Source organism: Vespa mandarinia, chromosome 17, assembly GCF_050613455.1.
Source record: "Vespa mandarinia isolate Hongniang chromosome 17, ASM5061345v1, whole genome shotgun sequence".
Taxonomy (NCBI): domain Eukaryota; kingdom Metazoa; phylum Arthropoda; class Insecta; order Hymenoptera; family Vespidae; genus Vespa; species Vespa mandarinia.
Window position 1 is genome coordinate 4,242,954 of NC_140826.1, and position 572,283 is coordinate 4,815,236.

Consider the following 572,283-nt stretch of genomic DNA (forward strand, 5'->3'; position numbering starts at 1 on the left):
CAACCGATAGGACAGGAAAACGCGTGGGAATGGAAATCAAAGGGGGTAAGATGAGGCAGAGGTTGACAAGTAGGGTTTCAAACGTGCAAAGGGCTCATCTTTAAAACAGGCATAATCGTGGCGAAAGAAAAAAAGAAAGAAAGAAAGGAAGATAGGTGGAGAGAACAAGAGAGAAATACAGATGCTTCTCACGAGGTAAAGAGATCGTTCGAACCCTCGGCATCGAAGCATCCACTCGTAGCGTAGCTCGTGCAAGAGCTCATAATCTCGCTCTTCGTCTCCCTCATCGGACGATTCGAGGCCATTCTCTCGATCCTCGATCAAACGCTTAGGTATTATCTATCTTTCTCTTTCTCTCTCTCTCTTTCTCTCTGTCTGTCTCCCTCTGTATATATATATATATATATCTCTCTCCTATCTGTCCGTTTCAGCTGGCTACTTTAACGAAGCGAAACGGGCTAACCCCTTGCTAAAGAGGACCAATCCCAATCACTTTTCTCAACCGATTTCGTAATTTGCGCTAACGGGCGTATAGAACATACGGAAGGTTGGTGGAATCGCATTCCTCTCTTTTTCCTGCCACTAAGAAAAGGGAAGCAGAAGAAGAGAAAGAGAGAGAGAGAGAGAGAGAGAGAAAGGGGTAAGAGGGTGTCGAAAGCCAAACTCGAACGCGGAACTTAGGCCGTGCGCAATCATCGCCTAGTCTTTTAATTTCCTATATCGTTAAGTATGTGTGTGCTCATGTTCGTTGGATTGTGTGCGACAGCACGTAGAACCTGCGAGAAAGAGAGAGAGAGAGAGAGAGAGAGAGAGAGAGAGAGAGAGAGAGAGAGAGAGAGAGAGAGAGAGAAAGACAAAGAGAGAGAGAGAGAGAGAGAGAGGGGGGATTTATTCGAGAGAACGCCAGAACTATGCGCTCGTGTGTGTTGAGAGAGAGAGAGAGAGAGAGAGAGAGAGAGAGAGAGAGAGAGAGACGGAGAGGATCGAAGGGGTGTCCGAGGGATGAAGGGAGAGTTCGCTCGTGCGCGAGGGTCGGTACGGAGTGGTAATTGGCTGTCAGGGCTTCCCAGTCCTACCAACCACCCAACAACCTCGAGAGATTGGTATCGCTTATAATTAACTTCTCCGTGCCACGAAGCCACCGATTCCGTTGGCGTCGACGAAAGAGAGTGTGTATGTGTGCGCTTTCATGTATGCATGTATATGTCTCTATGAGAGAAAGAGAGAAGGAGAGAAGAAAAGATCGTGAAGGGTGTAGGATAGAAAGAGAAGGATAGAAAGAACGGTAACTCTGAGAAAGTGTATAGTACTAGGAGAGAGAGATGGCGGAAGACAGTGGTGGTAATACATAAGGGGTGCTTACGCTAGTAGAGAGAAGGCGAAGAGCACGAACGTTTGGCTTTCGGTAAAAATCGTAAAGGCTGCCGCAGAGTGATATACGAGAGAGGAGATTACTACTGCGATGTATACGCTCAATAAGGAAATGCTGTTTCCACCGATGTACTACGTACATACTGAAATCCGCTCCCTAGAGAAAGCTCTAGCGTGCTTTTCGTTAAGTGCCTTAAATTTTAGTCGACGATGAGTCATCGCTAAAATGTAACCACGTATCTCTTAAAGTAATTCGATAGTATTTAATTCCGAAGCAACGTTTCAATGACATTAAAACTCGATCGAGAGAAAATGGAACTCTTTTATTATCGCTGTCTTCTCGATCTAAAGGATAGCTTGGTCGATGATTTGATGCTCGGCAACCCTTGGCAGTAACTAGTTTTCGAGCAGGTCGCCCCAATTAACGTTTCCACGTATCTATAGGACATAGCGCGTACACCTCTTTACTCCCTTACTCTTCCTCGACAAGCTCGTGTTGTCTCCCTCTTACTCCAGTCACGTCCGTTATACTGGCTCGCGCCACGTAACGCGGCAGGTCTCACTAGCACCACTAACACAACTACTATCATCAGGCAGCACCATTACGAGTACCACCAGTAACCAGCACCAACTCCCTTCCCGCCGAACGCCAAGTCTTGCAGAAACTTATAATTGCGAAAGGAGCCGGCAATTATAATTGCCTCCGGCCGTCTCCGACGGCTGTAATTATCCAAAAAGCTGTGGTAGCCCCGCACACGCCTACGCGAGCTGCGGGACGTAGAGGACACGGTGAAGGAGAAGGAGGAGGAGAAGAAGAAGGAGAAGAAGAAGAAGAAGAAGAAGAGCGCGCGTTTCTCCCGAGGGATTCTGTCGGGGAAATAAATAGGCTTTGTTCTTTTTAATGGCGAGCTGGAAGAGGACCTTTCTTAAAAAGTTCGTATGAAAACTTTATGGAGGCAAACGTCTAGATGAGTACTTTTTCCTAAGATCGGCTGAGCTCCATGATAGATAGATAGAACTTGAAAACTCGAAAAGGTACAGGCCATGTGTGATAAATCCAAGAGAAATATATCACTTTATCAAGGTGTCCACATCAATGGATAACACACCAAGTCCATTATGCCAGATTTCTATGAACTTAATGTGTTTTTGATGTACCCGGATTCAACGTAACAGCATTGTATTGTTTGCGTCAGTCTATACTCGTCGATAATTCGAAGGATCGTGTATAGGATCGAAATATCTTTTTTCTTTAGACTATTCAGCTTTTCCTTTGCTAGTTAAGAAAAAAAAAAAAGAAAAAGAAAGAAAAAGAAGAAGGAGAAGAAGAAAATCCGTATTCCCGAATGGACGCAGTAAGGCGTTGGGCAATGGCAAACGAACGATCGTATCGATGCACGGTTTCTCAAGCTCGCAAGTACGGGCAAGTACAAAGAGGCCGATAGTGGGGTTCACCCTTTCTAGCGCATCCAACCCTCCTTACGAGTGTAAGAGGTTTTAAGGGGGTAGACGAAGGTGCGGGCCGAGAGGGGAATCCAGCCGAAGGAGGGAATCGAGACTTCGGTCAATTAAGCCCAGGAAATTAGAGTTTTAATTACGCAGTCATTCAGAAAATTACATCGGGGCCGCGCAAAAGCTAGTTTTAGAATCGCTTTAGAGGTACGCGAGGAACTACGACTTCGTGTACGGATTTTCTAAAGGACTTGCTTTGTTCTCTTTTTTACTTTCTCTCTCTTTCTTTTTTTTTTCTCCTTGAAATAAAATCTTGCAGGAGAGATCGACTAATCGTTTGCTAGTACTACGCATGCTCCATCCAATCGAGCAAGATCAAACGACATCTTTCCGACACTTCAGATGGAAGTAAGAATGCTTTAGAAGAATAAAAAGAAGAAGGTGGAGAGGATGAATGAATAGGAGAGCGAGTCGCTTAAGAAACACTTCAGAAGAGTAAGAAGATGCAACGAGTACTTTGAGGTTGTTCCTGTTGTTGGTGAATCACATCGACTTCCAAGACATTACATCTTCCAAGTAACGGACGATTCTATCTTCGAATCGGTCCATTGTCGATAGTCAGCGGTACGTTCATCGAGTGCTGGGTGTCATTTGATTCTTGAGCCAGCCAACTCAGACTGATTCCTAACGATTACTACTAGTACTATTATTAACGGTAGCTACGTATCAACGTTGAAACGCAATGACTGTAATTGATGCCTAACTTTACGTTATAATACTGTTACAATTAATGCAAAGACGAATGCTAAAGAGAGAGAGAGAGAGAGAGAGAGAGAGAGAGAGAGAGAGAGAGAGAGAGAGAGAGAGAGAGAGAGAGAGAAAAGGGCGGAAGTAAAGGAACTCGTACAGAAGTGGAATGGAGTGGAGTGGAGTGTGAAGTGGAATCGAATAGGGTAGAATACTGTAGAACGTTAGAGAGTTAAGCGAGAAGGTGCGTCTGTTCCACGTAGCGGGGGTTAAATCTAGTTACATGCTCGGTGACGGCTACTCGATAGGCTATACCACCACCGAGTGGTGGCAAACCGGCTCGTCGCTCTTCGACGTTCATTCGGGGTTTGCCGAACTGATATTACCCGTTTCCAGGATCACCACTCGATATTCGATTCGAGGACGACGTTTCCTTCTCTGTTAGATGAGAGACTTCCCTCTTAGGGAATACATAGTTCTGTGTCATCGTGCTTGTTCTCTGTCTTTGCACGAAATTAGTCTACCCAGGAAGCTTCTTTTTTCGTTCGAGTCTCAAGGGAACTGATCATCGATCGATCATACGAGTGAAGGAGTCGCTGGAATTTCAAGAGGAACGAGCGATCGTTAGCAAAGGGAGACAAGAAGGAAGCCCATGATGGTTCGTCGAAGAGGAACATTAGGAGTTGAGACGATACAAGAGTAGGATTGCTGAAGAGCTGACGAGAGCTGAAGAGAAAGAAAGAAGGAAGGAAAGAAAATCATCGCGAGAACGGTGGATAATGGAGAGCGTTAATTTTCCAAATGAAAACGAGGCATCCATCTTTGCCGAAATGCTTGCCTCTCGACACTTCAGCGACTCAGCCATTATCTCGCATAACGCATTACAGTAATGAATTAATTTTCACCCAAGCACGTTTTTCTCTTTCTCTCTCTCCCTCTCTCCCTCTCTCACCGCTTCTGGGTTCTCAATCTCCTCAGTTATTTCTCGATATAGTTCTTCAAACGTTTCCTAATCTTATCTAATCGTAATGGAGAGAGGACGCGAGCTCGGTATCGACAATCAGCCATTTCTCTTTTTTTTTTTTTTTATTCGATCTTTTGAAATTGCGGTTCTCTTTGACTTATCAAACGTTATCGTTCGCTTTAACATGGATTTAACGAACGTTGAAATATTTCGAACGAATGTCGTCCACGTTTGCGAAACTAATGCATAATGTATTTCACATGTCCGCGCAATTACATTTATAATTACATCATTATTATACGCGCGCGTGAACTGGAATCTATTATATAGGAAGGTATGTATATAGTGCGGATTGACAGGGCGAAAGATCAGAGTGCCGAATCGATATCTTCCTCCCTTTCCTTCTTGTCATTTTCTCATTCCTTCCTTCCTTGCTTGCTTCCTTCATTCTCCGCCGCCGCTTCCTCCACCGCTGCTTCCTCCGTCCATTCTTGTTCTTTTCTCAAGTCCGCCAAGCTGCGCAAGGCGAGCTCGTTAACGTATTCATGGGTTTATGGGACAATTAACCCTTTGAGGGACAGTTTAATTACACAGAAGCGATTAAACATCTTAACGTATAAACACGTCGAGCTCGCGGCTGGTATGTGTGTACGAAACGCGCCGTGGCAGCCAGGGTGCGGCTGTTACCAATTAACATACTAATGACACGAGGTGCTTTTCAAGGGCCACTGTAACCGCCCGGCCTGCAAAAGCTTCTGAAGCGAGGTACATATATATATATATATATACATATATGTGTGTGTATATATGCATGGGATAACGTTGTCGAGTATACCTAAGTGCGCCGTCTACGTCTGCAAGTATTTTCGGTAGCGTACGCGGTTTCGAAAATTGTTGATGTAGTCGGCCCAAGAAAGAATTTTTAATTGTGGCCAAACATTTTCTATGATTCGCGAGAGAACACGTATGTAGGTACGAGTATGCAACTCGATGCCGCGTTATTAAACCGGACGTTAGCGTAATTACTCATCAACCATTAATCAACATTGTTTTAGCAATTAGGAATTGCCGGGGGATTTAATTATTACAGCAATTAGCGCATAGTTCCATCGTTAATAACTTTCGCCGTTTCATCTAAACGTGATTTATTGCGATCAGGAAACTCGAGAGCGAAAGAATGGTATTGCTGTGTATTGCTGTGAGGTATAACGGTGAATAAATAGGCGACACGCCGATGAAAATGCACCGGTTAACTTCGATTCGACCGTTGAAGGTATTCGATTAATTAGAAGCTCGAAATATTGCTGTCCTCTATTTCTATTAAATATGGTATCGCGCATCTATAGGGTTGCTGGCGATACACACGTTGACGTTTGAAATTCGATATATCGACAGCAAAACGATACATTTCAACAGAGTCTCGATACGGGCGTAGCGATGTTTCTGATACATCGGACCGATCGCAAGTACTATTGAATATCGCTGATTGCCTGCTATGTAAACCGATTGCTACTTCGATTTCAATTTTCAATTCAATGTTTAGTTTTCGATCGTCCTTTGGTCAGTGGTATTAACTAGAGGGGGAAAAAAAATCATTTCATCGTGTAGTTAATACAACTAGGAACAAAGTGAAATGATTCGTTGAGCTATCTTCTGTATGTTATAGGTAAACGTATACCATGTACGTACCCCTACCATTACGTATATACAGAATATCCTGTAGGTAAATAGGCATGCGTGCGCGCGAGCGCGTGCGAGGTACACAAGCCTCAGAAAAGTTGGATCAAATTTTACCAACGTTTTTTTAACTCCCTCGGTCGTGTTGGGTGCAAAATTAAAAAGCAGCTATATGTTTTGGTACACGGCGAAAGCATTCCGTTTAAGTCTCTTTCTCTCTCTCTTTCGGATGCGCATACAAGCGTATACTACACACACTTGGCAGCGATAGCCGAACTCAAGCGGATCGCGTTAAACGAATTTTAACTCGGCCGGTTTTCACTAGTAAGGCCATGGGCTACGGACCGTTTTCGATTTAATTAGCTAATTATATTGTTCATTTAATTAATATAATTGGAACGACTGGCGGTCGCATGCGCACGAGTCCTTCGTCGTTCCAGCTACCCCGCCGTTGGCCTGCAGTGCTGTATTTAATGACATCCATTAACGAACGTTTACATTAACTGTAATTATCGCTGTCTCTATGGATGCAAGACCAAACGGCACATGCAGTGGCACACGAATTTCCAATGGCTAGACGGGAAAGAGTTTTTTTGCGTATGCCGATTATTGTGACGGGCATCTTTTATGCGAACGATTGAAAAAGCTTTTAATCGTTTCGATCGAAACCTAATACTGTCACGGAAATTTTCCTTCCTCCAGCATTAAAATTTACTGGTCGATCTCCCTTTCTCTATCTGTCTCTTCTCTAATATTCCAGATCCGAGATTAAAGAGAGTATTTACCTATCTATCCGTAGGTATGAATATAAATCGGTGTGTTTGTTCGAATCGATCGAATCCCACCGGCGATCGATTCCGATTAAAAAAGACGCGTCATTTAGATAGTAGTACACTTTCGAACGCATCGAGCCGCGCGCGGCATCCATTCGAGTCGCGGCGAATCGAGGCGAATTTTAACGGAGAGAGCCGAGGGAGGACAAGTTGCGCGCGCAACTTGTCGACCGGGCGCTCGGCGGGTCTCGTGCCGCGCTCGTGTCCTTCCTTCTTATTCCGGTCTCGACCTTCGTCGTGGAAGGACGTTCTCTTCGAGCCGCGTTTATCGGCGTCGCGACGATAACGCCATCGTTGACATTGTGCGAGGAGAGCGCGGACACGAATACGACTCGAATATACCAATAAATCGAGGGGGAAAGAAAGCTCTTACATATTGCATCGTTATTGTTCTTAATACTTGGAAATAACACTCGTGGAAATCGATTAAAGTCGTTCAACGTTAAAGTCGTCTAACCAGTGTCGGCACGATATCACGAAAATTTCTCTGTCTCTTTCTCTCCCCTTCTCTTACTATCGCTTGTGTTTCCCTCGACGAAAGAGCATAGTTACTGGCTTATCTCGAGTGTCGGATAAGTGTCCTTGCCTGAATTCCTGGAATCGTTTTCATCTACCGCCACAGGTGGACTCATTGAGGATTTTCGCTTTTGTGGATACTCTCTACTTGCCTGCCACTGATGTGTAAGTTTTACATTATGTTTATACATATATATATATATCATATTTTATTGTTTATCGTTACATGACCTTCTAACTTTAGCGATACCTATATGTTATGTTTCTAACGTCGACATCGGAATATAAATCTTTCGGCGAAAACATAATAAATCGTGTTTGCTTTTTCTAACAATACCACAGATATTTCTCAAGCATCTATATTTTTATGCTTTCAAGATTCCTATTAATTATTTTATTGAATTTCTTTATTTGTTTTACTTAATTTTTTTTAATAAGCATTTAATACAGATGGCGATAGTAGCGGCTCTTTTTCAAAATGCTTTTGTCTACTAATCCTTCCTAATTCGAAAAATACCATTTGAATTTTTTTGTTGTTAAAAAAAAGACGATCGGCTGCGTCGATCGAGCGCCTTAAGGAAGTATCGACCTATGAAATTACAGGTCAAGATCATCAGGGAGTATCGTAACCGTATATAGATCGCATCGAGGATATCTTGGAGGAGACTTGCACGCGCGCAATTACGCTTGATTTAACGAAAGCACGAAGAGAGAAGATATATTGCATTCTCGATAATATGCACTCTAGTCCCGTGTAATTTATTTTCGAGTGGCAATTACGTCTTTAGCGAAGGCATACACGTTCTAGAACGAAACGTACTTTCATGTATGTAATATCCTTCGTAAAGAACGAAAGAAAGAAAGAAAGAATGAAAGAAAGAAAGAAGAAAAGCAAAAAGATGCAATCAACGGTCAATTAATCGACCCGCTTGTAGTATTTCTTGCAAAGTGAATGGTGTATAATAATACCTACACGGTTAGTGTATAAGCTTTTGCTTAACCTCTTGAAGCAAAACGATAACCACTTCCACCAATCGATTTCTCGATCCGCTATTCTCGAAAAGGTTCTCCTCTCCTTATAGTATATATTTCGTTAACTCGAAGAATCCACGAAGAGAGTCTCGTCGACCGGTCTTTGCGATGGTAAGGCGTTGTTTGTGCAAGGATCGCTCTCGCTCGGCTTAATGTTCACCGCGGCGAGAGCTGGCGAGGCATTAATTGGGGAGCGCCTTAATTGCCTGGGCGCATGCGATGACCGTTGTAATTGCTTGGACTAAGGTGCCGAGCGATGGCAGAAGGTGTGCGCGCGCGCGCGCGAGCATTCAGCCAGCATCTCTCCGCTTATATACATGCGTGTATACCTACTGCGTTTCCGTGTATAGGTGTACGTACGTACATATCTATGTAGATACCTATATAAATATATATATATATATATCTTGTGTGTGTGTGTGTGTGTGTGTGTGTGTGTGTGTGTGTATTTGCGCTGGAACGGGGATCGTATTTTGCGGGTTCTTCTAATGGAATCCAAGGTCATTCCGTAATTAACGCGCTTTAATTTATCGTCGAAACGTTAATTGCGCCGATTGCTGCTCGCCTTTCTCGAGGTGGGCGGAGAGAAAGAGAGAGAGAGAGAGAGAGAGAACGTTTGCGTCAGCCGAGAATCGTCTCTCTCTCTCTTTCTCTGTGAAACTTCCCCTCTGATGATTTATCGTATTCGACGATTTCATATATCTATATAATGAACTCGAAATCGTTTTCGAAGCGATTTCTTCTTTTCCGATAAAAATCTTTCGAGTATCAAAGGTATTTGCTTCTTTCAATCTCTCTCTCTCTCTCTTTCTCTCTCTTTCGTTCTTTTCTCCGTAAAGAAGTACGAGAATTTTCAACGTTTGAGTATTCACGTAGTCTCGACATTATCTCACTCGATATACCTACATACAAGTTTATGCGTGTAGGTGTCTCCTTGAGAGATCGTCTCGGGGGAGGCAAGAGAGAGAGAGAGAGAGAGAGAGAGAAAGGGAGGGAGGGAGGGAGGAGGAGGGTTGGCGGGTCGAATTCGTGCGCTCGAAGGGGCGCGTCTTCCGATTGGTTTTTCGCTTCGGTGTACCGACTAGACTCAGTCAAGGTGGGAGTCGGAAGTCAATCTTCGCGGCCGGAAGTGGTCGCCATCCTACTGGAGCTACCCATCTCTCCCCTCTTTCTTTTTCTTTCTCTTCTTACGGGGAAGCAGCAGCTTCTTTCGTTGGTGCCGTTTCTAACGTAAGTCGACGCTATCTTTTCCTACGGGAGTTGCTCGTCTTCTCCTTATTCTCTTCCTTCTCCTCCTCCATCTCGTGATTCTACTGGTTCGCGTTCGTTCTCTCCCTCTGGACAAAGAAAACGCGCGCGCGCGCGCGAGAGAGAGAGAGAGAGAGTGTGCCGCCAACCCCTAAATGAAATCCTGAAATTAAAACCATATATTAACCTCACGGCGTCTCCTAAATTAAAAAACAACATTTTTACGAGCAAAGCTTAGGTACACTCTTGTCTGAAAAGAAAAAGAGAGAGAGAGAGAGAGAGAGAGAGAGAGACAGAGAGAGAGAGAGAGAAAGATAAGTAACGGGGTAAGGGATTACTAACACTTCGATATCTACCTCTCTCTTTCCCTTTCACTTTTCTTTCTTCGTTTCTGTGGACTACGGGCGACGTTCTATCGTTCGTAAATTGCGTTTTTAAATTCGTCGAGGGCTGAGAGAGCCTCGTGCCGTGCCATTCGCGAGTATTTCCGAAACCTGTCGAGAACGTTCAAAGAATCGAAAAGAATTTTCTCTATTCCCTATTCAGTTTCTATATTATACGATATTGTTCGAAATCGATTGAAAATCGTAAAGAGAAGAATCCCTTTAAGACAACACTGCGAAGATGAAAAGAAAAAGATATCGCGTATAGGGAAGGGCAAGGGGGGAGGGAGGAGGGTTGGAGTGTAGGGTGAATGGCAGGAAAAGGTAAGGGGGAGGGAAGGAGGAGAAACGCTATTTATTTCGCACGATCGCTTGCCGTCGATTCGACGTTCTTACCTACGAGATAACACCGAGAATAAGATGAGGACAGAATGAGGCGAGGAAAAAGGAGGGAGGGAGAGAAAGAGAGGGTTGGAAGAACGAAACGAGAAAGAGGTTAACGGATGTGAAAGTGGAAGGGTAGAAAGAGCTAGCTAGCAAACCGGATACGTTCTGGGCCGCATACTTTGGAAATACTACGGCCGAATCGAGTAAGGGTGTATAATGGAAGTTGAAATTGGTCGGCCCTGTCCCGGCTGGGCAAGCTCTTCTCTACCCGTATACGAGAGCGGCTATCGAGGGAAACGCATTCCATGCCAAAATTACTTCGCGCTGCGATCCGACGGGATATACAAGGTACCGTTAGGATTGAGGTTAGCCTTTCGTACCCTGAAAAAGAAAGAAAAAGAAAAAGAAATCTATCCTCGAAAGAACGTCACCGTTTCACAGCTGTCACTTTTTTATTCCAAAAGATCGTCCTTAAGCGCATATATGTCATAAGTCTCATTGATTCTTCTCAAAATCGATATTTTAAAGATCGTTCGACATTAATTTCACCCCTTACAGAATAGTACGGCGACGAAGGAGGGAGGAAGAAAAGGGAGATATTGGTAAGCCCCATGAAATATTCGTCAATCTGGGAGGCATCTATTTACCTATCCGGTTACTCATCCGGCTATCTATCCGTCCGACTGTACGCCTCTCTTTTTATCTCCCTCGTTGGCCGTCCTTGTCTTCTTTCGCCTCTGTTGGTTTCACATTTGTGGAGCGTTGATTAAAACCACTCGACGAACGTGGAAGGAGAGAAGAGATAACGAGAGAGGGAACGATCCGTGAGGAGGAGGAGGAGGCGGCGGAGGACGAGGAGGAGAGAGAGAGAGAGAGAGAGAGAGAGAGAGGACGGAGAGCTTTGACGGAGGGTGAGACGGAAGCGGGAGCGAGAGAGAAATAGGTTCGTATATACGGAGTTTAAGGTGCGTGTGGTTGGACGCGTGCTCGAGCGCGCAAATCGAACGCAAGCGCGAGGAATAAGGGGCAGAGGGATAGACGAGAAGGAGGAGGAACGAAATGAGGAGGAGAGAAGCAGAGTAGGAAAATAGGAGGAGGTAGAAGAGAAGGAGGACCAAGGCGTTGCTTGCTTAATTACTAAAAGCTAATCAATTCCGGGAGGAAGTAAAGTTTAAATTGCGAACTAAAGTATAGCCGGCTCCCGGACGTAGCCCTGCAAAGCGATATTACCGCGCGCGCTGCATTCTGCAATTAGCCCGTGGTAAGTCATTGAAAGCAAATTATGGGCGGAGCCCGTGAACGCAGCGTCCGTTTTCGCAGTTATGAAAATTTCCAAGGCGGCACACTCGCTTGCACCATCTAAATGTCTCTGTTCTCGTTCGTTAAATATATATATATATATATATATATATATATATATATATACGTATTATATATCTACCTATATATTTAGCAGAATAGAGATCAGGTGTTAATCGATTCAAAAGCCATTGGACACGATTGGCTATATCAACTTGGTAAGTTTCGTAAAATCTTAACAAAGTTCGATAGCCGATTTGAAATCGTTCCTTTTCCTCAGTGGCAATTCATTTTCTACGTCCAGTTTATTTTCCGTATACTTTTAAAACGTGTACCACATAACGCCAACGTATTCAAAACCCCCGTTTTCTGGGTCAGGAGGATTCATCGTGCATGAACGATCAGAGAAAAACTTGAACGAGAGCGACACGTAAAACGTTTCTTTTGAGCCAGATCTTTCCTCGCTGCGGTCACATTTTCTTTTTACCAGCGAAGGTTAACGCTTTAGACATTGAATCTCGCGACTAGATATCGACTTCTCTCACTCTCTCTCTCTCTCTCTCTATATATATATATATCTTTCTCTGGTTGCTATATATATATATATCTTTCCTACTCCTTCGAATATTAACGAGTGCAAAGTTGAACGTCGAGTAAACTCCAGATGCGTTCTATTATAAACTTCGTAACCACTCGCTAAGCGAAAAGGCGATAGAACTACATCTTACTCATCACCTTATTCAAAATCCAAATCTTGAAAAGTAACGCGACTTTGGAGTCTGAATCGAGTCGAGAAGAATGGAATCTGGCTGACTGTTAAGACGCGTTTTACGGCTATATCCAAGGACAAAAGTTTTACCCTCTCATTCTAGGAGATCCAACGAAGAGGACGAGAAGGAGGAGGAGGAGCAGGAAGAGGAGGAGAAGGACGGTAATGGGTTTATACGGCGATTACGATTCTGAATCTCTTCGGGCAAGTAGATACCTCTAGCTATCTCTACCTTATTTCGCGCTATCGAGAAAAATTAATTATCGATCGATCCGGCTAACCGAGAATCCTTTTAAGTATATATCCGAGGAGGGAGGAGAGGTACAACGAGATCGCAATTTCGACTTTCTCCAATCCGATTCGATTCGAACGGAATTACTATTCCCATAGTTTACATTAGCGCTCGTCAACATCGACGATGTCGTAGCGTGTCGAATAATCCGTACGTGTCTACGTACTCGACGTTATCTGCAAGAGGAAGTACTCGCCGACGGAAATGGAAGAGCAAAGAGGGATAAAGTGAGAAGAGAGAGAAAGACGTGAGGTGGTGGGAAGAGGGGTGGTAGATCACGTGACTCGGATTGGAGGTGTACCGTATCACTGGAAACAAGCAATAAAATCAATGTCGTTTCCGGCGATTCAATTCGTAAGACACATCGCACAATTTCACATACAATTTTACGGGAGAACGAGTAGGAGTCCTATTTACTTCACGACTTGTCCGCCATCTCGTTCGCCACTCCCACCATCTTTTTTCCTTTCTTCTCTTTTTTTCATTCTTTTTTCTTTTCTTCTTCTTCTTCTTTATATCTTCTTCTCTTTTCCCTCTCTCGTTCGACAACAACATTTCCCCACTTTCTTTCTCTTATCCGCCGTTCTCTGTTATCATTCTTGAAAATGCGCGTATCGTATTCGTTATCTGTCACGATATTATTTTTTTTTTTCCGATTCATCATAGGATATTGTTAATTCGATGAGAGGTGTAGATATTACGGTGGTCTTTCCGCAAACTCGAATAATATATAATCGTATGGCGTGCGAGAGCTAGCGAACGATATAGGAATAGGTCTGGTGGAATTGTGTGTGTTGACTCGTTCGGTGTTCTCCTCTCGCGCTCCCTCGATACGCGAATCTCGTTAGGATCGTATTAATTATACGAACGAAACCCAGCTCGTATTAATCGAACGTAAGGTTCGAATGCTGTGGTTATCGACAACGGTTATTAATTCTGCGGTGATAATCGATTACGTTGCGGTTAAGCGAATCGATTTTCAAGACTATACAACATCCCCATAACGTCTTATGTTAGGATTCCCCTTAACGGAAAATCGTTTCAATAAAGATCGATCGTTGTTTTTACGTAACTCGCGGTTTATCGTTTCTTCTTTTGCTTTTTTCTTCTCCCTCTCCCTCTCTCTCTCTCTCCCTCTCTTTTTTATTCTCTATTTTATTTTTTATTCCAAATTAAACTCGATACACGGACACATAGCTGACCTACATACGAAATACTCGGAATTGGCTTCGCCCGGGCGAGGCTCGATTTATTTCATATACCTACTAGCAACCCTTCGCTTCGTCGACCCTTTTTCGATGATCGTCATGTTATCGAACGAATTCGTTGGTGCAAAATTCGTCGCGTGCTCGAATCTACCTCGAGAGGAGCATAAATATTCTTGCTGAAGATATATACCTACATATATATATATATATATATATATATATATATATATATAAAGAGAAACAGACAGATAGATAGAGAGAAGAAGGAGTGAGGGAGAGGACACTACTTCGACGTCTCGACAGAACGCTTCAGAGGAGTAGGAAGCAACCAAGCAACCAAACCAGGCAGGCAGGCAGGCGTCGCTGTCACGACATCGTTGCTGACCGCGATAATATCACATTACCGAGATTAACGCGTACTGTAATTGATCGGACAGTGAGTGAGTGAGTAACAGTGGCACTCGCCTTGTCCAACGAATAGAACTTTGTGCGTATGGACACGCCTCCCATTAGTAATCGAATTGACGTCTCTTTTCCATTCTCCAAGCTTTAGCGAACGGACTGATAGTACTCGTGTAATGGATATTAGCGTTGACGTTTCTAATTGTAACTTCGAATCGAATGGAAAAGAGTAGACAGGAAAAAAAGGAAGAAAAAAAAGGAATGAAAAAAGAGAGAGAGAGAGAGAGTGGGGGGAGGAGAAAAAAATAAATTTTCGTGCACCCCTCGCGCGCGTGTGTTTTTAACATCTGGCACGATCCTAGAGAAGAATTCGACTTGGTTTCATCCCCACTTTTCTTTGCCATGGCAGAGGATTGCTTTTTTAATCGGTGAGCACTCGCTGGAAAATAGCTACTTTGTCCAGGCACGCCGTGTCTATAAGTGCCACGATCACTTGCCCTACACCCACGGCAAATCTATTGACCATTGACACACATGCACGCGTTACGATCGGCCCTGAAAATTAAGATCGGCCGATCGTGTTCCGTTCTCTCTCTCTTTTTTTTCTTTCCCCCCTACTACATTTGACCTTATAGCGTCGTTCTGTAAATAAATACGTGACACTGATTTCTCTCCATGTATTTCTTTCATCGTATAAATATAAAGAGAGCGAAAGAGAGAGAGAGAGAGAGAGAGAGAGAGAAAGAGATGTCTTTTATTTTTCAATTGGCAATATATTGTTGTTAAATCGAAAAAATGACACATGATAAAAGATGTTTGATCAAGGAGACTTTTTTCTTTTTTCTTTTTTCTCTCTATTAAAAAAGTTTGGAATTAAACGTATCGGAATTTAATATAGCTTGGAAAAGAAAGAGAGGAGAGAGAGGGAGAGAGAGAGAGAGAGAGAGAGAGAGGGAGAGAGAGAGAGAGAGAGAGAAAGATAAAAGTCTCTCGAGCAGACTGAAAAGCAAAATGTATACGCGGGTTTTTAAGTTCAGGCACATGGATGTTCTTCGATTCGAGTAAGGCGCAGACGCGTACTCGAGAAACAAATAACCGGAAGAAAAACGATGTACGTACATCGTAGATATATAGTACGTATTTAGGTACGTACAACACCAGGGTTGGTTGATGGTTATACGTCACTGACAATAACAGTGCAGCGAACGGTTTCGAAGCACAAGTGCAAATAAATAGGCTGCACTGCCATTCCATTTGCTAGATTAGAATCAAATATAATTTTTCGAGGGTGTTCGATCGGCTCGATCGAGCGAAAAAGAAGCCGAGCACGCTATCCTTTTCTCGCTTCAAATCATAAAATTGCTTTCTCTCGTGCTTCCAACATCGGACCTGACAAACGATAGCTCACCGTGATTTTATTACTTCTATTTTTTTTCTCTATTGATCTCTCTCTCCCTCTCTTTCGTTCTGTTATTTGTTTTTTTTTCTCGTTTTTATTTACTTATTTATTTATATTTTTCCATAATTATGTATCGTTATAATTACGAGAAATTTATAACGCGTTACGAACAGCTCTCTCTCTCTCTTTCTCTCTCCCTTTTCGATTACCGATCTCATCCTTTAGATACCAAATACGATCCCATTCGCGTCATTTTCCGCGACGTTTTTCCGGCGCGTTCGACGTGACAAAATTTCTACGGTCTACTATGTGGGAGCGAGTAAGCGAGCGAGGCATGCGTGAATAAGTAGACCGCCATCCTATTTGGTAGATTAGAATCAAATATAATATTCCGAGACGATCGTCTTTAATACCTCTTGTCGCTGTAAAAGCTCTTCGGCGTTCGCTCGAATACGTTGTTAAACGAGATAATTCGTTTCTTCTTCTTCCTCCTCTTCCTCTTCTTCTTCTTCTTCTTCTTCTTCTTCTTCTTCTTTATTTTATTACCATTAAAAAGGAACCTAACAGAAAAAAAAAGAAAGAGGAAAAAGTAAAAGAAAAAGAGAGAAAGAAAAAGAAATGAAATCAATCCTCTTTCTCGTACTCTTTTATCTCGTAAAACTTAACTCCGCTATGTCTGGATGTTTACGTTATCCAGGAAGAACAACAGTGAATTTACCGTCGGACACATCTATACTTTAATTTCGCTAGGAAGCAATATGCGTCATTTATACGGCACAGGGCGTCGGCGTCGGCGTCGGCGACGGCGGGTGTGTGTGGATTTTGTAATCTCAATCTAGCGAGAACCAGGGCCGCCGTGTCTGATGGAGAAAAGAAGCCAGGTGGCTGCAGGTGCGGTTACAGCTCGGCCATAAATCTTACACCTCGTAAACGTGTTCTCTCTCTTACTCTTGCTTTTCTCTCTCTCTCTCTCTCTCTCTCTCTCTCTCTCTCTATTTCCCCCTCTTTCTCCTTCTATACGCGTACACGTTGTACGATTTCGATCCGAAGGCTCTTATGAGGGCGTTTACAAATTTATACTGCGTCTTATCTGGCCTTCCAAATGGCGACAAAGCTAGCAATACGAACGAGCACGCATCTACTCATACACGCATGCACGCACGCACGCACGTACGCACGCACGCACGCACGCAGCCAACGCACACAACTCATATTCTTTTTCCTTTTCTTTCTTTGCGAGTAGCCTAAGTGAGTTTTATATAATACCTACTATACAATACGTCGTAACACAGAACACGCACGTAATACTTTTTTTTCACGCCTCGTCGATACGATTTTGCGGGAGGGAGTTCTCTCTCTCTCTCTCTCTCTCTCTCTCTCTCTCTCTCTTTTTCCCCCTCGCATCTAATTTTGCCGAGCGTTTTCTTTTTCCATAATCAAATGCACCGCTTTTTCAATCTCAAAAAGCGATTAATAAGCCGATTATTTCCCCTATAATAAGCGCATTACGTTGTCATTATGGCGTCGACTCTGTCCCATCGTCGCTTTTCGGAGAATAACGCGAAACATTCAGAGAGAACGTTTATCGTGTTTATTTGAACAATCCACCCACTCTTTCTTTCTTTCTTTCTTTCTTCTTTTAGACGATAGACGAGAGAAATATTTTCAACTGTTATATTTAAGATATTTAAAAACGCATCGAAGCATGATGGCTGACGTAAAATTTATAATGTTCACTCCTACGATATCGCGGTCGATCTTTGAACAATAATGAAAATCTTGTATCAATTATCGATCCATTTAAGAATGTTTATAATTATGCCGTTCATTCAAGATTAATAATAATCGATGTCATGTAACAGACGTGATAGCGTACATACGTATGGATTTGTTGTATTTATTTTTCTTTATCGATTATGCCTCTCAATTGGCAGATTTTTCAATCAAGAACATTTCTTAAATGGGCACTGATACAAATGACAATTAAAAGGTCGCGTTTAATCGGTTAAATTTGGTTCGTTGATGCGCAAAGAGAAGAAAAGGTAAATATTTTACAAGTAGTTAGATAATTGCCGTGCGATAGATTTTCATTGGTAAACCGGAAACGAATTCCCACGAGAAGACTAAATATTAAACGGGCAATTAGAGTTCTCTCTCTCTCTCTCTCTCTCTCTCTCTCTTTATGCGACGCTCATTGTTATTATTATAATTATAGATCGTTCGTCGTCGGTCAGGTGCTCGCAGGCAACGAATTAATACCCGCGTTTGGCTAATATGCAATGCCGTTACGGCGTATTACGGTAGAACACGTTGGTGGCAGGGCAGCATCAGGATGGAGGTGGTAGAGTGCGTTTGCTCACCGCAAACGTGCGAGTTTCGAGCGGCCGATCGAAAAACCTACGAGCGTGTTGCGGTACGTAAGCCGCGTTTTCATGCGTCGCGACTAAGCAGCGGCGCGCGCGCGCGGAAAACAACGTTCTTTCCAATTATTGCCTCGTAAATCTGGTGGGAAACGACCGCCAATTATTTAGGTATTAGCCACCCATCTCTCTTTCTCTTTCGTTTTCTCTCTATGCTCGTTGACTCGTTTGCTCGCACGCGATAATAATCGTTCCTCGAACGAATATCGTTGCTAGCCCGCTAGTTCGTTTGCTCGTTCGATTTCATTCCCGTCATATTTCGCGGTCCCGTTTTACGTCAAACGTATGTTAGTCCGGAGGCAGCCGATAGGACGTTTCGATATTCGTAAATTATTCCAAAGCGAGGATAAAACGCATATACGCGTGTGATATAATATATAGAATTGCGATTATTTATGCGACTGATAATACCAACTCTATAGCAAATGTAATCGGGATTTATTAAAGATGCAACGACGGATTAGAGAGAGAGAGAGAGAGAGAGAGAGAGAGAGAGAGAGAGAGAGAGAGAGAGAGTCATTAGTTTCATCTCATGTTAATGGTTCATTACTTCGATCTCGTTTGACGCGACAGCGATGTATGGTCTTGGCGAAAATATATTCATGACTTGTCATACGACTTCTGATGGCAAGTTTCACGGTTCCATTTGAAAAAAACATAACTCACTTTGGACCCCCTCAGTATTTACGGGTTCTATTAGAAAACTGTCAGGGTTGTGATCCCACGTGCCTGGCTCGTGCCAACACATGTTGGCGTTTTCGTATCAGGAGGCGACGAAGAACCAACGACGATCCTAGAATCTCTAAGGCTTATAGGATTCGCCGTAGTCTCCTTTTCCTAGTGTTATGTTCCTTGACGACGACGAGGACGATTCGATGCGTCTAGCAATGTTTCACCACTTTTCTTCGAGATTTCTTCGAGAAAAATTTCATATAACAAAATAATAGATTTTAATGATGTTAAGTAATTTGCGTAAAAAAAATAAAAAAAAAAAAAAAGAAAAAAAGAAAAAGAAACAAAAAAAAAGAAAGAAAAAGGAAGAAGATCGGTCACTACGGAATCTATTTTATCGACGACTGCCTGTCGACGTGGCTTCGATCGGTTGCCCTCATCGTTGTACGATTCGATGGAGCGATATGGAATATTAATTTTCGCTAACTCACCCGATCCCTCGATTCCCAGCGGCATCCGTCCGTTTCTCCGCTTCACTCTCTCTTTCTATTTTCCCCCTCCCTCCAACAGCCCCCAATTCCCGAAACCCCACCGCCGCCCTCGTCGATCCCCTCTCCTCTTCCTCCTCATCCTCCTCCACCTCCTACTCCTCCTCTTTCGGCCTGTCGCCACCTCGTGTCTCGTCTCGCCGAACAATGTTTTCCAATTAACTTTATTCGAAATCGAACGACACCCCGTCATCTCCTTTTCCTCCCTTTTAATTCAAACCTCCTCTCTCTTTCACCTCCCACTCCTCCTGGCGTAGCACAAACGATAAAAAGGTATTTCCATCTCGTCGCTCAAAACGTATACCGAGAGCGATTACTTGTAATCACGAGGAGAGAGACCGAACGGGGCTCGTGAAAATTTGATTTCATTTAAAGAGACAGAGACAGAAGGACGAATAAATTCATTTACTATTCGTTCATCCAACAATCTTTAGGGGGCGAGGTAGCAAATGGATAAAAAATTAAAAGCAACGAATGGAAGGAAGACAAATGTGAACGTTAACGAGTTAGTTAAAAAATATAAAGGAAAGAAAGATGGAGCGAAAATAGAGAGAGAGAGAGAGAGAGAGAGAGAGAGTAAGAGAAAAAAAGAAAGATAGAAAGATCCACATTGATTCGGGCGTTACTACTAGGATCGAAGCGCAAAGTGTCAGTGGCGGGTGGATACCGCGGAAGCAACGGCACCCCTCAAGCTTAAAGCGGCGCCAATACGAAGGCAAAAGCATCGATCGTCGACACAGGAGTGGTGGTGGGTAGTGGTAGTGATGGTGGTGGTGATGGTGGTGGTGGTGGTGGTGGTGGTGCCGAGCTCGGTCGCTCGCACGCAGGTGACGCGTCATATCCCCCGTAACTTTTTACTCGGTGCAACCGAATATCACGCTTGCTTGGACCTCGAGTTCACGGATAGATAGGTTTCTGCTTGCTCTGGCATAGGTACGTCGTTGATTCGTGCGCGCGAGCGCACCTATGTTCGGACAATACGTTATTACGGGGTAAGCTTTATAAGCGACCCCTTATATCATCCCCCTCGCGCTCAATGCAATCTCATTACCGTGGATGCACTCTCCGTATTAATACCGAAAGGAATTAACTTTCGACGTTATGGGATCAAATGTCATTAACTTTATATTGCCAGCCGTGCCGGTTAGGAGTGACGCAGTGAGGTGAAGAAAGAGAGAGAGAGAGAGAGAGAGAGAGAGAGGGAGGGAGGGGTTGAGAGAGAAAGAGAGATAGAGAAGGAGAGGGAGAGGGAAAGAGGGTGAGGGCTCCGTTAAAATAAACACGTCACTGGGCCGCGAGCGAGCCCTCCGCGTCCTCTCGACGACGCACGCGTCCTATCGTTTTACGTGCGTCAGGTCCGTTTGAAGCTTGGACTGAATTTAAATTGCCTCCCTCTACTACCTCCTCCACCTCTTCTACCCCCTTTACCCCCTACCTCTTATTCTCTTGTTACTTCGTCCTTCTTTCTCTTTTTATTTATTAGAGGGAAAACAAGTCTTTGTTTCTTTTAATAAATGAAAGTACCTTTCGTCAATCGCTGGTATTTAAAAAATGAAATCCTTTTGGGGTTCCCAGAGGTGAAATCTACACGCAAGATGCAACATGTAACGAGAATTCATAGTAAACAACGCCTTAGCAGTTTCTACTTTCCCAAGGAACGTCGACATATATATATATATATATATATATATATATATATATATATATGTATATATGTATATATCGACGAGTATCCAGAGCGAATGTAAAATTCAGTTTTCGTTCGAGTCGTTTTAGCTGTGGAGGATCCTCCTCTCCTCCCTCCTTCCTTCTCTTCCTCCTCCTTTTTCCTTCTGCACTTCTTAAGGAAGGCTGCAGACATCGCGGGTGGTCTTCACTCGTTTCCGTTCTTTTCGCGCGGCTCCTTTTAAAAGTTTATCGCGCGTTAAAACGATCGCGTTTCATTGGTAGCTCGGACTTTAAAGCTGTCTTCCGTTTCTCTTTTCTTCGTCTTTTTTCTTTTTTTCACAACGTTTTCTCTCTCTTGCGTTTACGTCCCGAAGGAACCCTTTAAGGCGCGACGACATCCGTTCCCTTGCTCTTGTTCGGCTCCTTTGATCGCCGTTAGTAGTATTTGTCTAAGAAAAAGAGGACCGAGTAAAAAATCCTACGGCTAATAACGTGCCACGCAAAAATTTGATAATATCCCTTGCATACGTATCAGATGTATTAAGATTCTCCAAGAGAGAAATAATATACGATCGTAGTTTTAAAAGGTTACCAAGCGATATCAATGCGATATTAATTACTTTGGTAGAGACTATCGCGGAGAAATATTCGCAGTAACGATACTAGAATTTTCAGAGAAATAACGAGGAAGGGCAAGAGAAAGAGAGAGAGAGAGAGAGAGAGAGAGAGAGAGAGAGAGAGAAAGAAAAAGAGAGAGAGAGGGGGTAAAGAGAAGGAAGGGACACAAAGTATACTCGTCGTGCACTTTGGTGAGCTCGTGGCCAGCTCGTACTCAATTACATTACTTGCGCTAATGTTATTAACGCTGTGGCCGTACTAGGGGTTGTCTAGGGAGAATCGGAGAACGGTAGCTAACTCCGGCTTTTACCGCATTTTTACCACGTTCGTCATGCTAGCACGAGCCTATACATACATTGCATTTATTCCGCATCGACTTTGTCGACCATACAAAACTCAGTAATACTACTTATTTCTATTTTCTTTCTTTTTTCCCCTTTCTCTCTCTCTCTCTCTCTCTCTCTCTCTCCCTCTCTTTCGCCGTTCACTTTATACGCAGAAAACTTTCACCGACGAGCGGACGCGTCGTGTTTGCGGTGCACTCGTACCATTGTAGTTTCAACCACCTCGCTACGGGACGACGAAATAAACCCTGCGACACGCAGCTCCTGCGGTGCGGTTATAACGCAACCATCCGCACCGTTCCCTTTACAACGTTTTATATCCTCCTTCTGTGAAAAATGCGCGCGGCGCGATAATGCTCGAGGCATACCACTTCGTTTTCCACGACTAACTCTCTCCCTTCTTTTCCTTCCCTTCTCATTTTTCTTCGAGGGTCCTTCCACGTCGAGTGATCCAATACAAATTACCATTGTTTCCATCTGATATTTCGTCCAATGTTGATTGTCGTTGATCTAATGAAAAATTTTTATTATGCCGACATATTTCGAATTTTTATTAATATATAAAAACATATTAGATGTATTGGGATTATTTCGAATACATTTGGCTATATAGATCAGCCCGATATATTCAATTACTGTAATGGATATAACTTTCCGGAGGGTGGAACAGATTAAAATAATCCATTTCGAATCGGTTTACGATTTATTTTATTTTTTTTATTATTATTATTATTATTATTATTATTATTATTATTATTATTATTATCTTTTTTCTTTTTTTTAATCAATCAGCAAAAAAAAAAGAAAAAAATAGGTTGAACAAGTTTTATGAATTTTTTCTTTGAAAAACGATCTTCCTTGTCTCTCAAGCATCATCATCATCATCATCATCATCATCATTATTATTATTATTATCATCATCATTATTATTATTATTATTATTATTATTATTTCTTCCTTTACTCCCATTCGTCTTTGGTTGTTAGCTCGATGCAACACACGTGTCGCCAATTTCGTGGCGACTTTTTGCCAGGCAGTCCCGGATGAGACTCATTATCTCGTGATGCAGACACATCGGACTCATCGTTGGCTTTTGCGTTTGAGTTATGGGAACGTTTCGTGTTTGGATCGAGTGAAAGATAGCTGGTTAAATTCTAAGAATTCTTTTTGAGTTTTAATCGCGATCAAGATTATCAAATGATATTCGATAATTTATGTAAAACGTCAAATACGAATGCGGAATTTTATCGTGCGATTCGATGAATGAACAAGAGAGAACGAAGGCTAAAACGAAAAGGAAGACGAAGAAAGAGAGGAAAGAAAGAAGAAGAAGGGTATCGTGTGATGGCACGAGGGGTGAATCCATCTGCTAAGTGCGGATAAAATTACCCCTCGATGCCTCTACCGACAGACTCCCTGGATATCTGGCCGTTCGTTCCACTCGTCTTTTCCTTTCCCCTCCCCTCTCTCTCCCTCTCTCTCTATCTCTCTCTCTCTCTCTCTCTCTCTCTCTATCCTTCTCGAGTAAATAACTTAGATGCGTCCGTTGGTCGCTACGTTTGCCAACGATGGTTCTCAACTCGTATCTTTTTTCACAACACATTTTAAAAAGATCAAAACTTAAATCTCTTTTATTTTTTCGTTCTTCCCAACATCTATCAATTCTTAAAATGCAATATGCACGTTAAACGATCGTATATGATCCCAATGAATAACGCAATTCTTTTTATATTTTTCTTATTGTTTGTAAGTTAAACCAGGAGAATATTAAATAGTTGAATGAATAAAAAGGATCATAGCAAAAAGAATATTTCGAAGATCTTTGAGAAAGGGTTATGTCGGTCCGGAAGACAAACCGATCGACGAGAAAGGAGAAGGAGAATGAGCATTGGTAGAATGCAGAAAGAAAATCGGAAAGGATAGCAACATCTCGAGCGTGTGCGGGTGCGAGCGCGAGCGCGCGCGTGTCGTCTCTTCTCCTTTCCTTGGAATCTAATTTCGTCGAATGTCATCCCAGAGAGTCGGAGGAGAGTGCAGCGATCTGCATTCGAGGTTGAATCGCTCGATAGCAATTTCCAGGAAAGGAGAGTACGAGACTCGACGTGTGCAGAGAGGGAGAGAGAAGAGAGGGAGCGAGAGAGAAAGAGAGAGGTAGGGAGAAGGAGAGGGAGACAGACAGATAAAGAAAGAGAAAGAAATAGAAAAGGAGAAAGAGAAGAGATGGACCGATATAGGTGAATGTAAACGCGTGTATCACGTACGTAAATGTAGAAGAAAGAGAGAGAAAAGAATGGGAAAGAAAGGAGAGGGGATAAGTATTGAGAAAGAGAGGGAGAGAGAGAGAGAGGGAGGGAGGGAGATAGATAGAGAGAGAAGGAGAAGGGATAGGATAGGAGGGGGTGGATCCTACAGGAGGATACGCCGTCCTTTCCCTTCGAAGCCCCGTCGTCGAAGTATTGAGTCCTGTATCATGGCGGCTATAATACATTTTTTATCTGATTGAGGGGATCTCCTTTATGGAGGGTGTTCCGTACACACAGCTTTGAGTTGGAGCTCTCGCGAACCCTGTATATATATATATATATATGTGTGTGTGTACGTTGTCTCCCTTTCTTTCTCTCTTTTTCACTTTCGGCCATCGTCGTCGATTTTGTCGTTAGATGGGGAGAAGAGAAGCGGTAGGGATACGCGCGTGCCTGTATTTCAAGAGAGAGAGAGAGAGAGAGAGAGAGAGAGAGAGAGAGAGAGAGAGAGAGAGAGAGAGAAAACGTGCCTTTTTTTCTTTCCCTGCGTTTTCCGCATCGGCCGATACTCGTGACACCATTGCCGCAAAGAGGGTGTCATCGTTGCTTGGTACAAAAAGATATCGTGCTTTTTAATAATTTATTACAGTCATATTTTTATTGCACATATTAATAGATTGCATATAATAAAATGTTGGATATGTTTTTGTGCGTGGATTGTTAGATTATCACATTGAAAAAAGAATTCTTATTTATCTTTTTTTTTTTATTCTTATTTTTTTTATTTTTTTTATTTTTTTTATTTTTCTTCTCTCTCTTCTTTTCCCTTCATCGAGAAAACTTAATTCGAAGTTATAATAAGTCGATATATCTTTGCAAATATATGCCAGGCTTATTCTTCATGCATCGAGACGGAATTCATTTAATTTTGATGGAATATACTGAATCCTTAATGCACCTAACTGTAACAAGTTTAGAGTAGAGGATGTAAACTCGGTTGTTATTAGATTTTTATTCCTCAGTTTCTCGTGGAATAACGTACGAGTATCGCGTCGTGCATGATGCAGGACTTTTATTGATTCCACGGGAATCTAGAAAATGGCCATATTGGAGATCGTGCGGGTAAAGGATATTAAAATGCATTCAATGCGATCGGCTGCCAATTTATAAAGCTCTTTCAGCTTGGAAGTACTCGTTCGTCTTTCCCGACGGTATTCCCTTTATTTCACCGAACAAATCCAGTAACTCTGCATCTACCGAATGCTTCGTTATGTTTATGTTAACGAATAACGTCGCATCCTCGTCGTCATTGGTGACGTCGACGAATATTTGTTCTCTCTCTCTCTCTCTCTCTCACTCTCTCTCTCTCTCTCTCTTTTTCCACGAGGAGAAAAAAAGAAAAAAAAGAAAAGAAAAAAAAAAACATGCCTTAAATGCTCGCCTTAACTCGAAAGCTACGACGACCCGCATATATAGGAACGCTGGGTTGCATTTGGTAAATGGCAATCAAATATGCACGATCGATTAGCACGTCCGTGCCTAAAAGCAAACAGTGCTCTTCGACGCGAGAGAACGTACGTTTTAAACGCGTTGCGCGCCCGCATCCGTTGTGTTCGTTGTACGGCTCGTTAGAGCCGATAGAGGAGCGAGTTAAATAATAAAAAGGCGAGCTATCCGAGCGATCTGTTTCGTTTTATTCTTAAAAGAGAAAGAGAAAACGATAGATAACTAGATAGATAGGTAGAGCAGAGTACTTGATATCTTTCGATCATTTTTTCTCTTCTGTTTATTTTTCTTATTTTCTTTTTATTTCACTTTTCGTTTGCAAAAATTTCCCTAGTGTCGAACACAGCTAGCTATCGTTTTCATTCAGTACTCTATATCCCCCCCCCCCCCCCCGCTTCCCAAATAAGTCGGTCGCCGCACTACGTCTACTCGTGTAAAGAAGGAAGAAGAGGCGAGAGAAACAAAGACGGATAGATAGATAGATAGATAGATAGATAGATAGATAGATAGATAGATAGATAGATAGATATATATATATACATATAGAGAGAGAGAGAGAGAGAGAGAGAGAGAGAGAGAGAGACGGATGAAGTCGTGCGAGAAGGAAGGAGAGAAAAAAAAGAGGAGAAGGAGGTTGGGTGTTTGGGGGAGGTGTAGTAGAGGCAGAGAGGTTGTGTCAGTGGTGGTATAGATCTGGCGGAGCGGAGGCCGCTGCAGGGGATTGAAAAGCAATTTCCCCGTGAGGGACGCGCGGTGTGTGGGCCGAGCTTTATATTAATGATCCAGATATATTATCGGACGTGACCGAAATTGCTGTCAAAAAACTCGGATATTGGATCGAAAGGAGATTGCGAGACGGTCGGTCCTCTTCGTCTCTCTTTCTATCTTTCGTTCTCTCTCTCTCTCTCTCTCCCTCTCTCTTTCTCTCACTATCTATCTCCGTTCACTCTTCTGTTGCCGGGGTTCTCTCTATACTTCGTCGTCTATACCGATCGGTCACTGCGGAAAACGGCATCGATCAAATAGCGCGGGAAAAGTCAGCTCTCGCGGTTGTTTTGCCGTTTGTTTTCCTTTCATACAGAACGAAATATTTCATATCTCTTTCCTACGGGATCAAACATCGCGGTAGGATACAATCGTAGTGTACCCGATGCCGACGCTCGCGTTATTCGCTTTAAAAAACGATATTAACTTGATGGAATTCCGAGATGGAAGGGTAGCTAACAAATCGTCATTACGATCGGATCGAATTAAAAGCAGGTCGTTAGAATGTGAGAGGGAAGGAAGCACGACGTTTTGGATTCCGCATCGAAGGCATCTCTCTTCACATCCCAACTACACACTATCTTCTCTCATTCGACTGAGAGAGCTTATCGAAGCGAGAAGGAACGTTCTTTTTTTTTTTATTTTCTCATTTTTTTATTTTTTTATTTTTTTATGCGGGTCCCTTAAGTGGCACCTACTACGTACCGCCGTGTACATCGATGCGCGTGTCCGAGCGCTTTTATGCAGGTTCTCGATAAGGAACCTCCTCGGCCTCGTTAACTACCAATTCCTTTCCCTTTCCCTCCTCCTCCTCCTCCTCCTCCTTCCCTTCCTCCTTTTCAATTGGTATCGCAAGAGAGCTCAGCCATTCTAATTTTTTCTCCCCCTTTAATTCTCTGTCGCAGGTTATGTTAAATCGTTTCCCCGCTGACGTCGTTCCGAAGGTCGTTCCGAAGGGCCAGCGAGAGGTGAGTGAAAAAAATGGACAAACATTTTTCTTCCCTTTTTTTCTTTGTATTCCATATTCCTTTCGCAAGAGAAAGAAAAAGAAAGGATAAAGAATAGGAAAAGGAAAATATAAAAAGCGAATTGTCATTTTCTCAGGAACAAATTTATATGTTACGAGTTAGATCGAGATATACACAAGGGACAGATAACGCGCATCGTGAAGGCTTAGCAGTAAAAGCCATTGCTAAGCCTAACTAAGGACGATGATGAGGAGTGTAATGATGAAGTCGGGAGATGGGAATCATGGTGCGACGCGATGGCGCGGCTCGCGATCCAGTCGGCAAAGACTAATTTCCGGTGGCTCGTATTTATACGGTTAGTTATACCGAGCGAATAATACGGACCCGGCGACCTCGGTTGGTTCATCGAGGGGCGGCCAAGTTAGCCATACGTCCGTCTGTCCGTCTGCACGTCTATCCGTTCGTTCGTGCCCGCTTTCTCCCTCTCTTTCCATCTCTTTCGTTCTCTCTCTCTCTCTCTCTCTCTCTCTCTCTCTCTCTCTCTCTCTTCCCCTTCCTCCTCTTGGTATATAACTCAAACCACGCGCTCAACTGTACGGGTGGTAGGCGTAACTGAATTTCCATAGCTCGGTAATTGTAATGCACATTCGTTAGTCGGCAACGAGAACGAATGGAATTAACGCACGACTACTCTCCGCTAACTTATATTTTTTTTTTTATTATATTTATACTTTATACAGTGAAACTTATATTCGTTGTATTTTTAAACTTATTTCTAACGCGTTCGTTCCAACTAATCATTATTATTATATGATCGTTAAACTTTGTCCGACTCTTTATAAGAAGCTATTTCTTATTCGAATTGTCCTATTCTCTTAATTGTCAGGAAACACAATGGGTTAAAGGTTAAAACAATGAACGCGTCGAACTAAATAAGAGAACGTAGACCCAAATACCATTGGTGTATGTGTATATATTGTATATATTTTATACATATACAATATATATTATATATATATATACATATATATATATATACATGTCGACATGTATTTGCATGTGCAAGGGAGACGTTTGATTGGCCGTGACGTCGATGCTTTAAAGTGGCTTGCCAGCCCCTTGATTGGATTCTATCATGGACACAATGGACTATACATTGCGCGACCTGACTTGAGAGCGCATTGGATAGGAGACAAGAGAGAGAGAGAGAGAGAGAGAGAGAGAGAGAGAGAGAGAGAGAGAGAGAGAGAGAGAGAGATAGAGAGAAAGAGAGAGAACGAAGAAAAGGAGAAGTAAAAGTAGCAGCACAAATCTTTAACGATGTTAAAAACAATAACGTGAATAATCAGCAAACGTTTAATCATTGATATATCTCTAGTATTTATAATTGTTAATAATTGGACATTTCCAATAGTGATATGAGCGCTAATGAAACATTGAGTACACTTGATAGTTAGGTTCTAATCAACGTTAGTTGGAACCCCTTTAATAGGTAAAATCGTCAAGTGTCAAGGCATGTGTAGGGCAAGAGACTAGGGAGGAATCGCGAAGAGGGCTGTGATGGCCAGTGAATCCTGCCTGTCGTTGGGTATCGGCCAAACGAGAAGAGACGTCAGAGATAGAGAGAATAGAAGGAGAGGGAGAGAGATACAGGGAGAGGGTAGGAAAACGAAGAGTTGCGTAGCAAGCTAGGTGAGGGGGTGAGGAAAAGGAGGAGGAGGAGGAGGAGGAGAAAGTAGTAGTAGTAGTAATGTAGTAGCACAATAGTAGTAGTAGTAGGTAAGAGGAGGGGTGACGAGGAAGAAGGGTCGGGTCGGGCGTACTTAGTTAGCGGACAATGCGGCCCCTAATGAACAGCCAGGGGCGCCCGGCAGACCAGCTACTGGAGCACGCCATCTAGTACGAGACAGACGGATTACGTTGCTTCGGCTCGGCAACCGTTCCGGCGAGCCGCTTAAGAGGACCGCAGACCGAGCAGAAATCGATCAAAGACGATGAATACTTGGACAACCATCTCTTTTCTTTCTTTTCTTCTTCTTTTCTTTTTTCTGCCCCCCCACCCGCCGCTCTCCCCCTTTTTGTTTTATCCTTTCCCTCGATCTCACCTTTTGGATTTCCCTTCAACGTACGTTAACACCAGCGATCTTATCGAGGACACTTTTATCGATGCGGAAACGATGAATTCCTAGAGATAGAGATTTTCTCATCGAATTCGATATGATAATTTGAAAAGTTCGACGATAGGGCAACGTTCACTCCGATAAATGTGTTCTTTCGATGTCCGTTCAACGTTTCTTTGGATTTTTTCTTTCTTTTTTTTTTTTCTTTTTTCTTTTTTTTTTTTTTTTTTTGTTTCTTTTCCTTTACTTTTTTCTTCTTCTTTCTCTCTCTCTCTCTCTCTCTCTCTCTCTCTCTCTCTCTCTTTCTCTCTCTCACTTTCTTCTTCTCCTTCCATTTAATGGACTTCGAAGCGATTATGCGGCGATCACGTGTGCTCGTCGGCTTGAAACTTAATTAAGATAACGACGGAACTTTGCTCGATCGAATGAGAAGAAAAGGATGGAAAATTAAATGACTTCTTTATTAGCTATTTTACCTCGGCCTTCTCTCTCTCTCTCTCTCTCTCTCTCTCCCTCACACTCTCTCGCTTCTATTTTTTTTCTTCCTCGTTCGAACTTCTTCCTCTCTCTTTCTCTTTCTCTCTGTCTCCGTCTCTCTCTCTCTCTCTCTCTCTCTCTCTCTCTTTCTCTCTACGAAGTAAATTTATTAACGATACATATTCTCTAGTAGTGGTACAGCACGTTTTACGAATCTATCGGTCTCCTCTGCGTGACTTTAGTTACGAGGAAGAAAAGGATCGAAATTGCTAATGAATGAAACGTACACATACCTAACTGTACGCTGCTTTCATTTAATTAATGATCGCTACGGTGCTTGTTGAGAGACATCAATAATTCGAGACCCACTGGCTTTTCATCATTCAGCGAGCTCGTTTTAGCGTAAATCGTAAGAGAAACTCGGAACAGGGAGAATCGGTTGATTTGTTACACGCAATAAGTAAAAAATACAAATTAGAAATAATAAGCGCGTCGCACTTAATTATTTATCATTCGATTCAAAATTTTCTTCTGTTTTTATTATTTTCCCCTTTTCCTTGTTATTTTTTTTTCTTTTCTCTTTTTTCTTTTCTATTTGCATTAATTATATAAGATGCGTTACGTACTTTTAAGTAAGGCAGAAAATGAGGATATTTTTTCTTCTTTTCTTTTTCCTTTTTTTATTTTCACGGTAAATCTCAAGGTACATATATATGTATGTATGTATGTATGTACGTACGTACGTACGTACGTACGTATAAAACGAAGCGCGTTAACTGAGAACCATCGGTCGGTGGTGCGCCGTGCGGCAGTTGTAATTGGATTCAATTGTGCCGCGTTAAATCAGTGACCGCGCTCTCCCGCCGATCCTCCGTTATGTGCCTATCCATCCGTTACTCCTCCGACGCGATTCGTTCGAATAACTTGGTCGCAGTGCGCACGAAAAATCGATCGACTCTTCGTCGTTCAGTGAAATGTACAAAAAAAAAAAAAAAAAAGAAAATAAAATAAAAAAAATAAATGAATAATAAAAACGAGAGAAAGAGAGAGACACAGCTAGTAGCTTTTGGCGTGACGAAAGTTGAAACTCTGTCTCTCTCTTTACCTCGCTAATTATTTACTATATTAGCGGATGCGTTTAATTATCAGCCGTAAAAATTTCCACGCCTTTTAAACGATCGCTCGCATGATTTTTTTATTCCTCCTTTCGTTTCTCTTTAAACGATACTCAAAGAAGGTACGACTTTTTTATTAACTTGGACGGTGCAAAAGTGGGAGTAGATTTAAAAGAAAAAAAAAAAAAAGAAATAAAGAAAAAATTGAATAGATCCTCTGTTGCCTCGATCTGATCCTCTGTTGATCGATCGATCGATCGAAGATCTTGGAAAGTTTACGAAAGAAGATATTAAATTACTATCCTTTGTTAGTAGGGAAGAACAGAGAAAAAATTATAGTAAGGTATTATTAAGACGTGTTCTTGTGGTTTATGTTTTAAAGCTTCCTCGATGATCGCAGGGGTGGTTTTAACGGGCACGGTGCGCCTTTGGCGCCATCTCGGGGAATCGCAAAGGGGTGCGGAAGGGCCACTGGCTTCGTAAATACCTACTGCCAGCTCGCATCGGTAATATTGTAAGCGGTAATTTTACTAATGGCATTGCCGCGTTTCTCTGTTTTCTATTACGCTTATATCTTCCCTTCCCTCACTTCCTTTTCTCAAGCGCACACTGTTTCCAAGCACCTTCCCTCGACCCCTCTTTCCCCTTTCTTCTCTTCTTCGTACACACCCTCCTTTTCCCTTTCCTTGGCACTTGCTTATAACTCTCGTGCATGCGTAGGCACCGTCGTCGTGTAGGTATTACCTCTCTCTCCTATGTCCTCTCCTCCCTTTTCCTCCTGGAAACCTCCGAGACTTCCATAGAGGGAGCCACTTCTATCCTCACCCTGATAAACCCCCGTTGTACGCGTATTTCCCTCGCTCGAGCAGGGAATAGGCCGCGTGTTTCGAGTGTCGCAGCTATCGTTACCAGGACTATACCGGGTGTCCCATCTTGAAAATCCATCGATATATCTTACTCGATTATTTGTAAAAGTCTGGAAAGACATTTGGTACATTTTGTTTACATCGAATGACGTAATTTATTATTACGAGCTCTCCTTCTACATATAAATTCGTAGTTCATGTAGACATTCGGATTGAAAGTATCGTGAAACGAAAGGGACATTACGGACACCCAGTATAATCTGGCATTCGGATTAACCGAAGTGCCGAAGCTTGTGCTCGGTAAAAAGTACGCGAGCAACAAACGCGATGCCTCATGTTCCCGCGTGAAACGCGTTGCTGGTTAAGGGGATCGTAACACGTGGTGTTAGGTAGGTAGGTAGGTAGGTAGGTAGGTAGGTAGGTAAGTACGTACATACATAGGTGTATACGTACCAACTTAGGGATCGCGTAAACTCGATCGATTTTTTTCACAGAATCGAATAACTCTCGAGGATTCTTTAGGCAATTTTGTACGCGGCGATTAATCATCGTGGCTCGTTAAATGTTCGCGAATGAAATGGTCGTCGTAAAATATCCCAGAGCTCCTATTTCATAACGACAACTGACTTGTTCTCTTTTTTTTTCTTTTTGCTTTAGACAGAGCGCGAGTTAGCTAGCTAGCTAGCTAGCTAAGCTAGTCAGGCAGCCAGCCAGTCAGCCTGGTGGTTGGCTGGTCGTTCGTTGCGTTCTCGCGCGCGCACAAAAGTGGAAGACTTTGGAAGGCAACGTGAGTTTAATGAAAATAGTTCTTACGTTTTTACGCGACGCTCTCGGAAGCGGCGCCCAGCCTGTACGCTCCCTTAACGAAGATTCTAATTAAGCGAGCCTTCCACCGTCAACCTTCTTCCCGCCACCCCTTCTCTTTCTCCTACTCCTTATCCCACCGCCTCCTTTTCCTCCGTTGCCATCCTCGAGCACCACCAACACCACCAGCAACCACCACCACCAACAACCACCACCACCAACCACCACCACCCTTGCTCTCAATCTTACGCTACTACCTTTTTCGATTTTCATACCAGCCGACGAACACGGTGGCGAGTCACGAGCGGCTAATTTCGACGATCGTTCGATCGTTCATAGTCCTTCAACATTTTCTTCATTTTTATTCATTTCATTGAAGATTCTTTCTCTCTCTCTCTCTCTCTCTCTTTCTCATTATTAGACGCTTTAGATCGAATGCCACTTCTCAGCCAGTGGCGAGACGTTGGAGATAGGTCGAGTAATAGGGACGAGAGGAGTGGCTGAAGAAGGGAGAAGGGTGAGATCCCAATTAGATGAGTACAATTAATCGACGAGGGCACGTATCCGGTATCCATGCGCGCGCCACCGTCTGCTATATATTCGAGGGATGCTGCCGAGGTTACACGGGGCGAACGTACTTAATCCATCTACCTCGAACGCTATCAACCCTCCCGTCCTCCGTCCTTCTTCTTCTTCTCTTCCTCTTCCTTCTCCTTCGGTTCCGATTCCCTCTACATTTCGCTCGTCTTTCTGTTCTTCGCGAGGAGATATCGATGACTGCCAAAACCAGCCTTATTATCTTCCTCTACCACCTTCGGCTCGTTTCGTTTACGAGTCCCTCAATTCCTTAATTAGATCTAAGGGTATGTTTAACTAGGGGCGGGGGGGCCAGATGGCCGCATGCGATTCTCAGTGACAGCTGAATAAATTCGCGACGGATGAAAAACCATCTGAATATTTAATATTAAATCCTTTAAGTACGTAAATGAATAATCCCTAAACGCACGTGTACTTTGTCCATATATATATATATATATATATATATATGTGTGTGTGTGTATTTGTGGAAATATGTGTATTTTTGGAAAATCAAAAGCTCTTTTATAAATATCCCTTTAATTGTCCCACTCGTTGCATTTCTTTGCAAACAAAAGAAATAAACCTCTGGATTGGAGAATCTGTGTGTATACGAGGAAAGGATCATCATCGTTCGGTCTTCTTGACCGATTGTTCGGCGCATAATCGATCTTTTAGACTATCGAATAGGCTGCTAACGGTAACGTTCTTTAATATTAGAGACGTAAAACAAGGCGAGGAAAAAGAGATAGAGAAAGAGAAATAGTTAGAGTTAGAGTAGGAGGGGAGAAAAAGTAATGACCGTAGCACTTTCATTACGTAGCAAAGACGTTAATGCTGCAGGCTCGCACGTTATACACGTTATACACGTAAGAGTTAAAAACTCGTCCATACACTCTCTCACGCATTCGCACTCGTGGCATTAGGCGAACGCGTCGAGCGAAAGAGCGAACCGAGCAAACAGGTTGAGTAATGAATTTAATCCCCACCTCGACTCCTCTCTCTCTCTCTCTCTCTTTTGCCATCTTCGTCTCTTTCCTTCCGTCCCTCTAAATCCTCTCTCTCTTTCTTTCTCCCCCCTCTCTCTCTTTATCCCTTTCTAGCTCCCTACATGTCTCCTTGGCTTGACAACGCGCGCACACGTTCGCGCACGTATGCATCAGCTCCGACACACAGTCGCAAAACATGCTCTGCCAACGATGCGGCCCCGGCTGTTAGTTACGTTAAGAGCAACGGTTATAATGAGCCCCCATTAAAACGCGACTTCTGGAATATGTCTCCGACAGCTGGACCGCGATGGATTATTTTTTTATCTGCAGACAACAGTTTATTCAAAAGTAACGAGACTGCCGCCGAATAATGGACTCGGTTTGCTCTTCTTCCTCCTCCTCCCTCCTCTTCTTCTTCTTCTTCTTTTTCCTTCTTTCTTTCCTATCTAATTTTTTGTTTTGTTGTTCTCCTTTTCTTTCCTTTCTTTTTTTTTTTTTTTTTTTTTTTTTTTTTCCTATGAAAAGACACAGATACGAGATAGTAAGAGGCTTTAAATATATAATTGAACTATTCGTCTTTTTTGCTTTTATACAAATGATATACATATATACGCGTATGTTATCTCCTTGAAGCTTGATTGAATAAATCGTAGGTAACACAGGTCAATGTTCCCTTTGTTTATAAAATGTGCCAGATTAGTTGTCAACGTCGATAGGTAATCTTTGAAAACATTGCTTCCTTCCTTCCTTCCTTCCTTTTAATCGTCCGGTCACGTTTTCTTTTTTCCTTTCTTTTTCTTTCTTTTTTTTTTCCAACGCATCGAGGTAATGACATCCTTTCGTTATCTTCTCCTCTACCCACACTCTTGCGTTTCTCTTTCCCGCTCGGCCTGCCCCTCCTCCTCGCTTCTTCGCTCACTCCTTGAACGGTTTTTTTTCCTTTTCTCTCTCTCTCTCTCTCTCTCTCTCTCTCTCTCTCTCTCTCTCTTTCTTTTCTCTCTTACACCCTTTCACGCGCTAACGATAAGAACGCGCCGCAGGAGGTACATCGACGGGCCGTGGAATCTCCATAATTCCGGCTTACAGAAAATGACAGCTTTTAGCGTTGATGCACAGTTTATACCGGGTGTATTATTTTAAGTGGCGCTGTCTGTATAATTCAAGACTTAAGGCTCGCAGACAGAACGTGGGAGGGAGAGGAAGGGCATTCAGAATGAAGCGAGAGAGATAGATAGATAGATAGAGAGAGAGAGTGTATGTGTGTATGTGTATGTGTGTGTGTGTGTGTGATTGTGTGCGAGTTGTGAGAGGGGAATGAGGGAAAGAGAAAGGTCGACACGGTAATGGCATCGTCGTGTCGCAAGCTGCAAGCTTCAGTGATTCTCAATCGTCCAAGCCTATCCGTTGTGTCATCTCTCTTTTTTATTTTCTCTTTTCTCATCGACAATAAGCAACGAGATATTTTCAATGACTATCTCTTTCTATTTCTCTCTCTCTCTCTCTCTCTCTATCCTTTATCTCATTCTCGTCAGTAAGAAAAATAACAATGCGATTGTTTTTTTTTTGCGATCACTCTCGTAAACTCAAGAAACATCTCTTTTGTTTTACGATTTCGTGAAGCTCCCTTCACAAACGCGGATTCAATAAAGTTTAAAGAAGAATAAAGTAGGCATGGCGTACATCGTGTTTCGATTTAATTCGCGATAAACGGAAATTACGAATCAATTATATTGAGATCAGAGATAAATTTCTAATTAATATTACACGACGGCCAGCTACAAGATGGATCGAGAAAGATAAAGATAGAAATAGAAAGAGAGAGAGAGAGAGAGAGAGAGAGAGAGAGGGAGAGAGAGAAAGATCGTGAAGAAGATCGAGACATATTTTTATTTTTGCTGAGGCCACACTCGTTAGCCACGTAGCTTTATCGAATTGGATCTTTCATACTGAGTTACCAACCAACGTGTTGTATAAAGAGTACACGGCGTGCGCCGTACTTTCTTGATGATATCGCGAGAGCACTTAATTGCGAATGTCTGAGTTTAATGACTCGACAACGACGTAGAAACACAGTCTCGATCGTACGCTATTGTCAACGCGCTAGGCGGTCCAGAAGAAGCGTCAATTTCACGAGATGTGGTGTGTGTTTCGGGCAGTGTTTCTCAAATCGATTTCTCTCTCTCTCTCTCTCTCTCTCTCTCTCTCTCTCTCTCTCTCTCTCTCTCTTGTTCCCTGATAACTTTTAAAATTAAAAGATAGATATTATCCTCTATCTCGTTGTTTTATCTCGAAATATATACTAAGAACTAACGATATGATAGGTTCATCTTTGAGTGACAAGCGTTTCAAAAGGAATAACCTGAGAAAACAATGTGGAATACTTCCTGTCGGTATATAACGCAAATAAGAAAATTTAAAGGCAAGCATGTGTAAAACGTATTTCCTAAAAGCATCAAAGTCCAGAGAGGACCAACAACATAAAATGTTGTAGCCGCAGGCGGTTCGAAAATTTTAGGAACCATAAGCCCATAGGATCGAAAGATTCGACCTGAAGGTGGAGATATTTAAGGGGGACAATGTCGAAGGGTGCCACGTCGTCGTCGACAATGTCGAGCGTAGAAGAACGTGGAAGAGATAGAAAGGGAGGGAGAGAGAGAGAGAGAGAGAGAGAGAGAGAGAGAGAGGGAGAGAGAGGGTGGCAGGTACGTGATGCCGCGACGAAGGGAGGTAGTGGAGGGGTTGCGCTAGAACTAGGCGCCAGCCAAGTTGCGGCGCTGATTGCACCACAAAGGGTGCAATTATGCGGCCCTCCAGCAATCACCGCGCATTCTGCCCGCCATTTGACCCCTCGATTCCCCCTCGAGCCCCTCCCCGTAGCTTTCGCCTAGCCCGCAGCCAGCCCTCTCCTCACCTCTCTTCTCTTTTCACTCCTCTCTCTCGCTCGCACACTTTTCTCCCGTCACATAGGATAGTATAGTAGTAGTAGTAGTAGTAGTAGTACGTCTCTTGCCGACACCGCGCGCCAGATATATCACCCCTCGAACAGGCCACTGCGTCTTTTTATTTAAATGCACCCCCTCGCTGAATGCTCGTCGCAGTCAATGCAATTTAACCCGGTGTTCGCGAAAAAAATGTGTTAATGAGCGATTGTGCGAATGAAAATATCCTAAAAATTGGACCGTTTTTCGATCTCTTCTCTCTCTCTCTCTCTCTCTCTCTCTCTCTCTCTCTCTCTCTCTCTCTCTCCCTTTTTCTCGTTCGTTTCTTTTGATATTATCTTTTTTCTTCGTCCCAACCGTAACACCAGTTTCGTTCGGTTCAAACGTTTTCTTATCTAGAGAGAGAGGGAGAGCTCGTGCAATAATCCGGTAAATACCTAAATATCTAATGCACATACTTATCTTACACACTCTGTCCCACCTTTGGCCTTCTTTCAGAAAGATCGGCTACGATTTATCACATTTCTCAGGCTCCGAGGAATTGGACGTTTGGACGTTTGACGATTAAGACTCTACGTTAAAGCAAACGTTACGCTCTTTGACGTCTCGTCGTTCGTGTTTGCACAGCTCTACGGTAATCCGACTCGAAAGTCAGCGAGGCGGAGCTGGAGAGTGAAAACGGGGAGAAGAAGGTCCTTCGAACGGGAAAAAAGAAAGAAGAAGAAAGGAAAAAAAAAAAGGAAAAAAGAAAGAAAGAGAAAAAAAGAAATGTTGATTTTCTTTTCTGTTATAAACATCGAGAAAAGGGATATCTAAGGGGTGGAGAAGAGGGGGAGAGGTGGCCAGGTCCGACACCGAAATCTTTCCCAGCGGCTCGGTTCCGTAATCCGAGGACATTAATTCGGTGGTACCAACGTTCGTACTTGCTAGCACATGCCCGAGACTCGTTCTCTCGAAAGGGATCCTTGTATTTTCTTAGGTTATCCCCGAGGGATTTCCCTTTGGGAAAAGGGGAAGAGGCCAGAGAGGGGCAAGGGAAGGAAGGGAGTGCTAGAATCGGGGTTTTCTCGGATATCCTGGTCGAAATTTTACGGTACACACGATATTCTGTATGCCGACGAAGACCCGTCTCGTCGACCAGGACACGACCACGGCCAGAGTTCTCTTCGTTCGTTCTTCCTCCTCCTCCTCCTCTTCCTCCTCCTCCTCCTCCTCCTCTTCCTCCTCCTCCTCCTCCTCCTCCTCTTTTCTCCCTCTCCTTTCCCCCTTGTCTCTTCCAGAGTCTCCCCGGGCACGAGAAACACGTGTTCGCCCGTGGCGTACAAATATTGGCTCGTAGATTTTGACGTTGTAGTCGTTCATTGAGCGTGGCTTAAACGAACGGCTTCGCCTCGTCCGACGTGAATGGACCCATGGAGTTTTGCTTTTAGGCTCTCTAATGGTACCGGCAATGGCTCGACCCCGTTAGATATGTACACCTCTATATATATATATATATATACGTTCTTTACGTAATCCTACGCACCCCGTTATACGCGCTAGGATCCATATGGATCTAATATAAAAAAATCATCGTAACAACATTAAAATATGTATATGGATAGTATGTAAGAGCACGGAGGAAGATGAGGAGGGGGTGGGATGCCCCGGGCGAAGGGAGCCTGGCCAAAGTATCCACCACCCGCGGGCTTTTTTCTTATATCCCACTCGAATTCAATCTCGAGCGTTTACGAGTTTACGAGAGAGTCGACCCGTCCCGATCCCTCCCACTCACCGCCTTTCCCGAGCTGGACGCAAACTTTTTACCGCGAACGTGGAGACGAGAGAGAAGGAAAGGAGACGGGGAGGGTAGGCGAGAGGGAGGGACCCGAGGATGGGCAGGCAGAACGTCGAGAGCAAAGGTGGAAGAAGAGAGAGTTGGACGAGGCTGCGAACGAGCGCCGGGCGATGAGGAGGAGGAGAGGTACAGGAGGTAGAAGAGAAGGAGCAAGAGGAGGAGGAGGAGGAGAAGGAGGAGGGGAGGGAGGTTATTGCCTGTTGGGTGATTTATCTAGTAATACTAGCCGACAGGCCACGAGCTCTCAGTGGGAGGGGGAGGGGGCGACGGCCACGGGGCCGAGCCTTCTACCCCTTCGGGGCCAACCGCCGGCACCGGTGGAAATTAAAAACTCACTTTATTACACGTCTCATTCTGCTTTCCCCGGTTACGCTTCTCTTCTCCTTCTCTTTTTCTCTCTCTCTCTCTCTCTCTCCCTCACTCTCTCGTCACATCCGGACCGCGCGTCCTACTCTCTATCTATCTATCTATCTCTCTTTCTCTCTTTTTCTCTCTCTCTCTCTCTCCTCTCTCTCTCTCTCCTCTTCTACGACGGACCGACTTAATATGAGCCTCGGCCATACCCGATGGAACGAATATTATTAAAGTTCGCCCGCACGCGAAACCCGTGAAATATCGCTACTCCCCCTCTTCCTCGAAAGCTTCCCACTCCTCTTTTCCTTCTCCTCCTGCTTCGTTTCTCTTTCCAGTTCGCCATCTCTCTTCCTCTCTCCTTTCTCTCTCTCTCTCTCTCTATCCCTATCTCTCTCTTACTCTCTATCTATTTCGTTCTCGCTTTCTACGCTTTTCCATCCACGAACTACGCTTCCCTTCCGCGCGTTCCATCCTAGCCCTTGCTTCTCCTTGCTTCCTTGCCTGCCTGTCTGCTTGCTTGCCTGCTTCCTTGCTTGCTTGCTTGCTTGCCTGCCTGCCTGCTGCCCGCTCGCTCGCTCGCTTGCTTGCTTGCTCGCTTGCTTGCTTGCGAGGGACCTTTATTATCTGCCTTATTCGACGCGAGGAAACCGTCTGGAAGCGAACGCGCGATCGAGGAGTAATGCGAAACGTTCTGGAGATCGTTTTCGTTGTAAGGGAAGGAAGCAGGCTAGCAAACCGATCACCAGGGAGATCCTTTCAAGCGCGATCGAGATCGTGCCTCGCGATACGTTACGAGAAAATTCACCCTTATTCGATTACATATATATACCTACTTTCTATGTGTCGTTTCTCGAAGACTATCCCTATGATTTTATAGCATCCATGTTCTCTTCTCTATTCTTTCCTTCTATTCTTTCTTTCTTACTTTTTATCTTCTTTTTGTTCCTTTTCTTCTCACCCCCTCACACACACACACAGCTTTCATTTTATTTCATTTCGTTTTCTTCCTCTAGCGCTGTTCTTTGTTTTTCGTTTCTATACTCGTTGAAGCGACAGGTGTATGTAACTCGTATAGAACGGCCTAACAATAATTTAGAATTATTTGGAAATTTCTTTCGACTATTCAATTATTATATAAAATTAAATATTAAGCCGATATATTAGGTATACAGGGTTATTCGTTTTAACTCAATTTCGTATATGTTCGAGGGATCTTCCTCTCGAATTTCATTACCGATGAAATCGTTGCTAGCTCTTCTAGCCCTCGCAAGGAATCTTTATTATTCACCTTGCTCAACGAGCGCAACCATCTGGAAGCAAATATACCATAGAAACATGTAGTTATATATATATATATATATATATATATATATATATATATATATATATATGCGCGTTCGTGTAGAGAGATACGACCCTACTCTCTTTTTCTTTCAGTGGACATGTAATATTCTAAAGCTAAACTCTCATACACGTGATTCCGATTGCGTATCTCGAAATATCTATCGTCGTATAAAACGTTTTTGCTTTTTATTTAATTTTTTTTTTTTTCTTTTTTTTTTCCATGAACTCAATTTTGTTCTCCGTTTTTCTTTTCTCCGTTTTTTTTTTTTTCGAAAGGAAAATAAAATTATATTTCACTTTTCTCGTTTAAATATATTTCGAATAGATTCGTCAAATAATAATTTACGTAAAAATAACGTATGAGATTCAGTCGATATTTTTATCGTACTAGCGAAGAGTAAAAATTTCTTGTTGATCCGAAAAACGTGTGTTATTTCGAATAAACAGTTTCGTATAAACAACGGATACGTATCGATGATAACCCAATGATTTATCTGTCGTGGCCGATGCCTCTAGCAGGGCCAGTCTCGTTACGTCACATCCGTTAAACGACGTCGTTATCCATACACCGATTTCGCGAAAGTTTGTTCAGGCGCAAAATAGTCACGCCCGGAATAGGTAGTAGATATATCTTTGACCAGGACCTTACGTCCTCCTACTCGTTCATTGATCCTCGAATCCCTTTTATAAGTTATGTCGTACGAAGTAAAATGAATAAACAACTTTAATCATTTTATTTTACAAGGGATTCTTTTATTTTTTATTATTTGTTAAATTTTTAGATTAACAACGATATTGTCCCGTTGAATTTTTCATGATATTTCGAATCCATAATTCGTTTCGTTCTCTAATAAAACGATTCTAAAATCACAAGTTTTTCTTTTTTGTTTTTTTTTTTGAAAACATTTCTTTCCCTGCTTTTATGTTTCTCCAATGATTGAAACATGAGAGAGGAAGGCTGTTCGATCGCTAAAACGAATTCGTATTTTCATAATTTAATTTAACTGAACCATATTGGGATCGTTGGAGAATTATAAAGCAGCTTGTATTAGAAAGAGAAAGAGAGAGAGAGAGAGAGAGAGAAACGGTATAGACCGCCGTAGCGGATGACAAACCCCTCGGTATCCGGCTCGTTTTATTAATGTCAATAAGGCAATTATCGGCAACGAATGGCGCGGGTAGGCATTTCGCTCATATCCTTTCCGAGTGGTCTTCGAATGAGACGATGGCTATGAACTTACGAAAGCTTTACCGAACAACAAACCGAAATACCTTTAAAGGAGTAAGTTTCCTATTGACAATAAATAGAGAGAAGACAAACGATCCCATAACGGGTTCGCGTTGGATTCTAAAAAAAAAAAAAAAAAAGAAAAAAAATTATTCTTTTACAATCGTCGCTGCGATGTATCGTCGGTACACTGAGTTAAGTAAAAAAAAAAAATAGAACAAAACAGAAGAAAAAAAATGAAAGAAAAGAAAAGGAAATAAAGAATGAATCGTAAAGATTCATCGTATTTGATTGGCAATAGTAAAAATAATAGTAACCAAAATAAGATAGTAGTAACAGTGATAGTCAGTTCTTCGAACTGATTTCATCGGTTGAGGGTTCGCGAGTCACTCGAGGCACTCGCTAGTCGAGATCCAAAGGGTTTGGGGACAATAATATAGGAACGGAGGGGTTTCTCGGAGCTTCGTCGTCGAGCAATATCCATCCACCCTACGTTCCTGCTTACTCCTCTCCACCGAGTTATCGTTCTCTGCGTACAATCTCTCTTTCTCTCTCTCTCTCTCTCTCTCTCTCTCTCTCTCTCTCTCCCTCTTGTCTGTCTCTTTCTCTATCTATATCCTTCTGTCTTTCTCGCGCGAGCAATTTATTCATTATCATACCTTATCGGCGGGCCACCTTCATTGATCGAGCTCCATGAAAATTTTTTTCCTTCCTGCTTTTCTTTTCGTTAGAGCAATCGACTCTACCAGCGATCGTTTCTTGCAATTTTGATCACTTTGTTACTGTATCTCGATCGCACGTAAGAAACGGGGAGTCGGAAGATCGAATGGGAAAATACGAGGGTCTGTCGAATGAAAAGATAGCTTTGGATAGAGAAGGAGAGAGAGAGAGAGAGAGAGAGAGAGAAGTATCTATACATCGGTTTCGAAGGACGCAGCCCGAACGAAGGAGGCAAGAAGGTAAAAGATTCACGAAGTGAATAAATCAAGGAACGTCGCACTAGCCGTGCTCTTAGTTTAAGTATTCGAATGTTAGCTTCTTCCTCCTGTCCTGGACTTTTTCCTTCCTTCCTTTTTCATCTTTCGTTTCTCAGTTATTTCTCTCTATCCCCTCCCTTCTCTCTCTATCTCTGATACTTTGCTAGCATTTTTTCTTTTTTATTCTTCTTTTTCTTTCTCTTCATTTCTTTTTTTTTTCTTTTTTTTTTCTATTTTTTTTTTTTTCTTCTTTTTTTTTCTATTTTTTTTTTTTTTCTTTTTTTTGTCATACAACCAAGGGACGTCTCTCGCGACAGGAAATTCTTAGCACGCGTGCTCGAACATTCAATGAGATTTTCCTTACAGCAGCACTCTCCATCGGCTAGACTCCAGTAGTCTTTGCATCGATCGATCTACCGAGGTCGAGTTTGAACGAAAAGAAAGTAGAACAAAAACCCAAAAAACAAGAGAGAGAGAGAGAGAGAAAGAACTATTTTCACAATTTCTTACAATCGTTTTCGACCATCTTATCCGATCTAAAGTCTCTGACGTTTTTACTATTCTCTTTTCTTTGTCTCTTTTTCTCTTTCTCTTTCTCTCATACATATATAAACACACACACACACACACATACAGAAAGAGAGAGAGAGAGAGAGAGAGAGAGAGAGACGAAATGTGTCTATGATTTCTCGTAACTTTCAAGAGATCGGATCGGTCACTTGTTTTCCGTTAACCCAAAAGAAATTGCGAGTGCTTCGTAATTGCATTACGTAGCAGATAAGGTAGGAGCGGCGATACGTTTCGTTGGAAGACATCATTCTTTTATGATTTCTTTTAACGATGATATCGTCTCATAATTTGTGACACTGATCGGATCGGACGTGCTCGTTATTTCTGGAGGTAATTTTCGCGAAGGGGCCTTTAAAACGTGGTAACACGTATCGGGCAAGAAATGTGAAAGGAGAGAGAATAAAAGAGAAAGATAGATAGATAGATAGATAGATAGATAGATAGATAGATAGATAGATAGATATATAAATAGAGAGAGAGAGAGAGAGAGAGAGAGAGAGAGAGAGAAATAGGTAGAGGGAGAGGGAGCGAGAGAGAGGAAGAGAAAGAGGGAGGGAAAATCGTGCACTAAACGCGCGTGTATGCGGATACTGTAAGTGTGTATTCGTTCTACCACGTACATAGATAGATCGTAATGTATCGTTGGGTAAGTTGGGAAAGGAGGGTAGGTCACTGAGGAGGATGGCGGCTCATCTTGTAATGGACTCGGAAGACAGTCGAGTCGGCTAATGGATCCCAGCTCTACCAGAAAAGCTCTTAGTATCTGTGCCATGCTGCTAATATCGATAGCATCGTGCCGCGTCCTTTCAAAATCCACAAAATGTCATGGCGGTACTTCTTCGATGTTGTGCGCGCTCGCGTGCATGCAGAAGGAGATACAAGAACGATACTTACTTCGATTCGGGGAACTACCATCGAACGAGACCAACGAGACTCCTCCTTTCATACGAATCTCTTAGCGTTTCACTAGCTGTCTTTTCTGTATACCTACCTATCGAGAAAAGCTCGAAGACTCCATTACTCTCTCCTCTTTGCATCTTTTCTCGTGGTAGGACATCTGATAAATCTCTCTTTCTCTCTCTCTCTCTCTCTCTCTCCTTCTCTCACATTTATATTATTATTTATTGAAAGGATATACGAGAAAAAAAAAAGAAAAAAAAGAGAAGAAAAGAGAAAAGAAATAAGAAGAAAGGGAGAAAAGAAAATAAGAAGGAGTTTGTGACTTCTAAATCATCCCTTGTATAATATAAAATGTAACACTTCGAAGATCAGGAGATAGAAGAATATACTTTACTATATCGTACGTTCATCTTTTTATATGTGCGTCCTAAAGAGAAAAGAGAGAGAAAGAGAGAGAGAGAGAGAGAGAGCAGAGGCAAGTAGGTAAGCAAGCAAGAAAGCAAGTAACCAGACAGACGGACATACAGAAAGACAGGCAGGCAGACAGACAGGCAGGCAGGCAGCTTGGCAGGCAGGCAGGAATGGACTCATGGAGAAGGAAGAACGGTGGGTGGGATGTAGGGTTGAATGCGGTTGAAATGTAGCTTGCTAGTATAGGAAAACGGTGGATGTTTAGCACCGGGAGGAGAGAAATAGGGGTGCTTTGCGGAGTAGGGTAGGGACGGCCACAGTGAGAGACTTTATATATATATATATATTTGATGCGTATACACGTGATATATCCCATATATATATATACGACGAGCCATCTTTCTCTTATCCTTCATAGTCATCTTTTTCTGGTCCAGCATTATCCAGAAAGAGAAAAAGTAAGATCGAGGTACCTTATTCCGGGACAAGCAACAGCCTCAAAAGATGCCTTAGGCATCACCAAACTTTACCGCTACCTGTTCTCCTAGTCGATAGAAGATGTTGTCCGATACATCAACTCGGTGAATAATAAATCCCTAGTTTCCCTAGCAACATTTAGCAACGTTATCTTTCTCTTTTTCATACTTTCCTTTTTTCTTTTCTTCTTGTTTCTCTTCTTTGCGACGGCAAAAACACGCAAAGCACACATTGAAAATGTTTTTCTTTATCGAAATATATTCTCTTAGATGAGATCAAATTAGGATTGGTTTGGTTTGGTTTGGACGATTGACTCTTATGTATATCGCTTAGATTATTTTGTCGTTCGTTTAATCGTTGAAAGAAGAAAAAAAAAAAAAGAAAAAGAAGAGAAAGGAAATCAAAATCGATTGGACATCAAAGCGTGAAAGTTCTTGAAAGAGAAGGAAGGAAGATATTCGGCTGTCGTAAAATCGACAACCAACGACGAGGATCGTCGTCCGAGGATGCCTAGAATTTATTTCGATATCCGTTTCGATCGGTATCGATCGAGTACTAGCTCAGGAACTTCTTGCTAGTCGATAAAGGAGTGCATAGTAGACGAGAAGAATAGAAAGAGAAAGAGAGAGAGAGAGAGAGAGAGAGAGAGAGAGAGAGAGAGAAAGGAGCCGAAGTGCCGTTTAGTTTAATGCACGTAACGCTACTCTCTTTGCCTGCTTTTTCCACGGCACAATCTCCTTCCGAGCGGTCCATAGTAGTATAAGTCGTGGACAAAGTAGACGGCGTACAGAAAACCTCCATTAAAGTCCCTAGAAGTGATTAGTCCTCTCTTCCCCTCTTTCACTCGCTTTACTCTCTACTCTTTCAGCCCCCACGCTTTCTCTCTCCCTCCCTCTCTCTCTTATACATATACTCGTTCATTCTCTCTCTTCCTCTCATCCCTCTCCATTATTTCTCTTTATTTTCGTCCATCTCACTTCAGTGTTTACCCATCTCTAGCTGATTATTTATCTACTTTGTCGTTCGAATCGTTTTATCAATGCCTCCTTCATTCCCCCCTCCTCCTCCTCCTCCTCCCTCTTCCCTGAATGTTTTTTATACGTTATCGCCCATACATGCCCGCACCTTCTCAACCTCTCCTTGAACGCTAACGGTTCATTTTTTGTCGAGTTTTGACGTCGATCCGACGTCGATAATACTTTTTCAAAGAGACGGGGAGGAAAGGGGGATCGAATATAATCGGCAAAGTTCGGCCTGGCAGGACGCGATCGCATTAACGTTATATCCAGGGCAAAGTCTCGACGGTCGAACGAATTCGTGAAACAGAGTCGAAGTTGGTGCGTTTAAAAAGTTGGCCGCGTCGGCGAGACGCCCCTTGGTACTTGCTTCTATTCACTCGACTAGCGGCAAACGCGACGCTCTCTATTTCGCAACCCTACCCTACCCTACCCTCTTCCTCCTCATCCTCATTCTCCTCCCTCCTCCTCCTTTGCCTCCTCCTTCTCTTCCTGCTCCTCGTCCTCTTCCTTCTCTTCCTTTTCCACCTCCACCGCCAGCGCCACCGCCACCGTTGGAGCAGTCCACTTACATTAAAGCGCATTCGAAATTTATAACGTTGCACTTCCGCGAAATGAAAGTTTCGTCGATATTAACGTCGAGAACGCGATGCGGAAAGCGAGCGGCTATGAAATAAAAATGTGACAAGGCAATCCAATAAGAAGGCCATGGAGGCTGAAGAGAGAGAGAGAGAGAGAGAGCTTGAGCGTAAGGGGTGGGAGAAAGATAGATAGACAGACAGATAGATAGATAGATAGATAGATAGATAGATAGATAGACAGATAGATAGATAGTAAAGGGGCTTGTTCATACGAACCCCGTTATTTCGCACATGGTGATCTACCTTTTAAGTTCTCGATTTAATCAGCTCATTGCCGTAAATCACTGGGTAATTAAAAGAAAGCATATCGGGAGTGTAGTAGTGGTAGGTGCCGTTAAGTATAAACGCGGTCTAATCCATTTTCTCGAACGAATTCGGGCGCGCTAAAGATAAAAGAGAGAGAGAGAGAGAGAGAGAGAGAGAGAGAAAAGATCGTAGCCTTTCTAATTTAATCTGGCGAATGATTCCGTGATTCTCGAAGCCGGCAGAGAGAGCAACCCTTTCATTACTTAGGTTCCTATCCTTGCGCCGGACCGCCACGCCACCCTCTATCTATCTCTCTCTCTCTCTCTCTCTTTTACTCGAACAGTACACCCCTCCGCGTTCCTCCCCTCTCGACGGAACGTCGCACAACACTAAATCAGCGAGCAGTGTAATTTTTGTAATGGGAGGTGTGGCCTTGCGGGAAAACCGATGGGGAGTATAGTAGCTAGGTGGGAAGCTTTCGATGGAAGTGGGGATAACCACCCCTTTCGAGCACGATACCCTCCCTATCTTCGTTTCTGCACGCGTGCGATAGGGTAGACTTTTACTCGCTTCGGTCGACGTTAGTCGCGAACTTGATCTTTCCGTGGCTCGACGTGTGACTTTTAGCAAAAAAATTCTCCTATGTTCGATAAGAAATGTATCTATATTTATTTTTATTACGATCAAGATAATCTCTATTAAAATCCTCTATACGATCTAATTGAAATTTAATTAATATTTATCGATTAAGCGGGAGAACGTTCGTAAGATGGTACGTATCATCGATATAAAAATTTTCTTATATATTTTATTTAGAAAAAAGAATAAGAGAGAAAGAGTAAGAGAAAGAGAGAAAGAGAGAGAAAGAAAGGAACACTTGAAAGGCGCGTCGCTGTTAATCGGTAAGAGTACCGACATTATCCCGTATCACGAAAACTCGTTCGCTCGAGCGGGAGCTAAATCGTGCGGCAAAGATAGTGAACGGGAAAGAGAAAGAGAAAGAAAAGAGAAAGAGAGAAAGGCAGTCAAAGGGAAAGACAAAGAGAAAGAGAGAAAGGAGAGGAAGAGAGAGAGAGAGAGAGAAACGGTAGAGGATATAGTGGGGTGAATGGAGGGACAAAACGAGCACGTGGAGGGAGCGAAATAGATGTGGTGGGCGAAAATACTGGAGAGTGGGGGCAAGTACGGCTCGTTTTTGTCGGAGGGATAACGACGTAGAATCGTCGATGGTGGAGGGGTTGTCTTCCGAATCGGTGGAGGAAGCCGAGAGAGAGAGAGGGAGAGAGAAGGAGAAAGAGAGACAGAGAGAGAGAGAGAGAGTTCAGAGTGGTGGGGATTTATCACTGTCGGTGGCGTGCCGTGGCCGCACGCGGTACTCCGGCAGTTTACAACCGACCATCCTGCTGGTAGGAGGTTCGCGCATTTTCGACTTGGTTCCAATTTCAAACGACGTCTCGTTAGTGCTACACAAGTCCCCGTTTGAACGCGCGGGTTTCTATAATTAAAGAAAAAAGAAAAGAAAAGAAAAGAAAAAAAAAAAGAACAAAGTCTATATCGTTAGTCACGTATCGAATTAACAATCTCGTTTTTGTGTGAAATCTCGAGTTTCGTTGCTTCGACGATATAAAAATTTTGCCTTTTTATTTGAGAATTTTTCCCTTTTTCTTTTTCCTCCCTTCTTTTATAACAAAATTTCCCGGAGTTGGTGTATTAAAGAGATCAACTCGTCCTTCTCAAGATGCAGTGGCACGTGGCAGGAGGAGAATAAAAACGAGAGATCCAAGGGATTCTCGTCGTTAACGTCCGCTGAACTTTCGTGCGATCGTTGCAAGGTAACATTGCTCGTTTTATTTTATCTATCCGTTTGCCTAGATAAAGGGATTCCGTAGAAGTGGGATTGTGTTCCGGAAGATTGACGTTTCATAGATCGTTTTCGTCGAATATTTTTACATATAGAATTTCTTTCTACGACGTCGATCGTAGATACTTAAGTACTTACTTGCCGATCGTATCGGTTCCTTCCGGTCGCATCCTCTCGTTTGCATATTTTTTTTTGCGATAAGACTACGGCGTACTGTCCGCGACATTGTATCTCTCGAGGTCGAAAACCCTTAGAATCCTGTGGCGAGTTATCTCTCTCTCTCTCTCTCTCTCTTTTTATGACGATGAATTTAATTGCTGTCGTTTGTATATTTAATTATCGTTTAATCGAGGGATTGAGATAGAGGAAGGGGGTGGTGTAGGAAAGGACTTTAATCGAATAACGAAAGAAAGAAAAGCAATTATGTCGCGCGATCGTATCGGTGGTGCCGAAGAGGAGGAGGAGGAGGAGGAGAAGGAAGAGGAGGAGGATAAGGATGAGGAATAAGAGGTAGGTAGGTAGGAGACTGCGGGCTGAGAGAGGTTAAAGAAGAGAAGGGGACTAGGAAACGAAAAGAGGAGTGGGAGAGAGGAGCCGTAACGACGAAAGTTGCGTTACTTCGTTCTCCCTTCGTCGACTGGATTTCTCTGAAAGTAATTAAGCGTCCACGGGTAATGTATCGCGCGGAGTAATTTCATTAGCGACGCGCGCATGCCGGTAACCGGAGAAACGACTGTTTACGAGGATATGTTGAGGGCCGGTAGAGCTGGCACCGAAGAGAATGAGACAGAGAGAGAGAGAGAGAGAGAGAGAGAGAGAAGGAGAGAGAGAGAAATAGCGAGATAGCGAGAGAGCGAGCAAGTGGGCGAGAGGAAGGGAGGGAAGGTGGACCAAGAACTACGACGAAGACTAGGAGGAACGAGCCTTTCGTGACTTCATCGACCATCGAAACGTCAAGTCGAGTTTAACCAACTAGGAGTCTTCGACGTGCTTCGCCTTTTACAGCGATTTCGTGATTGTAGAAGTTCTCCCACCCTCTCTCTCTCTCTCTCTCTCTCTCTCTTTCTCTCTTTGCTAACTATCTCTTTCTCTCTTTGCCGTTCTCACTCGACGTCTCCTCCTCCAGCGCAACTCAGTCAGCGCTCGCTCCAATTACAGCTTCCACTTAAGACGTTCGCGTTCGTACGGTTGCCGTTACAGATACGGATTCCTTAGAAGCGACGTTAATCCTGCACCCCGTAGAATGCCACGTATCAGCTTGCCAGACTCGCATTTTCTTACACATAATGCCGCTGGAGTTTCGCCTTTCTACCTCGCGCCTTCTCGACTTCCGATGAATTTTTATTTTTCGTCGTATATCTTCTCATTTCTTCGTTGTTTCGCGCGGTGATAACGTCAAGCATTCTTCGATTGTGTCTACGAACGCGAGCGAATATATTATTCGAATGGGAACAAGTTAAATTATCGGCATTGACATATCGGGGATACAGATATGAATCATTTTAAAATCGTACACACTTTTCTTTCTTTCTTTCTTTCTTCTTTTCTTTTTTTTTTTTTTTTTCTTTTTTCTTTTTATTATTATACGTAATGGCACGACGATCGCAAGAGTCGCGCGCAATCGTGCAATATCTGTTACACGAATATAATAGTCGCAAATATTGAAAAATCTCGGCGGGCACCACCTTCTTCTTCGCTTGACTGTCCCAATCAGCAGGACGATCAAAGTGGGTGGAGACGAGTTAGAGAAAGAGAGGAGGAGTAGGAGGAGAAGGTGGAAGAGGAGTGAGCGAGCAGGAGTAGACCCCTATTTCGAGGGGTTCGAGCGTCCCTGCAGAATGGATGCGAGTGTATCCGTCCGTTTGGATTTCGATAATTGGCACTAGCTTCAGCACTGGCGGGCTCGTTAGCCGTTCGCCTAAAGAGAATGGCTTAATTATTTCGTTTGAAGTCGGAGAGAGGCGGCCCGTCGTCGGCTTCGGAGGGAAAGAGGACCGGGGGCATAAGGGTAAAGGGGAAGAGAGAAAGAGAGAGAAAGAGAGGGAGAAGAAGAGTAAGATACGCAGGAAGTACATGTATATAGCACGGTTATCACTGTCCTACCGAAGCTCTCAAATAAATTGACTATGCGCGCGAGAACGAAAGCGAAAGAGAGAGAGAAAGAGAAAGAGAGGGAGAGAGCAGCCTAGCTAGCGAGCCAAACGTTTATTTTATACCGACACAATTCGGTGCGGTTAATTAACTCCCGGTTAAAAGCGGAAGTATGACCGTAACTCTTGGTGGGAGCGCGCGCGCTCAGTCTTTATCGTAAGTTCCGCGATTCGACGAAATCAAAGGAATGGAAATCTCTGTCAACCGGAGAGAGACAAAAGACGGGAAAAAGAAAGACGTACGTTCTCAATGGAAGAAGAAAAAAAAAAAAAAAAAAAAGGAGAAAAAAAATTACTGATTCCACCTCTTCTTTTCGTTCGTCGATGTGTCTCGTTCTTTTCTTTTCTTTTTTTTTTTTTTTTTTTTGTTCTTTCCCAATGTAATCGATAAAAAAAAAGAAAATAAAAAAAAAAAAAATAAAAAAAAAGGAAAGGAGTATCTTACCGGATTAATTACTCTCGCTGAACTATTCCATATTCTCGTTCTTTTTTCCTCGAAATCGATTCAGTAACGATACTATCGAGAGTTGATATCTCGAAGGCTTTCACAGTCCTTCTCTTCGTCGTCTTTCAACGAGCACCGGTTGCCTCCTCTTACTACTTCCACGGCAAACGATTTAATAAGACCGTACACCCACCCAGACAGAGCGAGTATTACTCGTAATTCCATGGCGAACGCTTCAATAAAAGAGGCACTTTGCCTGATCGAAAAACGTCAAATATAATCCTCTTACGTTGATCGTAGCTGCAGAATGCGTGCCTTACGAATTGACCCTTCCCACCATTTTCTTGCTTCTTCTCCTCCATCCCCCAGGTCCTCGTACCCCCTATCCATATAGCCCTCTCTCTCGGACACTCTTCTTAGAGCCGCCGATATCCCTGCGAAAAGTCGCCTGTTCGAAAGCACATGTATGTACGTATGTATGTATGCTAGTAGGAGAATTTAAAACTTTCGTTCGGTCACCTCTCCTCTCTCTTCTCTTTCGGACATTGCTTTTATGACGATGATATAGTCCCTCGACCAACCCCCCCGAAGGTTCTTGGGCATTCCGCCAGGTGGCAGTGTACTTCTTTCTGGGCGTCGGCCCCATCATTCTCACCGTTGTGCCCATATCCCCCACCCCCTAATTCATCCGTCCCCTATTTTCCCTCTTCGAATTTATAATTTCATTATTTATCTTAAAGGGATAATTATAACGTAGCGTTGAAGTTTCTTCGATTGTTCTCGCTTTCCGGTATTCTTTAAAACTTCTATTATATTATATTATATCGTATTGTATTATATTATATTTCAAGCGTGTCAGTTTGCTGCTATAATCGAATTGTTGCCGATGAAATAATTTAAGAAACTCACGAATAAAACTTCTCGAATAAATTGAAATCAAATTATTACAGCTCGTTTTAATAAGCCGTTTTAATATCAAGTAATCATTCATAATTGCGTAGGGGTTATTTAGTACGAGTAATTTAGTACTTTGCCATGATACGCGCGAAAGAAAGAACGGCATCAACTTTAATCGATATATCTTCGATCTTTTAAAATGATCAGATTGTAGTAGTATCAAGAAATGGAGACCACAATATCTACGTTGAAAGAAGAAAAACGTTTCGAATAGTTTTCGAACGTGTTTCGTTCACGCTCAGGTTGATTCGCCCGATTTGAACCAGGACGCCATCTTTCTTCCAATGAAAAGTTCCTTTTTTCCAACTAGTCGTTTCTCGCAACGTACTAGCCAGCTAGCTAGCTGGCTAGCTAGGTAGGTAGGTAGGTAGGTAGATAGGTTGGTACCAGAGGCATCGGCTATTGGCCACTGAGATATCTTTCGATTATCAGACCATCCATACCTACCTACCGCCTTAGCCGGCTGGGCTCCATTGTCTCCCGGGCTCTTTCAATTAATGTTTTGATTGATTTTGGCCCCTCGATTGCGAGATCGTTCTTACGTCGACCTCTACCCCATCTCGTCCGTTTCCTTCTCCTCTATATCTCGCTTTCACCCTCATCCCTTTACTACTTCTATCATTCCTTTTCCTTTCTTTATTTTGTTCAAAGTTGTATGCCACGTCGCCTAGATAGTCGAACCTTTTAAGATGGTAGATCGTCTCTCTTTCCTTTAGGAATAAGATGAAATAAAAGATCGTTCGAATTCTAATTCCTTTTCGACTTCTAAGAATATAAATAGAGACATCGAGAATCGAGGATATTAGATTTACCCTTTTATCACTTACGCACATTGCTGCGTCAGGTGTCTGTTGGTTCGAGACGCTTACGACTCGTTTTATGACGCGCTGATATCGTCCTCTTCGTCGTGTCGTTCCACTCAGACACTTTAAAATGTGCACGATACGCGATATCGATATTTAGCCAATGTGTACGTTAACGTTTAATACCATTCAGGATATTCATTAATCCTTTATGCTGATAGGGTGATTCGTTAAAATGAAATGAAGATAAAAGAAACCCTCTCTTTCTTGTTATTCCTCGAGTTTATTCGGGAGACCGGATTATTCCTGATTCTTTTGGAAGGGTAACGAAAGCTTGTAAATCGCTATGGAAAAATAAGAATACCGGGAGGGGAGAGAATTCGGAAAAGCGAAAAGTCGCGTCGACGTGGACGTCTTTTCAGGACATACTACTGGAGTTGTATGAGAGAGAGAGAGAGAGAGGGAGAGAGAGAGAGGAAAGGAGAGAGGAAGGAATATAAGAGGAGGACGCCTGTGGTGGTAGTTGGTGGATGGCCGAATCTGTGTTATACCGGTGGCTGTTTTATTGCGAGATTTGCGGCATGGCCTCTCCGTGTAACAAGACTTACTGAGATCTTAATAGAATCTGAGACCACCACCCCCGTTTGCTACCCCATACCACGGATTCTCTTCGGCTTTGCCTCCTCCTTGGCCTTCGTTTTCCTCTCCTCCTTTTTTCCTCCCCTCTCTTTCCTCTTCCTCCTTCTCCTCGGGGGAGAGAAAAGAAAAAGAAAAGGAAGGAAGAAGGAAGTTGACCTCGTCGCTGCATCCCTCCTGCGGGAAGAGGAGGGATGCTTATTCTAAGCGTATATATATATATATACACCTATATAAAGAAAGAGGAGGGGAGAAAGAGGAAAAAGGGAGGGCAGACACGAGGCGCGAGGGGTCGAGGCTGCTGGAGGGTGATTTATGAATATTGCCTAGCAGGAAAAGTGTATCGCGGCCGGTTGCGTCGATTTTACTCGACGACGACGACGACGACGACGACGACGACGACGACGACGACGACGACGACGACGAAGACGAAGACGACGATGACGACGACGTCGACGACGACGACGGAACGGAAAAACGCAAAAATTTCCTTTCAAGTCGCTTCTTTTTTTTTCTCTCCTTTTTTTCTTCTTCTGTACTTCTCTATTTCCCCTTTCCACGTTTCTTTCTTTGCTATGATCGGCGTCGACCCATAAGATGCTTCGCCTAAGGTAACATCAGCCCTTTCCTTTCGCTAACTACGTCTACAACGCCATTGCTTCGTGACAGAGAAAACGACGAAAGAAAAAGAGAAAAAGAAAAAAAGAAAGAGGGAGAACTGGTCTCGTTAATTTTTCGTGTTTTTGCAACGGGCGCCTGCATAAAGCTATAATGACCACGGTTTACAGCCTTATTTGCTCGATTTACCGAGTCTTGTTTGCACAAGGAAGTATATTACACCGACTAAAATTGTTTTCCGTTTTCCTTCCATTAATGCGCACCGCCGACTCTCCTCCTACCCTTATCCATCCTTTCTCCGCCCACCTACCCTTGACCGACCCACGAATTTTTGGGGCCACGTACTAGCCGATGTAGGAATAATTTTTGTTTTCTTCCTCGAACAAAGAATTCCCTTCTCTCTACATCTCTCTCTCTCTCTCTCTCTCTCTCTCTCTCTCTCTCTCTCTCTCTCTCTCTCTCTCTCTCTCTCTCTCTCTCTCTTTTCCCCTTTATTTTTCTTCCCTTTGCCCACGATAAATATACTTGTGGTTTCTAATAGAAATGTTTCGGATCTTCTTTTTTTTTGTTTTTTTCTCTATTGAAAAAGCTCTATCATTTATATGATTTTATGTTCAAATATTATCAATATGTGGGAGGACTAATTTTTCATGGATAGTAATACGTCGTTTGTCAAGAGAAAAGAACAAGCTTGAAAAAGTACAAACGAAATGGACAAAGGGGGAGAGGTCTTTGTATGGATATGTGTGAGTATTGCCAAACCGTCAGACTTAATTTATGACCAAGAGCATTTTCCAATTTTCAATGACCACCCTGTAGGGGATATATAGTTACGGGTCACGCGCGTTCCACTTCTTTATTTCGTGTAAGCAATACTCGATCTACACACACACATACACACAGATATAAATACGCTCTCTCTCTCTCTCTCTCTCTCTCTCTCCCTCTCTCTCTCTCTCTCTCTCTCTCTCTCTCTTCTTCAGCATATATAAAAATTGGGAGGAGATAGGAGGGAAAGTGTAGCCCGGGTCTTCTCGCTTGGCAGAAGCAATTTTATATTTTATTCCCGTATTTAGATTCACCATTTCAGATATTGTAAGAACAAAAATAAGTTTAAATTGAATTCCGTCAGCCCCATTTTTCCCTTTGTATAATATACGCTCACAACGCTTTATTTGCTTCTCCGTTTATTCTTTCATCCAATTAATCCTCGATCTATCATCGATACGATAAATTATTAATTAGAAAATAAATTTTTCTTATCCTTAAGCCAATAACGAAGATGGGTGACGGTTATTTTCCAAAGATTCAACGAATTCCCCGATCGAGGTAGCACGCGAGCTACAAAAATAAGTTTAAATTGAAACCCATCGTATATCCCTTGCTATGCACCCCATATAAGTACCTAGACATTGCTAGTGGTAGTAGTTGTTGTAGTGGTAGTATTAGTAGGTAATAGTGCAGGGAAGTGGAGAGTTGTCTAGCGGATAAGGGTTGGTGTGGGTGGTTGTAATATCCGCGTGCTGGACATAACATGCCCGTTCACCCTTCTTGAAGTAAAAGGGAATGAAGGAGAGGAGAAGGAAGGTAACAGAGAAAGAGAGAGAGAGAGAGATCACCAAGATGGCGTCAGGAGCGCGGAGCTAATTTTTAACTGGCTGCTCGCTTGGAGTTTGGTTCGCCTATCGTTAATTGGATCCCAGATGAAGGAGCGAACCTTCTCTCTCTCTCTCTCTCTCTCTCTCTCTCTCTCTCTCTCTTTCTTTCTTTTTCTCTTTCTCTCTTTCTCTTTCTCAGGCGCGCGCGCGCGCATGTTCTCCTCGCTTTGCGGCACCAAGGAAGAGGAACTCGGATCCGATTCTCTGAACGTCTAACGACCGACGTAATAATCTCGCTTGTGCCGAGAAAATAGAAAGTCGAAAAATCTTTAGCTCTTATATATTTTTAATTATCGCTAAAATATTTCGAGCAGTCTGGACTGCGTCACAACCATTTTCTCTTGCTCTCTGTCTCTTTATATTTCTCTGTCTCTTTTTCTTTTTTCATCTCTTTCGTTTGGCAAAGAAGCGAACGAATGACTTCGAAAAGTCAAGGAGTTCCAGCTGTTACATTTTGCACTGGCTGAAGGCGGTGTTACTGGCTCACAAAGATGTATACGTCGTGCGCGTATATAGCACTTGCCTCGAATCGGGAGAAGGTCTGTCTCCCCAGGAAGCTTGTTAGGCGCCGGCGAGCTTCGCTATCTTCTAATTGGCGATATAATGATCCTGAAGGATGGAATCCCGTGGTCCTGAAGGGGCCGAGGAGCACCCTCCTCCGTACCTTGCCTTGTTAGGGGTGAAATTAAAATTTGGCGCTGCCTACCCTCTCTCTCTCTCTCTCTCTCTCTATATATATATATATATATATATATATATATATACATATATATATATAAATGTATATATATATATATACATCTGACTCCCATCCTTTTCCCTTTTCTTCTCATCTTATGCCCTATCTTCCTCCATCCTTCCTCTTTACTCTCCTCTTCGTCGTTCCCTGGTGGGCTCGTTATGCGTCCGTTCAAACTTGTATGTCTCTTCCAACTAAAGGTTCTTACACACGTACTTACATAGATACTATACATACATACATATATATATATAAATAGACACACATACACATGTATATATATATATATAGAAAGAGAGAGATATATAGATATAAGACTGTCGCAATTTCGTTATCGAGGAGAGTTAATTGCGGGACAGGTTTCGCGTTTCTTGATGATCTCGCCAGTTTTTTCCTGTCTTCTTCTTGGCGAAAGAAAAAAAAAAATTTCGCAAAGAAAACTTCTTACACGCGACATTAACGAATAGAGAGGAGGGTCTAATTAAAACGGACGAAGTTTATAGAATATCAGAAATTACGTGAATTATAATCGACGGATCGTATCTATTGATTTCTGAATCCGTATTCTTCTCCTGAATACCTATATTTTCGAAAGCCCTTCTGGTAGTTAGCGAACTGGCCGCCTCAATTAGCGGAACTTGCAGGTACGTTACCGAGGTCCAATTAGTCATAGCTTGTAAACTGCTCCACGCTTACTCGAGTGAAACTAATAACTTTTCGACCGCAAGGTATACACGCTGATATTCCCCTTTTCATCCCCCTCTACCGACCATAGAAACTGCATACATTTGTAAGTAACGTTGGCGGTACGCTTTATAACTAGAGCTTTCTTGGCTCTCCTACGTAAAGCTTCATTGCGTGCACTCTCATTCCGATTGGAACGGGACAGATGTTAGACGATATATCTATAGTTTCCATGTTTCGTTAAATATCGGATTCTCAAGGACGAATTAACTCTCGAAGAACATAACGTAATTAAATAACGATCGATCATAAATGAGTATATTTAAAAAGAAATAAGAAATAGAAATTATTAATCGAAAAGAATAGATCGTTAATTTCCGGATGAGAAATTCCAAAGGACCCTCTCGTGGCCGCTGATAGTTACAGGCCTGGTCTCAATTAGTAGAACTTACGTCGCCGGGGTCCAATTAGACGTAGGCTAGAAGCTACACCCTGTTTGCTCGAGTTTGCCCGTACCTGTGCTCTGACGACGACGACGACGACGACGACGACGACGACGACGACGACGACGACGACGACGACGACGATGCGGCCGCGTCGGATGGGGTTGCTGCCCGTCCTACAGCACCCGTTGCTTGCTGTCTTTTTCCTCCGCTAATGACTAATTAGCAGCCTCTCCACTTCATAGTATAATGACACGGGAGGTAGTCTCGAGTCGTCGGCTGGGATCATTATTAAACCCCGAAATTGCAATGGTGCTCGCTGTTTCAGCACCTATGTATCTCTCTCTCGTATACGACATTTCGATTATTTCGTCGTCTTACCAACGAAAGATTTCGATCGTCGAATTAAATATTTTTTTTTTTATTTCTTTTTATTTTTTTTTGTTACCCGAAAAAAAAGATATTATATTCCTTTCTCTTTTTATAGATACATATTCATTCTTTCTTTTGAAATCTCTACGGGTACTTGGACCTGGCACTACTGGTAGTATCCTAGATATCAGACTGCGAACCCTTCTTCGTTTTATCCCTTCGTCCGGTCCACCCTCGATTTCCGAGTGGAAAAGGTAACGCCCGCGAGAATGCTTGAAAAAAATGTCCATGAAATTGAAAACCGTAGAGTGCATTTCAGTATACGCGTGTTGGAGGGTGGGATATACTAACTTCTCTTTCTCTCTCTCTCTCTCTCTCTGTCTTCTATTTCTCTCGATAGAAATATTATACGTGGGACCTCGTCCACTTGCACGAGACTTACAACGAGTATGAGAGAGAGAGAGAGAGAGAGAGACAGGGAGAGAGAGAGATTCCGTCAAACCCTCTTTTTGTCTTTTTCCTTCTCTCTCTCTCTCTCTCTCTGTATCTCTCTCTCTCTCTCTCTCTCTCCTTTCTCTGCAGTCGCGTATTACTTCGGATTCCACTCTATCTCGGTCTTCTTCTTCTTCTTCTCCCTTTCTTCCTTTCTCCTCCGTCTCCCCTCTCACTCTCTTCTTTTACATTTATTTATTTCCTAAATGTCCGACCCCGCCGGCTACTTTATATTTGACATTTTTATTAAACCACCCGCCAGCCCTGTCCGGCTGGACAGGATATCTCGCGACGGATAGTCCAGAGTTTTGGCCGAGTGGCGAATGGGAAGGTAAGGGTAGTTGTGGAAGAGGAAAAAGAGGGGGTGGCTATAGGTGCTCCCATATTGCTGTTAGGGCAGTTTCGTAATCTCAGAAGGGTGCCTCTCCTCTCTTATATTGACCGAATAAAAAGTCCTATACGTTGCCGATCGGATATCGTACTTTTCCCACTATCCAGGACTTTCATGGTGTATTGTTTCGAATTTCCTCTCGTTTCTTTTTATTACTTCGAACGATTTTAGTTACATAGAACTTTATCTATCGATCTCGGTGTTACAGCTTTCGTTGCAATTAATACTTATTCTATACCGATGGTAAAAACAACGGTAAGCGATACGATATTGTTGTAGCTAAAGTTGATTAGCCATTCGGGAGAAAGGGATTCAAAGGGCCGATAGGAATCGAAAGGGAAAAGGATGAGGAAAAATTCAATGTTAGTGACGCGTAATGAAATGTGCGCGAAGCCGAGACGAGGAAAAGAGGGAGACGATGGATAAGAGGAAGGGAGAAAAAGGAGGAGGAGGAGGGAAATGGTCGAACAGGAATGTAGTCGATACGCGGCAATGCTACAATATCGAGTTGTTGAACGGCCACGGCCACGTAGGTGTACGCTTACCACGGATCAGGATATTGCGGTCTCGACCGTATTTATCATTCGAACCGACTATCTCTCTCTCTCTCTCTCTCTATCTCTCTCTCTCTCTCTCTCTCTCTCTTTCTCTCTCTATTTCATCTTCCTCGCAACTCAATCCATTCGCGAGAATGTCTTTTGTGGATTTCGTGTATTCGCGGAGATGTACGCAAGGATTATAGATGTAACTATGTGTCGCAACGTCTGTTATTTGTGTCTCGCGAGCTCTCAAGTTTATACTGGTCCGTGACGCGCTGAAAGATTAAATTACAGACCGGTTCGCGTATCCAATTTGTGCGATTTAATCGCCTCGAGTCCAGCATCCACGTTGCTTCTTTATTTTCCCCTTGATTTTAGTCTGCTTTTTCTTTTAACGATCGACAAATCTACTTAGGTATATACATATATATATATATATATATATATATATATATATATATATATACATATATATATCCGTAGATAGGGAAACTTTATTGGACTTTACGAACTATTTTTCATAGTTGTTGGAGTAGATCCAACTGATTGTGGTGATCGGTTGAGTAAAGAAAAGGAAAGATAAAAAGGATAAAATGAAAATAAAAGAAAAATGCAAGAGACAGGTGGAGGAAAAGCAACGCGCTTCGTTTTGACGAATCGCGAGGCGCCTAGCAGATATCTTGTCGAGTCGGAGCATCGGTGGTGAGGCTATGAGAAGAGAGGAAAAGGTTGGGAGAAGGGGTGATCGTAGAGAGAGAGAGAGAGAGAGAGAGAAGTAAGCACGCGGGGGTGCATGATGGAGGAACGATGTTTTTTTCCTCCGCGGCTCCTCTTTAATTTGCCCTCCAATTAACGGACGGGTCCTATTTGAAAAATACCTGCCACGAGGGCTGGCAATTATACTTCTTCCTTTTTTTGCGCCACGAGCGCGTTATTAGCGCTATCCGTTCTCTCTCTCTCTCTCTCTCTCTCTCCCTTCAAGCCACGATCGCTCTCTCTTCGTTTCTCCTCGTTCTTTCTCCTTCTTTCTTCTTCGTTTGGCGCGCATGTGTAGGCGCGCGCATGCTGCTCTCTATCTCTCTCTTTCTTTCACTCTTTCCATAGATCTCTATGCAATTGTATGTACTTTACTTGTACGCGTGTCTTCATGTATGTGTATATGCAAAAGAGAGAGAAAGATAGAAGGATAGAACGAAGTATACACACGTATATACGACGGTAACGTGAGCGAGGAAGATAGAGAACGAGAGAGAGAGAGAGAGAGGGAGAGAGAGTAGCGTTTATAACTCGTGCCCGGGTCTCCCAGCTTTGAGAAGGCCAATTAGCAGCATAAAGCTGCAGCTTGGCCCCGGGGCCGAGGATGTTTGTATGTAATAATGGATTGTTACTCAAAGTATCCGGCTAATTAATTAAGCCCCGCGCCTCACCGTGTACCCTTTCCCCATTCCACTCTCGGGAATCCTTCCTCTGGCGTCGCGCACGCCATTCCCTCCTACCCCACAACCCGCTCCTCCCCCATTCTCCCCTCTTTACCCCCGTTCACTCGAATCTCCTTCATTCCTCCCGAGGTTCGCCGCGCGCGCACCTCTCAACAGAGTCCACCACCCGCTAAACCACCCTCTCGCGCTATCCACCCGCCGAATCGCTTCGGCGGTACAGACGTGTGCTCACGCTTCAACAAATGTGTTCGTTCAAATCGCACTCAAATCGCACTTCTCGTAATCTAATGCTTTGCCGGTTAGGGCAGATAAAGTAGGAAATTAGTGTATGCGCGTTGCATTGAAGAAAGAAAGAAAAAGTATATCTATATATATATGTCGAAACGATGTACCAATTGATCCCTGCCTTCATCCGAACTATCGTAGTAAGGGAAAGGAAAGTAAGACGATTTTTGTCTCGAGTTCTCGGATCTTTACGATTACAGAGGAAGAGAAAAATTAATCATATATTTTAAGGATCCTCCCTGGTTCATGTTGCAGGAGGCGTTATAGCTGGGATCAGGATGACTATGGACGTGAGTAAGTCGGAAACGAATAAAAACGGTTCGACGCAGCAGGAATGCGCCGGTTGTGGGAAAACCATCACGGAAAGGTGGGTCAGGCAAATGGAGTTTCGACTTGAAAACACGATTTTTCGATCGTTCCCCTTCTCCTCCATCTCCTCCTCCTCCTCCTCCTCCTCCTTCTCCTATCCCCTCCCATTCTCCCTCTCCACCTCCACCCCATCAGCTGCAGCCGTATCCATTATTTCGTGCTCTCCACTTTCGATCGTGGCTATTAGCGTTTTTAACGAGAAGCATTCGAGGCACATCGCTCCTAGCGCTCGACTTTTTTATTTCGATCGGTTATCCAGTATCCGCTCTGAAAGCCTCCAATCAGAGCCACCGCGTTTGTTTCGATTTAACTGACCGACGGGAAAATTTCGAATTGTTCTAAACTGTCGGATATACGTGCTGAGAATTTTATGTATATATATATATATATATGTATACACATATATCTATATCTGTGTGTAGATTAAAAAAAAAAAAAAAAGCAAATGGAAGGAAAAAGTATACCTATGTATCCGAGCAATTTTTTTGCACACATGGATAACGAGCACACAATACACATTCTTATTAACCCATTGGTAGCGATCGGGAGTGAAATTGTTCGTGCAGCACCGAGATAGTGAGCGAAACAAATATGAATTCGAATCCGCATGTATTTAACTCTTTGATACGAAGCGTAGATCAATAAACGATCATCTCAGTTGCGTTTCTACCTCGCAGTAGTCGTTTTATTCGCGCAACTCCACCGCGTAGTTGCTTCATTAGTATCCCGACCTTTTTAAAAATCAACACATATCGACTACTAACAATTCGTTCTCTCTCTCTCTCTCTCTCTTTCTCTCTGTTTCTCTTCATTCCGCGATTTAATTGCATAGAATTAATGGGCAGCGTTAATTAATTCTGAATCGTTCGTCTTTTGAATTTTTTACGTGAGCGACGAACGGTCGATCGATCGATCTCGATCGATTTGTCAAGTAAACGCGTTTTGAATGATAGTCGAGAATAAGCGTTGCTTTTAAAATTTCGTTTAATTTATCGAATCATTCTGACGAATATATTTTCCAACCATCGGCGAAGTTGAAATAAAAAGGCTATATAGGGCTAGCTGATATGTGTCTTAAAGCGAACAGTCGGTAAGAAGAGAAACTACGGTCGGTTTTACAGGTATCTTCTGAAAGCCCTGGACCTTTACTGGCACGAGGACTGTCTCAAGTGCGCATGCTGCGACTGTAGGTTAGGCGAGGTCGGTTCTACGCTCTATACGAAGGCCAACCTTATCCTCTGCAAGAGGGACTACCTCAGGCTCTTCGGGAATACAGGATATTGCGCAGCCTGCAACAAGTCTATACCGGCCTTCGAAATGGTCATGCGAGCCAGGACGAACGTCTATCATCTCGATTGTTTCGCCTGTCAACAGTGTACGCACCGGTAAGTAATATTCTACATGTTCCAACGGTACATATATATATATATATATATATATATATATATATACATATACATATACATATGTATGTATGTGTATATATATATATATATCTTGAATTTTGAATTATGAATGCGCGATGCAAGTTTCAAAGATAATTACAATACCCGAAGTAAGGTACTAGCTTTACTCGAGGAAAGCTAGAGAAGACGGGGTATGAGTTGAACGAGACAGAAGTCGACTCGGGGGATTGCTTTACAGGCCAGCTGGGAAATCACCCTTTGCTCTAACCCTCCTCCTTTTCTCCTCCGTCCTCGTACCTCACTATATTCGTATTCCACTTTTCATTTTATTTGGTCATCTCTCTTTCTCTCTTAACTCTTTTTCCCTCTTTCATATTCTTCTTCACTTTCGAAAAGGCAATGAAGAACAAAAAGATTCACGCTTTATCGTTCACGCCGCAATAGAAATTTCGTTAGGAGATTATTGAAGGCAACGATTTCATCGGGCATAAAGCCACGATAAATTTTCGTTCTACTATGTAGAAACTTGTTCTCGTGGTTTCTGTGGTGTACCATAGTAAGAGAAGAATCGTGTTGCTGGGACGAACGTAAAATAGCGAAACTACAAAGCTGGTAACGCGCAACAATGTGAGCTGGCTTATTGACGGCTCGTTGGAATTGAGGAAGCGAGATACGCCGGGGATGAAGGGAGAGGGCAGGGGAATGAGGAAGGAATGGAGGGTAGGAGCGAGAGGAGAGGGTTGCCATTGGTCAGGAGCGAGCGAAGCGTGCTGTCGGCGCTGTTTCGAAGAAGGGAGCTAGAGGAGGAGGAGGAGGAGGAGGAGGAGGAGGGAAGTGAACGGAGAGAAAGAGACAGAACGGAGGAGGAAGGGTTGTAGTTTCAAGCCAATAGTAATGGCTCGGCCAGGCGTGCGACAAACGTTGTACAGCTTCTCAAACAATGCGAACAAAAGAGCATCAATTTTACGTTTTTATCGTCCGGCATTGTCTATCTTTGACAATACCCTCGTCGGCAGGGCTATTCTCTGTCGGCTTCCAGGCCTCTTTTCGACGATGCGACACGATGATAACTTAACCGTCTTCGACGGGCACCCGCCAGAAACAACTATCCATTGGCACGTCCGACTTTTCTCTCCTTAATACCTTCTAAGGATTCTAACAATTATTCCATGCAACTACAAATATCTAAGTTAGATCCTTTATGCGATATCTGATAAGTATATATCTACGATTTTATTCGTGTTTTGTATTCTTTAGGATTTAGGATCATTCGAAGAAGGCAATAAACATTTTCCGTCCCAGGAAATGACATCCAATTATTTTTCTAGCGCAATGTCAGAGAACTTCTACCGCTGCAAACTCGAAGAAGGCAATTATATGCGCATGAAGGCAGCGGCGGCGGTGGCGGCGGCGGTGGCGGTGGCAGCAGCAATGGCTGTGTGTCGCGTAATACGACGACTTAGAGCTTGCAATTAAACAGCAACAATTACGCGCGGGGTAACTTTAGACTGTAATAACACAGAATAAAGGGTTGCCGGTGGCAGTGACTATGTTGCCACCCTCCTAGACAGAGGGATGATTTACCGATCCAATTAGCTACATCTCTCTCCCTCTCTCTCTCTCTCTCTCTCTCTCTCTCTCTCTCTCTCTCTCTCTTCATCGTTGTCTCTCTTTCTCGCGCACTCGTTTACTCGCAGCACTCAACCATTCCGCATTCTTGTTCCGTCGCACCTGCCTACTACAGATGATCGATGTGAATGACAAAATTGATATCGATTAGTATCCCGTTTTTTATGGTCTTACTTTTGTATTCTTTTTATCGGTATCGAATCATATACAGACGGTAAAAACAAATCCTTGGACTTCTCTCGATCGGAATAGATGATATTTTTTCAAGCGCTAAGTAAGCTTACCAAGAAAATCGTCGAGTACTGTTTCTCGATTCAGCAGAAACTATTTCAGAGACATTCGAGAAACAAGCTACATTTTAGCTATTTCGCATTCGTCGAAGCACCATAGATATTACTCTTGGAGGACTATGGGCAGGCATGCTGGCACCACTGGGGTCGGCAGTAAAGCGGTCCTAATGGGGTCACACATTGGCACCGACTATCGCATTTATTTATTCAAACTGCAGTACACTCTTTGTCTTTTCCTTTCTTTTCTTTCTGTTTTTTTTTTTTTTTCTTTTCCACTTATACACAGTTCTCTTCTCTTTCTACATCTCCGATAGCAACGTCTCTATTTCCCTTTTCTACGTAGTAACCCAGTCTATGGACGACTCTCTCGGTTGGTGTTTCGTAAAGCCCGGTGACCCTCGTTAAAGATTCAGCCAAGTTATCCGAGTACACCCAGATTGAAATTTTCCATGCAAACTCCGAGAGCGAGACGACGTTCCACCACTCCCTCTCTCTACTCCCTACCACCATCTTTTTTCTCTTGTGATTTTAACTTCTCCCTCATTCTTCCGCCCACCTCCCTCTCTCCATCCCTCTCTCTCTCTCTCTCTCTCATTCTCTCTCCTTCTCAGCACTGTACACTCTTACATCCTTTAGGAAGCAACTCTCGTTCATGCTAGCGACCGATTAATATTTCAAACTCTCTTGCACTTGCGTTACTATACACGTGCATTCACCTATAGTTTCTTACTCTTATAGGAAAGCTTTAGAAAATGGAAAGGTTTACGTTTCGATTAGAGAAAACCTTTTCTACGATCTTTCCCGGTCGAATATTTCTGTTAATAAGACTTTCTTATGAGGGACGACGCCTTTCGAAGCCCGACATTTGATAAAGGAATCTCTTCCAACGGTAACGCGATTAAACGATTGACCTATTAGAAAAATCGTATCAAGCTTTAAAACGTCTATCTAATTAGTTCGTTTGCTCGAATGAAAATCGCGTTAGTCACTCGACAGAGAAACAGAGAGAGAGAGAGACAGAGAGAGAGAGAGAGAGAGAGAGAGAAAGAGAGAGAAAGAGAGAAAGATAAACTCGCATTTGGTATCATCGTGAACGTGCACGGGAAACGTTTCCGCGAGAATTAAAGGATAGCCTTTCGCGCGGTGGCATTATTCGCGAGAGAGCATAATAATGGAAAATCCAACGCAATGAGTGTGCTCGTACTGCTGTGCGATAATTCCAATGACTGCGCAGTTATGATAATATCTCTATCTCTAGTCCAGACGAGCGTACCAAAAAGGCTTTGAAAACATTTCCGCGTTCGAGCGTAGTTATATATATTTAATTTGTGTCAAATAAAGAAACATTAAAAAAAATTGTTTCAATCGAGTTTCAATTATAGGCACGCGAAGGAACAAGGCGTTAACTTAGTGTTAAGTAAGACCGATGATAATACCGATAATACTCAAATATTTTTTCGTCTTTTTTTTTCTTTTTTTCTTTTTTTTTTTTTTCCAAGAAAAGAAGCAAAACACGTTCGAATTGCAACATTGTCGACTACTCGGCGGCGTCATTTAGCACAGACGTGTCAATCGTATAATTTGCGAGGGAGGAAAAGAGAGACGAGAGAGAGGGAGAAAAGGTGGTGGGAATATGGAAAGAGGAGGAGGAGGAGGAGGAGGAGTAGGTATGGCCAGCTTGAAAACGAGGGAAAGCTGGTATAAGCTACGGTAGAGCAGCGAGGCCGCGTGCACGATGGGCGCTAATTCTATTTGCCGTGCGATTACGAGAGTATCTACCACGAGCCAGACTCGGCGCGCTCTCGTATTTCGCTCTCGTATTTCCTGCCGGGATCAAAGCGGATACGACACCGCTCGCGGACAGAGAAGGCCGATAATAATTATTTGTCCGGCACGTCGCGATGCGCTCGTTATCGACCGATGTCGTCCTTTTTCCCTGCTCCTCCTACTCTCCTACTCCTCATTCTCCTCTTCCTACTACCACTAGTGCTATTACTACTGCTTCTCCCTTCCACCCTTCCTCCCCTCTTCCTACTATCGATCTATCTCTCTTTCTCCTCCCTCTACCACTCTATCCCTCTCCAAAAAAAAAATATATATATATACATATATATATATATATATATATATATATATATGTATGGACGAAGATGGAAATACGAGAGACAGATACATCGCGCGAGATAATTCTGCGACTGTCAATCGGTACAAATTTCCAAGCGTCCATCAAACTTTTCGCGTTTTGACGTTCGACCATTTTCGGATTAAAAAAAAAAAAAAAAAGAAAAAAAAAAAGAAAAAAGAAAAAAAAGAAAAAAGGAAAGAATAAAAAAGAAAGAAAAAAGTCGAAAAAAAAGGAAAAAATATTCCTTCCCCTTCTACTATGACCGGGGTCAATTAAGTTTCCTCAGAAATTGCGTTCGATAAATACTTTCTATAAATTCTAACATATTCGTTGATCTTTAATAAACTGTCTCTCTCTCTCTCTCTCTCTCTCTTTCTCTCCCTTTTTCTCCCTTTTTCTCTTTCTTTCTTTATCCTTCCAGCTTCCTTCGCGTACCCTACTACCTTAACCAAAGCTAGAGCATCAACAGGTGTTTCTTCCTTGTTAGCATATTTACTCTTTATGATTTCTTTCCTTTTCATGGGGATTTTTCTTCTTATAAATACATTTTCATAAATTTCTGATAATCGTTTGATCGATTAATTCTCGATAAAAGATCTTAGGCGATCGTGAACGATCTATCAGAATATAATAGATTTAATTTATCATATATTTTGTTATAAAAAGATGGACAAGGGTTGTTTCATTTATGATTGCAGGTTTTGTGTTGGCGATCGGTTTTACCTGTGTGAGAATAAAATCCTTTGCGAGTATGATTACGAAGCGAGGTTCGCCAATATGGCGCCGCAGTCGCCAGCATCCCTCGCCTATATAAAAAGGCAACTACCACCAACGGCGACGCCACCTGGACAGAACGTTCATCCTGGTCACAATCCTCTTCAGGGACACCAGGGCATAGGACAGATGGTTGGCCCTCATAATCACGCGACGAACGTAAGTTTTTTTTTATCAACGACGAGCTGAAATTTTCAAGGAAGAAATATATTTAATTTATCGAAAAAGTTTTATTGATTCGTTTAAAGAAGATTTATTTTAAAACTGAAGAAATTTAATTAAGAATCGAATTAACCACGAAAGAAGTAAATGATATTAGGATATCGGAGAGCGTTCAGCGAACGATTACGTTTTCTGACTTCAGGGTCAGATGTCAGGTGGAGGAGGGCCTACGGTAAATGGAACGGCCATAGGCGTTGGTGGGCCTCGTGCACCCGGTGACATGAATAACAACGGCCTATCTGGGCCAGGCGGTTTGGGCTCGGTGAAACCACTGCCGATGACGATGCAGGCACCGACGAGCTGAGACGAGGCCTTGCCACCCCTGAAGAAGCTCAGATGTCTCAGCGGTTATTAATCGGCCGAGAAATCGTGTCGAGTGTTGCGCGGCTAAACTTCGTTGGCTAAAACTTCCGTCACTTGAAACGGCGAAAAATATCTAAACCGGACGGAGGAATGATTTTTCTTTTGTCACGTAAAGGAACTCGACGACAAAAAAAAATAAAAGAGCGAGCGAGAGAGAGAGAGAGGGAGAGAGAGAGGGGGAAAGAAAGAGGGAGAAAATAGAAGTGTGACAATGACGATGACAAAGTTGATTCTTGAGAATCATCACATTGTAAATTAACGGTGCTCGTGGTACACCATAAACGGACAGTCTGTGTAAGATATGTTTCTAATGATAAGTAAAGAAAAAAAGATGAAGAAGGAATGAGTGATATGTGCGAAAGAAAGAGAGAGAGAGAGAGAGAGAGAGAGAGAGAGAGAATGATGGAGTCGATCTGTAAATATCCTCACTAATATATCGACTCCACGAGTGGACGCCTGAGGTTATACGAGTATACGTCTAACGATTAAGATCTTTCTATGATTATTATTACTTCGTTAAACCGGTTAACGTAATTCGCTCTCGTTGTTTTTTAATCCTTCCAATTAGCCGATTGTTCGAGCGAGAAAGAGACGGCGACATCGAGATAGAGGGATGATAATAAAGAAGAGGGGGAGAGGACGGAAGAAGAAGAAAAAGAAGAAGAAGAAAAAGAAGAAGGAGGAAGAGTACAGAAGCAAAGAAAGTCAAACGATTCCTGTGTTCTTTTTCATCCTCTCACATTTCCTTCTTATTATTATTATTATTACTATACTTCTTCTTCTTCTTCTTCTTCTTCTTCTTCTTCTTCTTCTTTCTTTTTAATTCTCGTTGAATAAATTTAGGAAATCTTGCCATTTTTAGTACGAGGACTTTTTCATGTTCTCGACGTTCCTTAGTTTTTTTTCTTCTTTCTTCTTTTTTTTTTGTTTATTTTTCATTTTTTATTCTTTTTTTTCCCCACCCCTCACAGAGAACGGCACGAAAAGTATTATAATTGATAATGCCTTTTTCTTTTTTTTTTCAAGTGAATTCACGAAATCCGAGTTCCATACAGCCGATACCAAAGATTAACGATGTATGATTAATTAACGAAAGAAAAACAAAAGAAAAAAAAAAAAAAACAAGAAAAAAGGAAGCGGAAACGAGTCGCACGGATTTTTCGTATATTCCCGTGTATTTTTTATTTTTTCTTTCCTTTTCCTTTTTTTTTTTCTCTGTTAATCTCCGGTCGAAGCTTTAAATTTTCAAACCAAAGACGGAGAAAGAAATGAAGACAAAGGAGATGAGAAAGAGAGAGAGAGCAGTATGCATCCACGCCAAAGGATTATGAATAAGAAAGGGAATCCGATTTTTTAATGGTGATGATCGAGGAGGATCGACGCGCTCGTACCTGTAAATATACTGCATATAATTGAAGAAGCAAAGTGTGACAATATTATTATTTCCTTTTTGTTTTTATTTAAAAAGAAAAAAAAAAAAGAAAAAAAAAAGAAAAAAAAACAAAAAAAAAAGAAGAGGAAAAGAAAGAAAGAAAGAAAGCAAAACAAAATGAATCGTCATCTCGAACGATGACAAATCGAAAGATGAAGATCGAGCAAATCGCAAATCCGTCGATCGACATTATCGGAAAAGAGATTTCTAGCTAACAGATAGAAAAAGAAAGGAAAAAAGAAAAAAAAAAAGAAAGAAAAAAGGAAGAAACAATTGCTCGAGAGAGGCCGCGTATCGATGAAGTACAAAAGAAAGATACGAGAGAATATGTTCTCACAGAGTAAGCACCGCGAAATAAACGAAACGCGCACTTCTTACCGTCGTCGTACTCGTAGATTAGAAGCAACAAATACGAAAAAAAAAAAAAAAAAAAAAAAAAAAAAAAAATAAATAAAACGAAAAAAAAAACCAAAAAAACAAAAAAGCAACAACAACAAGAACAACAACAAAACAACACGAGAAAATAACAATGAACACTCGAAAGAAAGAAAATAAACTTTATCCTCCCTCCTCCTCTATCCCTCCATTTTCTCTCCCAAATATTCCCAAGGCTATTTCGAGAATCTATCTAAAAACAACACAAATCGCTGACCTTCAAAACCACGTGTCCTTCCACGTTCCTCTATATTTCGTCCTTTCCTTCTTACACTCGCCAACGTCTCTCACCATCACTACCACTACCACCACTACCACCAGCAAGCGCAAGAACGTTTTTGTTATTCATCTGTATATAATATCGTTTACTAGCGCATTACCGATATATTTACGATCGGCTCTGTAGGGGCTCCCATTACTACCGAGGAAATATAACATTCTTATAAATACAATCTGATACATTCGAGGAGCATTTTTATTTCACTTCCAGAACATTAGAGAGCTACGTAGAGGAGGGAGGGAGGGAGAGAGAGAGAGAGAGAAAAGCGAATTTCGTTCCGCCCAGACCACGTATACTACCTATTCTTTCCCCCCCATCTACCAGCCCTCCTACTATTCCGTTCGGTCTATTTATGGTCTTTCGAAGAACGCGAGAGGCCAGAGCGGCCCTCCTCGCAATCGAACTACCATCGAAATCGCGAAACGAACGGAAAATACCGCGTGCGGTATTCGAGTTCGGTTTACCTTCCGTACAGGACCGTATTGGTCGTCCCTGAGTTACGACTTGTGGAACGAGAAGGAAAGGTACGGAGGGAAAGGAGAACGAAAGAAAGAAAGGGGAGAAGATTGAGAGAAAGAGAAAGAGAACAAATGCGATTTCCCTAATGCCTTCCAAGACCCACGGAGTCAAACGTTATTATGCTCGGTGAAGACTTTATAATGGGGATACGTTGAAACTTCTTAAAACTACGTGGTGCACGTTGTTTATACCTTTTTCTCTTTCTTTCCCTCTGTCTTTCGATTATTTCTTTGTTTCTTTTTTTATTATATTCTTTTTTCTTTTTTTGTTTGTGTTTTTTTTCCTTTTTTTTTTTTTTTCTTTTTTTTCATAAAGGGACAATGGACATTTTTGTCACACACATTTGCTTTGCCGAACGACCTCGATGAGATATATTCGATTTATAATATTATTTCATGGTATTTAGACGATATATATACTATTCTTTTGAAAAGTATCACGTACCTACTATGATATGTATATTAAAACGTGTATGGGTATACGTTCTCTCGTATCTCTCGGTGAGTTCTGTATTAATTCGATATCTCTCTATCGACCGGTTTCTACACGATATCGTTTGCGATCCCACCTTCTGTTCTCGTTCCCTCCTTCGTACATACGTACGTACATACGTACAACAGTTCGTACGTTCGCTAGCAAGGCCGGAAATTAAGCCTTAATCAGGGAGGCGGAATTTTGATGAGATTTTACGCAAACGATAGATTCTTCAGGGATTTACATACATATATATTTGTGCGTCGTTACTACACAACACGCATACATATATATATATATATATTTTGATACGTAAGTGCGTGCGTGTGTATTACCGTAATTTAATGACTTTTAATATAAACATCTTCGTACTTCGGGGATAATGAAAATGCTGATACGAGAAGAAAGGTGGGTATTCTGATATATTTTTTTTTACGTAATTTTCTATCCTCTATATATTGCAAGTTTTCTTATGAACGATCGATATAATTTCGATCAATGACTTTTACGTAATGAATTTTACAATACATCCCCTTCCACCCCCCCTCCACCCCGCTATTGCATCTTGTCGTTATTTCTTTTAAAAATTGCGAACGATCAAGAAGAAGAGAAAAAATCATTCGATATCTTTCAAAGATCTTTTATAAAAGGAACCGCTTCAAAAAAATAATTAAAAAGAAAAAAGAAAGAAAAGTATTATTCTCGAGATCTAAAACATTATGACGAAAGATGTGTTCGATCGTTTAAACTATTCTCGTACGCGAGTTCGCAAATTAATCGGATTTTCCGCGGTCGACCTTCGAAGACGTTTCTCCCTAACTCGATGCGTATCGCATTAATCACGCAGAATAGGTAGAGAAGAGGGTGAAAGAGGGGAGGAAGAGCTAACAAGAGAAAGACAGAGCTAGAGATAGATAGACAGATAAAGAGAGAGAAAGAGAGAGAGAGAGGATGAGGTCCCCTTAAAATAATCTGGTCCCGAAATGAAATCAGCCAAGGCAATTTCCAGCCCCTATACGAGAGGATGCCGTGGCGCGTTATCCAGGCACTCTGACCGCCTGTGGCCCGACGCGATGCAACCGACAAATGACGTTGGTCCAACCCCCTCGCGGCAGCTCACGGAATTAAAGATCCCGAGATAAGGGTGTCATGCTTTGCTATGCATTATGTGTTCGGCAAAAAGCTCGCCCCCGGCTCTACTCCTGTTGTTCAGCCTCTCTTCTTCTCCTTCTTTCCGTCTCTCTCTCTCTCTCGCTCTCTCGCTCTCTCGCTCTCTCATCCTCCAGGAAGCTTCCAATTAATCTTTCCCTGCTTTTTCCCAGAAAAAAAAAATATCGCTGTACTTGTTCCTTATCCTCTCTCTCTCTCTCTCTCTCTCTCTCTCTCTCTCTCTCTGTTTCCCTTATTGTTTCTCTTCCTATTTCCTCTCTTTCATTTAACGCACGACATACTTTAACCGTTGCTTATCGTAATCGTTTTTTTTTTTTTTCGAAAACGATATCGTAATATAGATCTTTGTTCAATGATAGAGAAATTTTTTCCCGAATGACGGCAGGAAGGAAATACCAAGGTACTTCGTTTTCCGAGATTATTGTCTTTTCGAAGAAGAATTACAAATCGTTTCCTTTTCCATGAATTTTTCCTTTCCCTTTTCTCTTTTTGTTACCTTTCCTTCTTTCTTTTTCTTCTTCTTAGGAAGGAAATTTCACGAAGCAAGGAGAAGGAACTGATATGGCAATGTACGATGGAAAAGGAAACGCACTTTCTCATAGGGTCTTTGATAAAGACGTATAGAGTGCACAAAGAAAGAAAGAAAGAAAGAATTTCCTTTGAAATAGCTAGGCGGAAAGTAACTCAGGCAGACAGCGGGGGTGTATAACTCCGGCCGCGTTATGATCTGCACATCCTCTTGTGCTCGGACCGGCTACACCGAACGGAACCTTGCCAACCTTCATATTTCATGTTTTATCGCGCGAAAGTATCGAGAAGAAGAACCGTTCTCTCCTAACTCTGACTCTGACTTTTAGAGAGTCGTCGAGGTTACGACGAAGCTACGGAAAACGAAAGAGTGTCCATCTATTTGAAGTTATCAATGTATTCCTTTGTCATTTCCTTTTTTTTTTTTTCTTTTTTTTTTAAACGACATCTTTCTCAAATTGCACGTCACAGTTTTAACCTTCAATTAAATTTCTTGCGTTGGTTCGCACAGGAACGATATGTCGTTGACGGTTATAAAGAAAGAGGATTCGACGTCGATGAAATACGATCCAAAGATGAAATCAAAATTCGATGCGCTCACAATGGAATTTCAATATTACGGGTAAATCCATCGATCCTTGGATCTATGTTACTTTTGTATTTAATGGGACATTATGGGATTTAATGGATATCTGTCGTTGAAATACACAGAGCGGCTATTAGAAATTTGGCACCAGCTATGTCGTCGGTCGAGGACAAAAATAGGATAATCTCTTGGGTGAATAAACTCTTTGCCGCGGAATATCGCGTAGAAATTTTACGTGACAAACGTAATAGGTAATCCCTGATATGTTTTTAAATCCTTTCGATTATACGCTTTCCTTTCCTTTATTTTTCTTTATACAAGGTATTTATCATCTTTGATTATAAATATGTTGAATGACAAGTTGCCAGGCGTATTCGCCAAGGATCCACCGAGTGGTTCGCTCAAAGACTTGTCTTACGAACCGGTAATCAAAGCTCCACCTGCGGAATGGGAATTGGATACAACCTGGAGCGAATATGTTGCATCCTTGCCAGATTATTACGAAAAAGTTCGTCGTCTGCTCTTTCTTCTCTCTCTCTCTCTCTCTCTCTCTCTGTCTGTTTGTTTGTTCCTTTTCTTTTTTTATATTCAAACAACAAAATAATAATGATAATAGAAATAAAATCATTATAGATATTGTGTAGCTTTCACGACGAGACTTCGATATGCGAACAAGACACGTTCGAGATGGACGAACAAATGGATAACGTAAGATAGTTTTATTTTATCAAATGGTAATCGTATATCGATTATTATTACTCGATAGTAACGATAGAATTTTATCATAGGAATTTTGGTTTTTGCTATATCAAATCAGACCGTATGCCGCACTGATGCCATCACCCAATGCAAAAACGATAGTCACTGCTTGGATTCAAACTCTATGTCGATTGAGCTGTAACAAGTGTAGCAAAATGAAAGGACTTAGAAACGATTACGCTTACGCCCTTTACGGGTAATTTCTATTGTCAATCGAATTAGACATTCGTATATGTTTGTATGAATTTTTCTCAATCTTAATTTTCAAAGATACGTAAGGGATTTGCGAATAGCCGGACCTTTCGAAGATTATCCGCCTATGAATTATCTCGAATCGTTACCAGAAGCAGCCAGGTAAATTAAACACGATTATATATGTTTTACTCGATTATAATTAGATTCGGGATAAAAGAAGAAATTTATAGGCAAGCCGCAAAGAAGCATCCACTGACGTCGCCTTTTTCTCAAGAGGCAGATTCCTTTATTATGGAGCAACCAACAACCGAGGAAGGTGCTTTTTGTTATATCGCTGTGACGGGTGACGTCATTGAAACCACCGCCAAGTAATCGTAAAAAAAAGGGGCAAGGAAAAACAGAACAAGCAAAGCAAACAAACAAACGGGAAAGAATAAAGATAGATAAAAAAATGTCGATTTCAATCATTTTTTCGAATCTTCTTATCCAACAAACGAACGAACGAACGAACGAACGAACGAACGAACGAACGAACGAACGAACGAACGAACGAACGAACGAACGAACAAACGAACGAACGAACGAACGAATAGGATAGACTGGTTCGTCGAAATCGGATCCGCTTTATCCCAAAGCATCGTCGACGTACATCCTAAAACAATCACACGGCCGGCCGGCACGCCATTATACGGCCTTAACTTTGCTCACGCAGGAGCTCTCCGCGGGCGCCGTTATGTATAGGGTGTACCGAAGGAAATAACCGTCATCTGTATTCGCGATAACATCGTAATTGAATGCGGTTGACGGGGATTTGCTGTAGGACGCGAGCGGCCACCACTAACACTAGGAACGTCGTGCCATAACTGTTCCCTCCTTCTTCCTCCTTACCCAACCGTACGTCCTCCTTCACCCCGTTCGTCCTTCTCTTTTCTTCTCTCTTTCTCTTGGCACCCTCCACACTTTCCTCTACCAAACGAAACGCGCGACACACACGACGACGGGCTCCCGTTTTCGAGTAGCAGACTTTCTCTTTCCCGTGTTTCAGCCTATCTATATCTCTCTCTTTCTCTTTTTTTGCACCCCTTCCGCTCTTTGTCGCTCCATGCTTTTCCTCTTTACCACCGCCCTTGATATCGCGAGAGTATTAATCATATCGAGGCGCGGAAAAATCTACCTTCCTCTCTCTTTCCCTCCCTCTCTCTCTCTCTCTCTCTCTCTCTCTCTCTTACCATGTCACCGATGGTATTTCGCGCGTGTTATAGTCTTGTGCGCGTGTGCGTATACATGCGAAAAAGGGGGACCTCTCGAATGCGAAGATAGAAAATGATAGGACCGAAAGGGAGGAGAAAGTTTATGGACAGCGTCGTTACATCGAACTATTTGTATAAAACGCTATAACTTTTTACACTTCCCCTACAATTTTTTTATTTATTGGTGTTCTCTATTCGAATAGTACGAATATAACACTTTTGGTCAGCCACATATATACCTTTATATTACATTTATACATTATATAAATGTACAAATATTATATAGAATATGAAAAACTTATAGAAATTTAAAGAAGAAATGTAAAAGACAGATGGGACGTCTAATATTTTGTATGACGTAGGATGACGAGGAAATTATACTGATAGTTCAAGAGAAAGAGAGAGAGAGAGAGAGAGAGAGAGAGAAAGAAGAAAGGAAAGCCAGTGATAAGTTCAACTTGAGCTCAGATCTGGCTATCGGTTCTTGCATGCCGAATGCACTGATGGGAAATACTTGTTTCCTGGCGACTGTCACTACAACTGATTGGCGCATGACCGCCGGAGTTCGCGTTCTATTAATGGCCATCCAACGTTCCTCTTTTTACCTCTCCTCTTTTACCAGCTTCGATAATACCCTTTCGCCTTTTATCAGCTTCGCTTGTCTCTCCTCCCTTTTCCTATTTTAACTCTGAGCTTTATCCATGTCATAAACGTTTTGCGTATCGCTTCCACAATGATTAACAATGAATTCTTCAATTATTTAACACATTTCCTTTTTAACGTTCGGCTAGAAATGATGTCTTGATAGTACGTTTCTAAAATTACTCCTACATATTTGATAGATCGATTTCGTCGGTCCTGCGAAATATTCAAAGCCCCAAACCCAAATGGTCGATAATAATTATTGAACGTCGTCGATATTCGAAACGATATCTACGATATTTCTTTTGCCAACCAAAGAAATCGGTGATAACGTTCGTAACAATGGATCGTTCGATTGGAAAACGACGAAACGTATTGCTACGATAATACATCTTGAGGCTCGTGAAAAGGCTTACCACGAACGGCCGTCGTTTGATTTGATTTTCTTTACATTGTCAGAGATTTTATACGTACGTTAGAATGAAAGAAGAGGTTAAGAAGAGAGATTACTTACGATCCTTCTCTTATCCGCGTTTAGGGTCTCTGCGTTTTGTCGGGTTCTCTCTGTAAACGTCTCGACGTTATTACACCTCCGTTCTATTCTATTTTATCTCTTTCAATAAATGCTAACGTTAACAAATTGCACAAACATATTAAGACATTAGTTACAGGGATATTATATATTCTTTGCTTTTTTTTTCTTTTTTATTTCGATTAATTACATCCGATCAGAGATCCATAATAATTTTTGCATTAACGAAGATGCCGTGCGGTTTAGTATAGGATCGTAATGGTCTTGGCTCTAAACTCAAGGAGGACAATAATCGCGCATAAGCAGGGCATTAGGGCCAAGTTAGTTGGTTCTACGAAGTAACAGCAACTCCCATATAATAGACGATACGGTGCTCCCTTTAGTTTGCCGGCGTAACTATTCTGCGGATACTACTACCTTCGCCACCTCTTCTCCTTTTCCCTCCTTCAACCTTTTCTTCTATCTTCTCCGTATCACTCCCTTCCATTCCAACATCCCCTCTGAAGAACTTTCAAGTCGCACGGACTCGTGGAAATGGCTCGAAAGAGACACAGAGAGAGAGAGAGAGAGAGAGAGAAAGAGAGAGAGAGAGTTAAACTAAGAATATTACCTTAGGGAGTACATGCTAACGTGGCAGCGATACGTATTAATGGAATCGAATAAAACGGACTGAAGGAGAAAGAAAAAGTGTGCATTCTTATTCGACTTTTAAACGATCCACGAATAATGTCTATTATTAGATAATAATTATTAAAAAAAAAAAAGAGGATTTTAAGCGTTTAAAAATTTATTGGCATTGACAAATGTCTCATAATTTTTATAGACAATAAAGAATCGTAACGTTTAAACGAAGAAACTCGGAGTGGAGTATTGGCTGCAATTATCCGCGAAACAAACAGATCCGCGAGGGTAAACCTAACGACTGGCTGGGTCTTCTCGGCGATTACCTCAAAGCAAACCGCCTAACAAGACATTGTTCCGAATAGCTTAGCCATTCTCCCTCGGCGTCGGCCTTTTCTACCCTCTCACCCATCTTTCTAGATCCTCTTCGCTACCCACATGGAAGGACCAACGTCGCAGCATCTACCGGGAGATCCAAACCCAGCAGCAGTTAACAATCCTGCTCCGGCGATGGTCGTTAGCGACCTCCCTTCCTCCTTCTCCTTTTCCATCCCTCTTTCCACTTCTAACCATTCCCTCTTGTATCCGAATACAAAAGTTAAAATCGACGAAAAGTGAAGCGTCCCTTTCCTTAGAAAAGTACCTTCTCGAAAACTAAAATACAGTCAGTCTGTGTTTTATTGTTAGAAATCCAATCGTCTCTTCTAACACCCAATTACTTCTCTCCACGTAGTAAGAGGGTGGAAAACCAAAATGGATAAGAGAAACTACCACGAAACGAGCAGTCGATGGCTAATAAAAGTCGTAACATTCATTTGTACGACGTTGCGAAAGATCAGATCGAATCGGCCCTCCAATTTGTGGTTTATCCTTCGGTTAGCAACGTCTACGTAATTATTGATACGCTCTACTCGATTCAACGAGATTTCATAGAATTTTAGGATAAGGGTAAGGGTGGAAATGCGGCGACATCCCTTCGAAGAAAAGGTTCGCTCGAGTATATTAGACCTTTCGGCTGGGCATTATCGCCAACCGCGATAAAGTCTCTCCCACTCTCTCTCTCTCTCTCTCTCTCTCTCTGCATCCATCTCTCTCTCTTTCTATCTCCGGTGATAATGTATTCCAGCGAGCATCTCGAGAAAAATACAGATTAAAGCTCCTAAGCACGGATTTAACGCTTATTTATACTCTGCTAAGTACAGGGGCATTACTGCCGTATTACGATCTTAACGGTCGCTCCAACTTTTTCCTAACGTCCCCCTCTTCTTTTTCTTCTTCTTCTTTTTTTTTTTCTTCCTTTCATTCCCCCTTTTCGCAATAGGGTAGCAATGTGTTCCATGACGTTTCTTATGTACTTGCGATTCGATTAATAGCGACAAAATGAAATCCTCGCAAAAAGAAAAATCGCGGGAACACGAGTCGGAGTAATAATTTATTTTACCATCATTTCGGTATACGCGCCAAGCTAACTAGAATATAAAGAACGAGACTGCGAAAAGATTTCGCGAAGGCGACTATTTAAGAGTGAAAAAAACGAGATAGAAGGGGGAAAGAGAGAGAGAAAGAGAGACTTTTACGATCGTCCAAAGGGAGCACGAAAAGGGCACGATTTTTCACGGTTGTGTAGAAAGAAGTTACTCCTTCTACTATTTAGCCCTTAACCCCTCACCTCTTTTTGCCCGTTCCACCGGCAGTAGTCGGAGTTTTAAGTATTTGATTACGACCCAGCTCGTAAGAAGAGGTATAACCCGTCTTAACGTCGAGCCCGGTACCGACTGACGCTGACCATACATACGTGGAATTACCTGTGCACGCAGTTTTCTCTCGACTCCTTACAATACTTTCTTACTGCGCTGTTAATTTTAACGCTCGCTACGTGCCACCGATTTTTTTAACTTTTTCTTTCTCTTCTTTTTCTTCTTCCTCCTAGTCCACGGTCTCTGTACTTAAAGTCGAGCGTTAAATTCACATCTATTGGACAACCGAAGAAACTCGCGTTTTTTCTCTCCTCCCCCAATTTTTTTCTTCTTGCAAACAGGAGAAAGAGAGAGAGAGAGAGAGAGAGAGAGAGAAATCGATCAGACAACAAACCCGGGAGAAAATCGAGTCGCGAACGCGACTTGTAATCGCTCGTTGTCCTTGGTGTAATCGGCAAGATGATCGCCTATCTTACGACTCGATTGGTCGTCGTTAAAGGGAATGCCTTGACGTCACCCTTGGGACGACGCGATAGAGAGGCACATAACACGGCGCCGCTTTTCTGCTACCCGATGAGCTTATAGCTTGAAAGAGATAGAGACAGAAACAGAGAGAGAGAGACAGAGAGAGAGAGAGAGAGAGAGAGAGAGAGAGAGAGAGAGAGAGTCGTCGAATTAATATGAGGGAAGCGAGCTAAGCACGAGGTATACCTTTCATCCCTCGCGATTTCCCAAACTTTCACGATCTCACTGCCTATAATCGGTTAACTTAAAGAAGCTTTTACGGTTTGATATTGGAATATGTAATGTTGCACATTATCGAAAGTTCCTTTGGTACGAACGTTGAAACTATTAATTAATTCATATATCTATATAAATATGTATACGTAATATTGCAATAATGTCTGATGGGTGTGGACAGAGAAAGAGAGAGAGAGAGAGAGAGGCAGAGGGAGAAATAAAAGGAAAGAAAAGAAAAAGAAAGTTTTTCGATTTCGATCAAAGGAATTTGCGTTTGCGTCCACGAGTATAGGCCTCGAGGGTGACGACAGTAGACCGATGAAAGTGTTACTATCGCGACTGGTGGTTGGCTAGCTGGCTGGCTGGCTGGCTCTGGCTGGCTGCTATGTCAGGTCCGCGGAGTGAAGTAAAATGGACTCGAAGGGTTATAGCCGGCCATCCAGAGGCTTATGGTCCCGATCGTCGCTGATAGAATCAGCGTTCTGCCTGGGCAGCCATGCTTTTGCTCATAATCACTTTTAGATTAATTAAATTTTATGCTCGCTATCAGCGATAAACGTTAAATTTAACGGGGCCGGTCCTGGCAGTGCCCGTAACGGGTCGTTAGCGAACGAACGTTCGTTCGTTCGTTCGTTCGTTCGTTCGTTCGTTCGTTCGAACCTGCTCGCTCGTATTCGCCGCGATGTCGCGCGATCGCCATCGCTCTTTTAGCGGCTACAGCGAAAGCTCATTGTTGTTGTTGTGCTAAGTTATCGCGAGGTAAACGATATAACGCGTCGTCGATATATCCAAGGAATTCACGATTGGCAATTAAATTATTTCGTAAATTATCGAAAAGATCGAAGATCGTGGCTCTGTGGATATGTGTGTGTGTGTGTATGTACATGAAAAGAAAGAGAGGGAGAGAAAGAGAGAGAAAGAGAAATAATTACATTTAAAGAGAACTCTAAGAAATATCCTCGTAGATGCGCTTTCAACTTCGATTCATTGGCCACGTCGAATGATATTGCCGTCTCTCTTGTACGTTCGCTTAACGAGGAGAAGTGGAAATAAATAAATCCGACGCGCACCATCGCCATGATCACCGAATCAGATTCGTCTTCGACGAGGGTGCGATAGAAGGAGAAAGAAGCGAAGTGGATGAAAAGTGGGGATAGAAAAGGGATGTTGGGGAGAGAGAGAGAGAGAAAAGAGTGGGGTAAATCTGGCGAAGGCGGTAATTAAATTAATTAGCCATCTCGAGGATGCAAGGATGTACCGACGAAGGAGAGAAAGAGAGAGATAGATAGAATGATCGCTCGCTCCTTTTCTTCTGAACGGACTTAATTATCAGGGAAGTCTCGGTCCCGTTCGTTGGCTCGTTCGCGCGGGCTCGCGGCCTCTCGCGCGACTCCTCTCCTCTCCTCTCCTCTCCTCTCCTCTCCTCACCAATCCTCTCCTCTCTCACCACCACTCTTCCCTAGCTCCCCTCTCCACTCTTCCCTCCTCGTCGCTCTTCCGGCTATTTATTAGGTTTTTACTTATGGACCAGACCGTGGAACAATCGTCCAAGCTGGCCGATGATTCGATCGAGCACGGCCGCGAACGTCGAAGGACGAAATTTTCGCTGGCGGTTAGCTCTGCTTCTCGTTTTCCGTAGAAGAAGCAAAGCACTCCGGGTAATTAGAAGCGGAATTATATTCTGCCGCGTCCTGTTTCAGTTTATAAACAAGGACTCTTAAATGAAGTTCCCCGGGAGTCGGCCGCTTTAATGCCCGGGCGTCGCGTTCGCCTGTTCCGCGAACCTTGAAAATCCGTTCGTCTCTCGCTAATGATCTCTCTCTTCTACGTACTCTGTACGATCTTCCCCCTTTGCGACCTACCCCCTTTATTACTCTCATCATACGCGTATGCTTCGTGAGCGGATTCCTTTGGATAACTGGTCGAAGAGAAAATATTTATGAGAGATAACGCGATTACTAATGAACGAATCCTTTTCAATAAAAAATATCAAACATTGATTATACTTCGTCGAATATACATATATATATATATACATATATACATACCCACGTAGATACGTTCAAACGATCCTAATGAAAATTGTTCTAAACCAATTTAGAAGGATATCGTGATTATTTCTCGAGGACTCTTCCCGATGATATCGAAGTCAGACGAAGAAAGAAAAAGATATATAAATAGATAGATAGATAGATAGATAGACAGATAGAAAGAGAGAGAGAGAGAGAGAGAGAGAGAGAGAGAGAAAGAGAGAGAGAGAGGGTATACGTTTTAGTTTTTAATGATTATTGCGTGCCGGCACGGCTCAGGTAGGTAGGCATTAGCAGCGCTCTCCCTTTCGCGCATTTGCATATCTTTCCAGCCGTTAGGAATTGCCTGCTGGCTGCTTTCGCCCGGTAGAGTAAGCCATACCCCACTGGCACGAACGCGCTCCAACTTTTAAGCCCTCCACCCCCTCTGTGTCTCATATAGAGAAAGAGAGAGAGAGAGAGAGAGAGGGAGAGAGAGGGAGAAAGAGAGAGAGAGGAGACAGCCTCTTCCTCCCTACGGCATCGCCACCGCAGCAACTGCGCTTGTAATTCCTCTCCTCCTCCATCACCACACCCGTCCTTCCACCTCTTTCCTTCCTTCCGTCCTTCCTTCCTCTTTTAATGGCACTCGGTTTTCGAGTGCTTTAATTAACGTTTTGTCAGGCGCTCCTTAATTAGTCTGCTTTTGAAAAAATCAGTCAGTGAGTCAGCTCGCCTCTGTAACATGCCCTCTCTTCTCCCCTAAAAACACTCGGCAAAGACGAGCTTGATTTCTCTCTCTCTCTCTCTCTCTCCATCCCTTCCACTTCCTCCTCTCTATCTCTCTCTTTCCCTGACGTCGATCGCGTGCTTTTTTTCCTTCCCATTCTTTTCGGACTCTATTCGATAGTAATCTCTCGCGATTACATTGCTGTTCTATTCAAGAAAATCATAAAATTTAAATCGTAAAGGATCGATGAAAGGACAATGTCTATCTCTCTACCTTTCTCTCTCTCTCTCTCTCTCTCTCTCTCTCTCTCTCTGTTTATATATCTCATCGCTGTATTTCGTCGCATATCTTCCGATTTCAAGTGGAAAACGCGAAGGAAGGTTGGTCACACGCCATTAAATTTCTGCGCTTCGAAACTCGAGTTTACTCGAACGTGCTCCTTATCATCGAAATGGTGCAACTCTCTACATAGTATCGAGCGTCGTGTACAGTTTACACGTTATTTAACGCGTTCCTTCTCCTTCCCACGCTCTCAATCTCTCTCTCTTTCTTTCTCTCTCTCTCCCCTATCTCTTTCTTTCGGCACGCGGAAATCTTTGCCTGGTGTAGTTATTGTCCGCATGTCTAAACCTCTCCTATTCCTTAACTCTTCCTTTCTTCCTTTCCCTTTTATTTACTTATTTATTTTTTTTTTGTTCTTTTATTTTATTTTATTTCCTTCTTTATTCTTTACCGATACTTTGCGAGTTTGCGCGAACATCGTTGTCTTCGCGAAGTAAAAGAAAAAAAGATAAAGAAAAAGAAAGAGAGAGAAAGTGAAAGAGGGTGGGATGATCCTGGCTCGCGCCAAAGTTCAAAGCGCAGAAGCTCTCAACGAAGTCGGACAATACTTCGTCCTCGTGGTCTCTCTCTCTCTCTCTCTCTCTCTCTCTCTATCTCTTTTACTCTTTCTCCTCGAAGGGTTCTTGTATAGAGATGCTATCTGTATTTCATTAACATTATTCTCTGCGGTAGACTTGGCCCACCGCCGTACATAACGAGAGGGAGAGTAAGAGAGCTTTCTCCCTTATACGGGGGAAGTTACAACGGCAACAATCTCCCTCTTAGCCCTCCACCCCCAACCACTCCCTGTTTCATTCCCCTACCATTCTCTCAATCTCTTCTTCCACGCAAAGGATCTTGATCCTTGCGCCGAGCTATCGAGCGTCGAGGAGAAGAGTGTTTCTCTCTCTCTCTCTCTCTCTCTTATAGCGTTAATTTTTAAACTTTTTTTTTCTCGGAATAGTCTCTTCATAGGCGATACCCGTAACGAAGGATCACGATTATGTTTAATTATGACGATGGATCACGGAAATATTTTTAATTATTAAAATTGTAAAGGATAAGTGTGTTATGATATCTATTCGATATGTTAAAGATAATACGACTGATTATGCGACACTTTAATAATATCTTATTCAATACATAATTCATCAAAACAATCTTTAAATCAAATTGATATATTCATTTAGTAAGAGGAGTTATTTAAACTTTAGACAGTTGGTGCCTTAACATATGTATATATGTATGTATAAAATATATATATATATATATATATATATATATATATATATAAAGAAAAATACAGAAAAGAATGGTATATAGGTACGAAACGGTCTACGGAATTCAATAGCACCGATATCTCTCTCTCTCTCTCTCTCTCGTTCTTTCCCTTTTGCAGATATTATTCGGCAGTAAAATTTTATTTCGCTAGCATTTATTGGCTCGCCGGGAAAGCCGCGCCTGGGCTTCGCGACGCACGGTAACTACGTATACGAGAGAGTACCGTCGTTATTTGATAACGACAAATTATTGTTACGAGAAAAAATGGTGCTAGAACGACGCACTCTCTCTCTCTCTCTTCGAACGAAAGGGTTGCACGTACCATATACGTTCGCATATATGGACGTTCGGATGTGTTAGAGGGGTGAGTGGTATCGGAGGGTGGTCGAAACTGAGGAGACGGGGGTAGGAAGAGAGGGAGAGAGAGAGAGAGAGAGAGAGAGAACATGGCTTTGGGGTCTGAGCCTCGACAGGCTATCGGCCGACGTGTCCAAACGCTAATCTCTCGATATTTTAGCGGATTTATATTTTCAGCGTTGGCGGCATTGCCGGGAATGCGCGTGATTCCCCGAGATACCTGGACGGAAACGTTCACTGGACACACATCATTTCCCACCTCCACCTATCCCCCTTCTCGCCCCTTCCCCGTCCGAGAACCTGCTATTTTTTATTTATTTATTTTATTTTTTATTCTCTGGACGATTCCTCTCTTACGCACAGGTCCCGAAACCGGAAGAATTGATGCATGACATTCCTCGCGAATTCTTGTTTCTATTGTCAAAGAACAAAGAGATTGATTTTTTATAGAAGAAGTTTCGTAATATTGACACAAGCGTTCTGGAGGAAGAGGACCGATAGGTCGGAGGTCATAGCTATCGTCTCGAAGCGTGCCTACGCGTATCCAAGCTTACACGGTAATCCTGAATTATGGCGGATTATGTCGTCAATTTCACCGACGAGGTTCAGGTGCGGCAAACAGCATTGGCAGCCGGAACGTTGCCGGAACGTCCCGGAATTACGCGGGGTTCCTCTTCCCATAGCGTGTGTAACATTAGCGTAACGGCTTGTATAATAACTTAGCAGTGCTTGTATCATATGGGTAACGACGACGTCGATGATATCGTTGTTAAAATGTCTTGCGAAGGATGGATCAAGAGCAAGAAAGAGAGAGGGAGAGAGACAGAGAGATAAAGAGAGAATTTAAGAAAAGAAAAAAAAAAGAAAAAAAAAAAAAGAAATGAAGAAACGAGTCAACGAAATGAGAGTGGAAATTGTTGGAATGGAAGAACCGCTAACGTTACTACTACTTCGGGTCATAAAAAGGGGGAAGAGATCCTTTTTACATACTTCGGGCCACGCTTTCGGAAGTTCCGAGGCTGCTTAACGAGATCTTAACTCGCGACAGTGCCATAAACGTCAGACACAGAAGTAGACGAGACGGTGTCTCTCGCAGGGGTTGTTGGATAACAATGAGAGACAAACCTCCTGTCCTGCTAGGACAACTAAAGAGCGAGCGAGAAAGAGAAAAGTGAAAGAGAAAGAGAGAGACCACGTGTATGTGTGTGTGTGTGTATGTATGCGTACGAGTTACGAGACTTCGATCGCGTTCTCGTAGAATAGTGTCCTCTTCTTCGTTATACCGGAACCATTGTGCAAGAGTGTAGCGCGAGAACGGAAGAAGGAAGGGCCAGAATCCCTTGGAAGTACCGTTTACTGCACCAAAGAGGCTCGCAGGGGTGCAATGATCCTTTCGTAGCGATAACAACGTTACTACAGTGTTACTCTTCACTTTTGCTCGTTATCATGTTTTACCGAAACATGTCCTACGGTATGTTTTTCTTCCTTTTCTGTCTTTTCTCTTTTTTTTTTTTTTTGTTTTTTGTTTTTAAAACGTCCACGAACTAAAATAAACGAAACGATACCTCGAAGCCAACAGGCGAACTTCTGATAGCCTGGCTCATAAATATCGTCGCCCGTTTCTCGCAGGATATCCCTAGCATGACGCACGAGCGAAGAGCAGGAGGATGGCACGAGGGAAAGCAAAAAAAAAAAAAGAAAAAAACAGAAAAAAAAACAAAAAAAAAAAATACAAAGAAAGAAAGAAAAACAAGAAAAAAATCCCTTTCTCAAACACGCGAAATATCACAATTTACAGCCTTATTTTTCGGATAAAGACGGCTACGAACGGCTTTAAACGGATTTGCCGCGGAAGCAGATGAGAGGAGACGACTTTACCAAATACCAAGGGCTTGCACGTTTGTTACTTGCGAGCTATTAAAAGTTTTCAGGACGTTCGGTTCGGCTTGCGGTCGACGAGAGTTAAAAAAAAAAAAAAAAAAAGGGAAAAAAATCTAAACAAAAGAAAAAAGGATTTAAAAAATATCTAAAAGGATTTTTAAAGAGAAAGAAAGATCCATTGGATTTCAATGGATAAAAGGACCGGGTAGTTTCTAAACGACACAATTGTCTATTTTGTGAATGCACCGTGATCGTGATTTCTCTCTCTCTCTCTCTCTCTCTCTCTCTCTCTCTGTGTCCTCCTAAGAGGGAAAACGGGAGGAGGGAGAATCGAATTTCTAACGACCGCATTCGAAATCGTCTTTACGACGCATAACGCGGATCCGTGGGTGAACCGCTCGAGGAACGACTTAAAGATGACTCGACTCGTGACTTCGAGATAGGATCGTCTGAACCGGCGACGTTAGTTGAGAAGGCTATAGCACAAATAGGCAAGAGAGAAAGAGAGAGTGAGAGAGAAAGATAGATAGAGATTGAGAGAGGGAGAGGGAGAGAAGCTAGTTTGACGACTAATAAACCCTTGAATACCCCTCTCGCTTCCTTCAGTTCCATTGTCTCAAAGCTTCCACGAGTCACGGAAGCTCGAGAACTCGCTTTAACTGGCCACAGAAGCAGCGCGCCTTCTTCTTCGGGACTACCACCGCGAAGTACGTATTATTCGCATTGTTCCGACTTTCCGAGGGGTCTACAATTTACGAATGGACCACCGTAAAGGCACCGGAACGTTTACCGGAGACGACCGCAAAAGTTTACGTTTTTCACGTTAATCGTGACTTTTTCTCCCTCTCTCTCTCTCTCTCTCTCTCTCTCTCTCTCTCTACCTCTTTTTCTTTTTTAATTAGATACAACGGGAAAGAATTTCATTGAAATTATTTTCAAACGTGTATAGACGTGGAACATCTACCACGATTCGATACACTTTATTATTCTTGCTCTTCCGTCTACTAATGATGATTATTCGACGTTGAAAGAATAAATATAGAAGAGGAAGAAGAGTAGGAGAGAGAGAAGGAGAGAAGAAGAAGGGAAGACCCTAGTTCCAGATTCTTATTCTCGATCCTCGCGAAAACGAGTCGTAACAACGATGACAAAGTTGTCTCGATAATGTTCCACCGGTTTCCTTCCTTTCCTCCATAGCTGCCTAAGAGCAACCCCAGTTTCTACCCTGGCACCCTTGCTCGGTATGTTAATTAACGGTATAAGCCTTTCGAGCCACGAGCCTGTAGGCAGCCTTTATATAACTAATTAGTAGAGACGGTATTCGGACTATTTACCTCGTTTTATTTACCTTACGCCTATCTTCTAAAACGTTCTTTTTTCTTTCTTACGTATTTATCCTCTACTTGTGCCAATCTATTTCTCTCTTATTTCTTCCCGTCTAGTTCTTACTTTTCTACTTCACTTTATATCCCAACATTTTCTATATCTTTTCTTTTTCTCTTTTCTTTTTTCTTCTTCTTCTTCTTTCTTCTTTCGTCGCGTCGATATAAGTACTTCATCGGTATCGTACACGCTCGTCCAATTGACAATTACTTTTCATCTTTGCGCTTTCCCGAATGAATTTCTAAAGCATTATGAGAATCTTCGATTTACGATCGATCGAGGAATCGCGTGAGAAGGTCGTCGTTCGTAATTCCGCGATATGATTCAAAGATCGATATCACATAATCGGGAACTAACACAGACACGTCTACACCTACGTTGAACAGATGTAATAGATATATATATATATATATATATATATATATATATATACATTTAACGTCTACGTACGTATATATATATATTCTCGCGTAATCTCGGCATTTGGAAGGATATTTGAGAGTTATGCGAGTAAGGCTTCGCGGATTGCCACGATAAAAGCGAACGTAAAAACGTAATAGTTTACAGACTTAACTACCGACGATCGGCTAATAAAACTTCCCACGACAAACTTTCGCGTCGGTTCCGTACTGGTATTACCACTACAACTACTACGACTAACCGTAGAGATTCTCTTTACGATTTACTTGCTTAGCTCGCTCGTTCCATTTTGGCGAGCGGAATAAAAGAAAAAAAGAAAAAAAAAAAAAAAAAAAAAAAAGAAGAATGAAAAAAAAAATAAAGAACGCACACGCAACCGAGAACAATATACTAATAACTAAGGCATTACTCGATGGTTAAAGGATCGTTAGTTGTCGCGCGAGCATTTTCAATTACTCGGTAGTTTTTTTCTCTCTTTCTTTCTTTTTTTTTTTTTTTTAATTTCCCTTCACAGAAAAAGAATAAGAGAACAAGTAGGTATGTATCTAACGAATTGGTAAAGTCGAAAAGGAAGAACACCCTTGCCGATAGGAATATAACTTGGAATAATACAATTGGCTATCGTTTGAAAAGGGGATCCGCGACGAGGAGGAGGTTGGTCCGCTTCGAAATTAATTACACCTATCGTAATAAAAGTTAATCTCGTAAAATTGGCTCCTCCCCGTTCGGGGAAAGAAGAAGCAGCGGCAGCAGCAGAGGCAGTAGTAGTAGTAGTAATAGTAGTAGTAGTAGTAATAGTAGTAGTAGTAGTAGTAGTAGTAGTAGTAATACCAGCGGCAGCAGCAGGAGCAGCAGTAGTAGCTATCTAACTAGCTAGCTGCGAAAACGGGGGAATCGTGGAAAACGCTCGCGGAAGGATAATGAAAATAATGAAATAAAAGTTACGATCGATGGTAAGGAATACGTCGCGCTACGTTGTATCGTTTTCTCTTTTCTATCTTTTTCTTTCTTTTCTCTTTTTAATATTTTTTTTTTTTTGCTTTTCCTTTTTTGTTTGTTCTTTCTTTTTCATTATCTCATAAGAGTATACAGCCTCCAGCCACGTTGTTTCAGTACTCTCGTTCGAGGAAAATAGATAATTAATATGAATTCTTCAACGACGAAGAGAACATTATTAATGTCCGACAATATCGATTTTCTTTTTTAAATATGCTAACCAACACTTAAGAGCTTTGACGACGACGACGACGACGACGACGCCGCCGCCTCCGACAACGACGACGACGACGACGACGATGACAACGAGACGGAAGGAAATTGTTCGTTCGAACGAATAATTTTATGGGTAATATAAAATGCTAGTACGATTAATCGCCGATGAAAAGATTTCTTCGTAATCGTGGAATCGGGAGAGATAGTATGAGAGAGTCGAGCGTGCGTACGAACGAGAGAGAGAGAGAGAGAGAGAGAGAGAGAAAATCTATCTCGTTTGTCTCATGCGAAACGAGGAGGTAAAGTTCGCGGTGGCAAAGCGAGCGGAGGCGAAGCGTCGCGGCGCCGCCGTGCAAGATTTTTAATTAATCGATCGAGACGCCAGCGTCGGGCTGCCGTCGTTTGCGGTGCGGCTGGTTCATTAGAGGCTCTTAATTAACTTGCGCCGCTCACGCGACTTTGTACAATGAAATACATCTACACTCGCATGTCTGACAACCTATATGTGTATGCACGTATACGTGTATATAATATGTATTCATGTGACTGTAATATTATACACAGAGAAAATGATTTATGCATATATGGATCCTGGGTATACGTAAGTACCTATATACGTTCTAACGCTCAATTCATATACAGGGTGATCTTGCGAAACGTATTAACTTTATCGAAAAACAATGGAACGCGCTTTTTTTTATTTTCCTTTCTTTCTTCTTTTTTCTTTCTTTTCTTTCTTTTTTTTTTTTTTTTTTTTTTTTTTTTAAACGAATCTCTCTGTTTTATGGAGAAACCTCAGGCTTTCAATCAAACAGTACAAACGTTTTCTCGATACCTCGCGATCGTTCTAAAATGATTCCCTTTTATATACTTTTCCCCGGATAAAAGTTTGATTACAGGCAAGAATCCTGAATAAAAACAAAAAAAAAAAAAAACAAAAAAAAGAAAAAAAAGAAAGAAAAAAGAAGTAAAAAAGACAAAGTAAAGAAAGAAAGGAAACAAAAAAGAAACGAAGAAACAAAGCCGAGTAAAATATGACGTTTTATAATCTTTCTTTTTTTTCTTCTTTTTTCTTTTTTTTCTTTTTTTTGTGTGATATTTTTATTACAAAGCTACGGTTAACATGAACCATTTATCGCAGGAGAATCGAATTCTATTATCGGAACACTTGAAAATGAATCCGAGTTCAATTAAAGCGGCATGTACAATCGCTCATACGATACTCCTCGTTATTTGGCAAACGATAACTAACGAACGCGTTGTTAACCGCATTTGTTTGATTATTTTGTACGGTACCGCGTTCATAGCTACGTGCCAGAATCATTTCGTCTGTACAAAAAAAAAAAAAAAGAAGAACAAAAAAAAATAAAAACAAAAAAAAAGCAAAAGAATAAGTATAAAAAAATAAAAATTTATTAAGTTTCGTTCATTCCCCATCTCAGCTTAACTCATATATCTACGTACGTAATGTTTCGTATCTTTTAAATATTATTAACGTTTAATGCGAAATAAAATTGTAAGAAACGAAGATGAAAGAGGAGAGAGAGAGAGAGAGAGAGAGAGAGAGAGAGAGAGAGAGAGAGAGAGAGAGAGAGAGAGAGAAGAGAAGACGATACGTAAGACGAATCGTCGTCAAAGGAAAGATGTCAAAGGGGTTGTTGGAATAGAATACGTTTTAGTTGGTATTTGGACAACATATGCCCAGACATAGAACGAGAGGACTGAAAATGGGAACGTATATATTAAAGGGCGACACCACAGTTTTCCGGCGAGCTGGTTAACCACACTCGTTAACCGTCCCCATAATGCGTTACCTCGCGGCAATTTGCGCGCGCCGATGCCAGAATACTTGCGACTTTTCATTGCCTTTTCATCTACGACATGACGATGTTCTTTCATTGTTTTCCTTTTTTCCTTTCTCTATCCTTTCTACGAAATTTCTCTGTCATCAAAGTTTAACGTCTAACGTTTTGCCAATGATAAGTATCATCTCGATGATAATAATTTTTATCGATTGAATCTATGCAATAAAAATTTAATATCTCTTTTTTTTTTTTTTTGTTATTCTTTTCTTTCCTTTTCCCTATTGATCTAAGATCATTTTGTCACGCTTCGTTCAAGTTTTTCGCCTTAAACGTTTTGGATAATCATCAGATCGTTTAGATTTTCTTATCGGTATTCTTCCGGTTAAACGGCTATTCAGTTTCAAATGCGGATAATTTCTTTTCAAACGGACGTATCTCCCGCTACCTTTCTTATTTCCATCGCTCGAAGGATTTACGAGGAGTAAGAGAGTCGAACAAGGACAGAGAAGGAAAAATAAAAAAGGGAAAGAAAGAGAGCGAGAGAGAGAGAGAGAGAGTGAGAGAGAGAGAAAGAGAGAAAAGGGACGCGTAGAGGCAGAAAGGCGAGGCGAGTGGCAAAGAAATCGATACGATCGAATCGGCTTACAGAGCCGGCTGAGTCGCTCGCGAAGGACTGGCTCAACAGCTCATAAAAGGGTGGCCCGAGGAAAATATATATCGGCATTGAAAAGTTTGTCGAACAAGACCCGGCGACATGTTGCGAGGATAGCGCTATAACTTAACGCTCGTGTCGATATGAAAGAAAAAGAGAGGAAAAAAAGAGACCAAGAGAAAGAGAGAGAGAGAGAGAGAGAGAGAGAAGGTTCGACTCTTCGCATAGCTTTTACAAGCCGTACTTACGACGATTTAAACTCGAAGGCTTGTGCCGACTTTACGGTACAAGCCTCACGACGACGGCACTTGTAGCGCGAATGGCAACTCGCTCGTAAAAATCCTAGATGGAAAAAAGAAAGGATATAGGTAATACCTCTCTATATCTTTCTCTTTTTAGATTTCAAGGTCGTGTACTCGAGGATACCAATCGTCTTAAAAGTTCAACCGTAACGATACCTCTCGTTAATAACGATCATCTTTGTATATATATAATTATTAATTGATTACGATAAATCTCTCGTCATTGATTTACATTTTAATCAATAATATCCTAGACTATCCTAAAACGATCGATTATCTCTCGTATATAAAATCGATAGGAGAATGGACAAGTTTTAGTTTTAAGAACGAAATCAAAGAGTTCACCGGCGAGAAGAGAAAAACTAAAGTGAATCGTACTACATGACGATGTATATATATATATATATATATATATATATATATATATTTATGTATATGCGCGATGATAGTAATAGTGTAGTAATAGTAGTGGTACTGTAGTAGTAGTAGCAACGACGATATCTTCGTACGGCCCTGGCGTAGCTCGCTATAGGCTGGGGTCGGTGCAATTAGGGGTATTAATTAGCGGGTACTTCATAGAGCTCCCTTCTCCTCTTCTTCTTCCTCCCCCTCTTCCTCCTCATCCTCCTCTAGCAGTAGTAGCAGAAGCCCCACCTATACCACCTCCTCCTCCTCCTCCTCACCGAAGCTCTAACCCTCTTCCCCGCGTGTCGGCTACTATCCAGAGGAAAACGCGGTACCCCACCACAGTCGGTATGCTTTCGTCCTGCTTTCTCCCTCTCCCTCCCACCCTCACTCTGTCTCTCTCTCGCTCTCACTCGCGCGCGCACCGCTAACGTTAAAGTGCTCCGCACCACTGACAGGGCAATACGGACAAGGGCTGTATAGCTAATTACATGGTTTTATGTCGTCCGCCCTCCGGAGGGGAGCGAGAGAGGACTCGGATCGGCATGGAAGCGCAATGAGAATCTCGTGACGTCATTGACGGGCGCTCAGCTCGACGATTCACTCTCGAGCTCGATGATATAGGGTTGTGCGCGCTCGCGTTACCTTCTACGTCGCTATCATCCTCCTACCGTCGCTTCTGTATCTACATGATGCCCTACCTGCCTCGTCTAACGAATTTCGTCGACGTTCCCTTACTTGTAAAACTTCCCTGCTATCGAATGAAAGAGAAAAAGAAAAAGGAAAAAGAAAAAAGTAACATCTATCTATCCGTTTTCTTTTCCAAATCGTAAAAAAGCGTTTAATTAGACTCTGAAAAATTTCTATCGACGAACGTTGACGACGATTCGTCCGATCGAAATGAGGAGAGCATCTCTTTTATTTCTCTCTCTCTCTCTCTCTCTCTCTCGGTGAGGGATGTAGAAGGATGGTGAGGGGGAAATAAAAGGCAATAAAATCTTTACTTTTGTGTTCAGAGGAAACAAACGATAAGTACCGACCTATATCTGTATCCGCTTCTTAGAACGTTTAATTGTAAATGGAGGAAAAAAAAACGAAAAAAAGAGAGAAAGGGATCGTTCGTTTTTAATTCTACGATTACGAGGTTCGAGCTCGTGTACTCGTCCGATTACACATTGACATCCTCCACTCGTCGAATTCACCTTCGTATTCCTCAGAGAACTTTAACTCCGAAGATCGAAACGACGTAATGGAACAAGCGTATAAAACGATAGGCCACGTTCTAACATACTCGGTAGAAAGGGCTTGCATAAAAGCTTTGGGATGTCTGGATCCTGTCAAAGCAACGTCGGACGAACAGAGTCTCTCGACATTTTCAAAAACATTATCGGCTTAACGCGGGACCGAAAAAGAGAGAACGAAAACGAGAACGCGTAGGTCGGTTGATACATACATATAGAACCATCGCTATCCGTCGAGTAGCGCAAAGCCACGATCAGATTCGTCGGAAGGGGCCTGGTTTTAGATATTCATGTATTTAAATTTATTTATTGGCAGGATTTTTGCCCTCGAGGAAAGAGAGAGAGAGAGAGAGAGAGAGAGAGAGAGAGAGAGAGAGAGAGAGAGAGAGAGAGGGAGAAGGGGGTGTGGGTGGGAAGGGGGCTGACGTTACGCGGCAGCTCGCGGTGATGGGACTGAGAGGTGGTGGAGAAGGAGGAGGGACCGAGTGGAAGGAAAATAGGGGTAAAATGGACTCTGCTTTCTTCGTCTTTCTACTTCCACCACCCCCTTTCAAGTCCCCCTTTCCCTCCCCCTTCGGTCTTCTCCTTCCTCTTTCCACGGCAGCCGGTTAAACCTTCGCCAACCTCGACAACCCCTTCTGGTTAATTTTCTCGCTTAAAGAGATCTCGGCCAATTACACGGGCCGTCCGACGGGCGTTGAATTTTAATTGGAAAGGAAGAAAGTAGTAGAGAGACCCTTCTTGCAAGCCATCCTTGTTCGTTTCGACCGTAAGTATAAGTGCCGCTAGCTTGCCAGCTATACCTACGGTCATACTCCTGGATATGCTTCTGCCCTTTCTATACCTCCATCTATTTCTCTTTCTTTCTTTCTTTCTATTTATCTATCTATCTTTCTTTTTCTTTTGCCGTACGTAACGTGTATGTTGCTATCATCAACTATGCCGTTATATCGACGTACTATATTTCTCCACGTATTATTCAGAAAACATATAGAGGAAGAAAGGAGAAAGAGAGAGAGAGAGAGAGAGATTTCAGGTAACTAATAAAGGGAAAAAATCGATCGATAAGGCTCTCATAAATTTTTAACGAAATCCGCAACACGCGGTAGGAGGAGTTCGGTTTGCTCTAGGCTCGTTAGCTTCCCGAATTAATTGTAATCTGCTGAATCTTTTACGCAAATCGCCGTATTCCCTATTCCAAGCGATTATTGGAAGGATAAGGGCGTTCTATCGCGAACTCGCTGCCCACTTCAATTTCGTTTCTTCTGCCTTCCTTTCCTTCCTTCCTTCCTTCCTTCCTTCCTTCCTTCCTTCCTTCCTTCTTTTCTTTCTTTCTTTCTTTCTTTCTTTCTTTCGACTCCTTTTTCTTCTTATCTTTGCGCATACTTTATATACACGGCACACGGTGCTTATCGAGGCGTTATGTATGTATATATATATATATATATATAAATATATATATATTATATGTATGTTATACATAAAAGCTCTTATTCGAATCGACGCTACTGAGTTTCGCAATAAGCGGACCATCCTTCCCTTTAATTGGATTAATCTATGGAGATTCATTAACGCCGCTAGCGAAGCCGAGTCGCGGGTAACTTTCTCTCTCTCTCTCTCTCTTCCGATTCACCACGTAATTACCTCGAGGATATTTTCCGTCCGTCGAGGACTCGCGAAAAGCCCGTTCTCCGCTTGAATCGAATTTGTTAATTCAGGAATTTCGCGAGAGCCGAGTCCTGTTACGAATCACCATCGCCGTTTAACGTTGCTCGCCGCATTTCGGAGATTTACCGTGTTATATAGTAGTCCAAGTGTGTTTGCGCGCGCGCTTGTGTGTCTGTGTGTGTGTGTGTATGTGTCAGTGTGCGTGCGCCTCTGTGTGGAAGAGAGAAGGACGAAGCTTGGCCAGTGGTCCTGCATTGCTCGTATCACGACCATCCTTTCGATCCACTTCATCGTTTTCCAAAAGCACAGGTAGGAATATAACTCCATTCGAGAACTCTATTCATTACTATAGTTACAACTATGAATTACGTATGATACATTCGTTCGTTCGTATCTTCGTAATTATGTAAATGATCGCGTTGTTAAAATCTTGACGAAACATATTTACTTTTGCTTTATCAATAAAAATATAATCTTCACCGTATATAAATATATATGTATATATATATATATATATATATATATATATATATATATATATATATGTTCCACATCCGTACTTCGAAAGTTTTCATTCCAAATGCAAATTCCTTATTATTACTTTTATATATTTTTCAATCACGAGTCGTATGTTCTTTCTTTCTTTCTTATCTTTTTTGTTTTGTTTTTCAGATACCAAACTTGTTTTAAATTAATCGAAAAGACGCGACGAAGAAAGAAAACGAGAGACGAGGAGTCGCCAAACGAATTCCGTCCTTACGAGGCACGGGTGCTGCCACGTCGCGGAGAAAGCATTAACCATCTAGCTACCCCCTTACTACCCCCCTGATCAATTTCCTAAAGTATCCACATACGATCACGTCGTTGCTCTTGGTTATTCCGATGTACACTTTTCGTCCTACTCCTACTCCAGGCTGTCCTATTCCCCCGATTGAAAATAAGTAGAGCGAGGAAGGCTCGTGCTTTGCCTTTTAAAATGAAATGAAAAGAAAAAAAACGAGAGAAAAAAAGAGAAACAAAACGAAACGAAATAAAAATAAAAAGAGATCAGGAGAAAGAAGAAGAAAAAAAAAAAAGAAATAGAAATTTAGAAATAGAAATAGAAAAAAGGAAGAGAAAAAATGCCAGTCGGAAAAAAAGAAAGACAAAAGGAAAACTAAAAAAAAAAGAAAAACGAAGCCACCTTTTCCCATACACATACCCGTAGTACGAGGATTAATTTACGATTACTCTCGATCGTGAAAATCGTTTGGAAAAGAGGAGAGGTGGCATTCGAGAACGCAACTGTATATTAGAAAAGTTTATCACGTCTTTCGAGATACGTACATACATAGGAAGGGCACGTACGCGAAGTCGTGTCGCGAAAAGCTAATAAGTATCGAGAAATACGACGTACCGAAGTTACTTTTAAAAAGTCTATATCTAGTACGGTGCGTGCGTGCGAGAGAGACAGAGAGAGAGAGAGAGAGAGAGAGAGAGAGAGAGAGAGAGAGAGAGAGAGAGAGAGAAAAAGAGAAGGGGAAGGTTTCGCCGGCAAAAGAAAAGGTAAAAAACGTGGGGAAGGGTGAGTGCAGTACTTTATGAACACGCCTCACATAAATTGTCGCGGCTCTTTAAGAAATTGGAAAAAGGCGCGAAATCCTAGAGGAGAAACAGCTTGCGCCGAGAGTGCTTCGAAAAGTTTTCCAACTACGTTGGTACATTGGCAGAACATTCCCTCTCTCCCTCCTCTTTCCCTCTCCACTTCTCCCGATTCTTTTTCTCCCTTTCCTCCCTTCAACTTTCTACCTTAAACAGTTTTTTAATAACACACCTCCTCTTCTCCTACCTTACCTTATCGATAATATCACATCGATGATGTCAAATATTTCAAGCATTAACACGTGCACTTTCGACATTTGTATTTCGCAATTAATATCACGCGTGAATAATATATATATATATATATATTTCTTTTTTATTGGAAATACAGTTAGTATTATCGTTAAATGTTTTGTAACATTTTGCACGAACGCTTGTCGACGAATTAAATCCCGTTCGTTTGCTTGTCAAAAAATGAAAAAAAATGATTGTGAAGAGAGAAAGAGGAGAGATCGATGTGCGTTCTCGAAGCTTGAGATTGAACACGAAGAAATTTGATATTAATCGAAAAATATTATGCGTAACTCTCGAAGAGAAGAGAAGGGAAAGGAAAGGGCCCGTTCGCGATCCTGGTCTGTATCTACGTACGAGTACAAGCGGAAAAGAGTGGAAAAGAAAGTCGCGTACCGGTGGGACGCATTTCCCGAACAGGTAATCTTCGCCGGCAGACAAGATATTACATTTGAATAAATGTCAGCGACGATAACACGCTTCGCTCGCAAGTACGCTATCGATTCTGGCGACCTCGGTAAACATCCCGCGGGAAATATTTGCTAATATCGATCACATCGTCATTAATAGTATGTGCCTCTCTCTTTCTCTTTTTCTCTCTCCTTCTACCTCATACTTTTCCTATTCCGAACGAATATTCCGCAAAAAATTATTACATTTATTCGACGTCTTTTAATAACGTCTCACGAAGAGGGGAAAAAAAAAAGAAATAAAAAGAAGACACATAAAATTAAAACGAAACGAAACAAAAATACACGATGAGTTCGTAAACTCGATCTCTCCTTCTCTGTCACTCTCTCTCTCTCTCTCTCTCTCTCTCGAATTTTTATTATTTCAATCGACATTTTCTGCATACGATTCGTACGTCTATGTGTTTGCGCGTGTATTCGTCGCGTATATACGTAGATGTTCATTATGCACGGTATCGCGATTTTCGATAATTCAATGTATTATTATCGGTATTTGTCGAGCCGATTTAATCGAAATAGCTTCTCCGATTACTTATTTAAATCAAAGTACAAGCCCGCCGGCGGCGTAATAATAGAAGGCACGATTTGCGCGAGAAAACAATGGAATTAAATTCAAAACGAAATGTTGACCCAAACTTTATTCCGACACGCGTGCCCGTGCGAATAACTTCATCTCTTTCTCTCTCAATATTTTTCTGATCGATCGGTTTGTACCCGCGAATCAATTGGCCGCGCACCCTTTTTCGTTCGTACACCCTATGAAACGGGCGTTTTAAACGCGGCGTAAATTTTTAATAACGCGTCGACAAGTTTTCTCGTTTCCTCGCTAAATCGGACAAATATTCTCTACATTTTTCCAGCATTGAAATCTTGAACGTAAGCATCAAAGCGATCGTTCAACTAAAAATTGAATTTAAATAAAATCGAAACATTTTTCTACATATGTACATACATATATATACATATGAGTATGAGCGTGCGTACGAGAATGAAAGAGAGCGAGAGAGAGAGAGAGAGAGAGAGAGAAAGAGAGAGGCGAGAGATGAGATGAGAAAGGTGGACGGGGGTTAAGGGGGAACGATAGGGACTCGATTATGTCGGGTAATTGCGCCCGCGTGTTCCTGCTCGCTCTCCCTTCTTCTACACACGTTGGTTTCGAGTGGTTAGGCGAATTGTGGCCGATGCTTTGTGAGAGTAGACACGAGACGAGAGGTGAGTGCGGGACGGGAATCGAGGTGCAGGGGAGGGGAGTTCGACGTGCGCGTACTATCGTTTTTGTTTGCGTGCGTGCGTGCGTGCGTGCGTGCGTAAGCGAACAAGTACGAAGAAACGATGACTGGAGGGGACAGGGTGGTACGGCTCATCTACGAACATCAGAAAGGGAAGCATCCGATGCGCATCTCGAAAGCGTGCCGTTGACAAGAGCCCTATCGTTTATAACGCGTCATCCCTTAATCGTGACTCGTTCAAATTTCTTTCTCTTTCTTTCTTTCTTTCTTTATTATTCGTTTTATTACTAAGGCGTACTATTTACAAAAAAACAAAAAAAAAAAAAAAGAAATATTTAATCAATACGTAATTATTATTTAGCGCTGACGTGGATCAAACGTAACTCATTAAGAAGAAACATGTGTAATTTTGAATTTCAATTAAAACGTTCAACGAATTTACAAAAGTCCATTGTGCAATGCATACATGGACACGGACGGTATGTACGTCCCTCGAAACTCGTCGATTATGATTTTTTTCCGAATCAAGAGGGTGGAGGGGAGAGGTGGGGGAAAAAAGAAAAGAAAGAAAGAAAAATCATAGATATAAGCGAGAAAATAAAGAGATTTCAAAACAAAAATTGTTGAATATTTCTAATGGAACAGTATGAAATACTGAAAAAGAATTATAAATCAAAGTAATAGGAAATGAATGATGCTAGGAAATGTGTCTGTTCAGTTAGCTCGTTAAAAAAAAAACAAAGATAAAGAGAGAGAGAGAGAGAGAGAGAGAGAGAGAGAGAGAGAGAGAGAGAGGAAAACAGCGAGAAAACGATACGGTTTGAGGGGTGAGAGGATCGAACGTGAAGCTTATCGCGAGCCGCATCGTGGAATAATGCGCATAGTGGAGGGTAAATCGAAAATCATCCCTCGACCGTATCTCGTTGTTCTCCTCTCACCCTCGACAAGCACGAGTCTCTCTCTCTCTCGCTCTCTCTCTCTCTCTCTCCTCTATGGACACCAGGCGCGTACGCGTACATTCGCCGGTGTTTACCGCAATTATTAAATGTAAACTCATATTTCGTAATTGCCAAATATTGGCGGTCCGATCAGCCGCGACCCGATGCACCTCGCGAATGCTACGGGTCCACCACTGGCGTTGCTGCTGCTACTGCTGCTCTTGCTTGCTCGCACGCGCTTTCCATCCCTTCTCAAATAACAATCCTTCCCATGCACTCTTCTCCACCCTTCTCTCACCCTTCCCTTCAGCGAGCCACGCGAGCTCCACGCACTCACACTGTCGAATCCTCCGACGAATTAAGCCCACCACCCCCGACCCCAAACCCAAACTCTCAACCTCGACCCATCCCTCTCATACGTTGAATCGATAAGCGCCCGTGCGAGAACCGATCCCGAGGAACAATGGGACTCGATAGTTCTTTCGATTATTATACCAGGATCGATGATACTCTCTCCCCTTCCCACGCCGCCCCTTTATCTTACATTCCAAACAGATCATTAATTTTAACCATTAATATCTCAATATTTTTCCATATTCGCGAGGAATAATAAAGTGTATTTTTTTGTTTCCTTTCTCTTTTTTTGTTCTTTTTTTTTTTCTTCCCAATTACTCTTTGCGAACGGATTCTGATCTTTATAAATCAATTTTCATTCTTTCCTTTTCCTACCTTTTTCTAGGATGAAAAAAGAAGTGAAAAGAGAAAAAAAAAGAAAAAGAAAACCGAGAGAGAGAGAGAGAGAATAAAAAGAGACATATCTCGCTGGGTGAGTGTGACGAAGCGTCGATTAAAAAACCGGTCGAAGCGTAACGGGCAATTATTTACGATTTAAAAACCACCGATGTAAAGTTTCCGAGAGTCTCTGGCAAAACTGGCTGGCGACCGAGTGAGCGAACGAGGGTTGTCGACGGAGTGGCGTCAGCTTGCGTAACTATCGGTAATTAATCAGAATCATCCTCGTATATCGTATCCGTTGCCGTAGTGGGAGACCTGCGATGGCGGTGACGGTGACGCTGATGCTGGTGGTAGTGGTAGTGGTGACGTCGGTGATGGTGGTGGTGCTGACGACGATACTACTGGACCGTACCGATGCTGTCGGAGTTGAAGGTGAGGGGGTAGTTAACCAGTGACGTCACGCTTACGGCGACATCTGGCTCGGCACTAACCACCGGACGACACTGCAGGACACTGGACACTACCCTCCTATAACGCTAACTCCGAATCAAAATTACCCTTGCCGGAGGTACGAGAGAATCTACGAGAGAGAGAGAGAGAGAGAGAGAGAGAGAGAGAGAGAGAGAGAGAGAGAGAGAGAAAGAGAACGAGAGAGAGAGAGCCCGCACACACCGGCTGCTTTCAATTAATTCTATCTTTGACACGTATCACCCGATCCATCGACCTTTAGATTCAACACGATACTATTCTGCCACAAAACTAACGAATAATAGTGCGTCAGATAAATTCCAAGAAAGGTTACTCATTGTTTACATTTCTCCTATCCCAAGTTCGTATTTATCGTACACATAAATACACTGTATGTATTTATATATTTCTGACCTTCCCATTCTAGATGACAATTTAAACGAACGAAGTCGGATACTTCGGGACAACTTTTCTCCGTCGTGTAAAGCCGGCTTTGCGTACACGTCCCTCTACCAAACGTGGCTATCAATTGCGGCTAATCCTTCGTGGAGATAGCGGAGAAACTGTTGTCTCCGCGTTTTCCCTAACGCGATTCTACGACATTACCTCGATCTTCGTAAGTATTAAAATGCGATTCGAGAATCAGATTGTTATTTTAAGAACTATCTCTAAGATCGTCCCTTTATATTTGGCCTTTTAGGTTAAGCAGACAAAAATAGGTTGTTCTCGTAGGAACATGAATATGGCCGATGGACATTTCGTGTCCAGCCAAACCGCAGGAGCGGTCATGTATATTAGATACCCAATTCCGGCGGTAATCCAGCCATAAATATCTTTGAATTATATTTTCCAACGAGTTGGACGGCACCACGGACGATTTGCTCTAGGTAGTGGCGCGAGCATGTTTGGGGAAATGGTGAAATTGGGGAGAGGCGTGTATGTGTGCGCGTGTATTTATATATATATATATATATATGTATATATATATATACGTTTATGAAAGAGAGAGAGAGAGAGAGAGAGAGAAAGCGACCAGGCGGGCTATTTAGCTGTTAATCGCTCAATTAAATTGGATCGCTCGTATTAGCTTTTAATCCCAGCGCATCGCACTGTTGGTGCTATCGCGAGCACGAGTCCACGCAAGCCGTTTCCGAAAAATCAAAATGAAATTTCGCTTCGAACTCGAGCCGCGGAGGATCGTCTCGGATAACGTCGAATTCCGAGGGAACGTGATTCCGTTTACGCGCTCTCGCTTGCTACCACACGCGCTTGTATGCGTAAGAGGAAATAAAATAAATTTCTGTTTCGTGGCTCGAATATCGTTTCTCTCCTTCGTTCTCTTGTTTAGCTATCCTACGAGTTAACGTTTGGAGATAGAGAAATTATTTGTCTTTTACTTAGTAATTATCAACGTATTCGTTGATTCGATGAAGATAATTTAGTTCATTAAGACGAACGAGTATGAACCTTCTCCTTAGTGTACGGTAAAAGGATTAAAGTGTGAAAAGAAAAAAAAAGAACATACTTGATATAAAAATGATCGGCTGCGATTTGTTTTTATTCGTAGAACCGATCAATTAGCGAGTATAAAAGAATCGATGAAAAAGCTAAAAAGAAAGTATTTAAAAGGACGTAAAATTCAATAGGGTGTTATCCTTCAACCGCAACAACTAAATGGAAGCATCCAAGGGGTTTGTTATATGACAGAGGCTAATCTAATCTCATTTACATCGCGCTACGGCCGCGGGATTGACGTTCATCGAAATAAATCCAGACGGCCGTCCGGGCCGATAGTAGTCGAATGCGAGCGCATGTAAATCGAAGCTTTCCTCCCCGGAACAAATCGAATGTCGGTCGATGTAAATGAATTCCATTCTAATTGCAATTATGCGACACGAACGCGCGCATAAATGTTCAGCCGTTATACGATAAATGACACGTCGCTCATGGCGGCTCGCGCGAACTCGCGAGGCGGATTCGTCCGTCATTGCGAATTTATGAAACGACGATCGTTAAATCCATTTCGAACCTTCCACTCTATCTTCATTTCTCTCTCTCTCTCTCTCTCTCTCTCTCTTTCTATTTATATCTCTCTTCCGCGCGCGGAACTCGCATAATTGCAATTAATCAATAATGAACGTCATATAACTGGCGAGCGCCGAGACGAAGACCACTTAAATATTAAGCTTTCTTCGTCTAGCAAAAGGGACGTACAGTCGCTATGGAAATAGAGATCGTCGTCTTGATCATTCGATTAGGACGAAGGTATGCATCCCTTCTTAGCGATATCAATCTTTTCTTCGATTCTTGGCTCCGATCTATTCGTCTTCTCTTTCGAGATCAAATTAGATCTCTTGTTATTTCGCAAATTTCCTTATTACATAAAGTTATTCGAGCTTCCTTATTTATATTAACGAAAAATAGCATCACATTGGAAAAGATAAGAGAACAGAGAGAGAGAGAGAGAGAGAGAGAGAGAGAGATAGGCAAGTTGTTATAAGATAATTATAGATAATTTACTCGTTAATGCATTACTTGTCAATAGTGAAAGAATTTAAAATCGATTATAGATATATTTTGAAATATTTCCTTTTCTTTTTCTTTTTCAATTATCTCTCTAATCGATATAGTCTCTTTCGTTTTAACCTTCCTATCGCTCGAGGATAGTATTTTTGAACTCGGACCGATTCTTCTCTTCATTGACGTTCGATCGACGAAACGATCGATTGGTTTTCTTTCTTCAAAAATAATCGTCGGAAAACTCGTCGTCGTCCGAAAGCGAACGAAAGCGGTCCGCGCACTCGACGCCGTGAATAATTAAAGCGATGTTTATTCGGCGCGAACGATAATCGATAATAAATTACGTCACGCCGTTATAGCGCAAATGCCATTCTCCAAGGGTAAATCATTAAAACGGGCGTACGCGAGTGCGCCAATCAGTAGGCATACCGTGTAAATACGTGATGGAAAGTTCCCCTTTCTCTCTCTCTCTCTTTCTCTCGTCACCCTCTAACCCCCTTCAACCCCATCGATTCTCCAGCCACTACCACCCCCCCTCCCCCACGCCCGCCCACTCGCGTTTCGGTCAAACCACCTCGTTCTAACTGACTTTGGCTGTTTAGCTAGTACGATTTATTTATCGACCAGCCGTGATTAGACTTTCGTTTTACCATCGACATGCGACCTCGTCAAACATTGACGAGCTGGCCCGATTTGTTAAACGGTCGTGCGTATACCACGTTTCACCCGTCCCCAAATCTACCCTTTCCACCCCTCAGACCTCTCTCTCCCTCTCAATGTTTTCAGGACCTCCAACGAAATACCAAAACTCGCGATTTCGAGCGGAATTTTGCTACCGGCCTGTTACCTTCGTACACGCCTCCTCTTCTCTTTTCTCGCTTTCTCTCTCTCTCTCTCTCTCTCTCTCTCTTTCTCTCTCTCTCTCTTTCTCTTTTTTTTTTAGTTGCTACATCGCGAGCTATCGCACCGTTCTCCACCTGTTGCTACAAAAATGAAAAGGTAATTATGACGTCGATTCGTATGCCGATTTTTCCAAGATCGTTAAGTTTTGCCTCGTAAGTAGAGTCACTCTTCGTGTTCTCGATTTCGATCCACGTTGTTCTCTACGAGAACGTTTCAACGCACAGTTTCTTTTTCTTTCTTTTATTTTTCACGATCGTCATATCGCAAAACTGCGACGAATAACTCTTGAATGATTAATTCCTTTAGAAAATTATGCTTTTCTTCTAATACGAAATTTTTTTTTTTAAAGATTTTAAACAAGCCGATATTGAAATAATTATGAAAATAAATGGAATGAAATATATCATTCGAAGCGAACGATAAGCAATAAAAAAGAAAAAAAAAAAAAAAAAAAAAGAAAACCTCGTAAATGTTCCTCCACCGTTTTGGATTTGTAGTTTTTATCTAATTGCAGGAAATCGTCCAAGTAGAAATGGAGATATACGTCTTCTCTCTTTCTCCATCTTATAAGAGAACTTCGAAGTCGGAGCCGCACAAGTTTCAAAGCCGTGGCTAAAGAGCAAAAGCCGTTCTCGCGCTCGTTCGAAGCTTAAGGAAAAAGCTCTCTGGCAGAAAGAGAGGAGAGAGAGAGAGAGAGAGAGAGAAGAGAGAGAGAGAAAGAGAGTCAGTTAGTTCGGTGGGGTAGAGCGTCGAATCGTAACCACCCCCAAGACGTGCCCTCTTCGGGGGGTGTCCTATCGCCACCGGGAGCTTATTCCGCCCCTTAAGCTCTGGCCACACCCGCAACCATGCGCAGTTTCCACCCATCGTCCAATGAAAGCACGAGAGCTTGCAAGCTCTGCTCAGCGGTTTTCGAGTCGAGCCACTCCGGCAAACACCACGTGCCACGCGTCCGAGTTGCACGTGCACGTCGCGGGGCTACGCCGAGCTTTAAAGCCCGTTCGGGAAACGCGATTTAACGAAAATTTCGCGCGCGTTCGATAGATCCTTTTAAAAATATCCGATAATTATCTCCCGAGATTTCTACGTTTTCTATGATTTTATTTCGACGTCGTTCGTTCGTTCATTCATTCGTTCGTTCGTTCATTCGTTCGTTATTTCTTTCCTTTTATTTTCCTTGATGGTTGACAACAAGATCGACAGTTAATCATTCCAGTCCGGAGGAGAAGGATCATCCTGATTACCCGGAAAAACGAAACTAGAGAGAGAAAAAGATAGAGCTTGACCGACCTGTTGGTGGTGTTCCTCCAGATCGACAAATGAGACGTGAGTTTTTTTCGCTCTCTCTCTTTCTCTCTCTCTCTCTCTCTCTCTCTCTCTTAATCCATTGTATTTTCATCGTGACATATTATTTCATAGTCGATAGATCAATGTATTCAATAATTTTCAATTTAATCCTCGTATAAAATAAAACTAGCATGTATCCGTGATACAACGAGAACGACGACGACGACGACGACGACGACTGTTGAAACTTTACTCACGTATGGAAGAGAAAGAGATAGATTGAGAGAGAGAGAGAGAGAGAGAGAGAGAGAAAGAGAGAGAGAGAGAGAGACACGGATTCGCCGATCGATACGAAGTGTTTCCTCCGCTCGTGTCGCTTCGCTCATCATGGGGGAGAACGATATTCAACAGTTGGTCCTTCTTTTATCTCGCTAAACTCGAACGCGCAGTCATGGATCTTTAAAAGCTTCCTCGAACGAACCTTTGCCTTTTTATTACGAACATTTACGTCCACGTGAAAAGTTCTTACGCGATTACGTTTATTCCATAACAATCTCGTTATATCTTTTTATTTTATAAAACGACATATATATATATATATTTTTTTTTATTTTCTTAAATTATTCTAATTTTAATAATACGATTATCAAATTGTATCTAACGAACGTACAATTTTCTCTCTACCTCGATATCATTTAGAGATAACCTAGTCGAACTCTCGAGACATTCTCTCTCTCTCTCTCTCTCTCTCTCTCTCTCTCTCTCTCTCTCTCTCTCTCTCTCTCTCTCTCTCTCTCTCTTGGAATATAAATCGTCTTATTTGAGATGAAATCTGAAAACTCTAGAATGTGTCTTTGTCGAGTTGCAAAGTAAAACTTTCTCGAATCAAGAACTCGCGATAATTTCATTCCCTACCGGTGAAACGTAAATGATACGATCTAATTTGCATTGCAATAGTCGTAACACTTTGCTATGGTAAAGATCATACATTTTCCCGCGAAGGAAACGTTCGATATGTTCTAAGAATAAGAATGTTAAATGAAGAATGAAGAGAAGGAGAGAAGGAAGGAGGGAGGGAGGGAGGGAGGGAGGGAGGGAAGGCAAAGAAATAGGGGAGTAGAAAAAAGAAGAAGAAAGAAAAAGGGGGAGAAAAAAAGAAAAAAGAAAAAAGAAAGAAAGAAATACGAGAAGAAATATAACCGGGGAGAAGCCGTAAGAGAAAGAGAAAGAGAGGGGATCCCCGTTTAAACCCTTCCACGATCGGACGAATCTTTGCACGGTCCGTTTGTTTCGTACAGAGAGGAAGAATTTTGGGTGGCTAGCGGGCATAGGTGTGGCCATAGGTGTAACATATTTATGTTGTGAACCGGCCGAGTGCGGGCAATAAATAGCGAGCGAGCTAGGGTATGGGCGAGAGGGGGTTGGTGGAGGGGCCAAAGCGATTACGCTTCCCAAACCCTCGGCGTCGGACGTCCGAGCGATCCACTACATCCACCCTCGAACCTCCCTCTTCCTCTCTCTCTCTCTGTCTCTCTCTCTCTCTCTTTCTCTCTCTCTTTCCCTCTTTCCGTATACATCCGACTAGGATTCCTCTTTCTCTCTCTCTCTCTCTCTCTCTCTCATCCTACGTACCCTCTCTACGATACTCGACAACCCTATTCGTTTGTTTCCACCTACGTATTCTACGTATACGTATAGCATGGATACTCGTACGGGAAGGTATGCAATTTCGGCGCCGGGAATGCGGCCGAACGAACGACCGCACGAACGCGTATCGTCCTATTCGCGACGTCCACCTCTTACTCGAGTCTTTCCTCTTTTTTTTTCCCTCCCACTCTTTCTTTCTCTCCCTCTTCCTCTCTCTCTCTCTCTCTCTTATGCGCACTGTTCCAACACTAGTACCAGGTATATCTCTCTTTCGTCGTGAATTTAAAGAGCCTCGTACCGAGTTCTTTTTGGTTATCTTATGTCTTAGAAGATATATATATATATATGTATATATGCAAATCTAGTCCTTTCTATTCTTAATCTCTCGTATCTATTCATTCTTTGTAGAGTAGTATAGTAATAATAATAATGAAAGGGAAATCATTTTTCCGTAACATCGAAACGTGTTTGCACTTCCCTGTTCCGCAATAATACAACAGAACTTGATTAACTAAAATTAATCCATATCGAGGGATCGCAGAGTGTGTGGTTAGAAGTCTCATCGAGGTATCCAAGTAAGCTAATGATGCATATCTCTCAGTCTGTTATGTCTCGAATGTCTCGCGAAATGAAGGAGAGAGAGAGAGAGAGAGAGAGGGAGAGACGAGGAGTGGGTGGTAGGAGAAGCTGGAAAGCCGTGGCTCGCAATGCGTGCTTCGCGATGAGGTCGAGAGGTTGCGGCCGGATGCCAGTCTAACCATGTCTAGCGTGCACGTTTACTCGTGCAATCTCGAGGTAGTCTAGTAGTATCCGGATAGAGCGAGGCCAGCCGAGGTTTCCTCATAGATGCATCCAGCATTCAGATAGAATCCGAGCAATGCGACTCAAGAGTCGTGGCTCGGCGTCGGCGCCGAATATGCAGGAGGATGCTCCAGGATGCGCCCACCTAGAGTATTGCCTCTCGGATTACCCTTCCCTCCTATTGGCTCGTGGATGCGCCTCCTCGAGATTGGACGACGTCTTGGATTCTAGGCGTATTCTTCGTCAAAGATATACTTCGTCCTTAATAACATTTAATACTACTTATACATTTAATAGCAACGTGAATGAATATAGTTACATCTTTTCTTTTTTCTTTTATTTTTTTTTCTTTTTTTGGCATTTGATCAATTGCAATATGTTATTCGACGAGATACATTAATTTTTCAATGGATATTTTAAAATATTATTCTTGAGAGGTATTTTTTAAAAATATTTAAAGATGGACTATCCTCAAGGTCGAAATAAATTAATACCACGGGAATGAAAGGATTTTCGTCGTGCAATTTGAAAGAAAGGGGGTTTACGATCGCAAATATATTTTCATCGTGCGGAAACAACGCGAATACGCTTTTATACGCATTCGATAATACCGCGAGACGTGGAAGAGCGAGAAAGAGAGAGAAAGAGAGGAAGTGGGGAGGTGTGCAACGGGTAACGAAATTCCCTCGGTGCGCGCGTCTCGCACATTCCGCAGCGAGATTGCGCAAAAATCGGGCAAAACAAACGCAACTAATTTAACTGCTTTCGAACAATTAATCCGAAGCATTTAATTTAATTGCGTTGCAGTCCGCTGAGGCTGGGTTAGCCGGAGACCGAAACAACAGAACCGACCGACGGAAAATCCGTCCGGAATTTTCGGCTCGGGCGCAGTGGCTCGAATTCTTTTGCTACGTGTAAAATAAAACGGGGGCACGCGAACGAGCAAGTTGCGTCAAATTTTCAACCGAGACTTGCGTTTCTTCCCCTTTTTTCGCTTTTATCAAAAATCTACCCTAGATATCTCTGGTCTATTGTTCGTCTTAAAAAAAAAAAAAAGAAAAAAAAAAGAAAAAAAAAAGAAAAAAAAAACAAAGAAATATAAGGGAAATCTTTTATTAGATCGTTCTTGTCTTGTCCTTCTAAAACGATGACACGTAAAAATTAACGTGCGAAAACCTCGAGGCCAATTCGAAGTAGTAATCCAAGCACCGAGTAAAGGGAGAAAATAAAGCTATGCATTCCTGGTTTCTGTGGTAGCGCGATAGAACAGTCAGATGGTAATTAATAGCAAACCCGTATAAATCAGAGACAGGTTGGTAGACGCGTTTGAACGAGCACCGGCTACGCGCCACTACCAATGCGGGATTATGCCCAGAGGGGCGGTTACCCCGGTACTCGCTAATTTTTCAAACAGTCCGCCATAATGGTCCCGGCTAATTACTGATTTTTATCTCCGCGAGTCGCTACCGAGACCGCGAGAATAACGAGATAGATGAGAGGAGGGAAAAAGGAGAATGGGTGGCTATGGAAAATAGAGGAATAGGGAGAAGAGGAACGAGAGAACGACGAACGAGGGATGGGATTTTTATCCCATTTGGGTCAAATGGATTTCGCGGACGGGAAAAATATATCGAGGCCCGATAAATACGAAAAAGGGGAAGCGATAGGGGGTTGGGGGGGGGGGGGATGAGGGAGGAAGTAATTTTCGTTCTCCGAGGGAATATTAGGAAAGAGTAAAATTCGATTTTTAACGATAATACGAAAAAATCGATCCACGCGTTAAACCAAGAGCCGAGTTGTTCTTATACCACGAAAGAGAAGAAAGAAGAAGGGCATACGATAGGACGTCTCAAGTTATATGTACGTAGGGAACGTTTCACGGAGCCGGGTAGGATAGAGCTAACTACTCCCAAACACCTATGTACTTAACGAAACCCATGTAAGCTCACGCTAGAACAAATTTTCCACCCTGCCCCTTTTCTCCTTCAACCGAACCGTCTCCTCTCTCTTCTCTCTCCCTCTCCTCGAATCACCCTCGGAACACCGATGTTATGAAGTTGTGTTGAACTTTTCGCGAGCATAGTTTGCAGAACACCCTCGGGTGACTGTGAGAGCTTACCTTGGCTCGTGACATATATCTACGTGGCTCTAACAACGTGCGACGTGCTGGAACGACATAGAAGTAAAAGAGATAGGAGGGAGAGAGAGATAGAGGTTGGATCGCGTCAAATTTGTGGAGAGCTAGAGAGGGAGGTGGTGGTGGTTCAGCATGGAAGAGGAGCCAAATTTCGAGCCGCGTTCTTTTATCGCGGCGATCGATCTGCTAGGTCTCTCTGCTGCTACCTGTTGCCCACCCATCGGCAAGACGTTTCATCGCGAGAAAACAAACGCATATTCTATAATAACGATAAATTTATAAACTTTCTCAGTTCTTTTTTCTTTTCTTTCCCCCTCCCCCCCCCCCCGTTTTTTCAATATGACCATAGTGACCGTCTAAGAACAAAATAATCAAGGGAATTCGTCGAAAGATTTTGCGATTTTCAAGTAAAACACGTTTAAACGATCCAGCACAATATCATCAAAGAGTTTTCTACGCGATTACGATTAAATATCGGTGAATTACGACGATTTGTATTATATTCTCATTGTGCTATTATCTTGCGTCGAGATGATAACCATAAAAAGACGACTTACCGATCATTGATTCATCCATCGATGAAAGATTTCTTCGAACGACGTTTCATCGTTCCATTTCTTCGTTTATTTTTCTTTCACGAATACACGCACGCGCGTACTTTTATTCTCATCGGTCCCACGTCGCATCGTACGCCAACTGAAATAGTACACAAATGTTAGGAATTCCTGGCACGGTAGTCGGAGCCAACAGGCACACGGCAGAAACTTACGGGACAACTTTGAGAGGCAGAGAGACAGAGAGAAGGTTGGTGAGAGGGAGAGGAGTTGTCGGGGCGGTAACAGCATTACAACGTTATTAGATTTACCGCAAGCACCTACCCCGAGGCACTCCTGCACATTACACACACATCCCCCTTCTCTTCTCACTGAAGTATAAGTAACCCTGAACGCCCCATAGACCTTCCCTCTCCCCCCCCCCTCTCTCTCTCTCTCTCTCACCCTATCGTATTCTCCTATACCGCAGCAGACTTATGTATTAAATTATGCGCGTGTTCCTCGATACGCAAGGTGTTTCGAAATATCCCATACGCCATCGTAATTTCTCTATATACGCTTGGAAAGATCTCAACGATGATACTAATTATAAAAATGGTTCGTATCGACACAATCCTGACTATCGTCGATTAATGGACATTGCTATATCCATTATTGGACTTAGGACTATGAAAAAAAAAAGGAAAAAAAAAAACCATAAATATACTTATATTTCTTTGAATAAATTTGATCGGAACGTTTATACATGCTTACTTCGTTATTTTCTTTTGGGCGCGACATCGTATATAGATTTATAGAGAAGTAAATGATGGGAATGAGAGGTAGTCAGAGAATGGGAATAGTAAGGAAAATGTAGAAGGAGAGGGAAGTTTCGTTTGTGCCTAGCTATTGAGTAGCTACCCTTAAGATAAGGACGGTTTCGCCCCGTCCCTCATACGTTTCCGCTATCTGACGCTAAACGGCAGCGCTCTTGCTCGTGGCCTCCCACGTAAAAGGGATGGTTCTGCCAGCTCGGTTCTACATAATACGCCGGCACATTACTGTCGAAACCCGTTAGATAAGCGGAATTTAGAACGGCACGACGGAATTTTTCTGCTTCGCGCTACGCCCTCTGAAAAATTGCTTTGCGATGCTTTCGACTTTCGCCATTGACCATTTTTACGATTCCCTTTTCTCTTTTTCTTTTTCCTTTTCCTTTAGCTCGTGATATTCATTCGAAGTAGTCAAGAATCACTTTTTGCAAGATGATCTAAGGGAAAAAGATCGAAAAAGAAAATAAAAAAGAAAAAAGAAAGAGTAATAACTCGAAACGAGATAGGATACATAAAAAGAAAAAGAAGAAGATTCGTGGTTGAGAAATATTACATATCTTGAGCTACCAAGTGAAACTGATTTTCCAAGGGAGAATCAGTGGAAGAAGACGAGAGGAGAGAAGAGGGGGGGCCACGACAAAAGGCCCTTAACACATTCCTGTTTCCTTCCAATCCTTCCCCGCCCAGCTCTCGTCCAAAACGTCTCTCCTCTCTTCTTGGTCTCTCGTTTAAGGCTAACTGTCCACAACGGGGGTGCAAACTACCCTGTTATCTGCGGACGTTTATGCCCAAGCCTTATCTAGCCAACAGTCTCCGACGGCGCTTCGTGCTCGGTAACAACTACCTATTCTCTTCCAAGGCACAACCTCCTTTCTCGGATACAAAATGACCTTGAACTTTCATCTATCTACGACGTGAGACGGGTTCATCTTTGTTCTCTCTCTCTCTCTCTCTTTCTCTCTCCTTCTATTATTGATACGTCAATTGAAAATATTCTTCATATTATATTTTACAATCGTCAATTTATCTTGGTCAAGATAATCGATATGTGTTTACGTCCTCGATAAATTCAATCTTAAATAACCAAGAAATCTGAATTATTATTAAACTCTACGAAATCTGAAACGTTGATCGACACGATAAGAATCGAATAGGTATGAAGCTTATCTTTAGCCATTCCCTTGGCCATCGTTTCGCGGCGATTGTCGAAAGAAGTGGAAAGAGGAAAAGAGAATAGAAGAGAAGAGTGAGAGAGAGAAAGAGAGAGGGAGGGGAGAGAGAGAGCGAGGAAGGAAGGAAGAGTAGGGGAAGGTTTGTCTATAAGACGTAGCAACGAAAACAAAGACGTTACTTCGTCCGTTATCTGGTCTCGAGCCGTGTCATTGGGTTATAAAATAAGCGTCGAACGAGAGCAAAATGGTTGGAGATGTAGGAGGAGAGGGGAGAAGGCAGGTAATAAATGAGATAAGCTTCTCGAATAGATTCCTACGGGAGTAAAGGGCATTATCGATGTGTTGCTTTCTGACGCGACGCCATCACGCTTCGATGCCTTCGCTCGATGCGGCGACGACGACGACGACGACGACGACGACGACGACGACGACGACGATGACGACGCCCCTCCATCGTGATACGATCTTTGTTTTCCTCAAGATCCCGAGATAAGTCCTTCTTGTCCTCCTTTCTTTGGTGAAAGAGAGAGATTTAAGAATAAACGTTCGGAATAGCGTTCTAACAATACCTACGTACGTAGAGATACTTTTCTTTCTATCATTATTAATTGTGAAACGAAAATTGTTCGTATAAATAAGTTTTAACCAATTCGATAACCAATTCGATGTAGATCCAAATTCACATGTCGCGGTTAAATGCTCTTGAAAATTTCATTAGAATACCTTTTAATCGAGGAAGATGAAAGTGACCACTTTGACGGGCCTTATTTGATTTTTCTAATTGAATAAATATTGGAGAAAAATAAACGTGTATAGAAAGAAAGATATATACATACATATACATATATATATATATAGAGAGAGAGAGAGAGAGAGAAAGAGAGAAGTCGAAAAGAGTGACGGATTCTCATCGATACCGGGCATACACATTTTCCCTCGTGAAATTACAAATGATCGGCCGATTTTCCGGCGATTTTCCCGAACGAAACGTACCGAGAGCTTGCTCGCCGGTACATCGAACTAATTGGAAGTCTTAATAGCACTCGACGTAATAACGCTGTCGGGATCCGGGTGTGTGCATCATATCGACCGGAATTTCCAACGGACGGACCCCTCTTCGTTTCCAACCCTTCACCACCACCACCACTACCACCACCACTATCGCCACCACCACCAACACCACCGCCACCACCACCACCCCCTTCTCCCTTTTCTATCTGCCTATCTCTTTCTCTCTCTCTCTCTCTCTCTCTCTCTCTCAGCAGCCATCAGGCGCTCTTCCTCTCGAACCACCGCCGAGCCATCAATGGCAAATCAACAAACGGGACTGATTTGATTTCATTCATTAATTCCAAGCGACTTCGTCCGAGTTGATTTCCGTTATATTTTCTCTCGCACGACTGTTCGCTAGAGTAATATGTATATATATTTAAAAGGAATGCTGTTGAATTTAACTGAAGAGAATAGCAAAGAGGGGAGTGTTGTTGCGAGATTCCGAAAAGAAAGAAAAAAGATGAAGAAGAGGAAAAGAGAGAGAGAGAGAGAGAGAGAGAGAGAGAGAGAGAGAGAGAGAGAGAGAAAAGAAATGAGATAGAGTCGTCGAAGAAACGCAAAACGACAAAGATCTCTTTACGAATCTTCAAAACTATAGTGCGTCGAATTAATACGTTATAACGTACGTAATGACGCGAATATAACATTGGCGAAAGTTCTCGCCGGCCGTTTGGCCGATAAATGAAATTATCGGTAATATCATCGAAATTAGAAAATGAGGGCCGGCGAGGGAACCGGTGGATAGGCGAAAAAGTGAGTTTATAAATTCCAATTATCGGGCCATTAACATCGTAACGCGATTATTTCGCTCGGCGTTACAGCATTTCGTTCGGAATACCGAATCGGTGATAAAGTGATACGATAAATCGGTCCTGATTGCACACTCCACTTCTGCATCGGACCGCTAGAAACTATCGTCACCAACGATCACATATGCAATGTTTGTGATTTAGAAACTATTGCCGTCTCATAGAGATACGAACAATTAAATCGGATTAAAAATAAATTGACCTGACGATTAAATCGTCTGTAGGAAATCGTCTAAACGAAAGTAGAAGATATAACAATTATTTCCTAACGAATCGGTCGTATAAAAAAGGGAGAATCATCTAAATGATTTATATAAATGCATGCAAGTAAATGGATAATAGTAAATAAGAAAAATCGAAGGGAAACGAAGAACAACATCACGTTCGACGTGTTCAATAAGATGGACGATTCTTATTTTCGTTTCAAGATGCGACGATAAAAGAGTACAAAGACATCTGTCTGTCTTATCGACGTTATACCATGGCCATGCTGTGATTTAATATAAACTGCACACAAAGCGCTACCTTTGATAAGCAAATATGAAATATTCCAGTCGGACGAGCGTCCTTTCGGGGAAGAGAGGGGCGAGGGGGGACGGGGGAACACGTTGCTTCAGGGTTGAGGGTGCCTTCGAGCGTCTTCAACTTCTCGGCTTGTCGTCGGGAGAAGATATGTGTATATATTCCGCATACCTGAGTTCATACTTTCCTCTGGACGCGTAACCATATGTTCCCTCTTTCCCTCTTATACCCCTTCTCATTCTTTCTCTCTCTTTTTCATCCTTGGGCTTGAAAGAACGAAGGTTCTCCTTCGAGAGCTACAGAATGCCGGACGAGAGTTTTCGATGTCGCGGTGTAATATAAAACGTACGACTTTTAAGGACAAAGAGCAAAGGAAAAGAAAGAAAGAAAGAAAAAGACGAAACGTTGAGTCAAAATGGAGAGGAAGAAGAAGAGAAGTTGTAACGACGTCGAATCGTTTATCTCGATAGAATCGTCGCGATATCCGTTTCTCTTTCGTAGAGCTTTGATCCTTTATTACATTTTTACAAGCGATTACATTGGGCAGCCTCTGGCGATTCTCTCGAAGAAAAATAAGAAGAAGAAGAAGAAGAAGAAGAAGAAGAAGGAAAGATCTTGTTTTCCTATCCTCCCACGGCTGTCTTCGATAACGAGAGTACAGTCTGTTCTGGTTCTCTTCTTTTTCTCCCCTTCTCTCTCTCTCTCTCTCTCTCTCTCTCCCTCTCTTGAAAAGGAGAAGACGCCAGGGTAACGAAGTTGGCCGTTCCACGAAGGAAGATATTGTTCTTGTTTGTAGCTCGGAGTTAAGTCGAGTTCGAGCGAGGAGAAGGGAAGAGAAGGGAAGGTGGGTGGGCTCGCTCTCTCCTAATTAGGTTTAAGGGATTATAGAATTGTTTCGCAAAGTCGATTACGAGATTGCGAGAACGAACTCTCGCGGGTCCATCGAGAAAGAAATAAAGAAAGAAATCTATCTATCTCGGTTCGTTCCGTTTGGAAACGTCGCTTCGATAAAATCGAAGTGTGGGAAAGAGGGCAAAGAAAAAAAAACAGGGAGGGGGAGAGAGAAAGAGAACGGGTAAACGTTTCTTTTCGCGCGGAAACGCGACGGAGCTTTAAATTCGTTCGTGCAGCAATTAACGAGCGCCACCGTGCTATTACGTTGAAAAATTCGGATGGAGCACTCCTCGTTCGATCCAATCACGCTCTTTCTCAATCGGTCGCGATCCTTTTATCTGAAAGTAGCGAGGATCGAAATCAAGGCATCCCGCAGCAAACGAGAGTCTGTAATATTCGGTAGTGCATGGCTGCAGTTAACCCGAAATTCATTGATCAAAAAAAGAGAGGAAGATAGAAAGGGAAAGAGAGAGGGAGAAAGAGAGAGGGCGGAGGGGGGAGGGAGGGAGGGGGAAGACGGGGCAAAAAAAAATAAAAAAGAAAGAAGCGGAATGGCGGTGGTATGGGGGTTGCTTTTGAGCGACACACGTCACGAACAGACGCGTGGAAGGTGTTGGTTGGCGAATCGGTCGTGGCTCGTCTCGCGGCTGATTGCTGGGGTATGGCAATTTTAAACAGTCCCTCGTGACTCGATCCTCCGTGGCGTACTCCTCTATGCCGAAGAGAGAAAAAGAGAGAGAGAGAGAGAGAGAAGACAGTGGGAGTATGAGGGTCCACAGGCTAGTGAGGCTGCTGCGCGCAATGATTGATGCTGGGGCCAGTGTAGAGGCTATATGGGAGGACTGAAAGTGAGGAGGAGGAGGAAGAGGTGGAGGATCGGTCCTACGGGCTGGGGAAATTTAATTAACGTAAATGCCGCCGCCACGGCCGGCGTTACAAGCCGTGTGTGTGTGTATGTGTGTGTGCGTGGCAATCGCTCATATGCAACTTCCCCTCCCTACTGCTTCGTTGAATCCCTTCACTCCGTTATATACACCATCACCACCACCAGCATTCTCTTATTCGTTCACTTTCACGATCACGTTCACGTTCACGTCATCGTCGTCGTCGTCGTCGTCGTCGTCGTCGTCATCGTCGGCGTCGGCGTCGTCGTTGGCGTCACCACGTGCGAACCAGCTGGCCCGTGTTATTAAACATCCGGAAAAGGGGGCTAAAAGAGCTCGATTACGTGCCGATTGATGATGGATAATCCGATCGTAGCGCAGCACGCCTCGCACAACGGCACTCGCGCGTTCAACCACTATCGATCGATCGACTCTCGGAAGCGCGTATATTTCCCGGAGAAGAGAAGAGATCGAGTTAAATGTTAGCTCGCACCCCCGATCCCCCCCGTTGCAATCCCTCCCCTCCCCCGCCAGCCACCCTTCCCTCTACCACATCTCTCTCTCTCTCTCTCTCTCTCTCTTCGCCATTCTCTCTGGCTCTTTCTCTCTTTCGGTTGCCTACCGCACACTCTCGGCTTTTCGATCGGCCCGTTCTTGTTTCCAGCGTGGAAATATGAAGCCGTTACTGCCCAGGCAGGAAGCCGCAACGGCCGCGCTAACATGGTCGCCCGTAAAAGCGGATTCAAACGGGGCACCTCTTTGACGTTGTGTGCCCGGCACCGCGATCAATTAGGGTCGTTGCATGGCTAGCCGCCAACCCGCGACTCCGTGATCGCTCCGCCACAAAATACAAGCAATAGCGCTCTCTCCGTTCTATTCTCTCACATTCGTTTCCCTTTATTTAATTATTCGTCTTCAATTTAGATTCTCTTTTCCCCATACCCCATCGAATCCATTCTCTCGAATTAAACTAAATTAGGATGACATACAACGTACCTCACAACTACTTTTTGAACGGTCTGTACATATAAGTACCGCGTGGCAACGGCTGCGAGATCGCTTTGAGGGTGAAAAACGGGACCGAAGAGAGAGAGAGAGAGAGAGAGAGAGAGAGAGAGAGAGAGAGGGAGAGAGAGAGAAAGAGAGAAATACAGAGGGAGAGAGGGGAGGGGGTGAGCGTATGTAATGGCCACGGCACGTGGTGCCTGTCCCCATTAAAACGATCGCACCCCCGGATTGATTTTCAGCCTTTCGGCATTTCATCCGAGCAAACTTCGTTGTCGATATAATTGAATCGCGAGTGTCCGTCCAACTCGGCCGCAAATTGACCGAAACGCGCGGCTCGCCGTGACGTCGACCGATCGTGATGGCAAAAAGAGAACGAGATGATGGCGAGGTGAGCGGGATTTAAAAGAGACAGAGAGAGAGAGAGAGAGAGAGAGAGAGACAGAGCGGCGGGAGAGAGGGAATGAGAAACAGAGGGAATCGTCGCTAGAACGGCCTGTATGCGGCTTTCGGTCTGGATGCGGACCCCGATACGGAGATAAAACGATAACTTAATTATTCCCTCTGGTTGTAGAGACCGATGGCACTACTACCACCATTGCCACCTTTCTACTCACAAAACCGAAACGACGATTTCAACATTTTCGTTGGTTTCATTCGACGTTCTCTCTCCGTTATCGACGAATTTTGATATACTTTGAACTGATACAATCGATCGGATCCATGAGCGATCGTCATAATTCGTTAAATTCGTTGTATCATTTAATCCTCGGTCCCTCAAAAGGACCGAGTCCGTTTTTATTTCGTCTAATAAACTTTTCGCGTTTAGTCCCAAGAGGAAAAATCTGTGAATTGACGCAAACGGAAAAATGCAGGATAACCGTACCTGCTTAATTAGTCTTCCGCGAAGAGGCCGTATGGGGCAGCAGGCTGAAGAGAAGAGCTGGAGGGTTCTCTACAGCCGGCATGCATGACGTCATCCCTTTATTAAATACCTTCGAAATTAAAATTATAATTGCATTTGCTACCCCTTGACCACTTACCGAACGATACTAGCTGCTACCTACAGAAACGGGCTATACTACGTCGAGCCTACGTTAAACGTAGAAAGCTCGGCTCACCCTAAATTACTTCGCGTCGAAAGTACTATCGAACGCCGATCGATACTTTCCCTAGTGAATCCGCACACGCTCGTACGAATCGTTTTAATAAAGAGACGAGATATATTCGTGGATATGTTTCCACTAACCGGTCTTACTGTTCATATATATATTTATACGGTGTTTAACCATTCGAGAAATGTGATTTTTCTGATGCGAAAATGAAATGAAAGAAAAACTTAATGCATCTTGATACAACGATCCATCCAGAACTGTTTGGAAAAACTGATTATTGGCGATATATGACACTTACGACAAGACAATTTTGTGAAATCTAAACGTGTCATTCTCGTCTACAAAATTTATTCCCGAATCGAATTTCCGGTGTCACGGAACACTGGACTTTTTAAAATAATAGGATACCGACACCTGTCATCCGAGTTCCTATCTATAACAAAGCTAAATTAAACGCAAGTTTGATCACCGAAAACGATATCGATAGGTTTAATGAATTTTTCCTCTCCTTTGAAACTATTTCAATTTTATTCCTTCGCGTATTAATAAAACAAAAAAGATCGAATCGGCCATTTAAAGAGACTTGACATGGGCAGGTGTAAGTAGAAAGTCCTTTTAACTGTTCAGCCGTACAACGAGGTTGATAGAGAGAGAGAGAGAGAGAGAGAGAGAGAGGAAGAGAAATCAGGCAAAGGCACGCTTTACGTATGCGTTCGTACTGGTAACGGTGGTCGCACGAAGGCCCGACGAACGGGGGTTCAATCGGCTACCTGGTGAGCTTTGGATTGACGGCAAAGCGCTTTTGAAGAGCCGATAATAACGAGTAGTAATGGCATAACCGTGGCCGGTGAACATTCTAATTATGGGTAGCGCGAAGCGATCCTTCGAGCCAGTCGAGTCAGATTGTGCGGAGCAAGGCGTGTGTTTCTGGAACGCAGGAGAAAGAGAAAGAGAGGGAGAGAGAGGGAGAAACAGATGGAGAGAGAGAGAGAGAGAGAGATAGAGAGAGGGAGAGGATAACTGCGGAGGTAGGTAGGTTGTATGGCCCCTGTCAGCCACTGTGCCACTGACGGCTCGCTAATTGCTCAACCAACCTCCGATCCTCTGGCTCTCCTGGCCTTCTCCACTTCCTCCCCCTTAACCACCCCTCTACGGCACCTCGCCACCCGGCGTCCTTCGCCGACCTGGCAGCCACCCTTCAAATCCAAATCCATCCCTTCGTGTAACGCACGGCACCCGGAACTGCTTCGGCCCTTCGGAATAGCCGGCATACATCGACCATCGGTAGGAACATCAGATTTCTCTTGCTCCCTCGCTCCTCTCTCTCTCTCTCTCTCTCTCTCTCTCTCTCTCTCTCTCTCTCTCTCTAACTAGTACTTAGAGTAGATGCCTACTACCACCAATCGAAACGCTTCTCATTGATCACGACTGATCGATCAATCGTCTGCCATCTATCGATTCGCTTTACAATATCTAACTCTATACATCTTTTTACTCCTTCTAAGGTTAAACCAAGCGTTTATTGAAGTTATCGATACTTAATGTATTCTTTGGAATATATCAAAAGGTTGAAAAAATATCTTTTAATTTTTTCGTAGATTCGGAGATTTAGTTATCCATTTTATCATCGAAGGAAAAAAAACGAAGATCGATCGTAGAGTAAAAACATTGGATGGAAACGCGACGTATTAACCAAGTTTATTTATATTTCCAATCCATTCTTTTAATAATTCAAAACGACCGAATTCTGCCTTACGACGTCTTCGCGTTTTGCGGCCTACTTTTTAATTCTATGTCAGGTATTCATATGTATTTTTATATATAGAAAATGGGTTAAATGTTTCGAATGATAAGGATTAAAAAGAATAGTGATAGAAAGAATTTATAAGATTTTTCAAGAAATAGAATCAATCGATACGATTTATGAATAAAAGATCATGACGTTTTTCAATAACGTTAATTCGTACGGATCTACCTATAGCAGTCGTATATAAAAGTACGAGCTGGTTTATGATGGCATATTTAAGGTGTAAGTAAACGATAGGACAGGCGTTTAGAAGACATCGAATCGATCGTGTGTGCCAAATCTATGCGAACGAGCGAACGGAGCGAGTGGTCGACGCAGAGGGTCGCTCGCGAATTAATCGAGCATATAATCGATGCGAACCCGTCGATATACGTATATGGAAGCCATCCGCTTGGTCACCCTCGCGAACGCGAGCCCCTCCATCGTTAACCAACGTCGGACTGGTAACGCTAATTTCTGTGCCGAACGTGTCGTACTACCCCATCGAAAAACGTCAATGAATAGAAACCTTCGACTATTTTCTGCTTTTTTTTCTTTTTTTTTTTTTCTTTTTTTTCCATTTTTAATACATTTCTTCCTTTTAATATATCAATTTTTCTACCTTAAGGATATTTGGATGACGTTAAAACACGTGCGTTTTTTTATCTTATTTTTTTTTTCTTTTATTTTTTTTTTTTTTTTAATGAAGCTACATTCTATCGTTCTGCGATAATCGTCATTTATACCATAGAGATACTTTCTTTGAGGTATCATATCACTAAATAGAATTTGAATCGATCTTTGCGATAAGATAAAAAAAAAAAAAGAAAAGAAAAAAGACGATAATGAAATAAAGAGATAAAAGAGAATTCGCCGATATTCGATTAGCTTTAAAATTTCTTTGAGAAAACGTAACAATATTCTCGTCTCGTTGGCACTTCAAACGTGAGAGCCTTTTATCTCGCGCGAAGCTCCCTGCCAAATCGGATCGTTCGCGATATCACAATCCCGACCGCAAATTTATATCCGCTTTAGCTGGCACGAAAATCATGGAACGGTTCAAAATAGATCCGTTTGCTGATTTATAGCCGCGCACTAATAAAGCCGGTGTGTATCGCGATATATTCGCTCGCATAGCCCGCGGATATTCTACGAACGAACGAACGAACGAACGAACGAACGAACGAACGAACGAACGAACGAACGAACGAACGAACGACCGACCGACCGAACGAACGAATGAACGAACGAACTAACGAACGAACGAACGAACGAGAAAACGAGAGCTATGCAAACTGCAGGTCGTTTCGCGAGTTGGACGAATCGTTTAGGCCAAATTTCATACTTTTCTAGTAGCTATTATATCGTTGTCAAAAGGAGAAAAAAGAAAAAAAAATAAATAACGTTTACGTCGCACTTATAGTTCTTACAATTATTATATTAAGACATCGCGTAAGTCCATGATAATAAATGTTAATCGTAATCTTTATGATGTATATATATATCAGTTGGATGATCATACAGAATACCAAGAACAGTTAAATGGAGATATTCGAGAGAACGCAAGATGAGTAGTCACGAGAAGGCTATCAATTCAAAGGGTAGACGGATAGATTAGTCTCTCGGAAGGCAATACAAGCTAGCAATAGCGATCAGGATGCAACCTTACCGTTTCAAACGGTAGACGAGAACGGATCGTAAAAGGAGAGAAGAAAAAGGAGAGACGAATAAAAAAAGAAGGAAGAGGGAGAGGAAGTGGAAGAAAAAAGGAAGAGTGATCGGTCTGTGGTCTCGTAGCAAGCAAGCCGGCGATCTGAATTAAAAATGCAATCCGTAGTACGTGTTGGTCCGAGGTAAACGGAGATAAAAGGAAATTGGTGGCCGAAGGGAAAGCACGATTGGAAGGATCGAAAGCTAAACTCTGGCTCGTACGAGAGAAGGAGAGAGAGAGAGAGAGAGAGGAAAGCTGCGAGAAAAAAAAGGAACGAACGTCCACGTTCCAAGCGAAACAGCATACTAAATTTAATTCCTCTCTTTCTCTTTCTCTTTTGATCGGACAGTGATCGTATAAATTAACCTTCTCCGTTTCTCTTCTTCTTATTGGACGATTCGCTTCTAGAAAATTATGCATCTCTCTCTCTCTTTCTTTCTCTATTTCTCTTTAGTCGATTTGTTCGAACGTTAAATATAGATTATTTTTTAAATCGTATAGATGTACGTGCGATCTCTGTTTAAAAAGAAAATGATGAAGAATATTTCGCTTCTCTCTCTCTCTCTCTCTCTCTCTCTCTCTCTCTCTCTCTCTCCCTCTAGAGTTGAAAGCTCGAACAAAGTTCCGAAAAGCAAAATAGTTTGCAAGACAGGGAAAAAGAGGGTAAAAAGGGATCGACGTGGACGGCTCGGACGGATGGTCGACGGGTAAAAGAAGCGAGAGAGAGGAAGTGGAACGTGGAAGTAAAAGGAAAACATCGGATTCGCAACGTAACTGGCGCGTTGTCGACGCTCGAAGGGCTTTTCGCGATGCTTTTTAAAAAGCAGAGGAGGGCCTTCCGTTCTCGTGCGCACCTGTCAGATCGCGTATTATATTTCTCCATTTCATTTGTGCGAGACGTAGAATTAATTAAACAGCTGATACCTACGTATAACGGCGTTATACGTATAGACGTTATAAACATACGTTGAAACCTTCACGAACGTAGTTGTACGAACGTAGGATACGTACGTATGTACGTCTTGCCTGAGGCCAACAACGCGAGGCGAAGGCGACCAGGGTAGAAAGCGGAAAAACAAATGCGGGAACCGTTTCGAAGCTACCATATCCTGACACGCCAGTTCGCGATACGAACACCAGAGATTTTCAATTTACGCGGATGCTTTAAAGCTCGCGAAACGTTCTTAATACGACGACGATATCGAAACGCTGCGAGCTAACGACGAAAATAAAGCACAACTACTACGAATGCTTTTCAATGATAGAATATCTCTCTTTCTCTTTTCCTCCCACCCCTTACTCTCCCTCTTCTGATCGATCTGAGATTTTTACATATCTATAAAGCCTCCAGGATATTATCGCGTCAAGGTTTGACGTTACGTTCGTTCGAAAAATCCTTCGTATCGTCGATTACGTTCTACGATGTTTCTACAGATTCCTTTACCTTCTCCAAACAACGTCGCCTAGATTCGTAGATTTCCATTTACATAAATTCCCGACACCCCGGGAACAATTTCGACTCATAAACGTAATTAATGGGCCAGGGCATTAATTCAAAAATTTTTCCCCAGTTTCAAACACATGTTGCAGGAACGATGTCGCGTACAACCGTTTCGCAATTTAGTTAAATAATTACTAAACTTGCCGCTTGCGGACGACGACTACGACGACGACGACGACGAAGACAATGCATTGCCAAACGCCGATTCATAGCCTAGATCAAAACTTGTCAGATAATACATTAATGGAATTTTATTTTACCTTTATCGGAAATAACAAATCTAAAAACGAACAAGTTCCTTCGGCGTTCTTATCGGTCTTAATATATTCCAATAATTCGATTTAGATAAAATAATATACAATGAATTATCTTTGAGAATATAAAAGATAAGTACACAAAGTAATTCGATCGAAATATTCGAGCAAGGTCGGAATAGCAAGATCCGGCATTAGAGATGGACAGAGAGAGAGAGAGAGAGAGAGAGAGAAAGAGGGAGAGGCAGAGAAGGACAGAAGGATAATTCTGTGTTCGACGAAGGTTCGAGAGAGATTGAGTTTGTGCGCACGTACTCACGCATAGAGACACGTATAGAGACAGAGAGAGAGAGAGAGAGAGAGAGAGAGAGAGGAGAGAGCACGTAGCTAGAAACGGTTGTCCTGGGGCAGAGCTGCCATCCTAAGCCGGCTTGACTAATTGGTAGCGTTATAATCATGGGTACACGGTTAGGTTGGTATTACCGCGAGTTATAGCCCCGTCTCCACATCGGCGACCACCACACGCACATTCGCACGCAAGAGGGAGCGCTTAATGACCCCGCCGTTTACGCAAATTTTCCCATTATGCGACGCGGTTTTGGACCGCCAAACGGGGCGATCCCGAGCCTCCAAACGGGGCATCGTTTCTACGACGAAACCGACGTCGACGTCGGCGTCGATGGGCTTCGAGAGAGAGAGAGAGAGAGAGAGAGAGACAGGGAGAAACGGAGAGAGATGGAGACAAACGAAGAGGGTGAGCTTAAAGCTTTTGAAAATCATCGACTGTGGCGGATGTGGTCGATCTAGGTGATTTGTGATTCTCTCTCTCTCTCTCTCTCTCTCTTATCTCGTTTTATAGTTCTATTCTCCAGGTTACTATTTAATAATATATAACATTAGAATATATTTAAGTATATTTATACAATTTATAATATTTATTTGACAAGATGAAACTCTGCTCGTGATTCTTGATTCGTATACGTGCCTTGGCCAAAGGAGATACTGATAATAAAAAATCGTGGGATATAAAATAATTCAAACAAATGCCGTGAACGAGGAGAGGCAGGAGGTAGGTTCGAGCTGCCGCGATATATCCTGGGCTGGGCTTATCCGTTGGCTGGTCATTCATAAACGAGGGAAAAAATGACACTCTAACGGCTCGCTATTCGTAACTGTTAGGAAGTGGGAGAGATTTGTTGGCGTCGTACGTAACGACGGGAAAGGGATTTTCTACGACGCGCGGATGATAACGTTCTATCGAGGTACGTGAACCAACTACCGTCGCATGTCTATAAATTATCTCCCATTAATCAGTATTTCCGATAATTCGGAGGATCGCGAAATTTCTTCGATAGACGAACGGATATAAAGGAAGAAGAAGAAATAGAGAATGTGATCGCAGAAAATTTCGACGAGCTCGAAAAGTAAAAGAGAATAAACGTAGCTACGAGAGTGCCCTCTCGTGAGCTTCATATCGAAGTCCGGTCCACCCCCATGGAGCAACGTCCCGGGGGTGTGATCGCTGCTAACTAAACTTGTAAATCTCTCTCTTTCTCTTTCTCCCTCCCTCTCTTTCTCTCTCTCTCTCTCTCTCTCTCTCTCTCTCTCTCTCTCTCTCTCTCTCTCTCTCTCTCTTGATCCAGGCCTCCCTAGACTGACCAGAACGCATTTGTCTGTCTTACACTCTCGGTGTAAATACACGGTGTCGTAGGAGTCCCTGGAAATTAGACGCGTTCCATTACGGATGTTACACTTCTCGCTTTCCAATTGGAAAATTAAAGATAACACGATATGTACGTTGAAGTCGGTCAAAACGTGTTGCGAAGGAAAATAACGTCGATCTTTCTCGTTCGTCCTTCGCGAAATCATCCTTCTCTAGACCATAAACTTTGATGTACGAATCTCCGTCGAGACACATAAAGGCAGTTTGCGCGAAACGATCTTGGGATTCGAGTAGGTGGAGGAGCAGTCGAGAAAGCAAGGAACGTGGCAAGGTCTAGGGCGATATCAGAAACAAAAGGTTCGCAAACGAGAAGTTACGAGGGATCTTTTATGCCTCGCTTGTCTCGCGTATTATTATGACGGATGTCGTGGTTAAGCGTTTCTACGTAACGCGATTCCGCGACTTTAGACTCTCATGTTGCCGCGAGAACGGCCGCGATACTCACGTGTGTATCGTACTGGATATAGGAGTTGCCTCGATGAACTTGAATATATCACGAGGGATGGTTATGGGACGCAACGTGCGTGCGAGTGGCTGCGCGACGATCCTTCTCCCGCTCGCAAATCAAACCACCACGATCCTTCTCCCTTATACAGGTTTAGTCCGAGCGGACTATCGGAACCGTTCGATATTCTCGTTGAGAGAGTTAGTGGGTGCGTTCGAAGAAAGTGTTCGACAAATGTGTATCAACGAGGAAGATCGGTATTTAATTTTTATATATTTTCTATATTATTCTCTTTCTCGAAGGAAACAACCTTCCGAAGGGATTATCAAAGTATAACGTTAAACCTTTTTATTTCCTTCCCATTAATATCCATGCAATTTTTCATTCTAGATACGCTCGACTCTAATCGCTGGACTTTATATACATACATACATACATACTTAGCCACCTCCCTCCTTCTACCTTCCCAAGTAATATTTAATTTTTAATCCGGCTATATTTAAATGCAGGCAACCACGATGGTAGTAGTAGTAGCGTACCCACCGCCAAGCGGTGGTACTCTCCTAATGGGAATACAATTTATGCTCTGCTCGGAGCTTATTTTACATTTTATGCTAACCAACGCCAGTGGTTCTTACCTGTAGACTTTTACCTTTCGACCTTTGCCAACTTATCTCCAACTTTGTTTTCCTTAATTCTTAAGACGTAGTTATGGGACATATATATATATATATTATATATGTTACTACTTATTGGTTAGATGAATTTTGATCGAATCCAATGTGGAATTTTAAAGGACGGTCAAGTTCATCTTCTCGAAATTCATCTTCTATCGGAACATCCTGGAAGTTCTTACTCGATTTTCGAGTACGATCAGCCCCAAGCAATTATCTGCTCGAGAAATTTGGTCAACCGAACCGGAGGGTTCTCCTCGACGAGAAACTCGTTTATAGCCAACGGTCCGCTCGCCCTCGTGAGACGCATACCCCTGGCTATCTTTAACTCACGATTTTTAATCGAGAGAATTCGATTAAATCATTCCCCCCCCCCCTCCCCAGGAATGAAAAATCGTCAATGTCATTTTGTTTAAACGATAACATTATCTCGTGATCATATATCCTTATAGGTGTAGCATTAAATTTCAACGTAAACTATATAATATCTGCTTATGTGAAAATACTCGGTTCATTGATTGGAAAAAAAAAATAAAAAAAAATATAAAAAAAATAAAATAACTATATGAATAAATAATTTTTTTTTTCCAATTTCTATGCAATTCGAGTTGATGATTGCCTTCGTAAATATACATATATCCCTGCTACCTCCCACTCTTATGGGAAAACAATCCTTACAGTCCCATTGGAAATATTTTCCGCATATAATTCCGCCCTTCGCTTTTAAACTTTCCTCTCGGTTTGAGGGCTCACACGCGAATAGACCACAAAAATATCTTCACGCACGACCAATCGCGTAACGAGCAAATTCACTCCGCCGTGGAAAATCTTTGTGGAAGCTCTCTTTCTCTCTCTCTCTCTCTCTCTCTCGTTCTCTCGCTCTCTTCCGGGCTCCGCAAATAACGGATGATTTTGCTTACCGAGGCATCCGTGCGTTAAATGAGCAACGCACATTAGAAAACATCAAAGGAAGCAGCAAGCACGGATAGGCGTTTGTGTGATCGGCCTTGTTTACTTTACGCCATTTAGGCGGCAAATTATCATAGATATTATACTTTGAATTTCTACTGTCGGAAAATGATATAATAATTATCATACGTAGGATCTCGTTCGAAATAATGCCGTGAAAGAATTTTCTTGCGACTTATTAAAACGCGATATATAATTTTTACATCAAAGAAAAAGAAACAGGAAAAAAGAAAGAAAGAAAGGGAGGAAGAAAGAAAAAAAAGAAAGAGAAAAAAAATAAGAAGGAAGTCGCGTGAATATTTTAACAAAGCTGTGTACTCGACGCGACGGAAGTCCCTACCGAATCGCAAATGAGTTAGCGTCTCCGTTCTCGTTTCCGGCTCAAGTTCCGGGAAAAGAATAAACGAAAAGACGAGTCTCCAATCCCACGTTCCACCCTGCTCCTCCTCCTCCTCCTCCTCCTCCTCTCTCTCTCTCTCTCTCTCTCTCTCTCTCCCTGCGGAGCTTATTTTTCGAATGTCTCTTCGTCTATTATTCAAAGCTCGGACCACGAGGACGAGCGTTAAAGTCTCTAAAGCGACCCCTTTCTCGTCGATTTCTCTGTTAATTTCTAATTCTACAAATTAATTTCGTTATTTCGAGCACCTCCTCGAATAGCTACGTATCCATTCTTCTTGAATAATCAACGATCGATGGATATAAATAAGTACATATTCCAAATAAAATTTATCATAGACCTCAATAATTCAAAGAAACAAGGATAGAATAGATTGTCTCCAATTTCATAAATCTCTCGACACGAATCAAAATGGTGTACGATGGTAGTCGGAAGAATTGTCTTTTCGCTTTTTGTAAAATTCAACATGTCTGGTTGGGACTATAGATTACGAACTGCTATCCGGTAAAGCTCCGGACGTAGACCAAATCTTCGTTTAAACCGACCTAACGAGCAAGAGAGTTTAATAATTGATGGAATCCTAAATCTCATGTCCGGCTATTACGTATGTTAAATATTAGACGAAGCATTTTGACTCCTTCATTATAAGTTGGAAGTTACGATTACTAGGTATAAATATTATCTATGTGTGATCTCAAATTATATTTTATTATAGATTTTAACGAGTTGATTTTCGCAAACAAATCATCTTTATTTCACGTTTGCTTCTCGTTCGGACATTGTTCAATGGAGTAATAAAAATATCCTCACTCTCTTATTGTCGAAATCAATTAAATTAATTCGCGATCACGTGCATCGTATGAAAAGATTACGTCATTTATTTCTTAGAACGTTGCAATTTTGTCGTGAGATAAATGAACGCTAGTCGATACCGATCGTCTGCGAACGACACATTCACCAAGTAGAGAGAAAGAGAGAGAGAGAAGGAGAGAGAGAGTACAAGGGTAGTAGTGGGGTAGGAGAAGGCGGGGGTGTCGACATAACTGCCACGCAGAGAAACCCTCCTCTTTCTCTCAGTCCTCTCTTCTCCACCTCTTCCTCCTCTTCCTTCTTCTTCTTGTTCTTAGCTGCTCGCACACGATTGCACGAGGAAGGGGTGGATTCTTAAGTGCGATTTGTACGAGTGCCATATTTCTTCGGTAAGGGCGCCATTTGGCGGTAATAGTTGCAGTATTATTTACTGTTAACGGCCCACTTCGAGCGAGTAATACCACGGGAATTAACTTACCGCGCCTACATTTACTTAGCCATCGTGCAATAGGATCGTTTACGAGCGCTCGCACGAGACTCCCATAGCTTTCGTTCTCTGTCACGTATCGCTTAGCGTGATTTTCAAGAGAGATTATTTTCTTCCGTGATATATAACAAACCAATAAGTTGAAAGATGGTTTTTTGTTCGTTTCCTTTAAAAAAAAAAAAAAAAGAAAAAAAAAAAAAAAAAAAAAAAAAGAAAGAAAAAAAAGATATTATCATTGTTAAATAGGAACAACGTTTCGAACGATATAACGAATTGTCATTGAATTTACGCCCGAAATTTTTATTGAAATATTTATGTCAACCTTCGAAGAGGATACATATACCTTTTGCAAATTATGCTTGACTGCCCTTTACGATGTCTTAATCTAATCAAATAGATGGCTCTCTTTCTTTCTACATCAAGATAATATCGAATTATCCTTACCATTATCGCGTTGGATAATAAAGGAACGCTTCGTCGAATATCAGGGTGTAGGTATAACTTTAAAAACTGATTTACGTTCACGATCATCACCGTCTGCGTAACCGAATGAGAAATTTTCTTCAATTTTCCGATCGTTACCTCTGGCCGCGATCTTGAAGAATGGGCAAGAGAAAATTTCTTCGGTCCGTTGTTCCTCCAATCCATAATAAGTTTTCGAAAGAAAGGAAAATATTCGATCCGATCGTAATAGTACTAGTAGTAGTAGAATAAAAGTTTGTAAAAAAAGAAATAACACAAAAAAAGAAAAAAAAATAAAACGTAACTCTCAGTTCATCGATTTTTCTCAACGAGAAGTATTATCGAACTTTTTCTATATTACGATAAAGCTCAATACGTGCTTTCTGATTCGGAAGTAAACTCTCTTTCTCTTTCTCTCTCTCTCTCTCTCTCTTTCTCTCTTTCTCTTGTTCGTGACGTGCTAACAAAAGAGGGAACAGCTCGTATTCTTCCGCAGGATTCTGGAATTATTAAGTATCAGAGCATTCACTTAATCCTGGAAGCGAGTATCACATGGTATCTGCAGGCCGATCAATCACACGAGAGAGAAAAAGAGAGAGGAAGAGTGAGAAAGAGAGAGAGAGAGAGAGAGAGAGAGAGAGAGGGAGGGAACCGACGGGTTTCGGGTGGTCGCTGGCTCTCCGTTATATTCTCGCGTCGAGTCATATATCATTTCGTTATCATCGACTCTTTATATGCGGTTGCGCTCCATTTTCTGTCTGTTTGCTCCGTTAAACGCTGGCCGGCCGGTTTGATTCAGTGAAACCATTAGCCGGATTTCGGTCACAGGCCGTACGCGTTTTCCGTTCTCGCCTATCGCTACTCTGTGTCTGTCCGTGGTGTCTATCTCTTTCCCCTTACCCTTCTCGCTCTATCACGCTTATCCATCTATACGTTTTCTCTCTCTCTCTCTCTCTCTCTCTTTCGTTCGCTCGCTAGCTTTATCTCGATACGATCACCGAGCGATCATCGTTATCGTCGTGGCCCAGTGTCACCGAAGCGATACACCAGAGTCGAGAATGAAGGACGAGAGACTCGGGAAAATAAATGTCGAACGCGTGTCGGGCGTTCCGAACAAAAGGGAGAAAAATGGGGAGGTGGAGGGAGATATACTTGCCTCGAGAAGGGGATACACATCATCTTTGGAAACCTTTACGAATCCTTCGACTTTGTGCGACGAAAGGATAATTATCGGGATAAGGACTACGTTGACGATACTATTTGCAACTTTCTTTTTCTCTGCTCGAGAGAGAAGAAATAAGAAAAAAAGAAAATGTTTTGACGTTATTACTACTGGTTACTAGGATTATCTTTATCGTAATAACAGCTTCGAATCCATCAATCAAAAGCTACAAATCTCTTTAACATTTCAACTGTTTATAACTCGCATTTAGTTTGTATACCTGTATCAAAGTTCCATATGCAGAAGAAAAATAGAGTCACGCTATCGTACCAGCAGCTTGCTGCTCGCTCACTTACCCGATTACCCGCTTGCTGCTGTCTGCTTGGTGAGCCGGAAACGACTGATAGTGACGTCACCGATCGACGTGCTAACTCACCGCTCGTTCGAGGACGGTTAACACCGATATTATCCATTGTACACTGGCAATGCAACGATAAGCGAACCGATAATAGATTTTACACGACGAATTCATGCCCCCTTCGAGCTGACAATGGGATATCGCTGTGCTTACGGCTAACCGACGGCCCATTAAAGCTATTTCAGTCGGGGACAAAACGCCGTTCCGCTGCTGAAACCCACACTAAGATCTTATAGAGACGATAAAGATCGTTTGGCTAAGAATGGAAGGAAGGAAGGAAGGAAGGAAGGAAGGAAGAAAGGAAGGAAGGAAGGAAGAAAGACTGGATAAAGTCGATCGTATTTCGAGGACTTTAAATATGTCCCATATAGTCTAATAAATTAGTGAACAAAAAATATTAACAATTGAATACGAATTATTATACTTTGAAATATTTCTTTCCTATCTTCGAAATCGCGAAAGAGATCTTTTCAAGTGATTCATCCTTTATATCTTAAGTTAAAAAAGGTGTCTAGATCCAACACGGGAATACTTTTTGAAGGTGCAGAAAAGGAAAAACATCACGGGATGTCCGGAAGAAGTTGAATAAGATTCGCCTTAGCCACATTTTCGTGTTGGAGTTCCATAACGATGGAGATTGTGCCGTAGGGTTGCATATATATATATATATATATATATATATATATATATATATATATAGAGAGAGAGAGAGAGAGAGAGAGAGACAGAGACAGAGAGTGAAAGTGATAGCGAGAGTGAGAAAGCTAGGGGAGGTGTCGACGATATCGAAGCTTGTATTGTGACCCGTCAATGCTACGGAAACTAACACCATCCCTACCCTTCTCTTCCTCTTCCACATCCATGCAAGTCCACCCCTTTCGAAGAACCCTCGATATCCTCTCTTTCTTTAAAAAGTACACTTCTCTTTCTTTTGTAAATTCTTTCTCTCGTCGTAAACGACCTCTCTCTCCCTCTCGCTCACTCTCTCTCTCTCTCTCTCTCTCTCTCTTTCTTTATCTCTGAATTTATAGGATCGTTAACGAAGAAAATTATCGACGTCCAGACGAATCGGAAAAATTCCCCAATAGTCGATAAACTCTATCCCTTTCTATCTCTTTCTTTCTCTCTATCTCTCTCTTCGTCAAAAACGATCCACTCTTGTTCCGACACCGGTGTCGCTCGAGGTTATTCAAAGCCGACGGTATATCGTCAAAAACATTGACGGCTCCTTTGTCCAATCGGTGATTCAACCACAATGCGCGATCGACGATCACTGTTTTGTTTTGTTTTGTTTTGTTCTCTCTCTCTCTCTCTCTCTCTCTCTCTCTCTCTCTCTCTCTCTCCTTAAACTTATCCGACGAATATAATAACACGCTCATTGTAATGTTATGTTAGGTTTGTTGAAAATAAAAGAACGAAATCCATCTTGTTTAAAAAACAAATAAGATACGAGGAGAGAGAAAGAAAGGAGACGAAATATCCGCAGTGTCTCGGAATCGTGCGAAGAAGGCAGAAAGCTGTCGGTCTTAATTAATCGCGAGCATTCTCCCGTTAATTCCGGATAGACAGAGAAAGAGAGAGAGAGAAAGTCTCTGCGAGGTCTCCAAAAGTAAACGAGGGATAAAACGATTATATGAGAAATCTCGCTTACTTTGCGTACTCGGGAGAAGGTAAAGGGCGTTCTCAGGGTGTATATGGACCATCAGATGGCAGGGGGTGGAAAAAGGGAGGCTACTGAAATGGATCGAAGGACTTAACGAAGGGGTTAGGACTAACAGTTTCGTACGCCGATCTCTACCCAACGATTTCTCTCTCCCTCCCTCTCTCTCTCTCTCTCTCTCTCTCTCACTCTCTCTCTCTTAAGCTATCCCACCTAGCTACCCTCTATAGTCCTCTTATTAATAAGGTTGGATTAGCATAACTGCTCGGATCCACGCTCGGAAACTCAGCATAATTAAGTCGCGAGATCTCGAGTGCTATCTCAGGAACTTGTGTCCTAGAGGATCGAAGAAATACTTGCTGATGATCTCCAAAGATAATACTGATAAATTATCGGATTGTAATTGTTCCGACGTTCCTACGGACGTCGTCTGAATTTTCAGATTGATCTCGGTATAACCTATTGAGTTATGGTTTATCGATGGAATTTGAATGATAGACGAGCCCAATGGTAGATACGAAATGAGCTTGGTTAGCCGATAAGAAGCTGTCATCGTCCAAAGCACATCGTCAAAAGAGTGAGTGAGTGAGAGAGAAAGAGAGAAGGGATGGACGAGAGTCTGGGGCCCGCTTTGCCAGGCAAAAACTAGAGGTTACGTCACGAAGGTATAACGGCTTATCGGCCCGTGCGGTACATTAAGCACAACCGTTACCCACCGTTCTCTCGTGGAAAAGCCTGTCGCGGGGGTTACGGGGGTGGTTTTGCGGGCGATGGCAACAGCAGCAGCGGCAGCAGCATCGCCACCACTACCACCACTATCATCACCAACAACGTACAGATCGAACCCGCTGGGTTTGCGGCCGAGGAGGTGTGCTGCTAAAAGGGGGCGAAGAAGGGTGTCGAGAGATTATCTTGTCGTATTCAATATTCCTATGGAACGGGCCGGATGATAAATCGTTTTTCTCGATAGGAAAGATGTGCCGGAACCGCCTTTCAGTACCTTCATCGGCTCTGGCATTCTTCCACCCTTAAAGTATATATCTGACCTTGTGCGTTCCTCGCATGGAAGAAGCATGGAAATAAAAAGAATATCTTTTCGAGTAAATGATATAACGTTATTCCTATCACAATGGTCCATTGTTCATTTTTCGATTTCATTAAAATATATCTTTCATTTAATCATGCCGTTTACTTCTTTAGTTTAGTCTAATAAAGATTTTGTTTCTTTTTTATTTTTTATCATATCCATCTTTTCAAAATTAGCTATTGATTAGTTAAAACGATCTTATCGAATCGAGAAGCGATCGACGTGTTCGAATGCACGCGTTAAGTCTCTCGAGAAGTTCTACTTGAAGCGACGTACGTACGTGTATCTGCTGTACGTGCGTTTGTGTGTATTCTTTGGGAAAAAAAAAGAAAAAAAAAAAAAGAAAAAAAAAAAAAAACAGAAAAGAAAAAAAAGAAAAAACCAAAAAAAGAAAAGGAAAGGAAAAAAGGTTTCCACATCCCTCCCGTCGCGAGGGATTCGCAGTTGCGAATTCCGAGGAGACGATGCCACGGGCGCGGAAATCGTGGTGGCCTCGACCGCGGGCGTGAATGCGTGCACCAAGAAATCCCATGGGTATCAGTATAATAAAACCATTAGAGTGATCCTCGTGCGTGCATCCAAACCGTATAAATATCCGGCAGAATCCCTCGCGCCGTTTCCAACTTCTGTGTAATGTTAAACTTGCGATAAATCCGAAGTATCGTCGAATGGAATAATTTAGTCCTATGGGAAGTCAAACCCGTTATGTTTCGATGGACAATAGTTTTCTTTTGGAGATACGCGAAGTGCGCGGACCCCTATGGCGCTGTCGCTCGTATTACGTGCGATATATTTTTTTCTCTCTCTCTCTTTCTCCCGTACTCCTCTTCTTTCTCTCTCACTCTAACTCTCGAGGTTTTCATTATTTTATGTGCATTCATCACGAAAACAATAACTCCGTTGACCTTTCTTTTTTTTTTTGTGCGCATGTTTTTTTTTCTTTTTCATTTCGATCTCGATCGAGTCGGACTTCGTATCTCCTCGTCTACCTCACGTTCCCTCTTTCTCTCTCTCTCTATCTTCCCTCAGCAAATATTTCGCTTCTGCTCTTTTCTCTCTCTCTCTCTCTCTCTCGCTCTCTTCCATCGAGATTTCGGAGATTCAGTAAAGCTCACGCCTGGATTATCGATACCTATATGGTCGTTCGAAACGATACACGCGCGCTTCTAATGCGTAAAATATTCATCAGATATTTTATGGATAACAAAGGAAAAAAAGAGAAGAAAAGAAAAAAAAAAGAAGTCAGAACGATCGTAAAAAGGAAAAAGAATAAACGTCGAATGATACTTTAAGGAGATCATGAAATCCAAGTCGAGGGATTAACGTCGATAGAGATTAGGTGAATGTGTTGGGAGAATGGTGGGCAACAGTGGGTGGTTAGGGGGCGATGATAGTGGTGAATCGTTTAGGTCCTAAGCAAAGGCTGACTTGGCAGAAGGATCTCGGTTGTCCGGGCCATAAACGGCCGCATAATTACCGTATTAAGCGCACGCTCGACGTTACGTCAGCGACGAACGTTTGCCACTATCGGTTGCGTCCCAGACTCTCACACGCACGCTCGCATACATACACACACACACACACTATATATATATATATATATACATATATATATATATATCTCTAGCCCTTCCATTCGCTCCGATAGCCATGAATTCGCATATACCTACCTACGTTGCGCCAGAAATCCGGCTGGGTCGATCGAGTGTATCGACGCTTCTATCGCGTGACTAATTAACGCAGCAGATCTGGTGGAATCGTCGAATTAGGATATATGTCACGTCCGATTCTAACACCACAATGAAGCGCGTATATCCAGTAATTCTTAATAAATCGAACAAAAATAATGATGATTTTGATCTGTACGAATGGGACTTTCAAAGAATCAACAAGTATCGGCCACAACAACGCAGGTTGCTGAATTTAGAACTTTCATTCGTGACAGACAATGTTCGGAAAAGGTTCGATGTCTATGTATACGGACTACACATTCTCATACATACTTCGCACTCTCTTCAATTCCCTCCACTCTCCTCTCCCTTCTATCCCCACACCACACGCTCAAAGTACTTACTCGCGAATAGCGATATATCACATGGTGCGGCAGCACCCTGACGTTTCCTGTCACTAGCTTAACCGAGTACCACTCGGATTAAGTGTTCGCCTTCGCGAACGAGGTGCACTCTTCGCGTGGTCAATAACCGAACTCCTCGAAAAAGAGAGTGAAAGAGAGAGGGACAGAGGAAAAAAAGAATGGAAAAAAAAAAGAAGAAGGGAAGCCCCGCCATCGAACAACGGGACTCGTCGAGAATCTCTTCGACATTTACGTCCAACTCGGACGGGAACGTCTACTGGCTTTCCACGTAAACTTTTCTAAAGGACAACGACGACGACGACGACGACGACGACGTCGTCATAAACGACGATAAATCAACGAGAATCGATCGTTTCGGATAAATTTGACGAATAAAAAAAAACTTTCATTAGAAACGTCTCTTAAAAATTACAAAGAGTATTTTAATACGCTTCGACGATACATTATGTTAAATACGATAAATCTTTGCCACTATGAATTTGTTGAATACGTAATTACGAGATGCTGAGTCTACGTCGAATATCTTCATTGCTAGACAGTAAACCGCTTCTTCCTTATTTACGTTGTTAGTAACATTATCTCCCAAGCTTACCCTTTATCTCTCTCCTCCGCTCCTCCCTCTCTCTCTCTCTCTCTCTCTCTCTCAACTCAAGCAATGAAACGCTCGAGAATATGTTTCCCAGAGTATGGACCTTCGTCTGGCACTCGGTCGGGCTTGAAACCACCTTGAATGAATCGCCTAACTCTCCAATCCGTCAGAGAATTAACTGGAATATATACATGCCCGTTTCTTCATCCCCCTTGGATATTATCTTCGCGAAGATTAGAGACTCGTTGGATTGCCAGGTGAAAAGATGGATGCATTTTTGACTGTTGTTAACTTTCTTAGCGGAAGAAGAATAAAAAGGGTAAGTCTATGGTGGTTAGGACTATGACCTTTAATTAAACGTTAAATTTCCAAGCAGAAAGGTAGAAAAAGATAAAGAGAGAGAGAGAGAGAAAGAGAAAGACGAGTTGGAAGCCAGCAAACGGGCAGGTGAAGCGATTAATAAACATTCTTTAGGGCGTTTTCCTCTCTATCTCCATCTCTCTTTCCCTCACGCTCGATCTCGGTCTACCTCGAGCACGCGGCGCTCGTTTGATTTATGCCGGCTCATAGGAATGCTAATTAAATCATTATTAAAATCGCTCACGGAACTCCGAGCGTCGAATTACTCCGCGCGTAAGAGCACGCTTCAGAGAGAATCGCGAACGTTTTGATAGAAAGGCTCCGGTGCTTGCCTTTTTGACGAGGGCTATAAATGCAAATACAACAAAAATATATATATATATATATACACATATATATATATATATAAAATTCTTCTAAATTTACACGCGATATCAACGAAATAGTTCGAATTTCGCAGGATACGTTCTCTTTGCAAAATTTTCCAAGATAAGAACGATTAGGATAAATTCGTGCGGATGATGGGAAAGAAAACAGAGAGAGGGAGGAAAAAGCGAGCAGGCACGTTCGTTATCTTGCCGCGAAACATTAATAATAAAAGTTTCCACTCTCATTGTCTCCTCGAACGGGGTGGTAAACGAACGATCGCACTGTGGGACAAGTATGTGTGTGTATATGTGTGTGTGTGTGTGTGTGTGTGCGAGAGAGAGAGAGAGAGAGAGAGAGGAGGTGGAGCAAAGCGACGAGTAAAGCAAAGGGACGCGAGCAGCGCGACGTTTTGTCTTTGTCATGAATGGCCCCTTATCTTTCGCGAGTCCATCATCACGAGAAGAGAAAGAGAGAGAGAGAGAGAAAGAGAAAGAGAGAGGGAGAGAGAGCGAAAGAGAGAGAAAGAGAGAGAGCGAGAGAGAGAGAGAGAGAGAGAGAAAGCGACGGACGGGTTTCCACGTTTTGTCCCCCCGTATACACAGTGTGTCCTGTTACTACTGCTGCTATACTCTGCTAGGAACTGTCTGCGAATTGTAAGGAGACAGGAAGCGCCCGGGACGACGGGCATCGAACGTCTGGACGCTTCACTTCTGTTTGGAAATATTTCGAAACATCGATCAGACGCGAAACGAGGGTCGAGAGAGTATGCGATTCTCTGTTTCCATTTTCCATTATCCTTTTTTCCTCGCTTTTACGCACGAAATCTCTTTGTACGTATCCTTTTTGTTTCCTTTTCGGGAAATTCGTCGTTTCTTTATATATATATATATATATAAAAGGAAACAAAAAAAAAGAAAGAAAAATAAAAAAAAAGATTCGAAGAAACGCAGAAAATCAAAAAGAGTTGTTGCTTCGATCCGCAAGCGTTGGCGTGATCTATGAACAAACGAGAGAAACCTAGATCCATCCTCAGGTACATTGGCTCGACCGCAAGTTCCCTTCGGTGCCCTTTCGGTTTCTACGAAGGGACGTGATGTAAATCAGTCCGATGTGGTCAGCAGCCCGCACATTAAGTTCCTTCGGCCAACTCTAGATAGTTCTCTCAGGAAAGGAACGATCCGTGAATGACCTCGTCTCGGTTGCTTTGCACAATCTTAATGGATCGTCCTTAGACTTTGATGTTCATTTGCCTTTTGTAAGAGAATATCCTATCTCTTGATATAGAAGATATCGAGCTTAGAAAAGAGACACGCGATAAATCGATCGTTCGAATTTCCATCGGATTTCAGAGTCTCGTAGTTTATCACGGATCGTCGAATGTAGAAGATGAGAGAGAGAGAGAGAGAATGTGGTTCGATCGATCGTTAACTCGCCGGTACTGCGCTGCCAGGGACACTTACAAATTAGCCAATCAAGTTCTAATCCCAGCACGATTTACCCCAATCAGCCCGTATCCTGCCGCAAATACTTTAATCCATCCATTAATCCTGCAAGATAAAAGTTTCCGAAGTAGTTACGACCCCTTTGTCGTCGTACCTAGCACGAATCTACGAATGTTTTCCCTGATTTTTCTTCCTTTCTTCTTTTTTATTTCCCTTTTTTGTTTTCTTCCTTATCAAAAACAAAAGAAGAGAAAGTGTTCTTGGTATATAGTGAGAGGATTGATTTAGGAGGACAGTAGAGGTGTATTTACGGATTGAAATCGAAAAGAGATGGAGCAGGAAAAAAGGGTGTTCTCAGAGAGATACGAGGGCGTTAGGCGGATAGGTGCTAGCGTCACTTAAATTTATGCTTGGCATCGTCGGTGCCCTCGCCCGGGCAATATTTTTTTTGTTTTTTTTTTTGTTTTTTTTTTTTCCTTTTTTTTGCAACTCTCCCAGCAAAGCCCCGAGCCAGCAACAAGGACGATGGTAGCAGGACGTCCTCTTCCTTCTCTGGCTCTCATCCTCTCTCCCACGATGGCCGTATACAGAACGCTGGACAAACAACAATAAATACATTTTGCCAGGCCGGGTGGTAAAGCCGGTCCGGGGGTGGAACTTCCATGCGAGCACGTACGGGCATAGCTTAACGTAATCTGACTGCGCACCACCCCATTTCAACCACGAGACCCTCCGCCACACTACCAACGAACTCCCACCTACTGCAGTAGCCAGCTACTCTCTACAAGGAGAGGAACAACGACGTCGACGACGACGACGACGACAACGACGACTAAGCCAGATAGCGTTCCCTTTAAAAGAGAGAGAGAGAGAGAGAGAGAGAGAGAAAAGGGACGGAGGAAGTCGAGGGTGAAGTGACCCCAGTGTGGCATCGCCACCTGACGAAAGAATTCCACGACCTGACTAGAATTTCATTAACCCTCCGTGCCTACCAACGAACGAAGAGAAGAGAAAGAAAGTACAGGGCAGCTCGCGTTTATCGGCGCGAAAGAACTCGTTAAACTCGGTCTCTCCTTCATCGTCGTTATTACTCTTTCTCACTCGCATTTTTAAATGGACATTTACCTTTATCCCTATTTTTGACGAATTTCTCTTTAGGAAGAAACTAAATGAAACGTTGTTGCATTTTATGCGTTCTAATGCGCACGCGCGCGCGAGAGAGAGAGAGAGAAAAAGAAAAGAAGAAAAAGCTCAGCAAAACCTTTCGTTCAGGTATCGCTCGAACGTTTTCTTCGTCCTCTTTGTCACCCGGAGAAAGAGAGAATGAGACAGATAGAGAATAGAAGCGTGAGTTTTAAGCGTTCGGCTCGTTCGGAATGCTAATGCGCGATTACAGCGGGCCGTGCTCGTAATACGTGGAGAACTTTTTGTGCGGCTCACGTGTGGCCCGAGGGCGCTTAAAACATCCCTTAAATTACCCCCATTAGCAAGGGTTGAATACCGGGTAAACGAGGATTTCACTGGTGCTGTTACGCGAGATTTATTCCGTGGGAAATATTCCTTTCGCCCGTTAAATTACGCGCTCTTCTCTCTCTCTCTCTATCTATCTATCTCTCTCTTCCTCTTTCTCTCTCTCACCTACGTGCTGCTTCCGTTGCTGTTGCTGCTGCTGCTGCTGGTGGTGCTGCTAGTACGGCTACTGCCACTACTTGCCGTTACTGCACGGCATTTCGAACGCACCTCGTAAGCCGATTTGCCAAAGTATCAAGGAGAAAACGTAAATCTTCGCGCTCTACGGTATACAACAAACGAGGCTTAACCGAGATGCAGGTAGAACATCGATTTATGAGAGAGCTTCGATGATTATTCCGAATACGAGAGGAGCAAAATGATCATCATTTGAAATTTTCTTTATCCTAATCATGCACGTTCTCGCGAACGATAATATTATATAAACGAAGTAAAAACGTGAGAATCTCTATATCAAAACTTTCCAAAGACGAACGTTTGTCCTCGGAAACTGCATCGAGGACTATTGTCACAGTTTCGAATCGTTCTTGTCTTCGAGGTCGAAATGACCTAAGGATAAGGTCGTTATCTCCTTAATTTTTCCAAAGTGTTCCTTAATTTTTCCATAGTGCTATTTGCACGGATAAAAGAGAGAAGGAGGAGGAGGAGGAGGAGGAGGAGGAGGAAGCTGCTGGCTTAGAGGATTCGAGAGACGCGATTTACAAAATTTAAACAGTCCCTTGGGATAAGACGAGCAAAATAATTTGCGGGCCACCCCGCGGCAAAGCTACACCACCGGTCCACCCCTTACTCCATACTCCGTTGCCTTCCTTCTCTCCCGCTCTCTCTCTCTCTCTCTCTCTTTCTCTTTCTCCTCAGCATCCGGGAAAGGTTACGTCCTTCCTGCGGGATAAAACAAAACAACCAGCCGAGTATATTAATGCTTGGCTTAATGTGGCCCGCCTAATTAATGGACCGACTCACCGGACTCGCTCTCTCTCCGAAAGTAAGAGAAACGACGCTGTATTGCAGCAGCGTTGTTGAAGACAAAAGGGGCTGGCTAGCTCGTTCGTTCGTTCGTTCGTTCGTTCGTTCGTTCGTTCGCTAGCAAGCTCGTACTCTCTGCAGAAAACTTTTCACGGAGATTCGCTCGATGTAAACGCGATAACGTGCGTTCTCATGACGCGGGGGATGCTCGAGGGAAAGCGCGCGGGGGTGGTCGATACGATGGTGGAAGAAGGAGAAGGAGAAGAAGGAGAGAGAGAGAGAGAGGGATAGGAAGAGGTGGTACTCCTCGTTCGACGATCTCGTGGGTGGCACCGAGAGGCTGTCGCGAATGCAGCAAGGGCGGAGCCTTGAGAACTGCATCGAGACTGCCCAGCCAAGTCGATAACGGACCAGCCAACTCCTTTCCTACTTTCTTTCTACTTTTTACAACAATACGGTCGTATTATTTATTCTTTTCGTTCACTTGTACTTAACGTGTACGTATAATTATGCAAAAGAAATCTCAAAGAAAATTAATAAGAATTATTTGATAATTTTCAACCTCATAATATTTTCTCTAGGTAAAATGAAACTTGAGTAGAGCGATATTATTTATACTTACACTATCAATTCTTTTAACAAAACTGAACGTTTTAACAGCCTTCTAAGTTGTTCCTCGAAGTGACAGCTTTATTCCCATGAGCGTAAGAGAAAATTTGACAAAGGAAAACGCATCAACCTGACACAAGGGGAAGTGATGGAGACGGAGGGAGAGAGGGAGCGCGCGCGAGAGAGAGAGAGAGAGAGAGAGAGAGAGAGAGAGGGATAGGGCAAAGAGGCAGCTCTTAGGCCGCCTTTTCAAGCAGGGCCGGCTTACAACAGCCGAGTTAGCGGTTGTCGAACGTGTAGCGGATAATCGAATTATCGTCGCTTTGAAGATCACCGTCCGTGGATGATCCAATCACGTACCTGACGAACGGATCGCCAACGATGCGAGCTACTTTCGAAAGGAACGTCTCTCGTTATGAACTCGCTGTCTCTCCCTCTCCCTCTCTCTCTCTCTCTCTCACTCTCTTTACGTTCCAACGAACCATTCCGCCTCTGCTCCGTTGACTTTTTGACCACGTTAAATAGTACACATACGTAGTTCTGCCTTTTTTCGCAGTAGCCACGGATAAATGGCAATTAGAAAATTCGATGTACATACTCGTAAATGCCTGTGACTCGCAGCCTGATGAAATTATCAAATATGATTTTGCGAACGGAGAACACGAAGATAAAGTAATTACTCGGAAACGCATGAATGTCCTTATCAGTAAGGTACCTTAATTAAGAGAAGAATAATCTTACAAGAGGTATCATCTTCTTTCTCTCTCTCTCTCTCTCTCTCTCTCTCTCTGTTAAAGTACTTTATCCTCTGTCGTGGAAAAAAAAAGAAAAAGAAAAAGAAAAAAGAGGGAGAGAGGTGTATAGGTGTTTTGTTTCGTACTCGAAGAATTAACTCCGTCGCGTTCCGTTCGTCTTTTCTGCGTTTCTCTCACTCCCTTTCTCTCTCTCTCTCTCTCTCTCTCTCTCTCTCTCTCTCTCTCTCTCTCTCTTTTACTAGTTCACATTCTCACCCTCGTAAGGGGGTTCGAACTTCCGGCACGGCAACGTTTGAAACAAAGCTTTGAGGGAGCCACAACAATGCCCGGTTTTTCAAGCCCTCCTCAGTGGTACTTTCGCCATAGAGAGGAAAGGGAGTAGGAGACGTGTGCCTTCACGCAAATTGCAGAACAAAGTGGAAATCGACTGGCCACGCAGGGTCGTCGAAGGTTTCCGAGGTCTTCGTTGGAATCCAGGTCGGAGTCCGCAGGAATTTCCGTTTTGGAATGCCGGCATATGTAATTCAACTTACTTCCGTTTTCCTTGATACTACAAACGAGTCATTCAAAGCAAATCCTACGATAACACGTTTGCAACTATATCGAGCATGCGATCTTATCCCGCCGCTAGGATTGTCGTCAAGAATTTTTCCTTTTTTTTTTTTGTTCTTCTTTTCTTCTTTCCTCTTTCGTGAGACGGGCGAACGGGCGAAAAAATATTAATTTTCTATCGTAACAAACATACTCGATAATTCTAGTCGTTCTATCCTATTTTAATTCAATGAATAATCCTTCTACGATGTGGCAACGAATTAACCTTCGAATTATTTTTATTGAAACGATCGCGTGTAGAAAGCGTAAAAGTAGAACCACGGCTAATTCAAGACGGACCACCAACCGTGGAGAAAATTCCCGCGTAAACGTAATTCCGCGATAAGATAGAATTCCTCGTGGACTGACTCGCATGGATTTAACGGTGAAACATTCGTCACGCAATTATTATGTGGGGAAACTTTGTGCGCGAGCGGATTTAATAGTTTGCATAATTTAGCCACCCTACGCTGGTTAGTTATTCCATTAATCATTACCCTCCTCTTTCATAGGTGGTAGGGCTTGCACGCTTACGAATAATAATTATTGTACTATTATTTATAACGAACTCAATTTATCGGTAGCCGGTATAGAAGGAGGTGGGGGAGTTGAGAGTGGGGGGAGTAAAGCGTATAATCGATTCAACTCGATTAATTAACTCGCCTCGTTGTGATTCTCGTAACCGAAGTTGCTCTCGTTTCAACGATAATGGAACAACGGTAATCCAAACGCGTTGTCGGCACAATTCGCGACTGACGGTTCTACGTTTTAATGCGCTAAAACACGTTTCCCCTATTAAATTTCGTGAGATTAATCCTGCGATCAAATTTAGAAATATCCTTTTATTAGATTAATTGTTAAGAAATCTTTGATAAATTGGCGAATTTTCCATTCACATAGATGTATATATATATATATATATATATATATATATATATATATATATTATTACACATTTATATTTGTATATATAAGTACTTAGATAAGAATCGTCGAGTCAACGAAATAAGACGAAATACCGAACTCTCGACCTTTACAATTAAACCGATCAAAGGATTCCTCGTAAGTATTAATATTTGTCTCTGAAGTCGCGACCGCATGGAAGATATTAACAACGTCCTCGTGATATTGTGTCCAGGCTATAACTGGGGGAAATAGGACATATTGAAACCGCACAAACTTTGCTCATAGCGAGTTACTCGTAAATATAATACCGGGTGCCTCAGATCGGATCCATTTCCTTAGAAACATCCTTTATAGATATTGTCTCGTTCCAAATCAAAATTCTTATGGAAAAAGAAAAAGATAGATAAAAAAGAAAAGAACAAAAGAAAAACTAGGATTAAAAAGAAAAGCGAATAATTTGCGAAACGAGGAAGGAACGTTTGTCGAAGAAACCGGAGAACAATGTCTTACTCGAAAATACAGGGAGATGTTCGTTCGTTCGATCGTTCGTTATATGGTTCGAGAACTGGTGACGCTTAAGCACGGAATAAGTGGAGGGAGGGTCAAACTAATTCGATTCTAAACTCTGACCGCATCGTGAGAGAAAGAGAGAGAGAGAGAGAGAGAGCCCACCCACGCTCGGACACAGATGGTACCAAACCGCGCGGTTAAATTCTCGAGCCGTAACTCTAATTACTCATAGACAAGCCGACGCGTTCTAGTGCCAGATGCCGGTGAAACTTGTTAAAAGGGACGCAAGTGTACATACGATTATTCGTTCGTTCGTTCGTTCGTTCGTTCGTTCGTTCGTTCGTTCGTTCGATCGATCGTCAAACGCCGAGGATTATGATCCTTTTTCGTTTCTTTATTTTCAGTCGATTAGATCTCCGACGGGGAATCGGAGATAAAAAGATGATGATGGACGTGAGCAAGAATGAACCAAGTAGTAAAAACGGGGCGACTCAGCAAGAATGTGCTGGTTGTGGCAAGACTATCACGGAAAGGTGAGTGTCTTTGATAATTTAAAAACGTGACGTATAAAATAAGAAGATTAAAAATTAAATTTACCGGTAATACTTTTGTCGTCGTTATTATTTCAGGTATTTATTGAAAGCCTTGGACTTGTATTGGCACGAAGACTGTTTGAAATGTGGTTGCTGCGATTGCAGACTAGGAGAGGTCGGTTCTACGCTTTATACAAAGGCCAATTTAATTCTCTGCAAAAGAGATTACTTGAGGTGAGTCTTCTTATCGTTGGGGAAAAAAAATAAGAGTCAATGCGAGGAATGAAAAAAGATATGGAGGGATGATGCGCAAGGGAGGGATGGGAGGACAAGGAAAAGAGGAGCCGAATAGCCAGAGGAGGCAAAACAAATCGAATTTTACAGATGAGTTTTCCCTTATTGAATACATCCACATTCTCGTCTAAACAAGCGAAGCAAATAAAGCGGGTTGAGATTACCCGAGCTCCCGAGGGAAAGCAGGCAGGTGCCCGTAGCGTCTGCCTATCGAAACACCATTCGTGTCCTTTATTAATGGGCCAATATTTGAAGACTACGTAGTACTCGTCGTCGATGGCCCCATGAGCTTTTATTGCCACTCGTTACGATCGAGGGTACGATTTTTCTTCGGGATCTTATTCCATGCGTCGGTGTCAAAATTAATATTTTCTTTGTCCCTCGTCGACGTGCGCGAATCGTACACGATTGAAAATAATTCTTCTTCATTTTCCTTTTTTTCTCTTTTTTCTCTGTCCAGGCTCTTTGGAAACACCGGCTACTGTGCGGCATGTAACAAAGTCATACCAGCGTTCGAGATGGTAATGAGAGCAAGAACTAACGTCTATCATCTGGAATGTTTTTCCTGTCAAGAATGCGATCACAAGTAAGAGATAAAGGAATTTTTCAACGACGAACACGTTCGTTCCTTCATCGAGTGGAACCAAAGTAGCTAGATAGTAGCTAATGAAAGATTCACGCGCACAAGGAAGAAAACGTCTCTTTCCTCGTGGCAGCTCATCCGTATAACAATTTAATTCGAGTCGGCCCAACTCGCGTTTGAAGGGGCGCGGGCTGCCACCACCTTCTCTCCTCTCCTCTTCACTCTTCCAAAACTTCTCCCAGCACTTTGCAACACTTCGCTTACTTATTCACAACAAGCGAGTTAAGCCGAAAGTTCTTCGTGCCGAGACTTACGTCTTTGGAACACACCTCCACCTCGTATCTGCCGACTGAAGATAATCGGGATGAAAGTCAGAAGTCTGTAACTCTAACCACCAACATCCCTCCTGGTTGTCTATGTGATGATGGTATTTGCTAGTGAAAAAATTTCGATTCTTTCGTCTTTCTTATATATTTCTTTTAAAGATAGTAAAAAGAAAAGAAAAAAAAAAAATAGAAAGAAAAGAATAAATTTTCGAGAGATATTAATTGCGGGTAACATCAGCGATCTTCCCCCAATGGAAAACTCGAGAGTGACGACTCCGTCTCTCTCTCTCTCTCTCTCTCTCTCTCTTTCTCTGTGTGTGTCTTTGTCTCTTTCTCATACCCTTCACAGTCAGGAGAGGAGAATAATTGACGCGATAGTATACGCCTGTTACCGTAGGAAGAGCCGAGACATTTGGCGAAAGGAAAGTCAGAGTTTCGAACTATGCGAGCGACGTGTGGGTGCCTCGAGGTGCACGTCAGATGCAAATCAACTCGACTAATTTCTCGGAAAACTCGCGAGTTCAGTGGCGAGAGGGTGTACGATGAGAATGCTCTCGACGTTTGGCGAGAAAGATGGGGAGGAGAGAAAGGGGAGATAGTACATACACACACACACACACACAGAAAGAAAGAGAGAGAGAGAGAGAGAGAGAGAGAAGGGAGGGATAAGTCAAGGCGAAAAACTTACAATGTGATACGATAAAAGAATCTAAAGTAATATCAATATCTAACTCGAAATCTATCGGTCGACTATTGTATCGACGCAACTATTATAGATAAAAGTAAAACCCGATAATGTTCGGCATGGGGCAACGTAAATCGTTAGCATATTTTGAAAGGTAGGACGTAACGACACTCCATCGTATAATCATCGTATTACTCTCTCAATATCCGCTTTACGGTTTATTAGATATTATGCAATTAGCTATTGCTCCTGTCGAAATATACGAATGGCGTGGCTCGTTATTGTGTTAGCCGACTGATTAATTAAACGGCTTTAATTGTTCGATAATGTTTCGTGACTCGTGAGGAACGATTTGAAAACGTGCCATTATGAAAAATAAATATTAATAAAAATCGAAAGAGTGAGAAATGTAAAAATTATTGAAGAAATAAGTTGATAGATAAGTGTATAGGTAGATATAAAAGAAAAAAAAGAAGTAGAAGCTCGATTATATTATCGAACGACGTCGTCGTTCGTTTAATGAAATTACTTTGAAATGTTCGCGAGAGAGAGAGAGAGAGAAAGCTAGAAAAGTGACTAGCGAGAGAGATCGAGTGACAGGGGTTGGATGATATTTCGTGCCTCAAATGTCAAACTACGGCATTTCCTTGACCTTTCATTTCATAACGTTCGACCTAAATAGGGAACTAAGTGGTAGATTTTTTTTTCTCTTAAAACATTAACGAGATTCATATAAAGTCTGGATAAAATCGAAACTATGACAAACTTAGAAGGAAATTTAACTACGTACGACGTATGTACTTAGGTTTTAAGTTAACGTTTCAAATCGAAACGATCTAAAATACAAAGCGTAATAAAAGCATAGCTCAGTAGAAAAAGAAAAGAAAGTTCGGCTTGGTTTTTACGATCGAAAGGAAAAATTTCAGACCGGAGGGGCGAACTATTTCCTTTACCCTCTTTTTAAAAAAAAAAAAAAACACTTTCATTATTTATAACTTGCGAGATGTGTTAAGCTTTCGAAGAAAATAGAAAGTACAAAAGTGGCAATGGATTTCTCGGTAAGACTCGAGTCTCGTAGTAGGACGCGAGTATCGAGCGAGTGCGATCATGCCTCGGAGATACGTCGAAAGTATACTTTCTTTCGTGGCCGATGGTAACGTGCAACCCTTAAGGCAAAGGATTGGTAAGGGGGGCTCCGAAGACGGCGGGTTGACCGTGTACGTAAAAGCGGAAACGGATGTGGCCGTTGGGTCACGCGATCTACACGAACCGAGCATAAAACACCTGAGTTGTTTAATCATACGCTCCTGAGGCAAGTCGTATACCGTAAACTCTTAAGGGTGCCCACTACCACCACCGCCATCCCCTTAGACCCTTAACACCATCCTCTCTCTCTCTCTCTCTCTCTCTCTCTCTCTCTCTCTCTATTTCTTCCCTCCTCTGTTGTTTCTCTTTCTGTCACTTTGTTTCTCTCCTTCCTTCTCGTTTAAGCTATTCGATAAACGAGCACCGTTTATCCATTAACGAGCATGCATGCCGTGCTACGTAACGACTTTGATGACGTCGACGTCGAGTGATCTTGCTGTCTCCCTCTCTCTCTCTTTCTCTCCCCCTTTTTTATCGTGGCTCAATTTTCGGCTAATATTTCGGAGCCGCGAAAAAAGAGAGTCGGCGCGCTTAACACCCGTCTCGCGAACGTCGAGCTTTTAAAGCGGATGTCGTGGTTCGTCGACGAGCCCTACTGATTTATCGTCGACCGTTTTGAACTATCGATTTTTCAAAAGCACACGCCGACAACGTGTATAAATCCAAACTGGGTGTGTACGCCGAATAACGAAAAAAAATATTATATGTATATATGTATAAATGTATAGGCATATATATATATAAAAAAAAAAAAAAAAAAAAAAAAAAAAGAAAGAAAAAAAAGGAAAAAAAAATAAAAGAACAGAGAGAAAAAAGAGAGAAAGAAAAGAAGAAGAATTTGACACGGAATTTCTGTTGTAAACAATTTGGAGACTATAGCAGCGAGCAATTCTCCGCTCATTAAATTAGTAATTATCAAGTAAAAAAAAAAAAGGCTCGATTGTTTCGTTGGCTGAAAACAAACAACGACGCCTCGTCATTCGAATCTCTCTCTCTCTCTCTCTCTCTGGTTTGAGCTTCCTACCTCTTTCATAGGCACCTTACGATCTTACCCAAGAAGTTCGAAAGCTCTCCTTTGTTTATGAAAGTACGCTTCGGCTATTGTCGAGCGAGCTTTCGTCCTTCCCTTCGAAACAGGCAAACCATTGTTCGTGCTTATACTAAATTTTGGCATTACGAGTCAGCCGGCTTAATTGTTATTGTTCCGCGGAGCTTATCGAACGGCATGCTCTGCTATATTCCCACGCGAATCATCGCCCGGCATCGTAATTACTAGAAAATCATTCGACTTGCCTTACGCGTAGAACGAGCCGAACGGAACCGAACCGAGCCGAGCCGAGCCACGCGAATGCGCCTGTTTAATATTGAATTCTCTTAACGAGCCGAGTAAACGCGATAGTTCGAGAATAAGGGAAAAGAAACAAAACAAAACAAGAAAGAAAGAAAAAAAAAAAAAAAGAAAGAAAAGAAAAAGAAACGACGAGAAGAAAATAAAGAGAGAAAAAAATAGGTTAATTTTATATTTCGCGATAATAATTTGCTTATTGAAATATTCCAAAAACGCGGTCAGAGAATGAATATTCGTAATATGAGCACGAGTCACGGACTTGGGCGATATATGATATATTAACAACGCGTTACTTTATGATAATGCTCGTGAATGTTTAAATATACGTCAAACAACATTGATCGAATGTCGGCCGATTAATATTCAGTTAAAATACTCGCCGTTATAGCTGCCTACCGTTACGCGTTCAATTAAACCTAGACACCGTTTACATTTTCATCATTAAAATATGTACGGTGCTTTTAACACTACAGAATGTTATCCGATAATAATAATAATAATAATAATAATAATAATAATAATAATAATAATAATAATAATAATAATAATAATAATAATAATAATAATAATAATAATAATAATAATAATAATAATAATAGTAATCATCATTATTATTATTGTTATTACTATTATTATCATCATTATTTGCGAGTAGGTTCCATCTATGAAATCTTCAAGCTCGAGTATACCCTTTGGATAGATCGCAAGGACACACCGAGAGAAAGAGAGAGAGAGAGAAAGAGAGAGGGCGCAGCCATTTTGTTTCCGGTGTCCCGGGAGCACTTCCGGTCAACGTCACGCACTCCCGCGCGCGTCGCCTGTTACCTCCGAGCTTCTGAGATCTCCTTTCACGATTATATTCAAATTAAATGCGGCAGTCCGACCGGTAATATACTGCCACCAATTTAGTTACGATCCCTAGGAGGGTGGTTCACTTTACTTCGTAGGTAAGACCTGCGATCGACGGTCCTCATCTCGCGAATTCCACGATCTCCCAACAAGAACGTACAACAATTTCGCACGTTTCTTAGCCTGTTAATTGCGTTAACAGGTACGGAATACGAGCACATGTTTTATTATAAAAATCGATTAACAACACGTTTCTTCATCTCCTCATAAATTCCTCTCGATCATTCAAAATCTAATGCAATGATTTCTACGAAACAGTCGATTATCGTAAGAACGAACGACGATAAAAAGTAATATATCCTCATCTCGAGTTTCGCAGCACACGCGTCACGTAAGAACAAAAGGAAGAAAGAAGAAAAGAACGTAATCGGCGGTAAACTCGTAAACGGCGATAAATTCGTGGCCGGCGCAACAAGGAATTCATTTCCGGTTGTCGGTGCAGGACTCTGTCGGCTCGCGTATCGCGTTCAAGCGCCGCTGCATCCGAACAGTAGGGGTTTCAGTTGCACCATTTTCAATGGTGATAATCCGACGGTAGGGTGAAGAGGAAAGCCGAAGGGCGGGAGGGAAGAGGAGGCTTCGTTGCACGATCCGAAGCTGCTTTGTCACCGGATAGCCTAGACTCGCATTGCCGGCTCCGATGGCGATAGACCTGCCAGCAGCAACCATCCCTCCCTCCTATCCTTCTCGCCGTCTCTCTCTCTCTTCCTCTCTCTCTCTCTCTGACACTCTCCTCACCCTTTTCCTCTTGCGTTTCGACGAGGCCAACCCCTTTCCTCTATGTTCAACGCACGATCCTGTTGCCTCTCTCTATGTATACAGAGACCCTGCTGTAGTACTAACGATATGCGTATCCTAGTACTCCCTCCCCTTTCTAACCCCTTCTTCTCAACGATATCCGAAGACTATCGCTTCAACGAGAGCTTTAACATTCCGTTTATAAACGTAAAGCACAGCGTCCGATTACTTTACTCTCACGATTGACACACCTTTGTCAATAATATGATGGTATAGAGTCAGAAAGGGAGAAAGTGAGAGAGAAAGATGATATTATCACGCTCGTATACATCTGCGATACTTTGTTTTTCCTAATGAATTTAACACAAGATGTGATAGAAACTTAATTGATCGGTTCAAAAAGACAGAGAGAGAGAGAGAGAGAGAGAGATGATCTTATTATATACACTTGTGATCAATATAAACAAGGTAATTACATCTATCAGTTTTAAAATTCATCTTGATTTATTCTTAAATACTAGCGACAAGTTTTTTTCCTTTCTCTCTCTCTCTCTCTCTCTTTTTTCTTCTTTTTTTACGATCACCCTTAAATCGTTCGAACAGCTGAATAAAATAAATTTTAGCTCGGATCGTTAAACGTTACACCAGTGAAATGGGAACATACATACGTAGTAGTCGTAGGATCGCGTAACTCGGCTACTCTTTGTCGCTGCTAAAATGGAGCTCGTGCTTTGCGACTGCTTTAGCCTGCGAACGAACGCGGTAACGCGAACCAAAAACCGTTCGAGTTTCATCGAACCCGAGAACTGACACAAATTGAACATTGCGGTCAAGTGGCAACAGGTTCGGTAAAGGGTGCACGTACGTACGGCACGAAGGTGGCCGATAAAAGCCCAGCTTACATAGGCGAATGCGTGCGACCGAAAACGATACGAAATTATTTTTTCTGTTTTTTTTTTTTTTTTTTTTTTTTTTCCTTTTTTCTTTTCTTTTTTTTCCCCAAAATGTAACCCCATTCCTCTCCCTCTCTAATAAAAGAATCGATAAAAGTCACGATGAAAATTTATATTTCCATACGTCGTTCGGATTACTCGCTTTTAAAATCGATTCTTAATTATTCTAATTCAACGTTGTTAAACCCATAATACGATAGTTCGATCTATTTTAATTCTTCGTCGTTCAATTTGTTTTCAACCGGCAATCTACTTGTCAATTAAATCCTTAACGAATCATGATAATATTTTATTCCAGGGGAAAAAAGAAGAACGTCATACTATACGTCGAATCCACATTCGATCTATAGTTATCGAAAAAAATTGATAAAAAAGAAAGAAAAAAAAAAGGAGAAAATCAAGCGAAACGATCGATCTATAACTCGCAAGAATTTATTTATTTTCGATTATAAACATCACTTTGAAGTTTTCGTGCTTGAACGCGTTTAGAGAGAAAGGGAAAGAGAAAAAAGGAGAGGGAGAAAGAGAGAAAGAGAACTCCCCTCGACTTGAACGAGCAACTCTCAACGTAGTATAAATTTCTATCTATCATTAATTGTTTCGACCGCACTTGAAAATGATGTATAAATTTTCATCCGTCCGGTACTTGATGATAACGGAGGGAAGAAGATGCTCTCCCAGGCACTCGATTTTCGCTTCACCGATCGCGCACACATACACCATACGCCGTTTCGAGCTCGAGCACTTTTCGGGGGATAAATGAAAATTCGCGCTCGAACGATTCGCGATACGCATCTCGTATCTACACATGTATGTATCTATGTATGTATATGTCAAAATGCATAGAAACGCGTAACACTTATGAATATTCATGGGACAAGCAATCGCAAACTTATCATTCTTTCATTCGTTAAAAATTTCCAATAAATAAATTCTGTCGATGAATGTAGAAAATTGTTTTCGAAACAAAGAAATTCACTCGACGATTTTTCTATGTGTTAATTTATTTATTCTCTCTCTCTCTCTCTATTTCTCTCTTTTTGTTACTCTCTTCTTTAAAAATCGTTTCGTCGTCGAATTTCCAAAGAAATTTGCAATCTCAAAAAAATCCGCGGAAAGAAATGGAAGTTTACAAAAGCAAAGGTTTACGCTGCAGCCGGTGTACGTTGTTAGCCACCGGTGCTTTTGGCGCTGACAATACCGCAATGCACAGGTTGCCCTAATAAAACTATGATCGCCGGATAAAACAGTGCAGTGCATGCTGGTAATTAGCGGTATACATAAATCATTGGCTATGTTGCACGTAAACGCGTAGCTCTATATAATATATATATATATATATATATATATATATATATATATATATGTGTATATATATTCGTGCACGAGGATGAAAACGTGCTGGGCCATTTAGTTTGGTAGCTTGCTATACACCCTTCGTACTTCCTGCCTATCCTAGCGCACAACCCTTCCTGTCCTAAAATATACTATTGATAAAAAGAATGGACAACGCAAAAAATAGAGTTTTACTTGGAAAAGAATACATTCCCCCGCCCAATGCAACCACATAAACTTTCATCATTTATCCTAGATCAATCGTTGCACGTATTCTTGTACGCCTAAATAAAAAAAGGAAGAAAGCAAGAAAGGAAGGAAGGAGAAGGGAGGGGGGAAAAAGAAGAATAAGAAGAAAAAGAAACAAAGCAAAGCAAAAAGAAAGAAAGTAAAAAAAAAAAAGAAAGAAAGAAAAACATCGATCTGATTCTAGGTATAAATATCTCGTCGAGCATTAATCTTCAAGCTAATTCGTTTCTCAGAACTCTGGACGTATCTATCTGGACGGGTGATTAAGCGTTGGCTCTCTCGGAGAGACGTGTATAAAAAAGTGTAGCTGTCGTAAATAGGAAAGCTGCGATAGGAGCGAACGTCGGAATTAATTCATGACCGGTACGCAGCATTAGCAAAGGCAGCCTCGTCGTCCTCGTCCTCATTCTCTTCGTCGTCGTCCTTCGTTCGTCGTCGTCGTCGTCGTCGTCGTCGTCGTCGTCGTCGTCGTCGTCGTCGTCGTCGACGTCGACATCGCCATCGCTTAGATATAAGCCTTGGATTTTTGAAGCGCCCTCATGCAAAGTGATGGCTTAATCTCCGGTTTAGGGCCCTTGCTAGAGAATAGACGCGTCTAAGCCTCGTACGGCTTAAACATGGCTTTAAACTCTTAGAGTAGAGAGGCCAGGGCCCGTATACGTCTTTCCTGACGTTGAATTTCCTTCGCAGTTTTATCGTCGCGCTTTCGACTACCACGAGGAAGGAAGAAAGAGGAAGAGTTAGAAGAGAGATGGAAGATCGATAAGTGTTAACGAAACTAACTAGATTTTAGTTGGCGATTGTACATGCGTGCTGTACACTGATATTTTCATTTTCCTTCGTTTCCTTTTTTAGAAAATACAAGCGGCGCACATTTGACGCCGTAATATGATTATCAGATCGACCTTTTTTTCTTTTTTCTTTTTTCTTTTTCTATCGCGAAGAGTTATTGGTTGAAAATACAAGTGTTAAAAAAGAAAAAAAAAAGAAAAAAAAAAAAAAAAAAAAAAAAAGTACTCGGAACGATCATCCTCGGTTATCCTATGAGACCTACAACAAAGGTACGATAGAATAATTAGCGAAACATCAAATTCCGTTAAACGCACGGAATTAATCGAGCAAATACGAAATTAGCTGAAGCGGCTGCGTTGGCTGGTCCGATGCATGCGAGAAAGGGAAATAGATAGACAGGGAGCGAGGAAGAGAGAGATAGAGAAAGAGAGAAATGGTAGGAGCCCACTCGAAAACGCGCTGAAACGTATGCGCGTGCATGCACGAACACCGGGTATAAGCGCACGCTTTCGCGTTCGCCGACGTTGTTCGTTCTAGCGACGATAAAACGATACCGAAATTGCCGCGCAGCGTGGCTCCTGCAAATATCGTTATAGAAAGCAACACGATTTCCCGCGGGCTATTCGCTGCCCTCCTAGATTTACTATTACGATCATTATCGTGTTATAATCAAAAGTTCACCATATAAATGGCTACCCTATCCAATCGATTATCGATCTGATATCAATAATAATATTTTTAATTAAGTTTTTATCGTTTAGATACGTTTGTTTCCTTTTCTTTTACTTTTTCTTTTTTCAATTCGAAGAATTACATAAAATTCATTCATACTATAAAAATCTGCACAAAGGCTTTTCCAACCTTTTAATAGTTTTTCTCTTTCTTTGTTTTTTTTTTTTTTTTTTTTTCAAATAAATCTAATTCATATATCTATCAATTAGATCTTACGTTTGTGGGACGTTATAAGGGATCGCAAAATAAGAAAGGACAACGAAAAATACGAGCGGTAGAAAGGCATTAATTATCAGTGATAATAGGAAACAACAAATTTCTAAACGAAAACGAACGGGTACACAGGTATGCAGAATGCAAAACCGATAAATAATAAGAGTGCCATTGGCAGCGACCAACGGTGGTGTGAAAGAGAGTAGGAAAGAGGAGAACGGTCTCTTTCTTTCTCTCTCTCTCTCCCTCTCTCTCTCACGCTCGTTCTCCCTCTTTTTCTCTCGTTCTCGATCGCACGAACGTTGATAAAATAATAATTACCGGCGACAATGCCGGCCGGTACAAATTGCCCGTTAATTTTTGCCAATAAACATTCGTAAGCCCCTCGTAGAAGCGAAAAGCGTTCGTATGAAGCGTATGCGCGCGACGCGTAAATAACGGGCAAAATGTGAACGAGAAAGAAAGAGAGAGAGAGAGAGAGAGAGAGAGAGATAGATAGATAGATAGATATACATATATATATATACATAGAGAGAGAGAGAGAGAGAGAGAAAGAGAGAAAATTTTCGAACACATAGCAGCAGCGTGTTATAGGAGGGTTGCAAGAGGAGGTGAAGCGAGGGATGAGGATGGATCAGAGGGGTGGTTCGTTGTAGCACGGCTCGAACGGTCAGCCTCGGCGTAAATATCAACGGATAATAATTTCGGTTGGTTATTAACGATAATAAAATCCCAATTTATCGGACGCGCGCGCTCGGCGACCTTCGCGATTTATAATCGGTTCTGGGCGTGCTCCGTCACGATCGCACACCGACCGTTCATTCGTTCGTTCGTTCGTTCGTTCGTTCCACCGTCGAAACAATGCGCGAATATTTGTCCAGGTCGACGATATAAAATGATAGTCGTTTAAAATGTTCCACCGAATCGCTATCACTCCCTGCTGCTTTTTACTGTCAATGAAAATTACTCGAATTTCATAGCGTACGATGTGCTGCTGATCTCTGCCTCGTCGAAATATTTAGATCATAGTTGGAGTGAGATTTTTTAAGCTTTTATCTTCTTTTTTCTTTTTTTCTTTTTTAAGAATTACTTTTTCTTACTTTCTTTATTTTTTTTCACAACACAACAAATTCGCGTCATTTCCGATAACACATCTGATAATATCGACATTATGTACTTTTAAAAATATATAAATCGTATTAATTATTTGTCTTTGTGATTTAATATCCATTGTTAATCGAAGAGCGATGAAATTTACAGATCTGCCTCGGTATAATTTCCACGATTACAATGGAAACAGTGAACGACATTATATTGATATAAATAAATAAACGAAACTTTGGTTAATGGTGGATTACGTAAGAGAACGATATAATGAAAGTATATAACAATCGATTCAACGTGATAGGAATTTGACGATTCTAGAAGCCGAGGATCCGGCTTCTTAGACGACACAACAATAGCTAAGCAGCCTGTTTCGGGCAGCCTGTTACGGTGTAACCGAGGAGAGCAATCTGAGTTCTCAGTGACACATTGGCTTCTGAGTTACACAATGTCTGCGACAGACATACACCTGCGGTCTCTCTCTTTCTCTTTAGCTATCTAGCTAGCTAACTAGTCTACTGAAACTGAGTTAGATTGTTGGATATAATGTCTCTTGTCACGTCTAACGTCATTTTGAAGGCCTATCCTATTCATAGCTGTCATAATAGGACGTTACCTCGACTTCTCCTCCGTGCGACGGGGATCTTATCTAATCAGACGTAAAAATGTAGTTCGTTTAATTACATAGAGATAGAAAAAAGAAAATTATTTGAAAAATAATACAAGCTTCTCAGATTCAAATTTGCCCGCGAAGGAATTTTTCTTAAACGAACCGCGTTCGTAATATCGATTAATAAGATATCTGTATGACGCTAATAGCTCGACGCTTAAACGCTTAAGTATGATTTATAGTTCGTTAAAGGGGAAGTGTAGGCAAGGACGAAAAAAAAGAAGAAGAAAAAAGAGAACACAAAAAAGAAGATGCATAGCCGCTATCGACGCGCGTTTTCGTCGCGTGCCTCGATAAACGACTTGGTAACGTCGTTCGTACAACTTTTTTTTTTTTTTGAAAGTATCGTAGCAACAAAGTAGAGTGGCTTTCAACGTAAGCTCGTGCGAGTCAAGGGCTCGTCCACTGCATCAATTTCAACTTTCTCCGATGGCTTGGTCGCGCTCGCGACGCATTTTCTTCCACTTAACTTTTCCGGCGATAAGGGCAGGAAAGAGTCTGCCCTTCTCTCTTCCTTTCCTCTTTCTCTTCATTCTGGTTTTCGTCGTCGTCGTCGTCGTCGTCGTCGTCGTCGTCGTAGTTGTAGCTACCGTCGGAGGAAGGTGGAGGGTGAAAAACCGAGGGTCGGTGGCTCGCATATAAAGTAACATTGTTCTTTAGTTCGTTAGGTTGTACCCGACAGGGGTGGCTTTTCCACTTTACTTACGAGCGTCGAAGGTGAAAAGATAACCTGCGAGCGTTATTCACTGTACCGGGGAGGTTCAAACATACTCACTCAGTCTAGTATTTGAATTGGTTGCTTTTTGTTTCTTATTTCTATGTCAAAATAATTCTTTGGGGGTGGTGGGGGGGGGGGGGGGGAAGAGGATGAACGTAATTCTTAGGTATAGAAATATATATATCAAAAAGAAAATTCGTAAACGAGTAAGTAGAATTGTCCGTGTGAATAAAATGACTATAGTTTGACTACTTTCATTTTCATTTCTCGATAGGCTACGAGCCGTCGTTACGAGCTCGTTAAGGATGAAGTTTTGCACAGCTCATCAGAAGGGTAGAAGGATGCCCAAGGGCCAGTCTCCAGTCGGACGGCCTTCCACTTTTCGAGGGTGGAGGATGGATTCGAAGTCCCAAGGGTGAAATGGCTCATTCCGACGCACTTATCCGGCACACGCCGTAGATAACCATAGATTAATGGGGCTAGGAGACTCGGAAGGCGGCGGAAGAGTAGTGAGAGCTAGAGAGAGAGAGAGAAAGAGAGAGAGAGAGAGAGAGAGAGAGACAAAAAGATAGTTCTGCTAAAGTAAATGGAAGAAAAGGAAAGACGGAATGGGATCTATAAGAGACCAAGAAGGTATACCTTACTACTCTGATTTATTGTTTATTGAGAAATATGGTCGTTACTACGCGACTAAAGATCGAGCCCTCTTTTTCTTCGAATCTTCGATGGATTTGTCCGTATCGAAATGGGAACAATGAGAGAGAGAGAGAGAGAGAGAGAGAGAGAGGAAGAAAAATCCTCTAGGATTATCGTCATGGGAAGCTCTTCGATTATCAAAAGAGACTCTAAAAAATAAAAGAAAAATTATAGGATTCGTCAAAGATGAGTCAATAATTCGATTTAAATGTCCTCTCCATCCTATAAAAACGAATTTTCGAACGAAGACAATTTCAATAATTTCCTAATTAGCAACATAAATAATGATTTCAACGATCTCCCGACTATAGAACGGTATATCTCAGGAGTCAACGTGCAGCTTTCTAGCAAGTTGCTATGACTTAGGTTAATGTAAAGCCAACTCCACGGAAAGGATTAGGTGAGCTAAGCCCGGTGGTGCCTCGAACTCGAGCTACTTCTATCCCTCCTTCTCTTACCTTCCTACCTTCTCTTCTGGGGCTCGTTTCAACCCCCAGTAGATGTAGAGCGAATTATTCAGTTATCAAGTGTGTCCGGTCAGGAGGAGACACCGCCGGAAGTCAAACAAGCTGCCCTGCAAGAGATAACGCCGTCAAAGTGGTGGAGAGGCGAATGTGTAAGGAGAAGGCGGGTTCGCCAACTTGAAATTTTCCTGTTAAACTAAAGGGACTACGTGCGTACAGTCCTTCGTACTGAACGTTTCAATAAGCCACCTTAATTAAACTTACGTGTGAACACCACTCGTAATTCCGTATCTGTCTAAAGAAGAAAAAAAGGAAAAAAGAAATCGAACGAACGAAAGACGATGATTAAGTTAATCCTGAGAAATTTCTCTAACCAAACTCGCAAACAAGATTTGGTAATTAAACCGTAAACCAAGACAACTTTGAATTATGCGTGTAGCACAGGTTTGTGGCAGAGGCCGAAGGATAACTCTAGTGGGACCCATTCGTTGATTAATCCTTCGAATGGCTGCAGTAGTCTCCAGGATTGTATATGGCTTCTAGGAAACTCGGAAGACACCTTCCGGAGATCTCATGGGTACCCTCCCTCCTCTCTCGTTCCGTTTGAGAAAATACCAAGTTGATCTTGAGAAGAAACGAATCGATTTCTATCGATTCCTATAGATATGAAAACGTTACGAACGTATATTATACTTCGTCTAGTAAATACCACGTTGTCGTAACGCGATTACACCGAAACGCTTTACTAATTTCCGAGGCAAATTACAGGAACGTCAGTAACAACGTGTCCTCGGTATCGCTGTCATCCGCAGTGGTCGAGGCTATGGATTGAGGGACCAGCACGTACTCTCTTTTGAGCGTAAAATTGAATCAACGCTTTTTAAACGTCTCCCACACTTGCCTGGATACGTTTCAATGTATATACCCAACGTTTTGACGTTTGTCTGGAGTAAAGAAGATGAAAGGAAAAAAAAGAAAAAAAAAAAAAAAAAAAAGGAAAAAAGAAAAAACGAACAAAAAAGAAGAGAGAAAAGAGAGAAAAAAAACGAGAGAAGAAAAAAATTGTAATCCTATACTAATCGATTTTTCTAAGAGATCTTTATCAGCAAGTTCATAGAGAGTCTACGTTAGACTACGGTAATCCTAGAGAAGCTACGTAAGGTCTAATCGCAAGGACGGTAAACTTGGGCAGTGAAACCTTGACAATGCCCGGAGGTTACGACACGATGGTAACTTTGGTGGGCCGATCTTGTGTTCGAGAAAGAGACGGGGTGAGAGAGAGAGAGAGAGAGAAAGCCGACCCTACAACAAGTTTGCCTTTCCTCCTCCTCCTCCTTCTCCTCGCCGCTTTTATCGCTAGAGGCTACCTAATGATGGAAACTTAAGTACTACGGTAAGTCATATTTAATCCTATCCAGTTTACGTTCCACTGATTCACCGAGTTACTTCGGCTTCTACCTGGGATGCTGCTGCATGGTCTTCTGTAACACACAGGTATAATAATACCAACACGATTACGCTCGAGAAGGATAGTAGGTACTAATTTGTCGAGGATAACCACTAATACGCAAATTCGCTAGCTTACTTTGTTAGAGATAATCATCGAATAGATAAGCTGTATCGTTCTCCTATCCACGTACCTACCTATCTACATACATACATACATAGATACATGCATACATACTTATTATATACGCGTTTGAGTATAAGAGCACGTAGCAGAGAACAAATGGAAAGGTGCTACATACAACAAACTTGTATATAACAAACTTATACACGCTTAATAGCCATGATAATAATCAGAAAAAAAAATATGATCGTCATTCAAAGTATTCGACCGAAATAAAAAATGATGTTACAAAGGATGAAAGTTATATGTATAGGTTAAAAGAGAGACGGCAAGATAGCACGCGATTGGCGTTAAGAAAGGGACAGAGAGAGAGAGAGAGAGAGAGAGAGAGAGAGAGAGAGAGAGAGAGAGAGAGAGAAAGTCTTCGAGTAAGAACAGAGTCAATTTCAAGAGATGAGATGAGAGCCTGCCGGGCATTTCTCGCAGTCCGTGATGTCGCGGGTGATCCTGGAGAACTGATAAGTGTCTGCTCCGGGCGACCGTAGATTTATTGCTCCAGCCTCGCTTCTTCCAACTTCCTCTTTCTCTCTCCCTCTGTCCCTTCTTCCATCTTCTTCCTTCTTATTTGCTCTTTCTCTCTCTCTCTCTCTCTTTCTTTCTCTCTCTTTTTCTCCCGAAACGATTCGTAGAGAGTCACGACGAAACTCGACTTTCATTTTATTGGCGGAAATAATCTTTGATGCGATTGCGTCTTACCGTCTCTCTTCCAACTTCTTCTTCTTCTTCTTCTATCTCGTCGCAAAAAGTGAACGATCGATTCGGTCCTATCTCGAACCGACTCGATTTCGAACACGGATTGACTCACCTCCACCACCTCTAGGGAGAGGAGATCGCAAAGCGTTTATATCATTTTCGACGTTCAAACATAAATATTTCCCGTTTACGTGTGTAGATTTTTTGATTACTCTTTTCATTTTTTATTTTTTTTTTTTTTTTTGTATCTTTCCTTTTTTTCTTTTGATTATTATTTTTATTATTATTATTCATACAGTCGCTACGTATCGATGAAAACGTTCCATCGATGATTTCGCGACAAAATGTAATATATTTTCATCGGTGACGTTCGACGTATTCGGGAAAAATATAACTAACGGAAATGCAATATGCCGATATATTTACGTACATATGTACGTATATATGTATGTAAAGCGATATTTACTTTGAAAGAATCGACCGATGAAAATTATAATTGTATCGTTCGCCAGCGTAAAAAATTATTTTTCCTCCTTTTCCCTATCTCCGCAAAATATTACAGTTTCATCTTTTCTAAAGGATTCAACCCTTTCTGAATATACAGTCATCCCATTCTAAGCACCCACGATCCATCGTACTCTTAATATTCCGCATAATCTCTCTCATTAATATGGCTTACGTTTGCTCGATCCTTAATTTCTCATAGACGACATTTAATGGAATGACAAATGTTGTAGCTTTTCTATGGAAAATAACGAAGAAAATTTTGTTATTTAAAGTGCGTTTACGCGTAAACAACAAGTATCTCTATTATTCTATCTAAATAGCTAAAGAAAAATATATCGATCTATATTAGATATTTTCCATCTATTAGAAACAAATGTAAAAGAAATCTTTATCACTACACTAACGATACACTAACGACGAGACTTATATGTCTTCTAAGTTTATTATTTTCTTTTTTAAAGACGATCAAAAATTGTGTTATAGAAAGTTAATTATTAGATTTAATGGCGATAAAAGAAAGGTTATAATCGATTACGATATCAAGGAATTATGATAGACAAGCGAGAAACGTTGCCTCGAGAGATAGGAACTCGCGAACGATGAAGACGATGTATGCGTGTGTATTATTATCGAGTGACGTCGTCCGACGTGTCGGCTTTCTCGGGGCGACATTTAGATAGCGACGTCAACTGTCTGCGGCGTAAATCTGTCCTCGATGCGAGAGAAGGCATCGCCGACATCGTCGTTTCTCACTCCTACCATCTCCTGGCATCCTTTCTCTCTCTCTCTCTCTCTTCTCTCCGTTCTCCTCATTCTTCCCCATCATCCTGCTTCCACAGCCACGTCGAACCCGAGCGAATTCACTCCTGATCGAATTAACGCGCCATGGTTTGCTTGATACCCTGACAGTCTGAATTAATTAACAGGAGAACGAGCCAGGTAAGCAATCATTATCGAAACAAAGCAATGAACCAAACGAACCTTTGCGAGACACATCGAGAGATGAGACGACGTTTTCGATCGGTGAAACAATGACATTTCGTGCCTAACACGTATACATCTCGTCTTTATCCATAAATATTATACGCGTATTCACGTACGTACGTAACGTGACATTTTATTTTTAATAATAACAGCTGTTATTCATGAAATCAACCCAATATCCATAAAGCACGAGAGACGAATTGTTCGACATAAAATGCGATCGTACCGACGTCTAGAGGCTCATTTCTATTGTTATATCGAAATAATAATATTATAAAAAGATTTCGGTCGATAACGATAGTCGAGATTATCGAGTTTTGTTTGTCTAACGCCAATGACGATGCAAACTCACGTACCTACTATCGAACGTTGAATTGATTACGTTCATTTATTATTTGTGTCGCTCACTGTTCGAGTGAGTGTCGTGGGTACGGGGGAAGAGCATAAATAAATTGCAATTCTCTCTCTCTCTCTCTCTCTCTCTTTCTCTCTCTCAGGATTCTATCCCAGGGCGACAAATAAAGCATTTACCTATCTATTCGAGTCTATAACGAGCTAGCAGAGCGATACGAATACGTCGCTTTATCGATACCCAAGGCGCTATTAATATCGAGACTAAAGAGCGGTAATGTCTCTCGCAGGTAAACGAATTGATTTATGTCAGGGGACTCGATAAACGTTCGAGTGTCGATTTCAAACTCTCTTTTCGAAAGAGAAAGATATACATATATATATATATATATATATATATATATGTATGTGGGTGTGTGTGTGTATATTTCCATATAGAACAAGCGATTTTCTTTTTATCACCAATCATTTTTAATCATTTTAATCAAATAAACTTTTCAAGATTAGATACGTTAGATCGCATATATAAAGGATGAATCTACGAGGAAAGTTAACCACTTTCGATGATAAATAATGAACAAACGGTGGCTTCGCCTAGCTACATCCCGAGTGATTCTCGTTGGCCTCCTCCGGATAGAGGAGGAACGGCGTCTTGACTCCATTAACTTCACACTTAGCAGCACCTTAGAAACCCTCGACTGCCGTCGGAAGATCTGATTAGGGAATCGAGTCTCTACTAAACGCGTTAGTCTCGGCAGTAGGGCTCTCCGCTTGAAGCGAAATATGAGGTAGAGGAGTTAGACACGGTGGGTAGAGGGAGGTTGCAGAATCACCTCCTCCATCAGGTGGCAGAACCTCCCAGAGAATAGAAAAGCAGGCCTGCTTGCCTGCCTGCTTGCTTGCTTGTCTCTCTATAGTTTGATGCAAATTGAGTAAGAACGCGAAGCAAGTACCGTGAGTACAGGCGTCTTCTTCAACTCTTCTCTCTCTCTGTCTCTCTGTCTCTGTCTCTGCTTCTCGTGCCTTGATCAAGTAGGAAATTTATTCTCTAGGACCCCCTTCAGAAGTACCACGACTACTCGCTCACCAAACCCAGTAGAATCTTGACTACGGCCAAAGTGTTGCCGTTTGGGGTTTCTCGCCCGCAAGCTCCTTTCGTTCCCTCTCATTCCTACGCCCTTCTCACCCCTTTTCTTCGAGTCCCGAAGCTCGCTCTGTTTGCCGACGAAACTCCGAGGCTTCCTTCTCGACTTAGCGAAGGCTATACACCGTAGAGAACGTTTAACGCTTTTGCGATTATTCGCGCTGCTACTTTTTTTATTCCGTGTGACGCTTTATATAAAAAAAAAAAAAATAAATAAATAAATAAATAAAATAAAATAAAATAGAACAGAAAGAAAAACAAGGAAGTAATAATAAAAAACGTCACCCTGCCATATCGATATTCAATATTCAACGAAATATCCTAATGTCCAAAGTATTTAGCGGCGACGATACGGGAGAAAGTTAAAAAGGAAAAAAAAAAAAGAAAAAGGAGGAGGAGAAAAAATACTCGTTTATCGGCAGACACGTCGCATATCTAGGCGCGAAATCATAACACCGTTATACGTTATATAAAGAGCGTTAGAAAGAGATGGCTAAAGCCCTGAGGGCTGGCTTCTCCCACCACCTTCTGCCTACCATCAGCAACGTTTCCCTATCTTCTTTCTCGCGGTATCACAGAGAGACGCTTATACTTTCCTTTCTCTCTCTAATGTTCCCTTTTTATGGTGTACGACTGGAGACCGACCAACCACCCTGGAGGATCGATTTTAGCTCGCGACGCGGTACTTATCGTACCGCGTTACGGTTGAGCATTGCTTTTTATGGAGGTCCATGTTCGACGTTCCGATCGTTCAGATCTTCTCTTCTTCCTTCCTACCACCCTTCTTCCGATTACCCTTTCGAAATGGCGATCGAATTAGAAGAGAGAAAACACAAGGGAGAAAGAAAATCGAATAGCAGAGAAGAAATTTCTCGAGGCGTTTGCACTCCTTGCAATAAAATGAACGCGTGAGAAAGAGAGGGAGAGGATTTGGGAAAATCTGGATGTAGTTTAAATCCGCAAAGATGTCGTCTTTTCGAAGAAAATGATATCTCGCTAGCGATGCCCGAAAACACATATATACGTATAATATATATATATATATATATATATATATTTTTAGGTATAGATATATACATATATATGTAATATCCACCATACCGATGCAAGCGAAGTGGTGGCTAGGTGGTGAAAAAAAATCACGTCTGCATTTACATAAGCGCCGGTATAAACCACTCGACAGAAATCCTGACATAAAACCCAAACAGGATCTGAAAACGGAACCGGCACATCCGTTGAATACGGAATATGTTCGTAGGTATCTCTACGTACGTAGAGAGCTACATGTACCTAACTCCGTGTACCACCGACTTTGAAGGAAAAAATATATTTTTTATTACTTGAAAAATATACCATCGTTCGTTCTTACTCGTATCCGATTTCGAAATAAGTCAAAACGGAGAGAAGAAGAGAGAATTCGTTTGATATATTTCAGTTAGGTTTTTACAAGATTATCAAAGTACAAGTTCTTTGTAAATTTGCGAGTGCCACGTGGTACGGTGGCACGAAGCGGTATACCTCAGGCACTTACGGAGAGTGATGTTCGAGCTACCTGCTAAGAATTTCAACACGGGTATGGATCCTGGGTGAAACGATTTTCGAGTCCCTCGTGGATCCTCGATCCCTTCGGCATCTCCTCTCGTTCTTTCTCTTTCTCCTGGCGCAGCGGTGTCTGTCGAAAAGCGACCATCACCCCCTTACGATCGTCGTTCCGTGCCTCTTTAGCATTTTCCGCATAACGTCCCTCTTGCGGACACTCGAGAAAGAAAAAGAAAGACGCGGATAGCGACTATGTAAGAGAGAGAGAGAGAGAGAGAGAGAGAGAGAGAGAAAGAGATAGAAAGCCCTGTGCGGGTATAGAAGAGAAAAATTGACTTTTAAACCGGCAATAAAAAGGAAAAATGCGAAATCTTTGATTTTAAAGGGCTTGGGCGAGTAGCAAAAGCAGCAGCAGCAGCAGAAGCAGAAGCAGCAGCAGTAGCGGCGGCACGGACGTCGACGGTGGTGCGACAGTTGGTCGATGCGTATAACCCTCGTGGCAAGCTTATTTCTCTGATATCGCAAACTGAGCACGTTTCTACCTCTGCGCCCATCTCGAAATCCGCGTGTACCCGCACCGTTCTTCTACGCGTACCCCTCACCCCCCCCGCCTCCTCCTCCTCCTCGCCAGCAGATAGATATACCTATAGATATACATCCACGGCAGATTACTCGAAAATCCTCGTGTCTCGTACTTCGAATTTTAAAAAAGTACGACGAGCTTTGATGGGTTCCCTCGTAAAAGATATGCGATTCTATTTATGATCTTTGACATATAGGACACATGGATAATAACGCGGGATCGAGTAATATTTTTTTTTCTCCCTCGTATTCGTTTAAATTCGCCTTTTGCATTAATTATTTTTTTCCTATCCTAAAAGAAACTTATCATTTTTTCTATGGCGTTACGGCGTCTCGATTATATGGTATCTCGTTTATTAATGTATATGAAATAAAGAGTAAGAAAGAGCCGAAGGAAAAGTAAAGAGGAGGAATAATGCAAGTGGGTTTCGCCTTGAGATTGTATAGGTCGTTCGTGCGAAACTGACTCGCCGGCAATCCGAGAACTCGGAGTAGTTTTGCTCCGCGAATCGACTGGAAATTTACATCTAAAGGAGCTCGAAGAGTTGCGGAAACGCGCCAGAAGCCGTAAGGCTTGGGGTACGGGGAGGGAGGGGGTAGAGGAGGGAAAGGTGGAAGGGGAGAGAGCCGCTGCCACTTCGCTCCTTGTTTTTATTTTCTCGCAATTTCCTTGGCGGAGCAGAACGGAAAGCGGTCTTAAACGGAATTAGCACGCTTTACTGCTCCGCCAAGCTTGTACAGACTCTCTCTCTCTCACTCTCTCTCTCTCTCTCTCTCACTCTCTCTCTCTCTCTCTCTGTCTCGATAGGAGAAATTCCTTGCCGTAGTTTCCGTTTGAAAACTTTGCAAATTCGTTTCGATGAGACTCCGACAACGTTCTCTAAGTATATCTACTTTGTCTTAGATCGACGATCGATATATCATCGATCAAAGAGAAAATCTGTATAATCGATTCCGATCAGAAACTTGGCCATTATTACAAATCTATCTCTTTCTAATTGCAGATTTTGCGTGGGCGATCAGTTTTATCTCTATGAGAATAAGATTCTCTGCGAGTATCATTACAAGGAGAGAGTCTATTTCGCCAACATGCCGCATCCTCCGCCGAACGATACTTTAGCGCATATTAAAAGACAGGTCACGCATCTTCAACCTCAAGTAAGTAAAATTGATTAATAAGGAAAAAAAAAAAAAGCGCCCGGATGGACAGACAGATATTATTCAGAGATATATAATCCCGAGGATGACGGAGCTTGGTAGAAGTGTGAACGATGACGTAACGAGAGGCGTAGTACGAGTTAGGCCATCGTAAGAGGAAAATGAGGAGTAGAAGGAGACTCGGAAACTCCTCAAGACGTAATCCCTTAAGGTGGGTTAAAGTGGCAGGTCGCTCATCCTGACCCTCTCGACAACAAAGGACTCCCTCGAGGCTTCGGCTATGCTTTACCGTACTAGCAACGTCTTCTAACTTAGGATATCGCGTGTCCTTATTAATTAAGCTCGACCGTTAAGCAAGCCACGCCGCCCGCATGCCTTAACGATCGGTGCCTCCTCTGCTACCTGGTAGTTGGAACGTGCGAAAGAATTTTCTCTTCGTAAAGGATCGTCGAGAGGTATTAGAATGGAATTAAACGAAGTAAAGACGACGTAGGTGGTACACGATCTACCGAACGAAATATTTCAAAATTTATCGGCTCTTTCCTCTTCGATGAGAGAGAGAGAGAGAGAGTTTAAAAAAAAATAATCGACGTATAATAAAGACAAACTTCAAAGGGAGAAAAAAGTAAAAGAGAACGTCCGGAATTATGGACTCATCGACGCTAAGTCTCTTAGGATTACGTCTTCTTGATTATCCTAAAGCAACAGCCTCCGCTTCAAAACAATATCTTAAGCCTCAGGCGCATGGAAGGACCTCGGCGTGTCCGACCCAACAAGGATCAGATCTACTTAATCCTAGTTCCGTCTTGCAAGGATCTTCTCTCTTACCCTTTGACGTCACGTATTGCAAAATTTATACCGATACGATGTTTAAAGATTTTTCGATCTTTGCTATCCGATTACAGCGGGATGATAAAGAAAAAGAAAAAAAAAAAAAAAAAAAAGAAAGAAAGAAAAAAAAGAAAAAGAAAGATAGAAGAAAAGAAAAAAAATAGAAACAAAAAAAAAGAAAATAGAAAAGAATACTTTTTATTTCTCGTATTCTCTTCTCGTATTCTGGTCGAAGGTCGTGAATAGTTAACACACACTCGAATAATAAGCATGCAGAAAGTAACGAGGTCCCCGTTGCCTGAGATGATATCAGTAGTCTCGGTAACGTGTACTACTTATAATATGCAAATTTCTTCCCTTTCCCTTTCCTTTCGCCCTGTCGACGAGCCGCATGTAACAACGGGGTTGGTAACCCTTGCGACTCTATTTCTGTGCCACGTAAGTGTTCCCAAGTAAACTAAACGCTTACGTGTATGCATGTCTATGTACGCATGTATGTATCAGCGATCTTCCTGCGTCCAGGGTGCGCGTTTAATTAAAATGAAATTTAACGATCGACGAGAAGAGACTTTGCATTATGTTTCATCGAGTTTTTATTATTACTCTCGAATAATAGACTATCAGAGCTTGAAAAGAATAATAGAGAGAAAACGATGACAATGGGGTATCTTACGATTCGAAGAATTTCACGTGGTTATAAATGACCGATAAGAGAAATAAAAAATCGTCGAAGGAAAGAAGCTAATGTCGATAGACCGAGCGTAGCATGCTAATGTCCTTTTGGCGCATCTATTAGACTAAGCCTCCTGACACGATCCCTCTTGACATCTCGTTCCTTGAGCGTGAATACCTTCGTGATATCATCGCAGAGAAGGGTGAGTATTCGAGACAAACCCTCGACGTTATATACCACCACCACAGCAAAATCGTTCGGGATCGATCGTCTATCTGACATTTCGCGACAGAGTTCGATGGCTCGTGAACGTAACGTTAACATCGCGAGGATTCAACTATCATGAAGATACGTTAAAAAAAGAGTTCAGTTAAAAAAGAAAGAGAGAGAGAGAGAAAGAGAGAGATGAAAGGGAAGAGGAAAGCGTTAAGGTTCTTAAAAACCGCGAAGAGGGTTCTCGGCGTCGTTGAGACAGCTGCCACCCTGTTTGTACCCTCCTTAAGCCGTGGCTACGGGGGGTGGGAAAGGAGACTACCAAGCGTTCAGCGAAAGAGGGGAGAAGAGAGGGTAGTTTTTCTGATTGCCTGAGAACACAGGCAGCTGTCCCGATCTTTCTTAGGCAAGAGCCTTCTCTATAACCACCCACCAAGCTTCTAAAGGATCCGTTTTTCTTTTTCCTTCTCTTTTTCTACGTGTGGTTAGCTAGTTCTAAATAATGCCAGAATGCGCACGGTTTACGTATAACTCGACGAGATCCCTTTTGCTAAAAGAGGGGAAAAGAAAAGAAGAGAACAGTTTAGTCATCGCCCTCGATAAATCGAATTAGGATCCTACCTCGTAAACTCGTATTTCTTGACCCTCGCCCTTTGAATCAATGAAGTAAGCGTTTAATGATGTGCCTTATTCGAGCAACGATCGAGAAATTGATATGTTTCGATAAAAAATAAAAAGAAAAAAGAAAAGAAAAAAATAATAAGAAAGAAAAAGAAAAGAAAAGAAGAGAGAGAGAAAAAAAATGGTAACATCGAATCGACATATAAGGTTTATAACATGTCTAATAATAAATTTTCGCGTTGGAGAGATACACATACAGAATGCGAGGAAATCATTGAAATCCCTGAGAAGAAAGTTCGATCGTAGGAAAGGAGACGAACGTAACGCGCTTAAAATTCCCCGAGAACTTTTATTTCGATCTAATTTTCCCCTTGGGATCCGGCGCAATGCGGAACGAGCGAGGCTCGTCTTGAAGAAGTAAGAGGAAAGGGTAGTACGAAGGAGAAACAGAGAAAGACAGAGGAAGATAGAGAAGGGGAGAAATTTCGAAACGATTATCTGAGTTTTAAAACAAACTCTCGAGTGTCTGTAAAGTCCTTCGCGAATCAGAGGGTCGAATAAGAAGGTGGGTGAGGGAAAGACGGAGAAGAACGACGAGAGAATGAGAGAGAAAGAGAGAGAGAGAGAGAGAGAGAGAGAGAGAGAGAGAGAAAGAAAGAGAGGGATGAAGGGAAAGAGAAAGAGAAAGAAAGAGTAAGAGTAAAGGAGATATAGAAGGAAAAGGGTGGCATCGCCAAGAGACCAAGAGAGGTAGAGGAGGTAGTAATGGTGGGAGGACTTTGAGAGGTGAGATAATATGCTAATGCCAAGACGGCGGGTACATGGGAATTTAAGAGGATCAATGTGCACCATGGAAATCGTACAGGGAATAAGGTATTACGATGTCTTCTATACGCGTCTTCTAGACGATTAGATCCAAACCAAAGGAGAAAGGTAATTCATTCGACTAAGAACTAAAAACTCAAATTGAAATTAAATTAAATGATATTTGTTTAATATTCGAGTGTCGAGATTCTTTTGAACATAAATATATCTATGTATGTCAAAAGAAATATTACACTTATTAATGATACCTAGCGTGTAGATTATTTCTTTAACGAGCTCATTATTACGAGCTACCTCGTATACCGACTAAATTTTACGTGAGCACGTAGAAGACTCTCTCTCTCTCTCTCTCTCTCTCTTTCTCTCTCTCATGGGAAAGGGCAGGTTGCGAGCTTACGCGTGATTATGAGTTTAGTTGGGAATCAACTTGGAGCACGTTATAAGCAGTAACTAGTGAATAAACCTTCTTTGTGAAATTTCCAAATCTAATCAACCGATTATAATGAAATCTATTAATTAAAGAATAGGAATAAGTATATCAAGCAATAAAAAATCTCTCTCTCTCTCTCTCTCTCTCTCTCTCTATCTCTCTGTCTCTTTATCTCTTTCTAAAAGAATTCCTGAAAGGAAATAGATAATGATACCATGGCTAATTCCGATCCGACGATGGTGCTAATTTTTGCGCGCAAGAAAAGCAAAGGCACGAAGGAATGGCCAAACGCAGCCACACACCTGGACTGTTCCCAGCCACAGGAGATCAACGGACAAATGACACGCGATTCTCGGCACCCTCCTCCTCCTCCTCCTCCTCCTTTCTCCCTTTCACAAAGCGAGCAAACGAGAGAGAGAGAGAGAAAGCTTTTCCCCTTCTCGAACTCCAACAGGCACCCTCCTGGTGGGCCGCATTTACCGTCGCTTGCAAACTGCCTTCGCCTTTGCGATTAATGTCTTATTCGCGGGCTAGAATCCTCTTCTGAAGAAGGAAAACGGAGGAGTAGGAGAACGACGAGGAAGAAGAATTAGAGAGGAACGAGGAGGAGTTGGGTAAAGAAAAAGAGAAAGAAGGAAGAGAAGAAAAAGACGTAAAGGAGGAGGAGACTTCGTGCGTGTAACGTGCCATTAACGACTTCTACATAGAGAAAAGAGAGAAGAAAAGAAAGAGAGAAAAGATTTTTCCTTTTGCCGACTAGGTATTAAGAAGGGGAAACGACAAATGAACGCGTTTCGATTCAGTACATCTCTTATCTCAACCTTCCATTTGATTTCAACGAGGGATATATGTTCTTTAACAAACGACACAAGTACTTACTTATCTTCTTTCTCTCTCTCTCTCTCTCTCTCTCTTTTTCCATACGTGTTTCGATCAAAAACATATCGAATGTGTATTAATCAAAAAATCTGATAATTTCATCGTCGATATTAATAATCAACGTTATTAATTCGTCACGAACGAGTTAAATAACTTTTCCCTTCTTTCCTTCTTACATAGAAACATAAGAATCTATGTAGTATTATATGCATGTACCTAAGTGGTCCAAGAAACTTTCCAAAGTGGCTCGGAGTACTGAAAACGCGTGCCGTTTGATTACAATGTCGGCAGTAAATCCACGCCATGGCAATTCCTCCTCTGGCAATTGTAGATAAAACTTGAATAAGTCATAGACTTAATTTAACCCATGGTAAGTAAAGAGAGAGAGAGAGAGAGAGAGAGAGAGAAAGAGAGGACGGTGGTCTCCGTCGCCTTCCATGAAGATTTCTTAATTACGAACCGGAACTCGTTTAGATGGAAAGAGAAAGAGAGATAGCTCGAAAAGAAGACGGCAAAAGAGAGAAAGAGAGAGAGAGAGAGAGAATAAGCTTTTGGAAAGGGTTCTCGCGCTACGGTTAAGATTTAGGGATTTCTTCTGCGAGGAAAGAGTCACCCTTGCTAGCGGCAATGGAACGATAAAGCATTTCTTTCGCGACGCTTTGTCATTTTTATCGTAATTATTTACGAGTTAATTACTTGGACTTTTACTTGCGCGTTCTAGCTATTCCTTCTCGAGGATTCAAGAGCCGGAAAAATTCGTGGAAAAAACTGTAAGCAGACTTCATTATCGTATATATATATATATATAATAAAATATATAGAAAGTTGATGATGTAGAAAGTTTCTATGAAACTGATCGAGAGGGAAGAAAAGAGAATGAAAGAAAAGCCGAGTTCTTCTCTTCTTCTTCTTCTTGTTCAAGTCGACTCGTTGTCGTAGTTAAATTAGTACGATCGACTCGCGAGTGTTCGTAAAGTAAGACGTAGCCGTGGGAAGATCCGTTGTTTCGTCAAGAGGGAGTCGCACGGTCTGCCGAATTTTAAGCCTGTATAATTTAACACCTTTACTATAGAAACCGAGAGAAAGGGAGTGTTGGAAGACGTTGAAGGGTAAAAAGAGATAGAGAGAAATGGAGAGAGAGAGAGAGAGAAGGGAGAAAGATAGGAAGTTGAAAGTTTTCAACGGCACTTACCTATCCGTGCAGCATCTCCTCTTATTCTCTATCCCTCTCTAGCTTCTACATTAATACAGTCTCGAGATAGAGACAGAAGTAAGTAGGTAAAAGGACGAAAAGAGAGAGAGAAAGAGAGAGAGAGAGAAAGAAAAGGAAGGAAGGAAGGAAGGAAGGAAGGAACAAGAGGGTCGAACGAAAGAGAAACGACCGAATAGAGTTATCCCGTCTGAGAGTAAATACAATTTTACAAGAAAGAAGATAACGAATTTATTAGAGATTAAATTGAAATAATAAGGAATGAACCGGTTATTTTCGTGTATCTATTAATCGTACAAAAAAAAAAAAAAAAAAAAAAAGAAAAAAACATCGACTGTCAAAGATTGCAGTATTAAAAAGTCCTTTTCTTTCTTTTTTTTTTCTTTTTTTTTTTTCTTCTTTTTTCTTTTTTAAGAAAAGAAACGATATAGGCAATAATCGTACGATCTCTCTTTTATCTTTCAGACGGTACCTGCTGGAGGTCCTCCGAGACAGGCGAATGGGGAAACAGCCCATAACCACAATGGATATCCAGCACCGGCTACATCGAGCGCTCACAACGTCCTGAACCCCATGAATAATTTAAATGGTATCAATGCGCAAGCACCGTACGATGCCAAATGACAAACGAAATAAGCGCCGATATACACGCGTCTACGCCTACTACCTATGTTAACACCTAAACTTAACATACAAGAATAACAAACATATATATATCTAAATAATATATATATGTCGAATCGCGAGAGTGCGTAGTTTATCGTCGTTGCTATCGGTCCGTTTCGTTTTTCCGTTTTATTCGGAGCATCGTCATCGGTTCGAGAAGAGATAAAAAAGGATGATGGAAATCGTCGTGAGATTTTTTGCAAAGAGAAGAGAAGAGACTCGTCGCGATCGAGTCCCCACGCTAAGATCGGCTACGATCTATCGATCGTACGAGGAAACGAAAGCAAGGAAAGATCGCGATTACATGCCGGTGAAAAGCTGATAAAATCGATCATTTGCGATCCCTTTAGCGCTTTTCTTTTTTTATTTTTATTTTTTTTTTCTTTTTGGAAAAAAGAAAAACGAAAAAAAAAAAAAGAAAAAAGAGCGATTTCGTTCTGTAGATAGTACGAGTATTATCTTTAGGAAAAGGATAAAGAAAGATAATAATGATAATAATGGTGCTTTTTTCGAAGTGTATCGACTGTTCGACTTCTTCGATTACGAATTGTCTCATATAACCGGTGAAAGGATAGTTAACGAAGTGTATAGAAGGGGAAAAAAAAAAAGGAAAAAAAAGAAAGAAAGAAAAAGGAAAAAGAAGAAAAGGAAGAAAGAGACGAAGATGTATACCCTACATTGTTGAATTTTAGACGAACGAATTAATTGTAACACCGATGTATGTATTATTCAAGGAATAAAATCATTTCATTTTATTGTTGACGAGGGACGATCATTTAATTATTCATTTCAGGTATAACTAAGGATCCTGGTTACACGTAGGTAAATCTATAAATCTTTACGATACCATTCCAAATGAAATCTAAATCACGGTGAAAATTGGCGAAGTAGAGAAAAAAAAAAAAGAGAAAAAGAAATAATCATAAAAGATGATAGGCAGAACGATGATATATCGAATCGAACGAAATCGTAAGTTGGAAGATCGAGCTTGAAAACGTTAGCACGAACGATTGGCTCTCTCTCTCTCTCTCTCTCTCTCTCTCTCTTTCTCTTCGTCTCCGTCTTTCTCGTGTGCCACCCTCTTGGGGCTCATACGTTATAGGGTGACTTAAGCATTGTTTCAACTTCGAATCTCCCGACAGAGGGCCGGATTGATGTCGCGAACTTTTCCGTTGCCTTATTTGCGAGTCAGATAACGAGGCTGAGTTATGCGGAAAGTTCGGTCCGCTCCGCAAAACTGCCGGCGCACTATCGCCCTGGAGAGAAAGAAGAGAGAAAATGTTTTATTTCTTCCGCGTTTCTCTGGCACCATACGCTTCGGGGATTTGTCGGACCTACTACCTACTCTCCGAAGAAATTTTATCCGATCGCGATAACAGCTATCCAGAAAAAGGGACCTATCATTCTCATCGCTCCGATCGAGAACGAGAATGGGATTTTATTTCGAACCTGAAGAACGTAAACGAAATTATTCCGTCAAGGATCGTTCCTATTCATAAAATACTTTTTTTCTCGTTTCTGATAGATCATATTTATTTTTTTGTTTGTTTTTTTTCCCATACATATTATCTCTCCTTAACAGATATACTTTGGGATACTGTTCGGGCCAAAGTTGCGAATGTGATTTTCCTTTCGATGCGGAATTATTCCGTCCAAGATCTTTCCTATGCATGAAACGAAAGTTCCTTTTATAAATAATACATTTAAATATCGAGAGAAATGTTCTTTTTTAAACGTATAATGATTCTCTTTTCGATCTTATGTATATACATATATATATATATATATATAATATCGACTAGAGCTTCTTCTTCTTTTCTGTACTTTACTCGCATCTTTCTACTTTTGAGCTTCCTTTGAATTATTTAAAGGCGCTACGTGATTGGCCGACAAATCCTGCTTGGCTCAATAATTTACCAATCATACAGAGTCCTTTGTGTTTTATACGCCACGTTTCGAATAAATCCCATTGTGTATTCAGGAGAGCGAAATCCAACTCTATTCGGGTGTGAACGCGAAGCCCTCCACTACCAATCCTCCCCGTTCCTCCTCTGCATCCGTTTCCCAAAAAACGAAGAAATTGGAATACGTGTGCGAAAGAGATAGAGAACGAAAATGCACGGGAATAAAGGAACGATTCGTAGTTGAATCGAACCGAATCAAAATTTGGCTGAACATCGCGAATTTATACCGACTGCGACAATGTCTATTTTCTTCCCTCGAACGTAATAACCAATGATTCCAACCAATTCCCAATTGCAATCATTTATTTTGCTTTTCGTTCACGTAACTTGGATAACTTGCGTTACGTCACTCTCTATACGTATAATTATTCTACAAAATTTATTACATTTATTTATTATTACAATGTGCATGTATAAATCTACTCAAAAAAAAAAAAAAAAAAAAAAAAAAAAATGCAAATGAGAATAATTAATTTGCACATTGGCCAAACATTATATGGTTACTTAATAAAGTAAGAAGACATAAGAATAATGGGACGATATCAAAATCGATTATCCTTCACGTTAATTCCCTCCCTAGAAAGGATAAGCGATCGAACTAGCGAGTCTCGTGGAAAAGGGATAATAGAAGGCATTCGATGTAAATTGGCAATTTTTCTCGTTGGCGTTCGCGGTAATCATTGGCAATTAGTGTTCTGGCCCACCAATAAATGTTATTTATGAGCGCGATTACCTACGGCACACCTCTCTCTCTCTCTCTCTTTCTCTCTCTCTTTCTCTTTCTACTGGCCATGAACGTTCACCCAAGTATATTATACGTAGAACGTACGAGCTTGCGACCACATAATTGGCCGACAATTACTCCTGTTTGTATGTACAAAACGCCCATGTACGTTGAAAGAGAAAAAGAGAGAGAAAGAGAGAGAGAGAGAGAGAGAGAGACTTTGTCGTAATGTTAGGCCGACGAACGAAAACGGGGAAGAGGAAAGAGAAAAGGAAAGAGGAAAGTGCCCAACAATTTTCGTGAATTATTTTCACCCTTTCGTGCCAACCTATACCATTCGTGTACGACTTACCCCTTCAACGCTTACTTCACGATATTTTATCTTCGACAAGATCAAATCCAAAAGCGTTTTAACTTTAAGTTAAGCTACGAATGATTCGATAGAAGAAAAAAACACACACACACAAACAAAAAAAAGAAAGAAAGAAATATCAACTAATTATCATTTTCGATATTCGATTAATAACATTATATTATTGTCTTCATAAATATTTATATTCACGACATAATTATATTCAGATTATTCGAATCTTATTTTAAACATTATTGAAAATAAAAATAATAATTGGTATGGAAAATGTGTCGACTGTGGTAACTTTGTTTTAACGAGTTTACTTTTCACCCAAACCGAAGTATTTTTTTCATAAATAATTATACATAATAATATCCGGATTATTCGAATCTTATTTTCAACATTGTTCAAGATAAAAGGAATAATTCGTGTAAAAAAATGAGCCGACAGTCGGGACCCGTTGTTTTAACGGGTGTACTTTTTTTAAGTAGCTTATTTTCTCCGTTCACCGTTGTGACGGTCGGTTGTTATCGGTATCCAACGTTGTCGGAAACCCGAACGAAAAATGTACGCGTCAAAGAGACAAAGTGAAAATCGTAATTTAACGCGGACGATCGACACGTAAATCATTGGAAAACTTTAGGATTATCTTGCGAAAGGTGACGTCGCGTCGAGAAAATAATTAATTAAAACCATGCATCCCGACATCGCGGCCGTTTTTATTTACAAAAGCCATTTGCGAGAACGCACGCGAATCGCAAAGAAGAATTAGCCTTTGCGCGGGCTACGCGAAATTTCATTTTAAAATAAAAAACAATTAAAAAAATTAAAGGAGAAAATAAAAAAAAAAAATAAAAAAAAAAACAAAACAAAAAAAAAATAAAAAAAAAAAAGAAAAAAGAGATAAAGGAAAAACAACAATAGTAATGTCTCCCTGCTGCTTTTCGCGTTAATTCGTCTCTTTTCACGTCGCGCTACCTACGCATTCCAATGAATTCCGCGTGAAATTGTATCGCTCGGGAACGAAACGTGCGACGGAAGGAAGGAAAGGAAGACCCGACAAAAAAAAAAAAAAAAAGAAAAAAAGAAAAAAAAACCCGAAAGAAAAAAGAATATAGAAGGAACGAAAAAAGAATCGACGAATCGAAGCTACGTATGGTCGACGATGATAAAATATATATTAAAATGACGTTGATATTAAAATATTCGATGATATATTACGACGAACGATAATGGCTATAGTCAGAGTCCAAAAGAAAAAGGAAAAAGAAATGAAAAAAAAGAAAAAAAAAAAAAGAAACAAAATCAGATTTCGACGACGATGTTTAAGCAAAAAAGGTGAATCGCATTTTCGTTTGCGCACTGTCTTTGAAACAATATTGTTATTAAAAACTGAACAGCACCAGCTGTCCGGATATTTCCTCGCGAGCTCGACGGAAGACGGGACGACGTCGCTCGACGTTGAAACGAGATGATAGGAGGGTGAAAGGGAGTGAGACAGAGATAGAGAGAGACAAAGAGAGAGAGAGAGAGAGAGTAAAAGTGTGAGAGGAGGGGAGAGAGACATATCCCAGGGAACGGAAGAGCGATTAATTAAAAGAACAAAAACTGTTTTCATAAAATTCATTTGCGGAAATATGCGCCGACTGAAATAATATCCGGCTTGATGTGACCGTGTGTATGCGGTATGTGCGTGTATGTGTCGCGTACACTTTAAACCAAGCTATGATTCCAATGAAAAACGTCCTCCTGCGACTGGTCATCACAAAGAGAAATATCTCCAAGGATGTGTCTAGATTTTACATCATTATACCTTCTCTTGCTTAGAATTAGAATTGACAAAAAGAAAAAAAAGAAAAAAGAAAAAAAATAAGAAAAAAGGTAAGAGAATTACTTGCGACACGGATAAACGTACGTATGAATTTTATCAAGAAAAGTTTTGAGATGAGGAGAAAATGAAACTCGTAAAAATATTTCCAAGTTCATCTTGAATCTTTTTCTTTTTTTCTTTCTCTCTCTCTCTCTCTCTCTCTCTCTCTCTCTCTTTCCTCCCTCATCTTGGTTCTTCTCGTAGGATGATTTAAATGGGACGTAAAAACGATCGTTAAAAAACAAGAAAGCTACTTAAACCGCTGCCTTGATTACTGAACTCTGTTTATTAAAACGCCTTGCGCGATATTACATTAGTATACTTTCGTTTTTTCTCTTGCTGTTCCTTTTCTTTCTCTTTGCCAATGTACCTACTTCTTTTTCTTTTTTTCTTTTCGAAGAACGAAATAGCCTCTATCCCTCTCTCTCTCTCTCTCTCTCTCTCTCTCTCTCTCTCCTTTTCTTCTTTTTCCTCAAATAAGACGGCAACTCCTCTTTGTCTATCCTCCCTTTCGCTTATACGCGTTTCGCATACTTTTCACAACCCTTTCGTTAACGACACTCGACCGAGAGAGAAAGTTTATAGGGTGAGAAAGAAAGTTCGAGGGTGGTCCAGAACGAATGCATCACCATGTCTTTGTCGGCTTAACGCGAGAATTTATCTTCGGTACGTTCACTTAACGATTGGACTTTTCGAAGATCTATATTAGCTACAGGTAGGTAGATCGAGTGGTACGGAATTGGAAAAAAAAAAAAGAAAAAAGAAAGAAAAAGGAAAAATGATGACAAACTTACGTCACAACATACATGCATCATAATTTATATAAATCGTTGGTGTAATATTCTTTAAATTATAGTATTATCATATATCTACTTGATATAACTCGTCCTGAATATTTGATACATTCATTCGATAATGAATAATGTCCACATATTATGAATAATGAAGACATATTAATTATTACATAAAATAATTAGTCAACAATATGTTAAAGCATAGATGATCGAAATTCACTCGGCTAGGAAAATCACGACAACGTAGAAATCTCTCTCTCTCTCTCTCTCTCTCACACACACACACACACGCACACACTCTTTCTCTGTCATAATATTAATTAATAAGGCAACCTTCGTTGGACGAGATACTTGCTACTAATTAAGAAATACCTGCCGAGCGCTCTTTTCCCGCTCAGGGGCGAGGAGGTGGAAAAATAAGAGGAGAAATTCCACGCAGCTCTCCGGCACTCTTGAAACGAGGTAAACTTAATCCTCGGCCAAGTTAAACCAACTGCTAAGCTTTTCATTATGCCGGAGTGTCGGAAAGAAGGGAAAAAGCTCTCTCGTTTGCGAACTTGGAAGCTCGCCGTTATTATCGAAAACGCACCTTTTCCATCTTCCATTCTTTTTATGTATCTCACTCGCTCCTTTAAAATATAATAATTTATAAAACTATGAATAATATATAAATAATATATACAAAATAGAGATATGACACGCGCATCGATAAAAATTGAGTCAATAGAATAAAAAAAAAAGAAGAAGAAATCAAATGTTTTGGTATTTTTTAAATCGCAAGCAAACGCAAGAAACACTAAAGTTGAAAAAAAGAAAGATATAAAGTTTGGATTCACGCGACTAAAAGTCCGTGGAAAGAACGTCGAAAAGTTTTACGAGCGAGCCAGACGCACCGAGTGCCTGCTTTGAATTGCATCAATTAAAAAAGGCCGTTCCGCAAAAATTCCATAACGCGACGAACGAGGGCTGCGTCGAATGTCCACGTTTGCCACCTTTTCCGCGCTTACCCAGATATTTCCGCGCCGCACCGCACCGCACTGCGCTACCCATCGTGATCGTCGAACTTTTTTCCCTCGTTATTCGCACCATCCACTATTCTTTTCTCTCTCTCTTTCACACACACACTCACTGTTTTTCACATATGTCCTATGGTTTAACAATTTCTTTGGGAAAAACATTTGGATATTTTTATTATTTTCTTTTACTTCAGAAAAAATTAATAGAAATTTTTTGTTTTTTTCGACGGATTTAATATAAATAGATATCTATCGAGACTTTTATGAGAATTTTTATTAATGGCTCGTAATTACTCGATTTTATCGGCTTCTACTAATCCGAGAAAAAAAAAAGTTTAATTGCTCGGGATGTCTATTCACGTAGATCGAAGGGAAAAGAATTCTCACCTCGTGGATCTGGAGTAAATTCAAAGGTTTCGCGGGTAGGTGGCTAAGGGGATGAGGAAGCCTTTGAAAAATTCGAGGAAAGAGAGGGAATTCTCGTGTTCTTTTCCACCATCGCCACATCAACGCAATACTTTTTTCCTCATTGTGCGGCGGCGTAACTCAATTTAGAAATAAACAATTTAACCCGAAGGAAAGAGCTACCTAGCAGATCGCTTTCGTTCAAGGAGAAAGCCTATAAAACATTTTTATGAACCTGCCGGAGTAACTTTTCCTCCATCCTCCTCCTCCTTATCGTTCGACAAAAGAATCTCGCGAGTTCTATAGCCACGTCTACAGTTTCTTCGTACAACGCTCGCTCATAGTTAAAACAATGAAAAATATTCGATAATAAATTTTATTATCTTAAATAAAGAACCACCAAAATCAATAATTTTTCATATCGACGAATAAAGAAAATATATCTGGGATTATATATAATAAATATAGCAAGACGAAGTGTTATCTATCTTAAAGAAAAGTGACGTATCATAAATCGAAAAGAGTAATAAGTAGCTAAAAGAAGAGAGAGAGAGAGAGAGAGAGAGAGAGAGGAAGGGCATTAGAAAAAGGATTCTCCAAGAGAAGGCACTCGAAATGAATCGAGCAATCTTGACGTCCTTTGTATTCGGCAACTGGCACTTGTAAATATAATTACCCTCCTCCTGTCCCTTCTCTTTCTCTCTTACAGTGGTTGGTGGCTCACTGTGCGGAGAACTCACCCTTCTCTCTCTCTCTCACTTTCTACCTTACCCCGCGTTCTCGCTAATTTGATTCCGCGGTTGTTTTCACCCGCGCCTCCACCACCACCACCACCACCACCACCTCCTCCTCCTCCTCGTCCCACTATTCTCGGCTTCGCCCACGCATTGTCTCTTGTCTCTTCATTCAAATTACCCTCCGCTTTCCCATTCTCGCGTCGCTACAACCCTCTCACTCCCAACTCGTTTTCTCTCTGTCTCTCTCTCTCTCTCTCTCTCTCTTTCTCCCCCTCTCTCTTTAGTCGTCACGAAACCCCAGCATTTTCACTCTTATTGTTGCGGTTTTATTGAATCCGCTCGGCATTGTCCGCTGCGCGAGCGAGACGCGGCCGTTTTGTTGAAAGAAAATTGGCGCGCTGTTCGAAACGCGCGTATTCGTCTTTGGAGATCTCCCTTTTGAAGAGCGAGCATCGACGTTGGCCCGACGCAACCCGCCAAATCGAGTTTTACGGCCTCGTAAGTGCCGAATAACGACGGTTATTCGACGTTTCGTCCTCGTCGTCGTCTTTCTCTCTCTCTCTCTCTCTCTTTGTCATCCTTTTTCCTCCTTTTATTCTCGTTCGTCCGCAAAAAGAGAGTTCCGCGAACAAAGGAAGGTGAAATGCGGTTAAAAATTCTCTCCGCTACGTTTTAGCCGCGTTCTCTCTCTCTCTCTCTCTCTCTCTCTTCTGCGTTTACTCTCTTTTCTAGTTGACTTTTGTCGGAGTAAGAAGCGTGACTAACGATCGACGTTTCTACACGCGTAAGCTAATTTTCCACTTTTCGAGCGACATTCTTCCTGGTTTTATCTCACTTTGTTGCTTCCCTATTCTCTATCCCCTCCCCCAGGCCAAACTATGCTTTAACGTTACCTAAACTCACAATGTCCTTTCTTTCTTTCTTTCTCTTTTTCTTTGTTCCTTTAAACGTTAAAAAATTTGCGAAACAATCGACGTTAAATGTGAAAGAAATGGAAAAAAAAAAAAAAAACTTCGCAGTCTGGTTAACTCTTATACAACCTGACTACTATTACTGACACTGACTCGCCGCGCTAAACAATGTGAACACTAGGAACAAATAACGATGGTATTTCAAACGTAATCGTAATCGACAATAAATACTCGTCTAAAAGTAAAAAGACCTTTTGTACAGACCGACCGACCGATGGAACCTGTTATTCTCCTTTTAAAACATCGTTGTGATCATTATATTCCAGTTGGACGAAACGAATTACGGAAAAAAAAAAAAAAAAGAAAAAAGAAATGAAAGAAAGTAAAAAAAGAAGAGAAAGAAAAAAAAAAGAGAGAGAAAGAAAGAAAAGCAGAAAAAAAGTTTAAAGATATGTAATAGGGTGTAGGCTTTTAAAAGGCCTCTCTCTGCGCGTGACAGATACTTCGAAGGAAATAAAGAAAGGAACGGTGACTCGAATTGGCAATTTTCGCGATGTTACTTTCTCTTCTCTCTTTCTCTCTGGGAATACATAATTTCGTTTCGAAAGGGGATAAAAAAGGGTGCTTAATGGCTGGCAGCCTCGTGGCTGTTGACTCGTGTAATGAAATCAAGAGTAATCGAGAGGGCGATGGCTTTTGTCGGGGATGCATGAATTTCGGCGAGCGACCATTAATTATTCGAAATTAAATATCCTCCGCAGGCTTTAATTAAAATGTTTACAATGTCGCCCGACCGGATTACCGTCGGCATTTTACAATACGTCCGTATAGGTATGCACCTATATATGTACATATATATATACATATGTATATATATGTGCATACACACACACACACACATCATATATATATAAGCACGCACACATGTATAAAGATTCTTTCGGATCGTACTCGTTATAAATACTAGCCTCGTTTTCTTCCGTCCCTATGGCAAGTAATGAATTCGTCATTTTCGCTCGACGTCATTAATCATTTATGAAATACGAAATATTATACAAACCGTTCCAAACGAAATTATACTCTGTTACAAAATGTAACCAATGTGCTTTCAAAGTTTCCATTCTTTTTTACAAAAATTAAATATTCAATCGCGCAAAAGGGTGAGAGAGAGAGAGAGAGAGAGAGAGAGACAAAAGATGAACAGGAAGAAAGGTTTCATTCGATCGAATAATCGACGAACGACGATTTTCAATTCGTTGCTAACGCGATTATGCTTCGTAATATTTGCGTAATTAAAATTTCTCTCTCTCTTTCTCTCTCTTTCATCAACGTCTTCGTCAGTTTTTAGCATTGTTCGCGTTCCGCCACTCGTCGTTGGCGTCGACTAGCGCGAGCAAACGATTCTTGTTTGTTTTGCAAACAAAGGGTTTCTCCTAAGGGTCGAAGAGAGACTTGACGCCGTTAGAGAGAAAGAGAAGAAACGATTAAAAGAGGCAATGCAAGAAAGAGAAAGAGAGAGAGAGAGAGAGAGAGTTGAGAGAAAAGGGGATGCTCGAAAACAGGGACAGAATTATTACATCTTTTGTTCGAAGGCTCGAACCGCCCCATTTGCGGAATTGCGGATCGCGATCCAGCCGCGATTGTGACCGCTGAATGCCGCGGGGTCGCCCAGGCTTTTGTTAGTTTTGACTAATTTCCACGTGGTATAATCTGCTTCAATTTGAATTTCCACGTGTCTAACGACGAGACTTTTGATCAAACTTTGGTTTCAATCTCTTTCTAAAGTGATATACAGAACTTACGATACTTCGAGAAATTCCAATTTTTACGAATTATTATCTGAACCGAGAAACGTCCACATGTAATCCAAAAAGAGATTCTCTAATTTTCGGAATATTTAAAAAATTAAAAAAAAAAAAGACGACGAACCATGTGTACGTAAGGAGAATCGAAATATGTCGAATGAGAAAGGTATGAAAATGTATATATGCGTATGAAAACGACACTCTTCGCTCTTTGGCAAAATGGAAGAGAGTAACGACGTACAATTATATGAAATTATAGAAGGGCGTAGGTTAAATCTTAATACCTATTCGACGTTGGCTGCACCACCATCGTCTATGGCGCCACCACCACCAACCGATTCCAACCCCTTAGGCGAGTTTAATTCTTGTTGGTCCCATCGGTGACTTTATCGCGAGAAATTGCCACAGCTCGGAAAGCGTCGTTACAGCATCGTTACCGTAAGAACTTACTACTACGCTGGTTGTTACGGCTAATGTTACCGAACTTGGTTAACTTTCAGTTTTACGCACCGATTCGGATTAAGAATTTATGGTAACGGCCGAGTTTAGTCTCCTTCTATTCTCCACGAAATACGAACGAGTCGAGGAGAATCTTTCGGGAGAATCTCTCTCTCTCTCTCTTTCTCTCTCTCTCTTTTAATTCATTTCTTTTATTTAAAATACATCCTTCCTTCTTTGATTAATTTTCAGAGAGACAAATGGATATTAGAAAATCACGATATACTGACTGAGAATATTGGGGAAGAATAAGGGTAAAAAATATATCTATAGAGAAAAAGATAGAGGATACGTACACATCTCAGACATTTATTTTGCGTCCACGTCGGCACTTTTCCTCAGGCGGTCAATCATATTAACGAAGAAGTACGACACGACGAGGGTAGATACTAAACCGATCAACTTGCACAGCAAGACGACTCCAAACTTTTTCTTCATCTTTATTCTTCTCGTATATACACGTTCATTTTCCCCATAGGATTCCACGCTCACCGTCTTTTCTTTCTCTCATCGTGTTAATTGCTTTCTAAGAAACGAAAAGACGCTAATTCTAACACGAAGAAAAGAAAATCGAGGAGACATAAGAGAAAACGAAGAAAAAAGGAAAAAAACCAATGGGGGAAAAAAAAAAGAAAGAAAAAAAAAAAGAAAGAAAAGAAAAAGAAAAAACTCGAAGAAAAATCTCTCCCAACCTCTCTCGGCAAAGATTCGGATTCTCATTGAGAGAAAGCTAGGATGGTAGGAAGGAAGAAGGGTCATTTCAACCCTTCTCCTCGTCTTCTTACTCCTCCCTCTTCAAGGCCACATCTCTTCTTCTCCTTCTAAGCTAACGCGAATGGTATAATCGTGGCACGGCTCCGATCCCATGGGAGCAGTTGTTCCCGATGCGATTCTCTGCCAAGGATGAAACGACGAAAAGTTTAATGAGAGAAAGAGAAAGAGAAAAAGAGAGAGAGAGAGAGAGAGAGAGAGAGAGAGAGAGAGAGAAAGAGAACTTAACCATGGAAGACTCCTTTCCTCTTTTCTTACGATCTTCATCGAAAAACGAATCCCATCGAAGTGATCGCAATATCTATTATATCAGAGTATCTCATTCATGAAACGACCATGTTTTTAAAGTCACCTGTTTCTCCATTTTGCATAAGGGAAATAATAATACATACATATATAACAAATCCTATTCCCTGTATTATGGATGATCGATAAAAAAAGGAAAAAAAAAAAAAAAAAGAAAAAAGCCAAATCAAACGCGCTAACAAGAGAAACATGTAACTCGTATCGAAATATAATAATAAGTGAAAAATATACGAGTCAATGTGAGACGCGAGAGAAACGAAGAAAAGAAAAAATAAAAAGAAAAGGAAAAAGAAAATGAAAATAAAGAACGGGAAAGTAGAAGAGAGATGGGAAAAAAAAAGAAGAAAAAAAAAAAAAGGAGTGACACTCGCTCGCACGGAAATTTTGTAGGGTCTCGAAGCGTAAACTCGGCCGGTCTTTAATGGTCCATCTTAAATATGTAAGGGCAGTCTGCCCACCGGGTAGCGGGTAACAATAAACTAACACTTAAAACGCACTTCAAGGGACAATGCAAAGTCGCACCCTTGGCGCTAACGATCTCACCTCAGAGCTCCTCCAACAAATACACCTGTGCGAAATAAGACCCCTGCTAAGAGAATACTTCAGTAAAAAGTCTTCCAAGGTACCAATTTAGCAAAAAGGCCTTTTGTATGCATCTTCAACTCTTAGCCCCAAAACGTCTCTGTCCTACTTTTTCATCTCTATCTAAGAGAATTGTTAGATATAAAATATCTACATGCATGCACATGTACACACACGCGTATATAATAATTGTTAAAGAGTTAGTTGAAAATATCATTTTAACAATATGTATTCCTTAAAAAAAAAAAAAAACAAAAAAAAATAATAATAATAATAATAATTAGTTGATCAGATTACTTTATATGATTTCAAATAAAAATTGTAAAGATTCTTATATATTCGGCTGTTCTATCTTAGTTTAATTAAGAGAGAAAACGAGCTCACTCAAGAGTTTCGAGAATCTCACGATTTCATCATTTCTATTTTAAAGTACACTTTCTCACATATATATATATATATATATATATACACATAGTTTCATCAAAATCCTTCTAGCTTTTATGGATTTCACAATGCGTGAGATCTTACGTACATAAATAATTTCTTTTTTCAGTATCTCGAGAATAACGAGAAACGAGGTGGAAGAATATAATCCCTTCTGTTCTCTTTTTTAACAAAGTAATACGAGTCACGGTGGTGTAGCTCCTATAAATGATAATAATAATAATGAAAATATTAGTTTTTAAAGGCGTCTGCTGGGTGTCGTTACAAAGACGACTTTCTTTTTTAAGAGAAAGAGAGAGAAAGAGAGAGAGAGGGGGGGAGAAAGATTCGAGTTTCGACGATCCCCCGTGGCTCGTCGTTTTTTCTTAAGAATTTTTCTCACTTCGAGACGTTAGATTCCTCTGACGAAAAAATAAAATAAAATAAAATAGAATAAGAGAACTTTCTCTTTGTTCCCTCGAAATATCGTTAAATATTTTTTCAAAAAATATTATAATAATAATAGTAATAATAATAATAATCGTTCGAGTTGCAAACGAGTTGTAAAGCATTCGCCGATTTAAACGACCTTCCTCGTTAAATGTTAATTAAAATTGAAATAAAACTATAAAGTGTCAGTGAACGAGATATGTAAAGAGGAGACTCCTAAAACACAAATAAAAAAAAAAAAAAAAAAAATAAAAAAAAAATAAAAAAAAAAAATAAAAAAATAAAAAAAGAAGGAAGTGAAGAGCAAATAAAAAGTGGAACAAAAAATACGCCAACGTTTATGCGATGCAGGTTCCCATGAAAATCGTTGAGGAAAATTAATTACGCGTAACGTTTGTAACTGAACGTTATAATTGGCTTTTTACTTTTAATAAGCGAGATACCGAACGATAAACGTAAGGGAGAAAGAGAGAGTACGATCTTAACTCATAATTAAGGATACTTTAAAATCTGTAGCTATGGAAATAAAATTACTGATTTGATCCAATTTTGAGAATAGAGAAAAAGAGATCATAGAAGAGGATAAAATAATAAAAAAAAAAAAGAAAAATGAATTTAAATAAATACGATTAATGCTAATAAAACATTTTCGAAAGGCTCGATCATATTGCGCATTAATAAATTAAAGGAGGAATCGTCTAAACTCATGTAGAAAATCGTATTTTTTACAAAATCATACGAACTTTAAAGACATTTGTAATATTTTCGCAATGGTGGTTATTGATAGAGCAGTAGTCGCATTATAAATTGAAGTGCTTTTAACGAAATCCAGGTTAGCCCGAAGCGATTCCACACGCAAGCTACACTTTGCATGCCGCATTCCGAGCGACTTGCCAGCCTCGTTTGAACCGGTCGCGGTGAGAGCAGCGTACCACACAAAATCCGAATGCATAATTAATTGCTTTATCAATTAAAGAAACGTCGGAAATTTTCATCTCGTCGTTTCGCTTCGAAGACGAAAAGGGGATAAAGATATTTTTGGATTATTCGACCATTAAATCGAGATAGAAAAATATTTTAATAAAGGCTCGTTTTTCTTTTTCCTTTTTCCGTTTTTTTACTTCTTCTGCATAAGATCTATCTTTGTAATTTCGTATTCTTTTTTCTTGTTTTTTTTTTTTCTTCCTACGATCATCGACGATAGTACCAAGGCAGACGGCCGTAAATTCGTTTGGAAGCTAGCAAACTAAATCATTCTCTCTGTACTCTATGAGACCGGGGAAAGGACGATACGGTCCTCAAACAAACCCGGAGATCCCTTTGCTAGAAATTTAATGCGCCCTAGACTACAGATACCTCTAGAATTTTCAATCTAACGATGATAAAAGAAGAACAGACATGTAAACGTCTCGAACAGAGTCGCTTTTAAATTACGATATCACATATTAACAAGGAATATTACGATCTCTTATATAATATATAACGAGCGATATTTGTTAAATAATATTACGATAAGTGTCATGCATCATCCGGATTAACTTATCAATTAGTATAACAATTTTAATTGTTAAAGAAGAATAGAATAATAAATATACGTATAAAATATTACTTACCATCGATGTTGGCACCATGTGTTATCTATATACTTTATTGAAAAAGTATATCTACACGAATGATAATTGTTATCGGTAGCAGTGATACTCGTGAGGAAGATAACTGCAGACATTAGACAGATAAAATCCGTCGGTAAATCTTGCGTCGATAAATCCAACGTCGATAAATCCAACGTCGATAATCCCAGCGTCGATAATCCCAGAGTCGATAATTCCAGCGTCGGTAAACCTAATATGGTTGATAAAAAGGTACATTTTTTAGCATTCTAAAAGAATTAACAAATAGTAGCAATAAATGTAGAAAGAAGAATGATAGATTGAAATTATCGAAATTAGTCGAAAATAATTTACAGGAGTCTTTACGCGGAATGAATGAAGTGATTTTTCTAATAATTTTTTTACGCACACGATACGCGACATATTGTTGAATAGAATAAAAAGTTACATTAATAAAAAAATAAAAAAATAAATGAAAAGAAATGTAGAGTCTCTTTCTCACTCACTCACTCTATATATAATAATGTTATAATATTAATAAAAATACAAGAACACGAATAAATTTCTCGATGCGACATCAAATTAGACATGATTAAAAACTAATGATTTTATAACGAGATCGAAAATAGAAGAAAAATATTCGTTAAAAATTATAACGATTACTATTAACTAAACATGAGCGAGTTCATTTTCCGATTGGCCGGCTTCACTAAAAATTTGGAGAATTTCTAATTTCACTTTATTGCAATGTCACTACTTAAATTCCGATTGATTCGATCTGAAGAGAATGACCGGCGAACAATTCGAAAAGAAATAATTTCTAACTTTAATACAATAGCTTTTCGAACGAAAGATTCTCGAACAATGGACGATCGTCCATTCGACGAATATTACGAAAATAACTATTGTCACGAAATCGAGATTAATCTTTCTAAAGATCGCATTTCTTTTAACATAATTGACAAAGAATAAAGAGAAGCAAAAAATCATACCATATGCAACGAATATTGAAGCAGAAAAATCAAAATTCACATTATCAAACACGATTAAAATAAGAAGATTCCCGCGCGACCATCAAATCTTGACTGATCAACTTATTTCAAATCTATAACGTATTAATAAACGGATCATCCTCTCGCGACGATTGATTGGCTGATCGTAATTGCGCAACATAATTTTCATCAATCACAGTGAGTTATTCTAAAAAACAAAAGAACCCACCAATAAGAGCGTTTCCTAATAAAATGTTCTTTACATTTATTTTCTTAATATACATATATATTTATTTATGGTTTATCATTAATGATATATTATACGTAAATTATTTTATTTTACAAATCTTAATTAAGTTTCCCATTTATATTATTTATTATATATATATGTATATATATCGTTAAATTAATCGAAATTGAAAGTCGTTAGGCGTTGAAGGTGCAGGCCTCTGCAGCTCAAGACACGAACTAATACGATCAATCTAAAAAAAATTAATATTCTATAAGACAATGTTTAAGACATAATTACGTATGTCGATAAAATCATATAGCCGATATATGGGGCTTAATCGTCAAAATGTGGAATATCAAGAGAACTAAAAAAAAACGGTGAATAATTTAGACCGCCCATCGTCATTCTCTCGAAGCATGTGTGACGTCAGCGATAGATATATAAACAAAATAGGGAGACACAATGTAGGTTATACCTTTCTGACGCGTAACAATTTGTTTTAGTGTGCGATAGAAAATCTTAAAAAATAATAGTATATCTGACAAAAGCAAGAAAGACCATATGCCAGATTACATTTCTCTAAAGACGTATTAATTGAAATGTGTTCGTTAATTGTATAAAATTTATTTTTTTTTCTTTCTTTCTAGTTAAATTTATACAAGTAACAGAAGTGTACTTAAACACTTTTCTTAAATTAAAAATCTTGTACCTATTCAAATAGTTATTAATAATTGTGTATATATCGTTATCAATATATAAGAATAATAAAATAATTAGCAATCCTCGAAGAAATCATTTTAGAGTTTTATTTGATTCTTATCTATTGGCAATATAAAAGGTGAGTAGTTTAAAGTTTAACTAAGAAATTGATAGAAAAAATTTTTGAAATTTGCCTTAAAATATGTAATTATTCGCCCGACAGAATAGAGAAAGATGATTTGAAGAAGAGGATTAGCAGAGAAAGAGAAAAAGAGAAAAGGAAGAAAAAAAATTCGCAATTATGCGCGAGCGTGAAAACGATACGTGAACTCGCAAATGATGAACTCACGCAACAATTGCTTTCGTCTGAGTTAGAGTAAGTAGTTTGCTAGACTATGAACTCATACTTTTCAGTCTCTCATTTGTATTGATATTTCTTTAATGGTAGCGTGCGTCTCGCAATGATCCGTGTTAGATACGACATTGGTATGCGTTTGTTTCACTGTAAAACCATAAAGAATAATAGATATTATTTACACGTATGACAATTGGTGCATAAATTTGTGACTTGAAAGAAATTATTTTTGAATTTAACTATATCTTATCTATTTGTCTGTAAAACTATTATTGGCATTTTATTATTGGCAAAACTATTATTTTAAAAATACATCGAAATATGCAGCCATTCGCCCGGTAATACTTGCGTTACAATTAGATTTCAATATATCGCAAGTATTACCGACCCAGGTCTCACCACGTGGAGGTTGCTTGCATATGGAGACCCATGAGCTAAGAAATTTTCAAAGAAACAAAACTAAATCCCTGGCAGGACTTTTAACAGCGTCCGCGAATAATCATGCCGGCCGACTTTTTTCTTCGAGAAAAACAACATTTGCGCAATCAACGAGAACATTTCTTCGACAACAATTCTTAACCATTTTTTATGTCCTAAATCTCATTTTAAAGACGAAGGTTTTATCTGGATCATATCTTTTTCAAATTTTTCTAAAAGCTTTTAATTTGTGCATAAAACATTTTTGAAAAATACCATTTTTAGAATACGACTCTTTTCCAAGAAAATAAAGCTTTCTCAAAAATTCGAAAAAGATATGGTCTAGATTGAACCTTTGTCTTTAAAACGAGACTTTGTTCATCTAAATCGATCAAGAATTATGCCAATTCTTCTTGTTTGCATAAATCAAGGATAGTGAACAGCCTTAACAAAATATATACCATCTAAGCGTCTACACGAAAATGTGCAGTGGAACTAGGAGCTTTGTCTTTTCCACGGCAGATTTCAAGAGGCGCCACTATAGGAAACGTATTTTTCTTCAAAAAGAAAAAGTCAAAAATAGCGTTTGAATCAGTAATAATTCCAGACTTTATTCTTGATCCGATCTTAATAATCGTGAATTCATTTTAAAGATGAAGATTTATCTTTAAGAGACGGGCTTCATGAATTTTTATCTTAGTTTATAAACTGTTCTGAAAATTTTCGACAAGATTCTTTTTTAACGAAAATAAAGCTTTCTTAAAAATTCAGAAAGGCCGTCTTCTCGTTTAAAACTTCATCACTTAAATGTAATTTTGTTCATTAAAATCGATCAAAAATTATGCCTGGATGCATTGCTAACGTAGACGATTATAAATCTAGGAGTGGTGAACAATCTTAAATACGTTTAGAATTACATAGAATTACCATAGAATTCGAGCTTCTACGCAAGGTAAGAGATTATAACCAATATATTTTACGTCGAATAAGATTTTGAGAAGAAAAATAGTATGAAATAGTACGAAGATATTATGAAACTTGGAATTAAAATCGTTCGACGATTTTGTTTACGAATAAGAAGTAAATTTCTTACAAGTGTAATTGTACTATGAGATATAGCAACGAATGAAAACTCTCTTCGTTCAATGAAAACAATAAAATGATATAATCGGGATAATTTCTGAGGGAATAGCTGAAAAGAAGGGGGAAAAAAATTTCATCGATTTTAACGAATGGTATCGAAAATTGTCGAGGGCACCCGAAGATTCTAGTTACGGCGTTGATCTCGAGGGGAGTCGCTGTCGGCGCATGCGCATTGACAGTACACGGCTGCGCCAGCACGCAATGTCGGACGTCGAGCGTTTCGTGGCACCTACGTCTCTCGCGTTTTTCGCGCATTTCTGAGTTAACCCGGGAAGCATCTTTCTAAGCTTTCGCGAACAGTGCCGTAATATGATCGCGTAACTTGGTATATAACGAGAAAACGTTCATTAGGATTCGAGGAAGTACTTCCTGGTTGTCGCGAGGATGGGTGAGTAAAAGGCGGAAATCAAGTGACTCCCGGAGTGCCGGTTGCCTTCTCTGTCTCTCTCTTTCTATCTATCTATCTATCTGTCTCTCTCTCTCTCTCTCTCTCTCTCTCTCTCTCTCTCTCTCTCTCTCTTTTTCGCGTTCGATGCAGCGACGACTTGAACGTGTGCGCGCGTGCCGCGATATCGCTCTCGTTTATGAAAGAGAGAGATAGAGAGAGGGAGAGTAAAAGTCGATCTTCCGTTTCTGTCACTCACCTAACATTTTCGTAGGCGTCAGTGTAGCAATGAGAGATAGAGAGAGAGAGAGAGGAAGATAGTGATACGCCCCTGCATGCGATTTTCACGCTTCTCTTTCTTAACGGCCGAGTTCTCGACGACGCTTGAGAACTTGTAGAAGAGGAAGAAGAGGTAAAATAAAAATAAGAGAAAGAGGCGAACGTCGTTCGAACGGATCGTAAGCTGCTCGAGCGTTGCCTCGTCGTCGTCGTCGTCGTCGTGGTTGTCGTCGACGACGACGAAGTCTCTTCAACAGGATCTCTATAAATAGGCGGGTGAATCTGTCGTCGTCGTTCTCATCGTCGATTTGACGTTTTCTAGGGCGAGTCCGTGGCGCGTGCCTGTCGTCGTCGTCGTCGCCGATGTCCGTGGTTTTTCTTTTTTTTCTCTCCTCACTTGGTTTCGTCTCTCTTTCTCTCCTCACTTTTCCTTTTAGTCTCATTTCACTTCGCGTATCGCCTCGCCTCGAAGCGTGACCTGTATTCTCTCTCTTTCTTCTTTTAGTATGCGCTATGCTACCTCCTTTCTCTCTCTCTTTTTCTCTCTCTCTCTTTCTCCCTACGAAGCATCATGTTTCCTTCTCGACTCGCCTTCCGACCTTTTCTCTCTCTCTCTTTCTCTCTCTCTCTGGCGACCCCAAGCATAGGTTTTTTCCAACAGCTCAGAGAAAGAGAGAGAGAGAGAGAGAGAGAGAGAGAAGCCTCTTTATGTTTATATTTATTTTTATTCTTACAATCTTGCTCATATTTTATTTCGTATAGATATCTTTTGAAAGACGATCCTCTAGAAAAGTAAGAAAATATTGTTCCTATCTATCTCTATGAAAGACTCGATGAAAATTCCCTTTTGCGTTCCATTTTTCCCCTTTTACGATTCCACGCCCTAAACTCGTACAGTACATGATATTCAGTAACTCTTGTCAGACGAAATCGTCTCTATTCGTGTATTAATTTCGTCAAATACATGCTTGAATATAAATGTTTATCGTGAAATCGTTACGTTGATATATCTACGAATTAATCGAAATGATAGAGGAAATGATTAGTATAAATTTAATAATTATTTATTCGGCCTGTACGATTTTTGTATGTATCGCGAGGATAAGGGGAAAGGAATTTTACGATCCTCCCACGCGAAAGTCAAGAAGAAAAAAAAAATAGGAGAGAAAGAAAAGCAAAAGTCTGTCCCTCTTTCTTTCTCTCGCAGCTCGTTTCACACCAGGCGTCCATTGTTTTGCACGCGTCTCGATTTTCGTATGGTCGGCTTTTGAAAGAGAAGAGAAGAGCGAAAGAGGAGAGAGAGAGAAAGAGAGAGAGAGAAAAAGAGGGCTTGTGTAGACGAGTCTTTTCTCTTTCTCTTTTCTCTCGAGGTCTCCCCAATACACGCTCGTAAATTTAACCACGCAATTATGCGTCCCCTCCTACGCGTTGCACGCACATAGTGCCCTCTCTCTCTCTCTCTCTCTCTCTCTCTCTCTCTCTCTCTCTTTCTCTCTTTTCCTTCTCTTCTGTTGTGATTATGCGCGCGCGTATACGAGTCAAGCACGCGTATGCGCATAGAAAAGAGACGACGTCTACGAGGAGAAAAGGAGGATATCGAAAATTGGGGCTATTTCCAACTCGTTTCTATCGGCTTCAACATATCCGAGAAGATTTTCTTGACGGTTCGTTGACCGATACGATGATTACATACATTAGAACGTATGCTTTCTAATCATTTCCTTCATCTTCTTCATCGAAAAAGATATTTGTCGAAATCCGACTTGTCGGAATATTAAAAAAGAGGGATATCGCTACGGATTTAATTACGTATGAAATGATTTGAAAAACAAAAAAAGAGATGATCGTGCTTTGCTATATTAACGAATCGCAATGATTAATGATGATTTATGATGTTCACGAGTATAGATATATCTTTACGGGATTAGAGGTTCTTTGCCAATTACAAGGATTAATCGCATCCTGGAATATCAATATTTAGTTTTGATATTACAACGGTACCGAGGAATGGTTTAATAAATTATAAAATATGTACGAAAGATATGTTGTAATACGAAATGCTTAATCGTATTTCCTCTCTTATTGTCCGATCTCATTCATAATATGTATGTAACCAAACTTGTAATACGTAAAAATGATTCTCAATAGTTATAAGTCGTAATCGTCGCGCTGTTATACAAGCCTTAGAGAAGCCACCGAGCAAATACTTGGAAATCCATCGTGGGCTTTTAAGATATGCAGAACGTGCGCCGGACATTCACGGATGTTATTTATAATTCACGGCATCGTGACTGTCGGCTATCCGCTTTGCGTATTGTAGAGCTCTCCGTTGGCGCTACTTCGCGTCTATCTATCTATCTTATAAATCTTTATCGAGAAATCGGCATATTTTAAATGATCGAAAGTGAAAATAATACATTTACTTTTAATTTCGTGTTAATAGAAAGTTTAACGGATTCGATCATTCGAATCGAGACAACATCGAGATAATATATATGTCTCTTAATTGTTAGATGCAAATTACTATTAACATATATATAATCATAATAATTTTCTACTTTAATATAATAGAAAAAAAAAAAGAACCATCGATTAATGGCTAAACAGGAATATCGAATAATATAATAACGTGAAAGCTCTAATCGCGAATTTTATCGATACGAACCTATGTTTGTATAAGAGTATCATTGATATAATTATTCGTTAGGTTTCATATTAAATTCACCCTCGTTGTCTCATGCATAATTACTTGCAAAACGAACGCACTCTCAATCGTAGACGCGTCGTTGCAATTGGAACGACGATCGACGAGCTCTATTGATTTTTCCTCGCGTGCCACCCTCGCGAGTATCGACACACTTTTGGCACGGTAGAGGGGTGAAGCACCCTCTACCGTAAAGGGACACGCGTTTCATGCTATTTCCCGTTTCTTTAGCTCGAGAAACTGCAACCATTGCCCGATCGATATCGAAGGAGTACTCTGAACTCTCTTCTCTCCTCCGAATGCGCCAAACTCTAGACTCTTAGTGTGCGTGTGTGTGTGTGTGTGTAGGTCTATGTATATCGTTACGTAGTATTACGTGTTCCTTGCCCTCGAAAACCAAGTCCGATCCGCTCGATGGAATTTCGTTCGAGTCATTGTTGTTACATTAGAGGAAATATCATTCTTCTATTCATTCATCCGTTTATTAATTTAATTTCGTGCAACTAGAAAGAGTCAATTAAATGATTTTTACAAGCGAAACGTATACGTAGATTAATAATTAATAACGTCGAACATGAATTAATGATAATACAAAAAGTATCTACTATCGTTTCTCGTAGTGATTCATTATAAAATCGATATTACATCGATCACGGTTTGTTGTTTCCTACCGGTAGGACGAGGTCCTTCGCGAAGACGCGAGAGTGGATGGAACTCGACTCCGAGATTATGTAACAGATGAGAATACAATATAGTAATGTTTATTGACGGACGGCTGTATAATATTACATGCAAATAGTATAACACTTTCATAGTCGTAGGCTTGACACACATTTACAGTTACGCGCATTCTATGTAGAAAATATTCTCTTCTTTTTTTTTTCCTTCCTTCATAATTTTTTTTCTTTTTTCTTTTCTTACTATTTATCTCGCATTAAAACTTTCAAGTTATCAAGACAAATATAAAATTTGTACTTTCTTAATGAACTTATCTATGCATCGTCTTTAAGTCGACAGAATGAGAACACTCACGAAAGAAAATAAACTTATCTTGGCCAGTCCACGTTATTTTCTTTTTAAACGGATTAAAGCCGTACACGGATTTATTATTTTTTTATTTATATATTTATTCGTTTTTTTTTTTTTCCTCGAATAAATCCAATCTCACGTGCTCGCTCGTAGATAGGTACATATGCGGTAACAATTAGATTGCGATGTCGTTCCAAAGAGTATATATATATATATATATATATATATATATATATATCGTGCGCGTTACGTAAGTTTTGTAAAGGTAGAAGGAAAAGAATAAAAGGAAAAGAAAAGAAGGAAAAAAGGCACAGAAAACGATAATACAAACAGGTAGCACAGCAATGGTCTTGAGAAGCTATTGACATTTGTCACGCAATCGTGTGTCTTCTCATTCCCTCTATTTTTACCTTCTACCGATGAGGTAGAACCTTCTGCCTTCGACTCGATTTTTTTCTTCTTCGTTTTTGTCGTCGATGAAATCAGGTAAAACCCTAATTTAAAAAAAAAAAAAAAAAAAGAAAAACCCATAAAAAAAATAAAAAAAAAACAGAAAACAAGAATCGCGGCTGGACCACCGACCGTCCATTTTTTCTTGCGGTTACACGCCGTTGCATAACGCCATCCCATAAAATCGGAGCGTTATTAATCCGCATGCTTCGACTTTTCGAAAAACGGCAAAGAAACGCGGTTTTGCGTTTACGACGCTTGCGCAAGTCCAGTCATTGATTCCAAAGTATTTATCACCGGCATCTAATATCAAATGATAACTATCCCGTCTATATAAACTTTTCTTCCTACGTACATACTATTAACTTTTAGGAATGTTAACATCACTCAATGAATTTCGAGGTAAACGTAGTAACGCCAAGAATTAGACGTCGTGTCTATCGTCGTCATCGTCGTCGTCGTCGTCGTCGTCGTTCTCGGCTCATCGAACGGTCACGAGAAGAGAGACAAGAGTTCATTGATTCGTTCGAATCGCGGTTCTGCTTTCTACGTCCAACCGTTAACAAAAATAACCTTCTAAGTAGGAACGATACTTAAATTATTCACAAGCTCGTTCGCTCGTTCGCTCGCTCATATATATATATATATATATATATATATATATATATATATATATATGTAGTTTCTCACTTGTAATCGAATACACCGATAAGAACGTGATTTATTCATATAATAATAAATCGAGTAAGAGAATTCGGAAATACGATACAGAGCCAACGTGGCTGAAAAAGAAAATAACACAAAGAAAAAGAAATAATACAAAGATTAAATATGTCTATATACCTTGATACTTTTTTTACCCCTGTACGGAACTACTTACGACGTAAAACGACTATAATATTATACAATGATACGTAAATGGATTAACTTAATAAACGTTTGATAACCTTTTTACGTTACTCGATATAAACGATTAATTATTTAATATAATTTACTCCTATGCGATAATAGATATATATATATATATATATATATATATATTAATTAATTAATTAATTAATATTCGCAAATACTGTCGAAATATTTTCGTCAAAATTATTTCTGGAAGATCACAACAACAGTTCTTGACGATCCAACATCTACGATAATACTGCGATGGCGAAGGGCATCTCGAGTGGTGGGGATAGACTTTAGAGGTGGGAACAGCTCGCAAAGTAAACAGTTGTCGTGACGGTTGACAATCGAAACGTTAATCACCGTGGCTCTGCTCCGACGCTTTCAATTCCTTTTGCCGAGAGACCCATTGCCAGTCTACGATCGGCGATCGAGGTAGTTACGTCGTCTTTCCAATGAATCGATCGATTGATTTAACAACGATCGTCACGCGTTTTAACTTTTATATGTAATAACCATTATTATCTAATATCGCGATAGATAATAAATAAATAGAGAAGAACGTTTTATAAATCGAAATTTTTTTCTTTTTCTTTTTCTTTTTTTTTTATCGTTGTATCATTTACTCTTTCATATATTCTTCTCTTTTTTTTCTTTCTTTCTTTTTTTAACTCGCGTGAAGTTACATAACCAAGAGGAGAGAGGTACAATGAAGTCGAAAACGAGCGAGAGTTTTATAGCGAGTGAAAGCAACGGGGTCAAGAAGGACCAAGCTGTCGAGGAGACCAAGCAAAAACAGTACAAAAAGGGTAAGAGAGAGGAACCGTACGAACAATTGAAAGAGGATACTCCATTTATTATTTTAAAATACAATTGTGAATTATCGTGCAAATTTTATCGATTAAATGGCGATCTCTTTCTTATTCTCTCTCGCACTAAGGCGTGGTTTAACGTTTTACGATCGCGATAACGACAACTCCAGTGCCATCTGACGTGGATCCTCTCATGGCCATTACGATTTCCTGCGATTTGACACCGGGGAAAGGAAGGAGGAAAAAAAGATGAAGAAATACAAAGTTTCACGAATCGTTTTTCTACACATATGTCGTGAACGTCATCTATTATCTTTGTTTTATATATGCAGTACATTTTTATGCGTATCCGTACATGTGATATAAAAGTTGCATAAAAAGATACATTCGAAATATATACATATATATATATATATATATGTATATATGTATATATAATATATATATTATGTTACTTAGCACGAAGAGATACCAAGTTAGCACACGATTTCTCGTGTATCATGACTCGAGACACGATAATCACGAGCTTATTTGCTTTTCGCTCTCGATATTTCCCCGTCACGTTTTCGCTCTTCGTGAGAAACAGCTCGTGGCGATATTCAAGAATCCAACAGAGTGCACATGTATAAATTTGAGAATAGAAGAGTATCGTCGAGAAAAAGACAAATAAACGATTTAGGTTCGATCGTTGATGTCATAAATTTTCCACGAGCAACGAGCACGTATTAAATCTTACGAGCTATATTCCGTTGGTCTTTTAATTGTTATTTTATTAATCAGTCGTTCAAGTTGTCTAATTAAAACTTTCTATTAGTTCATTCCTATATGTACTTGTATATATACATACATAGCCTTCGTTAAATGCCAATGATCTTTGCAATTCAATTGACTATGAAATAAGAGCAAATTGTTACTTAATAAATTATTAAATTATGATAATATATAATTAGTTTCTATATGTAATATGGTACGTCATCTGACTTTATAAACTGTTACGACGACTGGCAAAATTTTTCTATTCTATATCTAAGCTAAGTAAGCCAGCATATTGTAGATAAGAAACTGGGCAGAACACGTTGAAAGTATCGTTTTGATAACGTTGTATTGTTTCGCGATGTAATCGAAAAAACATTTTGAAGATTGTAAAGCAAAAACTTCGACGCATCATGTACAAGTACATCGTTTGTGTGTGTGTGTGTGTGTCTATATGTATATATTTACATTCGTTGGTCATCGTTAATATAATTCATCATCAGCACGTAATCTTATTACAAGGATATCAGGAACAGATTTTTCATTACGTTTCGTATCGTTCACTTAGATACAGTTTAAAGTCTGACGATAATGAAAGTTAATATATTCGTTTTATATTTCGTAGCCTAAAACTTCAGAGCATTTTACGACTTTCGTAATAGAAATCTATTAACCAATATGAGAAAGATAATGTTATCATTCGTATAATCTATACTGGATATTTTAAGCTGCTTTTAAACCGACCGAGTAACGTTCTTTTTTTTTCTTTTTTCTTTATTTCCTTTTTTTTTCGTATATGTTCTTACACCTCTTCGTCGTCGTCGTCGTCGTCGTCGTCGTCGTCGTCGTCGTCGTCGAAAAAAGTTTTTTGATTTTTAAACGTTTCGTGTCGGCAAACATTAAAGTCGGTGTAACTAGTTGGTTGGTGGTATCTAATAAATGGGGTTATGAAACTTTGTAGGCTAGAAGCGGTAAAAGGAAACGTGACGTTTAGCCGATACATTAAGGTTAAACGTATTATCTTTATGTATATAAATGATATATGAAGGCAACGAGATGAAACGAGACAGGACGAGACGAGAAGAAGATCGAAAGAGAGCGAACGAGCGTGAGCTTTGACTTGGCGTAAAATTTAATTCTACCATCCCGTTCGCTCGTGGTTATCGCGTATATGTTTGCTCGACGATAATGTAGTTATCGAGATTTAGATCTATGAGATTTTAACGTGCCATTAATGATCCTATGCGAATTTCCTACTTCATTTATCTTCGATATTCCCAAGTATACTTTAATCTATTATACCTACATCTATTATGTGGATAATTATTATATATATATATATAATAATTACTAACGTTTTTATTATAAAATATATATAATAAAAACTAACGAAATTAGAACATGTAAGTTTAGGTCGAATTTAATGGACGGTTCGTTGATCTTCTTTGCTATCATCGTCTACTATCACGTTTCGTGTTTGTGTCACACATCCGCTACTAAACACGCAAATCTTTAGAGAATGTATTACTATATGTATCTGTGCTAAGGCTCGAAACTTATTACTGTTCATTTCCCCGTTGAAAATTCTTGTATGCGGAAACGAAATAATCATATTCACTTATTATTTTAATGGCTTTAATTATGATAATTATATTTAGAAGAAAAAAAAAAAGAAAAGAAAAAACAAAGCGTGGATAATCGATTGATCCTTCACCATATGAGACGAAATAGATCTCTCTCTCTCTCTCTCACTCTCTCTCTCTCTCACTCTCTCTCTCTCTCTCTCTCTCTCTCTCTCTCTCTCTCTCTCTCTCTCTCTCTCTCTCTCTATAGATCGATAGAGTAAGATCTAAGAAGACGAAAAAGTATCGCAATTAGTCGTGATTTGTAAACATCGTTGATACGATACGACGTTGTCGATTTGATGACCCAGAGCGTGTGTAAATGAAAATGAGAGCGAGAGGGATAGAGAAAGAGAGAGAAACTAAGAGTCGTCGGGGTCGCGCTGCATTTGACCCCACTTTGCGACATCCTATTTAGTCCACTTATGAATCATATTAACATACCGCGACCGAGAACGGTGCATGTAGAACGCCCGAGTTACGTGTCGACGAGAACCCATTAAGAAGAAAAGGGGTGTGAACTGATAGATCTATCTCTACCTCTCTCTCTCTCTCTCTCTCTCTCTCTCTCTCTCTCTCTCTCTCTCTCTCTCTCTCTCTCTCTCTCTCTCTCTCTCTCTCTCTCTCTCTCTCTCTCTCTCTCTCTCTCTATCTTATTTTCTTTACCTCTCTTTTCGTTTCTCACGTCACTCTTCTCTCAAGAGAATCATTATACCTCGGTCTAGAGGAATACGACGCTCTCGAGCATGTAACTCTAACAATAAATTTCATAAAATAAATTCTCCATTTAGTGCTTTAATGCCATCGAGAATTTCGTATATTATGTGTGGGGAGATTATTAAACTGGCCAGATGTCCGGAATTCGTCTCGGATCGTAGTCCCGTTTGAAATATCCGGATGCTTCCCACTGCAACTCTTGTTAACTCTCAATGAAAATTATGATGTGACATGATGTGTGTTGGTCGCTCGTCAAGATGCTTGAAAATTTTACTTCGAATATATATATATATCTTTTTATATATATATATGTATATACAAAAATCATTCTCTATCAACGATTTCGAATACATTTAAAGAAATATAAAGGAAGATAGAATCAGCCTACGCGAAGAGAAAGGAAAAGATTTTAAGCTGATGTGTACGGTGACCTTAACTCACGTGATGAACCGATGACGTCAAATACATCCGAGAAGAGCTCTTTCATGATATCACCGCGTATTTTTAAAGGTCTCGATACTAACTTCTCGCCGAATGTTTTGCGATCTCTCTCTCTCTCTCTTCTCCTTCTCTCCTTTTCTCTCCCCTCTTCGTCCTTTTTGCACACGCCAAAGATCAACGCGGTCACGTTCTCTGTCAGGTAGTAATAATAAGACTACGACTACTTTTCTTACCATTTTCTTGTTTTTAGTATGTGTCACTTGTCGGCAGTGTTATTTTAGTTGATACGTTCAGGCTCGAAGTAATGCAGAAAAAACGATAATAAATCGATGTCGAGAGAGAGAGAGAGAGAGAGAGAGAGAGAGAGAGAGAGAGAGAGAGAGAGAGCGAGAAGAGGAAAAAGAGAGAAAGAAAGATCAATGGAGTTACTCGTGACATCGTTCTCTCTCTTTCTCTCTCTTTCTCTCTTTTTGTCATACACATACAAACAAACACGCACATATGTATATACTCTTTGAAGGATGACTCAGACTCATTCTAGAAGAGGCGTCCCTTTTATGTACTTACTAGCGAGCTCGCCTCGTCTTCGATGAAATGCCGTTGGAATTCATTAACGCCACATGACCGAATGAGAACGATCTTTCTCTCTTCGATTGAATACAAGAGCGATAAGTAAATAAATTTAGTTACATTTATATGATGTCACTTGTTCGAATCCATTTCTTGCAACTTAATTAAATCATTATTTTCTATCAAAATATCTTTTTATTTCTTGCTAATTTTCTCGTACTCTCTCGACTTGACGAGAAGTAACTTGCGAGTAACATATATTTCGTTTCTCTTTCCTTGAAGAGAATCGCGAATCGAGAACGAGAGGAATCGTTAAAAGTAAGACGAGAATAACGGGGAAAAGTTGTCGCGTGAGTCATACACCTGTTCGGACGTACATACTTGCGTATATAAATAAATACGTACACAGGATTCGTATATACGTATATAGTAGTCGCCAAGAATCTCGTTAATTTCTTTCGAAAGTGTCATTTATTCGTGTGCTGCACCGATCTCTCGGGAGGATTATTCCGTGCCGACTCGAAAATCTTCAATTTAAATTCCCGTCGTGTATTAAACCCGTTGTAAAATTATCACGCACGAAAATAAATAAAGTGAAAATTTTGGGATATAAATGATGAATAAAAAGGGAACGATCGTTTCGATTCCTTTAATAAATATATCTCTCTTCGATCTTTCCTTTCTTATCGTTCGTCTTAATTTTATTATCGAATAACTATGTCGATAAAAAAAAGAAGGAAGGAGCGATTCGTTCGAGTTCTCAACTCGTTCGTAATTTTCTTTCGACTCCGATCATTTCGATATTTGTTTCTTACGATTATTATTAGGAGATTATACAAAAAAAGAAAAAAAATGGAAAGAAATAAAAAGAGAAAGAAAAACTAGCCACGCCAATATGTCTAGCGAGTCTAGAAAGTTTCGATAGCGATGTATAGGAATGCTCTAAGAGGAAGCGGAACTGCGGCTCGTAACTTTGAAATGAGCATTCCAATCAGCCGCTTTGACGTTCGGCGACGCTTTCACAATTATATCCTTTTTGATCGTTCTAGCGAATCATAGAACAGCGATTCGAGGATTATCTCGAGAACGTAAAAAAACTATCATTTTAGTTCGACTAGGAGTTATAAAAATGGAGTATGAAAATGGAACATGCTTGACAAGATAAATTTTTATTTTATTGTTGCATATAAATATGTTATTGTCATGCGAGAATCTATCGCATATATCTAGACGAATTCATTATAATTCTAATTTTCTTTTGCCTTTTAAGAGATCTTATTTAGTATTAATTCACGTTGAGTGCACTTGCATTTTCTTCTCATTGATTGCCAAATAAATAAATAAATGAATAGAAATTATTTCGTATGGGAAGGAGGAGAGTAAAGAAAAAAAAAAAAAAAAAAAAAAACAAAAAAAATAGAAGAACTAGAGTCGATTATACACGATCGAGTCCGTCGTCGTCAAGTACGAAAACCGCACGGTACTTTATCTAACCGCACCTCGACAAGAAAACCGCGATAAGGTTTATAAAACGAAGACCACTTCCAGCACTAGGAAGGCCTTCACCCGTTTTCGATGGCCGCGGGTCGCGTAAATGTGCCCTGGCAAGTGTCTTGTACAATCTTTTTCTTCTTCTTCTTCTTCTTTCCATATGGCAACCGGTACGACGTCTAACGTGGCTCTGAGTCATACGTTGCACTTTTACTACACTTGGATTAAGTTTGTAACGTAGACCATACTCGACTGGTACGTGGCAAGCATTTCAATCGTATATATCGTATCGTGGTGCCATTGATTAAACGAGAAACGAAACACGAGTTTTAGTTATAGAACAAGAATGAAAGGATCCATCGTCGAACGTACAAAGCATTCACAATTAGATATCCATCTTTTTGTTTTCGTTTATGGAGATTGCCAAACGACCATTGACATTTCTTTGTTTTGCTTGGTCTTTTTTTACAGGGAAAACATTTTGCCAGTCTTGTAAGAAGAAGTGTAGCGGGGAGGTATTGAGGGTACAGGATAAATATTTTCATATAGGTTGTTTCAAGTGTGCTCAGTGCAATGCTAGTTTAGCACAAGGTGGCTTCTTTGCTCGAGAGGGTTCCTACTATTGTACGAAGGTAAAGTTCAAGGAGTTTTTCAAATCTTTTAAATCTTTATAAAAATATTGAAACGAGATCGATCGATTTTTTGTTCTTCTTTTATTTATTTATTTATTTATTTTTTTTTTTTTTCTTTTTTTTTTTTTTTCTTTTCGTATAGGATTACCGAGAACGTTGGGGCACGAAATGTGCTGGGTGCGGAGAATACGTTGAAGGTGACGTTGTTACAGCTGGAGAGAAGCATGCCTTTCATCCAAATTGTTTTCACTGTCAAAGATGCAGACAGCCGTTGCTTGGACAAGGAACGAAAGTTTCTCTGGTACAAGGTACGTTCTCTTAAACTTGCAACTACGTAGAAATAAAAAGAAAAGAAATAGAATTCGAGGAGGGATAATATGTCGTTGCGTGCTTCGCGAAACGAGTCATGAAATTAGCATAAGCAGTCGTTCTGTTAAAGGCAAATTACCGTTCGGATAAATCGTCGCTCCTTAGTGTTACAAGGTCAATACGTGCGAAGGCTGAAAACTATGTAACGTTACGTAGATTCGTAGGCCGCCGGTAGCCTGTTGTATGATTAGTCATACTTCGGTTACCAAGAAAGTGCAATAATAATCGGCTATCAGCGATAAGAGATCACGCGATAAAACGATTTATCTGTTATCTCCGTAACAAACACTTAAAAATCAAATGCGAAATAAAATTTTATTGTTACATAGGTGGAATAGTCCAACGAGAATAAGATGTTAGTATAATGTGATTATTCGAGTTAAGCGATACAACAGAAGGCATTTACTCGCGTCGAATGACGGAGAGACCGGATCTATACAATTTTCGTTTCATTGTCCCCGTAGGTCAAGCTCTATGTCATCGATGCGTTGGTATCCCCGTTCGAGAAGCATCGACGCCAGTGGGGAATAGCGGTGGTGGTACTCGAGGATCCAACGATGCCACGACTGACCCTGGTGCTTGTGCCGGCTGCGGAAACCAATTGCGAGAAGGTCAAGCTTTGGTCGCTCTCGATCGTCAATGGCACGTTTGGTGCTTCAAATGTCATAGCTGCGACACCGTTCTACATGGCGAATATATGGGGAAGTGAGTGAGATCATTTTCTGTTCGACGCTTTAAATCTTTTTACGTTCGTACATCTTATTTTATGACAAGTTGGAAAGATATAAAATATATTTCTTTAAAATTATTACCCTTAATATGTAAGGAGAATTTTTATCAATTTTTGATAATAGACAATATTATGGAAGATATTGGACGAGTATATCGAATGTCGTTGGATCAAAGATATCTGTGTATGTTCGTTCGCAGAGATGGCGTGCCTTATTGCGAGAAGGATTATCAGAAACAATTTGGCGTGAAGTGTGCGTATTGTAATCGTTACATAAGCGGCAAGGTTCTACAGGCCGGTGATAATCATCATTTTCATCCGACTTGCGCTCGTTGTACGAAATGCGGCGATCCATTTGGCGACGGAGAAGAGATGTATCTGCAAGGTGCGGCAATCTGGCATCCTCGTTGCGGTCCAGGACCAACAGGACCGAACGGTATAGTCAACGGACACGGAGAAGGTGCACATACTCCGCAACACAGAGAATCCGAACGAATTTCCAGTAGCGCCTCGGAAATGCAGGTAACTTCGGTCCGTACGAATTTTCTATTTTCGTTCTACGAACGATCGTTCGAACGAGATCGAGTATCCTTACTTTCGCGATCTACGTAAATCGATATATCGACATATATATATATATTCGACAAAACGATTTACTTCGAGAGAATCGTGATCTATAACGTGAGATAACGTAAGTAATTATTTTAATACAAATACAAGAGACGTATTCTAGATACTCGGAACTCGTATAAAATGTACAGTGTATGTAATTGTATATATACATATATATATATATATATATACATATATATTAAGACAATTATCAATTTATATCTTGTATATAAGTGCGTATTGTTATGGGTATTGCTATGTTTTCGACTTTATTCGGCTTAAGCTTTCTTTTTATTTTTTGTATATGTATTATTTGTCAAAAAGCACACGGCGTATCACGTATACGAGCTTTTGCCTTTTTTTCTTTCTTTTTTTTTTCTCTCTTTTTTTTTTTCGTATTCCAAGTCTCTCCGAAGATATCGAACAAGGCATACGTGTGTGAATTGTACAGGCTGAGGAAGTAATCGAGAAGAATTCTCTTGCAGAAAATACGTTTTGAATGCACGTTGCTATATTGATCATTGGCAATTGCACATTGTATTCAGGTGCATCGATATCGTTCGTTAAATATCATTTCAATGTATGTGTATATTCCATCTCGTTTGATATGTACAAACATACGTACGATTTATTGTTGTTTATCTGAACAAATGTTCATCACATCGAACGTACGCATAAGCATCAGATGGCATAAAAGTAGAATATGCTAGAAATCGAAGAATTGTTCGTATCGAAATAAAGCTTGATGTAATAGCTTTTAGTTATGGTTGTCCTGAAAAACGTATCGCTTTAACATGCATCGTTCAACGTTTTACCCTATTCTTTACGCACGCTTCGATATACGAAGGTACTATTACGTATTATTTGAAAACTTTATCATCTTATCGTACTTTTGATTTTTTATTAAGTTTTTTTCTTTTTTATTATTGCTTTCTTAATCGTTGTTTATTTTTTTTTTCGCACGGTCATTGTGTATAGTTTTCATTGCGGTCACGCACGCCAAGCCTGAACGGATCACTCTGCAGCCCTTACAGCAGCCTCAGTCGCAAGGTATGGCCACGTACCATTTGGAACGGTCTTCCTTTATGAGAAATCTTTACATTTTATTGAAATCATTTTGCAATTCGCATATTATTACTATTATTATTATTATCGTTATTATTATCATCATCGTCATTATTACCATGAGAAATCATTTACGATTTGCGATTTTTCGAAGGAATTCCGTACTCTCCGTTATATATATATATTTTTTTTCTTTTTCTTTTATCCACTTTACATTTAAATTATGGCGGTGCTGGACAAAAGTTGATCGAAATGAACGAGAAAAAATAATAAAAATTTGAATGTGACGAAGATTTTCTCAATTGCCTCAGTATTATCCTGCACGAACCGGCAGTCCTGGATTGATCCTGAGAGAATACGGTCGAGGGGGACACGAGGATGTATCTAGGATTTACACTTATTCTTACTTGACTGAAACGCCCAGTCAAGGATATTTGAGACGTCCGATACAGCCTTACGACAAACCTCCGACAAGTCCCCACTTTCATAGACCCAGCTGTATGTAAAATTTTATCGTCGATATAATCGTATAGCTATTGTCATCGATATTGATGAGGGAATCTTTCTATCGATTCCAACAGCATCTCGTTCGATAAGAAGTAGCGGTGGACGTAGTAGCAGATCAGGAATGAGAGCATTGGTCGATGCTTTGAGCGAAACTCGGCCAAAGTCGCCTGCTGCTGGAAGTCAGGTTGACAACGACGAGCCAATAGAATTGGCACATTATCCGGATGCTATGAAACCTCCACCTGGTGCTCAGCCGCCGATAGAAAGAGATGACTTTCCAGCTCCTCCTTATCCTTATACCGATCCCGAAAGACGTAGACGATGGTCCGATACTTACAAGGTATATATTTCTGATTATATGTAGATTAATAGACTAGTTTGGAGAGTCATTGACGTTCTTTGTGAATAGGGGGTACCCGCATCAGATGACGAGGATGAGGTAGACAACAAGACGTACATCAAAGAGGTGGAGCAAAAGTTGAAGAAAGAGCAGGACGAGTTGAGTAAGATCGATACGGGAATAGCGAAGGTGTTTCTACAGGATCGCGAAAAGGATCGAGAGAATTTGAGACACAAAGCTGCCAACGTTGATCCAAGAAATGCTTCGAGGACGCCATCGGCCGCGAGAGAACCAACCTATAGGCTGCGATACGAGAGTCCCGTTGGAGCATGTAAGCTTCGCGAGCGATACTAATAACTTTCAGCTATTAGTTTAAAGAGTACTTTCGTCAAAGAAAACTTTTTATACAGCGCCATCGAGAAACATAGATCATGCACGACCATGGGAAGACGACGATGGTTTTAGTTACAGATCGAGTGGGCCTAGTTACAACGGTGAGTCTCTCCTTCGATCTATAAGTCTATCGAAAAGAAAGAAAAAAAAAAAAAAAAAAAAAATATATAATGAAAAAAGAACAGAGAAATCATTTATTCATAACTATTTCATGAATGCATAAGCAAAAAATCATCTCTCATACATGTCCACACGTTCGCACATAAACACTAACATAATCACTCTCTACCGTTTTGCAATAACGTCGACGTTTTATCGACGATTAGAAACCGCGTGAAGATTTGACAAATGGCCAAGGGATAGCCAATTAAAGTTCGATTCTATCACCTGCAAGACTTTGCTACGTGGAATTCACGACGTATCCGGCGTAAGCAAATCTTGCTTTAGGTGGATTAAGGGATCTCGTGTGATCTCGTTAAAGAAAATGAGGGAACAGTACGTGTAACTCGAGCAGGACTCGTTGTGTTGTTTTTTAAGAGCACCAATAAAAAAACCACACTCTCCTATGGACGCCCCATTAATCTAACAGGTGATGTATTCTGCCTCAGCATGCCGTCGACCTACCTCAATGTGCCTGCCTGGCCTCTCTTCTCCTTTTTTAATTTCTATATTTTATTCTTTTTCTTTTTCTTTCGCGTATATAGTTGATTATATAACCATAGGATTAAACATTGCATTTTCTTCTCTTGTATTATTAATTGGCAGCTACATATTTTTTTTTTTTTTGCTCGGTCAAAATGCTAACGACGTTTCTCGAACGACGCCTTGCTACAACTTTTCCTGCATGACACAGAGGGTTTACGAAATGGGAAAGAGAGAGAGAGAGAGAGAGAGGTGAGAGGGGGAGAGGGAGAGAAACATAGATAGAGAATAATAATAGGCTTATCACACACGGACACACATCATACTCCTCGACTTTGTTATCATTGCAATATTGGAAGATAATCGAAGATCTTTTCGTTTTCTTTTTTCTTTCTTTCTTTATTTTCTTTTTTTTTTTCTTTTTTCTTTTTCCTTTCTTGATCATCGTATCTTTCTCCTGGCGCATGATACTTTCGCATCCTTCGCTTATCTCATTGGAAACTTTTCAAAGATTAATTCGTATCTTCCAATGTTGAGACATAAAAAAAAAAAAAAAAAAAAAAAAAAAAAAAAAAAAAAAAAAAAAACAGGCGGCCATCATCTCGTGAGTCACACGCCTCTACCTGTCGTCGTGTCTACCATCGTGTCTCTATTTGTGTTTTTGTGTTTGTGTTGTGTTTGCGTGGGCGGCAGTTGGGAGGTCATCGGCGCGTTCCCCGGCTCCCAGAAACTATCCACCCCTTGGTACTCAACGCGCCTTCACTCTTCCAAACGCCACTAGGCACTATCATTCGGTGAGTCCGAAAACTTTCCAATTCGCTAGCCGTCGAATTCAAGTCAAAGAAGTAACCAGACAATTATAGCCTACGTAGTTAGTAGAGTACTCTTTCATCCTTCGATAGTCGAAAGGAATATTTGTAAAAGAGAAAAGAAAAAAAAAAAAGGAAAAAGAGAAAGAAAGAAGGAAAAGATCAAAGAGAAGAAAAGTAAGAAGTACTTTGACTTGTCTTCGCGGAAGGCTCGCTTTTTTTTAGCTTAACAAAAAGAGACCGACTTGCAAAAAAAAAAGAAAAAAGAAAAGAGGAAAACAAAGGTGCCGGCTTTTTTGAGACTGTGAACCGTTTTCGTAGGATTTTTTCTTTTTCTTTCTTTTTTTTTTTTTTTTTTTTTTTTCTTCTATTATAATTAATCATCAATCATACAATTTATTTGACAAAATTTTTGTTATAAAACAGAAAGTGCTAAACGACCTTCTTTTCCATGGAAGAGAAAAGGTAGGGGCTTATTTTTTTTCTTTCTTTTTTTTTCTTTTTTCTTTCTTTTTTTTCTTTTTTTTTTTTTTTTTTTTTTTATGACACGAAACGGTCATACCCGTTTCTTTTGATTTTATTACGAAAACGAGAGTGACGTTACATACTATATACGTAGATAGTTACTTGTGCATGATGTAACTAATCAGGTGTGCTCTCTCAATGTCGATTGCGTTTTCCTTTGGGTTTCTCGTGCGTGGGATAAGGATAATAATATTATTAATAATAAATAATAATAATAATAATAATAATAATAATAGTAATAGTAATAGTAATAGTAATAATAATTTCACCGTGACCGCTCTATATTAAAACGTCGGCTCTTTTGTATCGTGTACATTGTTGATGTGCTTCGTAGTTAAGAGATCGTGAGCTCGGATAAAAGAAGATAAAAATCGGTATTCGTGGGAGAAAGAAAATTCATTCTAGGTAAACTGTACGATAATTGGATATTTCATGGAAAAACGAAGCCACTGACTACTACGTGAGTGCTGGGAACGATCAGGATTCGTTTTTCGTTTTAACGAAACATCATGGGCTTCGTCCTGTTCGCGTTATACTTACACCTGTTTGGCTTACACCATGAATACGATTAATATATCAGTAAAATGAATATACGCATATCTATATTACGTATATGTGTATTATTTACTTATACCTATCTGTAGGTGCTTGATATAAATGGAAATGACAAAAAAGAAAAAAAAAAAAAAAAATTGTTATAACCTAGGCGAACGTTGGGGCATTCGTATGGGAATGAAAGAGTAACTTTCTACCATCCCCTCCTATTCGAGAAACAATTGTAGTAATAAATCATAAATTGACATTTGAAACCAGTTGTGAGCTCTCTTCGGCACATCCCGAAGCCAGGGTACGGTCTGGCACCGCGAAGTCACACCTTCTCCTCGACCGGCGGTTCTGTATCTGCTCTCCCTGTAAGTCTTGCACCGCGTTTACGATCGACCGATCGAACAAAACAAAACAAAAAGAAAAAGAAAAGAAAAAAAAAGAGAAAAAAAAAAGAAAAGAAAAGCATCCGCGTTTAACATAAAGAGAGTATTTACGTTCGACCCCAAGTCCCTCGGCCTGCATCTCCTATTAAGATAACGCTTTTTTCTCGTCTAGGGTGATTATTCGTTCAGTGGGATGGGAGACAAGACGCACAGCACTGATTTCTCATCCGGCAAATCAGATAGTGAGTAAAAAATAAGAATGGAAGAGAGGGAGAGGAAGAGAGAGAAAGAGAGAGAGAGAGAGAGAGAGAGAGAGAGAGAGTGCGAGAGGAAAAGGATAAACGTGCAAACACACCTTTATCTTTTCTCGTCGAATTATTTTTTTCACACGTAATTTTCAATAATTAATCAATTAATTAATCACTTAGTTTCTTCGCGAGATATACCACGTAGTTGATTCGCTGGGTATTTTCTTGCGGGGAAAAAGAGATTACTTTTTTATTTCTTTCTTTTTTTTCTTTTTTTTTTTTTTTTTTTTTCTTTCTTATTAATTAGATCTTTTTTCAATCTGCTTATCATTCTGTGCATGCTTTACTAATCCTCTTCCCTGCGAGCTATCGCACTGTCACTGTCGCCTATCACACTTGGTCGTAGCAAATTTCAAATTTGTGTCGTCCTTGATAATGTTCATCTTCGTTCGTTCGAGATTATAAGCTGTCGTGAATAGCTTTCCAAATTCTTTCGTTTTACGTTCTACGAACGACGATTTGTGCTTAGTCGATAGGACGATGAATAATTAAAAAAAAAAAAAAAAAAAACATAGATAAGAACGATGCAGGTACCTTGACGAATAAAAATCAATGTACGTGCATCGGTTTCATTTTCGCTGACAATTAAATAAATATTCGTAGACAAGAACCGTGCGAAGAAAGTTTAAATTAAATATAGAAAATCATTCGTAGCAATCATGTTCCTACATTCTCCGCTTGGCTGTAATCAAATGAGGCAATGAATTGCAATTTGGTTTTTTTCTCTTCTTTTACTTTGCATAAAAAAAAAAAAAAAAAAAAAAAAAAAAAAAACAAGAAACAAACAAAAAGTAGTTGAGTCAAGCGAGACGAAACTTGGAACATCGTTGACGAAAAGTACACGTAACAAATGGTTTGTGCAATATGGTTTGACATGGTTTTCTTTCCCATTTTTTTTCCCCAATTTTAGTATCGACAGGCAGCATCACGGATGTGGATCGACGGGCATTGGTATGTACCACAGCCCCATACTACTCCCGGCAAATTAGCATGGTTTGTAGATTGTTCTTGCAACCCTTTTTTCTTTCTTCGACGCGATACACAATCGTGCATGTTTTTGATTTTGAAGTGATGATAAACCGAGAAAAAATTAGACAGAGAAAATGATCCTCCTGCTGATGAACATATAAATATATTTTGCAATTGTATGTATTACGATTCGTTGAAATATATTTTATCGATGAACATTAATCGATGTTAATGTTAAAGAAGACGGGATAAACGCATTGCACATGTATGATATTGTATATATTGATGTATATTCTTTTTATGAGCGTGCATGTGTTCGCTGTACATTCGCTGAAAATTTTTCTTTCATTCTGCAAATGGAATTTATTCATTTCTATATTGCATTTTGATTTTTAATCGAAAAAAAGGCGTGCGCTAGCGCGATTGCAATGATTTCCGATAATTTGTCATGATTTTTTCTTTTTCTTTTTTTTATTTTTGTTCGATACTCTGATATATTTATTACATATATATATATATATATATATATATATATATATATATATATATATATATATATATATATACACTTGATCATTTTTTTTATTTTGACGTTACATTTCGTCGACGTTCGTTGGCTACATATATTTATTTTTGATCTTATCTTTATGGTGCGCGTGTGTCCATATGTATATATATATATACACATGCGCGCGCATACACACATACACACATACGGCTTTTTCAAAGAAATGTTTTTAAAAAACATTAATTTTCTTACGAATATTTCTTTTCTTTTGATAATTACGAACGTGGAATTCCAAGATTTCAAGTATCACAGATCATTTTTCTGGAATGGCTGACGTTGTCTTGCACGAGAATACGTAACGAGGTCCACTGATAATTATAATTTATGTGTAAAAATGATATTATAAGCATGATTATCGTCAAACGTATAATATTATTTATTTCTTTGTAAAGATAAACGTTTATATATAAAGAAAAAAAATTATATATAGATATGTGCGTGATATTAAAAATTAAATATGAGAGATTGTCGACATAGAATAACGCGTGTTGATAAAAAGAAAGAAGGAACAAAAAAAAAGTGTGTAAATATTTTGTTCGATCGTTATACAGAATGATGGTGGTATCCTGCCATCCTCCACCACATACACGGGTGGCCTAGGTTCAGTGGTGGGAAGTCATGGTGGTCATCACGTAAGAAGGTCACTGCCGGATATGGGTGCTGCACCAACCGAACCACCGAAGCTTTATCCTTATCATTTACTCGTTATCACCAATTATAGACTGCCGGCTGACGTTGATCGTTGTAATCTCGAAGTGAGTATATCGAGCGAAAGAAAAAAAGTTTAATCGCAGTTTTACAAATAATATTAATTATATAATTCTGTTCTCAGCGACATTTGTCCGACGCCGAATTCGAGGCAGTTCTACAGTGTACTCGAGCCGAATTCTACAGATTACCGCAATGGCGTCGAAACGAGATAAAAAGGCGTGCGCGGCTCTTTTAACTATTACCATTTCTTCTTCGTCTATACATCGCATACGCATACACACACACGTCAATGATAATGTTTCTTCTAATCTGCATCGTGTCCGAATCGTCTGATAAAGATCGCTATCGATGATATGATACGTATATCAGTACATCTGTATATCATTAATAGCGAAAGAGGATCAAAGGTCTTTAGAGAAAAATCTATTACTCGTTATATGAATGTATGAAGGAAAGGAAAAAGAAAAGAAAAGAAAAGAAAAAAAAATGACAAAAAGAAGAAAAAAGAAAACAAAAAAATGGGCACGCATGGAGGAAAGAGCATGACACGAAAGCACGCACTGCCATTTCACTCAGTCAATTTCTTCTCTCAGCAACGAAATTCTCTCTCGGCAGGCAGCTTTTTTCTCTTCGATTTAAATTCATCCTTCTCGTTAGTAACATATTACGCTTTTCGGGATTCGACGAAACGATGCGTGAGAGAATTTAATCGTCGTTTTAAATAGAAATTATCTAATCGCTTCATGTGTCGTGTCGAGTCATTTTGCATGGATTTAATGTGCCCTTAATATACGTCCGATCGATTCCTGTTCGTTACATACATAAATACATACATTATCCTCGTTCGTTTCATCGTGACTCTCTAAATATTGAAAACGGTAGAAGGGTAATTTTACATAGACACAAATTTTACCATATAACGATCCATTCTAATGCCCATTATTTCGCCGTAACAATTGCAATGGCCCAGCGAATAATATGATAGAGATGTGCTGAATTATTTTAAACAGATACAATACGCATATTGTAAATAGTGAAGAAAAGAAAAAAAGAAAAGGAATATTGGCACGAGAAAAGAATGGAATATTAGAAGATACATCGCTCGGACAAATAAAAAATAAAATAATAAGAGAAAGAATATAAAAACAAATACACACGAAACACGCTCATAATATTTGCGACATGTTACGATACAAATTTGCTATTATCTATAAGTTATATATATATATATATATATACATATATATATAAGAGCTATCATCATTATTATTAATTTTTATCTCTTACTATTACTATATTTTAATATTAAGCGAAACTTTAAACGTATAAAGTTATAGTTAGTTAGGTGGTTCGGCTTGCCGAAATCGGTGCGAGTGCGTTGATATGAGTAAAATAAAAAAGAAAAAAAAAATAGAAAACGCAAATCGAATGTAGAGTATGACGTACGAGCTATATTACATTTTTAACTTGTCATTGTTTTACAAGAAAGAAAACACAACAACAACACAACAACAATAAAATACATATAAAATATTGCGCGATAGCGTAGGCAGTGTTCCTGTCGAGAATTATATATATATATATATATATATATATATAATATATACATATATATATATATAGCGTTTCTTAACGTATTCTCTATTATATTTTCTAAAGAAGAAGACATGCTCTAGTAAGGGGACGAAAAGGCACGCGATAAATGAGAATAAACTCGAACTTGAAACCCTTTTGCATGACTTAGAACGAACGTTCGCTCTACATTAGAGTGCAAAATCTTTAAGAGAACAAACTTAAAATTCATTCGACATCGCGTAGCGAGAAGAGAAACTTTTGACATCGAACATATTCGAACAATTCAAAGTCAGCATCGATTATAATTAAAAAAAAAAAAAAAAAAAAAGGAAAAAGAAGATACGTAACGTGAAAGTAAAGGATTAATTCAAAATCGAGTTCTCATCGTCGCATTCACGTATGCACATACATAAAGTACATATATACACCAAGGGAAACAAGTTAATAACACATGCGACGCACGTGTGAAGCGTGCTTTTCATTAGGAAGAAAAAAAAAATATCGCCTCTTACCCTAAGTCATGTGCCTATGAAGGAAGAAGAGATGATGAAGAAGAAGAAGAAGAATGTTCGTTAGAAATTAAAATACAAAGAGTACGTAGTGTTACACACATTGTACATGTGCATATACATGTAAAGCTTGCGTTTTCTCACAGTTTCTTTACGAGGAGGGTAATTATAATATATAATAAAAAAAAAAAAGAAAAAAAAATAAATAAATAAATAATAAGAAGAAGAAAGAAAGATAAAAAGCAAAAGGGAAAAGTAAGGAACGAGCGCCATGATCTCTCGTACACGTAACTTGGACTTATTCATATACCTATCTACCTACCTATTACATACATAAATACATACATACATAAATACTACATACATAAATACTACATACATACAAACACACATACAAATACACAACATACGTATATATGTTACATCTTTCGATATGAAAGGAAAACGCACCATGATATACCTATGTGTATTCTACGCATGTGAAAAAATATCAAAAGGAACGAGATAAGAAAAAAAAAAGTCCGTCGAAGTATTTTAGTCCCCTCTCCCCAAAAATTGTTCTTTTTTACGTCGTTGGAACGAACACGCGTATACATGCGTGTATTCGAGTTATAAACTCGCTTTCGTCGTGAAACTTTTATTTACCCTACTTATATATAATTAAGGTATAGAATTAGCCATGCTTGAGAGATAAGGAAGAAAAGAATGAGGAAACAGATGTTGAAAATCTGTCTAATACTTTGATCATGGTGCAACGTTGTTGTTCCCACTGTGCAATGCATACCAATGTACATTTCTGTTGTATAAAGCACATTGCTTCCGCTAGTCCCTAAAGTTAAATAAACGCAAACCTATATAAAAAAAAAAAAAGAAAAAAAACTGAATTCCGTACCAGCTTCTAAGTCATTTTATATGGCAAAGTTTAGCTTTGTGGGTGAAGAAAGTATTTCAATGTTTATTTAAAAAGATCAAAAGGTTCGCTTAGGAAGATTCTGCTTTTTCTCTTAAAATAACAAACCCTTCCAGCATGCTGGACAAAGGTTCATATTCGTCTAACAACAACTCCGCCCTTTCGTTATGCATTAAAAGGGTTGGGGTCGTATGAACGTTACCACCAGCTATGGATTTTGGATTGCCAGCCTTGCCAACGATGTCTACGGCTTGGCCAACTCTAACGGAAACAGGAAGTGTCTGTAATTATAAAAAAAAAAAAAAAGGAAGAAGAAAAAACAGGAAATTTGTTAGCAGCAAAGACATCCTATAGATAATATAATTTAAATATAAACGTTTGAAAGACCTTAAGATCCTTATCCAAAGTGACCAACCATCGTGGTTCCATGGCCGTAGCTAAACAGTACATCAAGTAATGAGATTTATCCAATATCAAATTCCTACAATCCAAACATGCAACCAGAACAACCATTAATCCAGCCAGTGCCGTTCGATCCAAGATTCTCGATGAATAATGCATCGGTGATAACGATAACGTACCCTGATAAATGAAAAATTTAACAGAGGAAGAAAAAGTAAGAAGAACTTGGCACGAACATTCCCAACTTACTTTCCCTAAATGCACGAGACCTTGAGAAATTCGTACGAGAAATAAATGAGAAGGATTTTTGGCATGATAGGCAGCTAATTGTCTAAGCATGGTCGCCAATCTCGCATTGTTACTTCCAGCACCGACCAATCCTAAAGCTAATATTGCGTTATGAGCAACGTCCACGTCATTGTCGTGACTATATTTGTTCAAAACATCTAAGAGTGCCGGTTCTGGATTAGAAAGAGACGAAAGGGCCATAGCTAAGGGTACCGCTCGTCTTGCTTGGGTCGGACCGTATCGTCCTACCTATTATTAGAATTAGGATTTCAATGTTGAAATCTTTTTTATTATCTCTTCTTTTGGAAATTACTTGTCCAAAAATCCTCGAATTTTCTTTGCCTTCACCGAGACCAACCACTCCAACTCCAAGAGACGCTATCGCTTGTGATATTCCAATTTCTCTATTTTTTTTTTTTTTAAATTTAATAAAGAGTTAAAATTTGTTCGTTAATAAAAATATGTTAATAACAGACATATACTTGGAATTAGGAGTCTTGTTCTTCGCTTGATTATCGTCTGTCGTTAAATTAGAAACCACGTGTTTTCCATGATCGCAACAACTGGCAACAGGAGTCGTAATTGGTGTACCATAGATACTTTCCTTGCCATTAACGGGTTCCGAACAAATTCTTAAGAGTTCTTGGACGATAAGAACGTCACCAGTTCCAGCGTATGCGCAAATCTCGAGTCAAAGTGTTCGATAGAATTATATAAGTTTATAACAGTAATTAGTTTGTTACCTGTAACATAGTTTGACAAGCTAGTCTGTATGGTTCAGGTAAAACTTCTAATGCAGCTGATGGAGTGTCTATAACATCCCGGCAACTCATGTAAAGTATTCCCAAGGCCAGTGATAAAAACCTGTTTAAAGATTTTTATTACGTGCTCGTCGTTATTAAGATTAGTTGGAAATTCATTTTTTCTTCGTTATTTAATAACACCTGTAATGCGTATTAGCCAATTGCTCGATCGTAAGTTCTAATAACTTCTGCAATATGACATAGGAGACGTCAGAATTGGCCGTACCAACGTAGACCAAAGCTAAACCAATCGCGGAAAGTCCGATAATTTCCATGGTACCTAAAAAGGAGTATTTTTTATTTATTTATTTATTTATTTCGTCATATTAGAGATCGTTCTTCGTTAGATCAAAATTTTACTCTGTTTGTCGTTTAATGCCGATATCAAAAGTTCCGCAACATCCGACCGTTGAGAGCCAGAATAAGCCAAACCTAATCCTAAGGTCGCACCAATTCGTAGAATTTCGCTGGTAGAGAGAACATAATCGCTTAACAGGGCCAAGGCTGGGTCGCATTCATTTCGAACTCCACAGTTTACTAATCCGATTGCCAATAGAGCACCTGACTTGATGTAATCGTCATTCGTATAAAGATACCTAATGCGAATAAATGATGTCGAAAGAAAATCTTTTTCTATGCATTAGCAAGCTTATTGTTAGAAAGATTATTTTTAGTTCACATTCACTTGTCGATCGGTACTAATCCACCATCCACGTCCCAAAGATGTATCAGACCTAAGGATGCAGTTGCCGATAGCATCGTATGTCCCTGAAAAGTAAATTATACAAAATTTATGAAGGTCCCTCGTCAAAATGAAGAAGGATTTGAGTTTAGGTCGATATTGAATCACCTTATTTTTGTATACCCAACAGTCTTTGGTATTTGCCATAAGTTTATCTTCGCCGAAACCAGCATGAACGAAAGCCGTAACGAAGCTAGAAGCTAAATTCGATCTGACAGAATCATAATCGATATCTCTTCTGATTCCTGTCTCCAACCAGGTCTTGTAAATATCTTCCGGTAATTTAGGCTCTAATATATCCAATTCTCTGGCCAATATTTGAAAATGGCCATTGACATGTCCATTGGTAAGTATAGTCTCGATATCCTGTGCATCTTCTTCTTGATATTCCTTCTTCATTAAATGATTCTGAATGAGGAATCATGGGAATTTATAATATTCGTCAGGCAAGACATTAACGACGATAATTTATACCTGTTGTCTCGCAATCAGAAATGCTAATTGTTTTCGTATCAAAGAATCTGGACAGGTAGAAAGACACTTAAATACCAAATCCGGATTGGCCAGTTGTAATGCAATTAGCATGGCTTTACTATACTCTCCGAATATCATATATTGATCGAATACGAATTCCAATATCTGTTTTCTCTCCGTGTCTTCGCTGAAAACGAAACATCGTTGTTTTTTCTTTGAAAATATTTTAACTCTTTTAAATTAGATATCGATCAATAACCTGTAAGCGGCGCAATTCGTCAAGTAATGACACACTCTCGAAAAGTTATTAGAATCCAAATGCTCATGTAGAAAATTCATTTGATCAATTTCCAAGCACAGATCACAGGCTTGTATTTCGGCATTGTGTTTCATATTGAACTTCACGATGCTCTCGATCAAAGGCGTAAGCTGTGACCTGTGAAAAAATGGACTCGTTGATTCTTTCGTAGTATCGATCTATCCTATTGTTCTTTATTATTCCGACCTGATGTCCTTTTCTTCCTTGATCGGTGCGCTGGTCCATTCGTCGACGATCTCTGCCTCCAATTGTCTAACATATTCGTGACCCCACTCGCCAGGATTTTTGACCGATCCTTTTATACAAAAATCTAAACATTCTCTCGAGCTTGAAGATGTTCCAACTATAACTAAAACGCTCAAAATCTCGGCAAATTGTCTCTTAATGTCGTCGTTTTTTTCGATTTTATAATAGGCATCCTTTAATCGAGCGTAATAATCTCTAAGAAATTTCAATGGCTTTGGTACCGAGGTCATCGAAGTGGTCGACGTTTGCATTAATATTCTAAGATGTACCAGAGCACGTGCCATTGCCTTTTCGTCTTTTCCCTTGAGCCCAGAATCATTATTATTCTTAATGATTGTCACTCGCCCGTATAGAATAATATTAAATTCTTACCATCAATACGTCGACCAATTGCAATAAATCTTCTTGTAACCTCTTGTCTTCATCGTTCTGAGATAAATTCATTCGATTATCATTCTGTTATTCGAAATTAAACAAATCTTCTCACCATATCGTCTTTCTTCTCTTCACGAGCGGTCATCCTAATGTTTACTTTTGAATAAATAATAATTATCAAGCGTAATTATCGAAAATCAGATAATGACCGTTTCCTTGAACTTGACAAGTGTCATTGATTTGTTTTTCATTATGTTTCATTTTTCTCGATCGTCATAATATCTCAACGAAATTTTTTTCATAGGGAAGGGGAAAGATAAATCGATAATCTCTTGCGTTTAATTATAATTTATTCAATTCCGATAAGATATGTATGTACAAAGGTGCACTTAGGAATATGCATATATATATATATATCAAATAGTATTTACAATGACGAGATGAAACATGGTGTTACCCGTTCTAGTTCCACGCTCTCTTATTGTGTTAAAATAGTTTCTCTTCGCTTTACATTTATTCCTTATAGATTAATCCAAATATATGTATAAATAACGAAACATTCATTGATTGTTCGATGCTATGTAAAATACTTGCTTCCTCTTTCTTTCGTTATTCGTACAGATATATATTAAGAAATACGAAGGCGTTTCATTCACAAGAATCTTTGTTGACGAGTTTGACAAACGTGATAAAAAACTCGTTAACAATTGGGGAAAAAAAAAAACAAGCAATCGGCAACCAGCGCCTTTCGTCCTTGCCGCGTTTTTTTGATATTATTTTTACGTTTTTTCCCGTCTTTCAGTTTTCCGACTTTTTTCCCCTCTTTTCTTTTTCTTTTCTTTTTTTTTTTTTTTTCCTTTTTTTTTCTTTTTTTTTCTTTTTTTTTCTTTTTTTTTCTTTTTTTTTTCTTTTTTTTTTTTTTAATTATTCTCCGAGAAAAATATATAAATGATTTTCTTTAATCACAATTTACAAGTTTTGATTATACTGCGTTTCCATTCTCATATATACACATGTATAAATAATTGACACGAACGAGTTAGCAGGAAGTACCGTGAGTAATACGATGAGAGAAACACACGGAAATTAAAAGGTGCGAGTTAGGAGTACGGATTGAAACGTAAGATAAATCTTTGGTAATCGCTTAAGTATTCCCACGAGCATCGTTCTACTCGTAAGAAAAGGAATTATATCAATGTTAATAGATATATCGTGTATATATCAACGAATCAGTTTAGTTTCCTTCGATTCTTTTCTATTATGATTCTTATCTCTGAAGTGACTCTCCTTTCGAAATATGAAGAAAGAAAGAAGAAATGCGTTAAGGCGATACGGAAACGAGAATAACGAAAGAAAAAGGAAAGAAAAAGAAAAAGAAAAAGAAAAGAAAGAAGGAAAAAAAATTCATCCGCTCAGAGAAAGGAAAAGAAAAGAAAGAAGGGGAAAAAAACAGAAAAAAAAGAAATAGAGAATTTTTCTTATCCACGAAGAAGTGTAACGCGAAATATGGGAATGTTTTCTGCCCTTGAACGAATATTACGCTAAACATTTATATCGATTTTTCCTTGCGATACGTACGTACATTCGTAGATGCATTCTTTTACATGAATAACAATATCGATGGAACTGCGTTCTATAACTTTTATCAATGACATTTGAAAAAATGATCGAGTACATACATATATTATTATTTGTAATATATTACTTATTGATGGCGAACAATCGATCGATTCATCGATTCTATCGAAGCAATTAAACGTTAGGATCCAGGAAAGATGTCTGTGTTTCTTTTTTCTTGTATTTTTTTTTTTATTTTCAATTTTTTTCTATCTTTTTTTTTTTTTTTTTATACTCGATCATGTTAGCACCTACGAATGGACGACAGCTTGATGATAATAAATTGATTATTGCGCAGTTAATGGATCACCGATTAGGCCACAAATTTCTGTGAAAAACACTAACGCTCTTTGTTCTCTCTTCCCTCTCTTGTTACATTTGTTTCAATATTTAATTGTTTGATTATTACGACTTTTTCTCATTGATATTTCTAAATAAAAGTCTTAATAATAATAGTCGAGTTATATAATAAAATAATACGTATACGTATAGATGATAATCAACGTCTAAATAAAAAGTGACAAAAGATTCGATATTATTTTACAAATGTGATAAATTTTTCGTATTCGAAAGTTCATTCACGTGTTTATCGAAATATTATAATCTTAGAATCTTAACTAGTCTCGCGATCGCGAATGAAATTGACGGACTTACTTTCAACGCGTTATTTCAGAGTTTCGATAGAAAAAAGTTGAATAGAATTTTCATTAAATGTATACAAACAAATCTTTGTGTATGTTTGAAATTGGCCGAAATGAATAAGCGTAGAGTGTTTTCATATGTTTCGTTTCTCGTTCGCATATACAAAGTATAAGAAGAAGAAGAAGAAGAAGAAGAAAAATAATAATAATAATAATAATAATAAAAACCCAGAATATTCATGACGTTTATATCGAAGAAACGAGCGGAGCTGTAGTAGTAATAATAATAATAATATTAGTAGTAGTCGATTGAGCTTCAGTCCGGTTTCCCAGTTCGACTTGCATCAGGCTCGATCCACGCTAAAGAAACTTACATACGTAGTATAGCTCGGAATCCGAATAAAAAGCTATTCTATTATTTAAATTAATACACCATTCGATCTAATAATAAAGAAAAGAAAAGGAAAAAGAAGAAAGGAAACAAATGTGACACGGACGAGTTTTCATACTCGCGAAAGGAATATACACGTATTCTCTCTCTCTCTCTCTCTCTCTCTCTCTCTTTCTCTCTCTCTTAGTCGCCGCTATCGTTGACGTCTTCAAAAGTTCTTCGCTAAAATATCATTAAAAAAATATAGTGCTTTGCGCTTATAGTATTCTTACGAGTTATTATAAAATAAAGAAGAGAAAAGAAGAGTTTATATCTATTTCATCACGGACAACTCGACACGGAACACAATTATTACGATCTTAGGATCTCAGAGATACACGTTTCCCTTGGGAATGTTCGGGAAGATCTCATACGATACGACGTCGAAGACAAAAGGGTTGTGTAAAACGTCCTTCCTGTCCAATACTGATAAAAAAAAAAAGAAAAAAAAAAAGAATTGTTGGTTCGTCGTGTTTCCCGAAGCGCCACTTATATGGCGATGACCAAAAGTCATCGAATCTTGTGGCCAGGGCCGAAGAAAGACAATCATAATTCTACGCGTCTTCTTTATTAACGAATGACCCGTAATAACTCGTGCTAGGATAATGATCGTCATTTAAAATACGAACCATCTCCGACCCCGAAAGATACCTTCATTGTTTGGTAGGTAAAACAGAATGACTGAATTCGGACATCGACGGTTTCACGCCGTTCAACTCATCCTGAATCTGTTGCAAACTCTTGCCCTTGGTTTCAGGTAGTACAAATATGGTGAACAGAACACTGATAACACAGAAGACGGCAAACATCCAATAGGTTGTGTGATTACCGAAGGCCTCGGTGATGTTGCTCGAGAATTTCGTAATGAAGAAAGCCAAGAGCCAGCATATGGAGACTGTAATACCGGAAGCTTTCGACTTTACGTCAGAGGCGAACATCTCGCCCATCACTGCCCATGGAAGAGGTCCCCAACCGATGCAATAGGTAGCGATAAAGATGACGAGCGAAACCACCGGAAGCCACGAGATCGATTCCACGACTTCGACGTCCTCTTTGACGTCTTTTAAATAAAAGAAAAGACCCAGAGCAGCCTGTAACATGAGAAATGTTTATGACGTTTCGAAAGCGTAACTGTGTTACGTACAATCGTTCTCTTCGTTTCTAATGCTTCGCTTTTTCAAAACGGATGCCACGCGAGCGTACTGCCACTTTTCGTACGTACGGGAAGAAGTTAACGACTAAAACGTTGCAATTAAATGCATTCCGAGTGTTTATCGAATTCAGGGCCAAGCTCGTTACGATCGTTAACGTAGATACGTATACATATGTATGTATGTTCGCGTATGTTCTTCTCTTTCTCGACGCTAACGAAGGGGAGGCTGTTAGCCGTCTTAACCCAAGCTATATCTATTTTAGAATTCTAATCGCGATCGATGCGTACGAGTGCAACGTATTCTATCACACGAAGGTTACGATCTCGTTGCTCATCAAAGAAATACCTTTAGGCACTACGTTAACCGAACGATTCGAGTTTGACGCGCGTACGCGTCGATTAATACGATGACGATCAATTAAATCAATAACGAGACACGCGCGCACTCTATTTCTACTTTTGTTCTTTTCTTTTTTCCTCCGTCTTCTATCTTCAGACTCGGCACGTCTATCGCACGAGACTAAGAGAATTTCCTAGGAGATTTTTCATTATCACACCGTTCGTGTATATAATTCATGAAAGTCAAGAACCAATCGATTGCGTAAGTAAAGTAATAGCCGCTTAATTGATCAACGTCGTAACGTTTCCTAGTGAAATCTATTTTTCTTATTTTCTTAGAAGACACGTGCTATCGATTGGAAATGAAAGAGGAAGCGATCATTCGAGACGAATGGTATTGCAAGAGAGAGAGAGAGAGAGAGAGAGAGAGAGAGAGAGAGAGAGAGAGAGAGAGAGAGAGAGAGAGAGAGAGAGAGAGAACGACGACAAAGATCGTTAGTCTTCGTCAGATAACTTTCACGAGGAAATTTATTGGACTTTCTAATTTCTTCATTAAATCCATATAGAAATGATAAAGATAACTTACCAAAGTAACGATCTCTCCTATGCCGGAAGTTATGAGAAGCAATCGTCTGCCCAGTCTGTCGACGATCAATGGCGTGACGAAAGATGCGGCTACTTGAACGGAACCAACTATGATCGTAGACACGTTTGGATCCATGGTGCTACCAGTTGCGGCAAAGATACTTTGCATGTAAAATAGAACAACGTTGATACCGGTCAACTGTTGAAAGGATGCCAGGAAACAGGTGAATATGAGGGCCTTAAAATTTGCCTTGATGGTGAATAGATCCGAAATCTTGGTCTGCGTTTTCATTGATTCCTCGAGGGCATCCTGGGAAAATGAAACGAAATAAATCGATGATGAATGAGTAGGATGACGTTTCGTCACCTCGTCGCGCGATATCCTCGACATACGTAGATACTACGATATGTTACGATTTTGTTTCAAGAGCAGTTTTACTCATTGTCTATAAATATCGTGCGTTCAATAAATTATAAGAGATCGATAAAAAGAATCTTATCCTTTGGAGTGCACGGGGTCAATTGAATATGGCTGCTGGTGAAAGCATACAATTGACAAAATACATTTCTAAACTTTTACAACTTGCTATCGTATGTAGAAGATTAAGAAAAGGATATTTCCTCCTAAATTCTATGATCTCGGTTGGTTAGACGCTCTATACAGGATCAAGGAATGATCCCTTTTCAACGATCTCGTTAAACGTACGTGACCAGTATCGTGAATCGATATTGAACGGCACAATTTATTGCAGGAGAAACGAGCACGTGTTCCGCCTATTTCGCCAACGAATCGCTTATTCGTCGATAATTAAAATTCCTATCGTTCGATAAAATTTTATTCTTACCCGTATGTCGTCTGCCTCTTGCTGTACAGCCATTTCGCTCTTGCTGCGTAATTTGGCTAACGCAGTAACGGCAGCTTCTCTGTTACCCTTGGAGATTAGATAGTAAGGTGATTCTGGCATTAATAGAAATAAAACGAAGAAGATGACCGGTAGACAGGCACAGAGGATCCAAAAGACCGTGTAAGAAACGTACGGACCGATGACGTAAGAATAGAGCAATCCAAACGTGATGAATAATTGAAGAAAGGATCCCAATGCTCCTCTGATGGACGTCTAGCGAAAGATTCGAATAGAAATTTTATACTTTACGATTAAATTCCATATGTTTTAGAAATTTTTCATGACTTTTGCTCGCAGACACTTTTTCTCTCTTACCTCTGCGATCTCTCCCACGTACATAGGTACGACAGTGAAGGCGAAGGACAAGGCAACTCCAAATATCAATCGAGCAACGTAAAACTGAGCTACATTATGTGCCGTAGCTATCAACGCCCAACCGATCAAATAAGGTACGATACAAAATAGTAGAGTGTATTTTCGGCCAAATCTGAGAAATGATTTTTTAATTAAGACTCGAGATTTAGTTGCAACAACAACAACAACAACAACAACAACAACAACAACAACAACAACAACAACAACAACAACAACTTGAAAACTTGGAAGAATTAAAAATACCTTTCAGCGGAATATCCAGCTGCGAAACTTCCAACAGCAGCACCAATGGCTACCAACGATCCGATCCAGGATGATTCATCTGCGGTAATGGGAGTGTCCAAAGGATTGTCATCGGATTTCACCATAAGTCTACCTAATATCGGACTGGTCCAACCCAACATCGCTCCTGTCGCCATTATACTGAGATTGGCTGAAACATCGAGAGATAAAAATAAGTAAGTAATCTATAAGATAGTAATCTATAAAAGAAAAACGATCTATAGATCTTCCTCGGTCTGTTGAAAGTTTATCGATCTCTCGTAAAAAGATAACATGAGATATTTCGAAACATTATTTTCACGCGTGCGTATCGTACAGAATGGATGAAATAAAGCGGTAACAAACTCGTTGCTAATTTTCCACGATGATAAATTCGTCTCGCTTTAATCGTTTTTAAAATGTGACTCTTGGTCACAGCATCGGAGGCGTTTCCTACGATAAAACGTGCCGTTATAGTGCGTTTTGCATAATCGCTTGTTTCGCTTTAAATTGCTTTGGTTTTATCAAGGATTGCGCCTTTTATTTCCTCGATGCTTTTGAACGTAAACGCCAAAGGAATTCCAAAGTGAAAATCTTTCATTTTTAGGCGGGTCGATCCACGTAGATCATTTTTACGACAATGAGAAAAAAATAAATCAACTACGAAATATCAGCTTTATGTAATGTTGCGGTCACAACGACACGCTTCGTTCGCTCGTAAATACGTCCACGTGACCGACCATAGAAATGTTTTTCGTTCCGAGCAATGACAGCCCAAACGAATCGCTGTTAAGAAAACGTTTGAAATACCTTTGAAAAAATTAAAATATCTCGGAGTAATTTGACGTTATTTATCTCGTCTATCGTTTACCTTCCACTTAGTTCGCGACAACGATGATCTATACACTCGTACCTGGAAACCCTTTCATCGTAATAAGTAATATATCATAGCAATAAAATATATCGTCTTTCTTGTTATACGATTATTCGAATTTAACGCTGATTTCTTTTCTATTAGCTTTTACCGTTTAACTTTTTACCAGATATTTAATTACAATAAAATAATGCATTTTTATATAGCTTGTTAATAATGTGCTTCATTTATTTTCGTATCGTTTACTTCGTTAACAGGGATCGTAAGAAAATAATCCGAGAGAGTTCTGACACTTATCTCGAACGTATTAAGAGTAGAAGAAAAAAGGGAAAAAAGAGAAAAGAAAAGAAAGAGAGAGAGAGCGAATCGCGATATCGATAGAAAGGACGAAAAATCGAGACAAAAAGTGAAAAAAGAAAAGTCGAATGATAATGAAACTCTCGAGAACTAGTATAAGATTTTTTTTATTTGTGGTGTCAGCCATATTGAGATAAACTATCGAGCAGCATCGAACGCGCGATAATCATAGCGAATAGTTTGCATTTTCGTATCGATTGCTCGTCACGCTATCATCGTTCGTTCCTTCGGTATTTTTTTGTTGTATTGCGGTGCATCGCAATGCATCACCGTATATTGCGGTTATGCAACCTCCTCAAGCCTTTCAGGTATGCCGAATCATTCGACGCTCGCGACTCTTTTATTATTACAGAGTTACGCAAGTCTACAGACCGGACGTGATTCGTTCGAGACTCGTGAAATGTCGATCGAAAAATTAAACATTCGTATTTGTTGGTGAAATTCGTTGATAAAAACGAAATATTTCAAGAGAATTAATCGCTTCGTCGGTTTTTTTCCTTTCTTTTATTTTGCAGAAGGAGGGGATAGTTATATAATATAGAATGATCATTTCGATTTTTTTTATACAATTTTGCACTTCATTTCTTTTTTCTTTCGTATCAATTTTTTTTTACGTATCGATAAAAATTCTATTATCTTGATAAACGATAATACGTATCGTAAATACGACCGTGGATCGAAAGACTCGCTAGAAAAATTGAGGACATATTAAGAGCCGAGAAGTAGAGAGAGAGAGAGAGAGAGAGAGGGAGAAAGTGAAAGAAATGAAAGAATTAGTTCGATGAGGTTACTGACGACGAATGAATCTAATCGCGTCGCGTCGTATATTTCGCTACCATTTTTTTGCAGTTAGGAAATTTCCAACTCGATAAGACGTTTTCATAAACTTGGATGGAATAAGAAAAAAAAGAAAAAGAGGAATAGAAATGGGAAGAGATATCGCCAGAAAAGTGCGAAGTCAGGCAATTAAATAAATCAAAAATAAGCGAGGAGGCGTGTCGATACCGTCGTGAATAGTGATCGCTTTTTACAGCTTTTTCTTTTGTCTTTTTTTTTATATCTTTTCATTTATTTCTTTTTCTTTTTTTTTTTTTTTTTTTCTTTTCTTTTTCTTTGATTAAAAATCGATCCAACTTGATCTTTTCGGTTCTTAATAACAATGTATTATTTTCGATAAGTCGTATAAATGCGTGTACGAATATTATTATCAATTATCGAATCCAGATGATGATGTCAAATCGATTGAAATCATGTCGACTAAAACTTGAAATTACTCATATTGAAAGATCTCTAATGAGTTAACAAAGCGATCACTTTACCAACAACTATATCGGTTTGCCTCGAGTAAAGATCACTTCGGCTACTTAAGAAGCTTTATTTACTCTTAAGGATTTCCGTTGTCTTTCCACGTTTAGTAAAAATACTCGATATACTTTGACCTTAATTAATCAAGTTAGTCGTGAACGGTAATTTTAGTAACGACCTTCTAACTATTTTCTTTGTTGAAAAATCTGATATCCAAGTAACTTATATGTTCGTTCTTCGAATAATTTTTATTGAAAATTGTCAACATTTGTTAATGATTAATGAATCGATGGATCGATAGATTTTCATTCGAATCAGATCACTTTTAACAAAAAAAAAAATATTGTAGCACCTTGGAAAATCTTTGATCCATTAAATTTTGCGTGTTCGTATCTGTTTCTCGAAATTAATACGTATTATGTCGTTATCTCATTAAGTATTCTCTCGTTTTGCCATTTATGCGATTAGAATCTTACTTTGTGCGTGCGACAACTTGTTCGGTGTTATTTCAAGGACGCCAATTAGACAATATAATTAAAATATATTGGAAAACGAGTCGGTATAATCGTCATATCGTTGACTTGTCAAATTACGCTCAATGAAACATAATAACGGAATAAGATTTTATAATCTAAACATATATCATTTCTATATCGCATATGCGTATTTGTATGCAAATGATATGTTTAATAAAAAAATATAGGTAGATGTATCATAAACGATAAGAATCCTATCGATGAGCGTACTCATTGATCGAACGACACCATAATTGTTATTTTGTTTTCCTCAGTATAATTTTCTCTACGATTATAGATAATGTATATAAGAGTATATGTAAACAGTGGCAACGTCAAATTATCATTAAGAAATGTTACGATTGAAAATATCGCAAGTACTTATGAAGAATGAAATCTGATGTCGTCGTTATTCATTAAAACGAATATACCATCGATAATAATTATTTTGTTTTTCGCCTATGAGAGAGAAGAAACGATTGAAAGGAAGGAAGTTTCTTTTTCTTTCCAAGATAACACATATAAAGAGAATTATCGTGCTTAATCGCATGGATTAAGAAGAATCCTAGTAGATATTATCGATCGATAATGCCGTGATTATATGTACATTTTTCAAAATTATATGACAAACAACTGCTTTCACTTGTCATGTAATTTACGACTCAATAATATTATCTGATGTCTATGTTAGTAATTAGTATCGTGTAATTTTTGTTATGTTTTGTACTCATTTTAATCTCATATAAAATAATCGAGATAAATAATCGTTCGGTGCATGCTCTTATTTCGAGATTCGAATGAATCCTGTCATTATCTAATATCATAATCTAACAAAAAAATTATGAAACATAAAAAAGCTTTTTGTCGTTCGATAAACTTGCAGATCTGGTAAAAATTCGAAACGTTTCTTCGGTTTTATCGAATATCCAATCGAATGGAAATATTTTAACGAACAAGAAAGTTTTTGGAAAAAAACGTGACATTGATGAGACTGGGTCATTGGGTAATATTTTTTTTCGCATTATTTTAGAATTATTCGATTCGAAAGAAAAAAAAAAAGAAAAAAAAAAAAAAATAAACATCCTTTACGGCCTCGACTGAAAACTTGATTTGACTTGTTAGCGCATATTTCGTCGTTTATATTCCGTAAAGTATTTTGTTTTCTTCGTGCAGCTGTACACATGGTTCATAAGATAAAGAACGGAAACCATCGAAATAAAAAGTGATATAAAGGAGAAACAAAGAAAACAAGAAGTATGTCAGACGTAGTCGTTCAAAGTAAACCATGAGGAAAGAATGTAAATACAAACTCGAGAAAGACAAGGAGGCACGATAAAAAAAAAAAAGAAAAAAAAAAAAAAAAAAAAGGGGAAATACTTCGATGATAATGACAAACCAAAGTTATTACGACTTGAAATCATTTCACGATTCACGGCGTGAATATTAAAACAAGTGGCATCCGGTAGTGACGGGCGGATTAAGTATCAGCTCGAGTAGAAGTAAGATCTCAATCGAGCTGAACTACTTCCTCATTATTCGTGTAACCGCAGCAATCTGACGGTGAGAAGGATTCTTACTGTGAAAGAGTCTAACTGCTAATAAAAGCAGTTTCTCCCGTTGCCATTTCGATTCTCAGTTCTCACGATGTCGAATATTTCTGATCACGAAAGATCTTTCGAAAGGATTTAAAAATTTTAATGAACACATCAACGTAATAATTTATTTCCTTCGAGTATTGCTCTTTTTTCTTTCGCAAATTTGTCTTTCGTCGTAACGATTGAAGCAATGATCATCGAGTACGTTCGTAGAACGTATAAATAGAAAGAATGTTGAAGGTAGAAGAGCAAAGAGAAGGATCAACATTTAAAATAGTCTAGGATAAAGAAAACATTTCTCGCGATCTCAGACCGAGACATAAATACGTACATGAGACAAAGAAAGAGATAGTTTTAAATATAGAAAAAAAAAAAAAAAAGAAAAGAAAAGAAAACTCGAATGATGCAGCCGAGACTATCGCGTCACAGGAAAACTTAACTATATGGAATCTTATGCAGCACGTGCGTGAAACGTCACTCGGAACTTTATCTAGATAGATACTTCTAAATTTAATTAGATTTTATTTTAATTGAGAAATAAAGGAATAATTGTGAGAGAAGAAACATATTAATGAAAAAGGCAAGATACAAAATACACCCATACATCCCCCATGACGTTCGAACGTAAGCTTTGCGTCACGTGAATTGCATTTACTCGAGGACGTCGGCATTGAGTTCGAAGCTCGATCAGAATGATGCGCCTGCTTGGTTGCACGCGAATGCGCACGTGCGTTTCAAATTATTTTCCTCCCTCTTTTTCTTTTTTTTTTGTTTTTTTCCTTTCTTTCTTTCCTTCTTTCTTTTTCCCTTTCTTCCTTTTTTGTTCTCATATATTCGCATTAAATATTGTACGCTCTAATCAACAAATTTTTTTCCAACTGTCTGGTACTACGACAGGATACGATTACATTCTGGAATGCGATTAAACAGTTTCTTCGTTTCTTTTTTTTTTTTTTTTTTTTTTTTTTCTTCTTCCTTTCATCTCAATGCCAAGGGAATTATGCGAAATTGAAGGAAAAAAAAATATATATTTTCCAAGATTCTTTAGGCGATTGATGTAGTTAATTGAAAAGAAGGAAATCCTATAACTTCTTCGTAATTTGTATCATTACACGACTTATTGGATTTATTAAAAAAGTAAACGAGATCGATAAGATTTTGAACAAAACAAACAAACATAATGTTTGTCGATATTCTATATATATATATATACATATTTTTAAGCCACGTGTGGTTTACACGAATCGTTTTACACAAAATTCAAACGATCGCACAAGAAGAGATAACGGATATTATTATGGTTATAAAATAAACGTCTACTTTCAAGTTTAAAGTCAGAAGGAAGCATAGCTTATACGTTATAGTTTAAAGTCCATCTATTTTCGACTGTGACACGAATCGAAGCCCTTAATTGTTATTTACGTCACTCGGTTTGACCCTTTCTCGAGCCAAAAATCACTTTCGAACTATAATGATTGTTTGCAATACATTTCGTTAAGCTCGCTCGTAAAATCAAAGACTTTTAAGGAATAAGAAGGAAAGAACAAGAGGGAGAAAGTATAAAGAAAAAGTAGAGAAATAAATAAAAAAGAAAAATCAAATGTACTGACCTGCAGCTGCAGCAATATACTGCAACAGAGTAGATCCTTTTTCACCCATTTCGGCAGCACTGCACTTGCTCGTAATGATTCCAAATGTAGATTTTTTAAACTCTTCTCCGTTATTAGTAGATACAACGTAGGGTTCTTTAACGAGGGTAGTGGTGGTTGTTTCGTACACAGCCGAGGAGGAACTCGCTGGTACAGGGCTGTAAGCATACTCTTTATACGAGCGCCCCTCTATTTCTTCTTCGCGATGAGTGGGGGCCATTTTCTGTCTTTGTCTCTGTCTCTCTCTCTCTCCCTCTCTCTCTCTCTCTCTCTCTCTCTCTCTCGTGTTCTTCTTCTGCCTCTGGTAGCACAGCTCCGATTCGATAGGCAGTCTTCGGTAGTCGTTGATCGATCGTTTCAGATACAACGACCGCACGAACGAAAGACTTCGACCCTGAAAATCCGGAATTCTACGATGAAGGTTTGTGTCAGGGCCGTCGGACAACGATTATTCTCTCTTGTATAGAAGCATACAGTACTCTGTATCGTTTGATCTAGACATTCCTTAAGCTACTATTGAAATTTGGTACGTTCATACGTTCATTAATCTAATTCTAATTAATTCCAATTTACAACAAGATCTATATTTAACGAGGAACAATGGCTATAAGTTGTATTATATTTATTACCGTCGGAAATAATTTCTGCTCCTCCCACTTTCTTCTTTTCTATTTTTTATTTTGTTTTCGTAATATCAACATCATCGAGGACGCTCGTACTAAGATCGAATATAAACACTGTCAGTTTGTTCCTGCGTCAAGTCGAAATCAAGTGACTAACTCGACTCGATGAATAGGTCAACGTGTATGCAAGAAAATAATTACATCTACATATTTTTGTCTATCTATATTTTTAAACGGAAGTTGCTTATCATCTTGGCCAAGTGGACTTGTCTCTTTTGGGAGATATATTTAGATGTACGAGTTATTATGAAAGTGAAACGACCAGTGAAAAATCTGAGAACTTTATTACTCGTACAAGTACGAAAAAGGGCATACTTTTTAATAGACTTTACATGTCGATTGGCAAAGGGTGCACGTCTCCCTCTGGGAATAAAAAATTAATGCATCCTGCGAGCGGTCAGTTTGAAAAGGGCCGAGAATGAATACAATCATGAATGAATGTACCATCTCCCCTATTTGAATTATCATTTTAACGACTAAGCTCGTTGAAAAATTTCGATCAAGTATTATATTATGTATGCGTGTATTCTTTTCAACGGGATCGGGTCATCATTGTATATAAAGTATCGTGCAAAGGACGAACTTGTAAATAGAAGAAATAGTATTGGAAATTCTTCGTCGTCTCGGTACGATCGTGGATGATATAATATTTCTATTGGTCGAAGAAATTTTTCTAATAATTGATCGATTTGCATGCACATTTGAAGATTGCCTCGCGATACGATCAAAAATATTTGAATACTTGTTTACAATTTTAAATTCAAGTTTTGTAATTAACCAGATAAAAGGGTGTATGTAAGATATCTCCAGTCTTACGATTAGATATATAAAATATTATTATAATAAGATAAGAGAAACGAAAGAAATCGATAGATCGATGTCCCGAAATTGAAAATTATCGTTCTCACGAGGTGTAAAGATTAATCGATAAGCGCAATGCTCGAAACTATGTTAGCTTTATAATCTTTAAAAAAATGTCGTGTCAAGGCTAAGTAAGTAAAAAACACGACTCTCCATTTACTTTCAATTTCTTTTCGAGCCCATTCACGCTCCGGTTTCCATCTTTCTTTTACGTTAGGGCTAGAAAATCAATAAAGCGAGGCACGAGACTCGAATGGTTCATTGATGAACGCGCGCACGTGGGATGGGATCGCAATCTAGTGCATTCGGATGTGCTCTATGCGTGTTATTAAAAAATTACGCGTCACATTTATCGCATTTAAATAGTCAGCTCGACGTTAAGGAGCAAACTCATTTAAATGACAATGAAAACAAAATTAAAAAAAAAAAAAAAAAGATAAAAATGAATGATTACTCTTGAACTGTCAGTTGGCAATACAATTGAAAGCGAAATAATTGTTGCGCTTTAAAATTATTCTATGTATACGTACTTACGCAGTACTTACGATCTATTGCGAAAGATGCACTTAGATATGAAAAAAAAAAGACGTGTACAAGAGACAATTTCATTGTAAATATTTCTAATAAATTCCACGAAGTAATCGAAAGTACGAATTTTCCATCGCGCTAACTATTTTCCTCGTAATTCGATGATAGGTAAAAATAGATAACGTGAGAGGAGAGGAAGAAGAAAAGAAAAGCATGCGAATTTACGTCACAATCAGTTGATTATTATCGGAAGGTGGTTCGCGTCGATATGCGAAAATGTGTCATAATTCGTTCTTTACAGCGACGATTCAAATTCAAATAATTCAGCCGATAGAAGCCTTTTATTTCTATTCAATCGCGTTTGTCCGTTCCTCGATAGCTAAATAAAAGTACGTAAATTTTACCGATTTATTGAATACTAATCGAATAAAAATCTTATCGAGTTACTTTCACCCAATTTACAATTGCTTGTAAAAAATTTGAAGCATCAATTATTTTGTCGACGTAACACCGCCATCATCTACTTATTATACTTCCAGGGGAAAGTTCTCCAATAATCCTAGAAATTAAACTTTATAATGTCGATATCTAATCTCGATAAAATGCACTACTGTTTCCCCGCCGCCCCTTGCCCCCCTTGCCCCCCTGTCCCCACCACATACTTTGTAACGATCGCGATGAGAGATCTCAAAAGTTCGAGAAGAATTTTGTAGATATAAAAAGGGTTAACTTACTTGGTATTACCGACGAGTTACGCGGACTACTTTAAAGTGATCTTTTCTCTTATAATCGGCTGTAATATAGACCTTCGATAATTTTTCTTATATAATCGACCGAAGAACGTACGATTCTTTATCTTTCGTCTGTGTCGCGAGCTCGGCTCTCTTCGAATGATAGCTTGGTTAAACTTTCGCTAATTTGGTTTTGATAAAGGAGGGATGATTTGTGGGAACGAAAAACCAATCTGGAATGGCAATGTTGTTTCTCTGATTATCGATCGAATCGTATGGAAATACACATGGATTTTAACTCAGAAGATTGAAATAATGAGAAACAGATAGGTCGATGATCGATGATCATTACTATTTGGACTACGTTTTATCTTTTAATATTTTCCCATCGTAATAATACAGATCGTTGAGCTTTATTTCATATATGTGTATATGTAGCTTTCGTATATTCATGAGCGTGGTTCAAACGTAAAGCCGATTGTTCTTATTGCCACCAGCTGCATAAACATGAACGTGGTAATAACTAATGAAATTATTGAAGGAACAAAGAAAATATATCCAACTGATACAGAGAGCTGGTACGAGAGAAAGAACTAAAGAAAATACCTGATCGAACATTTTCTATCTTATGATTGATAAAAGATCGAAGGAGATCGTAAAAAACGATTCGATAAACGAAGCAACGAATTGCACCGTTCTTTTATATGTTTCCCTATCTTTTTATTACGTCTATAGCGATTGATAAAGAAAAGTTATCAAGCGCAATACGATAGATCGAAACTTTTATTTATTGATTATTTAACTTATCAAGTCGATACTCGAATAATAATCAGATAAATACTCTTTCGAAGAAATTACCTATCGTTGAATTTCTTCTCTTCTCGTTCCAATTTCCTTCACGATCCACTTTCTTTTCGCTTATCCGTTCGGAGATACACTTGCAACAGTATAAAGTGGAGTAAAAGAAAGTCAAACGTTACTCATCGAAACGAAGAAACGAAAGAGAGAAGATCTCATCTTTCTTTTAAATAGTCCCTTGAATACTACCGACTACCGATTATCGTTATCTCTACATTTTCCACGATTTTTACAAACATTTTATACATTCACGATGACGCGACGATCTGTCCTCCTCTTTCTCTAAGATCTCTAAGAGTTCATTTATCATTCTCAAAAAAAAAAAAAAAAAAAAAAAAAAAGATAAATAAAGAAGAACAATTATTTCATTGATTCTAACGAAAAAAATTTGCAAATGTTCACCTTTATACGATGAAACTTGGAACGTTTATCGATGAGTGTATTACAAATCGTGTTGGACAAAGTATAGATCTATCCGACCAGAGGTAACCATCAATATCTGTGAAATTTTATTAATGAGGAACTCGAATGACGTGTTTTATGAACACAAAGATGGTGCTATGCTCACGTTTTTCGAGATAATAAGAGTCACATTAATTTTTCAATAATTTATTAATGTCAACAAAATTAAATTAATTTACATATTTTTAATTTGCCTCGATTTTGTGATATAATATCAATTTCGTTAGAACTCATGAAGCGGATAATAAGAAAGAAAAAGAAAGGAAATGAAATATTTTAAACCGTACGTTTACCAAAGCACGTAACCAGAGAGATAATCTTCTTTTTTTTTTTTTTTTTTTTTTTTTTTTTCATTGACAATGCTCATCACGAAATTTCGTAGTATCGTGTTTGCGTAACGTCACAGAATCTACGAAATATCGTGCAGAAAGGAGGAATTGTATTCGAAATGACGTCACACTATCGTAAATCGCTCTACGTGCGGCAGTGGCAAAACGATCGTGATTCGAATAAGGACAATGTTGCTTTATTATAAAGTCTATCGAATTAACTGGATACTAATAAGGACTGTAAAAACAATGGTTGCTTATACATTAAAACGGATTACGCGATGATGGATAGGGAGGAAAAAAATGATCGAAAGGATTCGCACGTCCGTGATGTTGCATTTTTATTAACGACGACGAAAAAAAAAAGAAAAAGAAGAAGCTTATCCTTATTTTCTTCTCTTTTTTTTTTCTTCTTTTTCTTTTTCTATCCAAGAAATTAACGCGAAGGTCATAAAAGTTGAAATTCCAAGCGATCGATTCTCTCGATGAGTCGCCATTACGTATCGATCAATCTTTCCATACTTCGTAATACTTTGCAAAGGTAAGTGCTCAAAGAGATTGGAAAATGAGATCACACTTCGTTGTGGCTGACGATATCAATAACGATAAGAATGAGAATTGTGCTCGTGAGAAAAACGATAATCCCAAGGCAATGGAATTTTCATGTTGTAATAACTAACTAATTTCCCATATAATAATATACCGTGAAATTTTCTTTTACCAAACGAAACGAAAGAGAAAAGAAATATATATATATATATATATATATATATATATATATATCGAATCTTTCTTCTTTATTTTTTTATTTTTTCCATTTCTTCCTTATGATATTTCATAATATACCGGTGTTTGGAATATAATTAACATTCATCATGTACGATAACGTGTAACCCAACGAGTTTTTCAACAATTATGAACAAATATCGATATCCATGGTAGAAAAATCATAATTATGCAGAAAACTTTTCCATGCAACGTAACAAATAGCACAAAACATTCAAAGCACAATATCGCAGATTTTCGAAATCTTTTTGGATGGATACTTGAACAGTTGTATGCATAAATATATCATAATTTCCATTTCGTGCGTGCGCCCTGCCATAATTCGCGCATTCGGATTTATAAAATATATCGACAAATTTATACCTCGTAGTTATTAAATTGCTTTCACTGTTGGAATATCGACGGTACCGGTTTAAAAAAATTTTTCTTTTCTTTTTTCTTTTTTTTATTACTCGCAGTCTTTCTCTCTCTCTCTCTTTCATCTCTACGTTTTATCTACGTTCAATGAAATCTTTACATTTTATGCACGTTCAATTTCGTGATTGATCTCGTATTTTTATCGTAAACTATACAAAGAAAACTTGTATCGTATATAATGCAATGAGAATGAGAGAGAGAGAGAGAAAGATAATGAATTACAAAGAGTACACATATCACTTTTCTATTCTTCTTCTATTGAAGATAAAATACAAACATTACACAAAAGATATTTACACGTAAAAATTCCATCGATCATTCCTTGTCATTGTAAATGTTATTCGTGATAAATAAATATCGTTTTTTTCCACAACTAAGAAACACTACATTTCTTAATTTCATTGTCTCGTATATTTACGTTACATACCGAAGAAAATGTTTGCCATTTAAATATTTTTATTAGCATTTATGACAAGTAACGTGTAATAAAGTTAAGATGAATTATTGCGTCGTTATGTAGGTTCCGCGTCAAATGATTTATTACATCGGACAGTCGGTAAGATGTAATACGAATCATCGAAAAGGATTATTTACTTTCTTTTGTAGAATTATCTGGGATTTTCAGAAGGAAACTTTAATCTCTATCTTCCTTATCGATGTAAACCGTATTACTTATAAATTATTGGTATTTGTAAATATCTTAAGAACGTATATGTATATGTATAGTCAAGGACAAAGTACATCAAACATTTCCATAAACATTTTAATAAGAAAAATTACACTATTAATAGCGAGATTTAATATTTAATTTGTCAAAATTTAATTCTCTTTGAAATATTATTAATGATAATGGACTCGTAACAAAGTATTACAAATATCTTTTTTTTCTTCCTCTCTTCTTTTCTCTTTTCCTTTTTTGACAAACGTAACTTTGGAGTACTTAACGATATCTGATTTACCTTCAAGCATAACATATTTCATATACTGAGCGATATATATATATATATATATATAACTCCATCTTACGTATTTTATTTTAAACAAGGTCATCTGCTTCTAAAAATATTATTTAGAAACGAACGACCACGTTAAATGATCAACAACGATATATACGGGTCATTCACAAGTAACGTGTCCTCGGAGCAACATGAAATTCTACAATCTTTTTACGAATAATTGATTTTAGATATTTGATATATCGCATCGATTAACTAAACAATTACGATAATTTTTTGTTCGTCCGAATTTTATCATAAATATCGACTAGACCTCTCAATAATCGAAATAATATATCTTACTCGTCCTCTTGAAAATTTCCTGAAGGACCATTAAAATCGAAACAGTTTGCAAATGACAGCTCGTTACTACGTTCGAGCCATGAAAACGTGTGCGGGTACACGTAAACGAATGTAAAAATTTATTTTTCTTTTGCGTTATATGAGAAACAAACATACAAATTTTCTCTCTCTCTCTCTCTCTCTCTCTCATTCTAACATTGTCATCGTCAAACTCGCAAGAGTTATCGATCAGAAGGACACTGAGGTGAACATATCATCGTATTTGTTTATAGCTAATAATGATTCGGACAATTATCGACGATTGACGTGTACTGCCGTAATTGAATACAACGATTACGAGATTATAATTTGATCGTAATAATAGCCATGTAATAGGCGTAAAGAAATGAAATGATCTCGTGTCTTTTCTTACAAATTTGCAAAGTCCTATTTCATTTTTGTACGTAATTAAACAACGGCAAGGTTTTATCTCGAGTACGAAGCGACCTTGCCAATCAAACACCATTCAACTCGTCTTGAATTTCTCTGATTGATTTCCCTTTTGTTTCTGGCAATATAAAGTAAGTGAGGACGGTTGCGATCACCATGATTACAGCAAAGAACCAAAAGGTACCACCCATCCCTAGTTTTTCTGTCATCGATGGGAAAAGTTTTGTCACACAAAAGACCAAAAACCAATTTAACATTACAGCGACACTCGAGACGATCCCTTTCAGCTCGGCAGTGAACAATTCGCTCGTCAACATCCAAGGCACTGGGCCCAACCTATGACGACGAACATAGTTAAATATTTACCAAAATTATTTCGTTGTATACGGTTCCATTAATTTCATTCAATTCGCTTACCCAATGGAAAAGGCAATCATGAAAAGAGTCAGAGAAGCCAGTGGTAACCAACCTAACGAGCTAACGTCATCGCCATCGTCCTTTTTTTTAAAATAAATACCTAATGCTAAGAGACAAATAGCTAACATTCCGGAAGAGAACATGAGCAATGGTTTTCTACCAGCTCGGTCTACGATCGCTGCCGCTGCACCGGACATTATCACCTGAAAAAGAGAGAGAGAGAGAGAGGGAGAAAGAGAGAGAGAGAGGGAGAAGATATAAAACGATTAAATTTGTTTTAGATAATCCTTGTGAATCGTCAGGAAAAAATTTACCTGAACCAATGAGACAATTATCGCAGCTACGTCAGAAGGTAAAGAACTTCCAGCTGCTTGAAAAATTTCTAATGTGTTGAAAATAACGGCGTTTACTCCGGAAAGTTGTTGGAAGAGCATACCACCGCAAGAACATATAAAGGCTCTTCTAGATCCAACCGTGCGAAAGATATCAAGGAAGGAAGATTTTTTGGACGATGCTTCTTCCTTTGCACTTTCTATAATCGTTATCTCTTCGTTGGGATTGTAAGAATCGCCTCGGAGTACTTTCATCGCCACTTCGGCTTCCGGTCTTCTTTCCATATTCTAGAGGGAAATTATTTTAAGATTATTACAAAGGTTTACTTTGGAAAAGATAGAAAGAGAAATGTTTGTACGATACGTACGACGAGCCATTGTGGTGACTCAGGCATCCAAAAGAATGTCGCCAGGAAGGCAACTTCGACGAGCGCACAAATGATCGCCAAAGTCGTATAATTGACAAAAGAACCTAACGCATTGACTAATAATATTCCAGCTGTAAGAAATAATTGGAAAAAAGCACCGAGAGTGCCTCTGGTCGATGTCTCTGCGACTTCGGAGATATAAGTGGGTACCAAAACGCAAGTTGCACCGACGCTAGTACCAACGATCAGCCTGGCTACGTAGAGCATCCAGGCACTGGAGGCTACGATGATTATCAGCCAAGATAATAGAAAGGGTCCGGCCAATAACATGAGGGATTTCTTCCTGCCCAATTTGTCTGCCATTTTGCCGGATGGTAAAGCACCCAACATAGCTCCCAATGCTAACAACGAACCAACCCACGAACCTTCGTCCTTCGTTATTACCAACCAATTGTCAGGTTCATATAGAACAGGCAATATCGGTGCCGTCCATGCCATAGCTGTTCCAACACCGACAGCCAATAAGCAAACTAAAGAAAAAACACGATATTCGTTTTTATTTATTTTTATTTTATTCCATATTAAAAAAGATCCCTTTCGTCGGATAATCTCTTATCGGAAGTCATTAGGTATGATTAATTTTCATCGGACGATATAATTCGTTGCAAAAGAAACGTTGTTGGGATTATTCTAAAAAGAGACCATTATTTATACGCGAAAGACATAAGTTGTTTAAAGTTGAGACCTCTTAAAAATATTACAAAGTGGCTCGTTCTTTCAAAGAAAAGGAAGGGAAAGGAAAAAGAAGAAGAAAAGAAACGTAGATATATCTGGAATATTTTTTATACTAGAGTATGTACTTTGAAATGGTATCTTTCAAAGTACATACTCTCTCGTGTTATTAATCGTTAAAAAGCAGAAAAACGACGTTTCACCATTAAATTTTCCACAAACTCGCTTGCTACGGAGTTTACTGAAAAGAGAAAAATAATACCGCGACTTGTGTACCGTAAGATGAAGAGGAGGGCCGGGGAGCTGTAGGGGAGCGATGCTTTGAAAAATCAACTACATAGGTACTACGTACACGACGATATAGGAGGAATCCGAAGGAGCTTTTACTTATCCACTTTTTTTTGAAAGCACTCGTTCCATCATTCGTGTGCCTTACCATTGCCAATGGAATGAAGATTTCTCTTAGCTTTCAAACATTTTCTCGGTTCGACGTAATAAAATTTTGAGTAGCTATCTACGTTTCCTGACGTTACAAGCCTCACCTCATCTCGCCTCTCTCGTACTTTTCCGATCGTCAAGCCAAAAGGGCGTAACTGACTAAATAGGAAATATTACCGAACTTTCCACGATCTCATTCTATTGTATAGGGAAGAAAGAAAAATAATGGATCTCTCTGGAAAATTTTAACCTCGAGAAATCAGTTCCTATTTATCTTTTCCGTTAGTACTCTAGTATTTTCGAAGTGGACAAACGTAATCATACTCGATAAGGCACTTACGCTTGTACCCAATGAGAGATAGACTGTGATCGATTTTTCTTTTTTTGCGCTCGAAAAAATTGGAAAAAGAAAACAAGGAAAGTCCAATTCCTTTTTATTATCTCTATCCTTTCATATTATTTTGTAAATGAAATTGGACGAAATTTAAATTCGATCATTATTCAATTCAAAATTCGAAATGTTTATACGACGGAAGAAAAATGATATCTATGGGGAAACGTTAGAGCTCTCGTTTAAATACCGGAAATCGAAGTGAAGTATTGCCAGAGTTTCTTGCTATCCTGACGAACGGGTGCACCGTTTAGCATTCCTGTTTCCTCCATTTCTGTGACTTAGAATTCTTCTTTTCCGAGAAAGTAGACGACGAAAACGTTCACTCTTTGAGATCTTTTTCGATTGTAAAGAAGATCCTTTCACGACGATGGAAATGGAAATGAAAAAAAAAAAAAAAATAAAAAAAAAAATAAAAAAAAATAAAAAAGAAAGAAAAAAGAACGAAAGAAGTAGAAGAAGAGGAGAAAGAAAACGCGTGATTTCGTTGCTCTTTTGCAAATTAATTAATACGAATGATGAAAAGCTGCATTTCGAATTGAGCAAACTCGCTAGAAGAAAACCGAATGGACTCGTCGAGAACGAGCTAATCGTATATCACACTTGCCACTATCTAACCAACATTATCACTAATCGAACTTATCTATCGGCTTTGGAAGTGGTGAAATACAAAAATTTATAAATCACGATAAACAGTAATCAACTAGCGGAGTCGAAAATTCTATACAACATCATTGACGCCGATTGGCTCGGCCTTCTATAATAACGATAAAATACAGGCTTTTAAGAATTTCTTGCGTTACCCTCGATAATGTTCCAGTTTCGTGAAGAACCCGATTATCGTGTTTCTTAAATAATATAGCCTGAAAATGAAAAATAAGAATGAAAAATAATATCGTGTCAATGATTCTCTCCAATCTCTCGATAACATTTAACAGTTTCTAATCCATGAAAATCAAGTAACTACATCGAGCATTCTACTCGTAATAAATAAAGGGACTTGCCATCAAAGGATATCGTCGGGAGTGCATTTCTGTAAACAGCTTTGCGTATTTGCGTGTGCCTTTGACGGCAAACGTTTACTATCGTCGTCGTGGTCTTAGGAAATTTGCATTAAACTAAACGTTGCTTTTACAAGTAAATAGCTACGTTTCCTACCAAGTTCTAATGTTCCTGTCATATACGAACGATCGTGTTCATTTATTTCCACGTTCTTCCCTTATTAGATCGATAAATTTATAGAATTACGAATAGAACATTTTGATAGCGACACCTCTCGTTCTAATTCCAACGATTATTGCAGAAACCGAACGTTGTTTTATTCGTCAAGCTTTAACGATCATTAACTCTTTTGTCAAATAGGAATTAATAAAGTTGCAGATGTCTTTTTCAAAGCATTAGAGATAGAACAATTATCGTTCATCGATCGATCGATGCGACTCTATCGCACGGACATTAGGCCAGTTGTTGAAAGTAATTATGAGAACACAAGGAGATTGCGCTTGTTCGATTCTCTATGCTCCTTGAAAAAAGAAAGAACCTTTGCGATCCCATCTGTTTGCTAATAATCGTGCAACGTCAATGAGATAATTCTTACGATACGATTCTTTGCATTAATTCATTTCCTTTTCTCTCCCTCCCTCTCTCTCCCTCTCTCCCCCTCTTTGACTTGTTACTTGAAAAGAAAACTTGGATTATCGTATAAGCCTTTCCTCCGAGTTAATTGAACAAGTTACAACATCGTCAAACGTTTACAAATCGCTACAACTTTATTTTCTCTCTCATTCTTGACTTGTACTTATACAAGAAATATCTGCACCTTGATTTTCCAGAATTAAGAAATCAATTCTAGAATTGAATAATCTACTATCTTACGTAATTTTTTGATCCTCATAATTATTTTCCTTCTTTTTTCATTCATAAACAAACGACCGACGATATTTTTCAAATCGAAAGATAAGAAACGATAACGAGAGATCCGTTGAAATATTTTCCGATGAAAGTACTCTTGTTGATTTTTAATCCCATTGGAGAAGAAATTTTTTTCTGAAAGAAGTAAACATCCGGATAAAGAGAAAACAAAATAAGTTTGGCCTCCTTGTCCGAATTATCTAGTCCGACATTCTATGAATTTGAATTTGAATTGTACGCACGATTATTCACGGTTAGACGTATCTTTGTCGGTCTTTTGAGAACACAGTAAACGTATGCCAACGCGTTTCGAAGACTAAAGAGAATCTTATTCGAACACAGAGCCTGCGGTTACCGTCGGCGGTTGACGACAACGTTGAAAAGCATTTGCATCTTCCTGCAATGCGAGCAAAGAAAGGTGCTACATCAAAGGTATCGTGCTGCATATTAACGAGTACCTGTCTTTCGGGTAGAAAATGAACCTTTTAATCGTTCCTTTAAATTCGTCTTTTTTATTTCCCTTTTTACAATTTTTACAAGTCTCTAGACTTACAATTTCTACGTACCTTATTTCATTCAGAAAGAGAAATTTATTTCTTTATCGGAGTCTAATTTTTTCTCGAGTCTATGACACATTATTCTAATTCAAATAGATCTCCTTTCATTTAAATCATATGCAACGTTTTATAGTAATAACATAGAGATATATATTATCGTTTGATAATAGAAGTAATACACGGAAATGATTGTACGAGAACGGTAAACGAAAACGTCGATCCTCGTTAACATCGCACTTTACTGTCTCGTGAGGATGACACGTTGACGTTTTGTTATCAAGGATGTTCATTCAAATTGACATACCGAACTCATTACGATAATAACACAGATCGCAAATATTTAAAGCACTTTAAACGATCCTTTTTCAGTCGTCGCCGACTATCTTCGATCTTCATGGAAAGCCATCTAAAACGAATGATGAATTTTTTATTCAAAGCGTTATTTATAAAATACGACGATTCGTCTCGATCCATTCTCGATCGAAAGGGATATCTTTATTATAGGAATTCATCTAGAAAGAAAGGCGCGTGCAGTTCGAATAAAAATTTGAATGAAATAAATGTTTAAAAACGATCGCCAGTAATATCGTCGTTTACGATCATTCGACAATACCAATGAAAGCTCATTTATCAATAAATCATTTATGATAAATATTTCATTGGCGATCGATATCACTCTTCGTACGTTCGTTATCTATCTCTGATTTATTAAAGCGAGTTACGAACGAAAAAAGACTAATGCTTGCTCGGTTACAAAAAAATTACAAGGGAAAAAATCGAAAAGGAAAATAAAGAAAAACGAGGTACTCCATTTCATCTCTCTCACTCTCTCTTTCTTTCCCTTCTTATGAAAACGATCACTCTGTTATCACAACTTCAAAGCCAATAACGAGCGAGCTACAAGATTTACTTAACGATTAGAGCTTTGAATGACGATCGATTTTATTGCAAATAAAACGAATACACGAACTTGTGTATATCGCGATTCAGGCAGAAAAATATATTGAAGAGAGGGAGGGTTAAAAATGAATGAAATATTCGTAAACGTGATTCAAAATATATTTCTTATTTATTGCTCTCAAAAGGAATCGACGCTCTTTTGTAAAGCAAAGGTACAAAAAAAAAAAAAACTTACTCGACGTCAATAATACAACTTACACGTACGTTATCAATAATACGTATGATAAAAAAGAAAAGAAAAGAAAAGAAAGAAAAAAAATCAGGATTAGAAGAAACGAAGAAAAAGGCACAAGATCGGGTGGGAGGATGGTGCTGGAGAAGGAGGAGGAGGAGGAGGAGAGAAGGATGATGGGTATAAAAAAAAGACGCAAATAGATACATAGATAGAAAAGTAATATAGTAGCAAATATGTGCGAGTCTCGATTTATACGAGTCCTGGAATGATCTACGAAGGATAACACGGACTTTTCGAATAAATATACCGTATGAATGATCCACGTGAGCTTCGCAAAACATAATTGCAAGAAGATTTATCAATATCAAAAAACAATTCGTCGTTTCTGATATTTTTCCAGATTAAATCGTCATACATTCATACATTTTTTCACATTTAGGAAAATCGATTGAACACGATTAACGATCTACATCTTTACTTGTATCTCAAAACTAGCCATTCAATCGATATTGTTTTAACCTAATCAGAAAGATATTCATCTCGTTTCTTTATATCTTTGTTACGCCGTAAAACATTCTATATTATCCTTATCAAATATCATCTTACATTCTAGTAAGGCCCGTACTTTAGGTATTCGGGAGTAACTCACAGAATTATATCTGTAGAGATACTCTCTCGCTCTCTCTCTCTCTCTCTCTCTCTCTCTCTCTCTCTCTCTCTCTCTCGCGCGCGCGCATACATGACATTCTCACCCTTTTGCATTCATCTCATTTCATTGACGCAACGAGTTCTCCGCGGCAAAGGGAGAAGAAAAAAGAAAATAAAAAAAGAGAAAATAAAATACACGCTTTCCATCGTAAAATGTTCGGTGGTTTGTTATATAACTTAGCTTACAATTAGATTAAAAATGAACTTACAATGTAAAATCGTACGAAAGTAAATGTCACTATTTCTCGTAGCTTTTTGGTTTGCATACTCTGTGTGTGAGTGTGTGTATGTGCGCGCACACGCGCGCGTGTGTGTGTGTGTATGTAAATAAGGCATCGCGTATTCGTTCGATCCTTCTTCCTCTGATAACTCTCGCGATTGATTAAGCTCGATCAGCTCAGTCTTTGTCATGTGTAATGTTCGCATGGACGGAAAATAAAATTCTAATCTCTTTTATTCGCTTTTGATCGTTGTTATTAAATACGATACGATATAGAATCGATGAAAAGGGAAAAACGAAAAAAGATTAAATCGATTAAATCGCAAAGGGTAATGTATCCGACATAAACGAACGAGATTGAAATCGTCACTGTCGTTGTTTTTGTCGTCATCGTCGTCGTCGTCGTCGTCGTCGTCGTCGTCGTCGTCGTCGTCGTCGTCGTCGTCGTCGTCGTTGCGAGCTCACTTTCGCGCAAGAATCGAAAATAAGATGAGACGTTCCTCAAATTTTGACATTTCTATCAAATGTAAAAAATTGGAACTACTCGACGACATTCGATTCTTGATTTTAAGTACCCATAATACGTCTCTTTGCGGAGACGGAGAAAAGAAGAAAAAAAAATTCAGACGAAATTTTAAGGATCTATGATAAGTTTGTGGACTTTGGAAAGGCAAGAATCGTCTATCTCTTTTTTTCTCTTTCTCCTTACGTCCATGATCGATCCAGGGCGATATTTTCTAATTTGAAAAAATTAGATCTTTAGGAGGGTGCTGTAAATAAATATCCTTTTGCCTGTGTCCGTCGTTTCGACGAGTTTATATCTTCTGCTATTTAGCTTCTCAATGAGATTCTTCGTTTCCGCTGTGCTATGATGCGTACTCCAACGTATAGAAAGGACAGATATCCTTATGATTTCCCAAGGGATCGTGTCTAACACCTGTTCGTGATAAAAAAAAAAAGGTCAAATAACGATAAAATAAAAAAAAAAAAATATCCTATATGACGACTGAAAAATAAAGTTTTAATTTTACCTGGCCATCTTGAATGTCTGGACTGTCGAGACTCAGATAATCTAAAGTTGTGACGTTATAGGCCAGCAGTACACTGTAAAGAGGGAAACACTTCAATCTGGTCGTCGGCAAACTCTCGTCCGATGAAACAAGACTGTTCGGTCCTTCGCCTAATTTGGTAACTTGGACCTCGGATTCCTGATGATACGTTATCTGAAATACCGAAGATAGCAATCTAACCGATCGATCATTATTTTCTTTCGACGAATTTCTTAAACGAAGGCTTACTTCTTTGATGACTTTGTCGGTACTCAGGCATGAATGAAGCACTCTCGTTTTTAAATTACGACTGCTTTTCTGAGCCTCAAAGAAACTTCTAGGATCTGTAAGGATCAAAACGCCTCTCCAATTCAAATTCGAATCGAGCCAGGCTGTACTAGACATTGCTCCTATCTGAGAAGGAAAAAAAAAAAAGAAAAACGACAATATTATTCGTACGATCGAAATTAGATCTCTAGATGGTTAAAAAAAAAAAAAGAAAAAAGAAAAAGTAAAAGTATACAAGCGAAATATTGATATTAATTAGGTTCGTTTAAAAATTTTAATCGATTATACGCAAGTTCTCTAAAGTGGGGTGTCAAAAAAGTTGGACTACGATTGAAGAACCATAATTATATAATAAAATTCGAAAGGTAAATCGTAATTTGAAAATAAATCCCTACCCTGCTGATATATTCAATGTAGACACCCTCGCGTTTATTTTGTGTCAAACTCGCAACGTACTTCTCCTCGGAGGTTTGCGTCGCGTTTAGGAACTCTTGATGAGTCGTTGGTTTAAAATGAACCTCGCGTATGTAAGCGATCAGCTGAGGATTGTCCATGGAGACGCTGTTAAGCACGTAGTCCCTCGTCATGTTCGCGTCGAAGGCTTGCCTCCTGTAATATCGGAAGGTCGGCTTTAAAGTTTCAAAGGTCTCATTAGCGAGAGAATTGATGATCACCCTTTTAAGATCGGTAGCAATAAAAGAGAATAGGAATCGATTCAAATCGGTTCGTGTTCAAAATGAAAAAATTATTAACGTGTAAGTAATGTTAACTAATACGCGCCAATTGAAAATTCCTCGGACGAAATAGACAATAAAAAAATGATTATAATTTTAAAGCGTCGAATTAGAAGTTTACCTTAATGCAGCAGCTTCGCTCCAAACGAGAAGTAACGCCATGGCAGTTGAAAAAGCTGCTAGAAAAGCCAAGCAGGGGGCCACTCTTCGCCACCAGGTCCTCTTGTAGCTTAACAAAGCGTTAGCAGGGAGATTTGGGGCCGCTGTTACTTGTTGACCACCACCTCCGCCTCCAACTCCGGCTGAGGCCGTTCCTGGCCCAGCCATCCTGTCGAAATAGAACGGGCAATTTCTTTTTAACCTTCTTTTTTCCCCTTGTTTTCAGAGGACAGGGTTCGCTACTACACGTGGCGATCATGCCGGACTATTTACGCTCTCGCCAGTAAATTTATTGTCGTTTCGAGGGAGATTTCGAATGCACCTGTCGTTGCAACTCTCTCGTCGCTCCAACGTCCGTTTATTCGTTCGTTCTTTGTCCCCGTCGACAATTTCTAAAGGCATTTGCATCGTAAATAATTTTATACGTACATTTATCTCTAGAAAAAAAAAAGAAAAGAAAAAAAAAAAGAGATTACGTCGCTCGTAAAGCAAGGTAATTAATTCTATGTAGTCTTCCCAATTTTATTATCAGATCATATAAATTTTTATTATTAGATCAATCAATCTCGATAGTTTCTTTTTATCAGAATAAAATGGCAACGTTTGATATTTCTATCGAATACAATTTAATTCAAGAATATCGGAGTGACACAATGGACGCTTATTGTAGGCGTCTCGACCTCGATTCACCTCCTTGCAAGCTGCCACGTACCGATAATTTTAACTTCTTGGAAAAATAATCGATCGTATGAAAGAAAGAAAGAGAGAGAGAGAGAGATATCATTTGTTTTTTCATTTCGAAGAGAAACGCGGTGTTGTCTATCGATTCGATTCACCCTCTTTTGCTCACGGACATGCGATACGCCTGGCATTAATTAATTTCCTCTCGAGTTTTAGGGTCGTTCGAATAAAATATAACCATCCTAGCGTATTCCCTCGAGTAAGAAAAATCAGAGCGAGTAAACGACACACCTTCCAACACAGAAATATAATTCGATATAATGCTGCCGTCATTGTTAGCAGAATTTATTTCATTAACACATTTTTCTCATATTACCGGTTTTCTAATGAAATACAATAATCTCTAAAATAAATCTACCGAGTACTCATAGAGTACGAATAATCGAATATGGTGGGACCAGTTGAAAATTAATTTCATATAATTTATGAAAGAATTCGCGGAATAATCGTTTGCATTCATTAGAATTTATTTCTTTAATTTCAAAAATCTTTTCTTCTTTTAATTAAAAAATAAATCATCGAGGTTGTCACCTTGTATGGTTCTATCTATATAAGGTTTCTTTCAGAATTTTTTCTTGCAATTAAAAGAAAAACATATAAACGTTAATTAAAAACTGTTGCTATTCGCCATAAGATAAAAGAGTAATAGATGTTGCTGTAAAGACGGCACTTAGGTGAGTCGCGCATGGGTCAGGTATATCTAGATGTATTTGTTTCTCTACTACTACACGTGACTCACGGCCGGCGCGCACGGACTTTCTAAACAAATTTTTTCCTATCGCATCCATAAGAGTACACATATAAGGATTCCGAACAAAGGAAGTCTTCGGGTTCGTATCCTTTTCGTACCTGCCGTTCGCAAAACCATCCCATTCAAGAATAAGACTTCCAATATTCGACCTTCTCGGTATTTCACGCATTACGATGATCTTTTTTAGAAATACGTAAAGAAGTTATTTGAAATATTAAAGAGTCATTCGTTTCGTCTCTTCGATTTTTTTTCCTTGTGATTTAGTTTCGTCGATTTTTTTTTTTTTTTTTTTTTTTTTTTTTTTTTTTTTTTTTTTTCTATGAAAGATTCGGAGATTTTTAGGCGACACGAGGGGTAAGAAAAACATAACAAATCGAGACACCAGATGTGAACATTGTGCAATTAAAAGAACGCTTGATGTACGTAAAACTGGACGATTTCATTTAATTATGGAAACGAAACAACGCTTCGCGTTGCGGTCTTCGATCTTTTTGACATAACGACGGTGTGACGGAAAGAGAGAAAGAACAAACGACCGTTCTAATTACCTTTTTCTTTCTCAAACAAGAGAATAACGGATCGACCACTATACGTTTTATCTAATCCCAATAAACGAGCATTGTGCAAATGATAGCTCTCTTTCTCTCTCACTTTTTTTTACCAAAGCATTAAACGTGTGTTTTTGTCGGAACAGTACGACCCCCACTCGTTTCACTCGAATGACATTTTTCTAATTCCAACGTTACATGTCAACGCAACAAATATCTGAATTGGTGAAATGGAAAACAACGAAAAGAAAGGAGAAAGAGAGAGAGAGGGAGAGAGAGAGAAGAAAGATAATAGAAACCCGTAGAAAAGAAAAAAAAAGCAAGTTGTAAAAACGTGATCCCCGTTGTTTTCCACCGTTAAAAGCTTTCTTTGCCTTTTATATTGAATTTACGGTGATGGCGGAGAGAGAAAAAAAAAGGAAAAGAGAGAAAAGCAGACATAAAAGAGAAATAAGACGTAAAGAGGGAAAAGAAAATAATCGTCATTTGAAGAAAAGACTGAAACCTTTGTGGAATAATATCACTCTCGTCATGAGTGATATCGATCGATCGATTTCAACGTACATATGTATCATTTAAATGTAATAAGTTGTAGGTAGGATACGATAGGTTCGCATAGCTTTCACATCGGTCTCTCTAGTCGTAAACTCTAATATACACACAAGTCGTTAGTAAACATATCCGTAATACATAACATACTCGTAAAAACGAAAAATGATGCATAACAAGTTGAGAAAGATAGCGCGATTCACTGTGTTTGAAAGAGAACTTCGTATATTATATCTACATATCACTCACACTTTCATGCACCGATAAATCCGTACAAAAAAGAAAAAATAAAGAAAAAAAAAAACGTAACAAAAAGAAAGAAGAAACAAACGAATTCATATAATTGTTACTATCTAACAACTCTAAAAGAACGTTCCCTTCGAAGGAATTAAAATCCAAAACACGATCGTAGCTTAATGGATTTTTTCTCTCTCTCTCTCTCTCTCTCTTTTTTTTCTTGTTTATCGATACGTACTTGGACTTGAGGGGCTCCAGTTTTTGGCAGATCTTTCTTGGTCGATTTTAAGTGCCGATGGAAACGCAGCTTTAACAGCACAGTACTTTGATCGCGGGAAGCTTTACATCTCGTCCGTGACACGCTCGCTGTCCCGTACACATTCGGCTTTCGTTTGCGCGACTGTAGGAGAGCGTGCTCATCTCTCTTTCTCTCTTTCTCTCTCTCTCTCTCTCTCTCTGCTCCTTCTCCTACTCCTCTTGCCCCTCTCTTCTTCCTTTCTCTCCCACTCTCTTTCTCTCGATTTCCTTTCGTCCGGCCGACCCACACGCGCGGTGCACTTTACGAAGTAGCGTCCTCGCTTTGCATCGAGAAGAATGTAACCGTAAAGGAACTTTTCTATGTCTCTTCCTCCTCTCTACGGAGAGGAGTCATGACAAAGAAGGAAAGAAAGAGAATGAGGGACTACGACTCGCAAAGCGACTACTCGCTGACTGAGAGTCGTCGACTAGAAGGGAGCGAAAGAAAGAGAGGAGGGTATAGCCGCAGTGCAGCTCTGTCGATGAGTCTTTCTCTTTCCTTCTTAAACTCCGACTCGCTCTCTTTCTGCATATACCTATCTCTCTCTTTCCCACGATTCTTCGTATTCATGCGAGAGAGAGAGAGAGAGAGAGAGAGAGAGACTTCAGCGTCGGGCGTTTGTCCTCACTGAGAAAGAGACGTTTCCTTCTTCTTGACTCATCGTACGAAAGATAGAGAGAAGGAGAGGGAGAGGGAGAGGAAGAGGAGAGAGAGAGAGAGAGAGAGAGAGAGAAAGAGATGATACACGCACACGTTTGGTGAAAAAGAGAGGACGGAGTGGCACGGAGGACGACGGTTGCTGGCTCGTGACGAGCACCGACTGCGTGTGCCCTCCTCGCTGGCACCTGGAAACGGCCCCAACACTACGACGACGACGACGACGACGGCGACGGCGACGGCGACGGCGACGGCGACGGCAACGGCAACGGCGACGGCAACGGCAACGGCGACGACGGCGACGGCGATGACGACGACGAGGAGTACAATGCCTTCTCTCTATCTCCCTCTCTATGTGTCTGTATACATCGGGTGTCCTTCTTTAAACGGCCCACACCGTCGAACTCTAGCCTGTTCATCGTCTATCCCCTTCAATTCTACACGATCGCCTTTCTCGCTCGCTTTTACGAGGACACTCTACCATTCTCCTAGCTTGGCCAGGTAGAGAGAACAGGGGTTCTCAACTTGTCGACTTTCTCACTCTCTCTCTTTCTCTCTCTCTCTCTCTCGCTCTCTCTTGCAGTCTTTAGTCGAGGTTTATTCGATTTATTTCAAGCAGACTCGAGCGAATGCACACGACGTCGTTATTGATCCCAACGTAGACTGTTAAAGAAGAAGAAATATCGTAGGTTCTTTTATATCTCTGACTTTTTTCTTTTGTTTGTCTTTTTTCTTTTTTTTTTTTCTAATTTCAATGATAGTCATCGTGTAAATATTTGTATTACCTATGCTCTTCGATTTTGAAGTACCATCCGAAAAAAAGAAATACAAGTCCACGTGAAAGCGAAGAAAAAGAGAGGGAGAGAGAGATTCGAAGGAAGAAAGGGAGAGCCACTTTTCCATATAATGGCGAGACACGGACAGGATGAAAAGGGAAACGGTCGGTTGGGGAGAGAAAATGTACGATAGAGCGGGGGTGCAGAGGAGAAGGGACAGGGGAGTTACGGAGAGGGACGGAGAAGGAAGGGAAACGTGATTGGTATGCGCCAAGGCGGAAATGGCATCAGCTGTGGCAACGATAGGAAATTTTGTTATACACACCCTTCTCCGTCTCTCGATTCTCTATCTCTATCTCTGTCTATCTTCGGCAATTCTCTAATTGCATTACAATTTTCGTTAGTTCGCCAAGTTCGAATTCTATTTCCATTGGAGTTACCCTACGGAAACGATTCTTATTATCGATTAGCGAATTTCCAACGCTTTTGACGCAAAACTTTGTTAACGTCATTGACTGGCGTGCTGATATTATTTACAAATTGTTTTAATATTTCATTATGTTTCGTTCTCGTTCTAATTCCTTATCACTTTACTATTTGGATTTTTTTTCGGGATTTTCTCTATCTTTCTTATTCTTGCGTCAGCGTCCTTTCTTTTTTTTTCTTTTTCTAGAATCTGACACTTGATTAGCAAACATAAATATGAACGTACGCGACTCATCCTTACTCTTTCATAAAGGGAGATATCATTTGTGAATTTTTCTACCGTAGAAAATTCAAGTCGAGAATGCAACTCGACTCGAGAAGTATAGAATTTCTCTTTGAAAAGGAGTTAAAGAAAAATAGAGAGCCTGGCGAGAGACGAGAGCAGCCGGCTCTCCGTCATCGCGATCGTGCGTGCCACTGCCATCTGCTCGATCATGTAAATGCGAATAACAGGGAGAGAAGGAGAAAGAGGGAGAGGGAGAGGGAGAGAATGGACGTCTAGTCAGGTCGGAAAGCGTCGGGACGCCCGCGACTACACATGGCACGCGCTCAAACGCGCGGACTCTCGCGCAGACGCGATTCTTCATCGTCGAAAGAGAGTAAGTAAGAGAGAGAGAGAGAGAGAGAGAGAGATTCACGCACACGAGTAGGAGGACGCCGTTGGAAGCGCGTTACATTGAACCATCCAACGGAGAGCGGACACTCGTACGGCGACCGCGAACGTGATAACTCCTTTCCTGTTCCTGTTTCTTCCCAAAGGAACACGAAGAATAATTCTTTTTGAACTTTCGACGAAAGTGTTCATTTTCTTGAACAAAACTTCACAATATCACGTGGGAACATTCCGGCACATCGATTATTTTTTTCAAGAGGATTTGGAGCATCAGAAACGAAGCTGATGATCGGTGTTTTCAACTAAAATTGACAGTACGTTTTAACTTTTTCTAATTTCAAAGGATCAGTTTAACTCTAGAGGCATCAATTTCAAATGGGCCGCGCGCGGGAAAATTTTGGATAACTCAATTATCTTAAATGTCATTAAAATTGTCGATTTGCAATCGATTTTTTTTATCGATTTATGTATGTATGTTCAAGGCATGCAAAGTTAATAGGTCGAATACTCTATCGCGCGCATTCACAATAACTCGTCTTGTACTCGTCTGTCACTTTTGATAGATTTTCTCTTGACAAAAGGAGGCGCGCTTTTCTTTCGGTCTCTTTTTCTCTTTCTTTCTTTCGCCCTCTCTCGCCCTCTCTCACTCTCTCTTTCTCCGTCCGTACAATAAAAAGTACTTTTAGAAGGAAGAGGGGAAACTGGCACGGCAGCTTTTCAACTAACTTCCATTCAAATTTTGACATACTCGTTTGGACGATAAGTTGAAAGAAGTCATTAAGAAAAGTAATAAGTCGAGAAGAAAATAATTTTTTGAAAGGGCTTTCGCGAAACAATCGCGAATAAGGTCGATTCTTTCGCTCGAAAGATTTCAACGACCTTCCTTCGTATCGTTCCTTTTTCTTCTCACATTGCATCGCTTGACACGCACGCACGCGCTCACATTTCTAAGAAATAATACAGGTTTTAATTAAGTTCGATAAGAGGATATTCTTCGCGTAACCTTACGGAAGTCGACTTTCTCCCACGCGCTAATTAACTTCGTTAAACCTCTTCTCTGCACATGACCTCTTCTTTTCCGTCTAAGTGTAACTCAATATTCAAAGGAATAAGTTGGAAAAGAGAAAGAGAAAGAGAGCTCGAGCATCTTATAAATTTCCTTAGAAGAAGGAACGAAACCGTAATTGGTATTTATCAACGAGAGAATACATTTTCTCAATTCTTTTCGCTGTCGAATCCAACGAAAGGAAATAAAGTAATAAGAGCGAAGGCCGAGCACGAAATCGCAGCCAAGCTAATTTTGTCTACCGATTGAATTTACTCTGTTAGATACACACAACAGACACGTTGTTCCAATAAGCTTAGAAATCGATAGACGTTCGGTCGAAAACAAAAGCATTCTAACGGATTTAACAATAAGTCTTACGTTCCAAATTGGCGCCATTTATTCGGACGATTTTAGATCGAAAACAAGTACTTAATTACTTATTTACTTACGTACAATGTCTCATCGCTTATTCGATATTCGCGAATACGTCTCTGGTTTCGATGTTGACGCTCGTTAGTACAAGAGCGTCCCTAATTAACATACCGATCGGTACCTTCAACGACTATAGAGAAAGAGAGAGAGAGAGAGAGAAGGAGGGGAAGGGATTAAATCCACAAACAAGGGAAACATATATCAATGACAAGCGGAAGATCATCGATACATAGGTCGACCCGATGTACTTCGAAATCCATTGGCCGAGATCCAATGAAGAATTCAGTGTGGGAAAATGTGGAAGTATGAAACTTCCAAGTGGATTTCCAGTTTATACGGGCCACCACCACTCGTGTCACGTTTCGAGAGTCATTAAGGAAAAAAAATGGGAGCCAACCAATCGAACAGAAGCGTACCTACTCCAGGAGAAGAAGGTATTGTCCTTGTCGTTTCTTTTTTCTCTTTTTCCATTTCATTTCTTTGCGAATAGAAAGAAGAAAAAGAAGAAGAGGAAGAAGAAGATATACATTTTCATGATTAAAATCAATAGTAAATAACTATCGACGTATATACGAATTTCACCAAGTCGCAAATATTTCGGTTCATGAATTTAACAAAGAGAACGTACCAGTTCGTTTCAACCACATTACTCGAGCGGAGCGTTATTAAAAAGAAAAAGAAAAAAAAAAAAAAAAAAAGAAAAAGAAAACACTTTTCTTTCTCTTACTTTTTATTTTTCTTTTTGTTTTCTTTTATCATCAACAATCGTTGATATTCGAAAATGCCTATGCATCTCGTTTTATTCGATATTTCGTTCTATCAGTATGATCATAGATTTGAATATGGTTAAAGATATGCTAGATTCTTTTCCTTTAACATGGAAAGTAGAGCTCGTAGATACGAATTCCTACGGTATTTTGCGTTAAAATTCATGAAAAACGTGGATATCAGCTAACGTCGCGACATTTTTCTTCGTCGAAACTTCTACGAATATTTTTACTACAACATTACCACATATCTGTTACAGTGAATTTCGATCACTTTGAAATTCTACGTGCCATAGGCAAAGGAAGTTTCGGAAAGGTATGTTGGAAAAATATTTTAATATCTATTAAAACGTTAACGGAGGAATGAACGTTGTTATAAAAGTGCTTGATCAATTCGTTTGAAAAAAAGAGACCGAGCGTAACGGATTTTTATTCGTCCATCGGACCGAATGATATTGGCAAATTTATCTGACGTAATACGTCGTAATTTATTATATATTTCTTTTAATATTTTTTCGTTTTCATTTTTCTATAGAAAAATACTTTGCAATATTCGTCGAAATTCGTAGATATATGTGTATAAAACGATCGCGTTTTTCCGAAATGAAAAATTGCATCGAATAGGATTTATAGTCTCGTTTGCTATATGCAGTAATATGCTCAGAGCATCGCGATATTCGTGTTATGACCTTCCGAAAACAGCATACGATGTAATCGATCTGTGAATCACGAAATTCGAATGCCCCAACTTTACTTGTACCGCTTATGATAAATGTATCGGAGCATAGATGGGATCGTATTAACGCGACCGCGAATAATTAAAATACAATCACGTTGTTGGTAATGATCGTTTGAACGACGGAAATAACAGGCGATACATTTTCGTGCCACCGAATTTCCATTTTCTCTGAAGGTTTCGAAGAGATTAAATCTCGTAATTACGTTCATGTAACGATGTTGAAAAAATAAAATAAATACTGACTTCGTAAATTAACGCGTTTATTACCAAATAGTATCTCATCCGTACTCAATTATGCTAATATTATTAAAAACTTCATTCGTAATATTTATTTATTTACATATTGAGATATCATTAAAGAATTAATCGATTGACTTGTATTTACATACAAGATTGGATCGATGAATCCTAATAAGAGGTATGTATATATAAAAATAAAATATATAGGATAAAATTTTATTCTATATATTTTTAGAAAATTATAAAAGATAGGTAGAGGGAAGATAAATTTCGATGGATTTTTATCAAAGTTAATGACCCGCCGACAAATCGGAAAGTCGATTAAACGAATCAGGGATGAAGAAAATGTTGCAAAATGCCGTTAATTAAGCACTTGATTTTAGTCCCGCTTCTCTAATCGATTTGTTCTTGGCAATATTCCAAATCGGATATTAAAAAACGAATGAATTCTCTTCGTTCTTCAGGTTTGCATAGTGCAAAAGAGAGACCGTACAGGCAACATGTATGCGATGAAATACGTCCACAAAGGAGAATGTGCGGAGAGAGGAGCATTAAAAAATGTCGCGAGAGAGGTCGAAATTCTTTCCAAATTGGAACATCCGTGTCTGGTGAATCTGTGGTTCAGTTTCCAAGGTAAGCTGTTCTTTTAATTCTAGAATTTCATTCGAACGAGAAACTTTAACAAAATAATATATATATATGTGAGAGAAAAAGATGGAGAATGGGGGAAGAAAAAATGAAAGAACGAAATTACAAATTATCATCGATTATTTCTATTCCCAGTACAACACATCTTGGCACTTACAGAAATTTACTTGCTTTTTCGTTAATTCACATTGATATTATCCCTAGATTTTGACTTGAATCTCGAAAGTCGAATTATTACCTTCAACTCTCTAAGAGAAGTTGTATCGTTCAAGTTGACTGATTCTCTCTCTCTCTCTCTCTCTCTCTCTCTTTTCTTCTTCGCTCTTCCCTTAAAATGAGAGTCTTGAGTAATGCGAAACTTTGGTCGAAAGGAATCTCGCGGAAAGCCGGAAAAACAGAAAGTGAAGTAGGTAGCTATTGAGAGAGCAATTCGTTGGTCTATTAAGATTAACTATTCTAGTCGTTTGAAACATATCTCTCTCTCTCTCTCTCTCTCTCTCTCTCTCTCTCTCTCTCTCTCTCTCTCTTGCTCTTTGCCATTTCCAGCTGTTTTAAATCGTCTTTCTATTTTGACAAATTATTGTTTGACCATTTACATATTGCACATATCGTTCTTAGTTATCCAAAGTTAGCTTAGTAATACTAGGAGAAGTCATTGTTCAAAGAGTTAAGAGGATAAATGTAATCGTCCGATCTACTCAGAAAATTTATCCTCCTGCTCGCTATACCCGTTTCTAAACGCTCATCGCGATTATGTGCAACGTGAACTTATTGGCGAAAATGTTTACCGTATTATATACTAACGTGCTATTATTAGATGGGACATCGAAAGCCATAGGTAATACTCTTTAATACAAATTCGCTGTCGTTTTAGATAAACATGTTTGTGTAGATGTATCAACATCAATAACAATTTCGTTTTCCCTCTCAGACGAAGAGGACCTGTTTATGGTATCGGATTTGTTGTTGGGTGGCGACTTGCGGTATCACATACAACAGAAAATCGAATTCTCCGAGGAAAGCATAGTTCTTTTCGTCGCAGAGATCGCTCTCGCTCTCGACTATCTACAAAGTCATAAGATTGTTCACAGAGACATCAAACCTGACAATATCCTGTTGGACGAGGAGGGTGAGTATGAGTCTTTTCGCAACATCCAATATCGCTTTATTTTCGCCAAAGCACGTTTTCCGCTATTCGATATGAAAGGACTTAAAAGATAAAAGGAAAACACTCGGTATCACGTATTTTGTTTTAACATTCGTCTCCTCTCTCTTTCTTTATTTAAAGATTCCCCCATTACAATATCGATCTCGAATTTAGAAATTACAACACGTGATAATTCTCAGAAAATTGAGACGAAAATGATATTGCGAACGTTTGCATATCAATGAGAAACGGTTGTTTACCGGCTTGGAAGCAACAAACAACACGTATGTTTTCGTTGGGCAACGTTATGGCAAACAAGCGTACTAATCGAGTATCATGAGAATTGTAATTCGATCGTCGAACTATGCGCAAAATTGGAAAATTGCTTTACCGCTGACTGTGCCAACTTCTCGCGTTGCGAATTTCCTACCGTAACCTCTCGTAACTGGTCCCGCTCTGTTTACGCGAGCATCCGTGTTATATTAAACCTATCTATGTGTATGTATATACGCCTGTGTATGTGTATCCGTTTCTCTACGATTCATAGATCCAGCTATTACTACTACCTTACGTGTATTTCTATAGTAAACTACATATAGATACTCTCGATTTTGTTCGCTTCTCGATTGAAGAAAGATGCTCTATTATTTCTAATAAAAAAGTAAACGAGCTTCCTTCAGGACGACGACGCTTTGTATCATTAAGGTGCAATTTTTCCTACGGGTATGAAAGCAAAATGTTCCTATTCTTGCGAGAATATCTTTACAAGCGCGGTACCTGATTCTCAAGAAGAAAGGAAACTTCCTTTGTTACGCTTTACATCGTTCTCTCTTTTCGTTCGGCATTTCATTAGTTATAAATCACGAAACTCTCTTTGACGTTTACCGAGCGTTCAGAAATTCGCGTGGAAATTTCTAATTCGCCCTCTATTCAATTTCTTTCCTCGTTTTTCTTTCTAACGACGCGTTATATTAAAATTTATATATTCTTATTAATTATAATTAAGTTTCTAACGGAGGAAGAATATTATGTTAAATAATTACATGGAAAGCCTGTAAAAAATTTGCTTAAACTCGCGATAACGATAAATCGCGATAAAATTAATATCTCTCGGTAGACATCTCTATTTCATATATCGATAAATTTGTCTTAATAAAATTTATTAATTCTTAATTGACACGTATCTTCTTCGTTCAAAGAATTTACGGAATCCGTCAGGTGTACGAACGAAGACTAACACCTGCGCTTATTTCTTAAATTTGACAGCTGCGTTGACATTACTTCATCGTATTATGTTAAACTTGTGATAAATCCTACGAACATTATAGTTGCATTCTCCGTAGATATTTTCCACCAATCTTAAGTAGAAAACTTTAAGAGGGAGATATATATATATATATATATATATATATATATATATATATATATATGTATATAAAGACATCTGTGAAACTCGTTGCGACAAAGAAGATAATAACACCCTTGGACATTTGCGGTCCTACGGAGTGCAGCTGACAGATTCGATGTTTGTTCGCTTCGTCGCTTTCGATAGGATGTACGTACAAGTATAACAAAACTTTTTCGAGGCAAGTTTACTCTTGCAATACGCACACACACACACACACACACACACTTATTTACAAGAAAATTTCGAGTAAAGTAGATATAAACTCGAAAAAGAAAGATTGTCATGCCAAAGTTTTCAACATAACTGATAAAAGATATCCCATAAGAAAAGATAGATAGATAATGGTCCAAGTATGGATCGAAAATGTAAATAGTCTCTTTGCATGAGTTAACTAGGAGACGAAACATAGCTCGAAGAACATGTTCGTTCTAGTTCGTCCTACATCCTAGAGACAATGTGTCCCATGAAACTTCCATAATTACATAGTAGGTAAGTACTTGAAATAGACTTCGACTTGGAATTAACGAGAAAGTTGAAATTTTGTCTTGTTAAGTATTCGAACATCTTTGGTTGAATGTTAAATGAATCGCAAGAGTTTATGGAGTTTAAGGATAGATAAGATATTAAATAAGTAAAACCATTTTAGTTAAGTAAGAAAGGGTCAAAGAGGGAACACGCTAGAAATACTTTACCAGGGTGTGATTCGTAATTCGTTTTATTCGTTCTCCTTTTAGTCCTTCGTATTTATTCTGCTCACGAATCACTCTCTCCCTTTTTCAAAGAAATTATATTCGTGGACAGTAGTTTCGTGATCTTAAAGTATTATGTTAAATAAAAATCTATACCCAATGAATAAAATATTTTTAATTAACTATTCAAAACCTATGAATTTCCACGGAGGAAATCCTTTTAAATGGTCTTTTCTTTTCTTTTTTTTTTTTTTTTAATTATTATTTAAATATGGCAAAGGAATAAACTTGACCTTCATTGTTTTATCTTTGAATTTTCATTAATCATTCATTATTACAATATTTCTTCAGATTCGCATTTGTACATACTGTTAGTCTGATAGGTACGTACTTTTAGATAACGCGACGATAGTAGCTAGTCGACTAGGAAATAGTGGGATATTTTCATATCCTGATGAGATATGGAATGTTTGCTATAATCACACAACTTATACAAATCACCTTATTCGTTACTATCTCGTCACCTCTCCTCTCTCTCTCTCTCTCTCTCTCACACACACCCACACACATACGCACACACGCACACAAACACTCTGTGTAACAAAGTGGCGAATTATGCGAAGCCGAGAATTTCCGAGTGGAGAAGAAAGTCGAGGCCGAATTTTTTCTATAAATATCTCACGAAGAGAGTAAACACGTTGACCGATAATAAAAAGAGAATAAAATAAAAAGATAATTCAATGAGGCGTATAAAGAAAGACAAGATAAAAACTACATTAATTCGTGTTTTGTTGTTGGCAGGTGTGGTGGTTTAAACGGATGGTGTTACGTGTTTCTCTTGTGAAATTCTACTCCGGCCACTACGTAGAACATAGTTTCGATCGATAAAATATACCTCCATGTACGTAGATATAAATCTCACTAAACCGCGTTTAGTAATACAACGAGACTACTGGTCGTTACTGTGAACAAAAGACGAGTAAAGAGTTGACGATGATGATGATAATAAGATATATGTATTTTATGAATCAAATTAATACGAGAATGATAATTTTGAATCAACATATTCATAGAAGTTGCATTCGTTATTTCGTCATATGATAAAGGTCGATAGTCAGAAATTCCACATACTGACGTTATTTAAAATATATTCATCTTCACGTACTCCTCCTCTCATAAGGAAATTCTCTAGCGAAGTGAAAGAAATTCTTAGCGTACCGGTAACACGCCGAAGATAGCGTCGCCGAGCGTTCATCTTCCTTTAGCTTTTTCCTTTTAAATCAAATTACTTACTAAAAGAGAAAAAGATGTCGATCGGATCGTTTGAAAAAATTGATTGGATCGTCTCGAAAAAGAAAAAAATCAGAATGAAATTATCGACTTTTTTTTATTATACGTTTAAAAAAGGATCCTTTTTAACGGCATAGTGAAGATGAAAAAATAAACGGAGTCTATATAAAATGTAAGAAGTCCTTCGAAGAAAAAAGCTGTATACTGCGTTTTCATATCTCAGACGAGTACCTAAAACTACCTAACCCTAACTTCTTCTATAGTATCTTCCCCTACTGACTGTTTGAATTTTGAGATTGCGTCTGCATAATTTACAATTAGACTCGTGTACTATGTCGTCGCCATTTAAGGTCCCTCTCAACGTTTTCGTTTCCCTTTCGCGTTTCTTCTTTCTCTCTCTCTTCATCTTTCAACACTTAAATCCCTATCGTCTTAACTATCGGGACTAGGTTTCTCTCTTATTCGAAACATTTTGCAATTTCCTTCGTGTGTGTGTGTATGTGAAGAAAAATCACAGACATCTTTCGAGAAACTCGCTAATACGTACTGTCGTTCGTAAAAAAAGTAAGCGTCCGTTCGAGTAATAAAAATTGACACAAAGAGATAGCTAAAATTTCTAGAAAAATGTCGACATCTTTCTAGACAAATATACGAGTTTGATAATGTGATCGTTCCTTTATTAGAAAATTTGAAATTTTCCAAGATTACATTGGATCTCCGTGACATTCAGATTTAATAAAACGTACTATTCTCTTATTCCTTGCACAAACTTTACCGAGATAGATATGTACGTATATCACCTTTACGACTCTATCAAAAGAAAAATGTGATATGTTAGAGAAATTGCTATCGTTTAAAATAGTTTACGACGTAATTTCTCGATAAAGTGTAAATCCGTTGGATCGTATATCCTTTGAAAAGGAAAACGCTTAAAGTTCTTCCCAAGAAATAGAAGATATAGAACGATTGATCTTTAAAGGATTTTCTTCGAGTTCCCAATGGATCAGGAAAATCTCGATATATTTTCGAGGCTTTGTAAAAGTACAATTACACTGAGAGCAGCGTGGAAAGAGCGTAAGAGATCTTCGATCTCCATCAACTTTGAAGGATAAATGTTTAGAAATCGTAAAGATTTAATTTTCTGATAAAGCCTGTCTCCTTTACCGAATATCTTCACAGTCCTATCTTACTTCGATCTATATGTAAAATTAAAAAAAAAAAAAAAAAAAAAAAAATACAGTCGGAAAATTAATTTCTTACATTTACAAGAGTAATTAATTTCATCCTAACGAATGAGGTCAAAAGTTGTATTATCTTTCGAGCTACTAATTAGAAGAAAGTAGAATACCGTTTTAATGTCCCGTGTATTTGAAAAAATATTATGACGAGGGAAGGAAGTAAAAAGCTCAAGCATGATGGTTGAATAAAGAGAAAAAAGAAAAAAATATTTTGAAAAGTTTTTTAAACGGTATTAAAATAATATTGCTATCGGATATAAAATAAAGTTAAATAATATTTTAGAGTTTAGCAAAGCGAATGCTTTCAAAAAGATCTTTAACTTGGTTGCTTTTAAAAAGGGCATGCACGCGTGACGGACTTCAATATTGCCACTGAATTGGAGGATGGACAATTGGCAACTTCGATGTCAGGCACGAAGCCGTACATAGGTATGTATGGAAAAAAGTCAGAGAAAATATGAGAAAAGCACGTCGTTGTTCTCACGTCACAGATATCCGCTAAATATTCGTAACACGTAGATAGGTAGGTGGGTAGGTAGATATATACATATATATATATATATATATATATATATATATATTTATATATGCACTCAGAGAGAACGCATGAGAGCTAGAACGCGTCGAACACGCTCGTAACATTTCCCATTTCTTTTTCTTCCAATATGAACCTGCGTCAGCGCCAGAGATTTACATGTGCTCGTGCGAGGAATACGGTGTCCTTGGCTATGGATTTGCCGTCGATTGGTGGAGTTTGGGAATTCTCGCTTGGGAGACTTTGGCCGGTGAACGTCCTTATCCTCTTCACTCAACGACTTCTTACAGAGAGGCTCTGAGGATTTTGCAGGTAATCAAAGATAATAGTCGATTTAACGCGCTCCCTGCGGTGTCGATCGTGCCGGACTTTTCATTGGCTTTCATGGACTTTGACAAGAATTGAATACGTATTTACGACCCAATTAATTATTTTATCGGATTTCCTTCATCATTGAGAAAAATAACGATCGATCTGAATTGTATAGATCGCAAGGAAAATTTTATTTTTCATTGTTACTTCGGCAGATTTCTTTTTTTCCTTATCGTTAATGCTCTTTCGAACTGTTATCGCTTCAGGAAGAAAGGGGAAAGCCATCTCACTGGAGTTCTGCAATATGCGACCTCTTAGACAGATTGTTAACTTTAGCACCAGGTGCTAGGGTCTCGACTTTAAAGGAACTCAAGCAGATTGCAGTGATAAGAAGTTTGGACTTTGATAAAATATTGAACAAACAGATAAAACCACCCTTTGCGCCACCAAAGGATCATCTCAATTGCGATCCCACGTTCGAACTCGAGGAGATGATTATCGAGGCGAAGCCATTGCATAAGAAAAAAAAACGTTTGACCAAACAAAGGTAATTTATTTCGTGTGAAAATAAATTGATTCGTACGATTATCGATATAATCGGCAGTAAGAACGAAAAAAAAAAGAAAAAATCATCGAGATGCAATTACGTTTGTGTTTCGAATCGATTCTCGTAGATCCATCAGAGCCGAATCGACGGCAGACGATGCTGTGAAATTTGCGGAAGGTGACGGTGTGGATCTAAGAAGATTGGCCTTTATCCCAGAATATCGCGTGTACAATCGTGAAAGAGAAATGGAGAGATTGGAGAGGGAACGAAAGGAGAAACAATGGGAGGAGGAACTGAACACTGCCATGATGGGTGCCGATGAGACGCCAAAGTATGAACCGAATTACTTCAAACGATAATCCAATTCCAACAAAATCGTTCTCATCGTGCGTTTCGTATAATAAAAAGCTTTTACAATCTGTTCCAATGAGGAGACGATGAAAATTTTACGATTTCGACATTCGGAAAGTGCGCATGCAACATGCATAAGAGAATTATATCAGCAGTAAATCTCATTTATGTACGCACGAACGTGCTCGAGTTTACATCGCCCAATGAAATTACATCCGTTGCTTTGGTAATTTGTTGAAAGACATTAACGGTACCTATCTACGTTGATTATAATCCTCATCATTATGTATTCGTTTTTCTTTTTAATCTTTTCTTTTAAGGATTTCAAATCTCCTATTGAAATTATGCAAATCGCTGAACGAGAAGGATACAATTTGATGCTGAATACGATTAGAGATTATCAGAATTTTGGATTTTGTGTTTTCAGCAGGAGAGAAGAACAGCAACAGCAAGAGCAACAGCAACGCCAACAGCAACAACAACAGAAAGCACAGAAAAGTGGGAACAGATTGAACGTCTCGAACGTGAAAGCTCGAATCAGTGTTTCTCCTAGACTTAATCGAAGGGCGAGCACTGCGACGTCCTCCGACATCGATTACATCGATGCCAGCCCTGAACCATCTACATCTTAATTAACTCAATCATTTTTTACAGGAATCTTAGAAAACAACAGTGTCTATAAGATATAAATCGTGTTTGATCGGTCGATCACATAACAATTACCATTATCGATCAATATATTCCATAGCTTTGCGTAAAGATGATCGTGCAAAACACGCTGTAATATTAATTTAAAGTAGATACTGATTAGGTTTGCATTTTGAATAGTAGATCTTTTAGAGAAAATAAATAATAGGGATCATTAGTAGAGACGGCGAAAGATTATGAAAGATGTTTATAGAATCGATCCACACGTTATATACGCCAAGTGGAAAAGATTTCTTTCAGAATTTATTTAACGAAACGATTGAATCTCGTGTAAATACACTTTGCCGATTCATCGTTTCCTTTCCAAAAAGTTCCTTATTATTTATAGTTTAACATTACTACGTCGCATTGTTAGAAAATTCCTCGAGTACATTGCTAGAAATAACAAACAAAATCATTTTCACTAAAAGATATCACGTTTGTAAAAGGTAAATGCGATTCGTGATATGAGAGATATGGCAGACAGGATTCGTAAAGCGAGATCGGAACGGAAGAAAAATCTCCGCTCTCTTCTATAATTGGAATTGATGGATCGAATGCAGACCACGTTTTGTCCGAGAATCGTCAAGTAATCGATAAGAACGGCGCCTAGTCGACTAAACGAAACAACACAAAGAATCTTTTCTCGATTTTCTACGTCCACTTGCGTTCACAAAACGCTCCGCCGTTTTATAAACGTACAAATTATAAAAATCCTTTAACAATAATCAACGTACGTTTTGAATGATAATACTTTTTACTCTTTTCAAATTTTTTTAAACACAATTATTATTTTTCTTTCTCTCCGAGTATTTATACATTTATCAAGCTTATTTCTAGTCAAAATTGCAAAATACATATGTATGTAAAGTATGTATAAAATAGATTGCTGTCGTTAATAATTACGTTGAATTATTCATCATTGTATATAAATGCATACGTATAAAATAGGGGTAAAAAATATAATGTGTTATAACAATGAAAAAGTAACAAATGAAGGAAAGAAGAAAAGAAAAAAAAAAAGATATTTTCTTTATACGTAGAATTTGTATACATTGTGACAATTATAAAAACATAGTATGTTAATATATTAATAAAAGTAAATATCATCGTGATGCATTACAACTATATCTTAAAGACAACAAATAATAATTATTAATATCACAAAATATTGCCATAATAAACCTACTTGGTCATTATCAAACACGCAAAATCGAGTTTACATCTTTTTTGTATATCGCGTAAAAAATGGAAGCCCACTGTACGTGTCTAAAAGCGATTTTGCTATATCATGGAAGTATATTTCTCTAAGATTAGATTTCAAAAATGTTACGTCTTTCGTGTGAAAATATTCGTTCAGAAAAATCAAGTATTTCCTTTCTTCTTACATAAGTGACAAAAATGCAGCTTCTTATTTCCACATGTACCAATTAATGTATAAACTAATGCAGCAGCTATTGTCGTCATTCGATAAATGTCACAATTTATTATCGCAGATACGAGTCCTATCTAATATTAATTGCCTTGGCTCTCCCAACAACTCAGAAAAATAATTTAAATCTATTCTCTATCTTTAAGTATTCTTTACGTGATCACAGTAAATTTATATATAGAAAATAAAGATTAAGAAATTTTACATTAGATCGTTCCAAATGAGTAATTCAAATAAGAACAAAATGGATTAACTTAATAACAAAATAATACATAGCTTTTGCTTGCATAAATAATATGCATAATAAATAATAGATTAAAAAAAGTTTACTTGCAAATCCAAGGATAAATCATTAAGTATTTATATTTCACATAAAGCTGATTCAGACTTATAATAATCTTTAACTCGAAATTTACCATTAAATTCAATCGAATTATCCAATAATATGTAATAATGTATTTTGAAGTCATCACAGTATAATAATCATACGAGGGATCTTTAACATCTTCCTAGTCTCACCTTTCGTTAATTAAAGATATTAGAAAAATATTCTTTCGTAGAACAATATAACAAATTTAAATCTAAATTCTGATTTCAATTATTATTGCGATAGAAAGCAAAATATTCTTTTTTTCTTTTATAAACTTATATAACGTCTTTCAAATGATTTCTGCTTTATATACGGGAGTCGTCCTCGTCGAAATAAATTTACTTATAAAATATTTGTTAATAAAGTAAACATTTCCAAGTCTTATTTATACAGCCGAGACATCTGTTACTTCAATTCTTGAAATTGGTTTCGCAGGTTCCACGATTATATTTGTCGAATCACCGATACGAAGCTGTTGTAAATTTGCTACTATGGAATCTACCTGAACTGGTTGATCCGGCGATATATTTTTACCTTTGAGTTTGTTAAAATGAAGATAACAAATACCACGATAACCTTGCCAGACTATTTCATTTGGCTTAACTCCGCGTTCTAACAAAGCATTTTTTAAATCGCGTACCCGTACACTGTACGAGATATTCGATAATTTTAACGAAAAGTCAATATTTGATTTCAGTCTTGAGTTAGCATATTTTCTACGTTCATTACTTTTTTCGAGTATTACTTTTTTTCCCTTAAAAAAAAAAAAAATTACAATAAAAAGATTGGTATTAACTAACTTAACGACGAAAGAATAATAATTTTACCTCTTTGTCTTTAAAAGAAGGATCAATATTTTCTTCTTTTTTTATCTTTCTAGAATATCTCTTTTTTGGAAATGATCTTTTTATCTCCTTACTATCTTTTTCCTCAGGAGAAGAGTCTTCTTTCTTAAATGGAAATTGATTCGGATTGGAACGTTTTTTATGCTTCAAACGTTTAGTGTGATTTTTGTAATATTGTTCTGTTTCCGTATCGGAATCTATTTCCTTTAGAATTACTATCTTTCCTTCTCTGAATAGAAAATAAATGTTATGAGTATAATTATGAAAATTGATTAGAAAAAGTATCCTACATTAAAACATACTTCTCATCCATTTCTTTGAACTGTCTTAACACTGGCATAGTTGTAAGTTTTCTTTGGCTAAGCATTTCCCATATAATGCCAGAATATTTTTTCACTTTTTGTTGGACTATTATTGTTTGAGTTGGTGTAATTATTATATCCACAGGTACATCGTGCTCTTTGAACAACTGGGATGGAAGATCATCTACTATTTGACAGTCATGTACAGTTGTAATAATCTTAGTATTTTGTGTTATTGCACCCATTCGCACCATCATTGCAAATTCCAAATCTGCAAAACCCTCTCCTTTACCAAGCCTGTACCCTTCTCGACTGACACACACAGAACCTAATACAACTAAATCTACCTATATGTGTGTGTGTATATATATATATATATATACCCACACACACACACACACACACACATATATATCAGTGTGTAAAATTTTCAATATAAATTTTTCTCTTTTCTTTAAGAAAAACAATTACATACCTTCACATTTGAATCAACTCCAATCGGTTTACCAACTTGTTTCAAGCCATATATCGTTGAAAGAGTTTTCAATTCTGCATTTGTTGCACCAGCTATAGACGTAACGCGAAGAAACAGACCAGAACGTAATCTTGGAATAGGGACAAGTATCTCTTTATTAGCTACCAGAGCTAAATATCTTACTGGCTTTTGTGGTTTGTCTGGACTGATTTCTATAGTTTTTGCTCTCTTAAATTCTTCCAACTCCGTTAAACGCTGAGCTGCCTTTGTGGCACCTTTAAAGTTTGGAATGCGATTATGAATATCAAGTGGAAAGCTTACTAATCCATTTTTTTTCATATAATCCCACATTTTGAATCTGAAACTATATTTGGTCACCTCTTCGGCTGAAAACAAATATTATTTATTATATAATAATTATTTGGCGAATTAATTGCGAAACAATAGAAAAAATTTAATATCAACATCAAATAAACAGAGCATATAGAAAAATGAACAACGAAAAATGTAATATTGTGTGAATGAACTTACGCAGTTTTTCGTCCGCCATAATAAAAAATTATACTACACGATCCTTGAATAACAATTATTAAATTAAACGATCCATAAAAGAGAGCTCATAAATTTTTTCTTACTAAAATAGCACGATTTGTCTGTTGCTTTATCCCTTCCACTATTCTACTTCCATAACAACGTTATCATGTTAAGAAACATAGCAAGTCAAAATTCACTAGAAATGTTAAGTTAAAAAAACAAATATTTTGATAGAGAAGGCAAATTTATTACAATCTACAAAGAAAAGCAAACAAATGTAAGATGTTGAAACATAAATTACATTTATTTTCATGCATTTTCATCATTTACGCATTAATCAAAATATAATTTTGAATACTCGCGGTTATTGCCGAAAGATACAACGATTACCGAAAGTAGCCGATGTTTGGCAATCCAATGTCTAAGTACGTATAACTAAGTGAAGGGACCATTTCTTTTTGAAAATATATCGTCCGAATAGAATTAAATTAAATGCTATTCTAATCTCTCATTATTTCATATAGTTATAAATTTGTACGCGTTTGCGAATAAATTTGCTATCAAGAATCTTATTTTCTACTCAATCTTGAATATTCCAAAATTATACTTTTATTTTAATTAATAGAAGGTCGTAATATACGTTCCTGGTAGTACGTGAAGAATAAGAGCGACAGTAGTACCTTCTTTCATCGTAAAAATGGCTTTACTAGCGAGAAACATTTGCAAGGTACTTTCTCAGGTAATGGAATATTTTTTTTTTTTTAAATAAAAGAAAACCTTTTTGTCTTACAATAAGTTCTAGTCTAAGTTCTTCTCAACTTTCTCATAAAATTAACTATTATTCCCTCTCCCAATTAATTCGATAACGTGGAAAATTTATAACAAGGGTATTACATCAACAACGATGTGTTCTTCATTATTAGAATATTTTCGATATTACAAGTAATTGTTACTCTGACTGAATATATTTTCGTACAGTTAATAAATTTCATTGATTTCAGTATCGCAAATTAGATTATTTCGGACATATTTGAATAATAATACGTTTTACGTTTACATCATTATTGTATCCTACTGATATTGGCAAATACTTTTAAAAGATTATTTTGAAAAAATATAATTTAAATATGTATTTGGATTATTTGTATTTTTGTTGTATTAACAGACTGCCCAAAAGGGAGCTATTAGGCCCTTACATGTAGGAGCAATCCTTCATCAAGAAAATGTAAGTTTTATGATAAATTGTCCATTTATTCTTGTATCTCCATCACGCTTCTCCTTTTAGATAGTCGAACAAGAAGGAAAAGTAAAATGTACTTTAATTCCGGGAGATGGTGTAGGACCGGAATTGGTATTATCTGTCCAAAATGTTTTCAAAGCAGCCAATGTTCCGATTGAATTTGAACCTTATTTTTTATCCGAAGTAAATCCAACATTGAGTGCACCACTTGAACAAGTTTCAAACAGTATTGCCAGGAACAAAGTTTGCTTAAAGGTATAAATATTCGTAGACATTGTCTTTTTATTGCGTTCCTTTAAATACATTTTTTTTTTGCTTCTTCCATAGGGTATTTTAGCCACACCAGATCATTCGCATACAGGAGAACTACAAACTTTGAATATGAAATTACGCAGAAGTTTAGATTTATATTCAAATGTAGTACATGTAAAATCACTGCCAGGTGTCAAGTCTCGTCATCAAAATGTAGATTGTGTTATCATCAGAGAACAAACGGAAGGTGAATACTCTGCCCTGGAGCACGAATCTGTCAAAGGAGTTGTAGAGTGTTTAAAGATAGTGACAGCAACGAAAAGTCAAAGAATTGCCAAATTTGCATTTGATTATGCAGTTAAAAATAATCGTAAAAAGGTAACTTGTGTTCATAAAGCAAATATAATGAAATTAGGTGATGGCCTTTTCCTTAAATCATGTCAAGAAATTGCCAAATTATATCCTAGGTGAGGATGAAAATATATAATACATTTTATTGCATGCTATTTCTAGAAAAGTACATTTTCAACGTATTATATTTCTTTATTTGTAGAATTACATTTGAAACTATGATCGTGGATAATTGCACTATGCAAATGGTATCCAATCCTCATCAATTTGATGTTATGGTGATGCCTAATTTATATGGCAATATCATAGATAATTTAGCATCTGGATTAGTCGGCGGTGCTGGTGTAGTCCCTGGTGCAACGTACAGTGCAGAGTGTGTAGTTTTTGAACCGGTAAGATTATATTTATAATAATAATAAATATTTGTATATATGTTACCGTCTAATATGTATATATAATACAGGGTGCAAGACATACGTATTCCGAAGCTGTTGGTAGGAATGTTGCTAACCCAACAGCCATGCTTTTATGTGCTGTCAAGTTGCTACATCATGTTAACTTGAAACGTTATTCCGAACAAATTCGAGATGCATTAAATAAAGTTTTAAATGATGGAAAAGTTCTTACAAAGGATTTAGGTGGCCAAAGTTCAACAACAGAATTTACAACTGCAGTAATAAATTATCTTCATTAATAATACTCAAAGTATTTGATTTGAAAACTAAATTTAACAAGGATTATGTAATATAGAATCTGTCATGAAAGCCGTACACATCTATAGACATTTGTAGTATCTATAGACTATCGTAGAGTTTATTTTACATATAATATTATATTACACGTTTATTTATTAAAAAATACATTTTACGTAATTGGTCAAACCAGTAACGAAGTTTAACAAGTGTACAGGAAATTTAGCTTGAAAAGCTTATTTGTCTATAAGGCCGTATGTAATTTTAGTAAAGTCTATGTATTGTTAAATGTGATTATAAGTATAATTGAAAAACTATCTGATTGCATATTATAGAGTTATATATACAAATATATATATATATACTAAATTGTATAATAAATTACACTACCTCACGCAGTATTTGTATCGTTAATATTTTTAAAAGAATAGAAATCATTAGTTATGGATTAATACAATTTCTAATTTCTTATCACGTTCATGTATGATCGATAATATTTGAAGTGAATTTATTAAGTTCTTTCATCATACCTAGTTATATAATGGCACATGCCAAAGACCCGTTTTAAAGCGAGGACATGCTTTCTCGAACTTTTGCAAAAGATTTACTTTCTTTGAAGAAAATCATGTGTCGATGTAATGTTTTCTTATTAATGACATCACGCATAAATTATTGCTTTCGTAGTTCATATTTTGTCCATAAATGTCGCTGAAGTCGCACGCTCTTCGAGCGCCATTTTGTATGTCTCAGTAGGTAAGTGTAGACTTTTTTTCTCTGTCGGTATTCCTAGTAGGTATTTACAAGTAGCAAGCGTACTTGTATACGTATGCAGTATAATCAAAACTATGGATATTAATAATCATACGGAATTAATACGACAAGAGATAATAAAAAATCACCTACAATTCAGTGCTTTAATACAAGTAAACATTAAAATTTTTTGTCGTCAAATTCGTTCAAACACATAACCTCAGTTTGTAATTGTTTATTACACTTATATGAAAATCTAATTCATAGGATATACAACAATGTACTGGCCCTTTAGAATTACTCAATGAACTTAATGCAGAAGGAAGGGAAAAAATTACAGCATTAAGATCCAGTATAGATAAATTAACTTCTCTAGCTGAAACCGAAATAAATGAAAAGGAAAGAACGGAATTGTTAGCTGAAGTTGAAACATACAAAAAACAGTTAACTGCATCTCTTGGGACATTTCGTAAAGCCAATGTCATTAGTGCATGTATCATAGATAAATTGGCAAGAGAGGATTTACTTTCAATATCTGAAGAACAACAAAATGCTCTTCGTAAAAGACGGGATAAGCAGGGTTTAGCAAGCGCATCTAATCAAGTGACAGACAAACTATTAAGTATTTCGAGACATTTAGCTGAAACTACTCAGAAAAGTGGGGACACATTAGACACACTGTGTATGAACACAATTAAAAATTGGATTATTCATTTTATTTATATCTCTCATATAGAACAAGCTAATTTATACTTTTTGTTTTAGTAACATCATCCGACAAAGTGTCTAGTACTAAAAATGAATTAGAACATCAACAACAAGTCATAGTACAATCGGGAAAGTTGTTAGGGAAATATGGTAGAAGGGAGGTTACAGACAAAGTGCTACTTGTTTTAGCATTTGCTTTTTTCCTTGCTTGTGTCTTTTATATTTTACAAAAGCGACTGTTTTGAAGAGGTACAAATGGCTTCTACATTAGTTATACCAATATATAAGACAATTCCAAATCTATTCCTTACTTTATTTATAATATAATGATCGTACGATCTATGAAGTACGGCGAAGTGATTACTCGTTAGAGCGAAATTTTATGATAATTTTTATTTATTACGGGATCAAATTACATTTTTACAAAATAATTGATTAAAAAAGGATCAGTCAGATATATAATATTTGTACTGAATTTATAAAGGATATTAGAGCATATATTTTAGGTACTATGGACATTGTTTTCAGTCTATGTTACCACCAAAAATTATTAAATTCCGTCAGTTGATTTTGAATAAGAGTATCCTGTAAGAAAAAGATAATGACTTTTTTTCTTAAAGAATATTACATTAAATGTCTTTCTATCATTTTTTGTCAGTTAAAGATTTTGCAATAAAAAGTAATAATATTATTTATTATATAATTAAACTCTAATAATTGCTCGTACATTTTTGCAGCTGGCTATGAATTCCTCTATGGATATCATTCCGTCCTTATCAGTATCCATCTTTTCAAAAAGTCTGTCCACGTGCCTGTTTACCATACTCCAAACAGTTTGATCATTGTTTACCATTTCATAAATTGCAAAGATAGCGGTGATCATCTCGTGTTTCGAGATCCAACCGTCGCCATTCAAATCATAAAATCTAAAAGCAAGTAAGTTGACGAAGTTGAAAATATTCCAAACGCGTCTCATTTTACGATCTTTTTCGATCTCACGGTGAACACAATGTATTCTTACTGAAATATCCATCTAAGCTTTTCATCGGTAGTTCCTTTTACGATCGTCGCTATTCCTAGAAGCAAATCTCCAAAGGTGACAATGCCGTCCTTATCTTTATCAAAATTATTGAATACCATTTGTGCATATTTTGCAGAATCACCCAGTGGAAAGAGTTTCGCATAGGCTGGCTTGATATCATTGGTAGTAACGGTTCCTCTTGGACAATACTGTTTGAAAGCACGATATAGTCTTTGTATCTCTTCCTTTGAAAATCCTGTACCGTGGATCAAAGAAGACAATCGTTCTGGAAGGACGTACGTTTCCTGCTTTTCTTCGTCCTGAAAATTCTCTGCGAATATATATACGCGATAAGAAGAGATGGGGATAGAAATTCGAAAGGAACTTCATGTCACATTAATTATCTTAATAATTAATGCATCTTATAATATATACCGGTTATTCTTTGAATGCTCTTTTTAACTTTTTTAAGGCTACGTTGCATTTTCCATGACAAGCTAGGTCGACGCGGAACTTCCGATCTATCTTGATCACAATTATAGGACATAATCGTATTTATGAATGATTACCCTCAGTTAATGGGCATCATTTCGTTTCAGAGAAGCCAGGCGCAAAATTACAAAGAAAAACAAATAAATCAATATGAGAATCGTTAATGGCTGATTTGCAGATCCGATATAACAAAAGTTTTTATCGTCACATTAAAACATGTGTTTGACAATTAGTATAAAAAATCGATTGATCGGTTCTCCTCCGATCGCGCTTATTTTGTTTCAAAGTTGCCTTTGGCGGTACTCCAAGAGAGAGAGAGAGAGAGAGAGAGAGAGAGAGAGAGAGAGAGAGAGAGAGACGGTGACGTCGCATTAAAAGAATCGGTGATTCGTTAAAGCCGGCCGCCGCAGACGAAAGCGCAGAAACCGTCTCAATCGCGAACTGAACGGAACTGACGCACGTGGCATCGATGACCCTTGCTGTTGACTATGAGAAGCGGTTTCGAGGAAACCAGTCGCTAAAATATTTAGACGATTCCTCGTGACCGTGCTTCTCTGCTAGATTTTCAACGATATGCCTGGCTCTTTGAGCAGGCACATTGCCACGAAACGTATTAAAGAACGTTTGAAATCTTAAGAGCCTTTAAACGATTTCCTTGTTTTATTTTCAAGTTTTCTAATATCGTATTTAAAAGCACGTAAATAATTCCAGTAATTTTCCGTTCATTCCGTTTTTATTTCTTTTCGTACTTCTTGACAATATATAGATATTGTTTTATCAAAAGAACGTAGCGACCACTTGATATTCACTCGTGCAAAGTTATTCCTTCGGAATACAAATAATTTGCACATGCACGATGGAGGGATTTCTTTGTTACATTTAATTCATATATTCTCGAGAACGTTCCTTTCGACGAGGAAATATATCTTGAAATGATAAAAAGAAAAAAAAATTGATAAATTTTTTATTCCGATCTAATAATTTTTTCTTTTCATCCTAGAAAGATGACCGTGAAAGTTATTGTTATCAATGGTCGAGATTCGTCATTGCTAACCCTGTCATATCTAATAGAGGTTTCTTTTTTCTTTTCATCCTAGGAAGATGACCATGACCAATTATTCTTATCAACGGTCGAGGTTCACCATTGCTAACTCTGTCACAATCAATAATGATCCATACGATAAATAGACATATTTCCAAGATATGTACTCGTTACCGAATTATAGAAAATCGGATTGCGGTGAACTGCTTCGGATAAAACGTAAGAGTAGACTTTCTCTGCCAAATGCTATTAATAGTTTAGTACCCTGGAAACCAGCTATTACGGTAATAGGAAATGATAGTACTAGTTTAGCGGGATTAGCTTACTTTAAACTGTCTGGATACTTTATGATGCGGACCGTTCCTATTTAAGGTCTTCAAATTTACAAAAAACTTTTATTGCTTGCGAACAGTTTTTAAGCGAGTAATATAAAATGATTTCACATGTACACGCACATGTAACAAAACAAACAAAAAATATGAAAAAAAATGTGAATCGATCGATTTACTTAGCTCGTCGATCGTTCAACTATACACGCGAACACATACATAATCTTTATGGATTGTCCTTGACATGATATTTCAATGTAAAAGAGCTATCAATTTTTATTGGTGCGTGTGAAAGATAGGAACCACGGATGGGAATTATGTTTTCGTAAAGACATATGAATGAAATTATATGGGTCACACTGTCTTATCATAATAACTGGAGTATTACCGAGTGCTAAAGAAAGCCATATTGCAGGTGTGTTACGAAATGTAACGCACTTGCATATGGAATGTTAGCTTGTTATTTCAAATTATAGAGTTGGAATGTCTTTCCCGATCGTTTGCCAGATTAGAGGAAACGATATGAGTAATTGCGTAAATTAAATCGGCACCGTTCGCATTATCTTTGAACGATATTTATACGCACGTGGAATACATAAAAGTATTGTTACTACGTCGGATGAATGAAAATCACTCGAACAATGGTCGGAAAGGGACTTCCCCCAAGTTCAATGCTTCAATCAAGTATCCAGTTTTATTCGTCATTTTATTTTCTCCTATAGAACGTCGAGTGAAATCATCTAACAAAAATAATCTTCCTTCTTGCAGGAAATTTTTTTCTATTAGGAATTGTATTAGAAATATAAAAGGCAAAGTATCCTCAAGCACGGATCTGTTGTCAACGAACGAACGTGTTCGCATGTTTAATCGTTACGATTTTTCTGAGCGGTGGTAGGGCAAGCTTGGTATATAAAAGAACAGTAAGCATCCAGCATCTCTTCATTGTGAGAGTGCATTTCTTACCGTGGAAGTTCTAAACTTTTAAATACAGGCTCTCATCTAGGATAAATACCAATTGTTTAAAGATTATTACACGAAAAATTATAGTGCATAATAACAGAAATTAAAGAAAAGTTCATCGATATCAGTTTTATTTTATAAATAACACACAAAAAAAGAAAAAAGAAAAAAAAAAAAAAAGAAAAGAAATAGGAAAGAAAGGAGATAGTGTCGCTGATTATATATTGCTCAGAAAGTGTGAAATTTGAAAGTCACAAAGGAGAGCGTCAAGTACGTGATGTAATATGCCGCGTTTTGACATGCGTTGTTTATTCGTAGCGTATCTACTTTCCCGGCTAGAGGATAATCATTCTCCTCGATTTAATTTATTTTCTTAAGCGATAATAACGTAGCGTATATATTCTAGGTCAATAGTGTCTTGAAGAGAAGAGTGGTGCATAAATTGGAACAGTAATATATTTAGAGGAAAAAAAAAAAAAAAAATAGCATTCCTTTCGCGCCAATCCAAATCCAACGAAGATGAAAACGTTCTTTCTCCTCTCATTATTGATTGGCAATGTTTTTTGCGCGCCATGGTTGGATATACTTTTAGGACAACAACCTTATTCTAATCAGAGATCTGATTATTATCTAAATCAAGGTTATCGACAACGTCAAGGAAAAGCCGGTAAGGAACGTTGGAGAGAAATTTGCAGAACGATAAATCCCGATCCTTATGCATATCCAAGACGCTCATCTTTCCCTGTTCAACCAGTTTGTCCATGGTAATATCTTATGTTCCATCATTACATATTTCAAATTCGTCGTATTGACGTGTTCGTGCCAAATATTAGAGATTAAGGTACACGATTGTTATTAAAAATGTTAGTTTTAAAAATATGAATTTATTACAATAAAATTCTAAATTCTATTTAAAAGTATATCAGTCGATATATAGTTCTTCTATATAAGCATTTACATTTGAGTCACGGATCATCTATCTGTGAACTATGCAGAAAATAGGCAAGCATACAAATGAGAAAAGCTTTGTACATCTTTCACCGATTTCCTTATTCCAATGAGAATCCAGTTCTCAAGCCGTACGTAGCTATAAATCGTATAATTTAATCATCTTGAAATATCCTTCCTCTATTATCGAGTATGTACTATGTAACGTACAAAAATAAATTATTTACAGTAAATATTAAATATTATCTTAAAATATGGTAAGTTTTCATGTCTCTTTCATTACGAAATGCGTCTCGAATTTCTACGCTTTAACGATTCTTATTGGTGATTAATATTACCGTGGCTATCAACAACTAATACAAAGTGTTTATATATATATATATATATATATATATAAATAAATATATATATATATATATATATATATATATGCACGCACACAATTTAGAATCACAGAAATATTACCATAGGAGTCTCGTGTATAGAAAATGTCGATGTTCCATTATTTGTAAATTTACAAATCTGTTTTGCAATAAGAATCTTGCATAGAGGGAACGATATTTTACAAAAGCTTGAACAGATGAATAGCGAATGACGATAAAAGAAAACAATCATTTCCAAACTTGTATTAATCCGTCGGTACTGCCTGTGAGTATACACGTATTGGACATAGCTACGGCAGATATAGTGTCGTGATGACCAGATGGTGGAGTTTCTGGTCCTTGTCCACCTTCCTCTGGATTTCTTCCTCTGACATTACTACCTCCTCCTGACGAAGGCATAGGACAACCACCAGCTAATACTTCTTGAACCACATTTGTACCGTCTATCAAGCGTTGCCTGTGAACAATTGCGTCGACAAAGACCATGACCAACCGAGCCGTAAATTCCAATCTATTTCGGGAATATGTTCTTAGTAAATACATAACTAAATACTAACTCATATGCGTATGAATTTGGAGGAACAACGTCATTGGCTGCGGGTAATGCAACGTGAGAATCATTGGGTGTGTTCAAGTCCCAAAAACGTAATCGCATATCAGTTCCACCAGCTAATAAAAAGCCCGAACGGTCGATGCATCCCGAATACATCGAACAAACGCTGTGACCACCTTGACTATGACTGAGCGGTGGCGCGCTCGACGCCCAAAGTACCATTTGTCTGAAATCCGTTTCTAAATTCCACATGGAAATTTCATTGTTCCCTTGTACGGCTGATATTATCCATGAATGTTCAGTAGGATGTGTTATAACCTTCCTAACTCTTGCCCCTAATTAATGTACAATAGAATAAATAGATTCAATTACGAATCATTTATAATACTGTAATATAATATATTGACGTTTACCCGTTGGATGTTTGATATTGGTAATTGGTAATTGGAATCTTAAATCCCAACAAGTATGGACACCTGAGCTTGTACCAAGAGTTAACCATTGTTGATAACTATTAACACAAAATGAAGTTATTATTCCATACTTCAAATCATTTTCCAATCGCCACGTCGTTCCGGGACATCGCAAGTCCCATCCTACTAAGGATCCATATAACGAAGCATATACAAGAACTGATTGCGATCCAGAATCTAAATATTGTATATCAACTGCACATCCTTCGTCCTAAAAAATAAGAATCGTTTTACTCAATTAATAACCATCGAAGTTTATTAATAATCTTTAGTAAATAGGAAGAAGAATATGTCACTTGAATGTCCAACTGTCGAGTGTAAAGAACACTCATTTTACTGGAATTTGGTTCTATCCTCAATATAAATACTGTTCCAGATTGGCTAGCAGAACTTGCTATCGATTGTCCCTGTTCACAGACAGCTAAACCAACAAGGGGCCCACCTCTATGCATGTACGTTTGCCTATTACAGGAAGCGTATACATTTATAATAATGTGCGTGTGGGTGTGTACATTGTTGAACAATAGACATTTGAAAAAATTCTCAAATGTAACAAAATTCAAATACCTAGAACGATTGACAATGCTTCGACCTTCCATTCTGCTAGCATCCCATATTTTAATGCATCCATCCGCCGAAGAACTAGCAAAGAGACTACTGTCTGGGATAGACACTAATCTATTAACTGCAGCTCTATGTTCATGGAGATGAGCAACGGGAACACCTCGTGGTCTCCACCCACTTGGTAGTAATCTAGAGCCTTTCATCACCATTGGGGCATCAATTAAATAAATGATAGGTGAACAGTAGTATTGCTTCTGAGATGATATATATAATCACTTTTATTTACCAGTTTGCCATGCAATATTATCAGCCCAATGTTGTGCCCTTAAAGCAGCCGCATGCTGCTCTTGTTTTCTATAAGTCAATTGTCTTACTTCTAATCTGCAAGGTGCACATCGATCTGCAAAACCATAAAGTGTTGCATCTGTTGCAATGCCAAAATTTTAGGAAACTCTTCATGCATTAAAAACAAGTAAGTTTATCTTATGAAATATCATACATTGTATGTAAGAACGTTCGTGTAGAGAATGGTCGTTTATACTATTCATGTCAGACAGACTATGTTGTGGTGACAAATGTATATCACCTCCATGCATACTTTGATTAGGACTTCCACTATTTCCAGTCATATCCGCCAATTTTAATACCGTATGCTAAATTATTCGAAACAAGTACATTTTTTTTAATGTACACTTGCCAAAGAAAATTTATACCAAATGTTATTATAATACCTGGGTATTCTCTTGAGCAGCGAACATCGTGCGCCATTCTTGATTCATCGAGGCATAAGTACCGGTAGTGTCGGACGTTCTTCTATCCAATCGTTTATAAGATGGAAGACCTAAATCACCTTTTGTATCTGGATACAGTATGACAATGTGATGTCTTATTTTATCCTTCATAGTATTCAACTCTAATTTTCCATCTAGAGGTTTAACCGTGCTCTGTTTGGTATCAACCGAATTACGATATTTATTTATTTTCATTAAATGCGGCTTCATTATGAGCAATTGATCCTCAACCGTTTCCGTCATAGATTCAGAATTCAAACGTCTAAAAAGCTAAGAGCTTCGTTCAGTTCTCTATAATTACATTGCAAATTCATTTAATTTGCCGAACGTTATACTTACTTTGCTTAATGAAATTGACATATCGTTATATCGCGGAACAATCCCTGTAGATGCCTCGACCCTTGCGGATTGTCTTTGTTCAAGGACTTGAAATAATTTCTCTATGTCATTGCATTTTATTACCTCATCATAAATTATACGTAAAATAGGGGCCACAAGAGCTTCTAATAATAGAACTTCCTTCTCAATCTGAATAAGTGGATGTTTTAAATATGGTTGTATCATCGTTTGAACTTTACATTGTACATCGACTACATTGAGTGTCCTTGCTGACGCCGATATAAATCCTACAGTTGCATGCCTGATCCACAAGTTCGGATGCACCTGTTAAAATATTAATTTTCCCGTGTCTTATTATCAAAGTGACAATTAAGCCAAAAATATTATAAATTATATTAAGATATACCAAGAAAATCATAGTCTCGGATAGAAGTTGATACAAAGCAGATTTATGTAATAAACCCAACTCTGTAAGAGTCGTCATTGCATTAATAGCTTTTGTCGTAACGAATTCTTCAGGATCAGCTAAACCTTGTTGAAGAAGAGGCATAAGTATTGGACTACTATGCCAGCCAACATAAGCTGCTACGCCGACTATGCATTCGAAAAACGATCCCCTAAGTTCTTTATCTTCTTTGTCATTTAAGAAAGTGATAACGTGACTCAATAAAATGTCGTTTGCTTTTTGTTTTCCAAAAAATACACACAACTTGTTTATTCCATTTTCCATTAAAGTTTGCTTAACCAAATTTTGCGGATCTGTTAAAAGCATAGACACAGATTGTTGCACCTAAAAAAATAAAGTATTACGCTGCAGTATACGGAATCAAAAATTATGCAGTTATATTCTTGTAAAATATTATATGCAATCATAGTTCTCTTTACCATTTCGTGCAACGTTTGCAGCTCACTATCGTAACTAGGCTTTGGTCCTTCTTTATTTCCGAGATTAGATAAGTGAGAATTCTCAAGGTATCGTAACGCAATATGAGCGAGATGAGCGATATTTTCCGCATAAGCTGCTCTGACAATAACTGCCTCATCTTGAGTAATATGCGATAAACCTGGTAGAATATATTCGGGAAATATATTCACGTCAGAGGGTGGGATCGATTTAACAAGATGTAAACATTTCGTTAATGTATGAATAGCGGATACTCTTACGCGTGGTGCTGGATCATGAACTAAATGAAACTATAAAAATACATTTTGTAAAATTTTATCAGGTGTTAATATATAACATGATAAATAATATTCACTCACAATATATGGCAAAATTCTGTCAAGAATTGTTTCGTCCGACGTATTTTCTGCCAATTCAAGCATAATTTCTAAACTTTGTAATTTAGATTGAGAATGATGTAGACCCCTTATACAGGAGGTTACAAGTTGTGTTACGATAACAAGACCTTCTAAAATCTCAGCAGGAGTAATACTTTTTTTATCCACCTCCGTACTATTTTTCTCCACTTGAGATTGTTTAGCATGAGAATTCTGTTCAGTCGCAATATCACAGCCAGTATCAGGTATTGATGAGGTTTTCTGATCTACTTGATTTAATTCGCTCTTATCAAAACTTTGATCACTGTCAGTTTCAATTACTGTATTTTCTTCGCTTTGACCAGAATCTTCTTTTGTGGATTCTGGATTACTCGCGCATTGGCCGTTCTTTTGATTCATCTTTATCCTCTCAGTTTCTTCTGCTTTAAATATGCTTATAATATTTCCAATATCTTTTTTCAATCTATTTATTTTCTCATCCGGTGAAAGAATGGGCGCTGCTGAGAAAATAAGCATGTAAGACTGTAGAAAAGAATAAAAATATTCAGGAAAGACCGTTCCACGTGCTTGTGCTAAGTAAATCTCGGCACATTTTCGATTTGTAGGGTTCCTTTCTAGCATAGAACCGAGTAGTTCTCTTATACCAACATCTTCTATAGAATCCAGATGTTTGGCAACCGAATATTCATTATTCCTATATGCTTGAGATAACACAAAGGAATAAAACAATTCAAGTTAGAAAATTTCATTACATTCTTATAATCTATTAAATCTAGACTATTAAAATTATTAAACATACCTAAAAGTTGAGAAAAGTCAAATGGTGGATGTCCTTCATTGTATAATTCTGTTAAAGCACAACCTGCGGAGAAGATATCCATCATTGGATTCAAATCACCAGTTTTGACTTCTTGTTCCGGTAATAAAATGGTATTGCTCAATTCAGAGGAAAGCGTTTTTACAAATCTTTCGGGTGCTATATAGCATGTTCTTCTTCTTGACGTGTCAAAAAAAAAAGAGAAATCAGCAGGATTATCCTCTGGCAGATAGGTTGGTTTAAAACTTGCAAAATCTGTTAGCAGTACCCAGTTCCAGCTGGTTATCATTATATTTTCTAGTTTTATGTCTCCATGACAAACTCCAAACTATTATAAAACAAAACAAAAGAAAATAAAAAATGGTATAACTTTATTTTACAAACTATCAACCATTATAGATTTACCTTATGAGCTTGATGAAGCGCATAGAGAACTTGAAAAGTAATCCACTTCTTTTCAATGCTTGTTAAAAATGGCCTAGTGCTAATTCTATCATATAAAGAATATTTTACATATTCTCTCATTATTGAGCCAGCCTTTTCTGTCAACTAATAAATGCATATAGTCTTCTTAATATAATTTTTATAGATGAGTATATAATTATTCTTTAATATTTAATAAGACTTACAATTGTTCTTTGAAAGGGTAAACAATTAACTGCAGAAGCAAGCTTTGATCTAATCTCTTCTACTTTCTCCTTATAAGCTGACAGTGGTAATGATGGATCGTGTATTGCAAAAACTTTAACTACTATCAATCCCTCTTCGCTTCGTGCTCGTGCTACTTTGAAAAATCTAGTGCTTCCTAGGCTACATAACAACAATAGTTTTTCTATGTGTAGATCAACAATGTATCAATTGTCATGTACACTTTTTGACAGGTTTACAGGTAACAGATGATATTAATAAAATCGGATAAGGTTAGGCTACTTACTTAACATCGAATAGTAAATCATTGTGATCTGTTAAATAATGTTCTACTGGAAATATTTGGCTGGGGGCAATGCCCACTAGTTGATTTCCCATTTTGCAAGAATATTGTTAAGGAATACCGACTTATTGACCTCCGGCATCCATATTGTGCCTAACTTCACTTTTCGAAGAAACCAGGCAAGTTGCTGCGAAATAATTCCTAGCAGTATATATACCTGATATTAATAGGAAATTAGATGTTTGTTCATAACCGGGATCGTTTTATAATTCGTTTATAAGTATAAAAGTATAATAGAAATTGTAAAACTAACAAACGATTATTTATTATTTGCGTAATTTCATATTTATTCGAACTAGTTACAAATTTTTTCATAATTTGCCTATCTTGTTTTCTCATAACGTATGCCTATCGTTTGCGCGGGAAAGATGTCGAACGGTTTATCTTGATTGAATTATTTTCTACAAAATGTTCATTTTCTTTTAGTCTAATGTATTTGGTACGTATTTCCACATATATTTTTAAATATATAAAACTACGATAATACCTTTATCGAGGTAAAATAACATATTTATCTGTCGTTAGATAAAATCAAATCTGATGACGCCATTCGAACAATTCAATTGGCACAATCATTGAAATATCTAATCGTACATTCATAGTTTATAATATTTAATACGTTTTCATGTTAAATGGTCAAGAAATAAAAAGAAAGAATTACGAGGATCGTTCGAAAGAATTAAGATTAGACGATTGTTCAATTATGAACGGCAACGTAATGCGTTCTTTACGTAACGAAAAAAAAACGAATCATTGCAATTTTAGAGGGAATCGTAGATTTTTATAACGGAAATAAATCGTTGTGGATTATCTTTTAAATGATATAACGCGCGAGGTCGAGGTTCAACTTGTATAAATTAAACGTCGAAAGAATCAAATGCTCGATAATGAATTTGATTTGCGCATTTCTTCTTTTCTATCTCGGTGAATCAAATTTGGTAAGAAATTTTTCGTACATATTACATTTATTTGCCATTTATGCGCCAACGAAAGCAATTACTTATTCTTTAATTCTAAATAAGAAGATCAACGAATGACTTTGTTATCATACATCAGTACATTTTGAATGTACTTACCACTTTCTTTTATTAATCTTCTTTCAGGACGAGAAGATTACGAAGTTATTAAAATGGAGGTTAAGTTTTACGTTTCGAAATTTCGTCTTTGGCTTCGAAGATAAGTGTCGAGCTCAAAAATTTCCAGTAAACACGTACCAAGTGTCCTCGGAATTTCCTACGTATGTATGTATATACCTATATCTATAGATAAACTAGATAAGAAAAGCATCGTCACGCGTTATTTTCAAAGATGATCGTCGAAAATAAAATTGGGCTCATTTATAATTCGAATGGAACAATTATCACTTTTCTTTTCTTTTTTTTCTTTCTTTCTTTCTTTCTTTTTTTTTTTCTTTTTTTTTTTTTTTTCCTTAGATAACATTATGCATTGGAAAACAGGCCTTTTTTCACAAAGAAATTCTATTATTAGAAATTTCATATATACATTGAACATACATCTAATCAACTACTTGTTGATTATTCGAACGTATAATTTCTTCTGTCTGATATTTATTTCGATAAAAATCGACGATTCTTTTTCGAGCGTTACAAATATCTTTTGTAGTCGTTATGACTTTTCTTATTAGAATTAAGAAAGAGTTAAAAAGAGTGAGAGAGAGAGAGAGAGAGAGGCTCGATTATTCGCGACGTTCGAAAAGACATTTACGAGCTTGTACGTCTTCTGTGCAGCAAATACATTTAAGTAGTTTAAGTAAATCTACTACACGTGCGATACAATACACACACACACACACACACACACATATATATATATATATATTATATATATATATATATATGCACATACATTGAGAACACGTAATCGTCTAGTGTGTCTCTCTACAAAACCGAAGATGCGAGCGTTATGAAACACGCACTTGCCGGAAGAATTCTTTCTCTCTCTCTTTCTTTCTATATCTTTGCCAATGTATTCGTGGTGACGATAATTACATTTGGTTTCTTCTCGACACTTAACAATTTATTAGCCTATAGTTCTTATCTCAACTTGATCGCAAGGCGGCATAAAAAAAGAGAAAGTATTATTTTTCATACTTTTCATAAAGCCCATCGAACGTTTTTAACAATTTTTAATATCTATAAAAGTTAGATTTTGACGATTTAATGACACCCTCCATTCGACCAATCACTTTGCTCGATCGTTGCGAGCGCGATTTTTGAAATTTAATTTTTCTTTCTCCTTGTTCGATATTCGCGTTACTAACACATTACATGTTGCACGTTCTTACGCATTATTACACGTAGAAAAGATCGCGTTTCTCTCGAACAAGATGGGTGGAGTTCGAACTCGCTTGCTTATCGCGATAATTAAATGGAGTTATTTATGATGGTATATCGCGAATTACGAACGCAATGCCGAGCTTATGTTCTCCTCTATATGCGCTATCAAACGTAATATCTCGAAAGTATAATGACTTTTGTTTGTCGTCTGGTGCCGTTAGTCTGGTCCATCTCTTTTCAACGAGGAATCTTTTGCAATAAACCTTTTCCACATTTCCGATAAGCAAATACGTGCGAAAGATATACTTGGAAAGGAAATATTTCATAGAGTTTCATTGAGCGAACAAAAAGCAATGAAATACGACGATGGGTGTTACGTTTCCTTCGATGATTTCGACATTCCCTTTCATTCAATATGGTCTCGCTGCTATTGTTTCGATCGTACATTGTCGAGATGTCTTTCTCTCTCGACGTTTTATCTTCTTCTTCTTCTTCTTTTTTTCTTTCTTCTTTTAGTTTACGCATAGACGATCACACGAGTTCGACAATTTCTACGAAGTGACGTAAGGGGAGGACAATGCATATGTTGTGCCTTTCTAACCACATCGGAGAAGATGCATTTAAATGTCTATAGCTACGTTAAGCAAGTGAGTATACGTATTTGCAAAATGGATAATTGCTTATATAAAAAGAAAAAGAAAATGAAATAAAGAACCTATACACGTAGTTAAAGAAAGAAATAAGGGACAGGTATTGAAGTTCAACGTGTCACAAACACGGAAGGGAGAAGAAATAGGAATAATTAAAATCGACGAGGCAAAATACAGGAAGCGTGTAAGCGAGAGAGAAAGAAAACAACGGAACGTGTGAGACTTCTTCATTGCGTTTACAAGCATCGACTTTTGCAGTCTTTACTAATGGGAAATATCTTTTTGGATTCGTTCCAACGAATGAATGATCTCAGAATATGGTTCACATCCTTTAATTCGTTTCCCCATGAAGAGAAATTGGTCATCGATCGTAATGAATTTATTTCGAATTTTCGATGAGAAAGACTACTTACTCGTTAACTTCTCGATGACATTCGATAGCTTCCAATGTTCCTCAGGACGTGAGAAAATAGATAAAATATCGTCGTTGTATCGGACGGCGTCCACAAAGAGAGCAACTCCATGACAGTGTCTCTTTTTACCATACTGTCGATGGATAGCTCTCTTCATAGTTCGCGCCTCGTTTTCATTTTCTCAAACACTTTGATTCTTTGCTGATGATTGTGAAGCGCTACAAAAAAATACTTAATCATTTTATCGAGTTGTAGAATATAATGATGTGACATAAGAACGATAAAAATCTTCGTCCTTGAGTTCTTTCGAAATAATAATTTTCTTAATGGTTTTAGTTCGAGGAGTATCAAAGGATTAGCCTCCAGGGTGTCGTGAACGCAACGCATGCGGACGCATGCTAGGAGAAACATCGAATAGCACGAAAAGCGTGCCTCAAACTCGCTTCTCGAGCTCGTTATCGGGGAGGTGCGAGCTACTTCTTCTCCCTCTTTAGCGTTGCCACCTGATTGCATGGCAAACATGAGCTACTCGAGTTAGCTCGTGCCATCGGTTGTTAACACTTTCTTTAGACCGATACTGTAGAATCCTGCTCGACTTTGTCTACTTAAGATGCGATTATTTCTCATTTTTTCTTCTCTTTTTTTTTTTCATCCAAAATTTCGATGCACCTACAGTGAGTAAAATTAATTATGAAATATATAAATTTTTTATCAGGGAGTACTTGTAATTAATTGATTTTTTAACTTTCAGAATTAATTTCTACAGAATATAGATGCCGCGTACGTGCGCACACAGCGAAAGATCTTTTAGGATGGAATGATAAAATATTCCCGGCATCGAAATGATCTTAATTACACGAGAAGTCTTTACTCGCAAAGTCTACCGCAATTATCGCACATCGACTAATGCCCGAACAAACTACGGAGAGATATAAAAAAGTTGCGACTCTTAAGGTGTTTGCTCAGATGACATTTTCACCTCTTACGAGCAACTGCTTAAACAGGGTAAAACGCGTTGCTCCGAGGCTACTGCACTCCGTTTCGCTTTTTTTTCTTTTTGCTATTCTCTCGTACGTCTTCTACTCTCTTGTAGATGATTTAGATTATTAGATCGAGGTAACGATACTTTTTTCTTTTTTGTTTAATACAATTATTCAGACAAGTACGTTCGTTTTAATCAAATGTTTGTTCAAGCTATGAACTGTCTCTCTTTTTCGAAAGCCGTATTTATCTTGTCGAGATATATTTGAAAGTTTCCGGAATGTCTTTCTTGATTCGACGCTTCAAGTTTTATCTATGAAGGTAATGCTAGGGAAACACTGAAATGATAAGAATTTATGAGTATCGTTAATAGATGACTCCGAAAGAGTATCATAGATTATTATTTTAAACGATTTTGCATTTATTTCTGAATTCCAGCGAGCTTAAAATTTGAACTATTCCAAAAGAAAAACATTTCGTAAAATAAAAAAAGAAAAAGAATTCTGCTTTTATACAATGCAAGATTATATGTGTGTGTGTGTGTGCTTTTAATCGTCAGTAATAACTTCTTTCTGCTATACATAAAGTCCAACGACAGGAATCTCATCGTATCGTATCATCTTCGAGAGGAGTCGCGATTGTCCATTATCAGTCGACGATGCGATAACGCGATAACGAACCAACTCACCTTACTATCGCCGAAAATCATTGCCAACGTAATATCTTTTACACTTCAAATGAAAGTCGCTTTATTTTCGAGTTATCGCGAATTTTAATTTTCTGTATATATTTTCCTTTTATCGATGAAAAATCAATGGCAAAAAGAGTTATTTGAATAACTCATTATGATTAGCGGGAATAACGAAGAAAATTGAAAAAAATATAGCTCGCTCGTGTGCGTCTCTCTTTCTCTCTCTCTCTCTCTCTCTCTCTCTCTCTCTCTCTCTCTCTCTCTCTCTCTCTCTCTCTTTCTTTCTCTCCCTCTTTCAATGATTCTTTTGACGTGGCATTGTTACGACTCTCTAAATTTCGTCATCGAGCAACGAGTAACGAAGGTAGTCTCGTAACGTTGCCAAAGTAAAAAATGCATAATCTTTCGTCTAACACGTGGCAATCGTTTCAGTGTTGTAACCGAGTGTATCTCTTAAAAGTATAATTTACATAAGAACGCGAGGGTGCTGCCATAATTCGGTATTATATTCCATCGAGACATCGATGTATGTTAAACAGCTGTTCGATCGGTTTTCTTGCCAACACAGAAATATTATAGAATATTACGTACGAAATGACTCGAGTAGTCGTTCAGCGAGTTGCAGGAGTTAACAATGACCAAGAACATAAACACAGCTCGATTTTACTCATTCTTAAAACAGCTCGTATCCGGTGACCCCGTCAAGAAAGTATAGAGTTTTAATATCGTTTCTTTACCAAGACCGAGCAAAGTTCAAAATCTTTTATCTCGAATGAAAATCTCTTTTACTTTTTTCTCCATTGATGAATGAATAAAAGAAGGCGAAAGTTTTCAAGATAAAATCGAACGCGATGTTTCGAACGAAGATCAATAAAAATTGTAAGATCTCGTTTTCGAAGGTGGTACCGATGGTGTTATGTAATCGGAGTAATAGAAGGTCGAACCGTGCAGTAGTCCTCGTCGTCGTTGTCGTCGTACGAAAGAGTGCGGTAGCGATCGTAATCCCTCGAAATTTACACATGAAAAGGCAATGCCGTGATGCGACGAATTCCAGCTGCGTCGTCCACGAGGTCACGAGTGCTTTTAACGCGGCTCGCACGACCCACCTTCTCCTTTCCTCGATCTTCTTCTTTGCGAGCTTCCAAGACTCAACTTCTCCTTCCTTCCTCCCTTTAGCTTACCTGTTATTTGGACCACCCTTGATCACTGATAAAACTCGCCTTTCGCTTTATCTCTCTCTCTCTCTCTCTCTCTCTCTCTCTCTCTCTCTCTTTCTTTCTTTCTTTCTTTCTCTCTCTCTCTCTCCCTCTCTCTCTCTCTCTCTTTCTCTCTCTCTGTCTCTGCCTCTGTCTCTCTCTCTCTCTCTCTCTCTCTCTTCCCTTCCTCGACTGTGGTCAAATTGCAAGATCTATCGTAAGAGATCGCAAGATCGATCATAAGATTTAAAATATTCCTTTTCCAATCTCGTAAATCTTGTTTCCCGATAACGTAGGAAGAAAGTCTAATTTAAATCTGATTTCCGTAGGTTTACTTGAGAAAAATGAATTTGCACAAACGAACGTCTGACGAAGGTAGAAGAACGAGTGACGTGGATGGCTCTCCGTGTCCGCTCATATACTCTACCTGCGCCGATCTGACGTCACGGGTTTCGTTTCTTATCAGTAGTCAGGAGCGCCAACACCTGTATAGCCAAGCACCTGTTCGTCGAAACCTTCGATGATCGCGCGACCGCGCCTGTTCTGCAGATCGTCCACCCTACTTTTCTAATTCATCATTATCTTGATGATGGATCTTTGGATCTACAGTAACGACAGGTTTTAAAGTATTCTTAAATGAATACAAAACGAAGGGTTGCTTTTCAAATGACATGAGAGAAACATGGAACATGTTCGTTCTTTTACAACAGTATCACGTGTGGTTTTATACGATGCGTAATGTCTTATCTCGTGTCCTAGTTACATCACTGCTACCCTGACTATACATACTATATATACGCTAATGATACCTATAAGGTAGATCGAGATCGAGTAAAGGATCGCATAATGATTTAATGTTAATTGTCATTGAATATGTTAAAAGGATAGATTTTTTTTATTTATTTCAATATTGAATGATATGAATTATACGAAGGAAAGTATATGCGTGCGAAAAAGATGGATCGAACGTCTACAAAAATTATAACTAAAAAAGTTAACTTAGCATAACGAAAAACAATTCAAAGTTATTAATGTTAAAGAATATAGAAATGTATTAAAATTATTTTATATAAAATAATAAATTTCTTTTGTAAGATCATACTATTGAAATTTTCTTTTAAAGTTTCATTGTAATAATAGATAAGTTTTCGTTATTAATAATGCGTAATAAATATATGAATCAGCTGTCAGAAAAAATATTGTCCGTTTTCTGTGACTTTGTATCATTTTAAAAAGAAGAGAATACATTACCTACGAGCCTATATGGAAATAAAAAGTCTGGGCTCTTCCAAGAATTATGTAGGTCAGTATCCATCGTATGTATGCGTGTAGGTGCCTATATGTAAGAAAAATCATGCGTGAGACAAATACATGTGCAAGTTTTTACGAACGTTTACTGTCGGTGAACTCGGCATTCGTGTTGCATGTATGTGTAATAATACCTGTGTGCAAGCAAGCCCGACAGTTCTTCCTTTTTTTTCTTTTTTTTTTTATTTCCTATCTTGGCATTTAAAGTAGATATACATATATTTTTCCAGGAAATTATATAGGTCAGTGTGCCAATTTATATATAGGTTAGTAGTTCTCAATACATTTAAAGCTATTTTTTATTTCCCGTATATATATGTCATTTTAACTTTTTTACGATCTACAGAATCATAAGATATTTTATCGAAATTACAAATTATCTATTTTTATAATTCCAATTAATAACTCTTCATGATTTTTACGATTATTTTTATAATTAAATGTTATGTTACAAGATATTTTTTAACAGTCGGTGAAAAAAATTAATATATTCATTGACTAGTATAGTATCTAAGGTGGCTCCACTGCGTATGCGCGGCGCCAACTATTCAATCGTTTCATTGGTGAATACGATTTTATTATTTGTTTGGTGATCGTCAGTTCGACATGGAAATCGTATCGTTCTCATAATTTCAAGTAATTAACATATTTTTTTAGTGTACATCCTTCTTCAGTATATCAGTCGATTTTTCAAAGCGTGTTTCTTAAGATGTATTATTCGTCAATTTTGACAAAGGCACTGAAAAAGAAATATTCATAAAAGTAAAATTGGCGACCGTACATTTCACTTCTTCTTTTCTTCGTACTTCTCGGCATTATTTATATATATATATCTTCCTTTTTTCTTCTAATCACTTAATTATAGAATATTTATGATATATTCTGATGATTTTTATAATCGTATATCGTATTTATAACAATTTTGTATTTTCGATTATTAGATCGAAAAATTGCGTAGTAATTGACGAACAACACACTTAAAGTAGTTCATTACGCATGCGCGGCGTATTGTTTAACAATTTGGCCGGTAGACACGACGCCATTTTGTGTTCGGTAATCAACAGCTAGACGTGGAAGCTGCATCGTCCTCATTAATTTCAGGTAATTAATATATTTTTCTAACATAGACACTCTTCCAATATACCAATCGATTGCCAAACACACGATTTACACACGTGAATGTTCGCAAGTTGGGGCATTGTTGCGTTTAAAAGATATTTGCGAAAATAAAATCTGCGTTTGGTGGTCCTTCGAAAACTATTACGTCATAACTTTTTTTTCCAATTCTCGGCTCTTATTTCTACGATATCTACACTTCTCTCGCTTCTTAACGATGCTTTTGTTAATAATTTGTCATTAATTGTCATTAAATAATCGTCGTCAATCGTATTTTATATTATATTCGATTTTCATACATATACACGCAACACACACACATACGTACACGTTAATGGATATCCCACTCATATACACATGTATACAAATATAATGAAATTTATCCTTTTTCAATCGGTCTTTCTCTTTTAGATTTTCAAGAATTGTACGAGAATCGGAAAAGCAATGAATATTTCGGTGATCCTTTTCTACACGTCTTTTTTCTTCGTCATACGTACCGGTAAGTCTATCTCCTTTTAAAAACAAAACGAAGCTTTGAGAGAGATGGATAGCGTTCGGCATCGAATTCGCATTTCCAGGAAATTTTCAGGCCGAGAATAAAACAAAAACAGTCGAGCGCTCGACTCTCTCAAGGGCAAGAAAGAGATCTTCATTCCGATATAGTATTTTGACGAGTACGGATCTCTGAAAATATTGATTAGTTTCATTTTAATTGCGCATCTTTTTATTGAACATTTATATTCTAACTTTATTAATTTTAATATTGTTAGAAATGTATTATTGTATAGAATAATATAGGAATTTGTATAATTTTTATTTTAGAAAATTTATAAAACAATTGGGTCCCTGTAAGCAGTTAGCTCAAATACTTTGGTACATTTCAAAAATATTCAGTTTTTAAAAATTTTACTTTATCAAATATTCATTATGATTAATAATTTTAGATAATATATTCTCCAATGTGTTGCCTTCAGAAATGATTTACAGGAAATGTTTTATTCTTTCTTGTTCTATAATCTATTGTATGTTTCAGCTTTTATTAAGTTCAGTTTTTATTAATCATTAGAGTCAGTGTTTTTTTTGCTCGTATCGTTGGAATTTATTTCTATATTTGAATAAGTTGATTAAATAAAGTATTAAATTGTTTAATATAAATTCGCGAATTAGAATCAGTGTTTGTTCGTAATAAGTGTAATTTAGTTTTATAACTAAAAGTAATCTGGTTAAATAAAATTAGATTTAATATAAATTCGCGTTGTAGAGTCAGTGTTAGTACATATTCATCTTGGCCTGGGGCTGGATGCTCATCGTGCAAAGGATCAACAAAGGCTCTGGTAAGTCAATTTCTTTTTTAAATAAATTTCTCGATAAATAAAAGAATTGTTTAATATAACAATGATACTAATAATTTAGTTTTTGTTTTTTTTTCAGTTCAAATAAAAGAAGAATTATCCTCTTCATCGTCCTGGGGCAGGATGCTCATCGTGCAAGCCTCAATGGAGATTTTAAGTAAGTAAAGTTTTTTCATTAGACTTTCCTCAATAATTGAAATAATATGTTGTTATAAAAATAATACTAATAATACTGTTTTTGTTATTTTCAGAACACCATTGCAATCGCGCGCGAAGCAATGAATAAAATCGAGTGTTGTATCGCTAAAATAAAAACTAAAAAGTCGCGAAGTAGAAGCAGTGTTTGTTCGTTCGCGTTTCGCGATTTAAACAGCAAGTGTTTTTGCGTCGACTGCGTGCAATGCAGTCGTTAGAATCAGTGTTTGTTCTCAAAGTAATTTGCTTTTTTAACAGTTGCACAGTATATTCATAAAAAGTGGTAGAGTTTCTCGAATTAACTTCAGTGACCGTTCGTTAAAAAATAACTACCGCGTATTAGAGTCAGTGCATCATTGAAGAGGATCCTCGACCAACTTCGATGTCGACCTACCTCATTTTCAACCAGCTACGAATCATCCACCCTCAATTTCGACCTAAATCGTGGACGAGTGTTTTGGAGCCATCGCAGAACTTCTTAAGTAGTAAGTGAACAAATTTTGAGTCCCTCCAGTGCTCAATCATGCCGAGGATGAAAGGTCCGAATCGGCACGAGTTACTGGTTGTAATTTTTTAAATAAATTATCGACGAGCATGACCGTGAATAACTCCTCATTTGGATTTATTCGCGAGTGGTACATTTTTAATTGTCTATTGTTTATGTCTTTTGTGCATGCTTACTTTTATTAGCTCAGGATAGGGTCTTCTTGTTTTATCGATTCGATTAGAGTTAATAGTGCAATGAATAAGCACTTTTTTATTCGTATTTGCTCGCGATATTAATGGTGAAATCGGACATTTATTTATCCGATTTCGTCGAGAAACCATATGATCTGATCTGCGTTATATGCATTGCTTCGTACTTGTTCTATTTAATCGCGATTTACTTCGATATATCGATGTAGATGTATACAAAAATGGACAAGAAGACAAGCGCGACGGATAGATTCTGGAAGACAAGTGGTAGTAAGTCATGATCTTGCTCTTTAATTAGAATAGCCACTTGTTGAAAGGAGTCGTCCGAGGTATTTTGGTTATTTTCGTATGAAAAATTAAATAAATATTCAATTAATCTTTTTTGATAAAATAAAAGTCTCAATAGAATCATTGATTTTGAAAGAAAAAAGTCGAGTAGAGTAATTGCTAAAAAACAAAGAGACTTGTAGAAGCATAGTCCGTAGGCCCTAGAATAAGTTAATCCATTTTTAGATCAGGATTTTCAGCTTCTAATATACTAATTCCCGTTTCTCCTCCCCGTGCTTTCTGCGTTCTCATCTATGCGTGTGCCCAGGTGTTACTCGTATGGGTGAGAAACGGTTAGTATGGGTTTAGTTTTTAATTCTCCCTTATTGGCGACTGTCATTGCGTTAATGATTGCGCACGATGTACCTTGCACCTTGTATGCTCGTGTTTAGGTGGTGCATTGTATATCGTATCGCGATAACTTCTAAATAAATACACGTACTAATATTATATAATGATAAACTTACTATTATAAATAAATACGCATACTAATAATATTATTATTTGTATCGTTTTGTAGTAGAGTCACCGCATATTGTTTGGAAATACTCGTATGTTACTAGTATGCATATATATATATATACTAGTACGTACTAGTATGTTTTGCTTTAGTTATTTACGCAATAATCATTAGGCTTGACAGTCGATTACAGCAATTGGTACGTACCCCTTATTAGTTAAGAATCAAACGCGTTTGAGCTAGGGTGTCGGAGATGCCCCGGGGCATACTCTCTAGTGTAGGCTTTTGCACCCTGGCGGTATGTGAGAGAATCGTGGAGTGTATGTGTTGGAACGAATGTTTTGCAATTTTTTAAATATAGGTTATAGGCAGGCAGGTAGCATATCTTTTTCTGTGTGATTGTCCGTTTAATTTTAAGCAGGTAGGACCAAATAAGACGCGCAGGGTATAATTTTCACTCAGGAGTGGAAATTTCCGTCTCCGGATATTATACAAAGTTTCAGCAAATTTTAGAATTTTTCAGCATGTTCGCCTTTTTCCATATTTTGCTGACACTCTGTATTGCGAGATATATCAATATCAAATGGTTTAAAAGTCTTTGCATTTATTTAGAAATTCACTTTGAATTAATTTAAGACTTTTCAACATGTCCGTTACTTAGTATTAAGTATATTAACAGTTCGCACTTTCGTGATATCCCATAATAAGTTCTAATATCTAATATATTATATATATCTACAGTAAAGTAAAAGCAATGAAAGTACAAAATGAAAGTACTCAAGTAAAATAATGTTAAGTCATAAGATATATCGTAAATTTGACAATTTTCTAATCCTATTTATTTCTACTTATTACAGAAGTGCGAAAAGTTAGTATTAGGTTCATCGATTAGTATAAATACCTGCTGGGGCATTCGAGTAAATGTGCCTGTGTTAATGTGCACAGTTAATGGACTGTCTTCGAGTCCATTGATTGTCCGCAGGCTAGGATAATTCACGGGATATATTAAAACTTTTTATTTTTAATTTTTTTATTTTTAAAATATTTATAAAAAATGAAATAACATGCAGTCAAGGATATGTGTTGGATAACATAGAATCATCGATTAAAAACAAAGAATTACGTAAATATGATCAGGGACTCCGTGTTAGACTTTTGACGTATAACGATGGATGCTTTTTTGTGCATAAATTATTCTTGCGTCGCAGATAGGGAATGCCCTTAAAAAGCAGTGATTAGGGCACGAAGCAAAGAAGAGGCTATATGCCGAAGAGGCCCCCACTCATATATTGTGGCTCAAGAGGGCAACTATCGACGACGAGTCATTTTTTCAGAGGATCGATATGTTTCTCTGATAATGGCTCGTAGTCCTATCATATTTTTTTTACCACGTTGTCATTTTGCTCGTCAGTAATAATTGGTATAATTGGATATGATGTCCAACGATGCACAGGTTTATAATTAGTTAGGATGAAAAATACTTAGATTCGCGTTATAAAAATATTAGATTTTGCAAATTAATTAACGATCGCTAACATTACATTTGTAATTTTTGTGTAAAGAACGCGGTAAATAAGTAAATAATAATAATATAATTTCTATATATTTTATTTTTACTAGTAGTAATAATATTTGAAATTTTCCAATTGCTTTAGCATTATTTGTTATAATTTGTAGAGTCACACATTTAAATTTTATCTTATAGCAAGGTGATATAGGGATTGATAAGAATAGATAGGGAAATAAATTGAAATGTGCATCTACACAAATATTGGCATGTCAAATAGATGTGCTGTATTATATGTTTTTATACATTGGATTTTATGACTAATATATTTTCTTTTTGTTACAGGTGATCATCGTTGGATTCGCTACCAATAATCTTTTTTGATTTTCACGTATTAGAGCGCCCTGCTGTTACATTATCTTATGTATATATATATGCATTTCTGAAGGCAAACATAAAATATTTAATATAATTGTTTATAGTTTTATGAAAAATACAATTTCAATATAACTATGTCAAATATAACTTTAAATATTTGTGGGATGTACCAAAGATTTTGAAGATGTTTTGTTTTTATTTTATTTTTATCTATTTTTATTTTAATTTAATAATGAGCAAATTGATATTGAAAATGTGTAATATAAAATTAGAGAAGAGCCATACTAACCAATAAAATTATATAATAACCAATTCAGAGTAATTTCATATTATATCTATTTTTTAGATTAATTTATTTTTAAGAGTTAATTAGTAATTAAGCCATTTGGTAATTAAGATAGTTTAAAAGATATATGCAACATAGTAGGATATATCTTGGATTGATTCATGGATGAATGTTATTAGTTATAAAGTAGCATTTATTTATGAATTAATGCAATATTTTTTTCATAATTTCTCCAATTACCTTATTTGACTTTTAAGTATTCAATTTTAGATCATTAATACATTATACACAATATAGTATTACTGATAAATATGAATACTAATAGTAGCGGTTATAGAATATATATACTTTGTATATACCTGAGATATACAAAATATATATAAAAATTATGTCAATTAATTATATCAGGTTGTTTCGTACTTTTTAAAAATATTCTCAAGATAATTAATAAAGAATTCAAACTTTTTCTTACTGGTAGATTAGGGCAAAGGCGTGATCGATTATGATCGGCTCGATAGAAGAGAGTCATGTACGCAAGTACATATCGCTAATCGAATTAGATGGAATTTCAAAATGAATTTTTAAAAAAACGCATTGAAGAGAAACGGAAGAATAAAAAAAAATATATCATTTTATTTAATTATCCTTTGAGAAGTATAGATTTTTAATAAAGAATATAATGAGTTTGCATTAAACGGTGACTGTCGAACGACTCGCAGTTGTTGTTGGTGGTCTATTTCTGAGAGAAGACAATAAAAAAATTAAATTGAATTAGTTCGATTATCGATTAACCTTAATCTTACTTGCATGCTTCCTGAAAGGTTTTTCTGGCTTGATCTAACATTCGTTTATATGTTTCTAAGTCCGAAGCTTTGTCCTGTTGTACCGTATTTAATCTTACTTTCAAAGCGAGGCATTCCTCTTCAAGTAATTCGAGCCTTTCAATAAATAGAATATTAAATTAATTTAGCTTATTTAAAATTTAAGATTTAATTTCTTTAAAATGAAAGTATATACTGCAGGATATTTACTTGAAATGGATTTGTTCGGCATTTGCAGATTCTTCATTCGTTCGAGATCCCGAGATTGATCTTAAATTTCTTACCCTGTAACCACTGTCCACCTTCGAAATCCCTATTTTTTCGTTTTCTAATTTTCGTAATTTAGATTCCAATTTTACCACCTTGTTTTGTTCGTTTCGCAAGGATTCCTGGTAGATCGAATATTATCTTTCTTTGATCTTTAAAAATATTAATATTTTGTAATAAAAATTAGATACGGTTAGATTGTTTGCATCAATTCTCTCCTTGTCCAATCGTCTGTTCAACACAGTCACCAACTCTAATAATCTCTCTCGTTCAGCTTCTGCCGCGATAGCCATAGTGACATATTCGTTAGGTTCGTTGAAGTTTCTAATCGTATTCGGAGGACTCGTACGATAATTGCTAACAGTTCGATCTTCCAGATGAAGAACACGTTGTTTCGAATCTTCCGTTATTATACCATTTCTAAGACATCCTTAATAATTAGATATTCATCTTGGAAAAAAAATAAGGAGAGAAAAAATGATCCATGTCAACCTCAGTTTATCTATCTCGATTTCACGTTCTTCGAGCTTCCTTGTTAACCGATCGATTTGTATTTGAGCAGCTTGTAGATCATTTTTCAAAACGATACTTTCGCGTTCCAATTTCTCTTCCTTATTCTTGATGTCCATTTCGCGTTCATGATATTTATTTTCAGCAGATTTGAGTCGACTCTGCGAAAAATCCCGGAAAGTATAAGGATAATAATAAATAGCGATGATAATAATAAATAGCGATACTAACGTTAAGAGTCTCAATCAAATGATCGTCATGAGATCTTTTTTCGTTTAACACAGCAATATTCGCCTTTGTCGTATTCAATTCATTTTCTAGAACTTTTATTCTAGCTTTCGAGGCTTCGAGCTTCCTTTTATAGGTTTCCAATGCAATTTCTGCTTGCCTGAGCTCCTTCGCCGAATTTTCAATCTGTTGTCGTCTCTCCTTTTCTGCATTTCGAAGATGCGCGAGATTCTTTCGTTCCAAGGAGGTTGCTAATTCGTTTGACTACGTTAATAAAAACGAAGAAACATCAATAGGAAAACATCTTACCGGAGGATCCTTTCACAGTTCCATCATATTCCGATAACTTTAATTGTAATTCGGAAACCTTTTGTTGAAGCAGTCGAATTTGTTCGGCTCTTCCACGCCAGCCACCCAGTTGCGAGGATAATCCAGCCACCGTTACGTTCTCGCCAACTTCGCTGCACAGTAACTACCCTTATATTCTTTAAAAATCAATGTTAATCCTCGACGAACGTTTCGAACGATCTACCTTTTGAGCTTTGTTGAACTCCTGTTTGAGACTCGCATAAGCGTTCTTCGATTCGTAAAGCTTCGTTTGTGCTTGTTGCATCTTCTCCGTTAGAATTTTGATCTTATCCTCGTCCTCCTTCGATAAAGATTGGACATCTCCGGTACCTTTGTCAAGGATACTATCCTGGATCTCGATTATGTTATTGCATGGATAAACGATATCAAGATATTGCTAAGATCTTGAAAGAGGATACACGAGCAACTCACTGTTACGAGACTCTGGTAGTTCCTTCGAACGAGTTAGCTCATGTTTTAAGTTTTCCAATTCGGCCGTCTTGCTGGCTAGATTGCCCTCGAGATTCTTACATTTCGTTTTGAGTACCTCGATTTCAGCCGTCTGTTCCCTACATTTCTTACTCAATTCGATGATCTTTGTCGCTGCCATTTCACTGGATTTACCCAATGTTATAGGGAGTTGCGATTTCGTTGTACTCTCTTCCGTGATTCGAAGCCTTTCCTCGGTCTCTTCGAGCGCTCGACGCAAGCAACCATTCTCCGCAGTTAAATCCTATTTTACGACAGATTTTGAGTAGGAATCATACATCGTTGGAACCAAAAATATACCTCTCCGGATCTCGTTTGTTGGTTGCAGGCAAGCAGAGTGATACGCACGTCTTATATACTCACCCGGATACGATCACGCAGGTACGTATTTAATTCTTCAGGAAAAACGATTCGTTCGGGTAGTCTTTCCTTTGAAATAATTCGTTTATTTTTATTCTTTTGAATGAACAATATTGCAACAATTAAAATACATATATGTAAATTGATTTACTTAATAACTAAATACAATGTTACACATTATAATCTATTACCGTTCGAAGCCGATTATAGAAATCCGTTACCTCTATCGTTTCTTTCGACCATGTCACAGTATCCTCGAAATCGCAGGTATCGTTTAGATCGTTTTTAAGCTTTGTGTTCATGTCTTTCGAATCCGGTATTACGACAATAATAATTTTATAAGTATATCATATGATTATGCGTCGATTTGTATTTGGAATATTTTTAAAGGACATGAATGGAATGCTATCATATGCTATAATAGATCCTAGTAAGTTTGAAATAAGATAGGAATCGAATTTCATCGGTTCGGTTAACGTGTTCTTACTTTTGACACCGTGTCATTTGATCTACATGAACTGACGTATGCCACAATATACTTTTGTTTTTTGTAGAAACTCGGAACATGGCATTCGACAGCGAAAAATTGACGTTCGATGATACGTATAAAAACTGTCAGATTTATTAAAAAAATTGATGGGACCTGATCAATTATAGCTTTAGTCTCCTTCGTATTTTATGAATATATATGTATAAGTATGTTGCAAGATTAATTACGAAGAGTTAGGAGATTAAAGATAAGGTGAAACAGGTAGTTTTTCTCCGCAAATTATATGTATTTTTATCTAATGCCTAAGTCGTCGATGAGTTAGCATTTTTTTTCCCTTTCTTTAACTTCTTGTCAGTCTTTTTTTGACTTCCTGCTAACTTTCCTTCTTTTCGAAGTGCGTCCAATTTTTTGTTTTTCGCTATGATGATTTGTTTTGCATTATCACGTTTAGAATCCGTGGTATATTGTACTTTTATCACGCGATTTTGAAAGGTCGAATTATTCAGTGACAGTGCTTTCTGTAACAAAATTATTAAAATATTATATTATATCTAACAGAAGAAGAAATGAATGTGATATATTGTTAAAATTTACCTCATAATCTTCTTGATTTCCTAGTTCAATGTAACAAAATCCTCGAGATTTATTTGTGCTCATATTTTTTGGTATTCTAACATCAGATATTGCACTGACTTTAGTTAGGAAATGTTTTCTAATGTCATTTGAATTAGCGCTGTAAAAAAGGAGTATCGAATTTTCAGACATTACTGAAATAATAATTTTGAAGATACTTGTACTAAAAATACGTATACCTTACTAGATACTATATATTATAAGATACTATAATAGATACTTGTAAAAAATTGAAATTGTTACCTATATGGTATATTTGCAACATGGAGAACGTATCTTTTTTTCTTAGAACCTTGCTTCTTGTCATTTGGAATTTCATTCTTTTTCTCTGGTTTTTTCTTTATCTTTAATTTCTTATCAGGACCTTTATCCTTGCTTTCTACTTCACCTTCTATATCTCCTTCATCCTCCTCCTCTTCTTCCTCCTCCTCCTCCTCCTCCTCCTCTTCCTCTTCTTTCACTTCTTCTGATTTTTCACCTTCCTCTTCCTCATCCGCTTCCTCGTCTTCGTCGTTGTCATCGTCGTCGTCATCATCGTCATTATCATCGTCATCATCATCGTCATCTTCATCTTCTTCTACATGTATTTTTTTATTTAGTGATTTTTGAGATTTAACTTGATCTTCATTTTCTTCCTCTTCATTTGATTCTTCCACACCTTCGTTTTCATCTTTATCTTTTTGTGGTTTAAGTCTTAATAAACTACCTGGCTGTACTTTAGTATTCTTTTGCTGTTTAGATTTCTGCTTATTTGTAAATTTAACAGACAATGAGTTTTTATCTTTTTCATTGATCATCTCCACTTCTTTCAATTTTGTATCTTTTTGTATCTTTTGAACTTTTTTTTTACTATTATTGTCTGCCAAATTATTTTCGTTTGTAGTAAGTTTTTTCTTTTCTTTTTTGTCACTAACTTTTGTAGCGTCAGATTTTGTATCTTTATTGTTATCAGTTGATTCTTGCAAGCCATTTGTTTCTTCTTCTACTTTCAATATTTTCTTTAAAGTACCCAATTTCTTTTTTGCAGATTTAGACAATGTTTCTCTATTTTGTAATTCTTTGATTTTTTCTTTTATTTGTTCAATAGACAATTTAGAGGTCATTGTTTTCATTTGTCCTTCTTCACGACGGAATATCTTGCGTTTTTCTTTACTTAATTGTTTATTTTGTTCCTTTAGTAATGTAATTCTATTTTTTCTGGATAAAGCAGTCGGTCCTTCACCATTCTGGCATTCTTCGTTCTGTTTAAACTTAGAAGGAGAAGTTATACTATTTTCACTTTTATTTTTTTCTTTTTTTTTTTTATTTACATTTATATTATCTTGAGAAGCAACTGCTTTCTCTGCTTTCTTTGCTTTCTTGGAAACTGCATTTGCATTTTGTATATCATGAACTATTTCCAGCTTTTGTTTCTTTGGCACTGACAATGTATCTTTTATATCTTTCTTTTCAGATTTTTCTACTAGATTATTACTATCATTTGCGGACCGCTTTTTGAATTTCTTAGACATATTTGCTTCTTAAAATGAACACGCACAAAATCGAGTAGTTACAGAAGTATCTAGAAAGAAAAATTGAAGAATAGAATAGAATTTTTTAATATAATCAAAGTAATATATAGATAAGTTCGTGTAATTATGCATAAAGATTAACTTTATGATAGTATTACTGTTATGACAAACTTATATATTATGAATTTTTTAATAAACAACAGCGAATATAAAATTTTTGTTTCAGAAATACCCTTAGTATATTTGTGCAATAATGTAATAAACCATTATTTTATTTGGTTAGAATGTAAAGGAGATTGAAATCTAAAGAATATTAAATTATTTTAGTAACGAACCAACAAATTTTCCTATATATTTTATAATATAAAAAAGGACTCACATGCGCACAGTACACGCGGTAAAGACGGAATTGTTTAGAGGTTAGGGAGAAAATGTGGCAACTACTAGCGCCATCATAGGAATAACTGAAGTCATTTCCGGTGGAACATGCGCCATGAGTATTTCTTACGCGGTAAATGTTGCACACGTGTTTCGTAAATGGCGGGAATGTCAAAAATGTCGTCTAATGTCTCATTCATTTATAGATATGGAGTACCGACTACATACTGTTCGTTTTTTTTTCTGGATTCTTTTTAACATATAAACATACAATTTTAATATACCATAAAAAGTATGTTTTATACCAAGAATTGTATAAAAGATATTTTGATAATTTATGAAGTTTTCTAAAAAATATTTTTATCAATACGCTTAGCATGAAACATGTTACATGAAGTATTCAATATATATATATATATATATATATATATATATATATATATAATACTAATGGAATAACGAAGCAGTTACGTATTAATCTAGTTTGAACCACGTACGTGCTTTTGTAGGAATATTTATAAAGAATGCTACGAGACTACATGAATTCATGGAATTAATGCGTTCGTCCGTTCCACTAAGGGTATTATATTTCCATGCGGAGAAGAATGACGATAAGGACGAATAAATTAGCATTAGGATACATTTATGTTTGAGCTGTGAAGAAGCTATATGAGAGTTAATCAAAGCGATGAGAAAAGCTACCTACTAGTCGGTCATCTAGTAAGCATATCTCTGCTCGCTTCTTTAATATAAACACTTCCATTATAAAATAATTGAATGTATGTCTATGCTTCGCTCTTATCACCGATATCCTTATTCATTGTCCAATTCGCGTTCTTCTTAAAATTTTATACTAATCATCTTCTGCATTTTATGTGTGCATTATCAAATATATTTTCAAATTGGTCAGAATCGTTACTATAGTTATTAATTATAACAAAATCAATTTAAGTGAACTCCTTTAAATGCAATCAGAACGTAATCGAGCAGACTTATTGATAGATACGTAACAAGTGCAAGCGTTATTAAAGAAGATGTTCGTTAGGTAAAATTTTAATTTTAGATATACGATCTAAATGTTTTGCATTTGAGAAATAGACACGATCATCCTACGTAAGAATAAAAAAAGAATCGTTGTAGTTATCCTGTAAAGAGAACACTTTTAAATTCCGTTCCATTCGAGAAGAAGTATGAACTGAGCATGTTTTCTATGGTAATACAATCGTTTAATCTTAACAAATCGTTTTATAGAACTCCATGGAATTCGAGCATCGTTATTCCTTCGAAAGCATCCCTTCAGATAACTCGACGCAAGCGCGACCCCTCTTCTCTTCCCTTCTCCTCTTATTTCCTTTTTTCCTCCCTCGAAGCGGATCGCTCGTGGTCGTTGCATGCTTGCCGCAACGAGAGTGGTGGTTCGCCCTATTGATCGACCTAGATCTGCAGTTGGTCTCCGCGCTTCGTCACGAATGCGCGTCTTCTCTTTCGAGCAACGCGTCTCGACGACGTTTCTCCTCTTTTCTTTGAGCATCTTTGTTACTGGCTCCTCATTTCTTCTTTTTACAATTAAAGAACAAGAAGAAGAGTAACGAGATCTCACTAGTTACGATTCGTAACGAAGCTCGAGAAGATCGATTATTTTTCTTCGGAGCAGTGAAACGTGTCATCTGTGATAAAAAAAAAACCTACGGTAATAATATCGAAACGACATTATTGAATCGTCCTTTATTTTGGTTTAACCAATTTTCTTCTCTCACATGGATTTCTATTTCTCTTCGGTGATCACTTTTTGAAAGATTGTTATAAGAGAATCCCTTGTAAAATGAAAGACATTCATCGGGTGCTAGATTCTTTCCAAATACTTTTCTTATTTTAACATAAGAATATGTTATTTATTCGACGTTATCTTGGCCGAGTCTATGTTTCGATTTTTCGTCGCGACGTATCTTATACTTTCAGTCGACCGACTTTTATAATGGTGTGCCGATCGAACGAGATAACACGTTTTGTTTCTTCGAATAGAGAAGTTATAGTGCTAGGACTTGTTTGAACACGTGTGAATAATTCAGAAGAAATAATTAGGACATACTCATATTACTACTTATAGCTATTTTAATCTAAAACGTTCGCTAAAAATATATGCACGATATTATTTGTTAAAACTTTCCTTTCTTTTTCCTTATCAATCACTGTTCTCGTTTACACGTTTTTTCCACAGATTGCGTTTCTTTGGAAAATCGTAAAGAAGAAAAATGGACAAAGTTGACGACCGATGTATGAATTCCTCGCGGGAAGAATGAAAGGACGAATGATTCGCAACAGGCTGCACGAGGCGCGCTGAGAAGTTTGCGCGTTATAGCAGAGGAACGATCAGATTCTTTGTTAGCTTTTCTATTTTCATTGTTATTATTGACGTCGATCGAAAGAAGAAGATCCATCCCTTCATTCGTTCGTTCGATGCTTTTCTTACGATTCTTCGAAGATTTTTCCAGAGGTAATTCTCTTCTTGTATCATTCATCCTTTGATTAAGTCAATATTGCGACGCAGAAAAGACAAAGTCAGAGTCCTATTCGAAAAAAAAAGACACGATTCTACATGTAAAGTCTCAGCATTCGTCAAGCTTCGAACTTTGGAAGTAGATACTATTGATTTGTTTCGATGCTTCATTCGGTTTCGCATCGTTTCATTGCCAGAATTTTCTTATTATCGTAATCGTGCTAATGTACACGTCAATTTCTTAATATAAAAAAAAAAGATTTATTTGATAAAGAATATCTACTAAATACTGAAAAAATGAATGAATAGGGAGAAATAGGAGAAAATATATGTTGCCTAACATTTCTAATTTGTTCGAAAAGGGCGATGAGAGACATAAAATTGGATTAAAATAGTCGCTGTGTTTATTTATCCCTTTAATGGTGTTAGAGAAAAAGTGAATTAGGAATCGTGACGCTTCACTCTGAGGTTTGCATTTTCTTTCGCTCTTTCTCCCCCCCCCCCTCTCCTCTCTTTCTCTCGAATAACTAAAAAGTTACGTTTCACGTAAGTAACATATTTAGAAATTTAGTTGACAGACGATTGCTGATTTAGTTTTATAGCTCGAAAGAATAATTGATAATCTTAGTGACGATCTTAGATTAGAAGAAATTTTCAAGTTTCTATAATATATTCCCGTTATTTTTTTACGAGAGAATTTCAATAACAAAATATTACAATTTTTAGTTCCCTATCGAACAATCGATTACCCGCACATTGTACAGCCGCAGTCGTCTATGAAATCACGATACGGCATGACGATATATCGAGTGTAACGAGAGAGGAATAGTCGCAGACATGTGGACGAATCATTTGATTATAGTGGGTGAGTGTCGGAGTAAAGAGATGTTTTTTAAATTTTGCTATTATCTTATCTTTTTTTTTTATATAAATTTCCTACGAAGCTCGATAATAAATAACATTGAAGTAATTTTTATAAGATTTACAATATACTTGGCATTTAAAAAAACAATATGATGTTTCTCCTTTCGCGAAAATGTATGTAACACAAACCATACATACATACATACATACATACATACATAGATACATACATACATATATACTTACGTTACGTACGTACGTAGCTACGAAGTTCCTTTTGTAGTAGATTTATGATATATAGCCGGAAGAAGAGCGCATCGTTTATTAATTTATTTTCCTTTTTTTTTACGGCAAGCAACAAATGTTTTTGACGTTTGGACAATTAATTATAAATTTTGCAAATAAGAACGATGCACGTTTTTTTCCGGAGAAACGCACGAGGAACGAGAAATTGAAGCTGCAAGGACCCGAAATAAAAATCATAAAAGCACCGACTCGTAATTAGTCCCTCGCTGTTTTTTTAACACATAATTGCCCGAGCTCGTAATTATCTTACCTCTTGCTAACAATCCTCGTACCTACATACTCGAGATATATACATATGTAGCACTAGAATATATAAGGAGTCGACAGACTATATCTATGATTATTTTGGAGGTGATCGAGCGCACCGCCCGGGTGAGTGTGTGCAGACGATTGAACAAAATTTCGTAGAAAGACAACAGTCTTTACGCATAGATAGAAGCCTAGAATTATTACTCCGTTATCTTTATCTTCATCCAGCATCCGTAGTTGATTTTATTTTCCGTAGATACTCTTTTTTACAGTCTGAATCATCTTCATTGGCTCTAGAGCCTGAACATTCGAATTACTTTTAGAAATCCAATACCGGCATGTGTACGATCGCTGCGCGCGTGCGCTAGGTACGTACACACGTGTGTGTTCTCCTATGTACGTCGGACGTATTTCAACATTTCTTAAAATTAGCCGTGTAAAGATTAATAGATTTTATATCTGTGAAAATCATTTTTTTTTTTACAATCTAATTCATTTATGCTTCATAAATAAGTGTACGTCCGACGTTCGAATTTCTTAGATTCGTCGTAAGGTTAATTAATACGCACCCATAGTTGACACCGTGCATAGTGCCGTGAATTACTGTTCGCCAAAAAAAAAAAAAAAAGAAAAAAAGTATTTAAAAAAAAAAGTATTTAAAAAAAAAAGTAGTTCATACATATAGTTAGAGAGCACTGTAATCTTCACTTACGACGAAATTTAATCATAACGATGGTCTCATAGTAGCGTGTAGTTTTTTATGGTAGCATTTGTTAGTTGCAAATTATCAGGGTCTGTAGCCATACGATAGTTTATTTACCAGCTGTGTTTGTAGTGCCGTTGTTTGTTGTTCATCGTCATTGTTGCGTTATACTTTTAATCCATTCACCTACCTCTCTTTCTATTTATTTCTTTATCTATTTATCTATCCTGTCCCACCGTCGTTAATGCCAAAGCGTCCCAGCCGTTTTTAAAGCAGTGACCAATCTTTCGTTTTCAGCGGCAATTGTACTCGCGGTTGCCAACGTCTGTCATGCGGAGTGCCAGAGTGAGTGATTAAGCCACTTAAAGCCAATTACTACTTCAGTGTTACATGACCGCCGTCACTGTTCCGTCACTGTTCTCCATCAACGGGGACGTTTTTTATGCAATTCGATACATCCGGTTTTGTCACGATAAGTTAGAACGTAATGCGTTCTCTTATAAGAAAGAAAAACATTCATTGACAATCTTCTTAATGAGTATAGAAGAAAAAAGTCAGAGTGCGTTATCGTAGGCACGCTGGACGAGAATTTTCTCGGGATGTCGCTTGCTTTTACGTGGCATTTCTATCTGTGTGCATCTTTGGGTGGAGAGAGAGAGTGAGAGAGAGTGAGAGAGAGAGAGAGAGAGAGAGAGAGAGAGAGAGAGAGAAAGAGAGAGAGAGAGAGAGAAAAAGAATGAGAGATTACAAGTGCGAGACAATTGTTGCTTGATCAGCAGGGTAATTTGACGAATATCTATTCCTTTTCTTTCTTTTTCTTTTCTTTCTCTTTCTTCTCTTTCTTTTTGCTTTTGGCTTTCATGCTAAAATTGTATCACACGCTGCATGAGTTATGTTCTTACGAGAGAAGGCGCCCTCGATCTCTATTGCACGAGTTCTGGTCTTGTTCAGCGTGTCCACGTGGAATATACATTTATATGATACATACATATGTATTATTTATCTACCGATGTACAGCCGTATTTGTTCGGAAGAAACGTACGGAACGTTAAGGGTAGCCGAGAATGGACGACGAATCGCCAGCGTGTCGCGACTCATCAGATAAACTCTATTCGCGTGCGACCTCTTCGTTCTACTCATTTTCTCTTCGTTCTTTCGATCACTCGTTCATCGAAGAAGTCGCACGTGCGAAACACCGAAACTTTATCGTAATTCCAGTCTGTTTTTCGCAGCACGCTCGATCTATTGTTACGAATGCGATTCGTGGACAGATCTACGATGCAAGGATCCGTTCAATTACACAGCCTTACCCAGAGATCAGCCACCATTGATGACGTGCAATGGACGCTGCGTCAAAATGGTCCGAAATACAAAATCACGTGAGTGTGATTTATATTTTCCTCGTACATTTATATTAGTTTAAGTCGGAATCCTTTTCACTTGGTAGTCACTCACTAGTGAGTATTATATAGGTATCTCTATTTTACACATATGTATATAGATATATTAATTAAAGTTTTATTAACGTACACATGATATTTTGCTCCTGAAATTTAGTGTCGATTCGTTTGTAATTATATCGAATCATTAAAAATGTCAAGTGTAAAGGGTTCGTTCATCAGTAGATAAAATCAAGATAAAGTTCGAACTCGCTCGAATGCACCTTTCCAACGCTCTAATGCACCGTCAAATGAACCGCGTAAACCTGATAGCCATGTTTATTTCGAGCGTTTCTCGTGTTAAATAAATTACTTACCTGCTTAACCTAGTTATATACTTTACAGATTGCTTTTAAGTGAGCCAATAATCAATCTTTTCTCCTTTCTTCTTTTTGATTTACAGCATACGAGAGCGTTAGAAGGACCTGCATTTCGCAGCTACAGATAAACTTATTCATGGTGGACCACGTGTGCATGATGGAAAGTACCGGCACTGGTCACATGTGCTTCTGTGAGGAGGATATGTGCAATCGTGTATCCCCGACTTCGTCTTCGAATCCCACACTCCTCCTCTTACTCCTCTCGACCATATTTTTTCTAAGCTCGAACGTTTTAGGAGGCCAAGCTTGCTTAGTAGAACGTTGCAATGGTCACATTGTATAACACACCGAATCGTTGTTCGATCCACTTAGAAGATCACCAAAGGCTCCAATCGTTACCCCCTTCTTCTCCCACCTCTCTCTCTCTCTCTCTCTCTCTCTCTCTCTCTCTCTCTCTCTCTCTCTCTCTCTCTCTTTATTCCCTTTTAATCTCGTCCAAGAACTTACAAGTTTAGCATTTTGCAGAAAATCGTTGCAACTACTTCGACGTAGAATAGAACGGAGTCTATCTTCTTTCGCATAGATATCATTTTATCTCTTTCTCTCTTTCACTTCACTTCTTTTTATTTTTTTTTTTTTCTATTTTCACTCATCACTTTCCAACATCTCTCAGCAATGTGAAAGCGGCGGACATCGTGATATGCCGAGAAGGAAACAATGCTATCGTTTTAGAAGAGCTTTGTACAAATTTACGTAAGATATTGTTCCGAAAGATAGATTCGCGTTAACAACTTTGTACTATGTTTGCCAGATTGTTTAATACTGTTTCAAACTATTAATACTATTTCAGACGTAGATAACAAATTTGAGGTCTAATGTTAACGGAAATTTAAAAAGTTAACGCGGATCGATCGACTTAGAAACGGCAAAATCCTGTCTCGTCCCTCCTCGTCACGATTGCGTTCGTTAGTTTTTCATTAGATTGCACCTCACTCCGATCTTCTCTTGCACTCGGTGCACTTTTTCTCTTTCTATGTCTTCTTTGTCTCCTCTCGCGTGTCCACTTGGACGTCAGTCGGCATTATCTAGCGCTTTATGCTCGAAATAAAATTTATGCCGAGAAAATTAGCGAATAGATGACGATTCGCGAAACGTAGGCCGCATGGTGTTGTTCGGCATGTCAATCCAACAGGGTCATCGACGTGGCACCCGTCGTCAATGCAGCGACTACAATGACGGCGATCAGCGAGCAGCGAACCAAACAAAATCTTTACGGCTAGCTAAGCCGAATCAGTATGAGCGTGCTTTGGGAACGTCCTGTATTTTTCGTCATTTCAAAAGGACTATTAGCTTCTCTTTTTTTCTATCTCGACGATGCTTTACTGCTGGATTTAAGTAATTTTTATCATATTTTTTATGGAAAACTTGTTTCTTTGACGGTCCATTATTCTCGAATAGTTTGGGATGGTATTTTATGTATATATATTTTTTATCTATTTTCTACGTTATATGAATGATAACATACTATGTAAGTCGGTTCACTCACTTTTAGCTTATCAATAAGACTTGTATCTTTTTATCAAGTAGTAAGTTTCGAAAGCACGCTCGTATGCACGAGGAGCCTTTACGATCAATTACGATTTAGTTAGCGAGTTCCGTAGGTAAAGGCACTTTTTAAATCGAGGGAAGTGATTTTGAGTGCATGGATCGTAGGCACTCACAATCAGATTGGAGGATTTCATTCGTGTTTCCTCGACATTTTCCAACCACCGTGTGCAGCAGCACCTTGCATGATACTGCATGCCATTTGTCATTAGTTACTCTTGCGTGTAATCGGGTCGTCGTCCAATTCCATCGTCGTAGCTCGTCAAAAAGTAATCAACGTTATGAGAAAAGAGTCTTTTCTTTTTCTTCTTCTTCTTCTTCTTCTTTTTTTTTTTTTTTCTTTTTTTTCCCGTAAAGATAAAAGAATTAACCGGAGAGTTCCTTTTCGGCGAGCTGAACGACGTGAAGAACCTACGAAACCTTCCACCCCGATGGATGCAATGCGAGGCAGATCGAAAGAAAAACTAACAAAAGCACAGCGTGAGCCTTCAGCTTACGTCGTAATCGTCGATAAATTTTCTCGCTCGCGTTAATCGTGATTTTCGAATGATCGTAGGATCGTTAACATTATAGAATCTCTCGCGGATGACTCGAGCAAGCTGAACGCTCATGTCCTCACAGAGAGGCTTTCTTTAACGGAGCCTCTTGCCAAACAAGCTTCGGTGCTTGCATTGGTGGTGAGTTCACCGATGTTTCTCTGGCAAGCCATGCGGCTCGTGTCGCGTCATTTGTTCATTGTCGCACGCGCGGCTGCGAGGCTAATCCACTGATCTTCGTTATCTTTCTATCTCTTTCCATTTTTCTTTCTTACTTATTGTATTAATACCACATCGTTCTTCTATATTTCGCTGTTTACACTAATTTCCGATCGCATCGATTAACGCTATTTTCTCGCCAGCTTTTCGATTCCCCTTTTTTAAATGGCATTACGTGTACGAAGAAACGTCGATTATTTTTAAACGCATTGTAACGAGGAATTGCTAAGCGAGAAAAATTGGGCCTATCTATGTACATATGCTATATTCAAATACGAATCATATCATCGTTATCGATCGTTTCTTACGGATTTAGATAGGTGTTTGTCCTAAGTCCCTTTAGGATTGTTCCAGTTACGCGTATCTACATGCGCGCGTACTCGATCGTATTTTATACGAGTCATATCATTGTTACAAATCGTTTTACTGACTAACGTAGGTAGCTGTTATTGATATTTAGGATTACATGAAGAATTTCTGTAGTACGTAGGTCTTAGTCATATAATGATAATACTTTATATGGTATCCTTATTTGGATCATCAACAGAAATCATATCATCGAAGCTTTATAATCACGAGCAGGCAAAGGAAATTCGTTTGATTGTTATATCCTCTTGGAAAAATTCTCTTCTATAAAATATATTAATCTCGAGAAATGAATAATCATTCGAGATCGTGCTGGAAACGACTCGAACATTTTTTTCGCATAGCAAGACTACGCGTGAATTAACTCGATAAAAGTAAAAATATTCAAGGACGTTTTTTCGTTCCAAGCGTTTAGAGTTATTGCGATCCGAAATATATCACACATTAATCTGTAATAAAATTTGTAAAACGGCGAATTGTCAACATACATAATAATTGTCACGTTCAAATCTGGCCTCGCAGCCGAAAGATATCCACGCATATTCGTTATTTGATAAATGATATGCAACAACGATGTTACAAAAAATGTTACCTAAGAAAACAAAGAAATCAGACACAAAAAAGTAACACTGTAACTTCTGTAACACGACGAAAAATTCGATAAAAAAAACTATCTGCGTTGTAAAAAGAATTATACTTTTCTTCGTTTCAATGATGCACTAGTCATAAAATACAATACTTATAAGGGAGTTTGCGCAATCGTTCGATAAAACAGTCTTGATAAGAAATTCTGAAATAAATTTTTCTCGCTGATGATGGCATTGGTTGTAGATAGAACAGCTAGTAAGAGGGATTATAATTTACTAATAAAAAGAATATCGTTAATACGTCGTTGTTTGACTTGATGATTTCAATATCATTTTTAGCCTGTACCTATAGATCGAATTAAGATTGATCACATTTCTTCATCACAGATTGTAGCAATTGCTATTGCGAAGAAGAAAATATATGGGGGAAAAAAAAAACAAATATTAAAGCGATACATGTTTGGAGGTTATTTTCAAAAACAAATCTTTCATATTTGTCACGATGTTCGAGGGCAATAAAATGTATACATACCTGTTATGAAAATCGATCCTTGATACTTTACTCCTCTACCACAACAAAACATTTAATATCCACACTCTTACAGGAATCGATCAATGACGATCAACATTGCGAATGGACGAGAGGGTATGTATATACATTAGAATAAAAGAAAAAGAGAGAGATGTTTGCTTTTCGTCTAACTACGGCATTCAACATGTTTTATTGCTGCAATCGATATTCTTTGTTTGCTTCTACGGCTTATTTGAACGATCGTACGTCGATTTAGGAACGACGAAAAATCCATTTAAAGTTAGATAGATAGCGATAGCTAGATAAATAGACTGACAGAGAATGAGAGAAAGGAAGAGAGATAGTGAGAGAGAGAGAGAGAGAAAGAGAGAGAGAGAGAGAGAGAGAGAGAGAGAGAGAGAGAGAGAGAGCAAATAGAAACGAAAAGATAATCTTACACGCGTTAACATTTTCATGACTCTTCAAATCGACGATCTACGTCGTATTTCGTAACGAGATGAACAAAAAAAAAAATAACAGGAAGGGAAGAGAGATTTAATGAGGTTTGAAAGAATGACCACACTTTTGACAGAGCCTGCCGTCTTCGTCACCAACGTCGTCATCACTACCGTCGTTGTCGATCTCTTCTTTGTCCTTGATCGGTTTCTCCGATCGAAAACGTGAAGGTACGAGCTCACCCGTGTAAGGTCGATGTCCTATCGCACCGATCGTTTCGCTTCTAGGTATACCCTTCTCCCCGGATGGCATGGACGAAACGTCTTGACCTTCGTTTTCTTGCTTGACAACCGAACCATTAGCTATTCCGTAGCCCGAGTGAGCTTTCGCTATCTCCTTCTTCGAGTTGTTATCATACGATTCATCAAGATCCGATAGTAACATAGAGTTCTCTCGAGAAATATCTGTAATGAGAGTGACAGAGTTAGAAAGAAATTATACGTTAGATACGTTCGTGATTATATCGTAGATAAATTTACCGTTGTAAGTAGAGTCGATTTTGTCGATGCTCATAGTAGATTCAACGGTGACTAGACCGTCTTCGTCCTCTTTCATTTGAGGAAGATCGGTAGATGGTCCTGCTGATCGTCCACAACACACGTAGCCCTAAAATTATTTTATTTATTCTATTATTTATACGCCACAAAAGAGAATTATAATTTTAATAAAATAAAGTTAACATCGATGATAAATTGTATCGAATCGAGACGATAATTTTGAACTCACTTGAACGAGATCCATGTGAGAATCTAAAGAAAATTGTTTTCCTGACATGAGTATACCTCGAATACGTCGTCGCATCGCTAAAAATGAAAGCAGGTAAGTTACAAAGTCGAATATTTTGAATAAAATCGAAAACCGATCACCTGGACTATCCTTTGCCTCGACTCGTAGCTGTCCAAAGTTCTTCATGCATTCCTCGAAAACATCGGTGGCGTCGTATATTGCTGCGAAACTGCCATTAACAATCTTCGGTGACATCGGTGAATTAGCTAACAACAAACTGGAACCGAAATTTTCGTTCTTCTCGCGCGTATCTGGAAAGTGGAAGGAACGTCGTCGATTGTGCCTTTCGTAAACGTAAATTCGAATTCGATCGTACGTACGTAGGGTAATTCGAAGGGATAAAAAGGAAAAGAAGGAAAAGAAAAATAAATAAAAAGGCAAAACAAAATGAAAAATAGAATAACAATAGGAACAATATATTTTATTGCTAATTGAGAAACAAGATAAATAATAATATTAATTAGGGAGGAGAGAAAATAAAGACGAAAGAGCCGATTGATCGAAATTAAATTAAGAAGGTATAACTCCGTTCAACTTGGCCTGCTTAAGATTTTTAAAAATTTTTTCCTTGCTCTTTTTCTTCTTTAAAAAATATATCTTATATCGATTCGTCGCAAAACGTTATCGTGTTTGTTGTGTCTGTCCCATGTGAATATCCAATTGCTCTATTATCTACTAATATATAACCATAATCAATGATATCCAAAATGTTTGTGAAGAATATTGTCAAGCGGTTTGCACCTGTCTACGGTCTTCCTGAGATTTACCTGCCAATGGAACTCTTGCTCTTACTGGTGAACCAGAATTGTCACCTAAAATTTCATTAGCCGTATTCCTTATTTCTGCCCAATCCTTCAATATGTCCTCGTTGGTGGTACTAAAATAATAAATATTCATGAATTAATCCGTACAGGTTGATTGAAAGACAGACAATAGCTTACTTGGTCGAAGTGACAGTGAACCTGATGACGTATTTTCCATGAAGTGCAGCAGGTACGCAATGCACACGACCACGAGAATTCATTTTCTTTAACAATCTTTCAGTCGAGTTGTTCTCACCTCGCAAACGAAATACAACCATTCCTAAATGCCTTGTAGCAGGAATTTCAAAACGTGGATCAGCCAGTACCAAAGCCTCAAACTTTTGTGCTAATCTTACTCCCTTGAAATGTCAAGAAACAATTGTTATACAACATTGAATAATTATTAAATAATTACAAAAATTAATTGCAAAAGATATTATTTACCTCTCGTATGTGCTTCTGAAGTCCACTAATCCCGTAATTCCTGATGACAAACCAAAGTTTGAGTGCTCTAAATCTCTTTGACAACGGTATTTGCCAGTGCTACGAAAACGATAAAGGACGTAAAGAATTTAAAGCGATTATATATGTTATCTATTTTATCTTTTCAATTTTTTCTTACTCACCATGAAATCAATGGCGAGTCCTGAAAATATAATATAACAATGTGAATAAAATAGAAGGAATTAGTAATTCGAATGATGAATTACAATTAATTATCTCACCGGAATTTTCGTGCTTTAGATAAATAGGATCTACGTTGAAAGTTCTGTGGAGAGCCTGGCTATTTTTCACCCTGAAAAATAATGGAGTTCAAGTTTATACGCGCGCCAACTGTGATTCAATCTCGAACCGAGAATAGTTTCATTTCGCACCATCGACTTTAAAAGCGATTCAAATATCATCGGGGACGCTTATGGATTGTGAACAATTGTGGATAACTAGAAAATCGCTCTTAGGACGCTTTCAAGCGGATATTGCGGAAAGAATGAGGAAAAAAGGAAGGAGTTTCCGCAATAAGATCTACGAGATGAAATAAGAGAGAGAGAGAGAGAGAGAGAGAGAGAGAATATGAAAATAGTTAGTTCCGTTTTTAAATGTTACGAACTATTTCTTTAATATATTATTTTGTTGTATCCCTTTTCTGTCGTGTGCAAATGAAATTATCAATCATACTCCTTACCACATAGCGGTACAATCGAAATGAACCATCAACCATTTGCTTGGATTGAAAGCGAAAGAATCGGCATATTCGATTCCTTGAAGCCAACCACGAAATTCCGGGCAGATAAAGGCGCTTCCGGCGTAGGCAGCATCGATGTGCAACCATAAACCATTCTTTTCGCCTATAACAGATTGTACGAGTCGATTGTCGATTATGATTATTCGATTGTCTCTACGGAAAAAAAAATGTTTCTCGAGTAACTCACATATCGGGCCCACTTCCATAAGATTGTCGAAGGAACATGCACCGGTTGTACCCAAAGTCACGCACACCTGCGATCGTCGATGAATTTTATAGTTGCATAATGTCACGATATATGTGAAAATGATCAAACACAGCTCGTATTTTTTTTTAAGTAATCTTCCGAGAAATAGATAGGGAAGCATTGTTAAATTTAAGTTTCCAGAAATAAGGGAGCAAATAAGTAATAGGACGTCAAGGAAAGATAATCGGATGCTGTTCGCCCTAAGGGACCAACTAAGTGAAACGTCGATCCGGATTGTTGCGTCGACCGTCCGACTATAGCAGCGACACGACTACTTAAACTCCGGAGAAGGTTTTAATTGGCAATTCGATAGTTTGTCTTATATCGTTCCGTAACTACTAACAATTCTCCTTTTAATTGGCAAATGTTTGTCCTATCTGCTATTATTATCATTATATTTCTTTTTTAATCGTGAATTTAATTACTATTAGTTGATGAAATAAATAAAACATAGAGAATACTTACGAAAAACGGAAGCAAACCGTCAGCTCGATCACGAGCCAAAGCTTCTTCAAGAGCTTCGCCTCTCATGCTAAGATCCGCATCCGATTCGATGTACCTCATTTTTACTAATCCGATAAGTCCAGCCTTTTCCACGCTCGAGTGCGCCTTTAAACAATACGCAGAAAGTTCTTTTAGAAAAGAATTCGCGTGATAAAAATGAGATAACGAAGAAACAAAATAAAGTAAACCTGATCGGAACAATAAGCGACGAGGCGCGAATTGATATTTGCGCTCGTTTCATTGGGTTCGCTTTCTTGAACGTCTCTAATCGCACGAGCTCTTGCCGCAAGAAGGGAGACAAGAGTGGAGTCGGATGCAGTAGTTTGGATGACACCTCCGCCACCGTTCATCACACCAGGCCGATGCATAAATTGTTCAGGCAAACCTATCATCTTACCAAGCCAATTCATCACGATCGTTTCTAATTCGGTACACACTGGGCTCGAAGCCTAAATGAAATTATTTAGGAAGTATAAATAAGACTCGAAGAAGTTAGTCTCTCGCAACTATTTCTCTCTTACCCAAGTGAAACCGAGACAATTAATAGCGTCGGCCAACATGTCGCCTAACATACTCGTCGGAGAGTTCAGTGCCGGAAAGTAAGCATGCATATGAGGACTTTGCCAATGAGTTACACCTGGCATAATACATCTCTCGATGTCAGAAAATATATCCTCCCATGGTTCCCCATCGACGGGTGCTGATGCAGGTAGAATGTTTCTCAGATAGCCTGGTGACACGGCTGGGTATACTCGTCTCGAACGAATATTTTCAAGATAATCGGCGATATAATCCACCATTTCCTTTCCTATATAGAAAACACATTGGAAAGAGAAAAGAAAAAGTTATCCATTGTCGTGGACTTGACCGATTTCAAGAAACTTATTTACTTGGTCTATCGTTCATTGTCGATCGTGGGATTAAAGGAAATCGAGAAAAAGAAAATTCGTTTGTTTAACGTCAACGCGAAAACAATGCTTCATCGAAACTCTCGTAAATTTAAACTCGTCTTTCCTTTGATTGCTTTTTGTTGTCCATTAACAAACTCTTTTCTTTTCTTGAATGGGCATTATGTAAGAATGTAATAGCGCACACCCTAGATTATCAAAGCAATGCTTCGTTTTATCTCGGAATGAAGTGTTAAACGGATGTCGTTTGTATTCATAAAACTTGTTATCGCTGGTAGAATGCACCAAGGAAATCCGTGAAAAGATTCGTCGCTATTTATCGTTTGCTTAAACAGAAGATTTGCGTCTCTACCGATTGAAGCCTATTGGATACAATATCATTCAGTCAGGTAAAATCCCTTAAAGTCTCGAAGCGTTTCCCGTACCTCGATTCCTTCTTATTGACGTTGCTTTAGTACCTCATACGTTTTTTTTTTACGACGAAATTTGATCACACAAGTCTCTATTATTCGTTTCATCGTTGTCTCTCATTGTCTCTCGTTGTTTCTACAAATTACAAACGTATTTCACGAGGAAAAGAGAACAAATAAAAAGAGAAAGGAAATGGATAACGACATATCGTTTCTCGCGTCAAGTCGAAATGTTAAAGGAAAATATTTCACCAGCTTCGTTACGAGTCTTCTTTTAGCTAAATTACTCTCTCGAGATCGCGAAATTTATTACAAAGTAAGCATGCCATTTCTGAGTTTTGTAGATGAGCGTGTAAAAAGAAAATGATAGACGATTTTAATGCTACTGGATATATATATATATATATATATATATATATATATATAGAAGATAGTAAGAACATTTGTCTAAGAATAATGTGGCTCACCGTGTTTACGATATTCTTCGAGATTCATCGTTGATCTTTTAAAAGACACGGAAAGATCGAAATCCTTGAGATCTGTCCCTCGATGAACGACGAGAGTAGATCGACGAGTTCGTTCCACTTCTTTGGCCTATGGAATCAACAGGATGACAGGGTCACCGTGAAAGATCAGGGTCGATATTAAAACTAAACTGGTTGTCTCATAACAACCAGATTTCGAAATTGCGATCGACCCGTTTCACGCACATGTGGCGACGATAATCTATTCGTCCGTTTTTCCACAGACGAACGTAAACCCGGGCGACGAAGAGGGATTGCGAAATTTAAAGGAAAAGCTACGAAAAGATTTCCAAGGTCGGAAAAAATTTGTGTAGGAAGAAAATAATTTGCAAGAATAATATTGCAAGATACGTTGGCGATGGTCCGAAGGAGAACGAAAAGGGAGGTGACACTTGCCGCGTTCACCATACGTATCAACTTCGCGTAAAACTTTGGCGGATGAGCCGTACGGGGAGAGTTGTTCTCTATGCTACACGATTTGTACGGATTCATCCATCGATCGTGCTGCTGTCACATGGCACCCAAGTCGAGCTTATTAGGCTAGTGTGACAAGGCTCGTAGCGGCCTAGAACCGAACTGCCGCCCCTTTTCATTCACTCGTACGGACGTAAAGTCACCCCAACCAACCCTTACCCTCGCTCTATCTCGATCTCTGATATTTCCACGGGAACTTGTACGAATTCTTTCCTATTATTAAACTACGATCGAGCCATCGCTTCTTCTCGCGATAAGCGACATTTCAACGAACGACTTTTGCGAACTTTACCCTGATGAACGAAATCGAATACGATTTCCTTCTCCGTTTTGGAACAACTCTTTGCTAATCCTATTTTGGAAAACACAGAATCTCACTCGCGAGTAAACTACAAAGTTGAAACGGACTGTCCCGCGTCCTTTGTCGTCCGTCTTTGGACACGAGCCTTTCATGAAAGTGATTAACTCATTTGTCAAACTAACTGATTCCTACCGACTTGCTTTTATGTCGTGTGTAGTATTATTCATTATTATCATCGTCGTCGTCGTCGTCATCGTCGTCGTCGTCGTCGTCATCAGATTAAAAAAAAATTTAACCTGGTGATAACTTTTATTAGAAGAATAATTATGTAACGATAGGTACATACTAGTATATTTTTATGGAACGATAATTATTATCATTTCGGTTGTTTACGCGAGCTTGTTAAATTTTTATTTCTTTATTTTTTTCCTCTTTTTTCTTTCTTCTTTTTTTTTTTTTTTTAATCGATTTTCTGAGAAATCGTAATACTTGAACGGAAAAGGATATTTTTCACGAATAGATTACGCTTCGATCTTTGACGCGTGCGGAGATGCGTGTAAAAAAATCAACGGTACGATAGCTTATAAGCAAGTTGGTCATAAACGTTCAGTGAAGCAAAGGTACTACGTACGTTGGAAGTGTGAGAAAGAGAGCGAACGAGAGAGAGAGAGAAAAAGCTTAAGCGGTAGAGAAGGACTGTCGGTGATATTAAAAGCTCGTCCCTCCGCCGTTTCCGCTTCCGACTTTTCTAATTTCCCGTAGCTTTCACTAAGCGCGTACGATTCGAAGGATTTATCCGCTTTATATGCTGGCATGCTTCGGACGAACGACGACGATGACGACGAGTACATTTCGAGCGTCCTTCTTTGTCAAATTTTCGCCACTTGGAAAACTCGCGGATATAGCTTAATGCGTTTTTAACGATGGATCGATATTTTATTCTTAAAATAAAAAAAGAAACAATGTTGGCTTTATTTAGCGAATGTTTCTTTTTTTTTTTTTTTTTTTTTTTTTTTAATTATGCAATTAAAGTATTGTAAGTGCTTACATATCTGTGTTCGGCTTTTCGAAAACGTTCTATCAAAAAAAGTTAATTATAACTATAATAAAATCTTGTGCTGCTCAAAGAGTTAATATCACGACAGCCAAAGAAAAAATTACGAATGATAGAATAGTACGAGTGACTCGAAACATCGTAACATTGAAATGAAATAAATTTCTCGACTTTACATCGATTCGATGCTGATAAGACGTTACTCGATTGAGAAGTATCCTTTCTCTATATTCAACGGGAAACTTATTAACGATATGGAAATAAAAAAGGTGTTATAGAATGAAAAGAAATGTAGCGTAACATCGAATAGAGAAAAGTTTTGATCTGACCTTTTTAAGATTCCTTTTGTTTGACCCCACCGCTGATTATTTTCTTGAATTCCCTTGCCGAAAATAGTAACTTTCAAAGTAGAGCCAATGAGAGAAATGGTAAAGACGCGAAGAGAAAGAGAAAAAAATGATCAGAGAAGAAATAGGATGGATCGATCGAAAGAATAAGTTCACCGAAGGTTCACACCTGTTGGATCTCCGTCTAAAGGGTAGGTTTCCGGTTTTCTCGATCTCAACGAAATGTATCCGCGTTTGTTGCAGCGAATCGTTGGAATGCACATCGCTCAACAAGTGGCCGCTTTTATAGAGCGGCGCACTTAGCGAATCCGCGTGCGGAGACGCGAGCGAGAAGAAGCGCAAGCGTATGTAGATCGGCGCGGAGAACACGCGCAACTGTGGCTAAGCTCCCTAAAATTTCTTCTTCGGGAAAGACGATGGAAGAAAGCTGCCCTCGAAAAGGTAGAGATCGAAGGGCGAGAGGGAGGGGAGGTGGTAGAAGCGAGTGCGAAAGGATAAAAAAGAGGAAAGAATAGTGGCACTCTTTCGTCTTGTAAATGGAAAGAGTTAAGACTGAAGGAGGATTTACAAGGGCTCGATTCCTCCCAACAAGGATATACAATAGGAATAGATTCCCCAAGGAATCTTTTACTGTCTTACGAGATATGCTCTCAATTATTTTTTTTTTCTTTCTATACACGTATTTGTATTATTATTTATATAGGGAGGGGAAAAAAAACAAGGTTATTACAAAATAATTCACAGACTCACGTAATGAAAGTCATTAATCTCCAGAAGATGTAAATTCCTTTCATTTTTTTCTTTTACGCTTCGAGAGCACTCAACGCGAGTTGCGGTTTTTTCATCGGTTTATGGACTTTGGTGCGATGAATGTTGTTCCGTATGATTTCTATGCTAATCGCTAAAAGTACGATAAAGGTGGATATGTTTCGTTTGTGTTTTCTTATAAAATCGTTCAATCGCATAAATTATCTATATGGAAAATGTCGTAAAATTTTTTAAACGGTCGAGGAAGAACGTAAAAAATGCAAAATAATTATTCTAATCCTATTGTTTCGCATCATGGAGCGGAACTTAATTTCGATTTATGCCGATAGAATATCCGTGACTATGCCAAGCAATATCTCCAGTTAATTTGGAATCTATAATCAAATTGTAAATCATAAAAAATAATAACTCTACGTTTCGCTCAACGTCATTTTACGTTTCACTATGAGGAGAAATTTATATTTAGTAAATGCTATCTATAAAATTTGGATCTAAATTTTTCTTTTCTCTTGGATCGATTTTGTTGGTTGGTGAAATTTCAAGGAACAAATGCTTATCGTTACCAGATAGGACAGTTATCTAACGTTACAGCGGTAGCTGCGTTGTTTACTCGGTAAACATTATTATTAAGCTTTATCCAGGATTATTGTTAATATTATAATAATTAATAAATTATTTATAATTATTTGTAAATGTTAATTATAGCATTTGAACGTAAGCAACCCTCCCTCCATTCTTGGTCGATAATATTGCTCGCGAACGTCATCTATCGGTAAGAAATGTTTTGTTGATCCTTACGGTAGGCAACACTTTTTTACACAGAAATTTTCTACTACACGATAGTACGACGGCATTGCCTACTGTAAGAATTACAAAAAAAATTTCTTTCCGATAGATGGCACTCGCAAGCAACGTTATCGACTAAGTTTGGAGCGTTGCCTTTCCTCAGGCGCGGTAATTAATGCAAATGATTACGAAAGATTTATTAAGGAGGATAAATAAAGAAAATGATGTTCGAAAATATCAATGAACGGACTGATCATATTACATCGAGTATTTTCGTTATTCGATGAAAATAATTGACGACGAAGAATTATTAAATATCCATGTTTCGAAGTACACGTAAATTATTGCATTTCTTCAGACGATTTAAATTACTTTCGTAGATATTCATCCGTTATACATTTACGCGATGGAACAAAGGACTCCCAAGAGGATCGTGGCTAAAAATTGTATTTACTTACGCAGTACGAGGCATTACTAGGGAACGCGATGTACCGTTGATTGCCGTGGGCGTTTAACCGCCTGGCAAGCCCTCTCTCTCTCTCTCTCCTCCTCCCCTCCCCCATCCCCCTACAACTCGACACCTTTCGGTGTGTTGAACCAGCGCAATATATGTTGCCGATCGATTCGACGAATCGTTTCACACGAAATCGAGCGTCTCCAAATTATAAGACGGAAGCTGTTTGGTCGGTCGTCGAGCCGATCGATCTACCGTTTTTTATCGTATCTTTGATCGAGCCTCCGTTAAGATCATCGTTCGCTCTCTTCGATAATTTCTTTGATAATCGATTTGCTTGGAAAGACAATTAAAGTAAATTAATAATAGATACGTCGGTATCTATCGATAATGGCATCGGTCGTGGTTAAAACATGACGATAAATGAAAAAAAATTCTTTTCTATAAGAAGATTATAAGAAAGAAAGAACTCGTCGAATTAATTTCCAATCGTTCGTACGATCGTTAACATGCATAGTTCGATATATAATACATATGTAAAGCGGAAACGGCGGTGAAAAGAAAAACAAGCGAGTATTCATTCTACAAAGTGTATAAAGAAAATGTCAGCGACGAACGAGAGGCTCGTAGTTGATAATCGCGCGAGATCTAAGCGTGGATGAGGTCGGCACAATCTCTCTCCTCCACGGTGATGTATCGGATATGTCGCATATTGTTTTTGCGGCATATATGAGAGAACGAAGTTACGCGTACCCGACAGAACCGTTAGCCAGTATTTACCGTCGACTGTCGGACGTCGTATACGCCATTCGAAAGGTAGCCCCGAATAGAAGCCGCCACCGCGTCGTAGTTGCGGCCGACTTTGAACCCGGCAAAGTGCCATCCCGTTTCGTCTCCTTCCGTCTCCTCCCCTATCGCGGGGGTCCGTTAAAGTCGGAGCCGACGACGACGTCAGCCAGCTTTTGCCCGCTTCCCCGTTTTCTATCGTCGGATAAAATCTATGGGAAACCGACTAACATGCTCGACACACAACTCTTAAACTACTACTCTCTTCCATGCAGAGTTCGCGCGTCTTTGCTATAATTCATGATTAGTCTTATACGAGTATGATCGTAGGAACATATCCCTTACGAGTAATGAATAATGGTCAAAGGACCGTTGGCGAATCACGTTACGTGACACAAGACGAAGAATTAATATTTACATGTAAGATTTATACGCATATCTAAGTGATATCATTTAGATAAAGAAAATTTATTTTTTCGATCTCGATCGAACGATATGTCCTATCGAAAGTAAGAAACAAGTTGTCTCATATTTTGACGACAGTGGAGGGATATGTATTTTTTAGGTAGATATACTCGTTTCGATCTTGTTCATCAAGGAATTGTCCGTGAAAACATAGAATAGTGGGTCAACTTATCGATCCAACTGGATTCTTTCGAGATTTCGAATGTTTTATGACATTCGAAATTTAAGTCAATTAAATTAATATAGAGAAGGAAGCAAAAATAAGACTTAGGATTGTTCGATTCGATTCTAAGTCAAGATGTGGTAATGATCGAGCTGATAAGTCGAGCGGAACGTTAAAAACGGATAAAGAAGCATAAATCGGGAGAAAACTTAATCAGTATTTAATCGTGAGTTTTTCGAGGACTACGATACGAGGCTTTGACCCGATCATAAAATACCGGTTCTCTGTTCGCTCGTATCCCATAAAAATAAAAGGAAAAAAAGCACACACACACACACACAGAAAAAGATAAAGGAAAAGGCTTAACGAAAAAAAAAAAAAAAAAAAAAGAAGAAGGAAGAAAGAAAAAGAAAAAAGAAAATAAAAAGCGGCGAAACGGAGATAGGATAGGGTGGTGGTGATGGCGGCGGCGGGTGATGGTGGGGTGCACGCGATAGCCACGAATTACGAGTGTCCGTGAACCTCGAAGACGTTTCCATCGACGACGGTGGGGATGCTGGGTACCGCTATCTGGCAGTGTTACATCGTGCGTCGAGAGTCAGAGGGGGCTCCCTACTCCTCCGGCTATCGTCACGCTTCCACTGCCCCTCTCACTCTCACGAGTCGGCCTCTCGCAGTCGGGGGCACAACGGTTACGTTTTACCGTTGCGAACCGCTCGCTCGCCTGGTCGATCCTTCGCGCGCTATTTCATCGTCTCCTCCTCGCCATTCTATCGAACGGCGACGCACGCGTAACAATGGCGATGCGAAATGGATGGACGAACGCTGCATCTTTCTTCCTCTAGAAAAGTAAAACAAGAGAAAACCTATGAAATAGATTTGACAAATTTCTTAATGATATCGCACGTAATTAAAAATTCCATCGGTGTAAGGTTTTTTTTTTTTTTAAAGAAATACATAATTCGAGAATTCGTATAGAGCATAGAATAGTTACAGGAGAGAATGGAAGTCAAGCAAGTTTTTCTTCTCCCTTCGAAGGAACCGATCTCTCGGAGGATATAGAAACGTTGAGAGGTATATTCCGAGGAGATTGGTATAATCGCGAGGATGTACGACGGACCGTTAGCCGAAATCGCGTCACCTTTTCTTCGTCAATGAAGAAACTCGTCGTCTTGTCGAAGATCGCTTCGCGGATGAACGCGTAGGCGACACGCTTCGACGAGAAGATCGAATATCATGCGATAAGTATGAAATTGAAAGAAGAGGATTTCATTGGGGACCTCCCTCCTCTCCCCCTGCCCCCTCCCTCCCCCACCGATCATCGTAAATCCTTTTGCGATAATAAGTTGAACAATTAATATCTATCTTTGGAAAGCGTCTAATCGGCCTATCGGATCCCATTGGCCTATCGAACAATAAAAAGATATATGAGATAGATATATGAATATATCTTTGTTCGATGTCTGCAAGAGGCTAGAAATAATTCTACGAGCCTTAGGATTTCTCTCGCTATTCTTGGAGACAAAGCCAGAGGCTATTCGCGTAGGAGGCTCGGGAGAGATTACACGGAGGAGGAAGGACTCGCGAGAGAGAAGAAAACAATGACGAAGAGCGGAAGCGAAGCCCTTTACCTCGGTTGTCTTACGTATCAACGAGCTGGATTTTCTATTAATCGAACCTTCTTTTCTCTACTCTTTTATGATAATTCACGTATGACGGATCGTAAGCGAGATTAAAAACCGTTAGGTACACGAACCAATCACCAAGATATATATTATCTTTCTTCCTGTATTTGTAGAAAGTTGAAATGGTTATTGAAATTTCGGTCATCGGAAATATGCGAGAGTCGATTTTAGTTTATTCCCGTTACATTAATAATCAACGGATCGCTTTATGCAGACCACTTCAAAGTTATTCTCAAGTCTTGAAGAAGTTGCTAATATCTTTGATGAAGTTTACGAAAGATAAGAATAACAAGATTTTCTTCTTACTTTTGCAGTTTCGTCATGATAAATGCTTTACCGAAAGTTTATCCGGTCGTAAAGCAATTAAAAGGAATGGTAGGATTAAACGAGCATGATCATTCTTCTGAAAGCGTAGCCACGAGTAGTAAGTTATACCGTTTACAGTAAATTTACCGTTTCGCGAGCTATACGAATGTTTTCCTCGAGACTTCTAGTTGGTAGCCTCGTTACGATCGCGTGGGTGGATACGTTTAGTTCGTAGCAAGGTGGTAAACTCGACTTGGGTTCAACCTAATCGCAGTGCGGTGGGTCAAATCTTCGAGAGTAAACGCGTGCGTAGAGAGGATGTCCGTGATGGTAGAAGAGAGGAGGAGGAGGAGGTGGAAAGGAGAAAGTGCGAGAGGAACGAGAAAGAGAGAGGGGGAGGGGGAGGGGAAGAGGAAGAGGAGGACGTAACAAGAATACGATTCGATTATTTTGCTCGCGTTTGCGATTATACCGAAAATGTGTTTATATATATTAAAGGCATATCAATTTTATCTGCTGATCCTGACACTCCGGTACAATTCTAATATTATTGCTGAGCAACGTACGATAAACATGAGTCATATATGGATCGTTTATACGGAAACGAAAGAAGCTCGCTTCGCTTTGATTTTCACGTAGGTAGATACACGCGTTTAAAATCGTGTTATTTTATATATGGAAAAAAAAAAAAAAAGAAAAAAAAGAATTCACCAAGAGGATCAAGATAGTTATATTCTTTTGTTCGAAAGGCGACTGGGTAATTAAAGTCGAAGGTGCCATAGCTGAAGGATTCTAGCGAGGCATATACTTCTCTAGAAGTAGATATGTCTATAGCTTCTACTTCTAGAGAGACTACTAGCCTTGGGTTCGGCGCTAAAGACCAGCCCCGAGGTCAATGACCATCGGAATATTCACGTTCGGCCGGCAGCAAACGGTCGGGCTTGGCCTCATCACGAGGAAGAGAATCGTTCTTTGGATCATCGCGAATCCATGCGTATATATGCCTTCGTCCTCGTAAAGGATCATCCTTTATTCCTTAGGATCGTTCTCTGTATCTCCCCGCGAAACGAACGATCAAAAGCAGGAAAGGAAAAATAAGAGGAATTTTTGCTATGACGTTCGATTAATGAAAACTGAGGTTATTCAACTTCTCGGATACCAACTCAGTCAAGAGTTCGATTCTGCTGAGAGTGATTTTTCGCATGGACGAACGAATACCGATCGAATATCTTCGGTATAATTTTGATACGACGAAACGACGACCTGCTCTACGTTATTGACGTTATTGACTTGGTATTCAAAAGCTTTTCTTTTTCTTTCGCTTCTTTTTCTTTTCCTTTTTTCTTTCCTTTTCTTTTCTTTTCTTTTTTTTTAAGAAAAGCCAAAGAAACCACTTCCTTTACTGCAAAACGTTAATTTCGTCGATGGCGAGACAACCGGAACTCTCCTTTTCGCGAGCACAGCCCTCCGTTGATCCGAGATATTTCATTCCGTGAAAGGAGAAGGTAGAAAGAGGAGGAGGAAGAGGAGAAGAAGGAGGAAGGAGAAGAAAAAGAGAAGGATTGGATAAGAAGAGGGTGCCCTACGAGCGGAATAACGGTGAACGGTGCAAAGCCGAGTGACGAGCCCATCGCGGAAGAGGGCTGCGTGTAACGCGAAGCAGAAGCGGGGGCCTTTTTCTCTGATCTCCGGTAGAGAAGGAGGAGGAGAAGGAAAAGAAGAAGAAGAAGAAGAAGAAGAAGAAGAAACAGAAGAAGAAGAAGAAGAAGAAGAGAAGGAAGAGGGAAAGGTAGGGGCAACACAAAGAGAGAGAGAGGGGGGAGGGAAAGGGAGAGGGAGAGCAAGAGAGGAATAGGAGGAGAAGGAGGCGGAAGAGGCTCGCTGGCTGGCTCAACCGACGGTGGTGGTGTCGATGGCGGTGGGAGAGCAGAGTGGGGGTGGCGGGTGGCAGTGGTAAGGGCACAGAGGACCGTACGGAGCACCTGTGGATCTCCGTGCTGTTCGCGGTAGAGTCACTCACCGGCCACCACCACCGGACCACCACGCGGAACATCCGTTTTATAGGTAAACGCGAAGAAGGCGCCGATTTCTCGAGAGGTATCGCTTTCGTCCTCGAATATCCTCCTCCTCCTTCCGTAGGAAGAAACGAACGAAGGAGAAGCAAGAAACGAGGAGGATTCCCGCTTTTTCGGAGCCGCTTCAAGTCCGTTGAAAAAAGAACATCGAGGAAAGAGAAAAGCGAAAAAGAAAGAAGAGAAAAGGGTGGAAAAAAGGACGGCTAACTCGGGAGGAAAACGGGCTTTCTTTGTCGCCGATGACAAGCACCGAGGCCAGGAGGAGGACGCTCGAACGCTCGGCCGAGGATCAACGACGACGAAGAAGACGACAACGACGACGACGGACGACGGGTCTTGCGTCCTCCTGCTGTTGTTATACATCTTCCCAGTTTCCTATCGACTCTTGATCTTGACCAAATTATATTGGCGATCGAGAGAAGGACGTATCTCGTTAATGTTAGGAACCTTCATTCTTGCCTTTGCGAACAAAGCGTGGAGAACTTGTGGGAGAAGCTTGTTGTCGAACGTCGTCGATCGATCGATCGATCGTCGATCCACCTAACACAAAAACGAGTTCGAGTTTGGCGTTTCGTGGAAGATAATAAGGTAAAGGAAGGAAGATAAGCTGCGAACGTAATCACGGAAATTAAAAGCTGGCTGGCGTTGCGTTCGTTAAAAACGGACGTCCCGAATATAGATAGAATTGTTCGCGATAGGAAGTCGGAGGAGAAAAAGAGGGATAGGAGAACTCGGATCGACGATCGATGGACGAGAACTCGTTGGCGTAGTTTACCCACCTAATCGTCGTGCGTCCGCGCTCGCGAGTAGTGCGTTGGTATATAACAACAGTGTGCCGAGGGTGACGTTGCGCGGTATGCTGTGTTAGCGTCGTCGTCCTGCGACTTTGACGACGGCGAGGGTGGTGGCGACGGTGAGGGTGCGCGACCTGAGGACGATTCGAGGACGAGAGTGAACGATTTCTATTTAGTGTTACCCCTTATTTCATATACATATATATATATATATATATATATTTATATATATATATATATATCTATTATATTTACATATATATTTATACTTACGTACATATACATACATAATTATATACATTGTGAAACCAAAAAGAAAAAAAAGGTGACACGAGTTAAACGGAGAATTCCTTAACTTTTTGGATACCAGGATATGTGATCTCGGACATCATGCCTAGCACTATAAGAGGTAAGTCCTATCTTGGAAATTTTTTCAAACTTTTTCTTATCAGTTCCCTCTGAACGAACCTTTATCGATGTTTTTAAGCTACTATTACGAACATTAAATTTTTCAAAACAAAGTTTTTCTATTATTTTTTGTACTTTGTACAAAGTCGAGAAGAGTAGCGATAGGGTTAAGCAGAATATAAATGGAAAGAATTTAAAGAGAGCGATCGGTCGGTACTCGTTTGCGGAAGGTAAGAGAGACCGTGTTGCGGTCACGATGGCAGGGTCACTCGAGGTCAGTAACACACTGATGACGAAGGCGGACGCGGAGAGCAACACGGTCGGCTCGGCTTGGCTCTCTTCTGGTTCCTGGATCCGCGCGTGTTTACCATCTTCTCGTCTATCTTCTCGTCTAAACTCGCTTCCTCTTCTTACCCCTTTTCTCCCTCCCTCCTACCCTTCTCTCTCTCTCTCCCTCCCTCTCTCTCTCTCTCTCTCTCTCTCTCTCCCTCTCTATTTCTTTCGAGTAGATGGATCGCTTTCCGCGTGCTCGACTTACCACACTCTCCCGCCTTTCCTATCGATTCCGTCCACGACAACGCTGAGCGACTACTTTGTTAGTTAAACCTATGACGCATAGTCCTTGATAATAATTGAGAAAATAATTATTTAAATAAACCAGGAGACATTTTCTTCATCATTCGATGAAAACGTTCTCTAATTATTTCTAATTTGTTCACTTTTGTTGAATCGATCGATCGAAAGCACCGACATCGATGGTGGAAAATATTCAACCAACGCGATTATCCGAAATGACATTTTCGAAAAAGCATCACGCACACGTGACTTCATATAAAATCTATACGAGGTTGACCACGTTGAAATCATCGAGAGCTGTTCAAATTTAATCCATCGAATTTGCTTAAATTATGGAAAAATGAAAAACAAAGAAAAAAAAAAACAAAATAGAGTAGAAAATAAAAGAAATCTTTGGACGATTATTTGAGAAGGAAGGGTAAGAAGGGGGAAGATTAGAGATCGAAAAGCAGATTTTGGGATGAGAAAAGAGAGACTAAATGAAGCAGGTAGTAAAAGAAGGTGAAACTCTTTTTCGTGACAGGTGGCAAAGACCTTGGCTCGCGCGTAAGGGCGTTGCGATCGATTACCTAACTCGGCCAGACTTGTATTAGTATGCCAGGTTTATCCCTCACATAGAAAGCTAAGCGTATAGATGAATTAGCGTTGGGCCCAAAGACCCGAATGAAAGGACGGCGCCGACGTTCATTTTTCGAACTCTACGCGTCGACGAAGACTCGCCACTCTTGGGACGCGAACAAAAGCCTCGGGGGTCGACGAACCCTCCGACACGTCCGTGTGCGCGCGCGTGCACGCTCTCTCGTTCTCTCTCTCTCTCTCTCTCTCTCTCTTTCCCTTCCTCTCTCCCTCCCTTCCTCCCTGCTTCCCTCTCTCTCTCTCTCTCTCTCTCTCTCTCTCTCACGCGCGCGCGCGCGCGCGCACGATGAGGACGACCGCGGTACGTTCGCGCGTTCACGCATTCGCATATTCTCCCTCTTTCTCTCGACTCAGGTCACTAATACTTTCGTGCAAGATTAACTTCGAATTCTCTGAAAGTTCAAGAGGATTGAAAGAGAGAAAAAGAGACGCACAAAGATAGGATTGCTATATAGCCTGCTATCCCTTCGTATTTGCATCTCTAATCTTTGGCCTATTACATAGTCATTCAAAAGAATTTGCATCTCGAAGTTGTCATAATGTATTGAAAGGAAATCTTTTCGAACTTCTGTTTCAGCGGACCAATAAGAAAGATTCTGACGTTAACAGGATTAAAAGCAGAATAGCTTTTTACGATTTCATGATTTTTGTCCTAAAGCCATGTTAGCTTTTGTACAAAACCGAGTTCTCTCTCTCCGACACGTCGCCAACTCGTTTATCCGAACGCGAGTTGCATTGTGCTCCACCATACATACATACGTAACACTGGTAAATGTCGACGCTAAAATAACCTCGATATACGAGCCTCGGTGGAATATTAATAAAAAGAGAGAGAGAGAGGACTCTATCCGCGCGTGAACATTTTACGCACGTGCGATTCCCGTTTTGTTCGTCGATTACACCACCCCACCGAATTCGCCTCTCGCTCATTCTCTTCGTCTACGCATCCAGGACGTTCGCTCGTCCACGGTGTCGATTTTAATTACACGGAGACACGCGTCCGAAGATCGTCCACTTCTCTCACCCTGTCACGCTCGCAAATTTCATTTCGACGAATTTCGACGAATTTCGACCATCCTGCCATTTACATTTTCATCGACGAATATTTTCACCAACGTTCAACCATATTTTGTGTGAAAGGTGTGAATACTTTTTTTTTCCTTTTTTCCTTTTTTGAATAATACTATGATAAAATTCATTGTTATATTTTTAAAACTTTGAAAATTTGAGTTTCCTCCTCGCGGGAAAGCTTTGAAAGGATCGTAAAAAAAATGAAACAAAAGATAGTCAAGGGAATAGAACGAGAGGTTCGCGTTCCAACCAAGCGAGATATTCCACGAAATCGTCTCTCACGGTGACGAGCAGCGAGTTCGAGGGAAATACTGTCGACGAGCAAACAAAGGAGAAGGTGACGAGAAACTAGAGGAAGTTTGGTGGATGAATAGATAAGCGAATGAAGCACTGCGTAACCGTGTACCTTTACGCTCTTCTACTTCCGAACGATGATCTAAGAAAACACGAGGATTGCCTCATAAAAGTGTGACAAAAATGTGAAAATTTATACGTACTTACATGCATGCATACATATCTACCTACCTACACGTGGAAGGAAAAGAAAAGAAAAGAAAAGAAAAGAAAAAGAAATCAGCAGGCAATGAACCGAGATTATACGAGTCTGTGGGAGGTTCTACCCAAATTACGTCGGAAAGTACCGTTACACATACAGAGAGAGAGAGAGAGAGAGAGAGAGAAGGGGGAGGAGGAGGGAGGGAGAAGGAGAGAGAGCCCATGACCGAAAGCTTCGCTCGAGCACGATCCTCCTCACAAATATTTCATGTTCCATGGTTCGGAGCGAATGCTACTAACGGTAACGAGCGTAATGTCGTAATAATGATATTTTAATGAGATTTTTTGGTAGACGCTCGAGGGGCAAAAGGTCGAATTGCTTATCATCGGCAATCAAAAGGGGGAAAAAGTCTCGAAAGGGAAAGCCGCTCCTCTTTTCTAACACTGTGCTCGAGTCTTCGTATAAAAAAGGTGATATCTATAGTTATCGGCAGGCTTGGCCGATTGATTGAAAAACGGTTTTAAAAGAATCTCCATAATCTGGAATATAAAAAATAGAGATGAGATAAAAGACACGTCGAGAGTGAAGGTGTTAAAATCATAAAAGGCTTCGAAGCGAAACGAGGAAGGTCTCTCTCCTCTCCTCCTTCGACTAGGGGAAGAGAAGCTCGAGACCTTGACGGTGGTATATCTACCTATCGTGAGTCATAACGTCGCGGATTCCAGGCAGCGCGAGTTCTCTTCTCCCTTCTGCTTACGTCGACGAATACGTTCGCGAGTCGGCGTGACGCAATAAATCGGCAGCAGGGAGGAACTCGCGCGTTCGTCGACGCGTCTACCCACCTCTATTCCAACCTACCTACCTACCTACCTACCTACCTAACTTCAAACTCATGTTTCTATCTTTCCCTCTTTCTCATTCTTCTCGTAGAGAACGATCGTCTTCGTCGTTGTTATCGTCTCCGTTGCCGTCGTCGCAACGCCGTTCCTCAGTCATTGAACTCGGTTCGCTCGTTCAACCTACCAGCTGTTTCTTACTACTTCCCTTCCTACCCTCCCCTTCTCTCTCTTTCTCGTTCCTTTTCCCATACACCCAGTCTTTGACTTCACGCCTCTCTTTCTTCATCTCTCCATCTCTGTTCGCGTCGACGACCATGGACCGGCATGCCTCCTCCACGACACCTTCAAGTTCTCTGCTTCTCCATGCCTCCAAGGCCTACCTCTTCTCTCTCCCTCCCTCCCCCCCCTCTCTCTCGCTCTTTATTTCGCACACGTAGCCGAGCTTTCTAACCTAGTCGAACACGATCGTTCGAGCGTGTAATCTCGAGGGGAGCTTCACTTACGAAAGTACAGAGGTGAAGGTCGTACGATCTTTGCATAGTTTAGATGATCCTCGAAAAAACTTGAAAAGATAGATCCAGGATATGAAATTTGAACGCGAATTCTTTTACTTAGATTGTCTATGGTTCTATATCGAACATTGCCCTAGTATGATGACGATCGAGGATTTAAATTCATGATGCGTCGATTCTCTTTGCACGTCCCTTGTTCTAAAAGATGCTTTTACGATACGTTTAGCTCATACGTAGTCCTCTTTGAACCCCTTATGTTGGCCCGCCGAAAGAGCTACACGGCTACGAGCGAGTAAACGACCGGGTCGTCGTGTCGGCAGGTATTCGATAGCACCGCAAGGGTCGTCGACCGCAGGTGCTACGCGTTCGTTCGTTCGTTCGTTCGTTCGTTCGTTCGTTCGTTCGTTCGCTCTCTCTCTCTCTCTCTCTCTCTCTCTCTCTCTCTCTCTCGCTCTCTCTCTCTCATGCTTGCTCACTCACTCGCTCGCTCGCTCGTTCGTTCGTTCGTTCGTTCGTTCGTTCGTTCGTTCGTTCGTTCGTTCGTTCGTTCGTTCGTTCGTTCGTTCGTTCGTTGATTCGTTCGTTTGCTCGTTCATTCGGTTTGTCCTTCCTCTCAACTTGGCCCAAAACTTACGACTCATTCTCTCCTCAGGAGGTTCATCCTAAAATATTAATATACTTATTCTTAGAATAGTTAACAAAATTACGAATAAAATATAAGATAAGAACATTGAAATCTTAGGAAATTTTTCTACAAGAAGTGTGCATACACGAATACGCACGTGGCCGTTCAAAGAGAGATATATTTTATCATTATAGAGAAAGAGAGAGAAAAAGATAAGAAGCAAGCTCGTTGAGGTTTTCGGTGTGATGTCAGAAGTGCCAGCAGAGGCGGCTGCTAACTTTGGGCAAGTTCGAGCCGCGCGAGTCACCTCGACAAAGCTCGCTTCAAGGACAATGACCTCTTCGCCACCACGTGGCGAGCGATGTCTCTTCCCCGTCAAACCACCTTGCCTACCTGATTTAAAGCAACCACCCGGCCGTGAACCTTCGGGCCTTCCTAGGGCCTCTTCTATCTCTCTCTCTCTCTCTCTCTCTCTCTCTCTCTCTCTCTCTCTCTGTCTCTCTCTCTCTCTCTCTCTGTCTCTCTCCATCTATCTCTCTATCCATCTATTTCTCTTTTTCTATCTTCTATACAAGGTATACTGGTCGATCGATGAGAGGGGATACATACACCAAGCACCGCGTGTGTAAGCGGGACGCGTGACTTTTGCCAAGTTGTCAACGATGACGATTAGATTGTCACGTTCAGCAGCAGGAAAGAGACGCGAATCCAGTTTATAAAGAGATTGGCGACTTTCTTCTTTCTCTTCCTTTTATTTTCCTTTTTTTCCTTTTTTCTTTTCTTTTTTTTTTCTTTTTTTAAAGAGATAAGCAGAAAAGTACGATCGATGCCTGCCAATATCCGCACAATTAGGATTAAATGGATTTTCTTGTTCTTTCTTTCTTTTTCTGAATATACCGTGTAGATATATGCGAGTATATATATTTAGGTACATACATAGATACTCGGCTAAAGGATCGGCTTTCGCGTAATATTGGCGACTATAAATGCACGTCGTGCTTCCGGGTTGTATTTTTGCTGAGCGCGTGCCGACGACACGGAAATTCGATGAGGCTGCGAACGCGTTGGAAAGAGAGCGAAGGAGATTGGAGATAAAAGTGAATGACTCGAAATTATATATCTACGTGTGTGTGTAAAGTGTAAATTTGACAATGTTGTGAAAAATTAAAAGACTTTGATATTGTTGCGTGGTAATTCGAGTTAAATGACGTCATCTAACGAATCTCTCTCTCTCTTTCTCTTTGGTACTATGACGTCGAAAGGCTCGAAGCAAATTTACAAAAATACCTACATCTTCGAAACTTTTAACGAAAGGTCCATGAACATGATACTATCTCATAGAGTTTCTCTCTCTCTCTCTCTCTCTATCTCTCTAAAGAAGATGAAGATGAAGATGAAGATGAAGATGAGACCCTTTCTAAGATTCTTGTAATAATCTTTTATGAATATCTCTCTTTTTTTTATAGTAGAAATCTACGCGCCAGAGATAAAGATTTATGTGTTGTACGACAACGGTCGATGATCCTTGGGTGAAAGATTATTAAGCGCGATCGCATTACGTGGACCTTCGGTAGATGGCCGCGGTTCGTGCAGCAAGGTGCACTGACCGCAGATAGAAACACGTGGACGCAGTCCAAGTCCTCCTGGGGAGGGAGGGGGGGGGGTTAAGAAGTAGGTGGTGGAGGAGAAAGAGGAAGAGGAGAGGAGGTAAAAGTGGGAGGAGTGGATGATTTTAACCGAGGCCTCTGCACTCGACGAGCTCTACGTGACGAGAGAAACGTCAAAAATGACGATATCTTCCCTCTTCTTCTCTTCCTCCTCCTCCTTTTTCCCTACTGAAAAGACGATTCTTATCCTTTAAGAAATTCGATAAGGTCGATGCCATGGAATGAAATCATACTTTGCTTCCATATATGTCAACGTTGCTTCTGATCTTTTCGAAAGAACGAATGTTCGTAATTAATGTCTTTTTAATTATCTTCACGAGACGACTTTTACGATAATAGTGAGGACTCCTCGAACATCTCATAATTAAGAAAGGAACGAAAGATCTTGACTATTAAGCGTTCGAATGAAAAAATTCCAAAGTACTTTCTGCGGGATTGTCGCTAGAAGAATAAGAATAAGAAGAAAAAGAAGAAGAAGAAGAAGAATTGATGCATTCTTTCGAAAATTGGAGAATCAATCGCAATTATAAAAAAGTTGGCTTGGTCGTGACAAATTTTGATTGGGACGTAATAGGAGAGAAAAAAAAAGAGGGGTAGGATGAGTCGTCGAGTCTTTACCTTCGGCCTCGCCTCTTCCTCCTAACCGCACGAGTTCTAGCGTTGCTTTACGTGTGACGTAACTGCAAGGTCTTACGGTATCTCCGACAACGGGCCTACATTACGTGAGTGTCCATACACGCGACCCGCATGTAGGTACTTATGTACCTGCGCGAAAGATCCGCTACACGTTCCGACTCCAAGCGTACCTCTTTCCTTCACTCCTCTATCCTCTTTTTCCTTCTTCGCTTCGACTTCGCCATCCTATTGCTTCTCTACCGCCTTAATTCCCACCATCCTTCACACCTGTATTTCGTGCCTCGTTAGAGGCACAATTAATCGTCAGGCTTAGCTTACATCGAGCGGTACTAGCTGTATCCGTGTATCATGGCGAACGCACGTTAACAACATGATCCATATTATGAATGAATCGATTATATTCTCGTATGATTCAAAATGTTAATATTAACATTTTGAATGATTTCTTTTGAAATATGCTGTATTAATTATTAATACCAGCTAATTCGTATATTATTATTAGTGATAGGTAAGTTGGTTTCCAACAATAGTATATTTCTACTTGAAAGAGTCATCAAAGAGGATGGATCAATTTCGTAATTGCTACGTCATTGTTGAAAGCTGTTAGTCGAAAAGATATCTATCCTTCTCTTGCGTTTACGCCTCGGCGTGTTCGCGATGACGCGTCCCCTCGTGTGCCAGCAAAGTAAGCAAACAAGCAAACTTATAAACTTAGATGCGCGTACTCACGCTACCTACATATACCTACATATGTATGTTTATATATACGGATAACACATATGGGATATACAGTTAGGAGTACCGTTCTGAAAATGCAGCGGCTCGTATCGAGTCGAAGAGAGCGCGAGTCAACTCTCTTTGCGATAGCCGTTTATCCTCGAGTCGAGCCGATCGGCTCGAACGTCGGATTCGATAATAAGATGCGATCTCTCTTTCTTATCGGTACTGTTATTCAAATAAATTGTAATAAATTTCGACGAATGTCGTCATAAAGCGAATCTCTCTAACAGGAAACATTTCGAAGAAAATTTTAGAAATATCGATTATCGATAATTTCATGAAAAAGATTATCGATAATTTCGTTCTCTTTATCGTGCTTAAGCACTTCTCGAAAGGTGCAATGGCACGCATAATACAATACGCGTGATACAATAGAGAATCGAAGGGACTAGATTGGATAGGTGCGGAGAAATCGCGAGAGACCGGCAAGTGCGAACGGCAGGGGTTGGACAAGTGCGCGTTGCCAACGCGGATCGAAGGAACGAGATGGTGGTAGGGTAGGAGGGTTTCGCGTCTGCGCTTTAACCATCCATCCGACCACCCATCTGCCACTACTCGAGTTACCTTATGATTCTTGACAAATTCGATATTTCGAAGGAAATTTATGTTCCGCGCGGGCGGCTTGTTCGAAATGCGGTTAAAAAGATTTGCCAGCACGGAAACGAACCGCTCCTTCGAAATTCCATGCAAACTACAAAGGCGATCGATAAAAGAAGGAACGATGAACGTTCGAACTAATTTGTCTCGGCTTTTAACGTCTTGTCGTTGAGTCTAACACCGATTCATTTAATTCCCTTCGTGTTTCTCTAGGCAAGACACCTCGCCAAAAATTTAGATATTTTTTTAATTACTTTTGTCGTTGCATTTTAAAGATCTGCGTCTTTAAAAAGAAAAAAGAGAGGGAGAGAGAGAGAGAGAGAGAGAGAGAGAGAAAGCAATAAAGAAACAAAAATCTATATATTGAAAAGATTGTAAAAAGATTGCGGTCGAGAATTTTGAAATTGGCGCGTGAAGGCGAGCCCTCAGCTCCGGGCACCGGAGGGGACTCCGCCGCAAGTAAAAGGGATGGGAGTAAGGAGTAAAAGTAGTAAGGAAAGCGTATAGACCGACAGGCAAGTAGGAAGAAAGGAAGGAAGGAAGGAAGGAAGGAAGGAAGGAAGAAAAGGAAAGAAGACGGTGTGTGCGTTAGGGGGTGCGTGTTATACGAGGGTAGAACAGCGCCAATAGAGAAGAACGGGCGAGACAAGTAAAGAATCGAGCCGTGCGCCATCTGCTGAGGGATCGAGCAGGCTCGAGCCACTTGGTTCTCCCCGAGAGAGTGAGAGCAGCGCATAATAGCCCGAAAGGAAAGCACCGTTCGGCGCCCAAAACGGTGTCTTTTCTTCGCGGAGGGCCTTTTTATAATCGCGTCAGAGCCCGTGTCTCGTTAAGGCCCGGTGAAAAATAATCGGTGAGTTCGTGCGACGAGAGCGAGTTAAAACTAGGAGCTCGAAGCTGGAGCGGTGCGTCGCGACGACGTTAACGGTGACGAAGAGAAAGAGGAGGAGGAGAAGGAGGAGAAGGAGGAGAAACTACGACGATCCGTCACACGGCAACGTCCAGGGGATGGTGCGTCGAAAACGATGACGTAAATTTACGAGGTGAACGGTGAAAAGGGAAAAAAAAACAAAGGGGAACCGGCGAACGTGTGACGGAAGGGTGTGTTTCCCTCCGACGAGAAACTAAGAAGGAAGGAAAAGAGAAATAATTCGAGATAAAGGAAGGAAAAGGAAAGGAAAAGAAAAGGAAAATATAAGAAGCCAAGGGAGCGTTTTATCGAGAGAAGAGAGGAGGTGGGTGTCGCGCGGTCGTCGAGTGTTTCGCGTCCGCGCGAGAAATGATCAAGGACGAGAAGGAAAGGAAGAGGAGGAAGAAGAGTTCGCTCGAGGGTGCTTCCTTCTTTGGTCTGCCGAAGGAGGAGGTAGGTAATCGCGGCAAGTTTTCGCGAGGACGTCTCGCCGTTTCGGAGACGTGCCTTTACGCGAGTTTACTCTAGCTCGTTCGTGTTTTTTGAGATGAGAGATATCGCTCGGGGTGTCTTCGCTCGTGATGTGGTGAATGGGGAGGAACGGTGGTGAGATCGATCTCTCTCGTACGGATCGCTGGTGCGGAAGCATTTTCACGAGGAGACGTACTCGCGAAGGGAAGGGAAAGGGGGGAGAGAGAGAGAGCGAGAGAGAGAGAGAGCGAGAGAGAGAGAGAGAGAGAGAGAGAGAGAGAGAGACGAAGCTAGTCGACGGCTTGAACGAGACCCACTGACCTATCGACCCGCGAACGCGACTCTACCGTGGCGTCCCTCGTACCTTCCCTTCTTTATTCGCTCGATCGAATCGCAGGATTACTACATTTCTCTTTCTCTTTCCCTTACACGCATCCTTCACGCAAGGAGAGAAGCGCGTCGAGTCGTTGCGCCTATACATTGACAACAACACAACCACTACAACGACGACGGCGACGACGACGGCGACGACGGCGACGACAACAACAACGACAAAGTGAATCGACGAGTCGTTCTTTGAACGAGACCCACTGACCTATCGACTCACCGAGCGATTTCTCCTTCCCTCTTTCTATCCGTCCACCCTTCGAATACAACCCTCCTCGTCGTCATCAACGTCGTCATCGCCGTCGTCGTGTTGGTTGATCGTACGCTCGCGTCCAGGACGTTCTCTTCCTTCCCTCTTCCCTTCCCTTCTCTCCTCCTCCTCCTCCTCTCCTCCTTCTTCTCCGCCATCTCTTCCTCCTCCTCGTACCTTTCTTCCCCTTCTCCTTTTCCTTTCTCATCTATCACGCTCGGTATCGTTTTCATCGGGTGCGTCGAACCTTTCGAAGTACCGACGTTTCGAGTCCCTTCGAGTATACGAAAGGTAAAAAAAGGCTGCCTATAGCAGGTACTGCGAAACTCACGAACGTAATCGATGTCACGTTCTTCGAGATCGAGAGATCATCGTGTTAGCTGGAACTCCATGCCTTCTGACTGGAACTCTTCGAGATCTTGTCACAGTAGTGAGTATCGAGAACCGCGAGAAATCCGCGGTACGTCGTCGAGAACAAGAACGAGAAAAGAAGAGTTTTGCATCGCGAGGAAGAAAAGGACAAGCTCGCGATTCGCGACGCCAAGGGTATGGCGTCGAAAATTGGTGCTTTCGACTTCCTGCCACAACTGACGTCGTTATCCTTCGCGAGATCGACGACTCCTCCTTCGATCCTCGTCGCGTTCAACGATAGGCCGAGCACGCCGACAAGCGTATGCCGCCTCTATCGATCGTTCGTTTGTTAAATTATTAAACACGTCGTTTACGAAGAAACATAAGAGAAAAAGTCTGATTTCGCAACAACAACAATAACAGCAACAACAACAGCAACAACAACAACAACAACAACAACAACAACAACAACAACAACAACAACAACAACAACAACAACAACAACAATTATAATAGCAACAGCAACCAGGAAGAAACTACTAATAAGAAAAAGGATATTAATCGAGAAGAGCAATAGACACGACGTACGTAATTCTCCAAGTGATAGAAACGTAAACGAGGGTTACGGAACGTGTCAGACTGACATCGAGACATTAAGGGGAAACTGTCGTCGCGAAAAACTTTAAGTATTCACGGACGAGCGCGCGCGGCCGACCGTGAAACCATCGTGCTGCTTTAAAATCGAGACCGATCGGAGTTTGGTCCAACAACGAAAAAAAAAAAAAAAAAAAAAAAAAAGAAAAAAGAAGAAAAAACCAGCGCGACGAAGAGGACTGCGTTTGAGTCCTTCTATATCTCTCTTGGTCTTTCTCTTATCGATGAACTGAGAGAAAGAAGAAAAAATAAAGCGATAAAGAAAGGAAAGATAGAAAATAAGGAAAAAAAAAAAATACAAAATAAAAAATGGCAGAGAGCGCGGCGAGTCCAGGTAGCGTGCAAGTCGCTGCCAATAGTCCGCAGCAACAGCAACAGCAAACGCAACAAACGCAGCAACCACCGGATATAAGCAGTTCGCAGCTAGCTTCACCACCGATCACGGGAACAGGTACAGGACAGTGTGCTTTCTTTAACATATCGCTTTTTCATACATTCAGAAATTATCTAGAAGAAATGAAAAAAAATATGGCATTTATTACTTTAGTAATATTTTTGTTTACTTCGTCCGTGCCCTAATTTTCACTCGCCTCTCTCTCTCTCTCTCTCTCTCTCTCTCTCAATATATATGTATATATATGTATATATGTATATATATATATATATATATCTTTTTAGATCTCTTTTTATACATCTGCCATATTCATCATGATAGTCCATACCAAAGCTGGCAAGGCTTTTATATAATGGAGATTTTCAATAAACGGAAAACTCTTTTGTTACTTTTGAAAAACAAAAGAAAAAAGGGTGGGGAGAGATAACTAGTTTTTATCGCAGTAGAGTCTACTAGCTCCATACAAGTAAAAAGAAAATAAGGACAAAGTTGTAGAGAAAAAGATAGACATAGACGAAGATAGAGAGTTCGAGTAGTCGTAAATTTCGCGCCGGAGACGAAGCGGATCCGACGCGTTTACTCGCGTTCGCGCGCACGCCTACGAAAGAGAGTGGAGAACGGAGTAGAGAGGGATAGAGACGGATGTAGGGAGCAGGAGAAGAGGGAGGAGGAGGAGAAGGGCCGACGTACGTAGCTAAAGGAGGGAAAGAGAGAGCGCGAGTCGCGTTAGCGGATCTGTCGGTCGAGTAACGGAACGGCCGCGAGTACCGCTAGCACCGGCTCTGACGCGGTTACCGGATAACCGTTAGGCTCGACGATCCGCGAGTATTCCACCACGTGCTGTCTCACCGTGTCTCTTCCTCGAACGCGAACATCAATGCCGACTTCTTAAAGCCAATCTCCTCTTCTTGTTGCCTAGGACTCTTTCTATGTCTTTCTTCCTATTGGAAAAATGTCCGAAAGAATGCATCCTATATCATTTCTAATTACGTTTATTTTTCAACTGTCAGAGACGAAAGAACCCGAGCAAGAATGATATTTATTTGCACAAAGACTCGTTAATTAAAACAAAAAAGAAGAAAAAAAAAAAAAAAAAAAAAAAAAAAAAAAAGAAATCGATTCGCAAGAAAGAACATTAAGAACGGCAGAGCGTTTTTGTTCAGAAGAACCAGTCGGATCGACATGAACTTGAACTCTGAACTTGAACTTTGAACTCGGTGAAACCTTCGAACCCGGGCACATCCGGTTACGATTAAAACTCTCACGATTCAAATGTCTACGTGGATGGGCACGGATCCTTCCTTTTGGGGGAAAAAAAAGAAAAAAAAAAAAAAAAAAAAAAAAAAAAAAAAAAAAATAATAATAATAATAATAAAAAAGAAAAGCAAAGAACGCCGTTTTAATCGCCTAGAGAAAAGATAAACTCTAGACGAAAGTTATACGGTAAAGGAGACGCGTTACGTGTAACGGAAAAGCATCGAGTTCTAGGAATCGCGGCGGCTGATGATTCTCGCGTGACCGAGAGCGGTGCTCTTCGTTCGCACCCTCTCGACATACTCTAGGGTCTAGAGGTTAGCCGGTCAGCCGCTACTACTTTGTCTCTCTTCCTTCTCTCTTCCCCCCTCCCACCTTCTCTCTCTCTCTCTCTCTCTTTCTCATTACTCCTTTCACAACGAATGACTCGAAGATTAAATTCCGATCGTGTGCATCTCTCGGCTTCGATGATCGACCAAAGGCTGAATCGTTTTGGTACTAATGGAATTTCTAGAAAGGTAATGGCTCGTAAAATAGACGGATGTGGCGTCGATTACAATGGAACTCCTTTAATATTGATTTCGTATTGTGTGAACCGCGTAAGGAATAAGGAATAATACGGTCGTTTGTTTCGGGGGATAACAAAACTACAGTAGTTTTACGTTTCCCCCTGATAAAAAATATTTTTTTGGAAATTCTTCTTATGCGTTGTGTGATTTTTTTTGGCTGTAACACGACCGACAGTAAAGAGTACGTCTCTTCTCGCTATTTGCAATTTCTATCGGTTAACAAAGTCAAATTATTAATTATAATAAGGATTAATTGCCGTTAATAGAAATCGTGATAGGAAACTCATATAGTATCAATACAGAATGGAGTAAGTACGATTACGATACAGTACGGTAATCGTACTGGCATAATCAACGCTCATTACCGATACTTTTGTTTAGTAGTTGGCAAGTAGTTAGTCGATAGTTCACTCGTTAGCTTCGTTACTAATTATTTGCGATTACCCGTTATATAGTATCCGGCTTATTAGCAATTAGATCGCCAATTAACTGGCCGTTATTAACAAAATCCGTAATTATGCATCCGGATGGTAACAAAACTAATTACCGTTACATTTTTCCGGCCGGGCTTTAACACGAGCTAGATACGCTTGTGAAGCTTTTGACGCGGCTATCTTTCGTCTATCTCGAATGGGCGAACAAAACCGAGCTTTGACGTTATCATCGAGCCTATTCGATGACGATGGTTAGAGGTATGAAAAGAGGAAAAAGAGAGCGATGCACGCAGCACAAAATAAAAAATGGGACATCAAATTATTTTTATATAATATCATTGCACTACTTATTTGGTTTGATCGATATGCACGAAAAAAAAAAAAGAAAAAAAAAGAAAAGTGCTCGTTTGCAAAAGGAAAACACGTTTCGCATCGACGGATCGCGACGGATCTATGGCGCTTGGCATTTCTTTCACGAACACATCTCTATCGTGCGAATTACGGTTTCTGCTTGAGCTCATATCCCGCGGCACATGATTCGCCTCGCTAACGAGCTTACCAAGCGTTATAGGGTAAAAGTGCGTCCGCGACGGTGAGAAGCCCTGTTCCGATGGAAGCGCGCGCGACCGTGGCACAGTTTGGCCTCTCTTACTACCGACCAACAGAAAGGAACCCCCGCCGATGATGCACTCCTCTTGAATCCATTACTATTACTAATTTCAAGTGATCATCGTCGCCGTAGCCACTGTGTCCAATTAATAAATACCACGGCGATTGAAAAAAATATCAATCCCAAGTTATATTTCCCTTCAAAATTTTTTCAAAAATATATTTACCCCTAGCTAGAGTCCCCGTTCTCGTTTCGAGTGAGGAAGAATTTAATAACGCCTCGGACGTCAGAACCAAAATCAATAAACGAATTGCGTTCCGCGAGAGAGAAAGAGAGGATTCCCCGTACATCGTGCAAGCTTGCTATTTATTTTTAGGCAGATCCGTAATACTTTTTCCCTTCTTGCCTTTTACAGAAATTGCTTTATCACATCGACCCTCTCTATTCCCACGAATGAATCCATGCAATTTCAATCGATTCATGTTCGTAATCAACTTGCGATAAATATAAATCGTAAAACGACGGTTTAAAAATTTGTCAACGATGAATAATATACAGGATAAGATCGGGCAACCTAAATAACTTTCAAAATAGTTGCCGAAATAGCGAATACATTTGATATCAATGTGATGTGTCAGGAAATTGTCTTAGGCAAGACATTTCGACGGTCAATTTTAAATATCTATTCGCTCACGTATATACGTCACGTATACCCTTCCTTTTAATAATATTTATATATAAATAGTAGAAAAAAAAAAATTAATTCTTGGGAAATATCACAGAGGAAGAAAGGGTGGAGGAGATCGATCCTAAAATCGAGAGAAGAGGAAGGTAGAAGACAACGCGTACGGCCCTGGGCTTTCGTTCCTGTATCGTGTTCGAGCCGCTCCCTCCTTTTTTTCCCCCCTTTATGCGAGCTAGCTAGCTAGCGAGCGAGCGAGCGAGCGAACGAACGAACGAACGAACGAACGAGCGAGAATGAGCGAGCGAACAACGAGGAAGGGGCGCGCGAGTCGTGTCGGTTATCCTCGTTCTTGCGCATCGCGTACGGGTGGTATTACGTGGCGCGGCAGTAGGGCAAGAGTTCGATGGCCTGCAGCCTTGCAAGGCCGGTCGACGGGCAAGGTACCGAGCGCGCGCGCTGCGTCGGATCTCGTCGTTGGCGCTACCGACGCCACGACGGTGGCCAATCCTGGAGTCTCCGATCAAGAGACCGGCCGTATCGACCGAAAAACATCGATGAAAGTCGGTTGCGAGTTATCGTTATGGTGCAGCTTTACCGACCGGCGCTGTCGTCGCTACGTCACAATCGAAAAGGGCCGAAGGTCGATACACAGCTTCTCGTCCCTGGGGACCAATCGAGACGTAGAGCGGGAATTTCAAATGATTCTCATCAAGCGGCACGACCGAGTTCCTGAAAAGATATTTTTTTATTTTTTTTTTTTTCGTTATTTACATTTTAATATTGAAATAAATGCGCATTAGGTAGATCTGATTATTCGATGATAAAAGTAACGTATCGTAAATGTTCTATATTTCATTTCGCTTAAAATATCGTTATCATTTTTCATGGAGTACCTTATTTTTCTTTCTTTTTTTTTTCTCGTCGTTGTTTCATTCTTATCCGATATTTATATCTCTTGGATTCCCTCGAAGATTCGTTATTAGAAATTAAAGATATCCGTCTTTTGGTGCGATCGTACGATCGAGAAATGAGATAGGTTCCGGCGAAACGCTCGACTGGGACCGCTTCTGACTCTTGCGACGTGCCGAAGCGAAACGATTTAGTGCCGGTTGCAAGAGGAGACTTCCCATTGCGACAACGGCCCATTGCCGACAACAATCGCTCCTTACGCTCTAAGAACATGTACGATCGCCTCTCCAGCCAGCACGAAGATTCGAAGGCCTCCTCCTCCTTCTTGTCGGTCGACACGGCGATCATTTAAGGATTTTATTCGACGTCGAATTATCTATTGGAATACTTGTCTCTGGAAAAAGAAATATTTAAAAATGTTACTTTTAATGTTACATTAAAACTAAATTATGATCGATCTCTTAACAAGTTAATATCGTCATTTATTTTGATTTCAGGTAAGCTAATCAGTGTCATTCACGTTACCGCGTTAACAATTAACTAGAGAGATAAAGAGAGAGAGAGAGGGGTGGGTGGGGAAGAGGGTGGGGGGGAGAGAGAGAGAGAGAGAGAGAGAGAGAGAGAGAGAGAGAGAGAGAAATTCGGTGAGTAACGTCAAATGGAAAATTACATTAGAACGATGAAATGAAGGTATATACATATGTAGGAGCTCCTTTAGTTGGAGCGAGAGAAACGATCTCGAGAGCGATCGATCAAGCTGGCACAGTCTTCTAGAGGCGTATTCATCGTCTCGTTTCGAAATCTCGACAAACTCGGCCTGCCGCGGCCGTCCGTAATCCGTTCTACGTAAGGTACGCGCATGTATTCCGTGTATCGTGCTCTCGCTGTCCTCGAGGGACGTTGTTCGAGGACGAGGATACGTTTTCCTTTTTACTCGCTTCTTAACGCCTCTCTGTATTCTCCCTCTCCAATCGACATGGACTTTTATCCATAGAAAGATAGAAAGAAAAAGGCTTTTTTGTCTTTCAAAAAGATATTAAAATGGAATCGTACGCGAGTCGAGGGGGATAATATTCTTTTCTCGTCGTGTTTCTTTCTCTATTTCTTTTCTTCTTCTCCTTTTTTTTCTTTTTTTTTTTTTCTTTTTTTTTTTTTTTTTTTGAGAAGAACAGTTCGGTCTATGTAACAAAATAACATAGGAATGTTCGGCGAATGTACATAGATCGTACATTGATCGTACATACGTACGTACCTACGTGTTACGAAAAGGACTTTGCCGAGGCTGACCAGTAGAACGTGTAAACGCGTGGTACGTGCCTATGGATAAGCGGCGTATTTTCAATGAATGCAGCGGTGGCGGACGCAAGTCGGAGCGCGCACCTTGCATAGCCATTACGTCGGCGACGCGATCCTGCGGCTAAGCCCGAGGCTATCAAGGCAGTGCTCGAGAGTAGGTCGGAGAACGCGAATCTATAATATATCTATCGCTATTTTGGATTAATGCTCGAGAGAATTTGTTTTTTTTTTTCTTTTTTCTTTTTTCTTCTTTTTTTTTTTCCTTTTTTTCTTATTTTCCTCTTACAAGGAGAGAGGCCACGACGTATCATTCGATTCCGAGATCCCCGAGTGATCTACCTACGACTAAAACTTGAATGAATCCAATGATTACGAGAATGTTTTGACCTATAAATCGAGAGGGAAAGAAAAAAGAGATGAATATTTTTCGAACGAGTTCACGAAGAGAAAGCGCGTTTCCAATGCGTCAGAGCGATTATACCGAAACCATTATACGCATATATCGTAAGCTCCACGGTACCATCATAATCCAGTGCTAAAGTGTTACCATATCACAGGGTTCAATGCGATCGCATTGTAAACGGATCCGATAGAATGATATTCGCGCGAATAGCTGCGAAGCGAGTCTGAGCCCATTGGAAAAGAGCGTTCTCGATATCTCCTACGTAATCGTCGTACGTATTATATGTACGTACATATATGTACGTACGAGGCCGAAGCTATAGAAAAACAAAACATGAATGAAACGATATAATATGATCGAGATAAAAATCGAATCTCGTTGAAATTATTATGTACCTAGACATTGGAAAATTTCAACCGGTATCAGCGAGCAATTAATATCGGACGAGTAATTAACTCGAAACAGGAGATTCGACCTAATATCCACGTTATTATCCGAGAACGTAGCGTACGAGCGAGTAGTTACATGGTCATCGGCGCGTCGTTTAAATTGGACAACGCGAGTGCGTCGACTGATAAATTAAACCGGCCAACGAGCATCGACTTATTAACGTCCGATCCGTATCGGGCGATGATTAGAATCACGGCTGAGAGCGTTCTGGGCTATAAGGATATATATATATATATATATATATATATATATATACACATACATACACGTAATGTACAATATAAATGCAGGTCGAACAGAGAGCGGGGAGAGAGAGAGAGAGAGAGAGAGAGAGAGAGAGAGAGAGAGAGAGAGAGAGAGAGAGAGAGAGAGAGAGAGAGAGACAAAGAATCGCGTCGAAAGAGAAGATAGAAGGAGAAAGATAAATCGACAGAGAGAAAGCGAACTATCGATTTTATCGAGAGTCATATATCGTTGCGGAATTATCCCGAGTTCTCTTCGAGCGAAGGATAAAAGTTGTCTGCAAGCAAGCGTGCACTCGCACGTTCGTTCGTGTGACCATTAACACCGTACAAGAAGGTGTGATCCTGCGGCGTAGCCCTTGGTGATCCAAGCGAGTTGGAAGAGGAGCGCATATGAGAGCGGAATGACAGAGAAACATCTGTCAAGAGTTCCGATCCTTGTCGTCTTGGTCGTCTTAGTCGTAGTCGTTATCGTCGTCGTCGCCGTCGTCGTCGTCGTCTTCGTCGTCGTCGTTTTAGTCGTCGTTGTCACCGTCGCTACCGTCGTCGTCGTCGTCACTTTCCCCGCCTGCGGCGTCAAAAACGTTTCCGGACCTCGGCCTAACTGGAAGGGAGTAGGAGGGACGTAAGGGAGGGTCTCGATCAGTTTTTTGCAGGCCGGGCTTCCCATACTCTCTAGCGGGACACAGTATCGTCTTGCGTAACATTCGCGAAAAGCAATGCTCCGAGTAATTTCACTTTCGTTGTAATCCTTCTTAAAGACGAATCTAATTATTATTTCATGATATGAAATAGCGATCGTATGTAATTCGAGAAAGCAGTTTATTCGTCGAATATCCTAGGATAAGTTAGATTGCAAAATTATTGAGGAGAATCGAGACGAAAATTGCGCCTCACATACAATCTCTCTTGATCTCTCCTTCTCATTGTTGGTCTCTCGTTAGACGTAGGGCCGAGTTTTCGACGCGTCGCACAGGTCATGGACGTATATCGAGAGGTCGTCGGCGACGTTTTAGAAGCGGGCAGCGCGGAGAGACCCAGATTTCATTTTCGTTGATGAGCTTGGCATCGGTCCAGCTTGACTAAATATATACTCCCTTTCTCTCTTTCTCTCTGTCGCCATCTCTCTCTCTCTCTCTCTCTCTCTCTCTCTCTCTCTCTCTCTCTCTCTCTCTTACCCTCTTTCTTTCTCGAGATCGTTCCTTCCACATCACGATTTTCGTGCGGACCGAGAGAGCCAGGATCGAGACGATCGAGATCCATCGCGATCAAGACTTGCCCAACTTCGAACTTGGAACAATGGATGTACGTAACGAGGAAGGAGGATATCGTTAGAAACGTTACGCAGTTAGTTCTCTACTACCACCAGGAATAATATCATCGAAAAAGGTTTGCTCGAAATGAGAAACCCCGAGCAATCCCCGAGCAGTCGTCGCCGACGGCGTAACACCTTCGTATCCGTGAGTCGTGCCAAAAAAGTTCTACCGCGGTCGAGGGAACGCGATATATTTGACTTAACCGCTCGTTACTGGAACATCTAGGAAAGTAAATTGAGCGAAGGCGTTATCTCGCTTCGTTTATTTCGATATACCTACCTCACGAAGCTGAACCTTTCTTTTCACCTACGATAAGATAGATATCTAATAATCCTATACGAATCCGTCTATCGTAAACTCTCGAAAGAGGGAGCAGGTATGTTTCAGCTGGAAAATCACGTTTCCTCGACCATAAGTTTCACCACGAAATTTATGAGACTTTGTAGTAATGGTTAGGAGGTGTAAAGTCAATGACAAAGACGGAGAGAGAGAGAGTGAGAGAGAGAGAGAGAGAGGGTGGGGGACAAGAGGCTGAGAATGAAAAAAAATTGTGGTAGCTTTTCCGAAAAGAAAGTCGACAATCCTTTTCCTCTCTTGCGGTTGGTCTAGGTTTTCCTTCGTTCTTCGTTTTGGGATAACGGTTCGTCGAACGTGTACGGTTGTCGCAATTTAATTTACGGCAGAGGACCGACTGGAAATTTCACTTTGCTTCGCGCTGCCTTATAATACTGCGGGACGTGCCAAAAGAGCTCATTGAACTCGGTTATCGACGTGAAAGTTACCTACGACAATGGTCAACGTCGATTCATTCCTCTTGCTCAGGTACCGTCCTCCTCGTAAACATTTCTACGAAAAACGTTTTGAGCAACATGCTTTCTTCATTTGTGGAATACGTAAGACATTTCTCTCTCTCTCTCTCTCTCTCTCTCTCTCTCTCTCTTTCTCATTCTCTCTGGAAAAACACACCGAATAATGTCCCTGATTAACACTAACAGTTACCCTTTATACGTAAGCTTATCAAAAACATTTCTATTACGCTGACAAAATTTGTACATCTATTTTTAAAACTCTGATCGTTAAATGGTAGTCCTTTCCATTTCTCATTTTGATCCTTTCACCAATTTCGTTCCGGCACGTTCGAAGGGAGAGCGAGCAAGCAAGAGAGAGAGGGAGAGAGAGAGAGAGAGAGAGAGAGAGAGGGAAAGATAATTTTTGAAATATCACTAGCTCTCTCCTGGGGGGCCTTCACCCTGAAATGCCAAGCAGCCATAATTTTTACGACTCTGAGGTACTTCTATTGTTGCGAACAACATGCAACGAAACGTTCTGTACAACCGATACACGCACCTCTTCTCCAACGTATTTTCTCTCTTTTCTTTCAAATAATTTTCATTTTTTCCGATATTACTTATTTAGCTTCTTTAAGCATCGAAACGTTTCATCCGACGTGTAACCATTTAACCTTCTATCGCCTTATTATCTTATTTGCGTAACTACGACCGATGAACGACGAGAAACCCATTGCTTTCACGCGACTTTACAAAAAGATGGAATAGAAAAACGTCGTTCTCTCTTTCTCTTCTGTAATTACCAACGCTTGTCTACGCTCGTCCATAAAGACTCGTTTACTTATCGCTAATCGACGTCTCGCGTCTATCCCCCTGACAATCGATAAAACCACCTCTCTCGATATCTCGCATTAACATAAATTCTACTCCCGGATCGAATTAATTGGAAAAAAAAAGAAAAGAAAGGAAAAAAAAATAAAAAAAAAGAAGCGGGAGTAAAGTACTTACTATAGACGCATGCATATGCACGTTGCAGCACATACGCAAAGAAACTTTTCTGTTCTGTAATCTGCTACTCCGTAAAAAAAGTTTATCTCCTGAATTCGTCGGTCCAGTCAGATATAACTCGATCTTAATCGGTATCCTTTCGAGTCTTACACGATGCACGTCGCTTTCTACGTGACGCTCGACGGATAAAGGAGGTTGAAGGATTGCGCGATCCTGGACGGCTCGTTTTCGGCGACAGGAATTTCAATGGGCAAGATTGGCGCGCTTGCGAGCGAGTTATAACGCTGGCTATGAGGGGACCAAGAGCGAGAGAGCGAGAGAGAGAGAGAGAGAGAGAGAGAGAGAAGGAGGAGGTGACGTGGTGACGTGGCTAACGGTACATCCCTGCACGCTTTCAATGGTCTACCAACCTACCTACCCACCTACCTACGTATCCGCACCGGTGGCGTTCGCTCTTAAACACGAGCGTCGAGGCCCCCGCATCGATCGCGCCTATATGTATAACGCGCGTATGCCTATCGATCGGCCCGACTCGCCTACAACGCCTCCTCCTTCACCTCCACCACCTTTACCACCACCACCATCACCACCACCACCTCCTTCTCCAACTTCTCAACGTGAAAAGACGAAAGGAAAAGAGGCGCCTCTTATGGTTTTTTGCACGTCGTTTCGCTCGATCTACACAACACATTCAACTATTGTATAGGACTAGGATGACGACGATCAAGTCGCAAAATATCTTTCGCACGTGCTCCTCGAATCAGACACAGCAGGTAGAACGTACGAATTTGGAACTCTCCGAGTCCAACTCGCTGCGGGACACCAATTTGGTAATCCTTAAATGGATTGCCGTCCTTATTTTCAACAGTCCTCTTTGTATTTTTCATCTTTTCTCTTTTTTTCTTTCTTTCCTTTTTTTTTTTTGTTCCTTTTCTTTCCCATACAGCTACAATGTTACTTAAGATTCTCGTTTCTCGCCTACTGAAATTTTTACCGATATGCAAGCTTTTTTTCCCGTCGTCAGGAAAATAAGTCGAGCCAACTCAGACGCGCGTAAGATAGCACGTAATTTTATAATCCGCTTGGATTACTTTTCCATCGCACGTTTTCCTCTTCGATCGGTCGCACCACGAACGAATACTAGTAACGTTCTTTCGTTTGTTCGGGACTACCTTTTCGAAGCGAACCACCTATCTCGAACTCTCTTTCGAGTGAGCTTAAGAATGCTAAAACGTTTGCCTCGGTCATTGACTGAGCGTATGCCTATCGAGGAAATAACTGTAATCCGTTTCTTCATCGGCGATGATGACGATGGTGGAATCGGTAAGAGCAGCCCGCCCACCGAAATTTTTGACTTTGATTAATAGTGTTTTTTTTTTTTTTTCTTTTTTATATGTCTTATACGTATGGACGAGTCTTCTTTTATTTCCCTATCGATACGTTTAGGAATATTAAGTAAATTCGCGCGGCGAGAATCGTGGAAATCGATGTGAAATCTTTTAACTCGATTATCAGACGTTCGATGCGCTCCGATTGGCATGGAAGACGACGCCGTACGGATTGGTTACGAGCTGTTAAGCCTTTGCAATTCCGACCAACTTTCTTGCACCTGATAGATACGTGGACGACGATGATTATACGATTCTTTACATATTATCTCTTTCGAAAAAGATTCATTAATGGTAACTAATCTGGACATTAACCTTTTGTTATCGTTACTGTTATAGTTTCCTATTATTCACGGCACCAAGGTCGACTTCCGGAGTACATATGATCGTACTCTAGCCTTCCTTCCGCTGCGATAGAATTGATCGAAAGAAACGGAACTTTTTTCTATTATTGAAAATCATCCACTTCTCTCTCTCTCTCTCTCTCTCTCTCTCTCTCTCTCTCTCTTTCTCTCTTTTCTTTATCGGTAATAAAAGAAAAGTTTTTTACTGGTCGGAGGCTGATCGATTCTATCGCATATCTTCCCACGTATACCTGTAAGAAATCCTTCGTCTCGAATAATATGCGAAACGACAATGAGAGGAGGAGACCTCTCGATTGAGGGTGGACGACCTAACGGTGCGATATCGAGTGTCGGTGGTGCTCTTGTATCGCGAGATACAGATGTTCTATCCTCCTATTACGTTTTCGATCCCCATCTCTTCTCTTCTCTTCTCTTCGTTCCTTCGCTCTCGAATCGCAGCAATCCGGTCCAAGAAAATTTTCAACGAAACGTTTTGAGCTTTAGATATATCAACGGCATTTACGTTCTCTTTCTTTCTCTTTGCAACTCGTTCGAATTCTTCAAAGCCGATCGATAACGCGACTTCTCTCGACTTTGCGAATCTACGGCAGCGTATCTAAATTTATCGTCGTGAATTTATCCTCTACAGTTTCTCTGATACTTTTCACTGCTCGACCTTAAATCGTTACGACAAAAATCTTAAGTTAATTCTTATTCTAGATGAAGGATATGAGGTATTTGCCAGTCGAAATCGTTTTTATTCAGAAATGGTTCAATGTCTTTTTGTATCCTAAAAGAGTCATGAAATTGCGTCCTCTTATATCTTCCTTCTTGTAAGAAAATTGACTCGTCTCCACGTGGGCTATACATACCTATGTATATACATGTATATAGCTACTTATATGAACGATTTTCGAATCGAAAATACGAAAGCCGGTACCCCGTCTTAATTCAGATCGCGAAGCAAGAACAACGGGAGAGAAGGTTCTTTATATTCGAGCCATGCCAAAGGCCCGCGAGATTCCTTGATGAGCCTTAACGGTGATACCTGCTGTGTGTTGTTACGTGTATACTTTCTGGCAAGTATACAACGCCTACGGCCGGCATCTTCTGGGCCGATCGATCGCAGGGGGACGATCGATCGTCGTGGCAAGTGCGTGCGCCGCCTTACACCCGTCCTCGCCGACGTCGTCGTCGTCGTCGTCGTCGTCGTCGTCGTCGTCATTGTCGTTTCTAGATGTTATGTTGCGAGGGACCAAAGTAGCCAACCGATCGTTTAAAGATGATGTCGAGATAATGCTCCTTTGATTTTTTTTTTTTTTTTTTTTATAACCACTATCATCGTCGTATGATAAATTTACGTGCTTTTCTTCACTTTTCGATATAACTATATATTTTGCTAGTTATAGTAACGTAGATCCGATGGCTAGAGGCGAACTAAATCCTATTTGTTCCGTTTGCCTTTCGTTTTATCCTTCTTCACGTGTGTACGTACGTAGAGATATGTACGTAACTCGGTCGGAAGCTTTCTTCTTATCCTGACCTTTCTTTCACATTAAAACTTCCTCGCTCGTTCGTCCTTGTTCCTCCAAAAGACGCCTTGAAAAGGACGATCCGCGTTCGTGCAAATGCAATATACGAAAGTTTCAAGTCAAACACAAAAAAAAAAGGAAACTTTTAAAGGAAAGAATTAAATAAGACAAAATGGTTCAATTCGTCTTCAAGAATTTCACGAATTCTTTTTGTTCTTGATCGAAAATAATAGATATGTTTAACGCACGTGTTACAATTTTTAAACGAACCCGCCACGTACGCGAAGAACACCTGCTGGAGCTTCTCGTGAGAATAGATATCAATGCGGGACGCATAGCAACGAAGGGAAAAGAGAAACGGGGTAACTTACCCTCAATGTGATACTGTTTAAAGCGGCTTCTTGACTTTTTTCTTTTTTTCACAGACCGTGAGATAAAATCATTCAAAGTGAGTATCAATACCGTTTCCTACTCGAGTATCCTTCATATTTATACACCTTGATTCATTGATACTCATACTCGATAAGATTAAAAATGAAACGAGAGGATTCATCTTGAGATTCAGATTTCATCGGATAATTAGTCCAAGAAATGGAAAGAAAGAGAGACGCACTTAGGCAGGATTAAATGCTCGAACGAGTCGAGTTTACGTCCTCGAAAGATGAATTTCCAACGTTCTTCTCTCTCTCTCTCTCTCTCTCTCTCTTCCTCTCTCTCTCACACACACGATTTTACGAGTCGATACGACTAAAAGTAACACCTCGTGCGAATGCAAGAGAAGCATCAGCCGGAAGGAAAACAAGCACGACCACTCTAGCACCCTGTCGAAGAGGAAAGGATGTACGTATGCTAGAGGGAGAGAGAAAAAGAAGAAGGGGTGACCTGCCCCAACGTGATCCTGTTTACAGCAACCCTTCTTCGACGAAACTTTTCTTGAATCTCTCTCGCCACGTTTCCAAGTTATCCGTAAGCTCTCAGCGTTGGCACTTTCTTCTTCTAGCTCTTCATACATATATATATATATATATATATATATATATATATGTATACATATATATATATATATATATACATACACATATATATATATCTTTCTCTCTCTCTGTCCCTTTCGTTGGCCCCTCCAAGACGACCGGTGTGCCCCACTCCCTCCCATGGAAGCCCTCCGCGCTACTGCGCTCATGCTTTCCTTCCCTCTCCCACCCTCTCCGCGCATAAACCTTCTCACTCTGTCCCTCTCCCTCTTGCTCCTCTCTCTCTCTCTCTCTCTCTCTCTCTCTCTCTCTCTCTCTCTTTTCTCCTATCTATCGCGTTCCTCGCACTCTCTCGCTCCCTCGTTGGTTCGGTACGCTGCGCGCGCTCCCTCCGGCGGAGGCCAGAGGGAGAGAAGCGGAGGGCAGAAGAGGGAGCGAGAGGAAGATAGAGAGAGAGTAAGAGTGCAGAAACGGTGGGGCTGGCTCTGTTCGGTCTTGCGCGGCGCACACTAGTCAACCCGGAGCCACGGTCGTCGTAGGAACTGTTGTAGGAACTGTTGTAGGAACCGCCGTAGGAACCGCCGTAGGAACCGTCGTTTTCTCGTTTCTCGCGAGGGACACCGCTTGGTGCTCGTTATTATATTTGTCCTCGTTTTGTTCGTCGTCGGTTCGTTCCGGCGTTTCTTTGAGAAATTTCAAAAGATATCTCGAAAAATGAATTAAAAGAAAAAAAAAAAAAAAAAAAAAAGAAGAAAAAAGAAAGAAAAAAACAAGAAACACCAACGACAGGAGAGAGAGTGCGCGAGTGTACGGAATAAATTGAAGACATATAGAGAGAAAAAGAGAGACTAAATACAGAAAGATTTTTAATTTCTTAAGGGTGCTCTCTCTTTCTCTCTCCCTCTACGCATACCACAAGTGAGCACACGTACGCGCGCGCGCGCGTGCGCGGGCGCATAGTTTCCGCCGCGAAAAAGTATTGCGTGCCCGTACGTGGACCGATGGCAAAACTGCGGATGGCGATCGTGGCGCGAAGAGTCGCAAAGTTCTCTTCTACGGCGCCGCCTCGTGCTCGAAGAGTCGCGGAAGAGAATACGACGGGGTCGTGACTGTCCCCCGCGTGCGTGCCACCAGTCGACGCCCCGATCGAGAACGTCCGAGTTCTCTCTTCGGCTCTCGGGAGGATCGTCATAGATACACCGGTCTTTTTATCGAAGTGTTGTGCGGTGCTCTTAGAGAGTATCGACGTTTCTTGGGACTTCCTAGTGACACCTTTATTCCCTCTCTCTCATTCGTTCTCTATCTCTCTTTCTCTCTCCCTCTCTCTCCCTCTCTCTCCCTCTTTCTCTATCTCTCTCTCTCTCTCTCTCTCTCTCTCTCTCTCTCTCTCTTTCTCATTTTCTGTCTCTTCCACTGTCTCTATCCACCGTCTTTTTTCTCCCTACCTACGTATCTCTACCACCCCTATCATCCCTAACCCCCAAGAATCCCTCGTCGACGTTGTCTCGTGCAGTGCGAAGGAAATACACGAATGAATCGTTTCTCTTGTGCTATTCGGTGAAAGTGAATCAAATGATAATAATAATGATAATCGAAAGTTGTGAAAAAAACGACGTATGAAACGGAGGTGGTGATCCAAAGATTCTTTGAGATTCTTCGTACGATAGTATAGTAATATTAATAGCAATAATAATAATAATAATAATAATAATAATAATAATAATAATAATAATAATAATAATAATAATAATAATAATATTAATAACAACAGGGTGTGCAACGACAGTGCATTCGACGAGGAACTTTTGCTACTTCTATTACTACTACTGTGATTTATGTATATACACGCTCGAAGAAGAAAAGAGGATCGATCCTCGAAACTCGTCCCGTTTAAATTTCTCTCTCGGTACTTCGCGGTGACTCATTTCGGCGAAAGTAAGACGCGCCGCCCGGAAAGGAGAGTTTCTGGTGTGTTTCTTAAAAAGAAAAAGGAAGAAGGGGAGAAAGAAGAAATTAAAGTAGCGCGAATATCGTTCTCTCGATCGCTTTCATCTCTCTTCCGTCGATCCTCTTTGCACAGCTTCGCGTCTGCTTTTGCATCCGACTCTCCCATTCGATTCCCTCTCGCCCACTCCATCATTTACCTCCCGGTTATGGATATTATTAAGTAATACTTAGACCGCGCGCGATCACGCTCTCTCGATGTGTCGCCGCGCTCTGCGTGTGCGCGTGCGCGCCTACTGTACGCAGGCGAATGGGAAAACGCGGGTTCTCATTCCGAGCTTCGCCGATTTATCGAGCCCGCCAAAAATCTCTCGTGCGCTTTTCTTACGTAATCTCTCGTCCTTTTCTCTCTTTCGTACGTACGATTTATGTAGATACGAACGGCAAAACTTTTCTCGAGGCCTACGTCATACCAGATAACTCACTTGCGATTTAAAAAAAAAAAAAAAAAAAAAAAAAGAGAAAATAAAAAAAGAAAAACGGAATGGTAATAAATAGGAGACTATTACTAGATTTACCACGTTCGAAGACGACAAGGATTTGTCGATGACGAACGCAAAGAGATACGGAGGCTCGCGCGCCTCCGCTTTTATCTCTAATCGCGCGTCCTCGCGCAATGCAAGCGGAAATGCCCACGTGTACGTAGATATATCGAGGAAAGAAAGAAAAGACACAAGAGTCGGATGAAAATCGATGAAAAGAATGTTTAATTGCGAGCTCGTGAATTTGCCATTCCATCTCTCTCTCTCCCTCTCTCTCTCTCTCAAATCTTTCGATAAGATAAGCGTATAAATATTTACTAATAGCATTCGTCGAAACGCATTCGTAAACACGTTCGAGGATCGCGTTGCTCCATTTCCACCTAATCTAATACTTCGTCGAGAGCAATGACCGTGAACTTTGCAATTACTATTCGTAATCCCCTAAAATTTATTTCTTCGGATGACCGAATCTCGATCTATAGGAATCTTAGATAAAAGAATTGATGTCATCAATGTGTTGCCGTTGTTATAATTTCTACTGAAACTATCGCTGATTATCATGCCATTTATTGTTCAACTATCTTCCTTTCTCTCTCTCTCTCTCTCTCTCTTTCTCTCTCTCTTGGCTTTTACGCACGACCTTCCGCAGAAAACGTAGTTGAAATCTTTAGTCTCTAAGGACCGAGTTTTGCTCTTGGAATTCAACTCACCATTCTTAAAGTCGGCGAGCCGGCTTCGCGTAAGTATATACGCGCGAGACGTAATCGCGCAAAGTTGCACTCGCGCTCGCACGGCACCGTGTGTATATATATATGTGAATTACTTTCGCCCCGGGGGGCATCGCATCTTATTTAGGTCGTGTACACGTAGCCGTACACTTTGGTTCTGGCACGAGCGTGCCGCCGTTATTACGGCATCGTAGTCGTCGTCGTCGTCGTAGTCGTTAGTCGTCGTCGCTGTATAGTTCTCAACTACCATCAAGAGAGAGAGAAAGAGGGGGCGGGAAGGGCGGGAGGGAAAGAAAGAGTTGCTCGTGCAGGTGATTCCAACCTATACGGACTTGTCCTCGACGAGTCTCGAGTCTTCGATCTCTATGCGGTCGCTCTACATATATATAATAGTCTTGTTTTGTAATATTGGGCAGATAATATGCACGAGCAAGTGAAAACTAAAAACTCTTCATATACAAAAAAAGTTTTTACCATCTAGTTATGGTCCGTTAAGATAGCAAAAAATTTATTTATGTTTACGATTATTCGTTACACTTTGTGCGTGATCCTTATAGAACGTTATCCTCCAAGTAAGAAATAACTTTGATAATTTTTGCAAATCGTAAATATTTGAAACACTTGTTTCAATACTTATCCGATATGGAATGACCGACAAGAAATTATCGACAAGATAAAAGACTAAATTTGCTGCGTAATTATTCGGAGAAATAGATATCATCGAGAAGTAAGGAAACGAAAAGAAGATCGATCTCTCTCGAACCGTGGAACATAAAGTTCTGTTACGATGCGAGAAGAGGAGGAGATCCGATCTCGCGTGCTACGTCACAGACAGTAGAGCAGGTCCGTTGCGTGTACTGTTAGGAAGCAGCTAACCGTTCGTTCGGACGGGTGAAAAGAGCGTGTTGCTCGAGGGAGGAGAGAAGAAGTACTACATAGGTCATAGAATATATACGTTCCGTTTATCTGTGTGCGCGAGTGTTTGCGGGACGCGTGCTGCTGCTGTTGGTCGAACGAGTAGCGAGAGAGAAGGACGATGATGGTAGTAGTAGGGTGAACGATAGAGAGCGTGTGCGACTGAGAGAGAGAGAGAGAGAGAGAGAGAAAGAGAGGAGTAGATCGAGTCAGTGGGCTAGTAGGACCGGCAGAATGTTAGCTCGACTCGGTTCTCCCTCTACGTATATCCGCTGCGTCGTCCCACTCGCGCGCACACGCATACACACACGTACTATACCTACGAATGCGCCACCGTGAAACGTTCTTTCTTATAGACCTATATATACTACATACGCACGGTCGAAGGGCGACGATATACGTTCTTTCGAGTACTTCAGCAAAGAAGTACATACCTACTACTACTCCCGCACGTAGAGAGCTCTAACCAACACTAAGAGGTGGTAGCCATGTAGATAGATAGGTAGGTAGGTAGGTAGATAGGTAGAGTCGACACACAAACGAGAAGGGTAGTAGGCGTTATGCAGAAGCTCTTATATAGCTATACGAAGGGGTGTAAGTATAAATATATCTCACTCCCCCTCCTCTCTCTCTCTCTCTCTCTCTCTCTCTCTCTTTAGTTACACGAAAGAGTGAACGAGAGAGAGAGAGAGAGAGAGAGAGAGAGAGAGAGAGAGAGAGAGAGAGAGTAGAGGTGTGGAAGTAGGTGTGGGTGCATCGCCGTGGAGCTTCCTTCCACGGCAAATCCTACCAGTTCTGGTCTATAAAAGCGAGGAGAAACTATAGAGCGTCATGAAAGCACATGGAGAGTAGGCAGAGTCGGTGAATATGTAGACAAGGGGGGTGGTAAGCAAGGCAGGCAGGCAGGCAGGCAGGCAGGCAGGCAGGCAGGCTGGTAAGCTTGCTCCGCTGGTGGTCGCTCGCTCGCTCGCTTCCGAGCTTCGCTCGATAGCAAAGTGCGGTTCCCCTCGACACGAAGCTCTTTCGTCGTACTTGCAACGCGGCAGGATTAAAGGGGAACCTTCGAAGCGCTGGAATGCGAACGCTCAAAGAGAACGAGACCTCCTTCCGCGAGAATTCTCTTCTCTTCGTTCTCTACGTGCCTTCTTCTTATATATAATCTCTTAATAGAGAGAATAATATATTATTTCGAGTTTTTCATCAATTTTGAAAAGAGAATAATTTTCCAATCTGGAAGATTATTCTCTTGTTAAATATTAAACCTTCGATCGAGGAATCCCTGTTTGCGTATCGATCAACGTGGACACATTCGTTGCGTAATTTCAACGAGAAAGGTGTATCTAGGTAATCTATCTATCTCCGGGTCTGGATACATTTATCTGTAATCTAAAAAAAAAAAAAAAAAAAAATAGAAAAAGAAAAATAGTAGGTCGCGTACGATAATCGGAATGCCACTGGCAAGAGTTGCACATGTTTGTTTCCTTCTCACGATAACAAAAAGCCCATAGAAAATCTCATTCGTTTCGATCGAGAGAACGAACGTATCGCGCATCGAACGTTTTAGGCATCGAATCGACGATACTGTTTACAGATCCGACGAGAAAGGAAAGACGATTAAAAGTATAAGCATGTCGCGTCTTCGAACGAAGATCATCGTTGACGAGTACACTGGATTCGATAATAACTTTATCGTTGCCTCGGGAAAAAGCACGACGAGTTGGTTGGGAGTGATTCGAGTGCGTGGCGATTAGATATAGGGCGATAGTTTTTCCCTAGGATCGAAAAGAAGAGAAGAAAAGAAGGGCAAAGAAAAGAAAAGAAAAGAAAAGAAAAGAAAAGAAAGGAAAAGAAAAGAAAAGGAAGGAAGGAAGGAAGGAAGGAAGGAAAGAAGAATCGAGGCGCGGTGTCGTGCTGGATACCGCGCGCCAAAAGCGTCCGAGAGGGTGGAGGAAGCGAAAGAAGAAGTGGAGGTGACGATAGTCGTTGGGAGAAGAGGCGTCGGTGGTGGTGGAGGTGGTGGTGGTGGTGGTGGAGGAGGAGGAGGAGGAGGAGGCGGAGGCGGAGGTGGTGGGGGTGGAGGAAGAGGAGGAGAAAAGGAAGAAGAAGACGTCGATCGGTGGTGGAAAAGACGTCGGCGTCGAGTGGACGTCGAAGGTTTATCACGGCGGATGTTAGGCCGGGCCGATCAAGGGCACCGACGACGACGGGCGATCGCGCGGTGTGAGAGGAGGAGGAAGTGGAGGAGGAGGAGGAGAAGCTGTCAGAGGGAGACGGGAGAGGACCGTCACCACGGCGTTCAACATGTTCGAGATGTGGAGCGCGGTGAGTTCCAAGCTGGAACACTCCGCGACCTCCTCGGGTTCGCCGTTGCCGCTGACGTCGCACGCGCCGCAGACTCCGCATACCTCGTCCGGGAGCATCAAAGGTAAAGAGAAGTAAAAAAGAAAAAAAAGAAAAAAAAGGAAAAAGAGTCAAGTGGATGGATAGAGAGCTAAAAACCGTTTACGAATTTACACTTTTACCGAGTTACCGCCATTTTTTTCTTTTCCTTTTTCTTTTCTCTTTCTCTTTTTCTTTCTTTTTTCTTTTTTCTTTTTTTTTTTCTTTTTTCTTTTTTTACACGCGAGACACGCGACCTACAATACAATGAGAATATACCTTTCGCGCCACTCTGACTGTATGAGTTTCTTTGAGAAGAACGATTACGTGACTCCCGAGTTCCCACGATTGTTCGTCGAACGGCAAAAGATTATGTGTATGTATGCATGTAGGAACGTGCTGTTGTATCGCGTGTGCCGTTCAAATTTTCTTCCACCGAACCACCGTTAGATTGCGTCTAAGAGTGTCGTCGAAACGCGCCAAACTCCCGAGCTCCGTTAGAAAACTTATTTATGTCTTTCTAGAAAGTCAAGTCCTTACGGATGTCAACCGAAGAAAGAAAATCTCACGCAGAATGTACGCTTGGAGTAATAAAAAGTATCGCGCGTTTCGCGAGTTGTCTCGAATACGAATACGAATACGCGATCGAGACGCGTGGCGCGGAGTAAATTATGCAAAGCGAAAGTACCTACGTAAGAAGTACGAGTTGCGCAAAACGTCGTAAGAAGAATACCGCCGCTAACGTCGGCCTCTCGTAATGTCGCGTCCTGCCTTTGTGAAAATGCGAAAACGAATCTCTCTCTCTCCCTCTCACTCTCAAGCAATTCGACGAGTACAGAAGGGAGATAGATTGCTGAAAGATTGGGTAGACGAGAAGGACAACCCGACAAATTTATGCCCGCCGCGTATTCTCTCGCTTTCTAATTTATTTTTTCTTTCAAACAAAATAAATACAAGAGAGAGAGAGAGAGAGAGAGAGAGAGAGAGAGAGAGAGAGAGGGAGAGAGAAACATCGATCCATCTCACTCTCATGCTACTTTTCTCTCTCAGTCTCCGTTCTTTGCCTCGTCCATTTTGGAGGTACAAGAAGCTTCCGAATGAAAATCCGTCTATCTCGTTAGACGTTTCGACTCGTCGAAGCGGATCCTACGTTAATCCTCGCTTTTACACGGTCAAATCTTTCGCTATTCAGCGACGTCATCTTCTTGAACGTTTAAAAGAGATCACTCATTGATGTCGGTATCGTACGGTCTTCTGCATGGCTCCGTTGTCTGAGCAAACTAAAAAATAAAAATACCTATCCACGGCTCGCTGTTTGTTTTTATTTTAAGACGGTGAATGATCGTTGGTAAGATCAAAATAAAAAAGACTATGGATATGACACGAGCCTGTGAAATAATTAATTGAACGATCCAATAGAGAAAGCAATTTTCAGATTTAATATTCTTCCGATCGTTGGGACTTACCTAACTGTAAATTATAGTGTTCGAAAAATGATCCTGTTACATAAGCCGTGTTACCGTCTTGTATATACTATATATAACGTCTATTATCGCTAATCGTTATTGGTATTACTTACTTGCATTAAAATGAGTATACTTTGTTCGCCTCGCGTAGATCGATCGAAAGAATAACGTTGTGATGTGCAAGTAGTACGAGTCAATGTTCGGATGAACGTCTAATTATCAATCCAATGTACGATCTCGTTCGATGGTAGAAAATTTATTCTCGATAATAAGTGTAGGTGTATGCGAAACGTATTACATCGATCGACCGAATAAAAGGTAATTTATATCGGCAAACGGAATAAAACGCATCTGCTTCCGAGAGGCAGAGCGTGTAAAGCGTTGGTAACACGACGTATCGACAGCACGAGGGTGGGAATTTTGTTTAATTTTACGTTTTCCATACATATGCTACACGTTTCACTTTAACTTGTAAATTATGCGTTGTACGAAAAGTCGTTTTATATCAAAGTTACATTCGTAATATACGCTCTCAAAATGCAACATAGCAGAAACAATAAAGGTTAATAGATTTTATTTAACAATTTGATAGAAAAAGCTTCTATTTGTTTTAAGTATATTATTTTAGTAGGTATACAATGTAAAAGTTATTCAAACCATGCATGTTATCTGTCTCTCCTACATGTGTGTGTCGTTTTTGAAGGCATTTCGGTACATCGATAATGTTACCAACGATATATATATATATATATATATATATATATATATATATATATATATTTTAAATACTTTATAACTCGCACATACGGTCTGTCGAAAAACAATACCTTTTTCGATAGCTCGATCGATTTATTTCTCTCGACACAAAATCTCGATAGTTACGTCAGTTTCGTAGATTTCAAGTCCAGTTTGGCTTTTGACGTATGCATGGCACGAACGTCGATCATAACTCATTACGTCCAAGATAATCGAACGATCATAAGACGATAACGGGAGTATCGATCGTCTATCGGTTATGGTAGAAACCGAGAGACGTACGAAACGGCTAACACGTATCGATTTCGTAAGGGAAACCTTCCAACCGGTTCCACGATCTTGGACGGATCGCTACTTCTTTCTTTTTTTTTTCGTCAGGTGGTCCAGCTTTCACTTATGAAAAAAATATATGTATATACATATATATATACATACACATACACACACACACACACAGAGAGAGACATACTTCGTACTTTTGTCGACGACAAAGCGTATCAAAATTTCACGAAAAGTATCTCCCGCAGCGCGCGCTTTTAAAAAGAATGGCGTCCGGCCGACGCTTCGTGTGCCTCTATCGATTCGCTGCTGCGAGCCACGCTCGTCTCACTGAAAGCCTCTTTCTCTTCTGCAAAAAACCTACCGAGCCCGTCTGTGATTTATTTCAAAACTATCTCGGATTACCAACTTTGAAAAAGTTTTAAAAATCGATCAAATTATCTAACGCGCTGGACGCACCGTCTATAAATAACAACGTGTAGATATATATATATATATATGTTCTTTTTTTTTTTTTTTTTTTTTTTTTTCAAAGAAAGCGATAAAGAAATAATAAAAGAGAATGAGAAAGGGAGAAAGAGAGCGCGGGACGATTTTCCCGTAATCGTGGGCATTCTTATCCTCGTTCACCCCTGATAGGGTGGAAATCCGTAGCAGGGTGGAAGAAGTAACCGACGGGAAAAAGACAGAGAGAGAGAGAGAGAGAGAGAGAGAGAGATTAAGAGGGAGAAGGGAGACTAGGCACGGAAAGTGGAAGAAAAAAGCGAGTTGTAAAGGCGGAGGAAAGAACGAACGAACGAACGTTGGTGGCAGCAAAGAGGAAAGAGAAGTGAGAGGGGTGAGGACTGAAGAGGAGAAAAGAGGGCTCTGGAGGGTGGGTCGTTGCTGCCACTGGCTCGACCGCCGACTACTATTACTACTACTACTACTACTACTATTACTAGCATTACTACTACTACTACTAATACCTCTGCTGCTGCTGCTGCTGCTACTGCTGCTGCTGCTGCTGCTGCAGCTGCAGTTGCAGGAGGTTGCAGAGGTGGAGGAGGAGGAGGAGGAGGAGGGAGATGAGGAGAGAGAGAGAGAGAGAGAGAGAGAGAGGACGGAACGGAAGCGTGGGTTCGCAGATCGATAGCCGCGCGCGCCCGTGCAACCGAAGCCCATTTCGTGTCGCCGTCGCCGTCGCCGTCCTCGACGATGATGACGACTATACGACGACTACGAGGCCGTGCAAAACGAGCTCGAGACGTCGAGAAACGTCGATATATTCGCACGTGCATCATTTCCGCATCGTCCCAAAGTGCGAAGAGCGGCTTGCCGAGCGAGCGACCGTGGGCGGAGCTTTTACGAACAATGACGATCGTTCTCCGGCCTCTCCGACAAATATCCGATGTCCTTTTCTTTTCCCCTTTTTATTTTTTCCATTTTTTTATATATTACTCCTCTTCTCTCTTAGCTTTTAGTTTTTATTTAATTTTTACTTCGATTACTACATACCTTTCTTTTTTCTCTCTTTTTCTTTCTTTCTTTTTTCTTTTTTCTTTTTTACATTATGTAATATGTTTGTTCAATTTTGTTACGAGTAATCATAAATCAATTCAACTTTCTTTCGTTCTTTTATTTTCTTCTCTCTTCCACGATCTTGCGTCACCCACGTAAAAGCGAAACTTTCCTCCCTTCCTCCCCCCCCGTCCTCGTGATTCGTGACGGGGAAATTAAACGCTCCTCTGTTTTCCTCGGCTATCTCTCGGCACCGAGTTTGAACGTGGTCGATCATTTGCCTTAGAGAACCATCGATCCTATAGATGAAGTTTTTCTTCCAATTCTTAATGAATTTCTGCCTCTATAAAAACAAAAAAAAAAAAAAAAAAAGAAAAAAAAGAAGAAGAAAGAAAGAAAAAAAGGAAAAAAAAAAGAAAGAAAAAAAAAAGGAAAAAATCCTCTACGTTTCGCGCTCTGTCCTCGTTCGATATACTTTTAGGTATTCTCGTGGAAAAATTGGGAAAGTAGGGCAATGATTTTTTTGTACCACGTTCGAGATAAATTTTCGAAAAGTATCCGGCCGAGTTGGGCTTTTCGTTCGTTGGTTGCCGGCGGTGGCACGTTAAACGTTACACATGCACTTAATATACTCGACTCGAATTTAATTACACTAATGGTAAAAGCTTCCTCCCGACGATGAACGTATTATTTTTAGTGCCGTTTCACCGAAATGGAAACACGAAAAGAGAAATATGAAAAAATAAAAGTCTTCTTCCTATCTACGTAAGATATAAGCGTCAAGTTTGTCGCTAAAAATAGCGATTAAAAGGCAACGAAAAGTAGCGAGGCCTAAGCGAGCACACGTTTCGCGGGTGTGGTCTCTCTCTCTCTCTCTCTCTCTCTCTCTCTCTTTCTCTCCTTTCGCTCGCTTGTACACGCTCGCTTTGTGTACGTGTGCTCGCGCGCCCGTGCGTGTGTAACATCGGCCGAGAGATTCTGAGATCCTTCGTTGAGAAATTACGAGGATACGTACACGCGCCTGCCTGGCTGTCGGGGTGAGCGTGAACCTCCTTAAAGCGAGATATCTCGATATCGCGAAAGCTTTTGTCGGAATGCGCGCGCGCGCGATACAATTCCACCTGCAATGATTTCACCTTCCCGAACAATTATAAACGATTTATCATCGATCCAATTTGTTCACTTGTTCTTTCCATTATTCGTCCGTATATTTCGAGGGAGAATCGTCGATAAAAAGAAAGCAAGGCAATTGTTAGCTAGCGCAAATTCGATTGGGAATCGAAACCGAGGCCTAGTCGATTTTTGAGTGCTATGGAAATTTTTGTCCATTCCCTTTGGAAAATTATTAATTGGTAAATTTTTTGTGGGTATATCGTGGAACCGATATTCCGATAGGGGAACGGTCGCGTTTCGATCGGATGTAGGACAAGAATCGTAACTCGCTTGGCTCGTCATCGTCGTTATCAATTTAGCTGTATCCATTTGGATATACCACTAACTCCACTCGTCGCGAGCTCGAACGCACTGTCATTAGGCTGATTAGCGAGGAACTCGTAAATGATCGAAAACAAGGTAGGAGAGAACGAGTTGTGTATCGTATGAGACGCGTTTCGACTTTACGTTCGTGTACGTTATGTACATAAATTGTGTAGATAAAATTTGAACTCGAAAAGGTGTAAAAAGAGAAGTTGATGGAAGGCACGAAGAGAACCAAAACGATCGATGCCGAGGAACGATGGAGCGAATGAAAGTTCGTCACTTTATTGACTCACCGTTTAAAATCACGACACGTAACTCGATGCAGCTCGTGAAAGTGAAACTCGTCGTCGTCGTCGTCGTCGTCGTCGTCGTCGTCGTCGTCGTCGTCGTCGTCGTCGTCGTCGTCGTCGTGTTCAACGTGGTGGCTCTTTGCCTGTTTATAATTATAGGCGAATCCACGGCCAAGAAAAATACTTTAATTTGCTAACAAAAAAGAGTCGTCATCGTCGTAGTCGTCGTCGACGTAGCCTGAGAAAAATTGCAACACTCCATGGCTTTGTTCTGCGACGTATTAAGAATCGTCCGATCGTTTTGATCGCGACCCTATCTATTCTTTCTTTCTTTCTATGTTTTCTGTATTACGAAAGAAAGACCAAGAACCTCGAGGTAAGGTCGTGCTCGTGCGAACGTACGAAAAAATTTCATGACAGAACTCGAAGAGAGCCGCGTCGATTGCCTCGACGAGAGAAAGAGAGGGGGGAGGGACTCGACCGCACTGTGTTATGCAACCGGAGACAAGGTGCGTGTATGGCATTTTTGAGCACCCGCTGTTTCTCTCTCTCTCTCTCTCTCTCTCTCTCCCTCTCTCCTTCCTTCGCTTTCCTCCGTCTATTTCCAGGAGTTTTGTTCGCGCAATCCGTGATCTACGGTAGCTCCTATAAAACGTCAACGATAAAACTCCCGAGAAAGTTATTTAACGCGCTAACAATGATCTTTACATATTTCCAATCGATCAGTGATAGTCTGATCTCTCTCCATTTGTACCTAAGTTACACGTAGAAATGTCTTTCTATTAAATAAAACGTACGTTTGTTTTTAATAGCATTATGAAACGGAAAACAAAGGATAAATTCGATTTATCGTTCGGATCTTTTTCGACTCTTACGATTAAAATGTACAACGAGGAAAGTATTTTAAATCTGTGCCATATATCAAACTATTCGACGCATTCGGAATCGTACCTACGCGAAGCTTAAAAAGGAAACGGCAAACGTATTTGAGAGAATAATGGAACGAACGCAATTACGAGTGGCGCAGATATCGTCGAGCATTTCGTTCGCGGAAACGGGATACGCTCTTCTTGGATTGGGTCAAATCGGGGGAAAGGCATGGACGGTCGATTCGCGTCGATCGACGGATTTCCAGACGATCGATCTTCGACTTTGCGATTGATTCCTCTCTTTTCTCTTTTATTTATTCTACTTCGTTTTCCACCAATAAAACTACGAAATTGGCCCGACCTTTGCAGCGCACGCTTTGCAATATTTAAACGCGCCGGAGATCAATGTGAATGAACGTAGGGTTATTTCTTTCGAACGATTACTAACACGTGTCTTCGTCTAAATATCCTTTCGTCGTATAATTATATCAATAATCGTTCGCAAGATTCTCTGTTATCTTACAAAAAGTAAGATTTTTTTCTCGACGAACAATCCTTTCGCATTTAAAAGTTCTAAAAACTTTTCTTTTAGTCGCTATCGAAGAGAGCTAGGCAGGAGAGCCATTGTAGTCATCGACTACAACGTTATTTCTACGATCGTGCATCGCATTATTCTACGTGATCGTCGGACATTACGAATGCATAGTCAGCTTCGTTGCGCCGTATTCGCGACGTCCAACTCTCGATGCGTCGTCTGACATTAAAATATTTCACTTGGGAAATGAATAAAAAAAATAAATAAAAAAGATAAACAACGTGTTTCTTTCACGAGAGGATGGTACAATCCTTTTTCTCTAGCGATCACTGTAGTTCATTTATTTGGACGAAAGTTTGAAGGAAGGAGAGAGAGAGAGAGAGAGAGAGAGAGGTGGAGGAGTGGGGGAGGGGGAAAGAACAGGGGAGGAGAGAAGGATGCAGGCGCCAGTGGAAGACGAGCATAGACGAGCTTGGAACATTGCGTAAGACCGTCGACGAGTTGGCTGGCTGGCTGGCTGGCTGGCTGGCTGGCTGGCTGGCTGGCTGGCTGGCTGGCTGGCAAGTCCCTCTCTTCGCTTTAGAACGCGAGCGCTATTCAACCAACGATCATTAGTATCGCGAATACTATATCGCGGATTGAGAGCCGTACTGCCCCACTAAACGATCGATCGATCATTTCGCATCTTCGCCGTACTCTTATCTCGCAATACGCGACTTCTACTACGATGCGAACGTGCCATTAGCGCGTTGACTGGTCAAATAAACTTCGGCACGACGTGTCTTTCCTCTCTTTCTCTCTAAGAGAGATCATATCTATACATAGTAGGTATATATACATTTGGAGGTAGGTAAAACGGTAGACTGGTTACAAGTGGCTGTTTAAAAGGATAGAAAAGCCGCCAATTTTCCTTGGAGAAAATCGGCAAAGTCGTAAATCGCCTTCTTAAAGAGACGTATTTACTTAATTCCTACGTTCCCATTCTTCCAAGTGGGTATTATCGTGGCAAAAGCAATGAACCGAATCGGAACAAAGCGCTCGGCTATAACTTCTATAAAGTTGGAAGTTCCGTGCGAGGGATCGAAGAGGGTGGAAACATTACTAGTCGTACGGCAACGCGGACAGTCGGAGAAGAAGAAGGAGGGCAGCAACTCGTCGGAGTGGCAGGAGGGGAGGGGAAGGTAGGGGGGAGAGAGAGAGAGAGAGAGAGAGAGAGAGAGAAATCGATCGGGACGATGTGTTTACTCGCTTGGCGCACCGCACCGCACCGCACCGCGCACCGCACCATGTCTGACTCGCCGCGTCGTTGCGATTTCGCGCTCGAGTACGCGAACTTCGCGTCTCTCGCCTTTTACGTAGCGTGCCTCTTTACGAGCTTCGCGAAAGAGAGATGACGACGATGGAATGGAAGGAAAAAAAGAAGAAAGAGAAGGAGAGTCCGTTTATGCAATAGTCACTCGAGCGAGTGCGACGGACGGATACCAACGACGTTTATTTACGTCTTTACGATGACCAACCGCGACTCGATATTATCGCTTTTCATTCTGTTCTTTTCGGATCACGATCAAGGAACAAAGAAACATTTTTATCCAACTACTACGTAAGATGATGCTCGGTGAGTAAGTTCGATACGAGTTACGGTGGCGGCAGCGGCGACGGCGGCGACGATGATGGCGAAACGATAAAAAGTCTAGGAGCAGAACCTTGTCCGAAGCTTTCTCGTGACTTGTTAAAAGTTTTTCCTCTCCGCACGACGGATTGTTTCTCTTGAGCAACACGCCCGTACGCTTCTGTCGTATCGTAATCCGTCACGAGGACCGCCACGAGGTGAATGAAAATCATCCAAAGAAACGATCCTTGATTACCCTTCCCATACAAAGATCGCAAATAGTATGCTCGTACGTAATGATCGTGCCAAGCGTACTAGTACCAACCTACCTACTATCTACTTCATGATTAATCAACTCGACATTTTCATCGTCAAATTTTCACCGTAATGGACCCTGACAAGAATCCATCCATCCATCCATCCGTCCATCCAACCAAGCAACCAACCAACCAACCAACCAACCATTCATCCATCCATCCACTCGAGCGACTTCGTTCCAAACGTCTCGAGTATGCCTTTACCTTCAAACTTTACATTTTGGGGATGAAGCCTGGCGTCGTACTTTTGCATTTAAAAGTCATACCTCGTCTCGAATAGCAGAAGCACAGAAATATAGAACGCGAAAGTTCTCTCAACCATTTTCAAACGCGGAACTCTCACGAGTCTTGCGTTCGTCCTCACCAATAGATATTTATGCAAAGTGACGTATGTACCGGTAACAACTTATTAAAGCAGCGCGTCGAGCCGTGGCGTCGATCAACTGCCCGGACGACGACAGAACGATCGAATTCGAAGCGAAATCGAGATCCAAAAATTCGAGATAGACGATAACGAAAGCACGTCCTTCTCAAATCCATATCGAGAAAGAGGATTGTTCGAGAGAGGGTTGAAAGAAAATAGAAAAGATCGAGGATATTCTTGTTGAAAAGAAATTGAAAGATAGATGGATAGAGAGAGAGAGAGAGAGAGAGAGAGAGGGAGAGAGAGAGGGAGAGAGAGAGAGAGAGAGAGAGAGAGAGAGAGAGAGAGAAAGATAGAGAAACGTTTCGATTGGGAACCACTGCGCTGGCAGCCTTGGCTGAAGTTGTCGAACCCGCGACCCAGTTACACGCGCGGCTCAACACAAGCGAAGCCTCTCACCCACACCTCTCGGAGGTGCATGCACTGTGCAGTGCGCGCCGATGCGCGCACTCCCCTTCTTCCCTCCTCCCTTCCTCCTCTTCTTTATCCCTCCCTCTTATTCTCTCTCACTCCCTTCCCTTCCGTCCACGCGCTCCCACCGTCACTCTTCCCTCTCGATCCTCCTCCTCTCGTCCTCCTCGCCGACATACGCACTATCGCCGTCTTCGTCTCCTCTCCTCACCTCTCCTCTCCACTCCACTCCACTCCACTCCTCTCTTCTCTTCTTCTTCTCCCTTTCTCTCCTTCCACGACTTTCCACCGACTTTCGTCCTCATCTTCTTCACCGGCTTTCGTTGCTAAGCGTGTCGTAGATTACGAACGATTACGATCCGCAGACTTTCCAATGATTTTTATGCTTTCGACGGTCACCAGACCTTCCTTCAGATGCAGAGAGAGAGAGAGAGAGAGAAAGAGAGAAAGGAGGCTAAGGGTTGTCCGAAGATAAAGATCTCGTTCGCGTAAAAGCTTCGTTCTATCGCGTGGATCTCAGAAGATTTCTCTCTCTCTCTCTCTCTCTCTGTCTCTCTCTCTCTGACTCTTTCCATCTTATTGGTTATTTATAACGCGTCGACGAATGCACGATCCGGCGTCATTCCAACAAGGCGATGAATCGTACGCTTCCATTGATATTCACGAAATTTACAGTTTCCCTCTGTACTATATTTAGAGAGATAAAGATAGAGATAAAGAGAGAGAGAGAGAGAGAGAGAGAGAGAGAGAGAGAGAGAGAGAAAGAGAGTATGTGGTAACGAGTTAAGTGGTGCACGCGATACGATCCTAGAGTACGGAGAGTGTTCGAAATAACGGGACGAGGTGCAATGTAGAAACCGTCCTCCTCTTCGTCGTGTTTACACTCCAATGAGCGAATCGCGGAACGAGTGGAAGAGATGGGAAAGGGAGAAAGAAGCGCGTGTACTCGATTAACGGATAAATAAGCGGATGGGGAATGGAGTGCATAAGAGGCAACGATGTCCAAGTAAACAACCGACCTAACGAGAAGCGGTATTTCTTGTACCATTACAGCTTAAAATTTATAAACGATGATAACAAGAATAATATTAATGTCATGTAAAATTGCGTTAAGAATTGTTCGAAGAAAGAGAAAAAAGAGAGAAAAAAGAAAAGAAAGAAATAAAAGACGAAATATATAAAACGGCATAGAATCATTCGTAGAGAGGTTCTTTTAAGCAAGAAGTAGATGCGAAACGCGTTCGTCCGACTCGTCCTCGCTAATTCTACGATGCGAGCTGGAATCGGTCTATTTCGAGAGAATCAATAAAAGCCGCGCGGCACGGCGCGCACGGCTTTGCTTTCACCCGCGAGTCAAACTTTTACTAGAACGTCGCACCGAGACGACTTCCTTCTATCGGTTCTCCGAGAGGAGAGTCAATGCCTGCCGAGCGTTATCTCACCGAGCACGGCGCGTTACGCGTTACTCAATATTATTATTAATACAAGAGAGAAAGAAAGAGAAAGAGAGAGAGAGAGAGAGAGATGAGAATGTGGAGCAGTCGTAGTGACGTAATTCCGATTTGAAGAAGCCGGGATGATTTATCGATCGAAAAAGGGGCTTTGCCGTTTCCTCGTTGTAACAAGGAGCTTCCTGAATCTTTCGAGAAACGAAAAATGAATTAGAATTAAGATTAAAAGAGATTTCATTGTTCAAAACAAAATGATATATTTTCTCATGAAAATAAATCTTACGAAAAACTACTCTACTTTCACGTTCCTTACCGGAAGTTAAGTTTTTCTCTCCGAAAAGAATCAAGACTTTGAAACGGGCAAAAAAGGATATTTATCTGAAAGTTTGAACGTATCGCATAGCTAACAAACCAACCAGCCAGCAAACTTCTCATGGATGTGGCGTGTCATACGCTTCGTTAGTTATGTTCGCGACTCCGTCGATGGAATCGACCGTGAACGAAAAGGAAAAAAAGAGGGAGATAATAAAAAAAGAAGGAGAAAAAGGCAGAGAGAGAGAGAGAGAGAAGAAGCAAGCGAGACTCGTTACACGGATTGGCGAAGCGGCAGCACTCGCAAAGTGTATGCGCGTACGGATTAGCGTGCGGTTCTTGACCGTAACAAATTACAGGCACGATGCTAAATTGCCGATGTGTCGTTACGTGAAACGTTACGACACACACGGCCACCGTCGTCGGTAAGATAATAAGAAAAGTTTGTTCGAACGGCTCTACTCGTCGAAGGGGGACCTCCTTTTCTCTTTCGCATACACTTTTTTCCCGATGCAATAAAATATAAAAGAAAGAGAAAGAGAGGGATAGCAGTCGCGTGCGAAGCGTAGGTGGACTAGGTATGTGAGCGTCAGATACGTGAGAAAAGTCGTAGGCGAGTGAGCGAAGGAGCGAGCGACGAGCTCGATGTTATATCGCCCGTCGCGTAATCTCTAACGACGCTATACTTCACGTGCGATCCTACTCGCGCACGATCGCACGACTTTTGCGAGACTCAGCCAACATGATATTAACTATATCGGCTATAAAGACGATTAGAATCATTACGATATCCTACGAGTTTCTATAATCTTCTCTTTCTTTTTTTTATTTTTTTTTTTTTATTTTTTTTTTTTTCTTTTTTTTTCTTTTTTTCCTTTTTTTATGTTCTATCATAATCGATGATCGCGTTATGCTTCCATCTGAAAGTTTATCATGCGACCTACGACGTTCGTACTATAGGCAAAGAAAAACTAGTACGCGAGGGTATAAAACGAGAGCCACGTAATTAAATATGTAGAAAGGGAAAGAGAAGACGAAGAAGAAGGAGGAGGACGGCGTCGAAGCCAACGAGAAGGAATCCGAAGCATTTTTCTCGATGTTCGTGAAGCTTCATGCGGCGTCATAAGAAAATTCCAAATATATCATATATATATAAAGGGTAACGCAATAATTACGATCATGGGTATATAAAAATGTTAGCATCTCGTTGACGTAACCCTAAAGAATGAAGAAATTTTGAAAAATATATTTTTCGCGATGATTCAAAGAGAGATTTCGAGAACCGTTTATGGGATCAGCTTTTCATAGCCATCGTAAGTATAAACGTATGCTATGCGGCGTGCCGCTTGGACGATGATTTCAAAGGGGCACAGGAGTTTACGTTATTGCGTACAAGAACGTGCACGGAATAAGAAATTCGCCAAAGGACTGCGACACGAACAGAGAGAGAGAGAGAGAGAGAGAAATGTGCGCGCGCGTGTGTACATATATATATGTATATATATATATATATATATATATATATATATATATATATATATATATAATTCGTAAGATCTTTCGTGAGATCGAAATTCTTCGTCAATTTCGTATGATTCGACGATAGCGATTTCTTGCGAAATATTTGAGCCGTCGATGACGAATATAACCACTATTTTCCCCGTCCCGCAAAGATAAGAGAACGTATAATAGCGAACGAAGCAGTCGGAAGCGCTTCTTAGATATTGCGCAAAACATTGCTCGAAAATGGAAGATCCATTATTCTTTGTGTGTTCGGTAGACGAAGGTAAAGAAGAAAAGGATACACCGATAAAGAACTTACGAGTGATCATCCATGTGGCGAAACAAGTGCCAAGTTTTAGACACCTTTTCGTGATCCTCCGTTTGTTTTTTCCTTCGAGGATAATATCTAGATCGATAGGTGGATATGAATTGTTACCCGTTGACGACGATAATTCTCAAAAAAGAAAAAGATCGGCAGGTGTTTTCAATCAAGTTTTTTCCGTTAAAACATTTTTCGAAATAACTACGACACACTCATCTACATAGATACATAAGCGCGATACACCAGGCATAGTTCATCGAACGTTCTAAATAAGCACTCGTAAGCTCTAGCACACCGTGGCAGCCCTACAGATGTGCATTTATATCTTCGCATTAAAGAATGACCGAGCAGGATTTCGACATCGATAGGATGTCGCAGACGAGAGACGTGCTTCTCGATCGATCGATCGTTCTTCGACGAAACGAGGCGACGTTTCGTTAGAGACCTTTCGACTATATACGTGTGTATATATATATATATATATATATATATATATATATATACCAGGAAGTGGATAGGACACATCACGGTGGACGAGCACACGTCGTATTTTCGCAAACTTATCGGTTTCCGGTAATAATAATCGGTCACAATCGATCGTTCGATTCGCGTCCAACGGCGACGTTGATATGAATTTTCTAACGTTTTAATCCACGGGAGAGGGAAATCGATGGCGCTCCTCGATATAATCGATGTAGAATTTTTCATCGAGGCTTTTCCTTGCTCTTACGATTTTATCGATCCTTCCACGATGCGATCTGAGAGACGTATAAATTATTGATAAAACATTCGCCACGGCGTCTACCTTCAATCGGAGATTATTATTCAGCTTTACGATCTAAGTCAAACGATAGAGAGAAAGAAAAAGGTTAAAGAAAGATATCTACTGGTTTTGCGGCATCGCGATTCCGTCTCGAGTGGGAGAGGGGAGGGAGGGAGAGAGAGAGAGAGAATGTAACGACGTTTATATTGCTACGGCCACTCGATATTTATATGCTCAATCGCATTAGCTTTACTCTAATTTTATATTTAAAGCCTCTTCCATTCGGTCTCGCGACTCGAATTCGTTTCATTGATCGAATCTCTCTTCGGGATTAAAGTTCGCTTCGTGCGATACGAGAATCAGATTAAGGATTAAGAAGACGGCCGGCGATTTAAATGCCACTAACAGGATTATTAACATAAGAATAATTAACTCTACCGATTTTCAAACGTACATACCTTACTTATATGCCTGTTGCTCAAGGAAGAGAAAAAAAAAGAAGAAAGAAAAAGAAAATCATCGATGACCTGTACGTATGCATTTATGTAGGTATTATCGAATATTCGATTTAAATGTATGCCTGCGCGAGGAGCGTACGAACAAAATGCACGTGGTCGTCGCATCGATGCGGGCGTGCTTTCTAAATTTCACCACGCGTGGTTTGCGTGCGTGCGTGCGTGCGTGCGTGCGTGCGTGCGTGCATTGTTCCTCAAGGATAGTCGCGTCGATCAAGTACGCGTGTCGAGAGATAGGGAGACAGAGTTTCGTCAACGCAATATAACATGACGCTTTTCGATGATTCGAAAGCTCTCCAAAGTACACAAACCATCTACTATTAACGAGCGAAAATTATACTGTTCGATTCTTGCGAAGCACGTTACGAAACGCACTCGAGAAGATGAACGCTCAAGAGTATCCTTTCGGAAATCTCTTGTTATACTTTCTTGTCTTTTTCGAAGAAATCCGGAAAAAATCCCCTCCGTCGAACTTGTATTCTTGGCTAAAACAACTGGCGATAGAGTGACGCTTTCCAATGTACGATTCGATTCCGTTCGCGGAAATTTCACACTCCATCGAGAAATGTCGTTTTTATCACATCGATCGAGATAAACACGGCGTTCGACACGGTCTAATGTGCAAATCGATTTCCCTTACTGGTAGACTAAATGCGACGATTATTATGCGACTCTGTAAGAGGAAAATTTTAATTGCTACGAAACAATCTCTTCGAAACGAAAGACAAAACTGAGAGTTATCTTTGTTATCCCGATTATGATCAAGTATCGATGATGACGATAACACGCTTGACGTTATTGCGATTTTAATGAGTAATTTTAACACGACCGTTAAACGTTTACTACGACACACCGCGGTCATCCGTGACCGGGGTACCTATCTATACTATGCCGTTAACACGTCGATGTGGACGATTATACGGACGGCGTTGACCGATAATTCAATGAAGGTTCTTTTCCAATAAAAAAAAAAAGCACGTAAGAAGAGAACGAAATTGCCATTACGTGTTCGCAGGTGCACCTGTCGTCCTCCGCGTATGGCTCGGTTAAACATAAACAATGCTCGTGCGTCATGCTGCTTGTGCCGGTATACGCGAGTCTCGGAACGTCCAATGGTACCTACCTACCTGCCTACCTACCTACCTACCTACCTACCTACCTACCTACCTACCTACCTACCTACCTACCTACCTACCTACCTACCTACCTACCTACCTACCTACCTACTTATATATCTATCTATTGCAACTTTCAAACTGGTTTTCTTTCGACCGATCGCCAGAACCGTCGAACGTACCCTATTTCAATCATTCCAAAATGATACATCTTAATTCTTTAAGACTCGTCCAACTATAATTTATACCTTTATGGACGTACTCGGATGTTAACCGATGATTAACGTCGTAGCGAGAAAATGAAGTAAGCCTTGCAAAATACAAAGTTACATGGCATTATAAAGGGTTAAACGATTTTAAGAAGATAGCGTTGCAGCGTTAGCGCGCGCGCGCGCGCGCGCGAGGTCTTTGTAAACCTCGTTGAAAGATCAAAGAAAAGAGGAGAAGGAAGAAGCAGCAACGGCGGCAGCAGCAGCAGCAGCAGCAGCAGCAACAGCAGCAGCAGCAGCAGGGTATAAGAAGAGGAGGAGGAGGAAGAAGAAGAAGAAGAAGAAGAAGTGGGAGGAGGAGAAGGAGGAGAAAAAGTAGAAAAAGATAAAGGCGTGGAGAGGAGAGAAGGATTGCGCGCGCGCGCGCGCTCGTGTACGAAGCGACGCGCACGAAGCGAGTGGCGCGAGTGGCGAGCGATGTGGGTCAACCGCGAGGCGACCACGAGAGTCCCCGAGGGTCGACGAGAATCGGCGAGGACTGCCGAACGGCAATCACGTTGCGCGCATCTGGGTCAGCGGCGTCAGCGGCGTCCTGGCGCAGGCGCACCAAACTCCCTCGGTCGTTCACCGTCCGACCAAGTTACTAACCTTCCGGCACCAGCTTGCCGCTAACTTCTCTCTCTTTCTCGCACGATCCCTCCTCGTATTGACCGCCGGAAAAACGTTGACTTTTCGCACGCGAGACCACTGTCTAAGGGGGTGCTTTTTCATTCTTGCGACTTTTCCTTTGCCCTGTTGACGAAAAGAAAATCCTATTTTTTGTCACGTCGGGGACTCTTCTCCTCGAAGCTTCTCCACCAACCCTCTCAATCTCTTCGGAGCACTCTCTCAACCTCTCTCTCTCTCTCTCTCTCTCGCGCGCGCGCGCTCGCCCGCGTTTCTCGAAAAAGGTGGCTCCCTCCTCTTGGCGGGACCTTTTCGTGCTATTCGCGTCGCAAGCGGCCCAATTTGAAAAATCCTTTCGAATGCCTAACGATCTTGGCATCGATCGTTCGATCGGCTAAGACCGAAGCTATCGATGAGAAGAACGAAGAGGACGAAGAAGGTGGGAGAGGAAGAAATGGAGTGTAGGCAGGCTTACCCTCAGATGTCGCAAGTATTAGCACATTGTGAGGGTTTCGCTTAAGGAAACTGTAACGGTCATTCTTGTTTGCCACGCTCGAGCAAAACTCCTTCGCAGTTGCGCACTCTACGATGACGTGCCTTTAACGCCGTTTTGCATCTTTGCCCGCGACGTCTCTACGACCCTGTGTTACGTAAGCTCCACTCGCGATCACCTCTTCGTTCACCGGGATAAAAGCTTCCCCACCCTAGCAACCCTAACTCCGCGACGCCTCTTTCATCCTCTTTCATCCTCTTTTTCATCCACTCTTTCATCCGACAGACCCAACTCTCTCGTCCGCATCTCGGACGCGCAAAAGCGTGGAAGGAGGACGACGATCCTATCTCCGTCCTTTTCGTCGATCTTTTTCGATTTACTCTTTACTAGGATGCGAGATCTTTACTTGCGACAAAAAAGAAAAAGAAAAAAGAGAGGAAAAAGGAAAAAAAAAACAAGAAGAAAAAGAGATCCTTTCGCCTTCTCCGCGAAAAGGGTTCCGTCGGAATCTATTATTCACTCGCCCCATATTTCTTCCCCATTACGCAACTGCTGGCTATAAATACACGCGGCGCGCTTCGATCGTTAGGGGTGCGTCGACGTCGTCTTTCTGTAATTTCAATCCGCATACTCGCGAAGCTCGCTGACTATACCTACTCTCTTTAACCTACCAACGAACGACGAGTCTTCTGTTTTTCTTTTCTTTTCTTTTTCTTTTTTTTTTTTTTTCTTTTTCTTTTTTCTTTTCTTTTTAATACACGAACGAGATATTTCCCCTCGTTGATCGTTCGAAAGATCGAAGAAATCAAAGAATGATCCATCTTCGCACCGATCAATTTCTACCGGTCTCTGACCTACATTCGTTGCCGCCGCAGGAAGAGAAAAAGTGAGATATTACGTAAACGGTCGGACGAAGCCGGAAAGAGAAAGAGACCGGAAAGAGAAGTCGCAAGGGAACAAACACTTTGATTTTCTTCATCTCCTTCGAGCTTCTAAACTCGTTACTTGCCGGGTAAAAAAACTAGGAACCAGTTACCGCTATTAACAATATGTAACGCAAAGAAAATCAATTGACGAAATACATTTTGATTCTCGAGAACCAAGGCCAATGTCTTCGTTATCGCGGGATTTAAATCCGCAAAGTTAAATTTGCACGACGTTCTTTGGCATTACGCGCATTCGTGGTAGTTAAAGTTCTTGCGGGAAGTTAGCTGCGTCGATGCGGCGTACCGACGACCTCAGCGATTACGCCGTCATTTCGGTCGGACAAGAAACTTTGAAAAGAGGAAGAAACTTTGAGACAAGCGGCAAGAGTACCGAGGCGAGGTCGGGAAGCATCGATCCTGAAAATAGGAAAATATACGAGAAAAAAGAAAGCGTGCTATGAACGAGTACCGTTAATTACATAAATAATGTAAGATGCAATTAATCTGAGAGCAATTAAAATCTCCGAGCCCTATTTTTTGATTCTACGAGCAAAGAACGACGTGTCTTTCATAATTATTCTTAAAATATCCATTCTAACATGATACTGCGATGGTTCTCGTCCGTCTCGATCGATCCTTAACTACTTTAATGTATTCTCTAACCAGATATAGTGTGTCAGAATCGTATAGTTAATTCGTGTTAAATATGAAATGGAATCTATCGGAATCAAAAGAAATCCATGTTTGTCACATTTCCTATATATTATTTCCTATATATTATGCCTCGGCCTAAGGACACTTAAAAATCGAAATTTTTTCCAACTACCTAAACGAATTACGCGTTACTACGTAAGACCGCATTCCAATCTCGGAGCGACCTTATCTTTCAACGGTCGTTTCCACGCAACGAGCTCGTTAGCGTCGATGCTTTCTTTCCCTTCGCTCCCTATCTCTCTCTCTCTCTCTCTCTCTCTCTCTCTCTCTCTCTCTCTCTCTTTCTCTCTCTTTTATTTACTCTATCTATCCATCCATCGGTCCGCTATCTCTCCGACGAATTCCAAAGAAAAAAGAGAAAGAAGGAGAGATGGTCTTTAACGTCGTCGTACATACGTTTGGGTTGTCGACGATGAACTGCAATCGCAAGGGGGACATATCGTCGTGCGATTATTTATTTGCGAAACGTATTTATAGAGTATTACGCGGCGCAGGTTGGCAACCTCGTGCACGGTTATGCAATAAATGAGAGAAGGAGCGAAAGGGACACGACGGTTACCGTGTACCATAGAGGAAGGCCGAAGGGGAAAGAGGGCAGCCGGGGGAAATGGAGGGGAGAGAGAACTCGAGAAACGACAGTGAGCGAACGAACGAACGAACGAACGAACGAACAAACGAACGAACGAACGAACGAACGAGCGAGCGAGCGAGCGAGCGAGGAAACGAATGAAGAAACAATGACGAGGAGAGATTCGTCGAAAGAGAAAGATAGAGATAGATATAGAGATAGGGACAGAGAAAGAGAGAGATAAGAGAGAGGGAGGGTCGAGCGAATCGGGAAGGAGAGGAGAAGAATGCTTCTCGAGGAACGAAGGGTGGGGAGTATACACGCGTGTTCGAGAGAAAGAAAACGTCTCCGTGGCTGCTACCGAGGACGGTCCGCCCGCTGAAATAAGAGGAAAATATATACGAGAGAGAGAGAGAGAGAGAGAGAGAGAGAGCTATGTGCGCGAGGCAACGATGGAGAGAGAGAGAGAGAGAGAGAGAGATGGAGAAGGGAGGAAAACTTGGCGATCTATGCAAGGACAGAGCAACAAAGTTGCACCGAAAGGGTGGGGTTTACCATTCCGAAGAACGTGCGTGCGATCGACGAGAGCTTGAGAGAATAGTAGTAGAGTGGAAGGGTGAAGGAAGGGAGAGGGGAAATCTCGATGCACCAAGACGATACGAGATAATGACGTCAGCGGGAAAAGCGTACGATGCGCTCGAATTTGTACTCGTAAAATATAAACGATCATTTTGCGCTCTCCTATGCGCGTGTTATCGTCGCATGCGTAATACCACGAGTATTTTCGTGGGCGAGAGAACGGAGAAGATGAAGAAAAAAAAGACATAAAACTCTCGAGGAAAAAAGTTCTCTTCTCTTTTATTTCCTTTTCTCTCTCAGATGCGACTTTTCTTTTTCTAAGAGAAAGAAAAAGAAAGTCTTCGTTTTTAATCTTAATCGTCGTTTAATAGTGTCTTCGAGAATCAGGTCGCACAGATAACTACACTGATAATCGATATTATCGGATGAAGGATGACACGAGATAAAAAGAAAAGAGAGAGCTATGCTTTTCTTTAGAGCGCTTACAAACAATCGCGAGCATCGAATCGTTAAAAGTACCCTTTACGTACGTTTATAAGATTTCTCTCGTCTATCGTTTTCGACGTATCGAGATACAGTCTGATCTTACACGCTCCGTGATCACTGCAATTTTTTACGAATCATATTCTTTCTATCCCAAGAGTAGACCCAAGCGATGTATCTTGATTCCAAAATTCAAATATTCTATTCCTTGATTCTCCCTCGATGCGAAAAAAAACTCTAGCGAGGATAATCTCTCTCTCTCTCTCTCTCTCTCCCCGTCATTCTCTTCTCTATCTCTCTAGAGCGCGAGTATCCAAGTGGATTTAGAAAGAAAAGAGGAAAAAAGAAATGGAAATGCAGCTAAAAGCCGAGACACATCCGTGAACTCGTAGTGTCCCCTTATAAATGGTACGTTCGTTCACGAAGGAAACACGATACGCTCTCGTGCATTCGGCCCCTGGCGTTGCCCTTAACCAGCCGCGTTAATAAAGTTAACGCGTGTCGTAGGAGCAACGGCAGAAGCAGGAGCAGAAGCAGCGAGTGGTAGTAGGCCGCGAGACGATCAGAAAGCGCGCGCCTCGCGAGTTCGTATTCGGTGGCACGATTCTTCGTGCTTCTTCGTTAAGAGTCGGTATGCTCTCGGTAAAGTTCGACGGTGTTCGGGAGAAGTTCGGTTTGTAACCAAAGAAGAGAAGTGGGGTGCTCGATTACCGAGTGCGCGCTGTGCGAGTGCTGGCAGAGGGTAGGAGGAGGGATTGGTGAGGGAGGGAAGGGGGGGTGTAAGAGTGACGGTGCGTCGAGAACGACTGTTGCGGGAGGGTCGGAGGGATGAGGGACGGAGGGTGGAGGGGGGGAGCGAAGGGTGAGGCAGCACTCGGCCATCATCGGCGGAGGCGCGCACAGTTCAGTGACCTGCCTTGGCGTCGGTGGGGCAGCGGCCTGAGGGGCAGCGGGGAGTTCTGACATATTGTGAGATGCCAGCCCGCTCTACGCCGGTCCCCGAAAAACACCTCCATCTCTCTCTGTTTCTCTCTCTCTCGCTCTTTCTCTCTCTCGCTCTCTGTCCTCTCTGCACGCGTACGTACAAGAGACACGCATACTCTCGCTCGAAGCTCGTCGAACCCCGAAATATATTCACGCGGCAGTCGTGGACTTTCCGCGAGTTTTTCCGGCCGTAGAATACACGAAGAAAGAACGTCTCCTTGATAGTGTCTAATATACTAATATACATACTACGTACATAATATATCGTACATCGCGCGAGTGCATGCGCCAACCTCTCGAAATTTTTCACGGAGAAAGGAATCGTGTCGCGAGTGTATCGTCGTCGTCGTCGTCGTCGTCGTCGTAGTCGTCGTCGTAGTCGCCAACGTTCGTGCCTTTCTATTTATCTTTCTTCCGTCTCTCGCATTGCCCTTTCTCCATACGCGATCAAGTCGCACACACCTCCTTGTCTCTTTCTTCTTATTCTTCCTTCTTCTTCTCATCGTATCAATCGAAAGAGGACATCGAAGGGACAAACTCGCGAGTTAGCCGGAAGAGAGCGTCGAGTGCGCGCATGTTGGTGTTTACGTGCGAGGAGTGCCGACAAACGAAACGAAAGAAAACGAATGAGTTTGACTTTGGAAAGGCTCCAGATTGAAAAACTCGTGCGTTACTATTCGTTAGTGATATTAGTGGTCGCGCGCGCGCGCGTGTATTTTCTTGACCGCGCGCTGTATCGGCGCTTGCGCGACACGCGCGACCGCTCGTGGCGGTCGAGCTATCGGAAACAAGTCGACTGTGTGTGTTTCGAGTCTTTCTCGTTGACTCGAACGCCCGAGATCGCGTTTATAATCCGGCCAAACTTTTTCTTTCAAGTTTCTACTTCTTCCAAAATTGCGTAAATCTTATCTATTTCTCTTCTCTTTTTCATAAAACTGATAAGTGCCTGAATAGTTACATCTATATACACACATATTTCTATATATATACACTTATATTTCTATATATATATGTATACATACACACACATATATATATATATATATATGAAATTGGACATTTTCTTCGAAGAACATGGCGAAGAACGAACATAACCTCCTACCATCGTCCTCGACTATGACAATATAAACCGGTATTTCACCGTGCGCGATCTCTTCAAGATCTCCAGCTTCTCCTACGAGCGGATATATCTCTTGGTTGTCGTCGTCCAGTGTCGTCGTTACTCCAAAGTACCTTCTTAGATCGTCCTACGCCGTTACGAAGTATCGCTCTGTTTCTATCTTTTTTCGAGCTTGAACGAAGATAGCGTCCTCGTTGTTCTCAAAGTCTTTTTGCTCTCTCCCCCCCCCCCCACCCACCCTCCCCACCTCTCTCTGTCTTTCTAAAAAATATAAGTGACTACTACTATCCAAGCACGTGCTCTCGCGATAGTCCACGCTCGTTTAACGATCGTCTCTCCTATCTCCTGGTCCATCTGCTCTGCGAGTACACGGTGAAACGTAAGGAACGATTCCAACGTTGGCAATGGCTCGTAGCCGACCGTAGTCATACTTTGACGATAGAGACGAGAAGAAGAAACGAGAAGGAAAAGCTAAGAGATAAATCTCTCGTTTTGATTTCGGGAGTTCCGGGTGTATAGTAGCCGGCGCGTTGCACTCTCTAGCCGGGGCAAGGCATGACGCACGTCGAAGATGCGAGCGTGCCGGGTGACTGTACTCTGGGTTCATCGTTCTCGGTTATGTAATGTTCGACCGTATGGTGCAAGCGCCTCGACGCTACTCGTGGCGCTAGAGTTGTCGGACTCGCGCGAGAAGGAACGAGAGAGAAAAACAGATAGAGGGAGAGAGAGAGAGAGAGAGAGAGAGAGAGAGAGAGAGAGAGAGAGGGGCAGGCAACGCGATATAGGAGAGACATAGGGCACACCGAATCTCTTCGTCGCTTCCGTGCATCTCTTTCCACGTATATACCTAATGTATTAAACGCGTGAATGTACGCTTGTGCGCACGTCCGTACGGTGCGTGTGCGTGTGCGTGACGTCGCTTCCCCCCTCCCCCTCTCTTCTTGCATCGGCTTAATGCACTCATATAACGATATTGAGCCAAGCAGCATCACGACGAAGCTCCGAACGAAAATAGAGATCGGCGAGGAACATTTCTGCAGCCAACGCATTATTTTTTTCCCTCCCATCGACTTTTCATTCTTCTTCGTCTTTTCGTCTCTCCAGCTGGCTGATTGACGCTCTCTCTCTCTCTCTCTCTCTCTCTCCCTCTCTCTGTCTCTCTCTTGTTCTATCTATCGTTAGATATAGTGGCAAGAGTGGTCCGTGATGGTGTAAAACGTAGGATCGATTGAATGTCAACGTCGAGTTCAAATTCCGAGGTCCTCGAAAGGGCCAACGTCTAGACGTATATTCCCGTGGTATCGTGCAACGAGTTCAAAGTCGAACTCGCTTAACGCAAACGTCGAGGAAAGAGAAACATCGACGAGAAGAAAAAAAGAGATCACGCGCGCGCATAATCCTCCGATGATCACGGAGGCGCGAGGACGCAAGACGTTGTCGAGGAAGAACAATGACGAGGCAGAGCTCATTGCCAGATGACGAGTCGTAAATGATAGAGGAGAGGACGATCATTTTTGTCAATGGAGGGAAGTCTTTCGGTATTCGGTGGATCGACTTGGGGCGCGGACAGTACAAGCCCGCAGCCACGGGAAGATACCAGACAGAGAATTGGCCCGACTCAACCTACGAGCCCTGCGAATAATACCGCGGACGATCGTAAACTGCACGTTAATTCGATACGAGGTATTGCGATGACGATCGATAGATCGAGATCTTTTTGATCGTCGATAACGTCGATATCGCACAAACATATATATCACGATTTCATCTTTATCCTTCGATACTTTTTTACTTACTGTAATCGTACGTGTGAATTAAAAAGATCTCTCTTTTTCTTTTTCTTTTTTTTCTTTTTTTTTTTCTTTTTTTTTTTTTTTTTTTTTTTTTAATTTCAGCCCAGATCGAGATAATCCCGTGCAAGGTGTGCGGCGACAAGAGCAGCGGCGTTCATTACGGTGTAATCACCTGCGAGGGTTGCAAAGGTTTCTTCAGGCGGTCCCAATCGTCCGTCGTCAACTACCAATGTCCGCGGAACAAAAACTGCGTGGTCGACCGTGTAAACAGAAACCGGTGCCAGTATTGCCGTTTGCAAAAGTGCCTACGCCTCGGCATGTCCAGAGATGGTGAGTAGTAGCTGTCTGTACTCATGGAAAAACGCTAGAAAACTCTCGTCGACCCTCCTTCGATTGCAACTTCGTCGTAATAACTTCTCGTTGACCTTGATAAAACGTTTAAAAGCATTGCAATAAATCACGATAAGTGCCCACCGCATGGAGGGAGGGGGAGGAAGAGAGCCCTCCCCAAGGAAAGAAGCAATTTCGCATCAGTTTTAAAGGATTTTCCCTTGCAATTTCTAGTCCATATCTTTCTCGTTCGTGTCGTTCAACTACCACTTGTAACTTTAGCCATTTTCATTTGTCTCTTACTAGTTGAATTCGGGCTGCTTCTTAAAACGCGTACAACCTTTTCCCGTCTCCTCCTCGACAGCTTCGATCATTTTCCATTTTCGTAGGAAACACGAAACACTTTTATAGGCTTATAGGAATTTATTAGTCGAAATCTATCGAATGTAATAGAAAGAATTGTAACGCTAATTTCTCTTGATTTTTCTTACCAAAAATATACATAAAAAGGGTAGTATTATATCGGATCGAGATTTTATTGAAAAGCGACATGCTCGCGAGAGATCGACGCATTTACGCGGAACGTAATTAAGAGTTAATACTGGTATCGCATTAACAGAAGCACGTCCATGGCTCTCGAATCCAATACACGGGGATCGTAACGGACACGCGTGTGCCTCTCTCGGGGTATACGACCCTTTATCAGAGACCGTCCATCCCCTCTTTCCCCTTCACGAATGCGTCTTACCGACCACAACCTTCCTCTTCCCTCCTTCTTACCACGCTGCACCTTATCGAAGCGTGTGCTACGAGCTGTCTTAGGCACGTTAACTACGCTACTCCGACTAAAGATATTTCGTATGCGTGCGTATGCTTGCGCGCGCACGCAGACACGCGCACGCACGCACACACACACACACGCACACACGCATATCCGAAAGAGGAAGTAAGATTGCGGTGCTTAGCAGACTATGAAAGTGACACGTCGCGCTGGATTTCCTTTGTGGATATTCCTGGATTAGATATGCCGTTCACCTAGCTGTGGAGGAGTTTCTCTTAAGTAGGCCACCCTGTCCTTGATCGTCTTAAGATCGTTCAACGCGCGAAGATGCATCGTCGGTCTCCTTGATCGTGACTACACGCATATTTGGTCTTTTGAATCGCGACTCCGTTGCTTTCTCTAAAAATACATCAACGTATAGAGCAACGTAGGTATATTATTGATAGGACGTATGTGAGTTTGTATTTTTTAAAAGAAAAAACATACAACATAGTCGAACAGAAGTTCATTATTCCCTGTCGGCCGAGTTAATATCGCGATCGAAAAAACTTGGGTGTAGTGCCAACGAGACGAAAGACAAGAACAATATATATCGAAACGTCGCTATAAAAAATAGATATACGATCGTCTAAGCGAGTCTACAATGTAATAACTACGCCCACCCTAATACCACCATTTCCTTTTCCTCGCGAGTGGATGCAATAAAATTCTATTTCGAATCCACGCAACGTGTATATCGTATTTCCTCTTTCGATGGAGCATTTTTATCCCAATGAATATACGTGTATACGCAAGTACAATGGTAATAACGTTAGCCTATCGTCCGTTAAACGTAGGAACATATTTACGAACGATCGGATCGTAATTAACTTACGTCTCGTTCGTCACGTCGATCTTGCACATATCGTACGGATAAACTCGCTCGTGGATTCGATACGGTAGTAGTAATCGCATAAACTGCTCCTCCTCCTCCTCCCCCCTCCTCCTCCTTCTCCTCCTTCTTCTTACGAGGCTTATTTGCGTTCCACGATAAGAGACCCGAGTCCATCGTCTTCTCGTGTACATCGCCGTATACGTACGTACATATGTATACGCACACGTGTGAGAGCAAAGCAGAAAGTGCATCGTGTGCTGGCGGCGCATACTCTTCCTGTTGTCATCTCTGTCTTGCTCCCACCCTCGCTACTCTCTTCTCTCTCTCTCTCTCTCTCTCTCTCTCTCTCTCTCTCTCTCTCTCTCTCTCTCTGTTGGTCTTCGCGTTCGGTCGATCACCCTTCGTCGCTCCGTCCTCGTCGCTCTTCTCTCGCCTTCCTCGTCCATCCAACGCGCGTGTACACGATCCCGATAGCGGTTCAGCTGGGCGACTGACGTCGTGTGTAACGTTTTCCCCTCTTCTATCCCCACCCTGAGTACACCCTCACTCCCAATGCGTGCGTACATGCGTGCGTACATGCGTGCATGCAAAACGCGTGACCGTCCGCGCTCACGATTCGAACGGACCTCTCCTTTGCACTCGACCGTGGCCAGACTCACAAACTAGACGATCTTTTTTTTTTCTTTTCTTTTCTTTTCTTTTCTTTTCTTTCCACTTGTATTTTTCTTGTTTTTCTTTCCCTTCCGATCGTAAATCGCTCTTGGCACGCTCGTAAATCGGTACGCGCTGAACCATATCGACGATAGTATAGATTCTCTATCCTTCTAGTCGTTCGTTGACAGTAATATCGCGTAGTAAGATAGTGTCGACCGAAAAACATTGCAAACTTTCATTTCGGTTCGGTCTAGGAACGGATTCGGCGAGGATAAAAATAGGATTCGTCTCGACGCGATCGACGTTAAGTTAAGTTGCTCTCTACGTTATTTCTTTTCCTTCGATAAAACAATCGTGCAACAACCGGACAATAGACGGACAGGAAGTCCAAGCACAGATTCGAGTGGAACGACCTCGCAAAGTTCGAATATATTTTTAAGACGTAATCCACGATCATAAACGTTTTCGCGCAAAGTCTATCGAATCTTCCTATGACGTACGTATCTCCCTCTGTATGCACGACGTCGTCATTAACGAGCGGGTGGGTACGAAGAGACGAGAGCTTCCGCGTTCTCCTGCTCTCCTCCCCTTTCGCGGGAAAGAGTGGGGGCAAAAGTCACGTGCTGCAATCTCGATCGACCTCTCGATACGACGTCCGTACCTATTTTACGCTCGAGTTTCCCAGATTTCCTAAGTGGAGTAAGCGCGTGGCTTACTCCATGGAGTCGAGCGAGACGACAAGGTCAAAGACCTTGAAAACTCTCCGGGGAGAAGCAATTCCTCCTCTAGGGAATTTCGATCGGAATTTCATTCGTTGTTATCGTGATTTGGCCAATAATAACGAAATAAACCAACCTCCTATATAGGGATCTCGCTTCTCGTTTCTCTATTTTCTCAAAATATATGTTCGTTCGTTAGACATTCGAATCATTAAAATTCACCTCTTTAGGATTTCTTCTCTACACATTTCTTCGTTCTCCCATTCAATACTTCCTTCGGCCTTTGAATCTCGAAAATACGCGGAGATACGTAGCGCTCCTTTTCTAACCGGCAGTAACATTCTTCCTTTCAGCCGTTAAATTCGGGCGTATGTCAAAGAAGCAGCGGGAGAAGGTCGAGGATGAGGTCAGGTTTCATAGGGCACAAATGAGAGCGGCCTCTGAAACGGCTCCCGATAGCAGTGTGTTCGAGCATCAAACGCCCAGCAGTTCGGATCAGCACCACCCTTACAACGGCGGGTCAGTACCTATTTTCTCGTCTAAAGATAGAAGCGTAACCGAGCTCTCCGCTGTCTATCTCGAACGAAGGAATAAAAGGAAATGGCTCGATCTCGGCTCTTCTCATCGACTTAATCTTTTCGCAATGGATAGGTACCCGTACGGTGGAAGCGAGTACGCTTCGCCCGGACCCGGTACGGGTGGTTCCGGTTATTACAATCATCAAGCGATGACGAATTACGAGCTCAGCGCCGATTACGTCGACAGTACGACGGCCTACGACCCTAGGCCGACGCAGACGCAAGTGGCGGACACCGTCGCACCAGACACACCCTCCGCGGTTACGGCAACCGGAGTACTTCCCAGTGTGGTCACCACCGGTAAGCCTTCTATATTTATTTCTCGTTGCTTTCTCTCTCTCTCTCTCTCTCTCTCTCTCTCTCTCTCTCTCTCTCTCTCTCTCTCTCTCTTTATATATATATATGTGTGTGTGTATATATATGTATATATAGATATATATATATATATATATGTATATATATATATATATACACATCACTTTCTATCTCTGTCTTTATCTTTATCTTTCTCTCTTTCTTTTTCTCTTTCCTGGTCCTCTTCTACCGTTCCTTCCAACTGCCCACTCTTTATTTCGCCGCCATTAACGCTAATTGATCGAAACTAACACGCACACTCGTCGTCGAACGACGCGTCACCGTTCCGCAGTGCCGGCAGGAAGACGCGACTAAGTTCATAAACTATGTGACTAACAATAAATATAACGAGCGAACTCCTTCCGGTACCGCGTGCCTGCTTATAATCGCGTTTCGATCCCACGAATCCTTTGGTTAAGGATTCGTTCTCGCAAGGGTGATCTCGGGAATACGAGAGACGAGAAAGCGCTACGACGATGACGATAATGAAAAGGAAAAGAGAAAAGATAGGGTGATATCGAGCGCGTTTCCTGGTCACCCTTGCCTCGTGCTCGTAAAGGCTGGAGGCCTGAAGCCGTGAACTTTGACTTTTCGGCGCACCAGGAAAGTCGCTGTCTGCCTCGACAACCGGAAGCAGCACAGGCGGTGGCGGCAGTGCTGGTGGAGGCAGCGGCAGTAGCGGCGGCGGCAGCGGCGGAGGAGGAGGAGGAGGAGGCGGAGGAGGAGGAGGAGGAGGAGGAGGCAGCAGCGGCGGTGGGGGTGGGGGTGGAGGTGGTAACGGTGGTAGCAACGCTGGTAGTGCCGGTAGTGGTGGTGGTGCTGGTGGTGGTGGTGGTGCTGGTAGTGGTAGTAACGGAGGAGGTGCCGGCGGCACTGCTGCTGCCGGTGGAACGGTTGGTAGCGCTGGAGGTGGTGGTAACGGTGGTGGTAGTGGTGGTGGTGGTGGTGGTGGTGGTGGTGGCGGTGGTGGTGGCGGTGGTGGTGGTGGTGGTGGCAGCGGCGGTGGTGGCGGTAGTGGTGGTTCGCTGAGCGGGGGTGGAATCGTTGCTGTCAAGCAAGAAACTACCGTCGAACTCGCCAGCTTGGGACACGGCTCGTACACGATGGTCGACTCGACGACCTTTCTGAGTGGTCAGCAACAAAGGGTCAGCAATCCATCCGAGGACGACGAAGTGCCGAGTCTGCCCAGTATGTCCCATGCGAGATGTGAGGTTACGTTTGTGTCCCTTTGCATGGGCATGTTCGCGCTGTCTTTCTCTCTTATCTCACTTTCTATCTCTCTCTCTCTCTCTCTCTCTTTCTTTCTTTCTTTCTTTCTTTCTTTCTTTCTTTCTTTTTCTGTCTCTCTTTCTTTTTCATTCTACCATTCTCTTCGCGACAAAGAGTCCGCGTATGTAAAAAGGATAGAACTTCTGCGTTTGATCGCTCTCCTTTCGAGAAAGCCGAAGATCTTGTTTGTTCGAAGTAAATGGAAGATAGAGTCATGCGTCTTATCCGATAAACCGAGAGATAATATCGAATTCCTTGTAAGATGGATACTTTGCGATTACGTGTTCCATCTCCTTTCTTCGCTATCTTCTATGTTCTTCCCTTTTCTCTCGAATCTTTTTCGTGCTTTCGATGGTCTCTTTCGCACGATCGGCTCGCAATTTTGTCATACATGTATTTTGCTCATGCTGCATGAAATACTTCAAAGTTGATTCGGTGCTGCGGCAAAGTACGATGATGCATTCTGTCATGCCGCAAAAACTTTTGTTTCTTTCAATGAGGGGGAAAAAAAAAACAAAAAAAGAAAAAAAAGAAAAGAAAAAAACAAAAAGAAAGAAAGAAAGAAAGAAAGGAAAAAAAAGATCAAGCGATTTCACTCGCTCTTGTCTTGTATTATTTCGTATCGTACGCGGACTCTTTCAGTAACCACATACCTAACGGCGATTTCGACGCGTGCTCGCGTGACCCACCCGCATCGACCGTGTCGGTTAGATAAAGAGCGTTTAATATGGATCACGCAGCAGCAAGTTGGAAAGTAGACGAACGGACTAATAGTTCAAACGTGTCGCGCATCATGACGACAACGAATGGAAATTTTGGAATAATCTTAGAAAAGATTTCGATTCAAGTTGCATCGAAATAATTCTCTACGGATCCATATTACTCGATTCTAGCTTTTGCACGTGTAAGTCGCGTTATAGATTGAAAGTGACACGCGCCGTTCGGCACGCAAGAGGAACATGTCTCGGCTTTGTATTACCTATCATGAAACAAACGAAGAAAAAAAAAAGAACCTCCACCTACTTCCTATTAACCAAATTATTACCAAAATTGATTCCTTGGTAGTATGCCTGAAGCAGCTTCGATGTATCGAGTAGTGAGATTAAATAAAAATATATATGAAAATAGAGAAAGAAGAAAATTAATTACATCAAACGGCATGCACGAATTTCGCAGATCCAGCACAGATCAGTGAGCTCCTCTCGAAGACGATAGCGGACGCGCACGCGAGAACGTGCCTGGTGTCGACGGAACAGATACAGGAGTCATTCCGGAAGCCCCACGACCTCTCCAGATTGCTCTACTACAAGAACATGGCGCACGAGCAACTTTGGCTCGAATGTGCTCAAAAGTTAACCACTGTTATCCAGCAGATCATCGAGTTCGCTAAAATGGTCCCTGGATTTATGAAGCTCTCGCAGGATGACCAAATTGTTCTACTCAAGGCCGGTTGGTATCTCTTCTCCCGGCAACATTCTTATTCCTTTCTCATAGAATGTTCGTAGTTTGTCTTTATTAGTAACGAAAACCTTTCGCAGGTTCCTTCGAGTTGGCTGTGCTACGAATGAGCAGGTACCTCGATCTCCAGCAAAATTGCGTCCTCTACGGCGACACTATGTTGCCTCAGGATGCGTTTTACACGACGGATACGGCGGAAATGAAGCTGGTTTCCTGCGTGTTCGAGCTGGCTAGAAGCGTTGCCGAATTGAAGCTAACCGAAACGGAGTTGGCGCTTTATAGCGCTGCGGTATTACTCAGTCCCGGTTCGTAAAACTCTTATCATTTACAGAAATAATATTCCCGATAATAGAACAATTAGGAAGAGAGAAAGAGAAAATATTTTGTGCATTTGTTTGGATAGATCGGCCGGGACTGAAGGGATTGGCGGAGATCACGAGGCTTTCGCAGGCGGTGATACGGGCACTGAGGTCGGAGCTGGACCGGAATCACGTGTCACCGATAAAAGGCGACGTCACCGTGTGCGACGCGATCCTAGCGAAGATTCCGCAACTGCGGGAGATCTCGCTCTTACACATGGACGCCCTGGCGAAGTTCAAACGGTCGCAGCCGCACCTCGAGTTTCCGGCCCTTCACAAAGAGCTTTTCAGCGTCGACAGCTGAACGATCGACGCGACGCAGGGCGTCCCGACGCTGACAAACAAAGCGGAACGCGAATAGCGCGGGGCCTTGCTCTGTCGAGGTGAGTTCCGAGACAGAGAGAGACAGACAGACAGAGAGAGAGAGAGAGAGAGAGAGAGAGAGAGAGAGAGAGAGAGAGAGAGAGAGAGAGAGAGAGAGAGGTAGAGAGAGAGAGAGAGAGAGAGAAGGTAACAAATAAAAATATTAAGAGAGCTATACTCTGTACGAGTAAAGAAAAGCTAAGAAAAATCGATATGGAATTGAAATAGGAAACGTTCTCTCTCGAGGAAGACACTAGAGTACCGAGACGATCTTCTTTGAGTAACGATCTGATATCGTCCCTTTCGATATCACGATCGATACCTGGCGCGATCTGTACGAGTGATAAAAAAGAAAAAAGAGGGAAGCGTATATAAAAAGAAACGGCCGTCGTGGTGAGAAGCGGAACGCGTACGGTAGATGGTTCCACGAATCCACTCCTATAACTTCTTCATCTTTTCAAATTCGCGACGGAGCAACACGTTACATGTATAATAATTTATAAATGCTTTTGGATTAATTTTACCCTAGAATTAAGATGGAAAGAACATACTTTTCCTCTCCTCTTTTTATCTTATGTTTTTTTCTTTTTTCTTTTTTCTTTTTTCGTTTATGGTTTCTTTTTCAACGAAGAAACTCTCGGTGTCTGACTCGGATCGGGTACCATCTACTTCTCGGCTCGTCCGCCCCTCTGTTGCCTCTCGCACGGCACGTTTATTATATTCTACAACGTCCTTCGGCTAGAAATTGTATAACGCGTCAGCGACACGCATTAGCGATTCCGGTTTTTTCGTTTCACCAACCGTGCAGTTCGATATACCGCGGTGCTAAACGACAGGGAGCAAAATAGAGAGGGGGGAGAAAAGAAAGAAGAGAGAGAGAGAGAGAGAGAGAGAGAGAGAGAGAGAGAGAGAATGAAAGATATATATACATAGGTAAAAAAAGCAAAGAGAAAGAAAACAAATGAGAGAGAGAGAGAGAGATACAAGCGTTTAACGAATTCTTCCTTTCCTTTCTGTTGCAGATAATTTCCTTCGTAAAGAACGTATTGGGCCTTAAATAAACATAACATTGTTATATATAAAGTATACATAAAAAAGCAACATAAAGTATATATAAAAGATATATAGAAGTATATATATATGTATATACACACACACACATATATATATATATATACAAATATAAAAAAAAAAATATATATATATATATAGAGAGAGAGAGAGAGAGAGAAAATCGAGCGTGAGAGTGTGCAAAAGTGTGACAGCGAACGGAACAAAATGTAAGAGAACGTGAGAGAGTGAGAATGATAAAAAGAACAAAATATCGAACGAGAGCGTAAAGTGAGATATCGGTTGTTACGATACATACATAAAGTATATATTGTATTAACTAACAAAAAAAAAAAAAATAAAATAAAATAATCTGGTTGAGTCCACCAGGATAGCCTTAGGACGAGCATCGTTAACTCGAGGACTGCCGTAAACGTGAACATTTTGACCGAGTCGCTATCTCGACGTAGACACCGAAATATATGTAAATGCAGGCGATATAAATGAAAAGAAAAAAAAAAAAAAAAGAAAAAAGAAAAAAAAATGAACATATACACACATGAAGTGAGAAAGACTGCAAGATTGAACTAGAGAGAGATGGAGGAGAAACAAGAGAAATCCATTTGATCGAAACGACAAAGACAACTAGAGTAACGTCGAAGCCGAGAGGGTCGAGTCGAGCGTATCGATTAGAAGCAACGATCTCCCCTTTTTGTTATCACGAAAATGAAACTCGAGACTAAAAGTTAAAAAGGAAAAAAAAACCGAAAAAGCTACGAAAAAGGAAAGAAAAAAAAAAAAAAAGAAAATATTACATATATACATATAATATATATGCATGGCCGATGGTCACGTTCGACCGATCCTCCGACCTCTTCCATTACACACCTTTCAGTAGTGATTCGTTAGTCCTGAGCTACTCTATGAATAAAATACATTATAATTACATAAATATGCATACATACATATATAATAAAAGTAAAAATAAAAAAAAAAAAAATAAAATAAAAAAAATATAAAAAAGTATATTTTGGCGGCACGGTCAAAATTCGTCAATCCTCGAGCCCTCGGAGCGGGGATTAAAAATACGTTTAGATAATTTTGTCCTGGGACTAGCCTGGACGGTCACAGAATGCGAACACATATACACGTACACGTACAGAAACACAAACAGAAAACATGCACAGAGAAGGCACATACACGTAAAAAAACACAGACCCATACAGAAAGGGACAGTATACATACATATATACATACACGAAGTGCATACATACATACAGGACAAGACGCTCGACAGAGACAAGAGAAAAAGAAGAAGAAATATAAACAAATAGATACTGGATAAAAAAAAAAAGACGGTCACACAGAGATAGGACACACGTCTGCGCGAGCGCGTAGAGATAGTTAATCGAGTACACATTATGTGCGCATTAACGTTTTGGTACCGTAAAGCACTGTCTAACGCGCCTCTCTTTATACGTAACACACGTATTTCTTAAATACTTTAAAAATAAATAATCCAATACCGCGGTGAAAAGCCTCTCGAAGCGATTTTTACGCACTGTTATCGGCTCTCCTTGCTCGTCGTTGCCCGATCGTTGTCACGTAAGCGATCGCATGCACAATTGTTACTACTTACACGATTAAATTTGTTGCTTCTTCATTAACAACAACAACAACAACAACAACAACAACAACAACAACAACAACAACAACAACAACAACAACAATATCGATCGCTCTCTTGCTTTCTAATTATACAGTCGCGTCCATTTCTCTTCCTCGCTCCCCCAAGAGAATGGACGTATCCAATTTTTGACGATAACGTAGCCGATCGTAGCGTGATCGTAGATCATAGTGACAAAAGCAAAATTTGGATGCGTTACAGACTCTAGCAATTACGGTTCGTACCTATCGACATCCTCATTACGCAAGAAAAGAAAAAAGAAAAGAAAAAATAGGAAGAAACCAAAAGAATCGCATAAGAGATAATTTTTGAATCTCGACGATCGCACAACGACGCGAAGAGGAGAGCGATGGCGAACCCGTGACGGTGCGCCGACTGACACGTTTCCGGACGGTTAAATATAACTTATAGAACGAAATTAAGGGATGCATAATTATTCTGCCGATTAACGAGTAAGTGCGTAGAATTTATTTAATTGTAGATAAAGGGAGAAAAAAAAAGAGAAAACGAACGAACACGTACATACACAGAATCACGTACGCGCGAGTGCAAATATACATCTTATCCATGATCGTTCACGACCTACCTAGACACAAGATACACATGCACACTTCCACGTCCACCGTCACCCACCACCACCACCATCACCACTACCACTACCGTACACATACACGTTTACTTACCCTCCCACAGAGAGAAAGAGAATGCATGAGAGTGAATGAATAAGAAAAAGAGAGAGAGAGAAAGGAAGATACGAATGTGTGAGAGAAAGAAATCTAAAAAGTATGAGAGATAAACGGAAAGCGAGAGACACGTACACGAAAAAAAAAAAAAATAAAATAAATAAATAAATAAATAAATAAACAGAGAATAAGGCGCAACACGTACACGCGCACGCACGTTGCAATTAGACGTTATTATCGCAATTTGGAGTTAAATTTTATAATATATAATATATAAAAATATATATATATAATAAATAAAAGTTGACGGATAATATAAAGTTATATATATAATGTCTAAACGAAAGGAGATCGTATCTATTTGAGGGTGACGTAAGATGTGCGCCGTTTCAATGATTCTGCTTTTAACCCTTTTGTACGTTATACATACACACATGCACACACAACCACACACAATGTCATAAACACCTACGAAAGCGCGCGCACTACTTATATCGATTTTTAAACGAAACGAGAGAGAGAGAGAGAGAGAGAGAGAGAGAGAGAGAGAGAGAGAGAGAGAGAGAGAGAGAGAGAGAGAGAGAGAGAGGGAGAGAGGGAGAGAGAGGAAGAGAGCATCACAGTTTTCGATGTGAGATACGTGCGTCGCTGATCTGAAGACTGTCCCGTTCACTATACGATTTGTTTTGAAACGCTTTTTAATGGAGTAAGATCTGTAGAATAATATAATTTTGAGATCGTTCAAACCCATTTTAATTTTTCATTGACAATATCTCGTTACTTCTCAACGTTCTTTTTTTTTCATTCGTTAAAGAGAGTCTAACGAAACGATTGATATATCCGGTTTTTTTGACATATCGAATCCGAAATCTTCAGATTATCTGCAGCAGAATCCTCTTGCGTTGAGTCTTTCAAACAAGTTCCACCTACACTCGCATCTTTTTTGTATGTCTATATCGTATAAAATAATAATGCGTTTCATTCGCGATTCGATTAAAATTTTTTTTTTTCTTTTTGTTCCTTTTTTCTTTATTTTTTTTTTTTTATTTTTTTTTTTTATATATATATGCATATATGTCCATAACGCATTGCAGGATGTTCTGAGAAGACACACAAGAAAAACTCCAAGACACACGATGTTATAGCACTCGATATACGATCAACGTCCACCAAGTATATCCCTGTTAATGAATGTAAATGTCTTTTAAAGAGAGAAAAAAAAAAGAAAAGATAAAGAAAAAGGTGGGTAATCTCTTCAGCTTCGGAGCTTCACAACACGATATATCGACGATGATAAGTGTTACAATCGCTTGGCTTCAGATGTTGCAAGTAATAGCGCCGCTTGTATCGAATGTTCTCACTAAAATAACTTAATATTCCTATACCACATCCATTAGATATATTTCGTGTAAATATCAGGCACCCCGGATACACGGACCGACAAACTCGATGGATGGATATTAATCATGGAATATCGAAGTGCTGAATTTAGTAAATTTACAAATCGAAGAACGTAACATAAAAGAAAAAAGAAAATATTATCCTCAGGACATCCTGCCGTTCTACGCATATTCCGAAAAAATATACGTAGCAAGATGTACGTGATAGAATCCTTTTTATCTCAACAAAATCATCTCGTACATCGTATTATTATCGTTGCATAATCTTCGGCCCCTCAAAAAGCGACGATCGGCCTTGCGTTCGCGATCGCCTCGAAGTTAATACAACACAAAAAAGTAATAAAAAAAAAAAAAAAAAAAAAAAAAAGTAATGAGTCTATTTTGCGCGTAAACTTTAAGACTGCGGATATATGATGCACTGTGTGAGAGCCGGTCTTTCGACAAAATTTCTACTCGTTCGACTTCGTTGCGGATATATCTATCTAATATACGAAATAAATAAAAATCCTAGCGAATAAAGAAAAAAAAGCTAGACGAAGGGAGAAAGAAATCTCACCAGGATCCGCGAGGATCATTATCGTTAGTAACGGAAGAAACGGAAGACAGCATATTATTATAACGACGATACGATCAGCTTAGATCTTCTTAGACGATTCTACGCGAAAAGACGCAGTGATCAAATACACCCACGATTATAGTCACAGGAAAGGACACATAGAAACGGAAGCTCATTCTCTAAACGATTCGGAGAGACTGCAACGTGACCGGCACTCCATCCTAGGATTATCCCTCGAAATTAACGTCGAAGAGAGATGAAGAGAGCGAGAGAGAGAGAGAGAGAGAGCGAGAGCGAGCGAGAGAGAGAGAGAGAGAGAGAGAGAGAGAGAGAGAGAGAGAGATGTTACGGTTTTACGTCTAAAGACAAATTTTTATTAGTACCTTGAAAGAAAAGAAATTACCGGGGTCCTCGAATTATAACTATTGTTATATACATATACATATACATATACATATATATATATATATATATATATATATATATATATATACCTTTAAATGATAGATCTCCGAGAGAAATTCGTATCGTAACCCTTTGTTTCTTTTTTCGATTAGACGCATAGACGAATTATGCGCGTGCGAATGGCGTTGAGTGGATGTGGTATAAGGATATTTATACGAATCGTGCGAAACGAAAGGAACATGTGTAGCACGATAAGCAAGAAAACGCGACTTGTGAGGGTCACCTATACTACTACTCTATGTCCTTTCGTAGAATTATCGGGAATTTTGGAATTGGGAGATACTCATGGTTTATGTTTTGAAAATACATTATCTCGTTATAAAGTGTTAGAGAATGAAGAAATGGCTGAGACTTTAAGCAGCGCGATCGCAGTTATATTTTAATAGGGTTTGTAGAGAATATCGAATGATATTTGTTGGACACGAAAATAAAGGGGATCGTCGTGTGGCCTTCGCAGAAATCGTTAGGATGATGTAATAAAATGGGATCCCAAGAAGAATAAAAGGAGCGTTAACTTTTGCGGATAGAAAAAGGATAGAATAGCGAACGTTTAACAAACTTTTTCATGGAAATCGAAAAGCTCGAATTCACAGAGATAGGTAGAAATCTAGAGCGATGCGGAGATATATAGGCGGAAATAAAAAGGGGATAATGAGTTATGCCGTTGTCCTCGTTAACACTTTTTGGTTAAGAGGCACGATGAACGAAATATAAACGACATGTAATAGCCGATGTCACTCCGTGTAAGGACGAAATACAGTCATTTTTTACTACTAGAATTGTAACGAAGCTGCGTCAACAAACTCGTTTAGCTCGTTTCGGACGTCGATCTTTTTGTTTAGACGAAACTTTTTCTATCTTTACTTAATCAATGTTTCACCACAAAAACAGGAGTATCGTTTTTTCTCCTAAGTGATATCTATCTATTTCCATAGTTGGTCCATTGTAATCGCTTATCCAGCCACTTCCTTTAAATAAACGACTGATTGGCGTTATTATCGTTTCATCATCCCTAATTATATAACGCAAAGGTAAGAATCGCGTTAAAAGTGCATTGCTCGTTTATGAACGATTCATTCATTATCGAACGGTAAGAGATTTCTTTTATAGCACGTCACGACAGGATTAATATACACCTAAAGGGCTAGTTCTTCTTCGATTTCGATTAGCGTATCCCTTCAATGATGAATTTCTCTAAGAACAATTATATTTTACATTGTTTCCTTTTCTAGCGATGATATAAGATCTGTTTTATACGAAACACTGAGAGATAGATCAATCGAACGAGAAAACAAATAGTATAATTCTAACGTAACTTTTTTGCATCTTGGGGAACGATAATTATCAGCTACGAGGAAAGGCTAATTCCCCAGAGATGCCTCACACTGTTCGTTATTTTCTGATTTGCAGCAAACACATTTGATACTCTCAGCCTCTGAGACTATTGTAGAATCTTCAATAAACGTTCATCCCGATGAAGAAATTTGTTAATTGTATGCTAACTGAAAACCTAAATAAACCGCCAAACCCTGTGCAATAAATTAAACAAAAACAAAAAATTGTTGCTAATAAATCTTCATTTGAAACGATATTAATTGTTTGTTCTATTAAACATCTTATTAAACTCTCTATGATAATTCATCGATTTTCTTCTCTATGTAACGACGCGTGTATGTATCTTTTTTACGTTATATTTTTACCATGTAAAAATCAAAAATATGGAAAAAAAGAAAAAATGCGTGCCAACGATATTATTCGCTCTTCTTCTACGTTGACACATGATTCATCTGTTTTAATGTACTCCTTTCCCTCCAGAGTGCGCCTCTGTTCCAAGCATGACGTCTAACATAAGCTCGTCTGTCGGTCGACGTTCCAAGTAAGATTTTATTTAATTGTTATTTACAACAATATTACTTTCAAGTATATTCGTTTGATCAATTACTTTAACTTATTATCAATGATTATCTATATCAATTTTTAACTTTAATACTTTTCCTTCCTTAATAACAACTTTTTGAAGGTTAGGAACGCATACTATTCTATGTTCTTTCTTGTCGATTATTCTCCTAATACAATTATTACGCTTTACCGTTCAGTTTGAAGATAGCTAGTGGAGCGGTAATATGCGACGAAAGTATCTTGAAAGGAGATATTACGATCGGCACAGGAACCGTAGTACATCCTAGGGCAAGCATTTTGGCTGAAGCTGGCCCAATAATTATCGGAGAAGGAAATATTATAGAAGAGATGGCAACAATAGCAAACAGGTAGGACTAACAAATTTTCATATTTGAAATAAAATCTCTTAATGTCCAATACTTTTATGCAGATCACCACCAGATGCTCCAGAATCCACAATAATACCTGTACAAATAATTGGTAACTATAATGTTTTCGAGGTAGATTGTATCTGCGAAGCGCATAAAGTTGGGGATAACAATATTTTAGAAACTAAAGGTGATACATTTTGTCGTTCTTCTCGTTTTGCTTTTATCGTAATTCTACGTTATATTAATCTTTTTTATCTTTTATAGCACACATTTCTAGTGACGTAGAACTAACTAACGGATGTGTAATAGGAACAGCTTGTTCCTTAGTAGAACAGGAAACTGTTCCAGAAAATACTGTAATATATGGCAGCAGATGCCAACGTAGAGAAATGAATGACAAACCATTCGTAATGATCAGACAATTTTTTAACAACACCTTTAATATTCCTATATCCCTTGTATCTAAATTTAATATTACTCTGCTTTCGCTTTAGCCACAGGTAGGACAACTCGACTATCTAATGAGGATATTACCAAATTATCATCATTTAAGAAAGCCTAATGTGAAATCAATGAAAGTAGAACCGACGGTATAATCATGGAATTGTTGTCAGATTTCTAACAATATATATCTAACCCAAACTATACCAGTTATATTCTCTATATACATAAATACGATAAAACTTGTATGTAAAATACTTTATATGGTGTGAGAAAAATAATGATACTTGAAATAATTTATGCCAGTTATCGCATACTTGATGATAATAATAATAATTATATTATTGCACTTTGTAAATAAATCAATCAAAATCCATTGCTTTGTTAAATAATATTTTACGATGGACACGCATTTAACCAATAACATAGATCGCTTCACGGTCTCGTACACATTGAAATCTATGAGAACTTTTTTATTCGACGCAAATAAAAAGACATCTCGATAATACGATAAATATTATACTGAAATAAAACTTACTATATCATTAAAAAATAATATAAATTAACATACCAGTATCGTTCGTGAAAATTAAGGAGCATAACGTATACTCGATCCAAAGGTCACAAACACGGTGTGACGAGATTGTACGAAAGCACATTCGTTTTATTTATTTTATTTAAGTCCGTAATTCTTGACTGTCACTAAATTTTAACAAGAAAAACACAAATACCACCATTATCATCCTCTTCATTCAAACTAACCGAATGATGCAAGAAGTACGTTGAAAGTAAAACTGTCGAGCTTCCTGATTGGCTCTTTCTTTCGCGGGATTTACTAATTTTTAAACGAATCGATGAATCATCTCCAAAATTATTTTCAATGCTACTTGAAGTTATATGATTATCATTAAGTTCAGGAACGTTATTATTTAATTCGTAACTATTAATATCACGGCTAAATGAATCAAATTCATCGCATCATCACATATGGCAATTTAATGCAAATAATTATATACGTACTATACGTCTCAAAAAATGATTGTGTTATTATTACTGCGTAGTAATGAAACAGATTTTATATTCTTCTTAAACTTATCTAATAATTATGTCTCTTTTATCGAATAATCACCAATATTCTGACGCGTTTAGAAATAATAAAAATAGTTCTTCACAAATGGATCAAAAATTATCGTTAGTCATTACCTTAGTTTTTACTCGACAGATGAAACAGTACATTCTGTAGTTCGATCTTGCCACGAAAAGATGGCAGCATATTCACGAATAGAAAGATCACATATATGTGTGTGTGTGTGTGTGTGTGTGTGTGTGTATAGTAGATATAAAAAAAAGAAGAAAGAAAAATAAATTTGTAGTGGAACGTAAAGCTGCAAACGTCACGTTTCGATTAATTTTTTGTTATAATTACAAGTAGTATAGCAAGTACATCTCCATTGTCAAATATATTTATTCATTTCGAAAGTTTTATATACGCAAAAAGACCACATTGAAAATAATGAGTCCTTTGAGCGGCATCTCTTACCGACGTCAAACTATTTCAACGGGAGATCGGTTCTTTCGTTTTATTTCGCGTCTTCCAATGAAAACTCCCTTAGAGAATTCATTGCGTCGCAATGCTAAACGCTACACCTATGAATATGAATTAGCATCTCCTAGCGAGAGGGGGATTTTGGTTGCAAACCATTTATCGCTTCCGTCAGCTTTAACCAACCTGCGACAGTGATTCTCAATCAATCGTTTCGTTTTCTATTCAAACTTGACCATCCAAAAAATTGTGAAAAAAAATTCTCTCCTACCAAATAGGATACCGTAAAATGATATCGTAAACTCGAATCTTTCAGGAAAATCTTGATATACGTTTATGTATGTATATGTACGTGTGTATATGTATATGTATATGTATATGTATACATATATATATATATATATATATATATATATATATATATATATATATATATATATAGGTAGACGTATAATGAAAAAATCGTTGAACGAAGGATAGAAGAAATGTAAAAAGTAAAGGACAGAGAGGGATTCGCAAGTGGCGTTTTATTTTAATGATCGTCCGTGGCAACCCCCTGCGACGGTGGTAACTCTTGTCGCCCGAAAGTGGTGACCCGAGAGAGCTGTCATATTTTGACGTCCGCAGCGGGCGTCGTATGAGAGAAGGAAGGGAGGAGAAGAGAAAGAGGAGAAGAGGGTTGAGATTATTTTTCATGGCATTACGCCGCTCTCGAGGTAGTGGGCTGAGTCGAATTCCCAAGAAGGGAGAGGGTAACGAGGGGAAAAGCCCTAATGGCTCGACGACGAATTTACGTAAGCTTTTATCAACGCTCTCGCTATCCTCCCACCCCTTGACTCGTCATCAAGAACGGAAGAGACTGCGGTTTCTCGGTGACTCTCGTCATATCAAAATCCCTCTTTGCTTTCTTCGAAATGTGACGTAGGATATCTTAGAAGAAGGTCGACGAAATTCTTGTGTATCTAATTCAACAAATTATCCTACCAATTCATCATCCGCGAATGATAAAAAAGAAAAATCGCAGGATGCATATTAGCGATAAAAACGATCGTTACGTCCAAAATAAAGAACCACGAGGTGTCTCTAACATTTTCGCCGGCGGAATGAACGAAATGGGGAGGGGACTGAGAGAGAGAGAGAGAGAGAGAGAGAGAGAGAGAGAGAGAGAAAGCGGTTAAGCATTGATTGCAAGCCATCATATCGTGACGAGCGTCGACAAGAGCGTCGACGGACAGGCCCAGGAGGAGGGTAGAAAACGGGGTGGTTCGGGGAGCACGACCAGTACGCTTGTCGTTTCTCGCATCAGCCATATCGCACCCTCAACATCATCGCCACCGCTATCGTTCGTCCTTCTCGTCCTCGCCGGTTCGGAGTAACGCTTTTCCCCTTCCGCGTGCGCGCGCGTCGGCTTCCAGTCGCGCAACGCAAATTGACGTCTGCAGACACGAGCTCGAGGTAGCTAGCTAGCTAGCTCGAGTGGCAAACGAGAGTGACGAGCGTTACGAATCCGCGACTCGCTTAACATTTCCATTGTGAGCCCTTTCTCCCCTTCTCTACCTCCCCCCTCTTTCTCGCTCTATCTCTCTCTCATCGTTCGATTGTGAGTCCCCGACACTCGCAAATGCCGCGGCGAAAGGAAGCGAAATTGAAAAGGGACTTGAAAAGGGAAAGAGAAACGGCGCATAACATCGGACTAAACTTCTCTCTTCGTTAGGCGCGTGTCTGCAATTGTGTTTCGTGCCTTTATACAATTCCTGACAACGTCGAAGGAATACCGCATATCTAATGTCGATGATCGTTCTTTAACACGAGGCAGGGAACATAGCATTTGCCACAATTATCTACGGTTCCTTATCTTAGATAAGCTCCATTTATTAACGCCATTAAGACAGGAAACGAATCAATCGACGCAACGAATAATACCTTCTCTTACTTAAGCGACGATTAGAGAAAGATAGAGAAGGCGAGAGAGAGAAAGAGAGAGAGAGAGAGAGAGAGAGAGAGAGAGAGAGAGAGAGAGAGAGAGAGAGAGAGAGGAATCAAAGGATCGGATCCGCCCACGAGGCCGTCCAAAGGGAAACCACCCGTAAAATCCAAAAGGGGTGCAGCATAGCACGAGCGGTAGCGGTGGCAGCGGCGGCGGCGACTCTGTGACGCGATTATGCTAACGAAGTTATTCTATTGTAGCGCTGTTTACAACGACGTGCGCATTAAGGCTATACCGGAACAATAGCGCCGACGATACTCTCACAGGGGAATCCTCGGAAATCGTGCCAACGTTAATACCATACGCCTATATCGCTTCCAAGAGGAAATTGCTACCGACCTCGTCGTTCTCTTAACGAGACAATGGCTCGTTTCGTGTTTAAAACATTAAAAAAAAAAAAAAAAAAGGAAAAGAAAAGAAAAGAAAAAAAAATGAAAGAGAGAAAGGAAAAAATTAGATTGGAGACGATCGCTCATCCCTTCGACGTTAATTCCTACCACAGCAAACCTATTCATGAACGAAACGAGGCAGGTAACAATGATCCAAATCCATTGATTCGGAACGGATTAATCTTTTACACTTGGATGGATTATGAAGATTCCAAGTGATGTTTTGTAGAATCCATATTATCTTATTTTTTACTTTACTTGCTAGTTAACATTTATAAGTATAGAAGCCCGACCGTGTCGTCGTATTCGCCATTTCTTATCTTTCTTCATCTTTACTATTTACTTTCTCCGATTATTATTCCAATGGTGTTTCGAATATAAGCACGAGTGTTAAACCTACGCAATAATTCGTGCGCGTGACGCGCCAATACATCATATTGCATCCCAAGTTCGAAAGTGCGAATGAACTTTGCAGGAAAGATTCGAATTTAAACAATATACCAGAGAAGAGAGGGAGAAACGAATGGTCTTACCTTCTCGCCTGGTTACCCTCTATGGCTTGGGGCGCCACTTGACTCGTATTTAACTTTCAAATCTAAGTATTTTATGCCTTTTGCATCTTAATGTCCTTCTCGATTCACGGCCTCCATGGAACCTCTTTTTTTTCACTTGCTTTTCACCCCCTTATGTGTGTTCTCTCCACGAAATCTATACATATTTTCATGGCTGTCGTCGTACATTTCCCCGCTACATAAATTCACGCGTCGTCGGTGTTATCGATCGTTCGAACTTCGTTAGAGAAATCTATAAAAGAAAAGCATCAAAGTAAGAAAAAGATACTCGGTGTAAGAATTGGAATAAAACATAAGTTGTACGGATCGACTGGTTTAACGAGAGAAAAAGCAAGAAGAAAAATATCGAGGACTCGTATAGAACAGGGTCTAAGTTGTTGTACCTAGTGCGTACCGACGCCACGTCGATTCGAGACGCGAGTAATTCATGCTCCAACGATCCTGGCATTTATGTGTCCAACGAAGCGTGGCGACGCTTCGACGGGATTATTTGTAGGATCTCGCCATATACTCGACGTTTCCGCTGAATCCTTTGTGTCGACGGCCCGTTACCGTGCCACGAAACGTTTCCAAGACGCATTTTGGGGTGCGCTTAGAAGCGACTTTGATTTTCGCGATGAATGGGACGAAAAGAAAAAGAGAGATAAGGGAATCGATTCCTCCACGAAATCGCGGATGTGTTTGCGAAAAAAAAAAGAAAAGAAAAAAAAAGTATAAATAGACAGCATCGATGCACGGGGTATCTGTCGATCGTTTACTTTTATTATATCAATTACGACGAACGACGAGATACGGAAGGACCATAGGATTGATTAAGTGGAAAATCGTTATATCGAATCGTATCGATCGCGATCTCAACGGGGTGACAAATTAACAAACTTTATCCATAAAAATAATAAGCCGAATATATCCGTTTTAGAAAAAGTTGGACGAGCCGAGTTTACTTTCTGAACTTTTCACATCGTAAACGTGGAAACGCGCGTCGAAATCGTCGCGGTTATATTCATTTTCATAAACGAGACCGACAGACAGAATCGGGATCATCGAGCGTGCGTGTAATTGCTTTTTTCTTTCATTCCTATCGCAGAGAAAGCGAACGAAAGAGAGACGTAGAAGATATATAGGGTCGTTCGGGGTTCTCCCGGTTGGTCGGGACACTTCAAAGCACGACAGTGGCGCATTCGGATGCACGGAGCAAGCCGACAGACGTCGTTCGTCTCGAGAACAGGAACGAACTTCGTACCAGATAATCTTCGTCTCGTCGTCGGCCCTCTGTACGATACTCGTACATGCTTTGCCTTCGACGAAAGGGGAAGAGAAAGATGAGAGAGAGAGAGAGAGAGAGAGAGAGAGAGAGAGAGAGAGAGAGAGAAAAGTAGAGAGAACGTAAATGGCATTCTTCTAATTTGTCGGCACGACTTTGTCGGCTAATCAATCGACTTCGTGATTACCATGCGCCACAGCGTTAAACAACGCGACCGCCTTCTCCTCGGTTTCACCGCGTACTTTTCTATCTATCTACGTATCTGTTCCTCCGAACGAGCAAGGTGTACGCTCACGCACGCGTGTCACACGCACGTCAGGACTCGTGTCCACACGTGCGTCCTTCTCGAAGCGCCGCACCGTGTCGCCGACATTCACGATTTTTCCTTTTTCATCGAACACACACGTGTCCATATACGCGTACCACCTTATTCTCTTTGCCTGATCTAATTCCACGTTCTAAACAAGGGCCATCTTGATTTTCTCTCTGATTTAAAAATATATATTCGAACGGAAGCATCTATTCGTTGAGAGAGTTTCCTATGTATTTTTCTCTTTTCTTTTTCTTTCTTTTTTCTTTAGAGAAAAAAGAAAAGAAAAAAGAGAGAAAAAAGAGAAAAAAAGAAAAGGTAAATATCGCCAACACACTTGTCGCGCGGACGCCACGACGGACAAAAAGTGGGAGGTAATTTATAGGAGGCTGGATCGAGGAGCGTTGAAGACGTTAAACGGGCGTCCTGTCTAAATCAAGTTAATCGTACGCGACACGACTAAACGGGCTGCTATCTTGGGACGAAGCTCGAGGTCGAGCAGCGTGCGAGGCTGAAACGGGACCGTGTTTTCGATTACGCGTGAAATGAAGGCGGCGATGCGTGTGTCTTTTACGTTGAGAAAGAGAGAGAGAGAAACAGTATCCGTAAAACCGTGCAAACTTACAAGAAACTATGTAACGATCCTTTTAGAAAAACGATTACTTTTTGCACGCGTGATTCCATGAAGGAAGATGATTATAAGGATTGATCAAAGTCATAACCCTTTCGATGTCAAAGAGTGTACGGTTGACTTTGTAGATCGTTTTCCTCCTCCCTCTAATCGACATCGATACTTTCGATATTATTCTCGATCTCGAGTAGCCGTACTCGCAAACGAAAGAAATTTCTATCGGAAGTAAGGCTCGAAGGAGGAGTATCTCCCACATTCATAATTCCAGTCGAGCTTAAGCGTGCGCTTCTGACACGAAGGTAGTGAATGGCTCGCTCTCTCTCTCTCTCTCTCTCTCTCTCTCTCTTTCTCTCTAATATGTATATATATATATATATATATATATATATATATATATATGTAGGTGCATAGATAAGCCATGACGTCCCTCTTAAGCGTCGTGTATAATTTGTCCGGAACTACCGACAAAACGGAGGAGGGAGTCTTGGGCTAATCCATTACAAACGCGCCGGTAAACGTGCCGTCTCATTTTCTCAACGCCCACCAATTTGCTAACCATCGATTTCGTTCGTTCGCGGCACGCACTTGCCGCGTCACGCAAACGCGTCTGTCCCGTTCCCTTCGATTCGCGATTCCTCGTTTCTTTTTCCATTTTTTCTTTTTTTTTTTTTCTTTCCATTCTTCCTCCATCTTTTTCGAGGAGCAGCCAGCCACGTTGCTCGACATTTCGACGTTGATCGATCGAAAAAAATAGCGGAGGAAGAAAGAAATGGTCGAAAACGTGTAAGACCGACCGATCCCATGGATGTACATGCACATACATATAGATATACATATAAATATATCACGTTTCCCAGTCGACGAAGCGGCAGGCAATTAAAAGATGCTCGACTCGGCTCGAAAAACGAACGAAGAACGTCGAGCATATCGCGGCTCCGAGAGTCGAGGCGTTTAAGAGTCGACGGTTTCCGTTCACACGTGCGTAACGACGCGCGTTGCGGGTCGCGCAAGGACGCCTCTGCCGCGAAAAACAAAGAAGCGGGTTTACCAAGAGTTTACTTCGGGACAGAGAGAGAGAGAGAGAGAGAGAGAGAGAGAGAGAGAGAGAGAGAGAGAGAGAGAGAGAGAGAGAGAGAGAGAGAGGAGAACAAGATTTAAGGCCGTCTGAGCATCCGTACGGCCACGGTATCGCGAACAATTTCAGTTATGAGCAATGATCATCGATTTCTCTTTCCTTTAAAAATGGACGCGGCTAACGTTGAAAAAAGGAAAAAAAGAATACCATCTGTTATTCCGTTAAATAACGAGCGCGTGTAATATACGGAGCATACTGGTCGTGGGGTTTCATCAAGTGATACATCGAAATGTACCACTTGAATCGAATGAATGAACGAGTTCGTCGAACTCTGGCTGGGGTTTTTTTTTCCTTTTCCTTTCTGTTTATTCCGGTAAGTCGAGTCGATTCCAAGAATTTTTATAGGTCAATGGAATACCATATATGGAGCGTCGCCGCGTAAGCATACTACATAAATATATGTTGTGTAAAACCGTAAGCGTGTTTATATTGGTAAATTATTATAATTAGCACCACGATTTAAGGACACAAGTCCTTACATAATTGAAGAACGAGTCGCGTTCTTTGAAACGAATCATTTTTCTCTCATAAAGATAATTTATAAAGTTGATTAATTATCCAAAATTGACAAAGTTTTAAAGAAGAAAAATCATGGCGAAAGGAGGATTGGTTCAATGCCAAAATATAAATCGTTGCGAGTTCGATTATACAGATATAGTTTGATATTATGGATGCAGTATACGGTGAAATAAAACATTCGATGTCGCTGTGCCACGACGTAAATCATAGGTCCTCTCGTACGAAGTAGACGAATGAAAAGAAAGCAAAAGGAAGCTATCTAAAAATAGCAAAGATCTCGAGTAGAAATCTCTCGATTCTCGCGAGAGAGGGACGTCATGGTTAGGCGAGCAGACGCAACGAATCCGTTTCGGTCGAGTTTTCCGCGAATCTCAACTCGGATATTTAGGAATTTGTGCTTTACAATGCGTTAACTGGCAGTTTGACCATCTATGAAAACGCTCGCGTGCTCTCGATGAATTCTCGTTTCCGTTTCTTCGTCAGTTAAGCTGCATAAGTTCGCTTCTTTTGTCGAAGACGTTTGCATGCACCGTAAAACCTCTCTCCTCTTTATCTCTGGTAACGCATCGTAAAACCGTATCCGCCGTACGCGGAAGTCGAATGCTTTTCCTGCGCTTAAAATGTCCGAAAGGTTCCACCTCGAAAAATTATTATTCGCCTAGATATTTTTAGCGGAGCGCCTTTCTATTTACTCGTGCGTTTTATTTTTTCGGCCAGGAGACACGGTAGGAGACGTTGCGGCGACTCTTCAGCTCGAAAATTCTCAGCCTGATGTCTCTCTCTCTCTCTCTCTCTCTCTCTCCCCCCCCTTCCCCCTGCCTTTTGGTACGACGCCTTCGTTTAACTTTAGATTCGGTTAAGCCCAATTAGAGTCACGTCACGTTAACGAGCATCGAAATAACGTCGCCATTAGCTCGATGTTAGCGATTAGTTTGGCTCGAAAACGAGCTAACAAGCTGGAGACTGGATTATAATTTTCCACTACTTTCAAATCGCATTAATCAAGTTTCGTAATCGAAAAAGAAGTATCTACAATTATCGTATAATTACGAGAAGAAGGCTGATGAACGTAACGCCAACGCAAATGCGAATGGAGTTACGGGATTGGGTGATGTTTCGTACGTATGATGAGAGGACATCATCGTTAACGAGCCACGACGCTGTAGCCCACCGAACACGTTCTTCTCCCGCGTATTTTTATAGCTCTCACTCGCGAAAGACCAACGTGTTTCCCATTAGCTCGATCACCGAGGAATTCTTAACGAAGGAAAATGAGGGGATGAAAATCGGTGAAAAGAGGATAAAATGAACGGACAAATCGTGAAAAGGAAGTATGAACGATATCATTGATATCGTTGGGTTCGCGAAGGAGACGACCCTTGGAGGATCGAGTTCACGGAGAAGGTTCAGACGGAGACGAGATATCTCGAGAAAAGTGCGAGAGAGCAGCAAGATGGCGGATAGGCACGAATAGGCGGCGTCCCTACGACGTCGTTGGCTGTAGCGTTGGCCAATGGTTGCGCGAGGAAGGCCTCAAAACGCCACGACCACTGCCAGTCGCGAGTTTGCCCGAGAAGCAGGGACGTTGAGAAGCCGGGACAAACACGAGGAGCGCGACGTCGGGGAGACAGGAATTAAAATGCGCCCGACGAGCTTCGCCAGTCACCCGTCGACTCGTGCCCGATAAGGTCGATGCACGTTACTTCTCCTCTCGTTGCTTCTTCTCTCTTCCTATTTTCGCGTGGACTGTGACGTCGTCGTCGTCTCTCTCTCTCTCTCTCTTTCTCTCTCTCTCTCTCTCTCTCTCTCTCTTCTCTCTCTCTCCCTCCCTCTGTGTAAATATATCCATTCATGTGATCGAGAGATGCAATGAATTAACATGTGTCAGGATGAGGACAAGAGCTTCAAAGTTCTGTGTTGAGATCCGTGAGAAATAGGAGGAAGAAGGTAGATAGATCGTGCAAACTACGTTCGATGGATCCATGGATTTAATGGACGAACGATATTTGTGATTCTTGAAGAAAAATCGAGAATCCTGTTGGAAGATAATTAAAATGACGTTCGTTCGATAGGTCGGACGATGCATTTTTTTCGGTGAAAAAGGTTAAAGGGATTTTTTGATCGAACATGGACGTGGATTCGAATATCGAAGAAACGGAGTTGGACGTTGGTTCAGCGAGCGACGAATTGGAAACGTCGATCGCCGAATCTAAAATCGCTCGACGTCCAACGCCAAAGCCATTTACCATCGAGAGTCTTATAGGAAGTTGCACGGGTGCAAGAGGGAATTGTACCGGTGACATCGGTATGTCGAAGAACGAAAAGACCAATGGAAATGAAGAAGGTAGTGAAAGGGAGAGAGAATATCTTTATCAACGACATTATCTTGCGACGGCTGCGGCTGCTACTGCTTTGCCATCAGGTTGGTCTCGAGTTTCAAACATTTTAAAAACATTAAATAAGGATTGCAAAGCGAAGGAATCGTTGATTTTAGGTTTTGGTGTACCGTTGAGTTTGTACGGGGCTTGGCTACCTATGCGAATGTATGGCGGCGGTGGCGGCGGCGGCGGCGGTGCTTCCGGCGTCCCAATGTTACCGCCACATTCCTCGGTCAGTTATCCTTCTCATCAGGATTTGCACCAGAATCGATTAGTTCATCATTTGGGAGCCGGTACGAATCATCTTCAGGGTGCGGCTTATCCCAACAACAACACCTTCCATCGGTCTATAAATCAGCGTGGATCTACCAGTTTCACGGACAGCGACGACGAAGGTAGCATCGACTCACCGCCCTCTCCTGTTCACGATCTCTCCAAATCGAGACTAGGTGAGTTTTTTCAAGAGGCTTTAAAAACAAAGACTCTTACAAGTAAGCTTGTGTCGATTCGACGAAAGAAACGATTCGAAGAAAGTATTAAAAATGGAAATTGCTATACGTCTTCGATTTCGTGGAAAGGCGCTTGAAATTCGACCAGGATCCACCGTCCACCGTAGGTGTAGTAGAGTCGTCCCACCATTACACATGTCGTTTGTGAGAGCGTACGTATACGCGCACGCAAGCTAGCTATAAGGTAGGAGAGCCTTCTCGATAAAATAATTTATGCACGCTACCGTGTATCTCGTTCCTTTGCCGGTCGATTCGATCGTAGGGTACCGCGCATCGTGGGAGAACGTTGATGGAATTCGTAAACGCTCGTTAATCCGATGCGATTTCTCGCGTTTCGCGAAATCCTCGTACATGAGGGAGGAGCATGCGTCCCCTTCTCCCTCCTTCTTTTTCGACCGTCATCATCTCGTCCCATCGCGATTTTTTTTTCCCGCTCCCTTCTTTTCCTTCTTATATTCCTTACCATTACGTAAATACAAAAAAAAAAGAAAAGGAACCTCCGTATAAAACCTAATATTAATTTTATGCAATTTCAAATTCGTACGAGTCGGTAAAAAATTTTTAATATTCACGAATAAAAATACTTTAGAATAATTCTTGAATTGCACGTAATTCGTCATAATCAACGAGGACGAAATTTAATGATCGGCATTAAAACTCTTGAATAAAGGGTATCAAGTTGGAGTAAGACGGGTCTCTCTTTATCTTGATAAAAAAATCATTCGCTGACTCGAATAGAACCGTGACCCAAATCTTACGTACGTCCTCATGGGTGAAATTCATCGATAGAATTCATCGATTCGGATAAAAAAACTCAATTTTACGATAGCTAATTGGACGTTGTAGCAGCTATCGTTTTCGAAAAAATATCGATAAGTGTCAATAATCAAACAGGAACGTTTTCGACGTGTCGCGTCGAGATATATCCTGAATGGCGAGGGCGACTAATTCTCGGAAAATAAGAATAATGAAAATTCCTAGACGTAGATGGGAGAGAGATTGGGGAGAAATAGTATAGGAAGGTTCGAAAGTCGAAACTCACAAAAGACCGCGAAGGATCACCGATCACGTATTTCCGAAGGTAGCGGGCCGAATGGACGATCGACGGTAGCCGCGCGCTTTTATTCGTGGCCGGTCACTTTTTATTGATGTACCGCCGACCGAATCAATTTTGTATGCACGACGAAATGGCTTCGGGGAATCTGTCATCGGTCATTTATGACACACAGTGCCGAAGTCCTTGCGTTCGCGACGACGATAATGACGCGACCACTGTCTCCTTGTCAAAACTTTTATCCAAAAATGAGATTATCGTAAACCTGTGTGCACGATGATTCCCTTTAAATTTTTTATGACCAATTCTCCTCGCTCGTTCCTACGTAATCTAACGATTTACATCCTACTTTTGTTTCAATTGAACGAGAGGGAAAAGAGGTTTTTTTGGTATGCAAGACGAACGATTTTTTTGGAATAGCTCATTAGAGATTTACAACGACGCTGACGTGGAAGACGACGAATGCAATTATGCATGGTGGTAATCGATCGGTAATCACGTATGCGAGCTTGGAAAATTCGGGGAATGTATTTGATATTTGTAACACGCTCGAATAATTAACCAAGAGACTAGGAGGTAGGTAGGCAACGCGCTAAAGAGTACACACGGGTGCGCCAATGAAATCTCTTTTTCCCGCGAAATGAAAATAATTAGAGGTAGGTGCGAAAAGAAAGATAGGAAAAAATGTTGAAATATGTCGATTATGCAATGTCCCGCATCTCGCTTACAATTAGCGACAATTCGATTAGAAAACAATTTGATAAAGAACGGGATACGGGATCGTCGTCGATCAATATTATGAACACGGAGTGCTCGACGGAGCGTCGAGAGAGAGTTATTCATTCGATGCGGCTTTCAAACGCAAACAATGTATGAATTAAAGAAGGGATTATCGATGAATAATGAAACATGAAACTCTCTTGGACATAAAAAAAAAAAAAAAAAAAAAAAAAAAAGAAAGAAAGAAAAAGAAACAAAAAAGAAGCGATTTGAAAACGTTGAATCTTATTGAGAAGTAGGTACTTACTTACGTACTATTTACTAGCAATGTAAAAGTTTATTACGAGATTTTCATTCTTGATCCTGTGGCTATTATTCGCGAACCATTCAACGAGATATTCGAGTCCTACGGAACGACGCAACACGACAAAAAGCGATGATAATTTTTGACGAAATACGAAGGACGAGGAATCTCGATTATCGTGAAGCAATTATTCTCGCTAATTTGTGGAACGAGAAGACTTAATGAAATCACCAATACAAAGGAAAACGTTTGTGCGCCGCGTCTCGGTTTATATATCGATCCAAACTACATCCCCTTCTTCTCTTCTTCTCCTTGTCTCTTATACAACGAAGGAGCAGCAACGTCAGGCGACAAACTGCCTGGCCGACCGTTAATAAACCCGATTGAAATTTCATGTCGCATCCAGAAATACCCTCTGCGTCGTCTTGCGCACGCGACTTCCTTCGACGATCCCGATAATTGCTTCCGGTGTCTCTCTCTCTCTCTCTCTCTCTCTCTCTCTCTCTCTCTGACGTTTTGCCGATCGACCGCGCGTCGCGCTATATCGGGCATCTCTGCGTCGATCGCGACGAAATTATTCTCGAACGAGGTCACGGTGGTACTTTGTGTCGCAAAGTCCTTATGTACCTATTAAGCCGAAGATGTAACTAATAAAATAGAAGAAGACGATCACAAAGAAAGAGAGAGAGAGAGAGAGATCAATAGTATAGATGCTTGACATGTATCTATATCGACTTATCGCTCGATCGAGTCATTTAACGCGATCAAATCATTCGATATTATTATTATTATTCTCTGGCTCGGTTTCGGAAAGAGATCCATCTCCATTCTTCAAAGATAATTCTCGAATCGTAACGACGAACACTCTCTCTATTCGATTCGTGGCCGGTGGTCGGGCCAAATTCCCTCCTCCTCCTCTTCCTCCTCCTCCTGTCGTACTGACGTTCACGAGCAAGACCCTAACTTTTTCGCTTTTACCGCAGTTTCCAAACGACGCAACGACTTTTCCTTATTCATTGCCCACCGTGGACCCTGCATCTCGAACGACACGATATGGGAGGATCCGTCGGCGAGATTCGACTATGTTTGAGGCAAAAAAAAATGTGCGCTACCCTCCCGATGACCAGGATCGCGAATTGACTCGATCGATAGACACCACGCTCTCGTAAAAGTATATTCGTTAAAAATGTCCAATAATATTCTCTCGTTATGCTCGTCAAGATAGGTCACTCTCAAGAATTTAATTATTCTCGTGATTTAGAATAGCAAAATAATTCATGATCCAATTTAATCGTTTCCGCTCGGCAACTTCCGAGCACCACTAAATTCAACTGATCTTAAAACGATATATGAAATTATTACATCGACACCTCTTAATGAGTTCACCGAGTCACGGCTGTGTAACTTTGTATATCGATTGACTCCTTCCGACGATTATTATTATCGTTAAGAACTATACAAAGTTCATTTAACTCTGAAAACAAAATCGAATCGAACGACAGTAGTAGCTCGATTCGATCTTTAATGGAGAAGAGAGTAGTCTGGAACTTTGAGAGAGAGAGAGAGAGAGAGAGAGAGAGAGAGAGAACAGCGCAAAGTTTCAATGAAAAACGATCGACGAAGTGGGATCGAAACGCGATTTGGCGTATCGCCAGCGTTTCACTTAGTAGACGGCACCCTGTTGAGAACGTGTTCGTCGCGACGTATGCGCTAGTATGCTTCAATGGAAGAGAAAGATAGATAGAGAGAGGATTTGCTTTGCAGTCCGACGTATCCAGATTCCAAGCGTGCTTTTCACCCAAATAGCTTTAACCGTTTCCTGGAAATACTCGCGCATTTAAGTAATCTTCGCGATAAGAATAAGCTAGAGATAGAGAGAGTAGTACATAAGTCGTGCCTTTTCTCTCATTTCTCATCGCTTTAAAAGCACGCGGTGTTCGTAGAAGTATCAAGTCCTTTTAATTTTTTAACGACTCGCACTCGAGCTTTTACCGTTCTTCTTCCTCCAAAGGCTATTCCGTTAAACATTTTATTGCTCACTATTACTACGCTCGCGCATAACCATAAGAATCGAAAGATGCACCCAGCCAGCTCGACAAAGTTCCTCGAAAGACGAAAGGAATGAAGACGCAATATCCTCGTCTAGAAGAGGGGAATCGATCGATTCGATTTTCTCTTCAAGTGTAAAGACTGTCGGGGGACAGCGCGCTCGAGAACAGATGTGCCGAGAAAACTTGCCGTCCGGGCCGATACACGAGCTACTAGCTCGTACGAACGAAGAACACAACCGAGCGAGAGTTCTCGCGGAAGCGTTTTGCCCCGATTCAATCGAAAGTCTTTGAATAAATGAAGGCCGACTCGGGTGCATCAAACTCTCTTGCTCGATCGCTTCGACCGGTCGGTCGCGGTCAGACGCGCGCTACACCTTCGAAAACAAGGAAATGAAAAAAGAAATCGTGCGAGTTCTTTTTGCATTTTGATCGGAAGACCGCTCCAAGGCTAAAGACCTATTACACAATAATAAGATCCGCGTGAAAGAAGGGAGACTCGCGGACACGACAGGAGAAACGAAATAGAAAGAAAGAAAGAAAGAAAGGAGAAAAAAGGAAACCTTGGTACGTGGTCGATCGGACCTCTAACTATAATCACTCGCTAGTGCAAGTTGGCTATAACATAATGACGTAATTACTTAATAGCACACGACCTTTCGAGAATTCGCATAATGTGTTCTACGCGACGGTTGATCAAATTACGACGAAGAAGAGTCGAGCGCCGCCGGTAAACGTAGCTTTATTAAACGAGATTAATACATACGCGTGGACGGTGGAAAATCCTAAGATATGAATTTATACAGTGTGACGTTATATCTTTTTTTCCCCCTTCCCCTTGTTCTTTCTTTCAGGATCAGAAAATGGACGAGCCTCTGCCGAGAGCGAAGACGAAGGCGGAGGAACGAGCGGCACTGGCGAGGGACTCGATACTACCGACGGCTCCGTCAACGGTACCAGAAGCAACGGTTCTCCCAATGGACAAGGTCACGAAAGTGCCCGTGGAAATTCCTCGTCTAATTCGTCATCCGGAAACAAAGCTCGTCGTAGACGAACTGCCTTCACGTCGGAACAACTTCTCGAGCTTGAACGGGAGTTCCACGCTAAGAAGTATCTCAGTTTAACGGAGAGATCGCACATAGCGCATGCCCTTAAGCTTTCCGAGGTCCAGGTCAAGATCTGGTTTCAAAATCGTCGAGCAAAGTGGAAGAGAGTCAAAGCTGGGCTCAATGGCAGCGGAGGAATCGGTTCGAACGCTTCGTCGATGTCAAACTCGGGCGCAGCCGGTGGCCGTCACGGTGGAAGTACCGGACAACATACCGGAAACGGTACGAGAATCGTCGTACCAATACCGGTTCACGTGAGTCGATTGGCCGTGAGATCGCATCATCATCATTTGGAGAAATGTGCAAGACCAGCGCGCATAAGAACGACTACGACGACGACGACGACGACGACTGCAACGTCTACGGCAGGAGCAGGAGGGGCGACTGTGAACGAAGTTTGTGCGACTTCGTCCTCCTCGATTCTCGTTTCCGACGCTATGGGTTTGGTGAGCTCCTCGATGAACTTACCCAGTCAATTGCAAAGTTCACCTTTGGCCGTAGGCGTTGGAATCGGCGTAGGCGTCGGATTAAGGGCCTTCAGCGTGCCAGCTCATCGGGATGGACTCAATTCGGCTGGAAGGTAGTGAACGCTCGAATCGCGATCGCTATCGCTCACATCTTCTTTTACTTTTTATCAGGATAACGTTGTTACATATACATTCCCTTCGGCGCAATAATTACCACCTACCTGCTACCGTGAGTCTGAAATCGAGTCTTTTCTTTTTTTCTTTCTTTCCTCCTTTCTTTCTTTTTTTCCTTTTTTTTCTTTCTTTGGTTTTTTTTCTCTTCTTTTTTCTTAATATTCCTCGCACCTTTTTCTCAACGAAAAACCCCTTCTCTCTGGGGGTCTTTAAAGAAAAGAGTCATTGCACCCGGCGCTACTAACTGGATAAGAAAAAGACACACGTGCAAAGCGTAAGAACGAAGGAGTAAAAAGAGTGAACGCGACGGTAGCCGCGACGGTAAATAGACATAAGAATCGAAAGCTGTAAATAGGAACGCGCGTATCTCTAGGATCGTATTGTATATACATCGGTCATGCATATTATAGATAATTTACGTTAGGCACGGTTTTACCCTATCGCGCTCTACTCTGTTACGGTGATATTGTATCGATTTGCCGTGTGATTATCGCAGCTGTATTATACCGGTGTCTCGCAGAACGTTGCGACAACGTTTCTCCTACATACATATATATATATATATATATATATATGTGTGTGTGTGTATATACGTATAAATATACACACATCCACATATATATTTATATATATATATATGTATATGTATATATATATATATATATATATATATATATATATATATACATACATATAGCGCATACTTTGTGTGTGTATCAAAGAGGGCAATAAAAATGTGCGAATATCATACGATATATACATCTATGCATTCATCTTATTTTTCCCGACTTTTTTGCTTATCAAAAGACTCGAAAGAAAAATTAATGAAAGAATCGTTGAGAGAATGAAGCCTTACTGTTTATCGATTTTATCGTTTCTCTCGTTAATCAGCAATTCGTCCTATATTCATTTTCCAACGATCTTTAAATACCGTTTTAATTCCTCGAGAGATCGAAATAACTTTCTTACCATCCCCTAAAAATAAACGAGTTAGGAGTGACTCGCTATTATTCCGTGGAAATAATCGAACGAAAAGCGCAATCTCCACGAAAGGATGTTTTGACAAATCGAGTCTGTGTTTGCCTGCTAGCGTTTGCCTTTTGTCGAATTTCCAAAGTCGAAGGTTAAATGCAGGCTCCCACGGGATCACCTCGTAGCTGGAAATTACCGAGATACACCGCAGGCGTGCCACATTTTCGCAGGCTACGGCGCGTGCTAAGGCCGCTTTTGAAAGAGGGACGCAACGGGAAAATTCGTCGGTCGAACAGCAGCACCTCGTGGGCGTGACCCCATATGCCGTCTCGGAGCTAAAGTGACACAAAAACCATTTTTTTTCTCTCTCACGTTTATAGACATAGGTGTACGTATCACAGGGGTACAGGCTGGGCCCGTTTTTTTTTTCTCTAAGCCTGCTATTTCGACTTAATGCCTGGCTAATTTCGGATATAACTTTTTCAGAATAAAACAATCAGATTTCTTTCTGTCTGGGAAAGTTAGCTATAAAGGACTAAAGTTTTTGACTAACGTAAGAAAACAGTTGGTTCATTCATGGTTCATTTAGGGTAGGTTGTTACTAAGGAGAGAAAATGGTTTTACGGGAGAGAGAGAGAGAGAGAGAGAGAGAGAGAGAGAGAGAGAGAGAGAGAGAGACAAAAGAGAAAAATGGAACATAAGGATGAGAGAGAGAGAGAGAGCCAGTCCAAGAAAGAAGTCCAAAGTTGTTCCTAGCAAAATGTGTAGTAGGTATAGCGGTATAGAGTGTACACAATGGCGAGGCAGAGTGCATTACGGTTAATACACGAAGGACCGCGGTCGTTTAGTCGACGATCTCGGCAGTTACCGCTTCGCAAGGGATAAATCATCTCCCGATTCCGCCACGCCTACCGGAGGACAGAGAGAAGCGGCTCCCCTCGAGCGTAACGTACGACGTAGACGACGTACCACCGCCGTTCTGTCGTATCGCGCGGTCGATGAGAGAACACTAAAGGGATGGAAAGATTCTTCGTGAACCTTCGAAATAATAAACAACAAAATATAAGGATTCACCTTTCTTGCCTCGACTTTTCTACATCGTCGCTTATCATAACTTTATGTTCTTTAATTCCTTGCTAATGGATCTTTCGATAATTTAATGTCCTTATTTGTTACGTTGTAGAACGAATAAATGAAATTATTGATAAACTGGTTAGTTCGACTAATCGTACGAATCGATTTGTCATCTCTTCAAAGATGAGACTTCCGGGAAGCCATTTCCCTTTGAATCCATTTATACTACCGCTAACGTTTCCTGAACAATTATGCGCGCAAAACTCGAAGAAGGGTGCTCGAAACGGAAGAGCCGGATTTATCATCGTCCGTACGAAAGAAATAAAGAAGGGATACGGGAGGGGCGAGGAGGTGGACAATCGTGGTTCACAAATTTGATGATCGAACGATCGCACGCGAAAGTAAAAGAGTGACTTCAACGCGTGGCCGTGAAAGACGTTTGTCGATATTTCAGCGTTGATCGAGGAAAGGAATATCCACGGAAACGATTTTTCGAAGTACGTACAATAGGAGGTAAGTACGCGTGTTGCATCTAACGACGCGAAGTTTATAGGACGCGTGTTATAAGACGATTCGTTGCGCTCTCTCGAGCTACGATTTCTCCTGGTCGATTTCACGGCCCTTTCGGCTGAAAATGGGAAAATCATCCTCGGTCCTTGACTGCGGGACACAAGGACTGTGGGAAATAGGGCTTCAGGAATATTCTTTCCCTTCATCGGGGTTCCACCTAAATCGGATCAATTAAAAGAAATTACACGGATTCTTATTACGAAATAAATCTGATCTGTTGCGAAGAATCGGAGGATTCATCCGGAAGTGCATATCGGACTTGATTCATCCGAAGATTCGTCTTTGGCAACGAACGTGGAAAGAAAAAGAAGGATAAGAGGAAAGGGAGAAAAGGGATATTTCAAAAGTAGTAGGAAGAAGGAAAGACCGAGATGAGGAGAAGAGGACGACGGGGGTGGCGTGGGAGGGGGAGTGTGCGAGGAGAGTTTAATGTTCCCCTCCAGTGGGTGACTCGAGGGTGTAATTGCCGTAGTGGGCGGAACGGAGCGAGCATCGTGCCAATGGGCGTGGTTCGCTGATTACACCGCGTTGATACTGATATCTCGGCTACCGGCAACGAACCAGCAAGCAACCTCTTCGGCGCAGTCCCTCTTCCCTCGTTCACCTTTTCATCCCCTTTCCTCCTCCCCCTCTCTCCGCGAAATCGACTCAAATTCGAAGAACTTTTCATCAAAGGAAAACTCTCTTTTTCTTCCTCGATTAATCGGTAATCGACCATTTTATATTTCGCCTCGAAATAAGATAGATACGTTATCTAATATTTCGTTTACGAAATAGCTAGTCCGGAACATTTCAAAAGTCACCATCCGCGACGAATTTTCGAGATCGATGAAAGAATTACGATATCAGGGTGAAGAAGGAAAGGATTCGCAACGGAACCTCCCCTTCGTGGTAGCAGCACATGACCAACTAAAAGACACACTTTGCTCGCAGAATTTTGAATGGACTAAGATCCATTCGAAAGTTGCGTCGTAAGCGTTGATCGGATTAACCCTTTGAACCAGGGCACGATTCGCAATAAAGATCTCTAGATCCTTACAAAAGGTCCGGTAAACTTTGAGAATAAGAGGATAAAAGAGCGATAAATACGAATACAGATACAGATACAATACGAATTGGACAGATTTACATCGACGACGAAACTACTAGTAGCAAAGTACGAGGAGTGTTGTCGATTATTTGGATTCGTTCGAAGGAAACGATACGATTATCGAAACGGTGAAAGAAAGGAGGAAAGCAACGGAAGTGATCGTAGAGTAAATGAAGGAAACCCTTGCCGTGGCATCGATGGTACACGCCCTGCTGACTGGACTGTTTTTTTTATCGTTTCTACGACCGAAAAATCGACCCACCCCGTGGAAACAACCGATGAGCGCGGTCCAGGAGAGGAAAAGGAAGGAAGGAAGGAGGAAAGAAAGAGTACGAGTTGGAAAAGAGAGAAAGAGCCTGGTCGATTCGCCTGCAGCTGTAAACGGGGACCGCGTGGTGGGTGGAGATGCGAACGTTCGCCTTCGAGTCAGCATCGCACGTTTTCTCCTATTTCTAAGTCCTCATATAGTTTCCAACTTTCTTTCCTTTGAAATAGGAAAAAATAGAAAAGGGAATGGTGTTGTGTATCGTAAATAGTTCCTCCTACGAAGCGAACTATCTCCCGTCGTCAAAGAAATTCCCTCTCTTAGAAAATTATCTTTTTTCTTTCTTATGATGAACCAATGGAAGGAGAAGGGGGGGGGGCGAAAGAAAAAAAAAAGAAAAGAAAATATCAATGATCGAGTTCTTCTTACGAGGATATCAATGTACCTACGAGAAACGATTTGGCTCGCGTGTAAAGCGTTATTCGAAAGACAGCGATCGGGTTACGATAGGGATGCTGGGGATAGGAAGGCTCCTCGACTAGCAAGAGAGAGAGAGAGAGAGAGAGAGAGAGAGAGAGAGAGAGAGAGAGAGAGAGAGAGAGAGAGAGAGAGAGAGAGAGAGATCGGTTCGTGGTTCGGCTCGTACCTAGATCGGATCGCGGTATTGAGTGGGCGTCGAGTTTGAGGCTCGGCCAGTCGATCTTGGTTTTGCTCTTTAACTGGGATCGCCCCTCTTTCGCTCTCTAAATGAGACTCGATGACCGGGCGAAAATCGAGAACTTGCTCCGAACGACGATACAGAGAAGATATTAGGAATGGAATCGTGATCGTGTGCGAATGGAGAAGCGATTAGTGATACTCGTGTTGCCGGATTTGACCATTGTAACGATAATTATGAAAGTGATGATTTGACTCAAAACTCGTGACAAACTGAACAAATAATATGGAATTTGTTAGATCACTTTCATAATCGATCGGGGCGATATCTTACGTTTGAAAAAAAAAATTTAGTCTTGCTGCTAGTATTAGTTTTAATACGAATGTATACGATATATCGAGATAGTTTTCGATAGAGATCGAAGACAATGACTTTTGTTAGTCATTCACGGTGGTTTTGTTCGGAGCAAGGATCAACGAGGAATAACAAATGGCGCGATAATTCGATTACGAGTCGATCTTGTAAGCGGTAAGCGATCGCGTTTATTCCGCTAGACCATCTCGTATTTCGTGTATCATTTCGTAAGCGAGTACAACTGAGGAGTCTTTGGTCGGCTCGACCGCCACGACCGCTACGACGAACGATACGACGCCGTCTGCATAACAAGCCGGTAATGTAGCGCCAAACGGAATGTATCCTCCCTTTCCCCCGTTCCCTCCTCCCTTTAATTCCAATCATCCGTCTAATTTCGTCGCGTCTCCCAGCGATATCCCGAATTTCCGCGATCCACAATGCCTCTCCTTCTTCATACTTTTTATTCCGTTCCCTTTTTTTCTTTTTTTTTTTTGCTTTAATTTTCCTCGCAATTTCCGTGGGAATTGCAAGATACGAGAACACGCAGCTAAAAACGATTAGACGATTGGACAGGGAGAATCGTAATTTTCAACGTACGTACCCCCGCCGAGCGGAAACGCTGTTATCGCGAGAAGACGATGATTATTCGTCCTAATGAATTAATTATTGAGGGGCTCGATTACGATATTCGAAAGGGCGAGCACCAATGTCGACGTGGTTAAAGATGCGGAAAGGAGGCGGCGACGAAAGGAAAGCTTTTCGAGGGAGAATGCTTTCTATCCTTCTCGATTCGCGTCTATTATTCATGTATGAGAGCAAAGCGTGCTTCTGCGTCGCGGTAATATCGTCGTCGTACTACGAGACATTTAATTTTCGGTTTGGTGCGTCACACGAAGGGCGCGTCAAGGGTGAGTTTCAACGATTTACTCGTCGCCGCCGTCGTCCCTCCTACGGGATCGTCGTCCCTACGGGATCCTCGTGCTACTCGTTTCGAAAAAGTTAGGTTAATTCGAACAGCGGCCTGACGAGGAGATCGGTTGCTGCTCCGTCCCTCGAGAAGATTAGGTTAAGATTTGAAAAGTAAATTTTCGAGCCGATGCCACTCTCGAAATCTCTCGTCTCTCCTTCGATCTCCAGAAAAAATTCCGCTTCGGATGGGCCGCATCGCGACGGAGGTGGGTGTGACTCTCTACCGTTGATCCTATCGTACGCGTTTGTTTAAATAATCGGGCGTTTCGGAACCTTCGAGCGTATCATCGTGTCGGCATCAGGCTAACCAATATGTATGATAATTTCGACATGCCTTCACCTCATAATGGAGCCCAAGTACGTAAGCTATACGTGCCCTTGGACTTTCCTCGCTTCTCCTCTCCTCTTCCATCCTCTCCTCTTCTTTTTCCTCTTTTCATTTCTTCTCTCCTCTTTGACTCGATCGTTCCTCGACTGCACCCACCCTCGCCGCTACCAACCACGAACGTTTCTCCTCTTTCGGTCGTCGTAACGAGGCTAATAGCGTTAATACGCGTTAATATGAACATTATGACGATAGAGCATAAATAATAAAACGATTGTGTTATTACTTACGGGATCTCGAGAAAAATGCAAAGGACACTATTAACGATAGTAAAATTTGTCAAATTCTTAAATTGCCCGCCGTCATTTGCCGCCATTTTGCGTGGAATTCGTCGGTATCTTAGCGCCACCTATCGATGTATTTACGTATTACGATATTCGAAAAGTAACCAATTAGGAGCCTGCGCGCGAAAAAATGAAAGGCGTCATTATTACAGCGCATATATTATCGCATTTTCAACGCATTATGTTTGGATTTACATACACTTAAATACATTCAATAATTGCATAACGATTAACAACTGTTGCAATACAATTTTTCCCACTTTTACGCCGCACAGACGTCGAAGATCGAAGAAGAGGATCGAAAAGATCGTTCTCGCGAATCAAGTCGAATGCGTTCACGCGCATAATGATATACGATAAAGTATAATATACACAGAAATAATTACATAGATACAGTTAGGCATAGATCGGTTTCGGTGTTTCTTTTTTTTTTCTTTTTTATATACACAGTTGTCCTGTCAGAACGATCGCACGCATCTGATAGCGCGCGATGATTATTATTATTATTATTATTATTATTATCATTATAATTATTATTATTATTATTATTATTATTATTATTATTATTATTATTATTATTATTATTATTATAAAGGCTCTCTCAAAACGAATCGATTGTTTTATTCTTTAACGTAGTTGGAGAAAATACAATCTCTGTTACGCTATTACAAACACGAGTATCGATCGTCTACACGCCTGCATGAAACGAATACTACTCGCTACTCGCGTTAGATCCTCGTAGATGAGAGCTTTAAGGTTTCCTCGAAGAAAGAGACGGCTTGATTAAGTCGAGCAATCACGATCAATCGAGTAACAACGATATTTCTTAGTTTGCGATCGGTCCTTTATCAACCACGAAATACTTTAATCGTTTCTAATTACTTACATACCTATCGCGTCGATTACAAATGCGTTCGACGAATGATCGATCAAAGGAGAAATACTTTTTCGGGCTGCGAAAGTGAATGTTTTATCGCCCCTTTTTTTTTTCTTTGCACATACGAAGCCTTAATCTCATTGTCGATACGATCGAAGTTCGGTATCATCTTTTCAAAATTATTATTTCCTTTTACCGACACGACGACAATTCGCAACAAAAACGACTATAGCAAGAATACAATTCATAGTATAATTACTTAGCGTTTGACAAACTTTATCCATATTACTGTTATTTCTTCTTCTTCTTCTTCTTCTTCCTCTTATTATTATTATTATTATTATTATTATTATTATTATTATTATTATTATTATTATTATTATTATTATTATTATAAATAAATTACACGCACGTACTATTTGTCGAAGGAATCTTTCAGAGTCGAGCATACTTTGTGCAATATCGATTATTGATTGTAAAAAAGACAACGATAATAACGGCCATCTGAGAGACAAGGAAGCACGTTGCTATCGTTGCTATTGACAGAAATTATTATTCTATTACTATCGGACAGATACATACATCATCTACATACGTAGAACGTGCGTGTCTTTAGATTTACTTGTTTTGGCGCACAAAGAGTGCAAACAATTCGCACGAGACGATAACAATAATAAATTACACTATGTAAATATATATATAATTTTTGCCATACTCTATACACAAATATGCGGTGTGTTTTATTATGAATGGAGGGGAAAAAAAGAAAAAAAAGGAAAAAAAAAAATTTGCACGTTGAAAGAAAATGAGAAAGAAACGATAGCCGTATTTTTCTAAACATGCATACAACAACAACAACAACAACAACAACAAACGAACACTACTTCTCTTTCCTAAAGTCTTAGTACAATAAAATCAAATTGATTGTGTACATGTAATAAGTGATCATAAAGAAAGCGTTTTCTTATGAAATACTTTTCAATGATTTTTCAACTACTCTTGTCTGATCACTTTTTTATACCAAGGAATGCACGATCGAACAGTTTACATCTGTCAAAATTCAATAAAGAATATAACAAACAGTTTGGAAAAATAACATACAGTCTATTACTTTCGTACAGCATCGAATAAAACGTGTAAGAGCCGCAAAAATCAAATAATAAACTAGAAGCGACTTATTAGAAGCTAAAGGCTTTGATCTACAACTTCATATAAATCGGTAATACAACTTCCTTATATCTCGGCACTGGTGTATATACAAACCCTTGGCGGTAGTTTTTGGTATGCATTATATATATACACGTGTAAACGATATTACCGTTTTCAATTTGTTTCTGATCTGAGGATATACGACGAGTATATAGGCGCTTCGGTATTAAAGGACGCTCCCAATCGTCTGTATGCTACACGTCCACTGTTATTCTGACATTGTAAATGATCGAATTTTGATCTACATAAGAGACTACGTGTGTGATGTAAAGAAACGTACGATTACGCTACTATTGATAAAATAAACTATACTTTTATAAAGCGTATTTAGTTTTTTTCGAAGGTGGGTTATTTTCTCTATTCCTTCAAAAAGCCCAAAAGTCTGGCCGTTTGTACATACACATATACGATTCATCGAATAGAGCACCAAATTAAGATCGAGCGGAAATATTAACGGAAAAAGACGACAATACCTTGAATAAGTTTTAAAGGAACAAAAACGTCGATATCTTACATTGCATTTTCAAGAAATCTATCGCGATAACGCATCCTGCTGTTATGAGATAAACATTTCTCACGTATATCGTATCGTTCGTTAAATCTGAATAATAGTTAGATCTATTAAGTACCAACAAGCGCACTTACGACCGCGGTGGCACTCTTCTTAATCTCTCTGTTTCTACAGATCGTTGATCAAACTCCATGTTATGTTTGTCCGACGACGACGACGACAACGATTAAATGTAGAATAATTCTTCTAAATTTAGTTTTAAACGTTGAAACGAGTCTCGGAACCATCGGCTAACATCAACGTGACCGTACGATTGTTTATCCATACGAGTCGAGCTAAACGCATAGGATTCAATCGCGTTACGTCGTTGATGGGCGCAGTACTGTATGATTTAACGCATCGAATTTGTGAATTACCCAGACCGAACATACCACTACTTGTTTGCTAAAAAAAAATAAATAAAAAACATTTTCTTTTTAATATTTCTGCTTATTTCTAGGCTTATTGATAGAATATATATTATAACTATCTCAAAAAATATAACATATATATATATATGTTATTTACTTACTTGCCAGAAGCAAAGCTTATTTTCAGAACACGAATAGCTAACTAAAAATTTGCCCTCCGGTGAAAATGCTAATGCGGTTACAGGACCTTGATGCGCGGGTACCGTTTGACATTTGACGTTACCTCGAAGTTCGTAAAGCGCCAATTGTCCACCCCTGCCGCCTACAGCTATCCTGCGTGTTGCTGTACAATGACTGACCTGAAATGTACGAGATTAGATTTAATAAACGAATATTCCTTCCTAAATTCTTCCTAAATTCAGGAACTTATACAAACTTGATTGAATCTGCAAACAGCAGGGAATACTTCGGACAATGGTTTCGCTTTCAAGTGACCAGGATCTAAACAATGTAATATTATATCCATGACCTGAAAATACATGAAATTTAATATCTACAGAAGATTACTGCGATCGACGTTAGATATTAAAAATAAAATGAATGCGATCATACTTCGACCAAAAGATCGCTCATTTCACTTTGCATTTTGTCAATTAATTGTTCTACTATTCTGAGTATCTCGGGCTTAGCCCTAGTCAACACGCTTGCTCCTACATTGACGTTCAAAGTTTGTGCATTTTGCTGCACCGTGTTAAATCTGGCTACTTCTCGTGCCATCGTCGTAATGAACGCTGCCGGTCTAGCAGTAGCTATTAAGGTTAAAGCATGACGTGCCGTACGACATGTATCAGCTTGAGGAGTGAGCGGAAGACCGTAGGTCATACTTGGTACCAACTTATCTGCATCGCAACACATCTCAAGAAGCCCTAAAAGTACCTATTAGAATAAAATATTGATAGACAATGGCAATTAAATTATAATGCCTTAATATAAATATAAAATAAAGGAAGAAGTATCTTTTATTTTAAAACCTGATCTCACCTTGGATACATCCAAATATGGTTCCCACACAGTAAAACCTCTACCAATGAGGTCAATGGCAGCCCTTCGTAATGGTGTATGCAAAGGTAATTTAGGAGAATGCGGCGCGTGTAACAGATGCGTCAAAGCCATACTGGTGTGTCTAGCGAGATTGTTATTTCCAATGCCAAAACCTTCCACGATCGAACTTTTCCGCCTTTGTTCGCTATCTCTTCTTTGGTTAGTCGTAGTAACATCTTGACCAAATTCAGCACCAATTACGCCCAATAATACCACCGCAGTAGTCTGTTTACGTTTCAGTTCCGCTACGCTCGATGGCTTCCTAGCTACGCTTACTTCTGAAATTATTGAAATATTAATAATACCGGATTAGAAAGAAAAATAATAAATTCATGAATATTCATAAATCACCTTCGGCCAGTTCTTCTTCTTCATCCTCATCATCGCCTTGCGTCTCGTTCATTGGAACCGGGCTACCTGACGTAGGTGGAGTTTGGTTTTGAATTTGTGGTGCAATAGGTTCCTGAGTACTATACATTGGCAAATATTGTGACCAACTGTCGACGAGAGCTTTTCTACCTTTTGGACCCATTCTGCCTAATTCGGCCAGTAATAAAGCTTGAGCCGCTTCTCGTATCTGAAAATACGAAATTTAAAATGAATTATTCAAAAAGTCATCCAGCAAACGAAATCGATATACGACGAACCTCTAAACATTGATGTTGCCATCTGCGTGCCATCATTTCTACTTGCGGCCGTTTAAACGTTTTTGCTCCACCTTGTGCGGTTACCTTGTCCGGTAAAAGTACACAATGTAAAGTAGCTAAAAGAGACCAACCCTGTTTGATTTGTGCCTGCTGGACAGTATAAATTTCTTCATTTTCCTCTTCCGCTTTATTCCAATTGACGGCTGCTCTATTACCGGGTCTACACAAAGTAAAAAGTATAATTCATTTTCTTGATATTACTTTCTTTCTTATATTTTGATTAATCTAATTTTACCTGTGCATTTTTCGATTTCGTTCCTGTTCAGGTACGAAGGTTGCATTATTCATGGACATTAAAGTATTGGCTAATGCTACTACAGCCAATAAATGGTTACTTGTTATAGTTGTTGATAATTCCCAATGGGCTCTTGCGGTAAAGGCTCTAGTAAGTCTCTCTTGCCTTACTAATTCAACAGGTAATCTTTGTTCCAATTGCGTTGCAGGTTCACCGGCAGGTTCCAATTGAGTTTGCCAAGTTGGAAGTAATAATGACATATATCCTGCAAAAAGAAAAAAAAAATAAAGATATTATTCAATTAAGATAACACATATTTCTATTTATATAATTTATAACGTAATACTTTCATACCTCCCTTAGATAACACCCCAAACGAAACTGGTACCATAGGTCTTAACAATCCTAATTTTCCTTCACAAACTCGATCTAAGTCTGGATCCATTCCCCATGCATGTAAAAGACTTAGAAGTAACTGAGCAACTTCCATCGTTGCGTTTGGCTCACTAAACGCACCGTTCCTTTTGAGATTGTTTTTCGCGATATCATTACTGTTCCAGTTGTCACCTATGAAACACATAAGAGAATCTATTATAAATTACAATTTCAGTATTACTCTAGAAAATTTACAAAAATGTGCGTCGACGCGATGAATGCGTGCTACGTTAAGTGATCGCCTATACCGTGTCAATTTAAGGCATATCAATTTTCACTGTAAAAAAAAAAATATCACCACTTTAGAGATTAAAAAAAGACATGAAGAAATATTCTCAATATCTTTCAATGCTGGAAAGCAAAAAATAAATTCTTGATAAATGTAATATAACATGAATATAAGAAAAAAAATACAATTGAGAAGCTATGATAATGCACTTGTAGTGTACAACAATTCGTATGTTGCTTGCCTCTTTATACGTATATAAGTGATTAGTTCAAACTATACACATACACAAATGGCTATGAACTGATAAAAGTATAATTAAATAATATTAATGTGTTTTCATTTGTAATAAGCAAATAGTAAGAAGCTCTAACTGTGACGACAACTATTACACATGTAAAGTAAGTAATCTGCATTCTATATTGTCATTTTCCATATAATTTATTAACTTACCATGAGATCTGGTAATAATTGAAAAATGCGTGCATAAAATATAAATAATATTTCACACGTGCTAGCTAGAAAATTAGCGAGTACACTCGATATATCATCCTATATTTTATAAGTGGAAACAAGAAATGCGTTGTCACTACATACAAAAAATATAGAAAGCAAATTGTCAATTCTAAAGGCGGAAATACCCATGCACAATAACATGAGTGACATAAGCCACCTTGTTCTTCTTTTGGCTAACCTTTGCCGTCAAGAGTGGACGGCTTGAGGCCTACACTTTCTGCCTTAGCTTGTAATTTAGTGTGCACATTCTCTGCCCCTTCCTTCATCTTAGCCAATATACCTATAGAAATAAACTCCTTTAGATGTATTATCTTCGAAGATATGATCGAAGGAACCTCCTACTTTGGATTATCTATTTAACTACGATGATGATTGTATCTGATCTTACGTTTCGTCTATCATAAACACCCTTCAACAAAGTATTTATGGAAACTAAGAACACGCTTGAATAAGTTCGAAGAACTGCATAAGTATTTTGGTATAGATTAGCGTTATTAGGTGAAATAAAATGAAGTCTAGAATATTCATGAAGTCATTCATACAACATGCAACTCTCGAGCGATTATGTGCATTGCACAATTTCTCCTAGAATCTTATTAGAGGGACAAAAAAAAAAAAAAGAAAAAAAGAAAAGTACTGAGAATTACAGCATATTAACAGCTGTCCCAGATACTGATTATTATCGATGACATTGTTCTTTTGCACACTTCCGATGTGAGAACAGTCGTTTGAATGTGCATCAAAATAAGGATGTTTCATAATGAATAAACAAAACTACGAGTTGAAAGACAAAAAACAATATTAAGGACGATACCGTGACGGTCCTTCTCCTTTAAAATTCGTTCAACGTCACCTGCCTTATCCTTGACACGACCGAAAAAATCTACAAAGACATACACCAAGTGAAATACCTCCATTTATTTAAGGATCAAGAATAATTGAAAGATTTATATATCCACATAATGATTTAATTTTCATAATGATTTAATAAATAAATACCTGCAATTTTTTTATGAGCGTCTGGACTTGCAGATTGAGTGAGGGCAGCAACCTTTTGATATTCGGATGCTGAAATTAATCCTTGAGATTCTAACGATCCTGGCGACATAGTGCCATACTCGTCGCTCAATAATTGCACTAAATAAATAACCATGCATTAATATTAGAAGCAAATCATTCGTTGAATTATATACGACACACATCGGAAACATACCTATTAATGCTTCAATATCAAAAAATAATATATGACTTTCAGGGTCCTTAGGATTGCTTCTAAAACCTTGTATCATCAACGGTGATCCCTTAGCTTTTATTTGGTTCCCATGATCTGTACCGTGCCCACCATGAAGTTGCTGCAATTGATGCAAACCTCTTTGCGTTGCATGCCTAATTGCCGATAGATTCCGATGTCTTAAACCTCTGCAGAAATTATATAACGTTAATCATAATACATAAAATTACTCTGCAAATGTTCTAATGCTAAATTCACATGAGGTTCTCACCATCCGTGCTGCAAGATTTCATTTACCTAAAGAAATGTACAGCTGGATTAGCTAATCCAAGTTCACCACTAGCGGCAGTTCCACCAGCCGCTGTCATAGTATTCTCGTCGCACGCGAATAGTACCTCCTCGGCGATTATACCTACAATGCGAAAAACGCTTTATATATTTTATATTAAATATATTACAGGATGACAAAGTGAGAAGAATAATCTATAAAATATATAATCCTCAATGTATTTTCAAAAGGTTTAGTTATCCATAGTTGGTATAATACTTAAATCTATTTAAAATTAAATTAATAAATGATGTTGTTTACCATGCAACACTCTGTCTAAGTGACCAGTTTCCATTTGCCACACGTACACGGCACCATCCGAACATCCAACTATCATAAAATCGTCCAAAGGTCTCCACTTTATAGTAACTACAGGGAAAAGATGTCGAGAAGCCAAAACAACACATTTTCTCTCCGCCAATGATAATAAAGTCACGCTATGATCGGATGCCACGCTGCAAATACATTTCTGTATTCTAGGCTGCAATAAATTATGAATAATAATTATGAAAAATATTAGGAGATAAAAGATTTAATTATATAAATGACGGAAGAACTTAACATACGCTACAATTATCCGGAGGAACCATCAATTGTGTAATTTCACCGGCATGAACACAAAATCGATGAATCAATGTACCGGCATACAAGTCCCAAAGACAAACGGCAAAATCTACGGAACCAGAAACAAGATGTGCACGATCGTAACGTGGTGCTGCTCCATGCGGATACAAAAGACAATTTACTCGTCCTGAATGACCTAATAATACCTGATGTGGTGGCCAATCTGTAGAATATTTAAAAAAATTCATTAAACAAGAACATACATATTTATAAAAAGTACACATAAAGAAAATACAGATATTTTACCATCATATTGCTGATGATTGCCATGAAGCAATTGTAGCATCACTGTCTGTGTGGCTGGTACAATAATAATACTACCGTCCTCACGGCCAACAACTAAACGACTTTGCTGTGGTAAGTATATACTGGCAGTCAACTTAATACCATTCTTATCTCCGGAATCCAATTGATCCAGGATACCAACAGGTGGTGGTTTCATTGCTTCCCAAGCAGCTGTTAAACTTGTTGTAACTGTGGGCGATAATGTAGGTGTTGAGGAACCATCATTCTGACATATCTGTACCAATTGTTGTGCTGTTAATTCAGGTACTTTCCAAAGTACAACGACTCCTTCGCTATCACCACGGAGTAAATACTTTAATGTTTTATTCTGTCTTTGAACTGTAACTAGTCTCATTGCAGGTGGGCAAGACAGTGGCTAATGCAAAAATAAAACGTACACATGAATTAAAAATAATAAGATGCGAAACGTGATTAACAATTTAATAAATAATTCAATTATTTCCTTACCTTATCTCCTGGTTGAGTCAGAATACAATAAAGATAAGGTTGATCATACTCTGTCCCAGCTGTATGAAAACTTTTGTTATCTGCAACGCTACTGAGATCATAAAATACAAAATAAAAATTACAAACATATTTTACATACACATTACTTATGACCATTTTTATTATATTCAGATAAAAACATTAATAAGTATCCCCATAAGTAATGTTTTATTATTGTTAAACATTAAAAAAAATAAATATACTCTTTATAACATTGCTTTTCACATGTACATTCTTTTATCATATTTTATATCTCATAAACAAGTGTGCATTAGTGGTTCATGCAAAGCAGTTTCAAGCAAATTAAACATAGTAATACAGTGAATGAAATATTGCAAGAAAAGTGGGTAGTTATTTTATACGGTAAGTCTATAAAAAATATTTACTTAATCGATGATTAACAAAAATTACACGAGTTAATATGTAAAACAACTAAATATGATAAACCTATAATGCTGCTTGTAATACAAGTAGAATAAAATAATAGGCAATATGGTCAAATACAATTATATTTTAATTATAAAACAATATATATATATATATATATATATTTATTTATTTATTTATTTATATTACTTCCAATTGATCATACTTCATCAATGAATAATGATGAAATGGAAGATGCACAATGTGATAAAAGCAATAATTTGAGCCTTTAAGCAGCAAAAGGTTTGAAAGAAGAAAAGACATAAAGGAAATTTGAGAGACATAAATAAAAAAAATAAATGAGAAGTAGTAAAAGTAAAGGGGTGAATGTAAGGGAAATTATGATAATAATCATATGAAAAAAGAAAAAATACCAAAAACCAGTAAGATTAAGATAGAATCGAGGTAGGTCTATAATAAAAAAACAGACGTTGTAAAGTGATTTACGGAGGTTACCTGCTGAGAGCCTTGCCCTTCAGCTTGCTAGAAGACCAGACCACCCATGGAGTGCAGTAGATGTATGTTATGTAGAAAAGACACATCACCGTAAAACAGATCATCGTGTTAATTGGCATGTGATGATGTTTGTGACAAGGGAGAATTAAATATAAGAGTATTTATACATAATCAAACAAATCTAATGATGTTCAAGAAAAATGCAATATAGGACTTCCTTGGAAAAAGAAATGGAAAGAGTTGTTCTTTCAGTAAAAGGTAAATGATTATGTGTAAATATATTGGATGACATTGTGAAATAAATAATACTAATTTTTAGTAATGTCTATGTTAAAACAAAAAAAAAAAGATATAATGAGATTATAGTAAATGCATAATAATTAAATTTAATTTTTGGAAATTATTATTTGACATCAAATAATTATGTATCTAATATGCTGTTATGTGTGACAAATGGAAGAAAGAAATTGGGAGAAAAAAATATTGAATTTGTGCATTGCCAGCAGGTGCTTCTACAGAGCAATATCCAGCTCCAATTTAAAAATTAAGGGAAGCTGATTTTTTTAAACAAATTCAAAAGATAAGATTAAGGATTAACATACTAGTACAACTGACAGGCATTCTAATTACTTATATGTGTAATAATGGATATTAGTTTTATCATGTTAAGTACAATATTGTTATACCCTATAAAATATTTTACTATTTTAATTACTCATTAAATTAGATTGCTGGAATAAATTAGAAATTAGAAATTTTTGTATCATCAAAATGTTTACATGATTATGGAGATAGGTAACATCAATAATTTTTATAGGGCTTTTCAAGATCTCAATCTAAGCAATAGAAAAATAAGTAAACTTGTTCTTTGCAAGAACATACTTAGCTGGCAATTTATAAAGATAGCCATGACCCTCATCACTCCATAGAATAACACGATCTGCAGCCAAAAAATCACCAGCCATCCAACGTTCACCCCGAGGCGCTGTTATGGAACATAGGACCGAAAAATCACCCGCATCGAATATCTGTAGAAATATAAGGATTGACGTTATATAATTCAAATTGATAAAAAAAAAAGAGAAAAAAAAATTAATAATATAACATAATATTATATATATTTATATTTATAATTTAGAATAAAATTACAACCAACCTGCCAATATTTAGAGCATACAATAAGAACTGTACGTTGGTTGTACGGGCAGCAAGTCATCGCAAGAGCATTCAAACATCGTATTTGTTTGCTCTCATGTTCGTAAAGAGGTTCGCTGTTACGATTTTCGTGTCCCAAAAGCGTCCACACCTTGACTGTACCCGTCGTTGTCAGAGCCAACACAACGTCGTCTTTAAATGAATTAAAGCGCCTGTGTTGCGCGTTAACTAAATCTAAATAGGTACTATAGGATTTTAAACAATAAAAATCTTAATAAATTATCCAGTTGATCATAACTTTATACTGGACTTTTTCTTAATAAAATTTAAAAATAAATATTATTAATTGTATAATTAAAAACTTTTCCCATGCATTTCCATGCGTATAATAAATATAGAAAATTTATATTTTACTAGTAAAGTTTTATTTATATCATAGAAATAGAAATGGACTGTACCAATAGCTAAACCCATCATGCTTTTTTATGTATATATACAAAAATAAATCTAAATAATAAAGGCTTGATTGATAAATCAAATCAAGACAATATTAACAAGTCTGTAGGGAACATTTTTTGATAACCCATCTATTTACTTCGTGTGCATTATAATACTGAAAGAGAAAAAGAGCTCCATATTTAATTTAGTATGTTAGTATATTATAAGAAAAAAAAGAAGAGAAAGAAAAAATGAAATATCAACATGCTTATTTAACTTCAAAAAAAAAAAAAAAAAAAAAAAAAAAGAAAAAAAACAACAATCCCTTAAGATTAATAACTATATTTACAAATAAGTTTCATATAAAAAATAAATATTATTAGTATATACTTACGATAGGTACAGTATACCAAATTAGTATAAGGAATTAAGTCAATGCATGTCAGTATAAATGTAATGTATACTATCAATAGACTAAAATGTAGGATGTCATGTTCGATGAGAAGAAGCATGAATAATATGTGTTAATGTAATAGTGCAAGGATTAGTGATATTGACTCATTTTCTACCAATGGCACAAAGTGTAACGCAAAGAGAGAGATAATTTGTGAAAAATATAATATTAAGAAAAATAATTGATGACAGAAGTGATATAGCGTTGAACATCAGTGCTTTAGCACTGGATTGTATCCACTCGCATTTACATGCTGCAACAATGTAATTTATATTAAAATTCCAACTCTATTATATAAATTACCAATACTAAATTATATAATATACGAATTAAAGAAGTCGCGAAGTACCCTTCTTATATTTGGCCATCTTGAAAAATTCTAAATTAAAAGGAATTTTATCATAATCAAATCTATATATTATACCCAAAGCAGAAAACTTTTCTGAATTAATCCCATAATTTGAAATCCAATAATAAACCATAAAATACAGAGAGATAATAGGTTAATATCTCTTTTTTTACCATAATACGAAGATTTGTTATACTGATGTTTCCACATTATAAAACAATATAATAGAATAAAAATATAAAAGATAAATGAAATCAAAAAAGGCTGAACCAGCGGAGAAACATTACAAAATTATACTTATGAGTTACCAAGAAGTATTATGCACAATTTGATAAAAATTAAAAATTTTCAGATGATATAATATAATGAATATTAACATAGCACTATAGACAAATGAAACTAGTATAGAATATCAGCTTCATTTTTCATTATTATATTTTCTTTTGTAAAAATAAATAAATATGTGCATAATACAAATTAACAAAAAATTGGTAGAAGATAAGATAGCATTGTATGGTATAAGCGTAGGTGTGATGAAGTGTAACTAACTTGTATGCACGTAGAACCGACCTTTCCGTTTGGCCGGCCGTAGAACGTGCAAAGCACTAATCCAATCAGGATTCACCCGAGAACTCAGTGTGAACAGCACTTCCAAACTAAATGGATCCATTACTAAAACTTCTGGATAATACCTGTACACATGTGATAAAAAAATATTATAAATTTGTTAGATATTTAAAAAGAAATGAATAGAATTAATTTATTATATACCCAGAACAAAACAATCTAACGTCTTCTCCTCCAGCTGAGACATAAGGCAACATTTGCGTATGAATATTGTTAAGCTTTACTGCTTCGCGACATTTTCCATCAACTAGATCCCAAGTGCACATCTCTCCGCTTTCACTGCTACTAACAATATAATTTTGCTCCATGATAACACTAGCTCGACTTAGGCACATTATTGGAGCGGTATGACCAACGAGTAAACATCTTGGTGTCATCTGAAAAAAAGAAAGAAAAAAATCAAGATAAACAAAATGGAACTTCTTATAGAAAGACAAAATATAATTACCTTTAACGTTTCGGGATCAACTTGCCATAAACATATCTGACCATCGTAACATCCCGTAACTAAAGTTTTTTGGTCTCGTGATAAATAAACGCAAGAAATACAATGAGTTGGTGCTATTCGACCCCATAGTACTATAGGGACTACTAAACTTGTACCTGCTGTCATATTGAAGTTTTATCTGAAAATTAATTTAAAGATCAAGGCAAACTTAAAGAATACTTTATTAAAATAAAAATTACTAGTAATAAAGAATCAGTAAATTTTTAAGCTTTATATCATTAATATTTATTATTGAAAATTTAAAAATAACAAATAAAGTAGGCTACTAGCTGAAATGTCTATAAAAAAGAAAAAACGTCAATCTAGGAACAAACATGATTTACAAGTAGGTATAGGACTATATGATACAAAAAAGAAAACTCTCAGATAAATAAATGACAAACTAATAACGTATTTTCATCTGTATCGTAACTCGCATTGACGATATTAATATCTTTAATTTAAAGAAAATAAATTAAATCGAATAAACGTATGGACAAAAATTTTCTGTCATATTACATTGAAACAATAATCGTTTATAATCTTAAAGAATTATTAAAAGCAATTCCAGCGAAGGCGTCTGCTATATTATATTCGCAAGATGTCACTGACAATCCTAATGATCTTGACATGTTTTTCAATATATTTGGAATCTTTTGCATGTATTTATCAAAACGGAATGTGTAAAAATGGAAAAATATTTACCAGAAACACCAATTAACAATGACAACTACTTCAAACGTCAAAATTGGCGTTATATGCCGAAAATTGTTCCTTCCTTACTGTACTTTCACGATCGCGGCCATCTTGATGTGAGGATTGTGTCACTCAAGTGAATCGTACAATCAGCTGTTCTATGTCAAAAGATCCCTAGAGTAATAATGCCAGGATTCAGTTATTTATTAAGAATATCGAATAATATTCAAGTGATATTAAATGACTGTTAATCTTTTCGATTAACTTTTTAATATTTTTTTTCCTAAAGGTTAATTAGATGACACACTAAAATTCCAAGTAAACTTTTAAAAATCGTTCCAATAATTTGGAGCTTGGACATATCTGTAACTAACTTCATGACTATAAAATTCTAACCGTATAATCTGAAGGTAGCCATTAATGTAGTAGCTGTAAATATTAACGCAAGACCATGCAAGATCATATACCGTATATAAAAAAATAAAAGTGAAAGAATTGTACAGATTTATAGTTATTATATTTTGACTCGAAGGTTGATTAATTTTCTATTATATTCTTAAAGACAATTGACTGCTGTTCGCTAATATTCGGTAAGATTATATCTATAAAATACATGCGTAACGTCAAATATGAAAGAAAATATAAAAAAAAATGAAAAAAAATTTTTTAAAGTAATTATTATGAAATAATCCATAATAATTATTATATATGTATATATATATATATTTTAATATTAATACAAGTGTAATATTACGTGCGAGTATTATTATTAAATTCAAGAAATCGCAGTGATATTACGGAATATTAAAATGAAGTGTCATTATGAAGTGTTGGGTGTTTCAAGAAATGTCACCGATGATGAACTAAAAAAAGCTTACAGAAAATTAGCACTTAAATGGCATCCAGATAAAAACTTAGATGCTCCAGAAGAAGCTAAAGAACAATTTCAATTAGTTCAACAAGCATGGGAGGTACTAAGTGATTCTCATGAACGTGCATGGTATGATAAGCATAGAGAAGCTATCTTGAAAGGTGGTATGAGAGAAGACTATAAAGATGATTCAATTGATTTATTTCAATATTTTTCAACTAGCTGTTTCCAAGGTTATAATGATGATGAAAAAGGTTTTTATACCGTCTATAGAACAGCTTTTGAGAAATTAACATCAGAGGATGCTGAATTTGCTACAGAAGGTGATTCGGAAGAAGAAGTACCTAATTTTGGAAATTCTCAGAGTTCTTATGAAGATGTCGTTCATCCATTTTATGCCTATTGGCAAAGCTACAGTACAAAAAGATCATTTGCTTGGTTAGATCTCCATGATATTCGACATGCACCTAATAGGAGAATACTTAGACTTATTGAGAAAGAAAATAAAAAAATTCGCGATAAAGCAAAACGAGAAAGAAACGAGCAAGTTAGAAATTTGGTTGCATTTATAAGAAAACGTGATAAAAGAGTTCAAGCACATGCTGCATTGCTTGCCGAACGTGTCAAGGAAAATTTAAGAAAGACAGAAGAGCACAAAAGAATGCAATTATTAGAAAGACAAAAACAGTTAAAAGAACATACCGTATCCGACTGGTCCAGATTTTCAAACGTTGAAGCAGAACTTAAAAATATTGAAGCAAATCTTGCTGCTGAATTTGGAGAAGAGTTATCTTCCGACAAAGATTCGGAAAATGAAAATAACACGGATGATAACACTCTTTATTGCGTTGCCTGCAATAAAATTTTTAAAACCCATAAAGCTTTTGCAAATCATGAGAATTCAAAGAAACATAAAGAAAATATTGGTATTATGAGACAATCTATGATACAGGATGATCAAAATATTCAAGAAAATACAGATGAAAGTGATACAAGCTCGGAGTCAATGTCCACTATAACAACTTCTTATAATACTCCAGGAGACGAAGTAAAGCTGGCAACTGATCCACAATTATCTGATTTTTTATTAAATCCTAATATAAGTAACACTACTAGCTATGATAATGAACATGAGATATCTGAGGGTGAATTAACATCTGACGAAGAAGAAAAATCTCGAACTCCTCCAAATGCTTGGGCAAAAAAATCTAATCCAGAAGATATTATTACTTTGGCCACTGGACCACAATTGTTTGATGAACCAATAATGGTAAAGAAAGAGAATGAAGAGGAAAACATAACTTCTGAGGATGAATTAATGTCGGATCAAGATGAAGAAGAAATCATGGTACAGACTAAGCAAAAGAAAAAGAAAAAAAAGAGAAGGAATATACAAAATCTAGAACATGATAGCGATGAGGAGGACAATAGCATGGATGAACACATATGGCTGTCAAAAAAGCAACGTAAAAAGCAACAACAGAGAAAAGTTGCTTTAAGTAGAATTGCTATGAATAATAAAGAATTACCTAAGATAATATGTCCAGAAACAGAAGGACAAAATTGCAGTGGTGAAACCAATGAGTCTGATTTACAAAATCTTGAAAATAAAAAGACACAAATGACTTTTGAAAGTACTGATAATGTGATAAAACAAGCACAAATTTCCTGCGAAAAAAATAAAAATAATAAAACAAAGGACGTAAAAAAAATATGCAATAAAATAGAAAATGACAACAAATGTAAAAATAAGAAAGATAGAATAGTTGATGTTCAGGATTTAGCACATTTTTGTGTTTCCTGCAGGGCTGAATTTCCTAGTAAAAACAAGTTATTTGAACATTTAAAGAAAACAGGACATTCGGTATATATACCAGATGCACTGAAAAATAAGAAAAATCAAGAACATGTTTCTAAATCAAAAAGAAACTCGGACAAAAGAAATCATTAAGCTTATAGTTGTTGTTATATATAGTAAATTAATAAATTGTAGGAGAATTTATTGTATTAAGTCATAAAAATATAAACCTTATTAGAAATAAAAATAAATTCATTGCCCATAGATATACTCCTTCTTTTTTATATTTCATTATCCTGTATAAAGTTCTTGAATTTTTCAGATTGTTATATATCTCTGATATATATTTACACCAATGTAATAATCAGCTATGAACATAATTCATTGTGCTGCCAGTCACAGGTGAGGAACACCCTTATTTCAGAAAATGTTTATTTTTTTACTCTATTATAAGTCACAACTATTAAATGATAGTAGAACTACAAACGTTATTTTGTGAAAAAGTAGGTCCACAAGTATGGCTGCTAAAAAACTGATATATCCAGCGGCAGAACGTAATAAGGATCCTATTTTATCAGTTTTACAACGATACATACAACGTGGTGCAACTCAGAAGTTTCTGGAGATATCCTCGGGTTCGGGACAACACATTGCTCATTTCGCTCCTCATTTTCCACAAATTACATTTTATCCTTCAGAATATGAAACACGATTATTAGAAAGTATTGCCGCACATGCTAATGGATTTTCTAATATAAAAAACCCTTTAAAAATAGATATTACTACCGATTATCAAACCTGGGCAAATGGTATTTTTTTGGAAAAAAGTATAGATTACATATATAATGCTAATATGATGCACTGTGCACCATATCAATGCTCAATCGGTTTATTTAAAAATGCTGGCAAATTATTAAAATCTAATGGTATTCTATTTACATACGGCCCTTATGCTATTGATGGGACTATCACACCAGAAAGTAATGTACAATTTGATAGATCTTTAAAATCAATGAATTCTGATTGGGGCCTCAGAGAATTGAGAGAATTAGAAAACTTAGCAGAAGAAAATAATGTTAAGCTTGTAGAAATCTTTAATATGCCTTCTAATAATAAAGTTATTATTTGGAAAAAAAATTAGATATTATTTGACGAAACATTAGTTAATAATATAATACCATGGAAATATAAAAAATATTTCTAAACACAAATTTTAACGACATTTGTACTATCTAGAGATCTATATATCTATTTGAACGTATAGCTGCACTGTATTTAATTCAAATAATTATATCTAAAATTGTAGAAAAAATATATATTTTATAAAAAGGAAAAAGAAAAAAAAACTTCTATAAATCTTAAAACTTAATATCCTCATTTTTCATAAAGAAATCAACATTTTCTAATCCTTCTGGTAAATAATTTAATCCAGATTCGTCTTTATGCAACATATTATATCCTTTACCATATCCTGTAAGGAAAAAATAATGGTATATGGTAAACGACAAAGAAAAATAATTTTACAAATAAAATGAAGGAAAAATTTGAATTACCAAGATTCTTAAGAGTTTTCGTTTGACCATTTCTTAAATGTAACGGTACTCCTGGTTGAGGCCCTTTATGATTTGCTACTATGCTTTGAGCTGCTCTAAGTGCATCTTCCATCAATCTAGACTTTGGAGCACGAGCTAAATAAATTGTACATTGTGCCAAAAGAACATCACATTCTGGCATACCTATCATTTTACAACCATTCATGGTATTTACAGCGATACCTACAATAAATATCAATACCTTACGTAATGTAAAATTCGTATATACATTTGCTTTCTTTTTTATTCATTTACTAATATCTTCTTACTCAAAGCTTTTGGATCCTCTAAGCCAACATCTTCACATGCCATTCTAACTAATCTTCTTGCTATATAAACTGGATCCTCACCACCCGCGATCATTCTAGTTAACCAATAAAGAGAAGCATTTTCATCGCTTGCTCTTACCGATTTATGCAAAGCTGAAATCATATCATAATGTTGATCTCCTTTTTTGTCATATAACATATGTGTTTTCCTTAGATTTTCTTTAATATCATTTAATGTTATCAGTACAGGATCAGTTTCTAAAAATTCTTCTTTGCTTGGCATTTTAGATAGCACAGCAAGTTCTAAACCACCTAAAGCTATTCTAGCATCACCATCGCATGTTTCTGCTAACCACTGTATGGTAGCTTCATCTACAATGAATCTTGGAATCGACGATGTACCAGATCCACATGATTCTGAAATAATTCCACTTGATAAATTGGTCATAGATTTTGATTCGGATGAAATTTGTATTATGCCACCTAACGAAGATAATGCACATTTTAATATAGACACTAAATTAGAAGTAGACAATTTTTCCAAAAGAACTACTCTACAACGGCTTAACAATGCAGAGTTTAAATTGTATGAAGGATTTTCAGTTGTAGCTCCAATAAGAGTAATAGTTCCTGATTCTACGTGAGGAAGAAAAACATCTTGCTGAGTTTTATTGAAGCGATGTATTTCATCCATAAATACTACAGTACGTCGACCAAATTTCAATTCATTAGCAGCAATATTAATCACTTCTTTCAAATCATTAACTCCTGCCATAGCAGCGGAGAGCTTTACATATCGCATCTTATTGGTTGTATTATTTTTACATATGTGTGCTATGACATTTGCCAAAGAGGTCTACAAAAGATCAATTTATATACTTTGTGCAATACAATATATTGCATTAATTTACCTTGCCACATCCAGGTGGTCCCCATAAAATCATATTAGGTATTTCTCCCTTATGTAATAATTGAAACAAAGCACATCGAGGTCCAAGAATGTGCTCCTGTCCAACATATCCTGAGAAACTAGAGGGTCTCATTCTTTCGGCAAGAGGTATGCGTTCATTAATTCGAGATTTTTTAGCTGGATTATTTATCTATAAATTACATTTGATGATTATAATAATAGTTTAGTTGGCCTTACAACCATATAATTATGTATTAAATTATTATAATTTATTACAGTTTCTTTGGTCTCCAAATCTTGCTGGGTAGAATCGCCCTTTGTAATTAAAAATGTTTGTCCTGAACTAATTTTTCTTTTCGTAATCTTGTTATCGGGCTTCTTCATGGGAAAACTTTTGGATTTAAGTGATTTACTTCCTGGACTTTGACTAGGCTCTTTTGAAATACCCGCGGTATTTGAGTCGATCAAAAATAAACATTTTGTAACATGAGACTGAATTAACGACGATGGAAAATCGATTTGACATATAGGACACGAAACTTGCTCGTTGATATTCATGTTGAAGTCTGTAAATGAAGGAAAAGAATTACATACGAAATATTTTCTTTTTATTTATATAATTCGCAATATCTTTAAATCTTTATTGCGTTCTTTTGAACTTTCCTTCGACTTGCCGATATTTTCAACATACCAAAGTTTCGAACGATCTTATGTTCTTTCAATTTTCTACGAGAAGTCGGTGGAAGGCAAAAGAAAGCAAAAAAGAATAATAATAAATGATGTTCTTACGAAATTAAAGTAAAGATTTTTGGTTAAAAGTACCGTTATTTTATATAGCGTTGCATTAACCTAAGCCAATCGCTTGAGGGTATAAAAGAGGACGTTCCTTCTAGCCAAAGGCTACATATTCGTTCCCATAGTTCATGCAGTTTCACAATCACCGAGTAGAAAATATATAGCGCCTTTTACGTTTTATTGGTGTATTTCTTGATACGATATCGATAAGATCTTTTATAAGAAAACGAAGAAGAAAGAAAAAAAAATCAAGAAAATAATATGACTACGAATTTGGCATCAATCGATTTATGCACATTAATCGCTGACGTGGATGGCAGCCGTTAGAAGAATAACGTTCTCTATATAGTAGAAAGAGAACCGATCGCAAGTATTTACTTGTTATTCTTAAATAATTGCATCTCTTGGAATATATTCTATCGCTTATCCTCGCGATGGAGGTACGTCGCAGACGAGCAAAAACAAATGATAATAAACGATTATTGCGACAAAGCGCGAAGTTTGATTGCGATGAAATCGCTACCGGCGACTATGTTACAAGTAGAATCCAAAGGGAGGAGGTAATGCAATAGAATTTTTTTTCTTCCTCTTTCACTTTCTTTTTACACTTTTCGAACCTTTCCTTTCATCCAAATGATATTAATATGAATACATAAACATAATATCAAGACGTTTATAAGTTACATTCATAGATAGACACTGGACTAATTTATTACGCTTCAATATAGGGTGGTCAGGAAATTTTATTGCAAAAAACAAATGAAAAATATTTGTTAGAAGAAGAACCTAAGGTAGTACATGAGGAAAAACGAGCTAGAATAAAGATATATTTGGAAATTGATCTAATAGCTGTTATTTTATTGATTGCTGGTCTGATAACACGTCTTTATAGATTGGAAGAACCGAGAAGTATAGTGTTAGTTATTCAATATTTTTAACAATGATTTTCTAGAATAATTCGACTAATGTCAATGACATTCTATAGGTTTGATGAACTACATTATGGCAAATATGTGGGCTTATATATGAAACGAACATTCTTTTTTGATTCGCATCCACCATTGGGAAAGCAACTTATTTCTATTGCTGCATATATAGCAGGTTTCGATGGACAATTCAAGTTTGATAGAATAGGAAGTCCATATGCCGATACAGTTCCTCTTTTTGCATTGCGTTTATTTCCTGCCCTATGTGGTAGTCTAATAATACCAACTGCTTATCATCTTGCCCTTGAATTAGGTCTGAAACAATGGACTGCTATGATTGCAGGAATACTTTTATTGTTCGGTAATTATACTAATGTACGACAAAGATTTAGTCTTTACAAGATGATAAATGTTGTTACATGTATATTTCAGATAATGCTCTTCTTACACAATCACGATTCATTTTAATGGAAAGTATGTTAATTCAATTTTCATTGTTTGGATTATTATGTATAATAAAGTTTAGAAAGGTCATGGATCAACCGACAAGTTTTTCATGGTGGTTATGGTTGTCTCTAGGAATTGCAAGTTTAACATGTGCTGTATGGTATGTACTTTTTATATCGTTTTTTTCTTCTTTTTAATTCCTCTGCATATAAAATTTATTTTATATGATGTATTTTTCTTTCAGCGTGAAATATGTTGGATTCTATTCATTGATCCTTGCCATTTACCTCATCACTAGAGATTATTGGTCTTTGATACCTAGAAAAACTTTATCTACAATAAGATTATTTGGTCATCTGTTATTGAGAATTGTTCTAATAATTGTTGTTATGAGTTCTATATATTTAGGTGTCTTCTATATACATTTGGAAACACTTTCTAAAGCTGGTCCGCATGATGCAGTAATGACCAGTGCATTCCAGGCAAGTTTAGAAGGCGGCCTTGCAAGTATTACTAAGGGACAACCATTAGAAGTTACACATGGTTCACAAATCACGTTGAGGCATACTTATGGAAGAGCATGCTGGCTTCATAGTCATAGTCATATGTATCCATTAAGATATCCAGATGGTAGAGGAAGTTCACATCAACAACAAGTTACTTGTTATTCATTTAAAGATGTTAATAATTGGTGGATAGTAAAAAGGCCAGATAGAAATGATTTGGTTGTTACAAAACCTAGTGAGCCAATAAAACACGGGGATGTAATACAATTGGTTCATGGTATTACTAGTCGAGCATTAAACTCTCATGATGTTGCAGCACCTATGACACCTCAAAGCCAAGAAGTGTCTTGTTATATTGACTACAATGTATCCATGCCTGCCCAAAATCTTTGGAGAGTAGAAATAACAAATAAAGATCAGTCGGGTAATATATGGCATGCTATTCAAAGCCAAGTACGTCTGATACACGTAAATACTGAATATGCATTAAAATTTAGCGGTAGACAGTTACCTGATTGGGGTTTCAATCAATATGAAATTGTAGCAGATAGATTGGTAGATCAATCGAATTCTATTTGGAATGTCGAAGAACATAGATATACTAAAAATGAAGATCAAAAGCAAAGAGAAAGAGAACTTATTAATGCAGAAATGATACCATTGCGTGCAACTACATTAAGTTTTTGGGAAAAGTTCGTGGAATTGCAAATAAAAATGTTATTTGGCGGTCAAGAGGGACAAAATAGTCATATGTATTCAAGTGGACCATTAGAATGGCCACTTATGTCCAGAGGCATAGCATATTGGGTTTCTAATGACAGCAATGTAAGTTAAAAGAAATCCATAAAAAATAAATTGTATTAATTATTTAGTTTATGCATATAAAGTTTCTCTCTTATTTACAGGCACAAATCCATCTTTTAGGAAATATAGCAATATGGTATTCTGGTACAGCAGCTTTAATAGTATATACTGTTCTTTTAATATTTTATATGATGAGAAGAAGAAGAATGTGTTTTGATATTATTAATGGAGAATGGAACAGATTTCTTAATGCTGGTGGCATATTACTATCTGGCTATTTTTTACATTTTTTACCATTTGTATTTGTAGAACGAAATTTATTTCTACATCATTATTTACCAGCATTTGTTTTTAAGGTCCTTTTAACAGCAGCAATGATAGATCATATTTATTATTTAATAAGGTAATTTCATTATTTAAACAAAATAAAATAAATAAGATTTTTTAATGAAAAACATTGACAAATAATGCATATTTACTTTTCATTTCAGAAGACGGCATACTAATAATACGATTTTATACGCAGTAACATTTAGTACTATTACATGGCTAATTTTTATTATTTATGTATTTCGAAAATTTGGTGCACTAAGTTATGGGACAATACCCCTTAGTACCAAGGATATATTGAAATTAAAATGGAAAGACACATGGGATTTTATCATACACAAATCTTAATAATTATAATTTGACGTTATAAAAATTTTTAATATATGTATATATATATATATATATATATATATATATATATATATATATATATATACATATATAATTGTAAAATAGGAGACTCTTCTTCGTGGCATATTTAAATTAAAATGCTGCATAATTACAAAGTTCGTTTATAGCATATAATTATGCACATTTGGATAATTATAATAATAATAATGTCCAAATGTATATAGTTAAACTCAATTAAAAAAGCGTAAATATAAAGAGATTTATTAAAAGTTTTCATACCATTAAAATGCGACAAATACATAGCAATACTCGGATAATGCAGAAGAGGAACACAAACAGATAATTTTAATATGTAATATGTTAGAATTTTTTCTAATTTAATTTTGCGCGTACTATTAAATGTTATATATAAACATTTAAAAACGACATATGATATACATTTAAATAAACAAAAAAATCGTTAATGTTATTAAATTAATTTACGAGACTGATTATATAGTATTTTTAAAAAGCTAAAACTTTTTAAGGGAAAGTCAATGCTACATTCTGTTTATATGCGATTGAATCTTTAATAAGGGTATTTAAACCGTAAAATCCAGGTTTGTTTTTGTACAGAAAACTTGATATTTTCATATAAGTTAAAAAAAGTTTGTTTGTACACAGATTTTCCTTCTCTGTTGAACAAGTTATAATTCAATTATTTCCAGATTATTCACAACATAATATTTAATTGTGTATTTTTCTTAGTCGTATTTATATTAATTTGTCAGTGTGAAATGGCAAACCTAATTCTAAATACGTACACTAAGTTTCCTTATTATAGCTTTCAATACAATTAATTACATGTTATTAGGAAACGATTAAATTACAATTTGTCCATCACTACTTTTTTTATAACTAGAACCAATGAGTATTATTTGTACAATTTCTTACGTTTCCAATATTCTTATGATGATTGAAATCAAATTTAAAAGATAAAATAACAATGTAATATACATAACAGAATAGGGTAGACATTTGTCTTATCACAAATCCAAAATACGTATTTAAAATTTTTTAACGACACACGATTTGATCGTTGACGTTAATAAGTGAACACAATCGAACGAATGAGACCATCTCTGACACTGTGATCAGTATTACCGATTCCAAATGAAAAGAATACAGAATCACAGGTCATATGTTGCGTGCAGAGTCCCATTGGATACCAACCAACTTTGTTAAAGACTACACCCACGCGATAAATCTGTTTTGGAAAAAATAGCGATATTTTTATAAAAGAAAGAGAACACTTTTCTTATTTTCAATACATAAGAGTAGGAAAAAACAGACCTTGTGTTTTTGGATGTAAACAGGTCGATTAAATGTAATTTCCACGAGTGTTCCAACATTTACTTTAGTAGTAAAATGTGTGTACGTTAAACGACTGCCATCAGAATCTAAAAGATGAGCATACAGTATTTCTGTATATGACGTATCAGGATCTGAATTTTGATGTAAATTACTTGCCTGTAAAAAGTAATCAAACGTGTGTATATACATATATATATATATATATATATATATATATATATATATATATTTATATATAAATATACATATATGTATATGTGTATAGGCACGCACAAAATATATGCGAGTTCTTTAATGAAATCGACCAACTTATATTTTTTCATATACATTAATAAATTAACATACCACAGTTGCAATTTGTGTTGGTACTTGCACACCCATAACACAAATGTTTTTGTCCACACTAAATGCCACAGAACAATCTAAAACATTGCTATTAAGGCAGTCCGTTTGATGGGCTATCGCTCGAAGACAATAATACTTTGGTCCCTCACGAATTCCACCTTCAATTATAACTGTAGATGGATTATTCGTTTGACTTAAATTTCCAGAATCTTTTCTTGTTCCTCCTTCGACTACCATTGGTGGTGCATTGTGTAAAGTATTACTACCACCTTCTCCTTCATTATTATAAGATAATTGGTAGTGTAGAGACGTTGAGGGCCAAAATGTACATGAACTAAACGAATTGGTATGTGGAGTGGACACCCGTCTGTGCTTCTATAAACAAAAAACAAAAAAGAAAATATTAATAGAACTGCAACATAAAAATCCAAGTATAGGTTCAACTCAGTACATTACACATACTCACAGATGGACAAAAATGTGCCGACTGTGCTTTCATCAATGGTTTTGCCCTATTGTGCGTATCACTGGAAAATCCTTCGGGTAATGGTGCTTTATTTTCTGTGCATAATATATTCATTAAAATAGCAAAAGCTTCGTCTTGAGTTAACAATGGAGACATTCCTGGACTTTCAGCAAATTCTTGCGGTGTCAAAGTTAAAAATCTAATTTTTGATAAAGCATTACCAATTACAGACTTCAAAGACTTTCCATCAGTTGGATCAAGCGACTTTCTTGCACATTCTGCCTTAGCCCATCGTTCAACAGCAGTAAACAAATCAAGTTCTGAATTAATCTCTAGATCAACTTGTTCTAATACAGTAATTACTGTACCCAATTCTACTTCTTCCCAACTAGGTTCCTCTAAAACCTCATTTGTTTTAGTGCATATTATTTGTAAACACTTTTCCATGAGCACAGGTTCTTCAAAAAGTTTTGCAAACTCATAGGCTCTACAAGCTATCTTTGGCGACAAATCGAACCACAGATATTGCATACATTCTTCCACCAAGGACGGCAACATGTATTTTTTTGCGCAATAGCATAATTCACAGGCAAGTTCAAATGAACCAAGATTAACGCGATCCGTATATATATACTCTAATAGTGCCTTGAATGCATCCGGTTGGACATCGCGTATCTGTATAGGATCATTCTTTTCTGCCATACCTCCGTAAAACATAGCTTCAAATACCGGACTAGACATTGCCAAAAACAATTTATGTCCTTTCAATGTTTCCTGATGGGGTTCTTGACCAACGATAAATTTGCAGTCTGACCATTGTCCTGTCTCAAGCAAATATCTACCACGTTCGGATATCTTTTGCTTGCTGATCTGCCAGTCACAAGGTAGACCCATCTCTGCAGAATATACATATGCGTGATTAGCTTTATACCAATTGATTTCGTTTATCAAAGCAACTCCAAAGTGATTAATGAAACGTAAGAACTAGTTTAAATGAAAATATAAGACATATAGAAAAAGATATACGAGTGATGTAATTCCTGTAAATTAAACGTTTTAAATGAAAAATTAAGGCGATCGAAAGGATAAAGTGCAACATACCTATTCTTACGCGACGTCTCCCGTCGCTATAAATACGGAATATCACATAAACGATGCCAAAAAAATGCGTAGGCTGTACCTACGATCGTCAAAATACGCGCGGGAAAACTATAGACTTTTCCATAATAACAAACGATAAATAGTAACGAAGAAAGATTTCTACGTTTTGTCCGTGTAACTTTATTACCGAAAAAGCTTGTCTTCTCGAATTAACCAATTTTTCGACCAACGTAACGTTTAGACGATGTAAAAGCTTGTATATCGGTCTATGCACAGAATGCCACCGCCATCTTGTCTGTCGCGTACACCATTACGTCATTTTTCCGAAGTCGTTGATAATCTGTCTTGAAAATATTTTACGCTGTTTCTCGTCAAAAAAAGCCCAATATATTGAGCACAGTACCGTTTGTAAAAATATATACACGTCGAGAAGCATCAACTTCATCATCGACTGAAATCAAAAACAATAATATGCAGGAGCGCGGATCATAAAATCAGAACCGTTCGATTCGATACGTTCGATTTGGACGCGGACAGATTTGGATTTTTTCTTTCTCTTCTCTCTCTCTTTCTCTCTCTCTCTCTCTCTCTCTCTCTCTCTCCCTCCCTCTCTCTCTCTCTCTCTCCCTCTCTTCCCCTCTCGCCTGTCTCTCTCTCTCTCTCCGTCTGCCTCTCTTTTTCTTCTTTTCTTTATATCTATCTTCCTTTTATCCTCGTCTTTTGCATTTTCCTTCTCTACTATTTTCCTCCTCTCCTTTATTTTCTTTTAATGGAAGCAATAGCCTCGGAAAAGCCTCGGCTCCTCCTTTTCGCGCGTTAACGCGGAAGTGTATCAAAGTGTTTCGTACTTTTCATAGGTCTTTCGTGTCCGGCGGTTTTGACGACCGTTGTGAATTTTCCCCAATGGCGCATGCACGGCTCAGCTGTGTGCGTTCGCGATTTATCCGCGCTGAAAGATAATGCTTCTTATAATATTTTTATCCGATTAGACGGAGTGCTGGACACTGTGCTGGTGACGCTTAGGTACGTGGGACTTGATTTTCCATCGGTCGTCGTACGACCGAGCATGGAAAATGTAGGAGAAGGAGATAAGTCTATTGTGATCTACTCGGGACGACGGGCACTTGCTGTAGAATTCACCTAACGAGCTTGCTGTCAGACGACTGTTGATTTGTCGATCGAAGAGTATCTTGTCATTTTCGCTGAGCTATGTCTATTACGACACAAGTTTCGAATTTTTTCTTTCGTCACAAGGTATACGCGTAATATCCTTCGTCGTACCTTCACGAAAAGATCTATCATTGTGTGTTGTATGTTACATCGTATTGGTAATACGCAAGGGTGTTTTCTTCGTGTTTTTATGAAGACTCCATTTCGAGGAAGAAACGTTTTTCAGAAACGTACGAGCAATGCTTTTCTCGATTCGAACGTACCGTTTGCCTTTCATCATTCAGACGTGTCGTTACGATATCGGGTGTGCCAACGAGTCGTTGCACATTGAATGGATACATGTGTTTTTAAAAACTTTACATCTTTAACTTGATCATTGTGACATCATATCAAACTATAAGTAATGTAATGGTGCTACGTTACTTGTGCCACGCATCAAATGTAAATGACTTTATATTTATATACTTGAGATCGTGAGTTAATGTTATAATTTTCTTATGATTATATTCTTTTGTGCAGGGAAAATGGACTAATGCATCAAGGAACGATTATACTATTGCGGCATCGTAGCCTTACCTCCTAACAGGAGAAATGGATATAATACGAGATGAAGACAGGCGCAGGCGCCTGCGATTGTTGGAGGAACGTATAAAGGACCCAAGAAGTGTGACAAATATTGACAGTTTATTAGATACGGTCCAAGCGCTTGTAGCAGACTGTGATCATCCTGGTGTAAAACGTATGAAGAATATAGAAGCCTATATGAATAGATGTAAGCAATAAGAAAGCGATTAATTAAATTTATATATGAAAGTAATACATCAACTAGCAACTGCCTTTTTTTTTTTTTTTTTTTTTTTTTTTTTTTTTTTTTTTTTTTTTTTTTGCAGATGATTCTGTGGCCCAAGATATTTGTAAAATGCGAATGCGTACCGATGACTTTACATTGATTAAAGTCATAGGACGTGGTGCATTTGGCGAAGTTCAACTAGTTAGACACAAATCTACTCAAAAGGTGTATGCTATGAAATTACTCAGCAAATTTGAAATGGTAAAAAAGTTCAAATAATTGTTATTACGTTTCTACAGATTACATTTATATAGCATATTTATTTGTCATATAATTTTCCTCGATAGATAAAGCGTTCTGATTCAGCCTTTTTTTGGGAAGAACGAGATATTATGGCTCATGCAAATTCACAATGGATAGTTCAACTACACTTTGCCTTTCAAGATCAAAAGTATCTCTACATGGTAATGGATTACATGCCAGGTGGAGATTTAGTTAATTTGATGTCAAATTATGATGTACCAGAAAAATGGGCAAAGTTCTATTGCGCCGAGGTAGTACTTGCCCTAGATGCAATACATCGTATGGGATTTGTACATCGAGACGTTAAGCCGGACAATATGTTACTTGACAAACATGGCCATTTGAAACTCGCAGATTTTGGCACGTGTATGAGAATGGATGCAGTATGTATCATATATTATTTTATTTTATTTTATTTTTTTTTTTTTTTTCTTCTTTTAATTTTCAATAAATTCGAATCGTAATGTTTAATATAGGATGGTTTGGTACGTTCTGACACCGCAGTTGGTACACCTGATTATATATCACCCGAAGTACTCCAGTCACAGGGTGGAGAAGGTGTATATGGTAGGGAATGTGATTGGTGGTCCGTTGGTGTGTTTTTATATGAAATGCTCGTTGGTGACACACCCTTTTATGCTGATTCATTAGTCGGGACCTATTCAAAGATCATGGATCATAGAAATTCACTACATTTTCCTCAGGAGCTTAACATTTCGCATTATGCAAAAAACTTGATATGTGGCTTTCTCACAGATAGAACTAAGCGGTTAGGAAGAAATGGCGTGGAAGAGATCAAAAGCCATCAATTTTTTAAAAATGATCAATGGACTTTTGAAAACTTACGAGAATGTGTACCACCGGTGGTGCCTGAATTATCAGGAGACGATGATACTAGCAATTTCGACGATGTCGATAAGGAAGATGGGCCAGAAGAGAGTTTTCCAGTACCAAAAGCATTTTCTGGAAATCATTTGCCATTTATAGGTTTCACATATTCAGGGGATTATCAATTAATGGCTGCCAATGGCAAAGAATCTGTAGATGGATTAGAAAATCATATAAATAATGGCACTAATGATGATGCCAAAATCTCACAGTTAGAAAATTTATTGGAACGGGAGAGAAGGCAGATAGAATCTATGGAAGCAAGACAGAGGGCTTTGTCTGTTCAGTTAGAGACCATGACACGCAGAGAGACTGAATTGCGTGAAGAAGCGGGAAGAGCGGACAAAGAATTAACTTTATTAAGACATAATTATAAAGAAGCACAACGAAGAGTGGAGCATGAAACGGAAGCTCGTAGGAAGGCGGAATCTTTACTAATGGAATTAAAAAAGAAATTCGATGAAGAACAATCTAGGAGGGCACGAGATGCAAGTAATTCACAGCAGACGTTCGAACGTGTGAATACGTTAGAGAAACAAATTAAAGAAATGCAATCTAAATTGGAAAGAGAAACAGAGACAGTAACAAGATTACGAAAACAAGCTACTGAAATTACCGTAGCTCGTCAAGCTGCTGAACAAATGGCAAATGAATTGCAAATTGCAAGAACACAATTACAAGCTCAACGCGATAGTTTGCAGCAAGAAGTTGCCGCTTTGCAGGTAAAATTTATAAGCTCATAGTGAAATTCAAAGTGATATGATATATGGTATGGGTTCTTTCGTAGGGTCAACTGTCGAAAGAACGTAGTTCTCGCTCGCAGGCATCGTCTTTAACAGTAGAACTCGAAACGCGTCTATCTGCTTTACATCTTGAATTGGAACGTAGTCATGAAAAGGAAGAGAAGGCTACTCTGGATAATAGGCAGCTAAATGAAAAAGTATCTGCGTTGGAAAAAGAAACGGCAAGTTTAACGCTTGAATTAAAGGCTGCACAAGCTAGGTACAATCAAGAAGTAGTTGCGCATCAAGAAACGGAAAGATCACGTATATTATCCAAGGAAGAAGCAAATCTGGAAGTTGTTAAAGGTATCTATATATGTTTATATATATATATATATATATGCATATACACACCTATCAAGATTACAAAATTTTCATAAAGACATGTACCTTTACTTAAATGTTCATCACAGGACATCATAATGGAATATTCTCAGGTAATAATAGTTATATAAATACTTGTTGTGTCGTTTCGGACATTAGCATTATCAAAGTGATTATAAATTTTTCTAATTAAATCTTTTTACTTTTTGATTGCATTCGTATGGTTATACTCTTCTTTATGTATGTATATTATGAATAAGAACTATGTGTTGACAATTATAAAGATAGAACTTTTAAGGATATATATTATCATTTATATACAGCTTTACAAGCAAAATTGAATGAAGAAAAGAGTGGTAGACAAAGAGCGGAATTACTTGCACAAGAAAAGGAAAGACAGACCTCAATGCTATCTGTGGACTACAGGCAAATACAGCAACGTTTGCAGAAACTTGAGGGTGAACACAGACAAGAAGTGGAAAAAGTAAAAGTACTTCAGGGTCAGGTTGAGCAGGAACAGCAAAAGAGAAATGTTCTTCAAACTGATTTGGCACAACAATCCTCGGAAGCTGGAAGGTTACGTGCTCGAGAACAACAATTAATTGGCGAAGTTACACAATTAAGAGAGGCAAAACGACAAATAGAGGAAGAGTTACATCATTTGAAGACTCAAAGAAATGTGGATCAGCTACAGACTAAAGAGTTACAAGAACAATTGGAAGCAGAAGCTTATTTTTCAGTAAATATCTTTATGTTTATTTTCTTGCGACTAATAGTATTATAATGTTTGTTCTAACATTAATAGTAAAATATTGATTTGCTTATTTCTAGACCCTTTATAAAACACAAACTCAAGAATTACGCGAGGAACTTGAGGAAAAAACGCGATTGCAACAAGAGTTGGAGGAAGAACGTAGTTCTTTGGTTCATCAGCTACAATTATCTTTAACCAGAGGAGATAGCGAAGCATTGGCAAGATCAATAGCTGAAGAAACAGTGGCAGATCTTGAAAAAGAACGTACCATGAAGGAATTAGAATATAAGGATGGAGTTGCTAAACATCATCAGGAATTGAATGCTAAGGAACAGATTGTGAACAGACTTAAGGATAGTGAGGGAGAATTAAAAAAATCTGTCGAACAATATATCAAAGAGAAGGAAGACTTGAATAAACGGATTAAAGAATTGCAAGAACAACTCAATAAAGCACAGTCCAATGCCGAAGAAATTGAAAAACTCAGTAGTAAGCTCAAGACGGAACAAGTGCTTAAACAACAAGCTGTCAACAAATTGGCTGAAATTATGAATAGAAAGGATGTTTCTTCTACTGGAAAGAATAAGAATAAGGCGTCAGCTACAGATCTGAGAAAGAAGGAAAAGGACTGCCGGCGATTTCAACAGGAACTTACTCAAGAACGAGAAAAGTATGGACAATTGGCAGCAAAATGGCAAAAGGATCTCCAGGATTTACAAGTAAAATGATATTAAATTTGCGTCGATTGTCTACTATTGAATTTCTAAAAAGAATGTCTAACGTGTTTTAATATTTTTTAATTGCACAGGCACAACTCGTCGAGGAAAATCAAGCAAAATTGAGGCTACAAATGGAGCTAGATTCGAAAGACTCGGAGATCGAAACGTTGCAAATGAAAATCGCAAGTGTCAATTCAGAAACAGCAAGTGTTTCTTCCGTGGAAAATGATGCAGAAGATTCCGTTTTATCGGAGCATGGTTCAATGAGATTAGAGGGCTGGTTAAACGTGCCAAACAAGCAAAATATTAAGAGGCATGGTTGGAAGAAGCAATATGTGGTCGTTTCTTCTAAGAAAATCATTTTTTATAATAGCGAAAACGATAAAATGAATGCAGATCCAGTTTTGATATTAGATTTGAGTAAAGTATTTCACGTTAGATCTGTCACGCAAGGTGATGTTATCCGCGCCAATGCCAAAGATATTCCTAGGATTTTTCAGGTAAATTATAATACTCGTTATAAACACATAATATGTGCAATGAGTATGTAGATTGAAATAACCCTTTTTTCTCGTGTTATTTTTTATGCAGTTACTTTATGCCGGCGAAGGTGAAGCTAGACGACCTGGCGACGAAGGGAACGCACTATCCGGAATAGAATTACCACAGCTTACGGACAAACCTGGTACACAACAATTAAAAGGCCATGAATTCGTTTCAATATCTTATCACATGCCAACCACGTGCGAAGTTTGTTCTAAACAACTTTGGCACATGTTTCGTCCATCTCCAGCTCTGGAATGTCGAAGTAAGCTACAAATAAAATGAAATAAATTATCTGATCTTAAAAGTTTTAATGTTACACAAATCATTATTCACGTAGGATGTCGCATAAAAGTGCATAAGGAACATTTGGAAAAGAAAGAAGATGCCATAGCTCCGTGTAAACTACATTATGATCCAAACAGTGCACGAGAATTGTTGGTCCTTGCTGGAAGTCCAGAAGAACAAAAATACTGGGTCTCCAGATTATCTAGGCGCATTCAAAAATGTGGTTATAAAGCGAATTCACATGTCGATGGGACAGGACAACGTGTCTCGCCAAGGTAGCGTAGCCGTGCAGCACAGCGTAGCCAGGGACTAAATAGCTCTCGTGTATTGTGGCATCGCATGATCGCGGGTGTAGAGAGGTCAGAGTCGTTTGATTTTTTCCGCTTTCTCATAACTACTATCTTTCTATATTAAACGTATGAAATTAGAATCAATGTACTTTCTAAGTGCGAGAATCTCACTTAGCGCAAAATCAAAATCTGTTTGAAGAGTATGAGGACAAGGGAACCATCCAGGTTGGCTAATAATAACTCCGTTCGTTGTCTTATTGAAAGAGATAATAGGGATCAAATATAGCTTTTATCAGCATCTTATGGATATGCACTGCATGCCGGCATATGAAACACGCATTTGTATAGTAAAAAGATCGATGATAATATTTTCATAGAAAATGGTATTACGATGTAATGACGTTTCTGGAAAAAAAAAAAAAAAAAAAAAAAAAAAAAAAAAAAAAAAAAAAAAAAAAAAAGAAAAAGAAAAAAGAAGAAAAAAAAGAAAAGCATGAAAAGAGGCATTTAAAAGAAGTATGCGAGCTTCAAGATCATACAAGCTTATCGCGTTAACAGGGTTAATACAATTGTATCAAATCTTATTGATATGCATATTTTTAGAAACCGCTGATATGCTTCTGGAGCTTCCTATATTTCGGGCATTGATAATTATTTTTCTTTGGGAATGTATTTTTACATGTCGCATCTTTGCTGTTCAATGCGTAGATATAAACAATGAAAATATTGCTTCCGCGTTCTTCATTCTATTTTCTGTCATTTCAGGGAATCGACCAGATCGACGTTAAAGCCATATTTATCGGTGCAACAGCGCTCAGCGACTTTACCAGCGAATGCCAGTATGGGCAAGTGACCTTAGCTCGCGTTGAAAATATCTTCAGTCGTCAGTGCGCTTGATTGTTATCATTTAGTCCTTCTCTAATTAAGGTTCGACTTAGTAAACGCGTCGCGTCGGTTGATTCTCATTGTTCACCCGATGATTCTTTAAGTTCATTCTCACATACATTTTCCAGAAGCCGTGTTTTCAGAGTCTACCCACTTGTAGTACACACGTGTTGTCGGATTTGCGATCCAAATACACTGTTAACAAATACCATATTAGTGGAAAGGAAGGAGCAAAAAATGACTAACGACTGCGATAGGCCGATTTCATTTCTCGGCGAATAGCAATGTAAGAAATTCCAATCAAGTCCCAGAGCTGTATGGAAAAAACAGGGTTACTAGATATACCACGTGGAGTCTAAAGAAATGGTTTTTCGGAATATACGTACGATCAAGGGAAAAAAAGTAAAGGAAAAAGGATAAGAGAAGAATGACAGTAATCGTTATTTATAACAGATCGACGAATAATGCTTATCTGAAAACAATCTGCGATAAAGAAATCAAAGTGATGTACACGAATGTTATGCAGCCTTCCTCGTATTCCTTTGACTAAATTTATTGTATTATGGCAAGTGACTTTATCCATTTGCCGCGCGAGATACTCGATTTGTTGAAACTCTATTACGTTATTAGTGTCCCTTGTGAAAAGGCATATCGCATATTCATTGTAGTTTGTATATGAATGCTTAAATCGAATGTTCTTTGTATATACACTTGTCGGCACCATATCCAAGGGATAGAGCGGCTCGGTGCTTCTTTATTTTTTCGTTTCTTATCCTCTTAAAGCGTAGAATCAAGCTGGATATTGAGCATTATTTGCTCGAAAGACTAACGAGTTTATCACAGGATATTTATAGTATTATTAAAATTTTATATTTTTTCGAAAGTAAAATATTTAAATTCTTACATCGAACTAACATAGAGGCAAGTTTTCACTTGCTCGAATCATCGAAAACAGCTGCCAAAGTTTTGTTTGTCTGTTCTTTTTTCTTCTTCTTTAACGCGAGATACGAACAGTCACGAAAGAGACATGTTAAAAGTTAAAAGCGAAAGTATGGTTAAACAAAAACAAAAAAAAAAGAAAATTATCAAAACCAGCACAACGATAAGTGCTAAGATAAGTTAACGCTAAGAGCGAGCTTCGTTGTACAGTAGATGTAATATTTACAGTTATGACCTACGAAAGTTTTATGATATAATATACGAATGTTCGCGCGAAACTTTTTGGATTGGAAAAAAAAAAAGAAAAAAAAGATGCATAATCTCGAGAGAGAGGCGCTTAGGATTCTATTGTGCGTGCCCTGCGTTGAAGTAGAACGTGGCACCTAACGACAAAAATTAGCACGTATAAAAAACAAAAACAAAAAAAAAGCGTATGAGTATTAACGCGTTGTCGCCGCTTGTGTTCTTATAAAAGGTACCCTCTGCGATGCATTCACTTTACGTTTCACGTAATGATGCGCGATAAAAGAAAACATGATCGTTCGCGTGCGACTCGACGCGTCTCACCCTTTCTTTTCTATAGATCCTCGTGTTTCTCTTTCACGCGAGATTGACATGGTGCTCCCTCTCCTACTCTCTGGATCGATCTGGAACAAAAAGAACGTGGAGCTTCCAAAACAAAAACAAAAAAAAAACCAAACAAAGAAATGGAATTTTCTTTTTCTTTTGATGCTCGCGCAACGTGAATTTAGATGAACGAAAAGCGAAGAATTTCAGCGGAAAGGAACACCATCCAACTTACTACCCTGTGCCTTCTTCCCGCTTTCAGTCTCGAGCGTGTAATCTTTCGCGAGTTGCGAAAATCGAAGGAGAATCGATGATATCGCGAAAAAAGAGAAGAGAGAAAAATGCGGAAAGATGCGGAAGAGAACTTGTTACAGCATATTTTATTATTGTTTAATTATTTACAATCTGTATATTATTAATTAATATTACGATTAAAAGTATTTTGTAGATAATACGCAAGTGTGTAGACTTTTCTATGACAGCCGATCTAATCGTCCAACGGCGGCCCTCCTTGAGGATGGATTCAAGTTTGAGGTTTTTTTTTATTTTTTTATTTTCTTTAATATTATAAATATCTTCTACTGCGTGTATCTCGTACTTGTGTCTGTGTTTGTCTCGATGATCCAGAATCTTGTTACTTTTCTTCCTATCTTTTGCAAGGCCTCACAATATTAAAATCCTTCGTTGTTACATCACTTGCTTTTCGAATCGATCGTGCACTTCGAAGTGCATATCACCCTGCATCCACGCGCGTACACGCACGACAATATCACGTATATCTCGTGCTTTTATATGCGCGGTTAAAGCTCGATCAGAGATTCTATTTATTTCTCCAAGCATACGAAGATCGGCAGATGAATGCATCAACGAAGAGACGAAGGAATGCAAATTCAATTATCGTATAAACGTGCATGCAAACTGTTTTCTGCCTTATCGTGCTTTACGTTTACGCCGTTATCACACAAAAAGACGTAGATTTTTGTGTCTCATCGTTTCGAGATGATAAACAATGCTCAAACAACTAATTAGACTGCACGATCCAGAGTTAATTAGCGGCCTCCTTTAGCGTTCATTCACGACAACGCATCGTAGATGAAGCGCTTCTTGAATTAATTAAGATAGATCTTTGCGAAACGTTCGTGTGTACCACGCGTGTTGAAGAGTGTTTCGTAGAGATCGTTACGACGTTGTCTTCGCAAGAATGACACGCCAAGTGAGGTAACATCCTGCACTTTTTGTACGGATAAGAAATGTGTACCTACTTCAACGTATCTCACTACTTTCCACCAAGAGAGGGATGCATTCATTAATTGTCATAAGTATCGTATATGCGACATAAGGTAGGAAAATCCGATATACTTTCGGATGCATGAATAGTGATATGCAAATTGATCGACGACGTTGTCTAAAAGAAATTCGCACGGTTATTAATATTTCCTTCAATGCACGGCCTTTTGTTAGTTCGAATGATAACGACAGAAATGAATCTTCGTAGGCGCGAAGATGTAATTCGATTAATAAAACTATATTTTTTCTACCTGTTTGATATGTAACACACGTTTCTTCATAGCGGGAAAAAGAATAAGAGAAAAAAGAAAAGAAAAGAAAAAGAAGAGAAACGAAAGGAGGAGATAATTTTTGGAAGACATGGAAAAGAACGAAATTATGTACGCGACAATGAAGGAAATACAATCGTAAATACGTGCATCCACTAAAAAATCTCGACTTATATACAACATAGAGGAGATTTGCCGTTATTTTGGCGCACTATTATATAAAGGCGATGTCGATACACTCGGTAAACATATGCATGCATAGTTGTGGATTACAATCAGATCGTCTGGATCCGGATATAGAAAGAGAGTGCACCTCTCGGACTGAAACGTAGTTAATCTTGCTCGTTGCTACTTGACCGTCTATGTATATACGTACGTAGGTAAAACTACTTTGCGACTTGACAACGACAAAGCTGTAAAAACCTTTGGAAATTCTGAAAAAAATCTTTCTTTTTTTTTTCTTTTTTTTTTTTTTTTTTTTTCTTTCCTTTGAAACACTGTCTGCAAAAGTCTAAGCAGGCACACCTCGGATTTTTCGTTCAAAGATTGCAGCTTTCTTATCCATCCGGTTGTAATAATTCTCGTCTTCCTTTTTGTTCTTCGAACGTTTTAAAATGCTGCAAAGCTTCATCGTCCCTGGTGAATAGCTCCGCTCGTTTAATTTCCGACGAGACTACGTAGTCTCGTGGCAAAAGATTATTTCCTAACGAGAGCGACTAAACTACGGTGCGTCAACTTTGGCTTGATCATGCTCTTCGTTTGACCGATCGTCGTCTGTTGATTGTTTCGATTCGCCGCAGCCGTTTGTTGTTTCTTTTTCATCGATTCCTGCTTGGCACCTCTATACGCAAAATCGTAAGATGATTTTATTCATAAGAGATACCAAATATAAAAAGTGACAAAACTGGGATAATCCAAAGTTTCGAAAGATCTTACAAGTATCGGGTAAGATCCTCGACGTCGACGAGCATCGAATCTTGCTCCATATGTAGATCGTCCCTTCTCAAGAGTCCTTCGACCAGAGCTTCGTTCAAAGCAGCGATTCTCGCGTGTAGATCATTAGCTATTACTTGAAGCTGTGCAACATTGAGTTCCGTGAGTAAAACTCTAGACAACCGTCGCCTATCCTCCCCCAGTTGAATGCCAACCTTTTTACAAGGAGACCATTTGAAAATCGATTATCGACGAGTTCTAAATTAAGATTTACAATGAAAAAGAGTCGTTCGATCTTTTATTTGACTTACTTTTTCCAGACTGGATCGTACCATTTCCGTGATAGGACTTTGTTTGAGCCTTTGCCTTTCCACTTCCATTTGCATATGAGCCATTTCTTTAGCCTGTGCAAGTGCCATGCGTGCTTCCGTTTGAAGTCTCGCTTGGCGTGCAAAAAAGTCTGCCTCGTCCACCGGTGCTGAATTTGTACCGGAGTCGAGTCTCAACGGTGGAAGGCTGAGTACTTGAGGTCTGGCGGGTGTTTGCTGCTTCGCTTGCTGTTTCGCTTGCTGTTTCGATCCACGGGATATTGGTGTAGATCCTGGCAAAGCGTCGCTCTCCGAACATGACGATTCTGTGTCCGATGGTGTCTCATTCATGAAGCAAATTTGAAGATTCATGCCTTTGGAGAAGTAACGCGTTCGATACGTTCAATAAAATAAATAAGTACCAAATAAAATTTTTATTTATATTATTTAAAATTATTATTTTACGTATATTATATATGTATAGTAATAACGTACATACGCATTTACTTTTCCACCTGGTAAAAATTTTAATAGCAATCGAGCGAGTTACGAAGATTCATCGTAAAATGTCATATTGTTCGTTTTATATAATGGTTTGTACATGACTTATCTTTAGATCGCAAGGGTTCGAGCCTTAAGGGATGCTCGCAAAGAGGGATAGAACCGATACGAACCACTTTGTAGGCGAGACTGAAGGCTTGGCTTTCTTCCGCGTTCAGCGCGCATGTCTTCGGCGTCCGGACCCATTGCGAGTCTTCTTCTAATCTCCTCACGGTCGTTCCGTCGCTGTTGGCAAATAAAATATTTCATTGTATGTATGTACAATATATCTCACGAATTCCCGCGGGCGTGAAAACGGTCCTCGACCGTTGGCGTTGATCGCCGTAGGCACGCCTTTCATTTCGACTTCGTATCCGAATACTTGTGCAGCTAATAACAGGCCGCGTTTTACGAGCTTGTTCCAATTTTTTTTTCTTTTTTTTTTTTTTTTTTTTTTTTTTTTTTTATTAACCTCGCAAGACTACTCTCTTACCTTTACGTTCAAACAGCTTATATATCTTCTACAAGAGATAAACAAGACGTATGACATTTAAATTACACGGTGTAAGGAGTGAAATAAACCTATATATTTGAAATAAACCTTCGTTCCAAGGACAAAGAAAAGTTACATATATAAAATCTCGCTATATATAACGAAAGAATATTGAATTAAGAAAAAAATTGCACCTCAAGCGTATCATCTGGATCTCCTCGGATCAATCTATCGAATCGAGCGATCAAATCTTCCCTCTCGGGATCTTTCTCTTCTTTCGGTTTCTCAAGCACCTTGACTTCTGGTACCGGGACGGGTGCTCTCGTCGTGTCGTTGTCATCTTCCTAAGACGTTCGATCATACGATCAAATTATTTTTACGAGCTGGAACATCTTTGAACAAACGATCGTAGCTAGGCGACAGCGAATGATCTTTCCATACGCGCGTGTATTCTATAATTATTTATAGAAAGGTTTTACGTTAATCAAGAGTCTAATTAAAGCAACGAGGGACTAGAATACATCGAATAAAATTCGATCGTATACAAGCTACCCGGTTAATGTTCACTATGTCTTCAATTATTGGATTTGTAACCAATTAAAAGGAAGTTTGTATAGTGATTAAAGGCCACAGTTCATCGTATAGGTCATAAAAAGCACTGAACGTAACACGAAATCGATACACGTCTTTTTTTTTCTTTGCAACGTATGCTTACTTAAATCATCGATTTCTATTTAACGATAATTGTCGATTATATCGATAGAAGAAAAAAAAAACGAGAGAGAGAGAGAGAGAGAGAGGGGGGGAGAGAAATCCAAGTGTGGCGCACTACGATTTTCTCTATCCTAAAAGAGGAACCTCTACTTTCAAATCGCACGTTCTAGATGGTCTTTAAGGTAGACGAGTATACGAAGAGAGTTAGCCAAGTGGCTTGCCGAGCAAGCAGCGAGAGATATGGTATCGTATCGAGAAGTAGGCGCGTAATTTTACGTTTCGATAGTTGGACGCTGTCGCCCGCTTAGTCGGGTTCCCATTACATCTGTAACTTGTCATTATTGAGCAACCTGAGCTTACGAGATCAAAGTCGTCGTAAGTGAAGGTGTAGAGATCAGCCACAAAACGCGAATCCTTCTTGTAGTGTCTTCGAGACTTGTTGCTGCTACCCATATTGTTCTTCTTTTCTTTCTTTTTATCGACGATAAAGTGGAATTTTTCTCTTCTTATTTCTTCTTCCTTTCCCTACCAATCACGTGTCCTCGTTCGTTATAAATACGTCACGAGAGAGATACAGCACGCGGAGCACGAGACCAAGAAACGTGCACGCGAGAGGAGAATCGTGCTACACTGATACAAACCAAACTCGAGAGAGAACGTAGAAACTAACCGAACCGAACCGAACCGAACCTTCTTCTTCTTCTTCTTCTTCTTCTTCTTCTTCTTATTTCTCTTCCGGCGTACGTACACTTCTTTCTAGGCTTAACCACAGAGTTAACACGGTGGTGGTGGTAATGTTGATGACGACGATAGTAGGCTAGTGGTGGTGGTGCCGTTGCTGCTGCTGCTGCTGCTGCTGTTGCTGGAGAGTAGCTAACTGTCTAGGAGCGTCTAACGTCTGGCCAAGTCGTTCACGATCCTTGGTGAAAGTGGTCGACACGGTTGACGCGACCGTGGCACTTGTTGCCGTAGCTCTCCGCTACCTTCCTCCGGTCTTTTACCTCGCATTTTCGTTATTTTCTCTATTAATTATTTGCACAATTTTCTCTACAAATATACAATAATGATAATAATGAATGGAAATAAAAAGAATAACTTCGTCTTGAATGATCCCGTCTCTGGCGAAGTAACAACAGTACATTTAAGATGATACATTTACTTCTCATAGCTTTCAAAGCTCTTTCTATTTACTTCTCTTTTCTTTCGAGATGTATCCTTCTTTACTTCATAGTCACTACCGAGGATACTCTCGCGAATTATTTCCCCGTTACGACTTCAACAAAAGAACATAAACAGTGTTTGAGGTAGACGTAAAACGTCTTGGTTGGCTGATCATGCGCGTCCCTTGACCCACGTATACTTCTACTTTCGGTTAGTTACGTTTCTCTGTTTATCTTCGTCTTTCAAACGACTATAGTACATGTTTCAACTTGATCCTACTAATGAAGAGCTTTACTAAGAGATGAAGATATTTTACTACTTAAAAAATACAATGATGTTATTAAATTTTTTCCCGTTAAATTTAATCTTAATTATTACAGAGTTATGTTCAAATTTATTCCATCTATAGATTTGTCGCGGATCAGTTTTTTTTCCTCTCCTCACTTCCGTTTCCGTCTTCGAATTAACATACAATGTAGATATACAAGATAGATCGTGCATAATAAATCGAATCTCGACAGAGAGAATGAAAAATGAGACCGTTATTGAAAATTTTGCTAAGTTAACATGATTGAATTTATGCACGAACAATTTTAAGTTTACACATTTAATTTAACGTATCAACTTTCCGATTACACGTCCGTGAACTATGGATCGTATTTACTCCTCGTGTTTCTTCGTTGTTTTCATTTCGTTATAACGAACGTCAAAGTTTATCGACTCTCGCTTATCAAAATTTCCTACAGTACAATGTTGATTATATGCTTTCTGTGCATTCGTGTTAGCGAAGATTAGATTATAAATCGAGTCTGGGTTTTCGTAAATCTAAGTCCGTTCCTGACCAATGGCCTCGAGCGAAAGCCTACATGCATGCACGCCTACTCTCTGTATATCTAAGCGTACGACATACATATATACATACATATATGTAAACAAATGTGTACACACACACACACACACAAACAAACATGCATGTATGTATGTACAATAAATACGAGGATGCACATCCGCGAAGAATTACGGCGTGACTGTTATACGATCCACGACCCTTTTAAAACTATGATATCTCAGGTAAGCCCATGGAAGAATAATAGAGAAACGTGAATAGAGAATGTCTGAAGTAGCAGCAAGAAAAAGAAGAGGCAGACCTGGTGCCGGCTTGTGCCACTTGGCATGATGCTCTTTTAACAATCAGCGACGAGTAATAACGCGCTTTGAAAAGGGTGTTCTCGGCTGATTATAAACGTGTACCTTTTCTACGTCTACATTTCAAAAGTTACTATAAAAGCATTGCAAATCAAACGTCGTTTATTTTGCTGCACTCTTATTCGAGATACGAAATTCGAAAGGAAACTCTTATTAATTATACCATTATATATCGTTCATCTGTGCGCGTCTCTTTCTTGTCAAACTATTTCCACTCACCCGTCGCTCTTCTTCACGCGCAGCTCTCAAATGCGACTCGATCGCATCCAAGTCGATCTTTGGCATTGCCGTTTCGATATTGAAGACATCAAATCCACCTTGAAAAAAAGAAGGTTACACTTGAGACTTTTAAAGTATCTTACGTCGGCGATGCAGACGTGGCACCGCTATCGGCGGACTAAATATAACGGAATAACGATGCGCCGGTATCGTAAAAAGTTCGATCGTTCGTTAAATTTGTTCTCCTCTTTTTATTTCATTTTATTTCTCTTAGATGACCATTGAGTTTCTTTTAATGACCTTTATACATCGATAAAGATAATACCTTGACTGATAAAACGCAAGAGCGAAAACGAAATACGTTTAAAAGATTTACTTTACGACTGAAAAACTATGCATGCACATGCTTCAACCGTGAAGAAAGGCGCATTGCATGTGCGTTTCGAATATGTCGTATTTGACTAACGAAGCTTTTATTGTCTTTTAGATTACTCTAATCGCGATATTTTCCTGAAACAACTTAAAAGAAACAATGTGAGATTACTTCGCGATTACTCGACCGACGTTTATTATAGCCCGTTCGAGTTAAAATATGTAAGGAAGCGATACCTGGACCGCTCTCGGTATCGGCCCTTCGCTTATCCGGCCGTCGCGAGTTGGACGACCGAACTGGCTGTTGCTGTTGTTGTTGTTGTTGTTGTTGTTGTTGTTGCTGTTGCTGTTGTTGTTGTTGTTGTTGCTGCTGCTGCTGTTGCTGCTGCTGTTGTTGTTGTTGTTGTCTTCTCTTTGCCTGGTTTCTCACCATCTTTTCTTTCTTCCTACAGTCGACGCTCGACGCGTCGGAAAGATCTCGATCTAAAATCTTGTTCGTGTCTTCCGAGACAGGATCCTTGAGCATGTTGCGATTGCCGGACGCGGAGCGCGAAGAGCCGCGTGAAGAGCCGCGCGATGAGCCACGCACGGTGTCAACGGCCTCCATGGCTACGACGTCCGGAACGGACTGAACGTATTTTTCGAGATCAACGCCGATGTCTCGACCGATGCTCGAGAGAAGATCAATTTCTTCGAGCTTCGTGTACGTTGATTGTTCTTCGGTGTAACCTTCGGTGTCGGTGTTAGTCTCAGAGTCACCAGGAGAACCGTTCGACACGATCGTCGTTGCCGTCGCCGTCGACGTTGTCGTTGCTTGATTGCCTATTTTGGAGCGGTCGGTGCGAGGCAATTCCTTTGCCTCGCGTATGAGGTCGATGTGCTCCACCACGCTATCCTCCGTCTGCGAATGAATTCAAGATCGTAATAAGTGCTATGCCGAATGCATTATTAACCGTAGCTACGTAGAGACCGGCTCGCCGGCTCGAGTCGACGCAAAACGCTTCCCTCTCTGCACGTGCGATAGCGCAACGGACCGCCCGCAGCAACGCTACTCTTTGCTTTTAGATCTCTCATTCGCTCTAATCGCTCGCTCTTGCGCGCCTATATACACTAACCATGCCGTTGCACTTGATGCGTTCTACGTCCAAATATTACAACGAATATTTTTTCTTTCTTTTTAGAATAATCGAGATATATAAAAGAGAATTTTCTCTTTCATTTACCTCGCCTACTTCGCTGGTTTTTCCCGAATCTAAAATCTCCTCGATTTCTGGAAATTGTAACGTCTCCTTCACGCCGATTGACAATTTGAAGACCTCGAGCTCTACGTCCAGCTCTCTGTCGTGTTCGTTTTTGAGAATCTCCTCGGAATGACGGAACGGTTCTTCGGATTCCAATGTCAAGAAATTTTCAGTCTCGATGATCACCGGTTCTGGCGAAAGAGCCTTCTCCTCCGACCTCGAAACCTCCACGCTCTTCACGTAGTTTATACACTTCTCCGAGGGTGGCACCACTGACTCGTACAGAGAAGTCACCGTCTGCAAGCACGTGTGCGAGAATACCAAGAGCATTATATGTTGCATTAACATTCGATAATTAAGGAAACTTGTAGCAATAGTAACGCGATATGCAAATTTCTATTAAAGATCAAGCAAATTACATTCTCTTTTTCAAAGGAAGTCCAATTAAACGAGACAGTCAAGCCTGAAAATGATACGAGGATAATCTAACTAGGAGAACGATCGAATAAATCGTATAATGGGATGGATCCATTGGTTAAAATGATGACGTCTTTAAACCTACCTGTATATTAAATTTAGGCTTTTCGTAAAAGGTCTTTCGATCGTTTCTCTGTCCGCAAAGATGATTGATACTCTCGTCGATATTATTGTTATACTCGTTGCCGTTTTCGCTGGAGCGACCGTCGATGTCATTCAAACGGATATAATCCGGGCAGCTGTCGTGCTCGTCTTCGGTAAGGTCGGTATCCGAGAGCAATGAAGGCGCCAGATGTTGAAATCCTGGATAGTTGGTATTAACGATCCCGCAACAACCAGACGGAAGATTTCCCTCCTCGGACAGATCCGACCACTCGGACGGTGTCAATTCGTGGGACGACGAATCCTCCCGAGAAGAGTTACGCCCTGTAAAATTTCACGCTCGTTGAACATCGACGGAATAATCGTGTATTCGCGCGGCTCTTGACTGACTCATCATTGTGGTGCTTATCGCGGTTCACGAGCAACCGGCCGGCCGCCGGCGACTCGTTGATTTCTGACTGCGAATTTTCTCTCTGCGAACCACTCTATTCTATTCGACTCGACTTGACTCGTTAAATTGCTCCTCCCGTTGCGCAATTTACCCCTTCCAATATCGAGTTGACTCGTCTTCTCTTTTAACGGAATACTATTCTATCGTACTTGGAATCTCTGGAACATTAGATAATCTTCTCAATGAGATCTCGTTAAAAGTGGATGATGTTAGTCACCGCTCAAAGGTGCACTCTAATCGGTGAACTTGAAATAATGCGACATCTTTGTAACGACGAACAATGTCAAGGAGAAATCTCGGCTACGTGTGTGTGTGTGTGAGTATACACGTCTACACATGTTTCTTCTATAGGTCAGGAATTAAAATCTACTACCTCATGTATCATAAAATCTTTACCTTCGTAATCGGCAAGACTATCGATCGAACTATTTCGACGAATCCTCGAGGTGGTCAGATTATTGTTGATGTTGTTGCGTCCGTTGTTGGCCGATTCAAGCTGAATGTTGTCCCGCGCTATGGCGAGCGAAGACCACGTGGTAGTGTCCTCGGCGACGTGAAACTCGACCGTTTCTTCCAAGCCGAAATCCGTCGACGAGGATGAATCGTTTTCCTCCGTCGTCGCTTGATTCTCGTTACTTCTATGAAGCTGACTGTGAACAGAGCAACATGCTCGAATGAATCGATCCATTATCCACAGCTCCTATGTCGATCTATGTCGATACAAATATAGGATCTCGCGTCTATGTGCTTTTTCCTTGAGCACGAAGAGCCTATCTATAGATGAACGAAAGATTTACATATATAGATCCATCTATCTAGAGATCGCTGCGGAAATACTACACTAGGTGTGTATGTGTCTCTCTCTCTCTCTCTCTCTCTCTCTCTCTCTCTCTCTCTTTCTCCTTGGAGAGCGTATTATTCATGTACTTCACGAAATTTCATCGATCCCTGTGAGTATTTGTTCCTGTGTATCCATTAAAGTACATTTAATGAGCTAATAGGTCACGAGAGAGAGGAGAAGTACCTACTGATAGTACGGGTGAAATGTTATTGAAACGAGAATGCATTAACGACGTATTATAAAAATAGATCGATCTCGTTGCTTACCTGTTTGTCAACCAACCGTAAATCTACCGATTATAAGCTATTATGCTTATAGTAGATAATGTAACAAAAAAAAAAAGGAAATAAAAAGAACGAGATGGTATAAATAAAATATTCTTCTTTTTGTACGAAAATGTATCAAAGTCTATAGATTTACTTGTCGATACGATGTCGTTCGTTTGATTCTTTGAAAGAAACGCTTCATCTTTGTTTCATCTTCCTGACACTTGTCATTCATCCCTTATTTGCAAAGTACGATGGTCAGAAGGGTTATGATAAACTCTAAAGCTACGTCGAGCGACATTGGACAAAATAGAAGATCTTTAAAAAAACGAGGACACTCTAGAAAAAATAAGACTATTTAAAATGTAGCCATTAGATAAGCGAAGAAAGAGAAAATTGCCTTTGGCTAGATCGCCGTAGACATGCACTCACACTTCCCATTCAAGTCGAAGCTTCTGTGTACTTCACAGGACAAAGATTTTAAGAGGAATTTTAAATTGACGAGCGTAGAGCATATGAACGATCGAACAAAGGTAAATCCTCGTTGTCTTTCGTGAAACGGGCAAATATGTCCAATGATTGTTCGGCGTTAGAATCTTACCAAGGCTGATAAATCATGGACGATCCATGTGTTCTTCGTAGAAGCGAAGAAAACATTTTGCGCTTGATAGCTGGAATCGATTTTTGAAAGTTCCAGCGAAGAGATCGTGTCTCTAATTTTCTCCAACGAAAGGATATACAGCCTTGAGTGCACTTAACCGAAGAAAACAGACACGAAGGTAGACTTACTTGTTGTTCAATCCTCCTGGATGAAAAGGTAGCGAGACGATGGCCTCCCTGAGTCGCATATCGAATCCTCGTCTGAAAAAGAAAGAAGAACTGTAACAAACTGTTCCAAATAAAAAGATCATAATTTTCGAATGTCTCCGATTGCTATACTCGACGAATGTATCGGGTCTACCCGATGGATCAAAGGGAGATGCTCGATTCCACTCGCCTTTTCTTTCGATCTCACGAGATCATTTTTTTCTCGGCTCGTTGTAGTATACGTGCTCGTAAGGAAAGAAAAAGAATACGTTCGTGAATAAAAAACAAAGGAAAGGAGAGAAGAAAGAAAGAAAAAGATCGATTGTGCGTAAATCTCGACCACCGCTATCCGTAAGAGGAATGGAAAAAGGAAATGGGACTCACCGTCGGCCATGTTGAAGCCGTGCGCAAGGGTGCTCGCGTTTCCCGTGGTTTATCGACTCGCAACCAACACCCTCGTTTCGTTCTCCTTTCCCTCTCTCTTTCTCTTTCTCTCTACCCCTACTTCGACCCCTCCTTTACTCCCCGACTTACTCTCTTCTCCGACTGGGAAAGCGTGGATATGTAATAAAATCACCGACAACAAAAATATTGTCTCCCTTTTCTTTTTTTCTTTCTTTTCTTTCACTTTTCAAAATCCTAAGTTACTAACGAGATATCCTTATTCGTCTACAATTTCGTTTCAGTACGCACGAGTATTATAGTATTTTCTTATATGGGTACATTTGTATTTTGTCAATCCTAATCTTTCCTTGTTCCTCTGTTGCTCGCTCTATTCAAAATCCCTCGCTAACCCTCTATTTCTTTCCATGGCTTCTGTTTTAACTCTCCCACACCTCGTATTTCTTTAGCACACCGATGAATCTTGTTACGGAACGTCGAAAAGAATTCACTGATGTTTCCCCTTTTATTTTTGTACCAATTTATGTACCAAGAAACTGGTAAGAAGTTTTGAATCGAGAGGTTTCCTCCAACCATCGATCTTCGTCGCGACTAAACGGATTACATCGTTGTGAAAATGCATGTGCTCAAATTTCACGATCGATGTGTTTTATAAGTCAAGAGAAGAAATTTCATGAAAGATTGTCCCTTATTTTAATCTCGTCGCATAATCTCACGTCAAAAAGAATGATAGAACGAAGCATAGTCGTTTTAATTCTTTTATTTGTGCGTGCGTGTGTGTCAACGTGTAGAAAGTCACGCATCGATCGATCGACTACTCTCATCTTTGTGCGTTCCGCTCCGTAGCGTAGAGTGGTCCCTTCCTAATTAATACAGAGTCTACCTTTGTTCCGCGTTAAAAGAACAAAAAAAAAAAAAAAAAAAGAAAGAGCACACGCGCTGACGCGAGGCTTTCAATTTAAAAGAATATTATTCCCTCGTAGCGCGAACGAATATGGCTGCCTTCCCATACATAATCGAAATTGTGCCTTCACCGCAGTCACACAGAAAAACAGAGAAGCTATAATTTTATCAGCTTTAAAAATGATTTTTCTACTAACGTAAGCACGTAGTATCCTTGACAATAACTAAGTTAAGCAAGAAAAATAGATCGCATCGTTTTATAAATTAACAACATTGTGTATTATAGACAAAAGGATGAACAATGGAATGAACGATCGAAAGAGAATGTTACCATTTAAAGATACCGATCAAATCGAAGCAATCAAATAATTTATACGATTCGATTAAAATAGAATGACGATTTAAGAATACTCTCCTTCTCTCCTTCCTATTCTCGGTGGAGCGAGTACTTTGCACCCTATTCCTGTATATAGTTGTAACGTCATCTATACGAATCTACGAGTTTCCATGCGCGCGTAGAAAATAACAAACGAACGAACGAACGAACGATTGGTTTACTTTAAAATCGTTCAACATTAATTACCAATTTATTATGCTCGTTAAAAAAAAGTTACTTACATTATTCGTGGATAGTAGACAAGTATATCTTTCGGAAGAGTCGAATGTACCAATCCCTTGATCATCCTTTTCACGGCTTAGAAAGGGACGATCATGAGGCGCGTCTTCGTTCTCGCATTCCACGAATTCGTCTGCGAGGGAAGAACGATGATAGTCGATAAAGCAACGGAGCTCCTTACGTTCTCGAACTTGAAAAGCAAAATAATAACAAATAAGTCTTAAAGCGAATGCGAAGGAAATTAGACGGTCGAAGAGAATAGAAAGGAGAGAATTTCACGAGAAGAACGGGAGCAAACTGCGAGACAGTATATACGCTCGGTGTTCGATCTCTGTCTTGCTCTCTCTCTCGCCCTTCGTTGAAGATACGTCGCGCATGCGTGTCGATGCCTCGTGGGGTTGTTGGCAGTTCTCTCCTTCGAATCGGATCGAATATTTTTCTTCGCTTGCTTTCTTTCCTTCTTTTTTCAATGCCTTTTATTCTCGTTTCATCCTTTCCCTATCGTTTCCACCTCTTTGTTTCGAGCCTACTACTTTCCATCAGCTCGTCCGCCGATCTAGACAAATTAAAAAATAATCCTTAAAAACGTAGACATTGAGTATATTCTTGATCCCGTTCGTTGAACTTCTTTCGATGAACAAGCATTAGAGAAAAGAAAATGTTAATTAGAATATATACACGAGAGAAGATACGTCGATTCGCAAGAATTTTCTTTAAAATAATATTATGAAAAAAAAATAATGTCATTTTTACCCAGATGTAATTTCTTAATTAATAAAAAGCAAGAATGTCGTATTATTTAATTTGATGAAAAGAACGTGCTTTCTTTATCCTTGGCTTGCATAGTCAAAATTCAATGTCGAATGACCAAATGGAAGACTATAATAGACTTTGTCTCGTCGTAAATAACTGGCGCCGAGAATTTCCGTATCGAGTGGCCTAGAATCATTGCCAGCTTCATTGAAGGACTCTGTCAACCCTTTCTTTGTATAAAGAAAATAAAGAAATTTATTCTTATAGATGGCTTCATGATACAATCACGAAACGGTTTCAAATAGAAATCTGATATATGTATATATATATATATATATATATATATATATATGCATTGAAGTAACGGCTCGAGCGACGTAAAAATCGTAATACCTATTTTTGTAGGAAAATGAAACGATACCTTGTATTCTACGTAGTATACTCTATATTCATACGCATGTCAATTCGTTAAAGGAGGATGTGATTTATTTGGATCTATTAAAAACGCAAAATATTACAGTATTAAATGCGAAAATATTGATTCCGTTCCACTTGTCATTGATGCGACATGAAGTAGACGTAAATTGGGTTCCAATCGATCGTCTATGTCGTTTGATGTATTTCAACCTAGACGGCGCTACGTTCGAAAAATATTTTTTCTTCTTTTTTGCGGGAAATCTGAATTTTATTAATTTGCACTTTCGATTTTATATGTTTTTAAAACAAAATTACACGTGCTACAAAACTATCATTCTCTTAAACGTTAATTGCAAATTAATTGCGCAAGTAATTAAATTATAAGTAAGTTCTAGAAGTTGCATAAGTTATTACGCATGTGTCATGAATAACACGAGCGCCACGTAGTAGTCAGAAACAGTAAAATCGTTACGTAGTTTGCAGAGTTTCGATTTTGTAAATAACAGTTGCACCGTTGTTGCGTCATGTAAGTAACTTCGACATATAATTTTTTAAATATCAGTAGCCGAGCTGCTTACAAATTATCGTTTTTAACAAACAAATTTGATCACTCGCCCATTCGAATCAAGTAAATCGTACGTAACATAAGGACGAATATTAGATTTTTTTCGTTGTATTTGGTTAAGTACGTTTTTTCTACGTTTCAGGTTTAAACCATTTTCTTTTTCGTATAACAAATAATACGAGTGGACAAGTGAAACCAACAAAATGATGCTAGCTAGAGTTTGTCGAGTCGGCCTCTCGCCGACTCTAGTGAGTTTTATAAAAACTCCTATTGTGCCCAAACCCATGTTAACTAAAATTCAACCTTCGAGATTGTTTGCCAACGATGGACGTACCGCTTTTACGAGAACCGCACGTAGAAACCAGACTGTTGCAGAAAAATTGGCTCAACCAGCTACCGAAACACGTAAATTTGAACACTTACGATATTATGAATAATAATTTCTCGTCGTCTCCTCCATCAGTCATATATTTAATCGATAACTATATTTTAGCATTTAACGTTGGAAAGATTATACTCGCTGGTGCTTCCGCATTTGGATTGGGCTCCCTTTGTTACTATGGATTGGGACTTGATAGCAGGGCAGGAGCCATAGATCAAATGCAGTATGTACATGTATCTATATATATATATATATATATATATATATATATATATATATATATATAAAGATAAGTTACTTCTTTAATTTATATATGCGCTAATACAATTGTTCGTTTTTACGCAGCTTTTGGCCTCAGTACGTAAAAGAAAGAATTAGAACGACTTACATGTATTTTGGTGGATCTGTCATTATTACAGCAGCATCTGCCGCTTTATGTTTACGATCCCCTGCTATGATGAATTTGGTAACTCGTCAAGGATGGCTCGCTATTATTGGCACAATGATGGCAATGATTGGAAGCGGTATAGTGGCACAAAGCATTCCTTATAAAGAAGGTTTGGGGATAAAACAATTGGCATGGATGGTTCATGCTGGTATAATCGGTGCTGTTATCGCACCAATATGCTTAATGGGTGGCCCGTTGTTAATGAGAGCCGCCTTGTACACCTCCGGTGTAATAGGTGGATTATCAACTGTAGCTATGTGTGCACCCAGCGATAAATTCTTAAAAATGGCAGGACCTCTTTCTATTGGTTTGGGAGTGGTATTTGTCAGTTCATTGGGAACGCTTTTCTTACCACCTACTACTGCTATAGGTGCTAGTCTTTATTCTCTATCTATATACGGTGGATTAATACTTTTCTCAATGTTCCTCTTGTATGACACTCAAAATATTATAAAGGATGCACAAGTATATCCTGTTTACCATGACAAGAGTATAAGACCGTATGATCCAATTAAAAAGTAAGTAAATTGTGAAGAGAAAAGATAATAAATTAAATCGTTTCACATAAATTAATTGAAAATATTTCCTCCTTTTCAGTGCTATTTCGATTTATTTGGACACGCTGAATATCTTTCTGAGAATCTTGACGATTTTATCGAATGGTGGATCCAACAGGCGAAAATAAATTCCCTAATAGGATAATCCTTCCTATACTATAATTAAATTATTTCAGTATCCGATGTAACATCCCATTTACGTACGATGCATAATATTAAAATACTTAATTAAACGATAACATTAAAATGCTTTATTTAAACGAAGCATTGTCATTTAGATGCAATAACGATTTTGTAGTTTCTAACGTTAATTTAAATAAATAAATAAATTAAATGTTAAAATTGCGACAAATATAATAGAAACAATTCTATTCAAGTTTTTCTTGAAAGGACAAAGATCGTCTAAGAGTCACAAAGTAGAGATAAAATTAAATGCACTTTATTGTCGTTTCTCAAGCATACCGTTTGAGAACAAATTAAGATATAGCCGCTAAGGTAGTTAAAGATACTTTACAAATTTAAGCTAGGGATTAATCCTAATTCGAGGTACAGCCGAAAGGGTTCGCTGAAAGGATTTATCGACGCGGTGCTGACGGTTTTATTGTGCATTCGTATCGAGATATGGTGATGTCGTGCGTAAGCGAACGCCGTAACGGAGCTTAACGCGTGCCATTCGCCGGCTAAGGCTGAATGCCGTCTCAAGGCGCGCGTCAATATTCGATATATTTTATATACGCGACAAATAATTTGTGTCACTTCGTTGGAGTCGTCCTTCGTGTCGAGTAAAATATTGCAAAAATGGAGCTTTCAATTAACGAGTGTTATGAAACGTTAATTATTGGCATAAAGGTATGTTAACCGTTTAAAGACTTAGTACGTAATATATATTTTATTCGTCGCGTATGCTTCAATGGAAGAGCTCCGGGAAAATATGCTACATTATTTTTTTTTTAAACGTTCACGCAGTCCGACTTTCCAATAGCCGACGTTACGGAATGTCTTCTTAGATAACCGGCGAATAATTGTCTTGCCTGATTAAGTACTCTAATCACATTATGTCGTCTAACCATTTTATCAAAATGCATAGCCATTTCATTGTAATCCATCTGATTCCGCATCACAAAGTCTCTATGTTGCAACAATAATGTAATACATAAAAACATTAGGAAGGGATTGCCACCGCCAAATTCATGCGGTGGTGGTAAAGAACTTTCTCCCGACTGATCCTCGCTGGTTCCTGCTGGGATCAAGTTTGTAAGCTCTGTCGCTTCTTCGCAATGCTCCTGGACCGGTTGTTTCGTTGGACTCTCAGGTGCCTCCGTATTTTGATGCCAACTTTCCGTACCCTCGCTATCCGATGCAGATTCAGATCTGTAATGCACGTACATACGTGTTACCACTTGAGCGCGCGCGTGCGCGAGAGAGAGAGAGAGAGAGAGAGAGAGAGAGAGGCAAAGAGAGAATGAGAGAAAGAATTTTGATATTTATTCTCATCAAATCCGAAATATTGCATGTCTAAAAAATAATCAAATCATAGGCAACCTTGCATTTCGTTTAAGCAATCTGATAGGCGTTACAGACTTGACACCATTTTGATCTTCCAATATCTCTCCATCGTATTCGAGATCAGCTTGCTCATCCGGAGTCGCAGGATGATGCTTTTGTTGCAAAGTATGTAGCGGATTTTCCCACACAAACACATCTGCCACTGGACTACACCTAGCTAGTTCCGTTTCCGTTTCACTTTCTGCTAGTTCGCTTTCTCGTTTCGAAAGAACGCAATCACATTGTTGTTCGCTCGGTGGGGAAGGACCAAAGACTTGCCGATCGAGAGATTCCAATTCCAGTCTTAATTCTCTTGTCATCGAAGTAGTCATTGGAAAAAAATCTGTTGGGTCGTCCGGTGAACTTGGTTCGTCCCTAAGAACTCTAAGAACACCGCTCTCGCTTGAAACTCGCCTGTTGTACGTCATGTAAAAAGAAAGAAAAGGAGAGAAAAAAAAAAAATAAAAAAGAAGAACAAGAAAAGAAAATATCAATTATGCTTCCACGTAAGTTGTAAATGCATTGTACAGGGCATACCTAAGTTCTGGTTCGGCATCGCTAGGCGTTACTTTACTTCGATTCAGGCTAGTGAAATTTAAAAATTCGTTCAAATTTTTCACAACGCGCACACACTTTTTTTCCGGCGTATCATTTTGTTCGGTACCTTTATTTTGTTCTCTACTTTGAAGAGATAATCTTTCTTTCAATTCCAACAGATTAACGCGTTTCGACTTTCCGGTCAAAGAATCCGTACTATAACATTTTTCCGTCGATTCGGAATTTCTACGATTCTTGGTTGAGGTCAAATCATTTTCTGGCTCCGAAGATGTCTCGTAAGGAGAATTGGATCTACGAACAATCGTTAATATCAAATTAATAATCAAATTATTTTCATCCCAAAAATATTATAATCGAAATAATACCTCTTAATATCGCCGTTCCTTTCCGCAGCTGGCTGTACTCCAGATTCTTCAATGCTGACATTTTTTCGTTTTCCATTGGCTGCTATGCACGCCGATGAACTTTGTCGCCTAATCGCACAGACCTTCGTGTAAGCGTTCTCACGAATGTGTTTTACATTTGGACTGGGCGGTGGCGAAGGTGGTGGGAAAGGTACTTCGGCGAGATTTAGTTCACCGTTAGGCGGTTGCGCAGGGAGTGCAGCCCAGAGCACCTCTAACATCCTTAGAGCATCGTCCAAGGCAAATTCTCGTTTCATTTCCAATAGAAGCCAGCGATAACAAAATAGAAGATCGTCCGCTTGGTGTGACTTTAGATAGGCGTAAAATTCTGGATCGTAATGTTGTAAACCTAAGGAGTGGAGGGAGGGGGAGGGGGGAAGAAAAAGACGAATCTCTCGTAATACAGAAAGAATATTAAAATCCATTGTTAATATCTTACCCTCGGCAAGATGGGCAAATTTCGTAGTCATCGCGATGCCATCCAGCATAAAATTGTCCTTCAATCTTCTCATAAGCGCGCAAAGGCAAATGTAGGCTTGCGCTTCGTCCCTCATAGTAACTAAAAGAGGCGACGCCAGGTCGCTCATGCCTTGACAATAGCTAACGCTCGGATGATTGAGAGCGTAAGTCGTCAAAATATTGAAAAGGCTCGCCGTATTTTGATTGTCATCCGAACCTCCATAAAATTTATGATGTCTGTCCGTTCTGAGAACGTCTTTTCTAACCATACCAGTAACATATCCAAGATCTCCAACGTTTTGACCTTTCTGAACCAATACCCGCCATCTCTCACGAAGATTTTGATACTCCTGGGCCTTTCTTTTCATATAATCCATCCTTTCGCGGCCGGACATACCTTCCGGATAAACATTGAGAATATGTTTCCAAACGACTTTTCGTAAACTGGGCTCGATCCCACCGAAGTAAATAACCGCCCTTAATTCTTTCGAATGTATCACCTGACCGATGGGATCCAAAAATCGACGAAATTCCGCATCCGTCAGAGGTGGCCTAGGAGGCTGAACACTTTGTTGGTGCGACGATTCGTCGCTCAAGTTACCCAACGCCCGCTGCACCATGTTTAAAGTTCTTTCCATCTGTATATGCGACGTATATGCGATTGGCAAAAGTTGAAATGATAATGATAATAATAATAAATCGTACTCGCCTTATTCATTATGAGGCCAGGTAACTTTGGAGTTTTATATGGAAAGCCGCCAGTTTCCTGGTGTCTCGTTGCCACCTCCTGAGCATTCTGTTCCCAATAGCAATCGCAATCGCCTGTCTCACCGAAAGGCTTTAGATTCACTTGCAAATAGAGGTAAGGTTCCGACGCACTAGAAATATCGAAACGGAGCGTTTCATCGTTCGCCTTATCGTTTTATTATTGTTCTCGAGAATATTACTGTATGGTTCTTTTTACCTGATGAATGCGGCGTCCAAGTCCCAATCGGAAAGTAGGAAGAGATACGTTTCCGAGCCATAATCGTCTATCGCTCGATACGAAACGGTAAATTCCCTGGACGATGAAAGAAAGAGGAAAGAAAAAAAAAAAAAAAAAAAAAAAAAAAAAGAAGAAAAAAAGAAGATTTAATAATTGGTACGCCTTAAATCCAAAGATTTTTATCGTATCTCTTCGTAACTCCTCGTTGAGCGAAGATAGTAATTATTTTCGCTCGCAGGAGCATGTACTTCTTTTTTAATTAGTTAACGGCATAAATACTAATCCGGAGGTCTTATTTCGATATTTTTCTAATCGTACGCGTTATATGGCTCACCCTTTTATATCGAATGCCTTGATGAGTATACTTTGAAGAACTTCGATCGATGTTATCTGCGGATCGACGCTGAATTTTCGATATTCCGGTTGATGCCTGGTCTCGCATTTCTACGCAAGAGAGAAAGAGAAATTATTTGATATATCCTTTTAAAGAACCCTCGTAGCAGTAATCCCGTTGATCCTCTTTACATAAGAGTCACGTTCCTGTCGATGCGGATAAGGATTAACCTGACGCGCGACGGATACACGCGTGCAAGGAATCGAACAACAAATATTCCGACATTTCTGGAGCAACGAAACAAACATATAACGAGATATTTTGCCGCCAAATGGAATCGCGCCGAATCGATGTAATGAGAGATCGCCTCGAGTTTTATCTTTACGACGCTTTTGTGTCTTTCGCAATTCATTTGCGAATTGCGAAAAGTCATTGCTAAAAAAGAAGCAAAGTTAAAATTGCGTGTCCCCGATAAAACGCCGAATAAAATGTAGCTACGTTTTAATATATAGGTGGACGTGTTCGCTCTCAGAGAACTCGTTTCCTAAAAGGTTTTCCATTTATGCATTAACACAGTGTCGGTGGGAGGGTAGTAATAATGGTAGTAGTAGTAGTAGTATCGCGGAAGCGCTAATTTCGGATCCTTAGCGAGCGCACGAACATAAGAGAGCGCGGACTGCACAAGCCGAGCAGATCGATACGACCAAATATTTTCCTTTACCGAAGGACGAATTTTCGCGTTTCCTCGATGGTAATGGATTTATTAATTAAAAAGAAAAAAACACCGAGTCGTTAACCAGCCATCTTTCTTGAAACAGTCGCATAGAATATAACGAAGGAAAATAAACGATCAAATCCGCAGGGTCTTCGGCAGACCCTATGATCACCGATTGAGATTATATTCGATGACTTTTTTCAATCGTTGCACTTGGCTAAGCTACATCGTAAATATTTTCTTAAGAACAATGTTTTCCCAATGGCGTAACCACCTTCGGCGGAACAATGAGGAAAAAAGAAAGAATAAAGAAATGAAAAAAGGAAAAAAAGCGGGAAAATATAAGGTTAAAAAAACTAATTGAAGAAGAAACGTTCATACCTTCACTTTGACTCGCACGGCCTCCCTCGGACAGCCAAACATGTTCGACATCGAAGAAATGGCACGACGTTTCGTGTCTTGGGTATCAAGGAGACGAGTCCCTCACGACGACGTCACTGCGTCGGTTACGAGATTTTCCTTCGCGCCGCAGAAGGCCAACATCGTCCTACGACCGCGATCGACGTTTCTCTCCCTCTCTCTCGCTCGCTCTCGTTCGGTCGCTCTCTCACTCCTCTTTATCCACTCCCTTTTCGTCCTTCTCTTTCAAATCCTTCCCCTCTCTTTGGCCCTCTTGTACGTTATCGAAATCTTTGGTCTCGTTTACGATTTTCTTACAATTCTTCTATCTCTTTATGTCAAAAATCTTTTCGAATCCTTTCGAGATGCACGCTTATTTTATCACCAGAGATTCTTCCTGCATTATTCAGGGACGTTCCCTGTCATTCGGTCGGACGAAAAGGGATTGTCTTCATGGGATCTTTATTCCGAATACGATCGCATACCGGATACAAGCCGGATACCGGTTGAGATTACTCAAAGAAAAATAACAGAGAGGGAGAGAGAGAGAGAGAGAGAGAGAGAGAGAAAGAGAGGACGTTGACACGTTCAACTTTCTCTTATGGAAGAGAAAGACAGCTTCGCTGGAAACGACTATGACGTTTCGAGAATCCACCTTCGTTTGATTCAAGAATCTTCGCTCTTTATCCGTCGAAACAACGGTCACAAACGTCGACGTTTGTCTCTCTCGATTTTCCTTATGGTCACTTCTTCATTTTAATATGGTCCCTCTTACTATTGTCTTCGTTAAAACGTACGAATGTTCGTACGTTTAAATTGGATCATCAAACGATCCTCCTCTCCTTCGTTTACGCTATAGCGAAGCACGTTAACGAACACTACCTCGATTTTTGTCTCTCGTGCCAAGAAACAGACCTACTTCTTAATGCTAAATGCAACAAAGAGAGAATAGAACATACACAATGATCTTTCGAACCACATATCACGAGCGAAATGATGACAGAAATACGGCAGGCATTGATATCGATTGCGTAGAGTCGAAACTCGTTCGAGAAAGCGAATCCTAGTGTGCTCTGAAGATGTCGAGGAATAATGGAGAGAGAGAGACAGAGAGAGAGACTTTAAAAAGAAAGACAAAGATAGATGGAAATAGAGGGAGCCTCATTTCGTTACGCAAGAATTTCCTTTTTCTTTCGATAGATAAGTTTCTTTTTTCTTTTTTTCCTTCGAACGATACATAAGTACTTCATTTTGATACGTTCGATCTTGCCCTTCGATTTTATTGAGAAAATGCGCCATCTTTGTTATATCGCTTACCAAGTCGACTTTCTTCGGCTAAGTTCGTTAGTTTCGAATTTACCGCGAGAACGGTTTTAACGCGAAGCGGTAAAAATTTCTTTAACGAGTACGAAAGTAGCCGATTAATATTCTCTCGCGTTAATTCGATAAGGTAAAAATACGTTGTATTTCGTGACGATTTTAATCATTATACGTCGTTAACGGCGAACGCCTTAACGAATTTTTCTTGTCTGGTAACCTAAAAGTGGCGCGAATCCTGGTGCTATTATCGTATCCATCGTGATAAACGTTTTCTCGATCATTTTTTATTATATTTTCTTGCTCGTTACACATTTTCTTTTCTATCGTATTAAACCTAAAAAATCTAAAGTGTTTTATTAAGTATCTAATTGCTTTCGTATTCTCGTTCGATTTATTTGTTAGTCGATCTGCGTTTGTAGCAGCGTATAAAGACACAGCGCGTGTGTGTGTGTGTGTGTGTGTTTGTGGTGCGTGCCATTAATTAATGAATAATTTTGGATTTTATTAACAATTCGAAGACAATGGCAATCAATGATTCAAGATTTATTGGAAAGAGTTACCACCTGGTGCGCGATACGATAACTAATGCTGCTACACTCGTTGAACTTTGTCCAGCGTGTGCTGTCACCTAGCGACGAAAATAATAATAATAATAATCATATTATCGCTGAGACCGTCGATATTGTTGCTGAGACCTAGTAAGAAATTATTAGAGTAAGAATTATTTCTCTCTTTTTATTTTTTCTTTATATATTACAAATATTTACGGTCGCTGTCATGAGAAAAATTCTCTACGATATAAATTCGTTTTTGTGGACGGATAAAAGATATAACTGAATTATCGGCGTTACGTGCTTTGGTTGCAGGAATCTTAATATACCGATTTCGAAATGACACTACTCATAATATCTTTAGAAATCCAATCGAGATGAATCTTAATTGATACTTTTTTTTTTTTTTTTTTTTTTTTAATAAAACGTATAATGATGCAACGACGGTTATTCCCTTGCAATCTATTCGAGGTATCCATAATAGTATATTGTAGCAACATAATATGCACAACTTCCGGGAACTAATAGCATTTATAATAATTAATCATCGAACGTAACGATTGGGAAAATTACGAATTGCACTTATAAATTTGTATTCGAGTAAACAATAATGATCGACGAATGTAATTCTATGAACGAAGGATCTACGGATATTAGTATTCTTAATGAAAACTTGTCCATCTTGATTCTGAGATGTTCGATCTTTCGACTAAAGGGTTGCTTCGAGATTGCATCTGAATGCGTTTACTATTCATTTAACTGCACGACGGGACGAGCATTTCCTATACACTCCTACCGCTTTTATCTCTCGTAACTCGTTGCTGACCTCGATAAATCTTCGTTAGCGACGCTTTCGAATGGAGATAGTGGAATTGTGAGAGCAAGGGAAGTTTCCATGAAGATGAGGAGTGCCAGTAGTTTACCCTTTTCCTTTTTACCTTTATCCGAGTTCGCCTACGTTAATCCCGACAAATTTTATATTTATTTATCGCTGTCGTTTCGGACACAAGGTTATCGCAAACAATAACACTTCTTTTTTTATGCCCTCGTATATTTTCGTATCAATTCGTTTTCTTCTTTCCCCTCTTTTTTTTCTCTCTTAGTATAATTCCAATCATCGTTTCTAGAAAATTTATTTTTCTACAAAAATAACACTATGATTCGCTTTTGTGATCAATGAAAATTTCGTCCAAAGTATATCGTATAGTTCGTATCGACCAAACGACGACGTCAAAAGTCGTTGTTAAAACGAGCAGCTGAACGAAGAAATAAGTAATTTCTTTTCAGCGGGGCAGATAAGAAGAATCGAGCTTCGCGGTAGAAAAGGAAAAAAAAAAGAAACAGAACAAGCTGTAACCATGAAAACACGCCAATTTTCTTGGCTCCTAATTGATTCTCGATATCATTATTGGCGACACGATGGATGATGGGAAAGTAAGGGTGGAGAAATAACGAAAGAGATGTCGTTGTCGCGAGTCCTTAATGCCCGAGTAAACTCGATAAATTAATTGTGTGCGAGGGATAAAGAAAGATGGATAGATAGATATAGAGAGAGAGAGAGAGAGAGAGAGAGAGAGAGAGAAAGAGAGAAACAGCCTGTTGACTACGTCGGTACTAACTATAGAACCTAGCTAGTTGATTGACACGTTATGGCTCTCTGTTGATTTCCTTTCCAAGCAAATATTTGCTCTATAATATAAATATCTCGTTCCCCTTGTAAACGCACAAAAAAGAGGAAAAAGAAAAAAGTCGAAGCGGTAGAGTCCTCGATCCGTCCGTCTGTCGCGATGAATGCAAATGAAATCTGGGCTCGAGGTAAAGGTTAAAAACATGAAAGGGATGGTGGAATTTGGGTCGAGTGTCGCGTTGGAAGATGCACGATCTCAATTTGCACGAAAAGGGTAGTATCCATTTCCATGATGTAGGGAGGTCGAAATTCGTCCGGTAAAATTAAGAACAGCGGGGCAAAGAGCGAGCACAGAGAGAGAGAGAGAGAGAGAGAGAGAGAGAGAGAGAGAGAGAGAGAGAGAGAGAAAGGTCGGCTGACAGAGGGTTGGAACGATTAGTCGCGTTCAACCCCGTTCGCGTCCTCTTTACGCTAATACCCTCAAGTGGCAACGTCATATACATATACGGTGGGCGTTGACGAGCATTGAGATTAATCACTCTCGCTTATATTCTCGTGGCCGTTCGAAGCTCTTGAATTCGTCGTAGATACGTATCTGTTTGAATTTTTCCATTGACTTTATTATAGAGAGGCACGAGATAGACAAGTCCATTGTTAACGATAATGTATTAGGTACGATTCAATGAAGAGCATTTTATTCATCTTTTCTCTTTGTTTTCATTTCATCTTCTTTTCGATCTAATCAATCGCAAAGAAGAGATCGCAATCACGTTCGAGACTAACGATAGGAACAGGGCATTTAGAATTGTTCGTTTATGCGCGAAACTTCGTTAGGATCTTTGCGTAAATTTTTTACAAACGTTGGAACCTCGCCAAAATCAAGATTTTTCTGTCTTTGAAGCTCGCAAACAGGAAATAAGACGATCGCTGGTGCGTGCTACCATATGTTAGTGATTTCAAAATTATTAAAATTATCTTCGCCTGAAAGATTCGTCCGTGATCGGTCTCGGATCGTTTTTATTTCTCTCTTTTCTGCTTTAAATTCGATATCGAGAGACACCCGGGATGTTTCTAGTTTTCGAGACTAGACGATGAATATTTATGAGGCCGTTGTGTATCAGCCGATGAATAGCAAACGTTCGAAACGTTTAAGGAATTTACGGAAGAGGATTCATTTCGTCGTTCGGTACTGTTACTTTTCAAAGAAACATCTCAAAGGTTCCTATCGTTTCTTTGGCATACAACGCCTCGCTTCTTTATTTATTTCTCCACTTCTATTATTCCGTTTGATTATTTAAAGGATCCGTTAAGTATTCGAGAGAGTTCTTAGATAGTAGTAGGACGGAGGTGGAGGAGGAGAGCAGTCGGAAATGCTAAATATCCTTTCAGGTTCTCTCTGTTTTAAACAAAACCGAGTGGAACGTTAGTTAGCAGAAAGGAAGGAAGGAAGGAAGGAAGGAAGGAAGGAAGGAAGGAAGAAGGTTGGCCGCTTCTTCTTTGGGCTTGTCAACTTCAAGTCTCATTTCATGGTTAGGAAAAGAGAAGAGGACGAGAGCAGAAGAACGATGAAGACAATGATGAAAAAAAAAAAAAGAGAGATTCTCGTAGGCGAGGAGTTGCCAACTTATTAATCAACCTTCAGGAATTGTAAAATTATAGAAGTGGTAAAGGACGAGGAAGAAAAATGCATTGGCGTAGACTCGTTTTATTTCTTCAAAAGCGAAATTTACGAAAATTTCTATCCTTACGTACAAATATTTCCGGTTGGCAGGACAATTTCGAAAGACGTTTTCCACAAAAGCGTAGTCGAGAAATTCTCTTAACTTCTTAACTCGAAAAACCTCGCTTTCTCTCTCTCTCTCTCTTTTTCTTAGATCGTTATTCTCCATTCTACGTGGCGCTTCACGTGGAGACTCGCGAGCAGAATGGGCAAAGTCGGCGATGCGCGAAGGGCACATAATGGCGAACGAGGATAGTGCCGTCTAGAGGGCAAATCCGTGCTACGCTGCATTTTCGTTGTTCAGCGATACGTTCGGGCTTTCCACTCTCCTTCTTCTCTTTCTTCTTTCCTTCTCTTGCATCGCTTCGCATGCAAGCTGAAACATTTTTTTTCAACGAGCTTTTCTTGAGCATCGCTTGCTCCGACTCTTTATCTTTTTCTTTATCTTTTTTTTTTGCCTCGCGAACGCGTCCTCTTTATTCGCATTCGTATAAATCCTATTCGCAGAATGATCCTCCTTTTCTTCATCCTTCCTTCTCCTTTGAGAGAGAGCTCGTTTCTTCCTGTTTTAAACGGTAACCCGGGTGAAAGGGAGCGTACTTCACTGTCTCGATCGTTAGTTAGTTTGTTTTTCTTTTATTTTACATAAATGTTTCCGCTTCCGACGGGAAAAGTTTTTTCATTTCCTCTTAATAAAAATACTTTCCAATTTGACGCGCCATTGTTTGTGGCGTGGATGTCGTATCCCGCACAATCCCCTCCGAGTAGCTACTTTTTATGAAATTAATCAAATAGTTTTGTTTGGTTAAAATCGGCCCTTTTCCTTGGGAAAATACGTATTTGCACGGAGATGAAATATTATGTTCTTGGCGGGATCTTTCATTCTTGTAGGACGCCGGAGAATAGCGGCCCAGAATCGTTACGGTCGTCGTCGCCGTTTCTGTAATTTCGTTTAATCGTCTCGTTTGTTTGCCCAACGACATTTTCAATGGAACTCGCGGGAAACGTTACCATGATGATGCAAGTTGGGTCTAACGATAGAGTTTAAAGTTAAAGTATTACTCAGAAAGAATTGCCGAGATAAGAACTCTTCTTTATTTTAACAGGAATTTGCAAGTTAAGCGATCGGGATTAACGGGACAGCGTCCTTCTCCTCCTAGCGATACCAAAAAAACCGTGGGTGATATCGAGGGAAGAGGGTGAAAAATTTCCAAAAATTTTCCACTCGGAAAGTATTAAAATCGGCGATAACGTAAAACGATTTCTAATTCGTTTATAATGTGTATATATATATATATATATATATATATATATATATATCTTACCTGCGTCTATGTGTCTAATAATAGTATTAAGCTTCAACAATATTCGACGATATAAGCGAAGGGAAGGTTTATTGCTTCACGGAGAGTTCTTAAACTCGATAAATTTCTTCGGCCATCTTCTTGCCTTTTCGAACTTGAGGAGGATCTATTAAAGTCGTTAATTACTATTAGATTATCGATCGAGCTCTCGAATACAAGGACAATAGCCATACAAAGCCAAGCGTTGCTTAGCTCGGCCATACGGAATAACCAAACTATTACGATCTTTGGGGTTTCGTCTTTCGTTACCGATTTCTTATCTTGCCCAATTTTATTTAGAATGGACTACGTTTGTTTAGACAATTGTACGTGCGACGTCGAAGCTTCGACGAATCTTGATTGTCCGCTTGTGTTTTATTAGGAAATCGTAAAAGCTATTTCTCATTGTGCCGATGCGCCAAGAAATTTACGAGTACGTGCGTGCTCCACGTGTTTCCGAGAGCGCATAAACCCACCCACTTACCGCCTTGATTTAATTATTTTACTTGGATAGAATAAAGGTATACATTAAGCGAGTACCCGGTCTGGATAGTCGTTGACTGCATGTGCATAGTGCTGCATGGAATAAGAATACGCGTTAACGCATTAGGGATTTCCAGGCGTCGCGAAAAATAGCCATATATAGATCTTTCCCTTTTTTCTATTTATTGCCCTCCTCCTTCCTCTGTTATCTGTATGGCGTACGATCATTTCTTGTTAGTAAAACGAGAAACTCTTCTACGTGCTTTTACAGAGTTTATGGTTCAACAATCCAGGGAGTCTCGCATAAATTGATATTTTTACTCGTTACGAAAGATCTTTAATTCACATAACATTTAGAGAATTTTATCAATGAACCGATGACTCGCAGCAGTTGTTCTCATTGAACATATATATAACTTTCGATCTTTTCTATCCCCTTTTATCATATTTCCTGATCGAGCAATGATCATGAAAATTCGAAAGAAGGTAGACCTTCGATGTTTTCAAGAGATCCCATCTGTCAAAGATGAATACAAAAGAAAGGAAGAACAAAAGGCGAGAAGATAATGACTCGAAAGAGGGGGCCAAGAGTGAGTGGATGAGAGTGCCTGGAAGAAATAAGAGAGGGAAAAGAAACGAATGGAAAAAAGGTATTCCCCCTATGGAGAAGAAATGGGATAGAGAAGAGGCGGGAGAAAGATAAAGAAAAGGAGGTTAAGAAAGTAGAAAGAGAGATTGTTTGTGGATGTCGAAAGCTCAGAGGGAAACGATCGAACTTGTCGTTGTTTCTTCTCATTTCATGGGAGAATATCTCGATGCAACTTGTCAAAGAAAAAAATAATAGGGAATGAAAGAGGTTTACTACTCGAATGTGGATAATGCGTGATCAATGATAAATGTGCAAAAAGAGAGGGTGAAAGAGAGAGAGAGAGAGAGAAAGACAGAATACGTCGTTAAGGTAATTGGCTGAGCCATAAAGTCCAATTGGTCATGCAGATTTTCCTGCCTCAATGAACATAATTCCTGTTAATTGCATTAATGAGCGCGCGACAACAATTAATAGCAGTTGGATGTTTGCGAACGCTCTTGCGTTCGCAGCACCGTCGCTACCATCACCATCACAAACTTACCTCTATATTTGTCTGATGCGTATGATGCGATACAGAGAGAACGCGGAACATCGATATAAACGTCGAGACGGCGATTCGTACCGTCGAACTACCGGATACTGGCCTACTGATTACGATAACGCTAGTAAATACATCTACGATAGAATGAAAGAGTTCTCGCAACATGACAACTCTACTTTCAATATTTCGAAATATATACGTACAATGCGCGTCAGAGGCTTTTTTTAGTCTGGATAAAAAAAGTCCTCTGAATTTTCTACTACATATTGAGAATTTGCAAAATAAAATAAAAAAAAGAAAAACAGACAATAGATTTTTGTATAAAAACTCGATGCAACCTTTTCAAAAAGTTCTTTATGCATTTTTTAGCGTTACCACAATAAAAATAGATTTTTTGTTATATTCTTCACGTACTTCATATAACATAAAAATATCTTCGTATCGTGAAAAGCGTCGGTATATTTTTATATCCTATTGGACATATGTAATCGCTATGCGATACCGATCAGCTGTCAAGTTTTCCTCGATTACACGATAACGGATAAGAGGAAAGGGAAAAGATAAACGTATAGAAAGTAATAATCGATGGATATTGTCGCTAGGAGGATTTCTCTTAATCGTTTTCCTCTTGACATTTCTTTCGTTAAAATATACTTGAAATATCAATATAATGAGACTCGTCACGAAAAAAAATCATGGCAGGTAGTTTCTTAGGTTGAGCTAAAAACCGGCTTAACTTCTATAAAGGCAATAAATACTAAAGGACTCGTGGAGAAAAAAAAAGGGTAGGGATAAAGCAAGTAGGGTGAAAATGACCATGCTTTTTATTGGAGAAAGGAAGAGACGCGTTCTCCCTATCCTATTTCGTTCGACAAGTTGAATTTCAGTACGTTCCTACTAAGCGACCGAACGAACGAGCGAACAGTCGCGTTCGTGCGTTCGTATTAACCGCATCGAGCGGCCTTCTCCGTCGTATTCTCATCTTGATCAAACGAGGAAAGAAAGAGATTGAGAAAGAGAGAGATGATAGCTACTTACGAATGATTCGACAATCGTCGATAGTTCGAGAGCAGAGTTGAAAACTCAATCAAAAAAAGACGACTTTCCGAAGATTTTGTAAGATATAATTTTCGAGTTACGGGGGGGGGAGAGACAGAGAGAGAGAGAGAGAGAGAGAGAGAGAGAGAGAGAGAGAGAGAGAGAGAAAGAGAAAGAGAAAGGAGAAAAGCAAATGTCGACCCGCTACTAGACGCCTCTTCGTTCTCGGTGAATATGAATGGAAGGAATAGCAATTTGAGGAACGAGCGAAGCTCGGTCCGATTTGGATCTAGCTTTTAGTGGGTGGAAGAAGAGAAAGAGAGAGAGAGAGAGAGAGAGAGAGAGAGAGAGAGAGAGAGAGAGAAGAAACGGAGTAATAACAAGGATAATACTAATAACGATTGGGACGGGCCTAGGAGCTCGGCGAACGACGAAAATTGCAAGATTTGTCTGAAAGGCGAACACGATCGTGAGGGAATAATAAATCAGGAAAAGGAAGGGATAAAGCGAGAGAGAAAGGGAAAGAAAAAAGTCTTGCTCGGCTCTCGGCAGAGTTATCGGCGAGAAATAGCAGAGAGAAGCAGTGGATGAATAATAATACGAGAAAAAAAGAAGAGGAAGAAATAGAGACTAGGAAATAGAACGATGTGAAAGAAAGAGAGGGGATACCTCGTGATAGGATAATTCGAAAGGACGAAGCGTAACTCACGAGATCGTGCACGAAGATTAGAGTTTAAGGCACGCTGAAGAATTCTTACAAAGAATTATCGCAAAGTGTAGATAGTTTGGTCTAAGCGGAAAGGACAAAATCCCGAATTATTCATTGAGAATTTTAGAGAAAAAAAGAAAAAAAGTGATATTTTTCACGAGCGTCTAATTGATTTCGCGAAGGAAGAATAGAAAGTAGAAGTAGAAATTTTATTAAAACACTCGTTAGACCGTCGTTAGATCGTCGTTAAATCGTCGGTGATGCTTTAAGATTTTCAAAGGTATACCGGAGAGAGTTCAACGTCACGTTTTCAGCACGAGGATCGGTCTCGTGCCAACCTTATCTACTGGCTAATTTATCGAACTTACCCTATTAAAGATAATTACGTGACTGCTCGATAGTACTACTTCTAATCTAGCTTCCTAGGTATCGCGGAATAATTTATTTTATTTCCTTCCTTTTCGACTCGAGAACGCAGAGAGGAAGCTTACGAATGTAATTCGTTTCGAGTTTGTTACTTCGTTTTATCGCGATTAACGGAAAAATCTTGGTTTCTCGTGGAACGAAACGGGATCGAATTTTTACTTGTAACGATAAAGCTCGTAAGTGTTGTTCCGATTCCCTAACGCTATCGATACTTAACGACTTTGCTAATGATCCGAGGAGTAAATGATTAGGTAGTAAAAAAAAACCAACCAACTTTGTTCTATCATTTATTTGCGGTTAATCTTCTCTTTTAGTTTCTCCTACCTTTAGTTTTCTCACTCGACTAGAGATCCAACTTTCGAAAGAGAGATCACTCAATATTCTCATATATCGTCGTTGTCTCATATACGGTGTGTGTGTGTGTGTGTGTGTGTGTGTGTGTTTACGGGTGCGTGCGCAACACGCGTGTGAAAACGATGATAAAGAGAAAAGAAAGAAAAATGATGAAGAAACGCAAAGAACAACGAAAGTGATTTTACTTTATTACTCGCGTCGGTTCAACGTCGTACGATAGTCAGGGAGAACGTTTCCTTGCAAGGATAATAAAAAGAAGAAAACAGAAAAGAAGAGGAAAGAAAAGAAAAGAAACAGATCGTTGAGAAATGAAGAGAAACTTGGAAGGATATCCGCTCGCTTTGTCCTCGTCGAGAAATTATCTGGTTCTCATTCTGATCTTTCTATCCGTGAAAGTATCGACGAGCAACGAGCCTCGAATGAGAAAATGTTGTCTACCGCAGGAAATTTTTTCCGGCCGATCGAAGGTGGACTGCGTTCCTGCGCCGAACCAGGCGATGGAATTGCATCCTTTATCAAATGGCGTCAACTTAGGTATTCCTAGGTGCGAGAAACCGGAGGATATCACAACGACTTTTATCAATGAGATCAGACCAGACGATTTCCTCAGAAGTCCAGCTTGTTTGGAGATTCTCCGAAAGGAGTCTTCCGACGAGGAGTTCCCAATAATCGTTCATTGTCACTCGAACGAGGACGACACGAGGAAAGAAGCAACTGGATTGTCCTTTCCAAAAATCACAACGATTCGAAGATGTTGTCCGAAGGATACCCTCTTCGATCCTGATACGAGATTCTGCGTGCCATCTATATCCTATATCAACGATACCTCCTTCCTTTCTTCGGGCGATCCCTTTTTCTCATTCTTACCGATCATCGACTCGATCGATTTTCTAGCAGTGAAGAGAGGTCCACCCAATTGTCCGCGAGTCATATTCGATTTTCGTATAAACTCAAGCAATTTGATCTTCGAGAATCGAACTTTCAAAGTAAGTATTCTCTCTTTCTCTCTCTCTCTCTCTCTTATTAGTCCTTCGAATTTCCTGAAATTAGGAGCTTTCGAATTAATGCGGTATTCGCATCGTCCACGATGCTTTACGTGCATACGTATGTTCCCTACCGCTACTAGTGTTTGTTTGCATCGAGCACACACTGCTGTATTTGGACGATTTATTTACAAGTTTGCACGATATAAACAGATCTACACGTGCATCTTGAGTATTAACTTTCGCGTAATTAAAAAAGCAAAAAACCCGTTTTTAAGCTAACCCTGCTATGATGATAATACCTATATTCTGCGTGAGAAAAAAAAGTGCACCAATGTTCGATAATGGGTATTATCACAAGGTATGATCTTCGATAAGCTTTTAAATCAGTAATTTATTCGTGCGATCGTAAAGGTACGTGTCGGTCGTATATCGAAGATAGGTACTTTTGATGATGCTGCAAAGAGCCGTAAAAAAAGTGAATAATCGTTAAAATTTTCGACCGCCCCGGATTTGAATGTTTCCCTTGGCTTTTATCGATTAAAATTTCGTGAGAAAATATGAAACGCGTGAAAATATGATCCTTACATTTTTTCTTTGCAACATTGTAATGCATCGTAAAAATGAATAGAGAATGGAGTACATTGAAATACGTTATATCTATCTATCTAGAATACAAAGTGTATCGATGTTACACTATGTATATTCTTTGCTGTCACGTTGAATCTTTTCAAAGATACGCATCTCGTTTGGGATTGATTTACGTAGCGGGGAGAGGAACCATTTTTCACGATGGTAGCGTTTCTTGTTTTCTCTCTCTCTCTCTCTCTCTCTCTCTCTCTCTCTCTCTCTCTCTCTCTCTCTCTCTGTGACGATTTCCTATAGCGGCGGTCGTTGATCCTTGACAGGATGCCGCATCTCAAAGTGTCAAGATGCGTCAACGTAGACGCGGACGCTCGCATCATTTCCACCTAGCTACCTTCCTACATAGGATTCGCTCGATCCTTTATATACTCTGTCACATTGCTACGTCATTTCTTGCGGTCGAGCTTATATAACGGCGCCACACGTGCGACGCGTGTCATGTGTGGATTTTGGATGACAGTTTTGCGGATATGTCAGCCGAACGAGCGCTCTTCGCTATTTACATACTCGTCTGTGCATGTACGTTTCTATGTACCATTTACCTACGTACATATTTTCTTCTCACAGCTTTCTCTTGGATACACTCGCGTGCTATTTTGCATCATTAAAGTATCGAATAAATAATTTAGTCGATGGTTATGAAAGTGCTCCGAGTCAGATATTTTTTCTTCCTGGTTTTTGTCTTTTTTTTTTTTTACTTTTCTTTCTTTTCTTTTTTTCTTTTTTACTTTTCTTTCTTTTCTTCTTTTCTTTTTTTCTTTTTTACTTTTCTTTCTTTTCTTTTTTTCTTTTTTACTTTTTTTCATCTACATTGATGTAAAAATAAATGGTGCATTCAATTTTTTTGCTTTATTGACTCTTAGAATTATTGGCACATTGTTGAGAATTTCATTAAAAGAATCGTTATAAATAAGACCATTCACGCAAGATAAAATCGCTCGAGTATTCGTTTGAGGCACTTTTCGAGCGAAAAGTCAAGGTAAACGATCGTATCGCGAAAGAGGTGGTAACGTGCACGCGTCGTGCAACGGAACGGTGCGAGCAATTTCTGACATATCGTCTATGTTTATTTTATACACATAAAATATTCTCTGCAAGCACATAGAGAGTTACATCAAAGTAACGAGAAACGATTCCAACGTTGAATGAGATTTATCGTCGATACGATGCAAAACGGACAGAATTTCATACCTCGATGGAATGAGAATAAATATTTACGTCCATCGTATGGACAATATAATGCTTCGGTATGTGCATTCGAATGTATATATATATGTGTGCATATATGTATATATATATACACACACACACACACACACACAAATATGTTGTTTTGTTATTCCGTTCTGTCGAATTAAATATCCAGATTCTGATTCTTCGATCGAACTCGAAGGAATCGAAATATCATTCGGAAGTTGTCGATTACGTAGGCAAATACATCTTTTGTTACTTTGCGGGGAATTCTCTTGTAACCTTGGTGGCCGAGGATCACTCATGGAGTAATTTTGAGATTAAAAATAATCTGTGCGATCAAATACGTAGGCGTATCCTGAATAAAGAAGAAAAACTGGTTTTGCGTACGTCGTTGTCAGAATGAGATACATCGTGTAGATAATCTTTCAATCGTGTGCTATTCTTTAGTCGCGAGGAACGTAACACCTGTTAAAAGTTAAATCGCTGAATTATCCAATCTATACGAATTGGCAGCGTATCAACACAGCATCCTTTTGAAATTCTTATCTACCCTACTAGGATAGGAAGACTCTAGACGCTGCTTCCGACCAACGTGTTCTCAATTTTAAACTACAAGATAGAAGAGAAGGATCTCCGATATCGGGAGTACGTGTTAAACGATAGTTTGATGCTCGGTAAATTTAAACGATTATTCGAGGGCTTAGATTCTCGTTTAACTATCCTCGTAAATTTATTTCTTTTACTCCCTTTCGCAGGCTGTAACTTTTTGAATAAATTGATCGGAATTAAAGCTATTTTACAACGCCCTAAGATTTCTTTTATCGAAGATATATACATATTCGTAGAGGATCGATTTTTACGAAGGCAACATACGTCGTTGTTAGAAGAAAAGCACTCGAGATAAGCAAAGATCGCATTAGAAGGAGCCAAGCTGATCCTCGTTAACATCCAAGCTCCCTTTATTCACCTTTCTTATTGACACGTCGTGAGATCGAGGAGAGCGGAACTTAACGACGACGTCGCCGTCATCATCATCATCGTTTGCCGGAGAATTTCGTTAACCAATCGCGATGACGTCGTCCTCGTATCGTCGTAGGATCCCTCATACGGTTCCTTCATTACAAACAAAGTTGCGACAGGCACATTAATCTCTCTTGAAGCGAATCTCTCGCAACAGCCAGTCAACCAATAAGCCGACTTGCTTCGCGACCTCACGCCTCACGAGTTTATCTTTGCCGGCTCTTTTTCTTCCAAAGATAATATTCGAGGAAGGGCAGCTTCTTATCCCCGACGGATGACGAAGAAAGATATGTCTCTCGAAACTAACTATGACTTTTACGCGAAAAAGAACGTAAGCCTCGCGATTTGCGCAAGGGAAAAAAATCTTCAACAACTAATAATACTATTGACATTTAAATCCACGAACTCTTGGATGAAGATGCGAATAGTAATAAAGATAGATTGGATAAAAAAATTTGTCATCACTATCACTTTAAACATTTCTTTTCGTTGCCTCAATCGTTCCCATCGGAAATATCGATTCGAAAATATTTTGCGCTTGAAAATAATAAAAGAAGATATTTTTAAAATAATCCTTCCCCTTAAAATAATCTTCCTCTCGGGAGAGTGACTCTTATGCGAGAGATCTCAGGGAATTTCTTATTCTCCGCTGCTTCTCTCTCTCTCTCTCTCTCTCTCTCTCTCTCTCTCTCTCTCTCTTCTCCCCTCCTCTCCCCTCCTCCCTTTATCTTTCCGACGAGTCGAAGCTAATCGAACGTGCCTCGTAACACGAAAGTAGAATCGCTTGCTCCCTCACGAGGATCTTTTGTCGGAGCTTCGAAGAGTTTCAAAAACTTCCTACGTTCGGTGAAAAGAAAAAGGAAAAGAGAGCGGGAGAGAAGGGTAGTCGCTGTTGTTACTACTGCTGCGGAAACGAACGCTCACGGTAAATAAATCCGACTCATCGTTGGAAAATTTGCGGGGCGTGGTGGATACTTTGAACCGGTGCCGTAGTTGAACGGCGCGGTTCTTCCGCAAGGATGAAGGACCACCGCATTGCGGGAAGTACCTTCGATGTCGGATTAGACAAAGGGATTTCTGTTTCTTCGTTCACTATCGTTACAAACTTTGTCACGATATTCCTCGTACTGACATCTCAATCTTCGCACAAGCGATTTTTCTTTGAAAAATGATTAGAAGCATTCGCATGTTAATCATTAGTAATAATAAAATAATTGTTTTAACTGGAAATTCCAAAGGATTCGTTGGACGTTGCAACCTTGTAACGCAAAGCCCTGTGCGCGTTGCGTGTCACCGAGTGATTAATTAATTCAAATACTATGAGCCATTATTAACGATATATTATGTAGCCATGTTAATTAGTAATCAATCGTATGCGCAGTGATAGCGTTTATTCGCGTTATTATGTCGCGCGTTGGAACTCGATCGCTATCGCTTTGGAATTCTCACGAAGGAGAGAAAATGTATTCGTTAGTGGTTACAAATTTCAAGGCGAACGTTCGGTCGAGCGTTACATAACGACGGTATACTTTCTTGATTCTTTGTATTTCTCGATGATTGTGATTCTTTCCGTTCGCTTACTATACATCTGTCTGCGGTGAAGTCTCAAGAAGTCTCTTCCTCTATCTCGAAAGAGAATATGCAGAAATATATCCGATTAATATCGAAGAGTAATCGCAATTAGACGAATCATAGGTTGGAGATATCGCGACTATTATTTTCTAATTAAAAGATAATAAAAGGAGAGATCTCGAGATTTCCGTGTTTTCATGTGCTCTTGCTTTTATATCGCATAAGTTTTTTTTTTTTTTTTTTTTCTTTTTTTTTGTGGAAAAACAATAGAGTTATGATCGAGTCATCCCGTTGTTCCCATTCGTCTTCCTCGCGGCATTATTCCGATGCATGACTCACAAATTTCAAGGAAGTTTTATTAAGTATTCATCCGATATGTCGGGCATACGGGCTCATCTCTTTTTCTCTCTTCCTCTCTATACGCGCTCGGCAAACATACTTGCAGCACGATCGATCCTATATCGGCAATATAATTTTTAGGGTACACTGTCGTTGAGCCAAAACGGACGTAAGAAAGAAGAGATCAAGTTGACGGAAGAGAACGCTTGCATCGAGCTAACTCCGGAATCCACGATCTCGAACGGAAAACTGATCCTACGGCTCTGCCGAGATGAAGAAATTTGTTCGGAAAAGTCGTGCGTCAGGAAGTGCTGCCCGGAGGACCAGTTTCTGATATCAGGAAAAAGAGAATGTCAAAAATTGTATGACGATTCGATCACACCGATCGAGTTTCACGAGCAGATTTTGAATTCGTCGATTCACAAAGATTTTTTCAGAGAAGGTTGACCCCTACGGTTATTACTAAAACTCGATGACTTTTTTTTTTGTTTTCTTATTTTTTTCTTTTCCCATATAGATTATGGTCTGCTCATTGGCAGAGTGTGCAAGGACAGAGGAATGTATCCCGTGCGTCCGGAAGAAAATTGGAGCATTACCCCTGAAGGATACATCGACGTGCCCGATTACAAGATCTATGATCACTACGAGTACTGCATGGACATCTTTTACAACAGCTCCAATTACAAGGAAGGCCTTTATCCCTTCGTGTGTTTCCCGAAGGATATTGACCCACCGTGTCAACTACGGTACGATACTATGGATGCTCTCTCTCTCTCTCTCTCTCTCTCTCTCTCTCTCTCTCTCTCTCTCTCTCTCTCTCTCTCTGTCTCTCTCTCTCTCTCTCTCTCTCTCTCTCTCTCTCTCTCTCTCTCTCTCTCTCTCTCTCTCTCTCTCTCTTTTATTTTCTCCTACTCAAGCACGACTTTTCGATTTGTCCTCCAAGATTCGATGATGGTCTCCATTTATTTATTTTTTCCAATTCTATTTATTTGTACGTATACGGTATAGAAGATACAATAATACGCTAGAAAAATGCATTTGTCAATGAGGTGAAAACTAACGAAATGAAGGAATTAACGAGGACGATTTGCCGAATGTATTATCGCATAACGCAGAGAACGAGCTATTATTTATGATCGTCGTGGTAGGGATTACGGCCGCGCGTTCCAATCATCATTGTTGAGTAATTAATGCGAATATTTGATAACGATAGTACGCGTTTGCATTATCTCATTTCTATCGGTATTTATTATTTTCAAATTCCTACATTGACGATATCACGCTGCTTCGAACGCAAATGCATGCGCACGCGCACACACATATACGTATATTTAATATTATTATTAATATTACTACCTTTCGCTTTACAACTTGCATACATATCATCTTCTTCCTTTCCTTTTATCTCCATATTATTCGTTGTTGCAGGTTAATGAATTTCGTCTTGCGATATCTTATAATCCTCGCGATCAATTTTACAAAGACCGAGATCTTAACCCGTTTCTGTATCAACAGAGATACAGAGCTCTCCTTTGAGAATAATTATTATCCTGGTTTAGCTTCTTTTCGATCTAAGCTCGTGAAAACAGTATCTCCTCGCTTTACCATTTTCTTCTATCTATCTCTCCCTCCCTATCCGTCCTCTCGTTTCGCGCGAACGTGCGCTTCGAGACAATGGATGGGCGTCGTTTATTGCGTGGAAGGTTTGTTTAACTTTGCCGAGTTTAAACAACTAAAGCAGGCAGTTCAGTTTCACGAAATCCAATAGAAGGAGAGGAGATGGAGGCGATCGTAGAACATCCCCGTTCGTCGCTCTACGTTTTCTACTTTATGCGGATCGTCTCTCTCTCTCTCTCTCTCTCTCTCTCTCTCTCTCTCTCTCTCTCTCTCTCTCTCTCTGTCCAATGTGTGCATGCGCGTGGGCGTGTAACGTGGATGGACACGGTCGTAGAGAAGAGAATTCTCTCGGAAAGTCGATTCCTTTATAGAACGGATGCTCGAGTTTTGATTCTCTACGCTGCTGACTCGTTTCGCGTCCCTTTTGCAACCCCTCGCACTTGCAACGCTAGCAGACGTTTACAACGAACGAGTCGTATATCTTCCAAGAGAAGAATAAATAACGATAGACGTATGGCAGACGAAAAGAACATGTTGTAAGAGCAAGTGGAGAAAGAGAGAGAGAGAGAGAGAGAGAGAGAGAGAGAGAGAGAGAGAGAGAGAGAGAGAGAGAGAGAGAGAGAGAGAGAACGTTTACCTCGAAATGCCTGTGTCGAAATATAACTCTATTTTTCCAGTGTTTCGAACATTCCTATGGTCGATTTGTAATTTTATTTTTATTATTTTTATCTTTGTCCACAAAAGAATGGGTACCTAATGGTCGTTGTATAATAAAAGAAAAACAAATTGAATGGCATTTTCGACCACAAGTTGCTTTTCGTTTTGTCACAGCACCTAGAGTGAGGTGTATTTAAAGATTATGTATTCCGAGAAGGCCGGAGGCAAGGTTCGAATAGACCAAGTCCTATTCAAAGGGAGTCGTTTAAAGAAGATCGTTTCTTTTATACGGCAAGTCGACTTTGATGCTTTCAGGTGCAGCATTAATAGCGTACTTCAGTTGACCAGCTGCGCATTTTTGCTGACAACGTTGGTGGTCTACGTTTGCCTACCCGTTCTCCAGAATCTCCATGGCAAGACTCTCATGTGCCATGTCGGCAGCCTCCTTTTGGCTTTCGTTTGTCTGCTTTTGATCTCCTGGCTGACTCCAGACAGTACTACAGAGGAATCGATGACCACGGTATCGTGCAAATTTTTAGGTGAGCGTGTGCCGCGTGGGTTAAACGGCATGTCGCAAAAATCATTCGAGTATAGAGTTTTGAAAAAGCGAATAATCCTGTTAATTTCTTTCCCGAAAAACTAAAATTACAGCGGTTATTCGCAAACGTCCAAGATCGATCATTTTATTTTGATCAAATTTTTTCTCCCTATTCATCTTGAACACATAGAATTTAAAGATCTCTTTTCGTCGAGATAGGTGTTCGAACTACTAATACCCGTACTTCCGTTTTTGCAGGCTACGCGATGCTATTCTCTTTCCTCTCGGCTTTCTCATGGCTCAACGTCATGTGCTTCGACATATGGTGGACTTTCGGGTAAGAAATTGCTTTCGATAAGTCACTCACTCTTCCATCGTGATGTCTTCGATCGATAAGGATTATATTAGACGCCCGTGGCTCGTGAATCTTGTGTGTTTCTTTTCCTTCCTTTTATCTTCCATCCTTATCCGCAGCTACTTACTTTAGATTTTTTAATTAAATATTACGTCGATATCGAGTTTCGTTTTGTAAGATAGGAAATGTTTCAATTTTACGAAACGAGAGAGTATAGAATTACTTCTTACGAGGATTATCTTCTAACGTACATTCTTCTAGCAAAACTTTCTCTTCGTGTTAATTGAAATAATGATCTCGACTTTATAATATTACCACGATTAGACGACTAGCTGGGGAAATATTATATATGTATATATATATATGTACATTTTTAATTTTCACATCTCGACATCTCGACATCTCGCAGTCGTACCATTCGCGTTAATTTTCTGATATGCACCCGAGGCTCTCCCTAATTTCTGCGCTAATGAACGCGACTCTGACAACGCGTTCGCTGCAAGTGTGGTGGTGTACCTACGATGCGGTCCGGTTTCATTCCAAGGCATTTATTTTACGATTATATTTTAAGATGGAATGCGAGACGACGTTTGCATAAATATTTGTAATATTAAGGTACGTTATAATTTACTCTGACGCGTTGTAAACGTAGATTACGTCGCTATGAATACGTTCATAATTTGGTATGTATTACGTGGTCAGTTTCTAGCGATTTTAACTCTAATTATCCCTTTCTATCTCTTTCTCCCTCCGTCCTTTCGTTTAAAGTGCGTAACCAAATTACTCTACGAGTTTATGGAAAATTCGCGAAATTAACGCATAATTATCGTGTACTGCGCGCGTTCATCGCGATCTATTATGAAAGTTCAATTACAAAAGAACATCGTTAAAACGAAACACGGATGAATTTTAGTTGTTTAATCGTCGCATTTATGGAATTTACGATACATGTTATAAATATTAATACGAATCGATATAATACCATTGACAGATTTAAATATTATCGAGGAATTAAACTTTATATCGCAAATTTAACAGATTGACTTTTTTACTCTTTTATTGGCAAATATAATATATTTATATTCTTGCGAGTGTAAAAGGGCGTGTTGAGCGATGTTGACCCTATAAAATAGAGCGCTATCCTGGCTTCTCTATTTAACGATTTGCAAAGACTCGCGAATCTCTTCTAGCGGCACTTTTGGAATCGACGAATCGAATGGCGGAGGACGTGCGTTGTCTCTCGTCGTTCCACGGCCTTAACTTTGTTTGTGTTTTCAAGCGGCTATTCTAGACGGAAGATTTGTAAATGCGCGAAGAAAATAGATCCACGCTGACGATCGTCCCACGTAGCTTTTCCAAGTTCGAAGCCTAAGCTCGCGATCGAGTTATCGGAATTCTAAGAGATATCTATGAGAGATCTATGAGAGATCTATGAGAAATCCATGAGATGTCATGTTTCTTTACTTATCGGCCGTCTACCGAGAATCGAGAATAATCTTGTCTGACAATACGTCGGATTCCTTTATGTAACTTTATCTCAAGGACGTCGTCGGGAAGCGAAGTAAAATCAAGTGACAAAAAAATTCTTATTCCTCGTCGCAAGTAACGCAAAGATTTCTCGAGAATAGAAAAAGGCAAGAGGCGCGTTTTTTCTCTCTTTCTTTTCTTTTCTTTTTTTTCTTTTCTTTTCTTTTCTTTTCTTTTTGTTTCCTTTGAAAAAGATTCACACGCTTTCGTCGTCTCCTTCGTACGCCATTATCTCCCTTCTTTTTATCTTTTTTCCTTCAGCGGTTCGCGTGGAAACACATCGACGAGAGGAAGAGGACACAGGAAAAGATTTTTGTTGTACTGCGCGTACGCATGGGGCCTGGCCTGCTTGATTACCGTCCTAGGAATCGTGGTCGATCACACCGACTTTTTCCCAAAGTATTTGCGGCCTACTATCGGACGAGCAAGCTGTTGGTTTACATGTAAGATTATTTTTATTCCAACCATATGGAAGATTCATTTGAAACATCTTCTACTTCGACATTGCTTCGTAGCTGGAAGTAATCTTCACGGTGAACTCTTGTTCTTCATCGCACCGTTGACGCTTCAACTTCTAATCAATATCGTCTTCTTCGTTATCACATCTATAAATTGCAACAAGGTAAAGACTGAGATAAACAGAGTGATCACGGATCCTTCGGACATTAGAAACAAACGATTTCAGGCCGATCGAACCAAGTAAGTGCTTGAAGATCTTATTATCGTAAAGTTAAATCGTACATTTATAAGACTTTTTTCATTTACCGTAGATTGATCATGAATATAAAGCTGTTCATCGTTATGGGAATATCTTGGATATTAGAGATTGTCTCTTACTTTCTCAACAATTACGCCAAGGATTTGCAATGGCGCGAAGAATTCTTTTATGCTTCGGACACCTTTAATTGCCTTCAGGGACTATTGATCTTCATTCTCTTTGTTCTAAAGAGCCGCGTATATTATGCACTACGAAGAAGATTGGGGTTTGAAGACAAGAAACGGTTGTCGAGCAACGCAACGACCGCCGTACACGACACTTGTAGGGTGAAAAACAGTGCTAGCAATAGCACGCTTATGTCTACGTTTCAAGTGAGCTTGACGCCATGACGAAAACCGGACAAACATTTTACATAGATCGAAGTATTACACTTAATCAGGGATTTCTTCAAAGCGTGCGTTATTTTTGCGCCTTTGGTTTATGGCACTCCAACTTTTCAACTCTTCCGCTTTAATATTCTATTATTATTACGTTGTACTACGCGTTCCGCGAAGAGGAAAGAAGTAACAAATTCGACCACAAAGATCTTTGTGTATAAAGTTAAGAAAATGACGCCATCGACGTTGCGTTCGTTTTTTTACCTTTTTCTTTTTTATCTTTTTTTTTTTCTTTTTTCTTTGTTTGTTTTTTTTTCTTTTTGGTCCTCTAAGCGAGATCATCTCGCACGAGATCATTCAACTGGGCTGGAACTGTCCGGTTAAAGTTTTTAAGATATTTACGACTTTCTTATGGCAGATATTTACGCTCGAAAGTTTGAGTTTAACGAGCGATGTTTCTGCAATCTTTAAATCCGTTCGTACAGGCAGTAACGTTCTAGCCAAGCTTCGAGCGATTATTTTTGTTACCTCGTAAATGAGTAACGATGGTCGGATACTCGATTCTCTAGGAAGAAAAAAAAAGCTGTCTCTCGTGAGAAATAGCAAAGTTATGAGGAAACACGATTCTCCAAGATCTTTCAAAGTTGAGAAACGATAAGTGAGAAGCTGCCTTGAAATATTAACTATCATCTAGTTATTGAAAGCGAACGAAGTGACATACATATTTGTATATTCTTCGAATCGGACATTGTTATGAATCATTTTCGAGAAACTAGTCGTCTTCTACGTTATACCGACAAGGAAAAGCTTTTAACGTATTTGCAATTTGCTTCATACATTTTCCACGCTTGTAACTTAGTTCGAACACGTAGCTCGTAGACCATATAGAATCAAACGAAGACGAAATCGAGATCGAGTTCTCTCGTAAGATACCAAAGAGGCTTTCTCGTTCGTAACGTAAGCTGATGTTCTCAAGGAGTAATCCTATTACGTCATTAAATTTACCAAAGAGAGAGAGAGAGAGAGAGAGAGAGAGAGAGAGAGAGAGTGAATGAGCGAGAGGGGAAAGAAAGAGGGAGTCTTTACAATTTGTTACGAAGAAGCAACACGCTCGGAGACATGTGTCCTAAATGATAGCGTATAGTTTTATACAATGCGACAAACCTATCGTATTTTTCTTTTCCCTTCTAAGCGTACGGCTAAGCTTTATAAACGATAATTGTTCATTATATAAATGGTACAAGAGCATGCGTATAAAAAGTATCAAAGGATTTTGATTAAAAAATCATTTTTCTAGAAGAATATTTCTCTTTTCTCTGTTATCGTTTCTCTTTTATTCAACTATACTCACATTTGTAGATTTACCACGATACTTGTAGTTTTTGGATTTCCGAAGGAAAAGAAAAAAAAAGAAAAAAGAAAAAGAATCCTCGGCAGCATCACAATTTCATCAGCTTCGTTCCTTCGTTCATCTTCGAACTTCCGAAGTAGTTACCGGGCAAAGAATAGTGAGGTTTCGGAAAGTTGTGCCAGCCGCACTAATTTTCCTGTTTCTCCATGCATATTTCTCCTTTTATTTCTTTTCTTCGTAGACTATCGTTTCTTCTTGGAACAGGACGAACGATAAGGAGAAAGAAGATATCGCTCAAAGACTGATCCTTATCGCAGAAATACTTTTATTATTATATATATATATATATATATATATATATATATATATATATATATATACGAAAATCTTATCTCGCGAAGAAACGTCATATATTATTTTAATCGTATCGTCGATTAACTTTGAGAGCGTTCAATTATTGGTTACGTTTATAAAATATCATCCTCGCTAGATTATAGATGAATTCTTATTATACTATGTTTAACTCGTTATCTTTGTCATCGCACTCTCGTGTAATAGGTGATAAGCGGCATATAAGCGCAGAAAATATGTACAAATATCTACACGCGATTGGAAATCTATATAATCATAACGCATCTAATCTTACAGAGATCTCTACAATTCAAAAATGTACAAACAAAACCGAACCTTTAGATGTGAGCAAATATGTACATACACGTATAATCTTTATTTTCTCATCTTATTTCCCTAAGTTTATAAAATATTATTTCGTTATCATTCGACGAGCCAAAATAACTTTATTTTCTTTTCATTCTTAATATAATTTTCATTGCAAATGCAACATCGCCTTGTCCTTTTCCTCGTTGAGAAAATATGTTATATCGATCGGACAGGAAGTAAGTCAAAAAGAGAAAACAAAAAAAGAAAAAAAACGTCGATAGTACAACAAGGACTCGTATGTCGCGTTTCGTACACGGTTTATTCCTTTGGTACTCGAAAGGATGGCAAATTCGAGGAAAAATTTCAACTTTTTATCCGCAACATCAGACAACCGAGCAAAAATAGAAACGACAAGAATGGTATCGGATGACTTTTCTCAAGGACTACGATCTTCTTCATCGAGAAGAAGGATGCACGTAAGAGACTAAGTTTTTTTCTTTCTTCTTCTCTTTTTCTATTATTTGTCCGCATTGACCTTACGAAATAAAGTTCTCTTCCCGGAGACCGAAGAAAGTCCGAACTCTTGTGTACATATGCGTAGAGGTACTTGCGCTCTCACCACACACGCACGCGCGCACACACACACACACACACACACACACACACACACGAACATGTACGTACATACATAGCTTCCCATTTACGCGGTGAGATAATAAACAAAACGTAATAGCTAGAAAAAGAAAAAAAAAGAATGACGACACACGGAGAACGAGACAAGGATACGTATTTCCTTCTCGAGGCATCCGTCGATAAAAAGACAACGAGTAAACGAACGAACGAACGAACGAACGAACGAACAAACGAACGTAAGAAAAAGAATATAAAGTAGAAGAAAGAAGGCAAAGGTCGAAAGAAAATTAATCAAGGTTTCCTTTCGCTCGCAGTTTCTTCGAGATCGGGATCCTCGTTGATGATCGAAATATCTCGTATCGAGGGTCTTCTCGTTTTCCAAGCGTCTGGCGGTGCGCTAGGAGTCGTCGTCTTTGTCAATAATTTTGGACCGGACAACGATATGATGATCGCGCCGGTCGGTGCCGTTAATAAAATAGAAAGAACGCAAAGAGTCAGTACCGTGTTCGCGTATTCGACCTGCTCGGCATTATCCCGATTAACCTCGTCGAGAGTGACCGGTCCTAATGCCGCTTGCACCGTAGCTTTTGCCATCCACGAGAGAGCAATAAAGACTTTTTCTTTCGTATTGAGCTTGCTACGAATTCCTACGAATATCGTCACGATTATCCGAATAACGATACCGGCTATGAGACAACTGATCCCAAGATAGACGGTTTTTCCTTTCAGCTCGGCTATTGATATCTGCGTGCCGGTGATCCCGAAGAGAATCGGCTCGAATATCATCCAGAAGATCTCGAAGGACGTTGCCACGGGATTCTGAAACAGAAGAGAATTCCTCTGAACACGTATTTCAACGCATTCTAACGTATATACAAAAGTACGTCATTATTTTAAGGACACCCTATATAAAACGAGCGATCAAGGAAGAGAATCTCGATCGACCAATCACGAAACGGACGAGTCTATTTCGAGTCGAGCGCCGTTATTACTCCCATAGAAACTACTCTCGTTTAATTTTTTATCCATAGGATATTTCTCTCTTCCGATCGATTATTCGTTGAAATCTTGAAGGAGCTACGATTTGGCGTTAAGCTCGCATCATCGAGTCCATATATCCGTACGATCGAGAAAATATAACGAAAGAATCCGAAATGGACGAGTCCATTTTTCTCGGGGTATTATCCGTGGTAAGAGACGCGTCGACGAATCACGAAGCAGGACTAGACGATCGTCAAGAATTTTCAACCAATCGCATGCGCCCTTTCGCGCGACTCGTTACGATTCTTCGTCAGTCGATTGTTTCGTTCGTTAAGATTCACTTCGACGATCGGTGCTCCTCTGTTAAACGCTCCAATCATGCAGAGAAAATTGATGATATTGCCGACAAATAGCAGCTACATCTTCTTCTATTCTCGGCCATCGCCTATGGTAAGTCATTTACGTTCGAACTTGCACGCTTTGATCCAAAAGACCGTCGCTCTTTCGCTTTCTTTTGAACGTCGTTAATCATAATAATATAAAATCCTTTTTCTTATGCATGTATATATATATATATACATATATACATATATATATATATATACATATATACATATATATATATATATATATATATATATATTTCCGATATATTAGATCTAATGTATTTTACGATAATTTGACTAATGAGTCGATAACCATAAGCGATCCATGATACGTACATATATAGCCGTGCATATAGATGTAAATGTAGACGCCAGTACGCAAATTTGTCTCGAAAAAAGAAAGGATATCCTCGATCGATCAAAGCTAAGAACGTTCTCTGTCGCTGCTCGTTTGCGAATGGGCCTGTTATCGCGTTCGTACGGTTAAATGTATACATATGTATGTATATATACAACAAGGAATAGGACAAGGAGAAAGAACGAAGGTTATTTGACTCAAATAAAATACAAACGTTTCTTCTTCGCGTTTATATACATATGTATTACTATCGGTGTCGTATCAGTTGGCAGAGTGCGGCTCGATGGATCGCAAGGATTCCGATCGTAAAAGTATTTGCTTTCTTTTTCTTTCTTTTTCTTTAAGTGTACGAGTTGCGCTCGTCTTTTTATTTCCAATATTTTTCCATGTGCATGCAAATGTGTATAGGATGCTATTTTTTCCTCCCTTATGTATGCGCACTCGTTGAAGTCTCACGCGTATGTTATGCATAAGAGGGCGTAAATTTGCGAGCTAAGGGATATTATCGTTTATAGGGTGCTAATTTGAGAAGACACACGATACGTCGCGTTATTGCGGCGACATTACGGCGCCATGCAGCAGAGGACGTATGTACTACGTTATACGTAGGTACATATCTCGAGGTGAAGAGGGGGTTTATGTTAACGTCGAGTCTGATGAGCATCGTCGACGGTTCGAGAGTATCAAGGTCCTCTCTTCTATTGTTCTCCCCTCGATGCGATCGAGTCACCTGGATGTCACGCAGTGAGTATCATCCTGCCATAATTCTTTATTCGTTTCGTTAACGAACCGATCATCTGAAAATTTGAGCTAATCGATGCCCGAAAATCTTTGATAAAATTCCATCGAAAAGTTAACTATAGAAAATTCTTTCAATATTTGATAGATAATAAGCCCGTACGTTTCTCTGCGCTTTTTCGTTATTCTAGATATATATGGATACATACGTGTGCGCGCGTGTACACAGATGTACACGGTATATGCGGATAAGAATGGAAAAGACGCCGGATGCAATGGATAGAATAACATTTAGAAGCGCCAGTAGTTGGATTTATATCCTAGATATTCATTATGAACCGTTACTCTAGGAACACACGCTATGGTGCTTATAATTAAATCTGCTCTTGCTCATAACGCCGTCATTTATTCTCTTTCTAGTGCTTCCAAAGAACGGACGCACACATTCAAGAGGACCGTCGATATTATTAATATTTCACCTTGCATATCGCGTTACTTAATGAACGTTACGTTTAACCATTCTTTACTCGTCGTACATCGTATTTGTTAATAACTCGACTACGTAACGTTATAGATATTTCGTTCGACCATTATTCCACCTATTCAGCGTATAAATCTTCGTTTTAACTGGAATGAAATTTTAAATTTGTTTGTTTGTTTGTTTTTTTTTTTTTTTTTTTTTTTTTTATATTACAAGTACAATCATTTCGATACGTTAATATTATGCAATTTATTATAAGACGGTATTAACGCAAGATTTCTAAACTATTTGATTGATTCGGATTCATACATTCGGAAGCAGTATCAGGTACCTATGTATATATATATATATATATATATATATATATATATATATATATATATATGCGGTTGGAAAAGTTTACATGTGCCTTGATAGCTTTACGCTTCGAGACACGAAGAGACCAACCAACGTACGCGCTACGATTTAGTCGAATTAGCGTAGAATCGAGTTAAGTTCAAAGTTACGATAATTGCCATTGTCTATGTACCTGTGTACCACGTAAAGTATTACGGCAGGCTATTGTTTAGAATGAATCCCATTTTCCGACTTTGCCCGAACGCGAGTTGCGTGCTGTGAACGATTTTCGAGCAGGACGAATCACTGAACTGAAAATAATTATTTTACGATCCGTCGACTTTCGTTTCGTTACGTTTTGTCTCGTCTCGTCCCCGTTAGTTAGTTTCCCGAGCGACACTTTGTCGACCGAGTACGTTGACTTTTAGCAAAAATTCCTCTGGCAAAGCGCACGGAGGTACGGTTTATATAGAAATGCAAATATACGAGTACAGCCACCGTTATTCTTCTGACGCGTATTCTTTCACCGTCGAGCTTTCTTTCTTCTCTCGAGGAAAAAGACAAAAACAAGAAGCAGAAGCAGAAGTAGGGGAAGAAGAAGAAGAAGAGGAGAAAGGATAACAAACACATTTCCGAGCAAAAAACGGCTAGCAGGGTACCATTCGTGGTTGTGATTATCATCCGAATTAGCCTGTCCTGTAAGGATACGTTAAAATTAATGGTGCATACTTATGAGAAAAATTTGACGAGAGAGAGAAAGAGGGGGGGGGGAGTCGGAGAAACGACGAATTACAACTTCGAATAAATCGAGAAATAGGAGATTGGGGAATGTAAGCGGGCGGGAGGGGGGGAGACCCGAAGAGGAATGTAACGTCAATCTGGATGTTGCCTGATTTCACGTAATTGAATAGCAGCATCGCTTATGTACGCGAAAGGCATGCCATTAATTAAGACCAGAGCCAACGGAATAAGTTAATTAGAGGTTGTCACAGTACTTTCATATCCCAGATCGAAATACGACTCTTGTTCGACCTTTTTCCTTTTTCCACTTTTATTTTTACATTGGAGAATACCTTCGAACGGCTATACTGCGCAATCAATCGATTCGTCACACGTTCGATATTTCGCATAATTCGATCGCCGTTTGGGAGTGGCAAATCTAATAGAAGCTTTGTACTGTACCTAATTGCGGTCGAATTTCCGTTTCTTTTTGATAGATCGATGACTCCACTCATCCTTTCTTTCCTTCCTTTCTTCGTTTGCTTCGGTTCACTGCTTGATTATCCAAATCACCCATATTCAAGTTGAAAACTCTTTTCGTTACCCTCCGTTCAAACGCGAATTTATCCTTTGATCAAGAGAAAATACGATTCGCTTTCGTTGTAGTCGAGTAGTAGAGCTGTCGTACCAATTTGGATTCGTGCGTTAAGGTGCGCCTTATTGCGCGATCCATCGATAGGGAATAATCAGGAAAATGCCAACCCCATAATAACAATAGGGGAGTTTAAGGAAATGCTAACGTTAATCATCAACGTTGAACGAATAATATACAACGTTGGGTCCAATTGATCCTACGGATGGATATTCTAATGACGATACACGCGCAGTCGTTCGCTCGTAATTCCATATTGCTATTAATCTGTCTGAATTATGCAAGAAATACGTTATACCGAATTTCAACGGCATGGATAATCAAGTTCAAATCGATAATCCAATGTGATAGAATTCGAACCGATAGACGATAATTTGTCTCATAGAATCTTAGGAACGTTCGAACATATTTCAAGAGCATCGACATGATCGATCAAAGATCAATTCATCTTTTTTTCCCCATTTGATCATAAGTGCATAGACGTGTATCACATATAGGTATATACTAGTGGCTATTAAAATTTATGGAGATTTGTAACTTTGAAATGCACTCGCCATCCAGCGTCGATTTATTACTTTTTATTATGTTATACTACGTATACACGGCGCTCACGTAGCAAAAACGACCGAGTGAGTATAGACAGATTTTTCGTGCGTCCTGCATTATATGCCGTTTCGATAAATTATCCACCAGTCTCCAGTACGATCTTAAAAAACAAAATCATTTCATTTATATGCAAAGCTAACACTCACTGATATCCACGAAAATTCATTACTTTCTCGGATCGTTCACTCGTGATAATAATTTCCTTTCCCTCTTTAACTTTCATGGATTTATTACACCGACCAATCTACGAAGTAGAGTTATTAAACTCCTCACCTGGTTTTACTCCACTAGCAGCGACCTGGCAATAACGATTTTCAACGAGCGAATTTTTCAAATCAAGAAACATTGATATATACACAGATACATACATACATACATACATTTATACCGGGTCCCTGATGAATATAAATGATAGAATCGCTATTTTTTTCCTACCCATTTTTTTCCCTCCTAGATAGACGTAATCAAATTCTGAATGCGATATGAACTTTATATGGTTACTATTTCAAACTATCTATAATTTCTAGTTTACAGGAGTAACTAAGAGATGTAAAAGAATTTCCGATATTTTTACGCAAGTCCGAAAAATATTTGCTTCTAAATCTCATTAAAAATCGTGCGATATAAATGGAAGAAAATTACGCGCGAGGTGAGAGAGTGTACGTAGATTCGGTAGATACCTAATAAATTGAAATAGGTACTACTGGTAGTACGCCAGTACAGAGCGCGTTCGCGTCTTTCCGTTGGCAAGAAAATGTAATTAAAGTAGTTGAAATTAAGAATTATTTCCGTTCAATAGAAAGTACTATCCTGTCTATGTAGTTGGTTGCTAGTGCCGCTGGTTGGAAGGGTCAAAATGAGTGGAAACTACGTCGAAACGAGGAAAATGGACTAATACCGTCGCGTCCTCCATTCGCACGATATTACTCTCAATACGGAAACTAACGTCATAGAGAAGGGAGATTGTAGTAGAGCCCAGCGAAATCAGCTTGTACATGAATCGACGAGCAAGTCCCCTTTTCTAGCCGCTTTTGGCGAGCAAGTAAATGCTAGTAAACTTAGTTGGCCGTATACTCGCGGTGGTACATCGTTGAATTGTAGGAGGGGATAGGATGCAGAGATGGGACTGTAGAAATGGGGGGTGCTAGTCTCTGTTGGGGTGTGTCCCGGTTGTAAGTTGCAACATACCGGTAACTGTTACGACTACCGTCCTTCCTTCTCTCCGTTTCCTGTCACTGCGATGCTTCCTTTCGTTCTCTACATCTCTCTCTCTCTCTCTCTCTCTTTCTCTCCCCCCCCTTCACATTCCTGCTAAGTGTATTCTCTTTCGTATCCGCCTTTATCAAATCTCGCGGCCGAGACAATTTTCCTTCTACATTTCATTTTTATATTATTATTGTTATTAGTCTCATTATTATTACTATTCTTACCATCTCTTTTTATTAGTCCCTTTCTGCTAGATCAGGGAAAGTCGTTTGCACGACTTTTCTCTCTCTCTCTCTCTCCCCCCTGTTTCTTCCTTTTTAACCTTCCGATAATTTTTTCTCTTTCTCTTGAAACTTTCGGACCTCCTTGGCGGATATTCTTTTACCGTCGGAAAAGTGCTTCTTTCGAGAGTTTGCCGAGTCTTCTTATTACCTTTAAAGCTAACAAGGATAATATCGTAACTCGCGTAACAGTACTTATTACAAATTATCCTAGCCTAGAGTTGAATATAGCAGAACTTGGTGTTATTCGTTCGTGCGGTCGCATTACGTAAATTTTACTGGCACGTTACGTTATATAGCTATAATATGGGATATTTCAAAAGGACTATAATATTATTAATCGTGCGAGTAGGAAGAAGGAAAGAATTACGTGGATCGAAACGCCTGTAGTGAAAAGTTTTGGAGTAAAATCAGCTCGCATATTTCGTCACGATTGAAAACTTACTTTTAACGCCGTGTTCTGCTATTATTCGAAGAAGAACGCGAAAGATTTTCCATTCTCACTTCTTTCGAAGAGGGTGAATCCTGCTTGAGAAAATTATCATAAAGTTTCCATCTCGCCTTCTTGAAAAAGATTTAAGGTATTCTCTTTTATTCGTTCTATCGATTCGAGAGGAATCCGATATACCGGATTTCCGCACTTCCTTTCTCCAAGTAAGGTATGTATGTGCCGATAATTAGATACGAGTATGGCCAAATACACCTATAACCATAATCGTCGACTAACTATATATATATGTATGTATGTATGTATGTATGTATGTATGTATGTATGTATGTATTATTCTCTCCGCATTGAACTAGAACTTGGACCGAGCGTATTAAGCTTATATCATCTAGATACGTCAAAATACGAAAAGGTAAATCGAGAATGACTTAAAGCATGCAAGAAATACTTGATGATTATCAGACAAAACAAATTTTACCTAAAGTTGTTCATTACCGACATAATCGAGTGTTTCAAGAGAGCCATTCATTCTGCTTTGCGTAATGATTTAATATCGGTCCAATCGATTTTCAATTATTCGAAATACGTTTATCGGTCGTTGTCGCGTTTGTTTGTTTCCTAAAAAAATACAAATATCTACACGAATAGAATTTTTATAGAAATTGTTGAAATCATCGATTACCAGGAGGATCGCGTTTTATCGCGTCCTATCGTCTCACCCACACGACGAAGCCAGTGAAACGTATGCGATCGAGCTTGTAGCGTGCGCTAAACTCTAATTAAATCCGCCGGTCGGTGTGACTAGAGGGTACATCATTGAGTTTTCCGGGAAATTTAGCCGGATTATGTCTGCCATTCCTGTTCGAGAAACCCTTCCTCGACCACTTCGATAACTGCTTTTCCATGTAAAAATGTTGAAAGGAGAAGCTCGAGAATCGATATCGTGTTCGGATAATTTTCGTTCGAACATTGTCTTTCGTTCGTGTTGCTAGAGAGAGATGGTAGTAAGAACGCTCGACAGAATGTTCTCGGATCGTTCGTACCTACGTAAGCAGGATAAAATTGAGTGCGTTGAAAGTGAAGTCTACTCAAAGGAAGTAAAAAGGAAAATGTATCCTCTCTCTCACTCTATCTCTATTTTCCCTTTGTCCGTCCCTCTCAGTATCGATTCAATCGGAACGAATTTAACGAGAAGCTCGTTAAGAAAACGAGCACGTTTTTAGTTTAATGGAAAATTCGTTGGTCAAGGAAAAATCTTGGATTCGTTTGTATCTTTTTGCTGGTCAAACTCTCTATGGTGATTTTCTCGTCAAATATTTGGACTCGCGGTTAATTCTTCGAGTAGCTATCTCGTTTTATAGAATATACGTGGATGGTACTACAACGGCATGTACTCTAACGAAACTTGTTTAAACGTATCTACATATCTTAATCCATAGACACGCACGCATTTGAGTTTAATCGCGATTTCATCTCAGAGCAAAGACTTGGAGTATGCGAATGTGCCTGATGGAAAGGGTACTGGCAAATACAGGGTACGTCCCACGTACACGTGAACCGTATTCCGTATTTCCATATTTCCATATTCCAATATTGGGGAAGCGTTGATAACGCATAACTGCTGTCGCGGTTACATCAAAATGCAGTAGCGCGACGAGATTTGTGTGTATAACCGGTGCGCGCTAAGTCAAGAACGCAATATTTACGAGTGATAAAATGGGACTCGAACGATTTTAATCCGTTGATTAGTCCGTTTTTGCCTTTCGTTCGATTACTTTGCGATAACGGTCGAGTATCTTTAATCTTGAAACCAAGAGAGGAATTCGTAAAGAAAAGCTAAACTTTTTCCCAGGAGAATGTCAAGGCGTTTCTTTCAACGCGAAGAAGTTTGTTCAACTTGATTTTTCCTCCCCAAAAATGCTTCTTCCCGTCCAAACTCGATCGCATAAGCACGAAACATTCGGACGTCGAAACGCGCACTGTTCTCGCCTACAAACTAAAATCATATTCCAATATCGAAATACATTGATTGCACTCGCGTCAAGCGATACGTGCTGCCTTCGGATTTATAGGATTTATAGGACATGGATAGAAAACGATATAGAGAACGATAGCTAGCCAACTACGACTTTTCCTTCTTCGGCGAATTTAGCAAAATGTCTTTCTTTAATGCCGCGAACTAACGACCAATCGTTAGTTCATTTAACGTTCAAAGTATCTGATTAACTCAAACTTTCTATTATAATATTATAATATTATAATAGAAAAGAGCACTGCGTGCTCGCGTCGCACGAATTTACATGCATACGCGTCGCTCGTACGTTCGAATATGTGCCGGGTCGAGAACGTTACTGCTAAAAAGATCCTCCAAAAGAATTTAGAATCATAAGACACGATTCTTTGAATATTTCAACAAATTGAGGAAAATCCTAATTTCTAGTTTCTTTAAACGATATCAATTAAATAGGATGACTACTAGTCGGAGCGTATAATTAGCTTTTTGTTGCGGCCAAAGTAGTCAGTCGTTTATATCAGCTTGATCTACAACTTAGAATTGAATGCGCAAAACTAAACTTCGATTTGGCTACACATCGATAAAATTCGTATTCCGTATAGCGAATGGAACGAAACACCGATCGATGCGAAAGGACGCGTAAATTAATTTTCCACGAATGCAGAGAAAAAAAGAATATTGGAAAGGCGGCGCGTCGTTAAAGGAGGACCGGGGATAACGAACTATACACAGGATATATATATATATGTATATATATATATATATATATATATATATATATATGAATACAGGCGAATAGGATAGTGCTCCCATCCTTCTTGATAATAGTGGAAAGAAGAGGAAAGAGAATAATTTATCGAGCATTTTATGTGGTAATGAACGGAAATGAAAAGCGCGCGCGCTTCGTTTCAGAGAGCGCGATATTTCATTTCGTAACGAAGCAGAAAAATGATCGTTTAACATTTCCACTTGGCGTCGATTAGGGTGAGAGAGAAAAAAAGACATGACGGTGGTCACGGGTATTCGTTCAGCCTTTTTTCATTTGTCCTACTCGTCGAATTTTTTTTTCCATTCGAATCATTAGACTCGTGTTAAGCGAACGGAATACGAGCTATACTTGCAGTAAGTTAATGGCGTTTAGTCAGTGACAACCCTCTCGACTCGAGTTTTCCCTTTCCATCGGTCGTCGTAAGTGATCCCGTTCTATTTCCCCTTTCTATTTCATAGAGATATGTCGTCGTGTGATATAATCGTAAGACGTGCGAGGTACTTACGTCGTCCACTTCCCAACCGTCCTTTTGCCAAAAGTAACAGCTGACGAAGGCTGCGGCAACTACGGCAAGAGGTCCAGCACCACCGAGCTCGATAGCTTCGCTTCCAAAGACCGCGACCATTCCACCTCCTAATAGCATCAATACCCTTAAGGGCACCATGAAGGGCTGCAACGAATTAAATCGAAGAATCGTTTTAATATTAAAAGATTGACGAAAGATGAATGATTGGGCGATCTTGGGACGTGATAACAACCATAGTAGGACAAACCGCATCGACGTATCTATGCACACGATGGACGCCGTTAATAGGTACTTTACAGGGCGTCGCTTCTCATAAGCTCGTTGTCGCACAGGAGGAAATGGATAGCAACCGTTGCATGTATACGATGTATAACGTCGAAAAGGGAAGGAGGAGGAGGAGGAGGAGGAGGAGGAGGAGGAGGAGGAGGAGGAGGAGGTGGTGGTGGGAAAGGGGATGAAGTTGACGAGAGAGGTGGCGAGGTCTGGGTGGTACTGGTGGCTTTGCATATGCGGTCCGTACATACGGGAGGAGCTACGGATCGATGACGAGCTCGAGAAACTTTGAAGCACGTGTGTGCAGAGGGAGAGACGAGCAAACACTATTCCAACGTCCTAGCCTACCGTAAAATATGAATGAAGAGAAATTTTCTTTCCTGTCTCTTTGTAGAACGACCGCGTTCTTAGCTATTTCATTCTTCCTTGCTCGATCTCGCTCGCTCCTCCTCTATCTCCTTCCCTCTGTCGTTACGCTTTCATACGTTTCCCTCTATATATTTGCTGCTTCGTTCCGAAAAACTACCGAAAAAATACGATCTCGGTAATTTTGAATTTTTCAGCTCGTTTTAACGAAACTCGTTCGATCCTCCTTCTTCCCTTGGCGAGAAACAAAGGGTACGATTTTAAAGGGTTGCGCTTTCTCAAAGGAATTGGACCGATCTTTAGTTCCTTTTTATTATATCAAACGTTTTGTCTCTCGGTAAAACGATCGTCAAAGACGCGTGAGAACACGATCGAGGTCTCTTTCAAGGCTATCGATTTTTTCTTTCGATTTCGTCGACTCTTTAATTTCGTTCGATTACATATTTATCTTGACCTTTGACAAATCGATATCCTCTTTTTTCTCTCTCTTTCTCTCTCTCTCTCTCTCTCTCTCGTTTCTTCACCTACTGAACCGTTTGAAATCCTACCTCATTTCCGTGGACGATTGTTTCCTTTACCCAAGTTCACCTTTTCTTTAACGAGCGAGCCATTGGGAACGTGTATATACGGGCAAAATATCGAATCGATATAATCGATCTTTTTCGAGAGAAATCAGGTATATTACACGTATCATCTTTACGGACAAAAATATAAAGTTTAGCCTTACAGTTCTGTCAGTTTTATGTAAAACATTTTTCTTTAGGAATTTAAAAATAATTGTGCGCTAAGCAGGCAGAGAACTTTTCGGTAGACTTAACATTTAAATGAACAAGATTACTCGAGAGGTACAGTGCGGAAATATTTGTAAAACTGCGTTCAGAATGGTCGTATACCATGATAGTATAATGGAGTCGGATTTACGTATACCTGCTGACGCTTTTTTTCCCTCCAAGAATTCGAAAAAAAGAACAGAAAATGAAAAAAGCTACGGGGAAAGAAATTCTCGTCGGAGTTATTTTTCGCCTCGTGCATTCAACTCACGCTCGGTGTTATGAAATTTTGGTGGTACGGGGAGGGAGGGAGGGAGGGAGAGAGAGAGAGAGAGAGAGAGAGAGAGAACGCGTGTGAGAGAAACTAAAGATTCCATCGATAAAAGAAGTACGCGGTATCCCGCTAGACTCTTGTGAATGCGTCGGGATATTGCCGTAAGTCGAGGAATATTGCGTTTCCGCGACACCCATCTTCTTCGCCGTTCCTTTCCCTCTCTTTCTCTCGTTTTATCGATCATTTCAAATACAGACGCGACACGGACACGCAGATGCGTACGTGTGCGAGAGACCAATAGACTTCCGGGAAAGGAAAGAGAGAAAAAAAGAAACATCTCCTCGTCGTGCCATCGTACAAAGGCCCTATAACGAGCTCAAGTTTCTTTCTAAGGAATAAGATGAAGTTGTCCATTAAAGAGGTTCCCTCGCGTTAAATACCCCGTGAACTTTTTCGATTCGACGATGTCGCTTAATCGTGCCGCCTATATACATGTGTATAGTTTATCTTATTTACTCCTCGAAGACATTGGACAACGACATTAATCCTCCGGTTTTATAAAAGGAGGGCTTTACTTCTCGAGAATGGATAATTTATATCTCACGGCCTTCGAAAAAATTTGCAATATGCATGAAACATGAGAGCGAGCAAGGTACAAAGATGTTTCATATATGTATGCCAGTATCCGTACATTCGATATGTATCGTAGGAGATGCTGCCAAGAGGAACGACGAATATGATTTAAGATATACTTTTTTATCAGCTAGGAGACGAGCTCTTTGCTTTATGATAAATAGAGGTGTCGGAGATGCGATCTTTCACTGGATAGGACCAAGAACGTTCGCTCGTTGTCATTCGAGGAAGCTCTCAGTTTTCAACGCGGGTCGTAACTTTCGCTTTGATTCGAAGAAACCTCGAAATCCCTCTGTAATACTCTTGAATGTTTGTTTTTCTTATCTCTCGCAACGGAAGTGTCTTCTTGCCGATTCCAGGAGGATTCAATTTCACATGTATCACAGAATTCGTGAATACGATATTTCTTTGGTCCTGGGAGGGGAAAGAGAGAGGGAGAGATACATACATTCCCACTAGGTATCCAATTTTCTATCGTACCAACGAACGTACCAATCGAGGTTTTATTGTCGTCGCAAAAAACTCGTGGCTGGAAAAACGCAAAGTGGAAACACGAAAGAAAATCGTTATAGGATGTGCGCTCTGGATGCGCCAAAATGTGTTGTACCACCGTGCTACTGCATATATATATATATATTATCGTTCTCTTTCCTTTTGTCTCTTTGTTATTCGTATTTTTTCATAAAAGGTTAACCACATTAGCTTTTCACATGGAGGATTTATCTTGGACGGTCTTTTTCAGGAAACTAAACGAGCTACGATCTCAAATTCATCGTGTTAGCAAGTATTTAGCATTATCTTGAAAATCGTAGACTTTGTAACACTCAAAATAAACATTCAAAATTTAAATCTCGTTCGGACAAGTTTTCAGGGCAGAGATCAGTTTCCCAAAGCCACGAAACGACGTGTCCTCGGATAAAAATTAACGTTTTACTTTTCTCCAAGGGTTTCTCGTAAAAGCACAATATTATCATAAAATAATACGATAGTAAATTTGCAAACAATTCTGCCCGCAAACTTTCAACATAAGCCACTTGTCCTCGTTCTCCGTCCAACGAAACTTTCTAAGAGCGTCCTTCAATAAACTCGAAACAGGTGGTATTAAAGGGTAGCGGAACACAAAGCCTGCGTATAATCCTCGTATTTTCGAGGGAACTCAAACATGCGGTATTTCGACTATTTCTCCGAGTCGTCCTCGGCGAACGATTAAAAATCGTCGCGAGTTAAAGAGGGGGACAGAGAGAGAGAGAGAGCGAGAGAGAGAGAGAGAGAGAGAGAGAGAGAGAAAGAAAGAAAGAATTCCAAACTCTTGGGTAGGATCTAGAGGATAACGATATAGGGCGGAGCATACGATAATTAGCGTAATCGTGAGAAATTCCAGACGGTTTCTTGGTAGCCCGGTAACGAATGTAGGTAACGACGCTGGTTACGCGGCTAAGTATCTCTTACGTTGTAATTCGTAAAGTCGTAGAAAGATAATTGAAATTGGCGACGTCTAATGTACGTGAGAGAACGGAAAAGGAAGAAAAGGAAGCGGTTAGATTTGTTGGGAGGCAATGCAGGTGCCAATGCGGCAACTAAGTTCTGACCGAATCCGTACACAAACATTTAATTCGCCCAAATCGATAGGCGTCGTCGGCGCCTTTGCCATCGCCGTGACTACGAAACTTTGCAACTTTCGACGCAGGCATTGAATTTCAAATTCGTTGCAATCGATATTTCGAAAACGGATGAACGTCCTACGTTTCTCCGTGTACTTATTTTCGTCTATCCTTTTCTTTCCCCTTCGCGTCCATGTATGCGCAACGTGATCGCAATAAGAAATAAAAAATTTGTCCTTTAAGCAGGCGTTGCTTCGACTTTCTAACTCGATTCGTAACTCATGTTCCCTGGCTTTTCGTATTTGAAATTCGATCTCTCGGTGCTTTTCAAAGGCGAGGTCGCAATGATTTAGATTTCTCCTCGAAGTCGATCCTTCCTTCGTCTTGAGACTCTTCTCCTTCAAAAACGTACACGAATCTTTTACCTTCTTTCCCGCGACTTTGATTATCTCACTTTTTTGGAGATTTATCGAAGATTAAAATATACCCGATAGATAGTTACTTGCTTTTTCTCGAATGACTTTTTTTAACGTGTCGTCGGTAACGATCACGTTTCCGTAACGCGTCACAGATTATTACGGCCAGATGTCAGGCGAAAAAGTAAATATGTAAATGTTTGCTTTTTCACGCGACATCCGAGCACAGAGCAAGAGAGAAGAGTTCGGTTCGAGCATCGTAGAGCAAATATATTCTTCGTCGGCTTCTTCATTATCGTAGCAGGCTGCAACTCTCGCAAAATGAACTGCTTCATAGACCGGCGTTGCTGCATTCGCAGTTAGCTCCGCTCTTATGAAAGCACGACGGATTGTTGGATGGCTATCGACGTAATTCGTCTCTTCGCTTCTTTACGAGCCATCCTCCTCCTCTCTCTCTCTCTCTCTCTCTCTCTCTCTCTCTCTCTCTCTCTCTCTCTCTATCTCATTTTCGTAATTTGCAATTCATGAGAGTGGAACGACACTTTTCTTTACGCTATTTTTCGTCTCGTTTACTCGGAAAAGAAACAAAATTCGCATTCTCTGTCCTTTGCCTCTCGTTTAAAAAGATCTACGAGAAGAGAAACCCAATTTTCGGAGCTCTTACTTTTATAACGTTCGATAGGACGTTGCTTTGGAATAATAGTTAAATGTCACACATGTATGTACCTTTGTGCGCGAAGAATGAGAAATATTCGGACACTTTGTGAGTCCGTAAATACGTAGTAGGTATACATGTACATACATGTATCCGCGTGCATACGATCGATATTCGTCCGTCCGGATGTCGAGAGATAATGCCTTTCGTGACATATAGCGTATTTACATTAATATGGAAATTGGCTAAACATTATGCTATATCGAGAATATCCTCTCGTATATATTCAGGCGTACGCATTTGATAGGACGTGTACGATGGATACAACTTATTTTTATAAACGTCATTGATCGTTTCATCGAGTATTTTAATGCATGGCAAATATTGAAAAAGTTCATCGATTTGGAATGAATGGATGCATCGAGGAAGAAAAAAAGAAGGAGATTGAAAATAAATAAACATATCTATAGTAAAAACGTTGCCGTCTAACTAACGGACGGTCGACCGATCGAATTGCATGTAAACACTCGCATTGATAGCCATTCATCACATTTTTTTCTTCCCGCTATGCTACGTACATAGAATTCCGCCCGCTCTCCCCCCCCCTCTCTCGCATTCGTGGTGCACACCTGCTCGACACGAGACAGTGGATGGTTGATAAACGATCTGGGTCGCGTCTACCGCATTCGAAATTTACGGAAACAAATGAATTCGATAGGCTCTCGAAAACCTTTTTGAGTTTGACGTAATAAAAATCGAGCATTTATTGCGATATACTAACTGATAGCAGTCAAATTCGTATAAAGGCGAATAACAATTGTAAGGTTATAAGGTGACTTCTTTGACAGTATTAAAAAATTCGAACGATTCGAATTTTTACGTAAATTAATCCAAACGAAATATCGACCTTACTCACAGCTTTTGTTTTGAAATGAAAAAAAGTCAACGTTATAAAATTCCTCTTACGAGCATATTCGTTTGTACACAACAATGAGTCACGTTCCGTTCTTGTTTCGTTTTTTTGTTTTGTTTTTTTCTTTTTTTTTTTTTTTTCCTTTTCGTTACGTTATGCCAGCTTACAGGCACGTTCGAACAGGCACACGCTAACGTAATCGAAGGGAGACTTACTACGCCACTGATAAATAACAATATTCTCTTCTCATAATGCGACTCTACTTTGTCCACCCGTCAGCGGTATCTATTCCGCGATACTAGAGCCAGAGAATCGAATCTTTTTTCAAGTAAGTCCGCTTTATTTGTCCTTGTCGAAGAACATGTTCCCGATTTTATTAGCGCATTATTTTATGGTAACTGCGATCTCTCAACGTCAAGTGTATTACATTGTACATAAGAGAACGATTTTTCATCTTTTGTATCATTGTTTTTAATATCGTTCTTTACCGCGTTAATGGAAGATAGCTCTTTCAAAGAAATCGAGGAAAATTGATCTCAACTGCGAAAGGAATATTAAAATTGTATAGCGTCTCTCGTTAACTCGCAATAAATAATTTCAAGGAATAGCAAATACTCTTGACGCTTGTATCTCCTATGTATACGCGAGAGGAAGACCAATAGAGAAGAGAAGGAAGACGTCTCTGGAAATTGCGTTTCTTTTTTCATTTTTGTTCTCCTTTTTTATTTTGATGGAAAAGAAGCGCGTTAAAACGTCTGTTTTAGGACGAAGGAACGGGTGAGTGAAATCTTATATCGTAGAAGCCGAGATAGGCGTTCTCGTAGGAACGCGTATTTCGCGGGTCAATGCACTTTGCACGTAGCGCGTCGCTATTGCATCTGGGATACATACAAAGAAGAATCCTGACTCGCGAGGATGCACTGGGATAATATAGGTATTGTATACCTATTTTCTCTCTCCCTCTCCTCGATCGACCCACTATCCTGCTTTTCTCTCTCTCTCTCTCTCTCTCTCTCTCTCTCTCTCTCTTTCTTTTTATTCGCATCTTTTCGTTTCTTCGTGCCTTCTCCGTGTTTCGTTGTTATTCGAATGGGCCACGAATTAGCTATCGGCAAAAAATATATCATACTCGGAATAAACGGATACTTTGCCAACGAAACGAGTCGACCGCTCGAATCGATATAGAGCTAGGTAAACGCATACGTATCTATGGCTAACCTCCAACGCGAAATTCGTATCGTAAATTCGATAGCGCGCGTAGATTAAATCGTATATTAAGCCGAATAAATCGTTATGCGATTTACTCCGGAGAGCTTGGCGATTTACGGTGAGCTCGCAGTATATTTAGATTTCTAGAATATAAACTCATCGTCACCGTCACCGTCACCGTCACCGTCACCGTCACCGTCACCGTCACCGTCACCGTCACCGTCACCTTCCCTTCGCCGCTCCTCTCGCTTCTACGGAGAAACCGAAGTAGATTTATCCGACGAAAGTGGATTTATCCGATTCCGTGCGAGAGATCCAGATTTGTAAGCAGCTGCGAGGATGCATATAGGGAGGAGGCCAGAGGGGTGGATGACCGACCCTATGTATCTCGTTTGACCTACTGCCCTGTTTTGCGTGTATTTTCTCTTTCTAGTTACGTACGTTTGCGCGCGCGAACGTGCACCGACACAACACGTATATAGTATATATTATAGAGAGTATATACGTATACCGGGTGACTCGCTTAACGCCCATACCTGAATTACCCACGGTTCCGGTCGTTAGAGATAAGGAGAACTCTCGAGAACGCGATACGATGTACGATATAAGTTATAATTTATGTAATCGCTATGCATGCATGCCTCTTTAGTCCCTTCTCTCTATATTCCGTAAGAAGGAGAGGATATTTTAAGGATAAAAACTAGAGACACGATTCACCCTTTATATCGTGCGACACGACTAGATCTAGACTTGTCCTCGAAAGCTTCTCGTGCGACTAGAATTTGCGTATCGTTTTGCGAGATCGTCGAGAACCCGTACGAAACTGGCCATTCCCGTTGCCTAGTTTATCGGATTGGTTAAAGGCAAAATTTGTATAAACTTGAGTCCACTGTGTGTATGCAAGAAGCGTACTCGTAGAACGCAATTGTGGTTGAATATCCCTTGGCAACTCGACCTACAAGTCCCTCTCTCTCTCTCTCGCATCAAGTAAAAGTTCGTTCCGTTTTCAAAATCGCCTCGGTTTATTCTTCATCCTCTCCTTTTCTGTGCTTTTTTAACCTTAAAGTTTTTAATCGCACTAGCCGTGCTACTTTAGCCGTCGCCTCGTGCTCTCTGCTTCGGCCTCCCTTCTCGCTTACTTCGCGTTTTTTTTCACGAGTATCACGAGTATGTCAATGAAATCGAAGTAACTATTAGACTAATTCGATGGGTTATTTACCGAAATAGCGACGTTTTCTCAATCGAGACATTTTCTTTGTTAAACGAAAATATCGATTCTATCGCGACGTCGAAGGGCCAATACTTTCGTACGAAGCAAATTCCAATCAGTTTCTCGGCAAATCGATTTCCATTTTCGCCATGACGACGATTTATTTCCCTCGCGTCCGACTACGGAAAACTACGAGGAGAAACTCAACGATTCGAAACTCTATACTTCGTTCGCTCCTACGTTTTCTTTCTCATGTCGAACGACCGAGATATTCGTTTTGCGAAAAAGAACATTTTCGAATCGGTCGATGGTTGCAACTCGATCGATCGAGACAAAATCGAGTCGCGACAAAATAGATTACGAGGAAAGAATGCGAATGATGAATTCTTCGCCGGCAGAAAGATGCTTTAACGTCGTTTACACGGGAAAGAAAAAAAAAACAAAAGAAAAAGGACAAGTGATTCTACAAATAAACAGCAGTGCAATGACCAGATATAATAGCGGTAGCTGGATAAATAATCGAAACAGTTGATCGTCAAAGTGAATATCTTGGCTTGGAAAAGAAATTATTCCGAATTAGAAATTATTTCTCTTGTTTGGGGAATGTGCAACGATACCTTTTTTCTTTTTTTTTTCCCCCGTAACTTGATCATCGAAACGGAGAGATAGCAAGAGACGGTATGAAAAGGATAACTCGGTAAACTAAAAGAAAGTAGTAGTACCCTCTTTATCCGTCATTAATGCACTTTATCGTACCTCTCCAGCAGAGGGTTTCTTTGGCATTTTCGATCGATGGAAAGGAACGAAAGTAGGGAAGAAGACTTCCAAGTGGATGGAGGGAGATCTTCTAACTCGATCGAGGACGATCGATCTTTCTGGCGGGATAATGCGCGTCTCCAAACTTGTCCGTTTTCTCTTTCCTTCCGAGAAGGAAAGGAAGAAAAGAGGGAGGACGAGGAAGCAACCGTTTGCTTCGACGGTTTACACGAGATTGCGATACTCCCTTTGGAAGTGTATAACTCTTGTCGAAGATGTCTCGTACAACGTGACCGTGCGACGTGGGACGAATTAATTTTTAAAATCGATATAAGAAATGCGGAAAACGTAGACGAGGAACAAGATTTTTTCCCTATCAAGACACGGACGCGCCACTCTTATCTTCGTGTACTCGGATACGTTCAATAATTGAATCTCTTTATTCCTTTATGCGTAAACGAGTACGTGGCTCGTTAATACGACATATGTCGACCAACAGGTGGGATTATTAGTCATATAGCTTCTCGATCTCGATGATACTTTGTTTGAGGATTTTATAGTTGGGGTCCGCGTCTTTCAAGAAGAGATCCCGACTATAATGCTGATACGAACTCGTCAAAGCGCGTCAAACTTATTTCATCGACGTGTTTCACTTTTCAATTATTCTCTTTTAATAAAGTCAGAGGAAATAATATTGGATTCGTTGCTCGAACGAATCGAACGATATTTATCGTGCGTTTCTTCGATCCTCTTCTCTTGTGAAATGAAAGAAATTAAGACGAAAGGGTATTGTCAAAAACACACATAGACGCGCAATAAGAGGTACATGTCTGTAACGATAAGAACTATAATAGTAGGAATAAGATGGAGAAAAAGAAAATACAGCAGTATCGTGGTCTTGTAGATATTCCAGTTGGCAAGCCGCGCTAACGAGGCTGCGTCCTTAATCGCGCGCGCTCTCTCGTATTCGCCGCGAGACTAGTCGAGGGCGTCGATAAATCAGTAACGACGAGAATCACACGGTTCGCCGAACAAACGTTGTGCCGCGTCGAGGGCATTAAGACCTATTATACTACCGCGCCGAGACGAGTGACAGACGTCGCTCGCTCGAGAGAGAGAGAGAGAGAGAGAGAGAGAGAGAGAGAGAGAGAGAGAGAGAGAGAGAGAGAGAGAGAGAGAGAGAGAGAATGGTTGACCGTTCCTCGTCCTTGCGAACGAATCTCTTTACGCAATTGACAAATTTTTGTATCGACGCTTTGTATTTGGTTATAATTCCTTCGAAACGACCGTCACTCCAATTTCTTATCTAAAAAAAAAACACGTGAAAAATTTTTTCACATTCCGTCAATTAGTTTCTAAGAAAATTGCAACGATCAACGCGTTAATAACAACGACATTATCTTGATAGCGTTGCCTTCATTTATCTAATGATCGTTGAAAAGATCTCTTTTTTGTTGCAAGAGTATATAAACATCAACAATTTCTCTTTGACATTTATTTCCATACTTTATAAATATTTCGCAAATCCAATTTTTTCATAATGCAACAAAATAAATTCGATTAGTCTTTGTAGATTCCTAGTTTACTTTAGATATAGGGGTATCGTTAAACTTTTCCATTAAATAGGAGAATGCTACTGGGATAATAGGAAAATCGAAAGAAAGAGAATACTCACGTCACCCTTTTCTGGAACGTACTTCGCCAAACAACCCCAGAGTATACCGAAGCCGAGACCACCGATTATAGCGATAGGTCCTTGAAGAATCTGATACCAAAGCGCATCGTGAGAAAACATGACGCTCTTTACGATGCCATATATTGCGACCGACGCAGCATCGTCGATTCCAGCTACTGCTATGATCAGCGTCGGGATACCCTGAAAAAAAAGGAGAAAAAAAAAAAATAAAAACCAGCAACTTTAGTCGTGAATATTATCTACGAGTAGGAAATGTCAGACGATGTCGTTCGACGAATTTATCTTTGAGTTTCATCTTTTTAAAAATAGTTAGACGCGTTTAAAACTTTGTCGATAGATAAAAGGATATGCCATAAAGCGCGCGCGCGCATGTTCGATTATGGTTCTATGAAAGATGCATTTCCTTTTACAGAGTAGTTTAATCAACTCGATAAACTTTCGACTATCCTTCATTGCTTTTCGTTGATAACGTTGACCCAAATGTCAGGAGAAGAAGTTCTTTGATTCAAAGCTTCGTATATCATCTGATTAATACGAGATTTTCTTTAGGGTACATTTTTTCCTCTCTTAACGAAAGTAACGCTCGATTTGGGGGAGGCACCCGTATACGTGTATATATATATATATATATATATATACATACATATATATATATATATATATATATATATATATATATATATCTCGAAGAATAAACTTGGAAAATCGAGTAAACTTCATTATCGAGCGTAATTTCATTTTCCCTTCGCGTTGCGATCGTCGGTGTCGTCGGAAGAATGGAGTCGGAAGTTGGAGAGATCATCGCGGAAAGTTTTGTCAGCGTTCGGTGTCGCTACCGAAAAGAATCCGTCGAGTGTTAGTCGATGAAAGCTAAGAACGAAGGAAGGAAAAGGAGAAACGACACTTGAGGACTCGTTTGTAATCTCCTCCAGGCTATCTATCGCCGACGACGACGATAGTTCGTTCGGGATTTGAGATCGCCGATTTTCCTGATGCGTTCTTCCGAGACGACGACGACGAGGACGACGACGACGACGACAACGACGACGATTCGTGACTAGCGTTTGTCCGACCGCTCTTTCCAACTTTCTGATCAGTTTTATAGAACGCCATTCTCAGCTATGTACTTTTACTCGACATTTTCTCCATTTCCTTATTCTCTTTTAATTAGTTCTCCGAAACGAACTACATTCGGCCATAACGCCGATAGTCGGAGAAATTGTCAATTTGTCCAACAGAGTTTGATATTGTATTCGATGAATATAATCCGACGCGACAGTAGAATGTTCGTGCTCGTTCGCGCGAATCCTATTCCTAGGCGCGTTAAATATTGATCGCGATACTTAAGCGAGAACGCATAAATTTCGAAAAAAGAGATCAGACGAAACGTCTAGCGGATTCTTTTCTTTTTTCTTTTTTTCTTTTTTTTTCTTCTTCAAACTCTCGTCATTTTTATCGATACGCTTATAGGGCGATTTTATTCGCGGTTACGCGATAAAACGGTCCTCCGTGCGGTTAGAGCTATAACGAAATATAGAGAAAATCGTATGAATATTTTGATGAATGTTTAAGCAGCGACGCGGCAAATACGAATAAATCTAAAATTTCACTCGTCTGGAATATCGTTATTATTTGTAGCGTGGCCCGCTATGAGCTAGACTGTGCTTTCAAACGTTTTGTGGCTTGATGCGATGGGAGGATTGGCGGTTTTGTGGTGGTATTATTTATATCGGAAATATTTCTACTCTGAAAACATCAAAAGCGGGTCCCATCTGTAGCTACGCCTACGTACTTTCGTTCGTTGCTTGCTGCTTTTCATCCAAATGAAAGACGTACTTTGCCGTCCTTTGGCGACGACTAAAAAATTGAATTTTACCCCGTGGAATTTGTTTCGTTAAAATATTAGGAAAAATCGCGCGCAACTCGAAATACGCTTTCGCTTTCCGTTCTGTCATTCTCCTTTTTCCAAGTCCGTCTTACGTACAAGGTAAATACATGCGAGCGCATAGAAGAAAGACTCCAGGATGCTATAGGAAACGTGTTCTTATAGGGTGGGAGGGGGGGGGGGGAGGGCGACGTCGAGCACTTTTCCGTTCGATACGCGATCGAATTGATTCTCGTAGATTTGCAAACGAGCAAGAACTCCTTAGATCCTTTCTTCTCATGAATATCGTATTCGGAAGGATAGTCGATCTATCGTCAGTCTGCAAACAGCTTCCGCTCCATTTTCTAACTTGAATTATACAAAATTCCTTTCCTTTATCATTTATTCCCTTCTCCTTTGTAAACTGAAAATGTGTCATAATGTCACTAAACTAACGACACTTCCGCGTCCATTATAGCTCGGCGATGTAAATTAAATAGCGATGTCGCTTATAAGCGGAATCAACGCCGATGTTATTCGCGTTATTAATGGAATTCCATGGACAAAAAAGAAGGAAAAACGAGAGAGATTATCCCGTAGTATATACCATTTAAAGGACGCGTTCCGATCGCGTGCTGCGCTCGGTCCGATTAAACGCGTTCCGCGACTACTCTCGTGGTTCGTGCTTTGAAAATCAATGCCCATTGGCGCGTCGAGTTGTAAAGTAGACGACAGCGATCGCGCGGTACGGCCGAGTACCGGTCTTGTCATTGAAATTTTCTCTCTCTCTCTCTCTCTCTCTCTCTCTTTCTCCAATTTCCAACGACTTGTCATTTTCCGTAAGAACGTATTATCGAGATGGCTTAATGAGTAATTACGCTCTGTAATATCGTACATCCTCGTGCTAGTGGAGACGCCATTCGAGGAAAACCATTCGACCTTCTCTTGTTCGATGGAAAAACGAACCCGAAGGAGAAAAATCAATTGCCGTGCGCGTCGGCGTTATTACGGATGTAGCTTGTAAAATCTTTCAATTTGATTTGTACCCCTTTTGATATGAAATATTTGTGCCTTTCTGGAGGATCGAAGCAAGACCGTGCAATGTAGTAAATTGTAAAACTTGCGAGTTACGTGTTATTCTATAAGAGGTTTTGAAAAAGGCAAAGTAGATGGGATGTTAATCTACGGGAACTTGGCGACTCGAGTTAAGTCGATTTAACTTAGAAATTTATGTTGAGCTCTTTCTATTTCTTTCTCGTACTAATGCCATCTTGCAAAAGTAGATACAATTTAAAAGTTGGAAAGTAAAGCTTTTAAAATCGTTTGACCGAAGGTTAGGAGCCCTCAGTTTATTATTAACGATTATTAATTATAAGTAACGACAGCGAATTAGATTTATATGTAATTATTGTGAAAAATGTTTCCTGCGAGACGAGCTCGTGCGTATTGTTCTTGACAGGCAGGTTATGTCCAGTCCGTTTTTCTTGCCGCGTATTCGAGAAAACTCAAACTTCTCTCAACATAATGGAGCAACTTTGCGGAAAACCTGTGGCACATGTGCACCGGAGGCAAATGGAAGTTCTAAGGGAGAAACTTACTCCCTAATTATCTATCTACTCTATGCTCGCATGCATATATATATATATATATATTTTTTTTTTTTTTTTTTTTTTTTCGTATTTCTCACTATCGCTTACCCATATTCCGTCTGGATATAAAAAGACAAAAAGAATTGTATTCTCCATTCTATCCTATTCTCTTCTATTCTCTTCTATTCTATTCTATTCTATTCTACACTATTCTATCCGATCCTATCCTAGTCTATTGTATTATAGAGGAAATATTCGAACACGGAGGGCGCGCATTTCATCGAGACGAAATAAAGTGTAACTCTGCTTATACTCCTTCTTTCCTCCTCTTTTTTTCTTTTTCGCGCAATCGACACCGTAAACCCAGACATCGTTGCTTCAAAGCTAAAACGAATTCGTGGATCGGCCGTATTAAAATTCATTCGAATGCATTTTCCGCATTGACAATGGAAAATATAGGTACGCTGTACGTTCTTCTTTATCAAAGGCGGATTAAAATCTCGGCACTTTATTCTTTGTTTGCGGTTTGAAAAACGTTTGAACGGGGTAAAGTGAATAGAGAGAAAGGACACAAGCGGGTAGCCGCAAAACGCACACGTTACAAAAAAGGATTTAATTATGGCTGCTTTGCTTTCTCTCCCCTGAGCAACGGTATATTCGCTCGAAAATTGTCTACCCGCTGCTGCCAGCTAGCCACTTTATGGCGTTATGAGATACAACGGGGTAGAGGTTACACGCATTATGAGCGTGCGAATTTTCCTTTGACACGACATTCCTCGTGCATTACTTTCGTTCCAAGGTACAAATACTTTAATTATCGATTCGAGTACCTTACGATCCTTTAACGACCGTTATTAATTGTTACTATTAATAATAATAATAATGATGATGATGATGATGATGATGATGACGATGATGACGATGATGATGATGATGATGATAATGATAATAATAATAATAAAGATGAGAAGAAATTTACCTTTGCGACGCCGTAACCCCTCTCGCGTAATCTGAAGAGACAAGGTACCACAACGGCTGGAGATACGGCTGCTATTATACTTCCGAGTAGTAAACCCCAGATCCATGGTAATCCTATGAGATATCTCGTCAAAACTGCGATCATACCGGCTTCGACGAACCATGGTATCAGGCCTAACTTTGGAACGGTGATTTTCAGTCTCTTCAATGCTATTGGATCGAGATCCAATCCTGCCCTGGTTAGGATGATTACGAGTGCGATTTTTCTACAAAGCAAAAATATTCCAATCTTATTTTTCTTCTCGTATTTCAATGACGAATGTTTTCATCTCTCGGATATCCTCGAACGTGTCGCAAATATTGATTTCACCTGAAGCCTAGACAATAAAATACGTAGAAAGATAGAAAAGTAACGTCTCCTAGCTCTCGTATCGTTTGGTTCGTTCGTCGTTCGATCGTTTAGTTTGAGATTAAAAATGACAACGAATGTTCAAGTATTGGGAGAATTTTTAATATCGGAGTTTACGTGGCTTAACGATAGTCGTAGCGCGAACATTTCCAATGTTATCTCCTCGCAAAAGTAACCTATCGGCATCGTTTCTATCTAGGCCAACGAATTTATGTGTTTTTATTGTCCGATTTTGATTTTTGTCAACATCTCCAGATAAGATATTCTCATATTTGCTTCGACGAAGTTACGTACGATCTATCGAGAGAGGGAGAGCTCGTATTTTCGTCAGTCGTTATTCTTGTCGATTATATGTGGCATCGACATTTAATTTTGCTGTAAATTCGAATTTCAGCTTCCAAGAATTGCGCCGGTGTGTGTCTAGCGTTGCTCGCGTCGGGGACGGCACTCTCTCCTAGTCGTAGGGAGAACGTGTACTTGCCCTACCCTCTTCTTTGAAGGTGAAACTCCTAATAGGATAAGTTTTCGAAGGTGCACCTCCCTAAACCGGTTTTACAAAGTTCGACTCCTTCGATCGATTTTAACGAGCTCGAATTTTCCAAACTCCACCGAGCGAGCGTCGATTTTGTAGACCTTTATCCATTTTACTTTTACATTTTATTTCTTTTTCTTTAATAGTGCGAACGTCAAAACGCCAAAAAAATTTCTCACACGACTCTCGTCAGGTATCACACGGTTTATTATTTTCCGATCGTCGAATTTTAATCGTCGAATCTTAATCGTCGAATGTTTCCAATTACCTTACCTTTTGAACGATCCTCGGATACTTTAGGTACTCGATTGTCACGCGATAGATATATCTTTTTATCGATATCGAGAAATTGTATCAGAAGCGAGAATGTTTCGATATCTTATCGATAATGTTGTCTCGAGAGAGGGAGAGAGAGAAAATATGTTTCGTCACCATCTTTAACTATCTCGGAGGATTAATTTCCATTTCTATGCGATCGATGCGCTCGTATTTTTGCGCGTTAATGCACACCCACGCGATGCGGACGAAAGATGCGTTTTCATTAGCTCCGAGCGTCATCCGTCGTCGTTTCTCGCGTTTCTCATGCCTTAATCAAGCCGACGCGAGGCGCGATGTTTTTTTTAATTGGGATTAACGCCTCTCTTGAAAAAGAAATGAAAAAGAAATGAAAAAGAAAATATGGTCAAGCTTTTCTCCCCCGACTACTTCCCCTACTCTTTTTTCTCGCCTTTTTCCCTTTTTCTTTTTTTGCTTTTTTAGAATCGAAAAGAGAAGAAAGAAAAACGAACGAACCAGTGAACACTAGTGACGTCTACGAATGTGCTCGAACTCGCCTTCGAAATCCCAGAGAAACGAAGGATTCGCTCGTTCTCACGGATTTGCGAGCGAGCTTTATCGTTCTCACTCTTGATCCATCTGTCCTATCGTAAAATCTATCTATCGAGCGCGTCTATACTCGCGCTTTTACCTTACTCGGTCAAGTTACGCAGCCACGTCTCGCTTAAAAAGATCCTTTCGGAGAGAAATCTTTAACGATCTCTCCCGCGACAAGCTCCTTTGAATTTTCGACATCGACATCGATCGTACGATGTAGCACAATCTCAAATCTCACGACATATTTGCTCGCTTTTATTTATGAACGATCGATACAACATAAGTAACTAAGTACTTGATTATAAGCTCGTCCGAATGGAAACAAAGCGATATCGATAGCGATTTTTCTAAGAAAATCAAAGACGAAAATCAGTCTCAAGATTATCTCCAAGTCGCAAACGTCGCTTGTATTTTATTACGCATTACCAGGTTCGATTAGGAGTACCCGATAGATATTACGAGATATATCTGGCATGTGAAAATTCGACCAACCGAGAGAGGATTTTCATCGCATAGCATTTTTCTGCGATCTCCGCAGGTGTACATCATCGAAACGTAAGTTAACGCGATCGAAAAAGTTGAATTTTAACTCGATCCAGCAATATTTCCTCTCGATTCCTATCAAAGAATATTATTGAGAACGTCGCGTGCACAGTTGCCGATCTTGCGATTTTCGTCAAACATCGAGAAAGATGAAAAGAGGGATTGCTCTTCCAGACGCTCGTCGTCGTCGTCGTCGTCGTTGTCGTCCTAAAAGCCTACTTGGCTCTACGCCTCTGCTTTCAAATCTTTTATTATACCCGCAGTTCTTTCTACGAGTCGTAAGAGTACACGACCCTGTCCGATTGGAAGTAGAAGAAGAGTAATTTAGTCTCTTACTCGTTGAAGAATATAAAGACGGATCGTCGAGACTATCGAGCGCGGTCGAACTACTCGCTAGCAGTCACTATGAGAGCGTATATTCGCCTCTATAAGAATCGGCCTTAACGCTCCTAACCCAGAAACGACGAAATTCCTGGCATGCCTTTGCGTTCCCCGATAACGTCGATTCGCGCAAGATGCTCGACCGCCTCCGTCTCGATGCGACACGTCTCTCGAATCGTCGATATAAAGCGCAATCTCCTCCTCCTCCTCTCTCTCTCTCTCTCTCTCTCTCTCTCTCTCTCTCTCTCAGTACCAAGATACACACATACGTTCCCGTTTTTCTCTCAAGAATACGCACTTGTAAAGTAACAGAGGCATAATTTGTTATGTAACTCTTTTTCGCGAGAAAACTTTTTATCGAAAAAAGGCCTCGCTGTCGCTATGCCGCGCATCTCTGATTTACGGTCAGCGGACGCAGACCGAGCCTGTGGATCGTCGGAACGAAAGAAAAAAAGTGCCTTCGTCTCCTCGTGCCCCACCCATCTGTCTCGTCATAGCTAGGGTGCGCATAGCTTTCTTTTTTCAAGCATGATCGTAGAAAATGAATTTTCAATTGTGTTCAAAATTTCGGCTGAAATATTTTGCTCGTTTTTTCCATCTCTACTCAAATAGAAATAGGAATTACGAAGAATGTTTCGCAATCGTACACGCGTCCTTATTCTTATCTCTCTCTCTCTCTCTCTCTCTCTCTCTCTCTCTCTCGACGTTTACGAGTATTCGATCGCATATGCACGTAATGATCCCAAGGATGTAAGAATTTATTGACCGTTTATACTTTCATGAATTTTTAATGACTTTTCTTACCTCCTTTTGACTCTCCGTAAGAAATAGGAGAAGAAAGAAACCAAAAGAAAGGAAAAAAGGAAGAAAATTAAGAAAGAGTAGCAACCGAATTTTCTAGGAGATCCCCTGTCGTCTCGCGTGGAAAATCTCAGCGATTATAAAGGACGTAAGAGAGCATTCTTAAGGGGGAGAGGGAAAAGCTTCCCGGACAATTATACGAGTTATCTTACGACATTGTGGAAAATAGGAGAAAAGGATAAAGAACGAAGGGGAAATAATATTGTTCTTGCGTTGAAGTACCTCGTACTAATGGGACAGATTCATTCGGTTAAACGAATGGAATTAAGAGACGAAGCTCGTCTCTATCGGGAAAAAATTCTGCTCTCGAAACTCTCTTTTGGGATCTTTTATCTATATAATATAAAATGAGACAATCGTAGGACGAAAATATAGTTACATAAAAGCACGAGAATTCGAGCGAAGCACGAAGAATGCGCGTGTGGCGCGTTAAATAACAAGGTCTTGCTTCGAGCCCGGAGCAACATTCTTCTTAATCGCAATCATCGGGAGGATCATTTAGAGTACTGCTCGAGGTCTTTGCGATGTCTTGTGTGTGAGAATATACCGAGCATAGAAGAAAATATTATTGTACGTAGGTATATGTGCGACCTGATCTAAGATGCCCTGGAATGCGACGCACAGCCCACACTAATTTTCTCAAGTTCATCATTATTTTATTTTTACGTTTGCCACCAAAATCCTTCCTTTTATCGAGGAATAATTACTCGGAGAAGAATGATCGTCGCCAATGAGAAAAGCTTGGATCGTTTCTCACGCCGTCGTCAGGTGTCCACTCGAAATCTCGAATTTCGATTCTCTCGAACAAAGTTGGACCGTTTGCATAGACGTAATAGATTCCGCTGTAGGCTGTAGATCGAACGATGGAGAGAACGATGTTTCGAGATTTTCACTAGGATGGCTCGCGTCTCGTGTATAAAGCACAGGCGCACGCCGCGCGTCGTGCACCGCGAATTCTCTATTGAATTCTCCGTTTTCTCCGTAAAAACGCACTCAATTTCGGACGTTGATCTTCGATTGTAAATAGTCTATTTGCTTAACGCTTTTCTGTACAGACAGATAGATAGATAGATAGATAGATAGATAGATAGATAGATAGATAGATAGATAGATAGATAGGTAGGTAGATAGGAGCCTTCCAGTAGTTAGCTAACGTCGAGGAAAACGTGACTGGTCGAGTTGTCACCGAGTAAACGTTTACGGATAAATATTTTCCAATCGATTTACTCCGCTAGCTTTCTATCCTGCGAGTATAACTCGGAGATAATCGTATTTTCTCGATCGATTTAACGTACCTACTGTTACATCTATGATATATTATATCTTCTTATTAATAACAAGATAAAAGACGATGATGAGCATTCGACAGGTAGACACACAAGGGTGTTTAAATTGGAAGAGAGAGAGAGAGAGAGAGAGAGAGTGCTTTGCCCGATGTTAACATAAGGTAGAAAGCATCCACTACGCGTTTCGACGTGGTCATAGCTTAGCAAACGCAGAGAGACTAGAATAGGTGCGTTCCGCTGTTAAACGATCGAGATGCACGCTCGTTTAGGTAGGTCAAGCCGTCGTGTGCACCTATAATACGAAACCCCGACCGAATCGAGCGTTTCATCGCGATGCGATCTAACAAAGTATTTCGTACTTCGACCTCGGAAAGCTTATCGAAAGTGTCACAAGGGTTGCGTCTATCCGATAAGAGCGAACGATCGAATCGTTACTTATTTTTTCTCTACGACTTCGATTGGCCTTTTATTCGTTTTATTCGTAATCCCTTGGATAAAGACGAATACTTAAAGAAAATGTTGATACATCGTAGTTTCGAAACGCCTGGTTGGAAGAAACATTGTGGATTCCCAGCTATATAGATCGAGAGTAAACCGACAGATAGCGAGTTTGTTTGCGTTCGAAGTAGCCACTGCGATAGCCGGAAATTCGCGTATATATACATGCTTGTATGTAGATTCGCGCGCGCTATGCCTAGATAAATATATATATATATATATATACACATACCTGTGGACAGTCTCCTTTTACCATCGTGTTTCTATACAAATATCGCGCGCGACGTTTGCTTTTACCTTTTAAAAGACGAAATGAGGGGACGTCGAAATGTTTTCTCTAGCATACCACCGTTCGCGTCCACCCTAGGCAAAGAAATTTCTTTGTAATTCGCGATAAAACGATATTTTTAGGCAACGTGAGTTTCGTGTAAACGATTCTACTGAAGGCTAACGTAGAAAAAGTAGGGAAGATAGTTTCTTTGTTTCGTCTCCCATCGTCCACGTGCTCGTATTTTCCTATAAGATATATCTATGGTATCGCTTCGGCCTTTCAATGATTCACGCTTCACCAGGAATTTCTCTTTCCCTCTAAAAGCGATGTAAATATACAGCGAAAGAATAAAATGTAGAAGAAAGAGAAAATTTAGAGCAAGAGCGACAGCTTCTCTCCGTTACGTCTCCTCTCCTTGTGTAAAGTCACAGGATGGAATAGCGCGGATGGGCGTCTCCCGGGTACGCTCCTACAGGCATTTTATAGACTGCTCCCGAATGCCACATTTAGTCTCTGTCCTTTCCATCTTCTCTCTTCCTTCCTTCCTTCTTTCCTTCCTTCCTTCCTTCCTTCCTTCCTTCCATTCTTTTCGTCTCTCTTTAATTCTCTCTCTCATTTTCTTTTCTTCTTGAGCAAGAGAAAAAGCAGCAAAACCATGGTTACGCGCAAAACTACGTCACGTAAAAATTACCAGAATGCAAGATTCTCACGGGGGAATTTCTTTATAACTCGCGATAAAAATACGTTTGATGCGACGAGAATTTCAAGTAGAGTATTCGCACCAGATTATACATTGGTAGCTTCTACAATTTCCTTCCTTCGGCCTCAAATTTTTTCTCCTCGTAGAGATAGGATCCTCTTATTATTCTTCGAAAAGTCGCGTCGGCATCGTGGAACTATTGAAAACTTTACTTATCTCCTTCGCGATATTTTTCGATATTTTATACGCGCCTCGTAATCCTACAAGATAACGTTATATTTTTATTATAATACTAGATAAAGCTACCGAGCTAAGTAGCAGTTGAGTAAAGTTGTTTTTTTTTGTCGTTCTTCTCTCTTTTTCTTTTCTTTCTTTTTTTTTTCTTTTTTTTTTTTTTTTTTTTTTTTTTTTGGAAGGATTTCTCAAGTATTCGAATCGATAAAAATGCGAATTATACTTATCGATTTCTGAATTCGTGTATTCGCGACGAGCTATTTCTGTCGGGTAAAAGGCGCATAATATGGAAATTTACGCGCTAAACTAAAAGGGTGTATCAACGGAATTTACCCTTTCGTAAACAAAACAACTTCACGGAGGCACTCTTAAAAAGTTTAGGCCATCGTGGAAATATACCGTCTCTCTCTCCCTCTTTCTTTCTCGGGAAAACTTCCTATAGCGTCGCTATTTTTAATTTAACCGTGTACCCTAGCAGCAAACCAAAAAGGTTGCAATTTTTTTTTCGTCCTCTTTATCAAAATTCTTCAATTTCTAATACCGTACGGCATTATCAAGGCATTTATCGAGTTTTACGTAACGAAAAAAGGAAAAAAGAAGAAAGAGAAAGAAGTTATTGGATTTATTTTCCACCTAGGATATATTATCCTAATTACTTTAACGGTACGGAAGAGCACGTGGATTCCCGTGCATCGTTTCTTCTCCATTGTCGATTCCGCTTGCGTATATCGAAACGATCGTGAATATTAGTAGGCGAGACGAGCCGCGTGAAAGAAATTTCAGTGGCTGCAAATTAGGTAGGTATTAGTCGAGGAAAGTTTAGATCGCATTCTTATTTAACATTCTACCTACGAAATTATCGAGATATTATGCAAATGTCTCTCGAAACGTTACCGTCCATATCTTTCTCATCGAGTTCGTCCTTTAGATGAGAATTTTACTCTGAAACGTAATCGAAATCAAAGCTCGCAGCATTATCGTTCGTTCGTTATCGATCTAATAAGTCAAAGAAAAGAAAAAAGTTTTCATTTTATATGAAAAGTATTGAAACGTTATTTGAAATCAAATAAATTTTCGGTATTACCGAGTCTATAAAGTATGTAAAAAAGATCGCGTTTCGTTGTAGCGAAATAAACTTTACGCACGTTTTTCTTTTTTAGCAAGTGCTTTTATAAAACGCACATACACGTATAAATTTCGTATACGTTATAAAACCGTAAAATCGATCGATCCTAGCGCTATATAAATATAATATATTCGACGAGCTCGACTTTACTCAACTTTACTCGACTTTACTACGAAACCGTGGCTTTCTTCTCCGAAACGAATACTTTTGTACATTGTTGGAATCCTTTTATTCGTTCGTCTTCGCATGATCTCTCCCTCGGTTAATCCATCAAAATCCGATGCAAGCCAAGATCATCTTATTCGTGCATTTGCGTATCGTCCATAACAGTGTCTTGTCCGATATTAGGTATTCTCTTTTTATCGAAAAACAATAGCATAATCTACATCTTGGCGTGGCAAGACGTCAATCGATCTCATCGAAGGAGATTACAGAGGCAGAGATCGTACTCGTTATCTAATCTCATAAAAGAGAGAGAGGGAGAGAGAGAGAGAGAGAGAGAGAGAGAGAGAGAGAGACGACAGAAGCGTATTAACGCGAGACGGTTGCGGTCAGAACGCAAGCGTTTCGAACGGCAACCCGAGTTCCATCGTAATTATGCAGTTTGATGTAGCCGAGCACTCGAGTATAAGGTTCTAACCAGGCGAGTGTACCATAGAGAGAGAGAGAGAGAGAGAGAGAGAGAGGAGGAGGTCTGTGTCGCTAGTGCCGAGCTGCCTGCCTGCCTGCTGCTGCTGCTGCTGCTGCCTACTCTCTCCGAGTATCGTGCGTTATTAGACTAGCTTTAATGCCGGCGCATTACGACGCGGTGCTATTACGTGAAGGCTAATACGCGCGTATTTCGAGGGACCTCGCGAGCCTAGCCGAATAATCTCGTCGCTTCCTCTTAACACACGCCAGGATTATCAAGTCTCTCGTTCTCCCTCTTTCGATAAATATCCATATCTTTACGTACTACTAAACGTCTGATCGATCAGTTTAGAGCCATATCGATCAATTATTTTCCAATACGTGGATATAGCTCGCAAATTCGATTTATTCAAGAAAAATCGAAAGAGAAGAGCATTATCGATCGTAAACGTCACGTCAACCGATGCATATCGAATACGCAATATATATATATATATATATATATATATATATATATATATATATATATATTGCGATCCACTCCGAGAGAATACCGTTTGATATTCAACGCGAGCCACGAAGAAGAATCACCGTCTACGTCGACGACGTCGGACCTCCGAGTAAAAAAGGGGGGCACCTTAGGACTATCTGTTCGATCGAGTCTCGACGAACGAGGTCTCGCAACGTCTACGCGTGAGTTGAAACGACAATCGAGATCCGCCTCTTTCGTTACTTTTCTATTTTTTTTTCTTTTCTTTAACGAAGCGATTGCGAGCGACTCGACGATGAAAAATCGGATGATCTACGAAGTTAAACTCACCGCAAGTTGGAGACGACGATGGCGTAACGGTCGTCGATGCTGATGAGGTTAGCGTTTTTCAGTATCATCCCCGTGATCAGCATCCCGATCAAAGCTGGTAGAGTCGTCAAGGAAAAGAGCCATCCTCCAAAGTGCGCGGCTATGCAGAGAGTGGCAAGACCGAAGAGAGGACCTCCGGGTGCTGCGTCCTTTCCGGCTATCGAATAGACGATACCCCAAACTAGCAGACCGAGTAGGAAAAGGCAAAGAACTCTCGCAAACTTTCGATAGCTCGGACAGAATGGCTGGGGACAGGCTCTTTTCCATCCAGGTGGCTCCCATGATGGTGTATCGTCGCGTCCATGACAACGGGCGCAAAATAGGTACAACCACGACCTGACACAAACAAATATCGTTCCTTTAGTTAGAAACTAGTTTTTAGTAGGTATCGACCACATCTCGTCGCTATCCGTATCTCGTTTGAAAAGTTTGAACTTTTATAGATTTTCTTCTCTCACCTCTCGAGTTCTTCCGAGTACTCGATCTTATCCCTAATGGAACTGGTCAGACTGAAGGCCGACTTTTTCCTATTACCGTTCATCCTTCCATTCTCCGCGAGATCGAACTTGTTGTGCTGCGGTATATTCTCGACGCTGTCGTAATTACTGCCGGTATGATGAAGTATCGACTTCCTTCTACCTTGATCCGAATTGTGCTCGGAACTGGAGCTTATACGACGATGATGTTCGAACGCAGGATTATCCACGCCGAAGATTTGCTCGCTTATCGAGACGCGTCTTTTCGTTAATTCCTCGCACGGTCTCGTCGCAGTTTTACTCTCCATCTCCATTTTCCGTTAAAACTCTGTCTCTCTCTCTCTCGTGCAGCTTCGTATTATAAACGACCGTAAGTGATAGGAACGGACGTCGCAATTGGTTCGACTCGACTCGACTCGACTCGAAGAAGAGAAAGAAATGTAAGACTCCGAGGAAGGTGTCACGCTCTCGACCACGATCGCGTCGCTAATGTTTTCCAACGATGCGCGCTCGTACTACGATTCGCGTCTTTCACACCTTGGCCCGCTTTTGCCATCGGTTTGTCTAACACTCGGACGATACTCCGTAAACCTTATTTACGACGAACACGAGACTTGGATGACGATGTATTGTCGATCTCTCACTTTGTTCATCTGATTAGCGTGCTTTTCAAACTTTTCTCGATTCTTGTTTGTTTTTTATTTTCTCTCTCGCTCTCTCCCAACTATTTCTAAGCTGTCGCTGGAAATGGTCAAAATATGTTCGATTCTTTGACAGAAGCATAACGCGCGCGTCTCATTTTTCACGAATTGAGATGAGGCAAGACGAGTTATCGTCGAGCACGGTTAACTAGCGACTAAACGTCGCGAAATATCCGTCGCGGACACTGCCCGTCCGTCCGTACGTACGTACGTACGTACATATGTACGTATGTACGTGCTTGCTTGTGCGCCTCCACGTATGTAATACGTATGAGAATGGTGGGGCTACGTAAAAAGTACCTACTTCACGTACGCGTATGGTGTGCGTCGTCGACAGTGCGCTAATCATTCTTACTACCACGTTATTCAACGTAGCACAGGATGGGCGCAGCTGGACGCTTCATTGACAGTCCGTTCGATGGATGGGCGAGAGCCTCTAACTCGTCATGGTTACGAGCTCTAACAGAACGTTTCGTATTTTTGTTTGTTTGTTTTCTCTTTTTTTTTTTTTTTTTTTTTTTTTTTTTTTTTTTTACGGACAAATCTCGCTCGATACTACTACTATAATGCCTTCATCGATACTACGATTTCCCTTCGTTTTTACTTGTATCAGATAGGATAATAACAATGTTTATTAATGACGATTAGTCGTCGAATAGAAAACTTTGAATGTCTATGCGTTTCAACTTTGCGAATAACGTACGCTCGATTGCACACGCGTATTTACTTATTATACTTGGCCGGCATCGAGAGAGAGAAAGAGAGAGAGAGAGAGAGAGAGAGAGAAATAGCATTTCGAAGCGTAACACACAAGCGAGAGAAGTAGAATTATCGTCGTCTCGACGCAGCGATTAGCTTTTTCAATCAAGTAATACTTTTCGTTTGATAACCTAGATCTCCCTCTCGTGCTCTTTATCTCTCTCGCTTTGAAGAATAAGTAAAATCGATCGATCGATCGATCGATCGATCGATCCGAACGACAAGCGTTGTCGTCGTCGTCGTCGTCGTCGTCGTCGTTGTTTCGATATTTTGCTTAATTTTTGTCAGACGTCAAACTTTCTTCTTTGTGTACATATTTCTCGAGAGATCTTACCTAATCGATTAAAAACATTCTCGTCTTTCCACCCATCGAATTCTCCGTTTATTACGTCGTATTGTTTCTTTTTATCGCGAGCCAGCAATCAAATAGAAGTACTCAATTAACGTTAATCCGAATCTCGTGAGTGCTATCACGTGATATTTTGTTCCGATACGAATAAGTATTAGAATTGCATCATTAATAATTATCGAATCACAAAATACGACAATAGGACGATACGTTGTCATCGGTTATCTACGATTGCACGACGGCCGGAGATCGAGCAGAGAAAAGAAAAACGACTATTGTTTCGAGGAGACGACATCTTTTGGCACAATTTGTGCACATTCGGAGCACGATACCTACGTTTCGTGACTAATCATTTCTCGTTGATGATACTTGGATCGAGGAGGGACGACGAGATAGCGAGAGCGAGGAGGAGGAGGGCGTCCGTTGAAAGCGGTCGAGAGCGGTCGTTGTCTCTAATCCGCTGACGCGATTCATCTTCCTGCCACGTTGGAACGCGATGCATGTTCGCGACTCGATTGTACTCGGTATTACGGTCAGTGTTGGGAATTAATTACGCTACATGCTGCGCGTTTCGAAAGCGTTGATTGAAAATTTCAAGGGACGAGCTTTCTTGGTTGGTCTTCGCCGATCTTGCCGACAGCTAAGTCCTCTCTCTCTCTCTCTCTGCCTTGACGATTATTGCAATGTCAAATGGACGCACGTTATCGAAAAACCATACTCTTATCTAATCAACTTATGTATAAGAAATTGTACAATAATACGCTTAGAAGAATGAAAATTGTCTATTTCGATGAATTCCTTTCGAACTTTTAATCGATCGTATAAACTCAACGTTAGTCTCAGCCAAAGGAATAAATAACTAAGAGAAAAAAAGGAAAATAAAAAAAACGATGGATCATCGAGACGATGAAGAATCACGCGGGGAACTTTTCTTTACTTTTCGAACAGAAATCAAATCGATCTCGAACGTCGAAAACTCGCGGTCTATTTCCGACGCGTATTGTATGGATCTCGTGCGCTACACGCACACGTGCACTCTCTGCGGCAATCGTATTCGCCAAAAAGTCGTCCATTTTTCTTTCGTCGAACAAGAAAGCAAGTCGCGCGCTAAAAGAAACAAAAGAAAACGTTGAAAATCCTCCGAGCGATTCCTCTTGGTTCGACTCGAATCACATATATACAAATATACATATATACATATGTACATCTATATATCCCGCGACTGGCAATAGGTTGCGATTTTTCGTCCTTCATCGGACATTCCGTGGACGTCGACAGTCACGCGAGAATCGTCTGCTTCGTCCCTCGGAAACGAGCATTAGAGAGAGAGAGAGAGAGAGAGAGAGAGAGAGAGAGAGAGAAACGACGACGACGACAACGACGACGACGAGGTCGAAGATAGGATTGGAATTGCAAATATCCCTCTCCTTTGGTCTCTTTCCCCCTTCTCATCTCGCGTTAACCCCCTGTGCTCGTACACACGCACGCGAATAGATGAACTCGTGTGCTGGTAAAAGCCTCCTACGTTCGAGACACTTGCTATAGTTATTGCTACAGAGAGAGAGAGAGAGAGAGAGAGAGAGAGAGAGAGAGAGAGAGAGAGAGAGAGACGAGGGAGGAAGAGAGACGGATAAAATTTATTATACCCATGGCAATGATATTACGATAGTGGATATGTAAGAGAAAAGAAATATATCAAATAGATTATACTTATTAAAAAGATTCTAAAGAGGATAAAAGATAATGATTCTAGATAAAAGTTTATTTCAAATACAATAAATCAGAACGTTGTTTTTTAATGGAATGAGACACGATAAATCTGAAGAAGAAAAGACCAGATGAAATAAATAGATTGCTAGATATTTAGTTTCATTCTATCCAAAATCTTGAGACATTTATAAAAATTTTATAGAAAGGGAATAGCAGTAATAATGGAAATAAAAGAAAAATGGAGCGAGCGAACAAAGAGAAACACGATGACAGAATCCAAAACGTAAAAAAATAGTTTCGGATCGTAACATATAGGAGAAGAAGAAAAAGAAGAAGAAAGCATTCTTTCGGACTTTCTTTTCAAGGTTTAGAAATCCGAAGCTATCCCGGCAGTGTCTTCGATTCGAAGACGAGGGAGGAGGTGGAAAAGGGAAAGAGAGAGAAGATCTCGACATGGACGAGAACGTGAACGAGGACGTGTAGTTTCGTGGAAAACGCCGCTGGCACGAGCGATACTTCGAATTAGCTTAAAAGCCTCGGGGGCAAGTCCGCTAGCAACATGTCGGTGATGCTACCAGAGTAAAAGAGAGCGAGAGAGAGAGAGAGAGAGAGAGAGAGAGAGAAGGCAGGACGTGCATTCCCTCGTATATCACCCGGAGATAAAGGACTGCCAGAGCACGATGGAAAGTATAGTGGTTTCGGCGACAACCCCCGGATGGGTAGTCCAGCTGCCACATTTTCTCCCTCTCTCTCTCTCTCTCTCTCTCCCCATCTCACCCGCTCGCTTTCTTCTTCCCTCAACTGGTAATCATTCCGAAGGTGAGAAACAGACGGGAGAGCACGGACAGAGAAAAATCGGGCGCCCTTCGAAGCTTCTTTTTCTTCTTCTTTCTTCTTTCCTCTCGATTCTCCTCGAGGCAAAAGCTTTTCAATTGTTTAGCTCTCGTCGCCAAGATCTTTCAACTCTCTTCCTCTTTCTCCTATTCAAAAACATGCGCATATCAAAACAGAATGTCGATCAATGCTGTACGATCTTAGGATCGTACCTACACTATCGACACGAGGTCATACTTACCGTCCATTCATTTTTACCTTTTCCTCTTTTTTCTTTCTTTCTTTTTTTTTTTCTTTTTTTTTTCTTTTTTTTTCTTTTTTTTTTTTTTTTCCTTTTACAGGATTACCTTACGAAGATAAATTGATTTGATTTCGTTCGTAGATCGTTTTATAAATTAGAACCCAGGTAACACCGAATATAATTACCGAATATGATTATTGATACGAAGGATAACGGAAAAGATGACATTGGTCACGGACAAGACTTTCCTTCCTTAGACGCGTACGGATAAATGTTTCACATTTGCATAATAGATGTAATAGATAGGGTCTATGCGTCCTTCTGACCGACTCGTCGGACGCAGAGATTAATAAAATTTCATAGCGATGGAATAGAACGGCGCGTAGATAATCGCGATACTTCGCTAAGAACTGAATGGATCCACTCGTTCATTTGTCCTTGAACTTGGAATTTTCCAAAAAATATCGCGAGTATTTTTTTCTCTTTCTTTTTCTTTTATATATATATTTTCGGAAACTCCCTGGCCCCTTCGCGGCTTTGCGCTAACGAAAGGAATTATCGTATAGGAGTTATCTCTCGTTAACAGCGCTCCGATAATCATCTCACGTGAAACTATTTTTCGTCGTATACTCATGTGACCGCGTACTAACGCGCATACAACGTATTGGACACCAAAGGTACGAGCTCTATTCGAGTTTTACAAGTTTGTACGCGAAGTAGGTCGCCTCGGGAAGCATGTGAGACTTTGATTTTGCGTCAACGCCGATGCGCCGAGCGAAACGGATCTTTGTAAAAGATTAACAGCGCAAAGGTAGAGAGATATGTGGAATAAAAATAAGGAAACAGTAGAAAAGAAGAAGAATGAGACGAGGGTAGGAATTTTAGAATAGGTATTATTAACAGCGTAGTCGCGTCAACGAGAGAACGATAATTGTAAAACAATCGAAGAAACGATAGCCAAAGGCCACTAGTTTAGAAGGAAACGGAATTCGCAGGTGGATTAGAGTTGATACATACGTTAGCGAGCGAAGCGGGACGAGTTAAAGGAGGACCGAGCTTCTGCTCGGTCGGTGCCAATTAGCCCTCATTATCGCGCGAGATGACGAAGAAGGGGGAACAGAGAGACGACGGTGTCACGAGAATGTAGAGGGAGGAGGAAGAAGAGCTCGAGGAGGAGTAGAAGACGAGCAAACGAGCATAGAATAGAAGCGTGAACGAGATTCTCTTGGACGCGTGCATCGTTCGCTCTATATCTCCGTGAAACTGAATGTGTCGTCCAGAATAATTTATCGAATACTCCCCGTTATCCGTATTCGTGTCGAAACCCGTGGCGTTCGACATCTACGTATAGTCGACTGAACTCTACCGAACATGATCTCCCATCGGAAAGCATTGTCCCACGACCTATCCTATCCGAGGGAAGACTTGCCAAAATCGTACCACTTAACGTATCAAACTTCTTTTATGATTTCTTACGTGATCGGTTGATAATGACAGAGTCTAAACTTTAATTATGAACGAACAACCGAGGTTATATTTATGTCTTATATATATATATATATATATATATTTATTTTTATATATATATATATTTTTAATCAATTTTTTCGCTTTTAATTTTAGAACGAAAGAATAGCGTACTCTAAATATATCGACGATCTTTTATAGCCTGGTCGAAAAGGAAACGTCGAAGAAGTCGACGACGAGGGAAAATAATTCGCGTGCCATTTCGCACGTGCCACTACACACTCTCAGAATTACTTTACTTCTATCCGAAAGACGAGGGCGATGACGAATCGTTAAATTATACCGTCGAAATGCTGAGAAGAGAAAATCCCTACGACCGAATTGTTCACAGGCTGCGATTTGTGCAGCGAGCGTACTATTCGTTTTCTTTTTCGTCTTTTCGTTCGACCCACCTATGCAGAGATATAATATTTTACCTACGGTGTATACACGTACGCACGTAGGTGAATCTACACCTACATTCGACACAGTTGTCCCATAATGAAAACTAAAAAAAGTAAAGGAATACATTTAACCGAACGAATCATCGATATATATTCCACAGGTGTCGAGGCGAATAATCTAACGAATGGATCGTTAGATTAATCGAAATAAATTTGTTCATATTTTTTAGTATTTTCAGTGCTCCACGGGACGCATTCGATAATTCGATTAATTAGAAAACTTTGAAACGATAACGAGAACGCATCGATTCGTTTAACAAACGATATTAATCTAATAGGGTTTTCATTTTTTCTTTTTTGTATTTTTTTTAAATAACCTACCTCTTTTATTTTTTTATCTTTCAATAAATATTTGTACGGTGGTTCTCTCAGGAAAAAAGTAAAAAGAAAAGGAAAACGTACGGTACGTTTTTCAAAAATGTACTTACGTATTCCATCCACGCGTCTTTGCGATCTTTGAGAATAGTATTCCGAGCAGGCACGGACGAATTTCACCTGTGCAAATATGCCGCCCGTTAAGAGTACCATCGAACAAAGGAGTTTCATTTTCGAGTCGATAGTGTTTCCCGCTGAGGAAGCAAATGATTATAAAAATAAAAAGCTACTTAATGAAGGTTCTATTATAAATCCAAATGCATTCCATGCGATACGAATATCGTATACGAGCGTCGTTAAAGTAACGATAGCCACCAAAGTTTTTTCTATTTTTATGATAATGCCGTTCCATCTTATCGATTTATCGCTCGATCAAAAACGATATAGAGAGTTGCCAAATACTTATGACACCGGAATGTCTCTGATATCGGGACTACCGATCTCTCTCTCAGAATAACCATCCATCGTTATTCTGTCTCTTTCGCAACGTGGCGTCGAGGGAGTGTTAGAAGGATGACGAACGACGAGCTAACCCTACGATGTAACTGGCACCATTGGCTCGTCGCTTTTCGCTATTTTCGAATTCGACACGACTCTCTTTCTCTCTCTCTCTCTCTCTCTCTCTCTCTCTCTCTCTCTCTCTCTCTCTCTCTCTCTCTCTCTTTCTCTGTCTTTCCTCGTCGTTCGCGAAATTGGCTTCGTTCGTCAAAATTTTCTCCCGGCAACGATCGTTCGATGGTTCTCGAGATTCGTGAAACGAATCGATGAATTTTTCGAGCTCGTAAAATAAAATGAAATAATCAAATGTAATAAATATTTCTATGTCGTTGGACTCTTTTTTTAAGTTTAATTGGTTCGTATCTCATTCAATAATCTCTTTGTTCTTTTTCATTTTCCCTGTATTTAATATGTTCTCGATCGTCCATAAAATTCCGTTTCGCTTATAAACTTTGATCCGTCGTCATCATAGTCTTCAAATATAATGACGCATTCATAGGTTTGGTTTAGCGATACGTAATTTTCCGAGTGGATCGCTCAAAGGTAGCGAAAGACAAAGCTAATGAAACCCTTAGTAGCTCGCTCTATACCATCGTCTAGTTCCTTGCGATACACTTTCGATCGATCGTTTGGTTAAACCGCTCTTCCGATTGGCTCTCAACGGACTTGGGAGCCTCTTGCAACGTTGTTCCGAGAGTCGATTCTCGATATTGTACGAGTACCGTTTCGCTTCTCGTCTACGAGAAAATTGCCTCTTGTGCTTGCGAAGAACGGCTACGAATGAATCTTGCTTTTTCTTTTTCCTTTTCCTTTTCCTTTATTTTTCTTACGGTAAGAGCTCTTATCATTCTCTACATCTTTTCCTCTCTATAATATATAACAAAAAGCACGAAAAGTACGATTCCTGGCTCGGCTTACCTTTTCCATTTTCCCTGCCAACGTTGAGTCATAAATTACGATCGAAGGAGAGAGAGAGAGAGAGACTACTATTATCGGCAAAGTTAATTAGTCGAAATTCCGGCGAGGCGATGCCCTCTGAAACTCGCAGGCGCACGCATCAACACTTGTGCGCTCGATCGAACGGTCCTCGAAATGCTCTTTTCACCTTTCCATGGAAACGTCCTATCCGAGGTCGATCGCTGAACTTGTTATTGACTTTGCGTATGGAACGAATGAACGTGGAAGAAACGACGAGGACGATGCCTTCGATTCTACGTTTATCATGATTGTCTTTCGAATATACCCACCTATTATTTCCGACATAAAGCAGAATAACGAGACAAAAATAATATAAGTTTTACTTACTTTTCGGACCAGACCGAGATGATCATGCCAGGACGAATGCTTCCCACTTTGATTTTTAACACAACACGGTCGTTTCAACGTCAAAACTCTTCTTTCCCTCTTTTCTTCTCTTTACTCATCACGATGTCTCAAAGGGTTCATCTTAGAATAGTCGGTTAGATCGCTCTTTGTCGCATACACCCTTAACGAAGTTTCCCATTGAACTGCCTTTCGAGGTAGCGTCGAGCGTGTACGCCTGAATCGCTAAGCTCGACTAAACTTAGAACTTTGCATGCTTATACCTCGTATCGATTTGGTAAACTTGACAACTCTTCGATATGACGACAAACGTTGATCATCGTATCCACCGTCGACGTTAAAAATTCACGACACGTGAGGTATAATGTGTCTATTGTACCTTTTCACGTTCGATGTCTTCACCGTCCGAATGTTTTTTTTTTTTTCTTTCTAGAGACTAAGAGTTATACATTAAGTCGAGTCGATAGTTTTCCTTTAATACGCATGTAAAAAAACGTAGGCTTTACGACTTTTTTCCCAACCTTTTTGCGACTTTTTTGCGACTGAGATTCACTCGATAAATGTCTATGTGCGTGTAAAGAAAACTTGGCTCGATTCTTTTTTTTTTCTTCTAACTTTGTTAAAATTCGATCGACGTAAAAAGAATTTATATAGGTCAGAGACTGTCTGAGCAGGTTTTTTTTTTTTTTCCTCTTCTTTTTGAGACGATTGCATCGTCAACGATCGCCGACAGGTCGGGGTACGTCTATGTGCCAATGTCCTATAATACAGATAGGTTGTCCGAAAAGATTTTCTTTCCATACGCTGACACGAGGCAGCATATTTACGCATAGATATTAATTACTTATAAACCTGAAATAGTGAATCGTGTAAACACAGAAAATCTTATCGACCGATGAAAATTTCTCTATATGAAAATATTTGCTCTGGAGGCTGTGGCGCTACGATCGATGCCCTGATTACCACTTTCGAACTAAATACACAAAGCGAGACAGAGAGAGAGAGAGAGAGAGAGAGAGAGAGAGAGAGAGAGAGAGAGAGAGAAAACGTGCAATTTGCTTTTTCTAAAATCTAAATCGATTCTAGGAGAAGGATTTCCTTTTCTCTTCTCCGTCGAGGGGAGAAAAGAAGAAGAAAAGAGATAAGCGAATCCACGAGACGAGACGATAGTATGAGTACGTTCGTATCGATCACAGTTGTTCGATACAAAGAGGAGATACAAGATAGTAATGTGAATACGCGATGGTCGAAAAAGATACGATGGTTAGGATACGCGTATAGGTGTATTCGCGGTAGAAGGAGAAACAGTTCTCGGATAAGTTGTTGGATGTTTTATCGGCACGACGAAAGGACGGTATATCTATCGTATGGTAGGCCGAAGAACCGAGAATCGAATCGTTCAAATACCGATGGGAATTGAAAAATCCAAGACCGGAAATAGCCCTCTTTCTCTCTTTGATAAGAGATCTCGTAATCGAAAAGTTAACGAACGAAAATGTAATTTTTCATCAAGATTGAACATTTGTTTATGATTCGATTAGGAAATCCCCCAGTTATGTCGATTATCTCGACAAATTTGATTTAAAGCTACGACGGGAGATTTACATATGTAGCACGTCGAACGTAATTAATGGAAACATAACGAGCTCGAACTGACGTCGTTGTTTTTCGAGGTACAAATTACGCATAAGAGACAACTTGCACAATTTTCTCTCTCTCTCTCTCTCTCTCTCTCTCTCTTTCTCTCATATAAAATTTCACGCGTTATACGACTAATCTGTCCAACGTAGGTATATTAAAAGCTACAATTCGTTTCAGATACCGTATTTGATAAACGTTCGTAATTTCTCAAAAGCTTTTCTGTCTCGTTCCGACGTTGTCCTATTTTCCTTTTTTGTTTTTTACATCGATATTGAGTTTCAACGTCGATCAACGTTGTTCGTTAATACTTCAAAATAATTTAGATTCATTTTTCGTGCAGCTCGTAATGCAGTAGTTGGTAAAGGAAACTGTCTATCTTTTTTTCTCTCTCTCTTTGTATCTCTCGGAGACGACGCGTGCGCAAGTTGGAAACTTCTTTGTCGTTTTCCTTCTTTTCTTTTCCGAAAGTTATTGTGAGCATTGTTGTAAGGTAGAAAGGATTGTGGAGGAGTAAAGCAAGAGGTAGGTGAACCAAGCGGATCCTCTTTCGTTTTAAAGGAAGATAAAGGAGCTCGGATAGGAGGTAACTCCGGTGAGAGGTAGCTCTCATTCCCAGCTTCATCCAGCCCATCTCACCCCTTACGCCATGGTATTCGCTAATCCACTTTGTTAGCTTTAACGACGACGCTCCGGCGGTTTATATGCGCCGCTTTTATCGAATTCCACGAATGTAGAAGCAACGAGTCTCGTTGACGTTCGAAGAAAACCCGTCTCGTCAAACGAATCACCGTTATCTCATTATCCTCGCGATTCACCGTTCTCCTTTCTCCACCTCTTTTCGTTCTCTATTTTGTCGTTGTCGGTTCAATCGACGAATCGACATATACATATATATCCGAGCAGATGATTACGAAAGTAGCTCGAGTTAGATAGTTAGTTTTTCTACAGTAATAGTAGTTGTCTTTTCTCATGCTTTTTACTTTTCACGAAGAACAATTTCTAATGTGAATCGTACATATATTTTTAATAACGCACACGTATGCAATATTGAAATATTGGCTTTCTTTTTCAGATTCTTCGCTTACCTCGTCGAAATTTATTCGAACGATGTGCGAATACCTGGAGAAACGTACGTTTAGTCATTGTTCGTGTCTTTCCAAAGAAGAAACGATAAAGAAGGAAAGGAATGCGGAGCTGACCGGAGCGTTATAATTCAAAGGAAATGCGCTAGTTTCTTCGCACAGACGACGACGACGACGACGTTCTCCTTCTCCATTCTGTTGTACACATCTACGGACAGACGAATGGTGAGTTCATTACGTACGTACACACGTAGAAAGAGCACTTCATTTACATCCAAGCACAACATGTTAGGTAAAAGGTGCAGGGTACGTGTGTGCGCGCGCACGTCCTCGGAAGGCTAGCCGCGAAGGAAAGCTAACGTATAGCGGTTGGTACTCGGTCTATGCCACGAACCTGTATGGCATGACTAATTATACTTCAGCCCGCGGCAGATCTCGTTCGTTCCGACCCTCAAGAGGCGGAAAGCACCCCATTAAAGCACGAGCTTCGGCCACCGACGTCGTCGCTGCCATCTCCTCCGAAAGACGTCGATACGATCCTATGACTCTCGGTAGGGAGAAAAAGAAAGGGGGTGGGGGAGAGAGAGAGAGAGAGAGAGAGAGATGGAGAGAGAGAGAGAGAACTTTAAAGAAGCGAAATCATAGGGGAAGCTTTTGGTGATTCTTTTTCGTGACTTTTAACATCGTGTCTCTTATCTTTTTCTTATTTCTTTTCCTTTTTCGCGGCAAACCTTTGATCTTTCTCTCTCTCTTGTTCTTCCTACCACTTATTATCTATTTATCTTTGTCTTTCTATTTATTCTCTCTCTCTCTCTCTCTCTCTCTCTCTCTCTCTCTGCGTTGGTTGCACGTGTCACTTTAGCGGTATATCTTGCCTAGAAACGATTCTTGAGATTGCTCTTCTCGCTCCTCCTCCTTTTCCTTCTCCTCCTTCTCGCCTCCGCCCCCAGCAACGACGAGGGAAACTTTCCATTACCCTAAAACATTGAGCCTGTCGGTAGTCTCCCCTAAGGGCAACACCCCACCACAGTCCTTGTCTTGAGGCTCGTTCATTCTCTTCATCCTCTTACTTGGTCGCAAAGACCTTGGAAAAGGAAAGGAGGCCGAGGAAACCGGAATAGAGACGTTTTCGACGACGAAAAACTACTCTCCCTTCTTTTACTAGGTTTTCAGTACAGCAAAACCCTTCGACGAGAATCCCACAAGAAGGAAAGAAAGACCACTTACGTTTGTGCCGACTTTCTTGACATTATTCGCCGATTTTTCTTTTATATTCGTTTTTCCGACTCTCTCTCTCTCTCTCTCTCTCTCTCTCTCTCTCTGTTCGACTCTTTTTATAGGAATATTTTTCGCCAAGTTAGCGTGGCTTCCGTTTTGAAGTAAGAAGCAATGTCTGTAGGAGCGTACGTACATATGTGTACAAACGCGTTACGATACGGATGCCTCTTTTATAATGACCGTCACGCAAAAAACGTCGCTATACCTTCCATCAAAGTTTGTGTACGCGCGAGTTTTAACGTATGTACATACGTACGTTTTATTGCAACACTCTTATATGCTTTACGATTTGCCGGCTTTTTCGCGAAAAATATAACTCTTGTAACCTCCGTGCTCTTCGTGCAATAAAATTTTACGTATATAGGTATGTCTACGTACGTGCACCTCTTCTGCAAGCTTGGAGGAGTAGGAAAAGAAAAGAAGGAGAAATTTTTTTCCCTTAAACAAATTCACTTTCTCTTTCTTATATTATGTTGTTCTTGCGTCGTTGCGTCGCGTTCCCCTGCGAAATTTCAAGATTAATCGAAAATAATGAGAAAAGATGCGAGACGATCGTGATGAGGAAATGACTCGAAATTTAAAAAAAAAAATCAGTGTATACAGTTGTCCAGAGTCTATATACGTAAATTGGGATAGAGAAAATAGCAAGATCGATCACGTTTTAAATGCTTCAAGTATTTATTTAAACAAATCCCAACATTCCAAACATTGATAGATGTATATGAGTGTGAGTTCCTCCCATTTCTTTTTATTTTTGAATCCTGTGTACGCGTACAAAATCGAATATTTGCACGTCCATTCTTCGTTAGTTTCTTTTCGATCGAATCGAAATGAATTTACTTCGAATTATTTATTATCTTTTACGCGAGGGAAAAATGAGCGCGCCGCTGTCAATCGATTATTATTATCCCTTGCAATATTTTATTATAGATTATTTTTACGTTTTTCCTTTTCTTTGTTTCATTCATTTTAGGCTTACGCAAGGCGTACGCGATCGCGACATTCGGATTACAAAGAACTTTTTCTTTCTTTTTTTTTTTTTTTTTTTTTTTTTTGTTTCTTTTTCTTTATTTCCTTTTTTCTTCTTTTTTCTTTCATCCTATCTCTTATTTACGACGGCCGAGTGTCCCTTGGACTATAAGCTAAGTTTTAATAATCAATTAGCTCACGTCATTTAACGTATGGCCCCACGCACGGGTTTTCATTTTCCTCTCCAATTTTTATCAAGTTTCTCTTAAACATTAGAAGAAGGGAGTGTGCTTACAACGATCTTTTATTCATAACGTCTTCTTGTTCCTTCTCTTTTAATCTCTATATTATTATAGGTTTATATGTCATTTTTACGGCAGTCACTCGAGGGAAGAACGAGGAGAAGACTTCTCGTCCGATTTTTGGTACTTCTTGGTGCGTTGTGCGTCTTTTCGCGTATTCATTTTCTCATTGTTGTATTTTCCCTGTTTTCTATTGCATTCTCTATTCCTTTCGCGTCTCTAATCCCATGGTCGTTTTACAGATCGTTATTATAGATCGTAAGCGACGCGTTGTAACTCACGTTATGGAAGCGTATCGATCGAAAAAATTTACAATATTTATTCGGTCCTCTCGATCGCCATATAAAATCATTCACAAAGGATTCGTAAAACGCAAAGCGGTCCATTAAATACCGGAAACGGAGTAAATTCGGAGTAAGCACCTCCCTCCTCCCCCAGTAAAAAAGAAAAAAGAAAAGAAGTATACTAGGATGGACCCGGACGCTCTCTTTGCTTTTTTCAAGCATCGTCATCGAGATCGACATTGTATTTCCAATAGTGCATATAATTTATACAATTTTATTTCATCAACTTCCTCTTCCTTACATGATTATTGTTTTTCCTTTTCACTCTTACTTTCTATCGTTTTCTTCGTGGCTTCTCGCAATCACACTCGTAAACTACATCACAATTCGCTGACACGATACATACGTCGAGAATTGGAGAATTGAGGAATTTAAAGGATTTTGCGATATCGGATTCGTACAAATTCACGTTCGCGCCCAGATAAACGATCCCATACGATTTCTTTTCATATTTTTCGATACATGTGTCTGTGTGTGTGTCTGTATGTGTGTGTGTGTGTGTGTACGCGCGTGTGTGTGTGTATACGATATATATATATATATATACATATATATCGTATCACCGTACAAACCTAAAGTCGAGGCTCGTAGCTTCCAATTCCTCGAATAATTCCACTTAGTGCTATGACAAATCCGGATGAGCGAACATCGAGGAAACGTGTCCGCGTAGTCTCTCTGTCTTCCTGAGACCGTATCAATCCCTAACGCGTCGCAGCACTGACTGCTACGATAACGCGACCCGAGAGAGAGAGAGAGAGAGAGAGAGAGAGAGAGGGAGAGAGAGAGAGAGAGAGAAAGGGGAGAGAGAAAACTCATCGGAAGACGAAATTTTCCGGGTGCTAGTAGCTATCTTTAAAATCCTTGAGAACGTCTACTTAATCTCTCTCGGGAGTCGTTATCTTTGACTAGACGATAAAATTCTTTCTCTTTAGGTAGGAGAAATTCGTCGAGTTCTCTCGAGTCTTGTCCCTTTTCTTGTAAATACTTATTGTTAGCGTAAGCTCTCCTTTTCGCTCTCGGAACGTAATTAACTACTGAACACTTTCGTAGCGCACTATATCAAAGAAAGAAATTCTTTAAAAAGCCCCGCGTCAAGTAGATCGAACTTTTCAATTGTTTCTGGTATCGCCTGATTTGAGCGCGTCAAACCGATATCTCTTGAATCTGCACGCGTTTCTTAGCGCTACCGGGTGTTCCAGGTTGACGAAGAATCCCAGGACAGGTGAGACCGACGTTGGGAGCTGGAACCTTGGGAGGTGGCGGTGGTTCCGGGAGTTCCTCGTTATCGTCGTCATCGTCGTCCTCATCGTCGTCATCGTCATCGTCGTCGTCGTCGTCGCTATCAAGGACACCGTCTATCATATTGTCGTCGTCCTGCATCCTGGCGATGGTAGCATCGATGCACGGCGAGGGTGTTCGTGTTCTCTGCACGCATGGATTTCTACTGTAGGACGGTGGCTCGAGGACCCTCTTCCCACCGCCCGGTGGTGGAGAACATTGAAATTCTTGAAGCTGAAGCTCCAACTCTTGTACGAGCTTGGCCTTGTGTCCTTGAGGACTCGTTCCTGGAGAATCGATCAGATTCATCGAGGACAATCTTTGTTTTCCAGGTGGACCGCCGATCTCGATACCGGAACAACCAGCCTCCAATAGTTCCTCCTTCTTCTTGTCGCCGAAAGCCGAGAGACCGGAATTACCAGACGCGTTCCTGTCGCGCTGATGATATATACCCGCAAAGATGATGATATTTAGGAGCAAGAGAAATATCCCAACGGCGATGGTTACGGTGAGGGCGGTTGTATAGCTCTGATAATAACTCGAAGTTAACTTTCGAAGGAGATTGTTAGGTCCCGGGCCAAGATTCGAGTGCTGCGACTGTGTCTTCGAAGTACTCGCTATCGTGGTCGCGGTCGCGTTGGGCGTGCATTCGGTCGTCGATGTCGACGTGTGCGACGACACCGAGGAAGGCTCGGTTGGCGAGGGCATAGGCAATGGTGGCGCTGGCAAAGGCAGGGCCGTACTCTGCGGACGTACCGCGCCCTCGTACAAATTCGAACTGTCCGCCAGATGATGATGACGCATGCTGATCTCGTAACCGGGCCGATGCAACTGCGGCAACAGATTCAACCAAAGTGACATCTTATGACCTCTGTAGTGCGAGCGCAGCTTCGTCACGTGGCCTGCCTCCAAATAAAGCTGATTTATCGAGTCGTACGATTCCCAAAAGGGTGGACTAGTTAGGCCACTCTCCGTACCGGACGTCAAAGAACTCGCTCGATTTGGATCTCTGAAAGCATACGATTCGTCGTCCGCCTTCGTCTCTTACGACTAAAATTCTCGACAAAGTCCTTAATTCGCGCGATCGAGGGTCACACGAGTAAGGCAAAAGTAATTTCATTGAACGCCTTTGTAACGCATCTAGATGATAGACAAAGACAAAAGAAAAAAAGTCGAAAGTAAAAGTCCCAATCGATTGTCCTCGAAATGTGTCTCCTTGAAGGGAGGGAGACAGAGAGAGAGAGAGAGGGGAGGGGAGGGAGGGGGAGGGCGGGAACCCTCCTTTCGCGTCTATCGACGAATACGACGTCGAAGCCGAAATCTAATTTCGTGGGAAGCCTGGAGGTTGCTCGCCAATTACGGTGTGAAACCACGGCCAGAGGTAGGAGACGGTGCGATAGCAACTTTGGAATTGCGAGCTCCGAATAGCAGCTGTGCTTCTCGGCGTCGTCGTACCTCTTAGAGAAGGGAATCCAACCTCTTCCACGAAGTACCGCAGTACTTGGAGCAACTTTATATCTTGGCGACTACCCTTTCGTAGATTCTCTCTCTCTCTCTCTCTCTCTCTCTCTCTCTCTCTCTCTCTCTCTCTCCCGCCCCCTCACTTGCTCAGCTAAGAAGAGCGCATTACCTATCGACTATCATCGACTGCCTATGAAAGGCAATTCGGACGTGATACTTGAGTTCTTCAAATATACATAGGTTGGAACTAAGGGAATTAACTCTCAAGTCAGAGTAAATCGGTTTCCGGGACGTGTGAGACTACTCGAAGCGACTACCGAACGCGAATCGAGTAAGCTGTGCAAAGTTGTTGGTTCCATATTGAATCCGAATACATACCTAACTACTAGCTAAGGTAGCTATCGCGACTGCTAATTGAGACGGCACTGAATTATAGGGCACGCGCGATATCGAACTAATTTCCTTTGATCGTTCTGCAAACGCCATTAATTGCGAATACCGCTTCTCGACGAAACTTGAAACAGCTGCTTTGTCACGAAACACCCTGTTATTATTCGTTGCAATGTCGCAGAAACTGGGCCAAATAGCGAGGAATCGAAAGAATAAGATACGTCGTTTCGTGAAAAAATTAATTTTACCTCGACCGAACGTAAAACGCGCTATGCGATACTTTAATCGAAGGATAATAAGATTAATAAATAAAATTCCTCGCTCACGAAGAACAGGCCGTCCCCTCTCCATTGTCCTTTCCTATTCATCGATTTGTAACACGATATATTCTTCTCGTTGCAACGAGCTCGCAATCATAAAATCAGATCTACCGTTTCCATATTATATTTCGAAAATGAACGACTATAACGATAACGATTAAACGTATAGTTATACATTTTTAATTCTAGGTAGATAAATCGACCCTATGGATTCGAAATACTCGAGGACGTTAATATCAGGATGTCATTAACTATGGCGGTAGGTATATGTCTCTTGAGGCGTTTTAGCACGAGTGAGATCACGATAAAGTTGGAGACAAATTATCTATGTATAGCTGTGAAGCTGTAAAGGTTAAGAAAAAACACACACACACACAAAAGAAAGAAAAACGAGAAAGAGAGTGAGAGAGAGAGAGAGAGAGAGAATATCATAAAATGATAATAGAGAAAACTCACCCGCGTCTTACAAAGTTGGCCAAGTAGTGTACAAGTAGCCTGGACAGGTTCTCGTCGGCGAGAGTATAGTTGGCCAAGGAATACAAGCTGAAATCTCCTCGAAGGAGAGGTATACCCATGAGATAGGGAAGTTCCTCGCCTTTTTGACTAGGTCGATCGCCCGGTTGAAAGTGTAAAAAGTATCCGCGTCCACCGGAAGTAGAATGAAGAAGGGCCAATCTGAGGAGAGGCGCTGCAACTTGACCGTCCCCGAGAAGCGACAAAAGACCCTCGCAAATAGCCGAGGCGTTTTGCTCTCCTCTCTCCCAATCTGTGTACTCGTTGCGTAGGGTCGAGTAGATCTCGTGCAGGTGATAACGATAAGTATTTCGCACGTAGGTGCGAAGGATGCGATCCCTCCTGGTCTCGTTTAGCCCGTTCTACGGCACGAAAAAGATTTCCTTTCTATTTTCGTGTCTTTTACTTGTGTCTATCCGATTGGCTTCGAAAAGTTTAATAACTTGGACGAGAATGAGAAAGGAAATCACTCTTTCTCTCTCTCTCTCTCTCCCTCTCTCTCGCTCTCTCTTTCGTTATATATCGAAGCTTCTATTCTCTTGTAAAAGTGCCCTTTGTTTTACGATCTCCAAGTGCGCTAGAAATCTCGATAAAAGTCGAAAGGCAAATCGCCATTCGGCATTGTTACCGAATTCGAAAGCTTTTCCTCTCTTTCTCTCGCTCCATCTCGCCTAGATGAAAAACCCCGTTGACGCTCGTTCGAACCACGGAAAATACTCTTTACTCTACCCTTCCTAACGTCGCCTAACGTCACGTCGGATCTCTTCGATTCGAACAATTTATTATTACTGTTTTTCAACGCGCCGCTAATCAAGC

The 572,283-nt window shown here is 39.7% G+C and overlaps 36 protein-coding genes, 3 long non-coding RNA genes and 1 pseudogene across 147 annotated transcripts in view; 22 read left to right on the forward strand and 18 right to left on the reverse strand.

Annotated features, from left to right (window-relative positions):
* Window positions 1–7,269: 7,269 nt before the first annotated feature.
* On the forward strand, window positions 7,270–71,155 carry LOC118443540 (rhombotin-1). 5 transcript variants are annotated; one of them, XM_085662134.1, is made up of 7 exons: window positions 7,270–7,725; window positions 12,782–12,882; window positions 27,669–27,731; window positions 62,386–62,497; window positions 63,621–63,884; window positions 68,648–68,882; window positions 69,088–71,155. In XM_085662134.1, the coding sequence occupies exons 4-7, from the start codon at window positions 62,409–62,411 to the stop codon at window positions 69,247–69,249; spliced, it is 750 nt and encodes a 249-aa protein (XP_085518260.1). In that variant the 5' UTR covers window positions 7,270–7,725; window positions 12,782–12,882; window positions 27,669–27,731; window positions 62,386–62,408; the 3' UTR covers window positions 69,250–71,155. The 5 variants fall into 5 exon arrangements, with proteins under 5 accessions (XP_085518260.1, XP_035726585.1, XP_035726586.1 ...); XM_035870692.2 differs by lacking the exon at window positions 12,782–12,882 and having other exon boundaries at window positions 69,088–71,154; XM_085662135.1 differs by lacking the exons at window positions 7,270–7,725; window positions 12,782–12,882 and adding an exon at window positions 14,903–15,008.
* A 4,214-nt stretch (window positions 71,156–75,369) lies between these two features.
* Window positions 75,370–76,065, forward strand: LOC118443544 (uncharacterized). Its single transcript, XM_085662274.1, has 4 exons — window positions 75,370–75,440; window positions 75,521–75,687; window positions 75,762–75,845; window positions 75,917–76,065. The coding sequence occupies exons 1-4, from the start codon at window positions 75,420–75,422 to the stop codon at window positions 76,056–76,058; spliced, it is 414 nt and encodes a 137-aa protein (XP_085518400.1). The 5' UTR covers window positions 75,370–75,419; the 3' UTR covers window positions 76,059–76,065.
* A 27,009-nt stretch (window positions 76,066–103,074) lies between these two features.
* LOC118443541 (LIM domain only protein 3) lies at window positions 103,075–177,050 on the forward strand. 4 transcript variants are annotated; one of them, XM_035870700.2, is made up of 6 exons: window positions 103,075–103,164; window positions 147,336–147,464; window positions 147,561–147,698; window positions 148,219–148,344; window positions 169,854–170,007; window positions 176,155–177,050. In XM_035870700.2, exons 2-6 carry the CDS (start codon window positions 147,373–147,375, stop codon window positions 176,311–176,313), a joined length of 669 nt encoding a protein of 222 aa, XP_035726593.1. In that variant the 5' UTR covers window positions 103,075–103,164; window positions 147,336–147,372; the 3' UTR covers window positions 176,314–177,050. The 4 variants fall into 4 exon arrangements, with proteins under 4 accessions (XP_035726593.1, XP_035726595.1, XP_085518262.1 ...); XM_035870702.2 differs by lacking the exon at window positions 103,075–103,164 and adding an exon at window positions 106,908–107,297; XM_085662136.1 differs by lacking the exon at window positions 103,075–103,164 and adding an exon at window positions 112,872–112,994.
* An 18,548-nt stretch (window positions 177,051–195,598) lies between these two features.
* On the forward strand, window positions 195,599–219,580 carry Unc-115a (actin binding LIM protein Uncoordinated 115a). Of its 29 annotated transcripts, none has more exons than XM_085662293.1 (17): window positions 201,487–201,660; window positions 201,835–201,961; window positions 208,030–208,190; window positions 208,333–208,498; window positions 209,024–209,264; window positions 209,490–209,811; window positions 210,880–210,951; window positions 211,278–211,464; window positions 211,548–211,813; window positions 211,883–212,144; window positions 212,224–212,307; window positions 213,542–213,642; window positions 214,084–214,122; window positions 215,284–215,353; window positions 216,330–216,412; window positions 217,508–217,711; window positions 217,789–219,580. In XM_085662293.1, exons 2-17 carry the CDS (start codon window positions 201,862–201,864, stop codon window positions 217,900–217,902), a joined length of 2,472 nt encoding a protein of 823 aa, XP_085518419.1. In that variant the 5' UTR covers window positions 201,487–201,660; window positions 201,835–201,861; the 3' UTR covers window positions 217,903–219,580. The 29 variants fall into 29 exon arrangements, with proteins under 29 accessions (XP_035726552.1, XP_035726542.1, XP_035726564.1 ...); XM_035870655.2 differs by having other exon boundaries at window positions 201,569–201,587; XM_035870659.2 differs by lacking the exons at window positions 201,487–201,660; window positions 201,835–201,961 and adding an exon at window positions 195,599–195,799.
* Window positions 219,581–220,237: 657 nt separating this feature from the next.
* LOC118443546 (26S proteasome non-ATPase regulatory subunit 2) lies at window positions 220,238–225,313 on the reverse strand. The gene is made up of 14 exons (XM_085662292.1): window positions 224,308–225,313; window positions 223,876–224,237; window positions 223,630–223,806; window positions 223,371–223,557; window positions 223,005–223,304; window positions 222,840–222,922; window positions 222,515–222,750; window positions 222,296–222,434; window positions 222,095–222,215; window positions 221,834–222,036; window positions 221,665–221,755; window positions 221,313–221,600; window positions 221,049–221,243; window positions 220,238–220,942 (listed from the first exon to the last, which is right to left on the reverse strand). Exons 1-14 carry the CDS (start codon window positions 224,377–224,379, stop codon window positions 220,733–220,735), a joined length of 2,664 nt encoding a protein of 887 aa, XP_085518418.1. The 5' UTR covers window positions 224,380–225,313; the 3' UTR covers window positions 220,238–220,732.
* Window positions 225,314–226,098: 785 nt separating this feature from the next.
* On the reverse strand, window positions 226,099–237,131 carry LOC118443535 (facilitated trehalose transporter Tret1). Its single transcript, XM_035870683.2, has 6 exons — window positions 236,873–237,131; window positions 230,599–230,788; window positions 230,296–230,467; window positions 229,921–230,193; window positions 229,077–229,385; window positions 226,099–228,089 (listed from the first exon to the last, which is right to left on the reverse strand). Exons 1-6 carry the CDS (start codon window positions 237,129–237,131, stop codon window positions 227,652–227,654), a joined length of 1,641 nt encoding a protein of 546 aa, XP_035726576.2. The 3' UTR covers window positions 226,099–227,651.
* Window positions 230,675–272,484, forward strand: LOC118443534 (serine/threonine-protein kinase 32A). 9 transcript variants are annotated; one of them, XM_085662300.1, is made up of 10 exons: window positions 259,409–259,702; window positions 261,005–261,302; window positions 261,896–261,951; window positions 263,079–263,247; window positions 264,194–264,391; window positions 269,374–269,463; window positions 269,715–269,881; window positions 270,148–270,428; window positions 270,556–270,759; window positions 271,207–272,446. In XM_085662300.1, the coding sequence occupies exons 2-10, from the start codon at window positions 261,254–261,256 to the stop codon at window positions 271,409–271,411; spliced, it is 1,419 nt and encodes a 472-aa protein (XP_085518426.1). In that variant the 5' UTR covers window positions 259,409–259,702; window positions 261,005–261,253; the 3' UTR covers window positions 271,412–272,446. The 9 variants fall into 9 exon arrangements, with proteins under 9 accessions (XP_085518430.1, XP_085518431.1, XP_085518426.1 ...); XM_035870681.2 differs by having other exon boundaries at window positions 261,102–261,302; window positions 271,207–272,445; XM_085662303.1 differs by lacking the exon at window positions 259,409–259,702 and adding an exon at window positions 264,080–264,100 and having other exon boundaries at window positions 261,108–261,302; window positions 271,207–272,458.
* Window positions 242,175–247,580, reverse strand: LOC118443536 (facilitated trehalose transporter Tret1). Of its 2 annotated transcripts, none has more exons than XM_035870686.2 (5): window positions 246,495–247,130; window positions 245,411–245,940; window positions 245,025–245,330; window positions 244,711–244,913; window positions 242,175–244,629 (listed from the first exon to the last, which is right to left on the reverse strand). In XM_035870686.2, exons 2-5 carry the CDS (start codon window positions 245,906–245,908, stop codon window positions 244,359–244,361), a joined length of 1,278 nt encoding a protein of 425 aa, XP_035726579.2. In that variant the 5' UTR covers window positions 245,909–245,940; window positions 246,495–247,130; the 3' UTR covers window positions 242,175–244,358. The 2 variants fall into 2 exon arrangements, with proteins under 2 accessions (XP_035726579.2, XP_035726577.2); XM_035870684.2 differs by lacking the exon at window positions 246,495–247,130 and adding an exon at window positions 247,162–247,580 and having other exon boundaries at window positions 242,176–244,629.
* On the reverse strand, window positions 249,553–260,907 carry LOC118443539 (protein Star). 3 transcript variants are annotated; one of them, XM_085662308.1, is made up of 7 exons: window positions 258,299–259,184; window positions 256,797–258,176; window positions 253,695–253,901; window positions 253,235–253,448; window positions 252,801–252,965; window positions 252,534–252,725; window positions 249,554–252,439 (listed from the first exon to the last, which is right to left on the reverse strand). In XM_085662308.1, the coding sequence occupies exons 3-7, from the start codon at window positions 253,898–253,900 to the stop codon at window positions 252,254–252,256; spliced, it is 963 nt and encodes a 320-aa protein (XP_085518434.1). In that variant the 5' UTR covers window position 253,901; window positions 256,797–258,176; window positions 258,299–259,184; the 3' UTR covers window positions 249,554–252,253. The 3 variants fall into 3 exon arrangements, with proteins under 3 accessions (XP_085518435.1, XP_085518434.1, XP_035726584.1); XM_085662309.1 differs by lacking the exons at window positions 256,797–258,176; window positions 258,299–259,184 and adding an exon at window positions 260,890–260,907 and having other exon boundaries at window positions 249,553–252,439; XM_035870691.2 differs by having other exon boundaries at window positions 256,797–259,184.
* Window positions 272,485–272,487: 3 nt separating the features above from the next.
* On the reverse strand, window positions 272,488–275,601 carry lost (methenyltetrahydrofolate synthase domain-containing protein lost). The gene is made up of 5 exons (XM_035870687.2): window positions 275,422–275,601; window positions 274,891–275,276; window positions 274,416–274,762; window positions 274,096–274,342; window positions 272,488–274,022 (listed from the first exon to the last, which is right to left on the reverse strand). Exons 1-5 carry the CDS (start codon window positions 275,438–275,440, stop codon window positions 273,654–273,656), a joined length of 1,368 nt encoding a protein of 455 aa, XP_035726580.1. The 5' UTR covers window positions 275,441–275,601; the 3' UTR covers window positions 272,488–273,653.
* Window positions 275,602–275,725: 124 nt separating this feature from the next.
* On the forward strand, window positions 275,726–278,310 carry Idh3b (isocitrate dehydrogenase [NAD] subunit beta, mitochondrial). Its single transcript, XM_085662307.1, has 7 exons — window positions 275,726–275,849; window positions 276,050–276,163; window positions 276,590–276,649; window positions 276,710–276,919; window positions 276,992–277,383; window positions 277,470–277,659; window positions 277,731–278,310. Exons 2-7 carry the CDS (start codon window positions 276,122–276,124, stop codon window positions 277,959–277,961), a joined length of 1,125 nt encoding a protein of 374 aa, XP_085518433.1. The 5' UTR covers window positions 275,726–275,849; window positions 276,050–276,121; the 3' UTR covers window positions 277,962–278,310.
* Window positions 278,311–278,731: 421 nt separating this feature from the next.
* Window positions 278,732–283,770, forward strand: Sec20 (vesicle transport protein Sec20). Of its 8 annotated transcripts, none has more exons than XR_004838718.2 (6): window positions 278,732–278,882; window positions 278,977–279,391; window positions 279,475–279,666; window positions 280,575–282,191; window positions 283,070–283,221; window positions 283,668–283,770. XR_004838718.2 is itself a non-coding variant. In XM_035870705.2 (3 exons), exons 1-3 carry the CDS (start codon window positions 278,805–278,807, stop codon window positions 279,660–279,662), a joined length of 681 nt encoding a protein of 226 aa, XP_035726598.1. In that variant the 5' UTR covers window positions 278,732–278,804; the 3' UTR covers window positions 279,663–279,669. The 8 variants fall into 8 exon arrangements, 1 of the variants encoding a protein (XP_035726598.1); XR_014983171.1 differs by lacking the exon at window positions 283,070–283,221 and having other exon boundaries at window positions 280,575–281,627; window positions 282,028–282,191; XR_014983170.1 differs by lacking the exon at window positions 283,070–283,221 and having other exon boundaries at window positions 280,575–281,627; window positions 282,032–282,191.
* On the reverse strand, window positions 279,824–281,012 carry LOC118443542 (neurocalcin-delta B-like). The gene is made up of 4 exons (XM_035870704.2): window positions 280,874–281,012; window positions 280,439–280,769; window positions 280,145–280,343; window positions 279,824–280,002 (listed from the first exon to the last, which is right to left on the reverse strand). Exons 1-4 carry the CDS (start codon window positions 280,983–280,985, stop codon window positions 279,952–279,954), a joined length of 693 nt encoding a protein of 230 aa, XP_035726597.1. The 5' UTR covers window positions 280,986–281,012; the 3' UTR covers window positions 279,824–279,951.
* A 293-nt stretch (window positions 283,771–284,063) lies between the features above and the next one.
* Vps15 (vacuolar protein sorting 15) lies at window positions 284,064–291,616 on the reverse strand. Of its 6 annotated transcripts, none has more exons than XM_035870636.2 (17): window positions 291,478–291,610; window positions 290,345–290,558; window positions 290,040–290,220; window positions 289,816–289,959; window positions 289,393–289,738; window positions 288,576–289,294; window positions 288,198–288,506; window positions 287,719–288,102; window positions 287,313–287,636; window positions 286,914–287,243; window positions 286,682–286,835; window positions 286,469–286,606; window positions 286,186–286,378; window positions 285,915–286,080; window positions 285,559–285,829; window positions 285,150–285,480; window positions 284,064–285,049 (listed from the first exon to the last, which is right to left on the reverse strand). In XM_035870636.2, exons 2-17 carry the CDS (start codon window positions 290,434–290,436, stop codon window positions 284,821–284,823), a joined length of 4,311 nt encoding a protein of 1,436 aa, XP_035726529.1. In that variant the 5' UTR covers window positions 290,437–290,558; window positions 291,478–291,610; the 3' UTR covers window positions 284,064–284,820. The 6 variants fall into 6 exon arrangements, with proteins under 6 accessions (XP_035726529.1, XP_035726527.1, XP_035726533.1 ...); XM_035870634.2 differs by having other exon boundaries at window positions 290,345–290,542; window positions 291,478–291,604; XM_035870635.2 differs by having other exon boundaries at window positions 284,065–285,049; window positions 290,345–290,528; window positions 291,478–291,616.
* On the forward strand, window positions 290,743–297,639 carry LOC118443547 (uncharacterized). 4 transcript variants are annotated; one of them, XR_004838721.2, is made up of 6 exons: window positions 290,743–290,840; window positions 291,505–291,642; window positions 293,215–293,345; window positions 294,098–294,435; window positions 294,513–294,715; window positions 296,959–297,639. It is a non-coding gene; the product is annotated as an uncharacterized LOC118443547 (long non-coding RNA). The 4 variants fall into 4 exon arrangements; XR_004838723.2 differs by lacking the exon at window positions 290,743–290,840 and adding an exon at window positions 291,016–291,339 and having other exon boundaries at window positions 294,513–294,766; XR_004838722.2 differs by lacking the exon at window positions 290,743–290,840 and adding an exon at window positions 291,016–291,339 and having other exon boundaries at window positions 291,505–291,638.
* A 1,349-nt stretch (window positions 297,640–298,988) lies between these two features.
* On the forward strand, window positions 298,989–320,922 carry qvr (glycosylphosphatidylinositol-anchored protein quiver). Of its 4 annotated transcripts, none has more exons than XM_085662047.1 (7): window positions 298,989–299,038; window positions 299,465–299,552; window positions 307,246–307,298; window positions 313,513–313,651; window positions 315,206–315,253; window positions 316,141–316,287; window positions 316,751–320,922. In XM_085662047.1, exons 4-7 carry the CDS (start codon window positions 313,624–313,626, stop codon window positions 317,008–317,010), a joined length of 483 nt encoding a protein of 160 aa, XP_085518173.1. In that variant the 5' UTR covers window positions 298,989–299,038; window positions 299,465–299,552; window positions 307,246–307,298; window positions 313,513–313,623; the 3' UTR covers window positions 317,011–320,922. The 4 variants fall into 4 exon arrangements, with proteins under 4 accessions (XP_085518173.1, XP_085518172.1, XP_085518174.1 ...); XM_085662046.1 differs by lacking the exon at window positions 307,246–307,298 and adding an exon at window positions 312,508–312,783 and having other exon boundaries at window positions 299,008–299,038; XM_035870820.2 differs by lacking the exons at window positions 298,989–299,038; window positions 299,465–299,552; window positions 307,246–307,298 and adding exons at window positions 311,712–311,979; window positions 312,508–312,783.
* Hr3 (nuclear hormone receptor 3 ROR-beta) lies at window positions 299,483–405,627 on the forward strand. Of its 4 annotated transcripts, XM_035870760.2 has the most exons (9): window positions 391,273–394,201; window positions 394,414–394,641; window positions 398,023–398,188; window positions 398,321–398,547; window positions 399,205–399,807; window positions 401,047–401,319; window positions 401,409–401,633; window positions 401,732–402,070; window positions 403,073–405,627. In XM_035870760.2, the coding sequence occupies exons 1-8, from the start codon at window positions 394,039–394,041 to the stop codon at window positions 401,989–401,991; spliced, it is 2,145 nt and encodes a 714-aa protein (XP_035726653.2). In that variant the 5' UTR covers window positions 391,273–394,038; the 3' UTR covers window positions 401,992–402,070; window positions 403,073–405,627. The 4 variants fall into 4 exon arrangements, with proteins under 4 accessions (XP_085518171.1, XP_035726663.1, XP_035726653.2 ...); XM_085662045.1 differs by lacking the exons at window positions 391,273–394,201; window positions 399,205–399,807 and adding an exon at window positions 299,483–299,552; XM_035870770.2 differs by lacking the exons at window positions 391,273–394,201; window positions 399,205–399,807 and adding an exon at window positions 349,017–349,207.
* On the forward strand, window positions 300,223–303,077 carry LOC146872470 (uncharacterized). The gene is made up of 3 exons (XR_014983130.1): window positions 300,223–300,387; window positions 300,485–300,562; window positions 300,657–303,077. It is a non-coding gene; the product is annotated as an uncharacterized LOC146872470 (long non-coding RNA).
* LOC118443586 (uncharacterized) lies at window positions 304,590–306,792 on the reverse strand (the record flags this gene model as incomplete). Its single annotated transcript, XM_035870803.2, has 8 exons — window positions 304,590–304,993; window positions 305,058–305,192; window positions 305,286–305,464; window positions 305,534–305,762; window positions 305,835–306,013; window positions 306,084–306,331; window positions 306,390–306,552; window positions 306,613–306,792. Coding segments are annotated over 8 exons (1,362 nt in total), but the record flags the coding sequence as incomplete, so codon positions are not given.
* Window positions 306,195–307,579, reverse strand: LOC146872471 (uncharacterized). The gene is made up of 3 exons (XM_085662318.1): window positions 307,499–307,579; window positions 307,281–307,346; window positions 306,195–307,161 (listed from the first exon to the last, which is right to left on the reverse strand). Exons 1-3 carry the CDS (start codon window positions 307,577–307,579, stop codon window positions 306,826–306,828), a joined length of 483 nt encoding a protein of 160 aa, XP_085518444.1. The 3' UTR covers window positions 306,195–306,825.
* LOC118443580 (uncharacterized) lies at window positions 307,343–310,369 on the reverse strand. The gene is made up of 4 exons (XM_035870790.2): window positions 310,291–310,369; window positions 308,644–309,961; window positions 308,362–308,500; window positions 307,343–308,285 (listed from the first exon to the last, which is right to left on the reverse strand). Exons 2-4 carry the CDS (start codon window positions 309,909–309,911, stop codon window positions 308,070–308,072), a joined length of 1,623 nt encoding a protein of 540 aa, XP_035726683.2. The 5' UTR covers window positions 309,912–309,961; window positions 310,291–310,369; the 3' UTR covers window positions 307,343–308,069.
* On the reverse strand, window positions 320,997–328,886 carry Hdc (histidine decarboxylase). 5 transcript variants are annotated; one of them, XM_035870758.2, is made up of 16 exons: window positions 328,591–328,851; window positions 326,376–326,502; window positions 325,112–325,398; window positions 324,779–325,039; window positions 324,552–324,695; window positions 324,027–324,093; window positions 323,780–323,942; window positions 323,322–323,392; window positions 323,223–323,242; window positions 323,041–323,139; window positions 322,735–322,955; window positions 322,561–322,670; window positions 321,874–322,044; window positions 321,734–321,810; window positions 321,487–321,613; window positions 321,015–321,411 (listed from the first exon to the last, which is right to left on the reverse strand). In XM_035870758.2, the coding sequence occupies exons 2-16, from the start codon at window positions 326,401–326,403 to the stop codon at window positions 321,047–321,049; spliced, it is 2,211 nt and encodes a 736-aa protein (XP_035726651.2). In that variant the 5' UTR covers window positions 326,404–326,502; window positions 328,591–328,851; the 3' UTR covers window positions 321,015–321,046. The 5 variants fall into 5 exon arrangements, with proteins under 5 accessions (XP_085518169.1, XP_085518170.1, XP_035726649.2 ...); XM_085662044.1 differs by lacking the exon at window positions 326,376–326,502 and having other exon boundaries at window positions 321,002–321,411; window positions 328,778–328,886; XM_035870756.2 differs by having other exon boundaries at window positions 321,012–321,411; window positions 321,734–322,044; window positions 328,778–328,842.
* Window positions 348,094–348,913, forward strand: LOC118443473 (uncharacterized; annotated as a pseudogene).
* LOC118443599 (uncharacterized) lies at window positions 363,796–369,475 on the forward strand. 2 transcript variants are annotated; one of them, XR_004838747.2, is made up of 3 exons: window positions 363,796–365,018; window positions 365,124–365,320; window positions 369,073–369,475. It is a non-coding gene; the product is annotated as an uncharacterized LOC118443599 (long non-coding RNA). The 2 variants fall into 2 exon arrangements; XR_004838746.2 differs by having other exon boundaries at window positions 363,797–365,023.
* Window positions 405,628–409,706: 4,079 nt separating the features above from the next.
* DCTN6-p27 (dynactin subunit 6) lies at window positions 409,707–410,978 on the forward strand. Its single transcript, XM_035870817.2, has 5 exons — window positions 409,707–409,767; window positions 409,988–410,158; window positions 410,221–410,348; window positions 410,426–410,568; window positions 410,656–410,978. The coding sequence occupies exons 1-5, from the start codon at window positions 409,727–409,729 to the stop codon at window positions 410,755–410,757; spliced, it is 585 nt and encodes a 194-aa protein (XP_035726710.1). The 5' UTR covers window positions 409,707–409,726; the 3' UTR covers window positions 410,758–410,978.
* Window positions 410,979–418,426: 7,448 nt separating this feature from the next.
* Window positions 418,427–428,252, forward strand: unpg (homeobox protein unplugged). The gene is made up of 3 exons (XM_035870797.2): window positions 418,427–421,374; window positions 421,447–421,779; window positions 426,820–428,252. Exons 1-3 carry the CDS (start codon window positions 421,080–421,082, stop codon window positions 427,653–427,655), a joined length of 1,464 nt encoding a protein of 487 aa, XP_035726690.2. The 5' UTR covers window positions 418,427–421,079; the 3' UTR covers window positions 427,656–428,252.
* An 8,639-nt stretch (window positions 428,253–436,891) lies between these two features.
* On the reverse strand, window positions 436,892–448,788 carry Rbcn-3B (WD repeat-containing protein Rbcn-3B). 9 transcript variants are annotated; one of them, XM_035870726.2, is made up of 25 exons: window positions 448,633–448,788; window positions 447,889–448,066; window positions 447,585–447,817; window positions 447,384–447,505; window positions 445,574–445,764; window positions 445,300–445,445; window positions 444,418–444,444; window positions 443,497–443,587; window positions 442,990–443,404; window positions 442,686–442,906; window positions 442,381–442,600; window positions 442,089–442,203; window positions 441,774–441,979; window positions 441,560–441,697; window positions 441,375–441,443; window positions 440,739–440,840; window positions 439,738–439,950; window positions 439,384–439,648; window positions 439,089–439,308; window positions 438,793–439,018; window positions 438,382–438,719; window positions 437,953–438,276; window positions 437,777–437,869; window positions 437,502–437,699; window positions 436,892–437,374 (listed from the first exon to the last, which is right to left on the reverse strand). In XM_035870726.2, the coding sequence occupies exons 2-25, from the start codon at window positions 448,051–448,053 to the stop codon at window positions 437,189–437,191; spliced, it is 4,524 nt and encodes a 1,507-aa protein (XP_035726619.1). In that variant the 5' UTR covers window positions 448,054–448,066; window positions 448,633–448,788; the 3' UTR covers window positions 436,892–437,188. The 9 variants fall into 9 exon arrangements, with proteins under 9 accessions (XP_035726619.1, XP_035726617.1, XP_035726618.1 ...); XM_035870724.2 differs by having other exon boundaries at window positions 443,497–443,584; window positions 447,363–447,505; XM_035870725.2 differs by having other exon boundaries at window positions 438,382–438,716; window positions 447,363–447,505.
* Window positions 448,789–448,965: 177 nt separating this feature from the next.
* LOC118443592 (methyltransferase-like 26) lies at window positions 448,966–452,433 on the forward strand. Of its 2 annotated transcripts, none has more exons than XM_035870815.2 (3): window positions 448,966–449,213; window positions 451,615–451,694; window positions 451,797–452,433. In XM_035870815.2, exons 2-3 carry the CDS (start codon window positions 451,663–451,665, stop codon window positions 452,431–452,433), a joined length of 669 nt encoding a protein of 222 aa, XP_035726708.1. In that variant the 5' UTR covers window positions 448,966–449,213; window positions 451,615–451,662. The 2 variants fall into 2 exon arrangements, with proteins under 2 accessions (XP_035726708.1, XP_035726709.1); XM_035870816.2 differs by having other exon boundaries at window positions 451,800–452,433.
* LOC118443571 (dnaJ homolog subfamily C member 21) lies at window positions 449,270–451,556 on the forward strand. Its single transcript, XM_035870776.2, has one exon. The coding sequence runs from the start codon at window positions 449,433–449,435 to the stop codon at window positions 451,443–451,445; it is 2,013 nt and encodes a 670-aa protein (XP_035726669.1). The 5' UTR covers window positions 449,270–449,432; the 3' UTR covers window positions 451,446–451,556.
* Window positions 452,434–452,505: 72 nt separating the features above from the next.
* LOC118443577 (ATPase WRNIP1) lies at window positions 452,506–454,621 on the reverse strand. The gene is made up of 5 exons (XM_035870786.2): window positions 454,340–454,621; window positions 454,065–454,253; window positions 453,154–454,009; window positions 452,846–453,067; window positions 452,506–452,763 (listed from the first exon to the last, which is right to left on the reverse strand). Exons 1-5 carry the CDS (start codon window positions 454,619–454,621, stop codon window positions 452,651–452,653), a joined length of 1,662 nt encoding a protein of 553 aa, XP_035726679.1. The 3' UTR covers window positions 452,506–452,650.
* A 662-nt stretch (window positions 454,622–455,283) lies between these two features.
* Window positions 455,284–458,233, forward strand: rt (Protein O-mannosyltransferase rt). Of its 3 annotated transcripts, none has more exons than XM_035870746.2 (7): window positions 455,284–455,418; window positions 455,587–455,774; window positions 455,844–456,145; window positions 456,217–456,391; window positions 456,476–457,562; window positions 457,643–457,944; window positions 458,033–458,233. In XM_035870746.2, the coding sequence occupies exons 1-7, from the start codon at window positions 455,293–455,295 to the stop codon at window positions 458,217–458,219; spliced, it is 2,367 nt and encodes a 788-aa protein (XP_035726639.1). In that variant the 5' UTR covers window positions 455,284–455,292; the 3' UTR covers window positions 458,220–458,233. The 3 variants fall into 3 exon arrangements, with proteins under 3 accessions (XP_035726639.1, XP_035726640.1, XP_035726641.1); XM_035870747.2 differs by having other exon boundaries at window positions 458,036–458,233; XM_035870748.2 differs by lacking the exon at window positions 455,284–455,418 and having other exon boundaries at window positions 455,644–455,767.
* A 234-nt stretch (window positions 458,234–458,467) lies between these two features.
* LOC118443575 (uncharacterized) lies at window positions 458,468–462,088 on the reverse strand. 2 transcript variants are annotated; one of them, XM_035870783.2, is made up of 5 exons: window positions 461,488–462,087; window positions 460,387–461,282; window positions 459,921–460,295; window positions 459,555–459,731; window positions 458,468–459,468 (listed from the first exon to the last, which is right to left on the reverse strand). In XM_035870783.2, exons 2-5 carry the CDS (start codon window positions 461,278–461,280, stop codon window positions 459,307–459,309), a joined length of 1,608 nt encoding a protein of 535 aa, XP_035726676.1. In that variant the 5' UTR covers window positions 461,281–461,282; window positions 461,488–462,087; the 3' UTR covers window positions 458,468–459,306. The 2 variants fall into 2 exon arrangements, 1 of the variants encoding a protein (XP_035726676.1); XR_014983150.1 differs by having other exon boundaries at window positions 459,329–459,468; window positions 459,555–459,661; window positions 461,488–462,088.
* A 33-nt stretch (window positions 462,089–462,121) lies between these two features.
* Window positions 462,122–471,027, forward strand: ROCK2 (Rho-associated, coiled-coil containing protein kinase 2). 5 transcript variants are annotated; one of them, XR_004838734.2, is made up of 14 exons: window positions 462,122–463,098; window positions 463,177–463,429; window positions 463,548–463,708; window positions 463,795–464,133; window positions 464,227–465,360; window positions 465,426–465,726; window positions 465,834–465,857; window positions 466,068–466,483; window positions 466,576–467,217; window positions 467,307–467,717; window positions 467,809–468,025; window positions 468,101–468,323; window positions 469,104–469,265; window positions 469,352–471,027. XR_004838734.2 is itself a non-coding variant. In XM_085662231.1 (13 exons), exons 2-13 carry the CDS (start codon window positions 463,249–463,251, stop codon window positions 469,189–469,191), a joined length of 4,128 nt encoding a protein of 1,375 aa, XP_085518357.1. In that variant the 5' UTR covers window positions 462,122–463,098; window positions 463,177–463,248; the 3' UTR covers window positions 469,192–471,027. The 5 variants fall into 5 exon arrangements, 3 of the variants coding, with proteins under 3 accessions (XP_085518357.1, XP_035726625.1, XP_035726626.1); XM_085662231.1 differs by having other exon boundaries at window positions 466,077–466,483; window positions 469,104–471,027; XR_004838735.2 differs by having other exon boundaries at window positions 462,123–463,098; window positions 468,101–468,407; window positions 469,104–471,027.
* Window positions 471,028–471,081: 54 nt separating this feature from the next.
* Schip1 (Schwannomin interacting protein 1) lies at window positions 471,082–486,616 on the reverse strand. 9 transcript variants are annotated; one of them, XM_085662236.1, is made up of 14 exons: window positions 485,512–485,683; window positions 485,160–485,276; window positions 484,340–484,893; window positions 482,399–482,470; window positions 480,899–481,152; window positions 480,035–480,375; window positions 479,455–479,769; window positions 478,469–479,132; window positions 477,860–477,957; window positions 474,754–474,903; window positions 474,201–474,312; window positions 473,530–473,900; window positions 473,222–473,433; window positions 471,082–473,126 (listed from the first exon to the last, which is right to left on the reverse strand). In XM_085662236.1, the coding sequence occupies exons 3-14, from the start codon at window positions 484,402–484,404 to the stop codon at window positions 472,982–472,984; spliced, it is 2,799 nt and encodes a 932-aa protein (XP_085518362.1). In that variant the 5' UTR covers window positions 484,405–484,893; window positions 485,160–485,276; window positions 485,512–485,683; the 3' UTR covers window positions 471,082–472,981. The 9 variants fall into 9 exon arrangements, with proteins under 9 accessions (XP_085518362.1, XP_085518360.1, XP_085518361.1 ...); XM_085662234.1 differs by having other exon boundaries at window positions 485,091–485,276; XM_085662235.1 differs by having other exon boundaries at window positions 485,160–485,320.
* Window positions 485,878–487,749, forward strand: LOC118443590 (growth hormone-inducible transmembrane protein). Of its 2 annotated transcripts, none has more exons than XM_035870811.2 (5): window positions 485,878–486,033; window positions 486,215–486,477; window positions 486,566–486,677; window positions 486,800–487,420; window positions 487,500–487,749. In XM_035870811.2, the coding sequence occupies exons 2-5, from the start codon at window positions 486,276–486,278 to the stop codon at window positions 487,585–487,587; spliced, it is 1,023 nt and encodes a 340-aa protein (XP_035726704.1). In that variant the 5' UTR covers window positions 485,878–486,033; window positions 486,215–486,275; the 3' UTR covers window positions 487,588–487,749. The 2 variants fall into 2 exon arrangements, with proteins under 2 accessions (XP_035726704.1, XP_035726705.1); XM_035870812.2 differs by having other exon boundaries at window positions 485,986–486,142.
* Window positions 487,750–487,876: 127 nt separating this feature from the next.
* Window positions 487,877–493,892, reverse strand: LOC118443562 (uncharacterized). Its single transcript, XM_035870745.2, has 9 exons — window positions 492,841–493,892; window positions 491,745–491,854; window positions 491,390–491,485; window positions 491,135–491,303; window positions 490,406–491,063; window positions 489,928–490,315; window positions 489,542–489,853; window positions 489,002–489,418; window positions 487,877–488,830 (listed from the first exon to the last, which is right to left on the reverse strand). The coding sequence occupies exons 1-9, from the start codon at window positions 492,889–492,891 to the stop codon at window positions 488,410–488,412; spliced, it is 2,622 nt and encodes an 873-aa protein (XP_035726638.1). The 5' UTR covers window positions 492,892–493,892; the 3' UTR covers window positions 487,877–488,409.
* Window positions 493,893–501,931: 8,039 nt separating this feature from the next.
* LOC118443567 (G protein-coupled receptor Mth2) lies at window positions 501,932–516,791 on the forward strand. Of its 2 annotated transcripts, XM_035870759.2 has the most exons (8): window positions 501,933–504,545; window positions 509,454–509,754; window positions 509,830–510,058; window positions 511,902–512,125; window positions 512,383–512,461; window positions 514,268–514,449; window positions 514,522–514,705; window positions 514,777–516,791. In XM_035870759.2, the coding sequence occupies exons 1-8, from the start codon at window positions 503,868–503,870 to the stop codon at window positions 515,111–515,113; spliced, it is 2,214 nt and encodes a 737-aa protein (XP_035726652.1). In that variant the 5' UTR covers window positions 501,933–503,867; the 3' UTR covers window positions 515,114–516,791. The 2 variants fall into 2 exon arrangements, with proteins under 2 accessions (XP_085518366.1, XP_035726652.1); XM_085662240.1 differs by lacking the exons at window positions 511,902–512,125; window positions 512,383–512,461 and having other exon boundaries at window positions 501,932–504,545.
* A 44-nt stretch (window positions 516,792–516,835) lies between these two features.
* On the reverse strand, window positions 516,836–562,139 carry Nha1 (Na[+]/H[+] hydrogen antiporter 1). Of its 2 annotated transcripts, none has more exons than XM_085662242.1 (6): window positions 561,872–562,139; window positions 552,615–552,989; window positions 543,452–543,716; window positions 538,999–539,199; window positions 528,227–528,391; window positions 516,836–518,564 (listed from the first exon to the last, which is right to left on the reverse strand). In XM_085662242.1, exons 1-6 carry the CDS (start codon window positions 561,895–561,897, stop codon window positions 518,037–518,039), a joined length of 1,560 nt encoding a protein of 519 aa, XP_085518368.1. In that variant the 5' UTR covers window positions 561,898–562,139; the 3' UTR covers window positions 516,836–518,036. The 2 variants fall into 2 exon arrangements, with proteins under 2 accessions (XP_085518368.1, XP_085518367.1); XM_085662241.1 differs by lacking the exon at window positions 561,872–562,139 and adding an exon at window positions 553,112–554,249.
* LOC118443588 (uncharacterized) overlaps window positions 518,558–572,283 on the forward strand; it is a 66,227-nt gene continuing 12,501 nt past the window's right edge. For 5 of the 10 annotated variants that reach the window (XM_085662243.1, XM_085662247.1, XM_085662245.1 and 2 more), the window contains exons 1-4: window positions 518,558–519,176; window positions 519,986–520,214; window positions 564,603–564,837; window positions 568,705–569,291. In XM_085662243.1, the coding sequence (XP_085518369.1) occupies window positions 519,105–519,176; window positions 519,986–520,214; window positions 564,603–564,742 (441 nt within the window). In that variant the 5' untranslated portion in view covers window positions 518,558–519,104 and the 3' untranslated portion in view covers window positions 564,743–564,837; window positions 568,705–569,291. Of the gene's footprint in view, window positions 519,177–519,985; window positions 520,215–564,602; window positions 564,838–564,904; window positions 565,164–568,704; window positions 569,292–571,143; window positions 571,214–572,283 lie in introns of all 10 variants that reach the window. The other 5 variants (XM_085662251.1, XM_085662252.1, XM_085662248.1 and 2 more) reach the window with 4 other exon arrangements.
* The window catches only part of LOC118443560 (neuroligin-1), a 23,835-nt gene continuing 18,533 nt past the window's right edge, over window positions 566,982–572,283 (reverse strand). The window contains exons 7-8 of the mRNA XM_035870735.2: window positions 571,411–571,829; window positions 566,982–569,792 (exon numbers count right to left, since the gene is read on the reverse strand). Of these exons, the coding sequence (XP_035726628.1) occupies window positions 568,649–569,792; window positions 571,411–571,829 (1,563 nt within the window). The 3' untranslated portion in view covers window positions 566,982–568,648. The remainder of the gene's footprint in view (window positions 569,793–571,410; window positions 571,830–572,283) is intronic.

Coding starts and splice junctions, on each gene's coding strand:
- LOC118443562 (XM_035870745.2), bottom strand. CDS start 492,891: ATGTCGAACATGTTTGGCTGTCCGAGGGAGGCCGTGCGAGTCAAAGTG. Junction 491,064..491,134: donor CTGGCCTCATAATGAATAAG/GCGAGTACGATT, acceptor TCGCATATACAG/ATGGAAAGAACTTTAAACAT. Junction 489,419..489,541: donor GATGCCGAACCAGAACTTAG/GTATGCCCTGTA, acceptor GACGTACAACAG/GCGAGTTTCAAGCGAGAGCG.
- lost (XM_035870687.2), bottom strand. Junction 274,343..274,415: donor TTCAAAGAAATGGATGAGAA/GTATGTTTTAAT, acceptor TTTTCTATTCAG/AGAAGGAAAGATAGTAATTC. Junction 274,023..274,095: donor CTTCTTTTAAAGACAAAGAG/GTAAAATTATTA, acceptor TTTTTTTTTAAG/GGAAAAAAAGTAATACTCGA.
- LOC118443536 (XM_035870684.2), bottom strand. CDS start 247,243: ATGGAGGAAACAGGAATGCTAAACGGTGCACCCGTTCGTCAGGATAGC. Junction 245,941..247,161: donor ATACTTCACTTCGATTTCCG/GTATTTAAACGA, acceptor TTTTTTCTTTAG/TTTGCTTATTGGCTGTCGGT. Junction 244,630..244,710: donor ATGATTGCCTTTTCCATTGG/GTAAGCGAATTG, acceptor TCGTCGTCATAG/GTTGGGCCCAGTGCCTTGGA.
- LOC118443546 (XM_085662292.1), bottom strand. CDS start 224,379: ATGAATTTATCTCAGAACGATGAAGACAAGAGGTTACAAGAAGATTTA. Junction 222,435..222,514: donor GGCATTAAACGACAAACAGA/GTAAAATTTTGA, acceptor ACTCCTTTTTAG/GTACCATGGAAATTATCGGA. Junction 221,601..221,664: donor ATTCGAGGATTTTTGGACAA/GTAATTTCCAAA, acceptor TTCTAATAATAG/GTAGGACGATACGGTCCGAC.
- ROCK2 (XM_035870732.2), top strand. CDS start 463,249: ATGGATATAATACGAGATGAAGACAGGCGCAGGCGCCTGCGATTGTTG. Junction 463,709..463,794: donor TACTCAGCAAATTTGAAATG/GTAAAAAAGTTC, acceptor TTTCCTCGATAG/ATAAAGCGTTCTGATTCAGC. Junction 464,134..464,226: donor CGTGTATGAGAATGGATGCA/GTATGTATCATA, acceptor TGTTTAATATAG/GATGGTTTGGTACGTTCTGA.
- Rbcn-3B (XM_035870723.2), bottom strand. CDS start 448,053: ATGACAGCAGGTACAAGTTTAGTAGTCCCTATAGTACTATGGGGTCGA. Junction 444,445..445,299: donor CTTTATAAATTGCCAGCTAA/GTATGTTCTTGC, acceptor CTGGTCTTCTAG/CAAGCTGAAGGGCAAGGCTC. Junction 438,720..438,792: donor AGAAGAAGAACTGGCCGAAG/GTGATTTATGAA, acceptor CAATAATTTCAG/AAGTAAGCGTAGCTAGGAAG.
- LOC118443571 (XM_035870776.2), top strand. CDS start 449,433: ATGAAGTGTCATTATGAAGTGTTGGGTGTTTCAAGAAATGTCACCGAT.
- LOC118443567 (XM_035870759.2), top strand. CDS start 503,868: ATGAAGAGAAACTTGGAAGGATATCCGCTCGCTTTGTCCTCGTCGAGA. Junction 504,546..509,453: donor TCGAGAATCGAACTTTCAAA/GTAAGTATTCTC, acceptor TATAATTTTTAG/GGTACACTGTCGTTGAGCCA. Junction 514,706..514,776: donor TTTCAGGCCGATCGAACCAA/GTAAGTGCTTGA, acceptor CATTTACCGTAG/ATTGATCATGAATATAAAGC.
- Schip1 (XM_085662237.1), bottom strand. CDS start 484,404: ATGATCAAGGGATTGGTACATTCGACTCTTCCGAAAGATATACTTGTC. Junction 479,133..479,454: donor AAACCAGCGAAGTAGGCGAG/GTAAATGAAAGA, acceptor ATTCATTCGCAG/ACGGAGGATAGCGTGGTGGA. Junction 474,313..474,753: donor ATCCAGATGATACGCTTGAG/GTGCAATTTTTT, acceptor ATTTGCCAACAG/CGACGGAACGACCGTGAGGA.
- DCTN6-p27 (XM_035870817.2), top strand. CDS start 409,727: ATGACGTCTAACATAAGCTCGTCTGTCGGTCGACGTTCCAA. Junction 409,768..409,987: donor TCTGTCGGTCGACGTTCCAA/GTAAGATTTTAT, acceptor TTTACCGTTCAG/TTTGAAGATAGCTAGTGGAG. Junction 410,159..410,220: donor ATGGCAACAATAGCAAACAG/GTAGGACTAACA, acceptor ACTTTTATGCAG/ATCACCACCAGATGCTCCAG.
- LOC118443544 (XM_085662274.1), top strand. CDS start 75,420: ATGGACGAACAAATGGATAAC. Junction 75,441..75,520: donor TGGACGAACAAATGGATAAC/GTAAGATAGTTT, acceptor ATTTTATCATAG/GAATTTTGGTTTTTGCTATA. Junction 75,688..75,761: donor TACGCTTACGCCCTTTACGG/GTAATTTCTATT, acceptor TAATTTTCAAAG/ATACGTAAGGGATTTGCGAA.
- LOC118443542 (XM_035870704.2), bottom strand. CDS start 280,985: ATGTCCTATAATTGTGATCAAGATAGATCGGAAGTTCCGCGTCGACCT. Junction 280,770..280,873: donor GAGCATTCAAAGAATAACCG/GTATATATTATA, acceptor ATATATTCGCAG/AGAATTTTCAGGACGAAGAA. Junction 280,344..280,438: donor AAGCTTAGATGGATATTTCA/GTAAGAATACAT, acceptor ACTTGCTTTTAG/ATTTTATGATTTGAATGGCG.
- LOC118443590 (XM_035870811.2), top strand. CDS start 486,276: ATGATGCTAGCTAGAGTTTGTCGAGTCGGCCTCTCGCCGACTCTAGTG. Junction 486,478..486,565: donor TCAACCAGCTACCGAAACAC/GTAAATTTGAAC, acceptor ACTATATTTTAG/CATTTAACGTTGGAAAGATT. Junction 486,678..486,799: donor GGAGCCATAGATCAAATGCA/GTATGTACATGT, acceptor GTTTTTACGCAG/CTTTTGGCCTCAGTACGTAA.
- LOC118443592 (XM_035870815.2), top strand. CDS start 451,663: ATGAACATAATTCATTGTGCTGCCAGTCACAG. Junction 451,695..451,796: donor CATTGTGCTGCCAGTCACAG/GTGAGGAACACC, acceptor TTTGTGAAAAAG/TAGGTCCACAAGTATGGCTG.
- LOC118443534 (XM_085662301.1), top strand. CDS start 261,111: ATGTACTTCGAAATCCATTGGCCGAGATCCAATGAAGAATTCAGTGTG. Junction 264,392..269,373: donor TATCCTGTTGGACGAGGAGG/GTGAGTATGAGT, acceptor GCTTTTAAAAAG/GGCATGCACGCGTGACGGAC. Junction 270,760..271,206: donor GGTGCCGATGAGACGCCAAA/GTATGAACCGAA, acceptor TTGTGTTTTCAG/CAGGAGAGAAGAACAGCAAC.
- LOC118443540 (XM_085662134.1), top strand. CDS start 62,409: ATGACTATGGACGTGAGTAAGTCGGAAACGAATAAAAACGGTTCGACG. Junction 63,885..68,647: donor TGTCAACAGTGTACGCACCG/GTAAGTAATATT, acceptor TTATGATTGCAG/GTTTTGTGTTGGCGATCGGT. Junction 68,883..69,087: donor CTCATAATCACGCGACGAAC/GTAAGTTTTTTT, acceptor TTCTGACTTCAG/GGTCAGATGTCAGGTGGAGG.
- Hr3 (XM_035870760.2), top strand. CDS start 394,039: ATGGAGGGAAGTCTTTCGGTATTCGGTGGATCGACTTGGGGCGCGGAC. Junction 398,548..399,204: donor TCCCAGTGTGGTCACCACCG/GTAAGCCTTCTA, acceptor TCGGCGCACCAG/GAAAGTCGCTGTCTGCCTCG. Junction 401,320..401,408: donor AATTGTTCTACTCAAGGCCG/GTTGGTATCTCT, acceptor AACCTTTCGCAG/GTTCCTTCGAGTTGGCTGTG.
- Hdc (XM_085662043.1), bottom strand. CDS start 328,871: ATGTGCATTCCAACGATTCGCTGCAACAAACGCGGATACATTTCGTTG. Junction 324,696..324,778: donor TCGCTTATTGTTCCGATCAG/GTTTACTTTATT, acceptor TATTGTTTAAAG/GCGCACTCGAGCGTGGAAAA. Junction 322,956..323,040: donor TTCAGAAGCACATACGAGAG/GTAAATAATATC, acceptor TGACATTTCAAG/GGAGTAAGATTAGCACAAAA.
- unpg (XM_035870797.2), top strand. CDS start 421,080: ATGGACGTGGATTCGAATATCGAAGAAACGGAGTTGGACGTTGGTTCA. Junction 421,375..421,446: donor TGCTACTGCTTTGCCATCAG/GTTGGTCTCGAG, acceptor CGTTGATTTTAG/GTTTTGGTGTACCGTTGAGT. Junction 421,780..426,819: donor TCTCTCCAAATCGAGACTAG/GTGAGTTTTTTC, acceptor TCTTTCTTTCAG/GATCAGAAAATGGACGAGCC.
- rt (XM_035870746.2), top strand. CDS start 455,293: ATGGAGGTACGTCGCAGACGAGCAAAAACAAATGATAATAAACGATTA. Junction 456,146..456,216: donor AGGAATACTTTTATTGTTCG/GTAATTATACTA, acceptor TGTATATTTCAG/ATAATGCTCTTCTTACACAA. Junction 457,945..458,032: donor CATATTTATTATTTAATAAG/GTAATTTCATTA, acceptor TTTTCATTTCAG/AAGACGGCATACTAATAATA.
- LOC146872471 (XM_085662318.1), bottom strand. CDS start 307,579: ATGAACACAAAGCTTAAAAACGATCTAAACGATACCTGCGATTTCGAG. Junction 307,347..307,498: donor GGTCGAAAGAAACGATAGAG/GTAACGGATTTC, acceptor ATTATTTCAAAG/GAAAGACTACCCGAACGAAT. Junction 307,162..307,280: donor ACCTGCGTGATCGTATCCGG/GTGAGTATATAA, acceptor GTCGTAAAATAG/GATTTAACTGCGGAGAATGG.
- LOC118443575 (XM_035870783.2), bottom strand. CDS start 461,280: ATGGGTCTACCTTGTGACTGGCAGATCAGCAAGCAAAAGATATCCGAA. Junction 460,296..460,386: donor CGGCACATTTTTGTCCATCT/GTGAGTATGTGT, acceptor TTTTGTTTATAG/AAGCACAGACGGGTGTCCAC. Junction 459,469..459,554: donor TTTACATCCAAAAACACAAG/GTCTGTTTTTTC, acceptor TTTCCAAAACAG/ATTTATCGCGTGGGTGTAGT.
- Unc-115a (XM_035870669.2), top strand. CDS start 201,862: ATGAAGTCGAAAACGAGCGAGAGTTTTATAGCGAGTGAAAGCAACGGG. Junction 208,499..209,023: donor GAAAGTTTCTCTGGTACAAG/GTACGTTCTCTT, acceptor TTGTCCCCGTAG/GTCAAGCTCTATGTCATCGA. Junction 216,371..217,507: donor ATGTGGATCGACGGGCATTG/GTATGTACCACA, acceptor ATCGTTATACAG/AATGATGGTGGTATCCTGCC.
- Vps15 (XM_035870636.2), bottom strand. CDS start 290,436: ATGGGAAATCAACTAGTGGGCATTGCCCCCAGCCAAATATTTCCAGTA. Junction 286,081..286,185: donor AGCATTGTCAATCGTTCTAG/GTATTTGAATTT, acceptor TTCCTGTAATAG/GCAAACGTACATGCATAGAG. Junction 285,050..285,149: donor CCAAATTCATACGCATATGA/GTTAGTATTTAG, acceptor AATTGTTCACAG/GCAACGCTTGATAGACGGTA.
- Sec20 (XM_035870705.2), top strand. CDS start 278,805: ATGGATATTAATAATCATACGGAATTAATACGACAAGAGATAATAAAA. Junction 278,883..278,976: donor AATTCAGTGCTTTAATACAA/GTAAACATTAAA, acceptor TCTAATTCATAG/GATATACAACAATGTACTGG. Junction 279,392..279,474: donor GGACACATTAGACACACTGT/GTATGAACACAA, acceptor TTTTTGTTTTAG/TAACATCATCCGACAAAGTG.
- LOC118443577 (XM_035870786.2), bottom strand. CDS start 454,621: ATGAATATCAACGAGCAAGTTTCGTGTCCTATATGTCAAATCGATTTT. Junction 454,254..454,339: donor ATTTGGAGACCAAAGAAACT/GTAATAAATTAT, acceptor TGTAATTTATAG/ATAAATAATCCAGCTAAAAA. Junction 453,068..453,153: donor AGAGGATCCAAAAGCTTTGA/GTAAGAAGATAT, acceptor TATTTATTGTAG/GTATCGCTGTAAATACCATG.
- qvr (XM_085662047.1), top strand. CDS start 313,624: ATGTGGACGAATCATTTGATTATAGTGG. Junction 313,652..315,205: donor GAATCATTTGATTATAGTGG/GTGAGTGTCGGA, acceptor TTTCGTTTTCAG/CGGCAATTGTACTCGCGGTT. Junction 316,288..316,750: donor GGTCCGAAATACAAAATCAC/GTGAGTGTGATT, acceptor TTTGATTTACAG/CATACGAGAGCGTTAGAAGG.
- LOC118443539 (XM_085662309.1), bottom strand. CDS start 253,900: ATGGCTGGGCCAGGAACGGCCTCAGCCGGAGTTGGAGGCGGAGGTGGT. Junction 252,966..253,234: donor ACATTGAATATATCAGCAGG/GTAGGGATTTAT, acceptor TTTCCTTCTCAG/ATAGGAGCAATGTCTAGTAC. Junction 252,726..252,800: donor CCGACAAAGTCATCAAAGAA/GTAAGCCTTCGT, acceptor TCGGTATTTCAG/ATAACGTATCATCAGGAATC.
- LOC118443535 (XM_035870683.2), bottom strand. CDS start 237,131: ATGGCCCCCACTCATCGCGAAGAAGAAATAGAGGGGCGCTCGTATAAA. Junction 230,194..230,295: donor ACGTGGGAGAGATCGCAGAG/GTAAGAGAGAAA, acceptor ATCTTTCGCTAG/ACGTCCATCAGAGGAGCATT. Junction 229,386..229,920: donor AAGAGGCAGACGACATACGG/GTAAGAATAAAA, acceptor TCATTTTCCCAG/GATGCCCTCGAGGAATCAAT.
- LOC118443541 (XM_035870700.2), top strand. CDS start 147,373: ATGATGATGGACGTGAGCAAGAATGAACCAAGTAGTAAAAACGGGGCG. Junction 147,465..147,560: donor GGCAAGACTATCACGGAAAG/GTGAGTGTCTTT, acceptor TTATTATTTCAG/GTATTTATTGAAAGCCTTGG. Junction 148,345..169,853: donor TGTCAAGAATGCGATCACAA/GTAAGAGATAAA, acceptor TTCTAATTGCAG/ATTTTGCGTGGGCGATCAGT.
- LOC118443580 (XM_035870790.2), bottom strand. CDS start 309,911: ATGTCTAAGAAATTCAAAAAGCGGTCCGCAAATGATAGTAATAATCTA. Junction 308,501..308,643: donor GTTGCAAATATACCATATAG/GTAACAATTTCA, acceptor CCTTTTTTACAG/CGCTAATTCAAATGACATTA. Junction 308,286..308,361: donor GAAATCAAGAAGATTATGAG/GTAAATTTTAAC, acceptor ATTTTGTTACAG/AAAGCACTGTCACTGAATAA.
- Nha1 (XM_085662241.1), bottom strand. CDS start 553,443: ATGGAGATGGAGAGTAAAACTGCGACGAGACCGTGCGAGGAATTAACG. Junction 552,990..553,111: donor TACTCGGAAGAACTCGAGAG/GTGAGAGAAGAA, acceptor TGTTTGTGTCAG/GTCGTGGTTGTACCTATTTT. Junction 528,392..538,998: donor ACGTTCCAGAAAAGGGTGAC/GTGAGTATTCTC, acceptor AATTCGTTGCAG/CCCTTCATGGTGCCCTTAAG.
- Idh3b (XM_085662307.1), top strand. CDS start 276,122: ATGGCTTTACTAGCGAGAAACATTTGCAAGGTACTTTCTCAG. Junction 276,164..276,589: donor TTTGCAAGGTACTTTCTCAG/GTAATGGAATAT, acceptor TTGTATTAACAG/ACTGCCCAAAAGGGAGCTAT. Junction 277,384..277,469: donor ATTGCCAAATTATATCCTAG/GTGAGGATGAAA, acceptor CTTTATTTGTAG/AATTACATTTGAAACTATGA.